The 440994-nt window shown below is 41.9% G+C and overlaps 2 protein-coding genes across 9 annotated transcripts in view; both read left to right on the top strand.

Annotated features, from left to right (window-relative positions):
* Positions 1-5622, top strand: part of LOC109867347 (DET1 homolog) — a 23013-nt gene extending 17391 nt beyond the window's left edge. For all 3 annotated transcript variants that reach the window (XM_020456466.2, XM_020456467.2, XM_031801873.1), the window contains 3 exons: positions 1697-1887; positions 2104-2295; positions 3966-5622. In XM_020456466.2, coding sequence (XP_020312055.1) covers positions 1697-1887; positions 2104-2295; positions 3966-4155 — 573 coding nt within the window. In that variant the 3' untranslated portion in view covers positions 4156-5622. The remainder of the gene's footprint in view (positions 1-1696; positions 1888-2103; positions 2296-3965) is intronic.
* A 110584-nt stretch (positions 5623-116206) lies between these two features.
* ntrk3a (neurotrophic tyrosine kinase, receptor, type 3a) lies at positions 116207-376881 on the top strand. 6 transcript variants are annotated; one of them, XM_031801794.1, is made up of 18 exons: positions 116207-116766; positions 154434-154508; positions 159041-159112; positions 220787-220855; positions 257803-257957; positions 258496-258638; positions 259043-259184; positions 262247-262546; positions 264704-264718; positions 266804-266859; positions 267939-268041; positions 329989-330177; positions 348635-348765; positions 359929-360101; positions 361542-361785; positions 366802-366807; positions 367094-367252; positions 374555-376881. In XM_031801794.1, exons 1-18 carry the CDS (start codon positions 116528-116530, stop codon positions 374738-374740), a joined length of 2457 nt encoding a protein of 818 aa, XP_031657654.1. In that variant the 5' UTR covers positions 116207-116527; the 3' UTR covers positions 374741-376881. The 6 variants fall into 6 exon arrangements, with proteins under 6 accessions (XP_031657654.1, XP_031657651.1, XP_031657653.1 ...); XM_031801791.1 differs by having other exon boundaries at positions 359896-360101; XM_031801793.1 differs by lacking the exon at positions 264704-264718 and having other exon boundaries at positions 359896-360101.
* Positions 376882-440994: the final 64113 nt, after the last annotated feature.

The raw sequence follows: 440994 nt of genomic DNA, 5'->3' as shown, positions 1-440994 counted from the left end.
GTCATTTGTTAGGATAATCCATATAAAGTATAGGTCATTTGTTAGGATAATCCATATAAAGTATAGGTCATTTGTTAGGATAATCCATATAAAGTATAGGTCATTTGTTAGGATAATCCATATAAAGTATAGGTCATTTGTTAGGATAATCCATATAAAGTATAGGTCATTTGTTAGGATAATCCATATAAAGTATAGGTCATTTGTTAGGATAATCCATATAAAGTATAGGTCATTTGTTAGGATAATCCATATAAAGTATAGGTCATTTGTAAATTAGAGGTACTGTAGTACTACGTGTGAAAGTGAAACCATTGTTGATATACTATAAAATACTGAGATAAGCCACAACTGAGCTAGCCAAATAAAAATTTGTTTACATCTCTGTTAGTAATCCGTCCACCTGACAGGTGTGGCATAACAAGAAGCTGATTAAACAGCATGATCATTACACAGGTGCACCTTGTGCTGGGACAATAAAAGGCCACTTTAAAATGTGCAGTTTTGCTCATCACCCTGACAGCTGTTGAGACTGAGGAGTATTTCTGTCTGTAATAAAGCCCTTTTGTGGGGAAAAACTCATTCTGATTGGTTGGGCCGGGCTCCCCCGTGGCTGGGCGGGGCTCCCAAGTGGGTTGGCCTATGCCCTGGGACCTTATTAATCAATATTGTGTAGAAGCTATTCTAAGACTTCACATGACTGGATAGGGTTGCAGCTGTGGTTGGCCTATTCCCACCCACAGCTGCAACCTATCCAGTCATGTGAAGTCTTAGAATAGCTTCTATACAATATTGATTAATAAGGTCCCAGGATCCAGTTGCAGAGGGAGTGGTTCAGTCCCAGAGCTTGGATGGGACTATGGTGTTGAATGCTGAGCTGTAGTCTATGAACAGCATTCTCACATAGTTATTTCCCCTCTTGTCCAGGTGGGAGAGGGGCAGTTTGAAGTGCAATTGAGATTGCATCATCTGTGGGTCTGTTGGGGCGGTATGCAAATTGAAGTGGTTCTAGGGTGTCTGGGATGATGATGTTGATGTGTGTCATGACCAGCTTTTCAAAGCAATTCATAATCACAGATGTGAGTACTACAGGGCGATGGTAATTTAGGAAGGTTACCTTGGAGTACTTGGGGAACTGGGACAATGGTGGTCAGTTTGAAACATGTTGGGATTGCAGACGGGGACAAGGAGAGATTGAAAATGTCTCTGAAGGCACTTGCCGGCTGGTCTGCGCATGCTTTGTGAACGCACCCTGGTATTCCGTCTGTGATTTTTAATCTGTTTAAGCGTTTTGCTCACATTGGCCATGGAGAGCTGGTTGACATAGTTATCCGGACAAACCTGGGCTTGCACGCAAGGCAATGTTATATTCCTCGAAGCGAGCATAAAAGGCATTTGGCTCGTTTGGGAGTTCTGCATCGCTGGGCAACTCATGGCTGGGTATCCCTTTGTAATCCTCTATCTGCAAGCCCTGCCACATACGACGAGCGTCTGAGCCGGGTTAATAGGATTCCACCTTCCTCCTATATTGTAGGTCGGGGCTCATGCTCAGTCTCTATTGCGTAGAAAACTTATTCTGATTTGAAATATTGATTCTGTCTCTGAGTGCAGCTATATTTCAAATATGATTTCTTGCTAATGTGAAAGTGCATATCCTTTTAATTCCTAACTTCATATCTGCCTGCTCTTCTCTCAGCCCTCATTCTTTGTGGTGTACAACATGGTGTCGACAGAGGTGTTGGCGGTCTTTGAGAACACTTCTGACAAACTTCTGGAGCTGTTTGAGAACTTCTGTGACCTGTTTCGGAACGCTTCGCTCCACAGCGAAGCTGTTCAGTTCCCCTGCTCAGCCTCCAGCAACAACTTTGCACGGCAGGTTCAGAGAAGGTATTGTTGGTCGGGGAGGGAGGCTTACCAGAGGGCTAACATGAAAATAACTCCATACTGTGTGGCACAATCCAAAGGCTAGTAAATTGAACCGATTTAGAGGAATTAGCATCTAAAAAGTATTCCTTCGAATTGTTCTGCTAAGTGACGATGAAATTACACCTTTTTTTGTTCCACTGACAATGTGAATTCCTACTGTTTATCCCTCCTGGTCAGGTTCAAAGACACCATAGTTAATGCAAAGTATGGCGGTCACACTGAGGCGGTGAGGAGGCTGCTGGGACAGCTGCCCATTAGTGCTCAGTCCTACAGCAGCAGCCCCTACCTGGATCTTTCCCTGTTCAGCTACGATGACAAGTGGGTATCTGTGATGGAGCGGCCCAAAACATGTGGAGACCACCCCATCCGGTAACATTGGCAAGATAATGCTGATTTCTAAAATGTGTTTGTCTGTCAAATAAACATTTGTGTGTTGTGCCCTGGTAGATATTACATTTAATCAATCAATTCTACCCTAAAACGGTCAATTAATAGAGCAGGTGTTTATTTGCTTGTGTGTGTGTGTTGAAGATATCAGTCATTCAGAGCGAGATAAGAGATTCTCTTGTATTCCACCGGAGCAGACTGGCAAAATGAGTGAATGCATAATTCCACTTTTTTGACCAGGCGTGTATTAAAGACGAGCATTCATTGTTATTATTAGCTAAACTGTGAAACGATGCCCAGACATTATAAGAGGCCGGGGACTTAATGTTTAATGGAAGTTTTATGGTAAACTCTCTTGTTATTGGAAGTATTAAATTTTTTGGGAAATGTAAACTACAATAACTCATACATTATATGACAACTTTTGGTATACCTGTGTGTTTTTTTAGATACTGCGAGATTCTGGCAATTAAACCCTTCTACTTATACAGAGTTGGATGAACTCGTGGATACCCTTTTTGTCTCTGCGTGCAGTATGAAGAAAGTTGGGTAGTTTCGCTAGCCAATGCTAACTAGCATTAGCGCAATGACTGGAAGTTTAAAGGTACACTAGCATATGCAAAAATATGAAAAATATCTACGAACTAAGATATCTTGCTTGTTACTGAAAAAAAAACGAATCTACTGTGTTGACTGCATTTTTGGGATTCTCCAATGCAAATCAAATCAAATCAAATCAAATTTATTTATATAGCCCTTCGTACATCAGCTGATATCTCAAAGTGCTGTACAGAAACCCAGCCTAAAACCCCAAACAGCAAGCAATGCAGGTGGAGAAGCACGGTGGCTAGGAAAAACTCCCTAGAAAGGCCAATACCTAGGAAGAAACCTAGAGAGGAACCAGGCTATGTGGGGTGGCCAGTCCTCTTCTGGCTGTGCCGGGTGGAGATTATAACAGAACATGGTCAAGATGTTCAATGTTCATAAATGACCAGCATGGTCGAATAATAATAAGGCAGAACAGTTGAAACTAGAGCAGCAGCACAGTCAGGTGGAAGTTGAAACTGGAGCAGCAGCATGGCCAGGTAGACTGGGGACAGCAAGGAGTCATCATGTCAGGTAGTCCTGGGGCATGGTCCTAGGGCTCAGGTCAGTTGAAACTGGAACAGCAGCATGGCCAGGTGGACTGGGGACAGCAAGGAGTCATCATGTCAGGTAGTCCTGGGGCATGGTCCTAGGGCTCAGGTCCTCCGAGAGAGAGAAAGAAAGAGAGAAGGAGAGAATTAGAGAACGCACACTTAGATTCACACAGGACACCGAATAGGACAGGAGAAGTACTCCAGATATAACAAACTGACCCCAGCCCCCCGACACATAAACTACTGCAGCATAAATACTGGAGGCTGAGACAGGAGGGGTCAGGAGACACTGTGGCCCCATCCAATGCATAATCTAGCATACCTGTAGACTTTGTCATTGCGCTAATGCTAGTTAGCATTGGCTCGCAAGACTATCTCTCACTTAATTTAGACTGCACGCAGAGACATAAAAATGGTTTCCACTATTTCATCTGACTGGGTAAGTATAGAAATCTCATTGTATCCCTTGCATTTGAAAAAGCTTAGACTGTGTTTTTCTTATTAACTCTGTAGATTTTATGCTCGGGACTCTGGATTGCTGAAGTTCAAGATCCAGGCAGGCCTGCTGGGCCGGCCCATTAACCATGCCGTCCGGCGGCTGGTGGCCTTCACATTCCACCCCTTTGAGCCGTTCGCCATCTCAGTACAGAGGACCAACGCTGAGTATGTGGTGAATTTCCATATGCGGCACGTCTGCGTATGAGAGGAAAGCAGTGGACTAGACCTGGAGAACTGTGTAGAGCAAACAGCGGCCATTCTGCCTTTTTCTCTCCCCCTAGTGTGAAGAACAAAATAAGACTGGACTGTGGGAGGATCCAGTTGAAGTTGAAATGGGGAGCTTGGGATGGGGGGGGGGGGGATTCCTTTCAAGACCAAATATGTTTTTCCATATCACCACATACCTTTGTTTTTGGTCAAATTTTATTCTTAGACGTGTATTTTTATTTTGTGTTTTATTTCAATAAGTGATTTAATCATTGATTGTGATTCTTTAAGGTTATTATGAATATTTTGCTACAGTAAAAGCTATTTTTCATAATATGCTTTGCGGAGTGGACCTAGTTATTAGCCTGATTGCCCCCTTGTAGCTCAGGGGCCTCATTCATATAACCGTTCTACACTAAATATCTGCGTGCGGCATTTCTGAAAAGGTTGCGCACGTACAAAAATATATGTATGTTTCCAGTTAGCTTTGGGACACAACATTGTGAGACACAGTCTTTATATTGGTTGTACTCCCTTAGTTGTGCATCGTTCTGGTGGGTGGTGACGGAAAATAACCCTAACACAATTTAGCTGGCTTCACCAAAACATTACGTTTCCTGTAAAGAAAACCATATGTATAGTCTCTAGAATCTCTACTTACCAGAAGTAAAGTGAAATGTGTCACTCGCTATCAAATAAACATCTGAATCCAACTTTTGTTCAAACCACACCATATTCCTGCTGTGTAAACAGTGTTAGATTTTGTGGTAGGAAGTCTCGCATGAAGGTCTAATGGCAGCCCGCTGTCTAATTTCGCAGGAATATGGTGCGGTTTGGACAAAATTTGGATCCTGATGTTAATTTGACACAATTCCCGTTAGTAAAGTTCCTGGAGCTGGGTTCTCCAACCTATTCTAACATGAGAGCTACTTAAAAAAAGGAACTTATTTTTTTTAACATGTCATGAGTTACTCTTTTTTTTTATAGCATTCAAATAAGCACATCTTCTCTTCTCCTCTCCCCTGCAACTCTTCCCAGGTCCTTAGTGTACAAGAGAAAGTAGTGCATGTTCTTTTGTCAATATACCTGGTAAAATAATGGTTAATAAACAACTCTGAGTGGGGCCCTATAAAATAATATTTTTTCCCTCAAATTCTGTTTTATATTTTCCCAAGTTGTTTTCTGAGTTTTATTTTTCCTGGTTTTAGATTGTTTTAATGTACTCTCAAAATTGCAATTGTTTATAGAGAAACAACGAAATTTGATGTTCTGAGTCAATGTCAATGATTAAATCACATCGGAAGACCATTTTTTAAGGTCTGGAAGTAATTCTACTTGAATTGTGCATCTGGCCCTTTAATTGCGCATCTAGCAAATGAGGAGTGTGCTGGTCTGGAAATGGTTCTGTACTGCTGCTGCTCATTTCATGGCAAAGTTAGCAAATAACATATACAAATGATATACATACTCGTGATATACTTCTGCCAGGTAAGCCTATTCTGCGGATAACATTTAATTTACGGTTTTGGGGAAAGTATTAATGTCAACCCACAAGACGGTTATCACATCAACTGGCTACACACAGAGTGATAGACAAACGCGCGCACCACACAGACAAGACAGGGCAATATTGCTGGAAATTAATTGGCCGATATTGTTAGGTTGAGCTTTATATGCCAATAGTCGCTAACCAGGGGTGGGATGGATAATGTTGCGTTGATTAGATAGTAGCTGGGAACTTGGGGTGTCTGATTTGTTTATGACAGTATGCAGTGGAACACTGAAAATTGCGAGTACTTTCACATGTTGTGCCAACCACCAGAACGATGGACATTTCAGGGAGTCCAACCAAGACTCCCGCTGTTGTGTCCCAAAGTTAGATTCCAGTTATAAATCAAACCCCTTCGTAAACTGCGCGCGTGAACGAGCATTACAACGGCCTATAAAACACCCACCTTTTTATAGCGACAATAACAGCATTATTTGCTGTATACTTTGGACGTATTGGAATTAGGCCAAAGTCGTTTCTAAAGGAAATAGCAATGGCTAACTTGATCGAATGTCTTTGGAGGTGATGGCAGAATATGACACTTGCAGTAGGCCTAGGCTATCTGACAGACAAAACGTTTCTGAAATACAAAAACAATTGCAAATCGCTGTGGACCTGTACATTGATCTTTTGAATTTAATAGGGCCTAATGTTGGCATGTACTTTTTCTCGAACATATATGCTGCACTGCCCGCGAATGCTGAAACATTGTCTACTTAGTGCTAGCCATACACACTTCAACGAAACATAGAAATGGTCTGTTCACCTGTTCAATTCTACTGTATGTTATAATCCACGATTCCTTTCTGATGCATAAGGCAAAATACTTGAAATTAATAGCCTATCTAATTGGCCCAATTAAAAGAGAGATACATATGGTAATTTGTTGAGGCAATGGCTACTTCGGGAAAATGCACCCATAGCCAGAAAAGGTGAGGAATTTTTTCTGCAATGGTATGGAAATAATATGTAGGCTATTATGTTTATAAATGAAATATTGCCTACTCGCGAAGTATGATATTAGAGTATTCAGACTTAAGCTAAGGAAGTAGCCTACCTACAGTCGTCTATTTCACCGTTAAACAACTGCGCTCTGCATACAGCGAAATACTACTGTGAAGTGGGTCCAATTAAACGCGAGATGGGACGAATGGTGTCCTAGATGTAGGCATATAGGCTACCTCGTGAGTATGAAACCATCACAGAAAAGGTGATGAATTTATTATGCAATGATCATGGGTTTAAATAAATTATAGCCTAGCAAATAGAGGCCTATTTCTAATTATACTGGACGAGAATATAAACGCAAAATGTCAACGATTATACTGAATTACAGTTCATAGAAGGAAATTTGTCAAATGAAATAAATTCATCAGACCCTAATATATGGATTTCACATGACTGGGCGCTGGCGCACCCACTTGGGAGCCAGGACCACCCACTGTGGAGCTAAGCCCAGCCAATCAGAATGATTTTTTCCCCACAAAAAGGCTTTATTACAGATGGAAATACTCCTCAGTTTCATCAGCTGTTGTGGTGGCTGGTCTCAGACGATACCGCAGGTGAGAAGCCAGATGCGGAAGGTCCTGGGCTGGTGTGCTTACATGCGGTCTGCGGTTGTGAGGCCGTTTGGACTACTGCCAAATTCTCTCAAATGACGTTGGCTTATGGTAGAGGAATGAACATTCAGTTCTCTGGCAACAGCTCTGGTGGACATTCTGTAGTCAGCATCCCAATTGCACGCTCCCTAAAAACTTGAGACATCTGTGGTATTGTGTTGTGTGGCAGAACTGCACATTTTAGAGTGGCCTTTTATTGTCCTCAGCACAAGGTGCACCTGTGTAACAATCATGCTGTTTAATCAGCTTCTTGATATGCCACACCGGTCAGTTGGATGGATTATCTTGGCAAAGGAGAAATGCTCACTAACGGGAATGTAAACAAATTTGTGTACAACATTTGAGAGAAATAAGCTTTTAGTTTGTATGGAAAATGTCTGGGATCTTTTATATGGCTCATGAAACGTGGGACCAACACTTTAAATGTTGCGTTTATCTTTTTGTTCAGTATATTTTAGAATGCAAAAATAAACTAACAGCAAATGATTCCATCTTGTTATTATGTCCATCATATCCCCCATTTGCACAAAATACTAGGCTACTTGTCTGGTTGCAATGCAATACTTTAACCACTAGAAACTGCGTATGCATGGTCTAAGTTTGCGGGAAGGTGATTCTCACGGCAAGTTCAGTTTTTATAAATGCCAACTTTTGCATGAAAACTGGCGCACACATGTTTTGGGGTATAATTTGTAGGTACGTACAGTTGATAAATGAGGCTCCAGGTCATGTTAAGTTAGCTTTAACCTATTTGTAATGTATTTCCCTCTTTTTGAAGTACACATTTAAGACAATGGTTGTATTCACACCACTTAGTTAGCTACTGTATGTTGCTAACCTAGTTCATATTAGAATTGAAATACCCCAAATAATGTGTCTTCTACAGGTAAAATGCCCTTTTTCTTAGAAAATACCACAGACAAAAAGTCAACATTTCTTTAAATGCTTTAATCATTTAGCAGACACTTATCCAGAGTGACTTACAATTTGTGCATTCATCTTAAGATAGCTAGGTGAGACAACCACAATATCTCAGTTATAGTAAAGGACATTTTCAGTGAAGAGGTAGGGTTTGATGTTTTCAGAAGATGCACGGACCCTGCTGTCCTAATGTCAGCGGAAGCTCATTCCAACATTGGGGTGCCAAGACAGAGTAGAGTCTTTTATTTTCATTTTTTACATTGAACCTTTATTTAACTAGGCAAGTCAGTTTAAGAACAAATTCTTATTTACAATGACGGCTTACAGCCAAGTATGAATACTTTTAAGAGGAGGGTGCTACTGTAGTGCACTCATAGCTGTAGCTGTATTTTTTATACATTTAATATGCTATTTACAGTTCAGCAGATGGTATTACCAAGAACAAATTCAATTTGTAGGTACAGTTTTTGTGCTGCTTTATCTCAGGTTGCTGTTGGCACCATTGGGAGTGTGCAACCATGCTAGTAATTTCCCCAAGGTGTATGAATTTGACCTCACATATCTTGCTCGTTAATGAAAAAAAAAAACGGGGGAAAAACATCTCTTGTGAGGTGGCTGCATTCTTGGATTCGCCATTCATGGGATTCTCTGCCTGTAGGAAATGTGGAGTGAACAGTCTCGGCTGAGCAGTGGAATAAGAGGTGTGATCTGACTGTAACTTTCTGTGGGAGTGGGAGGATGTCTGTGTACATGTACACTACATGATCAAAAGTATGTGGACAGCCCTTCAAATGAGTGGATTCGGCTATTTTAGCCACACATGTTGCTGACAAGTGTATAAAATCGAGCACACAGCCATGCAATCTTCATAGACAGACATTAGCAGTAGAAAAGCCCGTACTGAAGAGCTCAGTGACTATCAACCTGGCATCGTCATAGGATGCCACCTTTCCAACAAGTCAGTTCGTTACATTTCTGCCCTGCTGGAGAAGCTCCGGTCAACTGTATTGGAAATGTGAATTGGAAACGTCTAGGAGCAACAACAGCTCAACCGCAAAGTGGTAGGGCACACAGAACAGGACCACCGAGTGCTACTGCCAATAGTCTGTCTTTGGTTGCGACACTCACTACCGAGTTCCAAGCTGCCTCTGGAAGCAACGTCTGTCAGAACTGTTCTTCGGGAGCTTCATGAAATGGGATTCCATGGCCGAGGAGCAGCACACAAGACTAAGATCACCATGAGCAATGCAAAGTGTTGGCTGGAGTGGTGTGAAGCTCGCTGCCATTGGACTCTGGAGCAGTAGAAATGCGTTCTCTGGAGTGATGAATCACGCTTCACTCTCTAGCAGTCCGAGGGACGAATCTGGCTTTGACGGGTAAAAGGAGAATGCTACCTGCCTGAATACTAGTGCCAACTGTAAAGTTTGGTGGAGGAGGAATAATGGTCTGGGGCTGTTTTTCATGGTTCGGGCTAGGCCCACTGAAGGGAAATCTTAATGCTACAGCATACAAAGACATTCTAGACAATTTTGTATTTACAACTTTGTGGCAACAGTTTGGGGAAGGCCCTTTCCTGTTTCTGCATGACAATGCCCCCATGCACAAAGCGAGGTCTATACAGAAAGGGTTTGTCGAGGTCGTTGTAGAAGAACTTGACTGGCCTGCACAGAGCTCTGACCTCAGCGATTAGCCAGTGCTAATCGCCCAACATTAATGTCCAACCTCACTAATGCTGTTGTGGCTGAACGGAAGCAAGTCCCTGCAGCAATGTTCCAACATCTAGTGGACATTTATCCCAGAAGAGTGGAGGCTGTTATAGCAGCAAAGGGGGGACCAACTCCATATTAATGCCCATGATTTTGGAATTAGATGTTTGATGAGCAGGTGTCCACATATTTTTGGCCATGTAGTGTATCTCCTTTCTCATATAATTCCGTATAATTCCGTCATAATTCCGACAGAAAAAATGCAATCAGCTCAGTTTTTCACAACAGGGAAAAAGTGAAATTTGCAGGGCACTTGATTGAGAACATGAAATGGCAGAGATTATGTGTGATTGCATTATTCACCCATTTCCCCCTTTTTTTATGATGATTTTTTTTATCAAGCTCATCTATCACAGAAGGCTTCTTTCTACAACATAGATTTATCAGTGAAGTGAAAGAGGTGATGACATTCATGTCCACTAACATTCATCAGATGTGTTCTGTACTGTTCTCACTTAAGCACATCTCAAGGTTAAATGCCTCTGCGTTGATGGTCTATGGACTCAAATGGAAAAAATGCATATTGTGGTAACAGCCAGGCTTTATTCCAGAATATTCATTCTTCAGTAAGAAATCATTCCTGAAACATATCTTATTAACCAAATGTAAGAATACATGCATTAGTCATAAAGGTGATGCCCAGCTGGTTGCCTGTCACCCTGCTCTAAAATAATCTCGAATCAGATAGTGGGAGTAAGTCCAGGGCAGCTGCACAAATGGTCAAGCGCAGTGATATCCTGCCTGCCCCCGTCAGAGGCCCAGCTCTCTGGGGTTAACCTGTGAACAGACAGCAGGTGCTCTGGGATTAAGTGTTCACCCTGCCTCTGGTTACACAGGCTAATTGAACACATTCAAACACCCGCTGGACAGCTGGGGGAGGATTCTGCTGCTGGGATGGGTATGGGCGACAGGAGGGGGGGACGGGAGGGGGTAGTGGTGATGGTGATGAGAGGATAGGTAGGGGTTCCAGAAGCCAGTTGATTCATTTGTCATATTTCCTCATGTAGAATAATTTTAATCTCTTGTAGTCAGAGCTCATTAGGTTTCACAGTAGAGTGAAATCTAGCATTGGAGTGAGTGATGGAGCGTAAGGTAGGCTGTTTTCCCCTTCTTTGCATTGGAAGTAAACCCACCCTTACGTCTTGTTTTGTACTGGAGTTATACTGCACTCTGACTGCAATCTTTTTTCTGTAAGGGGGTGCACTTTATTTGAGATTTATTTACTCATTTGGAAGAAAGGGTGACAGCAAAATATGAGTAAGTATGAACAATGTGCAGGAGATGATCTCATTGACAAACACACTGCATTACATTCTAATGTAGGTCTTATTGGCAGAGGTTAAAGGTGTGGTCTTGTAAAAATACATGAACATTTAATATCTATAAAAATACTTGTTTTTGTTATTCATGAATGGACTCAGTCAGACACCCCATGCTTATTTACTGTATGTTTAGTCACACTGTATGATCAGGCAAGGCCTTCATGTGGAATATGTGTGTTCTGTAGCACAGCTTTGGAGCCAGCAGACGAGCTGTTGGCCTGACCTTGGTTGCTATGGCTACGAGGTGCATAGAGTTATAGCCACTGTCTGCCTGGTAACCCAGTCCCTGCTAATTGCTGTTGTCTTGGCAACGCTGTGACCAATGTAATCCTGGGAAAGGGCAACAATCATAAATGTGTCCTCGTTTTCATAGTAATCGGCTGCTTGCTTGTCATGTATCGGAGACTGGCAGGATGATGTTGCCATTCTTGCGTTTATGACTAGAGCACGAGACCATTGATTAGATCAGGGCTCTCTTCCTGGATAGCTATTATCCTGTAGGCTTTCACTCCACTAGCACAACTGATTCTAATAATTAGCTAGTTGATAAAATGAAAATGAATAGTTACAACTGGGATTAGAGTGAAAACCTATCGAAGAGTATAGCCAAAGAGGTTTTTATAACTAACCCCAGATAGATCAAAGCCTGTCGTTTCCAATGGGAGCAAATTAATCATAGTGGGCAGAAGAAGCAAGGAGGTGGGCAGAGCCAAGTACGAGCTAGTGAGATCCTATTGGTGAATTCTAGCATTTATTTGCATATTTCCGTTAGAGAACGCCTACTCTGTGAAGTGCGCGTGTGCAATAACTCAATTTGCCTTTGCACTCCTCCTAAACAACGCAATATTTTCAACCTTTGGCAAAGGGTAAAGTCTACAAAACGCAGTCCACTCTGTTTGTTACAGCTTCTAGTTTTGGAAACAGAAAACTGTATGGAGAGAAAATGTTTCTTCGATGAGAAAAATTGCGGAATGTTTGCCACAATCCATCTCGTTCCATCTTCTCCCACTGCTGGCCACTGAGCTCCGTCTAATCACCATATTTGGTTGCTTGTGGAAATGCCAACCGGATGCTTCACATTTATACATCCGCTGAAATATCTGTCTCCTTCTGTCTGTGGTATAGCTCCCCAGGAACATTGTTGGAGAGTGGATTAGATGCTCCCAGTTTACGCCCAGTGTCACAGTGGCTTCAAATAGGCTATCTGTGACTGCCACCGCCACCTGTTCAACTACTTCTAATATGAACCGGAAAGAGCCTGTTTTAGCAGGGTCATTTTCAGACTATAATGTAATTACAGTGAAAGCCTACTGCACTGATTTTCACCAGTTACCCATAACTCAGTTTTGTATTTGTATTTATTAGGGATCCCATTAGATTCTTCCTGAGGTCCAAACACATTAAGGCACTTAAATGACATATAAAACAGTATCATATAACATTATTACACCACTACGTATCTACAATTGAAAATGCATAATACCACCATACAACAATATTACAATGTACGTGTGTAGAGTGCCGTTTGCTAGCGCTTTTGTGCGTATGCGTGTGTCTGTACCTTTGTGTGTGTCTGTACCTTTGTGTGTGTATCTTCACAGTCCCCATTGTTCCATAAGGTGTATTTGTACCTGTTTAAAAAAAATCTGATTCTACTGCTTGCATCAGTTATCTGATGTGGAATAGAGTTCCATGTAGTCATGGCTCTATGTAGTGCTGTGTGCCTCCCATATCTTGTTCTGGACTTGGAGATTGTGAAGAGACCTCTGTCCTGTGGGGTATGCATGGCTGTCTGACAGCTCGGTACATTCAGTTTGTCAACAAATCTTACAAAAACATGTAGTGATGAAGTCAATCTCTCCTCCATTTTGAGCCAGGAGAGATTGACATGCATATTATTAATGTTAGCTCTCTGTGTACATTTAAGGGCCAGCCGTGCTGCCCTGTTCTGATCCAATTGTAATTTTCCCAAGTCCCTCTTTGTGGCACCTGACCACACTCCTGAACAGTAGTCAAGGTGTCACAATACTAGGGCCTGTAGGACCTGCCTTGTTGATAGTATTGTAAAGAAGGCAGAGCAGCGCTTTATTAGGGATAGACTTCTCCCCACCTTAGCTACTGTTGTATCAATATGTTTTGACCATGACAGTGTACAATCCAGGGTTACTGCAAGCAGTTTAGTTTCCTCAACTTGCTCAATTTCCACATTATTCATTACAAGATTTATTTGAGTTTAGGGTTTAGTGAATGAATTGTCCCAAATACAATGTTTTTAGTTTTTGAACTATTTAGGACTAACTTATTCCTTGCCACACATTCTGAAACTAACTGCAGCTCTTTGTTAAGTGTTGCAGTGATTTCAGTCTATGTAGTAGCTGACATGTATAGTGTTGAGTCATCCGCATACATAGACACACTGGCTTTGCTCAAAAGTTGTTAGTAAAGATTTGCAAAAGTAAGGGGCCTAAACAGGTGCCCTGGGGATTATGTTGGAGAGGCTTCCATTAAAGAACACCCTCTGTGTTCTGTTAGACAGGTATCTCTTTATCCACAGTATAGCAGGAGATGTAAAGTCATAACAGATACGTTTTTCCAACAGCAGTCTTTGATCAATAATGATCAAAGACTGAAGTCTAACAAAGTCTAACAAAACAGCCCCAACAACCTTTTTATCATCATTCAGAGATGATCTGAAAATAAAGTGACATGATATTATACTTTTCTAATCAACAACCTTTGTTCAATTATTTAATTTAGTGTTTCATTATCTTCTCAAATGTACAACCCGTTAAGAAAGTGTCTGCTACGTAAAATGGAAGGCCATTATTTCTTGGATGAATTTGAAATTATATTTTGATTGAAATGAAAGACACTAATCTGAAGTGGTGTATAACTACAGTACATGACAATCTTGTGTTTTAGTTCAGATACTGTATAAGGTGAGTTGTGAGTAGGTGATGGATGGAAAGTGTTGAGAGTGTCTGCTGCTATGTCAGGAGATTATACTTCATTACAGGTTTGGTCTGGCAAGACACAGGTGCAGATAGTGAGGCTGCATGGAGAAAGTCATTATGTACCTACATGAACTGCACCAGTGGTACAGTCAATGTGCTTGTACAGAGTGTAACACATTTGTCAACATTTTTAGTTTGCCATAACTATGCTATATAGATGGTCCCAGAGTCTTGTAAACTACAGATCATTAAGAACTATTGATTACTGGATACTAGATTATCACTAGCTAAACCTTTTTATGGCGGTGCTATGTGAATGCTTCCATACAGCCGTTACACATTAGCCAGGGTAAAGCATAGCAGGCACATTTTAAACTAACCTGTTCTTGGTGCTACTTTTTCATTTTGGATTCGGGAGAAAAGTGTATCCTATAAATGTCAGTGTACAGTTACAGGTGGTTCTCCAAAAAACAGAGAATGTTTTAGTAAGATATTAAATCCATGTTTTGCAGAGTTCCTTTGTCATTTTAGCTGCCAGACATCTTGCATTTCCCAATGTCTTTGCAGGAACTAGTCGTTTCTATGCGAAGCACCCACCGCCAGGTGTAGACGTAGATGAGAGCGCATCACACAGTGAGACCAGAACAAAGATCTACACACATGCAAGAAGCGTTTCTCACTCAATACAAAATGTGGATTTAAATATCTTTATGAAAATTCTCTGGCTTTTAGAGAACCAACTGCAACTGGACACAGACATTTATCAGATACATTTTTCTCCTGAATTGAGAATGAAGAAACTATCGCTAAGAACAGGTTAGTTGAAAACGGAACTGCTATGCTTTACACTAGCTAATGTTTAACGGCTGTATGGAAGCATTCACATAGCACCGCTGTAACAATGTCTAAGCTAGCATATCACAATCATCCCTTCCTCCTTAGGTCAATGTCATCTGTAACCACAGAAAAACACACTAACTGTTACCTGTCCTATGGCAGAATGCAGAACCTCTGATAGCCAGACAAGTATCTACTCGTGTAGACCAGTGACCAGAGAGTTAACTACCCCAATAAGCCGCTCCAGTGGGTGTGTCAGTCAGTCAGAGTAGCTGGGCCTTTCAGCCACAGGAATCGCTTCCATCTGTGAGCTCATTAGGAAGACATGCATGAGCAGTGCTATGATAATGAAGACAACCTGACCCCATGCCAGGCATGGACGAGGGACCTTACTCATGTTACATCATCCATACCAGAGGAGTGAATAGATTAGGACATGGTGGGTTGGTATGTTCTTTATAACTGTGGTTCATTCACCTGCACTGTACATGAGACCAAGCAGTACCCTGTGGGAAAATTGACCAAATGTCTTTTGAGAGCACATTTCAACTATACAACATCTACACACTCACTGGCACACTAACACATCCTCTTCATCAGGCCTCACTCTACTTTGCCTGTGAGTTTGTGGGTACATACTGTACAAAAACAAAATGCCTCAAAATATATCCATCAACAGGAGTGGTAGTTTGGAAAAAGGGTTCTTCCTCTTCAAGAATTACTCAGATGCACTTTGCTGCAAGAAGGCTTTTTTTGCGTGACCGGGAAAAATATTTTGGATGGAAAACTAAAAGCACTTTATATTGCCAGTGACAAGGAAGGTTTGTGAAGTGCATTTCCAGAACATAGTTCCTTTTTACAGGGTTTTGTTCTGGGGACTGTACAAGGAATATGTGACATAAATAGTACTCTAGTTGAACCTTTTATGTACAGAAAAAAATATTCATTGAATACTGATTGTATTGTTTCTCAGTTTAAACAAACAGACAGGTAGAGAGAAAGAGACCAGCAATGCAAAAATAAGTTGTACCACTACATTATAATGTGTTACTGTTCTTATTACAATAACACAGTAATTAGAACCTGTAGCATTACATTATAATGTGCTACTGTTCTTATTACAATAACACAGTAATTAGAACCTGTACCACTACATTATAATGTGCTACTGTTCTTATTACAATAACACAGTAATTATAACCTGTACCACTACATTATAATGTGCTACTGTTCTTATTACAATAACACAGTAATTATAACCTATAGCATTACATTATAATGTGCTACTGTTCTTATTACAATAACACAGTAATTAGAACCTGTAGCACTACATTATAATGTGCTACTGTTCTTATTACAATAACGTAGTAATTAGAACCTGTAGCATTACATTATAATGTGCTACTGTTCTTATTACAATAACACAGTAATTAGAACCTGTAGCATTACATTATAATGTGCTACTGTTCTTATTACAATAACACAGTAATTATAACCTATAGCATTACATTATAATGTGTTACTGTTCTTATTACAATAACGTAGTAATTATAACCTATAGCATTACATTATAATGTGCTACTGTTCTTATTACAATAACAAGTGTGCAATGTATCATAGTGCAAGTTGGAAAGATAATTCAATCTACTCAATACAATGTACTCACCCCCCCCCCCACAAAGCATCGATCATTCTACCTTCACACCGCTCTTGTTGCGCATTTCTTGAATACTGTGCTAACATTTAATATCAGCCAGCTTATTCGTTTTCAGAGACTGTCAAAATAGATTGAGAGTAGCAGTTCATTTGATTTGAGCACCACAGTGGGTTGATGGTTCTGACTATAAAACTAAAATACACTCTATTAAATGAGTTTTTTGGTGGAAAGACGAACAAGACTAAATATTGACAGCAAATATTTGACTTGGGTTTGCCATCCCCCGGGTTGTCATGTCTTATCAGAATTTCCAGCTGTCTGTAAATTGAGGGTGGTGGGAAACACACTCCCACAGGTCCTCAGAGACCCCCCACAGCCCCACATGGCGAAGGAGACGTAGGCCTAGAAGCCTCATTGTGTAACCAGCGGTGACTTCATTTCCGTCATAGCCACACACCTGATTTGGCCTCAGCGGGTGGTTTCTGGTGTAAGTCCGCCACAAGGCAGCAAACTCAGTAGCACGTCTGCACTATAAATATAAGAAAAAGGATTTGCATAAGCTACCTAAATGCCATCCCCTACATGGCAACAAGTCGTAACATTCACATGTAGGCAATACTCAAATTCGATGATACAGTACGTGTACTGTACTTCAGAACAGGAAAAGAGATTTACTCAACTGAAACAAATGACTTTTATTGACTAATTCAATTGTCAGTCCTGTCTGCAGATACAGTGCCTTCAGAAAGTATCCAACACCCCTTCCACATTTTTGTTGTGTTAGAAATTGGGATTAAAATGGATTTCATTTTCTTTTCAATGATCTACACAGAATACTCTGTAATGTCAAAGTGGAAGACATTTTTTTAAGATGAGGAAAAATAAAACACTAATATATACAGTATATCTTGATTAGATAAGTATTCAACCCCCTGAGTCAGTACATGTTAGAATCATCTTTGGCAGTGATTACATTTGTCAGTCTATTTGGGTAAGTCTCTAAAGAGCTTTGCACACCTGTACAATATTTGCCGATTATGTTTTTCTAAACTCTTCAAGCTCTGTCAAGATGGTTGTTGATCATTGCTAGACAGCCATTTTCAAATCTTGCCATGGATTTTCAAGATGATTTAAGTCAAAACTGTAACTATGCCTCTCAATGTTGTCTTGGTAAGCAGCTCCAGTCTACTATTTGGCCTTGAGTTTTAGGTTATCGACTTGCTGAAAGGTGAATTTGTCTCCCAGTGTCTGTCGGAAAGCCGACTGAACCAGGTTTTCTTCTAGGATGCTCTATTCTGTTTATTTCTATCCTAGTAAAACACCCTAGTCCTTGCCGATGATGAGCATACCGACAATATGATGCAGCCACCACCATGCTTGAGAGTGGTACTCAGTGATGTGTTGTTTAGGATTTGCCCCAAATATAATGCTTTGTATTGAGGACAAAAAAGTTATTTCCTTTTCCACATTTGTTGCAGTAGTACTTTAGTGCCTTGTTGCAGACAGGATGCATGTTTTGGAATACTTCCTTCTGTTCCCTCTGTCATTTAGGTTAGTATTGTGGAGTAACAACAATGTTGTTGATCCATTTTCAGTTTTCTCCTATCACAGCCATTAAACTCTGTAACTGTTTTAAAATCACCATTGTTCTCATGGTGAAATCACTGAGCGGTTTCATACCTCTCTGGCAATTGTGTTAGGAAGGATGCCTGTATCTTTGTTGTGATTGGGTGTATTGATACACCATCCAAAGCGTAATTAATAACTTCGCCATGCTCAAAGGGATATTCAATCTGCTTTTGTTTTTTAACTCTCTCCCAATAGGTGCCCTTCTTTGTGAGGTATTGGACAATCTTCCTGATTTTATGGTTGAATCTGTGCTTGAAATTCACTACTCGACTGAAGGGACCTTACAGATAATTGTATCTGTGGGGTAGAGAGATGGGGTAATCATTCAAAAATCATGTTAAACACTGTTATTGCACACAGAGTTAGTCCATGCAACTTATTAAGTGACTTGTTAGTCACATTTTTATTCCTGAATGTATTTAGGTTTGCCATAACAAAGGGGTTGAATACTCATTGACGCAAGACATTTCAGCTTTTAATTTTGTATTATTTTGTAAACATTTCAAAAAACATAATTATGGGGTATTGTGTGTAGGCCAGTGACCAGAAATCCAAATGGGATCCAATTTAAATTCAGGCTGTAACACAACAAAATGTTGAAAAATGTCAGGGGGAGTAAAAATACCTTCTGAAGGCACTGTTGGCTATAATGAACATCTTTTGTTCCAGAAAATACTGCAACAGTCTGATTTGTGATTTCTCAATAAGTGTAACATGTGACGTGTTTGTGAAATCCAAAAGAATAGATTACAGAACTAATCAATCGACATTAACTTGGTTTGAGTGATGCATATTTGAGTTACAGAGTAAAGGATAGACATAAGGATAGAGGGAAAATGGTTAGAATGAAAGACAGAGAAAATGAGAAAAGCAGCAACAACAAAAAACATACACTTGAATGCAGCCAGTGAGCCAGCGGAATAATTCAGCATCATCTGGTGAGCCATGCATCTTCTCTAATGAATGGCTGCCTCCCATATGGTGTCTTATTACCTATATAGTGCACTACTTTTGACCAGAACCCTATGGGTCAGAAGTAGTGCACTATACAGGGAATAGGTTGCCACTCCCTGGTCAAAAGTAGTGCACGAAGAAGGGAATAGGTTGCCGATGGGGATGCAGACAACGGCACCAATGGAGAGAGACAAGATCAGAGGTATTCAGTAAAGCTATTCTAACTGTGAGCATAAACATACCTAAGAGAGAGCAGCACACTGCAGAACAATCAGCACAGAGAGATTGATATTGACAGCTCTGGACGGGGGGTATCGCTTCTCTCCACAGGACGTGATCATGCCATTATGGGTGAACGGACGTGTTCCGTTGTCTGTATCAATAAGCATTTAGACCATGAGGGTGCCATGGGTATTAGCCTACCCCAAAAAACCCTGTCGACCTCTACCAGAGGTTCAGAACTAGCCGTGGTTCAACACAGATATCGAATTGTATAAAGATTGTCAGTGCTGGGATGATGTTGCCACCTTGTGGAATCCTAATGAACCACCGTTGTTAATGGAGAACGAAAGGGAATGACGATTTGCAGTAATGTGGGGGGGAAGCTTAGCATACTAAATCCAATGTTCAATATATAATTACAAACCAATAACAGCCCCTCAAGGAACCAGACACATCAAGGTCTCAGTTTTATTTTCAACACACATATCCTGGACTGGTAGCAGGTTTGTTTGTGTTTTAGCGAACACCTCTGGGTGTGTTTGTTATCATGCCAAACATGTGTCGCGGCATGGCAGCATGAAAGTGAATGACAAAGAAACACATCTGCAGCCAGACGAGAGTTCATCTAACCTAGCCTAAAGCACAACTGTTGAAGGAATTCAGTGACAGGGAATATATTGAGCATTTTCTTTATATATGTGTCATTGAGACTTAGCTCTAATTTTAGAACTGTCTGTATCAAGTTTTCGTATTTTTCTCACATAGGCTCTCACCAGGTATAATCATGAGGCAACTATTACTATCAACATAGTGTTACGATTCTATTTGTATTACAGAATCAAACCACTAGGGGCAGCCAATCATACATAAAAAGCATGCACACCACATACTTGAAGGCAGCTTCCAAACTAGCAGTATACAACCCTATATGATGACTACTGCAAGAGCAGATGTTTTATCCTTATACTAGCTCTACTCTGTAACACTGTATTTACATCACAGTAAAGTTGCTTTGTCTCTTTTTGGTGCCATAGACAGATGTTGCTAAAGATGTGCCTCATTCCCCACCCTTGCATTAGTCCTCTACCTGTTACTTCACAGGAAAGTCTCCTTCAAGAGAAATGGTTTCATTTCAATTATTTGTGCAGATTCCAGCAATCATCTGGAATCTGCCGATCAAGCCAGCAGTGAAGCAAACATAACTGTGAACATGACAGTAAAAAGGCGAGGACCAGCATGCCAGAGAGCACAGCACAGCCTAGTTGTTCACACTCCTCCTACATGATCTCTGAATAGATTTCATACAGAGGATTACCTGTGTCTATCAACTTGTCTTGAATGATTGTCATTATTAGATGACACCTTGTAATTGTTCACATAATCAAATGTTCCATCCTTCATCCTCACAGACCAGATATACTGTAGCTGCTCATGGACAGCCACCTGAAATCCTTCATGATCCTGACACAGAGACAGTAACAAACAACACGCATTAGGGCTGGGAATTACCAGGAACTTCACGATACGATATTACCATGATACTTATGTACAGTGGGGAGAAGAAGTATTTGATTCACTGCCGATTTTGCAGGTTTTCCTACTTACAAAGCATGTAGAGGTCTGTAATTTTTTATCTTTGGAGGGAGCTGAAAGTCTGTATTGCCAAGCGAAAGCCCCGAAACCTGAAGGATCTGGAGAAGGTCTGTATGGAGGAGTGGGCCAAAATCACTGCTGCAGTGTGTGCAAACCTGGTCAAGAACTACAGGAAACGTATGATCTCTGTAATTGCAAACAAAGGTTTCTGTACCAAATATTAAGTTCTGCTTTTCTGATGTATCAAATACTTACAGTATGTCATGCAATAAAATGCGAATGAATGACTTAAAAATCATACAATGTGATTTTCAGGATTTTTGTTTTAGATTCCGTCTCTCACAGTTGAAGTGTACCTATGATAAAAAAATTACAGACCTCTACATGCTTTGTAAGTAGGAGACACGGCCGATTTTGCAGGTTATCAAATACTTGTTCTCCTCACTGTATGTATTGCGATTCTCAAATTTGTATATGTATTGTAATTCGATACTGCAGTTTTATTACAATTTGATGTTCCAAACATACTGTCCACTATACTGTATGTCTGCTGAAGAGAGACGAGAGAACATGACAAAATTTGTTTTGATCAGTCATGGAAATTAAAGTGCTGAAAACATGTTGGCTCACTATTTAAAAATAAGACGGAGAAGAAGCTATAGGGTGAAAAATAACGTTTTAGCACAGGTACAGCTGACGAGCGCAAGATAACGCTACCTAGCAAATAAATACAAAAAGTCTACTTTATTTTTTATTTTTTACAAATTGATATTTGGAGTTAAAGTATAGATAAAATATTGTCCAAAATAATATAATGATATGTAACTATCGTTTTTCGCAGCCATCACTAGTAAGAATGATATGGTAAGTCTCTCATTACATTCTCCAGTAAATAATATCACACACACACACAAACACACACACAGAGAGATAGAGCGTCTTATCTACCATGGTTTCAGGGGCGGACTGGGACAAAAATGAATCCCCATCATTTCAGCCACACCAGCCTGGTAAAACAGTGACCGGTATAACATAGTGCTCCTCCTTTTTAACTAAGTATTTTAACCAGCTTATACAGCATGTAAAAACACCACTGGAGTTACAATTCACTACTATAACTGTGCCTCTGTTGCCTCCATGTTGTGCAGTCTGTCTCTGCTGTCACTCTGTCTCTCTGTCTGTCTGTCACTCCTAAGTGTTAATTACTATTACATATAGAGCCAACTGCCAACATATTAAGTACACCTGTCTCTCTGTTTTCTTCCTACCTCTACTACACTCACCTCTGATCTGTCTCTGCTAAGACTAGCGTCCTTTCCCTCAGCACTGGTACCAGAAGACCAGGGGACCACACTGCCTGTGTTTTTGTGAGAAATTAAACTGGTCACTCAAAACATTTATAAAATATTTATAAAGTATAAATAGCACTAACTTTAGATTAGGGACAGCAAAAAGACTTTACTAACAATTAGTAAATGGTTTATTAATGTGGGTGTAATGATTAATAAATGGTGAACACAGAATTTATAAATGCTTTATATATTATTTATTACGGACCCTTAAAAGAAAGAGTTACTACCCATCCTAGTTGTGAATGAATAAATACATACAGTGCCAGTCAAAATTGTGGACACATACACTAATTCAAGGTTTTTTCTTTATTTTTACTATTTACTACATTTTAGAATAATAGTGAAGACATCACAACTATGAAATAACACATGGAATCATGTAGTAACCAAAAAAGTTTTAAACAAATCAAAATATATTTTCGATTTTCGATTCTTCAAAGTAGAATGCCTTGATGACAGCTTTGCACATTCTCTCAACCAGCATTAACTGGAATGCTTTTCCAAAAGTCTTGAAGGAGTTTCTGAAAGGACCGATGCCGGAGATGAGAAGCAGATATGGGGAGTTTTTAATGCGAAACAGACAGGTAACAAGACAGGAACAGTGTCAGCACATGTTTAACAACGACAAACAAACATTAATGCAGCAGCGGGGGAACGGAGCTGGGGAACTGACAAATATACCTGACATAAACAGGTGATTGAGTCCAGGTCAGTCCAATAATCGCTGATGCGTGTGACGGGGGGGGGGGGGGGGGGGGGGGCAAGCAGGTGTGCATACTGATGGTGGCAGGAGTTCATAATGCTGGGTTGCCTGGCGCCTTTGGGTGCCGGGGGGAGCGGGAGCAGGCGTGACAGTTCCAACATATGCTGAGCACTTGTTGGTTGCTTTTCCTTCACTCTGCGGTCCAACTCATCCCAAACCATTTTAATTGGGTTGACACCGGGTGATTGTGGAGGCCAGGTCATCTGATGCAGCACTCCATCACTCTCTTTCTTGGTCAAATAGCCCTTACACAGCCTGGAGGTGTGTTGAGTCAATGTCCTGTTGAAAAACAAATGATAGTCCCACTAAGCGCAGATGGGATGGTGTATTGCAGCAGAATTATGTAGTAGCCATGCTGGTTAAGTGTGCCTTGAATTCTTAATATATCACAGACAGTGTCACCAGCATCATTCAGCATCACACCATCGCACCTTCTCCGTTCACCTACTCTGCGTCTCACAAAGACTCGGTGGTTAGAACCAAAATCTCAAATTTGGACTCATCAGACCAAAGGAAAGATTTCCACCGGTCTAATGTCCATTGCTTGTGTTTCTTGGCCCAAGCAAGTCTCTTGTTCTTATTGGTGTCCTTTAGTAGTGGTTTCTTTGCAGCAATTCAACCATGAAGGTCTGATTCACGCAGTATCCTCTGAACAGTTGATGCTGAGATGTGTCTGTTACTTGAACTCTGTGAAGCATTTATTTGGGCTGCAATTTATTCTTATTCTCTGCAGCAGAGGTAACTCTGGGTCTACCATTCCTGTGGCAGTCCTCATGAGAGCCAGTTTCATCATAGAGCTTGATGGTTTCTGCACCTGCATTTGAATAAACGTTCAAAGTTCATGTCTTAAAGTAACGATGCGTTTCTCTTTGCTTAGTGTTTTATTTTTTATTTAAACTTCATTTAACTAGGCAAGTCAGTTAAGAACAAATTCTTATTTATAATGACGGCCTCCACCGGCAAAACCCGGACGACGCTGGACCAATTGTGCGCTTCCCTATAGGACTCCCAATCACGGCCGGTTATGATATAGCCTGGATTCGAATCAGGGTGTTTGTAGTGATACCTTTAGCACTGAGATGCAGTGTCCAAGCTGTTCTTGCTATAATACCAAATACCAAATAGGTATTTTACCAAATGGGGCTATCTTCTGTATACCACCCTTACATTTTCACTACTCAACTGATTGGCTCAAACACATTAAGAATGGAAGAACTTTCACAAATGAACAGGTGACTACCTCATGAAGCTGGTTGAGAGAATGCCAAGAGTGTGCAAAGCTGTTATCAAGGCAAAGGGTCGCTACTTTGAAGAAACTAAAATATAACATTTATTTAGATTTATTTAAAACTTATTTTGGTTCCTACATGATTACATATGTTATTTCATAGTTTTGACTATTATTCTAATAGTAATAGTAAATTAAATAGTACAATTAATGATAAACCCTTGAATGAGTAAGTGTGTCCAAACCTTTGACTGATGTAAATAAGCTATTTCTGTTTAAAAAAAACATTATAAATTAGCAAACATTTCTAAAACAGTTTTGCTTCGTTTTTTAAGGGGTTTTGTGTGTCGATTGATGAGAAACAAATCTGATTTAATCATTATAAAATAAGTCTGTAACGTAACAAAATGTGGAAAAAGTCAATGGGTCTGAATACTTCATGAAAGGACTGTATGTCGGCTCAGTCGGAAAATGACCTTTACATTTTAACACGGATCTTCCGCGATACCTCGCGATTCCGATTGAATCCAGCCCAATGTTTTTCCATTGGATTTTGGTTGTGCCCTTTTACATGGTTGAAAGCCTAGTGATAACACATTGGAAATTCAACTATCTTTTGGAGTTGGCGAATATATGTTGAAGGCTAATCTCATTGATCAATGTCACAACCTAATATTACACAATTATCTATGTTTAAATGACATGGTGAGCCCAGTTCATTACTTCTCAGTTACTCCTCAGTCATCATCCTCAACATGGTGATCTTCCATTATAGAAATTTGCTTGGGTGTGGATTCAGGCCTATACATTCATATCAGTTGTGTTCCTTATTTCTATTGCGGATTGTGTTTCTTTGTAACAATGGAATGTGTACAAAACTATGAGCAAACCAGCTTTTGTATTGAATACATGGAATTGGATTGGGATACGGATGAATGAATCCTGCACACAATGTGCTTATTTTTTTGTACGTATAAAAATAGTTATTGCCCATAATCGTGAGCCGTTGGATAGTTGTGCTTCCAATTTGGATCATCATGATTTAGTTACTGCAAAAAAAGATGCATTGATCTACTGGATTTTTAGAAGACAGGCAAACGTTCTGATTGGTCTGCTTGGACGCAACTCAAGAGACAAGTATGGTTGCCTTTGCATTTTTTTCAGGTTCTTTCAATTAATTGTGAATGCATAATATAGTTTTGATGAATGTATTTATGTTTTGAAAAGGCAACTACATTTTGAGGCATCAACGAGCATTGCAGTACTACCCGAAGAAATGACCTAAAATCACCAGTGGCCAGACATTTTCATGAGGCTAATCATGCTGTGACTGATCTTAAATTCTGTGCCATTGACCGAGTTCTTTCAAGCCGCAGATTCCCAAAATACGGATGAGAGCCTTCTCCAGTGCAAAGCCCGATGGATCTTCTACTTAAAAACTCTACATCCCCAATGGCTTAATGAGGAATTGGACATTGTATAGTTCTTGTAGTGTTGTGTACACACACTAGCAGTCCCCGCCACTCTCTGAGCTTTTTAGCCTACTCGAGTATTTCATATCTATGGCTTCTGGTATTGCTATGTAGCCCAGACAGTTCTCTTCCCAATTATATGTGACATATTAATTATAAATGTTTGATAGTCATCTATATATTCCTTGTTAATATGCATTGACTCCCTATTCGCCAGTTTCTAATGAACTATCTGCGTGCACCTGGTGCGGCTGTTAAGCACAGCAGGTGTTTTAAGTACGTGTCTTCTTGATGTGTTTGTACAGCACTGATGATGAAAGCATAAGGCCCAAACGTATGCTTTGTTTCTTTTTTATTAGAACCACTTTTTGTATTATTTTGAGAATGTATTAAATTACTTATATTGTTTTTGCATATCGGCCTGTATTGAGTGCGAGTACTTTTTGAATTCTACAGATATTTTCTCTCCCATGGCCGCCTTTCTCTATTTTGCAAAAGGCCACAGAATTCTGTCTTGTGGACAATGTTCCAAAAAAAAATGCATGTACGCGACAGAGAAACTGTAAAAACATGCATTTTCTTTTTTACAATCTGGTTGTTTTACACTTGGGAGATGTGGTAATGCTGCACTGTGCCACTGGATGGCAGAAGGTAGATGCTGATCTGAAGACATTCTGTAGCTGCCCTCTGTACTTGGGAGATGTGGTAATGCTGCACTGTGCCACTGGATGGCAGAAGGTAGATGCTGATCTGAAGACATTCTGTAGCTGCCCTCTGTACTTGGGAGATGTGGTAATGCTGCACTGTGCCACTGGATGGCAGAAGGTAGATGCTGATCTGAAGACATTCTGTAGCTGCCCTCTGTACTTGACCAGAGTCTGAGAATAAGCAAGATTAAGAATGATCAAGTAAGGAACTATAGCCAAAGATTAAAATCAATTAAGTGTAACATCCCCCACTGAGAATCAATGTACAGTGCTCCATGCTGACACCATTGTCTTCAGCTAATATATTCTATGCGTTGTTTGTTTGTGTTAGGTGTACAGTATGTGTGGAACGTATTTACATTCTCACACAAACCTCTTAGATTTGATCTGGCTTGGATGAACAATTGTTCCAGGCTTTTGAGTTTGGGCTGCCACAACAACCAACCAACATACTTTTTGTTTGCTATGTACATGGTTACTATCAGCTAATAGGATAACCAGGCTAAATGTACACCCTGGAAATAGTTACACACCCTGTTACATAATTAATGGTCCACTCACTCCGCCTGCTTGCTTCTGGTGAGTTTGGGCCATGGCTGAATCCTTCTGTCTTCAAAGACAGACAGGTGAGAGAGTTTCAGGGTTTGCATGAGGAAGATCATCCTTGACTGCCTCCAACTGTTTGGGTTTTTTCAGTCTCTTGCTCCGTATGTCAATATTGAGCACCTTTTTCTATTCCTGATCCGCTTCCCTGTAGGAAGCCCTTTGTGAGCTGACAATTTCATTGCCTTTGACAGACTGTTGTTGACTGCGATTCCTGTCAGAGGTCTCGGCCCACTCTGTCTCGTTGCCACGGTTATTTTTAGCTTATTTTCTCGGTTTGGCAGTCTGCTATCTTAGTGATGGACCACACACTATCCCAGCTGCAGAGGTTAGGACGGAAGACTGCTGGGTCAGGGATGGGCCTGGAAATGAACGGATCAGCAGAACTGACTGAGTATTGTCAAGATAATTGTCTTCTCCCTCTGAGGTTCTATTAAAACAGTGACTGTCATGCTCCTCCCATGGCAAACACGGTCATTACACTGGAATAGAGGCAGATTGGCAGTTGAATTTTTGACATACACAAAAGGAGTTGATAAGATTGGATAGTATGAAAGCAATGTGGAGTATTGTGTAATAAAGTGGCGCTTATGATGCTTGTCATAGGATTATGGCACCCCAATCTGGCATCCATTGACATTAGCCATTAAACTATGTCACCACACTATAATAAGACAAGTACGCCAGCAAGATGATCTCAACTATGGTATTATCACACAATAATCCTACCACCAACATGACTTGATAATATTCATGACAGATCTGTGAAAGTAATTGCCCCATTAGCGAATCACAATCCTTGGATTTACCCTGCTTTCCCCATGTAAACTCTCTGCTTGTATAACCCCTTTCTCTATGTGAGGATGGCAGACAGGCTTTTATCAGGGAAAGTCTCTCCACTCCCCTCTTCTCTGGCTTTTAGTGTTCATCTCCCATCCATAGCAGCACAGCAGGCCCTTCCTCTGGTCCACCTGTCAGATTACTCCCCCCCCTCCTCATGGAGGAGCACCAAAATATTTGCTTTGTTAGCATCACATCCCACACAATTTGTCTCCAGAATCGTTGACCATAAACATGTGCTGCCCAAAATAGCCGCTGCACAGATTGACTGTTTTATCTCCCTCTCTAAACTGTGGTGTTATTACACGCTCCATAGCATAAGGGTTGGTAGAATCTTCCACTTTAGCGTTGCGATCTGCAATCCCATTGGATACATCTTCCTGTATAATATAAGTGTACAGATGAAGGATCTTAATTTGAAAAATGTAAAACGTGTGGTGTATTTGAGGTTTAAAAAATGCATCTGAAGTTTGTAATTTAAGACTGAATTTTCTCTTTCAAAAAAATGTATCAACCCCTACAAAAATGTACATGAATTATAATCCACATTATAATTCCCATTTCCTGTTGCCTCAAGACTATTTTCCTGCTGTAGCAAACTGGCTCAAATTAAGATCCTACATCTGTTTATCTGTCTTGTGGGTTTTCGCAGAGGGAATATAATGGTGAATGTTACAGCATTTTTTTTAGAGTACTGAACCACAGGACAACAAAAAATGTACTGTACCGAACAAACAACAAAAAATGCACTGAACCACCATTTTTTTTTTATCAGGATAACTGGGCAACAAACCAAGCCTATTTTCTTGTTTTGCTGCTACTCCCACTGTCAATGCGATACTGTTGCAGACAGTTGCAATGTGTTTGTTTGCTAGCCTGGGCCCTCCATATGATAGAGGTCCACAGTAGATGGGTAAACGGAAGATGAAATGTGTGGTTAGATTGGGTGGTGAGGGATTCCAGCCTGGAAGGAGATAGAAGCCACATGATCTGGGAGATTGTATGGGGAGTTGTAACCCACCGAAGCCGAGGGATAGTCACAGGATTGGTAGTGCTGCCTGCAATCTGGGAACAAAAGACTGATATTCAGCCACAACACCACTGTATGTTTTGAAGTAAATATCATGACTGCAATTTGTTGCAGAGTTAAGTGGACCAATACAGAGGTGACATGTTTTCTATATTTTTCCAGTAGATTGTCAGTCAAAGAATATAGCACACTGCATCCACTGTCAAGTGTTTCCTGTGATTCCCTGCTATAAAAGAACACATGGAAAATAGGAGTATGTCAGAATCAAATCAAATCTAATTGTATTTGTCACAGGTTTTGTCACCTTGCTTACTTACAAGCCAATAACCAACAATGCAGTTTTAAGAAAAATAAGTCTTAAGAAAGTATTTACTAAAATAAACTGAAGTAAAACAACAATTCTTTTTTTTTTTATAACAAATAATTAATGAGCAACAATAAAATAACAGTACCAAGGCTCTATACTGGGGGTACCGGTAAAGAGTCAATGTGCGGGGGCACAGGTTAATTGAGGTAATTGAGGTAATATGTACAGTACAAGTAGGTAGAGGTAAAATGACTGCATCGATAATAAACAGAGAGTAGCAGCAGTGTAAAAATGGGGGTGGGGGTGTCAAAGCAAACAGCCCGGAAGCCATTTGATTAGCTGTTCAGGAGTCTTATGGGTAGAAGTTGTTAAGAAGCCTTTTGGATCGAGACTTGGCGCTCTGGTACCGCTCACCATGTTGTAGCAGAGAGAACAGTCTATGACTAGGGTGGCTGGTGTCTTAGGCAATTTCTAGAGCCTTCCTCTGACACCGCCTGTTATAGAGGTCCTGGATGGCAAGAAGCTTGGCCCCAGTGATGTACTGGGCCATACACACTACTCTCTGTAGTGCCTTGCAGTTGGAGGCCGAGAAGTTTCCATACCAGGCAGTGATGCAACCAGTCAGGATGCTCTCGATGGTGCAGCTGTAGAACCTTTTGAGGATCTGAGGACCCATGACAAATATTTTTTGTCTCCTGAGGGGGAATAGACATTGTCGTGCCCTCTTCACAACTGCCTTGGTGTGCTTGGACCATGATAGTTTGTTAGTTATGTGGACACCAAGGAACTTGAAGCTCTGAAGCTGCTCCACTACAGCCCTCCTTTTCCTGTAGTTCACGGTCATCTCCTTTGTCTTGATCATGCTAAGGGAGAGGTTGTTATCCTGGCACCACACCGCCGGTCTCGGACTCCCTCCCTATAGGCTGTCTCATTGTTGTCGGTGTTCAGGCCGACCACTGTTGTGTTGTCTGCAAACTTAACAGGGAGTACAGGAGGGGGCTGAGCACGCGCCCCTGAGGGGCCCCGTGTTGAGGATTAGCGTGGCAGATGTGTTGTTACCTACACTTAACACCTGGGGGCGGCCCGTCAGGAAGTACAGGATCTTTTTGCAGAGGGAGGTGTTTAGTCCCAGGGTCCTTAGATTATTGATGAGCTTTGTGTGCACTATGGTGTTGAACGCTGAGCTGTAGTCAATGAACAGCATTCTCACATAGGTGTTCCTTTTGTCCAGGTGGGAAAGGGCAGTGCGGAGTGCAATAAAGCTTGCGTCATCTGTGGATCTGTTGGCACAGTATGGAAATTGGAGTGGGTCTAGGGTTTCTGGGCTAATGGTGTAGTTGTGAGCCATGACAGGCCTTTCAAAGCACGTAATGGCTACAGACGTGAGTGCTACGGGGAGGTAGTCATTTAGGCAGATTACCTTGGTTGTTCTTGGAAACAGGGACTATGGTGGTCTGCTTGAAGCATGTTGGTATTACAGACTTGGTCAGGGAGAGGTTGAAAATGTCAGTGAAGACACTTGCCAGTTGGTCAGCGCATGCTTGGAGTACACGTCCTGGTAATCAGTCTGGCCCTGCTGCCCTGTTTAAAGGTCTTACTCACAACGGTGATCACACAGTCGTCCGGAACAGCTCGTGCTCTTATGCATGCTTCGGTGTTGCTTGGCTCGATGCGAGCATTGAGGTAATTTAGCTTGTCTGGTAGGCTCGTGTCACAGGGCAGCTTGTGGCTTTGCTTCCCTTTGCAGTCCGTAATAGTTTTCAAGCCCTGCCACATCCGACGAGTGTCGAAGCCAGTGTGGTAGCATTCAATCTTAGTCCTGTATTGACGCTTTGCCTGTTTGATGGATCCTTATGGTTGGTGTTTAAATTAGATATCCAGTCCACTGCGTTTCCATTTTTGTTTCCATTTCTTTGAGAGGCCTCAGCGATTTTTCATATATCGGTTATGTTTGTGAGACTACATTTTTGCTATTACTGCCTGTTGAGGATCAGTGCATTAGAAATGGCATCATTTTCATATCGCCATTGTCTGACATAACTGTCCTTTGAAATGTTCCCTTTTATCATACCAGCACATAGCCAAGGGAAGTAAGGGTGTTGCAGCACCCCCTGAAAAATCTGAATTTAAAATGTATTATATTTTTGGGAGAACATTTTTTTTCTCACAAAATTAGTTCACCTGGCCTTTACTAGTATTAGTGGACCAATACTGACATCTGTTAAAACATTTTTTCAACGTTTCAGCTTAAAGGTTGTTGAATTATTTTAAGAACAGTATCTTGATGGATTCAATAGTTGGAATTCTAAGAGTTGTTGCTCTGTCCCTTTTCTCTGTGATTTTCCTTCTAGTGAAATCCAGAAAGAACAGAACCCTGTGCTCAAACATTTGGTGCAAAGTTTTGGGTGAAGACACAAAACATCCACATCAAATTAAACCATTTTCTTGATCAGATAACATGGAAAACAACCACTTCTGGTGCTGTATTAATTAATTAATTAATAATGTAAATGCACATGACTGTATTGTACATAGGCTGATCATCTAGGTTTGTATCTGATCTGTATACTTTCCATCGCCATGGAAAAAAACGATGCACAGTACATTGAGACATCAAGTGGATTGTGATGATGTTGCTCAGTTGGTAGAGCATGCCGCTTGCAATTTTCTATGTAATTTTTTATTTCACCTTTATTTAACCAGGTAGGCAAGTTGAGAAAAGTTCTCATTTACAATTGCGACCTGGCCAAGATAAAGCAAAGCAGTTCGACACATACAACATCACAGAGTTACACATTGAGAAAAACAAACATAAAGTCAATAATACAGTAGAAAAATAAGTCTATATACAATGTGAGATAAGGGAGGTAAAGGCAAAACAGGCCATGGTGGCGAAGTAAATACAATATAGGAAGTAAAACACTGGAATGGTAGATTTGCAGTGGAAGAATGTGCGAAGTAGAGATATAAATAATGGGTTGCAAAGGAGCAAAATAAATAAATAAATACAGTAGGGGAAGAGGTAGTTGTTTGGGCTAAATTATAGATGTGCTATGTACAGGTGCAGGAATCTGTGAGCTGCTCTGACAGCTGGTGCTTAAAGCTAGTGAGGGAGATAAGTGTTTCCAGTTTCAGAGATTTTTGTAGTTCATTCCAGTCGTTGGCAGCAGAGAACTGGAACTGGCGACCAAAGGAAAAATTGGTTTTGGGGGTGACCAGAGAGATATACCTGCTGGAGCGCGTGTTGCAGGTGGGTGCTGCTATGGTGACCAGCGAGCTGAGATAAGGGGGGACTTTACCTAGCAGGGTCTTGTAGATGCCCTGGAGCCTGTGGGTTTGGCGACGAGTATGAAGTCAGGGCCAGCCAACGAGAGCATACAGGTCGCAGTGGTGGGTAGTATATGGGGCTTTCCAATTTATTGAGTAGGGTATTTGAGGCTATTTTGTAAATGACATCACCGAAGTCAAGGATCGGTAGGATGGTCAGTTTTACGAGGGTATGTTTGGCAGCATGAGGGATGGATGCCTTGTTGCGAAATACGAAGGATTGGATTGGAGATGTTTGATGTGAGTCTGGAAGGAGAGTTTACAGTCTAACCAGACACCTAGGTATTTGTAGTTGTCCACATATTCTAAGTCAGAACCGTGCAGAGTAGTGATGCTGGACGGGCGGGCAGGTGCAGGCAGTGATCGGTTGAAGAGCATGCATTTAGTTTTACTTGTATTTAAGAGCAGTTGGAGGCCACTGAAGGATGGTTGAGGGTTGTTAACACAGTGTCCAAAGAAGGGCCAGAAGTATACAGAATGGTATACAGAATGGTGTCGTCTGCGTAGAGGTGGATCAGAGACTCACCAGCAGCAAGACGACATCATTGATGTATACAGAGAAGAGAGTCGGCCCAAGAATTGAACCCTGTGGCTCCCCCATAGAGACTGCCAGAGGCCCGGACAACAGGCCCTCTGATTTGACACACTGAACTCTATCAGAGAAGTAGTTGGTGAACCAGGCGAGGCAATCATTTGAGAAACGAAGGCTATCGAGTCTCCCGAAGAGGATGTGGTGATTGACAGAGTCGAATGCCTTGGCCAAGTCTTTGCCTTGATGACAGCTTTGCACACTCTTGGCATTCTTTGACTAGCTTGAGATGGAATGCTTGAAGGAGTTCCCACATTTGCTCAGCACTTGTTGGCAAATTTTCCTTCCTTCTGCGGTCCAACTCATTCCAAACCATCTCAATTGGGTTGAAGTCGGGTGATTGTGGAGGCCCGTAGCACTCAAGCTGGTTGAGAGAATGCCAAGAGTGTGCAAAGCTGTCATCAAGGCAAAGGGTGCCTATTTGAAGAATCTCAAACATACAATATACTTTGATTTGTTTAACACTTTTTTTGGTTACTTCATGATTCAATATGTGTTCTTTCATAGATTTGATGTCTTCACTATTATTTTACAATGTAGAAAATAGTAAAGAATTTATAAAAACCCTTGAATGAGTAGATGTGTCCAAACTTTTGACTGGTACCGTAGGTAATATATTTACCAGAGAGACTTTAACTGTACTTCTCTAACACTTAATTAAAATGTCCATTAAAATAATTGAAACAATGCCCATATTCCTGTTTGATTATTTCTGACACTATAACATTGGAGGGCTATGATTATATAAGAAAGTGTGATTAGAGTGCTGGCACAGTCTCTTAGGCTAATATTTCATTACAATAGCAGGAGGAGTTAAAATCTATAATTTACTTCATGTAGTTATAATTCAAGGCTGTTAAACGTATCTTTCCCTTAAGTGCCTATAAATCCTTTTAAATCGAGACTGTCCATAACCTTGTCTGGGAGATGTGGTTTTAAGCAAATGGGATTACTGTGCTAGTTTATATTTTATTTAGCTTTTTATTTTATTTTGTTGGAAATTGTAACGATATTTAAAGGTGAGGATTTTCATGGGTCAAAAATGTAGTGTTAATATAGGTCTTCTATATGTGAAAGGGGCCAATGCTGCTCTCTACTGGACACTTAGATAACAACAGTTTGTGATCCCGTAGCTACAAATGAGGACACCGGTAATATATAGTGTATATATATATATATATACACTGAGTGTGCAAAACATCAAGAACACCTTCCTAATATTGAGTTGCACCCCCCCCCCCCCCCCCCCAGTATATATATACATATTTTGGGGGGGGCTCAGTCGGGGTCTCAACTTGCTGTTGAAAGTTAGAATAGTAGAAAACACAAAGTGCCATTCCAGAAACATGGTTGCAGCAGTTTTTCTCTTATGTCACTCACTGACAGTCCCTCAACTAGCCCAACTAGCCCATGACTCTTATGTCACTCACTGACAGTCCCTCAACTAGCCCATGACTCTTATGTCACTCACTGACAGTCCCTCAACTAGCCCATGACTCTTATGTCACTCACTGACAGTCCCTCAACTAGATATTTTTAGATTGGTAAATTAGTCTAGTTAGTGTAGCCAGCTATCTAAACTTGTTGATTTCAAGGCGGAATTACCGACGGTACCACGAAGGGCACATACCCAGGGGCCCTGTCCTCTAGGGGGCACCCAGTGATTTTGTTAGTCACTCTCACTCACATATCATATTAACCTGACATAAATCGTGGCAAAATGTTTAGAATTGTAGAAAATTTGCTGTAAAACTGCCAAACAAAATTGTTCTGTAAAAGCAAACTTATTTGTTTACCTTTTGTTAATAAAATACTATTCTGCTAACAGATCCATCAGTATGTATCCATTATAGCTTTTAATCCCCGTGCTCAGTTAAAGGGATAGTTCACCCAAATTACAAAATGACACATTTTGCAACAGCAAGCAATGTGATAATGGCTGGGGTCGTTTTTGCTTGTTTTTGTTGTTCTCCAAATAGCATTTTAGAGTTTTTCAATTGTATAACCGTCCGTCCGTCCATCCTGATCTCACTGAAACCCAGACCCTAGCTACGGCTCTGATAGGTGTAGCATTTAACAAATCTAATTTCATACAAACTAACTACTAATCAACATAGCAACTAGGCCTGCTGCTACCACTCTTGTGACTGACAAGTCTACTGTCCAGCATACTGCCGTTGTCAGTATGGAGCTCAGAGCAGAATGTCCCCTGTTGTACAGCCACTGTGTTGACAGATGTCTTACTCTCTGGGTGACATATTCAATCTCTGTGGCAGAGGTGTCAGTGTGCTCTCACACAGTTTCACACTGTCTAGGACATGTCACATGAGCAGGACACAGGGGCTGGGACAGGGGAAGGGGCAGGGGCAGGGCCAGGGGGGAGGAGGGGTGGCTGGGCAAGGCCAAGGGCTCTGTGCCCCCAGGGTTTAAGATCACACTGAAGATGGAAAGAGGTTGTCTGGTGCCTGATGCCTGGGGCCAGTGGCCTGGACTTGGGCTCTCTGGTCTGGACATGGAGGTCTCTCTCTGTGGAACCATGTCAGACAGGGCACAGTCACCTCTTTGGGGATCTCTGATGGTTAGGTTGGATCTGCCTGGGAGGCATGGGTTTCACAATGTCAAGTCAGAGATGCTATTGATGTATGTATGTTTTAACAAAGGTTATTTTTAAAGTTGTATTGCATGTTGGGATTGTTCTATGGTTGGATGGCCCAGTTGGTTTCCTACAGAATTAGAAATAGTGGTAACTATTTTTAGACCGATATTGTCAGATACACAGAAGGTAACTCAAACAACCACAAGGCTTCCAGACTGCCCTACACTGTAAATCTGTTTGAGGACACAGGTCTCAACCCTCAGACCAGATGCTTCAAAACCTGCTGGAAAAATATTCAAAATAGCAATTCAACGGAGTCATCTGACTGCCTTTATCACTGTAATCCTGTACTATAAAACATCACGAATGTTGGTGGAAATCCAAAACACGCTGTCATTTACATTCCTTACATGTGCTGTTACAAGCATTTCGCTACACCCGCAATAACATCTGCTAAACACGTGTATGTGACAAATCACATTTGATTTGATGGTGTTTCCACTGCATGACCTACCATAAAAAGGTGAGGGACCTAGAGCTCTACTAAATGACATGCCTGCATTATTCACTGTTGAGACAAGGAAAATACGTTGAATATACACATTATTAGATGTTGCTCAAATTAGATGTGCTCCACTTGATGCGCTCTCTCAAATGATCCACTGAAGTGTCCCCCAGCCAATTACAATTACATGATACAAGTGTTGGAGAAAGGCCTTGGGAAAAGTAAAAGAGTGCATCAAGTGTGAATTGCAGCTCAACTTATGCTTTCTTTCTTTATTGTAAGCCTTACATGTTTTAAAGGCCCAGTGCAGTCAAAACATGTGATTTCCTCATGTTTTATATGTATTTCCATACTGAGGTTGGACTAATATTGTGAAAAGTATGATTATGCCCTTGAAAGACCACTTGAAATCTCAGCCGGTTTTGATGGGATACAGTTTTGGCCTGCCTGGTGACATCCCCGGGAGGTAAATTAGTCCATAGACCAATAAGAAAGAGAGTTCCAAACCTCTCTGCCAGTTAGTTTTCAGTTGTCCCCTCCCAACTCAGACCACTCCCAGACAGTCTGAGCAAAATTCTTGCTTGAGAAATTCCTCTTTGCTAAGAAGCTATTTTGGTTTATTTTTGACCATTTGAATTGAAAACAATCACAATGACATACTTACTTGTTACCCAGAAATGATTTGATATTGATATTTTTAAAAAAATTGGTGCGTTGGACCTTTTTAAGATGAGGATGGAGAAGCTGGTTCGATTTTGTAGGAGGAATTCAATCCACAATGGAAGCAACCTTGGCTGTAGACTGTGGAGTGCTTTATCTCCTCACCCTTTCTCTAACGGTCTCAGAGGTTCTTTACCAGATGCTTTACACTGAATGACTCATCTCCCAATTTGTTTATACAGTACCAGTCAATACTTTGGACACAGCTACTTATTCCAGGGTTTTCCTTAATTTTTTATTATTTTCTACATTGTAGAATAATAGTGAAGACGTCAAAGCTATGAGATAACACACATGGAATCATGTAGTAGCCAAAAAAAGGTTAAACAAATCAAAATATATTTTATATTTGAGATTCTTCAAAGTAGCCACCATTTGCCTTGATGACAGCTTTGCACACTCTTGGCATTCTCTCAACCAACTTCATGAGGTAGTCACCTGGAATGCATTTCAATTAGCAGGTGTACCTTGTTAAAATATGAATTTGTGGAATTTCTTTCCTTCTTAATGTGTTTGAGCCAATCAGTTGTGTTGTGACATGGTAGGGGTGGTATACAGAAGATAGCCCTATTTGGTAAAAGACCAAGTCCATCTAATGGCAAGAACAGCTCAAATAAGCAAAGAGAAACGACAGTCCATCATTACTTTAAGACATGAAGGTCAGTCAATATGGAACATTTCAAGAACTTTGAAAGGTTTTTAAGTGCAGCCGCAAAAACCATCAAGTGCTATGATGAAACTGGCTCTCACGAGGACCGCCACAGGAAAGGAAGACCCATTGTCACCTCTGCTGCAGAGGATAAGTTCATTAGAGTTACCAGCCTCAGAAATTGCAGCCCAAATAAATGCTTCAGAGTTCAAGTAACAGACACATCTCACTATCAACTGTTCAGAGGAGACTCCGTGAATCAGGCCTCCATGGTCGAATTGCTGCAAAGAAACAATACTAAAGGACCCCAATAAGAAGAAGAGACTTGCTTGGGCCAAGAAACACGAGCAATGGACATTAGACCGGTGGAAATCTTTCCTTTGGTCTGATGAGTCGAAATTTTAGATTTTTGGTTCCAACCACCAAGTCTTTGTGAGACACAGAGTAGGTGAACAGATGATCTCCGCATGACCCAACACACCTGTGTAAGGGCTATTTGACCAAGAAAGAGAGTGATGGAGTGCTGCGTCAGATGACCTGGCTTCCAAAATCACCCGACCTCAACCCAATTGAGATGGTTTGGGATGAGTTGGACCGCAAAGCAAAGGAAAAGCAGCCAACAAGTGCTCAGCAAATGTGGCAACTCCTTCAAGACTGTTGGAAAAGCATTCCAGGTGAAGCTGGTTGAGAGAATGCCAAGAATGTGCAAAGCTGTCATCAAGGCAAAGGGAGGCTACTTTGAAGAATCTAAAATGATTTGATTTGTGTTAACAGTTTTTTGGTTACTACATGATTCCATATGTGTTATATCATAGTTTTGATGTCTTCGCTATTATTCTACAATGTAGAAAATAATCAAAATTAAGAAAATCCCTTGAATGAGTAGGTGTGTCGTGTGTGTTTTGTAAGGCTCTTAAGAGTCTTCATACATCACATTGTTTTGTATGTACAGTTGATATTTTGGTTGCTTAGTGTATTTGAATTCTAAATGACTGTGTAAGACATGCAATAACTTATCTGTAGGTCTTGTTTTGAATCCAAAACATTCTGACCACGTTGGTTATTTTTTTTAGACCACTTAGTTTTTGTCTTATGTAAAGGATCCTCTGTAAGTATTTCATGTATTCTCAAGAATCTCGTTTAACAATGGCATGGTCTCTTTCTCTTTGAAACATTAAAGCTGTATCAAGGTTTATCTTATTTTCATATCAACATGGTGTCCCCTCACAAAAGGATGAGTGGATGTTAGACACTCTGTGTGGTCACATCGCCCTGTTTCGTTTAAATAAAAGCTTGGGTTAAATTAGTGTGTTGCCATAGGAATCCATATTTCCTTTGCGTTTTGATGAACCCTAATGCAACAGCCTGAAGCTCTGGAGTGCTTCCAAAGTGCAGGCGGGAAATATAATCTAGGACCAGAAGCAGCTCTCTTTTCTCCTCCACACACCACTCCATGTCTCCATTTAGTGGAAAGTAAGAAGAAATCATTTTTGCTCAACCAACATCTCTGTTATGTAAAATAGCTAGCTGCCATAACCAGCAGCATAACAATACGATACACAAAGACTGGGCCATTTCATGTAAATGTATCATTTCTCCTCCTTGATAGAGATACCATATAACTGGGGTGAGAGTTTTTTTTTGTTGACGGTTCTGTTTTGCTGAGCAGAATTATTTTCTTTTTTGAATGCCCCACCCCTACCCGCAAGTTCATAAACAGTAGGTCTCCTGACAGCTCTAGGGCCAACAGAGAGTAACGGGTAAGCGGGGGGAGACAAGGCTTGGGGCATAAGGGACAAAAACAAACATATCCGCAACCATCCCTCCCTGACACCACTGTCATGTTTTTGTTTGTCTGTCAGCATGATCAAGACGCCACAGATCTTTGTTTCTTATACCTTTGAAGAAATTACATTTCTCACTGTCATTTTCAATATTCTTGTGTATTACTGTCTCTACCAAGATGGCCGAAAGATCCCTTTAGACATGATGTTTCTTCAATGTAGGATACGGAAAACTTTTTTTATTTCGAACTTGTGATCGGGGTTTTTTCTTCGTACCTTCCCCCCAGTGTGCACACAAACAACAGTATTAAGGCCAAAGTGCTGAACAGCATATTTTCTGGTTTACAAAAAGCATGGCCCTGATTTGGCATTCACTTTCTCCATCTTTCTCTCTGGAATGTATGTAGTTGATATAGGGACATTGTTGTAGATGTTGTGAGTGAAAAGCAGCAGCAAATAGTATAATAGGATTGTGTGTGTGCAGATATTGAGTTTTTTTGTTCCGTGTTGTCCTACCTCAACAGACAACACAATTGGAAGAGATTTGAGTACACCCCTAGGTGTAGCTCAGTTAATGTTGATGGACAGCATTAATACAGGGAGCTGTGATGGCCGAACATTGCATATATAGTGATGTCAGCAGCCGGGACTGCCTAGAAGTCAGCACATTTAGCAAAATGAGGAACGTGAGGAGACTGTGTGTGTGTGTGTGTGTGTGTGTGTGTGTGTGTGTGTGTGTGTGTGTGTGTGTGTGTGTGTGTGTGTGTGTGTGTGTGTGTGTGTGTGTGTGTGTGTGTGTGTGTGTGTGTGTGTGTGTGTGTGTGTGTGTGTGCGTGTTATAAACGTGTGGACCTGGGCTATAAACGTGCCTATGTCTGCAGCCTAGTGAGATGGAAAGGGAATTACGACCACATCAAACCAGTCTATCATCATTAATATCATCATTAATAACAGGGATGTGCTGACGTAAAGAACACTTACCAAGAGGGATCTGCTTTATTAACACGTTCTTTTTCAACTTTATTTTTTTCATTTCCAATGAGGAAAAGGAGTAATGAAAGTTACAGTACAGCCATTCATCATAATATACCATATACGGTCATGTTATGTGGAGCAAAGTATAGAATCATCCTCACATCTTAATAGAGAGACCTCATACTGCTGACGGAGAGGGTGGAGCTGAAGAGAGACAGACTGTGCCCCGGGTAGGGAGGTGTGAGACGGAAAGATAAGAGACATGAAGACCTTAGATCACAGAAAGGAACCAGGAAGGATGATACAAAATCAAGTTATGATTGAGAGAAAAAAACAACCACGACAACCCTCTATCACAGACTACCTCCCTTTCAGTTATCAGTCTAACTAAAAATGTCTACAGAACTTCACTTAAAAAGATAGGTATCATGAAACAACATCAGACATGATCAGCGAAATCTCTCTCGGCTGAGGCAGTACTTACTTGACTGCTGTTATAAGGGGAATTCCCTTTCTGCCTCCTTCAGACTTTGATGGGTTATCAGACATGTCAGAGGCAGAATGCTCCTGGGGATGGTGTGTTTGTCTTTGACTCTTTGCATGAATATATAAATATTGGAGCTCCTATCACATCCATTATACTGACAAGACATTTCCCCTCCATGGAGAACAACATGAAAAGGGCCTTATGTTCCCTAGCAACACGTCAAATGGGAGGGAGGAGTATATGATTGCACATTGACTTGACTGCACATTGGAAAACCAAGGACTGAGAACGATTGCCTTGCGCTGGCAAACCTTCGATTGTCTCCCATGGTATCATTGGGTTGTCTTATTCATGGATACAGTGTAGCTAGCCACTTACAGTAAGCCAAGCAGGAGCAAAGCTGGAGCCTCAGGGCAGTCTGTATAGAGATCTGTCCAAGGACCACCTGGGGAGAAACAGAAGAGAGGGCCGGCTTAAAGCAGTGGATTTCGGCATTGGAAGTGCTCTGCTCTGCTTGGCTTACTGGCTCCCTAACTACTGCTACTAGTGTGATATGTCAAAACAACGTTATATCCCTGCCAGGATGATGGCTCAACTACCTACTTGCAGCTGCTTGATTGCAGAGGGGTTTCAGGTGAGGCCATTAGGAGCTGTCCAATGTTCTGAGCAAGTTGAGGGTGGCACTGCGGCAGTAGGGGTAGCTGTCCATGGTGCTGACGAGGTTGAGGGTGGTGCTGCAACAGTGATTTGTCAGGACTTGCTGCCCACACCGCTGAACAGGTTTAGTGTGTTTGAGCCGCACAGCCCTCGCGGACAGCAGCTGCAGAGCTGGGTAGCTATGTCACAATAAGCCACAATGAGACGATCACAGCCATGGACTCTGAATTGGGCTAGTCACAGAAAAGGTCAAAATTGTCATCAGAGTTTTAGTCATCAGAGCCTTTCAAAGGAGTGAATGGGTTCAGAGTGCCCAGTGACCCTGTGTGTCCAGAGACTGACACAGAGTCAATTACTAGAATGCACTACCTGCAGACACCCTCTCTCTCTCAGAAGTGGGTCATCGTGTGCCTGATCAAGTGCATGGTGTTATGACAGACACAGAGCTAGTGGGGGTGATAAAACATACCTTGATGGTACTTTCAACACCTGCCTCTCTCCCACTCTCACTGTCTCTCACACCTCCTCTCTCCAGCAATATCTCAAGCCAAATGCTCTACACAATCATCTCCAGCTCTCAGCTAAATGTAAACTTCTTTTTTTTTAACCTTTTGTCCATCTGTTCAGTATGGGTATAAACTAAAGGTATACATTGCTGTTAAACCAGCCTAAAGCTTACCGTATGCTTCCTAGTCTAAACAGTTTGTGAATATTCACTGAGTATACAAAACATTGTGAACACCTGCTCGTTCCATGACCAGGTGAATCCAGGTGAAAGCTATGATCCCTTATTGATGTCACTTGTTAAATCCACTTAAATCATTGTAGATGAAGGGGAGTATTTAAGCCTTGACACAGTTGAGACTGTGTATGTGTGCCATTCAAAGGGTGTATGGGCAAGGCAAAAATATTTAAGTGCCTATGAGCAGGTATGGTAGAGGTGTCAGGGGCACACGTTTGTGTCAAGAACTGCGACGCTGCTGGGTTTTTCACGCTCAATTGTTTCCCGTGTGTATCAAGAATGGTTCACCACCCAAAGGACTTCCAGCTAACTTCACACAACTGTGGGAAGCATTGGAGTCAACATGGGCCGGCATCCCTGTGGAACGCTTTCGAAACCTTGTAGAGTCCACGCCAAGACGAATTGAGGCTGTTCTGAGGGGAAAAAGGCAGTGCAACTCAATATTAGGAAGGTGTTTCCTAAAGTTTGATATAGTCAGTTTATATAAACACAGTTTGCCCTTCATGGATTTGAACAGATTTTATTTTCCACCAGAGGGAAAAGACCAATATAAATGACCTGTAGCAGAAATGGTCAGCTCAAAGCACACATTGAATAATGGGATGTGATTGTGAAAATACTATACATATAACTTCTAGAGCCTTCCCAGTGAGTGGCTTTCCTTTGTACACATTAGCTGCTTCATAAACAACCACAGTTTGTTACAGCTCTATTAGCAAGTGGCAGCAGTGTAATTGAGATGGAGTGAAAGGTCTTAGTACCGGAATGGTGAGTGGCAATGGACCTAACCGTGCTCTTTGCCTTGCTATGGGGAATCGAGAGTACATACAGTATTTCCTTCCTTTTGAGTCCCAAGGAGAAATCATAAAAGCAGTAGGTACAGTGGCTTCAGAAAGTATTCGCACCCCTTGACTTTTCCCACATTTTGTTGTGTTACAGCCTGAATTTAAAATGGATTCAATTTTGATTTGGTGTCACTGATCTATACACAATACACCATAATGTCAAAGTAGAATTTTGTATGTATGAAAAATGAAAATATGAAATGTCTTGCGTCAATAAGTATTCAACCCCTTTGTCGTGGCAAGACTAAATAAGCTCAGAATAAAATGTGCATAACAAGTCTCATAATAAGTTGCATGGACTCATTCTATGTTCAATAACAGTGTTTAACATGATTTTTGAATGATTACCCATCTCTCTACCCCACACATACAATTATCTGTAAGGTCCCTTCAATTGAGCAGTGAATTTATAGCACAGATTAAAGACCATGAACGTTTTCCAATGCTTCATAAATAAAATCACCTATTGCTCCAGTAGATGGGTAAAACAAAAAAAAAGCAGACACTGAATATCCCTTTGAGCATGGTGATATTATTTACGTTTTGGATGGTGTGTCAATACCGCACAATCACTACAAAGAAACAGGCGTCCTTTCTAACTCAGTTGCAGGAAAGAAAGGAAACTGCTCAGGGATTTCACCATGAGGCCAATGTTGATTTTAAAACAGTTAAAGAGTTTAATGGTTGTGATATGAGAACTGAGGATGGATCAACAACATTGTAGTTACTCCACAATATTAACCTAATTGACAGAGTGAAAAGAAGGAAGCCTGTACAGAAAAAGATGTATTTAAAAAACAAGGCACTAAAGTAATATTGGAAAAAAATGTAGCAAAGCAATTCACTTTTTGTCCTGAATACAAAGTGTTATGTTTGGGGCAAATCCAAAACAGCACATTACTGAGTACCACTCTCCATATTTTCAAGCATAGCAGCGGCTGTATCATGTGATGGGAATGCTTGTCATCGTTAAGGAGTTTTTCAGGATAAAAAATAAACGGAACGAAGCTAAGCACAGGAAAAATCCTGGAAGAAAAACCTGGTTCAGTCTGCTTTCCACCAGACACTGGGAGATGAATCCACCTTTCAGCAGGACAATAACCTAAAACACAAGGACAAATCTACACCTGGAGTTGGAGTACAATCTAGGCTGCTCTTAGGCTTACCCATAAAGACTCACGGCTGTAATCACCACCAAAGCTGCTCCTACAAATTATTGACTCAGGGTGTGAATACTTATATAAATGAGATATTTCTGTATTTTATTTTCAATACATTTGCTAAAATGTCTAAAAACATGTTTTTACTTTGTCATTATGGGGTATTGTGCATAGATGGGTAAGAAAAAAATCTATTTAATCCATTTTGGCGTGGCAGGGTGGCCTAGTGGTTAGAGCGTTGGACTAGTAACCGGAAGGTTGCAAGTTCAAACCCCCGAGCTGACAATGTACAAATCGTTCTGCCCCTGAACAGGCAGTTAACCCACTGTTCCAAGGCCGTCATTGAAAATAAGAATTTGTTCTTAACTGACTTGACTGGTAAAATAACATTTTGAAGTCAGGCTGTAACACAACAAAACGTGGAATAAGTCAAGGGGTATGAATTCTTTCTGAAGGCACTGTAGATATTTGCATATGATCTGATTAAATGTCTTGTTTTTCCTAATTATTTGTAGTAATGCAACTGCTTGTACAAGTGGAGGTCTTTTTCCATATATAGCTGTGGATTGCAGTTCTTACCTGGAGGCAATTGCAGAAAGCCTCTCGTTTTGAGTAATTGAATCATTAAAGCTGACATCATTAAAGCCTGCAGAGCATAAATGAGATGCAATGTATGTGCCCATGATGTCACTGAACTGGGATGGAATTAAAACGCCTTTTTTCTTTCAGGGTATGGGAGTCATGTGAGGCCTATGGGTCGTTACACTTAAAAGCAAATATAGTTTTTCTGTGCAGTGCTGACTGATGTGGTCGGAGCTTCTCCATTTCATGGCACACTGCTTCCCAGTCCTGCACCATGACAGCTCTCTCTGCATCTTCATGTTTTGTTATCAGTGCAAAGTATAAGGTAATACAGACTTTCCCTGTAAGAAACACTATTTGGGATGAAAATAATCATTACTCCTATTGGCTGTCGGTGTGAAAGATACTCCAGTCTCAAATTTACATGGCTAGATAAATACAATGTTTAACAGGAATGCCACAATCACTCATGTGGCCACTATGCAGTGGAAATGTTTTTAACTATAAATAATGTGGGTTATTCATGAAAATGTACTGCTGCAGTAAATTAACCACTTTTTTTTTTTTTTTACAAAACAGACAAAACAAAACATCTCTGAAGAGCCTTTGCCAGGTTGTCACTGTAAATAAGATTGTTTCCCAGAGGTTCCCGAAGGTTAAAAAAGAAAACATATCTTTACCTCCGTATGCACCATCAAATTCAGAATACTTATTTTTTTGAAAGGGGGGATTAACTCTTGATTTCGTGACGATGAGATCTTGCAAAAATGGACAGGGGAGTTAATTCATGTGAGAAGTGATTGGCCACCCTTGAATTCACAAAAGTTGCATTAATGAGTGCCCACTCTGCTGGAGATCAACAATCATCTATTCAAGCACCCATACATGTTTGGGGTTTTGAACAAGACCAAAAAGGAATAAACAGGCGTGTGCAATTTCGACCCACTTTTGTAGTTGAACAGCTGGAGTAGTGCGTTATCAGAGAAGGAATTGTTTGCACAGATTAAATTACCACTAAAATAAAGATTTGTTGTATACTGTATATTCTCAGCATCTATGTATCTAAAGCTAGATTGAATGTTGTTGGAGACCATTTTATACTCCCTGTGCCTTGCCCAAATAACATCATGACAAAATGGAACCCACTACAATTCCAAAACACTGCACCGGTCTAGTAGCTCAGTTACAGCACACATGGGGTAATGTTTTTGATATCCTGGACAGTCTCCTCTCATGCATTTTGAAACCAAGTATTGATTTACTAACTTCTCTCATTAGTGACATGTGGACCACAATGAGCACACAGGTTAACGGTCACAGTGGTGGTAAAGGATACCTGATACACACTGCCTTGAAATATTCATGAGGAAAGTATTATTTATGACATGAAAAGCCTGTTCAAAATGGAAGAACATCAATTGACATTGGCCTACACGCCCAGATGACCAGCCAGACATAAGTCAAACGTAATGGTGCTGTTTGGTTGTAGTTGTGCTGGTAGGACCAGCCAATCATTCCACTATCATGGGACATTATAGCCGTAGTGCCATTCACCTACATTAGGAAGAGACCTGAAGAGCACAACACATTTCTTTTTCATTTTACTAATCTTGAATTTTTTTTGGTTTTGTCCTCGTCCACAGAAACTAAACATAAAATGATTAGGAGCTTCAAATTCTCTATTTTTCTGTTTGATTGAATATCAAGCATTTCTTTAAAAAGGCAACATCTCACAGAGGCAACATGACAATACGATATATGCTGGGCATATTACTGCAGATGCCGTGGTTTCTCATTGTACCAATATGAATTGTGTGTTCTGTATCAATCACTTTAAGGACAGAGAAAATTGTGTTGGCTAATGTGAAATGCACCAAAAGGTTCGATATCTCAATATTTCAAGGTACCCCACTGTGTCACTACTTAAAGGAAGCTTGGCTCTGCACTGATCTGGAATTCTAGCCTGATTCATCCAGACATGCTGGCATCATTAGAATCCTATATCTAAAAGGAATCGGCCAAACACCTCATCAGGAAAATCTCTCCCACTACATCTCTCAGGCCTCCCTTACCCACAATGGAACACTCACACTCTCTCTGGTAAAATAGATCCTTCCCATCTGCACTGCTGTAGATCAATCGTTCTCTGATTCCCCTCACTCCGAGAGCAGACCACCCTGGCACTAACAGTACATGCTGGTCTCCTCTGCTAGGGATGAGCAGTGTCAGTGATAGGGTATACACCGCCACAAGCCTGACACAACAGCCACCAAGGTCAAAGCTAGGACATCCCCAGAGAGGTGGGCCAGATGGCCATACAATGTTGCCTTTCAATATACAACTGAGACACACAATGATTCTATTCAGTGAATTGTCATACCCTCTTGCCACTGCTTTCAATGTAAGGTAAGATTGCAGACCTCTCTTTTTTCCTAAAAATGTAAACACACAACAACAAATCGGTTGCACCAAGTCCGGAACCAACAGGACCCTGAACAGCTACCACCACCAAGCCATAAAACGGCTAAATAGTTAATCTGCGTAGCTATTGGCTAAATATTTCAGTCTCTGCATTGACCCTTTTTGCACTAACTCTTTTGACTCATCACATATGCTGCTGCTACTACTTATTATCTGTTCTGTTGCCTAGTCACTTTATACCTACCGATATGTCCGTACAGGGCCTTCAGAAAGTATTCCCACCACTTTATACCTACCGATATGTCCGTACAGGGCCTTCAGAAAGTATTCCCACCACTTTATACCTACCGATATGTCCGTACAGGGCCTTCAGAAAGTATTCACACCACTTTATACCTACCGATATGTCCGTACAGGACCTTCAGAAAGTATTCACACCACTTTATACCTACCGATATGTCCGTACAGGGCCTTCAGAAAGTATTCACACCACTTCGTACAGGGCCTTCAGAAAGTATTCCCACCACTTTATACCTACCGATATGTCCGTACAGGGCCTTCAGAAAGTATTCACACCACTTTATACCTACCGATATGTCCGTACAGGGCCTTCAGAAAGTATTCACACCACTTTATACCTACCGATATGTCCGTACAGGGCCTTCAGAAAGTATTCACACCACCTAATACCTACCGATATGTCCGTACAGGGCCTTCAGAAAGTATTCACACCACTTTATACCTACCGATATGTCCGTACAGGGCCTTCAGAAAGTATTCACACCACTTTATACCTACCGATATGTCCGTACAGGGCCTTCAGAAAGTATTCACACCACTTTATACCTACCGATATGTCCGTACAGGGCCTTCAGAAAGTATTCACACCACTTTATACCTACCGATATGTCTGTACAGGGCCTTCAGAAAGTATTCACACCACTTTACTTTTCCACATTTTGTTGTTTTACAGGCTGAATTTAAAACGGATTCATTTGAGATTGATTGTCACTGGGTTTTTTTTGTGTAACCAGCTGTCATATCTGTTTTCCTTTATGACGTCATTTGTAATCAAGTTATGATTTAAATATGTGTATGTGTAATTAGTCAGGTATTTAGTAAATAAATAATTAAACCCAATTTTGTATTGCTGATTGAACTTGTTAGCCAGGGTTCGTGCAGATAACCAAGAATTTACAACTTTCAGATGAGACTGAATTAAGATGACAATTAATATTGACTGCTATTGATGTAAAATATTACTAGGTCTTTAAGAGTTTATTCGGAAGATAACAGCTCTATAAATATTATTTTGTGGTTCCCGACTCTCTAGTTAATAACATTTACACGATTAGCTCAATCAGGTAATATTAATTACTGCAAAATGATTTTATAGAATAGCATGTCATATCACTTAATCCGGCACGACAATGGTGAAATTATTAATTACACTTTGGATGGTGTATCAATACAGTCACTACAAATACACGTTTTCACTTTGTCATTATGGGGTATTGTTTGTAGATGGGTGATTTGTATTTCCTCATTTCATCCATTTTGAACTCAGGCTTTAATACATATATCTACCTCAATTACCTCGTACATTGACCTTGTACTGGTACCCTGTGCAGATAACCAAGTTACTGTATCATTGGTCATTGTGTATTTCTTCCTCATGTTATAAATGTTCCAGTATTGTCTCTCTGCATTGTTGGGAAGGGCCTGTAAGCCAGCATTCCACTGTTAGTCTGCATCTGCTGTTTTACGTAGCATGTGACAAATACAATTTGATTTGATTTGAGGTTTAACTGTTACTTAGCGCTTCCTGCTGTAACTAACTCTACATTGTTGTTGCCTTCCATGATCTGTTAGGAAATAAAAATGAAACCAGAATTAGATGATGGCATTCATCCTAGGTAATTCATTTCAAGAGGCTCATGGCACAAACCAATTCCAAAGAAAATATGTATGTACGTAGCTATGTAATGTATTTGTCAGAGCGTGTGGCAGAATATAATCATTTCTATCACTTAGTCAGTTGCAACTTGACTGCAGCTCCTTGTCATAGCTGGTCAGAGACGTATAATTCACATAACACAATTACAACATAATACCAGCAATTACAGACACAAAAAATGTCAATCTCATTCCAAGTAAATGAAGTGCCAAAATAGAGCGGCTGAGGACAAAATTTGACACTTTTTTATTTTGTCACATTTTCCTCATTCCTTCCGTTCAGAGCAAAACAGAGAGAAGATGTGTGAGTGAGCTGAGGCCTCTGATATTGCCGCCAGACAAACCTGGTCAGGTTAATCATGGTCAGCGGATGGGGCAGATGAATCAAGCACAGAGTCAGAGACAGATGCTGGGAGCTGGGAGGAGAAAACAAATGCAGAGGAAGAGAAGAAAAAGACCCTAAACAAAGCTTTGAGGCCCGCCAACGCTGATGGACGAGAGATGAGAAAATTGCTCCAGTGAGATAAAGAGGGGTGGCAGTAGCACGACGGTGATGGTGGCAGTGTTAGCAGTGGGGTGCCGTGGGGAGGGGATCCAGGGCGGTAATTAAAGCTGTGTGCCGATAGGTGCCCTGCCAGGGCTGGGGTTAAACAGCGGCCATTATGGAGGAAGGATGAGGGCTGCAGCGGGAGGCAGCGTCTTAGCAGGGAGACTGTCTACTGCTGTGATGGATGGAGCACAGGGCATGCGTTATTAAACCCATTACAGGGACATCTCCTCACCTCTCCATATAAATCTCACCATAAATAATTGATCTTCCGCCATCTCTCTTCTCATGGTGTATGTGGAAGAGAGGAGTTTGTATATTTCTTCTGCACTTACTGTATACAGTGTGACCATATATTACTAAAGACTCACTAAACTTGATCTCCTTGAGTGTCATAGCTCAATGTATTCAGTATTTGAAGGCGTTGTTCTGCAATGACAGCCATTTCAATGTGGTTGAAAGCAAATGTATTCTAGAGCAATAGGCAATATTGCTATATTTTTGCCCCACATACCACCCCAAAACGTGATCTCTGAGTTAGTGCCTGCATTAGTCCACCTTGAGATGTTCAGAGCAGGAGGATATGACTCTAGCTACTATAATAGATTATTGTGTGGACATTGTGAGTGATTTTAAAAGATTTGGAACACCACAACAGATGTTGACCAAGCATAAATAGCAACATTTACTTGGCATTCTCCTGGGGATAGACATCACAGGGCTCACAGGACTACAGGACTACCTGACCTGCTGACTCCTGGCTGTCTCCAGTCTCCCTGGTTGTGCTGCTGCTCATATTTCAACTGTTTTGCCTGCGGCTATGGAACCCTGACATGTTCACTGAACGTGCTACCTTGTCCCGGACCTGCTGTTTTCGAAAGCCCCCCCCCTACCGCACCTGCTGTCTCGACCTCTGAATGCTCAGCTATTAAAAGCAAACTGACATTTACTCTTGAGGTGCTGACCTGTTGCACCCTGTACAATTACAGTGATTATTATTTGACCCTGCTGGTCATCTATAAACACTTGAACATCTTGAACAACGATCTGGCCTTAACGGCCATGTATTCTTATAATCTCCACCCGGCACAACCAGAAGAGGACTGGCCACCCCTCAGAGCCTGGTTCCTCTCTAGGTTTCTTCCTAAGTTCCTGCCTTTCTAGGGAGTGTTTCCTAGCCACCGTGCTTCTGCATCTGCATTACTTGCTGTTTTGGATTTTAGGCTGGGTTTCTATATAAGCACTTTGTGACATCTGCGGATGTAAAAAGGGCTTTATATATAAATTAGATTTGATCTTGAGCCTCCAGATTCTATGGTTAACTATGGTAGGCTTACTGAGCACACCATTACTTTTTGCTTCCAAAACCTTTGTAATTAACCCTAGAATCCTCGATAATTAAGCACAAAGTTAAATCATATAACATAAACATAACCTAGAGTGCATTATTCATAGGCAAACTTCAAACAGCAAGTTAATCACTTGACTCCAAGTAAAAATATGTGTCCCTAAAAGCATAAACAACAGCAGGAAAGAACAACAGGTCCCCCGTTTTACTGTGAATTTACGATTCCCTCCAACTGTAATTTAATTAAAGCCCCTGGAAGACATGACACAAGGCTTTGTTACTAGGCAACCTGTAGGGAAAAGTCCCAGTGTTATGGCGGAGGGGAGGTGTGTCCACAGTAACAGGCCAATTCTCTTCTCCAGGGGAGAGCAGATCAGCAGACTGCAGCCCAAATGACACCCTTTTCCATATATAGTGCACTACTTTTGACCAGCGGGCCCTGTAAGTAATGCACTAAATAGGGAATAAGTGCCATTAGGGACATTAGGGACCCTCCTCACAGGAAGCAGCTGGGGCACAGCTCCGTCATAGTGTTATACATAAACATCCCACTATTACACATAACAGCAGGGGGAGGATAGAGGTTTGAGGAGAAGATTTAGAGGCTGAGAGCCTCCACCCTTCACCCTGGTAGCTCTACATGGGTTTCTTCCCTAATGGCACCCTATTCTTTATATATTGCACTACTTTTGACAAAAGTAGAGCACTATGTAGGGAATAGGTTGCCATTAGGGACACACACATGGTTAACGAGGGCTCCACACAGGGAGCAGGGCCACTAATCAATCTCTGTTCCCTCCGTGACGCTCCTGCTTCCTTATCAATCTTCCTGAGAATAGGTGAATATGATTAATTGACTGTGTGAGGGTGTGCTAAAGGCAGCCAGGCCGGCCTGTTAACCTCTTGCTGGCAGGAGCTCATTATGAGACAGCCATGCTAAAGAGGAGGAGAGATAAAGGAAGAAACTCATTTGCACTTGACTTCTCACCTGCCTGTTTAAATAATTAATCAATTTAAATGACAAAAATATTCTGACTATGATATATATATATATATACATTTTTTTCAAGTACAAATAAATGAGCCTGTTTTATACATTTTTGTCCTGGGTATGAAAATTATTTTTCAAATTAAATAACAACAGAGAAACATTTATTCCATTTACTATTTATTTTCAGCTTTATTGAATGGCATTAATTGGACAAACTGTTCAAAGCTAGAATACTGCCTCACTTATCTGTTGTTGACAGTGCTCGGGATCATAATTACAGTGGGTGACTGATGTGTGCTCTTGCTGTTCATGTTGCTGCTAATGTTTCTGCTGATGTTGTTACTCATGCCGCTGTTCATGTTGCTGTTCATGTTGCTGTTCATGTTGTTGCTCATGCTTCTGCTGATGTTGTTACTCATGCTGCTGTTCATGTTGCTGCTCATGTTGCTGTTCCTATTCCTGTTCATGTTGCTGTTCATGTTGCTGCTAGTGTTGCTGTTCATGTTGCTGCTCATGTTGTTGCTCATGTTGCTGCTCATGTTGCTGTTCATGTTGCTATTCATGTTGCTGCTAATGTTGCTGCTCATTTTGCTACTCGTGTTGCTGTTCATGTTGCTGCTAATGTTGCTGATCATGTTGCTGCTCATGTTGCCATTCATGTTGCTGCTAATGTTGCTGCTCATGTTGCTGCTCATGTTGCTGCTCATGTTGCTGCTCATGTTGCCATTCATGTTGCCATTCATGTTGCTGCTCATGTTGCTGTTCATGTTGCTGCTCATGTTGCTGCTCATATTGCTGCTCATGTTGCTGCTCATGTTGCTGTTCATGTTGCTGCTCATGTTGTTGTTCATGTTGCTGCTCATGTCCATTGTGTAGCAGCCATGAACTCAATACATTGGCTAGTGCAAATCACCCTAGTGGTCCATAAGGGATCCCCTAGGTCTGCTGGGAAAGAGGGAAGGAGGGAGGGAGCTCCACAGGACAATTTATGGGCTGACAGAGGCCATTACAAACCACCCAATCCGTCCACCATAAATACCACCTAATTGTTTTTGTGGCAGGGAAATATGGACGTTTTGAAGGAACCTACACAACACAGGCACATTACCAGCCAGACAACAACAGTCTTCAGTGCATTCCGAGGCAACCTCGTAAGACTCTCCTGTGCCCCTCTGAGTCGGAAGAGGGCCATAAAACAACTACATAATGCATCGCAAAATGCTAACCTGATGAACATTTGAAACCACTATCACCCAGGAGAAGAACCTCATGGCTTTGAAATTGCTCAGGAAGTCATCATGAAAACAATAGATTGCCTCTCTAATGGGTTGATAAGGTCAAAGGTTCTGATGTTTCAGTTTTTGTGGTGAAAAGCATTAGCAGATTGATATAACTTATCTGGAAGAGGAATTAATATGACAAGATGTGTAGTAATTCCATTAAGTAAATATTTTGCTGATGGACCAGTATAAGATAACAGATTGTGTTAATGCCCTCCTGGGTTAAGTTACTCAAATTGGGTAGAAAGTCCATTACTACACCTCAACTACTTTTCTTGGTGTATCATCATCACCCAGAAATGTGGGTGCCAGACAGACTGTGTTTGTAACACAGAATTATTATCAGCAAATTAGATTTTCTAGTGTGTATTTCCCACTATGGGGCTTAAAAAAGCTAAAGGCAGTTCCTATAAGTAGTTTTGGGGGAAGCACTGAGACATTTACTCAAAGTAAATTTGACTAAATAAATCCATAACAAATAGAAAACTGCAGTGAGAGAGGAAATAAGGAGCGAAATAAGCCATACACGCAAAAAAACATATGGAAGACTGAGATTGTTTACGGACAAATTTGCTGCAGGAGACGATGCCTTTGATTTCTGCTTGAGTTGGAACTATATTATCGATTTACGGAGGCTGCTTGTTTGTGCCTTTCTGCTTGGCCCTCTGGGAGAAAGCACCGGGCAACTTTAGGGAGGGAGAGAGAGAAACGACTCAGAACCAAGACCAGGCAGGTCTGCAGGCAGCACTGACTGTGACCAGTGGGGGATCTCTCAGCACACCGCCTATATAAGAGAGCCATTGTAATGGTCCAGAACGCTAAATCAATGGACTTTACCTGGACCTGGAATCTACCCCTACCTGGACAAGGGCTGCACTGGTGGGGAGGTGTTATGTTCACAACCACCTCCTGTGCATCCCTCTATTACATTTCTCTCTCTGTCAGGTACACATTAGAGCTCCCCTGCTATTTGACCCCTTAAAGGCCCTCCAACTGCCTGTTTTACTGCACTTGACCCCTATCAGAGAAAGGCACCCTGTCGGCATGTGTGAAGGGTTATTACCTATATCCTGTGGTTGGCAACTTACCTCTGTTCTCCCTCACTTTAGCAAGGGCACTTTTACGAAGGTAAGGCTTCTGGGAGAGGTAGAGAGAGAGAGAGAGAGAGAGAGAGAGAGAGAGAGAGGTAGCGAGAGAGGGAGAAGGAGAGAGAGAGAGAGAGAGAGAGAGAGGTAGCGAGAGAGGGAGAAGTAGAGAGAGAGAGAGAGAGGGAGTGCAGTAGAGAAGGAGAGGGAGAGAGAGAGAGAGAGGTAGAGAGAGAGAGGTGGAGAGTTTAGTGATGGTAGTAGTAGTCGTAGTAATGATGATGGTAGTTGTAGTACTGCTATAAAGGAGAAGATGACCGTTATTTAGTTATAAGTTAGTTATAGTTTCATTTTCCATAATTTGATTTTATATTTATTACATTTCTACTATTGACTGTTACCATTTTATTGTCATTATTTTTGTATTTAATTTTGTATTATTATTTACTACCATTTTATATTATTATTTGCTATCATTTATCATTTTGTTACAATGTATATTGTATACATTGTTGCTTTGGCAATATTGACATTTGAGAGAGGTAGAGCAGTAGAGCAGTAGAGAGAGAGAGAGAGGGAGAGGGGGGAGAGGGGGAGAGAGAGAGAAAGAGAGAGAGCAGTAGCGAGGTAGAGAGAGAGAGAGAGAGAGAGGGGTAGAGCAGTAGAGAGAGAGAAATGAGGGTCAGAGGATACAGATGTTAGCGAGAGAGGGAGAGAGAGAGAGCAGTAGACAGTAGAGAGAGCGAGAGAGAGAGAGGTAGAGCAAGTAGAGGGGGAGAAGAGAGGGAGAGGGGGGTAGAGAGAGAGAGAGGTAGAGCAGTAGCGGGTAGAGAGAGTAGTAGAGGTAGAGAGGTAGAGAAGAGAGAGAAGGAGAGAGGGAGAGGGAGTAGAGCAGGGGGAGAGGGGGAGAGAGAGAGAGAGGAGAGAGAGATGAGGAGCAGTAGGAAGAGAAGAGAGGTAGAGAGTAGCGAGTAGCGTGGAGAGGGAGAGGAGAGAGAGAGGGAGAGAGAGAGTATACAGAGGAAGAGAGAGTAGGGAGCAGTAGAGAGGGAAGAGTAGAGTAGGTAGAGCAGTAGAGAGGTAGCGAGAGAGGGAGAGCAGTAGAGAGGGGGAGAGAGAGGGAGAGGGGGTTAGAGAGAGAGAGGGTCTAGAGCAGTAGCGAGGTAGAGAGAGGCAGTAGAGAGGTTAGAGAGGTGTAGAGAGAGAGAGAGTAAGGGGAGAGAGAAGGAGAGGGAGAGGTAGAGCAGTAGCGAGGTAGAGAGAGAGAGCGGGAGAGAGAGAGAGAGAGAGAGAAGAGAGAGTAAGAGCAGTAGCGAGGTAGAGAGAGAGAGAGAGAGAAAGAGAGAGAGAAGAGAGAGGGGAGAGAGAGAAAGAGAATAGAGAGAGAGGCAATTAGCAAATAGAGAGAGAGAGAGTGATGGAGAGGGGGAGAGGTAGAGAGAGATTAAGAGAGCAGTAGAGAGGTAGAGAGAGAGCAGTAGAGAGGTAGAGAGGTAGAGAGAGAGACCAGTAGAGAGAGATAGAGAGAGCAGTGGAGAGGGTAGAGCGGTAGAGAGAAGAGTGAGAGAGAGTAGTAGAGAGAGAGAGGTAGAGCAGTAGAGAGAGAGAGAGAGAGAGAGAGGGAGAGAGAGCAGTAGAGAGGTAGAGAGAGAGAGAGAGAGAGGAGAGAGAGAGAGAGAGAGAGAGAGAGAGAGAGAGAGAGAGAGAGAGAGAGAGAGAGAGAGAGAGAAAGCAGTAGAGAGGTAGAGAGAGAGGGAGAGGGGGAGAGAGAGAGAGAGTGAGAGAGAGCAGTAGAGAGAGAGAGCAGGAAAGGAAATTAAGGAAAGCTTTGACTATGTACAGACTCAGTGAGCATAGCCTTGCTATTGAGAAAGGCTGCCGTAGGCAGACATGGCTCTCTAGACAGGCTATGTGCTCACTGCCCACAAAAGGAGGTGGAAACTGAGCTGCACTTCCTAACCTCCTGCCCAATGTATGACCATATTAGAGAGACATATTTTCCTCAGATTACACAGATCCACAAAGAATTCGAAAACAAATCCAATTTTGATAAACTCCCATATCTACTGGGTGAAATTCCACAGTGTGCCATCACAGCAGCAAGATTTGTAACCTGTTGCCACAAGAAAAGGGCAAACACCATTGTAAATACAACCCATATTTATGCTTATTTATTTATCTTGTGTCCTTTAACCATTTGTACATTGTTAAAACACTGTATATATATAATATGACATTTGTAATGTCTTTATTGTTTTGAAACTTCTGTATGTGTAATGTTTACTTTAAATATTTATTGTTTATTTCACTTTTGTATATTATCTACCTCACTTGCTTTGGCAATGTTAACACATGTTTCCCATGCCAATAAAGCCCTTGAATTGAATTGAGAGGTAGAGCAGTAGAGAGAGAGAGAGAGAGAGAGAGAGAGAGCAGTGGAGAGGTAGAGAGGTAGAGAGGTAGAGAGAGAGAGAGAGCAGTAGCAAGGTAGAGAGAGAGAGAGAGGTAGAGCAGTAGAGAGGTAGCGAGAGGGGGAGAGAGAGAGAGAGAGAGAGAGAGCAGTAGCGAGGTAGAGAGAGAGAGAGAGAGAGAGAGGTAGAGCAGTAGAGCAGTAGAGAGGGAGAGAGGGAGAGAGGGAGAGAGAAAGAGAGAGAGAGAGCAGAAGAGAGAGAGAGAGGGGGGGGGGGAGAGAGAGAGAGAGAGAGAGAGAGAGAGAAAGAGAGAGAGAGAGAGGTAGAGAGAAAGAGAGAGAGAGAGAGGTAGAGAGAGAGGGGGGAGGGAGAGGGGGAGAGGGAGAGAGGTAGAGAGAGAGAGAGAAGTAGAGAGGTAGAGAGAGAGCAGTAGAGAGGTAGAGAGGTAGAGAGAGAGACCAGTAGAGAGAGAGGGAGAGAGAGAGAGTGAGAGAGAGAGCAGTGGAGAGGTAGAGCGGTAGAGAGAGAGAGAGAGCGAGAGAGAGCAGTAGAGAGAGAGAGGTAGAGAGGTAGAGAGAGAGCGAGAGCAGTGGAGAGGTAGAGAGGTAGAGAGGTAGAGAGAGAGAGAGAGAGAGAGAGAGAGAGAGATATGAGCCAGGCTGTGTGATCACTCATAGCTAAAGATGATGGGAGAAGGCTTTGAGAGCTATAAGGCATTAGGTCAACAGTAAAGTAAATGCTATTCCCTCCTCTGAGATGACCGAGTTGAGAGAATTTCATGTCCTTTTACTGTAGGTTCTAATCCAACTGCTGCTCACAGCACCTTTATATTAGATCCTAGTCAAGTGACTTGGAGAAGGTGAGGAGGGAGGGCGGAGTGCTATGCACGTTCAATACATAAAGAATTGTAAAGAACGCTGCATGCTGCTTGATTTCCCTTGGCCTTAGAAAAGCAGTACTAAAATTTCCAGGAATAGTGAGCCATAAAAATCCTAATTCTATGGAGAGATCATAGAGAAAAATTCGTAATGTTCTATATTCCTGGAAATGATTTGCTATAGCCTCCTAGAAGGTTATTATCAGTGAATATTTACACCGTTAAAAGACAAATATACGTATGTAATAGAACTCTCTCCCCTCAGTAAAACATGATCACATCGCCAGTCAACGATATGGCTCCACACAGCAGGAAAAGCATGGCTTCCTTTTCTTCTTCTACTTCACCAGTAGAGTAGATTGTCGATTTTATCCTACCCACGGGTCCAATCACAATGCCATTTATCGAGTGTGAATACTAACGGATCATAACAAGCTCAGTGTAAACTCCTAAATGGAAGTGCTCTGTTTAGTGACCTGAGGAGGCAGAGAGAAACTCATGATGTCCATTACAGGCCACGTTAATGGCTCTTAGCTGGAGCTATTCATTAAGTACACAGAGTGGCCCAACAATGGAGAGCAGTCCCTTCCACACCCTCTGCTCTCGTATTCCATTATTTATAACTAATGAACAAGGCTTTTACTCTGAAAGAGGAGGCCTAATAGCTGTGTTGTCTTCCTGCCTGGGGAGACTCAGTCAACCAGCAAGAAGATGTTGCCCAGAACATTCACTAAATGAATACATACTTATGATTTACGTGTTTTGGATGACTTAATCTAATGCAGCAGCTTCTCTATGTATTTAATGTAAAAATCCGTTTCCTAAATTAGCTGAAAAGACACCATTTGCCCGACAGTATATGTCCTGTATCTGTCCTTTGAACAGCAAATGAATGGAGGTTGTGTGGGAGTGGATTGGCAAGGTGTCACCTACAGCCCCCTTTGATAAGTTGCAGTGTAGCACTGCGATGGTAAGTTATTAGATGTGTAGGTGGTTCCCGTTCTTTACTTCTACTTCTCTCCTCTCAGTGTGCCTGCCTGCCGACTCCTCCTGATTTATTCTCAGTGTGAAGACTAGCTCCCTTTCACTTCCCAGCCATATTAATCACCCACGGCAACTCACACAAACACAGCCGGTCAGGTCTGCGACTTCCAGCAAGGGCACTTCAAAAGTGGCTCTCAGTTCAGTATTATAATGGCGATGGAAATCAAAACAGCATTAAATTCTGACACAAACAATGAGAAGCGTATCCTGCTAATGGAGTTTTTCACTTAGAAGTAAAGGCTTTGGTTGCTTAGTTGCTCAATTTGCCATGTATCAAGGCTCTGCCGAGGTCTCTCAGGGCATGCAGATGTGAACCTTAGGGTAATGAGGAACTTGCTGACGGATCTTATGTGAAATGGATACTTAGGTCTGTTAAAATGGGGCCCTAACGCAATGGTAAATGTAAGATCTGACAGTATCTATTTTCACAGCTGGAATTATGAGTGCCTTGTCCTGGTCCACTGGGGATTAATACTACAGTTTATTAAATAGCATAAGCTACAGTAACAAGTAATAGCAACCATAAAATGCCAGTGTTTGCTCAATTGCCTATGTTTGGAGTGTCGGCAGTCAACGTTGTTGTAATTGGCTTCAATGAGCCTAGCATACAGTACATGTCTTTACGCATCGCACTTCTCCAACCCCCCCCCCCCCCCCCCAAAACAACGAGGCTCCTGTGAATTGTAGGCCCTATTGTATGTGTGAGTAGGGCTGTGACGATCATTACGTTTAATCAGCTGGAAAATGGCATGCAAATACCTGCCTCTCTCATGATAATTGACGTAAAATAAATCAATTTCATATAGCCTACATCACAATAAATCCATGATTTATTTTAGGCTGGTCTAAAGAAACTTTATTATATGAAGAAATGACGCAGGAGCAGAAGGCAAACGTTTTACGTGCCCCCAACCGATTGTGATTTTTTTTGCTCGTTTACCTACGTTGTTTGTAACTTATTTTTTTACTATTTTTGTACATAATGTTCCCGCTACCGTCTCTTATGACCGAAAATAACTTCTAGACATCAGGACTGCGATTACTCACCACGGACTAGCAGAATCCTTTTTCTTCTTTCATGACTCCGACGAGCCCGAGGCGGAGGATATACGGCTCCCTCGGGAACAGGCCCCGACCCCAGTGATCTGCGTGAAGAGGAGGCGGAGAAAGAGAGGCCAGAAGGCGGGATGCCTTCTGTGGAGTAGGAGGCGATCGAATAAACCGCCACTCCCCTCAATTCTGCTCGCAAACATGCAATCTTTGGACAATAAAATGGACAAGTTATTGGGAAGACTAAACTACCAACGGGACATTAAAAACTGTAACATCTTATGCTTCACGGGGTTGTGGCTGAACGACGACAATATCAACATACAGCTGGCTGGTTATATGATGTACCCGGCAGGATAGAGCAGTGGCATCTGGTAAGACAAGGGGCGGCGGTCTGTGCATTTTTGTAAACAACAGCTGGTGCACAATATCTAAGGAAGTCTCGAGCCATTGCTCGCCTGAGGTAGAGTTTCTCATGATAAGCTGCAGACCCCATTACCTACCGAGAGAGTTCTCATCTATATTCTTTGTAGCTGTTGAATGTTGTTGAATAGCATTGAATGAGCTGTATTCCGCCATAAGCGAACAAGAAAACGCTCACCAAGAGGCGGCGCTCCTAGTAGCCGGGACTTTAATGCAGCGAAACTTAAATCAGTTTTATCAAATTTCTATCAACATGTTAACTGTGCAACCAGAGGGAAAAGTACTCTGGACCACCTATACTCCACACACAGAGATGCGTACAAAGCTCTCCCTCGCCCTCTATTTGGTAAATCTGACCATAATTCTATCCTCCTGATTCCTGCTTACAAGCAAAAATTAAAGCAGGAAGCACCAGTGACTAGATCATTAAAAAAAGTGGTGAGATGAAGTAGATGCTAAGCTACAGGACTGTTTTGTAGCATAGACTAGAATATGTTACAGCATTCCTCATGGCATTGAGGAGTACACCACATCTATCATTGGCTTCATCAGTAAGTGCATCGATGACGTTGTCCCCACAGTGACCGTACGTACATACCTCAACCAGCATCCATGGATTACAGGCAGTATCTGCAATGAGCTAAAGGCTAGAGCTGCCACTTTCAAGGTGCGGGACTTTAACCTGGAAGCTTATAAGAAATTCCTCTATACCCTCCCGACGAACCATCAAACAGGCAAAGCATAAATACTGGACAAAGATCGAGTCGTACTACACTGGCTCTGACGCTCGTTAGGTGTGACAGGGCCTGCAAAACATTACAGACTACACAGGAAAGCACAGCCGAGAGCTGCCCAGTGACACGAGCCTATCGGACGAGCTAAACTATTTCTATGCTCGCTTCGAGGCAAATAACACTGAAACATGCATGAGAGCACCAGCTCTACCAGAAGACTGTGTGATCACACGCTCCACAGCCGATGTGAGTAAGGTCACAGGGCCAGACAGATTACCAGGACGTGTACTGCGAGCATGTGCTGACCAACTAGCAAGTGTCTTCACTGACATTTTCAACCTCTCCCTGTCCGAGTCTGTAATACCAACGTGTTTTAAGCAGACCACCACAGTGTCTGTGCCCAAGAACACTAAGGTAATCTGCCTAAATGACTACCGACCCGTAGCGCTCACATCTGTAGCCATGAAGTGCTTTGAAAGGCTGGTCATGGTTCACATCAACACCATCATCCCAGAAACCCTAGACCCACTCCAATTTGCATACCGCCCTTACAGATCCACAGATGATGCAGTCTCTATTGCAATCCACACTGCCCTTTCCCACCTGGACAGAATGATCACCTACAGTATGTGAGAATGCTATTCATTGACACAGCTCAGTGTTCAACACCATAGTGCCCTCAAAGCTCATCAATAAGCTAAGGACCCTGGGACTAAGCACCTCACTCTGCAACAGGATTCTTGACTTCCTGACGGTGGTAAGGGTCGATAACAACACATCCGCCACGCTTATCCTCAACACTTCAACACTGGGGTCCTTCAGGGGTGCGTGCTCAGCCCCCTCCTGTACTCCCTGTTCACTCATGACGGCACGGCCAGGCACGACTCCTACACCATCATTACATTTGCAGATGACACAACAGTGTTAGGCCTGATCACCGACATCAACGAAATAACCTATAGGGAGGAGGTCAGAGACCTGGCCGTGTGGTGCCAGGATAACAACCTCTCCCTCAACGTGATCAAGACAAAGGAGATGATTGCGGACTACAGGAAAAAGAGGACAGAGCACGCCCCCATTCTCATCGACAGGTCTGCAGTGGAGCAGGTTGAGAGCTTCAAGTTCCTTGATGTCCACATCACCAACAAACTAACATGGTCCAAGCGAACCATGACAGTCATGAAGTGGGCATGACAAAACCTATTCCTCCTCTGGAGACTGAAAAGATTTGTCATGGGTCCTCAGATCCTCAAAAGGTTCTACAGCTGCACCATCAAGACCATCTGACTGGTTGCATCACTACCTGGCAACTGCTCGGCCTCCAACCACAAGGCGCTACAGAGGGTAGTGCGAAAGGCCCAGTACATCACTGGGGCCAAGCTTCGTGCCATCCAGGACCTCTATACCAGGCAGTGTCAGAGGAAGGCCCTGAAAATTGTCAAAGTCTCCATCCTCCCTGGTCATAGACTGTTCTCTCTCCTACCACACGGCAAGCGGTACCGGAGCGCCAACTCTAGGTCCAAGAGGCTTTTAAACAGCTTCTACCCCCACGCCATAAGACTCCTGAACATTTAGTCAAATGGCTACCCAGACTACTCACATTTCCCCCCCTCCACACCACTGCCACTCTCTGTTGTCATCTATGCATAGTCACTTTAATGAACTCTATCTACATGTAAATACTAACTAACCGATGCCCCCGCACATACCCTGTATATATTGTTATTGTTTTCCTGCTCCTCTGTAATTACATGCTACTTTTAACTCTTATTCTTATCTGTATTGTTTTGAAACTGTTGGTTAGGGGCTCGTAAGTAAGCATTTTACTGTACGGTCTACACCTGTTTTATTTGGCGCATGTGACAAATTAAATTTGATCTGAAATGTAGTCTATTTCAGAGGAACAGAATAGCATACTCTGCGTTGTCCTTATGTTAGGTCCTTATCTGGCTATGCCATATGGCAGTGGGCTACACTAGCTCATTAAGCAGACAAGATTTGCTTAGAGTTCCGTGGTATTACTCTATATTATTTTATAATAAGGAGAATATAATTAAACATAGCTGAATAAAATAGGAAGATTTCTGAGGAAGTGTTGAGCGATTAACAATAATAATAATAATAATTATTATTATTATTATTATTTGAAACAGGTCCTCCTATACGCTTCATTAAGAGTTAGTTATGGATCTTTTGATACGAACCTTAGTCTATATGTAGTCTATATGTTTTGATTTCTAATACGTTCTATGGCTGCATGATACGACTGGGCACAGACATTAATTCAACGTCTATTCCACATTGGTTCAATATAATTGAATTGAAATAACGTGGAAGCAACGTCGATTCAACCAGTGAGTGGGTAAAAAGTCTCATGAAAGGCTGTTTCTCGTGCAGGTCGTGCACACTTCATAAAGCTCTCATTCACAATCTGACAAGCACTTGATAACAATTTGACAAGAACTTGATCATATTCTCACCCGTCAGACTATTCTAAATGGAATGAAAACATGTCATCCGTAGCCTACACTGAATAGTGAATGGAGGTTACATGCAGTTATGTTTTCAGTATGCCAGGTAGGCTACACCAGTTGTATATCAGATTAATGTGCTTCATTTTAAGAATTGAACAATAAATATAGCTGTGATCCTCTGTTAAATAGTGGCCAGTCAAAACTCTGTTTTACACTATTTACCATTGATTTCTATTGGGCACAAAATTATCTGAAACACAACCCCAAAAAATAACAAGCTTGATATAGTCATTGTGTCCTATGAATATGGGACCAAATAATTAACTTTTTACTACTTTAATACACAGTTGAAGTCGGAAGTTTACATACACCTTAGCCAAATACATTTAAACTAAGTTTTTCACAATTCCTGACATTTAAGCCTAGTAAAGATTCCCTGTTTTAGGTCAGTTAGAATCACCACTTAATTTTAAGAACGTGAAATGTCAGAATAATAGTAGAGAGAATGATTTATTTCAGCTTTTATTTCTTTCATCACATTCCCAGTGGGTCAGAAGTTTACATACACTCAATTAGTATTTGTTAGCATTACCTTTAAATTGTTTAACTTGGGTCAAACGTTTCGGGTAGCCTTCCACAAGCTTCCCACAATAAATTGGGTGAATTTTGACCCATTCCTCCTGACAGAGCTGGTGTAACTGAGTCAGGTTTGTAGGTCTCCTTGCTCGCACATGCTTTTTCAGTTCCGCCCACAAATTTTCTATAGGCTTGAGGTCAGGGCTTTGTGATGGTCACTCCAATACCTTGACTTTGTTGTCCTTAAGCCATTTTGCCACAACTTTGGAAGTGTGCTTGGGGTCATTGTCCACATGGAAGACGCATTTGCGACCAAGCTTTAACTTCCTGACTCATGTCTTGAGATATTGCTTCAATATATCCACATAATTTTCCTCCCTCGTGATGCCATCTATTTTGTGAAGTGCACCAGTCCCTCCTGCAGCAAAGCACCCCCACAAAATGATGCTGCCACCCCTGTGCTTCACGGTTGGGATGGTGTTCTTTGGCTTGCAAGCCTCCCCAATTTTCCTCCAAACATGATGATGGCCATTATGGCCAAACAGTTCTATTAGACCAGAGGACATTTCTCCAAAAAGTACGATCTTTGTCCCCATGTTCAGTTGCAAACCATAGTCTGGCTTTTTTATGGCGGTTTTGGAGCAGTGGCTTCTTACTTGCTGAGCGGCCTTTCAGGTTAGATCGATATAGGACTCGTTTTACTGTGGATACAGATACTTTTGGGTATGTTTCCTCCAGCATCTTCACAAGGTCCTTTGCTGTTGTTCTGGGATTGATTTGCACTTTTCGCACCAAAGTACATTCATCTCTAGGAGACAGAACGCATTCCCTTCCTGAGCGGTATGATAGCTGCGTGGTCCCATGGTGTTTATACTTGCGTACTATTGTTTGTACAGATGAACGTGATACCTTCAGGCGTTTGGAAATTGCTCCCAAGGATTAACCAGACTTGTGGAGGCCTACCAATTTTTTCTGAGGTCTTGGCTGATTTCTTTTGATTTTCCTATGATGTCAAGCAAAGAGGCCCTGAATTTGAAGGTAGGCTTTGAAATGCATCCACAGGTACACCTCCAATTGACTCAAATGATGTCAATTAGCCTATCAGAAGCTTCTAAGGCCATGACATAATTTTCTGGATTTTCCCAAGCTGTTTAAATGCACAGTCAACTTAATGTATGTAAACTTCTGACCCACTGGAATTGTAATACAGTAAATTGTAAGTGAAATAATCTGTAAACAATTGTTGGAAAATGACTTGTGTCATGCACAAAGTAGATGTCCTAAACGACTTGCCAAAACTATAGTTTGTTAACATGAAATTTGTCTAGGGGTTGTAAAATGGGCTTTAATGACACCAACATAAGTGTATGTAAACTTCCGACTTCAACTGTATGTGAATTTGTCCCAATACTTTTGGTCCCTTAAAATGGGGGGACTGTGTATAAAAAGTGCTGTAGTTTCTAAACCGTTCACTCGATATGGATGATAATACCTTCAAATAAAAGCTGACATTCTGCGCTTTGTACCATTGTATCAGGTATTTTTTCAGCTGTTCTTCTTAACGGCAAGTTAAAGTTTTGGTAGGCGAAGTCTATGCCTCTTCTTCGTTGATTGGTCAATAGTACTACTCCAAGTAGGAGTGGTAACATGAAGTCTTTGTTGTCATTCATTCAACAAGAGACGACTAGTTTTTGTAACGGCTGTCGTGGGTTGAAGAAGGTGAGGGCCAAGGTGCAGCGTGGTACGTGTTCATCTTTTATTATGAATTGAACCCCGAATGGAAAAACAACAAAAGAGAATGAACGAAACCGAAACAGTTCTGTCTGGTACAGAATACAAAAACAGAAAACTACCTACAAACACAGGTGGGAACAGGCTACCTAAGTATGGTTCTCAATCAGAGACATCGATTGACAGCTGCCTCTGATTGGGAACCATACCAGGCCAAACTCATAGAAATACAACACACAGAACAAAACATAGAATGCCCACCCCAACTCACGCCCTGACCAAACCAAAATAGAGACATAAAAAAGGAACTAAGGTCAGGACGTGACAGTTTTAATGCAAATTTTTTCAAATGAGAAATGCTGCATAAAATGTCTTAGCTGTATGTAAAATTTGGTGACTAAGACCACCTCCACAAAAACTTCAAAATGAATGACAGATTACTTAATTTATCTTAGATTAATTTGGACTATTTGGAAGTGTTTCTGGCTATGTTGTTGCTATTGTGGCTCAAGTGGGACCAACACTAATTTTGTTGCTTTTTATGTCGTTTTTCAAGCAAAGGTAGTATGGGAGTATGCGAGCACAGCTGGTTCCTTCGCTGAGCCGCGTTCTGCTAGGAGCAAACCGAACCTATGTATGCGAACATTTTTAGTAGACTAGGACTAGGGTAAGGGTAGCCTATAGAGGGCTTGATATGAAGCAGAAAACAAACAATCTGTTTTATAAGACAACAACAACATTTCTAAATAGGATGGGGTCAGAAGCATGATATCATAAATCGCTTCACTCGTTCCATGGCACTGTGTGCACACGTAGGCCTAAATATCTTTATGCATAACATTCTCACGTCTATACAAAATAGTAGGCTCCGGTCAATTGTATCTTTGCCTATGTGTGAATCAGATTATAAAAAAACTTGGCTAATGTCCAGGATAAATAGGCTACTCGGCTAATGTCCAGGATAAATAGGCTACTCGGCTAATGTCCAGGATAAATAGGCTACTCGGCTCATGTCCAGGATAAATAGGCTACTCGGCTCATGTCCAGGATAAATAGGCTACTCGGCTCATGTCCAGGATAAATAGGCTACTCGGCTCATGTCCAGGATAAAAAGGCTACTCGGCTCATGTCCAGGATAAATAGGCTACTTGGCTAATGTCCAGGATAAATAGGCTACTCGGCTCATGTCCAGGATAAATAGGCTACTCGGGCTAATGTCCAGGATAAAAAGGCTACTCGGCTAATGTCCAGGATAAATAGGCTACTCGGCTCATGTCCAGGATAAATAGGCTACTCGGCTCATGTCCAGGATAAAAAGGCTACTCGGCTCATGTCCAGGATAAATAGGCTACTTGGCTAATGTCCAGGATAAATAGGCTACTCGGCTCATGTCCAGGATAAATAGGCTACTCGGGCTAATGTCCAGGATAAAAAGGCTACTCGGCTAATGTCCAGGATAAATAGGCTACTCGGCTCATGTCCAGGATAAATAGGCTACTCGGCTCATGTCCAGGATAAAAAGGCTACTCTGCTCATGTCCAGGATAAATAGGCTACTTCGACTCATGTCCCGGATAAATAGACACACCTATGCGATGCTGCTAAACCAGCCATCGATTATGGGGAAACCAATTGTTTCTAAATACGAGATTCACCAATACAAAAGGCACATCTCTCTTCCATGGGCACTGTGCATCATGGCTGGATAGTCTACACTCTCAAAATACATGCCATTATCAACTGTGTTACCATTAAGACCTGATTTTGGGAGGTCTTAAAACTGCTCATTAGCGCTGCATGATAATGTCACTTTTGCGCTTGTTTTTAAGAACACACCTCAAGTATTTAAAAAAAAAATGATAACGCTTCAAACTAACAAGCTTTTGACACTTGCACCTCCTTAGCGGCAGCCAAAAATAGAGGCGTCAGGGTTGATAGAAAAACGTACATTTAAATACATACCATGAAAATGTAACATTAAACATCACCTTACAATGAAAAATAACTTATCTCAGCAGAATTTTGATTGTTATAAAAGTTTTGGAACTCATATTTGAAACCAATTTTGACTAAATAAGGTGGTGATGTGGTTTTTGACTACATTGCCAGAAATGATTCAACAATACAGGTAGATCATTAGTCCACCTTCATGTCTGGTGGCAAAGAAAGAGTGGTAAGCTATTTTTTTTCAGTGTCAGACTCTCCAAGGTTTCACAACTTGACATGGCTGACATGGCGACCTAAGCAAGAATAATTATTCCATTTGTTCTGAGAGACCATCTCAGGACTTAATCGCAGCGCTGCCTTGGAGAAGTACAAAGCTGCGGTGTCCCATCTACAGTAGGCTCTTCAATGCCACTGTTAGCATAACACTTCCAAAAGAAGGTTCTCAGGAGACAACACTCAAAATAATTCAGCTATGTAAAAATAACCTCCAATAAAAATAACCACCCCAACCAAGTGCTAAAAGCCTAGCTGGAATTTAACCACTGCACTACAGCAATGACTAATTTCAAAAACGTTCAATTTAGACACATGATTGTAAAAGTATTTATGTATTCTTTAATAGCTTCAGAAAGTAAAATGGATAGATATGTTTTCACAGGCTATTTTGAGTTTTTATACAATTTAGTTACTCTCACAGTGTGCTGATCAGGGATGACTTAACAGGAGATAATCGTTGAAGAACAAGCTATTGTTGGTCTCCCCTCTAATTTCATCAGTCACCTCTCTCTCTCTCTCCCTCTCTGTCTCTGTCTCTGTCTCTGTCTCTGTCTCTGTCTCTGTCTCTGTCTCTGTCTCTGTCTCTGTCTCTGTCTCTGTCTCTGTCTCTGTCTCTGTCTCTGTCTCTGTCTCTGTCTCTGTCTCCCTCTCCCTTCCCCACTGTCTTAATTGACCTGTCACTCAGTCATACGTGGAAGACTCTGTGGAGCCCTGTGGAGCACCTGGTCTGGCCCAGCAGACTGAGGCCAAGTCGGGTAGAGGCACAAGGCATGCTGGCACATCTTTAACCCCGGAGTCCCACTTACTCCGGCTGGCCAGCCTCACATACACCAGGGTTCCTAGGGGCGAACTACCAGTTAATGAACTCTGGGAAGCAGCACTCTGGATCATTGGTGAACATGCCGAGTGCAGTAATTGACAGGGCTGCAATTGAAAGCAGAATGTAACAAGAGGGAAATCTGCAGTCTACAGCTCTGGTCAATATTGTTTTAGCAGGTTGGGAGGCTGGTATCAAACTGTGCAGAAGTCTGTAGCCTCACATTATGTTCTGCTGATTTCTGTTTGTTTACGTGATCTCTTTTTGCTGGTTTCCTATGGCCTGTATGGGATTTGTTGTTGGCTTTCAGTGGAAACATTAGACAGACTTGGGTGAACTGAGGTTTGACTATAAGACTATAACTTTTCTTATCCAGTTGCGGCCCACTTCTTGGAGGCAGGCCACTCGATTTCGTCTCTGCGTTATATTGGCATCGAACATGTCACCCTCCCTAGGAGAGGGGGTGACCTTGATAATGTATTGTTAAAACGAGAGGCTGCCTGGATCTTTAATTTAAAGACCCTTGCGCCCTTCGGTCTCAACGTAGACTTTGATCTGAAGCCATTCTTGTGATTATTGTGACTTTGCCATTGTAATTGTGTGTAAACTTGTATAGTCAAATTAATCTATGATCGTATGCTATCCATTTGTTTGTATGCTGTTCTTTGTATGACATTTTAATATTTGATTATTAACCAATGATATTAGGCCACTCCTGGCCATGATTACAGACACCTGTGTCTTTTGACACTATATAAACGAGTCATCCCGCAGTGTTTGTGATTATACCCTGAAGAAGACAGCTTGGCTGTCGAAACGTTGGTATTACATTTTTGCATCTGAGCTCCAAGAGTGTACGGCTTTCTTTTATTTTCAAGTTTCTACTCCGCTGGCCAGCACCTCGTCTTAAAAGGTGTGCGTTTCTTTTTCTTCTAGATTGACTATAAGAACACCAGGTTGTCTGAGGTCATAGCAACTCTGCTTTGGGGCCCACCGGGGACTTTGGACATAACATAAAAGGCTATATAACAGTAAATAGGAGACATTATGTTGCTTAAAGACCCATGCCAGCCTCCTCTTTTTCCCCCAACATTCTAAACCCCATGTGAGATGGTTTGGATGATAATTAAGATTCTGTTGTGAAACTGAAACTACATCATATTTATAAATTCGCCTTTTGGGGCCTCACTGAGGTGTCTAGGTGATGAATCTGGATCGTGTCACTTGGTGACACCTGTGTGACACCTGTGTGACGGTGTTGATGTGTGTGTGTGACAGTGTGGTGGGGGAGGTGGGAAGGATGTTGGCCAACTCAACACCCCCTGGTACCCATGGTTCCTTGTCCCGAGAGGTCTAGTTCTAGTTGGCAGTAAATACCTACAGAAGGGTGACCTCATTTGCACCTGGCTGCAGACTCGCCTTGCAAATACATTATTCTAATTGGGTCCCATGTTCCTGAGCCGAGCTTAGGCGGTGCCAGCCAGCCAGCGCCGGGGCACAATGGCCTCCTAGAAGCTGTCCCTACAGTACCAAGCTGAAGACAGACGGGAGGGCAGGCAGAATAGATTAGCGCAGGGTAAGATAGTTATTAGATCGTCTGGTGCAATAACAAGGCTCTTGTCTCTCTTCCCTGCCATTAAAGGAAGGGAGGATGTTAAGGGAAGATGAAGGAGGATGTGGTCTTTGTTGTGGGATGGGATTTCTTGATTCTGGCAGTGTCATAACACACATAATTGCTGAGTTATTTGCTTCATAGCTATTCACTGAAGATTAAAAGCGATAAAACCCTGTTAGTCAGTGAAAGGACATCTTTTTCCTTTTTGGATCCACTCTGATTTCAGACAGGAATATATAACTGAATACATTTGGTTATGGTCAAAGCCCTGATATTGAGAATGTTAACCAGATAAGAGACTGACCGACGTTAGAACAAGACTCCAGTTTATCACTGTGTTTGGGTCGCTGGAGCTCCAGACAGGTCATAAAGGTCAAAGGATTTCTGTGTTACTTTCCTAACACGTATGTTATGTGTGGAGGTGGCCTGAAGTATTTGAATTAACCTCTGCTCAACTTTTAAACTTCCTGTACGATGGCTGTTGAAGAGATAAACCAACAGTGTTCTTTTTTTCTCCGTGACTTACTGGGCTACATAAACCTAAACTTCAAAAACAAGCCAAAGGTACACTAATTGCCCTGTAACTGAGATAGAAGCTATTGACAGTATTTTCATCATATTGATCCAAATAACAGTGGGAATAGTTTAGCATATTTTATCATCAGCACCTTTGCTAACATTTATCAAGACAAAGTGTCTTCATGGACACTGAAAAAAAATGCACAGATTGGTATGGGCACAAACTGTGTGCTATTGAACAATTCTTCCTTGTGTATATTGCCATGTTGTGCATTATTATCTTGCCTGTAATAGTACATTACAGCCGACAACTTCTCAAGAGAGAAAACCAGTCGGTTTACAGTCTTTTCCAGTCCAATTGGATGATGTTATAGGCTGGAAATGAAACGTGTCCTAACTTTTTTCTCAAGACAAACCCTTTCATTAAATTACCATGAAGGAGACTTTTGTCTCAGATTTTGCTTTCATTATTTATTTTGTGACAGAGTTGTTTATTCTTTATTCACTGATGCTTGGAGACATTAGTTTAAAAACAAACATTACTAACCCATTCTCTTTTATTCTGTTTATAGTGTCTTAGTATTTTCAAATAGAATCAACGGCGATTTTAGCATGTGAATCTTGGTGGGGCAAACTCAACATTTGTTTTTTTAGATGCATGCCAGCAAAGCCACGAAACAACACAACACTAAACAATACATTAATTGCACTATAACTGTGACAAACGGTGTCCACAAACTGTTAGGGCCTACATAAATCTGTCCCAACAGCAGAGCTTTCTTTTCAGCACCATGGAGTGAATCCTTAGCCAGGTGTAGCAGTGGTATCAGCGAAGCCTTGTCTGGAAGTGAAACAGTTCATTCAGCCTCATTTACTGCCTTTTTAAATAACATAGCTGATTTGGCTGACTTGTTTGAACAAATGTGGTTTCTACTGACATTTGAGATGTACAAACTATGGCATAAGGGAATGATGAGCGGATAAGAGGCAATCCTTAATTTTGCTTAAGACATTAATGAGCGAGCTAAGACGGATGTAGTCAATAAAGCTATTTGTTCAGCACTTTTGAATTGTACAGTGACAGAATTCAGAACATGGGCTGTTCTTACTGTATTCTCCCTGTACAGCAAGTCAGAACCGTAGGATAAATACAGGGGGCATATAAGCAAACAATGAAAGCTCTTACAATATTAGATGATGATATTTCTCTAAAACAGGCTATAGGCTACATGTGTACCACCAAGTCAGAACAGTAGGCTAAGTTATGAGGGGGCAAGGGACCAAATTATTAGGTCGAGACACATGGGCTACTAACAGCTTACTACACAACATACACTCAGTATTACTTTCTCAGCTACATTATGCATACATCCCTGGCTTATTGCATAATTTATGCAGCAGCATACAATACATTTTGGGACTCACATTGTTGTGCTGTGCTCACCTGAACAGGAAGGTGGCACGGCAGTCTTTCTTGGAGGCACATTTTGTCATCAAACTTTGTCATCAGAGTCTGACATTCTCTGGATTTATGGTGCTTTCAAGACAACTGAGAACTGGGAAAAAGGTTGAATCATGACGTCAGTGATCTTCAGGTCGGAGCTCTAGAAAGAGGCCTGAGTTCTCCACTTGGAATGCCGAGTTGAATGACCGTCCAAAACATTTTTTCTCAGTCGGAGCAATTCATGATGATGTCTGCTTGTCGAGCTTGCTAGCTAAGATTTTGAAAGTCCAATCAGTCCATTCAAAGCTACGGTATATATAATGCGATTTGACGTCATTTTATTTGTGGCCAATGACCTTGAGCCTTCTTGGATGGGCACTTCTAATGTAAATCTTGAATTTTCAAGGTCTCCCTGTATATTTTTTACAGTGACACAGTGCCCCCATGAGGAACAGAGCATGAGCCAATCATGGCGCAGTTAGAGAACATTTCCAACCCTTATGCTCTGTATTTTGTCTCCTGACCCCTCCTGTCTCAGCCTCCAGTATTTATGCTGCAGTAGTTTGTGTCGGGGGGCTAGGGTCAGTTTGTTATATCTGAAGTTCTTATCCGGTCTTATCCGGTGTCCTGTGTGAATTTAAGTATGCTCTCTAATTCTCTCTTTCTCTCTTTCTTTCTCTCTCTCGGAGGACCTGAGCCCTAGGACCATGCCTCAGGATTACCTGGCATGATGAATCCTTGCTGTCCCCAGTCCACCTGGCCATGCTGCTGCTCCAGTTTCAACTGTTCTGCCTGTGATTAATATTATTTGACCATGCTGGTCATTTATGAACATTTGAACATCTTGGCCATGTTCTGTTATAATCTCCACCCAGCACAGCCAGAAGAGGACTGGCCACCCCTCATAGCCTGGTTCCTCTCTAGGTTTCTTCCTAGGTTATGGCCTTTCTAGGCAGTTTTTCCTAGCCACCGTGCTTCTACACCTGCATTGCTTGCTGTTCGGGGTTTTAGGCTGGGTTTCTGTACATCACTTTGAGATATCAGCTGATGTACGAAGGGCTATATAAATACATTTGATTTGATTTTGATTTGATATTTTCCGCTGGCTGCTCCACCACCACAGAAAGCACTGAGCTAGGCTCAAACACCTGCATTTTGGAGCTGCCTTACTCAAGACATCAAAAAAGAGACCATGTTTGTATGCAGCTTTGTTAACTCAATGATAATTGTTTTTACATTGTTTGCAAACCCAACAAGCCCTGAATGACAGGTCGCCACTGGATAGAATGATCATATTTTGGATGCTGGCCTTCTAGGCAGAATTCCTCTGTCCAGTTTCTGTGTTCTTTTGCCCATCTTAATCTTTTATTTTTATTGGCCAGTCTTGGATATGGCTTTTTCTTTGCAACTCTGTCTAGAAGACCAGCATCCCGGAGTTACCTCTTCCCTATTGACATTGAGACTGGTGTTTTGCAGGTCCTATTTAATGAAGCTGCCAGTTGAGGACTTGTGAGGCTTCTGTTTCTCAAACTAGACACTCTAATATACTTGTCCTCTTGCTCAGTTGTGCACCGGGGCCTCCCACTCCTCTTTCTATTCTGGTTAGAGATAGTTTGCGCTGTTCTGTAGAGGGAGTAGTACACAGCGTTGTACAAGATCTTCAGTTTCTTGGCAATTTCTCGCATGGAATAGCTTTAATTTCTCAGAACAAGAATAGACTGTTATTTGTTTCTGGCCATTTTGAGCCTGTAATCGAACCCTCAAATGCTGATGCCCCAGATACTCAAATAGTCTAAAGAAGTCCAGTTTTATTGCTTCTTTTATCAGAACTACAGTTTTCAGTTGTGCTAACATATTTACAAAAGGGTTTTCTAATGATCAATTAGCCATTTAAAACAATAAACTTGGATAAGCTAACACAACGTGCCATTACAGAGGAGTGATGGTTGCTGATAACGGGCCTCTGTACAGTATGTAGATATTCCATTTAGAAAATCAGCCGTTTCCAGCTACAATAGTCATATACAGCATTAACATTCTGTACACTGTATTTCTGATCAATTTGATGTTATTTTAATGGCCAAAAAAATGTGATTCTCTTTCAAAAACAAGGATATTTCTAAGTGACCCCAAACTTTTGAACGGTAGTGTATATAGGGGATAAACCACCATTTCAACACTTACTGTATTTTCTCTCAGCTGGAATGATTGTTTATTTTGCAGAAGTTGTTTTATAGCACAGGGGAGTTTTAATTGGGCAAATCAAATCAAGTCAAATCAAATCAAATCAAATGTATTTGTCACATACACATGGTTAGCAGATGTTAATGCGAGTGTAGCGAAATGCTTGTGCTTCTAGTTCCGACAATGCAGTAATAACGAACAAGTGATCTAACTAACAATTCCAAAAAAAACTACTGTCTTATACACAGTGTAAGGGGATAGAGAATATGTACATAAAGATATATGGGCATATATGGGCATTTGTGGGCATCGTACACCCCTGGGTTTTTGTCAAAACAAAGTGTCGTATATATCCTGTAGTATTGCACTGAAAAGACACCATATAAAACATTTAAAAAATGGTATCCCAGATGCCCTTTTATTGTATTTATGTAGGATAAAGGCAAGTTGTAGAAAATATGTTACCAGTCAAGGGTATTCAACACATACTGTAGCGGAGACCGTCTTTGATACTGCAGGTCTTTGTGGTTCACTTGTTATTCTATCTACCAAAAAATCTTCTTGTATCGATATTATACTCTATCAATACTGTTCACCATATTATGTTGCTGTCAAATGCAGAGGAGCTTTTAGAGCAAAGCTTGAGTCACTTCTATAAAAGTACCATGTACAGCAGGGATCATCAACTAGATTCAGCCGCGGGCCAATTTTGTTCTTGAAAGGATGTTCGGGGGGCCGGAACATAATTACTGATAATTTGTAGACTACAAATGAACTGCAAAAAGCCTGAATATATATAATGTTAGACTAAAACATAATCATTTCAAACTTTGCTTACATTTGTATACAATTACATGTGTCTATATATTATGCGTGGGAATGGTAACCTGGTAACCAATTTCTTAGATAAAAATAACTTTGAGCTGATTTCTTTGAGTTTTTACAATATTTTATGTCCAACAATGAAAATGTAAAAATAAATACAGTGTATATATATATATATATACAGTGGGGAGAACAAGTATTTGATACACTGCCGATTTTGCAGGTTTTCCTACTTACAAAGCATGTAGAGGTCTGTCATTTTCTATCATAGGTACACTTCAACTGTGAGAGACGGTGTATCAAATACTTGTTCTCCCCACTGTATATATATATATATATATATTGGGGGCCAAATATATATATATATATTGGGGGGCCAAATAAAAACCACCCACGGGCCAAATTCGGCCTGTGGGCTGTCAGTTGGGGAACCATGATGTATAGTGCCTTCAGAAAATATTCATACCCCTTCACTTATTCCACATTCTGTTGTTACAGCCTGAAGTAAAAATGGATTAAAATAAAATAAAGAATTCACCCAACTACAACCAATCCCCCATAATGACAAAGTGAAAACATGTTTTTAGATTGTTTAGCAAATATATTGACAATTAAATAAAGAAATATCTCATTTACATAATTATTCACAACGCTAAGTCAGTACTTTGTAGAAGCACCTTTGGCAGCGAATACAGCTGTGAGTCTTTTGGGTAAGTCTGTAAGAGCTTTCCACACCTGGATTGTGCAACATGTGCCCATTATTCTTTTAAAAAATCTTCAAATTCTGTCAAATTGGTTGTTGATCATTGCTAGAGAACCATTTTCAGGTCTTGCCATAGGTTTTCAAGTAGATTTATATCAAAACTTTAACTTGGCCACTCAGGAACATTCACTGTCTTCTTGGTAAGCAACTCCAGTGTAGATTTGGCCTTGTGTTTTAGGCTCATGCTGGTGAATTCATCTCCCAGTATTTGGTGGACAGCAGACTGAACCAGGTTATCCTCCAGGATTTTGCCTGTGCTTAGCTTCATTCCGTTAATGTTTTATCCTGAAAAACTACCCTTAACGATAACAAACATACCCATAACACTATGCTAGAAAATATGGAGAGTGGTACTCATTAATCTGTTGATTTGCCCTAAACATAACACTTTGTATTCAGGACAAAAAGTGAATTGCTTTGCCACATTTTTTGCAGTATTACTTTAGTGCCTTGTTGCAAACAGGATGTGTATTTTGGAATATTTTAATTCTGTACAGGCTTCCTTCTGTTCACTCTGTCAATTAGGTTAGTATTGTGGAGTAACTACAATGTTATTTATCCTTCCTCAGTTTTCTCCTATCACAGTTATTAAACTCTGTAACTGTTCTAAAGTTACCATTGGCCTCATGGTGAAATCACTGAGCTGTTTCCTTCCTCTCTGGCAACTGAGTTAAGAAGGACGCCTGTATCTTTGTAGTGACTGGGTGTATTGATACACCTTCCAAAGTGTAATTAATAACTTCAACATGCTCAAAGGGATATTCAATATCTGCTTTTTTAAATTTGACCCATCTACCAATATGTGCCCTTCTTTGTGAGGCATTGTTTTTTATTTGATTTATTTTACCTTTATTTAACCAGGCAAGTCAGTTAAGAACACATTCTTATTTTCAATGACGGCCTGGGAACAGTGGGTTAACTGCCTTGGAAAACCTCTCTGGTCTTTGTGGTTGAATCTGTGTTTGAAATTCACTTCTCGACTGAGGGACCTTACAGGTAATTGTATGTGTGGGGTAAAGAGATGAGGTAGTCATTCAAATCATGTTAAACACTATTATTGCACAGAGTGAGTCTATGCACCTTATTATGTGACTTGTTAAGCAAATCTCAACGTATTTAGTATTGTCATAACAAGACATTTCAGCCTTTCATTTTTTATTAATTTGTAAAAATGCCAAAAAAAGAATTCCGCTGCTCTGCACACAGGAGAGAGGCCACAGCCTCACAAAAACAACACCAACGTATCACAACTGCCTTCTGTAAATACTATCCAGCCTTTTCATTCTATTTCATATAGCACTTTACATGCCTCTCAGTTCAGTTATTTTCTGTTTGGTTGAAATGGTTGCTGGTCACTATGACAATTATTCTCCCTTATATTGAATTGTAAATTCATTTTGAGGCATACTTCTATTTTCAAAACATACAGACTTTTCTTAATGTTACAAAAACTAGACGAAACAGAGTTTTTAGGGGAACGCTTGTCTCTTGTAAATACATTTTCTCCTCACTCCAAAAGACTTGGTAACCAGTTTGTTTTAATGCATCTGAATCTCTTTTTTAGTACAACAGTAAGTATCTATGTCATCTCTGGGTGAAACTCAACTCTGGTGCAGATGGAGCGACAATGACGACCTGTTGTCCCCTCTCTGCTTGGAAGGAGACAGAGACCATCCCACCATGTCAATGTTATCCACAGAAAGGTAATTGTTTCCTAGCCCTCAGCCCCAGCCCCAGCCTAACTCCAGCCCATCGTTGGAGCCGACCAGGCCCACATGCAGCCCAGCCCACGACCAGCTATTACTGACCTGATCCCCTGAGGAACATGTCACTCCATTAGAGCATATGCCCAGTAACCCTTGCGGAGTCATCTTTCTCTCTACCCAATGGCCCTGGAGGCTGTCAGAGGTTTTTAAAAAGGTTCTCCTGGTTAGTTACAAAAAGCATGCTCTCCAATTAGAGAAAATAATGGAGAACATAGAATATAGAATGATCGCTACGGGTGCCCTGAAATGTATTCCTGACATTGATGAATTGGCGAAAAGGAAGGACATAACGTTATTAGTCCACTCAAAGCGTGTTTAGTGTTTAGAAAATTAAGATCTTAAGATCCTCCTGGCCGTACCCTCTTCCTCACACAACCACTCCTTCCAAAACACATACACACCACTAAGCTGTTTGTGAATTATTCATGAAATGGCCTGTTACGTTTGGTATTCCTCTCCTATCCTCACTCAGCTCTCCTGGGTTTGACGAGAGCTGAGACTGTGTAGGCTACTGTGCCGTACATACTGTAGACAGGGAGTCTCTCCACATGGCTGTATGGTTTCAGTGCCCAGCTTGGTGAGGGGGCACAGGCTTGGTGAGGGGGCACAGGCTTGTTGAGGGGGCACATGCAGACTCCAGGCTCCACAGCACTCATATATAGAGCCTGATTCACCAACTCTCTACAGCTCTTCACTCACTGACTCACCTCAGAGTTACACAACCTTTGCTGGACTCCTACAGCCTGCACACTTTAACTGTTGATTGGCTCCATCATATGCATCCGCTGAGAACACTTTCAGTCTCCTTGGACAATTTAGTCCTGCACTTAATCTGAAGATCTGCAGACATTGGACTGATTTCACTCCATTATGACATTTTTTTTCCGTTGTTCTAGAAATACAATTATGGCTGGTGTCTCATCCACTGCCAGAAACACATGATGAGCCAACACATTGTGAGCATTGATCTTCACAGTGACACACCTTCATCTCTAGGGTGTCTGGGATGTGACTATAAGACATTTTTAGGGCTTAAATCTCACCATGGATATTCATTTTTTTGAAGACTCAGACTCTTACAAGATCAGCTTATCTTTGTTGAACCTTATGTAGTCTTAAACTTAAATTCAATGTCCTAAAGTGATTTGTGTTGTTATGCTTTTCTGAATTATGTCTTTAACTCCAATTATAATTCAATTGACATGCTGTTTCAATGGTTACATTTGTATTGTTCATTTGTAACAGGAAGTGACACATTCTAACAACTTGTTTGAACTATTTTTAGCGGCTCAAATCTGCGTCATATGTGTGCTGGACTCAAACAAATTTGTTTAATTGAGTATGAGAGGAGTCACCCAAGCATCGAAGTGCTTACATCATTGAGAGGCCAGTTTGGATTTTAAGTGTTTACAGCTCACAAAGTGGACTTGTAGCATAACATTTCAGATTGTCTTGTTTTTTGGAGAACATGAAAACAGGTGGGATCCATATCAGGAAATCTCTTGCCCACTCTCAGTGAGACCCTGCAGTAAAACAGTGAGACAAAAACACCCTCCACATGGCTCACAGGCTAGTACAGCGCATCCATAGACATCCTCATGTCCTGTCAGGGAGGTAGCCCACTGTTTCTACCACTCCAGCCATCTGCTCTGCTCTCTCCATAGTTTGTGGTTTGCTTTTTTGACACACTGTTTGAATGAGACTGACAAATGTTGCTACATTTTCCTAAGCTGAGCAAATGTTCAAACTTGAAAAGTTTTGAGAAAGAGTTAAAAAAAATGATCTTTTAACAGAAACCCTCATTTATGCAGAAATATTAACTTGGAAATAGGCATCCACAATAAACATCCACAATTTACTGAAGCCGTTAGACGAGTGTGTCGTGTGTTCAGTTAGGGATTTAGAAGCTTAATCTCTTCGCTTCATGAGTAATATAACATCTTTGTATACCGTGTCATTGTACTTGTCTGTATAGTGATTTGTAAATGTGTCGGTTACATGTATACAATTCTTTGAAGTTCCTTCACTCTCAGCACAAGATTCCATACTGTTGAAAACAACACACTGTAGAATAGCAAAGTAGATAAACCGATGCGTATGAACATTAGAAGGATTTTGTGGTGCTGTTTTTCATATCCCAACACACACCTGGGGAATACTAATGTGTTTCCTTACAATATGTAGCACATAGGGATGTGTGAAAATTCACTCCTCAGCCTGAATTGTCTGCCGCCGAATAGCTAGCTTTTCCGTCAAGCAACTGGTAAGATGCTTCACGAGAGCGGTCACGTGTGTTTGCAAGGCAGAGCAAGCAAGCAGCATGACGTTGTTACACTTATTGTACCTCATCTACAATCAGACACATTTGACCGGAAAAAGAAAAACAATTACACTTTTTACCTGATTATGGTTCTATATTCTTGTGCAGATTCTAGGAAGTGAGGTGGATGGAAGGAAGAAAGAAAGAAAGAAAGAAAGAAAGAAAGGAAGGAAGGAAGGAAGGATACCTACAGGGAGACTGTGTTTTTGCGGATAATATGCTTTTTCAAACCGCTGCTCCAATGTCATCTCCAAGATGGAGCCAATTGGACCTTAGAATTGTTCAGCCCCCTTGGAGCTCATTCTACCCACGTCTCCTCTTTTCCCCGCTGAGCAGGCTGGGTTTGGAATTCCCTGTGAAACACCATAGAACCATATTAGCCGATAGCACGGCCCTGTCAGAACCTTGGTTCTAGATCACACTTCATTAACTACGGAAGTGCTACAAAATCCAATAATATTGCATCTCATGAAGTGATTTGAGATGATTGTAAAAGCAATCAGCCATGCTTGACTCTGATTGGCTTGTCTCCCAGCTGAGGATGAGGATGACACATGTTTAGTGGAGTATGGAGTCCTGGACAGTATAGAAACTGAACTATCTCTTGCTCTGATAAAGCACTGGTTGGACTGATAACATTATACTAATATCAGGGTCTTTATTACAGAAGTATGAACCTGATAATACATAAATAAATCTTACTGTTAGGACTTTTATTTTGGTGGGGAATGATTGCAGAGTGTGAAATTGGTTGGCGAACCGTTTCATATCTAGCATATGGAGATCAGATGTTTTCAACGTGTCTATGAACGTGTCTGTCTGTAAGCCGTACCAGGGATCAATTAATCAGCCTCCCATCTCCACTCCTGGCCTACCCTCTGGAAGCACATTCATTCATCAGCAGTCAGTTAATTGCTTGCTGAATTCCAATTAGAGAAACAGAGCCGAAAGTGAAAGTGACATCTAGTATTAGAGACATGACACACGGTCTCACTTACACTGGGTTTGTTCTGATGTCAGATGACGGCTAAGGCTAATTATTCTTTACACTAGACTGGCTCTGACTGCAAGTCAACACAGGTGCTGGAGCTTTCAGACTGTCTATCTAGTCTGTCTAACAGTCCTTCCAAATAATATTTGCTCATTCTCTCACCAGTTGGGAGAAGAACATACATTGACAACTATTGGAACCATTTCACATGTCCATTTATACTGAATAAAAATACAAATGCAACATGTAAAGTGTTGGTCCCATGTTCCATGAACTGAAATAAAAGATCAGAGAAATGTTCCATACTCACATAAAGCTTATTATTTCTCTCAAAATGTGTGCATAAATTTGTTTACATCCCTGTTAGTAAGTATTTGTCCTTTGCCAAGATAATCCATCCACCTGACAGGTGTGGGATATCAAGAAGCTGATTAAACAGCATGGTCATTACATAGGTGCACCTTGTGCTGGGGACAATAAAAGGCCACTCTAAAATGTGCAGTTTTGTCACACAACACAATGCCACAGATGTCTCAAGTTTTGAGGGAGGGTGCAATTTGAATGTCCACCAGAACTGTTGCCAGTGAATGAATGTTCATTTCCCCAACATAAGCCACTTCCAAAGTCGTTTTAGAGAATTCTGCAGTATGACCAACCGGCCTCACAACCGCAAACACATGTAACCACGCCAGCCCATGTCCTCCATATCTGACTTCTTCACCTGTGGGATCGTCATCAGATAACATTCATATATTAGCCATTTCTGAGACTCATTTAGATAATTAATTTGATGATACAGCAGTAGCAATACAAGGATATAACATCTATAGAAGAGACAGAAATGCTTGTGTGTTGTTGCTGTATATATTCAGAGCCATATCCCTAACATCTTATTTCAAGTGTTATTGGTTGTAGGTTCACTTGGCACTTCTAAAGCCTCTTCTTTTGGGGCGTTGCTATAGGCCACCCAGTGCTAACAGTCAGTATCTAACTAATATGTGTGAAATGCTTGATGGTGTATGCGATATACACAGAGAGGTCTACTTTCTTGGGGACCTGAATATTGACTGGTTTTCACCAAGCTGTCTGCTCAAGAGGAAGATTCTCACCTTAACCAGTGCCTGCAACCTGGTTCAGGTTATTAATCAACCTACCAGGGTGTTTACAAACACTACAGAAACAAGATCAACTGTCAATCACATTTTTACTAATACTGTACAACTTTGTTCTAAAGCTGTATCTGTTTAATGCTCTGATCGGTTTTACCTGTCCTTGTGCTTGACTACACTCCCGTCCAGGTGTCGCCCATCTTCCCCACTTATCCCCTGGGTATTTATACCTGTGTTTTCTGTCTGTCTGTGACAGTTCGTCTTGTTTGTTCAAGTCAACCAGCGTTTTGTCTCAGCTCCTGCTTTTCCCTAGTCTCTCTTTTTCTCGTCCTCCTGATTTTGCACTTGCCTGTCCTGACTCTGAGCCTGCCTGCCATCCTGTGCCTTTGCCCCTTCTCTGGATTACCGACCTCTGCCTGACCTTACCCTGGGCCTGCCTGCCGTCCTGTACCTTGACCCACTACTCTGTATTATCGACCCCTGACTGACTTGACCTGTTATTTGCCTGCCCTTGTTGTTGCAATAAACATTGTTACTTCAACACAGTCTGCACTTGAATCTTACCTGAAACCTGATCATCTGTACCCATTGGATGCAGTGATCACAATATAGTGTATATATTCAGGAAAGCCAAAGTTCCAAAACCGGGGCTTAAAATAGTGTATAAGAGATCATACAAAATATTTTGCTGTGACTCTTATGTGGATGATATTAAAAATATTTGTTGGTCTGATGTGATTAATAATGAGCATCTAGATGCTGCACTTGATGAATTTATGAAATTGCTTCTTCCAATTATTGATAAACATGCACCTGTTAATAAGAAACTGACTGCGAGAACTGTTAAGGCTCTGTGGATTGATGAGGATTTGAAAAATTGTATTCTTGAAAGAGATGGGGCAAAAGGAATGGCTAGTATGTTTTATGAAGCCAAGATCAAAGATCAATGATATAAAATGACATACCAAAATCTAACTGCCTGTAGCTCCAGACCTGAAGCAAGGATATGCCTATTCTTGATACCATTTGAAAGGAAACACGTTGAAGTTTGTGGAAATGTGAAATGAATGTAGGAGAATATAACACAATATAACACATGGTAAAAGATAATACAAAGAAAAAAATGTTTTGTTTTTGTGTATCATTATCTTTGAAATGGAAGAGAATGGCCATCATTTATTATTCCAGCCCAGGTGCAATTTGATTTTGGTCACTGGATGGCAGCAGTGAATGTGCAAAGTTTTAGACTGATCCAATTAACCATTTCATTCCTGTTCAAAATGTTGTATCAAGACTGCACAAATGTGCCTAATTGGTTTATTAATAACTTTCCAAGTTCATAACTGTGCACTCTATTCAATCAATAGCATGGTATTATTTCTCTGTAATAACAGTGCAGTTAGATTGAGAATAATTTGAGCTTTATACCAATATCAGATATGTCTATATCCTAGGAAATGTTCTTGTTGCTTACATCCTCATGCTAATCGCATTAGCCTACATTATCTCAACCGTCCCAAGGCGGACCCACCAATCCCACACATATCTCTAATGTTAAACATACGTATAAAGTATGGTGTACTGCAGGGCAGCTCTCTAGGTCCTCTACTCTTTTGACCTGCCACTGGCATTAAACAAAGCATGTGTGTCCATGTATGCTGATGATTCAACCATGTACTCATCAGCACCCACATCTAATGAAGTCACTTAAACCCTTAACAAAGAGTTGCAGTCTGTTTTGGAAAAGGTGTCCAGTAATAAACTGGTGCTGAACATCTCTTAAACTAAGAGCATTGTATTTGATACAAATCATTCCCAAGTTCTAGACCTCAGCTGAGTCTAGTAATGAATGGTGTGGCTGTTGAACAAGTTGAGGCAACAAAATTACTTGGCGTTACCTTAGATTGTAAACTGTCATGGTCAAAACATATAGATTCAACGGTTGTAAAGATGGGGAGAGGTCTGTGCGTAATAAATAGATACTCTGCTTTTTGACACCACACTCCAAAAAAGCAAGGCCAGAGAGGCTCTAGTTTAGTCTTCTTGATTATTGTCCAGTCTTGTGGTCGACTGCTGATGGGACTTTAAGCTGCAGCTGAACAGTGCATGCCAGTCTCTCTTGGTTAATAGTTGAGGAGAGACTGGCTGCATCACTTCTTATTTTTATAAGAAACAATGTGTTGAAAATCCTAAATTGTTTGCATAGTCAACTTACACATAGCTTTGACACACACACACTTACACCACCAGACATGCCACCAGGGGTCTTTTCACAGTCACCAAATCCAAAACAAATTCAAGAAAGTGTACAATATAACTGTATATAGAGCCCATATTGCATGGAATTTCCTTGCATCTCATATTGCTCAAGTGAACAGCAAACCTGGTTTCAAACAACAAAGCAACACCTCACGGCACAACGCCTCTCCCCTATTTGACCTAGATCGTTTGTGTGTATGTATTGATATGTAGGCTACTTGTGCCTTTTGTAATATTCGTTTATGTAGTTCTGTCCTTGAGCTGTTCTCTATTGATATTCTGTATTCTGTTTCATGTTTTTAACTCCAGGAAGAGTAGCTGCTGCTTTTGCAACAGCTAATGGGGATCCTAATAAAATAGCAAATACTAAAAGGCTGAGACCAGCCACCCAGACAGCTGATGAAACTGTGGGTTTGCACAACCGAAGAATTTCTGCACAAACTGTCAGAAACCATCTCAGGGAAGCTCATCTCCGTACTTGTCGTCCTTCGATCGCCACTGGCACGCTGGAGAAGTGTGTTCTTCGCAGATTAATCCCGGTTTCAACTGTACCGGTCAGATGTACCGGTCAGATGGCAGACAGCTTATATGGCGTTGTGTGGGCAAGCGGTTTGCTAATGTCAAAGTTGTGAACAGAGTGCCCCAAGGTGGCAGTGGGGTTATGGTATTGGCAGGCATATGCTAAGGACAACAAACACAAGTGCATTTTATCGATGTCAGTTTGAATGCACAGAGATACCGTGACGAGATCCTGAGGCCCATTGTTGTGCCATTCATCTGCCGCCATCACCTCATGTTTCAGCATGATAATGCACAGCCCCATGTCACAAGGTTCTGTACACAATGTCTGGAAGCTGAAAACCAGACATGTCACTCATTGGGCATGTTTGGGATGCTCTGGATTGATGTGTACTACAGCGTGTTCCAGTTCCTGCCAATATCCAGCAACTTCGCACAGCCGTTGAAGAGGAGTGGGATAACATTCCACGGGCCACAATCAACAGCCTAATCATTTCTATGCGAAGGAAATGTGTTGCGGTGCATGAGGCAAATGGTGGTCACACCAGATACTGACTGGTTTTCGGATCCACCCAGCTACTTTTTTTTAGGGCATCTGTGACAAACAGATGCATATCTGTATTCCCAGTCATGTGAAATCCATAGGTTAGGGCCTAATGAATTGTTTTCAATTGACTGATTTCCTTATATGAACTGTAACTCAGTAAAATCTTTGACATTGTTGCATGTTGTGTTTATATTTTTATTCTGTGTACTTGAGGTTTTATATCCAGTCCACGTAATGTCACCCTTTATATTTCTGACCTTAGCACTGCTCCTGCACCAGGACTGCAGTACGTGACCTTAGCACTGCTCCTGCACCAGGACTGCAGTACGTGACCTTAGCACTGCTCCTGCACCAGGACTGCAGTACGTGACCTTAGCACTGCTCCTGCACCAGGACTGCAGTACGTGACCTTAGCACTGCTCCTGCACCAGGACTGCAGTACGTGACCTTAGCACTGCTCCTGCACCAGGACTGCAGTACGTGACCTTAGCACTGCTCCTGCACCAGGACTGCAGTATGTGACCCATCAATGCAGCTCTACTTTATGCTGTGACTTGCAGATGTGCAAATGAATCCAAGTTTTCCCCTGTATTTACTGGTAGCCGGTATCATTATCGTTCGACATGTACACCCTTTATTTAACAAGATGCAATGTTTAATATATTTCTAAATTAGAACTATAAGTAGTTACTACATGCCAATTTATCCAATCAATCATAACTTCACCATGAGCTGCTCTTTATCAAGGCATGCGCACATACACCTGTATAGTATAAGATGGCTTTTGTTCAGTTTCTCCTTCTATATCCAAAGTAAAAGTAAAACATATTGGTTACAGGTGTCAAGCAGAAAATGTGTTATGGTGGAGATCTTCTGAGGCTCTGTGGTGTGAAATCAGGTCTGAGGACAGTGTTGTCAGATTGCAGCCCCCTCTTCAGTCACAGTCATGCCAACATGAATAATGTCTGTCTTCTTCATTCCATGGCAAAATCCAAGGCCAAACAGATGGAACCTGTGTTTCAAAAGCCTCCATTCACACTGCCTTGAGACAGTGACTCGGGCCTTAATAAAACTTCTCTATTTGTTCCAGGGGTAAACAACATTATTTTCCAATCATTTTGTTTCCGACATAGCCATCATTTTTTCGTTCCATTCCACTGTTCCAACCAGCAAAATCAAGTTCTGAACCAGTTTGAACCCCCCCCCCCCCCAAAAAAAAGTAACGGTTTATATCGTTAATTTCTGTTATTCTGAACATTATTTCACCAATCAGTGTGAATAGAGCAGCTTCCTATGTTGCGAGCAAGCTGTTTACATGCATTGGATATACAGGTGTAGGGTTCGGGATGCAATAACTAAAGTATAATGAACTATTATTGTACATTTTAGTCCATTCTTCTCTAGTTTAAAATCTCTCTCACTAATTTCTGAATCACTCTTGTAACATCAAGAAGGCTACTAGACTATGCTTCAGAGGCAAGGGGCAGGTAGCCTACACACACACACACACACACACACACACACACACACACACACACACACACACACACACACACACACACACACACACACACACACACACACACACACACACACACACACTGGCAAAAATGTTCAGCTACAAGGCAGACAAACGCAATAGGTTTGAGTGTGGGCTTTGCATAGCTGCTTTGTTGCGTTTTTGTGGGACTGGAAGAAATGCTTGCACCAGGCAGAGAGAATAGCCATGTGAGAAGATGAGCATTATGTGGAGAAACCTCCTGGTGGCAGTTGTTGCTATAACGGCATTATCTAAATGATGACAATGCCCATCTGAGACTTAATTATACAAGTACACAACAGAGAACACAGTTAAACTCTTGTTAATTAAAGAGGCAAAAGGACAGACATACAAGGGTGTGGGACAAAGAAACAATGACACAAGTAAGCAGATACAGAGTATCTGTTCTGTTAGAGACTGGCTAATAGGCTACATGTATGTCTCACCTTGTGATATTTGCCTTACAGTGTACATGTATTCCCCGCTCAATACAGCTACTGAGATATGTTTCAAAGATGTCTTTCCTTATCAGGTGTTGGAGTATGTTATTGGTTTCTCCTCATTGTGTTCTCTTGACCACTGGGTCTTGATACATATAATCAGGGTGTTACACGTACCTGCTACCCATCCATCTCAACCCCAAGATTAATGCGGTGTAATCATAGGCACTCAAAACCTTGTAAGAAAGGCTTTTCACCTTTTGCTATCACATTCACATGTTTTCAAGTGCATCTGTCAAGAGGGCGAGCGAAAAACTATTTGTACCCTGCCACCATTCTCGCCAGTGCTGTGAGCGGAAAGAATGCCTATAGTTGCTGCTCTCACATCCGTCTTTCTTCTATCCTAATACCATTTTTTCCCCCTTGAAGCCTATTACAAGGAGACTGTCTCCCACTCTCTGGCCTAATGAAACGCACAGAGACAGTTCTCTTGGTGCTCTCCAGAGCCCTTAACAAAAGCTCTCTTTTAAGAATAGACACTAAAAAGGCACAACTCTCAGCTCTCAAAGCCCAACTTTTGGTAATGACCCTGTCATCAGTTCTCCCTCGGCCTGCACACTGATAATTAATGCCACTCCTCTCTGTTCTGTTCTCCAGATCCCTACTACACCTCACTAAGGGACATGGAGAGCCACAGCACATATCTATCTGCTGGTAGCCACTGGTATCCCCTAATTTGCTGGTCTCTGTCTGTAACAAGTAAGAAAGAAAGAAAGGGAGAGAGAGAGAGCCAAAGAGAGAGAGACAAAGCGAGAAGATAGAGAGGGGGTGTACGAGCAGGAAGAGCAGGAGGAGGAAGAAGGTGTATAAAAATGACTAACTGCATTTAACTCAATCAAGATGCACTGAGATATAAGGATCCTGTTCTCTTTTGAGAACAGAAAACAATCTCCCGAAGGAACTTGCCTCTTTTATATATTTTTCAGGCGCTTCTATAGAGAATTAAGGTGCTGACCTTGTGTGTCTCTGTCTCTCCATAGATTGTTCAGCAGAAACACAAAGCCTCTACCTCACCTCATTGATCGTCCGACTGGGTGCTTATTTTTCCTTATACACTGTAGCTGCTTTCTCTGCAATCATACTGATGGGATGCACATGGACCAGTAGAAAGAAGATGGTAAAAAGACAGAAGCCAAAAGGAGCAATTTAAACACCCATTTTACCCCTGAACAAAAGCCATTCAACCAAACCACTGATTCCAATTAAAGGGCCATTAGAGTGAAACACAATCTGTTCCAGCTTCAATTTGTCTCTGCAGAAGTTTTTCTGTTTCTTTGTACTTTCCCATCTAAAGTGACTATGGCTTTTCTGGCCTCCCAAAAAGTAAGAGATGCCCATAACTTTTGCAGAATTAGTCAAGCAAAGTGATTTTTCACTGAACATACACTTTGATTGAGTTACATTCTGTATACTTCCAGCCCGTCCTTGGACACTGTGCTATCTAACCTCCAAACGAGCTTCAATGCCATACAACACTCCTTCCGTGGCCTCCAACTGCTCTTAAACGCTAGTAAAACCAAATGCATGCTTTTCAACCGTTCGCTGCCTGCACCCGCACGCCCGACTAGCATCACCACCCTGGATGGTTCCGACCTAGAATATGTGGACATCTATAAGTACCTAGGTGTCTGGCTAGACTGTAAACTCTCCTTCCAGACTCATATCAAACATCTCCAATCTAAAATCAAATCTAGAATCGGCTTTCTATTCCGCAACAAAGCCTCCTTCTCTCACACCGCCAAACTTACCCTAGTAAAACTGACTATCCTACCGATCCTCGACTTCGGCGATGTCATCTACAAAATAGCTTCCAATACTCTACTCAGCAAACTGGATGCAGTTTATCACAGTGCCATCCGTTTTGTTACTAAAGCACCTTATACCACCCACCACTGCGACCTGTATGCTCTAGTCGGCTGGCCCTCGCTACATATTCGTCGCCAGACCCACTGGCTCCAGGTCATCTACAAGTCCATGCTAGGTAAAGCTCCGCCTTATCTCAGTTCACTGGTCACGATGGCAACACCCACCCGTAGCATGCGCTCCAGCAGGTGTATCTCATTGATCATCCCTAAAGCCAACACCTCATTTGGCCGCCTTTTGTTCCAGTTCTCTGCTGCCTGTGACTGGAACAAATTGCAAAAATCGCTGAAGTTGGAGACTTTTATCTCCCTCACCAACTTCAAACATCTGCTATCTGAGCAGCTAACCGATCGCTGCAGCTGTACATAGTCTATCGGTAAATAGCCCACCCAATTTTACCTACCTCATCCCCATACTGTTTATATTTATTAACTTTTCTGCTCTTTTGCACACAAATATCTCTACCTGTACATGACCATCTGATAATTTATCACTCCAGTGTTAATCTGCAAAATTGTAATTATTTCCCTACTTACCTCATGCCTTTTGCACACAATGTATATAGACTCTCTTTTTTTTCTACTGTGTTATTGACTTACTCCATGTGTAACTCTGTGTTGTCTGTTCACACTGCTATGCTTTATCTTGGCCAGGTCGCAGTTGCAAATGAGAACTTGTTCTCAACTAGCCTACCTGGTTAAATAAAGGTGAAATACAATTTAAAAAAACAGGAAAACTAGTATACATCCTTTGGGATTTCATCCTAAGAGGCTGCGAGGGTTAAGCCAATAGCTCCCAACGCTGTTGAAAATGGCCTAACAAAGACTGATCGCCACTCTACCAATATAGCCAAGGGAAGCAGCCAAGAAGGCTGGTGTGGTTTTTGTGTGTTTTCAGCAAATTATCTGGAAGCAAATAATACTAGAATGCCCCCCTAGCAAACTCATTTGCGGTGTGGTAGATGCTCAGCTGATTGTGCTTTATGGACTTTCAATGTTATTTCACAGACGGCTTGAAAAGCTGTTTGTCCTTCATGTCCTTCCTACATACATGTCTTAAAGAAAGTAGAAGAATACTTAGTAGTAGAGTATGATTTTATACCCAGAACTTGATCCCTGTGTATTCTTGTATTTTAGAGAGCAGAAATAAGATAAGCACAATAAATTGTCTCAGTATTTATGTTAAAAGTGAAGTCAAAAACATGATTTACAGTGTTTTATATATATTTCCACACTATGAGGAATAATAATGAATAATACTGTGAAATTGTGAACATGTAAAAATTAAGAGCTGTTTGAAAAGACCACCTGAACAATGAGGTAAATTAGTTGATGGACCAATAAGAAAGAGAGTTCCAAACCTCTGCCAATAACAGCAAATGTTCAGTTTCCCCCTCTCCACAGACCACTCCCAGATAGTCTTAGCAAAAATTATTGCATGAGAAAAAAACATTTATGGGGGGTAGATCAGCTTTAATATTGCAGATAGATTATGGCTTCAATCAATGTAATTATCTGCATCATTTCCAATCTCCCATATATTTTGGGGTAAATACACGACTGTTAAATTTTGGGGTCACTTAGAAACGTACATTTTTTTCGTCCATTAAAAGAACATCAAATTGATCAGAAATACAGTGCAGACATTGTTAATGTTGTAAATGACTGGAAACTGTTGGATTTTTAAAATGGAATATCTACATAGGTGTACAGAGGCCCATTATCAGCAACCATCAATCATGTGTTCCAATGGCACATCGTGTTAGCTAATCCAAGTTGATCATTTTATAAGGCTAATTTATCATTATTAAACTGCTGTGTATTTAACTCAATCAAGATCCACTGAGATTTAGGGATCTGTACACAAAACAGCTGAAAACTGCATCCCTGATTAAAGAAGCAATACAACTGGCCTTCTATAGACTACTTGAGTATCTGGAGCATCAGTATTTGGGGGTTTGATTACAGGCTCAAAATGTCTAGAAACAAATAACTGCACAACTGAGCAAGAGGACAAGTACATTAGAGTGTCTAGTTTAAGAAACAGACGCCTCACAAGTCCTCAACTGGCAGCTTCATTAAATGGTAGAGTTCCTCTGTCCAGTGTCTGTGTTCTTTTGCCCATCTAAATCTTTTATTTTTATTGTCCAGTCTTGGATATGGCTTTTCTTTGCAACTCTGCCTAGAAGACCAGAATCCCGGAGTTACCTCTTCACTGTTGACATTGAGACTGGTGTTTTGTGGATACTATTTAATGAAGCTGCCAGTTGAGGACTTGTGAGGCGTCTGTTTCTCAAATTAGACACTCTAATGTACTTGTCCTCTCGCTCAGTTGTGCACCGGGGCCTAGCATTACTCTTTCTATTCTGGTTAGCGCCAGTTTGTGCTGTTCTCTGAAGGGAGTAGTACACAGTGTTGTACGAGATCTTCAATTTCTTGGCAATTTCTCGCATGGAATAGCCTTCATTTCTCAGAACAAGAATAGACTGATGTTTCAGAAGAAAGGACTTTGTTTCTGGCCATTTTGAGGCTGTAATCGAACCCACAAATGCTGATGCTCCAGATACTCAAATAGTCTTAAAGAAGGCCAGTTTTTATTGTTTCTTTAATCAGAACAACAGTTTTCAGCTGTGCTAACATAATTGCAAAAGGGTTTTCTAATGATCAATTAGCCTTTTAAAATTATAAACTTGGATAAGCTAGCACAACGTGCCATTGGAACACAGGAGTGATGGTTGCTGATAATGGGCCTCTGTACGCCTATGTAGATATTCCATTTAAAAAAATCTGCCGTTTCCAGCCACAATAGTAATTTACAACATGAACAATGCGTACACTGTATTTCTGATCAATTTGATGTTATTTTAATGGGCAAAAAAGTTATTTTCTTTCAACAACAAGGAAGTGTCTAAGTGACCCCAATCTTTTGAACAGTAGTGTATATATTTGCAAATATTTTTCCTCTTTATTATTTTCCCCTAGCCTTACCATTCCTACCCTAACTGGAGTAAATTAATGGACAATAATAGTTAGGCTTCTACTTCCAGCTTATACGTACTATATACATACTATATACATACATACAATATACATTTTACAGACACAGTGTATTTTACATTAGTCTTGTTTTTTAATCATTTGTAGTCCCACCCTCTGATCTATCTCTGGACACCATCCAATTTAGATTTTTACTTAAAATATATTTTTCAGCTGTGCTGTCAGAAACTGCCCTTTGCTAAGAAAATATTTTTGGTTCTTAATTGTTACCAGAAATTATTTGATGTTGTGATAAAAATGGCAGCATTGAACATTTAAGTGTAAAAACAGTACACCAGTGCACTTGGGGGGAAATGGTGTTGCAGAGAAACAAAAAATATGTGTGAGTAAAAAACGCAACACAGACTACAATATGTTCCAATGTTGCCATGCTGTGATCTGTTTCACCTTGTGCTTGTCTCCACCCACCTCCAGGTGTCGACCATCTTCCCCAGTATCCCCTGGGTACTTATACCTGTATTCTATGTTTGTCTGTTTCCAGTTCATCTTGTTTGACAAGTCAGTCAACCAGTGTTTTGTCTCAGCTCCTGCTTTTCCCCAATCTCTCTGTTTCTTGCCCTCCTGGTTTTTGACCATTGCCTGTCCTGACTCTGAGCCCGCCTGCCTGACCTCTCTGCCTGTCCCTGACCTTGAGTCTGCCTGCCGTCCTGTACCATTGCCCACTACTCTGGATTATCGACCCCTGCCTGCCCTTGACCTGTCGTTTGCCTGCCCCTGTTGCTGTAATTAACATTGTTACTTCAACACAATCTGAATTTGGGTCTTACCTGAAACCTGATAAATGTATTATGCCAGTTTAACGATAATTCAGAGATCTTTATGATATCAAATACTAGGCTTTATTATGCTTCCATTGTTTGAGATCTTGACATACAGTGCCTTCAGAAAGTATTCATACCCCTTAACTTATTTCACATTTTGTTGTGTTACAGCCTGAATTCAAAATGGATTCAATATATATTACATCTCTCACCCATCTACACACAACAGCCCATAACGACAAAGTGAAAACACGTTTTTAGAAATTGTAGCAAATGTATTGAAAATGAAATACTAAAATAAATAAAAAATTGGTTGTTAATCATTGCTGGACAACTGTTTTCAAGTTTTGCCGTATACTGTCAATCAGATTTAAGTCAAAACTGTAACTTGGCCACTCAGGAAGATACACTGTCTTCTTGGTAAGCAACCCCAGTGTATATTTGGCCTTGTGTTTTAGGTTATTGACCTGCTGAAAGGTGAATTAATCTCCCAGTGTCTGGTAGAAAGCAGACTGAATCTGGTTTTCTTCTAGGATTTTGCCTGTGCTTAGCTCTATTATGTTTCTTTTTTATCCTGGAAGACTCCCCAGTCCTTAACAATTACAAGCATACCCATAACATGATGCAGCCACCACTATGCTTGCAAATATGGAGAGCGGTACTCAGTAATGTGTTGTATTAGATTTTCCCCAAACATAACACTTTGTATTCAGGACAAAAAGTGAATTGCTTTGACATATTTTTTGTAGTATTACCTTAGTGCCCTGTTGCGAACAGGATGTATATTTTAGAATATGTTTTTATTCTGTACAGGCTAGTATTGTGGAGTAACTACAATGTTGTTGATCCATCCTCAGTTTTCTCCTATCACAGCCCTTAAACTCTGTAACTGTTTTAAACAGAGGAGGCTGGTGGGAGGAGCTATAGAAGGATGGGCTCATTGTAATGTCTGGAATGGAATGAATGGAACATATCAAACATCTAGAAACCACATTTGTGTCTCCATTCCATTTATTCCATTCCAGTCATTACAATGAGCCTGTCCTCCCATAGCCCCTCCTACCAGCCTCCTCTGGTTTTAAAGTCACCATTGGCCTCATGGTGAACTCCCTGAATGGTTTCCTTCCTCTCCGGCAACTGAGATAGGAAGGATGCCTGTATCTTTGTAGTGACTGGATGTGTTGATACACCATCCAAAGTGTAATTAATAACTTCACCATGCTCAAAGGGATACTCAATGTCTTTTTTAAATCTTTTTTTTTTTACCCATCTACCAATAGGTGCCCTTCTTTGCGAGGCATTGGAAAATCTAGCTGGTCTTTGTGGTTGAATCTGTGTTTGAAATTCACTTCTCAACTGAGGGACCTTACAGAGAATTGTATGTGTGGGGTACAGAGATGAGGTAGTCATTCAAAATCATTTCAAACACAGTCCATGCAACTTATTATGTGACTTGTTAAGTACATTTTCACTCCTGACCTTATTTAGCCTTGCCATGACAAAGGGGTAGAACACTTTGTTTAAGACTCAAGACATTTCAGCTTTTTCATTTTTAAATAATTTGTAAACATTTCGTATTAACTTGTAACATTTCGTATTAACTTATTATCTTGTAAACCGGTGACAAAGAATCTCAATTTAATTAATTTATATTCAGGCTGTAGTATAACAAAATGTGGAAAAAGGTCAAGTGGTGTGAATACTTTCTGAAGGCACTGTACCTTATTCATAAAGAGAGTGATGATGAGAGCATTAGGATGAGAAGGAGAGAGACAGAGAGAGGGAGGGGGGAAAGAGAGAGGATCCGCAAGAAAAAGGTCATGGATATTTTTAGCCCGTGTTAATTTGAAACACCAATAGCCATTTTTGTCTTGTTCAAAATCGACTGAATCTACTGCTTCTTAATTAAATTTAAAATGGACTCACATGATGAATTGAATCAATCCTCTCTCTTGCCTCTAATCAAGTTCTGATTAATCAATTTCTAATCAATTGTGATGGGAGAGCTGTCCTTTTGTATCATTTAGCCTGCAGTGAGGGCTCTCTGACCGGCTGGTCTGGTCCTTTTTCCTACCTGTGAAATGGAGCGAAAGAATGACAAGAGAGACAGGTCACCCAAAGTTAACCGAGGTCAGTGGAAGCAAGCCAAGCTATGGGTTTCAAGTGAGTTTCAATCACTGTCTGACTGTGTGATCTGTGCTTTACAAATGGAGGTGGATGGCCTGTAGTCTTTTGTAGAGACACACTGGGTTTCACTCTTAAAGCTTGGCCCTGCCTTGATGATTTCACAGCCTAACCATGTAGATAAAATAGCTATTGGTGTTTCAAATGAACATTGAATACTTGTAAGGTGTCAGTCTTGTGCACCTGCCATATCACTGCAAAATAAGGAACACAATAGAAATAAGCCTCCTATTTCTTTGTGTTTTTAACCGCGATAACTTTGTACATATGTAATGTTGTATCTGGCTGGATCAGTCTACTGTTTTTAATTATATCATATTTTCAATCAATCAATCAAAGTTTTTTTTTTCTTCCCCCCCGAAGATTGGGTTTAATAGCACAACTTTGGGAAAGAGTAAAACTTTGAAGTAGCGGAATTGAAACATATTTATTTATGAATTGGTAGTTTGTTATTCCTCGCTTCATTATGGACTGTAATGCATGATATGTGAATAACTCTATGGACACTTAGTGTACAAATCATTAGGAACACCTTCCTAATATTGAGTTGCACCGCCTTTTCCCGTCAGAACAGCCTCAATTCATTGGGGCATGGACTCTTCAAGGTGTCGAAAGCGTTCCACAGGAATGCTGGCCCATGTTAACTCCATTGCTTCCCACAGTTGTGTCAAGTTGGCTAGATGTAATTTGGGTGGTGGGCAATTCTTGATACACACGGGAAACTGTTGAGCATGAAAAGCCCAGCAGTATTGCCGTTCTTGACACACTCAAACAGGTGCGCCTGGCATCTACTACCATTCTCCATTCAAAGGCACTTAAAATGTGTATCTTGCCCATTCCTCTAAATGGTACACATCCACAATCCATGTCTCAATTGTCTCAAGTCTTAAAAATCCTTCTTTAATTAACCTGTCCCCTCCCCTTCATCTACACTGATTGAAGTGGATTTAACAAGTGACATTAATAAGGGATCATAGCCTTCACCTGGATTCACCTGGTCAGTCTATGTCATGGAAAGAACAGGTGTCCCTAATGTTTTGTACACTCAAAGCATAAACAACACAATGAGGTTGATAACCTGTATCCAACCTCCAAGGGCATAGAGGAGCGGCGAGGTGGACGGCATGGTGGGAAATGCTTGATGAGGGCCCCGTAATTGTCTCCTATAAAACACACACAGTGTACTGCACATCAATAGAATAGCCAAGCACCTGGCTGACTTCCACTCACTGTGGCAGGGCACTCAATAATGAGCTAACTCTCACACATCTGACCCCATGACTTATTGATGAGAGGGATCTTTTTTTGCAGGACATTTTATCTTTCCCTTGTGCCTACTTTTACTTCATTGCCCCTCTCGTCAACCAGTAAAGCACTGATAGACCATCTTCCGAAACGATCTCATTATTATAAACAAGGTTTTGACAATTGACTAAATGTGTCCCAATTTAAAATACGTTCATTCAATGGTTTAATATCTACTAAACTCCAAAATCACTGAGCATTGATGTCATGAGATTTTTTCGGTTATTTGATTTATTTATTTTATTTCGGTGTCATATACCAATTGGTGCCCAGCCCGTATGGGCTTATAAGACACAATATCAAGTATGTGTGCACAAAACACACTCTTTTTGTTTTACATTACACAAATAAAATGCATTTAACAATTAAATGCATAATTAGCACTATTATCAAAGTACAATTTTCAACTTGTCACACTACACAAACAATACACTTCTCCTTCTCCAACAGGCTTTGGATAAAAAAGAAGAAAAAAAACCCACTTCTGAAAAAGAACTCCAGCCTGTGTTCTTCGTGTAGCCAGAACCCTTCAGGGTGAGCACCAAACATTTGACCAAACAGAACATGTCTCAAGTCATCGTACAGAGGGCAATAAAACGCTAAATGGACTTCACTTTCTATTTCCCCAAGATCACACAATACAGTACAATACATCGTTTTTTGAATTCTTCCTGGTGATTAGGGGGCTTTTTTCCACTGACCTTCTCTCACTTATGGTTTTATGGTAAAAAAAAAGAAAAATGACCACAATACAGACAAATGATATTCAAAGGATACCTGATGACTCACTGATATAAATATATTTTAGAATATAGAAAGAAGATTATTTGAACACAGAGACAATATGTCTCTCAGACGCAAGGTAAATCATTGTCAGTTTTATGCGTGTCATTTCCTTCCGGAAGACGAGGTTGGGAGTGGGGTGAAGGCATCCATTCTGAACGTGTGTAGATGAGAGGACAAAAGCACGATCTTGTCATGGATACACCCTCTGTGTCTCTACCGCTGTCACGCTTCTCACCAATTCTGTCACTCTTCTGCCTCTTGTTCTTGCTCTACACCCCCCCAAGACACACACACACACACACACCTCAACATTGTGTGATGGGGAATCTGTGATGGTATTATATCTAAATGGCTTCAAAGCGTATTGACACAGAGTCTGATTGAAAATGTTCCACTGGAAGTTGGAGTGTGATGTTTTGATTTAACAAGGTAGTGTTCTGACTGATAAGAGTTTTAGTCTGGACCTGTTTTGAGTGGGTTGAGGACATCTAGCTACTGTACGTCTACATCACAGTCGGCTGGTTGCACCCTTATGGAGGAGGACGGGCTCATAGTAATGACTGGAATGGGAACAATAGAATCATATCAAACACATCAAACACATGGTTTTCAGATTCTGTATACCATTCCATTTACTCCATTCCAGACATTATTATGAACTGGTCTCCCCTCACCAGCCTCCTGTGGTCTACATGAGTGTCTGTCCACAAAACCTTTAGAACATTGGTTGATGTGGATAAGGTTTTAGGTTTTAGTAGATTCAATCGTTGATAACCAAACAGATATCTACTGTCTTATAAAACACACAAGTGAAAACATGTCAAACACGCCAGTGTTTTGTGCTAAATGTGCTTCTATTATACAGTGCTATCTATCTGCTGCAACACCCACACTGCAGCCTAGCGCTGCAGTAATCCACCGTCATGGATGTATTTTAAGGCCTGGCAGCACCACAAGAGAACATGCACAATATGGCGCCCACTTATTCATTTAATATGTTATTCAGTGATTGCAAATGAATGCCTGTGACATGCAGGCAGTTGTGCTTCCTCTCCTCTCCCATAGAGCCCCTCCAAGTAGGAGTGTTCTGTGTTGTTTTCTTATTGTGTCATCACCATGGCAGCATGAGAGTCACAGGTAAACTCCTACAGAGAATGAACGTTGGGTAAAGCAAGCCCACACTCGACAAGGGGGAAGACTTGATTCTCTCTACTATGTAGAATGTTTGGTTTTTCAGGGTTTTCAGGGTTTTCGCAGCGATGCAGTTTAGATTGATCACACGTTATTCCCGAATCTGTCTCCTCAAACAGGGAAAGGTGCATTTTGAGTCACAAATGTCTATTGATTGAAAACAAATGAGGACATTAATACACTCAAAGGGTAGTTCCATAACAGGCTTGTAGAAGGGAAGCTACAAAAGAGAGGTGCAATACTGTTGAGAGAGGTTCAGTACTCATTTGAACCGAAGCTAAACATGCCATTATATGATCTGTAATTAGGCACAAACGTTTTTTACAGTAATAGGTAGTTGCTCAATCCGTTTTGCTGTCCATTGATTGACTGTGAGGTTAGCATTGCCTGCAGGAGATGCCTGTAGGAGATGGAATGTACGCTGGAACGCCGCTGACAGTCCGCAAGGCGAGCTTCAAACACACACAAGTGTGATGTGGAGTTACTCTTGACAGGCAGAATGAGACTCCAAGCAATGAAGCAATTAAGGACAAACAGGAACAGTGAAGAAGCATGGCCATTATTTCTCCTTCAAGGAAGAGACAGGTGATTGTGCTATTGACTGGCATGCAGGTAATAGGGTCATTTTGTGACTACAGACTGAAAGAGAGACTATACAGGGCTCCAGACTAACATTTTCCCCTGGTGGTGTCACCAGCCCATTATTTGGTTGTGGTGTCTCGCAATAGAAAAAACAAGTCATCACTTATAAAGTCATTCACAGTAAGAGGAGTAATAGATGGTATTAAAAACGTCTTAATTTTTTCCTAAAATTACATACCCAAATCTAACTGCCTGTAGCTCAGGACAAGCATATTCTTGCTAAGTAAAAAAAAAGAGTAAATTATACCTTTATTTAACTAGGCAAGTCAGTTAAGATCAAATTCTTATTTACAATGACAGACTACCAGGGAACAGTGGGTTAACTGCCTTGTTCAGGGAAAGAACAATAGATTTTTACCTTGTCGGGTCAGGGATTCGATCCAGCAACCTTTCGGTGACTGACCCAACACTCTAACCACTAGGCTACATGCTACCCCATTTGAAAGGAAACACTTTGACGTTTGTGGAAATGTAAAATGAATGTAGGAGAATATAGCACATTAGATCTGGTAAAAGATAACCATCATCTTTGAAATGCAAGAGAAAGGCCATCATGTTTTATTCCAGCCAGGGTGAAATTTAGATTCTGGCCACTAGGTGGCAGCCGTGTGCGTGCAAAGTTTTAGACTGATCCAATGAACCATTGCATATCTGTTCAAAATGTTACATCAAGAATGCCCAAATGTTCCTCCTCAAACAATAGCATGGTATTCTTTCACTGTAATAGCTACTGTAAATTGGGCAGGGCAGTTAGATTAAGCTTTCTGCCCATATCAGATATGTCTATGTTCTGGGAAATGTTCTTGTTACTTACAACCTCTTGCAAATCACATTAGTCTGCATTAGCTCAACCGTCCCGCGGGGGAGGGGACACTGATCCCGTAGAGGTTAAAGAAATAAGTTGTTTCATCTAACACGACCATTCAGGAATCCATGATTCAAGATATTTTCATGTGCAACCTAATCCAGTTATTGTCATGAATTTTGGGATGACAATTTGGCTATTGTGGCTACAGTTTTAAGGCTCCAGAAATGTCCGAATTGTATTTTGTTTAATAGAGAGGAATTTTGACCCCTGAGTAAGTGGAAACTCAAAACACATTAGCTAGATGGAACCCCATGACTGGCTCATTATTCAGGTATGCTATCCATGCACAATCACACAGCCTAGCCTATGGCTATGATGCTGCCCTCAGCGTAAAACAATGATGAGGACACCCCTCATGTTTGGGTGGAACATTGCTATTATTTCTGAGCATTGAACTTATATTTATATTGTCTATGATGACACCATGCCAATGCAAGGACAATATATGGAGGTGTCATACAGACAGGGATTGCTTACTTGGGTGGGTACAGCACATTGAATCCATTTGTTTTAATATGGCAAGATAAGTTGATAGTTGTCCCCCTACTATTTTTGGTTTAATTTTGTATGAATTTTTTTGCTACTGGCAAGGAGAGATGGCCAGTCCCATATGTGCTACTCCTACACAATAGCTTTATGGCTTTTGCTTGTTTTTCTTCTTGTTGATTCCTGTCCCCCTCTATTTAGGCTCCTGAATGTATCTCCCAGGAAGGACTTGCCCTACAGGAAATTATGAATTATTATATCTGAGTATATATAGAGTACATACTTCACTTTTTGCATATACCTTCTTTTTTTTGCACATAGTATAGAGCACGTAGCCCTTTCCTGCAGTCAAATGACCTAGTGGCCTCATGGGTGGAATGCTCTTCATATTTTCATCATTTCTAAGACCAGGACGTGACAATTCCATAACTAATAAACATAGTTTTTTTTAAAGCGGCCTCTTTCTAGAGCTCCGACCTGAAGATCAGTGACGTCATGATTCAACCTTTCAACCGTTTTTTCCCGAGTTCCCAGTTGTCTTGAAAGCACCATAAATCCAGAGAATGCCCCACTTTAATGACAAAGTTTCATGACAAACTTTGCCCACAAGAAGGACCATCGCGCCACCTTCCTGTTCAAGTGAGCACAGCACAACGATGAGTCTAAAAATGTATTGTATGCTGCTGCATAAATGATGTAATATGCCAGGGAGATATGTATACTGTAGCTAAGAAAGTAATACTAAGTGTATGTTGTGTAATAAGCTGTTTAGTAGCCCATGTGCCTCAATTTGGTCCCTTTCCCCCTCATGTTCTGAATTCTGTCACTATACATTTCAAAAGTGCTGAACAAATAATTATAGTAAATTGACTACGTCCGTCTTTGCTCGCTCATGTCTTAATCAAAATTACGGATTGTCTCTTATCCGCTCATCTTTCCCTTATGCCATAGTTTGTACATCTCAATTGTCAGTAGAAACCACATTTGTTTAAGCAAGTCAGCCATATCAGCTATGTTTTTTTAAGGCAGTAAATGAGGCTGAATGAACTGTTTCGCTGCCAGACAAGTCTCCACTGATAGCCAGGTTTAGTGGTGGTAAGGAGTCACTCCATGGTGCTGAAAAGAAAGCTCTGCTGTTGGGACAGCTTTATGTAGGCCCTAACAGTTTGTGGACACCGTTTGTCACTGTTATAGTGCAATTCATGTATTATTTAATGTTGTGGCTATGCTGGCATGCATAAAAAAATAAGAGTTTGTCCCACCAAGATTTATATGCCAGAATTTCCACTGATAAGGTGTTATATTGGGATGCAAGCTCAAAATGTTATACGTTTCAACTATCTGACATGGTACAGGTCAGATAGTAAGAGGTCAGATAGTACAGGTCAGATAGTAAGCCCATAACCATGTGTGTGAGGTGTATAGTTTTGTTTCTAAGTAGATTTGTTTTAAGACTACCAAGAAAATATCACAGCTCAGGAGAAGACCCAAAAAGTTTATTACAAAAACAGGGGGCAGGCAAACGACAGGTCAAGGGCAGACAGAGGTCAGGAATCCATAGAAGAGTCCAAAAGGTATAGAACAGCAGGCAGGCTCAGGGTCAGGGCAGACATAGGTCAGTAATCCAGGGCAGTGTCACAAAGTACAGAACGGCAGGAAGACTCAGGGTCAGGGCAGAGAGAAGGGTCAAAACCGAGAAACTAGAAAACAGGGACTATTGGAAAAAACAGGAGTACAGGAAAACTGCTGGTAGGCTTGACGAGACAAGCCGAACTGACAACAGACAAACAGAGAACACAGGTATAAATACACTGGGGAGAATGGGGAAGATGGGCGACACCTGGATAGGGTGGAGACAAGCACAAAGACAGGTGAAACAGATCAGGATGTGACAGAAACACTCTGTGTGATCCTGATTTAGGGTAATTTAAAGCAATATTGTTAATAATACATGAAGATAATAGATTAGGTGCTATTGTTCCTACCGCTGTTCTATTTCTGTCTGTTTAGGCATTAGGCTTGCATATCTGTCATATCTTCATTTTGTTTTGATTTTCTTAATTTTTTCTTCATTTCCCACCCTTACTCATCAAGTCTGCGAACTTAATTGTAAAGGTCTGAATTGGTTACTCATTTGGTTTCACTTTATTATTATTATCTATATTTTGTATACCTTAAAGGCTCCCGAGTGGCACAGCCTGGTTCAATTCCAGGCTGTTTCACAACCAGATGTGATTGGGAATCCAATATGGCGGTGCACAATTGGCCCAGCTTCGTCTGGGTTAGGGGAGGGTTTGACCGGGGTAGGCCATCATTGTAAAATAAGAATTTGTTCATAACTGACTTGCCTAGTTAAATAAAAAAAATATGCTGCTTAAGAGATTCTGTACGTAAGGCTGTGTTACGGTTTTCTACCGTTGAAAGAGAGTCGGACCAAAATGCAGCGTGGTTAGTTCGATACATATTTAATGAAGAAAAAAACACGAACTATACAAAAACAATAAACGTAACATGAAAACCGAAACAGCCTAATACTGGTGCAAACAACTACACGACAGACATAAGGACAGGAACAATCACCCACGAAACACTCAAAGAATATGGCTGCCTAAATATGGTTCCCAATCAGAGACAACGAGAATCACCTGCCTCTGATTGAGAACCGCCTCAGGCAACTATAGACTTTGATAGAACACCCCACTAAGCCACAATCCCAAAACCTACGAAAAACCCCAATACACAAACACACCACAAAATAAACCCATGTCACACCCTGGCCTGACCAAATAAATAAAGAAAACACAAAATACTAAGACCAGGGCGTGACAGGCTGTCACTCACTGTTACCCAACAACCCTGTAATTATAGTGCAGGGCAGGGGGAAACAAGGAGGGGGGGGGATGGTTTATAGAGAGGGTCATCTGGGTGGGGAGGGACCAATGGGTGGGTTTCCCTGTGGGACCTGCTTTTTGATTTACGTCCATGCAAGCCGTCAATAGATGTGACAAGTTAAAAAAGCAGAGAGATTGGCAACCTCCTTCCCGTCCTCTTTCAGACACACACATACAAGCCTAGACCAAGTTGCCTGTTAGGCTGATCACATTTGTCATGAGTCACTGCATGAAATAATTGGCTGTTTTTGTCAAGGCAGTAGAAGAGGTCAATTGGGAATCAAGGAAACAAAAGTGCCTTAGTAAAAACCCTACCAAATATCAAGATTTCAATGGCAACGAGAAAACAAACTTAATGCCTCGCAGCTATACAAAGGACCTCTTTGCTTACTGTATGCCTACTGTTCCTAATGATTGTCAGCTCGTATATACAATTACCATAAGGTTCTGCATGATTACTGTGGCATTCTTTTATCATCAGTACTTCAATGGCATACGGACTATGAATAGCATGATTACTTTATATGAAATTGTACTTTGCAGAAGATGCCATCAGTTTGTGAGCTGGTGTCTAAGAAAGGATCTGCATTGAGTCTGTATTAGGGAAATTAAGAATTGTTATCTTATTGGCATAAGTTGTACAGGAAAATGGTTGGGATACTCCTTACAATCTGATATCACAATTACTCTCCTTGATGATGCCACTTTCCCATCAGTGTTTCAGGCTACTATACCTGTAAACTAGCTTCAAAGGGGGTTCTGCTTTCTTGAGCTGAATTTCGACTAATGTTACCATGAGAACAGAAAAAAAGTAATTATCTGGAGAAAATACTTGATGATTGCAGCACTCTGTCAGTCATTAGAGTCTCTAATGGCAGGGTTGTAGCAGTCAATATGGAAAAGGATTGATTGAAGAATAAGGGAGGATCTAGATATCGGAGACAGGAGACTGATATTCAGACAGGCTTCACCAATTCTGTTTTAATGGACATTTCATAAACAGCTTCAATGCAGAGGATTACTATTGTTCAGGGCACTTTAGAGGTTCATTCGCTCCATGTGGGGATGCAGGATGGGATGCATGATGGGATGCATGATTATTCTATGATCTACAGAGAATGAAACACTTCAACTGGCTTTTTTAAAATCCGTTGACTCTTGCAATTTACGTATAGGTTTGCAGGTGATTATTCCATGTGTCTTTGATTACTATTTGGTTAGTGTAACACATACAAATGGATGGTGACAGATGGTCCTGATTCCCCACATTGTCAAACAGGCCTCAGCCCTACGGGTCTGGAGTGAGAGAGAGCTCTGCATATCTCATACCATGAGCATCAACAGGGCAGGTCAGAGTCTCAGTAGAGAGGAAGCTATGTGCATGTATGTGCATCCATGTGTTAGTGTGAACATAGCATGGTGTGTGTGTGTGTGTGTGTGTGTGTGTGTGTGTGTGTGTGTGTGTGTGTGTGTGTGTGTGTGTGTGTGTGTGTGTGTGTGTGTGTGTGTGTGTGTGTGTGTGTGTGTGTGTGTGAGGCATTTGGACAATTTTCTACCCACTGGTCTTCATGATTACTGTTGCCAAGAATAAACATGGAGGTTGTATTTCACACTGATGATAAGTAGAAGTGAATGGGAAACGTGGCCTTACCAGCCAGGTTTTTCTTTCCAACTCACTGCATATTGCTGGTTTCAAAGCTCTTCTAGACCTTTACACTGCTAGGAGTTCACACAGTCAATCTAGGCTGCAGCAGTGCTAAGTGGACATGCATCATGTTTTATTATTCCTTATTATTAATGCTTATGTGGATATAATCATGTCATTATGACTAAATCTAGTATGGGAAATAATAATATGTTTCCGATTTGCCCACTATAGCAGCCAGTTCTTTGCCAATGTAAGAAAGTGTAACTATCTATTTTAGGACTCGACAAAGTAGAGAGAAAAAGTAGAGAGGGATAGCAAAGTAGAGAGGGATAGCTATTATAAACAACAAAAAATACAGTTGAATTCAAGTATTTTATGACTAGAATTACCACAATTGCCAAAGGCTATATTTCAGCATGCATCCAAATAGTCTAAGGTGTCTGTCTTAAAATGTTTTAATCAAATGCCAGATGAGTCTCAGATCAGTGCAGATGAGGGAAAGGAGACCAGGTATTCCTTAAAATGTTCTCTACCCTCTCGGTTTCAGTCTTTCAGCCAAGGTCACTATTTTGGTTACTAATTGATTCCACTTGTGTTATTTCATAGATTTGATGTCTTCGCTATTATTGGACAATGTAGAAAATAGTACAAATAAAGAAAATCCCTGGAATGAGTAGGTGTGTCCAAACCTTTGACTGGTACTGTATTTAAAAAAAACTATTTTCCATAAGAGCTTCAAAATCAAAATAATAAGAAAGAAAGAAATGTGCACCTGATGCTCACAGGAAGCAACCTGACAGGATTTCTCATTAAGGGCTCTCTGTTTGTAAGGCATGGATATAATTATGTCTCTCTCTGTAACACCAATTATTCTCTATCCCCTTCTCTATTTGGGCCCTGGAACCTCAGTTTGCACACATTATTCCACTGGGCAAAAACTGGTTGAATCAACGTTGTTTTCACGTAATTTCCAAATGCTGGCGAAGGCTGCTGCCGAAACGTGTCCGTTTGTTCTGACCTCTGCTGCTAAAAAAAATACATACATGTCACATTGATTCTAGTTGAGTTAGGCCTACATGTCACATTGATTCTAGTTGATTTAGGCCCACATGACACATTGATTCTAGTTGATTTAGGCCTACATGTCACATTGATTCTAGTTGATTTAGGCCTACATGTCACATTGATGTCTAGTTGATTTAGGCCTACATGTCACATTGATTCTAGTTGATTTAGGCCTATATGTCACATTGATTCTAGTTGATTTAGGCCAACATGTCACATTGATTCTAGTTGATTTAGGCCTACATGTCACATTGATTCTAGTGGATTTAGGCCTACATGTCACATTGATTCTAGTGGATTTAGGCCTACATGTCACATTGATTCTAGTTGATTTAGGCCTACATGTCACATTGATTCTAGTTGATTTAGGCCTACATGTCACATTGATTCTAGTTGATTTAGGCCTACATGTCACATTGATTCTAGTGGATTTTGGCCCACATGTCACATTGATTCTAGTTGATTTAGGCCTACATGTCACATTGATGTCTAGTTGATTTTGGCCCACATGTGACATTGATTCTAGTTGATTTAGGCCTACATGTCACATTGATTCTAGTTGATTTAGGCCTACATGTCACATTGATGTCTAGTTGATTTAGGCCTACATGTCACATTGATTCTAGTTGATTTAGGCCTATATGTCACATTGATTCTAGTTGATTTAGGCCAACATGTCACATTGATTCTAGTTGATTTAGGCCTACATGTCACATTGATTCTAGTGGATTTAGGCCTACATGTCACATTGATTCTAGTGGATTTAGGCCTACATGTCACATTGATTCTAGTTGATTTAGGCCTACATGTCACATTGATTCTAGTTGATTTAGGCCTACATGTCACATTGATTCTAGTTGATTTAGGCCTACATGTCACATTGATTCTAGTGGATTTTGGCCCACATGTCACATTGATTCTAGTTGATTTAGGCCTACATGTCACATTGATGTCTAGTTGATTTTGGCCCACATGTGACATTGATTCTAGTTGATTTAGGCCTACATGTCACATTGATGTCTAGTTGATTTAGGCCTACATGTCACATTGATTCTAGTTGATTTAGGCCTACATGTCACATTGATTCTAGTTTATTTAGGCCTACATGTCACATTGATTCTAGTTGATTTAGGCCTACATGTCACATTGATTCTAGTTTATTTAGGCCTACATGTCACATTGATTCTAGTTGATTTAGGCCTACATGTCACATTGATTCTAGTTGATTTAGGCCTATATGTCACATTGATTCTAGTTGATTTAGGCCAACATGTCACATTGATTCTAGTTGATTTAGGCCTACATGTCACAATGATTCTAGTGGATTTAGGCCTACATGTCACATTGATTCTAGTGGATTTAGGCCTACATGTCACATTGATTCTAGTTGATTTAGGCCTACATGTCACGCGCTCCAGCAGGTGTATCTCACTGATCATCCCTAAAGCCAACACCTCATTTGGCCGCCTTTCGTTCCAGTACTCTGCTGCCTGTGACTGGAACGAATTACAAAAATCGCTGAAGTTGGAGACTTTTATCTCCATCACCAACTTCAAACATCAGCTATCTGAGCAGCTAACCGATCGCTGCAGCTGTACATAGTCTATTGGTAAATAGCCCACCCTTTTTCACCTACCTCATCCCCATACTGTTTTTATTTATTTACTTTTCTGCTCTTTTGCACACCAATATCTCTACCTGTACATGACCATCTGATCATTCATCACTCCAGTGTTAATCTGCAAAATTGTAATTATTTGCCTACCTCCTCATGCCTTTCGCACACATTGTATATAGACTCCCCCTTTGGTTTCTACTGTGGTATTGACTTGTTAATTGTTTACTCCATGTGTAACTCTTTGTTGTCTGCTCACACTGCTATGCTTTATCTTGGCCAGGTCGCAGTTGCAAATGAGAACTTGTTCTCAACTAGCCTACCTGGTTAAATAAAGGTGAAATAAAAAAAACAAAAAAATAAAAATGATTCTAGTTGATTTAGGCCTACATGTCACATTGATTCTAGTGGATTTAGGCCTACATGTCACATTGATTCTAGTGGATTTAGGCCTACATGTCACATTGATTCTAGTTGATTTAGGCCTACATGTCACATTGATTCTAGTTGATTTAGGCCTACATGTCACATTGATTCTAGTTGATTTAGGCCTACATGTCACATTGATTCTAGTGGATTTTGGCCCACATGTCACATTGATTCTAGTTGATTTAGGCCTACATGTCACATTGATGTCTAGTTGATTTTGGCCCACATGTGACATTGATTCTAGTTGATTTAGGCCTACATGTCACATTGATGTCTAGTTGATTTAGGCCTACATGTCACATTGATTCTAGTTGATTTAGGCCTACATGTCACATTGATTCTAGTTTATTTAGGCCTACATGTCACATTGATTCTAGTTGATTTAGGCCTACATGTCACATTGATTCTAGTTTATTTAGGCCTACATGTCACATTGATTCTAGTTGATTTAGGCCTACATGTCACATTGATTCTAGTTGATTTAGGCCTATATGTCACATTGATTCTAGTTGATTTAGGCCAACATGTCACATTGATTCTAGTTGATTTAGGCCAACATGTCACATTGATTCTAGTTGATTTAGGCCTACATGTCACAATGATTCTAGTGGATTTAGGCCTACATGTCACATTGATTCTAGTGGATTTAGGCCTACATGTCACATTGATTCTAGTTGATTTAGGCCTACATGTCACGCGCTCCAGCAGGTGTATCTCACTGATCATCCCTAAAGCCAACACCTCATTTGGCCGCCTTTCGTTCCAGTACTCTGCTGCCTGTGACTGGAACGAATTACAAAAATCGCTGAAGTTGGAGACTTTTATCTCCATCACCAACTTCAAACATCAGCTATCTGAGCAGCTAACCGATCGCTGCAGCTGTACATAGTCTATTGGTAAATAGCCCACCCTTTTTCACCTACCTCATCCCCATACTGTTTTTATTTATTTACTTTTCTGCTCTTTTGCACACCAATATCTCTACCTGTACATGACCATCTGATCATTCATCACTCCAGTGTTAATCTGCAAAATTGTAATTATTTGCCTACCTCCTCATGCCTTTCGCACACATTGTATATAGACTCCCCCTTTGGTTTCTACTGTGGTATTGACTTGTTAATTGTTTACTCCATGTGTAACTCTTTGTTGTCTGCTCACACTGCTATGCTTTATCTTGGCCAGGTCGCAGTTGCAAATGAGAACTTGTTCTCAACTAGCCTACCTGGTTAAATAAAGGTGAAATAAAAAAAATAAAAAAATAAAAATGATTCTAGTTGATTTAGGCCTACATGTCACATTGATTCTAGTGGATTTAGGCCTACATGTCACATTGATTCTAGTGGATTTAGGCCTACATGTCACATTGATTCTAGTTGATTTAGGCCTACATGTCACATTGATTCTAGTTGATTTAGGCCTACATGTCACATTGATTCTAGTTGATTTAGGCCTACATGTCACATTGATTCTAGTGGATTTTGGCCCACATGTCACATTGATTCTAGTTGATTTAGGCCTACATGTCACATTGATGTCTAGTTGATTTTGGCCCACATGTGACATTGATTCTAGTTGATTTAGGCCTACATGTCACATTGATGTCTAGTTGATTTAGGCCTACATGTCACATTGATTCTAGTTGATTTAGGCCTACATGTCACATTGATTCTAGTTTATTTAGGCCTACATGTCACATTGATTCTAGTTGATTTAGGCCTACATGTCACATTGATTCTAGTTTATTTAGGCCTACATGTCACATTGATTCTAGTTGATTTAGGCCTACATGTCACATTGATTCTAGTTGATTTAGGCCTATATGTCACATTGATTCTAGTTGATTTAGGCCAACATGTCACATTGATTCTAGTTGATTTAGGCCAACATGTCACATTGATTCTAGTTGATTTAGGCCTACATGTCACAATGATTCTAGTGGATTTAGGCCTACATGTCACATTGATTCTAGTGGATTTAGGCCTACATGTCACATTGATTCTAGTTGATTTAGGCCTACATGTCACGCGCTCCAGCAGGTGTATCTCACTGATCATCCCTAAAGCCAACACCTCATTTGGCCGCCTTTCGTTCCAGTACTCTGCTGCCTGTGACTGGAACGAATTACAAAAATCGCTGAAGTTGGAGACTTTTATCTCCATCACCAACTTCAAACATCAGCTATCTGAGCAGCTAACCGATCGCTGCAGCTGTACATAGTCTATTGGTAAATAGCCCACCCTTTTTCACCTACCTCATCCCCATACTGTTTTTATTTATTTACTTTTCTGCTCTTTTGCACACCAATATCTCTACCTGTACATGACCATCTGATCATTCATCACTCCAGTGTTAATCTGCAAAATTGTAATTATTTGCCTACCTCCTCATGCCTTTCGCACACATTGTATATAGACTCCCCCTTTGGTTTCTACTGTGGTATTGACTTGTTAATTGTTTACTCCATGTGTAACTCTTTGTTGTCTGCTCACACTGCTATGCTTTATCTTGGCCAGGTCGCAGTTGCAAATGAGAACTTGTTCTCAACTAGCCTACCTGGTTAAATAAAGGTGAAATAAAAAAATTAAAAAAATTAAAATGATTCTAGTTGATTTAGGCCTACATGTCACATTGATGTCTAGTTGATTTAGGCCCGCATGTCACATTGATGTCTAGTTGATTTAGGCCCGCATGTCACATTGATGTCTAGTTGATTTAGACCTACATGCAAATACTCTGCGACACTGTGCCGCTACTGACAAATCGAAGCTCACTATAGCTTCCAGCCCCTAGTCGATTGGCTGTTGATACCTAGCAGTACCTAGCATGCTTGCTAGCACCCACACGTGGTGAGGTGGAATACAAGTGATAGTTAAGAGGGCCAGTTAGCCACATCCCCTCTAGCTTAGTAATGCTGTTGTCAATATTTTCCCTGCCTTTGAATAATTTTATAATTCGACTTATCATTCCAGTATTCATGAAAAGTGTTTCCTAGCGATATCACTTCCTTGTCCTCCAGGGGATAGCATTCACACTCATGCACCCAGGGGAGTGTGGGTAATAGTTTGGGAATGACTGGCCATTTACACTCTATAAGTTGCACTCGATCCTTCGATGTCAGCTCTTCCTATCATTGTGAAGCAGAATTCACCAAGCGTTGGATTGTTCACCCACTAATAGGGAACGTGAGCTGGGGTTAGACCGTCGTGAGACAGGTTAGTTTTACCACGCTAACCTTGCCCTCATGTGGATGCTAACAAGCTAGCAAGCACCGAGATAGTGCTACTTATCAACAGCCATTGTCAGCCAATCCAGTAGGGGTTGGAAACTATGGTAAGCTTTGATTGGTCACTCGCGTTGCGATATTGGTGGAGGATAAGAATCATGTTCAGATTTCCTCAACTTTAGTCCCGCCCTGTCCCGCCATCGCTCAATGGTCGCCCTGCCCATTCCATTTCTCTTGCTTTCTTTCCATTGAAAGATGGAATGCGATGTTTCACCGCATGATGCCTCTTCCTATTTTGCACACACAGCGAATGTATCTATTGTCGCTGCTGCTACGGTGGAGTTTACGTTGAATTAAGTTTGTCATTCTTGTAATAGTGTTTATTGTCAGATTTTCATCTCCTGTTGTAATTTTGCATGCACACGTTCGTGAGTCATTTTGTGACAACAAGTTGGGGTTTTAAGCCCTACCTGACACCACCTGTTAAAGCTATATATGAGGATTTTCCCCTAGCACAGGCTTCTTGACACAGAGGTTATTCCAATCAGTTGGTTTCAAGCCTTCGGGTTGGAAGGAGGGGAACAGACATCCTACTGGGCATGCCACGTCATTTCAGCAGGGAGAATTGAATTGTGTTTGGTTGTCAACACAACGCAAATATCAACGTTTGAAGGAGATGTTTCTTCTGCTTGGATAGTTCCATCTGTGCCACTGACTTAGTCTGGCTTTAATTCCAGTTTGTCTACAAATTAATCATTGATATGTTGGATTCACATCTCCATCTCAACCAAAAATCGAACTGAAAGAACAGGACAAAATAAAATGTCATTTTTTAAATATAAACTCAGCAAAAAAATAAATGTCCTCTCACTGTCAACTGCGTTTATTTTCAGCTAACTTAACATGTGTAAATATTTGTATGAACATAACAGGATTCAACCACTGAGATATAAACTGAACAAGGTCCACAGACATGTGACCAACAGAAATGGAATAATGTGTCCCTGAACAAAGGGGGGGTTCAAAATCAAAAGTTACAGTCAGTATCTGGTGTGGCCATCAGCTGCATTAAGTACTGCAGTGCATCTCCTCCTCATGGACTGCACCAGATTTGCCAGTTCTTGCTTTGAGATGTTACCCCACTCTTCCACCAAGGCACCTGCAAGTTCCCGGACATTACTGGGGGGAATGGCCCTAGCCCTCACCCTCTGATCCAACAGGTCCCAGACGTGCTCAATGGGATTGAGATCCGGGCTTTCACTGACCATGGCAGAACACTGACATTCCTGTCTTGCAGGAAATCACACAAAGAACAAGCAGTATGGCTGGTGGCATTGTCATGCTGGAGGGTCATGTCAGGATAAGCCTGCAGGAAGGGTACCACATGAGGGAGGAGGATGTCTTCCATGTAATGCACAGCATTGAGACTGCCTGCAATGACAACAAGCTCAGTTCGATGATGCTGACACACCGCCCCAGACCATGATGGACCCTCCACCTCCAAATTGATCCCGCTCCAGAGTACAGGCCTCGGATAAACACGAATCCAACCATCACCCCTGGTGAGACAAAACTGCGACTCGTCAGTGAAGAGAGATTTTTGCCAGTCCTGTCTGGTCCAGCGACAGGGGTTTGTGCCCATAGGCGACATTGTTGCCGGTGATGTCTGGTGAGGACCTGCCTTACAACAGGCCTACAAGCCCTCAGGCCAGCCTCTCTCAGCCTATTGCGGACAGTCTGACCACTGATGGAAGGATTGTGCATTCCTGGTGTAACTCGGGCAGTTGTTGTTGCCATCCTGTACCTGTCCCACAGGTGTGATGTGCGGATGTACCGATCATGTGCAGGTGCTGTTACACGTGGTCTGTCACTGCGAGGACGATCAGCTGTCCGTCCTGTAGCGCTGTCTTAGGCGTCCCACAGTACGGACATTGCAATTTATTGCCCTGCCCACATCTGCAGTCCTCATGCCTCCTTGCAGCATGCCCAAGGCACGTTCACGCAGATGAGCAGTGACTCTGGGCGTCTTTCTTTTGGTGTTATTCAGAGTCAGTAGAAAGGCCTCTTTAGTGTCCTAAATTTTCATAACTGTGACCTTAATTGCCTACCGTCTGTAAATTGTTAGTGTCTTAACGACCGTTCCACTGGTGCATGTTCAGTAATTGTTTATGGTTCAATGAACAAGCATGGGAAACACTGTTTAAACCCTTTACAATGAAGATCTGTGAAGTTATTTGGATTTTTACAAATTATCTTTGAAAGACAGGGTCCTGAAAAAGGGACGTTTCTTTTTTTGCTGAGTTTATATATTTAGTGATCATTTTTACCCCCTTTTTCACCCCAATTTCTTGATTACGATCTTGTCTCACCGCTGCAACTCCCAATCGAGGTTGGGAGAGGCGAAGATCAAGTTATGCGTGTTCGCCACCACCCTATGGGACTCCCGGTCAAGGCCGTTTGTGACACAGCCTGGGATTGAACCCCAGGCTATAATAGCGCCTGCGATGCAGTGCCTTAGACCGCTGTGCCACTTGGGAGACCCCAAACTGGACTTTAAATGCACATTAAATACAGTTTTATTTGATTTAGTCCTATTCTTTAACTTAGATTTTTGGTTGAGCTGGAGATCCAATATATTTATTATTAACTTGTAAATTTCATTTTCAAAAAATCTTGAAACCGTAGACATATATGGTCTATTTTTTGTGAATCTTGGGATAAATGTATAGGCCCAATGCAGCCATTCTTATCTCAATATCAAATCATTTTTGGGTAACAATTACCTTCGAGTGATTAAATTATCATTTATTTTTATTTTTAAATAGCTTCTTAGCAAAGAGCAATTTCTAGGACTGTATGTGAGTGTCTGAGTGGGAAGGGGAAAACTGAAAACTAGCGCTTATTGGCAGAGAGGTTTGGAACACTCTTTCCTATTGGTCTATTAACTAATGTACCACCTGGTGATGTCACAAGGCAGGTCAAAACTTCATCCCACCACAAAAGGCTGAAATTTCAAGCAGTCTTTTCAAATAGCTCTTACACTAAAAGGGCATTATCATAATTTTCACAATTTCACAGTATTATTCCAACCTCATAGTGTGGAAATATATATAAAACACAAGGAAATCAAGTTTGACTGCACTGGGCCTTTAAAAAATAGCCATTGATGACATTCCAAATGCTATATAAGCCTAAATAGCATCATTGATGATATATGATTGATAAAGTATGGTCACATTCCATTTGCTCTGTTAAACCTACCCTTTGGAATGAGTTTGATAGCAACAGTGAATAAGTGGAGATTTCTCAATAATCATTATCATGATAGCACATTGGTAATAGGCAGTGACAAACATCAAAGCTAAGCAGGACTGGGCTTGGAAGGCTGAAGGGATAGCTGTGGATAGATCCATTGGAAGTGCTGAATATGTTGTTTCAAACATACAAATTCAACATTTTATACAAGGTTTGTCTATGTTGAAATGTGTTACCATGGTGCCATAATCCTGTGGTTGTAATTTCCCTCTCAAAACGTTGATTACTTTTTAAAAATCCAATATAGTTGCCACGTGGTTTCCACGTCACAATACCTTGACAAATTGTGTTGAAACAAAGTTGATTTAACCAGTTTGTGCCCAGTGGGATTTGTACAGTAAATAATGTCAAGTTTAGCCTGGATTTATTTTGGTTTCAATTTAAGTGCAAAGTAACACTGGGCAAAAGTGTATTTTTTGGGAGAGGGGGTCTACCCTTTGACAAGCTTAAGTGAAATATATTCACAAAAAGATATACAAGTAGGAGCAGACCAGCACTGATCTGATCATATTTGTATATATTTTTGTGAATAATTCATTGAATTATATCTGCATTATACTGGCTGCCTTTTAAAATGTTTCTGTATTTGTTTTGTTTCCATCCTTCGTCAGGCAGTCGTCTAAAAAGGACACATGCTTGCCTGGACGAACAATGGGTCAATTCTGAACATTGAACCATAGGTCTAATGATAAAACACCATAAACGAGTAGTCTGTTGTTATTGTGTTATACACACACTCTGCAATGGCTGTTAGGATCTGAATTGAGCTGCATCCTGTGTTGCAGGTGTGTCAGTTTCCTTTCTGCCCAGTAGGTGGGACTTGATGCTTGGAGCATGGACCTTGCTCTCTCTCCCGTCACTGTTTCCAATGCGCTATCCATCTGTCTTGGAGCGGTGCTAAAACAACCTGGAACTAACAGCTAACGGCAGCCTGAATTACAGCCAGGGTAACCTATACCATGCAACCTAGAGAGGAGGACAAGCCCGGAGTAGTGATTCTTGAACCATTTCTAATTTGACGGAGTATTTTTTTAACTATTATTCGTTCTCGTCTATAAAATAGATGAACATTACCGCAATTGTGTCAATTTGACATACCTCCATACATTCACTCGCCCGCGCGCACACACCACACAATTGCAGTCAGACGGGCTCCGGTTAGGAGATTCAGAAACGCTCAAGGATATTATCCCCCAAAACTTTAAAACATGGATTTATTTTTTATTCCACCACGAATTTGCTGGTGGAGGGTATTGTTTCTTTTGAGCATCTTTCAGGACTACTTGAGCAATATGCTGGACTGCCCGCCAACCTGCAGCTGTTCTCCAACTGAGATCTATTGCAATAAGTCTGACAATGGGAAATTCTTTCCTTTGCTTGCACTGCAAGATACTGGGAACAATGGAAATAACAGCATCGAAGATCTGTTCAAGAACATCACCTCAATGTAAGTATTTCTGCCCACTGTGGGCCATTGTGCATCATATGTTGAGCCCATGTGAACCACAACTGTCCCTGTATTCTATTTGTTTTACTCTCGCCGCACCTCCTTATGTGATATAATCAAGCCTGCAAACCTGTATCTAACTGGTCAGAGATTCAGCTGAGTCTAACACATTTTGTATCTAGAAATCCCTTTCACACGACGTCGTGTGCGTCAAAGCTTGTCCTCCAGCCACAAGTAAAATGAAATATTTAAAAAATCAATGTAATTGTCCAAATAGACCTGTTGGTGCATTGGCTCTCATATACCCCAAATACCGACTATTGCTCAAGAGACCCGCGTTTGCCTCTTTTCTAACTGTTTTGCATTCATGTCAGCGACTCAAAGAATTGATAACGTTTGCAAACGTCTGAAAAGGTGGTCTGGACTTAGTGAAATGTTTAAACCAAGAGATAGAAAGAGAGAGATTTATTTCGATCTGCTCTCAATGTGTAGCCGTGTCATGTTTTATTATAAGGCTACTTGATCATAAAACAATTTAACATTTTAGTCCGCACAGTGCAATTACGCTACCTCAAAATAATCGTCGTTATATAGATTTGGTTGCCACCCTGTCAAGTTTGTGTTCTCAGCCAGGTTTGATGTTCCTATTTTTTTTTACCATGTCACTCACTCATATCAGTGGCTATTCTGATGAAGTATCCGCATATTGATAACATAAAAAGGCTATTTAAACCTGTTGGGAAAAGTAAAATGTCCTTGACAGAAGGTTTCCCCTCATTTATTTCCAATGGAAAGTATTTTTGGACTCTATAAGTAATGTGTCCGTAAAAATAGAGCACGGACACTGTTGACATCCTTCCCGTTACAAGGCTTTTGTTTTATAAATAAAATGCCATTAGTTCTGGAGAGGAACCATCTCCCCCACCGCTCGTAGCTCTTTCATCTGCATTTTAAGCCATTTAGGACTCTTACTCACAGCATGGTGAATTTGGATTTCACCCGTTTATATTCACCTCTAAATGATTCGAAAAGAAAACAGAAGAATAGTAGTTTGAGACACGAAAGAAACAATATAATCAATATCAATATATGTAGAGATTTTGGATCTGGGCCATTACATCGCAAGCTGAAGAGAATATTTTGGTTGAACAAAACCCCAATTCATTAATGATTCTTTGATGAGATTTGCCAAGGACGAGGGTGCCATGACAACCTCTTTGCTTTGCACTGAATCCACTCAATTTCCATAGCCTGAGAAGAAATGTTTTGCTAAGTGCTTAGGATGTAGACCCCATTTGTGGGTCAAACACATGCATAATTACAACGATCTAATTCTAACAATGCCGCCTGGTTATAAATCGCTAAGCACACTATACAACAAGCACACAAGCACCAGTCAGATTGTCTTGACTTTGTAGGTGTCATCATTTTAGTGTGCTTTCTTATTCCACATCCCCTACAAGGCCACTAGAGGGGCTGCTGGTTGTTATTTTACAGAGATGACAACTCTTGGGCATTCGATAGAGCGACACAATTGCAAACGTTATTTTATGTAGGCTACCAGCTCTAGCAGAATGTTGGAATTTATTATTCTCTTTTCATGGCGTGATTTCTGTTGAGCGCTGTCGTAAAGAGCCACATCTTATGGCTTCTGCTATTATGTGTGTAGGAGTCATTCAGCACCCCCTATCATTGGACAGCTCCCACACACTAACTTGGGTTGGGAGCCGAAGATGTAGGCGTGAAGAAAATCTGCACTAGTGAAATGCAGAAGTTGTTCCTGCACATACACGATAGATTGTTAACACCGATGCGATATAAGAGTAGACCTAAGGATTTCCTTGAATATACCATGAACTAATTGTAAATGTGAAAGCTATCGGCCTCAATTATAGCTACATTTGTCTCATGGCACAGATGTTCAGAGTTCAAATTTCTAAAACAATTATCAACAATTATGTCGGGAATTGTGTACCAGAATATTCACAAAGATGTCTTTGGAAGGGTGTGTGTGTTGTGATTGTCCAATGATGCAGCATACCTCAAATATAGGATTTTATTCAACTTCAATTGAATCCAAATGTAGGCTTATGTATGTAATGCTTTAAATGTCATATTGCACCAAAACATCATAGATGCCATGCTATTATGTCTTAGTTTCTGCTTCTGACAGACAGTAGGCCTAGGCTTTAATGGATTACATTGTTGGCAGTATTATTTCCTCCTGAAAATGGCAGGCTAGTATGCAGCATGAGGGATATCATCCAGGGGCATGGTAATGTCATACTCTGCTTGGAGTGCTCTGTGTGACCAATCTTTCTTCTTCGTTAGGCTTACTGGAGCATGTTTGAAAAAGCTAATCCTTATGGACATTTCTCTAAAACCAAGTGTGTTTGAAATGGATTAGGCTGGGTTGTTTCGCTGCATAGACAATGAGGAGGAAATTGTTCTCTTTGAGAGGCACATTTGTTTTAAGACTCGAGCAGCCTCACTCTTTGACCAGTCTTCAATGTTCACGTTCACAATACAACAGGTGGATTTGCATGATATAGCCATATATCCTCATGAATTGCAGTCACCCTGTTCCCTATAGAGGAGGTGCAAAGACACGCTTTTGGCCTTTTCCTGTCATAGACATACTGTTGGCATTCAATTTGTGCTGCTCTTTTAAGACAAAGTCCTTCCTATCACAGTGCTATCAGTAATTATAGGGAAAGCACATCTGCTGCCAATCCAAATGGCAACACATAGCACTTTTTGTGCAGTCTCAAAAATGTTATATTTCCTATTTCCTTTCATTACTCCTGCTCAAGGTTGTGTGTGTGCGTGTGTGTGTGATTATCTGTCAGTTTACCTCACCTCATATATTTCCTCTGTGTATACTTTGTCTATTTAGTACCCTAAGAAGAGACTATTTGTTTTCATCAAGAGTATCCATTAGGATAATGGTATTTTCTCTGTACTTAGTAAGGCCAATCTCTGTAGAAGCCAGTTTTCTGTGCATTTTTTTAAATCCTGGAATTCAGAGGCTGTGGTCAGCTTATTTTAAAAACCACTAGCCTACTCTACTGATGGCTTGAAAGATTACTTGAGCGTTATATACACTATTTGGACACCCCTTAAAATGAGTGGATTTGGCTATTTCAGACACACCCATTGCTGACAAGTGTATAACATCGAGTATACAGCCATGCAATCTCCATAGACAAACATTGGCAGTAGAATGGCCTTACTGAAGAGTTCAGTGATTTTCAACGTGGCACCAACGTGGATGCCATCTTTCCAACAAGTCAGTTCATCAAATGTCTGACCTGCTGGAGCTGCCCCAGTCAACTGTATGTGCTGTTATTGTGAAGTGGAAACTTCTAGGAGCAACAATGGCTCAGCCACGAAGTGGTAGGCCACATAAGCTCACAGAACGGAACCGCCGAGTGCTGAGCAAGTATTGCGTAAAAATCGTCTGTCCTCACTTGAAACACTCACTAGTTCCAAACTGCTTCTGGAAGCAATGAAGCTTCATGAAATGAGTTTCCATGGCCGAGCAGACGCACAGAAGCCTAAGATCACCATGTGCAATGCCAAGCGTCGGCTGGAGTGGTGTAAAGCCGCCATTGGACTCTGGAGCAGTGGAAATGTATTCTCTGGAGTGATGAACAGCGCTTCTCTATCTGGCAGTCCGGTGGATGAATCTGGCTTTGGCGGATGCCAGGAACGCGCTACCTGCCCCAATACATAATGCCAACTGTAAGGTTTGGTGGAGGGAAATCTTAACGCTACAGCATACAATGACATTCTAGACAATTCTGTGCTTCCAAATTTGTAGGAACAGTTTGGGGAAGGCCCTTTCCTGTTTTATCATGACAATGCCCGCATGCACAAAGCAAGATCCATACAGAAATGGTATGTTGAGATTGGTGTGGAAGAACTTGACTGGCCTGCACAGAGCCCTGACCTCAACTGAATCAAACAACTTTGGGAAACATTGGACTGCGTGCCTGGCCTAATCGCCCAACATCAGTGCCCAACGTCCTTTGCACAGTGGAAAGTTTTGCTTTCCTAAAGATAATAGCTCTTGTGGCTGAATGGAAGCAAGTCCCCGCAGCAATGTTCCAGCATCTAGTGGAAAAGCTTTCCAGAAGAATGGAGGCTGTTATAGAAGTAAAGGGGGGACCAACTCCATATTAATGCCCATGATTTTGGAATGAGATGTTCAATGAGCAGGTGTCTACATACTTTTGGTCCTGTAGTGTATGTTGAGCCATTTGCTATCGCTCCACGGTCTCTCAGAAAGCTTACACTTAAGAGAGTGGGAGTTAGCCTGCACATGTTCACCAAAATGTGGGGAAGCTATGAAAAGGAGGCTTCATCTGTGAGTGACCTCACTCCTCCCACACCCCCTGCTCTGCCTCAGAGGAAGATGGAGCACCTCTTTTAAACCAGAGCGAATTAACGACACAGTTGAGTACAGAGTACAGTACATGGAGTACATCTGTGTACAGACTGACAGATGGAAGGACTGTCAGAGTGTTTTCACAAATCTTTATTCAACAGAATTCAACATGATTGAGGCATACAGTATATGTGAGAAAGAGGAGGAGGGGACTGCCATTTTGGAGTGCATATTTTATGATTGCTGTTGTGGAAGTGTAATCTGTGTACGGTCCCTTTAAGGCAGAGTGTACCAGTGGACCCATGCCCGCCCCTTACCTGGTGAAAATATGGTTTATCATGCTTTGTGGTTTAGAGATGGTTCATCATCTATTGTTAATCATTTATCATAATTGATCAACTTACATGTTAAGTGACCGCCAGGTGTGTTACTTCTTCTCAAGTACAACTGTGGTCGTATCTCTGTGGACAGATCTTTAAACCAATCTGGCGTCTCTCTGCTGAGGTCCGCTTCACCAGATCTGAGAGCTGGATCTAGGAAATGAACTGTCATCAAATGGCATACAAACATCTTGAGCTTCAGCTTTGCTTTCAGATCTATAGTTACTGCTAGGCTATCTATGATCCTGAGCCGTTCTCTAAGGATTGGCCTCACAGTGATCCTAGTTGGAGCTAACTCACAGGCGGAACCTTGCCAGTCATGCAGAAACCCAACCGAGTACTCCATCAAATGTCACTTTGTCAGTTGACAAGATCAACTCAGAAATCACAGCGTACTTCAAATGTTTTGAATCTGGAGGCGTTTAGCTTTTCCATGGTATAGCAGCAGCACAAGGTGTGAATAGCATAATGTGCATTGAGGTGACAAAGCCACTTCCTGGATGATTGAGAAAGATATAGCATATGTAGTCCAATCAATTTTGATGAACATAATGCTATGATGAATGTGGCATGCTCCTAATCCTTTTGTGACATTGGGTAAACATGAAAACATCACAGTCAAGTACTACAGGTTGGTTATATACTGTAGCATTGCCTTCAGTAAATAAAATGTGATGATTTTAAGACAACTTAGTTTGTCCATTCATGTCGGGGTTGAAACAGTTGCTGTATTTGGTGTTTTCCAACTAGGATAGTGAGCGGTCAGTCCAACGACCCCACTGATGACCTTGAGGGATTGAAAAAGCTTTTTGGTCACCATTACAACTGGGATGGAAATATACCTGCATGCATGACTGACCTTTCATTATAATTCATTATGATTTCCAATAACATTAGCGTCCATTGTCCCTTTTTGAAATTGATAACAGAAAGCATACTCCCTCTTGTCTTGTTGTCCACCCCTACTGAAAAGGCATTATATATTTGACTAGGGCCATTATGCTACTGTCCCCTTCGTGGTACCACCCGTGTGTGACCCCTAATGTGCATTATGCAGAGGGCAACCCTGTTTATGAAATAGATAATGGCACAGATCAATTGCAGGGATAGTCTTATATTATAGACCCATGTACTGTATGTCTGTATGTGTTTATGTGACAACGGACACTGTCAAGGTCCAACAAATCAATTTCCCCCGGAAACAATATTTTTGTTTGTGTGATGTTTTGGGGGAAGAAATAGTTAGGGTGTACATTATTTTATATGGTATTGATCTTTGAGATCCTTTCTCCTCCAACGTGTTTCCCAGTTGGGAACATCCATTTATTTTGAAATTGTTCAGAACACGATGTTCACTGTACTAGATGGACAGGTCATGTGCAACGGTGCTTCTGTACATCATGCTTACTGAACTTTTGTAACTAGTATTCTCTCAATTCACGGAATGCATATGCACTGTATTGAGTCCCTTGGTCAATTCTTGCAACCATTCGTCTCTCAATACACGGAATGCATGCATTGAGTCCCTGTTTCATTGTTTTTACATTCCTGCCTGTTTATTAAGATGAACAATGTCAGTCTCGTTTACCTCTCTGACCTCATTGGTATGTGCATTCCCTGGTGTAGAGAACATGAGCAATGACTGGACTCTTAATTGATCTATTGCAAAGAATGAATGCACATACAGTCTGTGACATTGCATCTGATGGCTTAAACACATTGTTGTATAATATAGTGTAGAGTTTGAATCAGCAGCATCTATACTGAACAAAAATGTAAACGCAACATGCAAAAATGTCAACAATTTTACTGAGTTGCAGTTTGTAGAAGGAAATCAGTCAATTGAACTAAATTCATTAGGCCCTAATCTATGGATTTCACAAGACTGGGCAGGGGCGCATCCATAGATGGGCCTGGGAGGGCTTATGCCCACCCACTTGGGAGACTGGCCCACGCACTGTGGAGCAAGGCCCAGCCAATCAGAATGAGTTCTTCCCCACAAAAGAGCTTTATTACAGACAGAAATACTCCTCAGTTTCATCAGCTGTCTGGGTGGCTGGTATCAGACAATCCTGCAGGTAAAGAAGCTGGATGTGGAGGTCCTGGGCTGGTGTGGTTAAATGTGAGACTGGTTTAACATACTGCCAAATTCTCTAAAACGATGTTGTAGACGCCTTACGGTAGAGAAATGAACATTCAATTCTCTGGCAACAGTCCTGGTGGACAATCCTGCAGTCAGCATGCCAATTGAAAACTCTCTCAAAACTTGAGACATCTGTGACATTGTGTTGTGTGACAAAACTACACATTTTAGAGTGGCATTTTATTGTCCCCAGCACAAGGTGCACCTGTGTAATGATCATGGTGTTTAATCAGTTTCTTGATATGCCACACCTGTCAGGTAGATGGATTGTCTTGGCAAATGAGAAATGCTCACTAACAAGGATGTAAACAACATAGAGATAAATAAGCTTTTTGTGTATGGAAAATGTCTGGGATCTTTTATTTCAGCTCATGAATCATGGGACCAACACTTTGCATGTTGCGTTTATATTTTTGTTCAGTATATATAAATAGCACTAAAAGACTGTGTGTGTGTGTGTGTGTGTATGTGCCAGACAACTAACTCCCCTGCTGAGATGATGAGCAAATCACAAAATGCTCTGCCAGCCCCTTGTCTTCGACTGAGACCTTTTCTTGTATATGTTACTGGCTCCTACGTTACCAGTTCCTGTGGCTGGAGGTGTAAAGACTATGAATAAAATTATGGAGATTAAATTAACTACCTACTGTAACACTAGGGAAAATCAGTGTCATCGTGGATATTTTTGTACAAGACACTGTAGGACTTTATCTATGTATTTTTATCCTCAGAGATGGAATGTACCTTCATGTTCGTTGTTCGTTAAACTAAAGATTTACAATCTTTGGTTGGTTGGTTAAATCTGGCCTTATCCAATTCTTGTTTCACTGTAGATGAGTGGGTAACAATACTGGCACTCCTCTCTGCCATTGAGCCATCTACAAACAGTGGCTGCTCTCTGTGAGGAGCCTCAGCCTGCCTTTCAAACAATGTCTCCAGACCGCTTTGAAATATTGATCAATCCACCCTTTCTCTCTCCCTAAAACACTGTATATCTTCTGCTGTCACTCACTGATTGTTTTTACGGAGACATACACTATATATTTCCAGTATTTCATCATGTGACAGCTTTAGTAATATGTTGTTCATGTGACTTGTCTGGGGGGGGGGGGGGGGGGGACAAATTAGAAGTCTGGATGCACTTTCGTCTCTCTGGTTCCTAATAGAAAATGATTATATGGGAATCTAATGCAATAACAATGATACTGAACACTTGTGATCTAATTCTCAGAAAAAGTGTTGTGGTGATTGTTACAATGTTTCAATCATTTGTATGAATAAGGTAATTTATTTTTTCCCCGAGTTTTCAGTTCCAGTTTTAATCCCTCCCAATACCCCCCCCCCCCCCCCCCCCCGCCCTCTCCTCTCTCTCTCTCTCTCTCTCTCTCTCTCTCTCTCTCTCTCTCTCTCTCTCTCTCTCCCTCTCCTGATCTCACTGCCCCCCCTTCTCTCTCTCTCTCTCTCTCTCTCTCTCTCTCTCTCTCTCTCTCTCTCTCTCTCTCTCTCTCTCTCTCTCTCTCTCTCTCTCTCTCTCTCTCTCTCTCTCTCTCTCTCTCTCTCTCCTGATCTCACTGCCCCCCCCTTCTCTCTCCTGGTTCTTGCTTATATTTTATTCATTGCAGGGCCAATGAAGCGCCTGATAGACTGTAGAGCACAGTGGATGATCCTGAGCAGTTCATTTCTTGGTTTAGTTGGCAGCTGGCAGATTTACGGTGGCACAGCCTTCATTCTGCATGCTATCCCCAGACCTATGGTTCTAAAGATGTCTGAACACATCACTGAAATGACCTCCTCACTGACCTGTATATTTCAACACTATGCAGAGGTAGGAAAAAGGACACTTTCCAGGACACTGCAGCAGTTAGGGCAGTTCCAATGGTGTATGTTTTATGCATGTAAAAAGTATCCTTATGAAGTGACCTCCCAAACGTATTAAAGCACTTTGTGATGGAACCTTTAGAGTTTGCGAAGATCAATGGCGGCTGCTGTCTTACGGCGTCTGTTTGAACCTGAAGCAGTAAGGTGGCGGTGCCTGTGCTGTGCTGGGTGGATATCTGTGCAGACAGCCCCGGGGCTCTGTAATGCTCATTGATATGCAGCAAGAGCCAGTGGAATATCTCAGGAGGCAGGAGGCACCTGCTCAGCTCACACCTTCTACTTGTTCCTCACTTTCACTTTGTACTTCACATTCTGGGGGGGGCTTCCAAGGCTGCTGGTATAGATTGAGATATAACTGCTACTTTGGGACACACGTTAGGGCATATTACTGTAGGTTGAAGTCTAATCGAGAGTCCCTGAAATTTTATTTAAATGTTTGGGAAAGGAAATATACTTGTAGTAGTATAACAGTTTTCCCGGCGGTTTGTTAGCCATAAACAAAATGATAGGAATATGATATGATATGAATATAATAAAGGTGTTTTCCCCCACTATTGTTATAGAACATATATTTCAGTGTTTATCCCCATCCTCAGTTCTAAAGGAGGCTGCTAAGCTGTTGTTCTTGTTAATGAAAAGTTTTCTAGCTGTCAGACCGGTGTCTTGACCTCCATTTATTTTATTGAAACCATTTTGGGCTGGTGGTCAAGAGAATGGCTAAGGTCCAAGGATGAGATGTCTCATTGCCCTGCTGATATTAGGAGCACGTAAACAGCTATCTCACCATGACAGAATGAGACCAGGAAGTCATTCTGGTGAGTTAGTTTCTATTGATCCAACTCCAAAGTTCCCCTGGCCGTATTAAAACTTAACCAGTGCATTGACAAATCAGCAGGGCAGCCTACTAGATATGTGTACAGCTAGACCAGATCTGTGTACAGCTAGAACAGATCTGTGTACAGCTAGAACAGATATGTGTACAGCAAGAACAGATCTGTGTACAGCTAGAACAGATATGTGTACAGCTAGAACAGATCTGTGTACAGCTAGAACAGATAGGTGTACAGCAAGAACAGATCTGTGTACAGCAAGAACAGATCTGTGTACAGCTAGAACAGATATATGTACAGCTAGAACAGATCTGTGTACAGCAAGAACAGATCTGTGTACAGCAAGAACAGATCTGTGTACAGCTAGAACAGATATGTGTACAGCAAGAACAGATATGTGTACAGCTAGAACAGATCTGTGTACAGCTAGAACAGATATATGTACAGCTAGAACAGATCTGTGTACAGCAAGAACAGATCTGTGTACAGCAAGAACAGATCTGTGTACAGCTAGAACAGATATGTGTACAGCAAGAACAGATATGTGTACAGCTAGAACAGATATGTGTACAGCTAGAACAGATATGTGTACAGCAAGAACAGATCTGTGTACAGCTAGAACAGATCTGTGTACAGCTAGAACAGATATGTGTACAGCAAGAACAGATCTGTGTACAGCAAGAACAGATCTGTGTACAGCTAGAACAGATCTGTGTACAGCTAGAACAGATATGTGTACAGCAAGAACAGATATGTGTACAGCAAGAACAGATCTGTGTACAGCAAGAACAGATAGGTGTACAGCAAGAACAGATCTGTGTACAGCTAGAACAGATCTGTGTACAGCAAGAACAGATATGTGTACAGCAAGAACAGATCTGTGTACAGCTAGAATAGATAGGTGTACAGCTAGAACAGATCTGTGTACAGCTAGAACAGATCTGTGTACAGCTAGAACAGATATGTGTACAGCTAGAACAGATCTGTGTACAGCTAGAACAGATCTGTGTACAGCTAGAACAGATATGTGTACAGCTAGAACAGATCTGTGTACAGCTAGAACAGATCTGTGTACAGCTAGAACAGATATGTGTACAGCTAGAACAGATAGGTGTACAGCTAGAACAGATATGTGTACAGCTAGAACAGATAGGTGTACAGCTAGAACAGATATATGTACAGCTAGAACAGATATGTGTACAGCTAGAACAGATCTGTGTACAGCAAGAACAGATCTGTGTACAGCTAGAACAGATAGGTGTACAGCTAGAACAGATCTGTGTACAGCAAGAACAGATCTGTGTACAGCTAGAACAGATCTGTGTACAGCTAGAACAGATAGGTGTACAGCTAGAACAGTTATGTGTACAGCAAGAACAGATCTGTGTACAGCTAGAACAGATAGGTGTACAGCTAGAACAGATCTGTGTACAGCTAGAACAGATCTGTGTACAGCTAGAACAGATCTGTGTACAGCTAGAACAGATATGTGTACAGCTAGAACAGATAGGTGTACAGCTAGAACAGATCTGTGTACAGCTAGAACAGATCTGTGTACAGCTAGAACAGATATATGTACAGCTAGAACAGATCTGTGTACAGCTAGAACAGATCTGTGTACAGCTAGAACAGATATATGTACAGCTAGAACAGATCTGTGTCCAGCTAGAACAGATCTGTGTCCAGCTAGAACAGATAGGTGTACAGCTAGAACAGTTATGTGTACAGCAAGAACAGATCTGTGTACAGCTAGAACAGATCTGTGTACAGCAAGAACAGATATGTGTACAGCTAGAACAGATAGGTGTACAGCTAGAACAGATAGGTGTACAGCTAGAACAGATCTGTGTACAGCTAGAGCAGATATGTGTACAGCTAGAACAGATCTGTGTCCAGCTAGAACAGATATATGTACAGCTAGAACAGATAGGTGTACAGCTAGAACATATCTGTGTACAGCTAGAACAGATCTGTGTACAGCAAGAACAGATCTGTGTACAGCTAGAGCAGATCTGTGTACAGCTAGAACAGATATGTGTACAGCTAGAACAGATATGTGTACAGCTAGAACAGTTATGTGTACAGCAAGAACAGATATGTGTACAGCTAGAACAGATCTGTGTACAGCTAGAACAGTTATGTGTACAGCTAGAACAGATCTGTGTCCAGCTAGAACAGATAGGTGTACAGCTAGAACAGATCTGTGTCCAGCTGGAACAGATAGGTGTACAGCTAGAACAGATCTGTGTACAGCTAGAACAGTTATGTGTACAGCTAGAACAGATCTGTGTCCAGCTAGAACAGATAGGTGTACAGCTAGAACAGATCTGTGTCCAGCTAGAACAGATAGGTGTACAGCTAGAACAGATCTGTGTACAGCAAGAACAGATCTGTGTACAGCTAGAACAGTTATGTGTACAGCGAGAACAGATCTGTGTACAGCTAGAACAGATCTGTGTACAGCTAGAACAGTTATGTGTACAGCTAGAACAGATCTGTGTCCAGCTAGAACAGATAGGTGTACAGCTAGAACAGATCTGTGTCCAGCTAGAACAGATAGGTGTACAGCTAGAACAGATCTGTGTACAGCAAGAACAGATATGTGTACAGCTAGAACAGATATGTGTACAGCTAGAACAGACATATATGCAGCTAGAACAGATCTGTGTCCAGCTAGAACAGATCTGTGTCCAGCTAGAACAGATCTGTGTACAGCTAGAACAGACATATATGCAGCTAGAACAGATCTGTGTCCAGCTAGAACAGATCTGTGTCCAGCTAGAACAGATAGGTGTACAGCTAGAACAGATAGGTGTACAGCAAGAACAGATATATGTACAGCTAGAACAGATAGGTGTACAGCTAGAACAGATCTGTGTCCAGCTAGAACAGATCTGTGTCCAGCTAGAACAGATATATGTACAGCTAGAACAGATAGGTGTACAGCTAGAACAGATCTGTGTCCAGCTAGAACAGATAGGTGTACAGCTAGAACAGATAGGTGTACAGCTAGTACAGATCTGTGTCCAGCTAGAACAGATAGGTGTACAGCTAGAACAGTTATGTGTACAGCAAGAACAGATAGGTGTCCAGCTAGAACAGATAGGTGTACAGCTAGAACAGTTATGTGTACAGCTAGAACAGATCTGTGTCCAGCTAGAACAGATAGGTGTACAGCTAGAACAGATCTGTGTCCAGCTAGAACAGATAGGTGTACAGCTAGAACAGATCTGTGTACAGCAAGAACAGATATGTGTACAGCAAGAACAGATAGGTGTCCAGCTAGAACAGTTATGTGTACAGCAAGAACAGATCTGTGCACAGCAAGAACAGATAGGTGTACAGCTAGAACAGATCTGTGTACAGCAAGAACAGATATGTGTACAGCAAGAACAGATAGGTGTACAGCTAGAACAGATAGGTGTCCAGCTAGAACAGTTATGTGTACAGCTAGAACAGATCTGTGTACAGCTAGAACAGATAGGTGTACAGCTAGAACAGATAGGTGTCCAGCTAGAACAGATATGTGTACAGCTAGAACAGATCTGTGTACAGCTAGAACAGATCTGTGTACAGCTAGAGCAGATATGTGTACAGCAAGAACAGATAGGTGTACAGCTAGAACAGATATGTGTACAGCTAGAGCAGATCTGTGTACAGCTAGAACAGTTATGTGTACAGCTAGAACAGATCTGTGTCCAGCTAGAACAGATAGGTGTACAGCTAGAACAGATCTGTGTACAGCTAGAGCAGATATGTGTACAGCTAGAACAGATCTGTGTACAGCAAGAACAGATATGTGTACAGCTAGAACAGATATGTGTACAGCTAGAACAGATATGTGTACAGCTAGAACAGACATATATGCAGCTAGAACAGATCTGTGTCCAGCTAGAACAGATCTGTGTCCAGCTAGAACAGATCTGTGTACAGCTAGAACAGACATATATGCAGCTAGAACAGATCTGTGTCCAGCTAGAACAGATCTGTGTCCAGCTAGAACAGATAGGTGTACAGCTAGAACAGATAGGTGTACAGCAAGAACAGATATATGTACAGCTAGAACAGATCTGTGTCCAGCTAGAACAGATCTGTGTCCAGCTAGAACAGATATATGTACAGCTAGAACAGATAGGTGTACAGCTAGAACAGATCTGTGTCCAGCTAGAACAGATAGGTGTACAGCTAGAACAGATAGGTGTACAGCTAGTACAGATCTGTGTCCAGCTAGAACAGATAGGTGTACAGCTAGAACAGTTATGTGTACAGCAAGAACAGATAGGTGTCCAGCTAGAACAGATAGGTGTACAGCTAGAACAGTTATGTGTACAGCTAGAACAGATCTGTGTCCAGCTAGAACAGATAGGTGTACAGCTAGAACAGATCTGTGTCCAGCTAGAACAGATAGGTGTACAGCTAGAACAGATCTGTGTACAGCAAGAACAGATATGTGTACAGCAAGAACAGATAGGTGTCCAGCTAGAACAGTTATGTGTACAGCAAGAACAGATCTGTGCACAGCAAGAACAGATAGGTGTACAGCTAGAACAGATCTGTGTACAGCAAGAACAGATATGTGTACAGCAAGAACAGATAGGTGTACAGCTAGAACAGATAGGTGTCCAGCTAGAACAGTTATGTGTACAGCTAGAACAGATCTGTGTACAGCTAGAACAGATAGGTGTACAGCTAGAACAGATATGTGTACAGCTAGAACAGATCTGTGTACAGCTAGAACAGATCTGTGTACAGCTAGAGCAGATATGTGTACAGCAAGAACAGATAGGTGTCCAGCTAGAACAGTTATGTGTACAGCTAGAACAGATCTGTGTACAGCTAGAACAGATAGGTGTCCAGCTAGAACAGATATGTGTACAGCTAGAACAGATCTGTGTACAGCTAGAACAGATCTGTGTACAGCTAGAGCAGATATGTGTACAGCAAGAACAGATAGGTGTACAGCTAGAACAGATATGTGTACAGCTAGAGCAGATCTGTGTACAGCTAGAACAGATAGGTGTACAGCTAGAACAGATATGTGTACAGCTAGAACAGATCTGTGTACAGCTAGAACAAATCTGTGTACAGCTAGAGCAGATATGTGTACAGCTAGAACAGATCTGTGTACAGCAAGAACAGATAGGTGTACAGCTAGAACAGATAGGTGTCCAGCTAGAACAGTTATGTGTACAGCTAGAACAGATCTGTGTACAGCTAGAACAGATAGGTGTACAGCTAGAACAGATAGGTGTCCAGCTAGAACAGATATGTGTACAGCTAGAACAGATCTGTGTACAGCTAGAACAGATCTGTGTACAGCTAGAACAGATAGGTGTACAGCTAGAACAGATAGGTGTACAGCTAGAACAGATCTGTGTACAGCAAGAACAGATAGGTGTACAGCTAGAACAGATAGGTGTCCAGCTAGAACAGTTATGTGTACAGCTAGAACAGATCTGTGTACATCTAGAACAGATAGGTGTACAGCTAGAACAGATCTGTGTACAGCTAGAACAGATCTGTGTACAGCTAGAGCAGATATGTGTACAGCAAGAACAGATCTGTGTACAGCAAGAACAGATCTGTGTACAGCAAGAACAGATCTGTGTACAGCTAGAACAGATTTGTGTACAGCTAGAGCAGATCTGTGTACAGCTAGAACAGATAGGTGTACAGCTAGAACAGATATGTGTACAGCAAGAACAGATCTGTGTACAGCAAGAACAGATCTGTGTACAGCAAGAACAGATCTGTGTACAGCTAGAACAGATCTGTGTACAGCTAGAGCAGATATGTGTACAGCAAGAACAGATCTGTGTACAGCAAGAACAGCTCTGTGTACAGCTAGAACAGATCTGTGTACAGCTAGAACAGATCTGTGTACAGCAAGAACAGATCTGTGTACAGCTAGAGCAGATCTGTGTACAGCAAAAACAATCACGACAGCCTTCCTTGTTGCTTCACCTTCTATATGGTGTAAACAACCGTGCATTGGCTGGCGCTGGCGAGCAGAGCGACGCTTCTCTCTCTCAGGCGAGACTGGGGCCCGGAAAGTAAAGGCCACACAGAGGGTGTGGGTGGAGTGAGTGGAGAGTGTTCCCAGACAACGTGACATGGGTTTTAATGAGTCTGGAGAAGCTTCATGTCCTCTGCATGAATAAAGAGCTCCTTCACCAGCCCCTTCCCCGCCCCTTGACCACTCTCTCCAACCCTCTCATCTAAACAGGAAGGAGAGTGAGGCACACATCAAACAGGAATCTAGTGAATAATAGCAAACACTTCTTTACCAAGTAGGTATCTTATTTGTTCTTATTAACATAATAATTGTGGTATTTCAGTGATGAGAATACACATCTAATATACTTTGAGATATGATTCAGAGAGTTGTCCTCAGTACATCATTGGTTTATTTACTATTTACGTTTTCTCTGATTTGCTTCACTGTTTATTCCTGTCAATTAGTCTCACTGAGTATTTCCTGTTCAGTGCATTTGCTGTTGTAGTAGCAGTCTTAGACTAATGTACTGTGGTGGTTGTTCAGCTCTTTTAGGCCACTCTCCGCCTACAAAATGACCTGTCTGGTACTGTTAGCCAGGCCACAGCATTTCCTGTGTTGTTTGCTAACATCTAAATGAGAACTTGTGTTTTCGGTAACATTTTACGTGACACCCATTGACATGACACGTTATAACCATGCTATAATTAAGCAATAAGGCACGAGGGGGTGTGGTATATGGCCAATATACCACGACTAATAGCTGTTCTTACGCACAACGCATTGCGGAGTGCCTGGACACAGCCCTTATCCGTGGTATATTGTCCATATACCACAAACCCCCAAGGTACCTTATTGTTATTATAAACTGGTTACCAACGTAGTAATTAGAGCAGTAAAAATAAACGTTTTGTCATACCCGTGTTATATGGTCTTATAAACCATGGCTGTCCGCCAATCGGCATTCAGGGCTCGAACCACCCAGTTTATAATATGTCTTGTACAACGGGTGGGTCTAATCCTGAATGCTGATTGGTTAAAAGTGCATTTCAGCCGGTGTCTATTCCACAAGTTGCCACCAGCTAAATCTATGACATTAAAATGCTTATGTACTCTGACTGCGCAATCCACTGTCTAATATGCCCAGCCAGGCACTTTATAAACTTGATCTCCACTATAAAAAGCATCTATACATTATCTCACATTTCTTTTAGACATTTTTTTAACATTTCGTTTTGAACAGCGGAGATTTGTATAAACCTTGCTGTCTGTCTCTCTGACATTTGCAACATTGTTTCAATATTCAAAATCGATCTCCAGCTATCTTATAGTAATGAACGTGTAGGGGTCGGGAGTCGGGACAGACAAGCAGCGTTTCTCAGCCAGTCAAAATCGTGAATCAGCTGGCATCATTTCTATGGATATATACAAAGAAATGTCAAATTAAAAAAGGTCAAACGAAAAGAAGTGCAGTTAGTTTGCAGTCTTTAAAGCTTCAGTGTATGAAGTGATTGTATTAGCTGTGTTGTTGGCTAGTTCCTCTGAACAACAATGTCCTGACGAGAGAACACATTTTCTATAGATATCGTCTCTAGCAACCGACATGACATGGGTTTTAATGACAACAGTGTCCTGATGAGAGAGCACATTTTCTATAGATACCGTCTCTAGCAACCGACATGACATGGGTTTTAATGACAACAGTGTCCTGATGAGAGAGCACATTTTCTATAGATACCGTCTCTAGCAACCGACATGACATGGGTTTTAATGACAACAGTGTCCTGATGAGAGAGCACATTTTCTATACCAGGCGAAGTTGCACCTCATTAGCTTGTTGTTATGGATGTATCCAAATAAATGTCACTAGAAAACAGCGTAAACAAATGCAAATGCATCAACTGTTCTATTATTTTTTACATTTGACGTGACTATAAGTTAGCTGTAGTTGGCTAGCTAGCAAGCAAGGGATAAGAACATTGCCAGCCAGTATGGCAATAGAACTTTTAGAACAAATGACTGGGTCGCGTCCATAGATACCGAACAAAAAGACTTAACAACCGGGTCGCGTCTCTAGCAACCGAACTGATAGTACAAATGACCAGCCGGCCTGGGTAGCAAACCCTAGATTTTTGTCGGGACTATATCTCGTGGAAGGATGAAATAGTATGAATAAATGAATGAAACCAACGTTTTTAATGAAAATATGCCAATCATTATGTGAATATGTTAACCCGTTAACCCGTTGTATAAAAGTGATCATGTTAATATGATAATGCCTGGAGGATATATTGGCACGGTTTGCTGGTCCCAAACGAAGTCTCGGGCCTAACAACACCCGTGCCAACCATATCCTCCAAACACCCGCTTATCGGGCATTATCACTTAAATAACATCTGACATAAATAACACCCCCCATATATTTATACCTGTTGTGACATGTTTCGCATTTTTTTTAGTCGCTGGTTATGACACCTACACCTACACTAAGAAAATACACTTTATGACATTGTCAAGAAGCATTATGACCATCATATATGCCAGATAGGCCTATCACGTACATGCCCTTATATCAGTTATCAGTCAAAAAGAGGGTGTCTTGTCCTGCTCCTGAAATCTGTTCCTGCATTCTTCCCACTCATCCACAGCAGAGCATTGGGGTAGATTAATGTCTGACATCAATATGTGCGCAATTACAATGATCATTTAACATGGTCAATAAAAAATATAACATAAACATACTGTTGTCACTTAGGTTATGTTGTAATGGAATGTTTTGCCTGGTGTGGCAGGTTTTGTGGGCTTTGACACTGTTTTATAGGTGTCATAAACAGCCATAAAATAACTAAAAAACTTGTCACAAGTGTAAATATACTGTATGTGCCATGACAGTGTTATGACCATAGTATAACAGGTTATGACAAGTTAAGTAAGCCGTTATAGCACATTATGACATGGTTATGACGCTAGGTGTCAAGTAAAGTGTTACCCTGTTTTCTTTAGATTGGTCTAATTTAATGTAGCTACTTTACCTCTCTTTCAAAAGGACCTTAATGTGCTATATGTGTGACCACAGCTGGTGTCACTGTTGACAATCAGCAAGCCGTTCTCTACTTCTGTACTTCTGTTTCCCCGCTTTGAAAAGTTTATAAGGTCTTTGTGCAGTTGCTCTCCTTTGAGAGTCTGAGTTTTGCCTTTACAATATTCATAACTCTGTTGTCTGTTTGTAGAGTGGTTTACCCAAGGTATTTTTTACTTCTTCCAATTGTACTGGTATGTCAAGTCATTAAGTGATGATTTAGAATGATTTAACAGTAATTTACCTTAATTAAGGTTTTAAAATTGATATGGGTGCAGCACATCAACAATGAATATTTAGTTCAAGTTCACTCATCACAAATTCGTCGGGATATCTTGTTTTAATTCATTCGTAATTGCTTTGGAGCGCTGTACGGTTACCGTTTCCCAAATAATTACAACTGTGTCACCCAATGGGATGTTTGAGACTGGTAGGCCTAATTGGATTGCAATTTAAATGACTTTTTAAGTGTTTCAAACCTAAAAAATACAATATATTGCATTTAAGAGTAGGGATTATATTTCAGACTGTGAGTCATTATAATGCAATAACAGCCACAGCACAAGCAACATTACACTAGGTTCTCATTATTCTATATGACTGTTAATGTATGCAAATGAAAGGATTTCCTATTACGTTTTGTATAGCTTTCCTCCATTCCCTTGTAACAGGTTTCACCAAGTAGAGGCACCATCTGTAGACTAATATCTTATCAAATGTGTGATCAGTTCAAAGTGCATTAAAATCTATTTGGCTGAGCAGAGTCTGGATGTGTGACTGACCGAAAAAAGCAATACATGAGAAAATTGAGGTTATGATGTAATCCCAGTGCCCCAGACCCCTTACGGCTTCACCAAATTGCAAAAAAAAAGGCACTAATAATTTGACGTTGGCATCTGTAGTGGTGAAAGTGCCAAGTCCCTTTTGCGATATTACAACAACAAAGACGTTACTTCAAATAACGAACACTGTTCGTACAGCAGAGTATGTACTATGGTTTCTTTTACCACTACGCTGGAGCTCCTCTTCTTCGGCCGGTAGCGTTGTTTCCCCTAATGCAGATCTCAGCTTTAAAAAGCACCTGGAAAGGTGTTCATATTTGGATAAAGGGCTAATCCAGATGGTAGTATAACTTTTGTTGAAAACACTCTAGTATCAGATTATGCTGAAGTGATTTATTTTATATTTTACTGAAATGTGTGTGTGTGTCAGAGGAGGAAGGGGAGGATCATCCTAATGATTTTCATAAAACATCCTTTTAGGTAAAACAATACTAAATATAAGAACATGTCACCAAATAATTCATTAAAATACACTTATTTGCAATGAAGGGCTACAGTAGCCTCAACAGCGCCCTCTAGGGTAGCACCATGGTTGAGCCGGAGGACAGCTATTTTCTGTCCTCATCTGGGCACATTGACTTCAATACAAAACCTAGGAGGCTCATGGTTCTCACCCCCTTTCATAGACTTACTTAAGTAATTATGACACGCTAACAGCTTTCTAGCACTGCAGTACATAACATTTGTTGAGTAGTTGACTCAAAGAGAGAGAAAGATTATTTGAAAATTTTTTTAACATACTTATTTCTTCAAAGATTAAGGAGAAGCAGCAGCAGAGAGAGGGAGAGAGAGTTTTCCTTTCACGTAATTAGCTAATGCAGCTAATTTAGCAACCTGACTCAAACAGGGAGGAATGCTATTGATGTTAGTTAGCTGGCTAAGGCTATGCAACACTGCAATTCTTCAAATGAATTTCTATTTGATTTATATTGTTATTATTTTACCGGAGTCTGCCAGTGTAACTGCTAAACTGCTTGCTCTACACTGTACTGCGTGATTGTACACATGGATTGGATTGTGGGGGGTTAATAATGCGTTAGTTCTAATTTGTTGACTATACCATTAATATGGTGACAACGATGTCGGCTGTGTAGCGGTTAGAGGTTGGCAGTTGTGCACTGAAGTCCACAAGCGAAGGGAAAAGGTGAGGAGGACAGGTAGCATATGCTGTATGTGGCTGTTATGAAAATGAATTGTGTGTGCAGGTGTTCAAGGGTGTATTCATACCTCCGATTCTGTTGCAAAACATTTCTTAAACGTAAGCAAACAGAACGAAACGGGGAGGGACCTACCTATCAATGTTACATTGAGCTGGGTGAATGGAATATGAATGACCGACATCCAATATCATGTAATATAAATAAGGCCATGCTCATAAAAAAAATTATACTCCCTAATCTTAAATGGCATCGACCGTCACTGGTGTACGTGTGTGTGGTGTATGCAGGCCTGTTTGTGTTTGCATCTGTTAGTGCCTGTATACAATTTTTGTAATATTGTTTTTAGTATGATAACCATATCAAATTCTAGTATGCAGATCCGGAAACTGGTGATAAAATAGGTGACACCTACAAAGAATGTCTATTCAAACCCTGCCATGATTCTCTTTCTGCGTCTAACCCACTGAGGGTTTTGGACATTGTGTGATCAGTGTTCATTACCACGTCCCAGTGGATGCTGAATACCAGACCTAACAGTACCATCTGTCAATACATTTTGCAATGAGAAATGTGTGGGCAGCGGAAGCAGAAGCGGCAGCGGCAATCATTGCAGGGCCGTGGTACTGTAGAGATTGAATTCAAGCCAGGCTCATGGCTGCTCCTGCCTGGTGGAAAAAGCTCTTTTACACACTCCAGAGGAAGGTATACTGATAGTAGGTCTACTGAGAGATAGGATGGAGGATTCAGCACGGCTCCTGCCCTCATTCTCAGTCAGCACACAAATTCACAAAGCAACCCCCCCCTTCCCTTTCTGCAGTGCACACACTGTACCAATACCCTTAAGAGAGGTTCTCCCTGCTCAGTGCTATACTATCCCTGCAGATCTATCTAACCCTCTACCTAATTAAATTCTTCAAAGCAAAAGGATCGTCCAGCACAGTGGCATCATGCCCTACGATCTGCTGTTTCTCTGTAATACCACTAGCCACCTAGCAATTTTATGAAGCTGACTTTAGCTAGCCCAGATAGGCTCCCAACCTTATAACTAGCTACCAAGATGCCATTTTAGTCTATCAATCAAGTTAGAGTAGCTAGCTTGTCTATCTTAACTGGCATGCCTGCTGGCAAGGTTGGTAGACTTTAGAAAAAGCAAGCAATTACAAAATGTAATGAATAAGACTCACATTCCTTTAAATAACTTACCCAGATTTTAGCAGAGATGCAGACAAGCAAATTTACTGCCTTTAAAGTACCACCAGTCATGAGTATACAGACAGCTCAATTTTTTTTATATATATATTTTTACATAGAATTAAGCATAATGATTATGGCTCCAGATTGCAGGAAAAAGCTGTTCTCCAATTTACAGACAGGGGTCCTAGCCCCCCTCCAGACCACCCCCCACCCATCTTCATGTACTTTGCACCCCCAAAGATTTGTGGGCTGTCACATACATAATGTATGCAGGATTTTAATTTCACCTATATTGTCACAGCAAAATAAGCAAGAGGATTTGAATGTTTAAACCATAATGTTGCTTGAATGGTGGTTAGGCTATTAGCTGGCCTAAGTTAGGATACAAGAAAAGTCAAATACTGTCCGTGTGGGTTTTCAGTGAATGTATGTAAATCACGAAGCTCATCTTCATTTCCTGCGATGCAACAAAAGAGTGATCAAATGAAGATCTTGCAGCTGTACACACACCGACATCTTTTATGTTGAAATGGAAGATTAGTAATAAACCGGTCCTGTTTCAGGGCATCTACTTATCATTTGTTTAGTTTCTAGAAATTATATGGTGCTACCCCACACATCTAGGAAAAAGTATTGCTGCAATTGTAAATCTCTATGAGTTATGATTGTAATGTTGTGTGTGGGCTGTTGTGTGTGGGCTGTTTCCTTTTCATAGATCTTGAATAACCTGAACGTCTGAGGTTCCACTATGTTGAGAATAGGCACTGAGGAAATGGAAACATGTCTCATGTCTGCACAGAGAGAGTCTGATGAGAGGATAGTGATCCCAGATCCCAGCTCACCTCTCCCTCCCGCCCCTCGCAGCCCCTCCCAGGCGGCTGCCTATCCCCTCCTAGGGGTGCCTTTGTACAGAGAGGGCAGACCCCTTTTGAATTATTCATCTATTCATGAGGCCAGGGTTATTTCTGTCCGCTGTATTGACAGACATGCCATGCTTGTCTTATATGAGTGGAGGGGAGGTGGAGAGTAGGGTCGATGGTGTTTTGTCCTAATGTGTGTCATCCTCTATCCATGTGCTCTGAGTGAGGCGGAGGGGTCAGTGCTTCAGAACACCAAATTACTTATCCACCGCTAAATATACAGAGCTGTCGTATCTTGAGTTTTGTTTGTATGAAATGCTGCTGGTGTATGCTGGTGTGTTGAATGCACTGCATAAAAAGAACAGCGGTACTATGAAAACTGCTCAAGAGGTTTTGGGCTTTGTGAAACACTACCATATTTCCTGTTGTGTTCTGAGGGGGATTTTTCCACACAATGCCATGGGGCGATTCCATGCAAGCGGGACTGGAATTTGGGGTATCAGATTGTTCTGGCAATTAGCTTATTTTTAGACATATTATTTGTAACAATATACTCTTCAAACACATCATATTACCAGAGTGGGCTCTGGGCTCTGGTAGGCTCTGGTGGTACTTTTAATGATATGACCCATTTTATACATATACATTGATATTATAGATCATTAACCAATCACAGCCCTCCTTTAAGATTGCACATTCAGCAAATCACCAGCAGTGAGAGTTCCCTTTAAATGCATTTTCCCATTCACTGTGTTGGTGGTGCCCATAAAATGTATAATAACTTCAGAATTAGCAGAGAGCCCACTGCAAATGGTACTTGTGGAATATATTGTTCCAAACAATACGTCTTAAAATGAACAACGTCAAAAAGGGTGGTTTTGAGATATTATATTAATGTCTTTAATGTTGAATAAATTAATGTGAACATTTTGTATTTCAAAATCACACTCCATATGTTAAAAAGCCCTATAAGGAGTATGATGACAACAAGATGTTGTCTGTATCATGTACATTTCACAGATCATAGGGTCTGAATAGGTCTAAAAAGTGCATAAAATGGCCACTTTCATCATGATTTTCTCACAAATGGTTTGTGATACAAATGTAAAAAAGCATTTAAAGCATTTAAAAAGTTTCCATGTGAGATTTGCCAGGATAATCTGTGATACCAGTCTGCGATTGCCAGGATAATCTGTGATACCAGTCTGCGATTGCCAGGATAATCTGTGATACCAGTCTGCGATTGCCAGGATAATCTGTGATACCAGTCTGCGATTGCCAGGATAATCTGTGATACCAGTCTGCGATTGCCAGGATAATCTGTGATACCAGTCTGCGATTGCCAGGATAATCTGTGATACCAGTCTGCGATTGCCAGGATAATCTGTGATACCAGTCTGCGATTGCCAGGATAATCTGTGATACCAGTCTGCGATTGCCAGGATAATCTGTGATACCAGTCTGCGATTGCCAGGATAATCTGTGATACCAGTCTGCGATTGCCAGGATAATCTGTGATACCAGTCTGCGATTGCCAGGATAATCTGTGATACCAGTCTGCGATTGCCAGGATAATCTGTGATACCAGTCTGCGATTGCCAGGATAATCTGTGATACCAGTCTGCGATTGCCAGGATAATCTGTGATACCAGTCTGCGATTGCCAGGATAATCTGTGATACCAGTCTGCGATTGCCAGGATAATCTGTGATACCAGTCTGCGATTGCCAGGATAATCTGTGATACCAGTCTGCGATTGCCAGGATAATCTGCTCCCGCTGGCGTGGAATCGCCCAATGATGCTTGCCCAGGAGAGGGCGGAGAGAGTTCCCTGGTATTATCCATTACCAGTCTGTCCATTATTAGTCACATATCGGCTCTTCCTCCCCTGATCATAGTAATCCCCCCTTGTTGTTTTATCCTCCCAAAATTCTTTCATCCTAACTCAGACACATACCTCTTATTTTCCTCAGACTGCTCCCTTCCTTTCAAGCCTCAAGATAACCTTTTCAAAGTAGCTTAATCCCTTTGAGGGGGGAAATACCCCCTCCTTCAACGCGCCCCTTCAGAGGCAACAGACGACTGCGGGGCAGGGGAACAAAGACGATGCCTGCTTAAAAACACGTTAAAGAACAAAGAGCTGGAATGAAGAGTTTCTTAACAACAAAGCCCTCATAACACCACTCATAAAATATGCTGTGATATTCCAATGACTATGTCTGTGGTACTTACATTTAGATGTGAATCAAAGCACAGCCTATAGGTTCATTGAAGGCGGTTCTTGAGCATTCTACATCTCTATCATTTATATTGTATATGTTACCAACTGCAGATACCGTTCGTGTGTGTGTGTGTGTGTGTGTGTTTGTGTGTGCATGTTGATGCATTAGTACTAAAAATGAGACATCTCCTGATTCTCTTTGCCAGGGATAGAAAATACTGTCAAACACCAGGAAATCAGTTCCAATTGATTTTTATTTTGGAACTCTGTTCCCAAGTATTCCCACTCATAATAGAGTGAACCTTGGTTGTATACAAATGTAAGCAAGGCTTGAAATGATTCAGTTTTAGTCAAATATTATATCTGTTTGGGGTTTTTTGGCGGTTCATTTGCAGTCTACAAATTATTAGTAATTATGTTCTATGTTCCGGTCAACCCCAAAACATCTGCTCAAGAATAAAATCGTCCCTCGGCTGAATCTAGTTGATGATCCCTGCTCTATGCTCACCTTCACAGAGGCTGACTACAGTAACTGCACTGTCAAGTGTAAATGCTGCTGGCATATTCACAGTGTTAGCTAATGGAGTGGGGGTCACGTTGGTGTTTAGGGGGAGGGGGGGGGTCTGCAGCGACGGGAGCCGTCAATCATGCCTAAGCCTCTACAGTGCTGACTAGATCCTCTTGTTAGTCCAGAATGCAATCAATCATTTAAAAGCACCCTCACTTTGGGGCGGCACCTTCAATCACTGCAGTGACTTATGAGCCAGCCTCAGCCCAGGGTGATTATCAATCACATACTCCAGGCCAGCCAGCCAGTCAGTCACAGCCAGCCAGTCAGCCAGACATACTGTATTTCAACATGCCCTCTCCATGTGTGCAGGTGTCACATGGTGCCTCAGTGGCGGTGGGTGTGAGTTCTCCTGCCTCTCACGGATGTCAAATGTGCTTTCATGACTCATCCGCTCTCATGCTTTCCCCTCTCAAGTGGATGTGGTATTTATCGTCTGTTATGGTAGTGTATAGCCACTTTCCTGTATGTCACCCTGCTCTTTTTAAGATGTTATCGAAGGCATGGATCACTTGTTAGGGATTGGCAGTGAGGGATGAGGAGAGGGGAGGGGCAACAGCAGCAGATTGGCTGACGTGTTTGAGCTGATTGGTAAAAGGTGGACTAAAGTGGCCTCCTGTTTCCATTTTGAGTTTGGGTCACTGCCTGCCTCAGAACGTTCTGAGGGCCAACTGGCGGCTCATCATTTCCATGATTTCCGGCTCATCATTTCCCCACACACACGTTATTGGTTAGTCTACCCCAGTTCTCTGTAGAGATGCTCAGCTGAGGACGTTAGCAACACATTAATCACTGTCATTTCACTCCATTTTCTGAGGGCTTTTAGCACTGAGTGGAAGTCACTGGATGAAAATGACTGTATATAATGTGTCATAGCTCTAGCCATCCCCAAGAACCCCACTAATCTCAATTGATGATTGGGTACTCATTGCATCAGTGCAGTTTATCCCACCAGGCTCAATTTAGAGGTTGGAAAACAAAGATATTTGCATTAAGCTTCCTTCCTCTGCCAATGTTTCTTCTGTATTTGGATGATATGAAAATCAGTGGCTAGTTACCAGGGGCAGCAGTCCAGTCGGATCAGACTGTGGGAATGTGTGTGTGTGTGTGTGTGTGTGTGTGTGTGTGTGTGTGTGTGTGTGTGTGTGTGTGTGTGTGTGTGTGTGTGTGTGTGTGAGCTGCCACCTGGTATAGTGTGTTCAGATTACTGTGGGCCTGTGGATGTTTTTTTCTGCCTCATCAGTTTTGTTAAACAAAACCAATTCACAAAGATTTGTGATTTTTTAAAAATGTTTTCATTGAATAGTTTAAGTCTCTGTAGTGGCTATTTTCACATTCTTTTGCCATCTAGTCTGTGGCCTGGATGAATGTAGGAAGGCATGTAGGCAGCTCAGATTCCTTTATACAGTCATAAATCATTAGACATACTCCAATTGATGTTGTTATAAACTTATTGGAAACAAAGCGTCCATGTTTGAACACTTGTGATTCCACAATATCACATCACAGTCACATTAAGGATACAGGAGCTTAGGCTGTATGACTACACCCCTCTGTGGTGTGAGGAGAAAGCTGAATGAGTTACTTCTCTGCATATGTAGGCCTATGACATTATTAGAATGAGTTGAAATGCTTTAGGAGGCCTTGTGATCCTAATGAGAATCAAACAATCATATGCTAACGAGTGCTGCATTGACACGTGCTGTACTTTTACAGACCCAAATGACAATTGGATTTAGCATTAATATAAAATATGTTTTGCTGCAACATGGCTTTTACTGGCCAGAAGGACACCAGCTCCAGGAACCTCTCTGTATCTGCTGAGATTAAATGACTTGGGACATTGCAATGGCGCCAAAGGAGATGTCTGCCGTTTTACGATCCAGTAACGAATTGTGCTATTTTGTATGGTTTTTTTGCATTATTTGTAAGTTATTTTGTACCTAATGTTTCTGTCTTAAGACCGAAAAGAGCTTCTAGATATCAGGACAGCGATTACTCACCCCATACTGGAGGAATACTTTTTCTTCAACGAGCCGGACGGGAAGGATTTACTTCAGATGCCCAACAAGGCCCTCATCCCCATAATTTGCATGAGAAAGAGACGGAGGTATCGTCGACGAAGATCCGGGTGCCTTGTTAGGATTCGTCGCTGAGAGGGTAATCTATCTTTACCATCGGTCCTATTAGCCAACGTAAAATCAATCGATAATAAAAGAAATAACCTCTATCACGTATATCCTACCAACGGGACATTAAAAACTGTAATATCTTGTGTTTCACAGAGTCATGGTAGAACGACAACAGGAATAACATACAGCTGGCGGGATTTAAGCTTTTTTGGCAATATAGAACAGCAGCCTCCAGTAAGACAAGGGGTGGCGGGCAATGTATATTTGTAAACAACAGCTGGAACACAACATCTAAGGAAGTCTCAAGTTTTTGCTAGGCCGACGTAGAGTATCTCGTGATAAGCTGTAGACCACACTATTTACCAAGAGAGTTTTCATCTGTAATTTTTGTAGCTGTCTATATACCACCACAAACCGATGCTGGCACTAATACCGCACTCAATGAGCTGTATACGGCCATAAGTAAACAGGAAAACGTTCAGCCAGAGTCCGTGCTCCTGGTGGCCAGGGACTTTAATGCAGGAAATCTCAAATCAGTTTTACCTCATTTGTACCTCATTTCTACCATCATCTACCATCATGTTAAACTCTAGACCACCTTTACTCCACACACAGAGACGCGTATAAAGCTCTCCCTCACCCTCCATTTGGCAAATCTGACCATAATTCTATCCTCCTGATTCCTGCTTACAAAGCACCAGTGACTCGGTCAATAAGAAAGTGATCAGATGAAGCAGATGCTAAGCTACAGGACTGCTTTGCTAGCACAGACTGGAATATGTTCTGGGATTCTTCCGATGGCATTGAGGAGTACATCACATCAGTCACTGGCTTTATCAATAAGTACATCGATGACGTCATTCCCCTAGTGACATCCGCACTGAGTTAAAGGGTAGAACTGCCACTTTCAAGGAGCGGGACTCTAAACCGAAAGCTTAAAAGAAATCCCGCTACGCCGTCCAATGAACCATCAAACAGGCAAAGCGTCAGTACAGGACTAAGATTGAATCGTACTACACCGGATCCGACGCTTTACAGACTACAAAGGGAAGCACAGCCGAGAGCTGCCCAGTGACACAAGCCTACCAGATGAGCTAAATAACTTCTATGCTCGCTTCGAAGCAAGTAACACTGAAGCACGCATGACAGCATCAGCTGTTCCGGACGACTGTGATCACGCTCTCCGTAGCCGATGTGAGTAAGACCTTTAAACAGGTCAACATTCACAAGGCCGCAAGGCCAGACGGATTACCAGGACATGTACTCTGAGCATGCACTGACCAACTGGCAAGTGTCTTCACTGACATTTTCAACCTCTCCCTGTCTGAGTCTGTAATACCAACATGTTTCAAGCAGACCACCATAGTCCCTGTGCTCAAGAACACTAAGGTAACCTGCCTAATTGACTACTGACCCGTAGCACTCACGTCAGTAGCCATGAAGTGGTCATGGCTCACATCAACACCATTATCCCAGAAACCCTAGACACACTCCAATTTGCATACCGCCCCAAAAGATCCACAGATGATGCAATCTCTATTGCACTCCACACGGCCCTTTCCCACCTGGACAAAATAAACACCTATGTGAGAATTCTATTCATTGACTACATCTCAGCATTCCACACCATAGTGTCCTCAAAGCTAATCACTAAGCTAAGGACCCTGGGACTAAACACCTCCCTCTTCAACTGGATCCTGGACTTCCTGACGGGCCGCCCCCAGGTGTACACATCCGCCATGCTGATCCTCAACACAGGGACCCCTCAGGGATGTATGCTCAGTCCCCTCCTGTACTCCCTGTTCACTCATGACTGCATGGACAGGCACGACTCCAACACCATAATTTAAGTTTGTCGATGACACAATAGTGGTAGGCTTGATCACCGACAACGACGAGACAGCCTATAGGGAGGAGATCAGAGATCTGCCAGGACAGCAACCTCTCCCTCAACGTAATCAAGACAAAGGAGATGATTGTGGACTACAGGAAAAGGAGGACCAAGCACGCCCCCATTCTTATCGACAGGGCTGTAGTGGAGCAGGTTGAGAGCTTCAAGTTCCTTGGTGTCCACATAACCAACAAACCTACATGGTTCAGGCACACTAAGACAGTCGTGAAGAGGGCATGACAAAACCTATTCGCCCTCAGGAGACTGAAAAGATTTGGCATGTGTCCCATAGATCCTCAAAAGGTTCTACAGCTACACCATCGAGAGCTGGTTGCATCACTACCTGGTACGGCAACTGCTCGGCCTCCGACTGCAAGGGACTACAGAGGGTAGTGCGTACGGCCCAGTACGTCACTGGGGCCATGCTTCCTGCCATCCAGGACCTCTATACCAGACAGGTTGACAGAGACAGGCCCTAAAAACTGTCAAAGACTCCAGCCACCCTAGTCATACAGTAGACTGTTCTCTCTGCTACCGCACGGCAAGCGGTACCGGAAAACCAACTCTAGGTCCAAATTGGTATTTTTTGTTTCCTTTTAGGTCTTTTTTTTCTTAAAACTGCATTGTTGGTTAAGGGCTTGTAAGTAAGCATTTCACTGTAAGGATTACACCTGTTGTAGTTGGCGCATGTGACCAAAAAAAATGGATTTGATTTGATCCCTGCCACAGCATACAGCAGCTTATTGTTTCAGCAGTGAACTTGTAACTTACTACATACCCAAAGCATTCAAGCTAAACGATATGACAGTAAAATCCGGTTGTAAAACTGTTGATATGGTGTAAATAAAGTGTAAATAAAGCTTTGGCTGATTGAATAACAGCCCTGTCTGTGTGCTGTGGAGTCATGGAGGATTAGGGAGAGTTAGGAGCTCTTTCTATGCATGCTGAGGCAATTTCACACCTTGTAAATTTAGAGGACCAGTCTCTCTATTTTAGTACTTTTTTTAATACTAAATAAACGGGAGTAGGTTCTGAATAAAGCTGGAACTTACGATGCGTAGCACGCCCAGTTCCAGGTTAAGATAAAAATCTAGAGTACTCTTACTAATAATAATATAAATAAGAATATTTTATTTTACATGTATATCAAACAGAGATGAATTGAAAGCAACTTTATGCCTTAGAAGTAAGAAGGATAATTCAAAAAACTCCATCAATGTTTAATTTGATACCAGGAAATCTACTTGAAGTCATAAATTATGGCATTGTCAAAACCCACACTGCCACGTCCATTATTCTATATAAAGTTTATACCACGTATATATCACCCTATTAAAACCCAAAGATAAAGAGCGGTAGGGTTTGTGCTTTTCACAGGAAAATACTGTGATCCTAAAGGACCATTAGCTGCCTTGTCTGGGAGACCATAATAGTAACAATATGACAGGTTAAGAGGAGAAGTAAAACCCTTGAAATACTACATACATATTTAGCAGAGCTGCACAGTTCAGTAAGCCGAGCAAGACATTTTCTCTTACATTTCCATAAATGAATATATATATATAGTACTCTATGATGAAAATCTTTGTAAAGAGAGACAAAAAAAAAAGCTGAAATATAGTGTGCATAACTCATTGCAACTAAATCACACTGCTGTAAACGTCTAGCATATTCCGTACGTATCACAACACCAGCCATGTTGGAAAAAAGACTTGGCTTGGCTTGCATCTCTCCCACCAAACTATTTATCATGGCTTCCAGATGGGAGCCCTTAAAGCTGGGTTTCATTGCTTCCATTAAGAGGAGCGGCGGAGTAGAGTGGCAGCTCAGCCATCAGCCATCAGCATGCAGGCAGGGCAACACTTCTGGACCGGTGCCAGGAGGATACAGTATTGTGATCCTCAGTTCCTTCAGAAAACCCAGCAGCTCCATGTAGCATGCTACACCCTGATCTGATAGACGCTTTGAGAGCTGCAGTTCAAATATTTGCGGAAATGCTGACTCCAAGATGGAGAAATGGGGGGGTGGTTAAATCAGATTCTAGCAGGGTGTTATACACACCTTCATCAAGGCCAGAGCTGTCGTCCTGGCCCCCTGAGCCATGCAACTAGGTAATTACACATACGCACACACTATCACTTTACATTCTGACAGGATTATTTCAAAGAGATTAGAAAATTGAAGTGGACTAATCTGTTGTTGTTTTTGTTTTACCAAAATGGTCTGCAGTTAACCAAGTACACAGTACACCGGGTTTATTTAGCCTAAGTGTAAGATTAAAGAATTGCAAACATTCACACTTATTATGACTTTGAGTATAAAGAATAGCCCCTAAAAATAGAGCGCATATAAATGTTCCTTTCTCCTAGTTGATTTAGATGAAATGCCACTGCATAATTAGGTTTTGGAACAGAAACTATTATTTTGTATATGGAATTAAAATGCAGTTGTGAGTGGAGTCACAGAGACACACTCCTATGTTCTGTGTTTTGTAGGGTATTGTAACTTTATAATGGGAGTGTGAAGCCTTATTCCTCACTCAACCTTTTCCAAAATGCATAAACTAATCCAAATGGCTTTTTATATTCAACAGACCACTCAATGCCTATGTGTCTGGTGCATTTAAAAATATACATTAGTCTGTGTGAATAATCCAACAAAAGCTGCATTTCCATGACAACGCCCTCCACCCATTCAATATGTAGCCTAACGGTTCACACTGCACATATACGTACACATAATTAGTATTCAAACGTCAAAATCCATCTTATTCACGTATAGTAGCTAGAAACATTGGTTTTCACATGTAGCAGCTGTATGGTTCGGAAAGGTCTTTGAATAGAATCTCTTGTTTTTTCTTTTTCCCCATCCCAATAAAAAAACGGTTTAAACGATTCCATAATACACATGCAACTTGTATTTCATTGCTAAAGAGACACAAAACAACACAAGAGAGAGCTCCATTCAAAGACACGGCTGCGTGACATGAGGATGAATACATTGGATGAGTTGAGAGAAGGGAGAGCACAGCACTGGCTGCCTCCTGAGAGAGTTCTGCCACCTCCAAACAGACCACCGATCATCACCAATGACTAAGGCCTAATGGGAAAGCACACGGAGACTGATTTCTCGTTCTCAACAGCACAGAGACATCAACAAATGAATGGATCTGGACTGGGGGGAATGTTCGGTTACAGATGCTGAAATAACGGCTGCACAGCTTACGTAGACATGTGCTGCGTCTGCTAAGCCAGTGAATTGTGAAGACCGCTGTTGTATTTGATTTTGCTAGTTGTTAACACTGGAGTCTCTATGTCATGTGGTTGTCACCTGATCAGTGGTTCAAAATGCTCTCTCTCTTTCTCTCTTTCTCTCTTTCTCTCTTTCGCTCTCTGACTCTGTCTCTGTCTCTCTCTCTCTCCCACGTGCCTTCAGACTGATAGGAGGATATCATTAACAGTCACACATGGCACATGGTGGTCATGATGTGTAAATTGACATGACACGTCAAAGTTAGATCAGGATATGACTGTTTCGCTGTTTACACTAGTTAGGTAGTCTAAATGACTTGTAGAGTCAGCAGTACTAGCTCCTGTACTATATAACCACGTAGAGGAAATTGACACTGCAGTGCTGCGATAAAAGCGAGATGCAAATATCCCCTGTGTTACTTCTGTATAGATTCTATTCCATTTCAAGCGATGAGGCAGTTGTGATGTTGCCCTTCTCTCACGCGGTGGTGATGCAATGGAGTAATGAATCCGTGTCAGCTGACAGCCTCAATAAAACTGAATGGGTTTGTTCCAGTGTTCGCAGAGGTAAACTTCTGAGAAGGTAGGAAGTGATTTTGTTCATCCTTTTTTGGCTCCACTTATGTAGGTGGGTCTCATGCAGATGTGTCTTTGCTTTTGGCTCTGCAGCACAACAGTGTGAGTGGGTGAGAGTCTAACCCACTGGCAAGTTCAGAGGAGAGAATGTGCATCCAAAATGGAGCCCTCTGCCCTATTTAGTACACTACTTTTGACCAGAGCAGTATGGGTAGTGCACTATATAGGGAATATGTTGCCATTTGAACCACAGTCAGAGGGTAAAATTCCCATCCTCCTGCTGGGTCATCGCCCCAGTCACACAGAAAGCCGTAGGCTCTGTGCTTTTCCGTGCTTTAAATGAGTCTGTCACAATGGGTGGTACCATCAAACCTGCAGCTATTCAATGCTGCCTGAGTGTGTTACTGTATTCCTCACCATCAGAAGATGGGGTCACAGCTTTGGGGCAGACAGCGGCGTCTCAGCATACTGTTTTAAAGTCTGTCAGGAGAGAACGTTTTTGGTGAAATAGGCTCTCCGGTTCACCCATTTGGTTCGGATCACATCCCCCGTCGTGCCTAACTGATTGACAGTGGCATTGAGTTCTCTCCCTACAATGCAGTACCTGACAGCTTTTTCTACAAATCCTAACCCATGTAGAGATAAATGTTCCATTGTTCTATATAATTGCATTCATTACATTTGCTGTTTTGAGGTTTTAGGCTGCGTTTCTGTATAGCACTTTGTGACATGTAAAACTTTTCTGATGTAAAAAGGGCTTTATAAATACATTTGAGTGAATGATTGAACTTGTGCAAAGCATAATAAAGAAAACCCAACGAGGTGACCTAAGGAATCCAAATAATCACTATTCTATAAATACTGTATAAGGCATGAGAAAACCAGAATGTATTCAACTGAGGAATTCTCACTTTGTCATTAGCGCTTGGCTGGTCAGGTCTTAGTTCAGTGCTTCACTCCTGCTGTTGCTCTGTGGGCTCCCGGCACCAGAGGTAGGCCTACACTGCAAAAGAAAATCTGCAATATTTACATATTTATGGGGCAAAGACTGATTTTAGTCAGAATATTTTTAAAGTGAGGGACGCTTTTTTATCCAAAGTTATAAGTAGCAGTGTTCAATCTGCTCACAGGGGGTGATTTTGGTATGGAAATATGCAAAGCCCATCTTAGCTGTACAGCATGTAGCCTACATTATCCAACTGTGTCAGCCTAGTGCTCCTGGTTAACACTAGCTCCTACTCTCACCATGGTGGAGGAGAGGAGGACTGCTTTGTACTTGTCAACCCAATTATTCCCCCACTGCAACTCCTCCTGTACTGCACTGCACTGCACTGCACTGCAATGTACTGCACTGTACTACACTGCAATGTACTGCACTGTACTGTAATGTACTGCACTGTAATGTACTGCACTGCACTCTTTTGTACTGCACTGTACTGTAATGTACTGTACTGCACTGCACTGCACTGTACTGTACTGTACTGTACTGTACTGTACTGTACTATAATGTACTGCACTGTACTATAATGTACTGCACTGTAATGTACTGTAATGTACTGCACTGTAATGTACTGTACTGCACTGCACTGCACTGTACTGTACTAACACTAACAATACATTTGGTTTGACGTTTGATAAACACATCATGTTCTGTGTGAGCCACTCCACTTCACAATGATTGTCATACAGGAGGTACACTGCGCTCCACACAGATTATACTGTCTGTACAGTAGGTTTCTGTTAATGGACTTCTCTGCCTCTGCATTGAGCTGTCTGGCCACTCCCTCTCTGGAGCCCCATGCAGACTCATTACAGCCTGTTTAGACAGCCAATTGATGAATCAATCAATCAGTCAATTAGTCAATCACTCAATTAGGCCCTGGAGGACAGGCCTCATTCTGAGTCTAACATGAGCTCAGCCAATCAGCCAGCGTTCCCCCAACTTTCATTTTTTACTTATGATTTTAATCTCTGTGGGTATTGATTGGTTCTGGTCCGTGTGAGGCGATTCTTCCTTCTCCACGGTTGTCTGCCTCTCTTTCTCCTTCGTCATCTAGATATTTATTGTCCTAAAGCTTTTGGTTTTGTTTTACATGGCGAGTCCATAGTTCCTCTGTCGAGGGATTTGTTGTTCTGCATTGCCTCTCCAAACGACGACCCACTTTACTGCTCTGGAAAGCAGAGTTGCTAGGTTACATAACACTGTTTCATCAAGATGTGAGCAGGATAAGTCTTAATATTTTGTCTTTAACATGAATTGCCAGAAAAACACTCATGAATATAAGATGATAACATATTTTTCTTCAAAATTTGCGCATAGCTGTTGTACCTCACACTGTCTTAAACATTTGCATCTTAAGCAAGTGGGGATGTCAAATGGATTGCCACAGTCAATTTTCTATGTTAACTCTCAAACTACGTTTGATCTCTTTTATATTCTCCTTTAATGAGATTGTATCTGTTTTAATGTCCACCAGTTAAGATACGGCAGGGTAGCCTAGTGGTTAGAGCGTTGGACTAGTAATCGAAAGGTTGCAAGTTCGAATCCCCGAGCTGACAAGGTACAACTCTGTCGTTCTGCCCCTGAACAGGCAGTTAACCCACTGTTCCTAGGCTGTCATTGAAAATAAGAATTTGTTCTTAACTGACTTGCCTAGTAAAATAAAGGTAAAATTAAAAATACACAGTATATATGTGTTTGTATAAATGAATGTGTGACTTCATGCATTATATACTTAAAACGTCATGCTAATCACATTAGCACACGTTAGCTCAACCGTCCTGTGGGGAGGACACCGATCCCGTAGAGGATATCACAAACCCACGAGGTGCCTTATTGCTATTTTAAACTGGTTACCCACGTAATTAGAGCAGTAACAATGCATGTTTTGTCTTACCCGTGGTATACGGTCTAATATACCATGGCTGTCAGCCAATTAGCATTCAGGGCTTGAACCACCCAGTACATAATGTGGTTTACATAATACATACTGTAGCCTACATCTAGTACACATGCACAATTTCAGTGCAGATCACCCACATCAGCTTCTAGTCTCAGGTCAGCTATACTGTCCAGTATATACGGATCCAGCGTTAGCCTCATGTTGCCCCGGCTGTGCACATAACCTCCCTGCCACCTGGACAAGATTTCACATCTCACCTGACATCGGATCTCTCTCATATTCATGGGCCTGCTCATGCATGCTAACCAATCAGGATGAGTTCTAAGGCATTTCTCAGCAGCTGCCCAGGATGTCGTTCCACATGTACGCATCACATGGAAAGAGAAGCAGGGAGATTAGGATGGTCTTCCTGCTCTGAACCAATGGAACGCTGCACTGATTATAAACAGACCAGAGAGGGAGATGGGCCCAGGTAAATGTGTATGGCTGATGTAAATATTTAAAGACAATTTCAAAACCTGATGCTGATGGAGGCTGGATGTAATTTCCTGGGCTCAGAGATCAGCAATGCATGTTGTTGACCTGCTGAGTGCTGGTGGATGTGTGTGGTGTGCTTGTTGTGTGAAAATGTGTCAAATTTGTCAAAATCGATTAAAAAGAGTGTGTGTTAAAAGAAAGGATGAAAGTCAGCCCGATTGAGCAGGTAGATGAGAGCGAGGTAATGGAAGAGAGAGTGAAGTGAGAGAAGTAAGAGACAGATCGAATTTGAGACATGGCACTGTGGTGAATATTTAAAACGTGATCTCATTTGGAGTCTTACAAAGCTAAGTGCCCACAATACATAAACAATGGGGTATTGCAATTTCAACAGGCCCAATGGTAACACGCAGCTCTTGGGGATGTCTCTTACCAGAATAATGCTGAGTGTCAGTTTTAGTACAGTTCAAGAGCAGCAACAGTCAGCATGGAGCACCCAGAGTGATTTTAGTTCAGTGTTGTGGAGAGACTCCGGGAACCTCCAGCAATTCGCTTTCATTAAACGTCCCCTCATTACGCAGGATGTAATTGCATTGTAGATCATTTAAGCCAGCATAAATCATGTGAATGTGCTCGTACTTGGGGACATCCACAAAAAAAAATATTCTACCAGACAGTGTATCCCACATATCTTGACTAGACTACTATTAATGTTCAGTTTTGCCTTGTAGCGTCCTCAAATGGGACTGTCTAAAAACATGAAGTTCACAACTGAGCTGAATTGTAGACCTTCTTACTGCAAGGGAAAACCAAACTCAAATACGTAAACCAACGAAACAAAACATATTTAAAGTTGCTTTTACTGACTGTCTTCTGTTCTTTCCCTTTTATGTCTCAGACACATTGAGAACTGGACTGGCCTGCAGACCCTGAAGGATGTGGACATGGAGCTGTACACTGGACTTCAGAGACTGTGAGTGTCGACTTGGGGAGAAGCACACCTCATTAATAAACCACTGATGTGTGTTTTCTGCAGAGCCCACTGTTGCTCTAGCCATGAAAGCATACCATATAGCTGTGAGACCATGGGGCTGTGTCATCCTGACCTGAACATGCTACAGATGTAGGATCTTAAATGGATCACTCTTTTGTTGCAGAGACTTTTCCTGCACAGCAGGAAATGCAAACTTGTAGTGCATTTGATTCTTTAAAAGGATTCTAAAGATTTAAATTTTGACTTTGACATTTCTGACTTGATTTGCCCTAACAAAACATGTACACTATATATACAAAAGTATGTGGACACCCCTTCAAATTAGTTGATTTGGCTATTTCAGCCACACCCGTTGCTGACAGGTAAAGAAAATTGAGCACACAGCAATGCAATCTCCATAGACATACATTGGCAGTACAATGGCTTTACTGAAGAGCTCAGTGACTTTCAATGTGTCACTGTCATAGGATGCCACCTTTCCAACAATTCAGTTCGTCAACTTTCTCACTACCAAGTTGCATGGTGCTACCTGGTGCATCATGAAATGGGTTTCCATGGCCGAGCAGCCGCACATAAGCTTAAGATCACCATGAGTGGTGTAAAGCTTGCCGCCATTGGACTCTGAAGCATTGGAAATGCATTCTCTGGAGTGATGAATCACGTTTCACCGTCTGGCAGTCCGACGAACAAATCTGGATTTGTCGGATGCCAGGAAAACACTACCTGCCCCAATGCATAGGGCCAACTGTAAAGTTTGGTGGAGGAGTAATAAGGGTCTGGGCTGTTTTTCATGGTTTGGGCTAGGCCCCTTAGTTCCAGTGAAGGGAAATCTTAACGCTACAGCATTCAATGATATTGTAGACAATTCTGTGGAAGAACTTGACTGGCCTGCAATGAACTCTGACCTTAACCCCACCGAACACCTTTGGGATGAATTGGAAGATCACTCAACATCACTGCTCGACCTCAGTAATGCTCTTGTGGCTGAATGGAAGCAAGTTCAAAGTGGAGGCTGTTATAGCAGTGAAGGGGGGACCAACGTCATATTAATGCCCATGATTTTGGAATGAGATGTTCGACGAGCAGGTGTCCACATACTTTTGGTCATGTAGTGTATCAATCCCTATTAAAATGTCCATGAATTATAGTCTACATAAAATTTCAAATTTCCTGTTGCTGCAGAATTATGTTCCTGCTGTAGCAAACTTGCTCAAATTAAGATCCTGTCTGTATATGCAAGACATACTTAATGTTATACAATGACCCACCTAACCCAACACATAGTGACATGGCACCCGGTCTGGTGGGCACACATACTCCATCAGTACTATTGACTACTAGCGGTGGCTTATATTGCAGGCATGTTTATTTTAATGCACTGCGGCCTGCCTCAAACAACAGCACCTCCCTACGGCCCATTTTTCACTGATCAAATGACGCTGGAATAGCAGCCAGGACATTTAATTAGGTCTGTTTTCCCTTTCCTTTCCCTAAACACCCCTGGCCAAACCCTCATATACAGTAAATCGGATTCCTTCCCCCCATGTCCACTACCCACCCTCAGCCATCCTGGTCTCTCTGGACCTGTAGGCAAGACTCCCCTCTGGGATGGTGATGGTATCCTGTAGTCTCTATCCCAGTCTCTTCCAGTCTCCCAGGCTCCTCCAGTCTCACCCGTCCTCAGTCTCGCCCTGCCCCCAGGGTTCTCCAGTCTCCTCCATTCTCCCCAAGCTCCTCCAGTCTACTCCAGTCTCTTCCAGTCTCATCCGGTCCCCAGCCTCTCCAGGCCCCCATTCTCCTCCAGTTTCTCCAGTCTCCTTCAGTCTCCTCCATTCTCCCCAGTCTCCTCCCGTCTCTCCAGTCTCCTCCGTCCCAGTCTCCTCCAGTCTCCTCCAGGCTCCCCCAGTCTCCTCCAGTCTCGCCCAGTCTCCTCCAGTCTCCTCCAGTCTCCAGTTTCTCCAGTCTCCCAGTCTCCTCCAAGCCCCAATTTCCCCCAGCATCTTCAAGCATCCTCCAGCCCCCAGTCTCCTCCTGTCGTCCCAGCCTCCTAAAGTCTCCACAGTCTCCTCTAGTCTCCTCCAGTCTCCTCCAGTCTCCTCTAGTCTCCTCCAGTCGCCCCTAGTCTCCTCCAGTCTCCTCTAGTCTCCTCCAGCCTCCCCTAGTCTCCTCCAGTCTCCCCTAGTCTCCTCCAGTCTCCCCTAGTCTCCTCCATTCTCCTCTAGTATCCTCCTGTCTCCCCTAGTCTTCTCCAGTCTCCCCTAGTCTCCTCCAGTCTCCCCTAGTCTCCTCCAGTCTCCCCTAGTCTCCTCCAGTCTCCCCTAGTCTCCTCCAATGTAACCACTGGTCCTATTAGGGGAGGCCCAGAGCACTTGAACAGGGCTGATTAACAGCTCCTCTCATTAGCATCAGGCTCACCTGGAGTGGGCCCTGGCTCCTCTGTTGCCTCCCTCCCCTCCCCTACCTCCCCTCCGTCTCCTCCACAGCAGTTCAGGGCCAGGTGATTTGGATGACTCACCAGAGAGTGAGCAGCCCAGGCAGTGCCAGAGCAGGAGCTACTCTGGGCCCACATTGGGTCAGCCTCATGTGCCTTAGAGCCTCAGCCAGCCCACCTTGATGATTAATTTTAATATTTGAGTACAAGCAACAGGGGGACATGTGACACGTCTGCATTGGCTGTCTTCACTCCCAGGTCCTTATGTGTCTGACCTTGACCACATTGTATTCCCCACTGGGCTGCCCTTGTTCAAGCCAAATTCAATATTGCGGAATAGTTGTCTTAACATGTCCATTTGGCTTACCATACACCCAGTGTTACAGTTGCACATCAGTGTTAGCTACACAGTGTGACGCCATCAGGACTGTTCGGATGTAATCATTCTCTCAGATGGATTCTAATGAAAAGAGACGCGTGTTCAGAGCAAATAAACAGCTTGCAGATGCCCATGATAAAAATGGATTCAATATACACAATTGATCTTAGCTCCTTGTGAAGCTAGCTGAGGAGCGAGAGAGAAGATGCAGGCTCTTGATACTATCCTGATCGTAATGATGGCCCGTGAGGAGGGAGAGGAGCAGGGGCGACGAGCCGGAAGATAAGATTCACCGACTTTTAGAATGCCTCCCTATTTACCCCAAACGTTGCCGGTTGCGAGCCACGTTTAAAAGAAACTCCTTTACATGCTTCCAGTGAGTGCACTGCTATCACAGCCGGTTTTTAACTGCAAATGAGGAATTCGTGAGAACATATCTCCGACCAATCAGCAGACAATTGCAGTTTCTGTGACGTTTGTGCGACCTGCGTGCCTACTCCTTAGTGTGGGTAGAGCCAAAAAAAACACTGTGCAACCCTGGTTTCCATGGACACACTGTCAGGACTGTGTTGGTGGTTTTAATTATGGAATAGCATTTTATTTTCCTTTAATTTATCCGTAAACGTAGGAGGTGGTGTCTTTCAGTATCAACAATTGTAACCTATTGCCTGTGTGTACTTATTTCCATGTGAGTGTCTGACCGTAACATATACACAACCATTCAAAAGTTTGGACACACATACTCATTCAAGGGTTTCTCTTTCTTTTTTAAAACTATTTTTACCATTTTCCACATTGTAGAGTAATCAAATTGTAGACATCAAAACTATGAAATAACACATATGGAATCATGTAGTAACCAAAAGAGTTTTCAACAAATCAAAATATATGTTATGTTTTACTTTCTCCCAAGCCACCCTTTGCCTTGATGACAGCTTTGCACTCCATTGGCATTCTCTCAACCAGCTTCACCTGGAATGATTTTCCAACAATCTTGAAGGAGTTCACACATATGCTGAGCACTTGTTGGCTGCTTTTCGTTCGCTCTGCGGTCCAACTCATCCCAACCCATCTCAATTCAGTTGAGGTCGGGTGATTGTGGAGGCCAGGTCATCTGATGCAGCACTCCATCACTCTCCTGCTTGGTCAAATAGCCCTTACACAGCCTGGAGGTGTGCTGCGTCATTGTCGTGTTGAAAAACGAATGATAGTCCCACTAAGCGCAAACCAGGTGGGATGGCATATCGCTGCAGAATGCTGTGTTAGCCATGCTGGGTAAGCGTGCCTTGAATTCTAAATAAATCACAGACACTGTACCAGCAAATCACCCCCACACCATCACACCTCCTCCTCCATGCTTTACAGTGGGAACCACACATGCAGAGATCATCCATTCACCTACTCTGCGTCTCACAAAGACACAGCAGTTAGAATCAAAAATCTCACATTTGGACTCATCCAATCAAAGGACAGATTTCCACCAGTTTAATGTCCATTGCTCGGGTTTCTTGGCCCAAGCAAGTCTCTTCTTCTTATTGGTGTCCTTTAGTAATGGTTTCTTTGCAGCAATTCAACAATGAATCCCTGATTCACACAGTGAACAGTACAAATAAAGAAAAACCCTTGAATGAGTAGGTCCAAACTGTTGACTGGTAGTGTATTACATGCCTTACATTCTGTGACACTGTGTGTCTCTTCCAGAACGATCATGAACGGCAATCTGCGCGGTATCCAGGCCAGAGCCTTCTCCCAGAACCCCCACCTCCGCTACATGTGAGTGGTGTTACTGTTACCTCCGTCTCTCTCTCTCTATATATATATATTTCTCTCTCTCTCTCTTTATTCCTCTCTCCCTCCCTCCCTCTCTCTCTCTCTAGGAGTCTGTTACTGCTAAACACAGATGAGAATATACAGTACATCACATCCCCTCTTTGTGTGGATTCTCCCCCTCAATGACCTTTGACCGGCTGCTTTGTTCACAGTTCACAGCTCTCTGACTCTCCCTCTTACTGACTGATCTTCCTTTGACAGCGAGATCTTCAGATTGACTAGGCCACATATTAACCGAGGCATGTGGAGTTTAGTTCAGTTTAGCACAACCTAGAGACCATCACCACAGCCATTTCTACTGAATATGCAGGCGTCCCATTCCACATGGGGCCCACAAACCACTCTAGCGCAGTCCCTGTCCCATTCCAGGCATACAGTATCCTAACATACATAATTCACCCCTCCTCTACAGGAAGTAGTGTGTTCCCGCTGCAGTGATATCCTAGTCCCAGGATGCATTTCAAATAGCACCCTATTCCCTTTATAGTGCTCTTCTTTTGACCATGGCCCTGGTTAAAATAAGTGTACTATAAAGGGAATAGGGTGCCATTTGGGACTCAGGCCCAGTTCAGCTAAAGTACAATGCCTGGGCTGCTTCACACATGGCTGAACACAGTTCCACCATGTTATGGTTGCTGTGTCTGTTCATAATGTATATATGTGGTTTGTAAGATAGGCTGGGCCTCCAAGCAGATGCATTTATTCCATTCAATCTTTCAATATGTATACACTCCTCACTAGCAGTGTACATATTCAGAATGAACCCAATTTCAGGTTGGTGAAAAGTGCAGTGGTTTGTGTTAAGAGTGAGGGAAGGGGAGGTGGTTTGGGGACTATATGCAAGGGCTGAGTGGCACCGCTAGCGAAGTGTTGCTGATTTCCATAATAAAGGTGAGACTTCTTGAGTGTGACAGCGCTGTTATTTCCCAATTTTCCCAGAGTAAACAGTGAGGAAGAAATTGAATAGCAGTCTACTACCTGGAGTCACCAGTCTGTAATCTCAGCTGTCAATCACTTCAGTTCAGCAGTCCCATGTCTTTTGAGGTATTCATCACTGTTCTTGTGTATGTTTGTTCGTATATATGTATGTACATTTTCGTGTGAGTGGGTACACATGAAAGTTCATGTGTGTAGGGAAAAAGAGTACGAAAACTGTGTGTGTCTGTGTGTGAAAGAGAGCGTGTGCGTGCAACTCTTTATCTTATTTTACAAGATTCAGTGAAGCTGGCCTTGACTAGAATGCGTAACAGTGTCCCGTGCAGTGTAACTATGAGAGACCGAGATCTGGAGTCGACTCCATCATCTCTTCATGTGATAACGGGAAGGACAGTCATTAAAATACCCACCTTTCACTGTCCACTGTCTCAAACAGAGCAGATGGACATGCTAATGGACTCTCATTATAAAGGATGATAGGATGATGGCTGAAGAAGGCCACACATGCGCCATACTGTACACGTCTACCTCTGGAGCTGCAAGGACTCGGGTGATAGAGCTGGAGGTTCTAGAGAGTCATCTATGCACCTTAGATCTATGCACCCTGTTATAGAGAGGGAAGTGTTTTATTACAGCTCTCCTTGTGCTTAGTGGGCAATGTCTTTCACGCTGCGCTGGGTTTTATGTAGAGAAAACCCTAGATTTCCAGAGCGGTCATTCACATCACGGTCATATGGGCCAGCCCAGGAGCAGTGTGGGAGCAGGCTCCCTATGCTTTGTGTCACAAGCATGCCATCTAAATGATCCCTTAAATCAGCTCAGTGCTTGCCTGGCTACCCAGACTCCTTGCTCCATCCAAACGCCACACCACGCACACAGCCGTTAGTTTCTTCTCCGCAATGAGTCCAGATCTGAGTACCTCCCTGACCCTTCACCGAATGTGAACACATTCGGGGCTGTCTTTGATACGATCCAATCACTGATGACTTTGTTTTGTACAATGCCCCTTGTGCCCCTCCTCACAACGAACGACTTCAATGACGTCAGTCTTGGTATTAAATATGCAGCGAGCGGCAGAGCAGTGGAAGAATTTAGTGTGAGTCGTCAGGCTAGCTCAGTGCAAAAGGGCCTCAGCTCCACAGGAGCATAAATACCATAAATAGCTCACTCCTGGCAGGCTGGGAATGGTACCGATACATTCTATTGTGGGCTTGAGAAATGTACAGTAAATTATCCATCATTTCATTTGAGCTATATGTTATTTAAGTTATTGTATTGGGTTTAAATCCAATTCGATCAATTGGATTCCACCATGCAATTCTATATGATATATATTTGTATTAATATTTGTTTTCTCTTGGACCTGAATGTTCTTTGACCCACAGTGCATTGCTATAAACGGTGCTTGACTTGGGCAGGAGCTCACCGGAGCTGAGTACCGGCACCTCTTAATGTTCTACTGTTTCTGTTCCTCTTATAGAATACAAATACTGTGGAGTTCCTGCACCTAAATACAAACAGTACCGGCACCCAAAATGAGTACAGTACCAGCACCTATTTCAATCCGAGGTCAAACACTGGTTGTAAAAACATACAGAGGGTCCCACTATCAGTCGTTTATTCAAGGCCTTTATCCTGAAATGGACGGAAATGGGCTCTCAACTGTTCCAGACAAAAGACAATGGAATCAATACCAAAGCTCTCCGCGTTTGAACTTACTTTGCCCAACCTGTTTCATTTCTTGTGTCTCCTGCTATGTGTGGCAGAATGTAAGGTTGCTGTCTGGATTTCTTCAGGTCCATCTTTTTTATCCCTTGATATGAGAGGACAACCAATATGCAGTATCGTGAGGGATCATTGTCAGGGGGAAGTTGTAAAGGTTATTCCCTCCAGTAGTGGAGGAGGGAGACCAAAGAGTCACTCTCATTAAATCTTCTCAACCCTATGCCATGTGTCTTCACACTGAAATGTCACTTACACAGTGACTTCCAGGGATGAAACCCCCCCACCAGCCCACACAGGGCATTCGCTCGCTTTCTCCCTCTCGCTATCTCTCTTTCTGTCTCTCTTTATCCCTCTCGCTATCTCTCTTTCTGTCTCTATTTCTGTCTCTCTTTCTCCCTCTCGCACTCTCTCTCTATCTCTCTCCCTGATGTGACAGCCTACAGGGAGGAGGTCAGAGACTTAGCAGTGTGGTGCCAGGTCAACAACCTCTCCCTCAACATCAGTAAAACCAAGGAGCTGATCGTGGACTATAGGAGAAAAGAGGGGAGAGTACGCCCCCATCCACATCGACGGTGCTGTACTGGAGCGTGTCGAGAGTTTCCAGTTCCTTGGCATCCACATCAAGGAATTAACATGGTCCACGCACACCCGCACAGTCGTGAAGAGGACACAGTAGTGCCTAGTTTCCCCTCAGGAGGCTGAAAAGATTTGGCGTGGGCCCTCGGATCCTCAACAATTTCTACAGATGCACCATCGAGATCATCTTGACTGGCTGCATGACTGCTTGATATGGCAAATTCCTTGACCTGAAAAACGCTACAGAGGGTGGTGTGGACTGCCCACTACATCACTGGGGCTGAGCTCCTTGCCATCCAGGATCTCTATACCAGGCGGTGTCAGAGGAAGGCCTGAAAAATTGCCAAAGACTCCAGCCACCCAAGCCACTGTTCACTCCGCTAATGTCCTACAAATGGTACTAGAGAATTAGCTTTCAGACCAACATGCGCCGAGACAGCTTCTACCCCCAAGCTACTAAATAGCCATAAGACTGCTAAATAGTTCATTAATGGTCTCCCGGAATATCTGCACTTGCACTGATCCTACGCACACTCACTAGACTATATATGCACACTAAATAGTGTACACACTCACTCACACACACGACATTGACACTCCCACACAAAACCCACACACATGTAACACACACACACATACCGATACAACACAAACACACACTCACACACGTACACACATACAGTATACACACATATACAGTGCCTTCGGAAAGTATTCAGACCAATTGATTTCTTCCACTTTTTTTCAATTTTTTCTCTCTGTACTTTGCTCCATTCATCTTTGCTTCGATCCTAACTAGTCTCCCAGTCCCTGCCACTGAAAAACATCCCACAGCATCATGCCTCACTTTAGGGATGGTGCCAGGTTTCCTCCAGACGTGACGCTTGGCATTCAGGCCAAAGAGTTCAATCTTGCCTACATCAGACCAGAGTATCTTGTTTGCCATGGTCTGAGAGTCTTTAGGTGCCTTTTGGCAAACTGCAAGCGGGCTGTCATGTGCCTTTTACTAAGGAGTGGCTTCTGTCTGGCCACTCTACCATAAAGGCCTGATTGGTGGAGGGCTGCAGAGATGGTTGTCCTTCTGGAAGGTTCTCCCATTTACACAGAGGAACTCTAGAGCTCTGTTAGAGCATAGCGTTCTTGGTCACCTCCCTGACCAAGGCCCTTCTCCCCCGATTTCTCAGTTTGGCCGGGCGACCAGCTCTAGGAATAGTTTTGGTGGTTTCAAACTTCTTCCATTTAAGAATGATGGAGGCCACTGTGTTCTTGGGGACCTCTAAGGCTTCAGAATTGTTTTGGTAACCTTTCCCAGATCTGTGCTTCGACACAATCCTGTTTTGGAGCTCTATAGACAATTCCTTTGACCTCATGGCTTGGGTTTTGCTCTGACATGCACTGTCAACTGTGGGACCTTATATAGACAGGTGTGTGCCTTTCCAAATCATGTCCAATCAATTGAATTTAACACAGGTGGACTCCAATCAAGTTGTGAAACATCTCAAGGATGATCAATGGAAACAGGATGCACCTGAGCTCAATTTCGAGTCTCATAGCAAAGGGTGTGAATACTTTTGTTTTTTAGAAATGTGCAAAAAAAAAGATCTGTATTGTTTAACCCATTCTAGAATCTGTACTCACTGTATATAGCTCCACATTGATCTGGTACTCCCTGTATATAGCTCCACATTGATCTGGTACTCCCTGTATATAGCTCCACATTGATCTGCTACTGGTACTTCCTGTATATAGCTCCACATTGATCTGCTACTGGTACTCCCTGTATATAGCCCCACATTGATCTGGTACTGGTAATCCCTGTATATAGCTCCACATTGATCTGCTACTGGTACTCCCTGTATATAGCTCCACATTGATCTGGTACTCCCTGTATATAGCTCCACATTGATCTGCTACTGGTACTCCCTGTATATAGCCCCACCTTGATCTGGTACTCCCTGTATATAGATCCACATTGATCTGCTAATGGTACTCCCTGTATATAGCTCCACATTGATCTGCTACTGGTACTTCCTGTATTTTGCTCCACATTGGTCTGGTACTGGTACTCTCTGTATATAGCTCCACATTGATCTGGTACTGGTACTTCCTGTATATAGCTCCACATTGATCTGGTACTGGTACTCCCTGTATATACTGTAGCTCCACATTGATCTGGTACTGGTACTCACTGTATATAGCTCCACATTGATCTGGTACTCCCTGTATATAGCCCCACATTGATCTGGTACTGGTAATCCCTGTATATAGCCCCACATTGATCTGGTACTGGTAATCCCTGTATATAGCTCCACATTGATCTGCTACTGGTACTCCCTGTATATAGCTCCACATTGATCTGGTACTCCCTGTATATAGCTCCACATTGATCTTCTACTGGTACTTCCTGTATATAGCTCCACATTGATCTGCTACTGGTACTCCCTGTATATAGCCCCACATTGATCTGGTACTGGTAATCCCTGTATATAGCTCCACATTGATCTGCTACTGGTACTCCCTGTATATAGCTCCACATTGATCTGGTACTCCCTGTATATAGCTCCACATTGATCTGCTACTGGTACTCCCTGTATATAGCCCCACCTTGATCTGGTACTCCCTATATATAGATCCACATTGATCTGCTAATGGTACTCCCTGTATATAGCTCCACATTGATCTGCTACTGGTACTTCCTGTATTTTGCTCCACATTGGTCTGGTACTGGTACTCTCTGTATATAGCTCCACATTGATCTGGTACTGGTACTTCCTGTATATAGCTCCACATTGATCTGGTACTGGTACTCCCTGTATATACTGTAGCTCCACATTGATCTGGTACTGGTACTCACTGTATATAGCTCCACATTGATCTGGTACTCCCTGTATATAGCCCCACATTGATCTGGTACTGGTAATCCCTGTATATAGCCACACATTGATCTGGTACTGGTAATCCCTGTATATAGCTCCACATTGATCTGCTACTGGTACTCCCTGTATATAGCTCCACATTGATCTGGTACTCCCTGTATATAGCTCCACATTGATCTGCTACTGGTACTCCCTGTATATAGCCCCACCTTGATCTGGTACTCCCTGTATATAGATCCACATTGATCTAGTACTGCTGCTCCCTGTATATAACTCCACATTGATCTGGTACTGGTACTTCCTGTATATAGCTCCACATTGATCTGGTACTGGTACTTCCTGTATATAGCTCCACATTGATCTGGTACTCCCTGTATATAGCTCCACATTGATCTGGTACTGGTACTTCCTGTATATAGCCCCACATTGATCTGGTACTCCCTGTATATAGCTCCACATTGATCTAGTACTGGTACTCCCTGTATATAGCTCCACATTGATCTAGTACTGGTACATCCTGTATATAGCTCCACATTGATCTAGTACTGGTACTCCCTGTATATAGCTCCACATTGATCTGGTACTGGTACTCCCTGTATATAGCTCCACATTGATCTGCTACTGGTACTCCCTGTATATAGCTCCACATTGATCTGGTACTGGTACTCCCTGTATATAGCTCCACATTGATCTGGTACTGGTACTCCCTGTATATAGCTCCACATTGATCTAGTACTGGTACATCCTGTATATAGCTCCATTCTTGTGTATTTTATTTCATTCCTCTTACAATTTTTATTTTTACAATTATTTTTAAACTCTGCATCGTTGGGAAGGGCTCATAAGAAAGCATTTCACGGTAGTCTACACACGTTATATTCGGTGCATGTGACAATAATATATATTTTTTTTATCTCTATCTATCTATCTATCTCCTCTTCCTGCTTTTGCCATGGTCCTTGTTGCAATGGCTCAGCCTTCTTCATCTATTTTTCTACTTTGTCCCCCCCCCCATTTAAGAACCTTCCTCAGCTTCTGAAATGACATTGCTTATTATTCATGTCGGGCGTTGATATAGCCGATGCCTACAATCAGTATGCTTCTCACGGGAAAGAGAGAGGGAGAGGGCCAGAAAAAGTCCACCTCCACTGTGTGACTGTCCCACTGAATCTGTCCCTCTCTGCAGAATGAGGCATCTCTTTGACAACCTCTTGAGTCAGTTACCCAGCTTTCCTTGACCTGTCTGTCTTAGTACTGTTCCTGTACACACATATGTACACCATAGCTGTCTGTTTAGTCTTGATGTGCAGCCCTGTGACAACATGAACTGTGACTGCTAGCTGGGAATCCCATCAATCCAATCGGCTCCTACAGATTTAGAATCTAAATTTGATCACCCTGTTGCAGGAGAAAATTCCTGTATGCAGGAAATGTTCAACTTGTTGTGTATTTGAGATTTAAAATGGCTTCTGAAGTGTTTAATTTACACTGAAATTCAGATTTGATTTTCCCTATCGAAAAATATATCAACCCCTACCAAAAATGTCCATTGACTATAATCCACATAATAATTCACATTTCCTGTTGCTGCAGGATTATTTTCCTGCTGTAGAAAATAAAGATCCCATATCCACAGAAAATGGTTCATAATGTTCTACTATATAAAGGAGTGTATGTGATGCCACAGTCTTTTAACAGTTTTGAATTTATGGAGGTATTTGCACCTTAAATGATGAAGTGTGTGTGAGTGTGTCTACTGATAATACTGTGCACGTTGTGCAATCTATGCATCTGTGCTTACACAGCAAATACCATGCAAATGTTGGCAAACCACATCATATGGAATGTGTTGTGTGATATCACTGGTACTGAATACAACAGTTATTTATTAGCGTAAGAACAGATTTGAATCATTCCACATTTACACTATATAGCAGAACCATACAAAGATACAGTGGCGGTCGGTGACGTTTAAGATGAGGGCATGGCCTTATTTTTATTACAGCATATTGGATGACTGTCATTCATATTACATTCACCCAGGTCAATGTAACATTGATAGGTTAAGGCTACTACATGATACTCAAATTTTCCCTATACCCATCATGATGTTACCACAACCTGGTCTACGATTAAGTTTTTTAAACGTAGGTGCACAGGTTGAGAGAAATATTTTAGTAATCAAGGTGACAGACATTCATTACCGTCTTGCACACTCTGGTCTGCATCTAGCTGATCTAGGGTGTGTAATCATTAGGGTAACAGTTGCAAACTAAAGTTTCTGTTGGACAAATTCAGGTCTTTTCATCTCCGCTTTGTTCCTTTTGCTTCCGATTAAGAAAAGATTTTCAACAGAATCAGCGGAATGAATACACCCCTGATCACCTGCAAACCCAGTTCACTTTCATAGCAGCCAGGTACAAACAGCATCATCACTTTGATTGTTATATTATTTCTTATCGCAACTACACACTCTCCTTCTCTCACCTTTTCCCTTTACTTGTGGACTCCAGGCGAAAAAACCTTTCCAAGCCAAACCTTCATACCATAACCGCTAACCGCTACACACAGCCTACATCGTTGTCACCACATTAGCTCATTTCATAGTCAACATAGCTACTAGAACTAATGCGTTAGTAAACACTCAACAATCATGCAGTAATGTGTAAAGCAAGCAGTTTATTTCCTCCTCTGAGGAGCCTCCAGTGACACACACACAGGCACAAATACAGTAGGTGCCCTACTTCAGTCTGTAATCAACGTTTAGGGGAAATAGCTCTTGGTTGCCTCCCCTAAATTGACATTTATCACCCAGTGATTTTCTTGAAATATTGTTGCAAGGACACTTATTACTCAATAATCACCTTGCAATTCTCCAAAGATGGCTTTTTATCGTCACTGTTTAGGGCAGGGTTCCTCAACTGGTGGCCAGCGGGATGAATTTGGCCCACTGATGATTTTATTTTGCCCCAAGTTTTCTGAGCCAAAAATACATTTTTCATTATTGGACTTTAAAGACTGTAAAAACACAAGAAAATCCGCTCCAAGTGATTTTAATTTGGAAATCTGTTTCACAGTATTCCCATACTTGATAGAAAGATGTGATTATATACAAATGTAAGAAGGGTTAGAATTTTTTATGTTTTAGTCAAATATTATATGTGTTGGCTTCTTTGCAGTCAATTTGCAGTCTACAAATTATTTGTAATTATGTTCCAGCCTCCTGACCATCCACTCAAGAAAAAAATCAGCATGTGTCTGAATCTAGTTGATGATCTCTGGTCTGGGGGAAGCACATCCGAGATGGATATGCCCACTTTGAAATGCGTTGAGGCCAGAATCTAAATCATGAGATTGAGATTTCTTTCATAATTCTGCCACAGTATCTGGTGGCTGTGTTTCTAATTTGGCACCACAGGAATAATATTTTAACATGTTCCTTCATGGGTGATAAATGCATGATGTTTATGATTTGTAGGTTTTGAATATGGGCCATGGCTGTTTGATGTTTGGGGGTGGATCAGGCTGCTGTGTGTGTGTGTGTGTGTGTGTGTGTGTGTGTGTGTGTGTGTGTGTGTTCCCTTTAGAGTCACCATTGCACAAGATTAAAGAGTCATTAGGCTCCCACAGTACCCTACCGCACCACAGTAAAAGATCAGTCTCATGACCCATGGTTATATATGGCTGTGAAAGACTGGGGACCAACCACTAGGTAATTCATGCCAAGGATTGATATGGAGTAGAATGAAATGGAAACAGCATCTGTACAGTCTGTACATTTGACTTATTTGTCTCTTGAGTAACCAGATTTAGGCGCATGAACACTGGGGCGTATTTCTTTCTATCACTCTTTCTGTCTCGTTCAAATCTCCTCTCTGTTCGCTCTGTCTTACTCTCTCCCCCTCTCTTTCTCTGAACAAATCTCCTTGCATCTGCTGTCACCCATGTGCTCTTTTACCACAGGGGTGATCACAGCAGGAACCTCTCACGCGGGATGACTTGGCAGGGCACAGGAGTTGAGCTGAAAATGAATTTGACTTTATCACACTCTCCCCATTGTGCCTCATCGCCATGTATAAGTAAAACTCTATGATCTTTCTTTAAGGAGGGGTGATAGAACGTTTAAGGCTGTAATTGGCTTTTTATGTGAGGCCTGGCGTTATTGTTCAACGGTAATCAGTGTCTGTGAACTCTCTCCACGGCTCGTTCTCAGACAAGGCCACACTATTACAGAGGGAGAGTGAGCAGTGGATGGCGGGAGGGATGGAGTAGAAGAATGAAGACGGGGGTGGAGGAAGAGATGCAGCTTAACGAAAGTAGCGTCTTCTTCCATCACTAGAGTTGATTAGATCAGGTGTGTTGGTGGATGTGTGTGTTTGTACACGTGAGTGTGTGTGTGTGTGTGTGTGAGTGAGTATTGTATCTCTGGAGTGATGTGTCACTGCATTATCTTTCAGTTGGAGTGGTGGATCCTGATGCCTGTGTGGGCGGTTGCTCTAGAATGTTGGCGGTGTGCGTAGAGAAGGTTACTGAGTTCCCTTTGGCCATCTCTCACCTCACTCCCACGGCCCAAGCTGTTCTAGCCGTAGTGGTAGCTGTAGCCTGTAGTGAAGCGTGCTCTGTGCTGCTCCACAGGTGCCTGTTCTGCATGCGGGGGATGAGAGGGCCAGCCAGGGATAGCGGGATGAGTTGACAAGTCCCTTCTGACCACCCCAATAGTTTATGTTCAGATCACATCAGAGAGATCTGTACCGCAGCGAGAACAGCTTTCACTACTTAGGGCGGCCCCCTGAAGTGGCACTTATCAGCTGTATGCAAGGTCGCCTTTTTGTTGTGTTAGTAATGCTGCATCATCGCTCCAACCCACTCTTGTCTCACATCTGTGTAGCAGAGGCTCTGTTGTCTTTGCAACCTGTAGGTCTGATGTCTGATTGGAGGTTAACTTTACAGTAATACTATTGGTCAACAACTTAGATTTTTTTTATCCAAGCAACTCAGGGTGTTTTCACATTTGGTCCCTTTCAGCCAATTCTTGTGAACTCAGTGCAGTTTGTTTCATTTTTTGTGTGCAGTTTGTACACTCCAAAGGAACTCAGACCCCTCAAAAGAGCCCCCGATTCTAACCAAAACTGAGTTCGGTTCACTTGAATTCTGCGGTCTGGTTCCCTTTTTTAGGGTAATGTGAACACAAAGCTCCCCAAGTTCGCTTTTCATTATTCCCGCATCACACAGTAGACTACAGCAACACCATTTCCCCTGCCATAGCCCCTCACATTGGTGCCAGAAAAGAGAGAAAATTATGATGTCTAGGTTCGGGATTGTCAAGGATGCACAGACATTCTAAAATATTTTTGGAATTTTTAGTTTAGATTATATGTTTGCAATATGTGATCTATAGGCTAAGAGAGTTTCATAAGCTGTTTATTCTATTGTGGGGTTTGAATAGTGTGAGAAGATAACAACATATGTGACACGCTCTATCATAATCAGTCAGAAGTTGCTATGACTAATTTACATATAAATGGTGTTTTTTTAACAAAATAATGACTTTGTTTTCATAATCTGTATGTATTATCACCAAAATATAGTGTTTAATCTTATTTGGGATGAAACATAGCAACGGAGCACTTTCACATCGGTTTGGTGGATGCTAGCTTGTGACACATCAAGCTTTCGCAGCACTATTTTGTCAGCACAATCAAAACCCTCCCCTATTCTTAAATCATGAATGAATTACAAACCAGCTAGCTAGCTAGCTATTTTTAATCAAGCTACATTATCCTATTCAATCGGATGATTTTCCTGTTTCCCCAATCAAAAAGCTAAACCCATCATACATAGTCCCACTGTCACTACTGCCTACACCTTAGCTAGCTAGCTTAGCTTTCTAATGTATCAGTGGATTCCCAGGAGAGAGAACTCGCTAGATTTTTAAATAGTAATGTCGTGCTGTGAGCTGGTTCAGACGATCAGTGGAGTCAACTTATTGGCAACTCATTTTTTACCCTGAGTCGGAGAGTGTCTCCTTCAACGACTCCGCAGACGAAGTCGAGTCCCTTGAGGAGGCAACTGAGGAAGACCACCCATTAACGGTGGATCCATCAATTACTGTGCTTTAGTCGGTCCAGGGGGGACAGTGATGCTGGGGAAGAAATTGAAAAGACTTGCGAGATCAGTTGCACTTGCAAGTCCAATGAATGGAAGCTCTGCTATTTGATTTTTACCCCCAAGGAGATGGTCAAGAGACGTGACTAGATGAATTAACTCACCAATGGTAAGTGCTTGCCATTCAACTACTGGTCAAGTTTAGTTGGCTGTCAGTCAGTAATGTGTAATGTGTTTGTCCCTCTGTCCGAGTCTTTGTATGTGATAAGGCACAAGTAGACCGACTAGTTAGATAGCTAGTGTATTAAAGACAAGTGTGTGTGTGTGTGTGTGAGTGGGTGAATGTGTGGCATGAGAGAGAGAATTGGGGGATTTGTAGCCTATGCAACCTAGCTAGCTATGTAGCTAATAACTTATGTGACTTGTGTGTCTGTGTGTGTGCGTCGGCAATGTGTAGCCCATAAAACATGTGTAGTAACTTTTGGGACCTGTGTGTGTGTGTGTGTGTGTTTATATTTGTCCTATTTGTCCTAAAGGCAGGTTACATACGTGCATGAAACTACCATCTATAAAATAATCACATATCTTTATATCAAACATGACCCATTGACAATAATAGTACAAGTGTTAAAGAATTACACGTTGCTGTTTGTCTTATTTTTCAGATAAAAAACAAACAGAAAGGACACATCAGAGGACATAATTTGTTCCTTTATAGGCAGGAAATCTGCAGAGAGACGTTCAAGTTTTCGTCAGAGTAGTACAACTAGATTGTTTCTGTTGTTTTTGGGGCTGCAACAGTATAAAAAAAAGTTGGTAAGGTATTTCATAAAAATGATCCGTAGGCTGTATAATGAATAGAAGTAAAAGAGCTGAGAATACACTGTGCCTTTCAGCACATATTAAAGGCATGTTTTAAATCATTTATTTCCTGGTTTCAGAATATCTACAAAAAGCTGACTACAGTGATAAAGTTTTATAAGGAACATGGTGAGGTTCAAAGGAAGATGAGGTGTGGTGGTCGTCTTGCCAGCAAACTGTTGCTGTCCTACATAGAAATTAAGCGAATCGTCCAGTATGTCAACAACTTTGCCGATGTCCACGAGATGCCACTCCTAGGATGGATCCCTGGATTTAAGAAGGAAGACATACAGTCGCTACCGACATTTGAAACCAAGTCCTTTATGTGACACAAGTACAAAACTATGATGTGTGATCATGGTGGGTGTTTTCCTAAATCTTGATACTTATATTTGTATCAAACATTCGTCAGTTTAGGCAAAAGCCGACCTGAAACGGATCCAAAGAGATTGTCAGTCCTTATTCTCTGGTGACGTGTGTGTGTCTGGTCAGATTTTCTTTCACGTTTCTCATTCTGCTTAGAGACCAGAGCATATTCTCACCCTTTTATCTTTCACCCCCTCCATCCCTTCCCTGTTTTATATCTCACCCCCTCCTTTCCCTTCCCTGTTTTATCTCTCACCCCCTCAATCCCCTTCCCTGTTCCCTGTTTTATCTCTCACCCCTCCTTTCCCTTCCCTGTTTTATCTCTCACCACCTCCTTTCCCTTCCCTGTTTTATCTCTCACCCCCTCCTTTCCCTTCCCTGTTTTATCTCTCACCTCCTCCTTTCCCTTCCCTGTTTTATCTCTCACCCCCTCCTTTCCCTTCCCTGTTTTATCTCTCACCCCCTCCTTTCCCTTCCCTGTTTTATCTCTCACCCCCTTTCCCTTCCCTGTTTTATCTCTCACCCCCCCCCTTTCCCTTCCCTGTTTTATCTCTCACCCACTCCTTCCCCTTCCCTGTTTTATCTCTCCTCCCCCTTCCCTGTTTTATCTCTCACCCCCGCCTTTCCCTTCCCTGTTTTATCTCTCACCCCCTCCTTTCCCTTCCCTGTTTTATATCTCACCCCCTCCTTTCCCTTCCCTGTTTTCTCTCACCACCTCCTTTCCCTTCCTGTTTTATCTCTCACCCCCTCCATCCCATTCCCTGTTTTATCTCTCACCACCTCCTTTCCCTTCCCTGTTTTATCTCTCACCCCCTCCTTTCCCTTCCCTGTTTTATCTCTCACCTCCTCCTTTCCCTTCCCTGTTTTATCTCTCACCCCCTCCTTTCCCTTCCCTGTTTTATCTCTCACCCCCTCCTTCCCCTTCCCTGTTTTATCTCTCACCCCCTCCTTCCCCTTCCCTGTTTTATCTCACCCCCTCCTTTCCCTTCCCTGTTTTATCTCTCACCTCCTCCTTTCCCTTCCCTGTTTTATCTCTCACCTCCTCCTTTCCCTTCCCTGTTTTATCTCTCACCCACTCCTTCCCCTTCCCTGTTTTATCTCTCCCCCCTCCTCCCCCTTCCCTGTTTTATCTCTCACCCCCGCCTTTCCCTTCCCTGTTTTATCTCTCACCCCCTCCTTTCCCTTCCCTGTTTTATATCTCACCCCCTCCTTTCCCTTCCCTGTTTTCTCTCACCACCTCCTTTCCCTTCCCTGTTTTATCTCTCACCCCCTCCATCCCATTCCCTGTTTTATCTCTCACCACCTCCTTTCCCTTCCCTGTTTTATTCTCTCACCCCTCCTTTCCCTTCCCTGTTTTATCTCTCACCTCCTCCTTTCCCTTCCCTGTTTTATCTCTCACCCCCTCCTTTCCCTTCCCTGTTTATCTCTCACCCCCTCCTTCCCCTTCCCTGTTTTATCTCTCACCCCCTCCTTCCCCTTCCCTGTTTTATCTCACCCCCTCCTTTCCCTTCCCTGTTTTATCTCTCACCTCCTCCTTTCCCTTCCCTGTTTTATCTCTCACCTCCTCCTTTCCCTTCCCTGTTTTATCTCTCACCCCCTCCTTCCCCTTCCCTGTTTTATCTCTCACCCCCTCCTTTCCCTTCCCTGTTTTATCTCTCACCCCCTCCTTCCCCTTCCCTGTTTTATCTCTCACCCCCTCCTTTCCCTTCCCTGTTTATCTCTCACCTCCTCCTTTCCCTTCCCTGTTTTATCTCTCACCTCCTCCTTTCCCTTCCCTGTTTTATCTCTCACCCCCTCCTTCCCCTTCCCTGTTTTATCTCTCACCCCCTCCTTCCCCTTCCCTGTTTTATCTCACCCCCTCCTTTCCCTTCCCTGTTTTATCTCTCACCACCTCCTTTCCCTTCCCTGTTTTATCTCTCACCTCCTCCTTTCCCTTCCCTGTTTTATCTCTCACCTCCTCCTTTCCCTTCCCTGTTTTATCTCTCACCCCCCCCTTCCCCTTCCCTGTTTTATCTCTCACCCCCTCCTTCCCCTTCCCTGTTTTATCTCACCCCCTCCTTTCCCTTCCCTGTTTTATCTCTCACCACCTCCTTTCCCTTCCCTGTTTTATCTCTCACCCCCTCCTTTCCCTTCCCTGTTTTATCTCTCACCTCCTCCTTTCCCTTCCCTGTTTTATCTCTCACCCCCTCCTTTCCCTTCCCTGTTTTATCTCTCACCCCCTCCTTTCCCTTCCCTGTTTTATCTCTCACCCCCCTTTCCCTTCCCTGTTTTATCTCTCACCCCCCCCCTTTCCCTTCCCTGTTTTATCTCTCACCCCCCCCCTTTTCCCTTCCCTGTTTTATCTCTCACCCCCTCCTTCCCCTTCCCTGTTTTATCTCTCACCCCCTCCATCCCATTCCCTGTTTTATCTCTCACCACCTCCTTTCCCTTCCCTGTTTTATCTCTCACCTCCTCCTTTCCCTTCCCTGTTTTATCTCTCACCCCCTCCTTCCCCTTCCCTGTTTTATCTCTCACCCCCTCCTTTCCCTTCCCTGTTTTATCTCTCACCACCTCCTTTCCCTTCCCTGTTTTATCTCTCACCCCCTCCTTTCCCTTCCCTGTTTTATCTCTCACCTCCTCCTTTCCCTTCCCTGTTTTATCTCTCACCCCCTCCTTTCCCTTCCCTGTTTTATCTCTCACCCCCTCCTTTCCATTCCCTGTTTATCTCTCACCCCCCTTTCCCTTCCCTGTTTTCTCTCACCCCCCCCTTTCCCTTCCCTGTTTTATCTCTCACCCCCCCCCCCTTTTCCCTTCCCTGTTTTATCTCTCACCCCCTCCTTCCCCTTCCCTGTTTATCTCTCCCCCCTCCTCCCCCTTCCCTGTTTTATCTCTCACCCCCTCCTTTCCCTTCCCTGTTTTATCTCTCACCTCCTCCTTTCCCTTCCCTGTTTTATCTCTCACCCCCTCCTTTCCCTTCCCTGTTTTATCTCTCACCCCCTCCTTTCCCTTCCCTGTTTTATCTCTCACCCCCGCCTTTCCCTTCCCTGTTTTATCTCTCACCCCCCTGTTTTATATCTCACCCCCTCCTTTCCCTTCCCTGTTTTCTCTCACCACCTCCTTTCCCTTCCCTGTTTTATCTCTCACCCCTCCATCCCATTCCCTGTTTTATCTCTCACCACCTCCTTTCCCTTCCCTGTTTTATCTCTCACCCCCTCCTTTCCCTTCCCTGTTTTATCTCTCACCTCCTCCTCCCCCTTCCCTGTTTTATCTCTCACCCCCTCCCTCCCCTTCCCTGTTTTATCTCTCACCCCCTCCTTCCCCTTCCCTGTTTTATCTCACCCCCTCCTTTCCCTTCCCTGTTTTATCTCTCACCTCCTCCTTTCCCTTCCCTGTTTTATCTCTCACCTCCTCCTTTCCCTTCCCTGTTTTATCTCTCACCCACTCCTTCCCCTTCCCTGTTTTATCTCTCCCCCCTCCTCCCCCTTCCCTGTTTTATCTCTCACCCCCGCCTTTCCCTTCCCTGTTTTATCTCTCACCCCCTCCTTTCCCTTCCCTGTTTTATATCTCACCCCCTCCTTTCCCTTCCCTGTTTTCTCTCACCACCTCCTTTCCCTTCCCTGTTTTATCTCTCACCCCCTCCATCCCATTCCCTGTTTTATCTCTCACCACCTCCTTTCCCTTCCCTGTTTTATCTCTCACCCCCTCCTTTCCCTTCCCTGTTTTATCTCTCACCTCCTCCTTCCCTTCCCTGTTTTATCTCTCACCCCCCTCCTTTCCCTTCCCTGTTTTATCTCTCACCCCCTCCTTTCCTTTCCTGTTTTATCTCTCACCCCCTCCTTCCCCTTCCCTGTTTTATCTCACCCCCTCCTTTCCCTTCCCTGTTTTATCTCTCACCTCCTCCTTTCCCTTCCCTGTTTTATCTCTCACCTCCTCCTTTCCCTTCCCTGTTTTATCTCTCACCCCCTCCTTCCCCTTCCCTGTTTTATCTCTCACCCCCTCCTTTCCCTTCCCTGTTTTATCTCTCACCCCCTCCTTCCCCTTCCCTGTTTTATCTCTCACCCCCTCCTTTCCCTTCCCTGTTTTAGCTCTCACCTCCTCCTTTCCCTTCCCTGTTTTATCTCTCACCTCCTCCTTTCCCTTCCCTGTTTTATCTCTCACCCCCTCCTTCCCCTTCCCTGTTTTATCTCTCACCCCCTCCTTCCCCTTCCCTGTTTTATCTCTCACCCCCTCCTTCCCCTTCCCTGTTTTATCTCACCCCCTCCTTTCCCTTCCCTGTTTATCTCTCACCTCCTCCTTTCCCTTCCCTGTTTTATCTCTCACCTCCTCCTTTCCCTTCCCTGTTTTATCTCTCACCCACTCCTTCCCCTTCCCTGTTTTATCTCTCCCCCCTCCTCCCCCTTCCCTGTTTTACCTCTCACCCCCGCCTTTCCCTTCCCTGTTTTATCTCTCACCCCCTCCTTTCCCTTCCCTGTTTTATATCTCACCCCCTCCTTTCCCTTCCCTGTTTTCTCTCACCACCTCCTTTCCCTTCCCTGTTTATCTCTCACCCCCTCCATCCCATTCCCTGTTTTATCTCTCACCACCTCCTTTCCCTTCCCTGTTTTATCTCTCACCCCCTCCTTCCCCTTCCCTGTTTTATCTCTCACCCCCCTCCTTCTCCTTCCCTGTTTTATCTCTCACCCCCTCCTTCCCCTTCCCTGTTTTATCTCACCCCCTCCTTTCCCTTCCCTGTTTTATCTCTCACCTCCTCCTTTCCCTTCCCTGTTTTATCTCTCACCTCCTCCTTTCCCTTCCCTGTTTTATCTCTCACCCCCTCCTTCCCCTTCCCTGTTTTATCTCTCCCCCTCCTCCCCCTTCCCTGTTTTATCTCTCACCCCCGCCTTTCCCTTCCCTGTTTTATCTCTCACCCCCTCCTTTCCCTTCCCTGTTTTATATCTCACCCCCTCCTTTCCCTTCCCTGTTTTCTCTCACCACCTCCTTTCCCTTCCCTGTTTTATCTCTCACCCCCTCCATCCCATTCCCTGTTTTATCTCTCACCACCTCCTTTCCCTTCCCTGTTTTATCTCTCACCCCCTCCTTTCCCTTCCCTGTTTTATCTCTCACCCCCTCCTTCCCCTTCCCTGTTTTATCTCTCACCCCCTCCTTTCCCTTCCCTGTTTTAGCTCTCACCTCCTCCTTTCCCTTCCCTGTTTTATCTCTCACCTCCTCCTTTCCCTTCCCTGTTTTATCTCTCACCCCCTCCTTCCCCTTCCCTGTTTTATCTCTCACCCCCTCCTTCCCCTTCCCTGTTTTATCTCACCCCCTCCTTTCCCTTCCCTGTTTTATCTCTCACCACCTCCTTTCCCTTCCCTGTTTTATCTCTCACCTCCTCCTTTCCCTTCCCTGTTTTATCTCTCACCTCCTCCTTTCCCTTCCCTGTTTTATCTCTCACCTCCTCCTTTCCCTTCCCTGTTTTATCTCTCACCCCCTCCTTCCCCTTCCCTGTTTTATCTCTCACCCCCCCCCCCTTTCCCTTCCCTGTTTTATCTCTCACCCCCCCCCTTTTCCCTTCCCTGTTTTATCTCTCACCCCCTCCTTCCCCTTCCCTGTTTTATCTCTCCCCCCTCCTCCCCCTTCCCTGTTTTATCTCTCACCCCCCGCCTTTCCCTTCCCTGTTTTATCTCTCACCCCCTCCTTTCCCTTCCCTGTTTTATATCTCACACCCTCCTTTCCCTTCCCTGTTTTCTCTCACCACCTCCTTTCCCTTCCCTGTTTTATCTCTCACCCCCTCCATCCCATTCCCTGTTTATCTCTCACCACCTCCTTTCCCTTCCCTGTTTTATCTCTCACCCCCTCCTTTCCCTTCCCTGTTTTATCTCTCACCTCCTCCTTTCCCTTCCCTGTTTTATCTCTCACCCCCTCCTTTCCCTTCCCTGTTTTATCTCTCACCCCCTCCTCCCCCTTCCCTGTTTTATCTCACCCCCTCCTTTCCCTTCCCTGTTTTATCTCTCACCTCCTCCTTTCCCTTCCCTGTTTTATCTCTCACCTCCTCCTTTCCCTTCCCTGTTTTATCTCTCACCTCCTCCTTTCCCTTCCCTGTTTTATCTCTCACCCCCTCCATCCCATTCCCTGTTTTATCTCTCACCACCTCCTTTCCCTTCCCTGTTTTATCTCTCACCCCCTCCTTTCCCTTCCCTGTTTTATCTCTCACCTCCTCCTTTCCCTTCCCTGTTTTATCTCTCACCCCCTCCTTTCCCTTCCCTGTTTTATCTCTCACCCCCTCCTCCCCCTTCCCTGTTTTATCTCACCCCCTCCTTTCCCTTCCCTGTTTTATCTCTCACCTCCTCCTTTCCCTTCCCTGTTTTATCTCTCACCTCCTCCTTTCCCTTCCCTGTTTTATCTCTCACCTCCTCCTTTCCCTTCCCTGTTTTATCTCTCACCCCCTCCTTCCCCTTCCCTGTTTTATCTCTCACCCCCTCCTTTCCCTTCCCTGTTTTATCTCTCACCTCCTCCTTTCCCTTCCCTGTTTTATCTCTCACCTCCTCCTTTCCCTTCCCTGTTTTATCTCTCACCTCCTCCTTTCCCTTCCCTGTTTTATCTCTCACCTCCTCCTTCCTCTTCCCTGTTTTAGCTCTTTTCAGATGTCGTTTACTCTGTGTGACTGTCATAAAAATGCAGGAGCTGGGATTGTGAGAGGGTTGGTTGGGCACATCTGCATGTGCTGTGTGCTGTGCCCAGGGATGTATCAGAAAGAAAACATTTGTTTGAGTATAGCCTATACACATTCTCTGTAACATGCATTTATAACAGATGTTATTTAACATAGTAATTTATTCATTATTTATCCTCCCAAGCCTTATCTCCGAATGTAATCTGACATGGAAAAACTATGGACTACAACCATGATATGTTTGAGGACTACATGGGCTGTGCACGTGTTTGTGCGCACGTATGTATGTGGAAGTCCAAGTACACATGCGCACAAACACGTGCACACCACATGTAGTCCTTGAACATATCATGGTGTGAACATGTGCAGTGTGAGAGTGTTTCTCTGTTATAATGTATATGTACATGTAGCCTGTGACAATATGTCAATGTAGCCTATACATCCGGTTGCTTGTAAGTGTACAAACGTGTGTGTGTGTGTGTGTGTGTGTGTGTGTGTGTGTGTGTGTGTGTGTGTGTGTGTGTGTGTGTGTGTGTGTGTGTGTGTGTGTGAGCGAGAAGAACACAGGCACTCATGTCAATGGATTGTGTTTTGTATTAAGTAAGTGGTTGTTATTCATTATTTGAATAAATGTTAGTTAAAAAGTAACTGTTAACTTTGACTGCATTTTTCTCAAAAACATGGTTTGATGACACACAGCATGTAATTCCATGTAACTTGCTTGATATTTGGAGTACAGTAGATTGTGTTGCTCATTAGAAAGCTAACATTCTCCTCTTCCTAGCACTGAAAAACACTCCAAATGTGTTTTTGTCAGTAGCCTACATTGGGTGTACGATTTACGATTTCAATTACAGCATTATTTAACCTGCAGTTATTCTTCTGCTATTTATTATGTTATCAATAATATTTACATGTTAATAGTATCTTCTGATCACAATTATTATGTCTCATCTTTTAACTAAATGCATTCTAAGTAGGTACAGTGCCTTCAGAAAGTATTCATACCCCTTGACTTATTCCACATTTTGTTGTGTTACAGCCTGAATTCAAAATTGATTAAATATATGTTTTTTCTCTCCCATCTACACACAATAACCCATAATGACAAGGTCAAAACATGTTTTTAGAAAAGTTTGCACATTTATTGAAATACAGAAATATCTAATTTATTCACTAACTAACTTAATACATGTCAGAATCACCTTTGGCAGTGATTACAGCTGTGAGTCTTTCTGGGTAAGTTTCTAAGAGCTTTGCACACCTGGATTGTACAATATTTGTCCATTATTGTTTTCAGAATTCTTCAAGCTCTGTCAAATTGGTTGTTGAGCACAACCCTTTTCAAGTCTCGCCATGTAGATTTAAATCAAAATTGTAACTCCGCCATCTACATATACAACATATACAATCACATACTGTTTTCATTAAAAAAAGTAAAGGTACAATATCACATTTACGTAAAATGAAATATACACATAGGTATAAGCCATAGTCTTGTTTTAACATCAAGGAAAAAATGGTCACTGTCTTCTTGGTAAGCAACTCCAGTGTAGATCTGTGTTTTAGGTTATTGTCCTGCTGAAAGGTGAATTAACCTCCCCGTGTCTGATGGAAAGCAGACTGAACCAGGTTCTCCTCTAGGATTCTGCCTGTGCTTGGCTCCATTCAATTTATTTTGTATCGTGAAAAACTCCCCTTAATGATTACAAGCATACCCATAACATGATGCAGCCATGTGCAATATTACTTGAGAGCCTTGCTGCAAACAGGATGCATTTAAAAAAATATTTTTATTCTGTACGTACAAGCTTCCTTTTCACTCAGTAATTTAGGTTAGTATTGTGGAGTAATTACAGTACAATGTTGTTGATCCATCCTCAGTTTTCTCCTATCACAGCCATTAAACTCTGTAATTGTTTTAAAGTCACCATTGGCCTCCTGGTGAAATCACTTTCATTCCTCTTCGACAACTGAGTTAGGAATGACACCTGTATCTTTGTAGTGACTGGGTGTATTGATACACCATCCAAAGTGTAAATAATAACTTCAACATGCTCAAAGGGATATTCAATGTCTGCATTTTTTTTTTTTTTACCCATCTACCAATAGGTGCCCTTCTTTGTGAGGCATCAGCAGGTCTTTGTGGTAGAATCTGTGTTTGAAATTCACTTCTCGACTGAGGGACCTTACAGAGAATTGTATGTGTGGGGTACAGAGATGAGGTAGTAATTAAAACATCATGTTAAACTTTTATTTCACACAGAGTCTATGCAACATAGTATGTGACTTGTTAAGCACATTTTTACTCATGAACTTATTTAGGCTTGCCATAACAAAGGCGTTGAAAACTTAATGACTCAAGACATTTTCAGCTTGACATTTTTTCTTAATTTGTACACATTTCTAAAAACATAATTCTACTTTGATATTATGGAGTATTGTGTGTAGGCCAGTGACACAGAATCTCAATTAAATCCAATTTAAATTTAGGCTGTAGCACAAAATGTGGAAAGATTCAACGGTTGTGAATACTTTCTTAAGGCACTGTATACAGCAAATGTATTACAAAGAAAACACAGAAATACCTTATTTACATAAGTATTCAGACCCTTTGCTATGACACTCGAAATTCAGCTCAGGTGCATCCTGTTTCCATCCACTACAGCTTGATTGGAGTCCACCTGTGGTAAATTCAAATGATTGGACAGGATTTGGAAAGGCACACACCTGTCTATATAAGGTCCCACAGTCGACAGTGAATGTGAGAGTAAAAACCAAGCCATGAGGTCGAAGGAATTCTCCTTAGTGCTCCGAGACAGGATTGTGTAGGGGCACAGATCTGGGGAAAGGTACCAAAAAGGTCCCCAAGGACACAGTGGCCTCCATCATTCTTAAATGGAAGAAGTTTGGACCCACCAAGACTCTTCCTAGAGCTGGCAGGATGGAAGCCACACCTCAGTAAAAGGAACATGACAGTCTGCTTGGAGTTTGCCAAAAAGGCCTTTATTAAAGGACTCTCAGACCATGAGAAACAAGATTCCCTGGACTGATGAAACCAAGATTGAAATCTTTGGCCTGAATACCAAGCGTCATGTCTGGAGAAAGCCTGCCACCGTCTATACGGTAAACCATGGTGGTTGCAACAATATGCTGTGGGGATGTTTTTCAATGGCAGGGACTGGGAGACTACTCAGGATCGAGGGAAAGATGAACGGCGCAAAGCACAGAGAGATTCTTGATGAAAACCTGCTCTAGAGCGCTCAGGACCTCAGACTGAGGGATGAAGGTACACCTTCCAACAGGACAACGACCCTAAGCACCCAGCCAAGATAACAAAGGAGTGGCTTCAGGACAAGTCTCTGAATGCCCTTGAGTGGCCCAGCCAGAGCCTGGACTTAAACCTGATCGAACATCTCTGGAGAGACCTGACAATAGCTGTGCAGCAACGCTCCCCATCCAACCTGACAGAAAGGTGCTGAAGATAAGAATGGGAGAATCTCCCCAAATAAAGGTGTGCCAAGCTTGTAGCGTCATACCCAAGAAAACTCAAGACTGTAATTGCTGCCAAAGGTGCTTCAACAAAGTGCTGAGTATAGGGGGTGTATACTTATGTAAATGTGATATTTCATTTTTTTAAATGTATTTTTTGCACTTTGTTGTATCTAGCTGTCCGATAACACATGCTGATGGAATGGCTTGTCCTGCACTTTGTAAAAACCCACAGTGGATTGAGTGAGTGTTGGAAAATTATCTTGGTTCCTTTCTAAACATAGCAATGAGGACTCACCCCACAAAATAGGTGAAGTGAACTGGTAAAATAGGTGAGTTCACATTCAAAGGCAAGGGCAGTGTGAATAAAAAGAGATCTGAGTTCTTTGGCTTTTTTTTTACCCCAGAGTTCACTTTAAAGAGGACTGAGATCGGACTATATGCGAAAACACCCTCAGATGCTTTTAAAAGAGTCTTAGCTTCATTGTTTCTTCCTCATTCTTTCATTCCCCCCCCCCCCCCCCCCAGGGTCTCTTGGGGCATGGCCTTTCAGGCTAAGACTTTGTAACTTAAGCTTTGTGCCTTGTATGTTAATCTGTTCATTTTACCATGTTAATGAAATACACTTGCATTTAGAATTTCCTTCTCAGACCAATTCTTGGTTGTCATCGTCAACTCATTGCATAATACTTGATTTCACATTATTTTACTTTAATGTTAATTGGAGTTTGATAAACATTTTAATTGGCTATGTGCATAGTCTTATTATGGGTCGCATGTGAGGTTAAATAATATGCTTAGAAAATATTACCCCAATACAACTATCCAACATCTCATTCAATTGTACAGTGTAATTCTGGTACTGTGTCATTAAATGTTAAATAATATTGACATAATTTCCCCAATTGAGTATTGTATGTACTGTAGTTGTGTGCAAATGGATCACACACCTGTGTAGTTCTGATGCAACTGCTAGTGTCGTAAAGCGTCCAGGTGGAACGATCGCGTTCAAAGGTTTCAGGCATTGTTTTCTCATGTCTGAATTCTCATCTTGTTAGTCTGTGATCGGCTGGACAGGTCTGCAGTGAGCAGCTGTGCTGCAGTGCAGAAACACACATGTGGGTTCTTCTCATGTGAATAAAAAAAAAGAATGTTCCTGTCATTTGAGTAGTGCTTTAAAGTGAACAGAAAAGCTCCCCCGGTTCCATAGACACCTCTCAGCGACATCCCTCTGTGAAAAGATGTCACTGTAGAAAAGATAAAAGCACTCACAGGCACCCTAAAAATAGCCTTGGGAATGGGGCCTAATTGGTGTATTTGTCAGATGCACGTCAGATGAGGCAGTGTTCCTCAGTGTTCCTCTGACAGCCAAGGCCACTGACAGGGTCCCACTAACACTGGGGGTGGAAAGCGCTGTGGCCACTGACACAGGGAGGGAGATAGGAGAGGGGGAGAGAGTGAAGTCTGGGGTGCAGGGAGGGGATCCTATGGGACAGGCTGGAGACTGCTGCTCCTTTAGGTTATATTCTTGAACTGGTCAGTAAAGATATAAAAGAGTTGAAGTGACGAAAAGCTACTACAATGGAGAAAGAAACAAACAAGCTAAAAAGGTACAGTCTATACTATGGAAACAGACGTTAAAGAACTTAAAAAGGAGAACATGTTTCTGAGAGAAGCCTTACTTGAAATACAGACATCTATGCCAGAAAATCTGGTACTTACCGGTATTAACTTCTCGCGTCGAGCAATCCCGGATCCGGGATCGTGAATACAGCCTCAAGCTCATTACCATAACGAGATGCATTGCTTTAGATTGCTGCGCCACTCGGGAGCCCCAAAATAAAAGATCCCAGGTGTTATTGTAGACAAAATCAAACTTGAATGTGGGCACCGTTTCGGACAGAGGACAGCGATACGAGTGCACAATTGTTGAAAAATTTGCATTCTTTAAAGATAAAATAATGGTTAAAAGTCTGGGCAAAAGACTCACTGGCATGGAAATAGGCATAGATGATCAGTTCCTGAAGTAAATTGCAAAACGTCACAAAGTTCTGTTCCCAATCGTCAAGGTGAATAGACTAAAAGGGAATCATTTAGCTCTCGTAGTCGATAAAATTTACATTGATAACCAACTGTTCCGAGTCACCAAGACTACTCCATGGCTATTCTAAATAATGCAAAGTTCCCATAGAGGAGTTGAATATTGGAACACCCAATACTATCCATGGTAGGGATTGTAACAACAACAACAAAAACAGGACAACATTAAAATACAAGAATTGACAAAGAAATAATCTACAAATACAGTATACCAATCAAGATAGGGAAAGTTGTAATAAATAATTACTATTAGACTTTCTATTTGTAGTATTTATAAATAGATAAATTACAGCATTAGAAGAAAGGATAATTATTGAAATAATACATCTTCAAAATTAGGTACTGGAACACAGAAGTACTCAGAAGCCTGAAATGAGGTAGGAATCAACATGGTAGAGATAAAAACACAGCAAACAGAGGACAACGAAGGCCCAGTATGTGGGTATGTGCAGGTTTATTGGGATGGAAGGTGGGGTTTGTGTTTGGAAAAGTGAGGGGTTTAATGAGTGAAAAATGAAAATGGTTGCAAATGCCAGAGCCCATGTGTGTCTGCGAGCATGTCACGCCCTGGCCATAGAGAGGCTTTAATTCTCTATTTGGGTTAGGCCAGGGTGTGACTAGGGTGGGCATTCTAGTTTCTTTATTTCTATGTTTTCTGTTTCTATGTTTTGGCCGGGTATAGTTCTCAATCAGGGACAGCTGTCTATCGTTGTCTCTGATTGGGAATCATACTTAGGCAGCCTGTTTTTCCACCTTAGTTGTGGGTAGTTGTCTGTGTTAGTGGCCTCACGGTTGTTTCTGTTTGCGACATTTATGCCATTAAAAGAAAATGTACGCTCACCACGCTGCACCTTGGTCCGGTCGTTTCCCTGACGATGTTCGTGACAGAGCAGGAGTTGTGACAGAGAGAGCTTTCAATGTACAGATATGGGATGTACATAATAAAAACAAATATATATATATATATATAGTTTATTTATTTATTGTCCTATTTATTTATGTTTTTATTTTAACTTTATTTAAGTTAAGTTAAGAAAAATCATGATGGAACGTTCCCCAACCCTATACCCTAGACACCTACCTGAGCAACCCACACACTAAGGAGAAGTCCTTATCTGTTTTATAGGCCTACTGCAAGCCTATACATAGCCAAGACAGAAAGATAAACACAGGTCAGAGACCCACTAATGCAGCACTACACCCTCAAGAGTCTGAGCCTGCCTGGCAGGGCTGGTCCAATAAATCTAAAGATCCCGGATGTGTGAGCATAATATACAAGGAGTTTCTCAAAGCTGCTAATGTGAACTTTGATGACCTTGTACCTAGCTGCAGTAACCCATGGGGAGGAGGAAACACTCGGACAATCAAAGAGGGGGGTAAATTATTGCGGCCCTGGTGGCACAAAATAATCAAAAGGTCTGACTGCACAGAGATGCTTGACAAAATGGTCACAACTGGAGACCAGCGTGTTTGTTTGAGCGGAAAGGGGTGAATCTGAGCGCCATCAGCTAGGACTAATAATAATTGCTTGCCAAAAATGAAATGTTTTCAATGCCTATCCTGGTTATAGGTAACAATCCTTCATATTAACTGCCTACATTATTAGGCATATTATTTGTTAATTGTGGAAATAAATTAAGATATGCAAGATTTTTTTAACATACAGTGCCTTGCGAAAGTATTCGGCCCCCTTGAACTTTGCGACCTTTTGCCACATCAGGCTTCAAACATAAAGATATAAAACTGTATTTTTTTGTGAAGAATCAACAACAAGTGGGACACAATCATGAAGTGGAACGACATTTATTGGATATTTCAAACTTTTTTAACAAATCAAAAACTGAAAAATTGGGCGTGCAAAATTATTCAGCCCCCTTAAGTTAATACTTTGAAGCGCCACCTTTTGCTGCGATTACAGCTGTAAGTCGCTTGGGGTATGTGCACATCGAGAGACTGACATTTTTCCCATTCCTCCTTGCAAAACAGCTCGAGCTCAGTGAGGTTGGATGGAGAGCATTTGTGAACAGCAGTTTTCAGTTCTTTCCACAGATTCTCGATTGGATTCAGGTCTGGACTTTGACTTGGCCATTCTAACACCTGGATATGTTTATTTTTGAACCATTCCATTGTAGATTTTGCTTTATGTTTTGGATCATTGTCTTGTTGGAAGACAAACCTCCGTCCCAGTCTCAGGTCTTTTGCAGACTCCATCAGGTTTTCTTCCAGAATGGTCCTGTATTTGGCTCCATCCATCTTCCCATCAATTTTAACCATCTTCCCTGTCCCTGCTGAAGAAAAGCAGGCCCAAACCATGATGCTGCCACCACCATGTTTGACAGTGGGGATGGTGTGTTCAGGGTGATGAGCTGTGTTGCTTTTACGCCAAACATAACGTTTTGCATTGTTGCCAAAAAGTTCAATTTTGGTTTCATCTGACCAGAGCACCTTCTTCCACATGTTTGGTGTGTCTCCCAGGTGGCTTGTGGCAAACTTTAAACGACACTTTTTATGGATATCTTTAAGAAATGGCTTTCTTCTTGCCACTCTTCCATAAAGGCCAGATTTGTGCAATATATGACTGATTGTTGTCCTATGGACAGAGTCTCCCACCTCAGCTGTAGATCTCTGCAGTTCATCCAGAGTGATCATGGGCCTCTTGGCTGCATCTCTGATCAGTCTTCTCCTTGTATGAGCTGAAAGTTTAGAGGGACGGCCAGGTCTTGGTAGATTTGCAGTGGTCTGATACTCCTTCCATTTCAATATTATCGCTTGCACAGTGCTCCTTGGGATGTTTAAAGCTTGGGAAATCTTTTTGTATCCAAATCCGGCTTTAAACTTCTTCACAACAGTATCTCGGACCTGCCTGGTGTGTTCCTTGTTCTTCATGATGCTCTCTGCGCTTTTAACGGACCTCTGAGACTATTACAGTGCAGGTGCATTTATACGGAGACTTGATTACACACAGGTGGATTGTATTTGTCATCATTAGTCATTTAGATCAACATTGGATCATTCAGAGATCCTCACTGAACTTCTGGAGAGAGTTTGCTGCACTGAAAGTAAAGGGGCTGAATAATTTTGCACACCCAATTTTTCAGTTTTTGATTTGTTAAAAAAGTTTGAAATATCCAATAAATGTCGTTCCACTTCATGATTGTGTCCCACTTGTTGTTGATTCTTCACACAAAAAATACAGTTTTATATCTTTATGTTTGAAGCCTGAAATGTGGCAAAAGGTCGCAAAGTTCAAGAGGACCGAATACTTTCGCAATGCACTGTATGCAGTGCATTCGGAAAGTATTCAGACCCCTTGACTATTTTCACATTTTTGTTACGTTACAGCCTATTCTGAACTGGATTAAATGTAATGTTTTCCTCATCAATCTACACACAATACCCCATAATGACAAAGCAAAAACAGGTTTTTAGAATACCTTATTTACATAAGTTTTCAGACCCTTTGATATGAGACTCGAAATTGAGCTCAGGTGCATCCCACCACAAGTGGACTCCAATCAAGTTGTAGAAACATATCCAAGTTGTAGAAACATATCCAGGATGATCAATGGAAACAGGATGCACCTGAGCTCAATTTCGAGTTGGAATACTTATGTAAATAAGGCATTTCTGTTTTTTTTTTTTTTTTTTATTTTTTAAACATTTCTAAAGACCTGTTTTAGCTTTGTCATTATGGGGTATTGTGTGTAGATTGCTGTGGAAAACGTTGCATTGAATACATTTTGAGAATAAGGCTGCAACGTATGTGGAAAAAGTCAAGGGGTCTGAATACTTTTCGAAAGGCACTGTACATATACTGTATTTACAAAAAATATATACTTTTGAAGTCAGAGGTTTACATGCACCTTAGACAAATATATTTAAACTCAGTTTTTCACAATTCCTTACATTTTATCCGAGTGAAAATTCCCTGTTTTAGGTCAGTTATGATCACCACTTTATGTGAAATATCAGAATAATAGTAGGGAGAATGATTTAAGTTTTTATTTCTTTCATCACATTCCCAGTGGGTCAGAAGTTTACATACACTCAATTAGTATTTGGTAGCATTGCCTTTAAATTGTTTTTAAATCTTCTTAGGGATAGCCCCCTTTTTTCCAATTTTCGCCTAAAATGACATAGCCAAATCTAACTGCCTGTAGCTCAGGCCCCGAAGCAAGGATATGCATATTCTTTGTACCTTTTGAAAGGAAACACTTTGATGTTTGGAAATGTGAATTGAATGTAGGAGAATATAACATAATAGATATGGTAGAAGAAAATACAAAGAAAAAAACTACAGTTTTTTCTACCACAATCTTTGAAATTCAACAGATAGGTCCCAGTTCTAGCCATCACTCGGGTTGTAATTGTGTCCACAAGATGTCAGTAGTGTATGTGCAAAGTTTTTCTGCAAGAAATCGCCAAATGTTTATACTTGGACTTTGATTGAGCTTTTCCAGTATTAGTAGCCATATTATAAGTTCAACATTTGCAAAACAACCAGTTTTCATTAACTTCCTAACTCTGAATATTCTTATAATTTTTGTTCAAAAGAAAAAGGCATGCTGTCACAGAAGGTTAGCACCTACATTTTGCGACAGACACAGGGTTCCCAGAGACTCCCGTAAATCCCAGCTCATTGGCTATCTAGATAGCTTTGTGTGACCCCGATTGGTGCTTATTTGACAAAGTTAGAGTTGTTCAAGTGAAGACCGCCCGCGTCATCGGCGTTCCATGAAGGCGTCGCTCTCTCACCAAATTTGTTGTCCTATAGGACATACTACACCCCTAATGATATAGCGAAGTCTGGTTACGTTCTAGGATCTCTGAGGAATACATACGGATGTGATTTGACTAGTTCAAACCATGTTTAGGGTTAGATTTTCATAGATTCCTTTCTTTGCAAATTGAACGAGTGGAAATACAAAATCGATCGTGCATGCTATATGGACCCTTTTAGGATATGAAAAAGGATTTTATCTAACAAAATGACACTTCATGTTATCTCTGGGACCGTTTGGATGATAAATCAGAGCAAAATTTCAGAATGTAAGTACACATTTCACCTTCAGCTGTGAATATCAAACCTGTCGCAGTGAAAAAACTGTTTTGATATTAGGAGCTCTCCTCAAACAATAGCATGCCATTTTTTTAGCATGGTGTGAATTGGACAGTGCAGTTATATTAACAAGAATTTAAGCTTTCAGCCGATATAAGACACTTATATGTACCAACATTTGTTGTTTCTCTAAAATATGCGATCGTGACACAAGGCGCTGCATGACTTACAACTGTCCCATTGATGGGATGCCTATCCCCTTGGGTCAAACATTTCGGGTAGCCTTCCACAAGCTTCCCACAATAAGTTGGGTGAATGTTGGCCCATTCCTCCTGAGCTGGTGTAACTGAGTCAGGTTTGTAGGCCTCCTTGCACGCACACGCTTTTTCAGTTCTGCCCACAAATTTTATATAGGGTTGAGGTCAGGGCATTGTGAAGGCCACTCCAATACCTTGACTTTGTTGTCCTTAAACCATTTTGCCACAAGTATGCTTATTGTATGCTTGGGGGGGTCGTTGTCCATTTGGAAGACCCATTTGCGACCAAGCTTTAACTTCCTGACTGATGTCTTGAGATGTTGCTTCAATATATCCACATAATTGTCCTACCTCATGATGGCATCTATTTTGTGAAATACACCAGTCCCTCCTGCAGCAAAGCATCCCTACAACATGATGCTGCCACCCCCGTGCTTCATGGTTGGGATAGTGTTCTGTTCGGCATGCAAGCCTTCCCCCTTTTCCTCCAAACATAACAAACATTTGTTACATCAGACCAGAGGACATTTCTCCAAAAAGTATGATCTTTGTCCCCATGTGCAGTTGCAAACCGTAGTCTGGCTTTTTTTATGGCGGTTTTGGAGCAGTGGCTTCTCCCTTGCTGAGCGGCCTTTCAGGTTATGTTGATATAGGACTCATTTTACTGTGGATACAGATACTTGTGTACCTGTTTCCTCCAGCATCTTCACAAGATCCTTTGCTGTTGTTCTGGGATTGATTTGCCCTTTAACGCACCAAAGTACATTAATCTCTAGGAGACAGAATGCGTCTCCTTCCTGAGCAGTATGACGACTGCATGGTCCCATGGTGTTTATACTTGCGTACTATTGTTTGTACAGATGAACGTTGTACCTTCAGGCATTTGGAAATTGCTCCCAAGGATGAACCAGACTTGTGGAGGTCTAAAACAATTAATATCTGAGGTATTGGCTGATTTCTTTTGATTTTCCCATGATGTCAAGCATAGAGGCACTGAGTTTGAAGGTAGGCCTTGAAATATATCTACAGGTACACCTTCAATTGACTCACATGATGTCAATTAGCTTATCAGAAGCTTCTAAAGCCATGACATCATTTTCTGGAATTTTCCAAACTATTTAAAGGCACAGTCAACTTAGTGTCTGTAAACTTCTGACCCACTGGAATTGTGATACAGTGAATTATAAGTGAAATAATCTGTCTGTAAGCAATTGTTGGAAAAATGACGTGTGTCATGCACAAAGTACATGTCCTAACCGACTTCTCAACACTATAGTTTGTTAACAAGAAGTTTGTGGAGTGGTTGAAAAACGATGTTTAATGACGCCAACCTAAGTGTGTGTAATCTTCTGACTTCAACTTTGTATGGGGGATTGGAAATTATGCAGACACTGATGGACCCCACAATCTATCTGCGGTATAGAAGCTGATCAATCCCCTAAACAAAATAAAAAAGGTAAAGTCCATTAACACTGCCCTTCTGTCAAATATCCCAATCCAAGTCCTGTGCATGGATGACAATTCATTCACCATATTTTCAAATTTTATTTTAGCTCATTGACTTGCCATTAATATTTCAGGCTGTCCATTCATTTTTCATTATACCTTTTGACCAACCATCGGCAATAATGCACTGCTGATCATTAAGGCCAAATCATGCAGTTGTCTGATTGAATCTGCCCTGGGCATTGTCACCTTCACCCCCATCCCCTACCAATCATTGTCTTAAATCTATTTGTTCAATTCTATATAATTTACAGCATTGTTTATGCAGAGGTTTTTCTTATTCACAGTGGGTTATTTTGGGAGACAGATTGGATATAAATGATAGGCATTGTGATGGTGAATATAGCTGTCACTCAAACCATTGGAGCTCCGCTTCTGAGACCCTGAGCATCCATGAAGTCTGGACTTCAGTGGCTCGCCTGTCAATCATCTCACTGCTGGTTCAAACGTGCATTTATAACAATATACAATCACTCTTATAGATCACTCTTATTGAACCATACAGGTGTAGGATCTTATTTTGATCAGTCTTTTGTTGCTGAGAATTTTCCTGCACCACAAGAAATGCAGATGAGCTTCATGATTTACATACATGTACTGAAAACACTCAATAACACATGGTTATATTAACACTACTGCACTTTTCATGTAGCCTAATTTTAACCGCCAATCAAGCAACATTATGGACTAAACGTTCCAATCCTGTTGCTGCAGGATTATTTTGCTGCAACAATACTGGTCAAATAAAGATCCTACATCTGTATTTCAATTGCAGCATACTAGTTAAGTTATCATAGATAGTTGGTTTGGGTATAATACTGTACATGGACTGATGTGAACCTAACTGCATTCATCAAAGTTTATAAGTATGTGTCTGTGTGCCTGCATGCATGCATGTCGATCAAGAACGTACCTATCCGTATACTACACTGAATATCCAGTTGGATTGTGCCACGAATAGAGTGCCTTTTTGTGTCTCTTCAATATTTCAAGTAGTAATTGCACCAATATTGAATTTTAAAAGCCTGTTTCGTTCAATTAAGTGCCTTTTAATAAATACCACATGGAGATTTGAATAAATATTTTATTTTTTATATGAATAAAGAGACTTCCTAAAGTGCAAAAATCCCGCATTTTGACATGTCTCTCTGTGACTTTTAGGAAGATTTTGATCCACTTAACCCAAGCTTTTTCGAAGTTTTCACGATCATTGTAAAGCCCTAGTTGTTTCGCTGGTTTGACAAAGTCATTTCTGAAGATGGTTATTTATTTAATGTGATTAATGAATTGTTTGCGTCTGTTCCTCATTTTAAGGTCATCCCTTTTACATGAACTGAACTCTCTTTTTAATATGGTGAAACTATTCCTTTTTTCTATCAAAAGAAATATTGATTATCTAATAGTCAAATCATAGTGTAAAAGCAAGTGAGCTGGTTCTACTCTTTTTGGCCATTTTCTGGTGTTTTGTGGTGGAAAACTGATCGGGTTGAGGATAACGTGTCAACCTTGTTTGAACAATTATGACCGACCGTCTCTATTTAGTCTTATTTAGCAAAACATTTTATACATGTTTTCTTTATTTTACTAGGCAAGTCAGTTAAGAACAAATTCTTATTTACAATGACGGCCTAGGAACAGTGGGTTAACTGCCTTGTTCAGGGGCAGAACGACAGATTCTTACCTTGTCAGCTCGGGGATTTGATCTAGCAACCTTTCGGTTACAGGCTACATGCCGCCCCATACACCACAAATGTTTTTTTTTATACATTGGATAAAAGTACAGACTCAGAGCTAGAAAATAGTATATCATACATTACAGTTGAGGAACAATAGGTAAGTAATTCTGCTAAGAAAGTAAATAAACACTTTTGAGAAAATTGCCGTTGAATATTTTGGTACGCCTACTGGAAAGCTCTTCTTTGTCAACATCCTTCACACCCATCTCTTTAACGATTCACATTTGAAGCCGTGCTAAACAGAGTGAGTACGGTAAATATTTACATTTTAGTCGTTCTTATCCAGAGCGCATACATTTTTCCCCCCATACTGGTCCCTTGTGGGAATCAAACTCACAACCCTGGTGTTACAAGCACCATGCTCTACCACCTGAGCCACACAGGACCTGTAGTTTAGTGTACTGTAGAGTAACAACCAAAGAATGTAAGACTAAAGGCTGGTTTATAGTACAGTCGCAATGACATCATGAACGTTCTATTGTTGTCCGACATCAAATTTGTTGTTGTCATTATAAGGAAGTATGAACACAAAAAAAGACAGGCTGCATGACATCAACATCCTGGTGGTCAAAAATATCATAACTGGTGTATTTTAGCACCAATAAACCTATGTGTTTAAAAATGTATTGAGTGCCCTCCCAAGTGGTGCAGCGGTCTAAAGCATTACTACAGACCTGGGTTCATTCCTGGGCTGTGCCACAACTGGCTGTGAGCCCCCTAGGACAGCACACAATTGGCCCAGTGTTGTTAGGGGAGAGTTTGCCTGAAGGGTGCTTTACTTGGCTCATTGTGCTCTAGTGACTCCTTGTGGTGGGCTGGGTGCCTGCAGGCTGACCCAAGTTGACAGTTGAATGGTGTTTTCTCTGACACATTGGTTAATCTGGTGGGTGTTCGTTTCTAGCTTGTTAGTCTGCTAGCTGAACTTTAAGTTAGCTGGCTAGCCAGTCCAAATAATGACCATCTCATAGCTGACAAAATCTTAAAATCAGCCATTTTTTTCATTAATACAGGAAAATAAACTCACAACAAGATCATTATTTAAAAGTTCATGGCGAGCTAATTACAGAAAAATCGATTACGGTTGTGAGTGTGATATAATAAAATCAGGGCATTGTACCGGATCATTTTTTTACTTGTCTCATTGGCCTAACATTACTGTATATCTTAATTAGACTTTGGTGCAGGTCATGTTGTTCGTCACATTACCATCTCTGGTAAACATATACTATATCAAATCTAAGTTTATTTGTCACATGCACAGGATACAGAAGGTGTAAACAGTACATTGAAATGGTTAATTCCATAGTGGAGGCTTTTGTTTAGACTTGTAGTTAGCTAGCTAAACAATGATCCATAATCCCAACTCGTTAACGTTACTACCATGAATGAATCTGCAGGTAGCTAAAGCTGCGATAGAAAGGATTATCTACACATACTGAGCAGCTCATGTTATAGACAGAAGCATGCTACATTGCAGACCAATCCGAACCCATCTCTCCGCATGTCCAGCCCATCTAATCATGGATAGCGGGAAGGTTCCTGCCTTTTTCTGTGGCTAAACCAATTTGACTCGTAAATATAACAATTTTATTCATATTTACAGATGGTATATAAGTTTGTTATTAAGGCACATGAAAGTTGTGTTCCAGTATTGATCCAAATTATTTTTGATAAAAAATAAATGTTTAAGTTCAAATGCCTTTCCTGTGAATTAGTGATGTGCGACATACACCTAGTTTCCTGAAACGAGTCACAATTGATATTTTTGGGTGAAGCTTGCATTCAATTGCCACTCCCTGTTGCACACAGAAAGCTTCCATTCCATATGTCACAAAGGGATTTATGGCTGTTTTAAGATGAAATCGTCAACACTATTATGGTCAACCCTGTTACTTTATTTGGCACTTAATAGGTACTTACTACAGTCTTATTTTATTTAACCTCTTGAGAATTTTTTTTATATTTTTTTACCATGTTACAATTCTTAAAAGGTATCGAATTGGTGGAACGACTCAGTCACCTACCTATTAGATTCTACTGATTCTATCTGTTGAGGGATAAACCTCAATGAAGATGCCACACGGGGGTTCTTTCTGGATTTGCTTTGTATCCCACATAGAGGTTCTTCCGTACTGTATGTCAGCCAGTCAGTGTGTGGGATTAGTGGTGCCTGGACTAATGGTTTGAGCTGTTCTGCTGAGCGGGATACAGCGTCTGTCCTCTCTGGGGAGGCCATGCCAGGCAATGTGACACTGTGTATGGATCAATACCCTCAGTTGAGCTGCTCTACCCTCAAAGTGAACCCTGTGGGAACTCAGACGATTGCCTTTTCTCCAGTTGTCGCCAGCTCTGCTCTGCTCTGTCATACGTGGGTTAGAGATCTCATATCTGAATCAGACTCAACCCCAGCGCAGAAGTTGATGGGTCAGTGAAGGCAGCACCCCCACTCTCCCTCTGTAGCTACACCTTGACGGTAAGACACCACTGGTGATCAGATGTGCATCACAACAATCTGTCAGCAGCCTCCCTCTCACACTTCATCAGGGCAAGACAGAATGACTGTCTGACTGACTGACTGACAGCCTAGTCAATGTACACAAGCGATGGTGTGTGACACAGGAGGTTGGTGTTACCTTCATTGGGGAGGACGGGCTCGTGGTAATGGCTGGAGCGGAATGGGTGGAATGGTATCAAATACATCAAACACGTGTTTGATGCCATTCCATTTGCTCCGTTCCAGCCATTATTATGACCCTTCCTCCCCTCAGCAGCCTCCACTGGTGGGTGTGATTGCAAAATAATGCAATTGTGTGTACACTCTAGCCTTTGTGCGAGCTGATTTTCAGAATGTCCACACCTAATATCAGAGCCTGAGAAGGAATCCCCAAAAACATTTGCTCATTTATGAATTTGTGACCAAAGAGGCCTAAAATGTTGATGGTGACGAAATGGGATTTTACAGTAACAAAGATAATGGGCCACTGGGGGTTCCATTGGCTAATGTTGCTGACGGTTGACTGTAATGTTTTCAACATCTCATTAAAGTTCCCATGGTGACAGGTTCCCTGGAAGCTCAGTCCTCGGATAACTAATGCCTCGCTGTCTGTATTCTGATGATCTATCCGGTTTGTCAGGTGCAAATTTAATTGGAATCGCTTGGTATACATCTGTTTAGCTACACTCTTGGAAAAAAAGGTGCTATCTAGAACCTAAAAGGGTTTTTCAGCTGTCCCCATAGGATAACCGTTTGAAAAACAGTTTTTGGTTCCAAGTATTACCCTGTCGGTTCCAGGTAGAACCCTTTCCACAGAGGATTCTCCATGGAACCAAAAAAGGTTCTACCTGGAACCAAGAAGGGTACTCCTATGGGGACAGCCAAATAACCATTTTGGAACAGTTTTTTCTAAGAATGTAATGATCTAGTTAAAACCCTTTGGAAGTTGAAGTCCACGTTTATTAGGAGGCAGAGAGTGAGAGTAAGAGAGCTCTGGTGTATTGTGACTGAGGCCTCTTGCCTTTTGGAGTAGTTTAACTCCAGAGTCTCCAGCTCCATCAGGGCCTTGGCTGGCTTGCTATGGGATGAGACTATTGAAAGAGATAGTCATTAAACTGCAGCTTAGATCCTTAAAGTAGTACCTTTAAGAATGTAATATTGAAAAGCCTTCTCCCCGCTCTACTCATATCTGTGGTCTCTTCCAGCTACCTCAATCCTTGTTCTCTCTCTAATCCTTTTTTACACAGACAGAAACCATGTGGAATCCTCTGCGGATGAGGAGACTTAGAACACATGGATAATGTGCTTCATATGACTATCCTCAGGAAACCATCGCTACGTGGAATACCTGAGCGTCCTTTCATGGTTAATACTAGGAAATTACTAATTGTTTTTATTTATTTGAGGAAACAGCTTCTCAGACCTTTTTTTCTGCTGGTTGTGGCTTCTTTTGAATCAGAGTTATTTGAAATGCTTCAGTAATGTTATGTTGTAGAATAGATGTTGTCCTTCAGACCCGTTCCATATCTGTTAGAGGCAGATTGATGCTGCAGAGGTCTGACTCCCAACAGTTTCAATTTCAAGAATCCATTTTGCGTTGTCTCTCTTCATAACTCAGACAGTTCCTTCCTTTGTGTTTCCATTTGGGGGTGGTAGCATTGGGACTCGTTGGCACCATCCTGTCATAGGGTTAGAGGTGGGTGCATGATGATGATGGAGTTTCCCAGGGTCGTCTTGCCCTGCCCTGCCCATCCCAGCGCCAGCCCCCTGTCACACATGCCATGTTCACTGTACCATCTGTCCCTATCCTGCTTCTCAGGAAATCTCAGCTCAAAAACAACTCAAGATGGCCACCCCCGGGTGGGTGGCGACGCAATGATGGCTCCACACATTCTTCCTGGGATCCTGTTTCCACGACAGCCAGCAGTTCTGATGCAGCCAATGGAGTGCGATGGTATTCTTTACACAATACTGTCTTTCTCACCGTGATCCATCACAATCATTGAGAAGGAACGGGTAAATATAATACTTTTAGGAGAAAGCATTGTTGTTCAGTGTAGAACACAGTAATGCCTTCTTCTCACATTGAGTAGTCTCAATCCCCACAATGCATGTATTTTTGTGTAAATGGCTTGTAGGTCATTATCTCAATACGGCCCATTGATGTTGGTCTAAACATCTGCTAATACATTTTATTTTATGGGGCAATAAATCCAAACAATAATACGTGATGCAAATGGCTGTGTGTGATAAGTGGAATGGTGAGGAAGAAAGAAGGGATGAGAGTGGAGGATGTAGTCCCACCCCCTAGCCTGTGGCATATGAGCACATGGTACAGTCCAATCAGAATAAAGCCACGTGGTTGAGAGGCCAGGCTAGTAGCCTCTCAAACTGACCTTACATCTCTACCTCCTACCTGATGCAACTTAATATGAATCTCTTTATGAGTATTCACTGAAAATAATTCTGATTAATCAGAGTATTATAATAAAAACCTAGAAAATAAGTAATGACTTGGTGTAGAGGTCCAAGGTTTCTGATCATTATTGAGTCAGTTCTCAGAACTGGAAACGATTAATCAAAGCCATGTATGAATGGCATTGAGTTGCCTACCTCTACGAATTCTGACTGCACTACATTCAAGTATATTGCACCTCGCACACACATGAGAGGGTAGTCATGATTCTGTCTGGATCAGCGCTAAACGGGTTCCTTGGGACGTTCCTACCCTAAACCCTTACCTTAACCATTACCCTAAGCATAACCCTTACCTAACCCTAACCCTTACCCTAACTATTTTACATTTCAACTTCAATGGGGTACGTACGTCTCAAGGATCCCGGATAGCACGGTCTGTGGGGTTTACCCCCACTTGGGTTGCCTCCTGAATCCACACTGTATGATGAGATCTCCTCCACTGTCATGTTCACATGGAGCTTTGACCTAGTGACCTCTATGACGTAGTGCTGTGTGAATTCTGCTACAGTATATCTAATGAGGAGGAGCCACAGTGGGCCTGTTGTCTCTTACAGCTCCATGGGAGCCCACCCTAAAATAAATAGCATATATAATGCACATGCTTATAATCTCAGCACCATTCAAAATATATTTTTTACTGAATTATGCGAGCGCTTATTCACGGTGCGGGGGGTTAGCGATGCTCATCCCTCACGTTGGGCTGAGATCCCGTAACTGGATCGATATGACAACAGCCAGTGAAAGTGCGGGGCGCCAAATTCAAACAACAGAAATCTCATAATTATTTTATTTAATCTCATAATTATTCCTCAAACATACAAGTATTTTACACCATTTTAAAGATACACTTCTTGTTAATCCCTCCGCAGTGTTCGATTTCAAATAGGCTGTACGGCGAAAGCAAAACAAATCATTGTGTTAGGTCAGAGCCAAGTCACAGAAAAACACAGCCATTTTTCCAGCCAAAGAGAGGAGTCACAAAAAGCAGAAATAGAGATAAATTAATCACTAACCTTTGATGATCTTCATCAGATGACACTCATAGGACTTCATGTTACACAATACATGTATGTTTTGTTCGATAAAGTTAATATTTACATCCAACAATCTCAGTTTACATTGGCTCGTTACGTTCAGTAGTTCCAAAACATCTGGTATTTTGCAGAGAGCCACATTAATTTACAGAAATAAACATAATAATCATTGATAAAAGATACAACTATTATGCACAGAATTATAGATATACTTCTCATTAACTTCTTCGATATATGGGGCGCTCTTTTAATTTTTGGATAAAAAAACGTTCCTGTTTTAAACAAGATATTTTGTCACGGAAAGATGCTCGACTATGCATATAATTGACAGCTTTGGAAAGAAAACACTCTGACGTTTCCAAAACTGCAAAGATATTATCTGTGAGTGCCACAGAACTGTTGCTACAGGCGAAACCAAGATGAAATTTCAAACAGGAAATGCCCCAGATTTTGAAGGCGCTGTGTTCCAATGTCTCCTTATATGGCTGTGAATGCGCCAGGGAATGAGCTTACACTTTCTGTCATTTCCCCAAGGTGTCTGCAGCATTGTGACGTATTTGTAGGCATATCATTGGAAGATTGACCATTTTACACTACATCTACCAGGTGCTCGCTTGGTGTCCTCCGTCGCAATTATTGCGTAATCTCCAGCTACGTGTATTTTGCCATTTGCTTCTGAGGAGAAACCCAACTGCCACGAATGATTTATCATCGAATAGATATGTGAAAAACACCTTGAGGATTGATTCTAAACAATGTTTGCCATGTTTCTGTCGATATTATTAGGCGTTGTAATGACTGAATTTTCGGGGGGTTTTCTTGGCCAAACGTGATGAACAAAACGGAGCGATTTCTCCTACACAAATAATCATTTTGGAAAAACTGAACATTTGCTATCTAGCTGAGAGTCTCCTCATTGAAAGCATCCGAAGTTCTTCAAAGGTAAATTATTTTATTTGAATGATTTTCTTGTTTTTGTGAAAATGTTGCCTGCTGAATGCTAGGCTTAATGCTATGCTAGCTATCAATACTCTTACACAAATGCTTGTGTAGCTATGGTTGAAAAGCATATTTAGAAAATCTGAGATGACAGTGTTGTTAACAAAAGGCTAAGCTTGTGAGTGAATATATTTCTTTAATTTCATTTGCGATTTTCATGAATAGTTAACGTTGCGTTATGGTAATGAGCTTGAGGCTATGATTACGCTCCCGGATACGGGATTGCTCGACGCAAGAAGTTAATGGAACCGCTGTGTCAGATTTCAAAAGAACTTTACGGAAAAAGCACACCATGCTATAATCTGAGTACGGTGCTCAGAGACCAAAACAACCTAAACAGATACCCGCCATGTTGTGTAGTCAACAAAAGTCAGAAATAGCATTATAAATATTAACTTACCTTTGATGATCTTCATCAGAATGCACTCCCAGGAATCCCAGTTCCACAATAAATGTTTTTTTTTCTTCGATAATGTCCATAATTTATGTCCAAATACCTCCTTTTTGTTCGCTCGTTCAGTACACAATCCAAACTCACGACGCGCGGGCAAGTCCATGCGAAAGTTCAGACGAAAAGTCATATTACAGTTCGTAGAAACATGTCAAATGAAGTATAGAATCAATCTTTAGGATGTTTTAACATACATCTTCAATAATGTTTCAACCGGAGAATTATTTTGTCTTCAGAAATGCAATGGAACAGAGCTAACTCTCACATAAGCGTGTGAGACTGAGCTGACTCATTCCCCTCTCTTTCGCCCCCACCTCACAGTAGAAGCATCAAACCAGGTTCTAGAGACTTTTGACATCTAGTGGAAACCTTAGGATGTGCAATATGACCAATATCCCACTATATCTTCGATAGGCAATGAGTTGAAAACCTACAAACCTCAGATTTCCCACTTCCTGGTTGGATTTTTTCTCTGGTTTTTGCCTGCCATATGAGTTCTGTTATACTCACAGACATCATTCAAACAGTTTTAGAAGCATCAAAGTGTTTTCTATCCAAATCTACTAATCATATGCATATATTAGCAACTGGGCATGAGTAGCAGGCAGTTTACTCTGGGCACCTTATTCATCCAAGCTACTCAATACTGCCCCCAGCCATAAGAAGTTATTAATAATTACCATCATTTACCTAATGGTTGTGAAATATATTTGTTTCTATGGGTTGAATATCATCAAGTCCGGCGTCGTCTGGTACCATCCTCATTGGAAAGGGACTAATAACCGCCCAGTCAAACTTTAGGATCAACTTCACACATGGCAGAGGAAAATTGTACTCATATAAGAACAAGTTCTGAGAGTTTTCTATTAATGTTTGCTTGTAAAGCTTTTAAGGCTTTCAAGATAGCAGGTGGTGAATGTGGAGTGCCCTTTTGGTGGTGGATTGGAACAGGAGCAGGAGCACCCAGGGTTCTGAGCTCACGGTATTGTGCATTAGAGAGCACTCTATAGGCTATTCTTGTACTCCTGCTCAGAGTAACATGGTAATTACTGGCGATTGTGGCAGGCACTAGACTTGCACAAAGTCACTAAGGGGGGCACCCTGTTGTGTGTTTTAGAGATTTGCCTTTTCGATCAAGATTATACCTCTTGCACAAACTATGATACCTACAATGTGCATGGCCAGGCATAAGCGTTTAAGTATTTTAGTCCGTTTGCGTTTATGGGATGAAGAAAATGATTAGATTAGGAAATAGATGTGATGTCGGGAACGATTACGCCAATAAGCGCTCTGACTTGATCAATCATTCTACGCGATATTATATACTAATTTACAATTTTGTGTGAGGGGTTCTATTGGTATGCTCCTCTGCATTATCTATGAAAGCTGTGGGAAAATCACCCTTCTTTGTCTTTCTCCCTGGCCATATAGTTCCAGTATAAATGACCAGTGTAGCCCATATAGTTCCAGTCTAAATGACCAGTGTAGACCACATATTTTCAGTGTAAATTACCAGTGTAGGACATGTAGTTCCAGTCTAAATGACAAGTGTAGGTGATATATTTTCAGTGTAAATTACCAGTGTAGGCCATATAGTTCCAGTCTCAATGACCAGTGTAGGGCATATAGCTCCTGTGTAAATGACCAGTGTGGGCCATATAGTTCCATTGTAAATGACCAGTTTAGGCCACATAGTTCCAGTCTAAATGACCAGTGAAGGCCATATAGTTCCAGTCTAAATGACCAGTGAAGGCCATACAGTTACAGTCTAAATGACCAGTGGAGGCCATATAGTTCCAGTCTAAATGACCAGTGAAGGCCATATAGTTCCAGTCTAAATGACCATTGAAGGCCATATAGTTACAGTCTAAATGACCAGTGAAGGCCATATAGTTCCAGACTAAATGACCAGTGAAGGCCATATAGTTCCAGTCTAAATGACCAGTGGAGGTCATATAGTTCCAGTCTAAATGACCAGTGAAGGCCATATAGTTCCAGTCTAAATGACCAGTGAAGGCCATATAGTTCCAGTCTAAATGACCAGTAATGGCAATATAGTTCCAGTGTAAATGACCAGTGTAGGCCATAAGGTTCCAGTGTAAATGACCAGTGGAGACCATATACTTCCAGTCAAAATGTCCAGTGTAGGCTATATATTTCCAGTGTAAATGACCAGTGTAGAACATATACTTCCAGTCTAAATGACCAGTGTAGGCCATATTCTTCCAGTCCAAAATACCAGTGTAAACCATATACTTCCAGTCTAAATGACCAGTGTAGGCCATATTCTTCCAGTCCAAAATACCAGTGTAAACCATATAGTTCCATCGTAAATGACTAGTGTAGGCCTTATAGTTTCAGTGTAAATGACCACTGTAGAACATACAGTTCCAGTGTAAATGACCAGCGTAGGACTTATAGTTTCAGTGTAAATGACCACTGTAGAACATACAGTTCCAGTGTAAATGACCAGCGTAGGACTTATAGTTTCAGTGTTAATGACCACTGTAGTCCTTATAGTTTCAGTTTAAATGACCACTGTAGAACATACAGTTCCAGTGTAAATGACCAGTGTAGGCCATATAGTTCCAGTCTAAATGACCAGTGTAGGCTATATAGTTCCATTGTAAATTACCAGTCTGTAGGCCTTATAGTTTCAGTGTTAATGACCACTGTAGTCCTTATAGTTTCAGTCTAAATGACCAGTGTATGCCATATAGCTCCAGTGTAAATGACCAGTGTAGCCCTTACAGTCTCAGTGTAAATTACCAGTGTAGGCCATATAGTTCCAGTGTAAATGACAAGTCTTAGCCATAAAGTTCCAGTGTAAATAACCAGTGAAGGCCTTATAGTTCCAGTCTAAAATACCAGTCTGTTTCGCCATATTGTTCAAGTCTAAATTACCATTGTAGGCATTATAGTTTCAGTTTAAACGATCAGTGTAGGCCGTATAGTTTCGGTGTAAATGACCAGTGTTAGCCATAAAGTTCCAATGTAAATGACAAGTGTAGGCCATATAGTTCCAGTGTAAATGACCAGTGTAGGCCATATAGTTCCAGTGTAAATTACACGTTTTGTCCTTATATTTCCAGTGTATGTGACAAGTTTAGGCCTTATAGTTTCAATGTAAATTACCAGTGTAGGCCTTATGGTTCCGGTGTAAATGACCCAGTGTAAATGACCAGCTTAGGCCTTATAGTTCCAGTCTAAATGACCAGTGTAGGCAATATAGCTCCAGTGTAAATGACCAGTGTATGCCATAAAGTCCCAGTGTAAATAAACAGTGTATGCCATATAGTTCCAGTGTAAATTACCAGTGTAGGCCATATATTTCCAGTATAAATTACCAGTGTAGGCCATATAGTTCCAGTCTAAATGACCATTGTAGCCAATATAGTTCCAGTTTAAATGACCAGTGTAGGCCTTATTGTTCCAGTCTAAATGACCAGTCTGTGTGGCCATATAGTTCCAGTGTAAATTACCAGTTTAGCCAATATAGTTCCAGTTTAAATGACCAGTGTAGCCAATATAGTTCCAGTTTAAATGACAAGTGTGGGTCATATCGTTCCAGTCTAAATGACCAGTGTAGGCCATATAGTTCCAGTGTAAATTACTAGTGTAGGCCATATAGTTCCAGTGTAAATGACCAGTGTAGGCCATATAGTTCCATTGTAAATTACCAGTGTTAACCATATTTTCCAGTGTAAATGGCCAGTGTAGCCAATATAGTTCCAGTGTACATGACAAGTGTGGGTCATATCGTTCCAGTCTAAATGACCAGTGTAGGCCATATAGTTCCAGTGTAAAAGACCAGTGTAGGCCATAAGGTTCCAGTGTAGATGACCAGTGTAGGCCATATAGTTCCAGTGTAGATGACCAATGTATGCCATATAGCTTCAGTGTAAATGACCAGTATAAGCCATAATGTTCCAGTGTAAATAACCAGTGTAGGCCTTAATTCCATTGTCCATTTCCAGTGTTGGCCATATAGTTCCAGTTTAATTGATCAGTGTAGCCATAGTTCCATTGTAAATGACCAGTATAAGCCATCTACAGTATATCAGGGTGTTCAGTGTTCAGAGCATTGGGCCAGTAATCAAAAGGTTGCTGGATTGAATCTTTCGTTCTATTCCTGAAAAGGTAGTTAACCCACTGTTCCCTGGTAGGCCGTCATTGTAAATAATAATTTGTTCTTTAACTGACTTGCCTAGTTAAATAAAGGTTAAATAAATACATTAATATATATATATAATTATAGTTCCAGTGTAGACCATATATGACCAGTGTAGGCCAGGGTTCCATTGTAAATGACCAAGCCTAGGTGTAACATCAGATAGGTATTTAAGATAGAGGACAGATGGTGCCACTCACAGAGGCAGACAGGTGGCAGAGTTCAGACAGGGTTGTTCACCTCAACACATTTAGGAATCGCCTCTCTTCACCCCCCCCCCCCCCCCCCCCCCGTCTTGTTCCCTTCCTTCCTCCTCTCCTGACTGTCACGGGCGATGTGGAGCGGGATCGATTGGCTTCACGTAGCCACAGCTGTCACTGCCGACCTTTGTCACGGGGACAACAGCTCAGGACATTTATTGGACTGCTAGAAAGGAAAGGTGAATGGAACAAAATGGAAGATAGTGAGCACAAAAATACATGCTTGGATATATGAAATACATCATCTCAATTCTCACAATCCGGTAACAATAACATGACACTATCTCCAACAATATCTTGTCAGTGTTGCCCTCGGACATCAAGCACAGATTACCCACTCCTGTCATGGAAAGGAAACTTCTTTGAAGATTTAGGAGGAACTATAAAAAGGCAGAGGGCAGAGATATGTCCTTCCATGGGGCTCAACCAGAAGTCATAATCATTGGTTCAGTCCCTCCTGCCCCTCCCTTTCCCCCTCCTCCCATTGTCTAATGTCAAACTGGCATAGCAACTTAATAAGGCTGGCAGGGTTCTGGCTAATGGGCTATGTCTTACTGATAGCACTCTCTCCCCCTCACTCATTTTCTCTGTCTTTATTCTCTCACTTTGCCTCTCTCCCTCCCCTCCCCTCTCCCACACCCTCCCCCTCTCCCTCTCTCTGTCCCCTCTCCCTATTTCTTCCTCCATTTCCTTGCTTATTCTTTATAAATCTGTCAAGCAAACCCGCCTCACAACTCTCCAGTGTAAGAGATGGCCTGTGTCTTTGTCTCCTCGTTAGTTTGTGTTGTAGAGATGCCAGCCTGAGCCCAGCCTGTCCTTGAGTCACTATGATTCTGATTCTGCAGTACTGCTGTCTCTGACATTGGGTGTCTGACAGTTGCATTAAGCAGGGTCGTTTATTTTGGTACAGTGCAGATCTAGACTAAACTGCAGGGCTGCTCTCTCTGTTACATGAGCCTTGTGTTGAAGTACAGACAGAACATAAAATCCCTGTCTCTCCCCCTTTATGATTGTGTCTTGATGCCTAGTAAAGGTCAACTGCCCCTTAGAACCAACTTCTCTGGTTTTAATTGGCCTATATGGCATCGATATGAGTCCGAAACATTAATTCTACTATCAACATTGACTACAAAGTGTTAATAGGATCATTTTGGTCATAAAGTCAGTCTGGTCTAAAACTGAATTCTGTAAGTGAGTTTGTCACTTACAGGGTATGGATTACGATCATGCCCACTTGCGCAGCGCCCACTAATACGAGAGAAGCAGCTGTGCTGATTGTGCTCTATCAGATGTGCGTGCTCTATCCAATCATAGTGGCCAGAATCTCCAGACTGTGAGGTAGACCTGCCCATTATGCAGATCCTGTTTTCAATAGACACGTCCCCAATGTTAAGTTGAAATAACCCTTGGCCCTAAGCCCTTTATGGAGTGTCCACTTGTTGATGTGTTTGATAATGTCAAATCACTTGAGTCTGCCACTTTTTGGGATGAAAATAGAATTGAGACAATCAGAGAGCACTTGTATCCCAACAGCAACTTGTCAATATTTCAAAACTCATTCCCGAGCATTTTGTGTCCCCCTGAAACCTGCTCGTGAACATGATTCCCTATGAAACCTGTTTGTGAACATGATTCCCTACAAAACCTGTTTTTGAACATGATTCCCTATGAAACCTGTTTGTGAACATGATTCCCTATGAAACTTGTTTGTGAACATGATTCCCTATGAAACACTGCCAGACATATACACACTCTGGTAATAGATAGTGAGAATGTTGTGAAGGAAATAACTTGCACGTCACTACTCAGCTGTGAATTGATTAGTGGATTGTGGCCTGGCTGCTCAATGTGCCTGCTAGCTACTACTTGCTAGTTTAATTGACAGACAACTTAGCTAGCTAGCAAGTGATTTTGGGCACTGGTAAACAGTGTGTAGTTTGTGCTTTATTTACAATAGTTTGAAATCTTGCAGAAGTTGTAGACATGTTATTGTTCTCAGAAATCAGCCCTGAGCACACAGCCAGACTTTCCCGACTCGATACACTGTATGCAGTGCACTGACTAGTGTTTCATACAAATATTTTAATACCTTAGCTAGATGTTAAATTTTGCGACTAAGACCTCCTTGGAAAAAATGTCTAAATTAATTGCAGATTTCTTGATTTATCATTAGATTAATTCTGACTATTTTAGAGAAGTGACTATTTTGAGGAAATTGCTTTGTTGTTGCTACGGTGACTCAGGGGGACAAACAACAGTATCTGCCAGGGTATGATATTCAAACGCAACGCACCCACATCAAACCACACCACCATGACAACTCTCGTTTGGATTCAGTCATGGCCAGTAACATTTCTTCACTCTTTACGGCTGAGATCCCGTTAACGGGATCGATATGACAACAGCCAGTGAAAGTGCAGGGCGCCAATTTCAAACAACAGAAATCTCATAATTAAAATTCCTCAAACAAGTACTTTACACCATTTTAAAGATAAACTTGTTGTTAATCCCACCACAGTGTCCGATTTCAAAAAGGCTTTACAACGAAAGCACACCATCTGATTATGGTAGGTCAGTACCTAGTCACAGAAAAACACAGCCATTTTTCCAGCCAAAGAGAGGAGTCACAAAAAGCAGAAATAGAGATCAAATCAAATCAAATTTATTTATATAGCCCTTCGTACATCAGCTGATATCTCAAAGTGCTGTACAGAAACCCAGCCTAAAACCCCAAACAGCAAGCAATGCAGGTGTAGAAGCACCTAGAGATAAAATTAATCACTAACCTTTGATGATCTTCATCAAATGACACTCATAGGACTTCATGTTACACAATGCATGTATGTTTTGTTCGATAAAGTTCATATTTATATCCAAAAATGTCAGTTTACATTGGCTCGTTACGTTCAGTGATGTTTTGCTTCCAAAAGTCAGAAATAGCATTATAAATATTCACTTACCTATGATGATCTTCATCAGAATGCACTCCCAGGAATCCCAGTTCCACAATAAATGTTTGTTTTGTTTGATAATGTCCATCATTTATGTCCAAATAACTCCTTTTTGATCGCGCATTTAGTTCACAAATCCAAATTCACGACGCGCAGGCCAGACGAAAATTTCATTACAGTCCGTACAAACATGTCAAACGATGTATAGAATCCATCTTTAGGATGTTTTTAACATACATCTTCAATAATGTTTCAACCGGAGAATTCCTTTGTCTTTAGAAATGCAATAGAACGCAGCTACCTCTCACGGGAGCGCGCGTGACCAGCTCATGGCCACCTGGCAGACCTTTTACTCAATCAGCTCTTATTCTCTCCTCCTTCACAGTAGAAGCCTGAAACAAGGTTCTCAATACTGTTGACATCTAGTGGAAGCCTTAGGAAGTGCAATTGGACCAAATGTACACTGTATCTTGGATAGGCAAAGAGTTGAAAAACTACAAACCTCAGATTTCCCACTTCCTGGTTAGATTTTTTTCTCAGGTTTTTGCCTGCCATATGAGTTCTGTTATACTCACAGACATCATTCAAACAGTTTTAGAAACTTCAGAGTGTTTTCTATCCAAATCCAAAGCTTCTGGGCCTGAGTAGCAGGCAGTTTACTCTGGGCACCTTATTCATCCAAGCTACTCAATACTGCCCCCAAGCCATAAGAAGTTAATGAGCAATCTTCAAAAAGAGGCCAAATCAGGAAGTGCCCTTTAAAAATAACCTTCAGATTATGGATTCTACTTACATCAAACCACTGTCATTTTACAAATACCAGCTCTAATTATTTACCTACACAGTGTCCTAAACCAGCATATTGTTGTTGGGTAACAGAGTGAGGAGTAGATACAGATAACTGCCAAAATAATTTTAAAATACTTGTGTAAATGAGGAATAAAAAGTATATTAAAAGTAGATGCTTCTACACAGATGATTCCACACAGGTGTGGTTCCTGAGTTAATTAAGCAATTAACATCCCATCGTGATTAGGGGCATGTTTAAAAACGCTGGGTAGGCCATTATTTTGGCTACCATGGCTTTGCTCCCATAGGATGACAATGCCCTAATCCACAGGGCACGAGTGGTCGCTGAATGGTTTGATGATCATGAAAATTATGAAAACCATATGCCATGGACAACTCAGTCACCAGATCTAAACCTAATTGAACACTTATGGGAGAATCTTGAGCAGTGCCTGAGATAGCGTTTTCTAGCGCCATCAACAGTGATGGAATTTCTCGTGGAAACTAGTAGAATCTATTTAAAGGTTCATTGAAGCTGCTCTGGTTCATGGTGGCCCAACATCCTATTAAGACACTTTATCTTGGTGTTTTCTTTATTACATGTAGATGGTTAATACTGGACTGCTGTTTTCAGCATCATATTATTAGTATTTTTTAAAGAAATTGTCATTTAGCAGACACTATTATCCAGTGTGACTTTCAAGGGCACATCGACAGATTCTTTCCCTCCTAGTCAGCTCTGGGATTCAAACCAGCAACCTTTCGGTTTCTGGCTCAACACACATAACCGCTAGGCTACGTGTGACAGACAGGCATGTAGCAGTTCTGACGAATCCTGCTTTTGTTGTTCTCCTGCAGCATGGTGATGCCTCTGCTGTCAGCCAACTGATGAGTGTGAAGTGTGTGTGTGTGAGTGTGTATGCGTGTGCCTGCGTGTGTGTGCATGTGTTTGTAAGAGAGTGTGTGCGCAAGTGTGTAGTCTGTGTGTGTGTGTTTTGTTCTGCATGCATGGCGCTGACTCATCGCCCTCCTCAGTCATTTCATTATGGCCTAATTAAACGCGTCTCATTACCCAGCGCAATAATTGCTGACGCCTATGCCATGGAAACAAGGAGACATGCGAAAAAAAAGGAAGACAACTGAGGCCACATTAAACAGCAGTACTCAAGGGGCGCGTGTACGCAGGACTCTTGAACCTCTTCCTGTGCAACTCTGTATGTGTTTTCGACTGTGTCAGGGAAAAGGTCACCATTGTAGTATGTCCATGACTCCAGAATCAGATAGTTGGTCTTCATAGAGGACGTTTGTTGTTCATGGCTGCAACCATGCACTATATTTTTGCTGAAGCTCTTATGTAGTGGCATTCAAGTCTTGGTTGCGTAGGTAGCTGAGCTCTGACGAAGAAATTATAGAGAAATGATGGAATTCTTCCATTTGTTTCTCAGGGCTGTGACAGCTGAGCTGAGGTGCCACAGTTTCTCTTGGAGGCGGAAGCAGCGAAAGACAATCTTCCTGCAGTCAAATTGTCATTGTCTCCTCAGTTGGCAGAGCAGGAAATTCATTGTTTGGAGAAATATTAGACAATTGCACCCAAGCTGTGAATGTGCTTTAATTAAACAAGGAGCTCAGACATCTCAGAGAGCCTGTAATACAGCAGCATGACAAGGAAAGGGGAAGACTTTCTCAACCGGTGTGTTCATATTGCAAACATGAACAGTAACACGCCATTCAGCATGGATAGTAGCCTAGTGTGGAGTTGGCTGGGCATGGGGGAGTGGGTTTTACCGTGGGTTTCTTGTTATCAGAAGCAGTTACTGGCTGGCTGGCTTTTCCAGGGTGGATAGATGTGGGGTGCAGAGAGGGTGTGGAGTGACACTGAGGTGGCGGTGGTGGCGGGATGCCAAGTGCTTATTGTCAATTTCATCTGCTCTTTCCAATTCTGGTAATGCCTAGCTTTCTCACACAAACCCTGTGGATGACCTACTTACCTATTCATTCTCACTCTGTGTTTTTCAATTCGGTTCAGAACAGTGTGTGTTGGTGACTGACTGAAAATCTTTCCCACTCTGCAATGAATGGATCTTGCCAGGTCATTTCTCTCTTTGACTTGCCTGTCTCCCTGTTTTGAAACACAATAGCACTACCAGGCACGCTCATTTCCGAGTTCAAAGCAACAAAAAAGCAACATGAAAGAATCTTAACTTAACTTAACCCACCTATTAATTGAGTCACCATCTACACGGCCTCTTTATTTATGTGTCACGAGACACCGGGGATAACATTACAGCCCACTAACATTCACATGACCATAGTGATGCGAAAGCTGCAATGGCTTTTCTGTGTCCCCTTTCCTGGTAAAGGAGAATAATAAATGTGAGGCAAAAGCAGCTTCGTGATCATTAATGAGACAATTAGTGTGCAGACCAGGGGCGCTCTCTCAGCCCGGCGCTGGACAAACAGCTCCATTGTTGTGCCTCCCAGCCACGTCACAATGACTAATCAAAAGAGAGCGCAGGGGAAGCTAATACATATTTGGTCTGATTAATACTTCCCCACTAAGCAAAGGCAAGGCAGCTTTTCTCTTTTCCCACGTCTTGGGGTCCGCTGGTTCACGGTCTTTCAAGAAGACAGGAAGAGCACCGGCGATGGGTGACAGCCACCTTCACAGGATCACACTGCATGCTGGGAAACATGGGGGAGGTACGGGGGTAGACAGGGAGGGAGGGAGGGGGGTGGCAAAGGATACATTGTTTTCTTTTTTGGTGGTCCTTCTTCAAAGACACTGGGTTATTCATCTGTGTGAGGCCCGGAGTGTCTTGAGATCACAGCGCTGTGTGTCTCTCTGGGGAGGGTTGGAACAGCACAGGGCTGCCCCATATAATAGCACAGCATTGGCCCTCTGGGAACTCCACTATCAGGACACTGGCCAGTAAATAATGAAACAGTCAGGATGATGGACACCGCCTGACGTTGTCTCTTTGGCTCCGAGACTCTAGTAAAGGATGTTGACAACTTCTCTTCAGGCAGCCCTGACTGCCTTACACATTTAAACTAGACCCAATGCTACATAGATTATGCCCTTTACAAAGGATGTTTATGGGACAGCCAGTCAATAAGGGGAACACACGTGTGTTTTTATCACCATGGTGTGTAGGAGGAGTGTTGAAGATCATTATCTCTGAGACAAAAACAGCTACATGTATACACCTCCTAGTCTTAGGGCCTAAATGCTTGTATGTGTTTCAATAGTGATTCCTTTATTACTGCTCCATCATCAAAACAGCCTTCATACCTTATTCTATCCAATCTGGATAGAGTAGCTATGATCAATCGGGGAGAGTGGGGTAAGTTGAGCCACAGAGTAAATTGAGCCACCTTTGTTTCTAGGAAACCATACACAACATGAATCATGTGATCATATATTTAGGAATAGGTCTTCATTTCATGGAGTCTGTGAAGGAATAAACCATATGGAAATAGTGGTAAGCAAGTTAGATCCCCCAAAAATGGATTTTCACCAAGTCAAATTAATTTATTTTGTTCAAGGTTTGTATCTAAACCAAAGCTTGTATCTAAACCAAAGTAGATCATTTTAAGATTGTTCTATACATCAGTTGGGGTCTCTATAAGCTTCAATATGAGGTCCTAAACCTAGCATGAAAGTGTATCATTGTAGCTGTGTGGGTTAATATAGTGAAAATGTTTGCCTTGAGGTAAGTTGAGCCTATGGTTGAGCCAATGGAAAGTTAAGCAAATGGATGTGATTTCTTCCCAGGCGTAATGCAAGGCATTATCACTTGGATATGAGGTAACAACAGGGCCTGGCCTGTGTTAAAGTGTTTAAAAAAGTACAACGTGTTTATAAGGTGTTAAGCTGTGTTAAAAGTATAATAAAAAAAGTACAATGTTTTTGTTAGGTATGAAGCCTGTGTTAAAAGATGCTTAAAATGATTCAAAGACAAAACAGTTATTGTGATTGTGTTGAATTGTGTTTGGGAAATAAATATAGACATGGTTTTAAAAGGTTAGTGGTAATATTTCATTCAGTACAGACATTTTAAGGCGGCTTCACTTACCCTGTCCCGTGCCTCAACTTACCCCCATACACTTTTTGAAATTTGATTATTTCCAGGGATACACAACGTCCTGAAATATATCTAGATATCTTTGTTAGAAAGAATACTAATATTTCTCTTGATGGAGTGATGCTGGGAAAAAAGAAGCTAAATTCTCCCCTACACAATTGTGTGTCTCAATCTAATACTTTGTCATAAGTCACAGAAAGGATTCAGAAAACCCAGAACTATTAGAATTTAAGGGAAAGGAACAAAAAACATTCCATTAAGAGCTAAAGTGGTCATTAAAGAGTGAAGAAACAAGAACTGCAGTGTAGAAAGCACCTAATGCATTAATGATACCTCAGGAAAAATCACTATCTTGTTATCTCTGATCTTAGCACATTTGGATGGTTCAGTTGTAGCTGTGATAATGGGAAATGATCTTTTGCCTTGATAAGATAAACGCAACAAAAACATCATCTTTGAAAACAACAACACAAATAAATGTAGATACTGAGACGCAGTATCTTTCAAAATCGGGTCTTAGTTCCCCGAAACCATCCCCAATGTTACACTTTCTCAGTTTAGTTGTATATTTTCTGGGGTGAGCAGGGCAGCAGTTGGAGAGGCAATAGCTGAATTGACATTTAAAGCATAACCTCGGTATCTAGGACAGTTGAGAATCCAAGAGTTACTGATAGATGTTTGAGGCAGACAGGCATATCCATACGCATAAAGCAATAGCAACAAAGTCAATGGAGCGACACATTGCAGAGATCAGGCATTTGAATAGCTCACCTGAGTGACTGGGTTGAAATACGCCCTGAGAAATGTGACCTTGTGTTACGGCTTCCAAATAAACATTGGCATCTCGCCTTATATGGCTATATGTATGCTTTCACCCCCCATTCTACTTGAGTTGGAATGATATACCCAGGCTTGTATATCGTGTGTATGTGTTTGATGAAAACAATATTTCTTTGAGACATAAAGACCGTATTTAATTGAAGCTTTTGTGTAGATGCGTGTCATACATGGGGACTTTTCGGAAGCTTTTGAAGCAAACCGACATTAATTTGAAAGAGATTTCTTTCAGTCACATTAATTTTGTCTTTCAATGGTATGGGTGGCAGAGAGGAATTGATATCTGGGTGCAGGAAACAGTAATAGGCAACCCCCTGTGGTTATCCTGATTATGCGGGTGAGATATTATAAATGGGTGTGTACAGGGATTCAAGAGATTGGTGTTCTTGTTATAAAAAAACATAGCTATTCTGTCGGGGCAGCTTTGAATTGAGTGAGAGTGTCTTGTGTGTAAAACCAATCTCCTTTTCACTTCTGTCAGATACATTCCCTTCTGTCATTTCAATAAATATTGAGCAACTTTTTCAGTTGATTTTGCAGGAGTTTCTGGCACCTGGCAATATTGTTAAAAGATAAACCCATCATAACACGAGGCTCAGGGGTGTTATCTTCCATCTGTGAGGTGTTTTCACAGGTAGACCTAATCTGGTCTCCTATACCAGGGTTTCCCCAACTCGGGTTTCCCAAACTCGCCCTAGCAACACAGCTGACTCAAATAACACATTGGGGAGGCAGGACCGAGTTTGGGACACCCTGTCTTACTTCAATTACACTTTATATCCCTCCAAATATGTTAGAATGCTAAATTATTTATGACCATTTCATTTGAGTAATGTGGTTGTTTTCGGTAGTATCTACGCATTTTAAAGCTGCCTTATCATGTTCTGTGTAAATTGTTTCATTGCTTCCACTATAACACATAGGCCTAGCTGTTTGTCATCCAAAGGTGCTGTAATACTGATAAGACGCATCTCCTTAAAGGTGTCATCCGGCCCGGGTCAGTTCATGTCAGTTATGGCCACATTGCCCCATGCTAACCTGCTACGGTCTGACAAACAGTAATATATGCCATCTTCTGAGATGGTCGATGCGTTGGTGTCATTCTAACTGCACCCAGTCCCATCTGCAGATCTAAAGGACTGCCTTTGGCTTGAGACTACTGGGAGATAAAACATGGAAAAATCAGTCCTACTGTATGCAGTATTTAACTGCAGGCTATGTATAATTGCCATGCTATTAACAATGGGCCCTAGTTCTCCCGTTGACTTCTTCACCTGCATTATAGATGAGGGGCTGTAGCCCCAGAGTCCCCTAACCCCCTGCTGGAACCAATCAGGAGGACCCACTCATCAACATTTTGTGGTGTCCCATGACACACATATGCAAATGTCTGTGAATATCATGAATAGCATACCTTATTAAATGCAGCTGCGCTGTTGTGATATACTGTACATGATATACATGTAGGAAACGGATCAGAAGAATAACCTTTTAACCTTTTCCACCCTCACTCAATGTAAATTTACCCGCCTTAAGATATGCATAGTATACAGCAGCTCTGCAGGGGAAATTATAATCAGCTCTGAACTGTGTTAATTGACAAGCAAATTTATACCTCTGCTATAAATAACCCTGCTGATGTCTATGAGGCGTGTGAAGAGCATTATCAAATGTCAGAAGGATCGTATTGACTCTGAAGAGGAAGGCTCTGTCTGCTTAGCCTGTGACCTTCTTCCATGATTCATTTCCACCTGTTAGTCTTTCTAACTTTTAATAACAACATGTCTACTCCTGTGTGTTTGGGGCAAGGCGTCACATTTGATGTCTGATTTGATTTATATATTTATTTGTTATTGCCTTCTCTTCCCAAATCCAATTTTAGCTGACATTTCTCATGACTGTAACGAAGAATGACCTTTGAAAAGGACACTTCCGTTCTTGCATGCAGACGGGTGGTGGTCTAGTGGTGTAGGGAGGCAGGCCTAGTGATGGGGAGGCAGGTCTTAACAATGGGAGAGGTGTTGTTGCCTTCATCCATCTCCCCTACCCCTCTCACCCACCGAGGGAAAGCCCACTCCCAGGCCTGCAAGTCACCTTGGGAAGGTGTTACAGCGGAAGCATCTGCCCCCGACCTCTTAATGTTGTTCAGAGTGATAATTGCATTGGGGCTTTGACTGCTCTCTCCTTGATCTCTCTCTCATGATCAATTCTCTGATTCAATGAGCCTAACACAATACACTGGCTGAGGAACAGAGGAAAAGCGTGAAGAAAAAAAGTTCCCATGTGCTTTGGGTGCAATGCCTGGTTATGAGGTAATGAAGCCTTCATAAGGACTTAATAATTCTTCCCTCTTTATGTTAATAGGGTTCGTAATCCACATCGACAGGCTCCTTCACCCTTCCAACCCTCCAACACCACTCACACAGCACTCTCCGTCTAACACAGAGCACATTCAGGCTCATGGCTACATCATAATTGTACAGATACGCTACAGATACGACCGTTTACCCACAAGGACACACGTAGAGTGACAGTCTGAATGCCTTGCACAGAATATACACACATGCTCATATGGTCATTGCACGCATCTATGCATGATTACACACCCATGCATATTCATGCCAACATATAGTGCACCGATGCATTCAGGGTTGGCTCTAGCCTTTTGGGGGCCCTAAGCGAGGTTTGTTTGGGGGCCCCCCCACCTTTTAGTGTCTCACCTCTTAATGGTGGAGAGAACTTTTAAAAAAGTAAATTTCCTTCATTTCTACACATTTTGCCATAGGGCGTATAGGAAATGTTGCAGTTTCAAGGAATGTCTTTGCAATTCTACACATTTTGCCATGGGGAGGAGAGAACATTTAGCAATTTTACAACACATTTCATACAATTCTATTAATTTTGCCATTGAACAGAAAGAACAAATGTGCAGTTTAACAGATCATTTCCAGCAATTCTACACATTTTGCCATGACTTATGCCATGTTAATATGATATCTGAGTGAGAGTGACTAACAAAACCAATGGGGGCCCCCTGGAAGTCAGGGCCCCTGGGCATCTGCCTTGCATGCTCAGTGGGTATTCGGCCATGATTACTACAAGTTTTGATAGCTGGTTAGACTAACTTACCAATAATACAATTGTTAGCTGATACAGCTTATTGAGTGAATGACAAGAAAAGAAAAACTGTGCTGATGCACAACCAGATGTCAGAAGCAGAACTTGTGTTTTCTACTATACCTGACTGAGTTCCTAAAAAAAAGTGCATACGGCCTCCCGAGTGGCGCAGCAGTCTAAGGCACTGCATCTCAGTGCAAGAGGCGTCACTACAGTCCCTGGTTTGAACCCAGGCTGTATCACATCCGGCCGTGATTGGGAGTCCCATAGGGCGGCGCACAATTGGCCCAGCGTTGTCCTGGTTTGGCCGGGGTAGGCCGTCATTGTAAATAGGAATTTGTTCTTAACTGACTTGCCTAGTTAAATAAAGGTTAAATACAAAATAAATAATAATAATACATTTTTTAAAATTGTATTTCGCTTATGCCTGGGGCCGCCCCTGTATGCAGAAGATACTTCCAGAGGCCTCCTGCTCTTCCCCTCCTCCAGTACGAAGCTCTCCCTAAACCATTCCAGTAATTGATTCTGTCTGTGTGACAATCTGAAAGGGATTATTTGTGAGCCAAGAGAGGTTTCCTACAAAATTCCGTTATTGTGTTCCATTTTTAGACTAATGGTGTGAATTTATTTGTTTTTTTTTCCTCTGAAAAGCTGCAGCTCACATCCTAGTTCCATTCCCATGTGATGCCATTATCTCTTTATCACTGTTACACAGATGGAAGGTGACTGTTAGACTGGGGAGCATCATCTTTTGATGCTGCAAAGGGCAGGTCAACAACTGCAGAAACCATTACTAATCACTACTAATACTCTGTTGTCTAGCAGCCAGAAAAAAATCCTTTGTCAACAGGCCATCTTCATGGGCATACTTTCTTAGAAACACTAGCTTTTTCCTCCTACAGTACACTTGTATCTAATTCCAGTGTCTATATTTGTCCTTCTGAGGGCAGTCTTTGTGTAGAGTTCCCATTTCTCATTAGCGTGTCCCCATCCTCAGGGGGACAGGCTTGATAGACAGATGGACAGACAGACAGTCTTTTTGCCGGCTCAGTTAGCTCTGGCTCTGGCGACATGTTATTTTCCTAGGACTGGGCTCCTAATACACAGTGTCCAGATGAACTCCTTTGTGTGCCAAGAATAATAACATGTAGAATTAAACCATACAGCCCCTGCTAGTCCCAATGGATGCAGCTTTAATAATCTCATTATCAATTTAATGAGGTGATTAGAATGCCAGGGGCCAGGGGTGCACATAGAGTGTTATGGAAGATGCTAGTAGCATCCTGAGTCCTCCTGGCATCTTGGTGGTGCAGTCCTCCTGGCTCCTAATCCTTCAGCTAGCTAGGGGATTCGTTACCATTGTCTCTGGAGACCTGGCTCACACGCTCTGTCTCTGTTATGGTGGTCGCAGGTCCTCTAAAAAAGACGTACAGCTCTGTGTGGGGTTCTGTTCCCTCTGTGTAGGGTTCTGTTCCCTCTGTGTGGGGTTCTGTTCCCTCTGTGTGGGGTCTGTTCCCTCTGTGTGGGGTTCTGTTCCCTCTGTGTGGGGTTCTGTTCCCTCTGTGTGGGGTTCTGTTCCCTTTGTGTAGGGTTCTGTTCCCTCTGTGTAGGGTTCTGTTCTCTCTGTGTCACAGAAAATGCAATGTAAAATCATGAGCGGTGGCAAGCGCCTCTTTGGCTTTTTCGTTGCCACCCAAACAGGCATGTGCAGCTGCGCATCAGTGTTTAGTAGGGTTAGTCTAGGGCAGTAGTTCCCAACCAGGGGTACTAGGACCCCTGGGGGTACTTGGGAAAGGGGGATACCTAGTCAGAGAAGACATATTAGACCACAGGCCTGCTGGTAAAATGCACATGAGGGGGTACTTCAGGGGGACTCCGGGCAGAGCAAAATTCAGTTGGTGGTACAGTACCCGAAAAAAGGTTGGGAACCACTGGCCTATGGGTTCCCAATGCACCCAACCACCAAATGAAGTACTTGCCGAGGAAGCACATTAAGCATCGCGGTAATGTTTCCTGAAATGAAAGGAACAATTTTGTTGTTTCATTTGATGCAATCAACCTGGACAGACCTTTTCATTTGAACCTTAAACATGTAAACAACATAGACTACCCATGATTCAACTACGCCATAACATGTATAGTAATGATAAAGAATGGTATGAACGGTAAGATTTCCCCCCCTTTCCCTCTCAATGATTGAGGTAAAAAAAAAACTATGACAGACTTCGTCTACCCCGACCCAACGATTTGAAATCCTTGAATGGGAGTGAATGAGTGCACACTGCAGTGAGAAGAGGATGTGTGATAGGAATTGGACTGTAATGTGGGGGACAGGCAACCAGCCCTCAGCTGGGCAATTTGACTCTCCAAAATCCTCAAGCTGAATTAGTCACAGTGGCTGCTGAAGAGCCTCCTGTGCCTGACCAACTGAGGCCGGCTTCTTACCCGTAATGTGGGATACTGAGCCTATGCTACCTACCGCCAGGTCTGAGATGGGGAAGGATTTACTGTACAGTAGAGTGATTTCATCTTTATATTTGAGAAAATAGCCTGAACTGCCCATCCTACTGTATGTCTCTATCCATGGTGCTGAAGTAAGAACAGGCAAAGGGCTGTGTTTGAATACTGGCACTGTCCATGGTACTGTACTAGAGAGGAGCAGGTAACGAGTATGCATTGAATATTGTACAGCAATGTGGACTATTGACAGCACAAAGAGATATGTGTAATTATGCTGCCCATAGATGCTGCCCATTGATCTGGTCTTGTGCTGTCTGTGGTTCTGTATAGAGAGGCTACTGAGACGTGTGTGTAGTGTACTCTTTCCCTGTCCGTGGTGCTGCAGAGCAAGGCAGCAGAGGGAACAGGTCAGGGACAGGCAGCCAGAGAATCAGCCGTCCCCAGCTCCCCAGGGCCAGATGAGTGGTAAGACTGCAGTGGAATGCATTGATTATCTGTCAAGCAGGCCTGCTAGGATCTAACCAGGGCAGTGTTAGGGTATTAAGTGATCTGAAGTATTCAATGAATATTGATAATGAGTGGCTGTTCGCCTGGCTCTACTATTAGTGATTCAACCCCCCTGGTGCTCACCGTCTCTTCACAGAGATGGGTCTGGGTTTGAGAGGGCTTGGGTAGCTGGTCCCTAGTGAGCATTTCACTGTGTTAGTTTGATGGTGCAATATTTTCACATCATTGCGTTGATCTTGAGCACAACCTCGTACTTCATACTGTAGCCTACCATTTTTCACTCCTGGAAGCGCATGCCTTTTCGTATTGGAAGTCGCTCTGGATAAGAGTGTCTGTTAAATGACAAAAATGTAAATATAAATATGTTATCAGCTCTCCAGAATACATACAGATCCTTTGGTGGACCACTCACTCTCGCTCTACAAGAATGCCTCCATTTCAGGGTTGAACACCTTAGAGAGGTGCTCTGGTGGTTACATGCCTTATCTCACCTCCTTTGTATTGGATTTGAAGGCCTCAGGCCCTCGCTGTCTCTATTTAATTTGTTGTCTTGAAAATGACCAAGTCTGTCTTTATTGGATTGTCAAGGCTGCTCCGTTCCCTCCAGCACCACTTATTCTCTCAGGATTTTTCGTGTTTCTTTTGGTTTGTGCTTTGTGTTTTCTCTGCTGCTGTTTTCTTCAACCGCCTCGGCCACATAGTCCAGCACTAATACATTTATCCCTCTCTCTGTGTTTTCTCCATCTCCCTCTCTTCTACAGAAACTTATCGAAGAATCCTCTGACCACATTATCATGGCAACTCTTCCAGAATCTTCAACTCTTCGAGCTGTAAGTTTTTGTAAATTTTTTATCAAATCAAAATCAAAATCAAATCAAATTTATTTATATAGCCCTTCTTACATCAGCTGATATATCAAAGTGCTGTACAGAAACCCAGCCTAAAACCCCAAACAGCAAGCAATGCAGGTGTAGAAGCACGGTGGCTAGGAAAAACTCCCTAGAAAGGCCAAAACCTAGGAAGAAACCTAGAGAGGATCCAGGCTACGAGGGGTGGCCAGTCCTCTTCTGGCTGTGCCGGGTGGAGATTATAACAGAACATGGACAAAATGTTCAAATGTTCATAAATAACCAATATGGTCAAATAATAATAATCACAGTAGTTGTCGAGGGTGCAACAAGTCAGCACCTCAGGAGTAAATGTCAGTTGGCTTTTCATAGCCAATCATTGAGAGTATCTCTACCGCTCCTGCTGTCTCTAGAGAGTTGAAAACAGCAGGTCTGGGACAGGTAGCACGTTCAGTGAACAGGTCAGGGTTCCATAGCCGCAGGCAGAACAGTTGAAACTGGAGCAGCAGCACGGCCAGGTGGACTGGGGACAGCAAGGAGTCATCATGCCAGGTAGTCCTGAGGCATGGTCCTACCTCCGAGAGAGAAAAATAAAAAAATAAAGAGAGAAACAGAGAATTAGAGAGAGCACACTTAAATTCACACAGGACACCGGATAAGACAGGAGAAATACTCCAGATATAACAGACTGACCCTAGCCCCCCGACACATAAATTACTGCAGCATAAATACTGGAGGCTGAGACAGGAGGGGTCAGGAGACACTGTGGCCCCATCCGATGATACCCCCGGACAGGGCCAAACAAGAAGGATATAACCCCACCCACTTTGCCATACTATATAACCCCACCCACTTCGCACACCACTAGAGGGATATCTTCAACCACCAACTTACCATCCTGAGACAAGGCCGAGTACAGCCCACAAAGATCTCCGCCACGGCACAACCCAAGGGGGGTGGGAACCCAGACAGGAAGCCAGTGACTCAGCCCCTGACTAAGCCAGTGACTCAGCCCCTGTAATAGGGTTAGAGGCAGAGAATCCCAGTGGAGAGAGGGAAACCGGCTAGGCAGAGACAGCAAGGGCGGTTCGTTGCTCCATAGCCTTTCCGTCTTTTCTATCCCTGGCAAAGAGAATCAGGAGATGTCTCATTTTTAGTACTAATGCATCAACATGCACACACACACACACACACACACACACACACACACACACACACACACACACACACACACACACACACACACGGTATCTGCAGTTGGAAACATATTCAATATAACTGATAGAGATGTAGAATGCTCAAGAACTTCCTTCACACTCCTGGGCTATACTACAATCTTATGACCTACCGAAGAGATGAGTCTTCAGTAAAGACTTAAAGGTGGAGACCGAGTCTCTGCCTCTCTCACATGGGTAGGCAGACCATTCCATAAAAATGGAGCTCTATAGGAGAAAGCCCTGCCTCCAGCTGTTTGCTTAGAAATTCGAGGGACAATTAGGAGGCCTGCATCTTGTGACCTTAGCGTACGTGTAGGTATGTACGGCAGGACCAAATGGTAAAGATAGGTAGGAACATGCTTTGTAGGTTAGCAGTAAAACCTGGAAATCAGCCCTTGCCTTAACAGGAAGCCAGTATAGGGAGGCTAGTACTGGAGTAATATGATCAAATTTTTGGTTCCAGTCAGGATTCTAGCAGCCAAATTTAGCACTACCTGAAGTTTATTTAGTGCTTTATCCGGGTAGCCGGAAAGTAGATTGTAGTCGTCTAACCTAGAAGTAACAAAAGCATGGATTCATTTTCTGCATCATTTTTGGACAGAAAGTTTCTGATTTTAGTAGATGGAAAAAAGCTGTCCTTGAAACAGTCTTGATATGTTCGTCAAAAGAGAGATCAGGGTCCAGAGTAACGCCGAGGTCCTTCACAGTTTTATTTAAGATGACTGTACAACCATCAAGATTAATTGTGAGATTCAACAGAAGATCTCTTTGTTTCTTGGGACCTAGAACAAGCATCTCTGTTTTTTCTGAGTTTAAAAGTAGAAAGTTTGCAGCCATCCACTTCCTTATGTCTGAAACACAGGCTTCTAGCGAGGGAAATTTTGGGGCATCACCATGTTTAATTGAAATGTATAGCTGTGTGTCATACGCATAGCAGTGAAAGTTAACATTGTGTTTTAGAATGACATCCCCAAGAGGTCAAATATATAGTGAAAACAATAGTGGTCGTAAGACAGAACCTTGAGGAACACCGAAATTTACAGTTGATTTGTCAGAGGACAAACCATTTACAGAGACAAATTGATATCTTTGTCTGTGTAGACCAATTTGGGTTTGTTTGCCTTCAGCTCTTTCTAAAATTTTAGAGAGGAATAGAAGATTATATATAGGCCGATAGTTTTTTATATTTTCTGGGTCAAGGTTTGGTTTCTTCAAGAGAGGCTTTTTTACTGCCACTTTTAGTGAGTTTGGTACACATCCTGTGGATAGAGAGCCATTTATTATGTTCAACATAGGAGGGCCAAGCACAGGAAGCAGCTCTTTCAGTAGTTTTAGTTGAAATAGGGTCCAGTATGCAGCTTGAAGGTTTGGAGGCCATGAATATTTTCATCATTGTGTCAAGAGATATAGTAATAAAACACTTGAGTGTCTCCCTTGATCCTAGGTCCTGGCAGAGTTGTGCAGACTCAGGACAACTGAGCTTTGGAGGAATACGCAGATTTAAAGAGGAGTCCGTATTTTCTATGTGAATATTAAAGTCACCAAAAATGTGAATATTATCTGCTATGACTACAAGTTCCGATAGGAATTCAGGGAACTCAGTGAGGAACACTGTATATGGCCCAGGAGGCCTATAAACAGTAGCTATAAAAAGTGATTGGGTAGGCTGCATAGATTTCATGACTAGAAGTTCAAAAGACGAAAACGTATTTTTTTGTTTTTGTAAATTGAAATTCACTATCGTAAATGTTAGCAACACCTCCGCCTTTGCGGGATGCACGGGTGATATGGTCACTAGTGTAACCAGGAGGTGAGGCCTCATTTAACACAGTAAATTCATCAGGCTTAAGCCATGTTTCAGTCAGGCCAATCACATCAAGATTATGATCAGTGATTAGTTCATTGACTGTTATTGAAGTTCAATTCATTTGAATTAAGGGATCTATTTTGAGATGTGAGGTATCACAATCTCTTTCAATAACGGCAGGAATTGAGGAGGTCTTTATTCTAGTAAGATTGCTAAGGCAAACACCGCCATGTTTAGTTTTGCCCAACATAGGTCGAGGCACAGACACGGTCTCAATGGGGATAGCTGAGCTGACTACACTGACTGTGCTAGTGGCAGAATCCACTAAGCTGGCAGGCTGGCTAACAGCCTGCTGCCTGGCCTGCACCCTATTTCATTGTGGAGCTAGAGGAGTTAGAGCCCTGTCTTTGTTCGTAGATAAGATGAGAGCACCCCTCCAGCTAGGATGGAGTCCGTCACTCCTCAACAGGCCAGGCTTGGTCCTGTTTGTGTGTGAGTCCCAGAAAGAGGGCCAATTATTTACAAATTCTATCTTTTGGGAGGGGCAGAAAACAGTTTCAACCCGCGATTAAATTGTGAGACTCTGCTATAGAGCTCATCACTCCCCCTAACTGGGAGGGGGCCAGAGACAATTACTCGATGCCGACACATCTTTCTAGCTGATTTACACGCTGAAGCTTTTGCACTTGGTGACCTCTGACTGTTTCATCCTAACATCGTTGGTGCCGACGTGGATAACAATATCTCTATACTCTCTACACTCGCCAGTTTTAGCTTTAGCCAGCATCATCTTCAGATTAGCCTTAACGTCGGTAGCCCTGCCCCCTGGTAAACAGTGTATGATAGCTGGATGATTCGTTTTAAGTCTAATACTGCAGGTAATGGAGTCGCCAATGACAAGGGTTTTCAATTTGTCAGAGCTAATGGTGGGAGCCTTCGGCGTCTCAGAACCCGTAACGGGAGGAATTGAGACCAGAGAAGGCTCGGCCTCAGACTCCGACTCGCTGCTTAATGGGGAGAACCGGTTGAAAGTTTCTGTCGCCTGAATGAGCAACACCGGTTGAGCATTCCTACAGCATTTCCCTCCAGAAGCCATGAGAAAGTTGTTTGGCTGCGGGGACCGTGCGAGGGGATTTATACTACTATCTGTACTTACTGGTGGCACAGACAGTGTTTCATCCTTTCCTACACTGAAATTACCCAGAAATCACCAGAAATGCAGATGAGCTTTGTGATTTACATTAATTCACTGAAAACCCACACTACCACACGGCTACATTAACAGCATTGCACTTTATATGTAGCCTACTTTTGGCCAGCTAATAGCCTAACCACCAATTAAGCAACATCATAGACTAAACTTTCAAATCCTGCTGCTGCAGCTGCAGGATTATTTTGCTGTGACAATATAGGTCACATTAAAATCCTACACCTGTATGAGCAATCAGTGTTTATGGCCTGAATCTGCTACTTGTTTGGACCTGTTAGGTCCTCCCTTTCGGTAGAATACACAAATTGAAGCCTTGCGTTGATATATGGCCATCGTAGAGTTATTACACTTGCATCCCCTCCATCCTCTCCAGTCCAGGAATCAGAGTGAGTGCTTTCCCTAAATAGCAGAGAGCCTCAGCCAGGGCCTGACGCAGAGCAAAGAGCAGGGAGCAGGCTAGGCTTTATCATCGCTCAGCTCAGCCCAGGGAGGGGGAACAAATGAAGAGCAGCTGTAAGGTTGTGATATAAATGTGGTATTTTAAGCTATGGAAACAGGGCAGCTCCTCTGAGGAGGCCTATCTTATTTTCATGGTTGCCTGTCCTTTAGAGGCAGAAGGAGGAGGAGGATGGTGTACATGGAGCACTACTAAAAGCTACCAAATACATAGAATACTTGAATAATGCCAGAGTAAGAATATCATGGGCAGCAGAGTAGCTGATGATAGGAGTTAGAATGTACAGCTGATTTTAAATGGAATATCTACATAGTCATACAGAAGCCCATTATCAGCAACCATCTCTCCTGTGTTCCAATGGCACGTTGTGTTAGCTAATCCAAGTTCATCATTTTAAAAGGCTAATTATAAATTTGAAAACCCTTTTGCAATTATGTTAGCACAGCTGAAAACTGTTGTCCTGCTTAAAGAAGCAATAAAACTGTCCTTCTTTAGACTAGTTGAGTATCTGGAGCATCAGCATTTGTTGGTTCGATTACAGGCTCAAAATTGCCAGAAACAAAGAACTTTCATCTGAAACTGAAACTCTAGTTTGAGAAACGGACGCCGCACAAGTCCTCAACTGGCAGCTTCATTAAATAGTACCCGTAAAACAACGTCAACAGTGAAGTGGCAAGGGATTTTAACAAGGCTAATCTGAAAACAAGAAATTGTATCAGCATATCGATTGCGCAACCAGGGCTCGCAAAACCTTGGATCACTGCTATTCTAACTTCCGCGACGCATATAAGGCCCTGCCCCGCACTCCTTTCGGAAAAGCTGACCACGACTCCATTTTGTTGATCCCTGCCTACAGACAGAAACTAAAACAAGAAACTCCCACGCTGAGGTCTGTTCAACGCTGGTCCGACCAATCTGATTCCACATTCCAAGACTGCTTCCATCACGTGGACTGGGATATGTTTCGTATTGCGTCAGACAACAACATTGACGAATACGCTGATTCGGTGTGCGAGTTCATTAGAACGTGCGTTGAAGATGTCGTTCCCATAGCAACGATTAAAACATTCCCAAACCAGAAACCGTGGATTGATGGCAGCATTCGCGTGAAACTGAAAGCGCGAACCACTGCTTTTAATCAGGGCAAGGTGACCAGAAATATGACCGAATACAAACAGTGTAGCTATTCCCTCCGCAAGGCAATCAAACAAGCTAAGCGTCAGTATAGAGACAAAGTAGAATCTCAATTCAACGGCTCAGACACAAGAGGTATGTGGCAGGGTCTACAGTCAATCACGGATTACAAAAAGAAAACCAGCCCCGTCACGGACCCGGATGTCTTGCTCCCAGGCAGACTAAATAACTTTTTTGCCCGCTTTGAGGACAATACAGTGCCACTGACACGGCCTGCAACCAAAACATGCGGCCTCTCCTTCACTGCAGCCGAGGTGAGTAAAACATTTAAACGTGTTAACCCTCGCAAGGCTGCAGGCCCAGACGGCATCCCCAGCCGCGCCCTCAGAGCATGCGCAGACCAGCTGGCTGGTGTGGTTACGGACATATTCAATCAATCCCTATCCCAGTCTGCTGTTCCCACATGCTTCAAGAGGGCCACCATTGTTCCTGTTCCCAACAGGAACAATGTTTCCCAAGAAAGCTAAGGTAACTGAGCTAAACGCACTTCCATCATCATGAAGTGCTTTGAGAGACTAGTCAAGGACCATATCACCTCCACCCTACCTGACACCCTAGACCCACTCCAATTTGCTTACCGCCCAAATAGGTCCACAGACGATGCAATCTCAACCACACTGCACACTGCCCTAACCCACCTGGACAAGAGGAATACCTATGTGAGAATGCTGTTCATCGACTATAGCTCGGCATTTAACACCATAGTACCCTGCAAGCTCGTCATCAAGCTCGAGACCCTGGGTCTCGACCCCGCCCTGTGCAACTGGGTACTGGACTTCCTGACGGGCCGCCCCCAGGTAGTGAGGGTAGGCAACAACATCTCCACCCCGCTGATCCTCAACACTGGGGCCCCACAAGGGTGCGTTCTGAGCCCTGTCCTGTACTCCCTGTTCACCCACGACTGCGTGGCCACGCACGCCTCCAACTCAATCATCAAGTTTGTGGACGACACAACAGTGGTAGGCTTGATTACCAACAACAACGAGACGGCCTACAGGGAGGAGGTGAGGGCCCTCGGAGTGTGGTGTCAGGAAAATAACCTCACACTCAACGTCAACAAAACTAAGGAGATGATTGTGGACTTCAGGAAACAGCAGAGGGAACACCCCCCTATCCACATTGATGGAACAGTAGTGGAGAGGGTAGCAAGTTTTAAGTTCCTCGGCATACACATCACAGACAAACTGAATTGGTCCACCCACACGGACAGCATCGTGAAGAAGGCGCAGCAGCGCCTCTTCAACCTCAGGGGGCTGAAGAAATATGGCTTGTCACCAAAAGCACTCACAAACTTCTACAGATGCACAATCGAGAGCATCCTGGCAGGCTGTATCACCGCCTGGTACGGCAACTGCTCCACCCACAACCGTAAGGCTCTCCAGAGGGTAGTGAGGTCTGCACAACGCATCACCGGGGGCAAACTACCTGCCCTCCAGGACACCTACACCACCCGATGTTACAGGAAGGCCATAAAGATCATCAAGGACAACAACCACCCGAGCCACTGCCTGTTCACCCCGCTATCATCCAGAAGGCGAGGTCATTACAGGTGCATCAAAGCTGGGACCGAGAGACTGAAAAACAGCTTCTATCTCAAGGCCATCAGACTGTTAAACAGCCACCACTAACATTGAGTGGCTGCTGCCAACACACTGACTCAACTCCAGCCACTTTAATAATGGGAATAGATGGGAAATGATGTAAAATATATCACTAGCCACTTTAAACAATGCTACCTAATATAATGTTTACATACCCTACATTTTTCTTCTCAAATGTATACGTATATACTGTACTCTATATCATCTACTGCATCTTTATGTAATACATGTATCACTAGCCACTTTAACTATGCCACTTTGTTTACATACTCATCTCATATGTATATACTGTACTCGATACCATCTACTGTATCTTGCCTGTGCCGCTCTGTACCATCACTCATTCGTATATCTTTATGTACATATTCTTTATCCCCTCACACTTGTGTGTATAAGATAGTAGTTTTGGAATTGTTAGTTAGATTACTTTGGTTGGTTATTACTGCATTGTCGGAACTAGAAGCACAAGCATTTCGCTACACTCGCATTAACATCTGCTAACCATGTGTATGTGACAAATAAAATTTGATTTGATTTGATTTGATTTGTTCTAGGATACTGGCCTTCTAGGAAGAGTTGCAAACAAAAAGCCATATCTCAGACTGGCCAATAAAAATAACATTTTAAGATGGGCAAAATAACACACACACTGGACAGAGGAACTCTGCCTAGAAGGCCAGCATCCTGGAGTCGGCACTTCACTGTTGACGTTAAGACTGGAGTTTTGCTGGTACTATTTAATGAAGATGCCAGTTGAGGACTTGTGAGGCGTTTCTCAAACTAGACACCCTAATGTACTTGTCCTCTTGCTTAGTTGTGCACCGGGGCCTCCCACTCCCTTTTCTATTCTGGTTAGAGACAGTTTGCGCTGTTCTGTGAAGGGAGTAGTACACAGCGTTGTACGATATCTTCAGTTTCTTGGCAATTTCTGGCATGGAATAACCTTCATTACTCAGAACAACAATAGACTGATGAGTTTCAGGCCATTTTGAGCCTGTAATCGAACCCACAAATGCTTATTCTCCAGATTCTCAACTAGTCTAAAGAAGGCCAGTTTTATTGTTTCTTTAAACATAATTGCAATGATCAATTAGCCTTTTAAAATTATAAACTTGGATTAGCTAACACAACGTGCCATTGGAACACAGGAGTGATGGTTGCTGATAATGGGCCTTTGTACATCTATGAAGATATTCCATAAAATACAATAGTCATTTACAACATTAACAATGTCTACACTGTATTTCTGATCAATTTGATGTTATTGGACAAAAATGTGCTTTTCTTTCAAAAACAAGGACATTTCTAAGTGACCCCAGACTTTAGTGTAGCTGTATGATGAGAGGGTATACTGACAACATGGAAAAGGTTGAGTGAAGTAGAGACAAATAAGTGTTGTTTTGAAGACACAGATAGAGTATAGACTCTACAGATGGTAATTTTGTTGTGTGAACTTAAATGACCATTCCTTTTGATACCATTGTTATTTCTAGCCATATGTGGACTGTTTGTGTCTTCTGAAGAGTACAGCCTGTTAGAAGAATAAAAAACCTTTCATTCTGCTTATACACTCTTACAAAAAAACTTTATATCTAGAATCTAAAAGGGGACAGCCGAAGAACCATTTTCAAACCCTTATTTTTCCAAGAGTGTAGTATTTAATCTCTAATTACTAAAACTGTTCAACAAAGGCTCAGTGATAAGCGCCCGACATCACAGCTTGAGCAAAGAGAAGAATCTGACAGAAAGAAGATGAAACTGGTTAGAAATTAGTGCCATTTCCTTCTGACCAATTGGGAACAAAGACATTGATTAATTTCTTATTTTCTGTGGTGTAGAGCCTAACAAACGACTAATAAAATTTAATTCAATGGTTATCAATTTTTTTCTTAAATGATTTACTCTCCAGTCCTCTGTGGAATGTCGGCACAATGACAAACATAGCAAACACAGCAGAGCTGAGGCATGTGGATAGGCTTCTCGGACTGCGTCCTAAATGGGACCCTATTCCCTCATAGTTCAATACTTTTGACCAGAACCCAGTGGGTCCTGGTCAAAAGTAGTGCACAATATAGGGTATAGGGTGCAATTTCAGATGCACCCTGCATCTGACTTTAAAGCTGAGATCCACATTAAGGGAAAGAAGGTTGAGTCTGTCTTTAAAGCTGAGATACTTTTTACATTCAGCATCACTCCGTCAAGGGAAATATAGTATTATTTCTAACAAAGACATGACATATATTTCAGGATGTTCTGTATCCCTGGAAATAATCAGAATTCATGTGAACATTATAGTTGTGAAAACCCAGTTTGTCCAAAAAGAAGTGGTCTCTTAGCACAGCTTCTCCTGGGTATGGGGTAAATTGAGCCGTGGGACAGGGTAAGTTAAGCGGCCAACAAATGTCTGTACTGAATTAAATAGTACTACTACTTTTTTAAAACCATGTCTTTATTTCCCCAAAACAATTAAACACATTCAGAGTCCCTTTTTTTGTCTTTTAATATTTGAAGCATCTTTTAACACAGGCTTAACACCTAACAAACGCGTTGTACTTTTCAAAACACTTTTAACATAGGCCAGGCCCTGTTGTTACCTCATATCCCAGCGATAAGGCCTTGCTTAACTTGCCATTGGCTCAAACTTACCCCAAGCCAAACATTTTCACTATTAGCCCACACAGCTACAAGAATGCACTTTCTGCAATGATGTGCAATGATGTCAGATGGAGAAAAAAAAATGTGTTTGTTTTTTAAAGTAATGTCTGTTGTTTTAATATGGCAAACGGACATGGCATTTTCACTGCTATAGATTCCAACTTTAATGGCATGTGCTAGCACGCCGGTCATCATGGTCCCATGCACTCTCTAGGGACCACATCTGTTGATTAAAACTAGACAGGCAGAGGGATGGCTTTTCTTTCCAGATCAGAGTGCATCAGAGTTATGCCCGTCAGTCTGAAATGGCTGCTGTTGTGGAGGTGTTTCAACTGAAGCACAAAGGCACTGCACAATCAGACCCCTATTTCTCACTGGATATAAGGACAAGTGCTTTTTTAACATTTCTTAGACGTCAGTAAGGGGCCTCAGGATAGGGCATGAGTTGCAGGATACATCAAATCAACTTTTATTTGTACATTGTACATTTTAAATTTGGCACATACATGTTCTGGGAGATATTCAAATTCATGTAAGATGCAGTAATGTGTAGTAATCATGACGCAGAAGGCATACAATTGCTTAATAATTTCAAAGGCAAAAATGACCTGAATTGTTTTGCCATTTTAAATGAGTTGTTGTAGCGGGCCTCAGACACATTGTGTTACATGCATGAAGCCTCGGGGCTAGCGCTGCTGAACCTTGTCGTTTCACTGACTATTTCTGTATGCATGGTTTCCTCTCTAACTGCTTGGAATAAACAAAGCAACAGTAAACAGAGTGATACTGAACGCACAAAGCAATAAAGTGTGAGACAACAGCAACAGCAACAGCAACAGCAACAGCAGCTCCGTGTGAGAGTCTTAACCACCAGCAGCCATGCCACTCTGTGCTACTGCTTGTGTTCTGTGGTAATTGCTGTCAGCTTGTTTTGGTGCTTGACAGGAAAAAAACAACACAGGGTTACTAGGGTGAAAAGGGAATGTGTGTGTGTGTGTGTGTCTCCCTGTTCCCCAGTCCTGCAAGTGTAATCACAGAATGGTAAATGAGCTGTGTGAATGAGGTAGCCTCATCACGAGTCTTGGTGCTGGCTGGATGCATACCTGCCAATCTCACTGCTCCCTCCCCTCACCAAGCCCAACCTAGCAAATGAGCTGCTTTACTGAGCTGAGACACACACACACACAAGCGTGCACACATGTAGACACACACACATGCAAACACGAGTACTCATGATAGATAGAGAGAGAGAGCAGGTAATAAGGAGTAGCACTGGCAAGGGAGACGGCGCTAAAGGATGACGGTGATAAAGGATGACGGTGCAAAGGATGATGGTGCTAAAGGATGATGGTGCTAAAGGATGACGTGCTAAAGGATGGCGGTGCTAAAGGATGACGGTGCTAAAGGATGACGGTGCTAAAGGATGACGGTGCTAAAGGATGACGGTGCTAAAAGATGACGCTGCTAAAGGATGACGGTGCTAAAGGATGACGGTGCTAAAGGATGACGGTGCTAAAGGATGACGGTGCTAAAGGATGACGCTGCTAAAGGATGACGCTGCTAAAGGATGACGGTGCTAAAGGATGACGCTGCTAAAGGATGACGCTGCTAAAGGATGACGGTGCTAAAGGATGATGGTGCTAAAGGATGACGCTGCTAAAGGATGACGCTGCTAAAGGATGACGGTGCTAAAGGATGACGCTGCTAAAGGATGACGGTGCTAAAGGATGACGGTGCTAAAGGATGACGCTGCTAAAGGATGACGCTGCTAAAGGATGACGGTGCTAAAGGATGACGCTGCTAAAGGATGACAGTGCTAAAGGATGACGCTGCTTAAGGATGACGCTGCTAAAGGATGACGCTGCTAAAGGATGACGCTGCTAAAGGATGACGCTGCTAAAGGATGACGCTGCTAAAGGATGATGATCCTAAAGGATGACGCTGCTAAAGGATGACGCTGCTAAAGGATGACGCTGCTAAAGGATGATGATCCTAAAGGATGACGGTGCTAAAGGATGACGGTGCTAAAGGATGACGGTGCTAAAGGATGACGGTGCTAAAGGATGATGGTGCTAAACGTTTTGGGATGACTATCTTTATCGTATGAATAAAAAACAGTAGAACAGTAGTATAGAAACAGTAGAACAGTAGTATAAAAACAGAACAGAAGTATAAAAACAGTAGAACAGTAGTATAGAAACAGTAGAACAGTAGTATAAAAACAGAACAGAAGTATAAAAACAGTAGAACAGTAGTATAGAAACAGTAGAACAGTAGTATAAAAACAGAACAGAAGTATAAAAACAGTAGAACAGTAGTATAGAAACAGTAGAACAGTAGTATAAAACAGAACAGAAGTATAAAAACAGTAGAACAGTAGTATAGAAACAGTAGAACAGTAGTATAAAAACAGAACAGAAGTATAAAAACAGTAGAACAGTAGTATAGAAACAGTAGAACAGTAGTATAAAAACAGAACAGAAGTATAAAAACAGTAGAACAGTAGTATAGAAACAGTAGAACAGTAGTATAAAAACAGAACAGAAGTATAAAAACAGTAGAACAGTAGTATAGAAACAGTAGAACAGTAGTATAAAAACAGAACAGAAGTATAAAAACAGTAGAACAGTAGTATAGAAACAGTAGAACAGTAGTATAAAAACAGAACAGAAGTATAAAAACAGTAGAACAGTAGTATAGAAACAGTAGAACAGTAGTATAAAAACAGAACAGAAGTATAAAAACAGTAGAACAGTAGTATAGAAACAGTAGAACAGTAGTATAAAAACAGAACAGAAGTATAAAAACAGTAGAACAGTAGTATAGAAACAGTAGAACAGTAGTATAGAAACAGTAGAACAGTAGTATAAAACAGTAGAACAGTAGTATAAAAACAGTAGAACAGTAGTATAAAAACAGTAGAACAGTAGTATAAAAACAGTAGAACAGTAGTATAAAAACAGTAGAACAGTAGTATAAAAACAGTAGAACAGTAGTATAAAAACAGTAGAACATTAGTATAAAAACAGTAGAACAGTAGTACTAGAACAGTAGAACAGTAGTATAAAACAGTAGAACAGTAGTATAAAAACAGTAGAACAGTAGTACTAGAACAGTAGAACAGCACTATAAACACATTAGAACAGTAGTATAAAAACAGTAGAACAGTAGTATTTTATTTTTTTATTTTTTTATTTCACCTTTATTTAACCAGGTAGGCTAGTTGAGAACAAGTTCTCATTTGCAACTGCGACCTGGCCAAGATAAAGCATAGCAGTGTGAGCAGACAACACAGAGTTACACATGGAGTAAACAATTAACAAGTCAATAACACAGTAGAAAACAAAGGGGGAGTCTATACAATGTCTGCAAAAGGCATGAGGAGGTAGGCAAATAATTAAAATTTTGCAGATTAACACTGGAGTGATAAATGATCAGATGGTCATGTACAGGTAGAGATATTGGTGTGCAAAAGAGCAGAAAAGTAAATAAATAAAAACAGTATGGGGATGAGGTAGGTGAAAATGGGTGGGCTATTTACCAATAGACTATGTACAGCTGCAGCGATCGGTTAGCTGCTCAGATAGCTGATGTTTGAAGTTGGTGAGGGAGATAAAAGTCTCCAACTTCAGCGATTTTTGCAATTCGCTCCAGTCACAGGCAGCAGAGTACTGGAACGAAAGGCGGCCAAATGAGGTGTTGGCTTTAGGGATGATCAGTGAGATATTAGTAAACAAAGTAGAACAGTAGAACAAAAACAGTAGAACAGTAGTATAAACAAAGTAGAACAGTAGAACAAAAACAGTAGAACAGTAGTACAAAAACAGTATTATAGATCAGGAGTGTCAAACATATGGCTCGGATCCAGCCCGCGAGGGGGGACATTCCAGCCTTTGGGTGGTTAGAGTTTTTTTTTTAACTAAAATGATAATGGACCAACATTTATACAGTTGACTGTGTATAGCTCACTAATAAACACTGAACTGAAAGCTAGACAGTCAGAAAACATAGAAAATTCTAAAATAGGATGCATAGAGGACTATTTTTAGCTATTTTTGACAGTGAGGAAACAGCCAAGTTTCAGTGCAGCACTCCGGATCCGTTGAAGACCAAATGCGGCCGCAGGGATCAAAATGAGTTTGACACCCCTGCTATTCATGATGTTGTATATGATGTTATACAGTATTTATGTTACCACTATGGTACCATTGGGGCTTGGTGACACTCAACGGACATTGAACATCAAGCCCACAGGACAAGTGTTTTTTTCTCTCCATTGCTTGCCTTGTGACAGATAGGGAAAACACGTTGTTGTATACTCCTTTTATCATGGATCCTTGTGCATTGGATGAAAGCCTAATTAGCGAACATTGACTCCTGGATCAATGTTAAAAAATAAAAGTAGAACTCCAAAGTCCAAAATGTTATTCCCTGCTAGCTTTGCTCATTTCCGTAAATGTCAGGTTTGTAGAGGGTACACACATTTTTGGAGTGCAGACAGATTTCACTTGGACCTTATTGGCAATCAAAACCTTCCCCAGTTGGTATCACTTCATTAAGGCAAAGAGCCATCCAAAGGCAAGCCAAAAACACTTCTTGCTAGATTGAGGGAATCATATTTTTCTAGCCTTCATCAGAATTTGACCATAAATTAACCCTCGGATACACTACTTTAACACTGTATGTTGTATCCCATATTGTGGAAGTAGTGTTTTATTTAAAGTATTTCTGGATAACTTATTATTTATATGCTTTCTCATAACCTCTATGACCTGCACCAACAAATATTTTACCCATTAATATTATACTCATGTCTCATTTAATGCCTATTTGCTAGATTCTTACATGAGAAAATGTATATTTGAATCATACATGGGTTAGTTATGTGGATAGGGTTCTACCTGAAACCAAAAATAGTTATATCTGGAACTAAAACAGGTTATCCTATGGGGACAGCCGAAGAACCCTTTTAGGTTCTAGATAGCACCTTTTTTTATACGAGTAAGGGCTTATTTCTCTGCTTCTGATGGTTTCTCATTGAGTGCCTATCTGTTCTGCTGCTGGGGGTCGAATACAGACCTGATGAGATAGATGGCTCACAATGGACTGGCACTCTTTTCTGGGGCTTTATAGCACGTCAAGAAAAGATAATCTGACCTTATTTTAGTCTGTGTCCTTTAGCCAAGGGAGCCGGGGGTAAAGACGCTGCTTTGACGGCACAGCCACTCACAATGCCTGTAAATGGTATCAGGGTAGGGGGTTTGCTAAATGGCAAATCTGCAGTAGCTGCATCAAAGATGATACGATACAAGATTATTTGCAGCAGAAGCACAAAGGCACATTCAGCAGCTTCAACAAACATTTTCTCTGTGGCCACAAAGCCGCTGTGCCAGGGGCCAGGAGCATCATCAATCCTCTTTCTACTGGTGACCTTTCTTTAATCCTGCATGGCCTCTATAGAAAGGCCTTTATGAACAGCTAGGATGTGTCTGCGTCAGTCAGTGTGAAGAGATGATCTATTTTTGAACGAGCTGGGACACATACAGTACATGAGTGATATGATTAAGAACACATCAGATCAGGCATGTCACAAAACAACAGAATCATGTCAGTTTTCCAGCCTTCATGCCTTATCATCCCATGACAGAACAACATTTTCTCACCAAACTAAGGGAAAGTAATCTTGGAACATGATGATGGCATAATTTGCCTACATTCCAGCTTGCCTTTAGTCTCCAACGGACAACCACCAGGATCAGGCTTAGCTGTACTTTTGTTAATTCTGAAATAATGACAGTGCAGGTGGTGTCCATTAGCCAAATGGAACTCTGCCCAGACATCCAAATGACGGCGCAGCCAATTAGAGAGCAGGTGAGTGGGAGCTCTGCTCTGCCGGGACTTCATCCTAGCCAGAACTGGGTACAACACAAGGTTAAAAAAAAGTAAACCGTATTAGGAATGGAAAGGGCAGCAGCACCCCCCATTTCTTTTTTTTTATGTCCATTTTAATATGCCACTGCTACCTGGATGCCTGGATGGGGATTACAGCCAAAATGTCCACTGTGATTAATCATACTGTAGGAGTGGAATCTCTAATGATCGGCCTCTTAATTAAAATCCTAAAATAATTAGATGTGCATCGGTCCGTGTCTGAATTGCCATGTATTCAGCACTGGAGTCAATGGTGGCTTTGGAATGTGGTGTTACTTTAAAACATCCTAAACTGTGATAGCTAAGTCCTGTAATCCCTTTCATAGACCCTTTCTGATTAGTTTGATCAGTCATGGAAATGGTGGCACGTAGGCTAATCATCCTTCATCTATAAAGTGCATACAATTCACAGACTAAATAGACGTTGAATATCATAGTATTACAAAATACTCTGTCAATGAACGTATCTATCGCAATAATGTGAAGTTGTGCATTTCTGAATGAAAAAAAAAACGTCTTTTTTTTCTTGATGAAAACACATTTATGAGTCTCTGGCTCTACCATCATGAAAGGAACACATTTTCAGCTGAGAGGGAATAAGAAGAACAGGGTATTTGTTTGGTGCCAGTCATTCACCCTGTGCATGCCCCAAAGCTCAGAGCTGGCATGTCCATCTGCTGGCGTGATTACACATGACCCCTGCTTTCAGTATGGGTTTGCAACAATTAACCCCGACACACCCTCAAGACTAAACTCCAAGCCAGAACTAAAATGTAACTAACAAACCTCTAAAGCCTACACTGTAGCTTCGACAGAAGAAAAGTTTGAAGAAATAACAGTGTATTGTTTGAACACAACTGTGATATGAGGCTGTTATTATTCATTCCACCAAGATCAAAGCGAACGCAGAGCCAAACATGCTGTTCAATACGTAGCTGGAGCTGTCGGCCTGCATTCACTGAATAATGCCAGTGTTGCTTTATTATTGATTGTTAGCCTGAGGAGATCGCTCAGAAGATATAGATAATAAGCTGCTTAGCAAAGAGGACTGCTGCAAAACTGGAGGGAATTAAGTTGATCTATGTAGAAATGTTCAAGCACTCACAACGATGTCACTCATATTGATTAGTGCTCCCTGCCATCCCTTCTGATTCCTTGTTAATTTGTTATATACTCAACAAAAATATAAACACAACATGTAAAGTGTTGGTCCCATGTTTCATGAGCTGAAATAAAAGATCCCAGAAATGTTCCATAAGCAAAAGAAAGCATATTTCTCTCAAATGTGGTGGACACATTTGTTTACATCCATGTTAGTGAGCATTTCTACTCCATCCACCTGACAGGTGTGGCATATCAAGAAGCTGATTAAACAGCATGATCATTACACAGGTGGACCTTGTGCTGGGGACAATAAAAGGCCTCTCTAAAATGTGCAGTTGTGTCACACAACACAATCCAACAGATACCACAAGTTCTGAGGGAGTGTGGAATTGGCATTTTGACTGCTGGAACATCCACCAGAGATGACGCCAGCTAATTTAATGTTAATTTATTTTGCATACGCCACCTCCAACGTTGTTTTAGAGAATTTGGCAGTAAGTCCAACTGGCCTCAGAACCACAGACCACATGTAACCACGCCAGCCCAAAACCTCCACATCCCTCTTCTTCACCTCCGGGATCGTCTGAGACCAGCCACCTGGACAGCTGATGAAACTGTGGGTTTGCTCAACCAAGGAATATCCGCCCAAACTGTCAGAAACCGTCTCAGGGAAGCTCATCTGCGTGCTCGTCGTCCTCACCAGGGTCTTGACCTGACTGCAGTTCTGCTTCATAATCAACTTCAGGTGGCAAATGCTCACTTTCGATGGCCACTGGCACGCTGGAGGAGTGTGCTCTTCACGGATTAATCCCGGTTTCAACTGTGTATGGCGTCGTGTGGGCGAGCCGTTTGCTGATGTCAACATTGTGAACAGTGTACCATGGTGACGGTGGGGTTATGGTATGGGCAGGCATAAGCTACGGACAACAAACACAAATGGCAATTTGAATGCACAGTGATACTGTGACGAGATCCTGTGGCTCGTTGTCATGCCATTCATCCACCAACATCACCTCATGTTTCAGCATGATAATGCACGGCCCCATGTCACAAGGATCTGTACACAATGAAAATGTGCCTGTTCTTACATGGCCTGCATACTCACCAGACATGTCACCCATTGAGCATGTTTGGGATGCTCTTGATCGGCGTGTATGACAGCGTGTTCCCGCCAATAGTCTGGACAGTTTTATCGCAATCTCTTCATTCCAAGACGTAATCATGGACTTACTGACAGTTGTAGCTGCTTTGTATGATGTATTGTTGTCTCTACCTTCTTGATCTTTGTGCTGGTGACTTTGCCCAATAACGTTTGTACCATGTTTTTGTGCTACCATGTTGTTGTCATATTGTGTTGCTACCATGCTGTGTTGTCATGTGTTGCTGCCTTGTTATGTTGTTGTCTTAGGTCTCTCTTTATGCAGTGTTGTGTCTCTCTTGTTGTGATTTGTGTGTTTTGTCCTATATTTATATTGTATTTATTGAAAAAATATATTAAAAAATCCCAGGACCCTGTCCCCACAGGAGACCTTTTGCCTTGACTTATATGAAATCTTTCAAATTGTTGCATGTTGCCTTTATTTTTGTGTTCAGTGTAATTCTGTCATCATTCAGTAACAGGATTGTTAGGGATGAATACATCTGTCGCTACGCTCAAATGATAACAACCTTGGTCATTGAAGATGCTACTCATGGACTTTCTATGAAGATGTTAGCCATGGACTGACAGCAGGCAATATCTATCACTATGAAATATGGATTTTAGATGGAAAAATGAGTTTGCGGTAATCTTGGGAGTAACCGCAGTCAGAGTGTGGACCGACCACACAGAGTGGGCTGGCTTTGTTGTGTCAGGTATTCAAAGCAGCAGTAAACTACCCTTACAGCTCTTTGTCACAGTGGAAACATCAACGCCGAAGCTCGGACAGGGAGCTCAATAGCATCAGTGCTGCCTACCAGTGTCTGTCTGCCTGGCCATCTGATACGAACACCAGGGCATCAGGAAACATCCGCCAAGGCCACAACACTGTCTCACTTACCCACACAATGAGACGTCAATCTCACCTCGTCTCTCACACTTCCACCTCCCTACCTTCCTTCCTTCCTTCCTGTTTCCTTCTGCCACTTCTGTGACTGGTTATGGTTGCTCAAGCATTCCTCATGCCTGAAGTGAGACCCTGGCAGATATGCAGACTAGCATCCACGCGTGTCATTCAGAATGAGGGTCAATGACAACTATTTCCACCCCCTTGCTGCTTTCAGAGCCAGTGACAGTTTAGCAGCACGTTGTCACTGTATCAGGATCAACAAAACCGTTTCCAAACCCATATAAGGAAGTAGAACCAGAGCACAGCGTGTTTCAGACATATTGTTCTTTGTATCCTAGCTGCTATTTGACTTATTGCCACATCGTCCATATGGATTCAAATAGATATGCTTTTACCATGCTTTGGAGTTGGCAATTCCGTCCACATTTGAAAATAATGATGTGCAATTTTAGCTTGATGCTCAGGGATATGTCAGAGCTGTTTTCTTGTTGTTTTGCCTTTGTTCATTGTCGTAGATAGTTACATTTTAGTACAACATACATAGAGTATTTTCTGAAGAAGTCTTGATTCTGGGCTTTATTGTGAGTTGAATTGAATAACTTCTCAGTTGTTTAACTGATAGGCTGTGCCTGAATTGTGTGACACCCAGTTTGATTGATAATTAGATTGTGGCGACAGGAGGACTTAAATCTGTAATTACAGTATGATTAAACAATGGCCTCTCATATGGGGTTCAGACTAACGATGCAGGAAAGCCAATTTAATCCCTGGCTCCAATAATCATTTGAGACGTCACCAGAAAGGTAATAAGACCACGCAGAGAGAAGCCTGGTGTCATCCTAATGCTTCTGTAATCTTTGAGGAGGAAGGTAGGGTGTAACATCCCTAGCCCCTGTTCTATTCATATTCACTGCCTTGAATTAGCCTCTGCTCTTAATTTGGGCTTAATCCCCCCCCCCCCTCTTTCTCCTTGGGCACTGCCAGATCATTTATGTATTCACCGCACATTATTACCATGTGGGGAGAGAACCTAAATTCAATTTAGTTTTATGCATGTGGATAGAGTAATCTCAGCCTTCCCAATTATTACCCTCCCTGCTCAAACATTATTGGATATGTTATGGATATGTTAGAGAAATATTATTGGATCTCTCCAATATGGTCCACATCTATAAAATGAGATTACATACTGTAGATTAGGTTAGGCGATCGCAGGTCAGTAAATTCCTTGGCAGCAGCTAATGGGGATCCTTAATAAATACAAATACAAATTTGATTTTGCCATATTCCTTTGCTGCAGTGTTCAGCTCCTCTCTGGTCTCTATCAGTTTGTGTTTAATGCAAATCCAACCAGGGAGACTGCATCAATCCTGTACACATTAAAATAATCTTGGTTCCTCAATAATGTTTTGGGGGGGGGGGGTTCTACAGTATGTGGAACCATACTGACCCATATAATAAACACAATAATAAAACCTATGGAATTTTACAAATATAATATGGCAATTAAATCAGAATAGAAATCCCTGTATGGTTCTACAAAGAACCTTTGAGACTTAGAAACGTTCTTTCTTAAAACCTTTCTCCATAAAATTTCTATAACGAACCATGAAAACATTTCTTTATAAAACCTTAGGAAAGGGTTCCTTTTGGCACCATACAGGTTCCATTTAGAACCTTATGAGCATGGGTCTTTATAGAACCTTTAAAAAAAAGTTCCATATAGCACCAAATCAGGGTTCCGCTATGGTTACAAGCCAAGTAACCCTTATCTGGCACTATATGTATATATAAAAATTGTGTGTGTAACTGGGATTTCACTAAGTATGGCGACACTAACTCGTTATCAAATGTGTACAGCTAACATTTACATCAGCCAGTTTGCCTAGAGAATACAGTAGAGTAGTTAATAGGGGATCCTTTAGGTGTATTGGCATAGCTATTGCCACTAAGTGAGCACTGACGTACTGTAAGGATCTTGTTAAATTGCTCATCACCAACTTTACCTTTAACTGATGAAAAACTGTTGTGTCTAATTTATCATGGTAAGTGTATGTGGCAGGCAGTTCAATTCCCAGTCCAGCTAGAAAATGGGAGCTATTTTGATTCAGGCCACACCTCTCTACGCATGATTTCATGTACAATACTGTACTGCATAATATAGTACTGAATGGATGAGTAATAGGACCTGTTTTCTTTACTATTTATAGAATAATATTGGTCCATCTGTTTTAACTTGTAAAATTCATCTGTACGCAGACAACACTGTTGTGTATGCCATTGCCCCAAATGTTAACCAGGCTATGTCAGAGCAGCAATCTGATCTTGATACCTTACAGAAACTTTGGTTCGTTTAAAACTTGTACTTGATGCGGGCAAGACTAAACACATGTTGTTCTCTAGTTCTCGCAAGAATGTTTCAGATGGACTACATATGTATTCATTGGATGGCTCTTCCATTGATCGGATTCCCGTCTACAAATATCTGGCCATTTGGATTTACAAAGACGTCCTGTTTAAAAAACACACAGTTTAAAAGCAAAGATTCAAAGTGGGCTTCTTTTTTAGAAATAGATCTAGGCTCTCCCTAAATAGCAGGAAGCAGATTGTACAGTCAACTTTCCTGCCAGTTCTTGACTATGGTGATTCCATTTACCAGATTGCAGCAGCCACCACCTTAGGATGCTGTCTAACATCGGGGCATTAATTTCATCACTGGTGACAGGTTTAATACTCACCACTGCATCCTGTATCAAAAATTTGGCTTGTCCTCATTGAAGTCCCTTAGATCAATTCATTACTCCCTTTTTGTTTACAAGGCTGTACTAAACAAGCTTCCAACTTACCTAACTTTGTTGCTAACATATAAAATAATCAGCTACCAAACCTTCTCGAAGGATTGTTAACTCTTGAGGTCCCTCTGGTCTTGACCAATTTAGGTAAATCATTTGAGTGCCCCCCATTGTTGGAATAACCTACAAAATTCCTTGCATCTTGATTCTCTGGTGCTGCTAGAGCAGTTTACGACTCTGGTGTTGAATTCATTCATTGAGGATTGCAGTTGTTTCGATTGATTCTAGTGGTTTATTTGTTGAAATTGTGGTGTTGAGGTTGTGCCTTGTGGTTATTTTTATTATCCTTGTTTTAATTGGAATGTAAATGGTTGTGACAAAATGGTTGTACCATTGGGAATGAGACCCTGGTCTCAATTGGGCTACCCTGAATAAAAACAAGTGAATACAAATTTAAATTAAATGTATTTCTCTGTTGTCACATTCTATACAATGTCTCTCGCCACCTATCACTTACTAAGTTAGCCATTTAAAAGCAGATACCAATGTATAATACATAACAGGAAATAACAGTGGTTAAGTTATATGTTATTAGCAATTTCCAGCTCTTCGTATAGGCTACGGGACTCCCATGTGTTTTTCTAGCTGCACGACACCTTGACCTTTCCAAAGGTTAATTTGATGTTTTAATCAGGTCAGTGGAAGACATGCAAATGATTTAAGTCTCACAGGCCATAATCAGTAAATCAGTGCTATGGCCAAACTCCCCATTGGCTATCTTTACGTTGTCATGGTACTGAGTAAGAAAAGAGACCATCTGCCTACGTACGTACGCACGCACGCACGCACGCACGCACGCACGCACGCACGCACACACACACACACACACACATACACACACACACACACATTTCATGAAGTTTTTGTTGTTGTTATGTCTTAAGTGGGAAACCTCATCAGAGCTGCATCATGGACAGTGAACCCAGGTTACTCTGACCTTGGACAGAACAGAATGCGGCACCAAACCAAATTAGTCCGTTCATTGTAACCAAATACATCTTCATTTGAAGAGATTAACTCTGTGAGTGTGACTCTTCCCGCCTGCGTGTTACCTAGTGTATAACGATGGCTGTGATTGCCATTTGGTATGCACTCCCTGTCTATAGCCATGTTGTTTTCTCCTCCCTGTCTATAGCCATGTTGTTTTCTACTCCCTGTCTATAGCCATGTTGTTTTCTCCTCCCTGTCTATAGCCATGTTGTTTTCTACTCCCTGTATATAGCCATGTTGTTTTCCCCTCCCTGTCTATAGCCATATTGTTTTCTCCTCCCTGTATATAGCCATGTTGTTTTCTACTCCCTGTCTATAGCCATGTTGTTTTCTCCTCCCTGTCTATAGCCATGTTGTTTTTTCCTCCCTGTATATAGCCATGTTGTTTTCTACTCCCTGTATATAGCCATGTTGTTTTCTCCTCCCTGTCTATAGCCATGTTGTTTTCTCCTCCCTGTCTATAGCCATGTTGTTTAGTCCTCCCTGTATGTTGTTTTCTCCTCCCTGTATATAGACATGTTGTTTTCTACTCCCTGTATATAGCCATGTTGTTTTCTCCTCCCTGTATATAGCCATGTTGTTTTCTACTCCCTGTATATAGCCATGTTGTTTCTACTCCCTGTATGTTGTTTTCTACTCCCTGTATATAGCCATGTTGTTTTCTACTCCCTGTATGTTGTTTTCTCCTCCCTGTATATAGCCATGTTGTTTTCTACTCCCTGTATGTTGTTTCTCCTCCCTGTATATAGCCATGTTGTTTTCTACTCCCTGTCTATAGCCATGTTGTTTTCTACTCCCTGTCTATAGCCATGTTGTTTTCTAATCCCTGTATATAGCCATGTTGTTTTCTACTCCCTGTATATAGCCATGTTGTTTTCTACTCCCTGTATATAGCCATGTTGTTTTCTCCTCCCTGTCTATAGCCATGTTGCTTTCTCCTCCCTGTATACAGCCATATTGTTTTCTACTCCCTGTCTATAGCCATGTTGTTTTCTACTCCCTGTATGTTGTTTTCTACTCCCTGTATATAGCCATGTTGTTTCTACTCCCTGTATGTTGTTTTCTACTCCCTGTATATAGCCATGTTGTTTTCTACTCCCTGTATGTTGTTTTCTCCTCCCTGTATATAGCCATGTTGTTTTCTACTCCCTGTCTATAGCCATGTTGTTTTCTACTCCCTGTATATAGCCATGTTGTTTTCTACTCCCTGTCTATAGCCATGTTGTTTTCTCCTCCCTGTCTATAGCCATGTTGTTTTCTACTCCCTGTCTATAGCCATGTTGTTTTCTACTCCCTGTATATAGCCATGTTGTTTTCTACTCCCTGTCTATAGCCATGTTGTTTTCTACTCCCTGTCTATAGCCATGTTGTTTTCTACTCCCTGTATATAGCCATGTTGTTTTCTACTCCCTGTCTATAGCCATGTTGTTTTCTACTCCCTGTATGTTGTTTTCTCCTCCCTGTATATAGACATGTTGTTTTCTACTCCCTGTATATAGACATGTTGTTTTCTCCTCCCTGTATATAGCCATGTTGTTTTCTACTCCCTGTATATAGCCATGTTGTTTCTACTCCCTGTATGTTGTTTTCTACTCCCTGTATATAGCCATGTTGTTTTCTACTCCCTGTATGTTGTTTTCTCCTCCCTGTATATAGCCATGTTGTTTTCTACTCCCTGTATGTTGTTTTCTCCTCCCTGTATATAGCCATGTTGTTTTCTACTCCCTGTCTATAGCCATGTTGTTTTCTACTCCCTGTATATAGCCATGTTGTTTTCTCCTCCCTGTATATAGCCATATTGTTTTCTCCTCCCTGTATATAGCCATGTTGTTTTCTACTCCCTGTCTATAGCCATGTTGTTTTCTCCTCCCTGTCTATAGCCATGTTGTTTTTTCCTCCCTGTATATAGCCATGTTGTTTTCTACTCCCTGTATATAGCCATGTTGTTTTCTCCTCCCTGTCTATAGCCATGTTGTTTTCTCCTCCCTGTCTATAGCCATGTTGTTTAGTCCTCCCTGTATGTTGTTTTCTCCTCCCTGTATATAGACATGTTGTTTTCTACTCCCTGTATATAGCCATGTTGTTTTCTCCTCCCTGTATATAGCCATGTTGTTTTCTACTCCCTGTATATAGCCATGTTGTTTCTACTCCCTGTATGTTGTTTTCTACTCCCTGTATATAGCCATGTTGTTTTCTACTCCCTGTATGTTGTTTTCTCCTCCCTGTATATAGCCATGTTGTTTTCTACTCCCTGTATGTTGTTTCTCCTCCCTGTATATAGCCATGTTGTTTTCTACTCCCTGTCTATAGCCATGTTGTTTTCTACTCCCTGTCTATAGCCATGTTGTTTTCTAATCCCTGTATATAGCCATGTTGTTTTCTACTCCCTGTATATAGCCATGTTGTTTTCTACTCCCTGTATATAGCCATGTTGTTTTCTCCTCCCTGTCTATAGCCATGTTGCTTTCTCCTCCCTGTATACAGCCATATTGTTTTCTACTCCCTGTCTATAGCCATGTTGTTTTCTACTCCCTGTATGTTGTTTTCTACTCCCTGTATATAGCCATGTTGTTTCTACTCCCTGTATGTTGTTTTCTACTCCCTGTATATAGCCATGTTGTTTTCTACTCCCTGTATGTTGTTTTCTCCTCCCTGTATATAGCCATGTTGTTTTCTACTCCCTGTCTATAGCCATGTTGTTTTCTACTCCCTGTATATAGCCATGTTGTTTTCTACTCCCTGTCTATAGCCATGTTGTTTTCTCCTCCCTGTCTATAGCCATGTTGTTTTCTACTCCCTGTCTATAGCCATGTTGTTTTCTACTCCCTGTATATAGCCATGTTGTTTTCTACTCCCTGTCTATAGCCATGTTGTTTTCTACTCCCTGTCTATAGCCATGTTGTTTTCTACTCCCTGTATATAGCCATGTTGTTTTCTACTCCCTGTCTATAGCCATGTTGTTTTCTACTCCCTGTATGTTGTTTTCTCCTCCCTGTATATAGACATGTTGTTTTCTACTCCCTGTATATAGACATGTTGTTTTCTCCTCCCTGTATATAGCCATGTTGTTTTCTACTCCCTGTATATAGCCATGTTGTTTCTACTCCCTGTATGTTGTTTTCTACTCCCTGTATATAGCCATGTTGTTTTCTACTCCCTGTATGTTGTTTTCTCCTCCCTGTATATAGCCATGTTGTTTTCTACTCCCTGTATGTTGTTTTCTCCTCCCTGTATATAGCCATGTTGTTTTCTACTCCCTGTCTATAGCCATGTTGTTTTCTACTCCCTGTCTATAGCCATGTTGTTTTCTAATCCCTGTATATAGCCATGTTGTTTTCTACTCCCTGTATATAGCCATGTTGTTTTCTACTCCCTGTCTATAGCCATGTTGTTTTCTACTCCCTGTATGTTGTTTTCTCCTCCCTGTATATAGACATGTTGTTTTCTACTCCCTGTATATAGCCATGTTGTTTTCTCATCCCTGTCTATAGCCATGTTGGTTTCTCCTCCCTGTATATAGCCATGTTGTTTTCTACTCCCTGTATATAGCCATGTTGTTTTCTAATCCCTGTATGTTGTTTTCTACTCCCTGTATATAGCCATGTTGTTTTCTACTCCCCGTATGTTGTTTTCTCCTCCCTGTATATAGCCATGTTGTTTTCTACTCCCTGTATGTTGTTTTCTCCTCCCTGTATATAGCCATGTTGTTTTCTACTCCCTGTATGTTGTTTTCTACTCCCTGTCTATAGCCATGTTGTTTGCTACTCCCTGTATATAGCCATGTTGTTTTCTCCTCCCTGTATGTTGTTTTTTCCTCCCTGTATATAGCCATGTTGTTTTCTACTCCTTGTATGTTGTTTTCTACTCCTTGTATGTTGTTTTCTCCTCCCTGTATATAGCCATGTTGTTTTCTCCTCCCTGTATATAGCCATGTTGTTTTCTACTCCCTGTATGTTGTTTTCTCCTCCCTGTATATAGCCATGTTGTTTTCTCCTCCCTGTATGTTGTTTTCTCCTCCCTGTATATAGCCATGTTGTTTTCTACTCCTTGTATGTTGTTTTCTACTCCTTGTATGTTGTTTTCTCCTCCCTGTATATAGCCATGTTGTTTTCTCCTCCCTGTATATAGCCATGTTGTTTTCTACTCCTTGTATGTTGTTTTCTACTCCCTGTATGTTGTTTTCTCCTCCCTGTATATAGCCATGTTGTTTTCTACTCCCTGTATGTTGTTTTCTACTCCCTGTCTATAGCCATGTTGTTTTCTACTCCCTGTATATAGCCATGTTGTTTTCTCCTCCCTGTATGTTGTTTTCTCCTCCCTGTATATAGCCATGTTGTTTTCTACTCCTTGTATGTTGTTTTCTACTCCCTGTCTATAGCCATGTTGTTTTCTACTCCTTGTATGTTGTTTTCTACTCCCTGTCTATAGCCATGTTGTTTTCTACTCCCTGTATATACCCATGTTGTTTTCTCCTCCCTGTATGTTGTTTTCTCCTCCCTGTATATAGCCATGTTGTTTTCTACTCCTTGTATGTTGTTTTCTACTCCCTGTATATAGCCATGTTGTTTTCTCCTCCCTGTATGTTGTTTTCTCCTCCCTGTCTATAGCCATGTTGTTTTCTACTCCTTGTATGTTGTTTTCTACTCCCTGTCTACAGCCATGTTGTTTTCTACTCCCTGTATATAGCCATGTTGTTTTCTACTCCCTGTATATAGCCATGTTGTTTTCTACTCCCTGTCTATAGACATGTTGTTTTCTACTCCCTGTATGTTGTTTCCTCCTCCCTGTATATAGACATGTTGTTTTCTACTCCCTGTATATAGCCATGTTGTTTTCTCCTCCCTGTATATAGCCATGTTGTTTTCTCCTCCCTGTCTATAGCCATGTTGTTTTCTCCTCCCTGTATATAGCCATGATGTTTTCTACTCCCTGTATATAGCCATGTTGTTTTCTACTCCCTGTATGTTGTTTTCTCCTCCCTGTATATAGCCATGTTGTTTTCTACTCCCTGTATGTTGTTTTCTACTCCCTGTCTATAGCCATGTTGTTTTCTACTCCCTGTATATAGCCATGTTGTTTTCTCCTCCCTGTATGTTGTTTTCTCCTCCCTGTCTATAGCCATGTTGTTTTCTCCTCCCCGTATATAGCCATGTTGTTTTCTACACCCTGTATGTTGTTTTCTACTCCCTGTCTATAGCCATGTTGTTTTCTACTCCCTGTATATAGCCATGTTGTTTTCTCCTCCCTGTATGTTGTTTTCTCCTCCCTGTATATAGCCATGTTGTTTTCTCCTCCCTGTATATAGCCATGTTGTTTTCTACTCCCTGTATGTTGTTTTCTACTCCCTGTCTATAGCCATGTTGTTTTCTCCTCCCTGTATATAGCCATGTTGTTTTCTACTCCCTGTCTATAGCCATGTTGTTTTCTCCTCCCTGTATATAGCCATGTTGTTTTCTACTCCCTGTATATAGCCATGTTGTTTTCTACTCCCTGTCTATAGCCATGTTGTTTTCTACTCCCTGTCTATAGCCATGTTGTTTTCTCCTCCCTGTATATAGCCATGTTGTTTTCTACTCCCTGTCTATAGCCATGTTGTTTTCTACTCCCTGTCTATAGCCATGTTGTTTTCTCCTCCCTGTCTATAGCCATGTTGTTTTCTCCTCCCTGTATATAGCCATGTTGTTTTCTCCTCCCTGTATGTTGTTTTCTCCTCCCTGTATGTTGTTTTCTCCTCCCTGTATATAGCCATGTTATTTTCTCCTCCCTGTATGTTGTTTTCTCCTCCCTGTATATAGCCATGTTATTTTCTCCTCCCTGTATGTTGTTTTCTCCTCCCTGTATGTTGTCATGTTATTTTCTACTCCCTGTATGTTGTCATGTTATTTTCTACTCCCTGTATGTTGTCATGTTATTTTCTACTCCCTGTATGTTGTCATGTTATTTTTACTCGTTATTTTTATTCGTTATTTACTGTGTATTTATGCATTCTGTCACTAATTCTCTTTTTTATTAAATGTTTTACATTATCTTTAACTCTGCATGGTTGGAAAAGGACCCAGAAGTAAGCATTTCACTGTTAGTCTATGAAGCATGTATCAAATCAAATGAGATTTTATTTGACTTGACACTCTCTGACCCCATCTTGTAAATGAGAGAGGTTATCTCTATTTTGCAAATATGGTTCATCAATAAGCCTGCATGAACACAGCTAGCTGAGATGATGCGGTGTGAATGAAATGTCGTCCAGGTCTAGGTGTTTTTTCTCTCTTTCCATATGTTGGACCCAGTGTGCTGTGCTGTACCACCCATGGAGATCAGATAGAAGCTCCTCTCCCCAGCCCTATAGAGGGACAAGCTAGGCCCTTAGAGAGCCATGCAGCAGGCAGCCAGGGCCCTTTAAGCGAGTGGTGCACATCATGTGGAACTAAAGGGATTAGACAACCTAACTGCCACTTCATAGTCTTTTCTGGTCCATAGACAAATGTGACAAATGTGATGATAATTGCAAAGTCAGGAAAGATGTCAAAAGTGGAAAGTAGTTTTCCCATGAGGATGAAAGAAAGAAAAGGAATAGTGTTGTAATTGCTGTGAGAACAATGCGCGTTGAATATTTGATTATTGCACAAGAATTGTGAGGACTGTTCATTTGACCCATTCTGCTAATCTTAATGAATACGAAATGTCTGGATAAATGTGTCTTAAAGACATCTTCCGGGAACTATGGCGACTACTAATATTTTTTAAACCTCCTGCTTTAGGCTGGTGTAGTTCATGAACAGAATTACTGTTTTATATAAATTAGCCAAGAAATCGCCATTTTTGGTGAGGGCTATACTTTCAGAACTACTGGCTAAAAAGTATATTAGAGTACCGGAGAATCCATCTAAGGGTTAAAATTGAGGAAATGACGTGATGCCATATAAAGGTTTGTTTGAAGCAGCAGAGGGGGAGTGAACAGTGATATTTACCCAGTCTGTCTCATCAGAGCCCCACACTCTTCACCGGAGCTGCCTGGGTGTGAGGATCTGGAGGGCTGGGGTGTGAGGGGGGTCGTGGGTACTGCATGTGTGGAACATCACAGGGTATTGACATCACACCCCTCCCTCCCTTCTGTTCTCCAACCATCATTGATCCTTTTTCAGAATAATATGAGCCTTACTGTACAGTACATCCTCATGCACTGTGATATTCTATTTTCAATATTGAAATTTACGGACACCCACCAAAGCATATTGGATTTCAAAGTGTATTTGCTCTGGGTGGTTCTACAAAGAAAACGTTTAGTTTGTATGAAAACGATGTCAGCTTTACCCTGCTATCATTTTAAAATGTGTCATCCAAATCTTTCATATTAATGTGACATTAATGATTTAGCCAGGGCTGGTGTAGGGCCGGTGTTTGTTGAGGGGAAGTCCAAATCAGGTCCATCTGCTCCCAGCCCTTGGAGGGGGGCGTTGGGTGGGGGGGGGGGGTTCTACTAAGTTAACATATGGAGAGTGTTGGGGAAGCTACTCTGAAAATATACCAAGCTACCAATGGGAGAAGTTAAGATACTTTAAATCTACCCTCAAGAAAAATACAGTTTATTTAACTAAAGTTACTTTGAAAAAGTAGTTCACTACAAACTACTTTGTGAAAAATTCTTAAATCTGAAATGCCTTAGACTCTAAATTGCAAGAACAGTTCACTTTGGAGTCATAGGTTAACAGAATGTCTTTAAAAAAACACACAAAAAAAATCTAGTTGTTTCAACTAATTATTATTAAGTAACTGGTTCCACAGCCTTCTTGTTACCTGAATTTAGCTCCAATAGAAAAAGATGGGCAAAAATTCAGTCAACTTAAAATTATGTGTTTGCTCAATTTGTCCCATACGTTCTTTCAACAAGAAATTATCATTTTGGCATCTTACCTAATAAAGGATGTGGAACTAGTTACACACAAATACAGTGCTTTTAACATACACATTTTTCAAAAGACATATTTGACACACGTTGTCCATGTTAATTTATACAGCAATTATGATGTCCTCACCTGGGATTTGAACTCACAATCTCTTGGTGGCAATTTTAATCTTCCTGCTACGCCACCATGTCTGTGTCAATTATAAATTAATCTGACTAATTTCCCCATCATTGATTTGATTTACTTGTTTTTTTTCTCTACAGTTGTCTAATGTTGGTGGGGCAAATTCCCCTGTTTTAATCTTAATCACTATGATAAATAAAATAGTTTTTATTGATTGTACTTTTACCAGAGCCAAGCTTTATTTTGAAGTGCAAAGTGTAGCAATACAGGTGATATCCGTTATATACACAGACATGGTGACATAGCAGGAAGATTGGAATGCTGTGAACCAAGAGATTCTGAGTTCAAATACCAGGTGAGGACATAATGAATACTAAAGTGTAATAATACACTGTATTTCAGTGTGTGTCAAATATGTAAGTAAACATTGTACGTTAAAAGCACTGTGTGTGTAGTTAGTTCGACAGCCTTTTTTTGGTAAGATGCCAAAAACAATAATATCTAGTTGAAGGAACATATTAGACAAATTGAGCAAACACATCATTTTAAGTTGACAGACTTTTTGCCTACTCTACGTTTTCTCATATTGTAGCAAAGTTTGGACAACTAAAAATGTTAACTTCAGCTAGTACAAAAAAAGGTTGTGAAACCAGTTACTTAATAATATATAGTTGAAACAACTAAATATTTTTTTTACAGTACATGTTACTAAATCAGAAGTTATTGTGCTGAGTGAACTAATTGGGAAATTCAAGCATCAAAACATCTAAAAGACGTGTAATGATCTAAACCTAATCCAGCTGGTGACTAAGCCTACACAGCCAACCCTAAAGATCCTTTAAAGTCAAGTCCGATTGATCTTATTTTAACGAATACACCAGAGAGAGAGATATTTCTACTGGTGTCTTCGCCCAAGACATTAGTGAGCATTACCCAGTTGTTTGTGTTAGAGATGTGAGAATACAAAAATCTAAGTCTTATGTCATCACAAAGAGGAACTTTTAAAAACTTGAGTGAACAGTTGTTGTTTTTTACATTATTTTTAATTTAGTGACATTTATTGTATTTCAGCTATCCCTGAACCTGATTTATCTAGCATTTTTGCAGATGTCTTCAATACTATTGTGAATAATCATGCTCCCTTCAAAAAAGTAAGGGTTAAAGGTAGATTGAATGCCTGGTACACTCTGGAATTATCAGAAGTCATTCATAAAAGAGATGACGCTTGGGTCAAGGCCAGGAACACAGGCTTACTCCCGGACTGGCAAGTGTTTAAGCAACTGAGGAATCATTGTGTAAGACAAATCAGAAAGGCAAAATCTGATCATTATGTAACCGCTCTTCCGGATTGTAATGGGAACCCGGCAAAATTCTGGAAAACTGTCAAATTCCTGAAGGGTTCTACTTCCTCCTCTCTGCCACAACAAATTCATTCAGACACTGGCCTCATTGATGCATTTAATCACCATTTTATTTCAGCAAGTAATCTCTTTGAAAGAACTTTTAAGCCTATTCACAGTGATATTGGGCTGGATGCTGATAGGGGAAACTTGCTTTTCTATTAGGCTATTTACAGAAAAAGAAGTCCTAGATGCTTTTCTAGCATTGACAACCTTGTCAATAACCCACATTGTTTTCAGGGCCTCCCGGGTGGTGCAGTGGTTACGGGCGCTGTACTGCAGCACCAGCTGTGCCACCAGAGACCCTGGGTTTGCGCCCAGGCTCTGTCGTAACCGGCTGTGACCGGGAGGTCCGTGGGGCGACGCACAATTGGCCTAGCATCGTCCAGGTTTGTCCGGTAGGGATATCCTTGTCTCATCGTGCACCAGCGACTCCTGTGGCAGGCCGGGCGCAGTGCACGCCAACCAAGGTTGCCAGGTGCACGGGGTTTCCTCTGACACATTGGTGCGGCTGGCTTCCGGGTTGGATGCGCGCTGTGTTAAGAAGCAGTGCGGCTTGGTTGGGTTGTGTATCGGAGGACGAAGTAGCGATGAGTTGTAGCGATGAGACAAGATAGTAGCTACTAAAACAATTGGATACCATGAAATTGAGGAGAAAAAGGGGTACATTTAAATCAAATAAAAAACATTGTTTTCGGGAAATATTCCAAAATTATGGAAATCCGCTTTTGTGCTGCCATTCCATAAGGGCATTGATGTTTGTATTTTATTGAATAAGTTGTTCTCGATAGGCATGAGCTCTGACACCTGTTCATGGTTTCGTGATTGTCTTAGTGACAGAACACAGCCCATTGTAATTGATGGGGTTAAGTCAGAATTTCTTGAAGTACATAAAGGTACCACAGGGGTCAATTTTTGGACCAGCTCTCTTCACCGTTTATATAAATCCCATTGGTCAATCTGTTAAAAATGGTGAACTTCATCTATATGCTGATGATACTATTATGTATGCTATTGCCCTGACTGTTGATCTGGCTGTGTCAAAACTACAGTCAGATATTATAGCTATGCAGGAATCACTTGCTGATTGAAAACGTGTGCTTAATACAGGCAAAACAAAATACATGTTGTTTTTAAACTCTTGTGAGAATGTTTCAGATTAACTAAATGTTCAGTCATTAGATGGTTCTCCAATCAAACGTGTTCCAGTATATAAATACTTAAGCATTTGGATTAATATGGATTTGACATTTTAAAAACATATAGATCAGCTGGTTAAGAAGCTAAGATTTAAAGTTGGCTTTTTCTACTTAAACAGATTGTGCCCTTCTCTAAGCAGTAGGACACAGATTATTCAGTCAACCTTTTTGATCTGTTCTTGATTATGTTGATATTTCTTTGTTTGTTACAAGTGACAGTTTTGATACTCATCGCTGCATCTTGTATTAAAAGATTGGCTGGACTTCGCTAAATACCCGTATATCTCCACGTTACTCCCTTTTTGTTTATAAGGTCCTACTTCATAAACGTCCGTCTTATCTAACTACACTGTTGAAGTATAGACAGCTATGTTGCTTAACCATTCACAGGATTGGGTAGCTCTTGATGTTCCTTTTAATACACTGAATTTCTGTATTTCTAAATACATTTTATCTTGATGTTCTGGTGCTGTTCGGGCAATTTTAATGATTGAAATGGGGAGTTTTATGATTTGTGAAGGAATGTAACTGTTTTTCTGGGTGATTTGTGATGTTATATTTGTACTTCCCATGACTGTGTTTTTGTATTTTAATGTGTGTATACGCAGTACCAGTCAAAAGTTTGGACACACTTACTCATTCCAGGCTTCGCACACTCTTGGAATTCTCTCAACCTGCTTCATGAGGTAGTCACCTGGAAAGCATTTCAATTAACAGGTTTGCCTTGTTAAAAGTTCAGTTGTGGAATTTCTTTCCTCCTTATCGCGTTTGAGCCAATCAGTTGTGTTGTGACAAGGTAGGGGTGGTATACAGAAGATATCCCTATTTGGTAAAAGACCATGGCACGAATAGCTCAAATAAGCAAAGAGAAACGACAGTCCATCAATCTGAAAAATGTCAAGAACTTTGAAAGTTTCTTCAAGTGCAGTTGCAAAAACCATCAAGTGCTATGATGAAACTGGCTCTCATGGGGACCTTCACAGGAAAGGAAGACCCATTGTTAACTCTGCTGCAGAGGATACGTTCATTAGAGTTTACTGCACCTCAGATTGAAGCCCAAATAAATGCTTCACAGAGTTCAAGTAACAGACACATCCCAACATCAACTGCTCAGAGGAGTCTGCATGAATCAGGTCTTGGTCAAATCATGGTCAAATTGCTTCAAAGAAACAACTACTAAAGGACACCAATAATAAGAAGAGACTTGCTTGGGCCAAGAAACAAGAGCAATGGACATTAGACCGGTGGAAATCTGTCCTTTGTTCTGATGAGTCCAAATGTGAGATTTTTGATTCTAACCGCTGTCTTTGTGAGATGCAGAGTAGGTGAACGGATGATCTCTGCATGTGTGGTTCCCACCGTGAAGCATGGAGGAGAAGGTGTGATGGTGTGGGGGTGATTTGCTGGCATTGTCAGTGATATATTTAGAATTCAAGGCACACTTAACCAGCATGGCTACCACAGCATTCTGCAGCGATACGCCATCCCTTCTGGTTTGCTCTTAGTGGTACTACCATTTGTTTTTCAGCAGGACAATGACCCAAAACACACCTCCCAGCTGTGTAAGGGCTATTTTACCAAGATGGAGAGTGATGGAGTCCTGCATCGGATGACCTGGCCTCTACAATCACCTGACCTCAACCCAATTGAGATGGTTTGGGATGAGTTGGGCCGCAGAGTGAAGGAAAAGCAGCCAACAAGTACTCAGCATATGTGATACCTCCTTCAAGACTGTTGGAAAAGCATTCCTTATGAAGCTGGTTGAGAGAATTCCAAGAGTGTGCAAAGCTGTCATCAAGGAAAAGGGAGGCTACTTTGAAGGAATATCTCTTTTTTTTTACCCTTCTTGGTTACTATATGATTCCATATGTGTTATTTCATAGTTTTGATGTCTTCACTATTATTTTACAATGTACAAAATAGTACAAAATTAAAATTAAATAAAAAATTAAATGAGTAGGTGTGTCCAAACTACTGTATATATGATTTTTGGTGCAGTTCCAGTAGTTAGATACACCGCTACATGGCAAAAAAAAGAGTAATTAACTCCTGAAAACACTACCTAGATTTTAATTGAGTTCAACTACCACCAAGCTACTGCAAAATGTATTTTAATTAGTAGTTGATCTAAATGTAGTTCACTATTCCCCAACACTGCAAATGGAATTGTTTTAAGATGGTCAACAACAACAAAATAATACAATAAAAAAGATAGTCATACCATGGATCATAAAGATAATTGGTTTTGAATTTTAGGACCTCTATAGCTATAATTTTTGAAATATAATTTTTGGGGGATGACACATTGAATTTGGCCTTACTGCTATTAACACATTGAATGCATTGAATAACATAGTCATACATGACAAAATATATAGTAAAAACAAATCATTTGATTTGTCTATCCTATATCTATGAGATAAAAAAAAAGACCCATATACCTTTGACGTGGAAATGCCCAATTCACTTCCATAAATGTTTTCCTCCTGATACCGGTTACCTTCAGATGTGTCTCGTGATGCTTGTAGAGCAAAACGTAGAGCAAAACAGCCTAGATGCTTGTGCTTTTGAGAGTCTCAGCTTTCGATAGTGGGGTAGACTAAATAGTTTCTAGTTCAAACCATTTGGACTTGACAGACGTTTTCGTGAAAGTAACTTTTTGACATCCTATCATTTCCAACAACACTGACTTGGGAAGTGCCTGTCTACCGCATAGGCAAATGGCCGACATCGGCGGATTCAGTGGATCGCGACGCAGCCCATGCAAAAAGGAAGTCTATAGCGTGAACACACAGGGTTTTGTTTGCACCGATTTTCACGCAGGTACGGGCATTTACCTCTGAGGTTTTTTTATATGAATGATTTAGCCAGGGCTCATGCAGGGCCCATGTTTGTTGAGGGAAAAGCAAGTCCAAATCATGTCCACCCTCTACCAGCCCCAGTCACACGGTACAGTTAGCCCAACCTGGCCTGGAGATGAGATGGAATGTCTCCAGTTCCTCCCCAGGCATGTCGTGATGAATGTTTGGGGCTGGACTGAATGATAACAATGTCCTTCACCCACATCTGACTGCACATTAAATGACCACAGTTGCATTGTGTTGTTTCTCAACATATATTTTCTCATTCTCTCCTTTATTCTCTTGCGCTCTCTCTCTCTCTCTCTCTCTCTCTCTCTCTCTCTCTCTCTCTCTCTCTCTCTCTCTCTCTCTCGCTCTCTCTCTCGCTCTGTAACAGGAGGCTGGAAGAAGTGGTGTTTGAGTGTGGCTGTGATATCCGCTGGATTCAGCTGTGGCAGCAGCGAGGGGAGGCTGGCCTGAACACCCAGCTGTTATTCTGCAACAACGGAGCCTCCAAGATCCCTCTCCAAGCTATGAATATCTCCCTCTGTGGTACGAGCCACCGCCGCCATGATCCCCCCTCCACACTCTTTAATCATCCCATGGTTGAAGAAACTGGTTGAATCAACATTGTTTCCACATCATTTCAACCCCCAAAATTATGTCTGATGACGTTGAATCAATGTGGAAAACTGATTGGATTTCTTTTCACTCAACATTTAACCTACATCCATTGCCATGGATTGTCAACTAGCGTTGAATTCACATTAGTTGACAACTCAACCAAATGTAAATCAAAAGTAGAGGTTTAAATTTGTCTGTGCCCAGTGGGTAGGCCATATATATCACTTTCACAAGAATTACATAAATGCCTGACGTAACTTATCTCATGAGAGTCGAGCAAAAAGAGTGATGACAACTCACCTTTCTGAAACTCTGCTTGTTCCTTCCTGTCCCGCTCACAAATAGAATTCACAACTTAAAGTATCTCAGTCAGAATTTCAAGTGTGCTGTGTCTGGCTGCTATTGTATTCTCTCTCTCTTTCTCTCTCTGCCCCCCCCCCTCTCTCTCTCTCCCTCACCCCACCAGACTTGCCGGACATTAGTGTGACCCACTATAATCTCACAGTGATTGAGGGGGACAGAGTCACCGTCACCTGTAATGGATCTGGATCCCCCCTCCCTGAGGTGGACTGGACCGTCAATGACCTCCACTCCATCAACACTCACCAGGTGGGTTAGCCAGGACACACACAAAGGGACCCATAATGCACTGTGCTATTCTTCATTGTAATGGTCGAACCATTGTGCTTTGTCTCTAGGTAGCTGCAGGAAACAACTTGGCGTGTGACCTTGGAGTTAGTTTTAGCTACAGTGCAACTTTAGGGTGCATTCTATTTAGATTCCAGGCAATTCTGGAATTCTGTTGTTGTGCTATGAAGATAAATTCTATGTCCAATTGAGGAAATTAAATGGAACTGACACCAACTGTGTTTGTGTGCTTGTGATTTCATAGCTTTCTGAAAATGCAGTTAACCTGCTTTATGCAGAGAATTGTAGCTGAATAAAATAAATTGTCTGCCCCAATCTTTATCCTACAGTATCACTCACTTGTCTTTCTCTCCTGCTCTGTCCAGTCCAACGTGTACTGGCCCAATGTCCACTCCATCAACCTAACCCTGGTCAACGTGAGCCGTGATGACAACTTCTATATGCTGACCTGTATAGCAGAGAACAAAGTGGGGATGGCCAACGCCTCCATCCAGCTCACGGTCCATTGTACGTAGCTACCAATGACCAGTTCAAGTTCAACGTTTTATTTATCAAATTGCAGACCACAAACACTCTCAATTGTTTGCTGTTTGATGATGGTATTCAGCTCAATATTCATCTCAGAGGCCAATGTACCAACAGATAACACCAATATTCAGCTCACAGTCAGACCATGAATAATGTAGAGGTGTCAAGCACCTTGTTACAACACTATTTAGATGTTAAATGCAGTTAAAGCAGCAATCTGCAGCTGAAGCAATAACAAAATGTTCTCCCCACCCCTGTTTCAGTAAAAAGCCGAGGCATAGGTATATATGATTCATTTACAGGTAAAAAAAAAAAAATGGATGTAACAACTGCAGATTTCCCTTTTAATGAGATGTTTCATTGTCCTATTTTATGTAAATGCTGCCATGCATATGTACATTCTTCTATAAAGTAGACTAGTGGAATTATATGTGTAAAATGCCTCATTAAGGAACCTCCCTTTTATGATGACTATTGAACTTAGGCTACAATCTATAAGAGGGAGTTTATGTTGGAAAACTACTCTTATCCATTCTGTAAGTTTTTTTATTTTACTAGGCAAGTCAGTTAAGAACAAATTCTTATTTACAATGACGGCCTAGGAACAGCGGGTTAGCAGCCTTGTTCAGGGGCAGGACGACAGATTTTTACCTTGTCAGCTCGGGGATTCAATCTAGCAACCTTTCGATTACTGGCCCAATGCTCTAACCACTAGGCTACCCAGTAACTACTCTTATCCATTCTATAAGTACTCCTATCCATTCTATAAGTACTCCTATCCATTCTATAAGTACTCCTATCCATTCTATAAGTACTCCTATCCATTCTATAAGTACTCTTATCCATTCTATAAGTACTCCTATCCATTCTATAAGTACTCCTATCCATTCTATAAGTACTCATATCCATTCTATAAGTACTCCTATCCATTCTATAAGTACTCCTATCCATTCTATAAGTACTCCTATCCATTCTATAAGTACTCCTATCCATTCTATAAGTACTCCTATCCATTCTATAAGTACTCCTATCCATTCTATAAGTACTCCTATCCATGCAATTCTATCCATTCGATCATTGCTCCTTTCTATCGTATTCTTACCATTCCAATACTATCCCATCCATTATATAACTAAGCCTACTCTTATCCATTCTATCAGTACTCTTATGCGTTCTATCCTCTACATTCTGTAAGTGCCGAGAGGTCATTGTGTTGAGTATTGATCCGTGCGAGCTGGCGGGTGGTTCCCTTGGATGTGGATACTTCATTGATGAGAAGGCAGTGGTCCTTTCCCGTGAAAGATGACAGCGATTTATAGAATGTTCATCACATAATGTGCGCGATTGCTTTCCAGCAGAGCGAGGAGAGGGGAGCTCTGACCCTGTTCGTTGGGAAACATCTGGAAGGTCCTGCTAGTTATTCAGTGGCGGTGCACTGGTGCTGCACTGCAAAGCCATTTGTTTTTGTTTGTGATGTTCTTTATGAAACCACATGCTCTTTTGGTTTTCTTGGTAATTGCCAATCATCCCAACAGCCGCTTGGCGTGTCTGTTGGAAACGCCTTAAAACAGAGAGTCAACAGCTGTGGTGATTAGTTAGACTAACTGACAGTCAAGCCAGGAAATAATTGCTGTCAGTTTGATATTCGCGTCACTAAGGTTCCACACTTTATGTTGGCACGATGTTCCTATGATCATCACAAAACACTGTTTTCAAGGATCGATGGCATAAGGGAATCATTGTAGGGTCTCTGAAGAACCATAAATGGGATGGTTCTTTGAAGAACCGTACAAAATCCCAAACAAGGAATGTTTCGGCCTTCCAGGATTGGAATTGAATAGCCCTGCTGTAGGAGTTTAAGCTGCATTTGCATATTTTACATGGTTCCTTTAGAGTGAATTTTAGAGTTACCAGTACCACCCATGACTGGGTTTGCTAGAGACACAGACATGGTTGTTGCATTCATTCATTTTCAGTCCTGTGGCCTTCAACAAGTGAGATCCTAAGTGAATATATTGTCAATAAAATTAAATGATTGGATTAGTTTAGAAAAATGTATGTTATTTATATTTCAGTAGCATAGGATTAATGAATCAATCAATGTACATATATTGAAACAATATTGAGAACTTTTCTTTTCAGTTAAACTCCCCCAACGTGGCTTTTATTTATTCTTATTGTTTAAATTAAGCATTTGATTGTTACTATGGTGGACATTTCTCTGGCCCAGACTTACGTCCTTTATTAGACCACACTGTTTCCATTAGCTGGATACCATTACAGGGTAATATGATAATTGTTTGTTGCTCCTGCATTTACATTCATACTGACGGGCGATGGCAACAGGGGTGTAACACTATTCTCTCAGTTCCCAATACATACAGTATTGATTGCCAGAGATAATGATGAGATCCGCAAACTCAAGTCTCTCTCTCTCTCCTACGCTCTCTTAACCTCTCTCACACTCTCTCGCTCTCTCTTTCTCCCTGCTCTCTCTGAAGCACTTAGTTTTCACAGAGACCCCCTGCGTTTTACCTTGCATTAACTAACAATGAAGAAATTGGCATGCTCTCTTAATGTGTATATTAACAGTGAATCGAAGTATGATTGATGCTTTATGTGAGCTCAGTATGGCACATTTACAGCCCTGTAATTGCAGATGGTTAGCTAGCTTTCAACATACCGACCATGGCTGTGGAGTTACAGTATATGGTGGACGCTTTTATGAGGTGTGATATTATTACTGCCTCTGGCTGCCATCCTTCAGAGTGGGTGATGTGTCCACTCAGCCAAAAGCCTGGAGACAACACAATGTTCCTGTGGTCAGCAGCCACATCCTAGCAGCAGCTTCAGAGATCAACAAAACACCATTTATACTGCTGGCCTTCAAACCACTCACAAGCAAGAAATAACAAGTCACACCCCCTGAACATTGGTACATAGTGTAACTAGAAGATTGTGTGTGTCACATGTCATGATGCCAACACATTGAAAACACATCTCTGACATACCTTGTTTATGTCTGTCCTCCCTCCCAACAGTCCCCCCCACCATCCTGAAGCTAGACGAGCCCGAGCGTCGCCATGAAACCTGCATAGAGTTCACAGTGCGTGGTAACCCCCAGCCTACCCTGCGCTGGTTCCACCGGGACAAGGAGATCCCCCCCAGTGACTACATCCGCACTGAGATGGATACCTACCAGGACTACCTAGAGGGATGCCTCAACTTCAAGGACCCCACGCACCACAACAACGGCAACTACACTCTGGAAGCTAGCAACTTCCTAGGAGTCACCACCAAGACAGTGTATGGACACTTCCTCAACGCCCCGTTTTCAGACGGTAGGTAGATTTGACTTGCTATAGTAGCTATGTAGAGCAGTGCAGGTATGAAGTAGCTTTATACCTGTAACCTTTCGTGAGTCCAACAGGATATTGCATGGATCAGAGCAGCAGAGCTTAAACTGTTAAGTGCTACTGTCTTATTAACGGGTTCACTGGTGAATGTAGAAACAGTCTCTCTCGCTGTCACGCCTCTATTACTAAAGGGGATATATTTAGAGGTGAAGATAAGATCTCATTGGGAATGTTGCTTTATTCTTTAGAGAGAAATCCTTTACTTGTAGATTGTCATTTGATAACAGTACAAGCTCCCCGGTCCTTCATTCCCCTCCCTCCCATCCCACCCATCATACCAAGACAGCACAACAAACGTTTGAAATATATATTTTTTAATAGCAATAAATAGTAATACAATGGTAATTACAACAGCACTGCTCACAAGAATGTCAGATGAAATGTTTTGTTAGCAGCTCCAGCAACATTTGGCCTATAACAGTTCCCCTCAACCCTGGTCCAGGCCCAAAGGGCCCACTAATCTGTAAAAGGTTGAAAATGCTTTGGTGTTTCGCATCCTGTTTAGTGCAGAACTAGATCCTTCCACATGTATAGATGGTGTAACTAAACTCGTCATTGGTCATTCCAGAAGGTCAAAGGGCCAGTGTTTTGCTCAAACAAAGAACTCGAGAAAATATAGTTGTGAATTATTTAGTACTTTTTCCAAGACCTGATTGAAGCTTCAAATGCAAATGATCAAATGATCAAATGACAAAACATTTAACAGGTCTTTCACAATTTTATGTTGATAAAGTAAGACAGTTGAATCTGTAAGGTATTTATCATATTCTTCAAAATAAAAAATGTGACATTATATTTCACTTTCATGGAAGAAAAAAATAACTCACTCTTGTACAAATCTTAAGCCCAGGGCTCAATGTGATCCACCAGTCATCCATTATGCTACTGTCCTGACCTGAGTCTTTATATTTAGATGGTACACGGCATGGATGGTTGTTCAGATGAATTAAAGCACAGTACAGTTGAGTTAGATGATATGATTGACAGTTGTAGTAAGGAGACATGTAGTAGGGAGAAGGCTGTTTTACTTGGACTGTTAGCATTAGCGGCTGAAATGCTACGCAAAACAAAAGTTCATATTGAGTGAATTCCGTTTTCCTACAATGTAATAACATTTTGTACTCTCATTTTTATTGACACATACTTTCTTGGATTGTTTTGGAGCGTTTCATCTGAGTATTTGGTGTGCTCTCAGCTGTCTGAGTTTATGAAGGACCCGAAGACAGGGGAAGCACACACAAACTTGCCTGTTTTTATATTTGACCATAGAGTTTGCTAGAGGGAATGTACATAGCCCATTTGGAATGTAACATTATTTTTAATCTCACAAAGTTGCCTGGCAACTGTGGCCTATAATTAGTGCCAAACTCTACCCTAGGAAAAGTATTACGTTAGCAGTGTCTTCCTTAAAATGTTAATCGAAATATTAACTGAAATTAAATAAATATTTATAATCAATCAATATTCATGCTATTAACCATGTTTTAAAACATTTGATTATACTGTCTGAGAGACAGTGTCTGCCAAAACATTATTTGTGTGTTTTGGTGCGGCCTTTTACATATACTGAAACACCAGAGTCTTTTCACATCACTCTCTTAAAAACACAATGATCCAGGTTGAAGAAACACTTTGCTTGTTTCAGACTACTTCCAATCTGTTTTGAAATCCGTTCAGTAACGCTTTCATCGTGTTTACATTGAAACACCTGCACTATTTGTCATGATTTTACTACGCAATGATGGTGTTTTGAGTCTTTCTACTTTAACAGTGGAGAGTGAAAGTGGCGTTCTTCTTTGAACATGCCCTGTGCATATACACATTGGTTGAACATGCCCTGTGCATATACACATTGGTTGAACATGCCCTGTGCATATACACATTGGTTGAACATGCCCTGTGCATATACACATTGGTTGAACATGCCCTGTGCATATACACATTGGTTGAACATGCCCTGTGCATATACACATTGGTTGAACATGCCCTGTGCATATACACATTGGTTGAACATGCCCTGTGCATATACACATTGGTTGAACACGCCACTGATGATGACTCTTCTGTCTTCTTTTCCCACAGATTATGGTGATTATGGTAAGTGATCTTTTCAGACAGTAGTACCATGACACGAATAGTACCATGACATGAATAGTACCATGACACGAATAGTACCATGACATAAATAGTACCATGACACGAATAGTACCATGACACGAATAGTACCATGACACGAATAGTACCATGACACAAATAGTACCATGACACAAATAGTACCATGACATAAATAGTACCATGACACGAATAGTACCATGACATGAATAGTAGCTGACATGAATAGTACCATGACACGAATAGTACCATGACACGAAAAGTACCATGACACGAATAGTAGCTGACATGAATAGTACCATGACACGAATAGTACCATGACATAAATAGTACCATGACATGAATAGTAGCATGACATGAATAGTAGCATGACATGAATAGTACCATGACATGAATAGTACCATGACAAGAATAGTACCATGACACAAATAGTACCATGGCATAAATAGTACCATGACATAAATAGTACCATGACACAAATAGTACCATGACATGACTTGTATCATGACATAAATAGTACCATGACATGAATAGTACCATGACATGAATAGTACCATGACAAGAATAGTACCATGACACAAATAGTACCATGGCATAAATAGTACCATGACATAAATAGTACCATGACACGAATAGTACCATGACATGACTTGTATCATGACATAAATAGTACCATGACATGAATAGTACCATGACATGAATAGTACCATGACACGAATAGTACCATGACACGAATAGTACCATGACATGAATAGTACCATGACATGAATAGTACCATGACAAATAGTACCATGACATGAATTGTACCATGACATGACTTGTACCATGACATAAATAGTACCATGACATGAATAGTACCATGACATAAATAGTACCATGACACAAATAGTACCATGACATAAATAGTACCATGACACGAATAGTACCATGACATGACTTGTATCATGACACGAATAGTACCATGACACAAATAGTACCATGACATGCAAGAACCTGGAAGTCTCTAGCTCAAACACACAGATTAAACTGAAACTAAAGGTGATTAAAACAACTCTAGGGGGGTTATGGTAAGTGATTTTTCTTTTCAGACAGTAAACAAGAAATAGTAGCAGGAAATATGTAAATAGCACAGTGACGTAAATAGTACCATGGCATCTATTTAATAAGCAGAGCAACAAAAAGGTCATGGGAGCTTACATTTGATGTCATTTTAATCTTCTGATATTCACTACCCTAATTCCAAAATGTTGTTGCCACCATATACTGCCTACATTAGCTGGGTAAGACTCAAGGTTACAGCTAGACACCTCTATCATTGGAGGACCAACAGGCTCATTTAGTCTTTAATCTGTTCTAATTTAGGAGGTAAATGTAGAGGCAAGCACAGCCACTGACCTTCATCCCCAGGCTCTCAAATTGACATCACGCCAGAGCTTCATTGGGATTTTCCACGCATAATAAATCCTGAACGCGAAAGGGAAAGAGTGACAGATTGTTACTGTCAGGGCTCAAAATGATGTTGGATGAGTCCACTTGGTGGTAGGAAGGCAGGAAGAGGCCGGGCAGGACAGACGGGCTCATCAGAAACACCCGGCGCTGTTCTGTTCTTTTCTGTTCCGTTCTGCTACACCACATTGCTTCGCACCGCGGCCTGTTAGCAGAGAGCATGATGGGAGGGCAACCCAGGGGCATTAGTGTCTCCATAGACGTGGATACAAATGAGAGACTTGAAAAGGTCTCATTGTATCAGAAATGGAAGCAGATCTGTGAAGGGCAACAACCCAACGGACTCTACACAGTTTACAAAGCATTAAGCATAACATCAGTTAGCTGCAAGAAATGTGGGTGTGTGCTATAATTCTTTGATCTGGTACACACTGTAGGTCATACCCACCCTTCTCCCCTCCCATCATGGATTCCTACTCTGTATGTGCATCTCTATGCCTATGGCTAGTTGTTCAGAATGATTGTGTAGACTGCATGTTAGGTATTCAGGATATACTGCACAATGTAACTGTCAGTTGCCTGTCAGTACTTTCATCAATGGTGTTTATTTTGTCTTCATCACAGGGACTCCAACACCGACCATCACAGTAACACACAGGCCTGAGGAGGACACATTCGGGGTGAGTTTGAGAACACTGTGGTGCTCAACTAAGTGGCTTTTCTAATCTAGTGGAGATACAGCCTGTATACACAACATCAACTTCTTCTTTTTCCTGGGAACAACAACTAAGAAGAGGCTTTAGTTTGAGCTATTTTAATCTGTTTCTTTTTCACTCCCTCGCCTTGTAGCTCGCTCCTATCTGCCTTTTCCTTTTTGGCTTCTGTGTTTAACAACTTCTTAAAAAATGTAATTTCGCTCATCTTTGTGCTGTAATTGACGAGATGGAGATTATTTCCTCATTTGAAGGATTGAATGGGGAAGAGAGCAGTGACATGGGAGGGGAGACGACTTCCAATTGTTTGGAGGTCCTAATTATACCGTATGACGGTTTTTCTCTCTCATTTTGGGCTTCTCCTTTTTGATTCCTCTTTGTTTTCTTATTGCCAGCGGAGAATTTATAACGGCAGTTTTCAGTAAAACATTGCACTACTAATCCAGTTTTCAGTAAAACATTGCACTACTAATCCAGTTTTCAGTAAAACATTGCACTACTAATCCAGTTTTCAGTAAAACATTGCACTACTAATCCAGTTTTCAGTAACACATTGCACTACTAATCCAGTTTTCAGTAAAACATTGCACTACTAATCCAGTTTTCAGTAAAACATTGCACTACTAATCCAGTTTTCAGTAAAACATTGCACTACTAATCCAGTTTTCAGTAAAACATTGCACTACTAATCCAGTTTTCAGTAAAACATTGCACTACTAATCCAGTTTTCAGTAAAACATTGCACTACTAATCCAGTTTTCAGTAAAACATTGCACTACTAATCCAGTTTTCAGTAAAACATTACACTACTAATCCAGTTTTCAGTAAAACATTGCACTACTAATCCAGTTTTCAGTAAAACATTGCACTACTAATCCAGTTTTCAGTAAAACATTGCACTACTAATCCAGTTTTCACAAGCCCTGCATTTACTGTAGGCTTCATGACTGTTGGCTATTCAGTTTTTTGGAGGTAGATATCTTAATGTCTACACTGTATGCCTTGTGAGACTTACTCTCACTAAGCCCTGTCTTGTCGTCTTCCAGGTGTCTATTGCTGTGGGCCTTGCTGGATTTGCCTGTGTCCTTCTCGTTGTCCTGTTTGTTCTCATCAACAAATATGGCCGACGTTCAAAGTTTGGAATGAAAGGTAAGAAACACCCAGTGTTCTTCTGAAAGGAAGTTATCATTTAGACATTGTTTTCTTAGGTAGTGCCTCAGCTTTCAAAATGAGACATTACACAGACTTTGTGCTTGTTTATCCCTTTCAGGCCTAGTACATTGTTGTGTTGTCTTTCTATGGAATCCACCTGTGGTATTTCAATTCTTTCAGAATTTCTGAGGACCCTATTTTTTCTCCAAATCATTCCTCTCAACCACACCCTACCCCAAATCTATTGACACACCCTTAAAACCCCACCGCCCACTAGATTTAGATATTTACATCAACAATAATAACCTTCAATTTATTTATCCGACGAAAATAAACCAATAAATACATTTACTCAATAAAATTGTGTTTTTCAAATGAACTCTCAAAGATGTTAATATATTGGCTCATGATTATTACATTTTTCAGGGAGAGACTGCATTGCATTTCCCCTGGCGACCCCACTTGGGGTCATAACCCCGACCCCAATTGGGGTTGCGACCCTGACTTTGAATACCACTGCCATAAACTGTATACACGGTCTACTTTCTCATCTGTATACAGCACACAACAGTATCGCTACTTACACTTTATTTGATCTAGTGCTTGTCTTGGTATGTGGGCCGGCAGGCGGAGGTGGGGGTAATGCTTGCCATATTGCAGATTTGATCCCTGTGAAGAATGAGTTTGCAGTAGTGTCAGTAATGCCAACCAATTCCAAATATGGCTCAGTGCAGCCTAAGCTTATATTTTTTGAATCACGTCCAAGCACTACTTATCAATGTCTTCTGGTGGCTGATGCAGCTGGTTCCGCTGTGTACCGTGTTGGGCTTGGTGCTTTCTCTGACTGCAGCAGGAGGGGGTGACGGTGATGCAGTAGTAGTAACCACCATGTCCCTTCCCCTGGAACAGCCCTGTCTCAGGTATTGGCTCTGCTGCTGTTATAAACTGTATGACAGTGTTTACAGTGTTTCAGGTAACACCTGCCGGCTTTGGCTGATGGTTGTGCATTGCCTGGTGCCATTTTGTGTAGACATAGCTTAGGGGGATTTAGACAACCTCTTTCACTCTCTCTTTTTTTCTTTCCCCAGTCTCTCTTTCTCTAGTCTCTCTCTCTCTCTTCAGTCTCTCTCTCTCTCTCTCTCTCTTCAGTCTCTCTCTCTCTCTCTCTTCAGTCTCTCTCTCTCTCTCTCTCTCTTCAGTCTCTCTCTCTTCAGTCTCTCTCTCTTCAGTCTCTCTCTCTTAAGTCTCTCTCTCTCTCTTCAGTCTCTCTCTCTCTTCAGTCTCTCTCTCTCTTCAGTCTCTCTCTCTCTTCAGTTTCTCTCTCTCTCTTCAGTCTCTCTCTTACTCTCTCTCTTCAGTCTCTCTCTCTCTCTCTTTCTCTAGTCTCTTACTCTCTCTCTTCAGTCTCTCTCTCTATCTCTTTCTCTAGTCTCTTACTCTCTCTCTTCAGTCTCTCTCTCTATCTCTTTCTCTAGTCTCTCTCTCTCTTTCTCTAGTCTCTTACTCTCTCTCTTCAGTCTCTCTCTCTATCTCTTTCTCTAGTCTCTCTCTCTCTTTCTCTAGTCTCTCTCTCTCTCTCTTCAGTCTCTCTCTCTCTCTCTTCAGTCTCTCTCTCTCTCTCTCTCTCTCTCTCTCTCTTCAGTCTCTCTCTCTTTTCAGTCTCTCTCTCTAGTCTCTCTCTCTTTCTCTAGTCTCTCTCTCTCTTTCTCTAGTCTCTCTCTCTCTCTCTCTTTCTCTAGTCTCTCTCTCTTTCTCTAGTCTCTCTCTCTCTATCTCTCTCTCTTTCTCTAGTCTCTCTCTCTCTCTCTCTTCAGTCTCTCTCTCTCTTCAGTCTCTCTCTCTCTCTCTCTCTCTCTCTCTCTTTTCAGTCTCTCTCTCTCTCTCATTTTCCCCCCAGTCTCTCTCTCTCTCTCTCTCTTCAGTCTCTCTCTCTCTTCAGTCTCTCTCTCTCTCGTTTTTTTTCTTTCCCCAGTCTCTCTCTCTCTTCAGTCTCTCTCTCTCTCTCTCTCTCTCTCTCTCTCTCTCTCTCTCTCTCTCTCTTCAGTCTCTCTCTCTCTCTAGTCACTCACTCACTCACTCACTCTCCTCAGACTCTCTCTCGTCAGTCAGTCAGTCAGTCAATCTCTCTCCTCAGTCTCTCTCTCGCTCTCCTCAGTCAGTCACTCTCCTCAGTCAGTCACTCTCCTCGGACTCTCTCTCTCTCTCTCTCTCTCTCTCTCTCTCTCTCTCTCTCTCTCTCTCTCTCTCTCTCTCTTCAGTCAGTCAGTCACTCTCTCTCCTCAGTCGCTCTCTCTCTCGCTCTCCTCAGTCAGTCAGACTCTCCTCAGTCAGTCAGACTCTCCTAAGTCAGTCAGACTCTCCTCAGTCAGTCAGACTCTCCTCAGTCAGTCAGACTCTCCTCAGTCAGTCAGACTCTGCTCAGTCAGTCACTCTCCTCAGTCAGTCACTCTCCTCAGTCAGTCAGACTCTCCTCAGTCAGTCAGACTCTCCTCAGTCAGTCAGACTCTCCTCAGTCAGTCACTCTCCTCAGTCAGTCAGACTCTCTTCAGTCAGTCGGACTCTCCTCAGTCAGTCGGACTCTCCTCAGTTGGACTCTCTCTCTCTCTCCTACAGATAATGACATCACAGCTCACATTAGAATATTCCATGCATTGGACATTTGTGTGTAAGCATGTACCAATTATGGAATTGCTGCCACAATCACACACACATCAAAGGGATGTTTAATGCATTGCTTTTCTCCCTTACGTCCGTCTGGAGGCCTGTGGCATTGTATTTGTCTTTCATCATCAAGTGGAAAGTAATCAGTCCCTGTATCTGATGTTAACAACATTAGAGTACCCCCAGGCCTCCCAATGAAGCCTGTAGTTCTCTAATGAATGCATATACCGCTAGCTGACTGCTTGCCTTGGCACTTTGCCGTCTCCATTGACTTTCTCTTTTTCACTCCTGTTCCCACGGGGGACATTTTTTTCTCCTCCTCTAGGCCCCCCCCCTCCCCCCCATCTCTTCTCTTCCTCTTCCCCTTCCTCTGTGTTTCCTCTCCCTCTGTTTGACAACAACAGAAAGCTCTATCAATCCTTTTTAACCAAGGTAATTCAGAGCAGATTAAGCTGATAACATCATCGGATGTGAGATTTAAAAAAGTTAATGGAAGGAAGAGAGATTGAGATAGTTGCAGGCGTTGGAAGGCATAGTGCTGTCGGTAAAGGTACTGCGGGAGTGAGGGAGCAGCCGGTTAAACCCGTTCCGGCTGCTTTACTCTCCAGCTGTTTACATGCAGACACACAATGTCTCCTAGTTCCGCTGCTCTGCATGCATCCCCAGGCCTCGTTCTCTCTCGCACAGACACATCCTGGCTGCATACAGTCCATTTGGCAACCGTGAGCAAAGGGGAGTCTTGAGGGTTTGCTTGGGTGTCATTTGCCTTTAAATGGTTTGTCTGATTAGGAGTCCTCATATGTCCCCGGTTAGCTGGGTCGTCTGATTGGGAGTCCTCATATGTCGCCGGTTAGCTGGGTCGTCTGATTGGGAGTCCTCATATGTCCCCGGTTAGCCGTGAGACGTGACTGCCAACAGCCCAGCACCATGCCACCTCCCCCTGTGTGAATACAGGGTTTTAGAGAAAGGAAGGCAGGAACAGAATCCGCCATTCTCCCTGAGTCTCTGAGCATGTCTGCCATGTTGTTGTTACTATGGTGATTCTGGCTGATTGGCATGTGGTATTAGGACCTAGAAGGAGAGCAAGGAAGCTCACAAATGTGCTTTGGCGTGTTTTTTATGTCCTGGAATTAAGAAAGAGCCTTTGGAATGCCGACTGACTTCGAGAGGAGAATAGTCTGGCCATGAAAAGCATTCATTGTGTCACCCTTGAGAAGTTTTTCTTCTTCACCCTCCCCCCTCACAAACAGTGGTCCTTTCTGTTCCAGAGTCCTGCTAGAGTGTTGAGGAAACCTGTTTGTAGACAAAGTATTGAGACTTCATTTCCTTCTTTTGGTGGTGGTCCAGTGGAATGAATGAATGAGAGTTGTTCATATGAAGTGAAGCGTTAATGACAGTAATCTACTCATGTGGTGACTGAAAGGCCATCCCAGAGAAGCAACTGAAAGCTTGGCAAATACAACATCTTAACAACATTTACAACCCAACACTGTTTTGCAAAGGAGTCCTTTTTTTTGCAGGTGTGTTTCTATGCCCACAGTTTATATGGCGGTAAAGCAGCAATCTCTATTTGGTCTCGTGTGCTCTGTGTCTAGTTGTGTGGCTGGTCTTAGCTGAAAGGCCTGTTTGGTGTGAGCTGCTTGTCCATCCCATCTCAGTCTTATCAAGACTCCCCCTGCATGGCAATGTAAGACCAGACCACAGGGCATATTTAAAAAGACCCCGTACTTTTAAGTTGATTCTCATTCCACCGTGGTCCCCTCTCTCTCTAGTGTTAAACTTTCTCTGAGGGCTCACTGTGAGATCACATTATTACTGTCTTAAATCTGACAGCAGGACCTTCACACTGATAGGAGAGGACTTCTTACTTTGACTTTTTACTTCAGAGAAGAAAGATGTGTGTGTGTGTGTGTGTGTGTGTGTGTGTGTGTGTGTGTGTGTGTGTGTGTGTGTGTGTGTGTGTGTGTGTGTGTGTGTGTGTGTGTGTGTGTGTGTGTGTGTGTGTGTGTGTGTGCGTTTTGGTTTCTCGCACGAATGTACTGGTGAACTTGACAGCACACACAGCTGAGTCATCTGTCCCACACCCTTTATGTCCTGGGATAAATCTGACAAGGCCTTTTCCTCTGGACGTTTGTTTTACTGCCCCACTTTCATGGCTTTGACCAAGAGCATCATTCATCAATCAGACAGCCGTCCTGTAACTGACATTACTACATAAACTCACAGCACTGCTATGTGGACTGCACCGCTCCTGAACTGTACAGTGGATCTTTCTACACACAGACATCAGAGTGAGTATCTGATCTTCACAACACCTCTCAGGAGGAGGAATGACATTTAACATCAATGAAAAGATTTCACATTGTGTTACAATTCCACCACTTTAGAGAGCGTGGGTTTAATCCGGATTTTTTTTTTTAAGCATGCAGAATTGATGCTCTGAAATACTGCTATTAGTTTCTCAGTCTTTGTCCTTTTTGAACGCTTAGGTAAAATGTACTGTAGATTGTTTTGTTTGGTAACAATGGCTATTCACTGAAGTTCTTACCTTCATTACTGCCACATTAACGGCAACGTGTCGCATCAATAACATGCGAAAGCCTGTAATTCTTCAACAATGGAAATGTTGCTTTGCCCAATATATGCCAGCCAGAAAATGTTCAATATGCTAATGAGACTGTTGACCTCATTAGAAATATTAAAACACGCTTGCTTGATTATCCCTCTCCAGTTAAATATGTTATTTATTTAGTCAATACTTGTGTTGTGGTTAAAAGGAAATCATCTCGCAATGCACATTTCCAAAGACCTTTTTTTTCTTCACTGTGTCTTTACATCGCTCTACTCCACCTGGGCAAGAGCATCAAAACAACGCCGCTATTAAAGTCTACAATTGTTGCTGCAAATTGATAGGGACTGATTTCAAACAACTAGTGCCACCCCTGCATAAAGTATACTGAGGGTAGATACGTGGCACAATCAACTACACCAACCATGAAATGACAGTCATTTAATACTCCATACAATCTATTTGAGTTGTATTCACTGTTGGTTTGGAGTATTCCCACAGACTCCCCCACCTCTCTGAATTGCTTCTCGTCCATATTTATTTTGCCCGGGGGTTGAACCTGCAGAAGGGCTTCAGCTCTGGAGAGTGGTGCTGTAATACCCAGATTAAACTCCGGGCTGGCGCCGTGACATGTTGTACTCCGTCGGATTGATTTACTCACATCTCAGGCCTGAACGCTAGGCTACAGTACACTGCAGCACACCTTCTGGGTGATGTTTAGGTTTTTCCTTCCTCCCCAGAGTGCTTGATTGATTTCTAAGCGCAGTTATCTGGTTATAATTACAGGTTTTGTGAGAGGCACAATGAACAAGAGATGGGGAGAGGGATGCCTTGAGTGGCCTCATTTGTTTCCATTGACAGAGTGGTAACCGGTGATCGATTGTAGATGCCAGGGCTGTAGCAACCACCTCCAACCTCTCTCTCCCTCTGTCTGTATGTCTGTCTGAACAGCCTGGAGAGTCAATGTGTTGTGCTGTAATGATTCACACTTTAGTGGCTGCTGGCTTCGCTATAACCTATTGGATTTTCATTTACAACTAGATAGTTGTGCGTAGCTGTGCTTTTTCTGTACAGAGTGTGATAGAAAAGCCTGTTAATTATTGTGGATGTGGAATCACAATTCATGAGCTAGGTATTATGGTATGATTAATATATGCATGGACCACGTGAACATGCTTTTCCTGAGCAGTCCATGTTATAGCACCATAGACCAAACGGATGCAACTATTCAGAGATCTTTATAACCTGTAATTTGCTCTAAAAGGCAACTAACTAAATGGATGAGAATGTTTTATTACTGACAGGATGCACCAGGCCAGTTCGTGTTGTTACTGTAAATTTCCTTTGTGCCACTCAAGCCATCCCAGAACCACCCACCCCTGTGCCAATGTAATGTTTCTAGGAGCTGGTGCTGTTGCTGTTAAGGAGTCAGACCTTCTGCCTGTAGGGCATGCACAGATTCATCTGGTGATACGTAGTTTGAAAAGCTCCGAAAATGAGGCTTTTAAAGAAAACGGGCTCGGACAGTGGTCAAATGATTTCATTAGGCATCTGTGAGTCCACTCCTTCCCACAACAAATTCCCTGCGAAAAGGGGAAATTGAATTTTCGTTCTGAAGCAATGGTCCTTTATCTATATTCGATCTTATTTGATGTCCAGACAGCTTTAAGTGATGTCTGACTTTAAAACCACAAGATGTAATGTAATTTACCTTATGGGATTATTCATGAAATATGTTCAATTTGTTTAGAATAATGGAGATTATTAGAGGTCCAGCTTGCTCTTCTATAGTGGATCTGTTCTCAACAGATGGGGTCTTAGCAACACAAACAGGGGTCTCCCCTAGCTGCACACTCTGAAATCCATGAATCCCAAAACCCACTGTATCCTATGACTAGTGGCCTGTGTGGGCCTGTCACTGAGTGCCACAGTGGTTCGAGGCTGGTTGTAGTCACGATGGCTTTAACAGCGTTGTCTTTTGCCCGTGTCTATTTTGAGAGCACCCCCGAGCCCTCTTCACTGGACCCACTGCTGGAACAGAAGAGCACCTGTCTGCAGAGCGAGCTGCTGTGCGTGTCGGTGTACAGAAACAGACAGGACTGCTGGAGAGGGGAAGCGACTGGCGAAGGGAGCGAGACAGCGGATTAAGTCCTGACACTCATACTAGTGCTGTGTCTTGTCCATCGGTGACTAACTGAGCTTTTTCAGGCCTGAGTGCCCTGCAGCAACCCTGCCTCCGTCCCTCCACCATGCAGCTCAGCTCTTTGCTCCTGTCTGCTGTCGTTGTCCTCACTCTCTGGCCTCCCCCTTGACATCCCCCGTCCCATGTCTGTCACAAGGGTTTCCCTTTCTCTTTGCAACACTACCTGTGTACCGCCGAAGGGCGATTAGCACACACCAGTGAAGCAAAGTACATCATTCATGACTGGCTGGGTTTTGGCCACGCCACTGCAGAGTGAGGGGAACTGCTTAGAATTAAAACAGCTCTGTGTAAGGCATACCAATGATCCACTGGCTTGTGAAATACAACTACAAATACAACTAGAATCTTTTTTTGTTACAAGTGTCCCACGTACATACCTACATGCTGTTTCAAATGGCTATCATTGGTTTCATGCGGAGATAAAATGATAGAAGGTATTTGTATATTGTGCCTTTTTGCTTTATTCTCATGCTCATTGCTTAGTTAATTAGAATAAAGTTAACCCAGTACTCAAGCTAGTCACTAAGTCAAGTGATTTATTATATCCTTTTTTAAGTCTGGCTTTGCCAACCTTCTCAGACTGTAGGAAGGAGGGTTTGTGGCAGGTATTTCCTTTGGAATACCTGTTTATACACCTGGCTTAAGGCAGCTTATCAGAGTTAAAGGTGGCATCCCCATCATCTCAACAACATGCCCTGGCAGTTTAAGCTTCCTTGAAATGGTTTAGAGGGGATTGAACAGTGCCGCCCTCTCTCTCCACCATTGCCCCAGATCGTTCCCTCCCATCTGCCATCACTTTTCTGTGCCACGGATAAAAACAAAACAGGAGTCCTCAACACCCTCGTTACTTATTTATCCCAGTTAAAGATGCATGAGAGACGCCCTGGAGACGCTGGCCCTCCTCCACTGTCCCTGTCCTAGAAATAGCCGAGAGTAAAGTCAACTAGCTGAGGCACAGACCAACCAGGGCATTGCTCCATAATCACTAGAGCAGCAGACACAGGGCCATATGAAAAGAGGCCAACGTTGAAGCTTTAGGGTCCTGCTCTGTTTGCTGGGTGGGAAGCCACTGCCAGCCCACATGCCAGCCCCCAGCAGACTGGCTGGGAATGTGTTGGCAGTGGTACCTCTGAAGCCTACCTGCCTACTCCATCCAAAACATACACTACCGCGCTACATCTCACTCAATCCATACAGCTTAATATAGCCCTGCCCGGATGCACATTCTGGAAATAGGAACTTAGCAAGAAAGAAAACCAGTATGTGGACTGCAGCGGAGGATGGCTCATGATAATGGCTGGAACAGAGTGAATGGAATGGCATCAAATGCATGGAAACCATGTGTTTGGTGTATTTGATACTGTTCCACTCATTCCGCTCCAGTAATTCCCACGAGCTTGTCCTCCCCAATTAAGGTGCCACCAACCTCCTGTGGTGGACTGGAGAATGTGTGTTATTTTTTTACACACGCACACAACTCCATACTGAGAACTCCGTACCACGGGAATAATATGTAATAATATGCAGCAATACATGTTCATATGACATGATGGCTGGGCTCTCCAGTCACTTAAAAGTCTTTACACTCGGAAGAAGTGACAATGTAATGGCCATAGAAGAGGATTTAGCATTAATTCTCCGCCTGCTTATTAGTGGTGTATTAGTCCATTTAACTCTCTAATGCTCCACACTGCATCCAATTCCAAATGAATTTAGTTCCCATCAAAGAAAGAGAATGATGTGCTTCACATACAGCAGACAAGGACCATGGGCCACAGGAGGTTGGTTTGCTGTGCACAAAGTCCTGGCCGGGTTTTCAACGACCTTATCCTAGAGAAATATATAGAATATACAGTAGTACAGTACAAAGCATAACATGGAAAACAGCCATGCCATTTCCCTGTAGGGAAACCAGCCTGGCTGGGTGTTCATTACCATTTAATTGCTCATTTAAAGATATACATAATTATGGATCTCCTTAAATGTATGTTTAAACATTTTCTTTCTGCAAAACAGCCATATAGTGCAGTAGACCCAGTGCTCTAAAGACTGTTTCCCTCTGGTCTGTTCTGAAAGGCAGCAGGATCTGGAGAGAGAACCTATGGGACAGAACATCAGTTCTGGAAATTCAAAGCTTTTTGTTGTTGTTGAATTTTTAACATCCAATATCTGGTTATGGTAAAATGTTTAATTTATTTAGCTGACTACATATGAAGAAAGCATGTCTTTCACGCTAGGCATGAAGAAAGCACATAGTGAAGTCTATGAATTAAATATGGGTAACAGTCCGACCTCATTTGATTCTGTTGTTTTTGTCAGTTTAAGAGAGAAAGCGTTTTGCGCGAGGTGAAAGTTGCCAAGCGCATTTTCAATGGCATGCTAAAACCGAAACCCAGTCACTTTGAAACTGAAAATGGAACAAAACTATGGAAAATCAATTATAGAGTGATTCCCCTTGTTCTCAGCACCAAAGTAACAAAGTAAAAAGCTTTCTCTCTATTGGAAACATGTCCAGACGGAGTGAGAAGCTGAGAGCTTTAGATGCTCTTCAAACAGAGAAGGGAATAGACAGATGAAGGCCCTTGTCCCACACCACTCAGGCCCTCTCATCTAGCGAGATCTGAAGGACTCACTGTGGACATCTCCAAGTCAGACATGGGACCCTCACATGGACTGGTCTTCATCACTGAGTGTTTGTCCGAAGACAACTTTGAACTGCTAATGGCGAAAGAGAAAAGTTGTGTTACATTTTCTTATTCATACTGGATCAGAGGTTTTTCAGAGTTTCTTGTGTTTGCTTTAAAATGGTCCCTTGGCTTTTCCCAGTCTTGCATTTCTGCAGCCACTTGCAACCAGTAGGGGATTAGAGACAAATCCGAGTATTTTAAACAAATCATCAAATGATATATATATAAATAAATAATGGGATGTATAGACATTATGGACAGTATATGGATAGAATATGTAATATATCTGAAGTAGGATAGAATAGCGTAGAGCAATAGTTAAATAGGATAGGCCTTGACTAGAATACAGTATATACTGTACATACTGTATGAAGTGGGTAAATCATTATCAAAGCGACCAGTGTTCCCATTATTAAAGTGACCAGTGTTCCATGTTCCATGGCAGCAGCCTCTAAGGTGCATGGTTGAGTAACTGCGTGGTAGTCGGCTAGTAACAGTGACTAAAGTTTATTGCAGGGTACTGGGCGGAGACCGGCTAGTGGTGACTATTTTACAGTCTGATTGTCTGGAGATACAGTAGAAGCTTTTTTTCAGTCTCTCGGTCCCACCTGTACTGACCTCACCTTGTGGATGATAGCGGGGTGAACAGGCTGTGTCTCAGGTTGCTGAGGTCCTTGATTATCTTTTTGACCTTCCTGTAACACCAGGTGCTGTAGATGTCCTAGAGGGTAGGTAGTGTGCCCCCGGTGATGCGTCGGGAAGAACGCATCACCCTCTGGAGAGCCCTGCGGTTGTGGACGGTGCAGTTGCCACACCAGGCGGTGATACAGCCCGACAGGATGCTCTCAATGCTGCATCTGTAGAGGTTTGTGAGGGTTTTAGGTGACAAGCCACATTTCTTCAGCCTCCTAAGGTTGAAGAGGCGCTATTGTGCCTTCTTCACCACACTGTCTATGAGGTTAGACCATTTCAGATTGTCAGTGATGTGTACGCCAAGGAACTTGAAGCTTTTCACCTTCTCCACTGCAGCCCTATTGATGTGGATGGGGGCATGCTCTCTCTGTTGTCTCCTGAAGTCCACGACCAGCTCCTTCATTTTGTTGATGTTGAGGTTATTTTCCTGGCAACACTCCACCAGGGCCCTCACCTCCGCTCTGTAGTCTCATCATTTTTGGTTACCAGGCCTACCACTGTTGTGTCATTTGCAAACTTGATGATTGAGTTGGAGACATACATGGCCACACAGTCATGGGTGAACTGGCAGTAGACAGGAGGGGGTTGAGCAAGCACTCTTGTGGGGCCCCTGTGTTGAGGATCAGAGTAGTGGAGGTGTTGTTTCCTACCTTTCCTACCACTTGGGGGCGGCCCGTCAGGAAGTCCAGGACCCAGTTGCACAGGGCGGGGTTCAGACCCAGGGCCCCAAGCTTAATGATGAGCTTGGAGGGTACTATGGTGTTGAATGCTGAGCTGTAGTCAATGAACAGCATTCTTACATAGGTATTCCTCTTATCCAGATGCGGTTGTGCAGTGTGATGGCGATTGAGTCATCCGTGTATCTGTTGGGGCAGTATGGAAATTGCAGTGGTCTAGGGTGTCGAGTAAGGTGATATAATTCTTAACTAACTCTCAAAGCACTTCATGATGACAGAAGTGAGTGCTACAGGGTGATAGTAATTTACATTAGTGCTGTTACCTTCAATCTCTTGGGTACAGGAACAATGGTGGACATCTTAAAGCAAGTGGGGACAGCAGACTGAGATAGAGAAATATTGAATATGTCCGTAAACACTCCAGCCAGCTGGTCTGCACATGCTCTGAGGACGTGGCTAGGGATGCCGTCTTGGCCAGCAGCCTTGTGAGGGTTAACACGCTTAAATGTCTTATTCAAGTCGGCCACGGAGAACGAGAGCTCACAGTCATTGGAAGCAGCGGTGGCTCTCGTCAGCGTTTAGCTTGTCCGGTAGCAAGACGTTGGTGTCCGCAACATGGCTGGTTTTCCCTTTAAATTCCCTGATTTTCTGGGGTCCCTGCCACATATGTCTTGTGTTGGAGACGTTGAATTGCGACTCCACTTCGTCTCTGTACTGACGTTTTGTCTGTTTGATTGCCTTACGGAGGGCATAAATGGACTGTTTGTACTTGACCATATTCCTTGTCAAGTGGTGTATGCTTTCAGTTTTGCTCGAATGGTGCCATCTATCCACGGTTTGTAGTTTGGATAGGTTTTAAGCCCGAAGAACAACCAAATGACTGTAATTCATGCAGATATGATCCAAACACTGGATACTAAAGAAAAGAGAGACTGAGAGAGCTCAATTCTGAAACCAGATGGTTGTTATGTCTAACTGGATGACTTCCAATTCACTGTTAAAATGATACAGCCAAAAAAACAAATGTTCTGCGATACCTCCTATGAAGTAATGTAGCTTGACGGTTTATTTCGGTTGACCTAAACAGGTGAGTGAGTATGTACACAGGATTTGTATGGGACACAAGTTTAAAACGTAACAGAAGTTCATCAAGCATTCCCCTTTGATATAAAACATTGTTTTGCAGTTCTGATGAATAAATCTCAGCTCTTCATAAAAATGTCAAAATCTTAATGTAAATGTATATTTTCTTCAGTTTATCATACCACAGTCATCAACAATTCTGGAATTTTAACCACTTTTTAAAATGGCCATACTTCTATAATTTCAAAGATCATTGGATTACACATCATTTAAAAACACAATTCATAGAGAATGTAACAAACTGGACTGTACGTAGTAACTTACTTTGAAGAGATGGTGATTGGGTCTAAATAGGTGTTTGGTCGTCTGAATTCAGTGTTCTTCAACTGCCATTTCCCGAAATTCAGACTCTTCCCACAAACCAACTCATTTTCCTCAACTCCAGAAGCATCTACATTTACCAAATGTTGTATGGTTATCCTTAGATATATTCTCAAGACTTGACCAGAGTGACCGGGTCAATCAATTACTAATAGTATAAAAGTATTGTTCTTCAACTCGCAATCTATGGATTCTATTCGATAGAATCAAATCGCATGTTAAACATCACAGCATAATTGAAAGATATACGAATGTGTAGAAATCCAAAGAGGGAGGCCAGCAGAGATAGGTGGGATGGGCTGAGGTTGGGATGTGGAATTGGAGACAAATGGGAGTGGAATGATTTAATTTTTCGTGGGGGGAGCAGCAGCTCTCGGGGAACTGTGTGTGTAATGGGTCTGGATTGATGTCTATTGACCAATCAAATCCTTAATACAATGTAAAAAAGTAATATGTTTGTATCTACACTGAACAAAAATAAACGCAACATGTAAAGTGTTGGTCCCATGTTTCATGAGCTGAAATAAAAGATCCCAGAAATGTTCTATGCGCACAAAAAAGCTTTCTCTCAAATGATGTGCACAAATATGTATGCATCCCTGTTAGTGAACATTTCTCTTTTCTCAAGATAATCCATCCACCTGACAGGTGTGGCATATCAAGAAGCTAATTAAACAGCATGATCATTACACAGGTGCACCTGCTGGGGACAATAAAGGGCCACTCTAAAATGTGCAGTTTTGTCACACAACACAATGACACAGATGTCTCAAGTTTTGAGGTAGAGTGCAATTGGCATACTGACTGCAGGAATGTCCACCAGAGCCTTTGCCAGGAAATGTAATGTTAATTTCTCTACCAAAAGCCGCCGTCAATGTTGTTTAAGAGAATTTGGCAGTATGTCCAACCTGTCTCACAACCATAGACCACGTGTATGGCATCGTGTGGGCAAGCGGTTTACTGATGTCAACATTGTGAATAGAGTGCCCCGTGGTGGTGGTGGGGTTATGGTATGGGCAGGCATAAGCTACAGACAATGAACACAACTGCATTTTATCTATGGAAATTTGAATGCACAAAGATACTGTGATGAGATTATGAGGCCCATTGTCATGCTATTCATCCGCTGCCATCACCTCATGTTTCAGCATGATAATGCAGCCCCCACATGTCACAAGGATCTGTACATAATTCCTGGAAGCTGAAAATGTCCCAGTTCTTCCATGGCCTGCATACTCACCAGACATGTCACCAATTGAGCATGTCTGAGATTTACCAATGTGCTATCGTGCAACTGATTGTTGAGAGAGCTCCACTTTAAAACAAATAGATTTACTGTTGCTATCACAGTCATAGCTATTTTATACAGATTCCACTTCACAAATCACAATATGTTGCCAAATTACGTCGATTCAACAAGTTTGTGCCCATTGGGTTGGCACTCTGACTGGTTAGCTGTGGCTATGTTCTCTGGGCAAATCCACTGGAGAGCCAGAAGAGCTAGCTCCCTGCCTCCCTGGGGCTAAGCATTAATGAGAGGGAAAGCCTCTCAATGTTTCATGAGGGGCCTTTTCATTTTTAAGGAGTCGAGAGTAATTGTTGTGTAATCACAACGCGCTTGTCTCAATTATTTATCCGGATGGTGTTTGAGGATGGAGGCAGTGCAGACAGAGCAGGATGGAGAGAAGAGGTATGGATGGACCACAGTGGATGTCACAGTAATGGTGGTGATGGACACAACCTGGATCTAAATAGCCACTTCCTCACGACCATAGTTAACATTGAGGGTCCATCCTTATCACTGAATACTGGTAGGCACTGCTAGGCATTGAGAAATGAGACTCATTTTGTTCCAACCTAACAGTTATTTGACTGGGCTTTCAATGGTTTTCCTATTAACGCTGAACGGATGGTCTGTGTACGGTCTGTTATCTGACATTACGGGACAACCATTGGAGATGTTCTGTCTCTACCCACCACGCCTCCCATTGGTATATAAATAAGGCCTTTTTCTGTGAGTCTGTGGAATCGTGACACTTGTAGATAAAGTTTGTGTAACTTTCAAGAACTTATCTCGAGTCATTCCAAAGCACCATTTTCATAGATGGAACACAGTGGTAATGACAAATCTAGTGGAAGCTGTTTGTTCCACATGTCCTGCATTCTGCCAATGACAGCTTGCATAAGTGATGTGTTGGAACACTGCTTTAGTCTATTCTTCATCATGTTCTTCACATAAAGAAGATCGCGAGACAAACGCTAAATTGCTAAACATAATTTTCCCAAGAAAGTTCTAAATAAATATATTGTGTGTGTGTGTGTGAGTGTGTGTGTGTGTGTACACAGTGATTTGGAGTGACATAACAGACAGAGACAGCATCACTCTCATCCTCCTCTCTCTCTCCACGCAGTAAGTCTCCTGTCAATAACGTGGGGGCTCGTGTTCTGCTGTCAGTAGCGGCGCTCCACAACGGCACCACTTTAGTTGTTTGTTTGTATTTGTTCCTATTAAGTCGCCGGGGAAGTAAAGCTCTCCTCTCGGCTTCCACCTCGCCCAGGGGAGCAGCTAGTGCGGAGGAGAGCAAAACAAACAAGCCAGCCTTCTGTCAGCCACCTTACGCAGGCAGCCAGACTGCAGACCCCCCCCCCCCCCTTTTTTTTGGCTGGTGGGATCCACTCCCCAACTCCCAATCAGACCCAGACAGGAAGGCCCAGAGTACACAGAGAGGAAGGCCGGAGGTGCTGCTGATCTAAACTGGAGCATGGATGGAGGATGAAGGTAGAACATACTCTCTAAAGGGCTTGCTGGCATCTACAAAAAAGGCGCATGAGCATCTTGTCAGCATTTAGACGACTGCACAGTCAGACATAACCACACAGAACATACATCAATCTACACACAACACCCCATAATGACAAAGCGAAAACAGGTTTTTAGAAATTGTTGCAAATTTATAAAGAATAAAAAACTGATACCTTATTGACATAGGTATTCATACCCTTTGCTATGAGACTAGAAATTGAGCTCAGGTGCATCCTATTTCCATTGATCACCCTTGAGATGTTTCTACAACTTGATTGGACATGATTTGGATAGGCAAATATAAGGTTCAGAGCAAAAACCAAGCCATGGGGAAAGGAATTGTCCAAAGAGCTCCGAGACAGGATTGTGTCAAGGCACAGATCTAGGGAAGGGTACCAAACAAGTTTTGCAGCATTGCATTTCCCCAAGAACACATTGGCCTCCATCATTCTTGAAGAAGTTTGGAACCACCAAGAGCTGGCCACCCGGCATTCGGGGGTGAACCCGATGGTCACTGACAGAGCTCCAGAGTTCCAGAGTCCCTATGTGGAGATGGGAGAATCTTCCAGAAGGACAACCATCTATGCAGCACTCACGAAATCAGGCCTTTATGGTAGAGGGGCCAGACAAAAGCCACTCCTCAATAAAAGGCACATGACAGCATGCTTGGAGTTTGCCAAAAGGCACCTAAAGGACTTTCAGACCATCAAAACAAGATTCTCTGGGCTGATGAAACCAAGATTGAACTCTTTAGCCTGAATGTCAAGTGTCACGGCTGGAGGTAAAAAGGCACCATCCCTACGGTGAAGTATGGTGGAGGCAGCATCATGCTGTGTGGATGTTTTTCAGCGGCAGGTACTGAGAGAATAGTCAGAGTCGAGGGAAAGATGAACTGAGCAAAGTACAGAGAGATCCTCGATGAAAACTTGGTCCAGAGCCCTCAGCACCACGACCGGGGCAAAGGTTCACCTTCCAACAGGACAACGACCCTAAGCACACAGCCAAGACAATGCAAGAGTGGCTTCGGGACAAGTCTCTGAATGTCCTTGAGTGGCCCAGCCAGAGCCCAGACTTGAACATCTCTGGAGAGACCTGAAAATTGCTGTTCAGTGGCGCTCCCCATTCAACCTGACAGAGCTTGAAAGGATCTGCAGGGAAGAATGGGAGAAACTCCCCAAATATAACTGTGCCTAGCTTGTAGCATCATACCCATGAAGACTCGAGGCTATAATCGCTGCCAAAGGTGCTTCAAAAAAGTACAGAGTAAAGAGTCTGAATACTTATGTAAATGTGTATTTCAGTATTTATATTTGTAATACATTTCTAAAAACCTGTTTTTGTTTTGTCATTATGTGGTATTGTGTGTAGATTGAGGGATCCATTTTAGAATAAGGTTCTAACGTAATAAAATGTGAGAACAATCACGGGGTGTGAATAATTTCCGAATACACCGTACAAACATGCACATTCACTCACATATGCAGACACAGACGCAAACAAAATTATAAACAGCATCCAATTAAGAAGGAATGTGTTACTACAGCGTAGGAAGAGTCATGAAAATAAACATTTCATAGTCTGGCAGTCACCTGTGAAGTGCAGCTTGTTTGCCTATAACAACCCTGATGTGGTCACCCATATTAAAGATACACAGTATTATAAACTGGGTGATTCAAGCCCTGAATGATGATTGGCTGACAGCCATGGTTTATCAGACCGTATACCACAGGTATGACAAAGCATTTATTTTACTGCTGTAATTATGTTGGTAACCAGTTTATAATAGCAATAAACCACAGGGGTTTATGGTCTATGGCCAATATACCACGGCTAAGAGCTGTATCCAGGCACTCCGTGTTGCGTTTTGCTCATAAACAGCCCTATTGGCCATATACCACACCCCCTCGTGCCTTATGCATAAGTTTTAAAAAAATCTTTATTTAACTAGGCAAGTCAGTTAAGAAAGAAAATCTTATTTTCAATAATGGCCTAGGAACAGTGGGTTAACTGCTTTGTTCAGGGGCAGAACAACAGATTTTTACCAAGTCAGCTCAGGGATTCCATCTAGCAACTTTTCAGTTACTAGTCCAATGCTCTAACCACTCCGCTACTGCAGGCTGTATCTCATCCATCAGATGATTTTCTATAGGATCTAATTATTCAGATGACCCCTTCTATAGGGAAGCTGTAGGTCTATAGACCCGAGCCCTTTTCTCTCTTGAATGGCAATGTCAGAGCCCCGTGGATATGTGTAGATCCCACTGGCTGTTTTACCTCACTCACATCAAATTATCATCAATTCCCCCCCCCCTTTGTTTTTGGATGAGTCACAGCACATATTCCTGTGTGACACATATTGAGCCCCTCTTCTATGAAGTCAAAACATGACATTTGTCATTCTCAGTAGTGACAGGTACAATTGTAACTGAAGAAGATAAATAGGTTGGTTTGTAAGAGGTTTGAGCTGAAGGTCAGTTGTCATCTGGAGCGGTGAGGCATGTCTGTTTCACACATACCCTTTTATCAGTCACACACACACACACACACACACACACACACACACACACACACACACACACACACACACACACACACACACACACACACACACACACACACACACACACACACACACCTTTCAAACAGAGCATTGCAGAAACAAAAACAGACAGACAAACTGACAGAAATCTCTGAAAATCAAACATTTCATGGCCTGGATGACAGTAGTTAACCATCAAAGGTATGCCTACCTCCCACTGTCACCCAACATTTGTAGGGGGAAATTATTCCCCTCTTCAACTCCGACTTGTTTACCTATTTACAGAGGAAATCTTGTCTAATACCTGTCTTAACTCTCTCATGCACCAGACGAGCAGACAGACAAAACAATCACATCATTCAGGCAATCACATTCTCTCTCCAAAAACAAATGTACAGCCATTAGCGTGAGTTATGCTTGACACTGAGAGAAGCATTCTTCAGGCGCCTGAGAAACAGCAGAGAACTGGGCCTAGTTTCTACCAACATGGACCATGAATAAGTTACATACAGTTCATAACAGTAGCGGCTCACTCGGGCTCATGTAGGGTCTAGATTTAACTGAAAAGGTTTGTGGCGTTTGGGCTCTTAGGATGGATTCTCACTGGCTTTCTGACAGTCTGATTGTCTGCATTATGGTTGAGGCAAAGGGAGCCTAGTGCTGAGGAGGGAGATTGGAGTGGTGTACTGTATCAGTGATGTACTGTATGGCAGGGTTCCCCAATGGTTATTTTTTTCTATTTTTTATTGTTGGAGATTTCAAAAAAAATCTAGACACCAGCAAATCAGCTCCAAGTGATTTTAATTTTGGACATCTGTTCCAAAGTATTCCCATGTATAATAGAGATGTATCTTATGTACGCAACAGTGCCTCTTCCACCTCAGGAGGCTGAAAAAATGTGTCTTGGCCCCCTCGAGAAATGGTCTGTTCAGTCCGCTACCATCTAGAAGGAGGAGACAGTACAGGTGCATCAAAGCTGGGACAGAGAGTGAAAAACAGTTTCTATCTCCAGGCCATCAGATAATCAAATAATCACCACTTGCCAGCCTCCTCCCAGTACCCTGCCCTGAACATTAGTCACTGTTACTAGCCGGCTACCACCCGTACTCAACCCTGCACCTTATAGACTGCTGCCCTATGTACATAGTCATTGAACACTGGTCACTTTTTAATAATGGAACACAGGTCACTTTAATCATGTTTAAATACGGTTTTGAACACTTCATATGTATATACTGTAGTCTAGTCAAGGCTCATCCTATATAACTACTGCTGTACACACCTTTTCTCTTCATATACTGTCCATGTCTATACACACCATCATATACATATGCAGTTGAAGTCAGAAGTTTACATACACTTTGGTTGGAGTCATTAAAACTCATTTTCAACCACTCCACAAATGTCTTTTTAACAAACTATAGTTTTGGCAAGTCGGTTAGGACATCTACTTTGTGCATGACGCAAGTCATTTTTCCAACAGTTGTTAACAGACAGATTATTTCACTTCTAATTCACTGTATCACAATTCCAATGGGTCAGAAGTTTACATACACGAAGTTGACTGTGCCTTTAATTGGAAAATTATCAGAAAATTATGTCATGGCTTTCAAATCTTCTGATAATTGACATAATTTGAGTCAATTGGAGGTGTAGCTGTGGATGTATTTCAAGGACTACCTTCAAACTCAGTGTCTCTTTGCTGAACATCTGGGGAAAATCAAAAGAAATCAATAAAGACCTCAGAAAATAATTGTGGTCCTCCACAAGTCTGGTTCATTCTTGGGAGAAATTTCCAAATGCCTGAAGGTACCACGTTCATCTGTACAGACAATAGTACACAAGTATTAACACTATGGGACCACGCAGCAGTCATCCCGCTCAGGAAGGAAACGCGTTCTGTCTTCTAGTGATGAACGTACTTTGGTGCGAAAATATCTAAGAACAACAGCAAAGGACCTTGTGAAGATGCTGGAGGAAACAGGTACAAAAGTATCTATATCCACAGTAAAATTAGTCCTATATTGACATAACCTGAAAGGCCACTCAGCGAGAAAGAAGCCACTGCTCCAAACCCGCCATAAAAAAAGCCAGACTACGGTTTGCAACTGCACATGGGGACAAAGATGGTACTTTTTGTCCTCTGGTCTGATGAAACAAATAAAGAACTGTTTAGCCATAATGACCATGGTTCTGTTTGGATGAAAAAGGGGGAGGCTTGCAAGCCGAAGAATCACCATCCCATCCGTCAAGCAGGGGTGGCAGCATCATGTTGTGGGGATGCTTTGCTGCAGGAGGGACTGATGCACTTCACAAATTAGATGCCATCATGAGGTAGGAAAATATTTTGTGGATATATTGAAGCAAAATCTCAAGACATCAGTCAGGAAGTGAAAGCTTGGTCGCAAATAGGTCTTCCAAATGGACAATGACCCCTAGCATACTTCCAAAGTTGTGGCAAAATGACTTAAGGACAACAAAGTCAAGGTATCCGAGTGGCCATCACAAAGCCCCGACCTCAATCCCATAGAAAATCTGTGGGCAAAACTGAAAAAAGTGTGTGCGAGCAAGGAGGCCTACAAACCTGACTCAGTTACACCAGCTCTGTCAGTAGGAATGGACCAAATTAACCCAACTTATTGTGGGAAGCTTGTGGAAGGCTACCCAAAACATTTGACCCAAGTTAAACAATTTAAAGGCAATGCTACCAAATACTAATTGAGTGTAAGTAAACTTCTGACCCACTGGGAATGTGATGAAAGAAATAAAAGCTGAAATAAATAATTCTCTCCACTATTATTCTGTATATTTATATTTCTAATTTCCTTTATTTTGATTTAGAAAGTTAGTTAGAATCATAAGCATTTTGTCACACCTGAGACAATATCTGCTAAATATGTGTACGTGACCATTAACATTTGATTTCATTTTTGATCGTATACAAATGTAAGCAAGGTTTGAAATTATTATTACTGTATGTCTTAGTCAAATAGGATATCTGTTTGGGCTTCTTGCAGTCAATTTGGAGTCTACAAATTATTTGTAATTATGTTCCGGCCCCCTGACCATCCACTCAAGAAAATAATCTGCCGCGGCTGGATCTAGTTGTTGATCTCTGGTTTAGGGGAAGCACATCCAAGATGGATATGCCCACTTTGAAATGAATTGAGGCCGGAATCTAAATCATAAGATGGAGATAGTAAATTGCTCTCATCATTTGTAGGTTTTGAATATAGGGCCACGGCTGTTTGCTGTTGGGGGTGGATCAGGCTGGTGGGGCACCCTATATGGTTTACTGTGTCCTTCCTATAAAAAAAGGCGTAGGGCACTACTTCTCTCTTCTCACAAAGACATCATTTCCTTTATCCCTCCTGTCATGTCTTGCTGGTGTACTGTATGGTGTATAAGATGTGTGAGTGGTGTCGGTGGTGTGATTTGGTGTGCAGTGGTCACTGTTACTATTGCCCTTGCATCAGAGGGGAAATGTCCATTCCCATCATCCTCTTCATACATGCATTTCTCTGGATCATCTTGGCACAAGAACTAAAGAATTAAACAATACGGCCTGGGGGGGTGTGGTATATGGCCAATATACCATGGCTATGGGCTGTTCTTAGGAACGGCCCTTAGCTGTGGTATATTGGCCATATACCACAACCCCCCGAGTTGCCCTGTTGCTATTATAAACTGTATACCAACGTAATTAGAGCAGTAAAAATAAATGTTTTGTCATACCTGTGGTATATGGTCTGATATACCACGACTGTCAGTCAATCAGTATTCAGGGCTCAAACCACCCAGTTTATAATAAGATATAAACCTCAATCAGTCATACAGATGTGCATATCAATCAGATTATCATACAATCAGACTACCAATTACAAACAATCTGATTATAGGAAATATTCTGTAATTAGATTAATCAAGACAGTTTTAGGAAAATGTGAAACACCGTTCAAAATGTCAGGGAATTGTCTTCTTGTCTAATTTTCTAATCCTTCTCTCAATTTCATCCTTACTTTCCTGCTCCACTGAGGACAGACTGACAATTTCATATCATTGAGCTTGACAATTGCTTCCAATTGTGCCTGCAATTTACAAACTCAAGGAACCTTGATGAACGAATAGTGGCAATTAGTCTGAGATGCAAACAAGCTGCTGGGGCAAGAAGAGGAGTTATATCTGGTCCCCAATGATGAGGAAGGAAAGATAAGGACATGTCCTCTCCTTTCTCCTGCTCTTTTCTCACAAGAGGATCCTTTCCATTCTCCCTCCTGTCATGAGCCTGTTGGTGAGTGGTACCAGGCCAAAGGGGCATTCATGGGCAAAATAACACTTCATTGTCCTTTCCTGGGAAAACAGTGTGTCATATTCACACGCCGGTAGGAAAGTGTGTCTCACCTTGACACCGTCTGTAACACCCCTGTCCCATTGGTAGTGAAACGTGGGTACAGCCAGGGTGGTTTTGTGAGCGGAACGCATTATTGGTCCGTCTCTGTAACATCAGAGTATATATTATGGTGCCTTCCCTTATGTTGTTCACACGGCTAGGAAGATGATTTACTGCATCACCATTAGTTGTTTGGCTATGTGCCTGGAATTGGCTTCTCTCTGATCAGTGTTGCTTTGAGCAGGGGAGAGCTGAGTAAAGCAGAGAAGCAGATATCAAATGGTGGCTCATTGAAATGAACCTCACAGCCACAGAAATAGGGAGGAGACAGACACAGCCCAGCGTAGCTCGTTTTCGGGAAGGAAAGGGCCCTGTGGTGACACCGACACGTGTTGTTGCAGCGCAGCGGTGCTCATCTGGATAAACAACGAGGATACAGTGGCAGACCGACAGGCGGAGAGGGAGAGCCGGGAGAGAGCAGGAGCATGGGGAGGAGTGTTGGGTTGTAATTAGCGCTGAGGCTGGGGCCTTTGGGAGCAGTGAGGGGGCCTGTGCCTCTCGTTCCCTCCCCCTCCCCCTCTGCTCACCAGGCAGTGACAGGTGGAAGTAGCAGCAGGTGAGGTTCTGTCTGAGTAACGAAGCACAGACAGGCCTCAGCAGCTACACGCTACTACACAGACTTTCATTAGAGCTCTGCAAAAGCCATAGTAGCAGAGCTGTAGAAAATAACAGGCAAGCAAACATTGTCTCACTCCAGCCTTACCTCATGTTGCTACATTTGATCAGGGCTCTCCAACCCTGTTAATGGAGAGCTACCATCCTGTAGGTTTTCACTCTAACCCTGTTCCTGGAGAGCTACCATCCTGTAGGTTTTCACTCTAACCCTGTTCTTGGAGAGCTACCACCCTGTAGGTTTTCACTCTAACCCTGTTCTTGGAGAGCTACCATCCTGTAAGTTTTCACTCTAACCCTGTTCCTGGAGAGCTACCATCCTGTAGGTTTTCACTCCAACCCTGTTCCTGGAGAGCTACCATCCTGTAGGTTTTCACTCCAACCCTGTTCCTGGAGAGCTACCATCCTGTTGGTTCTCTCCAACCCTGTTCCTGGAGAGCTATCATCCTGTTGGTTCTCTCCAACCCTGTTCCTGGAGAGCTACCGTCCTGTAGGTTTTCACTCCAACCCTGTTCCTGGAGAGCTACCATCCTGTTGGTTCTCTCCAACCCTGTTCCTGGAGAGCTACCATCCTGTTGGTTCTCTCCAACCCTGTTCCTGGAGAGCTACCATCCTGTAAGTTTTCACTCTAACCCTGTTCCTGGAGAGCTACCATCCTGTAGGTTTTCACTCCAACCCTGTTCCTGGAGAGCTACCATCCTGTTGGATTTCTCTCCAACCCTGTTCCTGGAGAGCTACCATCCTGTTGGTTCTCTCCAACCCTGTTCCTGGAGAGCTACCATCCTGTTGGTTCTCTCCAACCCTGTTCCTGGAGAGCTACCATCCTGTTGGTTCTCTCCAACCCTGTTCTTGGAGAGCTACCATCCTGTTGGTTCTCTCCAACCCTGTTCCTGGAGAGCTACCGTCCTGTAGGTTTTCACTCTAACCCTGTTCCTGGAGAGCTACCATCCTGTTGGTTCTCTCCAACCCTGTTCCTGGAGAGCTACCATCCTGTTGGTTCTCTCCAACCCTGTTCCTGGAGAGCTACCATCCTGTTGGTTCTCTCCAACCCTGTTCCTGGAGAGCTACCATCCTGTTGGTTCTCTCCAACCCTGTTCCTGGAGAGCTACCGTCCTGTAGGTTTTCACTCTAACCCTGTTCCTGGAGAGCTACCATCCTGTTGGTTCTCTCCAACCCTGTTCCTGGAGAGCTACCGTCCTGTAGATTTTCGCTGTTACCGTAGTTGTAACTAACCAGATTCAGCTTATCAACCAGCTAATTATTAGAATCAGGGGCACTTGATTAGGGTTGGAGTGAAACCCTACAGGACTGTTGGAGCCCTGCTCCAGCTGTTTTTGCTTTCTGTTTCACTAAGGTCTGCTGTTATAGTATACATTTTAGCAGACAAGGAAGTCTCTATCGATTATGGATGCCATGTCCTACTATTTCCCAAGTTTACCCTTTGTATTCTGGGCATGAGGGTTATTTTATGTTATTCTATTGAACAAACAACCAGACAAAGAAATACTGTACGTTAGAAGTTACACAAGAGTAATGGCAGTTTTGGCTATTCCTTTTATGGTAGTGAGCGTAGTACTTACATACAATGCCTGTTTGCCCTAATACAGAATGTTTGCGCTTTGAAATTCTGAATCAACTGAATTGTTTCACTGCCTCATGGGATCAAACTAAGTGCATGTGCAGCCCCTGTCAGTCTTAAAGTCAGGCTGTGTGCCCCCCCCCCCCCCCCCCAGAACAGATAGAAGAGAATACAGTACACTGTATCTGCATCAAACACTCGTTTGGAGAGAAAACGTTTCCATTTCACTCTGCTTTGATCTCGGGTATTGTAAAATAACAGTTAGTAGTTATTCAACACGACAACAGACAGCAACACCAGCAGCTGTTGATTAGACTCAACTCAGAGGAGACTTATGCTTATGGTTCGAAACTGTGCTGATGGTTCGAAAATGAGCTTCCAATATCAAGCAATACATTCAAGGTTTCAAATGTTGCACGCTGATTTCAATATTACGACGCGGTTATTGAAGATGAAGGTGTGTTACCTTGAGCCGTGTCTCCTAGCAGTGGTGAAAACATCTTTCTGTACGATCGCTACTCGCCGTCTTCCCGAAAGGTTTCATATTTCAATCATTGACGCAAATGTCATGAACTGAAGGTAAGATGCGGAGATAATGCGCTGGAACATCTAAATTCTTGTTAACAACGTTGACAGAATGTGTCTCTCAAATCACTGTGCGAATATATATATCATCCACCCGCCTCTTGAAAGCTCTTTGTTTCTGAAGCCCTGAGTACATTGTCTTGTCCAACCCCTATGACGCATCGGCGTACCCAAAAGAAACACATGACAGAAGTGGCCCAGAATGGAGAGACTAAGTGAGATGTCACCTCCCTCACTTGCCTTCCTCTCTTTGTCTGATCTTGTTCAAGTATACTCTTCCACCAACCTCCCCACGCTGTGCCCATGTGAAATTGTATGTTTGTATTATGGATTTATTTGGGATATATTTGATTAGAAAGCCATTTTACGCTGGCCCTGTGTGTTATTATCATCATAATAAGCACATGTTTTTACCATCACACCATACTGTGTGGTAAGAGACAGTAACATGTCTGTCGTCAGTTCCAGTGTGGGCTCAGTAGTGGTTACAGTGTCGATGGCCTGAACTTCTCTAAGAGGAACATAGCACGTTTTGCTGAGTGTGAAACGGCCCTGTGTTTAATCACTGGAATTGGCACCGTTAACATGTAGAAATCAATTACTCCCTTTACCCTGAGCCTGATACTCCCTTCACAGCCTCCTCTCTCCTTTCTCTGCCCCTCCTCTCACCTCTCACCTCTTTTCTCACCCCCCCCCCCTTACAGATGAGCAAATAGTTCCTGCTAGCCACCTTTACACCTCCCATCCGCTGAACTCAGAGACCTCAGCCGAGATAAAGTCCTTGTGATGAGCTATTGATCCTGCTGTTTTTATAATTCATCCAGCAGATTTTTCTTTGTGTGGTAGTTCTGTTCCTATCTCCATTTGGGGGGAAAACATTGTAGATGAAAATCGGGAAGATAAGGCTGAAGAAAAGGGCACCTCCTCTTACCCAGGTGCCCTAGTGTTTTGTGCAAAGAATTTAGATGATACTATGAGACGTGTAGACAGTGTGGGTAAATGTTTTACTTTTGCACTCAAATTGTTGTGGAATGTATCTTAGAAGCACACGAGGACCAAGCCAGGGGACTTGTGGCAGTGTACTGTAGATGCCCCCCATGACAAACTCTCAGTTTTTTATGTGGGGGAAGGTCAGTGTTAGGACATAGACAAACACACAACCATGATACACTTCCACACTCCATCCCCAGGTGGCAGCACGTACCGGGTCCACCTGTATTCTGCCAGGAAGCCTTGATAATTCCTCAGGTGAAAGCAATCAAAATGATTGTCAGTCCATGTGACTGACAATTCTGTTAGTTAACCTCTTTAGTTGGGCATCCCTTTTTGTTACCATGAACAAATGGACTGGCCGACCAAGAGGTCAAGACGGAGCAGCTGGCCCTGAACTCAGAAAGTTTGCTGTGTCCTGGGCACATGTACATACCACATAGTCCCGATATGCTGATTTCTCACATTTATGCACACATAAAATCAGGTTCTAGACCATGTAGCTTGGCCTATGTCCCCTAGACATGGCAAGTACAGCAAAATCAGCTTTCGTACCATTTGGCTTTTCAGCTTGGTTATGTCATGGTTATGTTTCCAGCTGAGTGACAAAGTGTGATGTTGAAATTCATCTGGGAAAGAAGGTGTTGATTGAAAAGGCCAGAAAAGGGAGACAGTTGCTCACTTCTCCTGACTTGTGTAATTTCTTATTACACAATAACTGTAGCTTTTTATTAGATCTGTCCCTCAGTCTCATTCATTGATTTCTATGACATGTATTCAATTTAGAGTGTATGAACATCTGTATGACTCCATAGGGATACACACAGCAAATTCCTAAACATTTCTTCGAGAATCGCTAATGTTCTTGTAGCATCCTATTTAAACACTGTGATTGACATTTTTGAGAACACAAATGTTTTATTTGTGACAAACATTTGTGCTTTGTGAGAGGAAAACGCCACAAACGGTGGGCAAAATCCCCATGAGGAACGTATTTGAAAAAAGCATTTGAATACAATCCTTTTCCTCAGTTGAAAATGTCCTCAATCTTCGTCACAGCTTTCTAAACAAGACTGGCAGCAGATGGCCCGTACGTACCAAGAATGAGCACTATAAGCCTGTCTAAATGCAGTGTGCTGGCCCAACAAGCTCTAGTTCAACAGCAGATGGCAGTTAGATCCAGGACATAGCTGCTAGTGGTATTTATTAAATGTTATTAAAACATTATGCGCCCTAAGACTTAGGTCATGTCTTGAATATACTGTAGATACGCCCATCTGTCTGGACCTGATTTTTATTTTGGGATGAGCTGTGTGAGAATTTGATCCACTGCTTCCCAAAGTGTAGTTCTATCGTCATAAATGAAGTCATTTCAGAGAGTCTAACGGTCTGATCGTCTTTGTTCTGAAGTGAGTCCCCCTAGTTATACCATACAGATAGACGTCTGTAATGCAGAGAGTGGTGGTAATTTAAAGCTATTGCTACTGCATGGCGAGGCTAGTCTCTTGAAAACCACATGAAACATGATGTGAAAGGGTTAACTAGGTTGTATCGTGTTCTGGCATGAAACAGGTGACATACTGCAAGAGAAAGGTGAGAGATGCTGTTTCTCTGTAGGTGTGATTGTGTTCAGCCTTCACACAGAGGCCCTATGCGAAATGCTCTGTGCACCATCGTTGAAGCAGTCCTCTCTGCTGTTGGGGCTCTGGTTGCTAGCAAGGTGGTCTTTTTTTGGAACATTGTGCCGGCCATATTTGGGAACATTAGAAAAGGTTTCTGTATAAGCATCAGCCAATTGAATGACTGGTCAAATTGCACTCTGTGTAGAGTGCCTAGCTCCATGTAATTGTTGTAGATTGTGGCAATGGTTTGAATCTCACATTCGTCCCCCCCCCCATTTAAAATGTAGAATGACATTTATTGTGTTAAAGGTGCTACGGCTGCATTGGCTTTGCAGCATTTACGGTGATATGGGCTCTGCAGAAGTCAGGGCATTCATACTGATTGCTCTTTGCGGAGCAGCGCAGAGCTGTTGAGCAGAGCTGTTGCGAAGAAAGTTGTCAAGGAAGTGAGTTTGTTTATACAGGACCTCCCGCCCCCAACTACCGTCAACCAATCATGTCAATGCAGAGCTATACGGAGCCCTCCACATTGTTACAACATTTGGGAGGGACACAGCGAAGCTGTACGGAACTTAATTCGGCCTCTGCGTGCCTCAGGAGGCTCCACAATTGCATCACACCCTCCATATGGAGCCTCCGACCACATTTTCACATCTTTTAGTGTATTGAGAAGGGACTAGCCTACATCCAACAGCTTGAAATTGAAGATCAAGAATGAATTTAAAAAGGAGGTACCTCTCTTTAGCCTTGCAGACAAACACACTGCTATGGTCTAATAATCATATTGCATAGGCTATAGCTTTCCAGAACTTGCTAAATGCTTTTTATACTGTTCAACATATGTTGTGTCAATTGAAGCTTATCCTCAATACTGACAAAACTAAACTAATGGTGTTTTCTAAAGCGAGAAATAGACCTCTGAACTTTTCACCTATTATTACCTGTCAGGGCATTGAGATTGAGACTGTAACCTCATATAAATATCTTGGAATTTGAATTGATGACGGCCTCTCTTTTAAATTGCATATTCAACAACCAGCTGAAATTGGGATTTTGTTTTAGGAATAAGGCCTGTTTTTCTTTTGAAGCCAGGAGGCTACCCATTTATGCCTTTACTAGACTATGGGGATATTTTATATACTATATGAATGCTTCCGCTCAGTGTTTGAGATCAATTGACACCCTTTACCATGGCACTTTGAGATTTATTTTAAACTGCAAAACCCTTACGCACCACTGCACAACCAGGGTTGGCTGGCCTTCTCTAGTCACTCGTAGGCTCAGTCACTGGTATACTTTTATTTACATAGCCATTTTGGCTTTACCTTTTCATTTGTGCATTTTTATTGTGCTGGGTACTCTCTTCATTCGCTGGACTTTATCCTGCTAACTGTTCCAAATGTCCGAACTGAATTTGGTAAAAGGGCTTTTATGTACTCTACACCATCGTCTTGGAACGCCTTACAAAATACTTTTAAACTGGAAGAACTTATCCCAATCGTTATTTTTAAATCACTGATTAAGTATTTTGAGACTGATTCCCTAACCTGTCAATGTTTTTAATTGGCTGTTTTTGATTTAGTTATACTCTTGTGTATTCTATGGTTTTTACTAGATTACTTGTAGTTTTTCATGTTGTTTGTCTGTCATTTTTGTAATGACTTGATGCTGCCTATCTTGACCAGGACGCTCTGGAAAAATATATTTTAAATCTCAATGAGCCTTTCCTGGTTAAATAAAGGTTTATTCATAATAATAATAATACACTGATGTGTACACCTGAATGTAGGCCTACAACTTTATATATGCATTTTCATAATAGTATGCTTTAGCAGGCTTGGAATTTCAGGGCAGGGCCATTTAGCCTTCAGGAGGGTCCCGATCTGCTAGGGCACCAAGGCCATCTACCAGGGCACCGTTGGCCATTAACCAAAATAGCCAACTAAATCGATTTGAAAACTAAAAAACACTAGATATTCTGATAAGAAAAACACAAGTGTATCTAAATGTATATAAATAATTAGCCTACATGGTTACAGCCATGTTTGTCCAGCAAGCTTTCTCTGCCCTTAACCTTGTTCTGTACACCTCCGAAACAAAGGCCATGTGGTTCAGTAAGAAGAATGCCCCTCTCCCCACTGGTGTGATTACTACCTCTGAGGGTTTAGAGCTTGAGGTAGTCACCTCATACAATTGCTTGGGAGTTTGGCTAGACGGTGCACTTTCCTTCTCTCAGCACATATCAAAGCTGCAGGCTAAAGTTAAATCTAGATTTGGATACGTTTATCGTAATCGCTCCTCTTTCACCCCAGCTGCCAAACTAACCCTGATTCAGATGACCATCCTACCCATGCTAAATTACGAAGACGTAATTTATAGATCGGCAGGTAAGGGTGCTCTAGTGCGGCTAAATGTTCTTTACCATTCGGCAATCAGATTTACCACCAATGCTCCTTATAGGACCTCCATCACTGCACTCTATACTCTGTAAACTGGTCATCTCTGTATATCTGTCGCAAGACCCACTGGTTGATGCATATTTATAAAACCCTCTTAGGCCTCACTCCCCCCTATCTGAGATACCTACGGCAGCCCTCATCCTTAACAACACCCATTCTGCCAGTCACATTCTGTTTAAAGGTCCCCAAAACACACACATCCCTGGGTCGCTCCTCTTTTCAGTTTGCTGCAGCTAGCGACTGGAACGAACTGCACAAAACACTCAAACTGGACAGTTTTATCTCCATCTCTTCATTCAAAGACTCAATCATGGACACTCTTACTGCCTGGTTTGGCTGCTTCGTGTGATGTATTGTTGTCCCTAGCTTCTTGCCCTTTGTGCTGTTGTCTGTGCCCAATAATGTTTGTACCATGTTTTATGCTGCTACCATGTTATGCTGCTGCCATGTTGTGTTGCTACCATTTTGTTGTCATGTTGTGTTCCTACCATGCTGTGTTGTCATGTGTAGCTGCCATGCTATGTTGTTGGCTTAGGTCTCTCTTTATGTAGTGTTGTGGTGCCTCTCTTGTTGTGATGTGTGTTTTGTCCTATATTTTTTTTTAATTGTAATTATTTTTTTCCAGCCCGCGTTTTCCTTTTGGTAGGCCGTCATTGTAAATAACAGTTTGTTCTTAACTGACTTGCCTAGTTAAATAAAGGTTCAATAAAAAGAAAGAAATAAAAAATGTCCACACCAATGCTGAGGAAGGCGCCAGAAGATTTAGCCCAACTTGAATGAGACTTTTAATTACATATATATGCTAAACGCCAGTCATGTTTGACAAATATAATGTTGGATTATTTATAGCCTAAAGGCTTGATTCTGTTGATATACTCGAGGCACTGTTCGTTCCGATAGGAGAGAAAGGCCAGTGGCTGTTGTGCACTGCAACATCACCCACCTTGCCATCTGAGCGGAGGCAGTCAGCATTTTGAAACTATTTAACCATAAACTTAATGGTTTAAAACCCGGATGTTATTTTTGTCATTTTATGAGGAATGTCTTACTTGTTTCGAAGTAGCCTAGACAAATCCCGAGCATAGGAATGCTGAGGGAATTATTTTATAAACACTTCCTCATTGTCATTGAAAACCAGCTACGTCGCGGACACCGACGCCTTGCTTCCAGACAAGCTAAACACCTTCTTTGCCCGCTTTGATAATAACACAGTGCCAAAGACTCAGCCAGCTATCAAAGAATGTGGGCTCTCCTTCTCCGTGGCCGACGTAAGTGAGACATTTAAATGTGTTAACCCTCGCAAGGCTGCCAGCCCAGACGGCATCCCTAGCCGTGTCCTTAGAGCATGCGCAGACCAGCTGGCTGTTGTGTTTACGGACATTCAATCTCTCCCTATCCCGCCTTCTGTCCCCACATACTTCAAGGTGGCCACCATTGTTCCTGTTCCCAAGAATACAATGGTAACTGAAATAAATGAATATCGCCCCATAGCACTCACTTCTGTCATCATGTAGTAAAGGATCATATCACCTCCACCTTACCTGACACCCTAGACCCACTTAAATTTTCTTACCGCCCCAATAGGTCCACAGACGATGCAAATAGCCATGTGTGCATTGCTGCGCTTATAATGTGAATAAATAATGGTTTATCAACATTTTAAGCTAAACGTTCTGATCTGTTGCATCAGCCTCATTGCTTTTAAAAGTTATTTTGATTTACAGTGGTATTAATTTGGGATCTGTCGTCCCACAACTGTCCCAGAGTCTGTTTGGAATATTTATTTCTCACACAGAACAACAAGCTGACCAATAGAATAGGCAAACGTTTGAACTACGGGGGATAGTAGATTGATATAGGCTAATGGTTTTGCTGTTCGTTACTCATCTTGTTGGCTGACGAAATGTAAATGTGGACAGTTCTTCTAACGTCTTCAATGTGCACCTCGAGTATTCGATAAGAAGGACGCGCCGATATGTCTGTCTTCACTTGTACTGCGATGCACGCCGATTGGCAGCTGGTAGAAGGGAATTATAACGGTTATATTCAGCCCAAGGCCACTTTGGCCGCAAGGCATGGCTTTTTTTACGTGGTATTACGACCACACAAGGGGTGGCCATGCCGCAGAGAGTTTTAAGAATTACAACACGTAAAAGAGTAGGATTATAGGTTGCACACTCGTTACTATCCTACAGGTGGCAGTATTGCAGTTATTTTAAATACATTTATCTTGGACTCGAACCCCCGCTAAGACTACAATATATAAAATATTCCAAATGGACAGTCTTAATGGAAGAAGACACTTGGCTGTATCAGTGTCGGCGGATGGTGAATTACTTCTATTTAACTCTCTGATTAGCCTTTTCTGTAGGCTACTATAGGAACAAAAATAGCTATAGAATACATGAATTCACATTAGATAGTGTCCTCTTCAGGCTATGAGAAGCTTCTTGTTGAAGTCGCTCTTGCAGACCGAAATATAGGCTACTGGCACTGCTACAAACATCATTTTTGCTACTAGGCTATATTACATAGATGTGTAGGCTTACACTTTTACATGTACAGAACGTTTTATATGTATTATTTTTAATCATCCACTTCATCACTTATACATGGATCAGCAGTGAACAGTGTTTTCCCTAACAAAAAGGCTTGATGCGAGTAGGCTCAAACCCATGGTTAATGAGCACTGTCATTTTGAAGGCAACCGCTTTACCTGTGTTTGCTACCAGGAAAGCAATGATGGTTGTAGTAAATATATATATATAAATATATTTTTAAAATCACCTTTATTTAAAACTTCTTTGGCGCAAGCGTGCTGCTAGCGACCCACCTCGACAACATCCGGTGAAATTGCAGAGAGCCAAATTTAAAATACAGAAATAGTCATAATAAACATTCATAAAAATACAAGTGTTTTACATCGGTTTACAGATTAACTTCTTGTTAATCCAGCCACTTTGTCAGATTTCAAAAAGGCTTTACGGCGAAAGCGTATCATGCGATTATCTGAGGACAGCGCCCCACTTACAAAAGCATACAAACATTTTCCAACCAAGTAAAGGAGTCACGAAAGTCAGAAATAGAGATAAATTTATCACTTACCTTTGAAGATCTTCATCTGGTTGCAGTCACAAGAGTCCCAGCTACACAATAAATGTTTGTTTTGTTCGATAAAGTCCCTCTTTGTATCCCAAAAACTCAGTTTTGTTGGCACTTTTTGTTCAGTAATCCACTGGCTCAAATACATTGTAATAGTACTGGTAAAGTTCGTCGAAACATGTCAAACGATGTTATTATTAATCCTCAAGTTGTCAATTGTCTAAATAATCAATAATATTTCAACCGGACAATAGCGTATTCAATAGAAAGGAAAAACAACGAAGGGCGCGCACACGGGTGCGCACACGGTCATGCGCACAAACCAGCACTGCATGCTTCCTCAGTCCCCTGTCAGAAAGGTCTCCTTCTTCTTAATTTTTCAAAAAACAAGCCTGAAACCATTTCTAAAGACTGTTGACATCTAGTGGAAGCCATAGGAACTGCAATCTGGGTCCTAACCCATTAGATACTCAATAGGCATTCAATTGAAAACTACCCACATGAAAAATATCCCACTTCCTGGATGGGTTTTCCTCAGGTTTTCGCCTGCCATATCAGTTCTGTTATACTCACAGGCACTATTTGAACAGTTCTGGAAACTTTAGAGTGTTTTCTATCCAAATCTACCAATATATGCATATCCTAGCTTCTGGGCCTGAGTAACAGGCAGTTTACTTTGGGCACGCTTGTCATCCAGACGTCAAAATACTGCCTCCAAGCTCATTTACAACTGCGACCTAGCCTAGATAAAACAAAGCAGTCCGACACAAACAACAATACAGAGTTACACATGGAATAAACAAGCGTACAGTCAATAACACAATCGAAAATAAAGTCTATATACAGTGTGTGCAAATGGCGTGAGGAGGTAAGGCAATAAATAGGCCATAGTAGCGAAGTAATTACAATTTAGCAAATTCAACACTGGAGTGATAGATGAGCAGATGGTGATGTGCAAGTAGAAATACTGTTGTGCAAAAGAGAAGAAAAGTAAATAAAAACAATATGGGGATGAGGTAGGTAGATTGGGTGGGCTATTTACAGATGGGCTATGTACAGCTGCAGCGATCGGTTAGCTGCTCAGCTGATGTTTAAAGTTAGTGAGGGAAATATAAGTCTCCAGCTTCAGTGATTGGAAGAACTGGAAGGAAAGGCAGCCAAAGGAAGTGTTGGCTTTGGGGATGACCAGTGAGATATACCTGCTGGAGAGCGTGCTACAGGTAGGTGTTTTTATCGTGACCAGTGAGCTGAGATAAGGCGGGGCTTTACCTAGCATAGACTTATATATGACCTGGAGTGGGTCTGGCGACGAATATGTAGCAAGGGCTGGCCGACTGGAGCATACAGGTCACAGTGGTGGGTGGTATAAGGGGCTTTGGTGACTAAACGGATGGCACTGTGATAGACTGCATCCAGCTTGCTGAGTAGAGTATTGGAAGCTATTTTGTAAATGACATCACCGAAGTCGAGGATCGGTAGGATAGTCAGTTTTACGAGGGTATGTTTGGCAGCGTGAGTGAAGGATGCTTTGTTGCGAAATAGGAAGCCGATTCTAGATTTAATTTTGGATTGGAGATGTTTAATATGAGTCTGGAAGGAGAGTTTACAGTCTAGCCAGACACCTAGTTATTTATAGTTGTCCACATATTCTATGTCAGAACAGTAGTGATGCTAGTCGGGCGGACGGGTGCGGGCAGTGAACGGTTGAAAAGCATGCGTTTGGTTTTACTAGCATTTAAGAGCAGTTGAAGGCAACGGAAGGAGTGTTATATGGCATTGAAGCTCGTTTGGAGGTTAGTTATTAACACAGTGTCCAAAGAAGGGTCAGATGTATATGACAGCTATGTGAGAAGTCCATGAGGCTCTCCATGAGGCTCCATGAGGCCCTTCAACTTAAAAAAAAAGTTTTTTAAAAGTTGCATAGGCCTCCTTTATATTTTCTCCATAAAAGCACGTGGATGTACAGGCAACTGCCAAAATTAAGGAAACACAAAACATAAACTGTCTTAATAGGGTGTTATGTCACCACAAGCCAGACCAGCTTCAATGCACCTTGATATACTGTAGATACTACAAGTGTCTGGAACTCTATTGGAGGGATGCGACACCATTCTTCCACTAGAAATTCCATTCGCTCCAGAATTGACCGTAAGTGTTAAATTGGTTGAGATATGGTGACTGAGACAGCCATGGCATGTGGTTTACATATTTTTCATGCTCATCATACCATTCGGTGACCACTCGGAGCCCTGTGGATGGGGGGCATTGTCATCCTATGGGGGCATAGCCATGGTAGCCAAAATAAAAAATGTATATGATGTGATGTTAATTGCTTAATGCACCTTAAAGTTGGTTGCCAACTGCCATATAAAGTCCACACAAGAAGAAGAAGCCTGAAGGAGGAGAGATTACTAGTAACATTCAGTTTACCCTTTTATCTGTGGATTAATTGTCGGAGTAGAGGACCTTGTGCAGTTCAGGTAAAATAACAACTCAACGTTTATATCCCAGGACAAAAATTGCCATAAATGTTTAATGCTTTACGACCTGTCCCCAAATTATTATAGTTGGTTCAGCGTTCGTTTTGAAATTTCAACATGTGTGTCCTGATCGCGTCTGGTGTGGGTGGACAATATCATCATGCACGCGGACGCATGTGTGCACCCGGTGTAGTCAGCATGTAATCCTTACCATTTTATATTTCAATTTCAATGGAGCAGGGACGTCCCAAGGATTCTGGATAGCACATACCTTAATTAACTCAGGAAGCACACCTGTGTAAAAGCACCTGCTTTCAATATACTTTGTATCCCTCATTTACTCAGGTGTTTCCATTATTTTGTCAGTTACATGTATGTGAAACGAATTAGCAAAAACGTGGGATTTTGTCATATGTCAAAATATAACATTAAGTATCCTGGTCAAGGATGTGAGAATCATGCAATATTGGCACTCTACCCTTGAGACAGACCAAATGACGGGGAACAAAATAAACCTTGAATTTAAATGTATCCCTCTGGTGGCCAAATTAACCTATTTTAACAAATGCCATCGGTTTGTGGGAAAAAAAGTTACAAATCTGTTATAGGCTGCTGCAGAATTTGTTACAGGAAATAATCCCGGCCACCTGGTGAGGTCAGCATTGTTTATGTAATGGGAACAGCTAACATGTAGCCTTTGATAACTTGCAACTACGTCAACAATGTTATTTGGCTAATGCTTAAATTTAACCTTGAACTTAAACTTTTTCTAATGTTTGTAAGTATGGCCTCGGTGTGTTCCCCTGTCTCACACTAGCCATATATCTGTTTCTGACTGTTTGGAGACATGATGTACCAGGGCGTATTGCATGGGCCCAGTGTGAGAGACAGAGAACACCACATACAGTGACTGATTTACAGATCAAAGGACCACTGGTGGATGACCACTCTGAATGTGCACGTTCTCCATTCCCAGGCCTGGTCCCATGTTATGGTGACAAATCAATAAATTGTAAATGGAAAACCACAACAGTCATCATGCCCTCACTCGGCAACACCACGTCGACAGACAGAGGGAGAGAGAAAGACAGAGACCCTCCTTGGGGAGGGAGAGGAGTTGTTTGTTGTCCAATGTCTTCCTGCATGCCTCTCCTGTCACTGCACTGATATCACTTTCCCTGCTTTCACCAGTAAACCAATTACAGGGCGGAGTCAGGGGATGGTGGGGGAAAGCAAAGGGCACGTCAGTCCTAATACGCTGATGGCTTTGAAATGAAAAACCTTGACCTGTCTCAACAGTTTAGTGTCTGCTTTGATTGCTCTGTCTGGCCATTACTGTTTCTGATACATTTCACAACACTGGAGCTGTCAGAGCTCCGAGAGGACACTCACAACACTATCACACACACATGTACGCATGCACACACGCACACAAACAGCCCTAATATGATATTTTGCTCATTGAAAGCAAATTAGGCCATGTTATGTGTTGTTCATAGATTGTCTCCATAATCTAACCTCACATAATGAATAACCTTTATCACTTCATGACATTTTAATTGACATCCAAACTCACCAAAGGGAGGAACTGCAGAACAAAGGAGGAAAGTATTACAGTACATCTACCAGGCTTTATCAATAACCCAGGATGTGTTGCTCATTGTAGACAAGCCTTAACCGTCGCAGGCAGACCGTGTAGGTCATACTAATAGCCACACGTGACTGTGTGGTGTGTAAAATGACACTACACCTGTTATCACAGAGTCTCTTTCTTCCTTGTGTAGCGGATCATTGGTGTGACAAAGCGCTCTGACAGGCGTGCTTCCCCCTGTTTTGATGTGTTCTGCTGTCTGCCTTCCACACAGGCTTGAGATGGGGCTGCGCAGTGGAACACATGCAGTACAGGGAGAGACATGAGGAGGAGCTGTGTGCTGAGGCAGGGTGCATGCATGTTTGTTACCCCAGTCAGTGAGCTGTCCGATCAGCCACTCCCACTGCCCACGGCACAGGACTGCTGAGGCCGACCACAGAATCTGTATTCATTTGGCCCTGCACCTGCCACAAGAATGTGGACATGTGGAATGAAAAGGGCGAGCGGGGGAGGGAGAATGGGAAAAGAGTGAGACAGGGAAAGTGCAAAGAGAGACAGTCAGATAAGGAGAGAGAGATAGAACATATGATAAAATCGATTGGGGGGATTTTAAGAGGGAGAGTGCACCCTGTGGACACCTGATTGAATGCTGGCCTTCCTTTAGGTATTGGAATCCCCCCTACCCCATCCTCCACCCCATGGCCTCTCGTCCCCATGCCAGTAATAAAGGTAAATGAATAATGGCCAACATTCAATAAGTACATGGATAGCCGCATGGGACAATGAAACATTATCAATTTCCACACCCTCCACCGCTCTCTCTGGCTCTTAATAACGGATAGGTCCCTGGGTCCTGTGCCCCCTCCTGGTCCTGCCTCTGTCTGTGCTCTATACTGTAGCCTGGGGGAGTCTGTTCATTAGCATGCAGGAGGTATCAAACACATGCTACCGGCAACAGCCATCGCCGCCTCGCCTCAACACACAATCAGGGAAGTGTTTTCCTTGTGCGATGGATGCGTGTGGCCGTCACTCCTCTTTTTGATTTACAGCCCTCTCCTCCACCTGGGAAAGCGTTGCGTGTGGTGCAGGCAGAGGGAGGGATGTGTTCTGTTGGACCGGGTGCGGTGCTGTGACATGAAGTATGGCAAACGTGAGTCGCTACTCCACAGAGACACTTGCCTCTTACAGCGATGTGATTTACAGACACGGCCTGTCTGTCTGGCGGAGGAGAAGAAAAGACAGAAAAAATGAAGGGTGTCGGGATTCAACATGATGATCACTGGTAGAGGTCATTAGAATATTGGCAGATATACAATTTATACTTCCTTATCATTTTAACAGCTTAGTCTGGCTAAACATGTTGAATACAAATCAGACCGCCGTGTGTGTTTCAAGGGCACCCAGGGTCACTCTCTTAAGGGGTGTAAAAACCTGGCCAGCCCCACTGGTGAGGGCCATACCGGCAGGGCTGCTGGGCTGAGGTCAGAGAGCGTACTGAGCAGAGTGGAATGGATGAATCCCCCTGAGTAGAACGCAATGAAATGCGCTGCCGGCTCCATTCTCATGTGATTATACGTTTACGACTCAGCCTGGTCACATGCACACTGATGCCTGGTGTGTAAAACTCATATAACCCAGGCATCATTAGACACCAGGGCCAATACCGTATCGGTTATATTCCCCCTCACAATTGGGAATGATTTTGTCGACCTGATTGTGTTATTGATGTACTGTTGTGGTCCTTTGTGAGCGCATGCTGTGGGATGAATAGAAGGATAGGGATGAGAATTAGGAAATTATACGTTGTCTACCCTGACATTGGTTCAATGTAGTCTTCCCCATGGCCACAGGAAGATGTTTTGAGTTGGGGCAAAAACAAATCCCCTTTATAATAAAGCATTTCATGCATCTATAATTGCATTTGCGCGTTTTTCCGATTTCCAACACATAGGATTTTTTTGGAACAGGGTCTGGATTTTTTCTGTTGCCTTTTTATAAATACATGTCATGCAATTCTACATCCTTTACATGATAGAAGACTTAACAGAGCAGTTCTTTGTACCACACAAATGACTGAAATTAGTGGCTACTCTGACAATGACAAACAGCATAAAAATGACCATTCAACATCAGAAAAATAGGCACTTGATAGTGTTAACAGGTGCTCGACCAATCGGCGAAAGCCAACATCACCCACGACAGAGAACGGTTGATTGTCAAGGGCAATGAATTCCTTTATCTTGAATTGAATGGATTTCGCCTTTGAGTTGTCTCGCTGAAATGTTGTTACTCTTTCAAATGACTACTCGACTTGTTGACTGCTCGATCCACACAGCAGACATTGTTGGCTAGGTTAGGAATGCTGTGTTGCACGTATAGCGGAAACATTTTGCGTGGCGTCATTATGTCATGTACCTATGTTATATAGATATTTTTTATTCATTTTTATTTTATTTCACCTTTATTTAACCAGTTAGGCCAGTTGAGAGCAAGTTCTCATTTACAACTGCGACCTGGCCAAGATAAAGCAACGCAGTGCGACAAAAACAATGGCACATGGGATGAAGTTACACATGGGATAAACAAATGTACAGTCAATAACCCAATAGAAAAATATGTATACAGTGTGTGCAAATTAAGGAAGGGGGTAAGGCAATAAATAGGTCAATAGTGGCGAAGTAATTACAATTTAGCAATTTATGCTGGAGTGATGTATGTGCAAGTAGAAATACTGGTGTGCAAAAGAGTAGAAAAACAAAAACAAATATGGGGATGAGGTAGATAGTTGGTTGGATGGGATATTTACAGATGGGCTGTGTACAGCTGCAGCGATCGGTAAGCTGCTTTGACAGCTGACGGTGTCATCCCAAACCATCTCAATTTGTTTAACGTCTGGTGATTGTGGAGGCCATGTCATCTGATGCAGCACTCCATCACTCTCCTTATTGGTCAAATAGCCCTTACACAGCCAGGAGGCACGTTTGGTCATTGTCCTGTTAAAAAACTAATGATAGTCCCACTGAGCGCAACCAGATGGGATGTTATATCGCTGCAGAATGGTAGCCATGCTGGTTAAGTGTGCCTTGAATATGAAATAAACCACAGACAGTGTCACCAGCAAAGCACCCCCACACCATCACATCACCACCTCCATGTTTCACGGTGGGAACCACACAAAGACAAGGTGGTTGGAACCAAAAATTGCTCGTGTTTCTTGGCCCAAGCAAGTCTCTTCTTATTATTGCTGTCCTTTAATGGTGGTTTCTTTGCAGCAAATCAACCATGAAGGCCTGATTCATGCAGTCTCCTCTGAAAGGTTGATATTGAGATGTGTCTGTTACTTTAACTCTGAAGCATTTATTTGGGTTGCAATTTCTGAGGCTGGTAACTCTAATAAACGTATCCTGTGGCAGTCCTCGTGAGAGCCAGTTTGATCATAGCGCTTGATGGTTTTTGCGACTGCACATGAAGAAACTTTCAAAGTTGTTGACATTTTCTGTATTGACTGACCTTCATGTTTTAAAGTAATGATGGACTGTCATTTCTATTTGCTTATTTGAGCTGTTCTTGCCATAATATGTACTTGGTCTTTTACCAAATAGGGCTCTCTTCTCTATACCACCCCTGCCTTGTCACAACACAACTGATTGTCTAAAACACATTAAGAAGGAAAGAAATTGCACAAAGTAACTTTTAACAAGGCACACCTGTTAATTGAAAGGCATTCCAGGTGACTACCTCATGAAGCTGGTTGAGAGATTGCCAAGAGTGTGCAAAGCTGTCATCAAGGCAAAGGTTGGATACTTTGAAGAATCTCAAATATAAAATATATTTCGTTTTGTGTTAAACCTTTTCAGTTACTACTATTTCATAGCTTTGATGTCTTCACTATTATTCTACAATGTAGAAAATAGTAAAAATAAATAATAATTGTGTCAACCTTTGACTGGTGCTATATACACTACTGTTCAAAAGTTTGAGGTCACTTTGAAAAAATTTGCACATTATAATAATATCAAATTTATCAGAAATACAGTGTAGACATTGTTAATGTTGTAAATGACTATTGTAGCTGGAAACGGCAGATTTGTAATGGAATATCTACATAGGCATATACAGAGGCCCATTATCAGCAACCATCACTCTTGTGTTCCAATGGCACGTTGTGTTAGCTAATCCAAGTTTATCATTTTAAAAGGCTAATTGATCATTAGAAAACCCTTTTGCAATTATGTTAGCACACCTGTAAACTGTTGTTCTGATTAAAGAAGCAATACAACTGACCTTCTTTAGACTAGTTGAGTATCTGGAGCATCAGCATTTGTGGGTTCGAGTACAGGCGCAAAATGGCCAGAATCAAAGACCTTTCTTCTGAAACTCGTCAGTCTATTCTTGTACTGAGAAATGAAGGCTATTCCATGTGAGAAATTGCCAAGAATCTGAAGATCTTGTACAACGCTGTGTACTAGTTCTCAACTGGCAGCTTCGTTAAATAGTACTCGCAAAACACCAGTCTCAACGTCAACAGTGAAGAGGGGACTCTGGGATGCTGGCCTTCTAGGCAGAGTTCCTCTGTCCAGTGTCAGTGCTCTTTTGCCCATCTTAATATTTTCTTTTTATCGGCCAGTCTGAGATATGGCTTTTCCTTTGCAACTCTGCCTAGAAGGCCAGCATCCTGGAGTCGCCTCTTCACTGTTGACGTTGAGATAGTACAGTTGAAGTCGGAAGTTTACATACACTTATGTTGGAGTCATTAAACTCGTTTTTCAACCACTCCACAAACTATAGTTTTGGCAAGTCGGTTAGGACATCTACTTTGTGCGTGACACAAGTAATTTTTCCAAATATTGTTTACAGACAGATTATTCCACTTAAAATTACTTATTTTCCACCATCATTTGCAAATAAATTCATTAAAGATCCTACAATGTGATTTTCTGGATTTTTTTTCTCATTTTGTCTGTCATAGTTGAAGTGTACCTATGATGAAAATTACAGGCCTCGCTTATCTTTTTAAGTGGGAGAACTTGCACAATTGGTGGCTGACTAAATACTTTTTTGCCCCACTGTATATCCACAGTTAAATGAGTCCTAAAAAAGCCAGACTACGGTTTGCAACTGCACATGGGGACAAAGATCATACTTTTTGGAGAAATGCCCTCTGGTCTGATGAAACATAAATAGATCTGTTTGGCCATAATGTCCATTGTTATGTTTGGAGGAAAAAGGGGAGGCTTGCAAGCCGAAGAACACCATCCCAACCATGAAGCACGGGGTGTGGCAGCATCATGTTGTGGGGATGCTTTGCTGCAGGAGGGACTGGTGCACTTCACAAAATAGATGCCATCATGAGGTAGGAAAATGATGTGGATATATTGACGCAACATCTCAAGACATCAGTCAGGAAGTTAAAGCTTGGTCGCAAATGGGTCTTCCAAATGGACAATGACCCCAAGCATACTTTCAAAGTTGTTGCAAAATGGCTTAAGGACAACGAAGTCAAGGTATTGGAGTGGCCATCACAAAGCCCTGACCTAAATCCTATAGAAAATTGTAAAATTCTGGCCCACTGGGAGTGTGATGAAAGAAATAAAGGTGGAAATAATTCATTCTGTGTCAGGAATTGTGAAATAAAGTTGAAGTCGAAAGTTTACATACACCTTAGCTTTACATACACCTTAGCCGTATACATTTAAACTTCAGTTTTTCACAATTCCTGACATTTAATCCTAGTAAATATTATCGTTTTAGGTCAGTGACCATTTCTCTTTTGCCAAGATAATCGATCCACCTGACAGGTGTGGCATATCAAGAAGCTGATTAATCTAGTGGTTTACCGATATCAACGTTTTTAAAGAGTGCCCCATTGTGGCAGTGGGGTTATGGTATAGGCATGAATAAGCTACAGACAATGAACACAATTGCATTTTATCGATTGCAATTTGAATGCACAGATACCTTGGCGAGATCCTGAGGCCCATTGTCATGTCATTCACCCGCTGCCATCACCTCATGTTTCAGCATGATAATACGTGGCCCCATGTCGCGAGGATCTGTACACAATTCATGGAAGCTGAAAATGGCCCAGTTCTTCCATTGCCTACATACTCACCAGACATGTCACCCATTAGACATGTTTGGGATGCTCTAGATTGACGTGTATGACAGCATGTTTCAGTTCCCAACCATATCCGGCAACTTCGCTACTATTGTTGAGGAGTGGGACAGCATTCCACAGTCCACAATCAACAGCTTGATCAACTGTATTATGCAAAGGATATGTGTTGCACTGCATGAGGCAAATGGTGGTTTTCTGATCAAAGCCCCTAACCTTTTTTTGAAGGGATACAGCCTTCGGAAAGTATTCAGACCCCCTTGACTTTTTCCACATTTTGTTACATTACAGCCTTTTTCTAAAAATGATTTTCAATGTTTTTTTCCTCATCAATCTACAAACAAAACTCCATAGTGACAAAGCAAAAACAGGTTTAGAAAGTTTTGCTAAAATTCTGAAATATCATATTTACATAAGTGTTCAATCCCTTTCCTCAGTCCTTTGTTGAAGCACCTTTGCAAGCGATTACAGCCTTGAGTCTTCTTGGGTATGACGTTACAAGCTTGGCACACCTGTATTTGGGGAGTTTCTCGCATTCTTCTGTGCAGATACTCTCAAGCTCTTTTAGGTTGGATGGGGAGCGTTGCTGCACAGCTATTGTCAGGTCTCTCCAGAGATGTTCATTCGGATTCAGTTCCGAGCTCTGGCTGGGACAATTACTTAAAAATCATACAATGGGATTTTCTGGATTTTTGTTTTAGATTCCGTCTCTCACAGTTGAAGTGTACCTATGATACAAATTACAGACCTCTACAAGCTTTGTAAGTAGTAGAACCTGCAAAATCGGCAGTGTATCAAATACTTGTTCTCCCCACTGTATATGCCCGTTCTTTGTCATAATTGGTAGAGCTGTCTTTGAGGTAACGTGTTACTTAGCTCTTTAATGAATTTTCAGCTGGATGAGTATTCTGTAGTTTGGTATAGGCATCTTTGCCTTTTGTAGCCATTTGGTTGCTACTTATTGCTGCTGTTTATTGTTTTGACGTTTGTCATTTTTGTCCATTTGTCTCGACTACCTACCTGAATATTATTTTTTTGGATCCATTCCTGGCCATTTTTGTAAATATTCACCTGCACTATTTTCATGGAGTGCACGTGTAAATAAAACCTTAATTTTGCCACAAATATTTTATCTCTGGTTGCTCTCTTGTGTTCGAACCTTCCTAAATTAGACTGGTGGATTCCGTTATGTCTTAACAACTTAACTTACTTTTGAAGATTTAGTGCTGTGGTTATTAACCTATTATACTGCAGACCTATAATATGAAGCCAGCACGCATTGGCGCTCCAACTGACTCCGACAGTTGAACTTGAGGTGAGGAAGAATGTTTCAAGCCTACCAGAGTTACTCCTATGATCTAACAATATAATAGTTATCGTTATTTAAAAAATACTCTGATCAAAGTGATTGAATTAGCCTCCACCTAAAGACGCAGTTGCCTGACAAGGAGAAATACTGTAAGTGTTGGGTTGTAGCATGCTGGCGGCATCTTTCTCTCTCGCTCTCTCGCTAGGCCTAAGCTTGTCTTCATTTTATATTTATTCTGAAAATATTTATATCATGCGGTGGACACCTAAGCCTATATGAATACAATGCGTTTAGTGCTCAAATCTCCGACAGCTGAACCATGAGGTAAACAATTATTGATTTAAGAAAGAAAAAGGTGGCGAAGGGGGTAGAACGTCCTCTCATAGGATGCGACAGAGATCGGAAGACGGAGGCACAGGTTGATTAGGGTCTCTACTTCTCCGAGGAGACCTCTCGTTTGTGGGTAAAGTGGTCCCAGATTTGATGCAACCTCTGGGACAGTGCTGCATGGTGTATTTTTGGTGATTCCTTTTAAATTGCGTGGGGAGGTGAAGGGAGTCAAGGACTGTGCATCCATAGCCTACCTTATTTGCAACAGTGGAGATAAATATTTCCTCCTTCAGGACGTCGTATTGTAGAATTTGTGTCTCCCCTCATTCATAGGCCTAGATTAGATGGTTGTAGACAAGGTCGTTTTTATTGATCTGTTTGTCAGTCAGCAGTAGCTATGGGCCTACGGTATACTACCCTGTCGTTTTTATTGATCTGTTTGTCAGTCAGCAGTAGCTATGGGCCTACGGTATACTACCCTGTCATTTTAATTGATCTGTTTGTCAGAGTCAGCAGTAGCTATGGGCCTACGGTATACTTCCCTGTCGTTTTTATTGATCTGTTTGTCAGTCAGCAGTAGCTATGGGCCTACGGTATACTACCCTGTCGTTTTTTTATTGGTATCACTTGTTAAATCCACTTCAATCAGTGTAGATGAAGGGGAGGAGACAGATTAAAAAATGATTAAGTCTTGAGACAATTGAGACATGGACAAGTGCCTTTGAACGGTTATGGTAGTAGGGGCCAGTTTTCCGTGTGTATCAAGAATGGTCCACCACCCAAAGGACATCCAGTCAACTTGACACAACTGTGCAAGGTGTTCTTAAGGTTTTGTACACTCAGTGTATATAATATCTGTTGGGTCTTATAACTTGAGATATGGGCTCGTAACTTGAGCTTTGACATTAATTATGCATTATTGTAAATGGGAAAATATACACCAAAAAAATCTAGTTTTTCCTAAGTTTATACTTCATTGCTAGACTTTCTTGTGAGTACAATGCTGTGTGTGACTCCAGTTGACCCGGCCCAGCTCCAACTCCCCCTCCTCTAAGTCATACTTCTTGGTCTCAGCTCACTGTCTCCATTGCCACTGGTCCACACAACACCTCCACTTTCAATGCATAGACTTAGATCAACAAATGTTCTCCCATTAAAAAAGCTGTCCGAACGCATCCCAGTCTTCTTGGCTGATATGCACCTCATGGCACCATGTTTTCCATGGAGCATAGCGCCGTAGACTTGATGGCATGTTAACCTTGGTTTGTGATACAGTGCATTTTTCACGAGTAGGATCCCTTTGCTACAATGCTGTGAGGTCCATCAGAAAGGCTCTTGCACAACACAAGCCAGAGCCTTTCTGCTGTGAGGTCACAGTGCAGGAATATGACTGTGTGAGAACTACAAATACACTCCATCAAGCCATTCTTCTCCAACTACAGACAATACCATCTCCTTCAAATCATGTTGTCGGCCTTGAAATGTGACCGTACGAAAGGTTTCTTTCTTTCCTAGTGACATGCAATTATTAGCATGTGTGCATTTCAATGAACTGCAGCATGCAGGCACACCCACGTACTCTCACACGCACAGACAAACACCGACCCAAACAAACAGTGACCAGACAAAGGCGATTAGGGAGAGGGGAGCGGTAGCTACGTAGGCAGTGGAGTGGGCACTCGGCCACATCAAAAACAATTATTGCACTTGTGCAGAAATATCTGTATTTTTAGCCTGGGCAAATTGAGATACAGAAACTCCATATCCAGAGCCACTCTGAACAATAATTAACCTTGTGCGTGGGGGTACTGGATGTGTTGGACAATAGGAGGTGATTGATTGATTTTTCTGGATAGTGGTCCTCTCTGTTGCCTTTGGCCCTTCATCTGTCCCCTCAGGCTGCTGCTGCACTGTCCTTCTATTCCCCTCGCCTCCCTCCAAGAGCTTTTATGCAGCTATAAACAAAATACACTTCGCCTCTTGTAGCTGAGCCATAAATATCCCACAGCCTACTTTGCTTAGGGCTGTAAAAATGACTACCTTTATGCCTGGGGCACTTTGTCACAGTTAGTCACAACTTGGGGGTCGGGGACAATAGAGAGAGGACGTCAGTGTCCTACAGTTATTGCAACATAAGTAGCAGAGGACAGATCATTGATGGCTTCCGCTATAATCATAATTTACTGTAATATCCCCCTTGCTCTTTTGTTGCAAAGCTGTTGCTGAAAACGAATCGTTATTATCCCAATGTCTCCCAATGAGTCTGTATACGTGGTTCATGGCCAAGTTTTCAAAGAGAGAAGACGTGTTAGTGCAGTTTAGCAGGCTATTTTGGAAGTTCATGTGGAGTGTTTACTGTAAGTTGTCCTCTCCTGCCACTATGCTTCGTCTCCTTTTTTTGTGTCACATGTACGCTGTGACGAACAGCGTGGCTCCATGGCAACGAGTGCCAAATCACTGCTGTTAATGGGTCCACGAGGAGGCAGAGAGACTCAGTGGAGAGCTCAGGTCCAATATCAAACCTCCCAGTCAGTCATCACTTAGCAGAGTCAAAAGCATAAAAGAATGTATTCTGCTACCGTATGTTCTTTATGCACGTGTTAACGACATGTCTTTTATTTCTTCTTTTTTCGTATGTGCTCAAGTTTATTTTAGGTTTCTATAATTAACTGGGGTGACAGAGAGAAACTGTCTGGGAGGAAAGGACTTCTACATGCTCATTATCATGGATTGAATATGCAGTCAACACCAGCTCTGTTTGACAGTTGCTGTCGGGAAAAACCAGACACGGCCGTGTGAATCACATTATACTATATACAAATCTGCTTTCAGGAGTCAAAGTAAAAATGTCTAGAAGCCAAGGGTGTTCCTTTAATGGAGAAAATAGAAACAGATTTAAAGTTGCGGTTCGTTGGTGTGTTTTGTTGTGTGGATGCGATGTGGTTGCAGGGTGTTTGCTGTGACTGTCTCTCTGCTCTCTGGGGACGTATGTGTTCTGGGGAAAGGTCCCCGAGTTGACAGTCCGAGCTGTCCATCGTTTAGCTGCCACTTCCTGACCCCGGCCCCGCGGCCCTCCTTCCCTCTCCTCCTCCAGTCCATCTCTTGCCAGGAAACACTTGGCTCTTTGCCGGCAATCTGAGCATCTTATTAAATTGCCTTTGTTCTTCAGTTGAACAAGAAGAGAATTTAAAAATGATGTTTCCTTTTTGGCAAGGAATAGGATTGGCCTTGAAGCTATGAATGTTAGAAGAAATGATTCATCTTTGAAATGTGTTTAAGTGCTTTATGTAAAGCTCGGGCCTGGTGAAGGACTGAAAGTACATTGTGGACAGGTGAAAAAGTTCCCTTTCAATTGAAAAGGCATAATATTGTGTTATTTAGATCATCCAGAAGATGCTATTCACAGTGACGTATTAGCAAATGGATTGTAGTTGATGCAACCATTTCTATAAAATAATCTGCACTGACCATATCATTGCCCTTTTATTTTCACTTACAGTATGTCATATCCTACCACCATTAGGCATTCAGTAACATCCAATCATATACAACATTGCAGGCATTAGTGCACACAGATTTGCACCGAATCCTGTTCAGTCTTGTTATAGGCCTACAGGAAAGAAATAGTGCCTCCTATTCTGTACAATCTACATCCACAGCATCTGAGGAGACAGGAGAGTGGGGTGACAGAGTGAAAGAGAGGTGGGGGAATGTAATTGCCTTAGTATGAATTCATCATGATGAGTCACAATGCATTCCCCGTTCAACCACTTAGAGAAATTGATTCAAGCACTTTTATTGATGTGGGCCTCTAACAGAGAGCAAAATAAAGGGACTGACTAATGTATGTTCTTCTTTTATTTTTGTTTATTTAACTCGGCAAGTCAGAACAAATTCTTATTTACAATGACGGCCTACCCTGGCTAAACCCTAACCCGGACAAAGCTGGGGTCAATTGTGCGCCACCCTATGGGACTCCCAATCAATACAGCCTGGAATTGAACCAGGGTCTGTAGTGACACCTCTAGCACTGAAATGCAGTGCCTTAGACCACTGCACCACTCTGGAGCCCATCACACTTTCAATTCTCCATATACATTAACCCTCATTCTACTAACATATTTTACATGCATGGATTACCAACTGGGATAATTTTGACCCCAAAAACTATTGGAAAAAGCAACTTAATTATTATCAAAACATTATTAGATATTCAAATGATGTTATCTGAAATGAAATATAACCAAAACAGACTGTTATTTTAGCAAAATTACACTAATTTGCATATTATATAAAATGAAAATATATATATTTTTCAAAGTGCAATCCACATTAGTACTAAAACGTAATAATCCATGCCTTTTGGGAATGTTATGAAGCCCAAAAGTTATGTGCGGAGTTTGCTGTCAGAAGTATTACATATATTTACATATATTTACATTTAATCTGTCTGTCTGCGTATTTCAAGACATGGCATATGAGGGTACAGTGAGATACACAATGTGTTGGATGATACTTATCTAGTCAATCATCTTAAAAAATGTATATACAGTACTTCAACTGGAAATCAACTAATTCTCTGTGGTTAACACAATTGAAAATGTCAAATGCTTAATTATCTAAATGTTGAAAGTGTGTGGGCGACAGAGAGAAACAAAATGGTGCAGATTGAGGCCATGTGGCGGAGTGTGATACGGCACTAGAGATGGGGAATGAGCAGGTGGTTCTGGGCAGGGTGATGTTGTGCATGTTTGTGTGCGTGTTTGTTCTCATTTGTATGTGGATGTTCTGTATTGTAAAAAAAATAAAAATCTTAAAAAATGTGAAAAATATTGGAGTATATTATAGGAATTCTGGTATTTATATAACACGTCCCGTAGAATACAGACCAATACAGCAGTACATTAAGAGGGTAGTTGATTTCTGTATTACAGTTCTACCAAGTATTCATACCACTGACAGACTTTTAGAAGCTGTTTGGACTGCAACTCAGCATATATGTAAGGTAATTCTGGTTTTGCACATGATCATACAGTACCTTTAGAAAGTACTCATACCCCTTGATTTATTCCACATTTTGTTGTGCTACAGCCGGAATTAAAAATGGATTAGAGATTTTTTCTTCTTCTCAACCATCACTGAATATCCCATAATGACAAAGTGAAAACAGGTTTTTATACATTTTTGCAAATGTATTTCAAATGAAATACAGAAATATCTAATTTACTTACACTATCGTTCAAAAGTTTGGGGTCACTTAACATGGGGTCCAATAAAATAACATCCAATCAATGAGAAATACAGTGTAGACATTGTTATTAATGTTGTAAATGACAAATGTAGCTGGAAATGGCTGTTTTTTTTATGGAATATCTACATAGACTTACAGAGGCCCATTTATAAGCAACAACCATCACTCCTGTGTTCCAATGGCACATTGTGTTAGTTAATCCAAGTTATCATTTTAAAAGGTTAATTGATCATTAGACAACCCTTTTGCATTTATGTTAGCACAGCTGAAAACTGTAGTTCTGATTAAAGAAACAATAAAACTGGCCTTCTTTAGACTAGTTGAGTATCTGGAGCATCAGTATTTGTGGGTTCAATTACAGGCTCAAAATGGCCAGAAACAAATACCTTTCTTCTGAAACTCATCGGTCTATTCTTGTTCTGAGAAATGAAGGCTATTCCATGTGAGAAATTGCTAAGAAACTGAAGATCTCGTACAACACTGTGTACTACTCCCTTCACAGAACAGCACAAACTGTCTCTAACCAGAATAATTGAAAGAGGAGTGGGAGGCCCCGGTGCACAACTGAGCAAGAGGACAAGTACATTAGAGTGTCTAGTTTGAGAAACAGATGCCTCACAACTACTCAACTGGCAGCTTCATTAAATAGTACCCACAAAAACTTGTCTCAACGTCAACAGTGAAGAGGCGACTCCGGGATGCTGGCTTTCTAGGCAGAGTTGTAAAGAAAAAGCCATATCTCAGACTGGCCAATAAAAAGAGAAGATTAAGATGGGAAAAATAACACAGACACTGGACAGAGGAAGATTTGAAGAAAGTGTTATGGACAGACAAATCTAAGTGTGAGGTGTTCGGATCACAAAAAAGAACATTCGTGAGACACAGAAAAAATGAAAAGATGCTGGAGGACGCCATCTGTCAAGCATGTTGGAGGCAATGTGATGGTCTGGGGTGCTTTGGTGGTGGTAAAGTGGGAGATTTGTACAGGGTAAAAAGGGATCTCGAAGAAAGAAGGCTATCACTCCATTTTTCATAATGCCATACCCTGCAGGCAGCACTTAATTGGAGCCAATTTCCTCCTACAACAGGACAATGACCCAAAGCACAGCTCCAAACTATGCAAGAACTATTTAGGGAAGAAGCAGTCAGCTGGTATTCTGTCTATAATGGAGTGGCCAGCACAGTCACCGGATCTCAACCCTATTGAGCTGTTGTGGGAGCAGCTTGACCGTAAGAAGTGCCCATCAAGCCAATCCAACTTGTGGGAGGTGTTTCAGGAAGCATGGGGTGAAATCTCTTCAGATTACCTCAACAAACTGACAACTAGAATTCCAAAGGTCTGCAAGGCTGTAATTGCTGCAAATGGAGGATTCTTTGACAAAAGCAAAGTTTGAAGGACACCATTATTATTTCAATTTAAAAAATCATTATTTGTAACCTTGTCAATGTCTTGACTATATTTCCGATTCATTTTGCAACTATGTTTTCATTGCAAACAAGGAAAGTTGTAGGTGACCACAAACTTTTGAATGGTAGTGTAAGTATTCACACCCCTGAGTCAACACATGTGAATACATTGACAGTGTGAATACTTACACTACCATTCAAAAGTTTGGGGTCACCTAGAACTTTCCTTGTGAATGAACTTTGGCAGCGATTACAGCTGTGAGTCTTCAGTGTAAGTATGCTAGACAGTCATTTTCAAGTCTTGCCATATATTTTCAAGCCAATTTAAGTCAAAACTGTAACTAGGCCACTCAGGAACATTCAATGTTGTCTTGGTAAGCAACTTCAGTGTTTATTTGACCCTGTGTTTTAGGCTATTGAACTGCTGAGTTTGTCTCCCAGTGTCTGTTGGAAAGCAGACTGAACCAGGTTTCGCCTGTGCTTATTATTAGCCTGTGCTTATTCTGTTTATTTTTTTACTCCATAGTCCTTGCCAAGTATACCCAAAACATGGAGCCACCACCATGCTTGAAAATATGAAGAATGGTACTCAGTGATGTGTTGTTGGATTTGCCCCAAATACAACACTCTGTATTCAGGACATGAAATGCATTTCTTTGCCACATAATTTTTAGCAGTTTTACTTCAGTGACTTGTTGCAAACATGATTTATGTTTTGAAATATTAGTTTTCTGTACAAGCTTCCTTCACTCTGTCATTTAGGTTAGTATTGTGGAGTAACTATAATGTTGTTGATCAAGCTTCCTTCACTCTGTCATTTAGGTTAGTATTGTGGAGTAACTTTAATGTTGTTGATCAAGCTTCCTTCACTCTGTCATTTAGGTTAGTATTGTGGAGTAACTTTAATGTTGTTGATCAAGCTTCCTTCACTCTGTCATTTAGGTTAGTATTGTGGAGTAACTTTAATGTTGTTGATCAAGCTTCCTTCACTCTGTCATTTAGGTTAGTATTGTGGAGTAACTTTAATGTTGTTGATCAAGCTTCCTTCACTCTGTCATTTAGGTTAGTATTGTGGAGTAACTTTAATGTTGTTGATCAAGCTTCCTTCACTCTGTCATTTAGGTTAGTATTGTGGAGTAACTATAATGTTGTTCATCAAGCTTCCTTCACTCTGTCATTTAGGTTAGTATTGTGGAGTAACTTTAATGTTGTTGATCACGCTTCCTTCACTCTGTCATTTAGGTTAGTATTGTGGAGTAACTATAATGTTGTTGATCAAGCTTCCTTCACTCTGTCATTTAGGTTAGTATTGTGGAGTAACTATAATGTTGTTGATCAAGCTTCCGTTTTCTCCTCTCAAAGCCTTTAAACTCTGTAACTGTTTTAAAGTCTCCATTGGCCTCATGGTGAAATCCCTGAGCGGTTTCCTTCCTCTCCGGCAACTGAGTTAGGAAGGACACCTGTAACTTTGTAGCGACCGGGTGTATTGATACACCATCCAAAGTGCCATGCTCAAAGGGATATTCAATGTCTGTTTTTTTTAACCCATCTACCAGTCATTGGAAAACCTCCCTGGTCTTTGTGGTTGAATCAGTGTTTGAGATTCCCTGCTCGATGGAGGGACCTTAGAGATCATTTTATGTGTGGGACACAGAGATGAGGTAGTCTTCAAAAATCATGTTAAACACTTATTGCACACAGAGTCTATGCAACTTACTGTGTTTTGTAAAGCACATTTTTACTCCTGAACTTATTTAGACTTGTCATAACAAAAGGGTTGAATAGTTATTGACTTGAATACTAAAGATTTTTCAGCTTTTTAATTTTTTAAAATTATTTTGTAAAAATGTCTAAAAACATAATTCCACTTTGACAGTATGAGGTATTGTGTGTCGGGCCAGTGACATAAAATCTCAATTTAACACATTTGAAATTCAGGCTGTAACACAACAAAATGTGGAAAAAGTCAAGGGGTCTGAATACTTTCTGAAGATACTGTACCTAATTATAATCAGTCATAACAATAGGTGAATACATAAGGTACTCCAACTCTCCAGGTGATTGGTCTATCTGGTAAGAAATCACTGGGACAGGTTCCCCTCCACCCTCTGAGCCTGAGGATATGTATAACGTAACATGACGTCTTCAGAGAAATCCTTAAATCAAATAGACTTTTTAGATTTGCCCTAGAATAACTACTTTTCAAAGAATTCACACCAATACAGCTCTCTGTGAAGATTCAGAGTGTATCTGAGTTCTGTATTGCAGTTCTATCAAGTATGCATACCATTGGCAAACTTTGCATACCATTGGCCAATTTTTATATGCACAAAAATAAGTTAATTTTGGTATTGTACATAGAAAAGTGCATTCTTAGGCAAGTACATGGGTAGCTATATCTCTGCAGATTATCTGAATATGTGGTCAAAATCCCTGATACATGTCCCCCTCCACCCTCTGGTAATATGGATAACTTATGTCTCCAGAGAAGCTTAGATTCAAATAAAGTTCCTTCCTATTTATCAAATTACTACAGGCGGAATGAAGTATTTTTGAGTGCTGTCAAAATGACCGCAAATGTCTATATTGATATAGCAACACTAAACATGACTAATAGTATGAGGGTTAATTAGGTTTTCAGAATTGACAAAAATGATAAAACATGCCACCATGTTATGGGGTAATGAATAACTACTTTGAAGTTATAATCTGGAAAAGGACCTGATGTTTGCAGAGGAAGGTGTCATCGCTGCATTTTACTACACCTAGCTATCTGCGGTTTTGGCCATATCAAAAAAAGATTTGAGAGATTTGATCCATACCAGATGTTGAGAATCAATGCCATACAACATTCAATATAGCCCTTGGAGATGAAAGGAAATGAATATAGAATTAAAGTCTTGACCTTGGTAAGACTCCTTAGCATTGCACATTGACTCTTTTGGTACTTCTCGCTGGAGTTATGGTATGACCTAGGAAAGGGAAAAGCATATTAAATTACATAATTAGCAGAAGTGGCCTTTCTGGCAGCCAGCAAAACATTAATTATATAGTGTCTGGTCCTAAAGGCAAAATGTGTGTGTGTGTATATACAGCACCAGTCAAAAGTTTGGCCACACCTACTCATTCAAGGGTTTTATTTTTTACTATTTTCTACATTTTAGAATAATAGTGAAGACATCAAAACTATGAAATAACCAACCAATTTGTTTAACAAATCAAAATATCATTTAGATTTTAGAATCTTCAAAGTATCTACCCTTTGCCTTGATGACATCAACTGCCAGGTCACAGTTGTACATGAGCACTTGTTCTCAACTGGCCTACCTGGTTAAATAAAGGTGAAAAAAAAGACAGCTCTACACACTCTTGGCATTCTTTCAACCAGCTTCACCTGCAATGCTTTACCAACAGTCTTGAAGGAGTTCCCATATATGCTGAGCACTTGTTGGCTGCTTTCCTTGATTATGCGCTCCAAACTCATCCCAAACCATCTCAATTGGGTTGAGGGTGGGTGATTGTGGAGGCCAGGTCATCTGATGCATCACTCCATCACTCTCCTTCTTGGTCAAATAGCCCTTACACAGCCTGGAGATGTGTTGGGTCATTGTCCAGTTGAAAAACAAATCATAGTCCCACTAAGAGCAAACCAGATGGGATGGTGTATTGCAGCAGAATGCTGTGGTAGCCATGCTGGTTAAATGTGCCTTGAATTCTAAATAAATTACAGAAAGTGTCACCAGCAAAGCACCCCCACACCATCACACCACCTCCTCCATGCTTTACGGTGGGAACCACACATGTGGAGATCATCCGTTCACCTACTCTGCGTCTCACAAAGACACGGCGGAAGGAAAATCAATCTCTAATTTGGACTCTTCAGACCAAAGGACAGATTTCCACTGGTCTAATGTCCATTGCTTATGTTCCTTGGCCCAAGCAAGTCTCTTCTTCTTATTGGTGTCCTTTTAGAGGATTTTCTTTGCAGCAATTTGATAATGAAGGCCTGATTCACACGGTCTCCTCTGAACAGTTGATGTTGAGATGTCTGTTACTTGAACTCTGAAGTATTTATTTGGGCTTTAATCTGAGGTGCAGAACTCTAATGAACTTATCCTCTAGAGCAGAGGTAACTCTGGGTCTTCCTTTACTGTGGCGGTCCTCATGAGAGCCAGTTTCATCAAAGCACTTGATGGTTTTTGCAACTGCACTTGAAGAAGCGTTCAAAGTTCTTGAAATGTTCCAGATTGAATGACCTTCATGTCTTGAAGTAATGATAGACAGTCATTTCTCTTTGCTTATTGAGCTGTTCTTGCCATAATTTGGACTTGGTATTTTATCAAATAGGGCTATCTTCTGTATACCACCCATACCTTGTCACAACACAACTGATTGGCTCAAACGCATTAACAAGGAAAGAAATTCCACAAATGAACTTTTAACAAGGCTGTTAATTGAAATGCATTCCAGGTGACAACCTCATGAAGCTGGTTGAGAGAATGCCAAGTGTGTGCAAAGCTGTCATCAAGGCAAAGGATGGCTACCTTGAGAATCTCAAATATACACTTTGTTTTGGTTAATACATGATTCAATATGTGTTATTTCATAGTTTTGATTTCTTCATTATTATTCTACAATGTAGAAAATAGTTTAAAAAATGAAAAACCTGGAATGAGTAGGTGTCCAAACATTTGACTGGTACTGTATGTTTATGTGTGTATATATACAGTTGAAGTAGGAAGTTGACATACACCTTAGCCAAATACATTTAAACTCAGTTTATCACAATTCTTGTAATTTAATCATAGTAAAAATTCTTAGGTCAGGTAGGATCACCACTTTATTTTAAGAATGTGTAATGTCAGAACAATAGTGGACAAATGTACATACACTCAATTTGTATTTGGTAGCATTGCCTTTAAATTATTTGACTTGGGTCAAACGTTTCGTGTAGCCTTCCACAAGCTTCCCACAATAAGTTGGGTTAATTTTGGCCCATTCCTCCTGACAGAGCTGGTGTAACGGAGTCAGGTTTGTAGGCCTCCTTGCTCACACACGCCTTTTCAGTTCTGCCCACACATTTTCTATAGGATTGAGGTCAGGGCTTTGTGATGGCCACTCCAATACCTTGACTTTGTTGTTCTTAAGCCATTTTGCAACAACTTTGGAAGTATGCTAGGGTCATTGTCCATTTGGAAGACCCATTTGCGACCAAGCTTTAACTTCCTGACTGATCTTCCTAACTGTCTTGAGATGTTGCTTCAATATATCTACAGAAGTGCCTTACCTTATGATGCCATCTATTTTGTGAAGGGCACCAGTCCTTGCAGCAAAGCACCCCCACAACATGATGCTACCACCCCGTGCTTCACGGTTGGGATGGTGTTCTTCGGCTTGCAAGCCTCCCCTTTCAGCTGTCCGTCCTGTCTATCTGTAGCGCTGTCTTAGTAGAGACATAGCAATTTATTGACCTGGCCACATCTGCAGTCCTCATGCCTCCTTGCAGCATGCCTAAGGCACGTTCAGGCAGATGAGCAGGGACACTGGGCATATTTATTTAGGTGATGAGAAAGGGCTCTTTAGTTTCCTAAGTTTTCCCTAAGTTGTAATAACTGTGACCTTAATTGTCTACCGTCGTTAAGCTGTTAGTGTCTTAACGACCGTTCCACAGGTGCATGTTCATTAATTGTTTAAGGTTCATTGAACAAGCATGGGAAACAGTGTTTAAACCCTTTACAATGAAGATCTGTGAAGTCATTTGGATTTTTACTATTTATCTTTGAAAAACAGGGTCCTGCAAAAAGGGACGTTTCTTGTTTTGCTGAGTTTATATATATAATATATATTTTTAAATACTTTACTGAAGATCATTTGGTATGAATTCTCCATTACAGATCTTGAAAATGAATCATGTTTTGATAATGTATTGAAATGTGCATATATATTTATAGATATTTATATTTCATCACAGCTTACCACTGTCCAGAAGTGATGTGCCACCGTACGCTATAAGAATATGTTCATAATCCTAATGATTATCTGGTAATTTCAGGAATTTACATGTTCTAAAAGGTTTTTGAGTGGTGACATTTTACCTGAGTGTTGGTGCAACAGAATGTTGCCCATTAATCATTAAAGTGCTTTAGATGCCAATAATGGTCTGATGGAAACCACACATCAGCCTTCTGATTACTGTGATTATGCTTCCTACCGTCCTGAACCCTTCTTCATGTGTTGGCCCCTGATTGGCCCAGCATACTGTCTGTCACACAGCATCTTAGACAGTATTATGTTCCTGTTTCACAGAGACTCACTAAAGGCCCACCACATTGATAGCCCAGCATTGATTTCTGCTCCACTGTTGGTTCACCCTGATTGACAGAGCCTTTTGTTAGGCAGAGTTATGTGGGCTTGTTATCCTGTCAGTACCCTGCTGGTCTTAGTTAGTCATGTGGATAATTATAAAGACATCAAAACCGACAGCATACAACCAACAGGCCTTGGAAGGTAAGCAAGAGACATGAGCAAAGGCACTCAAGAGCAAGCAACCTTGCATACCGTACTGTAGGTACATCACTGCAGTGCCACCAGTGTCATGTCTGTGACATTGTTGTGTTAGTGAAGAGTGCTGTATGGTAGGTGTATGAATATCACATTCCACGCTTCCTTGCTTCAATTTATAATGAATCATTATCTCTATAGAAATAGTGCATATAAGTTAGGGTGTTTACACTAGAAACATGTTTATATATTTATTAATCTAACAATTCTTTTTTTGATTGTGTGACGGTTTAATGAGTCGAAAAGCAAATAAGAGGGTTCAACTTGGGCATCCAATAGATGGTCTTTTTGTTGCGCTGTTTCCTTCCTTCCTTTTCCTGGGTGACTATTTGAACACAAGAAATAAGGAGCCAATCCGGTGGCAGTTCAGCTGAGTTGCCTCTGTCTTACCACAGACTTGGCATCGCAGACGCCATGGGAGGCTCCCACAGTAATCACATTTGTTTGAGCTGCACAGAGGGGCTTTGCTTTAGTTGTCAACTCAGAGAGAGAAAGATACACCCCACTCCACAGGCCACCACTGAGCTGATTTACACTGTTACAGCATAACATTCTTCTCTCAACGTCATAAACCCTGAGCATTGTTTGATTAATGCACTATGCAGGTTCATCTATTAATGCCGCTGATTCTAAATGGGGATCCTCTCGGGGTGTTGTCAAGAAGGGCCTGTTGTGGAAGACTTTCAGTTATCTGAGATAGATGGTACCCCGTCTGTCGATTGTGTGTTGCTGATTAGATCAGTTGCAAGTTATGTTGGAAGTTACTGTGAAAATTGACTTCATCAAATTGTCCCAATGTTCTTGTCTTGAATTTAAGCAAACAGTGATGGATATTGCATTGTGAAGGGAGATGGAAAACACTTGCAGTGCATGTTGATAACCAAAATTGTTACTGACATTATTATCATTTTCCTGCAGAACTTTGCATATGCTGCGTAATAGAGTTTGTTCTTTTCACTCTCTACTCAGACGTTTATGACTGTCTGAGAGATGAGCAAAATGGTGATCTTTCAATCATATTCCTACTCATTTCGGTGTATTTCTATTGTATTTCTGGAGAGGAGATGTAGACTTCCTGTATCATATTGCATTTCTAGAGAGGAGATGTATACTTCCTGTATCATATTCTATTTCTGGAGAGCAGATGTATACTTCCTGTATCATATTGTATTTCTGGAGAGGAGATGTATACTTCCTGTATCGTATTGTATTTCTGGAGAGGAGATGCATACTTCCTGTATCATATTGGATTTCTGGAGAGGAGATGTTTACTTGCTCTATCGTATTGGATTTCTGGAGAGATGTATACTTCCTGTATCATATTGTATTTCTGGAGAGTAGATGTATACTTCCTGTATGTTATTGGATTTCTGGAGAGATGTATACTTCCTGTATCGTATTGGATTTCTGGAGAGGAGATGTTTACTTGCTCTATCGTATTGGATTTCTGGAGAGATGTATACTTCCTGTATCATATTGTATTTCTGGAGAGGAGATGTATACTTCCTGTATTGTATTGGATTTCTGGAGAGGAGATGTTTACTTCCTGTATCGTATTGGATTTCTGGAGAGGAGATGTATACTTCCTGTATCGTATTGGATTTCTGGAGAGGAGATGTATACTTCCTGTATCGTATTGGATTTCTGGAGAGGAGATGTTTACTTCCTGTATCGTATTGGATTTCTGGAGAGGAGATGTTTACTTCCTGTATCGTATTGGATTTCTGGAGAGATGTATACTTCCTGTATCGTATTGGATTTCTGGAGAGATGTATACTTCCTGTATCGTATTGGATTTCTGGAGAGATGTATACTTCTTGCACCATATTGGATTATATCCCTGACGCACAAAGACATTAACACGTCATAAAGTAAATCCATTTTTTTTTTACCTTTTGAGGAGCTGAGAATTTTCTTATTTCTCTCATCCCCTTGACCCACAACACTAACCATTTGTAGATTGCATGTGGGGAGATTGGCTCTTGTCTAGTAGGTGTGGTGGAATCACATGATTTCTCTCTGCTGTTGATGCTGTGTCAATTGCATTGTCCTTGTGCCATAATGCTACACTGTCCCCATTGGAGAAACTTTTTTGGTTCCACATAGAACCCTTTTGGGTTTCATGTAGAACCCTCTGTGGAAAAGGGCCTACATGGAACCGAAAATGGTTCTGCAAAGGGTTCCGCTAAGGGGACAGACGAATAACACTTTTTGCTTCTATATTACACCTTTTATTCTAAGAGTGTATGCTTGTTGGAGCCTATGTGTCCACATGGATTTGACCTTAGTGTGAAAGGGGGTTTAAACAAGCAGTGTGTGTCTATGATATGTCAGTCTATTGCCTGTTGACCCTACCTCCTATGTCTGAACGCTTGACCTTTCATATGGAGGGGTCCATGAATCCTATCTGTCTTCCCTGATCGCTTGTCAAGCCAGGATGTTGTGCATGTCAGCTTGCAGTGACTGTACACTGAACTGCTAATGAATTGGATCCATTTAGTAGAGCTTGTTTTGTGCCTCAATCTAACACTATGTACAGTACACACTGTCAAATATCTGCCGTTCATCAAACAATGACTTGGAATGTACACTACTATTTATTGCCTGTTCCTGTTTTCTCACGGCTCTGTCAGAGGAGGAGCACAGAGCAGTTAGAGTGAGTATGAGGTGAATGGGACATTGAGAAATGTGAGGGCTGGGTGAGGATTAGAATTTTATGGATAATAGTGGCCCAGGGCCATTGTATCAAAGACTGTTTGGTTCATACTTAGTCTAAGCCAGTTAATACTTGTTTAGATTCCTTAAAGTATTCCGAGGGCAACTGAGCTGAGGCGTACAGAGATAATTCTTATACTGACAAATGAGTCTGCCTGCTTATTGCTTTCAGACATATTAATACATTATGAATGGCCCAACTCATTTATTTATCCTCCAGCATTCTATTTTGATTAAACTGCAGCCATGATGTTTGGGTAATGGCATTTCTTTGTATGACGTCTGTCTGTCTGACAGAGTCCCTCTCCTCTCTGCTTCCTATTCTCTCCCTCTGCTCTCTCTCGCTCTCTTTCACGCTCTCTCGCTTTCTCTCGCTCTCCCCTTTCAATTAAGTAAAAATTCAAATAGGCTTTAGGATGATCAAATGTTTTAGGACATCTAATTTGCTTTAGGACATGTCACTATTCTCTATTCTCTATTCTCCCCTCAGGACCAGTAGCAGTGATCAGTGGTGAGGAGGACTCGGCCAGCCCCCTGCACCATGTCAACCATGGCATCATCACCCCCTGTACCCTTGACGCTGGACCAGACGCTGTGGTCATCGGGATGACCCGTATCCCTGTCATTGAGAACCCACAGTACTTCAGACACGGACACAACTGTAACAAGCCTGCTACCTGTGAGTATACACCAGCTCTGTTGACTTTCAGGTTTTTAATCATCCCTATGTCTGTCCCTACCAACATGGGCTAGGTGTAGCCCAAGGTCCAAAACGGGAACTGTATCCATTCACACAGAATAATTCATTTAGGCCTACCTTGAAAGACTTAAAGTGTTTTTCTATATTAGAGGGAAGCAGCACCATATGTCTCATTGTAGGTGTGACCATTTTTTATTCAATAATTTATTCATAGGATATACAGTGAGCATACCAAACATTAGGAACACCTTCCTAATATAGAGTTGCACTGCACCTTTGCCCTCAGAACAGCCTCAATTCATCAGGGCATGGACTCTTCGAAAGCATTCCACAGGGATGCTGCCCATGTTGACTCCAATTGGCTGGATGTCGTTTGAGTAGTGGGCACTTTTTGATACACACGGGAAACTGTTGAGCGTGAAAAACCCAGCAGCGTTGCAGTTCTTGACACACTTGAACCAGTGTGCCTGGCACCTACAACCATACTCCATTCAAAGGCACTTCAATATTTTGTCTTTCCCATTCACCCTCTGAATGGCACATCAACACAATCTATGTCTCAATTGTCTCAAGGCTTAAAAACACTTCTTTAACCTTTCATCTACTCTGATCGAAGTGGATTTAACAAGTGACATCAATAAGGGATCATAGTTTTCACCTGGATTCACCTGGTCAGTTTGTCATGGAAAGAGCAGGTGTTCTTAATGTTTTGAACACTCAGTGTAAGATAAAATCATACGTAAATTATACATGTCTGTAGGTCAGGGCTTGACTAGGAGGTGTTCTAGGAGGTGCATTTCTATGTTGGTGCTCTTGGTATGGTTCCCAATTAGAGGCAGCTGATATTCGTTGTCTCTAATTGGCGCTCATACTTAAGGTGTCCCTGTTCCCACCTGCATTTGTGGGATATTGTTTTGTTGAGTGATGATGTGCGTGCTGGTTGGTCACTGTCGTTCGTTGATTGTTTTGTTGAGAAGGTTCAGTTAATAAAAGGATGTGGAACTCAAATCACACTGCCCCTTGGTGTTTCCATTATCACGACCGTGACGATGTCAGACGGCCTTATGCATGACGTCCTGTGAAAGTTTCTTCATTTTCCATCTGGTCTTGATCCTTCCTCATCTGGGAATGTTTCAGTCTTTGGGATTTCAAGGTATTGCCCAGTTCGCAGTCTTAACTCTGCAGGTAGCGCTATGCTGCGCTTCATATGAGCCACATCATAATCATGATTCAAAATTGGATTTACTGCTTTTCCGCAGATGTGTTTGTCCTTTATTTCCTACCTCTGCATTGGCAGTGTACCCATTTCCAGCTGCTCTCCTTTGTAGGAACCCTTCCTGAAGTGAGTTAGATTTGTCAAATCAGCTTAATGTATCTGACTTTAAAGATGGCGTCTGATGAATCATCCTCTCGAGGGTTCCAGAAACCTGTGTCTGAACGCAGACTATAGCGGCTGCCATATCCGCTCATTGTTCTCCATGTCGTGTGTATCCAAGCAGCTCTTCTCTCCATTTAACTCTAAATAATGTATTTGTTTGCTCTCAAATGTTGCCGCTATTGGATTCGTTTGAAGTTGAACCCCCAGTAACGTCGTCCCCATTTTGATATCCCTTGAAGAAGAATTAAGAGCTGATTACATTAACTAATGCTGTGCAGTATTGATTACTGCTTTGATCTCTGCCCCAGCTTTTTAAACGTAATTTATTGAGTGTATCCCCATAAAGACTGATTGGAATTACTGTATGTCTCCGTCTGAAAAAATACAAACTGTGCTTTTCACTGTTTTGAAATATCTTGGGTTTTGAAGGGAATTTGTAACTGAGGGCTTCGTTTGTCTGCAGGTGCTTTCAGTGCTATGTTATGCACGAGTCATTTAGCAGGTCTCATTAGCCATGTAATAGTACAGCATTTTATATATCGCACTATTACCACCTCTGCCTTTGACGTTAGGCTCCAGAATGTAACATTACTCTGTAGCAGCAGGCTACGTTTATATCTGACCTGGCATGATCACACTTGTAATTGGGTCAATACTAAATGTGGCTAAGGTCCGGATCTCCTTGAGACACTAATTGTTCACATTTCCGTGAAACCTTGCTAGAAAAAAGAGAAACCGGTGAAAAATGATGGGAGGCACACAGAGGCAAACCAAGCCAATATCCGCTGTTCCATCTGATACCAATTCAAGTAGTGCCTTGTGGCTGTGGAGAGAGAAGCACATCATGAATGGCGTGTAAAGCAGCAGGATTTGTCATGTTATACAGGGGACATGCTACAGGACGTGATGTGAATTCATAAGCTCTGGGTAAAGATGAGTAACTGGCACTCTCCCGCAGTCACGGTTCTCATCAGAGACAGCGGAGCTATGTTGAACTAAATTAGTGGTTTACAACTCACACACCTGCCCCTGCAGGCACACGCATGCACGCACACACACGCATGCACGCACACACACGCATGCACGCACACACTTGGAAAATAACACTGGTTTTCAGATACCAGTGACTTTCTCCATTTCCAGCTCCACCTGGTCTTCCATCCAGGCACAGACCAGGACTGACCCTGCTTAGCTTCAGAGGCAAATCAGCAGTGGGTGCTATGTTGCTGGAATCACTGTGCCCAAACTTGCAATTGGGGGAAAAAAAGGCAGCGAAAGTAAAGGTCAGGGTGACTGAAAAAGATAGGGAAAATTGCAGGAAAGAGGGAGGCGTTTTATTGAATCTACATGTGAAGTTTTCTTACATGTGAACCTGAAAATTCACGAGAGGTGAAAACAACATGTTATTCTCCTCACGTGAAAAGGTGGTGTTAACGTGTGAACTCTAAATGTAATATGGTTTCACGTGAAATTTAAGCTGAAAAGCAAACAAATTGGAGTAAGGGCACACACACACACACACACCTCCAATTCTATTTCTGACTTGGGAGACTGACAGGGTTCAGAAGGGAGACACAATGAGAGGAAGGAAATCACATTTAGTACTGAAAAAGAAATGACAGGAGTTATACATTATACATTGCATGAATCTTTTAAGCCAACGTGTCTGAGTTATAATCCATCAGGGTCTGTCTGTCTCTGCGCGTGCATGTGTGTGCGCGTGCATGTGTGTGCGCGTGCATGCGTGTCTGTGTGACTGTTCATCTCTATGTATGCGTGTGTGTCTCTGCATGTGATGGCTTGCATACTGTATTTTTTGTACAACAAAACAAATCATTAAGATTTAGTATATTGAACTTTGAACATGCATTATATAGTACACCAGGATCCAAATCAGATGGGGATGACAAATGAAGTAAAAATGCCATATGTACTGCATGTAATATCTAATGTAAATGGTATTTTACAGTGTAATATGAGAGACCTAAAACCCTAGACAAACACTCAGAGAAACACTGCTTGGATAAAGGATATTTATTCAACCAATCAATCGATAGAGGAAAATCGAGATCTACATTTTCGTCTATGACTATCCTTCAAAAGGCACTGAACAATGGGGGTTTCTTTCCTCGGAGATCAGCGGAGTAGAACGCAATAAGCATATACACACTGTTGACTACCGTCGTCCACAGCGCAGTGAAATTCACTGTGAAATTACTTTTTGAGCTTAAAAGCTTGATATCTTAATGAGCTCTATTCCTTGGTATTTTTAGAAAAGCAATCGTCACATATCATCCTCTTTAGTGCAAATGGGTATAATGTTCTTCAAACATTTATAGAGCCATCATATCTTCTAAATATACAATGCTTCCGGAAAGTATTCAGTCCCCTTGACTTTTTCCACATTTTGTTACGTTACATCCTTATTCTAAAAATGATTACAAATATATTTTTCCTCAGCAATCTACACACAATACCCCAAACCCTTTTTGGTGATTTTTGGGGGGGCCTTAGTTGGGGATGTGACCAAGAACTCGATGGTCACTCTGACAGATTTGTTCGATATAGAAAGATAACAGACTTACTTTAGCTCGATGTAGATAAAAAAAAATGTAACCATAAAGATCCTAACTTTCTCTCAGCAGAGACAACAGCAAACCTTGCCCAGCTCACTCCAGGGCTTTTTAAACTTAATTACAGCAAGACTTGAGTTCTAGTAGAAATCCATGTCCCCGAAAGCGTTGTCGTTATTTTCTTTGCCTGCCTGGAGCTCAGAGAGCATGGAGAACACAGATAGCACTCAGTCATTTCACAGGGGTGGTTTTCCACATGTCTTTATAGAAACATAAATCATAGCATGCCCCTCAGCCAGTCTAATGCCGCAGCAGATGAAGAATCAGATCCATCATGGAAGTCACCTCGTGTGGTTATCACCGCTAATATTTTTTTTATTTACTCCGACTGCAACAGTAAATCCAGTGGCTACATCCAGTGTTGTACACGCACGTGGCTTTCATTGATCATTTATACGTCGGCCTTGGATCTTATTTAATACAAGATGCTCAATACTGTATGTTTCAATGGAAATGTACATGTACCTACATACTCCCTCTGTTAGAATAGCGAATTACTATGATTCGTGATAATTCATATTTGTTCACAGCACCATCAAGCTCAGAATGTGCAGTTAGATTGACATTGCCTTAATTAATCAAGGAAATGGTTTGATTAAATGTCTTTTCATCATCAGTTTCGTTGTGGTCAGAGCCTGTGCCCAGTCAGAAGGAGCACACCTTGTGGTCAGCTGGGTTTTTCTTCCCATCACCTGCAGGTGAAAAGTCTTTGGGAAATGAATCCTTATTAGTGACATAAAGGCAGGAGACAGAGGACAGGTCTGGCTATGACTTCTACCTCTTCAGACAACCTGGTGTTTTAATGAAACTGGTTCTATGCCAGATTAAGTTAAAGAATGGTTTTATTTTTCTAGCTTTTCGTAATGAGCTCCTTTAAAATATTCATGATGAAATGCAGATAAGGCTAGTGAAGAGGTGTTGTCTAAATTGATTTATTTGAGAAGTAATCACTTGAAGAGCTTCAGGCCAGAAGCATTTCAAATCACCTCAAAGAATTTTCTGTCTGTAGGGCATGGTAGCAATGACAAAGGTTATCAAGAAGTAAAAGACAATATGGTTACGAGAGGACTCACTCACTCACAACATTTTCTCATCTCCTTTTCTTTAGGCAGGTCATTTTATGTTGCAAGGTGATAACAGTATTCACAACCTGATACCATGTGTTAGTGCCTGTTTGCCCCGTGCTTCACTCTCTTCCCTTCTCTATACCCCCAGCACCAGTTCACTAATGGCTGTCCCCTACAGAGAGATCATGAGCAAGAGATTCATTTTGTCTAGATGCAATCAATATCAGAGATTGGCTGTAACCCTGCTCCATCACCCATAGCCAGATGTCGTGGCCTCTTCCCTCATCCATCTCTGTCTTCATCTGTTGGATTTAGGCCCAAAACAACACCCAAGGAGCCCCGTCGTCCGGAAAACAACACAGCAATGTGTATGCTCAATTTAAGGATGAATGTGGGAGTTCGGGGTTATCTTGAAGTAAACAACTAGCCTCTTGAGAAAATAAACATATTTTGTAGGACATTTGTTAGGATAAAAGGAGAGTAATCAGCTGTAGTATCCTTCATGGTTGAAGCCCTTTTCTCATACATTACTGAACATACAGTATTGTGATCAACAGGTCAAGCATCTCATCACTTGCTGGTTATGTGTTACTTAATCCATTGCTTAATTCTTTCTGCCTCTAATTTCTTCCTTGAAGTGAATTAGTTAATGTAGCTCTATGTATGCCAACGTGAGTCTCTCAACTCCTTAAAAGCATTCTAATTGCAACCCAGTGGCATAACGGCCACCACACCGCAGACTGTAACCTTGCTCTGCGCTCCACCTCCTGCTGGGCTACTGTATCCCATCCATGGATGCAACGTCTGCTACAGTGCACAAGTCAGAAAGTCAATATGACCTTGATAGTGTCTCAATAACAGTTTGATAACATGCTAGACTCGCGGGAGAGTTTCAACTTTTAATTTGTCAAACTCCAAATGAAATACTGAAGCTTCACATATCGAGCGTACAGGCTCTACTTTGATGAATCAAACGAACAGCAGGAGAATGTTTTGTACTTAAAAATGACTTCAGGATATTTCATATTGTATTTCACATAGCACAGCTTCTGTTCAGGAAATCTGTGCTTGCCATTCTCCAGTCACTTGTTAAAGTGGTTCTGATAAGTGATAGGTAGAGTTGGACATTCTATGTTTCAGTCAAATTATAGCCCTTGTATCAGCAGATGATGTGTGTGATTTGTACACTCATGGTGATGACACACGGTATAAAGTTTATGCGACACAGACTGTGTGCAGAGTCTCTATAGCATGCAACAGCATGCTGTTTCAGCCCCAAAAACATTTAGACTTGCACAATTTGACTCAAATTGATCTCCCCAACATCTGTACTTGAGGCCATTCAATTTCACCAAGCTGAGGTGGGTGTTGAGTGTTACCCTGCTGGTTCACTCCAAAGTAAATTCAAGTCTGTTTGTGTACATGACCTGTATTAGCCACCCCTGCTACTATTCAGATATATACAAATATACATTTGAATGCATTGGAGCTTTTAAGGAGCTTTTCCATCAGCTCTGTTCTGACATAATTATGAGACACACTTTAAAGAACAACAAGGTCATAAAAACACCGACAGGTGTTGGAAGGCGAGGGTCAGTGGGTCGAGGGTCAGTGGGTCGAGGGTCAGTGTCTCGTTAACCGTCAGGTTAATATTCTAAAATTTTTCTTCAATATTGAATAACTATTCGTAAGAAGACTATAACCACATGATGATGATTTTCCAGTCTGGACTTGGCTTCATCATTGCCTGTTTTGTTATGTGAAGAGCCTTGCTGAGGGGGTTGGCACTGACTCCAGATGCTCCGTATGTTCGGCCCTCTTCATACATACATTACAATCTTCCAACCAACCTTGGATGGTTGTAATGCCCTGAAGTGAGGCCTGCTGTTTCCTTCCTCACAAGCCTCTCCAGACACAATGAGACGTGTTTTTCACACACCACTGCTCACGCTTTAAAGCTCATTCTTTATTCATGTGATTGTCGTGTTTGCTTACAGTGCTGTTCAGCATCCAGGTTTCAACGGCAGGCGTGAATTGCCCTGCCTTTTGTTTCCCCTCAAGACTTTCTGAATACACACTTTCCCAGCATCACCCAACTATGATATCCTCTCTGTGTGTCTGTCTCTCCTTGATCTCTCCTTCTGTCAACACCACCATCCCATACCACATAATATATGTGGTATCGTGAGTAATATATGTTTTCGTGAGTAAGCTAGGTAATACAGTATGGCGGCGTTCACTGTGATATTGTGTGTACGAGCAATGGAAAATCCAACTAATTGACCTTTGACTGGATCAGCAAGTTTGAAGGTATTGTACCACATGTACAGTGGGGCAAAAAAGTATTTAGTCAGCCACCAATTGTGCAAGTTCTCCCACTCAAAAAGATGAGAGAGGCCTGTAATTTTCATCATAGGTACACTTCAACTATGACAGACAAAATGAGAAAAAAATTCCAGAAAATCACATTGTAGGATTTTTTATGAATTTATTTGCAAATGATGGTGGAAAATAAGTATTTGGTCACCTACAAACAAGCAAGATTTCTGGCTCTCACAGACCTGTAACTTCTTCTTTAAGAGGCTCCTCTGTCCTCCACTCGTTACCTGTATTTATGTTACCTGTTTGAACTTGTTATCAGTATAAAAGACACCTGTCCACAACCTCAAACAATCACACTCCAAACTCTACTATGGCCAAGACCAAAGAGCTGTCAAAGGACACCAGAAACAAAATTGTAGACCTGCACCAGGCTGGGAAGACTGAATCTGCAATAGGTAAGCAGCTTAGTTTGAAGAAATCAACTGTGGGAGCAATTATTAGGAAATGGAAGACATACAAGACCACTGATAATCTCCCTCGATCTGGGGCTCCACGATAAATCTCACCCCATGGGGTCAAAATGATCACAAGAACGGTGAGCAAAAATCCCAGAACCACACGGGGGGACCTAGTGAATGACCTGCAGAGAGCTGGGACCAAAGTAACAAAGCCTACCATCAGTAACACGCTATGCCGCCAGGGACTCAAATCCTGCAGTGCCAGACGTGTCCAGGCCCGTCTGAAGTTTGCTAGAGAGCATTTGGATGATCCAGAAGAAGATTGGGAGAATGTCATATGGTCAGATGAAACCAAAATATAACTTTTTGGTAAAAACTCAACTCGTTGTGTTTGGAGGACAAAGAATGCTGAGTTGCATCCAAAGAACACCATACCTACTGTGAAGCATGGGGGTGGAAACATCATGCTTTGGGGCTGTTTTTCTGCAAAGGGACCAGGACGACTGATCTGTGTAAAGGAAAGAATGAATGGGGCCATGTATCATGAGATTTTGAGTGAAAATCTCCTTCCATCAGGAAGGGCATTGAAGATGAAACGTGGCTGGGTCTTTCAGCATGACAAGATCCCAAACACACCGCCCTGGCAACGAAGGAGTGGCTTCGTAAGAAGCATGTCAAGGTCCTGGAGTGGCCTAGCCAGTCTCCAGATCTCAACCCCATAGAAAATCTTTGGAGGGAGTTGAAAGTTCGTGTTGCCCAGCAACAGCCCCAAAACATCACTGCTCTAGAGGATATCTGCATAGAGGAATGGTCCAAAATACCAGCAACAGTGTGTGAAAATCTTGTGAAGACTTACAGAAAACGTTTGACCTCTGTCATTGCCAACAAAGGGTATATAACAAAGTATTGAGATAAACTTTTGTTATTGACCAAATACTTATTTTCCACCATTATTTTTTTTCTCATTTTGTCTGTCATAGTTGAATTGTACCTATGATGAAAATTGCAGGCCTCTCTCGTATTTTTAAGTGAAGGAACTGGCACATTTGGTGGTTGACTAAATACTTTTTTGCCCCACTGTATGCATCGGCCTATCGAGTGTTCAACAAAGCAACAGGAACATCTCCTAGTGTAGGATACTGTAGGTTTGTAATACATAGATGCACCTCAACATGCATTTTTCTCTCTAGTGTTTTTGCTTGTTTTCCTATTTCATGCTCTGCATCCCTCTGTTTGCTATAGTGGTCTTCAACATCCCCTCAGCCAAAGCTCCTGGACAACAGTGCAGCTCTGAAAGAGAGATTGCTCTACATTGTCTGCCAGAGCCTGGGAAGGAAATGTGCTGATAGAGATTCATTCTGCTCCTCTGCATTAGAGAAATAGAATCTAATAAAATACGTTGACACGGATTCAGGTGAGAGGGCTCTGGTTGAATCTCATGGAGGAGAAGAGCGAGTCCAGAGGAGAAGGTGCTCTGCTCTGTGTGTAGACCAGTGGATTCTAACATTTTTTGGGGGGGCACCATCTGCCCTCAACGTTGAATAATAAAATGACAAATATAATATGAACTGTATGAAAATCAAATCAAAATGTATTTGCCACGTGCACCGAATACAACAGGTGTAGACCTTACAGTGAAATACTTACTTACAGGTTCTAACCAATGGTGCGGAAAAAAAGAAGGTGTGTGTGTGTGTGTGTGTGTAAGTAAAGAAATAAAACAACAGTCAAAAGACATTTGAAAAAAGAGTAGCAAGGCTATATACAGACAACTGTTAGTCAGGCTTATTCAGGTAGTGTGTACATGTAGGTATCGTTAAAGTGACTATGCATATATGATGAACAGAGAGTAGCAGAAGCATTAAAGTGGGGTTGGCGGGTGGCGGGACACAATGCAGATAGCCCGGTTAGCCAATGTGCGGGAGCACCTGTTGTTCGGGCCAATTTAGGTAGTATGTACATGAATGTATAGAGTAAGTGACTATGCATATAAGATAAACAGAGAGTAGCAGCAGCGTAAAAGAGGGGTTGGGGGGGGAACACAATGCAAATAGTCCGGGTAACCATTTGGTTACCTGTTCAGTAGTCTTATGGCTTGGGGGTAAAAACTGTTGAGAAGCCTTTTTGTCCTAGACTTGGCACTCCGGTACCGCTTGCCACGTGGTAGTAGAGAGACCAGTCTATGACTGGGGTGGCTGGGGTCTTTGACAATTTTTAGGGCCTTCCTCTGACACCGCCTGGTGTAGAGGTCCTGGATGGCAGGCAGCTTTGCCCCAGTCATGTACTGGGCCGTACGCACTACCCTCTGAAGTGCCTTGCGGTCGGAGGCAGAGCAATTGCCGTACCAGGCAGTGATGCAACAGGTCAGGATGCTCTCGATGTTGCAGCTGTAGAACCTTTTGAGGATCTCAGGACCCATGCCAAATCTTTTTAGTTTTCTGAGGGGGAATAGGCTTTGTCGCGCCCTCTTCACGACTGTCTTGGTGTGTTTGGACCAATCTAGTTTGTTGCTGATGTGGACACCAAGGAATTTGAAGCTCTCAACCTGCTCCACTACAGATGAGAATGGGGACGTGCTCGGTGCTCCTTTTACTGTAGTCCACAATCATCTCCTTAGTCTTGGTTACGTTGAGGGATAGGTTGTTATTCTGGCACCACCCGGCCAGGACCTCCTCCCTATAGGCTGTCTCGTCGATGTTGGTGATCAGGCCTACCACTGTTGTGTCGTCAGCAAACTTAATGATGGTGTTGGAGTTGTGCCTGACCATGCAGTCGTGGGTGAACAGGGAGTACAGGAGGGGACTGAGCACGCACCCCTGGGGAGCTCCAGTGTTGAGGATCAGCGTGGCAGATGTGTTGCTACCTACCCTCACCACCTGGGGGCGGCCTGTCAAGAAGTCCAGGATCCAGTTGCAGAGGGAGGTGTTAGGATCCTTAGCTTGGTGATGCGCTTTGAGGGTACTATGGTGTTGAACGCTGAGCTGTAGTCAATGAACAGCATTCTCACATAGGTGTTCCTTTTGTCCAGGTGAGAAAGGGCAGTGTGGAGTGCAATAGGTATGCAAATTGGAGTGGGTCTAGGGTTTCTGGGATAATGGTGTTGATATGAGCCATTACCAGCCTTTCAAAGCACTTCATGGCTACGGACGTGAGTGCTACGGGTCTGTAGTCATTTAGGCAGGTTGCCTTTGTGTTCTTGGGCACAGGGACTATGGTGGTCTGCTTGAAGCATGTTGGTATTACAGACTCAATCAGGGACATGTTGAAAATGTCAGTGAAGACACCTGCCAGTTGGTCAGCACATGCCCGGAGCACACGTCCTGGTAATCCGTCTGGCCCCGCAGCCTTGTGTATGTTGACCTGTTTAAAGGTCTTGCTCACGTCGGCTACGGAGTGTGTGATCACACAGTCATCCAGAACAGCTGATGCTCTCATGCATGCCTCAGTGTTGCTTGCCTCGAAGTGAGCATAGAAGTGATTTAGCTCATCTGGTAGGCTCGTGTCACTGGGCAGCTCACGGCTGTGCTTCCCTTTTGTAGTCTGAAATAGTTTGCAAGCCCTGCCACATCCGAAGAGCGTCGGAGCCGGTGTAGTATGATTCAATCTTAGCCCTGTATTAACGCTTTGCCTGTTTGATGGTTTGTCGCAGGGCATAGCGGGATTTCTTGTAAGCTTCCGTGTTAGAGTCCCATACCTTGAAAGCGGCAGCTCTACCCTTTAGCTCAGTGCGAATGTTGCCTGTAATCCATGGCTTCTGGTTGGGGTATGTATGTACAGTCACTGTGGGGACGACGTCCTCAATGCACTTATTGATAAAGCCAGTGACTGATGTGGTGTATTCCTCAATGTCATTGGAAGAATCCCGGGAATATGTTCCAGTCTGTGATAGCAAAGCAGTCCTGTAGTTTAGCATCTGCTTCATCTGACCATTTTTTTTATAGACCGAGTCACTGGTGCTTCCTGCTTTCATATTTGCTTGTAATCAGGAATCAGGAGGATAGAGTTGTGGTCGGATTTACCAAATGGAGGGCGAGGGAGAGCTTTGTACGCGTATCTGTGTGTGGAGTACAGGTGATCTAGATTTTTTTCCCTCTGGTTGCACATTTACCATGTTGATAGAGATTTGGTAGAACTGATTTAAGTTTCCCTGCATTAAAGTCTCCGGCCACTGGGAGCGCCGCCTCTGGGTGAGTGGTTTCCTGTTTTCTTATTTCCTTATACAGCTGACTGAGTGCGGTCTTAGTGCCAGCATCTGTCTGTGGTGGTAAATAAACTCCCACGAAAAGTATAGCTGAGAACTCTCTAGGCAAGTAGTGTGGCCTGCAGTCTATCACAGTATACTCTACTTCAGGCGAGCACAATCTAGAGACTTCCTTAGATTTCATGCACCAGCTGTTGTTTACAAATATGCACAAATACCCCCCCCCCCCCCTTGTCTTACCGGAGTGTGCTGTTCTATCCTGCCGGTGCAGCGTGTATCCTGTTAGCTGAATATCCATGTCGTCATTCAGCCACAATTCCGTGAAGCATAGGATATTACGGTTTTTGATGTCCCTTTGATAGGATATTCGTGATCTTACCTCGTCTAGTTTATTGTCCAATGATTGCACGTTGGCGAGTAATATTGACCGTAACGGCAGCTTTCCTAGTTGTCTTCTGTGGATCCGGACGAGGCATCCGGCTCTTCTTCCTCTGCGTTGCTTCCTTTTGTGAATAATTGGGATGTCTTTCCTGAGCTGTGTTTGGAGAATATCATGTGAGTCCTGCTTGCTGCTGTTGTTGTTGTTGAAGAAATCTTCGTCTAATCCGAGGTGAGTGATCACTGTCCTGATATCCAGAAGCTCTTTTCTTCCGTAAGATACGGTTGCAGAAAGCATTGGGAACATTTGGAGAGCGAGGGGTAATGGTGTTGCTAGGAGTAGAACATGGAGGTGGGTTGAGAGGGCATTATGGAAGCTTTTGGAAAAAAGTCAATCTGCTCTACTCTACTAATTTAAACACTGAATAATACAGGAAGGAAGTGGACTATACAGTGCCTTCAGAAAGTATTCAGATCCCTTGACTTTTTACAATCTTTTTTTACGTTAAAGCCTCATTCTAAAATGGATTAATACAAAAACAACTCAGTAATCTACACACAATAACTCATAATGACAACATTTTAGCAAATGTATTAAAAATAATAAACAGAAATACATTATTTACATAGGTATTCAGACCATTTTCTATGAGACTCAAAATTGAGCTCAGGTGAATCCTGTTTCCATTGATCATCCTTGAGATGTTTCTACAACTTCATTGGAGTCCACCTGTGGTAAATTCAATTAATTGGGCCTGATTTGGAAAGGCACACACCTGTCAGAGCAAAAACGAAGCCATGAGGTCGAAGGAATTGTACGTAGAGCTCCAAGACAGGATTTTGTAGAGGCACAGATCTGGGGAAGGGTACCAAAACATTTCTGCAGCATTGAATGTCACCAATAACACAGTGGCATCCATCATTCTTAAATGGAACAAGTTTGGAACCACCAAGGACCTTCCTAGAGCTGTTCGCTCGGCCAAACTGAGCAATTGGGGGAGAAGGGCCTTGGTTGGGGAGGTGACCAAGAACTCGATGGTCACTCTGACAGAGCTCTAGAGTTCCTCTGTAGAGATGGAAGAAAATTACCGAAGGACAACAATCTCTGCAGCACTCCACCAATCAGGCCTCTATGGTAAAGTGGCCAGACGGAAGCCACTCTTCAGTAAAAGGCACATGACAGCCCGCTTGGAGTTAGCCAAAAGGCATCTAAAGACTCTCAGACAATGAGAAACAAGATTCTCTGGTCTGATGAAACCAAGATTGAACTCTTTGGCCTGAATGCCAAGCGTCATGTCTGTAGGAAACTTGGCACCATCCCTACGGTGAAGCATGTTGGTGGCAGCATCATGCTGTGTGGATGTTTTTCAGCGGCAGAGACTGAGAGAATTGTCAGGATTGAGGTAAAGATGAACGGAGCAAAGTACAGAGAGATGCTTGATGAAAACCTGATCCAGAGTGCTCAGGACCTCAGACTGCGGTGAAGGTTCACCTTCCAACAGGACAACAACCCTAAGCACACAACCAACAAAACGCAGTAGTGGCTTCAGGGAACAAGTCTCTGAATGTCCTTGAGTGGCCCTGCCAGAGCCTGGACTTGAACCCGATCTAACATCTTTGGAGAGACCTGAAAATAGCTGTGCAGCAACGCTCCCCATCCAACCTGACAGAGCTTGAGAGGATCTGCAGAGAAGAATGGGAGAAACTCTCCAAAAACAGGTGTGCCAAGCTTGTAGCGTCATACCCAAGAAGACTCGATGTTGTAATCGCTGCCAAAGGTGCTTCAACAAAGTGGTAAGTAAAGGGTCTGAATACTTATGTAAATGTAATATTTCAGTTTTTTATTTGTAATAAATTTGCAGAAATGTCTTTATAACCTCTTACTGCTTTGTCATTATGGGGTATTGTGTGTAGATTTGATGAGAAAAAAATGTAATCCATTTTAGAATAAGACTGTGATGTAACAAAAAATTGAAAAAGTCAATGGGTCTGAATACTTTCCGAAGGCACTGTACATCTGACCGGCATAGCGAGCATGCAGAGATTGCTTCATTTTTTTTGTTGCCTTTCCTACTTTTTTCCCCTACTTTTTCTCAAGCCAAATGGTAGCAAAATGAACTGTTTACTCCAGTGAAGATTTTGATCTTATAGCAGACGCTATTAAAAAGTGTTCAAATGGGAAAAAAATGTTATGAAAAAATAAGTGCTCAAACGTGGCCTTTTACTGATAGATTGAAGATTTGGCAAATGTTTGGCACATCTGTTTACTCTTCTGTACAATGGTGTTTGAGCTCTAATATGTTAAACAGAGATAATATAATGAGAAGTCACTTTTGATGAAAAGTCACTCTCGAAAACAGCAGCATTTGCATAAAGTCATCATTCAGAAGTCAAGTGCTAGTGATGTTGTGATTGGACTGAATGAAATGCTGCACTATTGTTTGTCATTTTTATGGTCAACAGTAGACAGTGCAAGAGAGTGGGAGGATAAATTGCTACGGTTACTACATTCCCAATCAAATAGCAACAATTTGCCAGCATTTCTATCCAAATCAGCCCTAGTTTGGTCTTCTGTCATTTTCACTGCAGTGGAGTCAACATCTGTGCTGCCAAAGCAAAGCGGCCTAATTAGGATGAAGACTGTGTCCTGCTCTGTCCCAGCTGTGTGCTCTGTGCTTCTGGTCCACACTGAGACAGATGAGGCCCAGTGAGGGTAACCTCCCTGAATGGGTGCCCTCGCCCATATAAACAGGGAGGTGAACGCACTACAACCGCTGTGGTAATGAGACAATTAACCCAAGCTATTTGTAACTTCCTTAATTGCTTTGTGTGGATGGATGGCACACCTTCCAGCATACCCACAGCCACCTGCTTATTGTAAACCTATCACTGTCTTTCTGGGAAATTGAGAAGGGAGAGGATAAAAGAAGCAATTGCAGAGGGACAAAAACAATTATTTATTTCTGCATCCTGATATGGGGTGGGTTTGCTGTTTTTTAAAAATGTTTTCTTTAAAAAAAATCTCAGTCCAGTGCAATCCATTATAAAACATGTTTTTAAGATGTTTTGAACCTTGTGGTTCAAGCAGAAATATTTGCAGTGCTATCATGGTGTTGATAATTTCTTATTGCCTTGATGGTGCTAATTACATTATAGCTACAATTTCTCTGGTGCTTCATGAGCGTAATGACTAGTTTGTGCCAACCAATAGTAATGAGAGCTTTGTCCAATCCATCCCTCAGTATTTACCTATTCCTCTGCTCTGCCCTAGCCCTCCAGGGGTATCTGTGGTACTGGGCATGGCTGGACCTTGGACAGTAGTGGCTATTGGTGTTGGACAACAGCTCATCCAGAACTCCTGTATTGAGTAAATACCAGCTGCTGCTGTGACTTGCCATATGGAAGCCACTCTCTCCCAGCAACAGCTCTCAGCCACGCAGAACACGTGGAAAGCACTGAGTTTAAGGACTAATACTGTCTGTACACTGTGATTTCACCACCATTTTTCCACTGCACAGGTTGCAGACAGGTTCCTGACATTTTCCAGGTTTGATTGGATTGTTCGGATCATTTTATTTTTTAAATTTGGAAGGGAAAGGGATCATTTAGACTTTTCAGCATTGTTTTCCTGTTGGTTGGGAACTGAATGAACATTTCCTCACTCCAGTTGCTAAGGTGCGCAGGTTATAAGATGCTAGATTATTACAGGGCAATGGACATTTTATAACTGTTTATTTATGTATGCCCTAAGTATGTAACAACATAATGTGTTTTACCCTCACATCTCTTCTAACACTCTATAGCTCCACAGCAGGTCTTATATGGCTCTATGCCTCAAATTAGATCCACTGAGGCATCATATACTCTCAGAAAAAAGTACAGAATTCTACTTAATGGGGTACAAACGCCTGTCACTGGTAGTCGTCCATTTGACCATTAGTTATACACATAGTTGTACCCTTGTAGTTTGTACCTTAAAAGAGTGTGCTAGTTTAGCCAGCTAGTCTGGTACACTGCAGGTGGGAGGCGGGGGTGACACCAAAGAATGTTATAATTAAACCAAGAAAGACCACAACCTGTCATTTTAAATGGGAAACAAATGAGCCATAGTGGGCAGAATAAGCAATGAGGTAGGCAGAGCCAAGCAGGAGCTAGCAAGATCCTATTGGCGCGTTCTATCATTCATTTGCATATTCCAATTGGGGAACGCCTACTCTGAAGTGCGCGTGTGCAGTAACTCAATTCGCCTTTGCACACCTTTTAAACAATGCAACGTTTTGAAACTTTGGCAAAGGGTAAAGTTTACAAAACGTAGTCCACTCTGTTCATAACAGATTGTATATTTGGGAACAGAATACTGTATTGAGATCAAATGTTTAGTCAAGGAGTAAATTATCAGAATGTTTGCCAAAATCCATCTCGTTCCATCTTCTCCCACTGCCAGCCACTGGGCTTACTCTCACTACCGTATTTGGTAGTGAGTGGAAACGCCAACTGGATGCTTCACATTTATACATCCGGTGAATTATCTATCTGTGGCGACACCGTGTGCTAGTTAGCATGCTAGCTAGCACCCAGAAAGGGTCCCTAACTAGCAAGCTAGCTAGTTAGCTAACACACAGTGTTGCCCCAGCCTCCTGCCCGCTGTGCTAGCGGAAGGCGGGGGGTGACCGGTAGACAGTGTCCTTCGCCCCCGCCTGTCGGGCACTGTTTCCCCGCAGTTCTGTTAACAACGGCGAAGGCAGGTGTTCGGGCAGGCGGGAGTGAATGACACTGTCTACCGGTGGCTAGCGAGGAGGACTCCGGGAGGCAGAGGCAAAAAAACTCAAATAATACTTTTATTTCCGTTTTGACGCACATTGAAGTGTCACACGGCGTTCATACAGGAACCAATGGGATGCCCAAGGGGTGGTGTTCATGAAGGAACCAATGGGATGCTCGAGGAGGGTGTTCCTGCAGATGCTGGAATGCCCACATGCAGGAGCACCCACGAATTGCGAGCTACTACTATTGACTTTTAACACCAATGGCTTAAATTTGGGAGTACCTCTTGACAAGGTCGCTCAGTGTTGGGGTAAGGTCACTGTAATATTAATTACAGCTTTTTATTGTCCCATGCTCTTACATTATGTAAACCTTTATAAAGACTTCAGAACTGGCAGCGGACATGCTCAAACTTGAATTAGCATAACCATAGACCACTTAAACTGGCACGACTCTTCCACTCGCCAGCCACTAATCCATGCCTCCGGCCTAGAAAACAGAAATGAACCTTCATGCCCCTTTTTTTGAGTGTGTGATGATTGAACCTTTCTATTCAAAATATTGGGAACAAAAATGTACCATTATACTCGATTATCCACACATGTACCCTAAAAGGTATCAACCATGTGAGATTATATGTGTACCTCTGAAGGTACATTACGTGTATTTGGATATTTTTGTACCCCAGGAAACTGTAACCTTTTTTTCTGAGAGTGTAGCAGGATTTAAGACTTACCAGTCCCATCAGTGAACCATCACTTAATTTTGATTCTGTCAAACACTGATGGTTTGTTGATATTGGATCTGCTACTTAAACTCTCTCCCTCTCTCTCTCCCTCTCTCTCTCCCTCTTTCTCCCTCTCTCTCTCCCTCTTTCTCCCTCTCTCTCTCTCTCTCTCTCTCCCTCTTTCTCCCTCTCTTTCTCCCTCTCTCTCTCTCTCTCTCTCTCTCTCTCTCTCTCTCTCTCTCTCTCTCTCTCTCTCTCTCTCTCTCTCTCTCTCTCTCTCTCTCTCTCTCTCTCTCTCTCTCTCTCTCTCTCTCTCTCTCTCTCTCTCTCTCTCTCTCTCTCCGTCTCTCTCTCTCCCTCCCCCCTCCCCCACTGTCTCTCTCTCTCTCTCTCTCTCTCTCTCTCTCTCTCTCTCTCTCTCTCTCTCTCTCTCTCTCTCTCTCTCTCTCTCTCTCTCTCTCTCTGTTTCTCCCTCTTTCTCCCTCTCTCTCCCTCTCTCTATCTACAGACGTACAGCACATAAAGCGTCGGGACATCATTCTGAAGCGGGAGCTGGGAGAGGGGGCCTTTGGGAAGGTGTTTCTGGCAGAGTGCTATAACCTCAGCCCTACCAAGGACAAGATGCTGGTGGCTGTCAAGGTAAGAGATGATCTCTCAGTTACACAGGGCCACCTCCCTCTCCTGTTACAGCAGACCCCTCACAGAGGTCAGGGCCTCTCAGCACTCAGCGTCTGACTTGTATTATCTTGATCCTTGAACGGCTCTCGGGGCCAGCCCCCCCGCCATGGCCAGCTACCTCCACAAGAAGGATTTGGAGACGTGGATCTATAAAAATAGGATTTTTTTGGCAACAATGCAAAACGTTATGTTTGGCGTAAAAGCAACACAGCTCAGTACCCTGACCACACCATCCCCACTGTCAAACATGGTGGTGGCAGCATCATGGTTTGGGCCTGATTTTCTTCAGCAGGGACAGGGAAGATGGTTAAAATTGATGGGAAGATGGATGGAGCCAAATACAGGACCATTCTGGAAGAAAACCTGATGGAGTCTGCAAAAGACCTGAGACTGGGACGGAGATTTGTCTTCCAACAAGACAATGATCCAAAACATAAAGCAAAATCTACAATGGAATGGTTCAAAAATAAACATATCCAGGTGTTAGAATGGCCAAGTCAAAGTCCAGACCTGAATCCAATCGAGAATCTGTGGAAAGAACTGAAAACTGCTGTTCACAAATGCTCTCCATCCAACCTCACTGAGCTCGAGCTGTTTTGCAAGGAGGAATGGGAAAAAAATTCGGTCTCTCGATGTGCAAAACTGATAGAGACATACCCCAAGCGACTTACAGCTGTAATCGCAGCAAAAGGTGACGCTACAAAGTATTAACTTAAGGGGGCTGAATAATTTTGCACGCCCAATTTTTCAGTTTTTGATTTGTTAAAAAGTTTGAAATATCCAATAAATGTCGTTCCACTTCATGATTGTGTCCCACTTGTTGTTGATTCTTCACAAAAAAATACAGTTTTATATCTTTATGTTTGAAGCCTGAAATGTGGCAAAAGGTCGCAAAGTTCAAGGGGGCCGAATACTTTCGCAAGGCACTGTAACTGCTATAGCCTACCGCCATTGTGTATTCACTCATCTTTCAAATCAAGTCAAATTTGTGCCGAGTACAACAGGTGTAGAACTTACTGTGAAATCCTTACTTACAAGCCCTTAACCAACAATGCTTTAAGAAGTTTTAAGAAAAATAAATGTTAAGTAAAAATTAGATGCTTAAAAAATTGAAAATAAAATGACCAAATAATTCAACAGCAGCAGTAAATTAACAATAGCGATGATATATATATAGGGAGTACCGGTACAGAGTCAATGTGCGGGGTCACCGGTTAGTTGAGGTAATTGAGGTAGTATGTACATGTGGGTAGAATTATTAAAGTGATTATGCATAGATAATAAACAGAGAGTAGCAGCGTAAAAGAGGGGTCTAGGTAGCCCCTGTTCAGAGGGAGGTGTTTGGTCCCAGGGTCCTTAGCTTAGTGATGAGCTTCGAGGGCACTATGGTGTTGAACGCTGAGCTGTAGTCAATGAATAGTATTCTCACATAGGTGTTACTTTCGTCCAGGTGGGAAAGGGCAGTGTAGAGTGTAATAGAGATTGCGTCATCTGTGGACCTGTTGGGGCGGTATGAAAATTGGAGTGGATTTAGGGTTTCTGTAATATTTTTTTTTTATGTGAGCCATGACCAGCCTTTCAAATCCTTTTTAAACTACCCGTGAGTTATATTGGCTGCTGTATTTAACGTTCAGCAACCAAGAGCTTGCAACCCTCTTCGAATAGTCTATTAGTATAAGAAATGCTAAAAAGATCATGTCCAGCAAGCTATTCTAGTCTAGCTTTTCCTACATGTGACTCCAAGAGCTAAGGAGCGTTTTTTTTAAGGAGAGAGGCTAGCAGAGCACAGGTGACTATGTATTGCGCTAGACCCCGATATTTTTCCTCATCAATCTACACACAATACCCCATAATGACAAAGTGAAAACATGTTTATAGAAATGTATACAAATCTATAAAAAAAAACAGAAATACCTTATTTACATAAATATTCAGACCCTTTGCTATGAGCCTCAAAATGGAGCTCAGGTGCATCCTGTTTCCATTGATCATGCTTGAGATGTTTCTGCAACTTGATTGGAGTCCACCTGTGGTAAATTCAATTGACTGGACATGACACCATCTGTGGAGATGGGAGAACCTTCCAAAAGGACAACCATCTCTGCAGCACTCCACCAATCAGGCCTTTATGGTAGGTGGGCCAGACGAAGCCACTCCTCAGTAAAAGGCACATGACAGCCCGGTTGGAGTTTGCCAAAAGGCACCTAAAGGACTCTCAGACCATGAGCAACCAGATTCTTTGGTCTGATGAAACCAAGACTGAACTCTGAATGCCAAGCATCACGTCTGGAGGAATCCTGGGCTCATCGCTACGGTGAAGCATGGTAGTGGCAGCATCATGTTGTGGGAATGTTTTTCAGTGGCATTGACTGGGATTCTAGTCAGAATCGAGGGAAAGATGAACGGAGCAAAGTACACAGAGATCCTTGATTAAAACCTGCTCCAGAGAGCTCAGGACCTCAGACTGGGGCAAAGGTTCACCCTAAGCACACAGCCAAGACAACACAGTAGTGGGTTCGGGAAAAGTCTCTGAATGTTGCTCAGGACCTCAGACTGGGGTGAAGGTTCACCTTCCAACAGGACAACGACCCTAAGCACAAAGCCAAGACAATGCAGGAGTGGCTTCAAGACAAGCCTCTGAATGTCCTTGAGTGGCCCAGCCAGAGCCCGGACTTGAACCCGATCGAACATCTCTGGAGAGACCAGAAAATAGCTGTGCAGCAACGCTCTTCATCCAACCGGACAGAGCTTGAGATGATTTGCAGAGAAGAATGGGAGAAACTCCTCAAATGCAGGTGTGCCAAGCTTGTAGCGTCATACCCTATAAGACTTGAGGCTGTATTCGCTGCCAAAGGTGCTTCAACAAAGTACTGAGTAAATGGTCTGAATACTCACGTAAATGTCATATTTCAGTTTTTGTAAAAATTACAAAACAGATGTTTTTGTTTGTCATTATGGAGTATTGTGTGTAGATTGTTGAGGGGGGGGGGGGGGGGGGTTTATCCGTTTTAGATAAAGCTGTAACGTAACAAAATGTGGAAAAGTCAAGGGGCTTCAATACTTTCTGAATGCACTGTATATACATCTAGAATGGGGTTATCTATTTTGGATGTCTTTTGAATGGAATTAATGAGGAGAGAGAGAGACTGAGAGAGAGTGCTCGCGCATGCACTGATTTAAAGCAACAATATTCGAGTGAAAAGCTGTTTATAAAACTCTGGAGCTGCAAAAAATATATAAAAAAATCTTTACAATAAAACAATAAGGTGACCCCGTAAAGCCAGATGGAGATGGGTGAATTAGACACACATTCAGTCTTTACATTACTGTAGCATAGGCTATGCTGCAGCAAATGTAGGCCGTCCTGTCGCAAGAAAAAAAGTTACCATGATGCGATGATAGGTCTACATTCATTGTGAACTGCACTTCATACTGACATGGGCTGTCTGTCCCCACCCTGAGCGTTGATGATTCATCATGCATAGGCCGTAGAGAAGACAGATTTAAGCATCGCATGTCATTTAAGTTCCATTTCACGCAATGCTGTTCACATAAATATTATATTATAATATACTGGTTTCTCTCAGTTATTTATTCCGGGAAAAGGGAGTGGTTTTGGACGGTAAATCTCAGTAACCGGGTTTACGCGATTCAACTCTAGTGACAACAGCTGACTAATGGGTGAGAAAGTTTTCTCTGGAAATCACATTCAGGGCTAAATATCTCACTAGCAGGTTAACTTGGCATCATTTGAAGCATGTATTATATGCTGTACAGGTCATTATGGTTGACTTGAATATCACAACTTTTGGGTCAAGATGTATTGAGTCACTTTCTGTGTTAGGGCTGGGTGGTATCCAGATTTTCATATCGTCAGACCATTTCTGTATCATACTGGGTTTATGGTATTACCGGAAGTGCACACAAGTGGCGCTATAAAAAACTAAAATAATAATACTTTTGTTGGCAACCGGGATCTCCATCCAGGAGGGGATTGAATGTCTCTGCTGTAACCAAGAAACTTGCTCATGATATTTAGCCACTTAGCAAGTTAGCAAACCAAATGCATAGCTAGTGCCCTGAGCTGGGTATTAATTATGTATTATATTTAAGCAGTAAGGCCTGAGGGGGGGTATATGGCTAAAATTCCATGGCTAAGGGCTGTTCTGACGCACGATGCAACACGGAGTGCCTGGATACAGTTTATAGGCCATATACCACAAACCACCGAGGTGCCTTATTGTTATTATAAATTGGTTACCAACGTAATTAGAGCAGTAACGATACATGTTTTGTCATATGGTATATGGTGTGATATACCACGGCTGTCAGCCAATCAGCATTCAGGGCTCGAACCTACCAGTTTATAATTATACTTGACTTAAGTACCCAACCACCATTTTTTTTACTGTATTGAAAATCATATAATGCCCAAGCCTAAGAAGTGTTTTTTATCTTCACTGTTGCGATTCTTGATCTCAATGGTGCTGGTCATGATATAAAAGGCTAAATAGCATTAACTGGATAACAAACTGTCAGTTGGAACAAACAATTATGAGCAATATTTACAGTTGGTGGGCATTAACCACCTGTGTTTGCCTCCTCTCTCTCTCTCTCTCTCTCTCTCACACACACACACACACACACACACACACACACACACACACAGCCTCAGTGTGTTAAGGCCTGCAGTTATCTAAACAATAAGCAGCCCTAAATTGGTTTTTAGATGGGGAAGCTGACTGGATGCCTGGTGCATGCAGTTTGAGCACAGCAGCTCACTCCTGAGAAGTTTTCATTTTCTCTGAAACCCCCCAGTAATTTTGTCCTTCCCCTGAAATGTAACCAGCCGATGGAAGTAGATTTGGCTTTGACCATGCTGTCTACTGCATTAGCCATGCATTTCTAGCAACAACAAGAAAAGACCTTGTGAACAGACTCCAGTTTTGTTGCTGACAGACATTTATATCTAATTCCACATCATGATTATGCAATAAGGATTGTCCAATCCATCCTTGAGGATATTGATTCAATTCATAAATACCATATCAGTCTTTTATAAGTATTGCCCATGACTTATTCAGTGATCCCTTGTCTTTAAAAAAACAACATACAGTGGGGCAAAAAAGCATTTAGTCGGCCACCAATTGTGCAAGTTCTCCCACTTAAAAAGATGAGGCCTGTCATTTTCATCATAGGTACACTTCAACTATGACATACAAAATGAGAAAAAAAATCCAGAAAATCACATTGTAGGATTTTTAATGAATTTATTTGCAAGTGATGGTGGAAAATAAGTATTTGGTCACCTACAAACAAGCAAGATTTCTGGCTCTCAAAGACCTGTAACTTCTTCTTTAAGAGGCTCCTCTGTCCTCCACTCGTTACCTGTATTAATGACACCTGTTTGAACGTGTGATCAGTATGAAAGACACCTGTCCACAACCTCAAACAGTCACACTCCAAACTCCACTATGGCCAAGACCAAAGAGCTGTCAAAGGACACCAGAAACAAAATTGTAGACCTGCACCAGGTTGGGAAGACTGAATCTGCAATAGGTAAGCAGCTTGGTTTGAAGAAATCAACTGTGGGAGCAATTATTAGGAAATGGAAGACATACAAGACAACTGATAATCTCCCTCGATCTGGGGCTCCACGCAAGATTTCACCCTGTGGGGTCAAAATGATCACAAGAACGGTGAGCAAAAATCCCAGAACCATACGGGGGGACCTAGTGAATGACCTGCAGAGAGCTGGGACCAAAGTAACAAAGCCTACCATCAGTAACACACTACGCCGCCAGGGACTCAAATCCTGCAGTGCCAGACGTGTCCCCCTGCTTAAGCCAGTACATGTCCAGGCCCGTCTGAAGTTTGCTAGAGAGCATTTGGATGATCCAGAAGAAGATTGGGAGAATGTCATATGGTCAGATGAAACCAAAATATAACTTTTTGATAAAAACTCAACTTGTCGTGTTTGGAGGACAAAGAATGCTGAGTTGCATCCAAAGAACACCATACCTACTGTGAAGCATGGGGGTGGAAACATCATGCTTTGGGGCTGTTTTTCTGCAAAGGGACCAGGACGACTGATCCGTGTAAAGGAAAGAATGGATGGGGCCATGTATCGTGAGATTGTGAGTGAAAACCTCCATCAGCAAGGGCTTTGAAGATGAAACGTGGCTGGGTCTTTCAGCATGACAATGATCCCAAACACACCGCCCGGGCAACGAAGGAGTGGCTTCGTAAGAAGCATTTCAAGGTCCTGGAGTGGCCTAGCCAGTCTCCAGATCTCAACCCCATAGAAAATCTTTGGAGGGAGTTGAAAGTCCGTGTTGCCCAGCAACAGCCCCAAAACATCACTGCTCTAGAGGAGATCTGCATGGAGGAATGGGCCGAAATACCAGCAACAGTGTGTGAAAACCTTGGGAAAACGTTTGACCTCTGTTCCTGCCAACAAAGGGTATATAACAAAGTATTGAGATAAACTTTTGTTATTGACCAAATACTTATTTTCCACCATTTGCAAATTAATTCATAAAAAATCCTACAATGTGATTTTCTGGATTTTCTTTTTCATTTTGTCTGTCATAGTTGAAGTGTACCTATGATGAAAATTACAGGCCTCTCTCATCTTTTTAAGTGGGAGAACTTGCACAATTGGTGGCTGACTAAATACTTTTTTGCCCCACTGTATGTCTGGCTGTCTTAGGAGGCATGTTATAATATAGCTGATTGTTAGTGATACTTAAGGGTGTTCATAGACTTCCTGATCCTAAATGGGTCTCAGTGGGATTGGTTGCAGCACTAAGACCAAAACCCTACATCTGTCATTCAATCAGGGCCATAATATGTGTACCTTGTAACACACTGCTAATGCTAGATAAAGCGATCAATATCTATGCAACTTTAGAGGAGTACTTCTGGATTTCTGTTGGGGCTTGATTAAGGTGGTAGCCACTGGTGGAAAAAGTACCCAAATGTCATACTTGAGTAAAAGTAATGATACCTTATTAGAAAATTACTCAAGTGAAAGTCACCCAGTAAAATCATATTTGAGTAAAATGTCTAAAAATATTTGGTTTTAAATATTCATAAGTATCAAAAGTAAATGTAATTGCAAAAATATATGTAAGTATTAAAAGTTCAAGTATAAATCATTTCAAATTCCTTATTAAGAAAATAGATGGTGTCATTTTATTTTTTATTTTTTCTTATGAATAGCCGGGGGCACGCTCCAACACTCAGACATAATTTCCAAATGAAGCATGTGTTTAGTGAGTCCGCTGCATCAGAGGCAGTAGGGATGACCAGGGATGTTCTCTTGATACGTGTGTGAATTATACAATTTTCCTGTCCTGCTAAGCATTCAAAATGTAACGAGTACTTTTGGGTGTCAGGGAAAATGTATGGAGTAAAAAGTACATCATTTTCTGTAGGAATGTAAAAGTAAAAGTAGTCAAAAATATTTAAAAAAATATAGAACATTTTACTTAGGTAATTTTAGAACACTAGTGGTAGCCACCAAACAGCCTGTGTACCTATTATGATTGTTCATGAATTTACAACCCATTATTACGAAGGTATAGATGTTCACAGCTTCGAGGTTAATCAGGTCTATTGGGATTGTGTTATATCAGCTCTAGTTGATGCTGAGACACCTAACACAGGACCAGTTTACAGCGGCATCCATTTTGACTTAGTGCACAATGAAATTGAGTCATACATTATTCTCCTCCCCCCCCCCAAAAAAAATCCTCTTTAAATTATCACATGATATTGGTAGCTGGTCATGTGACATTTCTCAAATCCATTCTTAAATGCATTGGGTTGTACTGTCACAATCTTGAATGAGAAGTGACTGTCAGTAATTCTTGTGCTTGATTTATTCAATTTCACGTAAAGATTTTGACTGTAACCTCTGTGTTAAAATGCGAATTTCAACTGACAGGGGTTGAGGATAGTAAAGTTCAAAGGTCATAAAAGGTACCTAGATGCTGAAGGAGGGGGTTACAGTATCATGGTGATCCCGTTTGGTGACAAGGGGCACATTTCTCACTGTTCCTCTCTTGTCACCATCACTCTTCATCAAGGCGCTCATCCATGGAATGATGTTAGCCATGATAGTGTGGAGCAGGAGGGAGGGAACCGCAGTGCACAGGCAGGAGAAAGAGGCCGACCTTACAGAGGCGCCAAGGCTGCAGCTGAAGCAATAAGGCTGTCTGTGAGGGATGTTAAATCATCTCCCAAAATGTTCTACTCTTCAGATGCTTTGATCAAGAGTAATGGTGGCAACACTGAGCTGGCTTTTTCTTCCTTTTTTCCTCCTTCCTTCCTTTCTTCACATCCCCAGTCACCAGAGTGGATCCTATTGAAATAGATGACAGACAAATATACAGGAGTATATACCTTTTCCACATTTTGTGACATTAAAGCCTTATTCTAAAATGGTTGAAATCTATATTTTTTTCTCATCTACACACAATACCCCATAATGACAAATAAAAGACAGAAATACCTTATTTACATAATTATTCAGACCCTTTGCTATGAGACTCGAAATTGAGCTCAGGTGCATCCTGCTTCCATTGATCATCCTTGAGATGTTTCTACAACTTAATTTGAGTCCACCTGTGGTAAAGTCCACCTGTGGTAAATTCAATTGATTGGACATGATTTGGAAAAGGCACACACCTGTCTATATAAGGTCCCACAGTTGACAGTGCATGTCAGAGCAAAAACCAAGCCGTGAGGTCGAAGGAATTGTCCATAGAGCGACGAGACAAGATTGTATCGAGGCACAGATCTGGGGAAGGGTACCAAAACATTTATGCAGCTTTGAATGTCCACAAGAACACAGTGGCCTCCATCATTCTTAAAATGGAATCACCAAGACTCTTCCTAGAGCTGGCCGCCCATCCAAACTGAACAATCAGGGTAGAAGGGCCTTGGTCAGGGAGGTGACCAAGAACCCGATGGTCACTCTGACAGAGCTCTGGAGTTTCTATGTGGAGAGGGGAGAACCTTCCAGAAGGACAACCATTTCTGCAGCACTCCACCAATCAGGCCTTTATGGTAGTGGCTAGATGGAATCCACACCTCAGTAAAAGGCACATGACAACCCGCTTGGAGTTTGCCAAAAGGCACCTAAAAAGACTCTCAGACCATGAGAAACAAGATTCTCTCGTCTGATGAAACCAAGATTGAACTCTTTGGCCTGAATGCAAAGCCTGAAACCTGGCACCATCCCTAATGGGAAGCACGGTGGTGGCCGCATCATGCTGTGGGGAGACAGGGACTGGGAGACTAGTCAGGATCAAGGCAAAGATGAATGGAGCAAAGTGCAGAGAGATCCTTGATGAAAACCTGATCCAGAGCGCTCAGGACCTCAGACTGGGGTGAAGGTTCACCTTCCAACAGGACAACGACCCTAAGCACAAAGCCAAGACAACGTAGGAGTGGCTTCAGGACAAGCCTCTGAATGTCCTTGAATGGCCCAGCCAGAGCCCAGACTTGAACCCGATCAAACATCTCTGGAGAGACCTGAAAATAACTGTGCAGCAAAGCACCCCATCCAACCTGACAGAGCTTGAGAGGATCTGCAGAGAAGAATTGGAAAAATACAAATACAGGTGTGCCAAGCTTGTAGTGTCATACCCATGAAAACTCAAGGCTGTAATCACTGCCAAAGGTGCTTCAACAAAGTACTGAGTAAAGGGTCTGAATACTTAGCTAAATGTGATATTTCAGTTTGACATTTTTATACATTTGCAAAAATGTAGAAAAAACTGTTTTTGCTTTGTCATTATGGAGTATTGTGTGTAGATTGAGGGGGGAAAAACTATTTAATCAATTTTAGAATAAGGATGTAATGTAACAAAATGTGGACAAAGTCAAGGGGTCTGAATACTTTCCGAATGCACTGTATATTTGATATAGGTTATAATGGAATGTCAGGATATATTTGTAATATGTGTAGGTCAACAAGTCTGGGAGCCTCCTTGTAAAAACGGTTTACTCGGTGTGTCTGTGCTAGCTAGCTGGCTGTCTCTCTAGTCTGTCCTGTACATCCGGGTGGACTAGGAACACACCACTCCTCTAGCAGCATAGGGTAACAAAGCATCCGGGATAATAGGGCACGGGCCATGGGCACTGCCACACATTCAAATTCCCCTTTGCATCGTCATATAAAGTCATCCAAGAGAATTAAAATGAATACAGCATTAGAAAAACCTTGTGATTATCATGGTTGAATATCAAATATCTGTTAGATAGTGTTATGAATTCTATAAATGATCATTTTGGTTTACAAAAGTAGAGGATTGTATCATGACCTTTTCCTGGGAAACATGCATTTTGTTTCCAAACTTTAGTTTACAGTACAGCTGCAAAATGTTTCATTTTTTAATGGAGAAGCAACCAGCAATGACGGCTTGGCAGTCGTCCCAGACTCAGTAAGGAGTAAATCCTACCTTTTACATTTGGAGGATCAGAGAGAGACAAGAGATTGAGCGTAAAGGCCAAGCTATTTCATAGGTGGGAATTTAGGGAGGTTTATTTCCAGCCGATAAGCTCGTCAATAATGATACCATAACTCTTAGCCAATACTGTAGACAACAACAGCGTCTACATCTGGTGAGGCACGGAGCCTCTTATCACGGCTATATAATGAAATGTCAGATTGTGTATGGGACGCCTAATGAAGTCAATTACAAAATGATCTGCTTCTGTAAAGCTGTACAGTTTGCTGGGTCATTGTGACAACATGTCAAGAAATGTTTTGTTCATGTTCTGCTCCTCAAATGGAAAGATTAAAGTGCTTTACCGCTCCCTGCTCCATTTATTTCCCTGTCTCTGTTGTGTTTGCACCAGCCAGAGGTTATTTTGTGTGTGGGTGTCAGTGTTTATCCAGGGTTCATTGTAAGGAAGCCCAAAAAACTTTAATGCTCTGTTTCTTTGAGAAAAACCTATGTCCAACAGTATCATACTTTGCTAAGCAGTTATACACACCCTTGTATTCCTAAGACCCTGAAGGACCCTACCCTTGTATTTTCTCAGACCCTGAAGGACCCCACCCTTGTATTTTCTCAGACGCTGAAGGACCCCACCCTTGTATTTTCTCAGACGCTGAAGGACCCCACCCTTGCAGCGAGAAAAGATTTCCAGAGGGAAGCGGAACTATTGACCAACCTGCAGCACGAGCACATTGTCAAGTTCTACGGCGTGTGTGTTGATGGAGACCCCCTCATCATGGTCTTTGAGTACATGAAGCACGGGGACCTCAACAAGTTTCTCAGGTAAACTGTGTCAACTGAATGCACAAGACGTGCTCAGCTCTCAACTAAGTTCTGTAAATGAGTCTTTGGGTGATGTAGCCCATGAGTATTACAAGCTGAGAACTGAGGAATACTTTTCTAATGTGTGTTGGGGGAATTTGGAAAGTTTACTCAGCTGAATACAGTAGAGATGTGTGGGATAAGCAAGATGTGCTCAACTCTTACTAAATTCTGTCTTTGGGTGCTGTAGCCAAGGATTACAAGCTGTCAATGGAGAAACATCATTTTTTATCATGTGTGTAGTTGGATTTGCTAAGTTTACTCAGCTGAATAAAGCAGAGAAATGTGTGAGATAAGCAAGACGTGCTAAACTCTTACTAACTTCAAAACATTTGTCTTTGGTGTAGCCCATGAGTAACACAAGCTGAGAAACAGACTTCATATATATGTTTTGGGGATTGTGGAAGTTTACTCAGCTTAATAGAGGTGTGTGTGTGTGGGGGGGGGGGGGGGGTCTATAGACTAAACAATGAATGGCAGGTTGACTGCACCCCAGTAGTGATGTACTGATCCACTGTACACATAATGATCAGCAGTATTAGAGGTGGTCATACAATAAACTCTTTGGCCAGAAATGTAATAGATGTGATCATTTCCAGAGATAAAATAAGTTATTGTCCATTTCCTAATTTCTACATTCAAGTAAACATCCCTGAGGTCTTACCGCAAGCATCAGGCTGTAATTCATAGATTGCTTCCCCTCAGAGAATTGTTGTGGCGTACAAGAAACAGGAGGGAAAATACAATGTTTATGTTTTCCACTAGACCTGTCACCCAGTGCCAGCAGCAGCGACTTCCTATTCGCCACACTGTACATTAAGTAGCGATGACCTGTTAAGTGTAAAACCACAAAACACTGTGTAACGGCAGACTGCTGACTGAGCCTCCACAGACTGGGGAAACTGTGACTCAGATTGCAAATGAGATGGCTGATCTCCCTTTATGGTTGGATATTGTTAAACCTCTGGATCCTCTGCAGTGGCAGGGAACATTGGTGCTCAATAGCAGAGACAGATCAGGCAGACGTCGGCTTGCTGGTGGCTTTACACATGCAAATGTCATGACTAATAGCATTTCCGTTAATGTTTCTCTGAATTAATTCATACGGAGAAGCTCCTGTTGGTTTTGCACCCAGTGGCCCTGTACATTAATGACATTGTCAATGTTCCTGTCTCAATTAAAGGTTGACTGTAAAATGCATCTAATGTCCAATCCATTACAACTGAATAACATACTACTGTCGCATACTATTCACAGCTATAATAATAATCCATTTCAAAATGCAATATGAAGTTAGTTATGGTGATTCTGTCTTGAGACAAGTTCACTAAGTCTGAGCTCAAGTCCTTTTTGGTTTGATGACTTCCTGCCTGCCTGCCTCCATCCCGTTCCAATCCACAGAGCCCATGGGCCCGACGCTATGATCCTGGTTGACGGACAGCCGCTGCAGACCAATGGGGAGCTGGGCCTGTCTCAGATGCTGCACATTGCCACTCAGATCGCCGCGGGGATGATGTACCTGGCCTCCCAGCACTTTGTGCACCGTGATTTAGCCACTCGGAACTGCCTGGTGGGCAACGGCCTACTGGTGAAGATTGGTGACTTCGGAATGTCCAGGGACATCTACAGCACAGACTACTACAGGGTAAGCACCTTCTTATGTTTTATAGATAACAAATGATTCCATGTAGTAAATGTATTTGCACTGAACTCTTTACCTTTACTAATGCACAAATGTACAAGGAGAAGTGATGCATGCTCAATATGTCCATTTGTGAAGATGTGCCACGTCTAGGGCAGAGCCACTCTTGCTCTATTTTGTTTGTAGCAAAATAGTATTTCTTTGACTTCTTCCCGGTGACCAGAATATAGAGCTCTTAGCCGAGATGAGAATGGAGTTGCTGAAGCTGTCCTGGCATTACAAAGGGATTATTACTGTGGCACAGGGGATTTTCACTAGATACAGACTGTAATTGCCATTGTGAAAAAGAAGTCACATTTGCAGTAAATGTCAAATAGTCCATTGAGTCTCATCCTACTTAATGTGTTCTGCAGGCTACTGTTCCTTAATGGTACCTTCGCAATAAGCAGCTCAGTAAAATGGGTGGCAGGTAGCCTACTGGTTAGAGCGTTGGGCCAGTAACTGAAATGTCGCTAGTTGGAATCCCCGAGCCGACAGGGTGAAAAATCTGTGGATGTGCCCTTGAGCAAGGCACTTAACTCGAATTGCTGGCCGTGACCCCACTCTCAGAGGGTGTATCAGGGGAAGTTGGGACATGCAAAAAAAAACATTTATATTTCACACAGAAATTCTGTTTTTTGCACATCCCACCTCCCCCTGAGACACCCTCAGAGAGTGGGGTCATGTGGCTTTTCTCCTTTTAGATACTAAGGTAAGATATAGAAAGAAAAGCCAGTGAGAGACGGAATCACCACCAGACTACTACCAGGACTGCTGGACTGCCCCCTGTTGGTCTGGCAGCGTCTTTGGGACTTTGCCATTTTGGACCTGGGCATCTCTGCCAGACCAGGCCTGCTGTATGGTCCACTGACAGAGCAGAGAGATTAGGAGGTCGTAACTGCATTGGACACATTCCCTGTTGTTGAGTGATTATAAATTGGGGCGGCTGCCAAGAACATATCTCCCTGACACTGCTGACATATTGACGTCCGCTCCTCTCCTTCAGGAAAACCAAGAAAACTGCCCTCAAGGGATATGACACAGTAAGCAAGAGCACAGTCTGAGCTGGGTTTTTCACAGGCAGCATATCTGACAGCCCCATCTGTATAATGAAAATGATGCCCGGGCTCCCCCAAACCAAATTAGCTGTTGGTTCTCAGTCTGCAGGCAGGCACACAGATCTGACATGGCACTGTGTTTGTGAGCTGAGAAGTATGACATGGCATCATAGACCCTGTTGGAAACGATACAACAAATAGCAAGGCTATGTGAATCTGAAAGGCAACGCGAATGCAGGCAACCTTGACATGCACATGAATGTGCATTGAGCATGTGTCATGCAGCAGTTTGAGAGGCAGCGGACAATGTTAGCATGACATCACGTCATAGAGAAATGCATTTTCATTCAGATCACTGTTTAACTAACTATGCTGGGTGTATAATTCCTTTACACTTCCTCAACAGCCACTGTTGGTAAACTGCAATGTTAATCCAACAGTCCAATTGCCATTGTCCCAAATGAGGAAAGCTTCATTATTATGATTCATCTGCTCTTTAGAACGTAATGACATACAGTCAGGTCCATAATTATTCACCCTTGATAAAGATGAGCAAAAAATAACGTACAAAATAGCATTAAAGATTGACCACCATATTTGACTGTAGGTTTGAGGTACTTTTCTGCATACGCTTCTGTTTTTCGACGCCAAACCCACCACTGGTGTGTCTGGCCAAAGAGCTCTATTTTCATTTCATCCCCTATAACGCCGCCTGGAATTTGATAAACGGTTTTGGCACATGGATTGGGTCGGGCGACATGAAAATAGAGCTCTTTGGCCACACACACCAGTGGTGGGTTTGGCGTCGAAAAACAGAAGCGTATGCAGAAAAGTACCTCAAACTTACAGTAAAATATGGTGGTGGATCATTGATGTTATGGGACTATTTTGCTTCCACTGGCTCTGTGGTCCTAGTTAAAGGTCAACGCTATCATGAACTTCACCAAGTTCCAGGACGTTTTAGCCAAAACCTGGTTGCCTATACCGGGAGGATGACACTTGGCGGCAAGTGGATATTCCAGCAAGACCCCAAACACACATCAAAATCCACAAAGAAATGCTTAATTGACCACAAAATAAACATTTTGCAATGGCTATCTCAGTCTCCGAACTATAAGCGTAGACGAAGGATATCAAGGATCTGGAAAGATTCTGTATGGATGAATGGTCTAAGATCCCTCCCAACGTGTTCTCCAACTCATAAAACATTTTAGATATAGGCTCAGTGTCATTATCCTCGCACGGGTAGGGTGTTGGAGTTCTGAAAACAGGGGTGCCAATACATTTCTTTTGATAATCTGATAATCTGATAAATCTGATAATTGTATTATTAGCTGTTAAACAACATCTCATTCTCTGAGCAATTGTATTAGTATATAATAATACAATTGTCTTTTTGTTTTGCATGCAATATGTGTATAATTAGAGTATTTTTTTGCTCATCGTTATCAGTGGTGCCAATAATTATGGACCAGACTGTACATGGAGGGACCGTATTGAAAATGTGTATGACGGTTGCTTCAATCAATGTATATGTTATCGTCAGTCTGAGTACACAAATTACCTATACTTTAATTTCTCTCTATATGCTAATTGTGCTATGCTTTTAAATTGTGTTGGTGTTTTTGTCATCACCCTGACAGTTTTAATTCCGCTACAAGGGAAGGCCACACTCTGATTGATATGCTTCCACGGTCCGCCGTTCAACCCCAGACTGAATTCAGGGTGGTGCTTGCCAGGGAGAAGCCATTAAGATTGATTGAAATTCAATCAATTAATGTAATCTCCCAACACACAGACACACAAACACATAAACAAGTTAACAAATACATGACTCCGAAAACCAGATCTAGTCTTCCAAGACAGACAGAGCTACCATAACAAACACAAATCTGTCTTGCAGATACAGGTAACTGCCAAAATAAAGGAAACACCAACATAAAGTGTCTTAATAGGGTGTTAGGCCCCCACAGGTCAGAACAGATTCAATGCACCTTGCCATAGAACCTACAAGTGTCTGGAACTCTATTGGAGGGATGCAACACCATTCTTCTACGAGAAATTCCATAATTTGGTGGGTTTGTTAATGGTGGTGGAAAACGCTGTCTCCCATAAGTGTTCAATTTAGTTGAGATCTGGTGACTGAGATGATCATGGCATATGGTTTACATTGTTTTCCTTTTCATGCTCATCAAACCATTCAGTGACCACTCGTGCCCTGTGGACGGGGGCGTTGGCATCCTATGAGGGCATAGCCACTGTAGCCAAAATAATGGCCTGCCCAGCATTTTTATACCTGACCCTAACAATGACGGGATGTTAATTGCCTAATTAACTCAGGACCCACACCTGTGTAGAAGCACCTGCTTTCAATATACTTTGTATCCCTCATTTACTCAAGTGTTTCCATTGTTTTGGCAGTCCCCTGTACAACCTATGAATCTTGCAAATATCATAGAACTGTGGTAAGTCTTCAAAACGGTATGTGAATTTGTATCATCCTCCTGTTCTACTGTTTTGGACACCAGCCTGCATTCTAGGGTGTGGTGTACCATGTAGTGCCAACAACATTGGTCTGGTGAAGAACAATCTGTCCACATGAAGTCAATAGTCAGGGGTTCAGCAGAATGGAAAGAGTGTCAGGTCATTGCAGCAGGGATACCAATTCACTTCTGAGTCCCTTGCAAATGTACTGTACTAGGAGAAGTCATAGGGACTTCCCATGACATTCTGCCCTGTTCCCTGTCAAGTATTGATAATGAGGTAGGGCTGGGATTGAATCAGGAGATGGTATAGTAGGGTAGAGCTGTGACAAAGGTGAGGATTCGAGGTAAGAACATTTAAGTTGATTTTACAGTGGATATTAGGGTTGTAGTGTGGATTCCATGATAGACAAATAGCCCTTTCCCTAATGTGTCAAAAATGCATTAAAACTGTTATACCCTTCTCTGCACAGTACACACACATTTGAAATCTGCATCTGCCTTATTTACAATAAGCTATATGGGTTATTTATATGATTGAACACATGAAAACATTTTATTTTTGAAACATCCTGCCCTTTTTTTCTCTTTTCAGCTTTGGAAGAAGATCACTAGAGTGTGGTAGTCGTTAGGGTTACATATTCACACAGGCTTTATGGGACCTGGTCCGGCAGACATTTTACCATGATCTCATTAATAAACCGTCATAAATCTTTAAAAAGGAGAGCAGGCGGACGAGGAGGAGGAGGAGGAGGAGGAGAAGGAGGAGGGGGAGAAGGAACGGGTGAGTATGTTGAAGATGTTGTAAAACGGAACAACTTATTATAATGTTCAGCGGGCCAAATTGAACAAAGAAAACCAACAATACATAATCACCAGAACAGGAACGGATGCTATAATACACTGTTATTATAGATGGAGAACATGGTAGACCGATCCTTTGTAGCTACAGTATAATTAATGTGGGAATGTAATGTAATGTTAACTTCTTTTGTATTCACATGCTCCGTCAATACCTTGACCCAAAGTGAGCTAAGTGCTAATGAGCTCTGTAATTAATATGCAGCTACCACTTAAGAGTTGAAAGTAACAATAATCAGACATCCACCATTGAAACGTCACTCTTGTTCAACTCTTCCACAGATATGATTAACACAGTGCAATTTACATGAATAGGAAACCGATTTTGAAACGATCCTGTTGAGTTAAAGAGGAGGGCGCAGTTGATTAGTACCTCATTGTTTTACTCTTATAATATCTGGCAGTCAGACAGACAGTGGGAAGGGAATGCTGAGGGGAAGACTTCATTTATGTTGCTGCATGGCTTGAAGCTGTCAAACTTCTTTAATGGATCCTTTTTCCTTCCCTCTCTTGGCTCCATCTTCTCTTCCTCCTCCCAGCTGAGCCTCATTGACTCTTCTTCATCTTCTGTGTTACAGGGCTGTGTAGGTTTCCCTTCTTCTCAAATATTTTATAAGAAAAATATTAAAAAAACTAGAAAAGACCATCTAGAAGTATTTGAAGTGTGTCTGCTGCATGCCTTTCGGTGAATATGTCATTAAAAAAAGTATTCTTTACAGTTTCTTTCACATGTACAGTAGTTTTCTTTTTTTTCTTTTTCAGTTGTGATTTAACCTTCAAATCCCTTTGAGCCGTTAGTCCAGGTCTATAACGCTGTGTGCTGACATCTGTTGTTCTCTTTCTCTCTCTCGCTCTCTCTCTCGCTTCCAGGTGGGGGGCCACACCATGCTGCCCATCCGTTGGATGCCCCCTGAGAGCATCATGTACAGGAAGTTCACTACAGAGAGCGACGTGTGGAGCTTTGGTGTGATCCTCTGGGAGATCTTCACCTACGGGAAGCAGCCATGGTTTCAACTGGCCAACAATGAGGTACTGTAGCTTACTTTCAAGCTCTTAACCAACAGTGCAGTTCAAGAAAGAGTTAAGAAAATATTTACCAATTAAACTTAAGTAAAAAATAATGAAAAGTAACACAATCAAATAACAATAACGAGGCTATATACAGGGGGTACCGGTATGCAGTATGCCTGTATTTTGGGTTTAGGAATGTAATCCAAAATGAAGGCTGTTGACAGACCTCATGGGCCAAATGTAGAGATATTTCCTGTTCCGTTGGCCAAGCACACCCATCTTCGTATACTGCCATTTTTTCTGCAATACAGTGATGATAATAAGCAACATAACCACACAATGCAGTAACCTGCATTCAACAGTTGTTGCCTTGGCCAAGACCACCATCCACTACAGTCTCTTACTAATCCCTAGAATGGTGCAGTGTGAGATAGGTTAATTGGCCTATTCTTAGAGTGGCCTTTGGGCTCAATATTGGACCAGAAGAGCAATCGATTAAGACGTAAATCAGGGATGGGCAACTGGCATCCCACAGCTTCCATTTTGAAGGCCCTCGGATCAATCCTCCCCTCAACTTACTGTTGCGAGTTAGAATAGTAGAATACACATGGTGCAATTTTGAAATTTGGTTGTGCATCAGCAGTTTTTCTCTTGTTATGCCAGTCACTAGGCAGGATTCCATTGACCCAAGTTTATTCGACAAAAGCAATGTGATAAAAAATAAATGTGTGAAATGTGAGTGTTTTTCAAATAAATGCTGATTGCCGAATACTTTTGAAGATAAGAACACGTGATGTTATCATATCATATAAGATCTACTCCACATTTCATTCTAAATGCCTACTGCTTGCAAAATATATTTTTTCAACATTTTTTAATAACGTTTCTTTGCAGGACAACGATTGTGCTGACTTTCAAGAATGCCTGAATTGCGTCACTTTTTTTTTCTGGTTGGCTGACAAGATTCGCCCTTCCAATTATTTCAGATCTACAGGAGTGTAAATTTCACCATGGCGACCGTAGACCGTGGCGATACGTTGATCGGCACATGAGAATTATGAGAATACAGAAAATATTAGTCAATTATTGCATTTTATTCACGCTGGCTTTCGTGGGGCATCTGAAACATAAAATAGATAGGTGGGAGGGATACAGGCTGTCAACAATTTATTCATATGCGCATTTTGCCTAAATGGTTCATGGAAACACTTCAACCAAGATTTTTTTTATTTGACACTAGGTGTTTACAAAACATTTTTATTTTTAGATGTGATGTCATTATATCCAGCAGGTTTTCATCGACACAAGCTGGTTAAATGGAAACACCCTTGCAGGCAATTGACACATCTATTTTCTATGCAAACTTTCTACATGTCGACAAAAAAACACTGGACAAGTTAATGGAACCATAATTACTGATAGTCACTCCATTAGCCCATGTCAGCAAAACATTTTTAGATTAGTAAATTAGCCTAGTAAATTAGTCTAGTGGCCAGCTATCTGAATTTAGTAATCGTGGTCGCCATTGATTTTGTTAGTCAGTCTCACTCAGATATCATATTAAAAACTGCAGACATTTTTTTCCACTCCATGGCAAAATGAGTAGAATTGCATGAAATGAGTTACAAAATTGCAAAATCTTCTATCTGCCCCAATGGCAACATATGTAGTATTGCTGCAAACTTGCTTTAAAACGGCAACGTTTTCTCTACGCCCCATGGCGAAATTAACTGGATGTCTGTCTACTGTCAAGAGTGAGGCCTTTAAAATGTGTTTATGGATGTGGGTGGGTACGCAGACCCGCAAGCAACTGCGGCCCCTCGTGATGAGTTCAGATTAAAGTTGCCTATCCCTGACTTAAGCAAAGATGACAAGAGAGCAGCACCTACATTATACTAGTGTGAGCTGAGCGTGTTGAAATCAAATCATTCCCAGTCTCAACTCCCACTTACACACAAACACACACATGCCTTTCAGACACCATAAATCACACTAAAAAAATAAAGGGTAATAAGAGGTGAGCAGCCATTTTGTTGCAGGTCCTCTATATACAGTACATGACAGTAATGATAATGTGCAGTCATGTGCCACTGATCTTCCTCTCGAGCAGAAAGACATCACACTGTTGACATTGACAGAAGCACTATACTAATTTACTGTTCTGCAGCGACTTTGGTGAAATAGTGGGTTGCAATAATACACAGTGCAGACCACCAAACCTAAAAATGCATGATAATTAAAATGTCAGAACAACACTGCTTGGGGTTCTAGCCAAACATCAGCATGTACAGTTTGACAGGGACATTGTTTATCAAATTAATATATTTACGGCAGCTTTCAGCTTTTCTAACTTGTCTTATTACGTTGAGAGCTGAAAAGCAGCATTATAAATCAATGCTGAGGCCAGCCATAGGTAGAGAAACAACAAGGTCTCCCACGCCAGAAGTCTTTTATAAATATGAATTATGTGGAGGTGCTGTGAATGTAAATGTAACAAGGCTGGGATGCAGTCTGGGGGGCTGAGGTGACTCACTGACTGAACGCCTGTGGAAAGAGCTCTTCGCCTTCGGACTACAGTTGTGCAGACAGCATATCACGCTGATGACAACACAGCCTCTCACTGTTCCTAAAATAGACACCGACTGCACAACAAAGCTATCCAACTCAATTGTAATGGTTTAACCCTAGATTTAAGTAGTCTTATTTTTTGCTAAACAGGTTTCTGTATAATATGTAGCAATAAACACACCTGCTATCTAATCACAATGAGCAGCAGAGCAAAATAACATGACAGCATAAACAACATAGCATAAAACTCAAGTGTGCCTAACTAGCATTGCAATCCCGTTATCATCCCTGACCTGTTTGACACAGCACAGAGTGGATTCATTGGTAATTATTGCTCATGACAGGTTATTTTGTCTTTGACTGTGGATGTGAACCTGAAGCTATTCTCATACCCATTCAACAGAAAACACCAGATCAATAGGTTATCAATAATGTCAGGTTTTTGTTTCATTTTGAACATTCCATTCTCAGCTGGGGGGCAGGAGCAGCCCACTTCAGTGCATTAGTGCGCAAAAACTATGCCTCTCTCTCAATATTGACCACCATTAATTGGATATTTCATTGATGTAAAATAAAATTGTACTATACCTGACAAGTACGGTATGTGTGGTTTAGGTAATTTTCCATCCATTTTGATTGTGCCCACCCTCGACTACCCCATTGGTTCCCTGCATGTGGGCACAGCTGCAGGAACGACACCCCCCCCCCCCCTCGAGCATGCCATCTTCATGCTTGTGCAACACTTTTGATATTCTGGATTTCCCCTGATTGTCTATTGTCTATGCGATTAAAATGTGGGTCAAAAGGGGAATAAAAGTATTGTCAGAGTTTTTTGTTTAGGCTATGACATTGTAGTATAATTAATATGCAATGTTTTAGCTTAAACATGATGGGTAATCTGTTGTGTTGGATAGCAGATGTAACAGATATACCAGCCACCCCACCGCTCTCTTTATTAAAGCTGTGATAAAGCTGGCGTGCACACCATACACCGCTTCCGAGTATATTCTTCGCTAATGTTCAGTGTCTGGATAATAAAGTAGATGAGCTCAGGGCGAGGATCTCCTTCTAGAGAGACATCAGGGATTGTAACATACTCTGTTTCATGGAAATATGCCTCTCTTGGGATATACTGTCCCCGTCCATATAGCCAGCTGGGTTCTCAGTACATCGTGCAGACAGGAATAAAGAACTCTCCGGGAAGAAGAAAGGCTGGGGTGTATGTTTCATGACTAAATACTCATGGTGTGATTAACTCAAGTCCTTTTGTTCACCCGACTTAGAACACCTCACAATCTTATTCTGACTGTATTACATAATAAGAGAATGCTCTGCGGTTATAGTCACAGCTGTGTATATTCCTCTTCAAGCCGATACCACGATGGCCCTTTATGCAAACTGGAAACCACAAATCTTGAGGCTGTATTTATTGTAGCCGGGGATTTTAACAAAGCAAATTTGAGGAAAACGCTACCGAAGTTCTACCAACACATTGACTGCAGTACTCGCTCTAGAAAAACATTGGACCACTGCTACTCAACTTTTCTAAATGCCTACAAGGCGCTCCACCGCCCTCCCTTCGACATATCTGATAACGACTCCATTTTGCTCCTCCTTTCCTAGAGGCAGAAACTCAAACAGGAAGTACCCGTGCTAAGGTCTATTCAACACTGGTATGACAAATAGGAATCCATGCTACGAGATTGTTATGATCACGGGGACTGGGATATGTTCCGGGAAGCCTCTTAGAATAACATTGACGAATACACGGATATGTTGACTGAGTTCATCAGGAAGTGTATAGGAGATGTTGTACCCACTGTGACCTACCCAAATCAGAAAACGTGGATAGATGGCAGCATTTGTGCAACACTGAAAGTGAGAACCACCGCATTTAACTATGGCAAGGTGACTGGGAATATGGCCGAATACAAACAGTGTAGTTATTCCCTCCGTAAGGCAATCAAACAGGCAAAAACTCAGTACAGAGACAGTGGAGTCGCAATTCAATGGCTCAGACACGAGACGTATGTGGCAGGGTCTACAGACAATCATGGACTACAAAGGGAAAATCAGCCATGTTGTGGACACCAACGGCTTGCTTCCGGACAAGCTAAACACCTTCACCCGCTTTGAGGATAACACAGTGCCACCGATGCAGCCCGTTACCAAGGACTATGGGCTCTCCTTCTCCGTGGCTGACGTGAGTAACACATTTAAGCGTGTTAACCCTCGCAAGGCTGCCCGCCCAGACGGCATCCCTAACCGCGTCCTCAGAGCATGCACAGACCAGCTGGCTGGAGTATTACGGACATGTTCAATCTCTCCCTAACCCAGTCTGCTGTCCCCACATGCTTCATGGTGTCCACCATTGTTCCTGTGCCCAAGAAAGCAAAGGTAACTGAACTAAATGACTATCCCTGTAGCAATCAATTCTGTAATCATGAAGTGCTTTGAGATGCTAGTTAAGGATCATATCCCCTCTACCTTACCTGACACCCTAGACCCACTTCAAATTGCTTACCGCCCCAATAGATCCACAGACGATGCAATCGCCATTGCATTGCACACTGCCCTATCCCATCTGGACAAGAGGAATACCTGTGTAAGAATGCTCTTTATTGACTATAGCTCAGCCTTCAACACCATAGTGCCCTCCAAGCTCATCATTAAGCTCGGGACCGACGGGCCGCCCCCAAGTGGTGAAGGTAGGAAACAATAACTCCACTTCGCTGATCCTCAACACAGGGGCCCCAGAGGATACTGCTGCCAACCATTCCACCAGCGGTGTACAGAGGTGGGAGGAGGAGAGGAGCACAAAGAGACATCAAAAACAGCTCAGGAGACATACAACCATGCCTGCCCCTGCCAACACAGACTGCATATCTGCCAACACAGACTGCATATCTGCCAACACTGCCCCACATCCAATAAAGTTTGTGGATCTCGGATTGGACAGTCACCAAAGAATTCACCGTTAACTCAGTGGAAGTCATCATCGAATACGATGGACAACCATAAGAACTAAGTAAGTAAAAGTAGGCCTGATTACCAACAATGACAAGACAGCCTATAGGGAGGAGGTGAGGGCCCTGCGAGAGTGGTGGCAGGAAAATAACCTCTCATTCATCTTCAACAAAAACAAAAGAGCTGATCGTAGACTTCAGAAAAATACATTTGGCTTGGCCCCTAAAACCCTCACAAACTTTTACAGATGCACATTTAAGATTTTCCTGTTGGGCTGTGTCACCGCCTGGTACGGCAACTGCACCGCCCGCAACTGCTCTCCATATGGTGGTGCTGTCTGCCAAACGCAAACTACCTCCCCTCCAGGACACCTACAGCACCCGATTTGTGAAGTCGATGATCCCGCCCCGTTTCACTCCTTTCACCTTGGTTAGAGGTCCTCTTTATTAAGCCGTACGTCATCTTCATGCAATTTCGTTCCGCTACTGAACGAAGAGCATAGGGTTTCACCACAATACAATACAAGACAAGATGAAGGAGCGACTAGTCTCATCAGAGGTCATATTAAAAATAAAAGTGATCTTTTCATTCAAGACAGGAGAAACATTTTGTTTCAAGTGATAATAAAACATCACTTATAGGAATAGGTAATTGTTTACAAATTGCTAGCAATCCCATAAAACCATCGCAGAAAACCACATTTTCATCTTGTTCTGTGGTTTGGTAACTTTTCACAACAGAGCCTTCAACCGTGGACGTTCCCCATTGAAATGAATGACAGCCGATGCAACGGACTCCTCAGACGTAATGAATGGTGCATTAGTGGTCCTCGTCTGTCTTTCAGTCCATATTCAACTGATGGTCTTCTAATCTCCTAATGTGTAGCGTACTTACTAGCAAGCTAGTTAAATCCATCCACAAAGAACTTGATATAATCACTTATTCGACAGTGCACTCTGAAGAGGAAACAATGATACGATGTAGCCTAACAACATCACACGGAAACAGCACAGATGTGCTATAGAAACACTGGTCCTCTTATATTTTTATTCCAGCTTGCAAAAAATATAAAAAAATATTAGGAGGAAAATGGTTGTCTGTTCCGCCATTGTTCTCCTTCACACAAGGGCTCTCGCTAATAGCAACTCTAGAAGGTTTGACTACACAGTACATTCTTGTGCTAGGCTGCTATACGATGGAAATTGGAAAATAATGGACCCACGATGTGGTATATATACTTAATATATACTTAATATATACTTAATATATACTTAATATATACTTAATGCATTGCTTGAATCCTGTAAATACATTTCAATTGTGTTTCCAGCCTGCTCCATTGTAATTCTATTTCAAATTCGGCTAACAGTGCAGCTTTAGGCTTCACCTGCCCCCCAGGTGCCCAATCGAATGTCCTGCAACCTTATTGTGACATGTATAGATAACAACCTATACAGCTCATACACTCCTAATTCCCACAATACCCCAGAGGGATCACATGTAAAATGATACATGTCCCCATTTACATCAACAGGCAAGTCTGACAACACTGCATCTGTGTGTTTGTTTATGCGCACTGCATAACCTTTCACTTCTAAATATTCCTTATGACCTGGACATTGTGTCCATGTAACAGTACACACATTGTGGTGCTATAGCCGGTGGGATGGTAGTAAAGGTGATTAACCAAAACATCATTCTGCCTGTAAATGTCTCGTGGTGCTCTTGGTAAACAGTATAACACTCTAAATTGGGTTGTGACCTCATTCGCTCTCTCGCCCCCAGGTCATCGAGTGTATTACGCAAGGACGGGTTTTGGAGAGGCCACGAGTTTGTCCCAAGGAAGTGTATGACATCATGTTGGGTTGCTGGCAGAGGGAGCCCCAGCAGAGGCTGAACATCAAGGATATCCAGAAAATCCTCTATGCCTTGGGCAAAGCCACGCCTGTCTACCTGGACATCCTGGGCTAGTGTACGTTGGGGTTTGTCTATCTGTCTGTTTTTCTGTCTGTCTCTACCCAACAGATGAACAAAACCCCAGGAATAACCCAAACAACGAGCACCTTATTGCTCCACTGTCAAACACCTACAAAATGGGGATGGACTTAAGTGCCTGCTACTCCTTTCGATACACTGGATAACAGTATTTAAAAAAGCACTTTTACATTTTGTTTACCTGCATTTAAAATTGTACAGTTACTGAATACTGTATGAAGAGGACATTATTTCTTTTTTTGGTAAAAACAGCCTACTTAAAGTATCACAAAAAAAACAACAAAAAAATGCTAGAAAATGACTCAATTACAAAAACTACACAGAAAAAAAAAAGCTGAAAACCCTGGAAAAATGGTTTGCTTTTGGTATCCTGACAGCTTGACAGAAGATCAAACTCCCAGGTGATTTTCTTTTTCATTTTATAAATATATATTATATATATTTTTTATTTATTTTTATTTTCAAAGTGTGGATATCTGCCATGTTTCTTGCTAAGGGTACTGTATGTCACCTGTTGGAGATGACCTCTTGTTATTGGCAAGTCAGACAATTGGCAGGGACTTTTTGAAGAAAGCCTTACTGCACTCCGATTGGCTGGATCTATTCTCTGACTCTGGATCCGACAAGGCGATTGGCTACTGAGAGGAAACAGCTTTTCATTGAGATGTGGAACTCATAGGGAAGACAGAGCCAACAATCAACACAGTCATCTTAATTTAAAATTGAATGTATATACTGTAAATTTCTATGTCACAAAAATATGTTAACTTATTTCATTTCCTATTTAGATAATTTTAGTTTCTTGGTGTGTTGTAATGGTGAGTGAATCCTATAGATATTTTGATAATCTTTCATTTGTGTCACTATTTTCTTCACCTGGTCAGTGTGTTGTTTCTGTTGCTTTTAATGAATTTAATTGTCTTATCATTTGATTTGGATATTTGATTACAATGTGACCTTACGAGTCAGGATGTTAGGTTGAGACATGAACAGGAAGTAGACTGTCAGTAGCGTAATCATGATGTGAGCTTAGACAGACTGAGCAGGATGCATACAGTTACATTATGAATTTATGATGATCTTACATAGCGCCCCCACTTCCCCTCATTCCAGCTCACTGTTGTTCTTTCAGTGTAATCTAGTCTTAGATTTGCTCTCAGCCCCACATTCTGTATCACCATGTATCTCATGTACATCTAGCCAGAGCAAAGAGCTATAGCTATGATATAGCATTATAAGCTGTCACTGGCTGTGTTCGGAAAGTGACATTTATATGGCATTGTATTATACTTCATCTTGTTTTCCAGGTTGTGGATAATGTTATTCTACTGCCTTCAGATAGTCATGACTCTGATGTTTCAATTTCTGCAGTTTATACAGGAAATGTGCTACTAGACACTATACATTCATATAATAGTAGTAACTGCCTCTCATTTTCCATTCTCTGTACACATACATTCAAGTTAAAGCATTATCGTAATGCAGGCTTGAGAATGTTTTCTTCTCTCAATGTGCGCAAGATTTCTGCAAACGATCCTTTATCTTTCTCAGCTCTCCCAATGTTAAACAATAGCAAACATGGCAGACCACAGTGACGTGAATTATTCATTACGTATTAGTGATGGAGCACTCTGTAGCTATGGGGGCTGTTTGGAACATTACGCTGTTGATGACAAACACTGGGGCTTTGGGAGAAAGTGCTCCTCTCTCACGCTCACGCTCACTCTCTCTACCTCCCTCTCTATCGCTCTCTCTCTCGCTCTCCTTCGCTCTCTCCTTCTCTCGCTCTCCTTCGCTCTCTCTCCTCTTGCTTACGCTGAGTAATGTAATCATTCAAGGTTGTGTTTAGTCTCAATAACACCCCAATGATAAATCCATAATTATTCAATGCTGAGCCAAACTGGCACCATGTTTTGCCTATCTGCATTTTTTTTAACAAGGTGATATATTATTATGTGATCAATTTCATATTAACGTTTATGTACAGAATCATTTGCCTACTTCAACAAAAATGTATTTTAAAAGCTTCAATATGAATTATCTGGTCAAACTTACAAATACTGTACTTTTCTTTCAAATTAAAAGTTCCTTCACGTTAGAATGGCGAGATACTCAAAGTTTTCTCATCTTTTTTAGCAAGAAGTTGAAAAGTAGTTTTCCCATCTTCTACCTAATCACAACATAAAAAAATACTCTTCACCTTAATCTCTGAAATCACATCTACAAAGTTTCCTAGGTGCATCTGGCTTGGAAGGGAAAGTGACAGGAACATTTGTTGATCTGGTTTTCTATTTTATTCCTTGAGAGATCCAGTCATTCTCTCTGTATGAACGAGCAGGGATGGGGAGGATTGCAGAAGCTTTCAAAGACCGGTGTGTGACTCTGACATACTGTAGTTATGTATGATAAGATGCCTCTTCCTTTAATATTCCTGTCGTGTTTGAGGCCTGCTGCTTCCTGCTGTCTGCATTCAATGACTTTACAATTCACCCGGCTGTATGAGTCCTGAGCTCCCACACAAAGTCATGGAGATTTCCCCTGGTAGAGCACCACAGTACACTCCTCTCCTCCAGCCTGTGATTGTGGCTCCACTGGTAAACAATTCTGCCCTCTTCCTCTCCTAACACCTCCTCCATGGATGAGTGCACAAATTACAGACTGGTTATAATTGAAGAGAAAAAAAAGCCATTAGGGCGACTTAGGAGATTTTACACATCATATGCAGTGCACAGAGACTATTAGTGCCAGATTAGGTCCTAATTGGAAGGAAACAGACATGTCACTTCTGAGGTTGTTTCCCAAGCTAAGCTCCTATAGGAAACAACAGACTCAGAGCCTCATTTATTAACAATTTCCACACTGGATTGAGAATGTAGCTCAGTTGTTGAGCATGGCTCTTGCAATGCTAGGGTTGTGGGTTTGACTCCTACAGGGGACCAGTATGAAAATGTATGCAGTGGTTCTGGATAAGCGTGTCTGCTAATGACTAAAATGTAAATGTTCCAAGGTAACCTTGAGGGAAGGAACGTATAGGCAACCACAATGTAAAGAACAGTGCACATTGATAGTCTATACTATCATATTCAAATCAGATATACCATAGTTTGATAACAGTTACCGAAATAAAATATGTTCACATTACCCTCCCTTATAGCCCCCTTGGAATGTGCTGTATAAATCCCAGTGTAGGGGACGTTGTGTTTTCAGAAGGTGTCAAGACATCACGGCTCTTGTCACTGTATCCTCAGGATGATTCTCATCATTAGGTGTGTGACTTGACTGAAAGGCCAGAGCCAAGCATTTTACACTCCATTTACCTTGAAGCTGATCAATGCTCAATGACCCATGGACAGAGTACGCTTTAGTGCTGATGGTAGCAGCGGGAGGGGGATAGACTGTGGACGGGGCGGGGCGGGAGACTTTGGGTGGACGATTGAGGGGAGAGAGAAGTGGAGAGCGACACGTCTTTATGTGAAGTCTGTGTCTTATTTATCCATCAGAGAGAAAAGAGATGAATTAGTTGTTTCTAAGAATACCGGAGATGGTCTCCACTTACCGGAGATGGCCTCCACTTACCGGAGAATGCCTCCACTTACCGGAGATGGCCTCCACTTACCGGAGATGTCCTCCACTTACCGGAGATGTCCTCCACTTACCAGAGATGGCCTCCACTTACCGGAGAATGCCTCACTTACCGGAGATGGCCTCCACTTACCGGAGAATGCCTCCACTTACCGGAGATGGCCTCCACTTACCAGAGATGGCCTCCACTTACCGGAGATGGCCTCCACTTACCGGAGAATGCCTCCACTTACCGGAGATGGCCTCCACTTACCGGAGATGGTCTCCACTTACCGGAGATGGCCTCCACTTACCGGAGATGGCCTCCACTTACCGGAGAATGCCTCCACTTACCGGAGATGGCCTCCACTTACCAGAGAATGCCTCCACTTACCAGAGAATGTCTCCACTTACCGGAGATGGCCTCCACTTACCGGAGAATGCCTCCACTTACCAGAGAATGTCTCCACTTACCGGAGATGGCCTCCACTTACCGGAGATGGCCTCCACTTACCGGAGAATGCCTCCACTTACCGGAGATGGCCTCCACTTACCGGAGATGGCCTCCACTTACCGGAGATGGCCTCCACTTACCGGAGATGGCTTCCACTTACCGGAGATGGCCTTAATAACCGTAAGTAAAGTAACTGTGACCGGTAGGAGGTGATAGTGGACAGGCGCCTAAGGTTGCAACTCTAATGAGTTGACCTTGCAGAAATGGGGGAAAATGACCAATGAAATTAGGTTTTGGCTCCAGCTTTTAGATATCCTTTAAATATGATGGCCTGGCTGGGGGTAATCGCTTGAGGTCAGGTGAGGAGGCAGAGCAGAGCTGGGATAATGCAGTGAAGGTCGTATGCTTAGCATGTTTCAGCCCAGTAATATAGCGCTGTCTATTGGCCAGAGAGGAGAACAGAGCTGGCTGCCGGTGTCGTGTTATGGCTGCTGCAGTGAAGAGGCCGACGATTGATGAGGGGTTTAAGACCTTAATCATGATGGGGAGGAGTGAGGAGGGAGGCAGGAAAGCGGAACATTGCAGTTGAAATGAGCTCTCTTTGAGCACTTCATAACCCAGAGGCCTGCGGAGCTAGCTTGCTACAGCAGCACTCCTCTGCTATCTCCGCCTGTCCCCATACACACAGCAGGACCTGCAAGTTTACACCAAAAACATGGTCTAAGATCCTTTTTTGTTTCCAGCTTACCAAGTTTTTCCTGCTACTTTCGTCATGTTTTGGGAGGGTAATGTTACTGAATTATGGACAGGATGAATATCAATTGTACTTGATGGAGTCCATTTGCATCAGCTGCTGGCGTTGCAGAACAGCCGTCCTAGCAACAACAGGTCGTTATCCCCTCTCTCCTTCCCTGCATGATAAATCATTTTTGACCTACCTTCAAAGCATTTAATTAAAATGTCCTTATCTGATTTGAGAAACACTCCTTTAGTTATGAGACTATAAACTGGCAGTTATCCCTCTTATCTTGGAGACGAGTACAACCCTACAGGTTCAGGAGAGGGGTTTTGAAGAACCGTCAAAAGTCGATTTTGTGATGCCATCTTCTGCCAGATGTTATTCCTATGACAGATAACTATGACAGATAACTATGGCAGTTGTTTCAAAAGCAGTTTCACACATTTCTGTCTTGACTTAGTGTCGCATGGTTTTGTTGGCCTAGACTGATTGAAAGAATGAGCCACAGTCGATCAGACTGTTGTCCCAGATGCATGCAGACACAGCACTAATACCCCATGCATTATATCATGACAAAACATGAGAAAACAGAATATATCCTCTCAGAAACATAAAAGAGGAGTGTAAAATGAAGAGAAAATGGGAAAATCCTGCCATGTACAGTCATGCATACTCCCACAAAAACGGCAAACCTGACTCCATTTCCTGGAGGGAGGGATGAAATTGACTGCAGCGTTAAGACTTCAGATGGGATGTCACCCAGGAGCAATCTCCTGCGCTGTCAGCAGACTTTGACATCTAGATTAACCTTGGTGCTGAGTTTTCAGTCTCATTGGAATGCAAAAAGCATCTCCAGCCCTCCAATCCAGGGCTTTGACTGCACTGCCCACCCTCCCACCCACCTCCTCGCCTCACATCCCCCGTGTTCTGTGTGTGTGTGTGTGCGCCTCTCTTTAGGAGATCTGAGGGGTTGTTTGTGCTCACTGAGTGGGAGGGGATGTGGGAATGCTGGAACGGATGTGATGAACAAACACCTACCTCCTCTGCCCCTGCCCCTGGCTTTGCCTGGCTGGCTGCTACAGTGGGAAGGACTAGGCCAGAGGGCCAGTGCCGATAGTTGTGTTTAGGGATCTGCCTATTTGGGGATTTATCTCTCACCGTTGATTACAAGACCAGTAGTTTAGAGAGAGGATGTACACCACAGAGAGAGGATGTACATCACAGAGAGAGGATGTACACCACAGAGAGAGGATGTACATCACAGAGAGAGGATGTACACCACAGAGAGAGGATGTACACCACAGAGAGAGGATGTACACCACAGAAAGAGGATGTACATCACAGAAAGAGGATGTACATCACAGAACAATGAGCAAAGAGAGAAGCAGAGAAAGATCTTAAAACCTGTTTTACTGTGTCACCAATCTATTATTCAGTCCTCTTTCTCTGTTTAGTCAGCTTGCAGAGGACCTTTAAGTTTTCACCGTGATTACAACCCGGAGCATTTCTATTTAAATGGTCTTCACCTTTAATTGGTTTGCTTAACAGTTGGCATGGCGCTGAGCGCTGCCCTGAAGTTTACTTCTAAATGCAATACCTACTGCGAGAGACACGTCTGGCTGTTTCAAGAATAGAACAATCTCTGATTATTGTGTCAATTCATGGTCTGTAACAACAGGATCAAAGACTAAACTAACCTCCGCCTCACCCTGAGTGTTGCTATCGCTAAATATTCTAGTTTGTTTTGATAACTAAGTTACTGTTTCTCTCATTACCTCAGGTCATGGTGCCTGTACCCACTTGACACAGACATCAATTCAACGCCTATTCCACGTTGGTTCAACATGGAAACATGCTAATTTAACCAGTGTTAACACTGTCCTGTCCACCTGCCCAGTGAGTAGCCTCTTGCTGTTGTAGACTAGACTTGCTATTGTAGACTGTATTGGGAAAGAATATGGCTGGGGGTTCTGAGCAGCACTGAGATTCTTCCTGCTTTGAGCTCGTAGCACTGGGAGTTTCATTAAACTTCCTCAGATGTAAACATGTAGATGTAAACAAACCGAACGCAAGATAGATATGGTTTCTCTCTACCCGTCCGTAAAACCCTCCACCTGGTTGTTGTCATTTAGCAGGCACTCTTAACCAGAGTGACTTACAGTAGTGAGTGCATATATTTTCGTACTGCTGAAAAATACCACAATTAAGCCAAAGGCATATAAAAAATAAGTTCATATTTCATAACCACACTCACTGTCTGTCGATGATTAGAACCTGATGAAATTGAGAGCATTTTGTTCAAGTGTTGAGGATTGAGGGAGTGGAAGACAGCTGTAATGTTCCAGAATTCTTTAGCATAAGGAAGAAGTAAAATAGCGGTGAATAACCTGCTACTTCCTGAGTTTCCGTTAGCAGCTGTGCTGAGGAGATAGAGGGTGGTCCTCCTCAGAGGCAGGCACCTGCACTGACACCAGGCAGACAGGCCTGATTAGAAGAAGAGCTGCCAGGAACAGAAGGACGAGAGAGAGAGAGCGAGAGAGAGAGAGAGAGAGAGAGAGACTTTGACTTTGACTCAGATCAGACGTCATTAGCTGCTCTAACTTTACTTCCTTCTCATACACGTCCATGCATTTTCTTCACTATAGTATTCCAGTTAGTTCTGTGGAGAAATAATGTGGGCAAAGGCTGATATACAGTTTAAGGCTACATAGTTTTTTAAAGTTCAGGGTATATAGTGTGAGTCAATTCATATTCCCTGGGATATGGTACTCCTCTGGAATCTAGATCACTGTGTGTGTGTGTGTGTTTTATTAGTACGTACATGGTCTTCTGACCAGAAACAGTCTCATCCACACTGTCCTTTCTAGTCCTACCCTTTGTACTGATCAGACACGCGCTGACGAGCGCTTGATCGATTTCTATAGGCAGAGAGAACTTAGCGAAGCTTCACATTTCACTCAACGTTCACGCGGTCCAGTCACAGAACAAACAAAACAGCCCCCCCCAGCAGCAAGCAGGGCTTTCATCCACAGAGGAGCCTATCAAGAAGACCCTACAAAGCCTTCAGCACGCACGGCACAGCGCTCGCTGCTTTGAAGCCCGACTAAACATGTCAGAGAGGTTGTGAGCATCAGGACATGTCCAGACACAGACAGCATCTCGTCTCATTCAAACACCATCGCACAGCCTCACTGATTCCAGCATTGTTTTATTCTCCAAAAAAGCAGAGTAGCAGACCCAGTCAGTCTGTCCAGCCACTCCTGGTGTACATCTGCTGGGGGACCTGCTCTGCCAGTCTAGGTGCCACCCCATCAGGGATGGGCCAACCTCTAGAGGGGAGGCAGTAGCTGGAGGGCAGAGGAGGACAGTACAGTCCGACTAAGAGAGATGTGACAGGACTCACAATTTCCCATGAACAATATGACAAATCACACTTCAGATAAATGTTGGTGGGAGATAAATGTATTACAGTGTTGTGTTTTTCATTTACACAATGCATTGTATTTCGGGTTGTAGAAATACATCATAGAGGAAGTATAACGTTTTCATAGTTCTGGCAGTGCATCACTGAGGTAACCCAACCATTGGGAGACAATTATTGGTATTGATCAAAGTTGGATCTCCACCTGATGAAACAAACGATATCAGATACATTGTGCAAAGGAGGGAAAAAAACTATACATATTATGCTACCCATGCAGCAGGGTTTCTACACTACTATACACACCAACACTTTTCAATAGCTTCTGGATCTTAACAGTATTCTTCTCTTCCAGTAAATATTTCCTGCGAAATGCAATATTTTAATGTCTGAAGCAGATGTCCGTTGCCATAACTACTGTATAAGAGTATTGTTCCCTGTACATCTATTTCTCCACCTGGGATTAACTGAAGAGCTGTGACTGGAGGAATTGAGTCAAGCATTTATGGAAATGTCTCTCTGTCTCTGTGTGACGAGTACTTAGTGTTTTCATTTTCATCAAGCTATGTACGGTTGAAGTAATAACTTTGTGACGCCCTCTGACATCATCAGTAATGTATTTTTCACCTGGGGGAAAAAAAGTGCTGATACGAGTATTTCTCTTGAGTGTTTCTCTCTCTGTCGCTCAGTGTGTCCAGCCCTTGTTAGAGTGACGCAGGAACAAGGTGTGATGTTCACTCATGGTCCCTCTGATTGTAAAACATCTTTTCTCCATAGTGTTCTCTTTACCTATCCATCTATACACTAAAAACAGCTGTAATTAAGTAGCTATGTATCCAACAATGATTTATGTAGAACTATTCTATAAATAAATTGAAAACCACAACTTCTATCATGTTTTTTTTGTTCTGTATGTGATAAATGTGCTCTGAAAGCAGCAGACATGATGTTATTACACAAAAAAATATACTATTCAAAATGTTGATGATGGTACATTTATGCTGTATAGCTTTATTGAAGTGTACAAATGCATAAACCCTCATCACCATCCTCATCATCTGTTGATTACCCATGTGTAGTGTAGTCCAGATTTCAATCGACTCCTCACCACCCCACTGACCACCATTAGTCTGACCTTGAGGGGAATAATTCAGTCGTATTCAGCCCAGCAGGCTGGAGAATGATATAGCCTCATCTGTCATCACACTCATATATTCCCAGACAAGGAAATCACTTTGCAGCCACTGCTGGTTCTGACGGTGTCAGGGGTAGACTTCCCATTAGGCAGAAGAGGCAATTGCCTCAGGCCTCACATCATCAAGTGGCCTCATGAGCTGGGCATAATTTTTTAAAAGAATACTAGTAATGTTTTTTTATATATATATAGAATACTCTGCTTGAGCCCAACCCCCCCCCCCCCCCCCCTATGCTCCACTCTATTCCACCCTGACAAAGTTCCCGTGCAAGTATTCACGCAATACGTGCCTTTCATTTCAATTTAGCTGTAGCAATGAAGCGCATTTAAATTGTGGCAGAGAAAAGAAAAAGTAAGAAAGAATATTTAATTTGAACAGATGGCCACAAGTTAACGCATACCTTTAGTAAACAAGACAGGTGCTGTTGATAACACTACCATCGCCTGACGTACGTTGGACGTGGCAGGGCTTGAAAAATATTACGGACTACAAAGGGAAACCCAGCCGCGAGCTCAATCGCACTCCACACTGCCCTTTCCCACCTGGCAAAAGGAACACCTATGTGGGGATTGCTGTTCATTGACGACGGCTCAGCGTTCAACACCATAGTACCCACAACGCTCATCATTAAGCTAAGGACCCTGGGACTAAACACCTCCCTCTGCAACTGGATCCTGGACTTCCTGACGTGCAGCCCCCAGGTGGTAAGGGTAGTCAACAACACATCTGCCACGCTGATCCTCAACACTGTGGCCCCTAAGGGGTGCATGCTTAGTCCTCTCCTGTACTCCCTGTTCACCCACGACTGCGTGGCCAAGCAAGACTCCAACACCATAATTTAAGGTTGCTGATGACACAACAGTGGTAGGCCTGGTCACGACAACGATGAGACAGCCTATAGGGAGGAGGTCAGAGACCTGGCAGTGTGGTGCCAGGATAACAACCTCTCCCTCAATGTGAGCGAGACAAAGGAGCTGATTGTGGACTATAGGTAAAGGAGGGGCTGAAGTGGAGTGGGTCGAGAGTTTCAGTTTCCTTGGTGTTCACATCCCCAATTAACTATCATGGTCCAAACACACCAAGACAGTTGTGAAGAGGACACGACAACACCTTTTACCCCACAGGAGACAAAAAATATTTGGCATGTGTCCCCAGATCCTCAAAAGGTTCTACAGCTGCACCATCGAGAGTATCCTGACCGGTTGCATCACCGCCTTGTATAGCAACTGCTCGGGATCTGACTGTAAGGCACTACAGAGAGTAGTGTGTACAGCCCAATACATCACTGGGCCCAGGCTTCCTGACAACCAAGTCCTACACAAGGCGGTGTCAGAGGAAGGCCCAGAAAATAATCTCCAGTCACCCATTGTTCTCTCTGCTACGTCACGACAAGCAGTACCGGAGTGCCAAGTCTAGGACCAAGAGGCTCCTTAACAGCTTCTACCCCGAATCTATAAGACTGCTGAAGAATTAATTAACTATTTACATTAACCCCCCCCCCCCCCCCCCCGCTGTTTATTACCTACTAATTACCTCGACTAACCTGTACCCCCGCACATTGATTCGGTTCCCGGTACCCCCTTGCACATAGCCTGGTTATTGTTATCTAATTTTCTTGTGTTTTTTTTTCTTAACTCTATTTCTTTAACTGCATTGTTGGTTACGGACTTGTAAGTAAACATTTCACAGTAAGGTTCGGCGCATGTGACAAATAAAATGTATTTGATTTTGATTTGTATGCGTAGCCCATATATCTGATGTTACCTGGCCAAAAAGTGTATGGCATGTCATAATATCTTTGACCAGACAGCTTCAGATACATAGGATACATACAGTAAGACAGAGGGGTGCTGTTTCGTTCGCACTAAGATAGTTTCAGCCACTGTGGCAGTTGCACAGTGCACTGTTCGGATGATGGAATTATTTTGGATGAACATGCGAAGGTAACATACAATTTGAAGTGATTTGTTTGACAGTCAGATGAAAACATCATGACTGGTTGTGTTCATAGCACATTAAAAGGTCATACATTTTTACAGTTTAATAACGTCTTTAATATAAAACCCATTTTTTAAATGTGTGCTTGCGCAAGCCTAAGGCTTTCAGATCACTAAGTCCGCCCCTGGGCTGTGTGCCTCTGGGGCTGGCTCTGTCTATTCTCCCCTCTCTTCCACCTGCAGTGCAGTGATAACCTCCTCGCTCAAAACCCCAGCAGAGAGGGCAAGTGTATCCTGTCTACCACCCTACCAGTCAGCCTGCCAGTATCAGCCTGCCAGTATCAGCCCGCCAGTATCAGCCTGCCAGTATGAGCCCCTCCACACAGTCTGCAGTATCACAACTCTTCTGCACTGTTCTTCCTATGTCTCTATGGGAGGTCTGTACACTGCTCTGTATACAGTGCATTTAGGGCACTGGATTTTCCAAACCTCATTTAACTCTATGGGCTGCAATTTGGATGCTTGACAACAATCCATTTCATTCAGGCAGCAATTTCATTACTCACTTCTCTGGCAGAGTCTCTGCGTAGACCTAAGTAGTCCGTTGCTTTTATCCCTATTCAATGACAATCAGCAAACGGTCTCCAGGACTACAGCACTATTGTCGTGATCACAACAAGATCCCTATTTTTCCATCTCTTTCCCTCTCTGTCTGTACTAGTCTTCGTTTCTCTCCCGCTCTCCTTTATGACGGTGTGATTGATAGCTGTAAATCTATTTCTGAAGAGGTCCCTCCACGGCCAGTGTGTGTCACTGACCCAGGGATACTGTAGAAGACAGGGCTTTAATGGAGATTTAATTTGCATGCATATAGTTGTAGCCGTGTCTGTAATTTAAGACAGTGTGAGATGGTCTTAAGGGAAGAGCTTGACGTGACTCTCATGCTCCCTGCCAGCAGATTCCAAATGAGATAATGTCAACCTGTCAGTCCTGCCTGATGACCTAGCCTTTTCAACTCCTCTCCTCTATTAAATACGTTCTCATTTTCATACAGAGCTGCCAGGGCATACGGCTTATGCACAATGCACAGATTCACACTGAGTGTAAAGTTTCATGACATAGACTGACCAGGTGAAGGCTATGATCCCTTATTGATGTCACCTGTTAAATACACTTCAATCGGTGTAGATGAAGGGGAGGAGACAGGTTAAAGAAGGATTTCAAAGCCTTGAGACAATTGAGACATGGATTGTGTATGTGTGTCATTCAGAGGGTGAATGGGCAAGGCAAAATATTTGTGACAAGAACTGCAACTGCTGGGTTTTTCACGCTCAACAGTTTCCCGTGGGTATCAAGAATGGTCCACCACCCAAACGGTATCCAGCCAACTTGACACAACTGTGGGAAGCATTGGAGTCAACATGGACCAGCATCCCGGTGGAACGCTTTCGACAAAAAAAAAATCAATATTTGGAAGGTGTTGCTAATGTTTGTACGCTCAGTGTATAATAGCAAGGTTTTACACGGTGTACTGATTGAAGTGTTGGTGTTTGTCATATCTAATACTCATATACATCTGTTTAAAACTAATGCAACTCTGAGGTCACTGTGGCTCAGTATATGTGAGCAGAATGCTCCTCTTTTGACAGATTTTTGCTTTGCCTGCAAAGACGTCAGGCACCACTTGAGGCACCACATATTTGTTTTATTTTTACTTTTACATATGAGGACAGAATTTGTCCCTGAGATTCAGACTGAATTCATCCTACCCACCTCTGTTATTGTACCTTCTCACCAGGCCATCCAAATAGCTCTCCACTCTCAAATGTCTCTTATGGCACTAAATGGTGTGTATTTTCCATTAAGTCTATATTTTATGGGGAGACATGTTGCATGCCCTTGACTAAGAAATGCATGGGTTGAACTGAATGACTGATTAATCATGCAGTTGAATGAAATGGCAGGTCTTTGAGAATGTTCACAACGGTAAGTGCCTGTGAACTCCCTATACACACAGTACAGCATGATAACTGTCAGATAATTTAGAAGGGTGTAGGGAAGGTTATTAGTGATGATAGATTCATTCAACAGAACATATTCTTATACCAAGCTAAACATGAAGACGCTCAAAGTACATCACCAATTAAGTGTATGAATTATGGTTTTCCAATTTAAGATGACTTGAAGACAACTACAGTATATAAGTGAACCTTTCCACATCTTTTGACAGCCATAATAATTTGTGTTGAATTACCTTAACACATTGCTTTGATGCTTGTTCTGGTTAAATGCTTTGACTAGAGTTAAGAGAGTTCTGAAATATCTGAGAATACAGAATAAGCTTCTGTGTGTGTATAGTCCATGTTCCACTCGATTTGATGTGTGGAATTAGCCTACAACTCTGTCACAACATTTGAATACAATGTTGTTAAGGGTCATTTCAGTGTAGCTACACTATGAGTGCTGTGTAATGTGCAGTGCTAGCATCATTTTCAATGGCACAGCTCAGAATGTGATAAATGTTTTGTTTCTCTCCACTGTGTCGAGAGGTATAAGGAACCTAGCATCTTTTTCTTCCAGCAACCCTCAAGTTGCAGGCGGCCCAGCCGACATCAAAGCGTCTAATTAACAGAACAGTGACAGCTGTTTCAGAGGTAAAGAGGCTATTTTTCTGGGATTAAATTATATATTGAGGTTGGCTGGGATGTTCCTAGCACTCTGTGGCTCCGACGACTCTGTATCATTTATTAAAGATGCATAACCTGAGGTCCCATTAACATTTCAGAAAGTGAGCTATTTTCACCTCGCTTTAATGTTCCTTTTAATGCTGAACATTCATGGCGCCGCCGCGGAGCAGGTGCTGCCAGACAGTCCCAGGGCTCAAACATCTGCCACCTTAGAGTGGCCAGCCCACAGCGCATGCATGTGTCACTCTCCAATTCCTCCCTTATTCCTAATCACAGAAAAGCATGCAGTGCCTGTTAATTATTTATCTGAAAGTACTAGTCTTGTTGTTGTGGTTTGATAAATTGACCTAATTTTCTAAATGAACAGTTGCGTAATGTCTCTGACCAGAATAGTGTCTATGGTTTCAATATATTTCTCACCACAGGGGTAAATCAATGCATGTTTTATTCAAGAGATCAGTATATTATAATCTGTGAAAGAAAATCACTGTGTATCTCGTTAGGCCTCATAGCCTCTGCAGTAATTCTTGCATGAATATCCACTTTCCATAGGGAGACGTAGGGTGCGTTTGTAAATTCACTCTGGAGTGCCAGAGTGCGCTCTGGGCGTTCGTAAATTCAGAGAGTTGTCAGATTGTCCATTCATAAATTCAGAGTGTTTTGCTCTTGGAGCATTCAGAGGGCACACTGGACACCGAGGAATAGGGTTGATCTGAGCATTCTGACCTCCCAGTGGCAGTCAAGCACCCAAGCTAACTGGCTAAAGTTAGCTAGCTTACTAGCTACTTCCAGACATAAATGAGAGAACACCTCACTCTGACCATTTTTCTTGCCCTAGCAGACCTGGTTAAGCTGCTTTCATGTTATCCAGAGCGTTGGTGACTGTAACTGCTGCTGGCAACAATTTATTACGCTTTTTTGCTGAGGTTTACTGACACAGGCCATGTTCAACAGGTGTTGAGCGTTCGTAAATTCATTAGTTATTCTGCGCTCTGGCACACAGACGAGAGTGCTCTGAAATCAGAGTAGATAGCCAGAGCAAATTTACAAAAGCACCTGTATATAACATGTTCCCATTAAATGGACCCTTTGTTCTTAATCATTTGCAATTATTGCCTCCTAATGTGTCACAATGTCTGAAGTCAACATTGTATGAAAACAAGAAGGGTTATGGGATACCAGCAGCTTTTGTTAGCACCTCCAGACAGTCATCCGATTCTCTGTCTGTCATTGTTTTCTTCTTTTGCCCGACATCCAATATTCTTCTCTAAGTGTGTTAGTGCAGCCACCTACACAACCCTCGCCTCTTGTTTTTCCTGGGTTCCTTATGTTACATGGGTCAGGGCTTCTTCCCAGGGAGAGAGAGAGAGAGAGAGGGGGGGGGGGGTTTCTGGGTACTCAGTGAGGAGTCTGAGGTGTCTGGGCTTGTCTGATCGATACTGGCTGAATCTTCTTTTATATCAGGAAGACTATCCAGTAAAACCATCATGCATTTGTTCTGGGTCCTGGGCATCTCCAAGGAGGTTAGCTGACATCCTTCTTCAATATTAAAAACAAAGTTAAGAGGTTACTACTATATCATTTATAGAATTAAAGAACATAAAGTTATCCAGAGTACACTCGTTGTCAGTAAAATTACAGTTACAATATACACACACAGAACACGCAATGTTTTTGTCAGGCACCACTTACAAAAATTACAATATATCACTACAATGCACATATCCTCTAAACCCAAGCATCATATTTATATTAAACCAAAACCCCATGGAGTAAGCGGCCTTGAAAGCCTTGGAGGAATAAAGGTCATTATAAGTGTGTTATCTTATAGAAACACAATGACGGGCTCTACTACAACAGACTTTTCCCTTCCTCCAAAGGTCATGGGCAATGTCCAAAGTCCTTAATCGCCTCCATCATTCCCTATGACAATTGATCGGAAGGTAGGGATAAGTTGCACAGTATATGAACATTACAGTGGGGCCGTTTTGTTACTGATTTCCACTACAGTTAGGTAGGCATCAAGGTTCAGTGTCTTCCCAAATGATGCTTATGTAACTGCAAAGTGAAAGGTTAATAATATGGTAAACCAAATTGCATCAAATATGTTGTACTGCACAAAATAATTCCCCGTATGCCTTTTTTCTGTCTATATGTGAATACTGTGATTATTCATTTATGTGACAAATGAATGAGCTGAAACACAACATCCAGTGTGGAAATGTTCAAGTTGGTTCAGTCGTACAGAATATCATCTGACTTTTGGGACTTTGATTATGATGTATCTTGAAGTGTCCCAAGAGCATCCATTTGTAGTTGCTGTCCAACCCTCCATCTCAACTCCTCAGAAGTCCTCCCATCTCCCCAGTAGAGACCTCTTTCTGGTTCTGGTACTGCAGCTTTTCCCTGATGTCTTCTTTATAGCAGATCTAGAGACAACTCCCCTCTCTGGATGTTGTTTGGGTGGCACGGTGGATGATGAACACTGGCAAGGCCCTCTGGTCATGGAGATAGAGAGGGGAGCCAGTGGAAAAGCTGCAGACGGGAGGGGGGGGGGGGTGATGGAAGTGCAGGAGAGCCCTTCCATTCATATCGACATCTCAATGAAAGGATAGCTCGTGCTTGTTAAGAGCCATGTCTCATGTCACAGGGAGTCCACTCCTGTTTTATTCTCCAGGGGGAGATCTGTTGCTTCACCCACTGCTCTGTTAGCATATCTCCATCGATCGCAGTGTGGGACATCAGAGAAAGGAGCACTACGATCTCATACTGGTCCACAGCTTGATCCTACCATCTGAAATCTGCAGCACTAAAAGTGGACACAGTTTTTTCTTTTCATGCAGTGCTAGGCACAGCAGCCTGGAAGGATCAAGAATGGATCTCCTGCATGATGATTCATACACTGTATATAATTGACTAACTAGAAGCGGCAGGACCGAACCCCGCTGCCATTTTTGCTTGTGTTATGGGGGTTCTTACAGAGTTAAGAAAATGAAACAAACTAAACTTGTATAGAGTCACGAAGGTTGAAAATGCATTGTTTTGATATGCTAGAATGGCAATGTTGAGGCTGTGTGAGATTTAAATATGTTAGAATGATGTTGCAGATGTGGTTCACTAATTGGACACCAGTAGCAGTACATGGGTAAACTCACTGGGGAAGCCAGAAAGAAATGCCATATTACAACCTACAGTACCAGTCAATAGTTTGGACACACCTACTCACTCAATGGTTTTTCTTTATTTTTTACTATTTTCAACATTACAGAATAATCGTGAACACATAAAAACTATGAAATAACACATATGGAATCATGTAGTAACCAAAAAAGTATCAAAATATATTTGAGATTTGAGATTCTTCAAAGTAGCCACCCTTTGCCTTGATGACAGCTTTGCGCACTCTTGGCATTCTTTCAACCTGCTTCACCTGGAATGTTTTTCAAACACTCTTGAATGAGTTCCCACATATGCTGAGCACTTGTTGGCTGCTTTTCCTTCACTTTGTGGTCCAACTCATCCCAAACCACCTGAGGTCAGGTGGTTGTGGAGGCCAGGTCATCTGATGCAGCACTCCATCACTCAAATTAACTTTTAACAAGCACACCTGTTTATTGAAATGCATTCCAGGTGATTACCTCATGAAGCTGGTGGAGAGAATGCCAGGAGTGTGCAAAGCTGTCATCAAGGCAAAGGGTGGCTACTTTGAAGAATCTCAAATATATTTCAATTTGTTAAACACTTTTTGAATTACTACATGAGTCCATATGTGTGATTTCATAGTTTTGATGTCTTCACTATTATTCTACAATGTAGAACATTTTAAGGATAAATAAAAACCCTGGAATGAGTAGATGTTTCCAAGCTTTTGACTAGTACTGTAAGTATGTGTTGGCTCTATAACCTGTTAGTTTATATGCCTTGCGACCGTGATACTGTGTATACAATGGCAAGACAGGTATGTGAACCCTTTGGAATTACCTGAATTTCTGCATAAATTGGTCATACAATTTGATCTGATCTTCATCTAAGTCACAACAATAGACAAACACAGTCTGTAATCTAATAACACAAACAATTATAAGTTTTCATGTCTGTATTGAACACACTATGTAAACATTCACAGTGCAGGGTGGGGAAAGTATGTGAATCCTTGGTTTTAATAACTAGTCGACCCTCCTTTGGCAGCAATAACCTCAACCAAATGTTTTCTGTAGTTGCGGATCAGAACTGCACAACTATCAGGAGGAATTTTGTCCCATTCCTCTTTACAAAACTGTTTCAGTTCAGCAATATTCTTGGCATGTCTGGTAGGAACCGCCACAGCATTTCAATCAGGTTGAGGTCAGGACTTTGACTGGGCCACTCCAGAAGGTGTATTTTCTTCTGTTGAAGCCATTCTGTTGTTGATTTACTACTGTGTTTTGGGTCATTGTCCTGTTGCATCACCCAACTTCTGTTGAGCTTCAATTGGCAGACAGATAGCCTTACATTCTCCTGCAAAATGTCTTGATGATCTTGGGAATTCGTTTTTCAATCGATGATAGCAAGCTGTCCAGGCCCTGAGGCAGCAAAGCAGCCCCAAACCATGATGCTTCCTCCACCATATTTTACAACTGGGATAAGTTTTTGATGTTGGTGTGCTGTGCCTTTTTTTCTCTACCCATAGTGTGTGTTCCTTGCAAACAACTCAACTGTAGTTTCATATGTGTAGAATATTTTGCCAGTTTGCCAGACGTGCAGCAATATTTATTTTGAACAGCAGTGGCTTATTATGTGGTGTCCTCCCATGAACATCATTCTTGTTTAGTGTTTTACATATCATAGACTCGTCAACAGAGATGTTACCTTGTTCCAGAGATTTCTGTATATCTTTAGTAGGATTATTCTTAACCTCATTATGCATTCTGTGCTGTGCTCTTGCAGTCATCTTTGCAGGATGGCCACTCCTAGGGAGAGTAGCAACAGTGCTGAACTTTCTCCATTTATAGACAATTTGTGTTACTGTGGACTGATGGACATCAAGGCTTTTAGAGATACTTTTGTAACCCTTTCCAGCTTTATGCAAGTAAATTATTCTTAATCTTAGGTCTTCTGAGATCTCTTTTGTTCGAGGCATGGTTCACATCAAGGCAATGATTCTTGTGAATAGCAAACTCACATTTTGTGAGTGTTTTTATAGGGCCAGGCAGCTCTAACCAACATCTCCAATCTCGTCTCATTGATTGGACTCCAGGTTAGCTGACTCCTGACTCCAATTAGCTTTTGGAGAAGACATTAGCCTAGGGTTCACATACTTTTCCAACCTACACTGTGAATGTTTAAATAATCTATTCAATCTAGACAAGAAAAATACAATAATGTGTCTGTTATTAGTTTAAGCACACTGTTTGTCTATTGTTGTGACTTATGAAGATCAGATCAGATCAAATTGTATGACCAATTTAATTCCAAACGGTTCACATACCTTTTCTTACCACTGTAGGCCTGAGGCCAAGACAATAAGAAGATACAGTAGCAATACACCTTTGTTTCATCACAAAACCGGAGAACAACCTCTGTCTGGTGAAGTCCACAAAGTGTTTTGCATTTAACAAACAGTTACATGACCTACAGCATGGGCAAGCAAGTTAATGTTTCTGACATTTTCAGACAACTAAACAACTATTGATTTAGAACCAACAGATGCTGCCTCCAGTATTCCAGCAACATTTCAACTTCAACATTTCAACATCATCAAATCACCTATGCTTAGTCTAATACAGTGACAACTAAAAGTTACCAAAAACAACCTCCATTTTTGCCTAAAATGACATACCCAAATCTAACTGCCTGTATGCATATCCTTGATACCATTTGAAAGGAAACACATTGACGTTTGTGGAAATGTGAAATTAATGCAGGAGAATATAACACATTAGATCTGATAAAAAAACATCATCTTTGAAATGCAAGAGAAAGGCCATACTTTCAGATAGGAGTCTAGGTGTACTTGAGTGTTTGTCCAGCAGATGGCAGCAGTGTGTGTGCAAAGTTTCAGACTGATCCAGTGAAGAATTACATTACTGCACAATGTTTTGTATCAAGTCTGCCAGTAGTTTGTCCAAATGTGCCGAATTGGTCACTTGATACATTTTCAAATACATAACTATTGAGAACATATAAAAATGCTATGGTCATAAAACATGTAAGTTTACACACTCCCTGGAATGTCATACATGATGGATCATTAGCTTCTACGCTAACTTTCACACATCTAGATGGCCGGGTGGGGTGGGGGTGTGGAGCCAGAGACAGCAGTGGAGTCAAACTGTAGACCCCCAGTTCTTACATTTGAACATGACAATTGATTTTATCAAACAAACTATGCTACATTTTATCTCTGGGAATGTAACAAACCAGTTGCCGTGAATGTAACAAACCAGTTACCGTGAATGTAACAAACCAGTTGCCGTTATAAACGTGTTTTGTTGTTGTGAACCCTCCTCAAACAATAGCATGGTATTTTTTCACTGTAATAGCTACCGTTAATTGGACACTACAGTTAGATTAACAATGCTTTAAGCTTTCTTTCTATATAAGACATGTCTATGTACCGGAAAGTTGGCTGTTGTTTACATCATCCTTCTAGTCACATTAGCGCATGTTAGCAACAACCATCCCGGTTTAGGGACACCCATCCCGTAGAGGTTAATCCACTCAACATAAGCACATTTTTATGTGGCTTTCCATGGTTCTGATTTGTGTGTGTGTGCCTGCGTTCATGCAAGTAGAAAAAACATGTTGACCTACCCTAGTTGTAGAGAAATGCCAATGCCATCCTCTCTTTCTTGTTGATTAAAAGGTATATGACTCTGTCATACAGTACACACTTTTATTTTCTGTTGTCCTAGGTACCTGGCTAAAATCCTTGCTCGCTAACTTCCATTAATTTGCAATGATGAGCCAGCTAGTTAAAATTTGCCTTCTACATCTAACTACATATTGAGCTTCCATCCTCTCAGGCCAGGGGCACAATGTATGCATTTTGTGTTGGATCCGAATTGCCGTTATAATTAAGTAAAACCACAACTTCAAATCCCTATCTCCATCCACAGCTAATTTAGGAAAATGCAAATTTTAGCTAGCTAGGTAGGCACCGGAGGACAACAACACAACGAGATGCAACAATTCAAGTAATTTCTGTCAATGACATATTGCTCTCGATGTGATGTGATTGGAATGAAACCAAATCCAAACTGGCTTCCCTTGACACTTTTTTTGTGTATACCAGGACAGTTGAGCTCACTCAGTTTACCTCAAAGCTGATTGGCTATTATTTTACTTTAAAAAATGATCAAGGGAGGCCAAATGCTTGCTGGCTTCCCTTATACTCAATGCTATGGGTGGCAACAATGTAATACTTTGACCAGACAGCATCAGATAGATGGCCTACACATACAGAGGGGCGCTGTTTCGCTCGCTCGGATGCTTTCTAATGGTGAGATACATTCAGCCTCTTGCGAATTGAAGGAAGATGATGAAACACAAAGAGACGAAAGATACATTATTTTATATGTTTTAGGTATTACATTTTTTGGGGGAAGCCTGGCTTCCCTTGGAATCCATTAATAAACGGCACTGCTGGACACAAGGTGCAAAAACAGGTTCTGCTTTGACTGTCTGTCTGTGAATTGATCGTCTCAATCCTGTCTTTCTTCATTCCTTTTTTTCACTGTTTGAGGAGAACGCACTCAGCAAGCCTCCACACAGCTGTCGATACTACCCAGTCAGCCCAGTCAGAAACACACAGACTCTCTCACTGCGGTGTTCGGCAAGATTTATCCATTGCTCTCTGCTCATGATGTTGTCTGGCGTTTCATAAAAGCTGATGTCAGCTCAAGCAATATTTATCAGTTAAATAAAAAATAAAAACATGACCAGTAGTGTAAGGCTGCATGCCATCTTCTAGAGCAGGGTTACCAAACTCAGTCCACAGGATCCTAAGGGGTGCATGTTTTGGTTTTTGCCCTAGCACTACATAGCTGATTCAAATTATCAAAGCTTGATGATTAGGTGATTATTTGAATCAGCTGTGTAGTGCTAGGGCAACAAACAAAAAAACGTGCACCCAGGGTGGGTCCCAGGACAGAGGTTGAGAAACCCTGTTACAGAGTATAACTAGAAACAAAAAATAGCACTTTGGTGAAGAAGAAGATTACGCTAAAAGCTTCATCTCCTCATCAAACCACTAAATAAGTGGCTCCATCCAGGTTTGGCCTGAGGTTTTAGAAGGAAGTGGTGTTTAGCCAGACTTTTCACTGGTCAGCCAGATCAAAGGAACAGCCAGACTTCATGGAATAACTTTGCAGCTTAGCTGAAATCTAGAAATGTATTAAAACATCTCTCATACCATGTCTCAGCCTGAACCTTCTGGCTTAATGAGCTAAAAATGAATTAACAAAAAAGTCAAACCTTACCCCCAGCCAGAGTGTCCGGTGATGATGACATTATTACAGCTTTTTGAGCAGGTCATTGATATGGTTTTATACCCTGCAAGCTCAGGATTCAAAACGAATGATTCCAAAGTGTTCTGATTGTAATTCACATTGTGTATGCTTTTTTAAAGATAAGTATAGTACGTACTGCACTGTCAGTTCATATGTTGATAAAGTATACTGTGTTGAAGGAGGCATGCCTGTCAGATTTGATCAAATGTAGGACATTTCTCACCTGAACAAATCCGTCTGTATACAGGGATGACAAAATCATTTCTTATTGGGACAGCCTTTCAATAGGACGATCTATCTGTTATCGATATCCTATTTCTATTGAAGTAAATCGATTTCTGAGGGAGATGTTTTTATTTCCTGACAGCTAAGAATGTACAGTAAAGCCGCTTTCCATCATGTAAAATACTTTATTCTCATTGCAGCCAATACCTTTCATTGCGGCTCCTGTCTAACGCCTCTCTGCGGTGACTTATTGCCTTGTGATGCATCATTGAAGGGACTGGCACTTTCATGTACACCATCAGCATCCACGCTTCAGTGGGGGGGGGGGGGGGGGGAGCAGGCAGATGTGTGTTTTTGGCAGCCGTAATATTTATATTGGTAGGGGCCCTGGGCTTAACTTTTGCAATAAGGTAATTCAAACATATGTGAGAGTGATTATTCCATTAACTTAATCACGCCTGTAATGGACAACCTGGAGCCTCTGTTGGAGGTTTACTGGGGGCCACTGGCACAGGACTGCAGTTCTTATTTACACATTAATACAGGGATTTTAGCAGGATTTCATATCCGAGACCAGAAAAGAATGAGGAACAATGATTCAGTGATTCATACTTCATCATTGTAACAATACATTACATTACTGCATAAGATTGGAAATGATAGTGATGTATAATCATGTGGTATCATACATTATATCAGGCATAATGGTATCATACATGATCATGTAAATGCATTATCACTATCATACATGTTGTCTCCAGATAAATTTCATGAAGAAACGCAACAGGGTGACATGACAAAAGGAAATCTCAACTAATAGAGAGCTCATTCAAACACATCATGAATGTTATACTCTGTTGCTTCTAGATTTGAAAAGTGTACATTTATTCGGAGGCAAGGGGCGTTTTTAAAATGCATTTCACGTCAGGCGATGAAGAGACTGATCTCCTTCTCAATCAGGAGCTATTAACAGATCTCTCCTACTGCATTGCTCCCTGAAACACCATTGAAATCTGTCAGTTTTCTCTGATGTTGTATCAGTGATCAGCCTCTGAGACTGAATAAGGCCACAGCTATTTATCCTGGCTGGTTCAAAGAGGGATGAAGGTAGCTAACAACTCCCAAAGACTCTTTAAATAAACTAGCCAAAACACATTTGGATCATCTGGATCATATTCCAGGCCATGCAGTGACTTGAAGTCTAAGAAGGTGATGCTCAGGCAATTAAGGTAGAGGCAATAACAAATGGTACATTGATACTTTATATGGACTTGTCATCTACAGACTGATAGACTTTTAGCAGCGTTTCCTCAATACATATTAATGTTTTTTTATCAGTTACTGTATTTATCACATTGAGGGTGACAGTCTAGGTTGGGTGACAACACAGCACTCAAGCACTGGTTAACCTGACACACCCATTCTGTGCTCATCATTACATTGCAGATCAGGTCCATGTAAATAAGATGTCGGATAGGTCTTGACAACATCATCATATTTTAACTGAGTCCAAGGAGGTGCAAGTACTTGTAGTGTAGTGAAACATACCATTCATTAATCAGGTATACTGTAAAAGGTATATGAATCATTGGGAGATACATTTACTGTATGTAATGACTAGATATAATGACAACACGTTATATTACATGATGCAGTCCGTAAGTCGACTGAACACCTTGCTCTTCATTTTTAATTACATAAAGTTAGCCTTAGGTGGTTGGATAAGTGCACAGGTAACTGGGTAAGTTGGTCAAGTAATCATGTAAAAGTCAGGGTTTGCCTGCGGCACACAGGTCATGTACACATCACTCATCCTAATGAGCCTTGTATAATTAGCAGAGTCTGTAATTGTTAACTGGCTAGAGTACAGAGAAGAAGATCACAGACGTTGCTCAATTACCATAGACGCTGCAGCGTGCATTTATTTCAGCACCAAGCAACTGTGTACTTTCAGGAAGTATTAAGAGCATGGCTCTCTAATCTCCATACTGTCCTAACCAATTAGATTTTGAAGACCAAATTTTTTTTTCAAGTATACTTCCATCTATGTCTATTTTTTAAATCTTCACATTCAATGATGGTAGCCGGCATTGTTGAGGAGGCAGGGTGTCACAGTTGTCCCCCATGTCCCAATGCGGTAATCAGAGTATAATGTCATCCATTTTGAGAGCTGTGCAGCTGTCGGGTGGTTGCTGCTGGGCAAATCAGAGCTGTCAGTCTTATCAGTTAGAGCGGCTCATTGGGGAACGGGACACAGATAAAGCATCAATTATACATGAAAATAGGTACTCCACATCCCTCTCATGTTCTTTTCTACCATTTCAATCTAAGAGCACTCCTCAGCCAACTGCTGCTGCATGTGTAGCCAGCTCATCACTGCCCCCCCCCCACCCCCCACCCCCATGCCTCCTCTGAAGTCTCTTTTCAGAAAATGGACTCAATTTTCCTCACGATCTCCACCATCATGTTCATAATTCTTCAAGGAGTCACAGATAAGGCTTTGAAAGTTTGATGAGGACAAAACAGATTTCTATCCAGTCTAAGAGCTCCTGTCATGACGTCATTGGATGGCTGCATGCATGATTCACTGCTCTCAGATGAATACCTGATACCTCTCAATTGAAACGTTGTATGCATCCCAAATGGTAGCATATTCTCTACATAGTGCACTACTTTTGACCAGACCCTGTTCAAAAGTAATGCACTATACAGGGAATAGGCTGCCATTGAGGACATTCCCATTGTGTGTTATGGGAGCTGGGGATCTGGGAGGGATGGGGAGGCTCATCACTAGATATTAGGTGCATACTGCTTCTTTTTACACTGAATATCCTTCCCTGATATCACAAAATCATATAATCCTATATGTGTAGTAAAGAGGGATGGGGAGGAGAGGAGGCATTCTCATGCTGCAAGATGATCCCTATTTAGTCACATTAACTGGAACACAAGATCATCTCTTCCACTATTGCACTCCTCTGAGATTAGCCCAACATTAGGCTCATACATCGGTAGCAGTTCCCCCTCGTAAAGATTTGAAAAAAAAGTATCTCAAGATTTGATACCTCATCCTTCCACCGCCACGCCTGGCCTCTCCACTTCTCCTCCATTTCCCAGCATGGCCTCCTGTGGGGACTGGAAAGTGGAGCAGAAAATGGATAAAAATACTAGACATGGTGACACAGAGCACAATACTTAAACCTGCGTCCCGAAGGTATCCAGGCACATGATTAGAAATCCATAGGCAGCATTTCAATTTGCCCGCAAAGCATTGCACAGCACACCGGGACGTCTGCCATCATGCTGTGTGGGGACTGAGTTCTGCTCTTCTGTACAGATAACTGACTCATGGAGAGACAATGTGGAATTGTTTGTCAACTGTTTTGGGAGTAGGAAAGTGTTTGTTTTGTGTCCTAAACACCTTCTCTAAACTGAAAATGGAAATTAACTTATACAGCACTGTCTGCTGAGTCACTGTGGGGTGCTGACTACTAACTGCAGCAATCTGTTCTAGATGGTACTACAATCAAGACCAACTATGTCAATGCCACTGTACTGTACTGATTTAGCGGAGTGAAATACACTCGTCTTGCCAATGTGATAAAACACCTGTGTGGTTGTTTTCGCTTCAACTGCTACCTCTGAACGATGAGGGTCCATACTTGCGAATATTACAAAAATGTTTTAGTTTAAACTTTTTCTCTGTCTCAAAAGGCTCATCGGCCAATTAAAATCGTTGACGTAGTTGCACATGTTTAAACGTTATATGTTAGCTGTTCTCATTAGATAACCTGGCACATTTAGCACAATGCTAACCTGCACAGCTGGCCGTGATTACAGTATATCCAGTAACAAATTCCGTATCAGCCAATTATATTTGTCGAGGTAGTTGGACGTGATCCAACACTTGTTCATGAAAGCGTCCAACGGCACGTTCTGATAATCCTAGCAACTAGATCACGTGTGCTTAACTGATTGTTCAGAGAGCTCACAGTGTAGTGTCTAGCTCCTAATTATTGTGCCTTTTGAATTTTGTCTATCGTTAGTAGCTAGTAGCCTAGTCAAGGATGCATCATGCAATATTGGCACTCTACACTTGAGACAGGCTCAATGGAAGAAAAAAAGTTCACCTTGAAATTGGAGGTTTAAAATATCCCTCTGGTGGCCAAGTTGACCTATTTTAAAGGGGCAGTGCAGTCAAAAAAACTAGATTTTCCTGTTTTTGTATTATATTTGCATACCTTGTGGTTGAAATAACACTGGAGTTGTAAAAATTGTGATAATGCCCTTTTAGTTTAAGAGCATGACATAACAATCTGTTCTGATTATTCTGACCAATGACTAGTCATCTTTCATTTGTATATGTATCTTCCTACTTGAAGAAGTAGGCTCTAGAATCTGGGTAGGCTCTAGAATCTAGACAATCCTATCCACCAATCGGCTGTGTATTGTGAAGAAAATGTTATATTTGTGTTTTTCTAATAACCAATTCGAATGGGTTCATGCAAGTGACTGATTGATCGTACCTGGGAGGAATCCTCACTATTAATATAAGCAATTTGGCATTGTGCCCAGAACATTGTTATGAGAATCAAAAGGGGCGTCTCAGTTTCAAGGTCTCAGCTTGGAGAGAAGCCTTGTGAGGTATTGGTCGGTGACATGCATGAACCAAAAGTTAATGAATAATTATTTATGAATAATCAATCATGTAAAACCAGGTATATAGTTTATTTGTTATAATTAATTGTTATTAGATTTAACTTATTTGGGACTGGGGAGCAGTATTGAGTAGCTTGGATGCCCAGAGTAAACTGCCTGCTACTCAGGCCTAAAATTAGTAGATTTGGATAGAAAACACTCGGAAGTTTCTAAAACTGTTTGAATGATGTCTGTGAGTATAACAGAACTCATATGGCAGGCAGAAATCTGAGAAAAAGATCCAAACAGGAAGTAGGAAATCTGAGGTTTGTAGGTTTTCAAGTCATTGCCTATCGAGTTTACAGTGTCTATGGGGTCATATTGCACTTCTTAAGGCTTCTACTAGATGTCAACAGTCTTTAGAACCTTGTTTCAGGCTTCTACTGTGAAGGGGGAGCGAATGAGAGCTGTTTCAATCAGGTGTCTGGCAGAATGTCATGAGCTCAGTTTCACGTGCGCCCGTGAGAGTTAGCTGCATTCCTTTTCCTTTCTAAAGACAAAGAAATTGTCCGGTTGAAACATGATTGAAGATTTATGATAAAAACATCCTAAAGATTGATTCTAAACATCGTTTGACATGTTTCTACGAACTGTAATATAACTTTTTGGACTTTTCGTCTGAACTTTCGCCTGGAATTGCCCGCGCCTCGTGAGTTTGGATTTGGACATTTATTGAACAAAACAAACATTTATTGTGGAACTGGGATTCCTGAGTGCATTCTGATGAAGATCATCAAATGTAAGTGAATATTTATAATGCTATTTCTGACTTTTGTGACACCGCTCCTTCTTTGGAAAATGGCTGTATGTTTTTCTGTGGCTAGGTGCTGACCTAACATAATCGCAAGGTGTGCTTTCGTGGTAAAGTTTTTTTGAAATCTGACACAGCGGTTGCATTAAGGATAGGTTTATCTATAATTCCATGCATAACACTTGTACCTTTTATCAATGTTTATTATAAGTATTTCTGTCATTTGATGTGGCTCTCTGCACTTTCACCGGATGTTTGTTTGAGACAATGCATTTCTGAACATAACACACCAGAGGTTTTTGGATATAAAGATTTACTTTATCGAACAAAACACACATTTATTGTGTAACATTAAATCCTGTGAGTGCCATCTGATAAAGATCATCAAAGGTTAGTGATTAATTTAATCGCTATTTCTGACTTTTGTGAGGGCTGTCCTTGGCTGGAAAATGGCTTTATGGTTTTCTGTGACTAGGTGCTGACCTAACATAATCATAACCTTTTTCCGTAAAGCCTACACTGTAAAGCCTACACTGTGGCTGGATTTACAAGAAGTTTAACTTTAAATGGTGTAAAATACTTGTATGTTTGAGGAATTTTAATTATGGGATTTCTATTGTTTTGAATTTGGCGCCCTGCAATTTCACTGGCTGGCGAGGTGGGACGCTAGCGTTAAAAGGTGATCGAATTGCTCCTGAATTGTTATGTCGTTAATGCATTTCTTTCGAATAAATATTTATTTAATGTACAAGTGAATAGATTGGTTTGCTTTTAACTTTAAGTTTTGACTGATAAGGTAGCTTGTTAAGCTCTGGCCAATGGTAGAGTTGATCTGGTTTTAACAGAAGGCCTGGGAAAGAGACGTTGAAAAGAGAGAGAGAAATGTTGAAAGAGGAAGAGACGTTGAAAGAGAGATGGAGAGACATTATCAGTGTGAAAGAAGACAATAAAAATAGAACAAAACCCATATTTCCCGAGTTTGAAGGGAAATGCTGATTTGATTTTATAAGAGTTATTATTATTTTGTTAAGAAAGACGTAGTAGAGACTGAAGCTACTGTCTCATCATGGAGGTATTTGACAGCTTGAGGTTAGCCTAGCATTGTGCGAGACCTGGAGAGAATTGGTTGTGGAAGATTAACAAGTTGATGTTTCCATGGTATATCTGTTGCTGCTAAGGAGTACTGTCTGCATTGATAGCTGTGCTTGCTGTGGATCTTGTGAGGACACCTGCACGGAACTGCTATACTTCCCTGAAGAAATATCTATGAGTAGTGAGTAGCAACAACAGTGAGGTTCTTCAGGACTTTATGTGTGTTGGCATATTTGTTTCTCCAACGCCAGCCAATTTGGTGCATGGGTTTGGACATGGGTTGTGCACAACTCATTTGGGTTTATTATTTTTATTTCTTTTGATTTGGTACATTGAAAATGTGATAATATACAGTTGAAGTCAGAAGTTTACATACACCTTAGCCAAAAACATATAAACTACATTTTTCACAATTCCTGACATTTAATCCAAGTAACAATTCCCTGTTTTAGGTAAAGTAGGATCTCCAATTCTTTTTAAGAATGTGAAATTTCAGAATTATAGTAGAGAAAAGGATTTATTTCATATTTGATTTCTTTCATCACATTCCCAGTGGGTCAGAAGTTTACATACAGTCAATTAGTATTTGGTAGCATTGCCTTTACATTGTTTAACTTGGGTCAAACATTTTGGGTAGCGTTCCACAAGCTTCCCACAATAAGTTGGGTGAATTTTGGCCCATTCCTTCTGATAGAGCTGGTATAACTGAGTCAGGTTTGTAGGCCTCCTTGCTCGCACACGCTTTTTCAGTTCTGCCCACAAAATTTCTATAGGATTGAGTTCAGGGCTTTGTGATGGCCACTCCAATACCTTGACTTTGTTGTCCTTAAGCCATTTTGCCACAGATTTGGAAGTATGCTTGGGGTCATTGTCCATTTGGAAAACCCATTTGCGACCAAGCTTTAACTTCCTGACTGATGTCTTGAGATGTTGCTTCAATATATCCCCATAATTTTCCTACCTCATGATGCCATCTATTTTGTGAAGTACACCAGTCCCTCCTGCAGCAAAGCACCCCCAAAACATGATGCTGCCACCCCCGTGCTTCACGGTTGGGGTGGTGTTCTTCGGCTTGCAAGCCTCCCCCTTTTTCCTCCAAACATAACGATGGTCATTATTGCCAAGCAGTTCTATTTTTGTTTCATCAGACCAGAGGACATTTCTCCAAAAAGTACGATCTTTGTCCCCATGTGCAGTTGCAAACCGTAGTCTGGCTTTTTTATGGCAGTTTTGGAGCAGAGGCTTCTTCCTGCTCCAAAAAAGCCAGAAAATCACTTCATTGGTCAATTACACACAAGGTCCAACCGACATTTGGACCTGAAGACATCCATAAGCCACCCGTATCACCTTCCAAAGTGTTGTTTGTGACCAATAAGTAGCCCATGATGATAACTAACCCCAGAACTTCCCCTATCCTAGCCATGGTGGCCTCGCCCTGGCCCTGAGATATGATTTGTAATTTGGGGTGGGGACAGGTACTCACCCAGTGAAAATTTGATTGATAAAATTATGCCTGGGCAGGCGAGGCATGCTACCGTGGGGATGTGGGAGTCTGCCTGACTCTCTGCCTGACTCCACACAGAAGTCACCCCTGGGAAATGAACCTCCATCTAGGCTGTTTGCTCACAGCCTCAGGAAGAAATGGAATAGAACGAGCCAAAACAAACAGTCATATGCTCTTTAGTCATCTGAAGGTAAAAATTGTTAATAAGCATTACACGATTACCAGAATCACACTGACTTTTGATTTTATCATGGATAGCTATCCTTATCAGACAGTCTACTGCTGGCCCTGATGATTTGAACATACAAAATTACCCAACTAGTATTCCAAAATGATCAATTAGAATATCTGCTGTAGTCCCATTTACAGTGTAGGGTTTATTTTGACCACCTGCTGTCAAGCTGTTTCATTTTCTTAAGATGGGACCATTGTGTATGGCATTCCATTATTGGCAATGAATTATGTTCCTATGATTCTGGGAATTTAATATCATATCTCACTCAGTGGGGGTGTAACCAAATTGGTGGTTTTAATGAATGAACATGTTTGTTGGCACGGATCGAAGTCATTGTGCATAAGGAAATCTGAAACCATGATTAAAGGAAGATGTGAAAAAAGGTTCATCCGTGAAGACACATTTTCAACCTGGTGTTGAGCTACTGCCGTCACACAAGGTAACCGTCTGCTCATTTCAGAATCCTGAGAGAACATCTTGTGTTTTCCAGTTAACCTGTGGTAGAACATTTGATTAGGCTATATCACGAGGCAGCATTTAACAAAATATAAATATTTTTTATGTTTAAATTGGACATTGGCGAAGCTCATTGGATTTTCACCTCTAATTACAATAAAGAGCGAAACCAATACAACTCTATAGATGTATCCAAAGGCAAGGTAAGTGAGGACAAAGGTCAAATTAAGTGTTATTATGGACACAGCCTAGTGCAGAACCCCTGATTGGTCACATGCTCAGACGAAGGTGTGTGTACTCTATAACTCCACTCTGTGCAGAGAGCCTATTATCATTCTGAGAGCTGCTGCTGCCTGACTGCTGCCTTCCTCCCAACTTTAATCATTTTAATGGACAATTCCAGGATTGCAGGGAAACTGGCACCTTTTAAAGAGCTGGGGTTCTTATGTCTTATACCTGTAATGGTGTTTTCCAGTTCCAGTATTAGCCCCCTCTTTATGGTCCTCCGTGTTTATATTTTCTGCTTCCTCATTATTGTTCTTGCAGCTGCATAACGATATCTTTTAAAGCACTGGTATAATTTCGTGCTGTAGAGAAAATATGTTCAGTATAAAAAACTAACCATAGTTGTTGGCATGGTGCATCAGGGGTATAGGATACAAAGACACGATGGAGTGTAGTTAACCTTTCACCCCTCCTGTTCAAGGCCCTGGAATTGTGTTCATAGATTTACACACAAATGATGTAGTTGTCAGACATTATGTAAAGATTTAGGGATCTATTGAATCCGTATCGCGGAAGTCCAGCGATACGGCGTGATTGAAATGTAAAGGCAATGAGACTGCATTCACTGTAAACGCTGCACGTGTCGGCTCAATCGGAAATGACCTTCACTTTTCTAGCTCACAATCTGTAATGCTTCAGCGATGCAGATTGAATAGAGCCCTTAGTTGTGATAATCCTTGTTGTTTCAATGGCCCTACTTTCAGGCTCTCACAGAGTGATAAGGCTATGTCTCCTAGGATACCCATCTGGGCACTAGACAGAGTCTGAGTATCATGCAGCAACACACACTCCTGCCTTGGGCTGCATCTCAGTGTTTGTTTTAATTATATGATTGGTGGTACAACCTGTAGGCCTTGGGCAGTGCCATACTGTACTTTAATTATATGATTGGTGGTACAACCTGTAGGCCTTGGGCAGTGCCATACTGTACTTTAATTATATGATTGGTGGTACAACCTGTAGGCCTTGGGCAGTGCCATACTGTACTTTAATTATATGATTGGTGGTACAACCTGTAGGCCTTGGGCAGTGCCATACTGTACTTTAATTATATGATTGGTGGTACAACCTGTAGGCCTTGGGCAGTGCCATACTGTACTTTAATTATATGATTGGTGGTACAACCTGTAGGCCTTGGGCAGTGCCATACTGTACTTTAATTATATGATTGGTGGTACAACCTGTAGGCCTTGGGCAGTGCCATACTGTACTTTAATTATATGATTGGTGGTACAACCTGTAGGCCTTGGGCAGTGCCATACTGTACTTTAATTATATGATTGGTGGTACAACCTGTAGGCCTTGGGCAGTGCCATACTGTACTTTAATTATATGATTGGTGGTACAACCTGTAGGCCTTGGGCAGTGCCATACTGTACTTTAATTATATGATTGGTGGTACAACCTGTAGGCCTTGGGCAGTGCCATACTGTACTTTAATTATATGATTGGTGGTACAACCTGTAGGCCTTGGGCAGTGCCATACTGTACTTTAATTATATGATTGGTGGTACAACCTGTAGGCCTTGGGCAGTGCCATACTGTACTTTAATTATATGATTGGTGGTACAACCTGTAGGCCTTGGGCAGTGCCATACTGTACTTTAATTATATGATTGGTGGTACAACCTGTAGGCCTTGGGCAGTGCCATACTGTACTTTAATTATATGATGTCCAATATTGTATTGTTGTATTTGCTATAGGGTTCAACATTTTTCGATAGGAAACATGTTAAACGGTATGAAAAATGATACACATTAAGAGATGACTTTGAATGGATTAAACCTTAAATGGGGAATGATGAGCTTGGTCCCTGGTAAGTGCCTTCACGGTTCCTCTTTTTAAATAACTATTTCCTTAACAACTTTAGGTCCCAAAACTCCTACAGTCCACACAGAGATAGAATTCTCACTTTCGAACTTCTCAAATAAATTATTTTATTTCATGGCTGAACACAAAGTAATTATTGCTGTGACTCATTTTGGTAATGGCAAACAATCAGCCACCCAGGGGACCGGCACTTTGCAATTGTGTGAAACTCGAGGTTGAAGAACATTAGAAAATGCGAATTACAACAGAATAAGAATGTGCCAAAAATATGGCATTGAAATACATTCTTTGACCCTTACAATGAATCTTCCTGTATAGATACTTCCCCATAGATATAGTAACTGTATCCATAGAGTCAACTGCTGATTTGACTGATTGGCTTTTCTCCTTAACCAGCAGTTGACTCATGTCTCATTATCAGCACAACAAAGCTGTTAAATAGTAAAGTAGTATCTAATGGGTCTAAACATATTACAAATGACATTACTAACATTATTGACCAATGACCTTAAACAAGTGTGGACGCAACGGAGTATGAGCTGTTGGAACGTTTGCAAAGAAAGGTAAACAGCTAAATGTACATTTTGGATTGGAACCAAATAAATGTCCTAAATACGGCATACTCCTCCACTTCTTATTTTCCTTTCTTCAATATGAGATCATGAAAAACAAATTTGGCATTGTTAAAGCACATATCAAGCCTAGCTTCATTTTAACTGAAGATTACAGTAGCCTGCTACGGTAGCCTATTACCCAGGGAATCATAAGATGCCCGAAGGGAAGGGAGGAGAGGCTTTTAGATGGTGTGTCATTTGGGGGAGCTCCCGTGAGTGTGTCTGACAAACAGAGAGAGACGAAGATGGTTAATGTCTGGGAGGAGGAGAGGAGTGACAGAGATATGCCCCATCAGCCAGGGGAGATGAGATGATAAGGTGGTAAGTGCCTTTAAACATTACTAAATGGAGAGTGGTGGGGGATATGGTCCATTTCAAAATCTTTTTTTGTATAGCACTGGTAAAATGAACAGTCGAGAAATGCATTGTGCTGCAATAAGAGAGTAACAATTCTGTTTCTGCCAATAAAATGATTGATGAGACAATGTCAAAACCATAAACCATTATTTTTTAACCATTAACAACTTAAGCATTCTATTTAACCATTTAACAACTTAACTATTCTATTTAACCATTGATTAACCAAACTCAAATCTAAACTGTACACTTACAGTATCCAATACCATGTGAAAGTGTGTTCCAATCTTGCAGTACAATCCATGTTACTTTGTGGACATTACAGTACTAGTTGGTGTAAATGTCAACATGTACTGTAGCCATCTCCTGCTACAGTATATATTTTCATCTGCAGTGATGATTTTAACCTTAGAATATAAAGTTGTTCCTTCAGTCCAACCATGCCATTTATGTCCCAGCCTCAGTATATCCTGACATGGTGTTTATCAAAGTAATTATATACACTGCAAGCCAACAAAAAGCCATCTGCCTCTGAAAAGATAGCTGAATCACAATATAAGTGAAATACCAAGGAAACAACATGAGAAAAGGCAGATACAGACCCTGTGATATAGATTCATTATAGATGGGGATATGATTATTGTAGCCTGTCGCCTTAGGTGGGTGAAAAGGCCAACACCAAGTAGTAAACTGAAAATGTTGCTACAGTAGATGGCATCAGGAGCAATGTATTTATCAACCCATTGGTTGCCCTTCTCTGTATAGTGCCATTTAAATCTCTGGCAAGGTATGTTTATATTCAAAATGCTATAGTATGTGCGTGGCCATGGGGTGGAAAAAAGGGTGGTACAGTTACATTTGCCCTGGACATTTTGTGTAATTGTAATGGGTGCGTGTTGGTGGCAGGGAAGTCAGGCGTAGGAGAATGAACTTGGTAAAAACGGAGTTGTTTAATAAATACTGATAAAACTCCAAAAACCAAAATGTACAAAATAACAAGAAGAACCCGTCACACACCAACATAATACATGACCATCACATACAATCAAACAATCTCCGACAAGGACATGAGGGGAAACAGACGGTTAAATACACAACATGTAATTGATGGGATTGGAACCAGGTGTGAAGGAAGACAAGACAAAACCAATGGAAAATGAAAAATGGATCAGTGATGGCTAGAAGGCTGGTGATGTCGACCGCCGAACACCGCCCGAACAAGGAGAGGGACCGACTTCTGCGGAAATCGTGACAGTAATACTATATTATTCTCAGAAAAACATACACGTTGATAGGCAATGCATTGATTTGTAAATAATGACAAGAATGTGTTTCTTTCTGAAAATTGCTGGTGTCATTGGATTCATGGTCACACTTTACAGTAAAGTGTTGTTATTACTGTATAATTATTTGTGTAGGTACATTGTAAAAAGTGTTGTACTGTAGGTGGTTTTTCTATAGGTTAAAGTTAAGTTTAGGGTTAGGGTTAGGGTTATACAGTGAGACAAATCAATGTGAATGCAGCAATACACTATTGTATGACATTACCTTTAGTAAGAGGATAGAATAATTCAATAATCATAATGATATGCATGTATAGATCTCATCCAGACCGGTCAAATTTCTGTTGTTTTTCAAACTTGATATGGGAACTTTAAAGGACCACTGCAGGACTTTCCCTGTGGACCTTAGTGAAACACAACACTTGAAGCTGATATAATATCTACTCCTGTTTTTGTCTGGGCCTCCAAAAATCCATGACACATATAATAGAATCTGATTCATTGATTATGTCTGCATAGAAATATGATGTTGCCTTAACGTACCTAATACTACTGTGTCCCAGCTGGTGTGTTTCACAGTAGCACAGTAATGAAGCCAGTGTTTTTTATGATCTACAGTGATATCTTTCAACACTCTCTGATAAAATAATGTTTCAATAAAAATAAATGAAATCAACATATATGCCATTGCTTAGCAACTGAAGAAATATACTGTACCACGTAACTGAAGTAATATATCACCTAACTGAAGTAATATATCACCTAACTGAAGTAATATATCACCTAACTGAAGTAATATATCAAGCTCAGACATCACCAAGACAACGATTGTGTGGCTGAAATTAAACAGCATGGAATCTTTCGTCTTGTAGTCTAGCTTTGAGAGAAAGCACATTATGTAAACACTGAGGTTTCAGCTGAACGTGTTTCAGTACCGAATACGGTCTGTGGTTAACATGTTACCAAAGCCGTGTGCTGAAAAGACCTTTGGGATTGGACACTTAAATGAGCAATTAACTGAGTAAATCAATACAATTCCCTTTTGTCCAAACAAATTACCACCAACATGGAAGGGAATGGTCAGCTATTTAGCTGGAGGCAGGTATGACAGTTTAATAATGTTACTATGTGAGTTATTAACTCAACCCGCTGAGTTATTTACTGACGATAACAGACAGAGTAGTAGGAGAAAAGTGACTCACAGCTATTTGATCATGTTGATTATGAAACACCATTCTGAAGCCACTAATCTAAAAATTGTTTGCAATTACATGTTGATTATGAGTTATGAGTTATGCAAAGATAAATGTTGGTAGAAAAAAGGTACATGTTTACTTAGCAACCTTTCAGCCAGTAACCGAAAGGTTGCTAGATCGAATCCCCGAACTGACAAGGTAAAAATCTGTCATTCTGCCCCTGAACAAGGCAGTTAACCCTCTGTTCCTAGGCCGCCATTTTAAATAAAAATGTGTTCTTAACTTGCCTAGTTAAAAAAAGGATAAATAAAAAATTAAAGTGTCTTACGCATTACAACCCCCACGGGGAGAATCATCTAGCTTTTTTTCAATATTATCTCAATTTGTCAAGTCTGTGGGAGACTGTAGCTGCCGTCTCAATACACAATCGTCTCTCTTGCTCTCATGCTGAAGATTAACATAAAGCCTTCAGCGCCACTAGTGGCCAGTTGGGAGGCGCCAGACAACGTATCTCCCCTTGTCTCTCAGTTGTTTCATAGAGCACTGTAAGCTCCTTATCTAGGTGGGGAATGGACTATAAAAAGAAAGACAAAAGAACAAAAAATGCTGCAATAGGATGGTATGAATACATCATCTTTACGTCCTCATTACATCTTCATTACATCATCTGTAGGTATCATTACATCATCTGTGGGTATCATTACATCATCTGTGGGTATCATTACATCATCTGTAGGTATCATTACATCATCTGTGGGTATCATTACATCATCTGTGGGTATCATTGCATCATCTGTAGGTATCATTACATCATCTGTAGGTATCATTACATCATATGTAGGTATCATTGCATCATCTGTAGGTATCATTACATCATCTGTAGGTATCATTACATCATCTGTAGGTATCATTGCATCATCTGTAGGTATCATTACATCATCTGTAGGTATCATTACATCATCTGTAGGTATCATTACATCATCTGTAGGTATCATTACATCATCTGTAGGTATCATTACATCATCTGTAGGTATCATTGCATCATCTGTAGGTATCATTACATCATCTGTAGGTATCATTACATCATCTGTAGGTATCATTACATCATCTGTAGGTATCATTACATCATCTGTAGGTATCATTACATCATCTGTAGGATTCATTGACACTGGGAGATGTTTTGAGTTGGAGGAGCTGAAAAGGCCCTTGAGAAATGTGTTTGTCCTCTGTGTATCAGTTTTGGGTCTGGTGCACAATATAATGGGATATTATAAACCATGTGTAAATGTAACTTGATGATCACTACCTGTGTTCTGTGCTTTTGATAATATCACAGTAGAGGCAGCCTAGTTTTTGCCCCACCGGTGCATAACCTACTGTATTCTCCACATACATTACAAGCAAATGACATGTCAGAGAGAGAGAGATTAATAGCCCAGCGAAACGCTACTCATCTACCCACATCCTGGTAAGTCATGCTCTGTGTTTCAACTATACAGTCCTCCTTTTCTCTCCAGTCCCGTTTTCCCTCCCTAGCTCGCTATCCTTCTGTCTTTTACCGTAGAATAGTTTGTATTGAGTTCAAAGCTGAGCTGATTGGTTCAATCTCTTCCTAAAAAGAAAAATCTAAACAGTGATTGAGCACTTCAAAGGTCACAGGTGATATCTAATGGTGATGATCTGGCCTCACTGCAGCAGCAGGCTCTGCTTTGTGGTGTCATCATGAGATAAAGGGAACAGAGATGTGCTACCGGATCCACTTAATATTGGTCCAGGATTAAAGTTCAGGTCCCAGAGCTGAATAAGAAAGACAAGGAGAGGATGGCTCCATAGTGGAGGAGATCTGGAGTTTCTCTCTTCCAGTGTCCATGATGGATACACACACACACACACACACACACTCCTGGTGCCACAGGGCGTGAAGAGGTTATGTAAAGAAATGTGCAGAAGAAGATCAGGGATCAAGGTTAGGTGTTGTGACTAATGGTTTTCCATGTCATTAGGCTTGCAGTACACCCAGGCAACTGATGACACGGATGGAGTGGCAAACCCCATCTGAATATCTACGACAGTCATTAATACCATGCTAATTCATTGGGAGATACTGAACCAACTATTACCATTCTTCATAACATTTATTGGTATGATTGAGTGTTTTCCATTCATTACATGGAACAACTACTATTCCGTGTCATTCAAATATTTAATACTCGCCATGTCACGGTCGTCCTCCTCTTCATCTGAAGAGGAGAGGCGAGAAGGATCGGAGGACCAAAATGCGGCGTGATATGTGTTCATGTTGAATGTTTAATTAAAGAAAGAACTGAACACTGAAACAAAAACAGTAAACAAAATAACAACCGTGAAGCTAATGCGAGCTGCGCTGAAACAAGCCATCAACATAGACAATCACCCACCAACAAACAGTGCAACTCAGGCTACCTAAGTATGATTCTCAATCAGAGACAACTAATGACACCTGCCTCTGATTGAGAACCATACTAGGCCGAAACATAGAAATACCCAAATCATAGAAAAACAAACAGACTGCCCACCCCAACTCACGCCCTGACCATACTAAATAATGACAAAACAAAGGAAATAAAGGTTAGAACGTGACACGCCAGTCATTGACTAACCGACAACAAAATATTTAGTTTTTTGTCTTTCAGACAAATTCTAAATGTATCAATACCCAACTCTGGAGTACAGCTCAGCACTTGAACATTGTTCTCTGTCTTCGTAATCATATTTTCTATAATTTCGGTTTGATGATTAATCATGTTACGTTAATACGAACTATGCACCACCACAACCACATCCACATCCGATGTATTTGCACAAAAGAACACAAAGTTATTTTACCTTTAATGAACTAGACAAGTCGGTTAAGAACAAATTCTTATTATCAATGATGGCCTAGGAACAGTGGGTTAACTGCCTTGTTCAGGAGCAGAATGACAGATTTTTACCTTGTCAGCGCAGGGATTTGATCTTGCAACCTTACTAGTCCAACGCTCTAACCACTAGGCTACCCTGCCGAATGCACCGCCAGTTTTGGTATTTTGCTCTTTTTCGGATTTGCTTGATGATATTGTTGGATTCAGAGCTGACCGATCATCAGGTGAACAGTGTTTCCTCCGACACATTGGTATAAGGGCACAAGACGAGACCCAAATGCAGACACAGGAGGCAGATGGTAGAGCTCCGATATTTATTATAACAAAGGGAGTAGGCAAAGGCAAAAGGCGAGAGTTCATAAACCAGGTCAGAGTCCAAACAGTACCAGACGATAGGCAGTCTCGAGGTCAGGCCAGGTAGGGGTCAGAAACCAGATACGAGTCCAAAACAGTACAATGGGATAGGCAGGCTGGTAGTCAGAACAGGCAGAGTGGTCAGGCAGGCGGGTTCGGAGTCAGGACAGGCAAGGATAGAAACCAGGAGGACTAGAAACAAACAGAAACTGGACACAGGAAAAACAGGGATATATTCACTGGGGATAATAAGTGACACCTGGGGGGGGTGGAGACAATCACAAGGACAGGTGAACCAGATCAGGGTGTGACAATTGGTGCGGCTGGATTCCGGGTTAAGCGGGCATGTATCAAGAAGCTTGGTTTGGCGGGTCATGTTTCGGAGGACACGTGACTCGACCATCGCCTCCCGAGCCTGTTGGGGAGTTGTAGCGATGAGATAAGATCGAAATTGGGGAGAAAAGGGTGGTAAAAAAAACAAAAAAACATTCATTAGAATTCACCAGGGCTGTTAAATGTTTAATAGAGCCCTTCCTTCCTACAGTAAGTGATTAATGGTGGAATTGATTACCCTAAGGCATTAATCTGTCTCAAGATAGGTAGGTATTAGATATCCACATTATGACTTGTTCATAACGTATTGTTTTAGTATCGCAGATAAAATATTGATATCGCAATCTGCACTACACAATGCTCATTACATTTGAATTCAGGTATTGTATTAATGTGCAGTATCTGCATGGTCAAAGTACATGGTTTGACTTCTAATTTGAAAAATAAGAGAAAATTATGTCACTATTATTTCACATTAAAAACACATGATATCTCCTGACTGGATGTGTTTGCCCACCACTTACTGTACCCCAAGTTACTGTACTGTACTGTTGGTCAAATGAAATGCTCTGTTCTGCCTTTCAGAGAAAGCAATTAATGTACAGTAATCAAGTGTGAAAAGTGTCATCCAGCAAATAGGAATTTCATTGCAGTTTGAGGGCTTTCTGCTACCCTGAGGGTATTTACTCACTCAGTCATACAAATCCTTTTGTATGTGTCTTTCAATTTACAGGTACTACTAATCGGAATGTATCTCGTACATTGCACGTTTTTTCCCTTCAGAAGTAAACAAGAAGGGGAAGAGATCTGTATTGTTCAAATCATAAGGGAAATAATAAGTCAAAGTTGAAATTAAACCATCCTGGATTGTATAGTTCTTTGAACATGTGTGATACCACCTGTGAGATAAAGGGGGAAGAGAGGGAGCAGGCATGACAAAACCATTAGCTCCAGTAACTGGAATCAATTCTAGCCAACCAGAATAAGATCAAATCTGGTTTCTGATCCTTGTGATACACTACATGAACAAAAGTATATCGACACCTGCTCGTCTAACACATCATTCGTGACATTAATATGAAGTTGGTCCGCTCTTTGCTCCTATAAATCTTCTTAGGGATAGGTGTCCAGCAAGTGGAACAACTTCCAGTGAAACTGGAGGGTGTTGAATTCAAATAAATAATCATAAATATCATGGATTTTAAACATTTAGGTATGTATAAGTGTCTAATATTGGCTGAAAGCTTAAATTCTTGTTAATCTAACTGCACTGTCTGAATTACAGTAGCTATTACAGCAATAACATGCCATGGAATTGTTTGAGGACAGCGCCCCACATTAAAATATTTTTCCACCAGCACAGGTTTCATACATTCACATATAACGATTAAATATTCACTTACTTTTTGAAAATCTTCCACTGATTTGTCATCGAAAGGATCCTAGCTATAACATGTAGTGTCGTTTGGTTAGATAAAATCCTTCTTTATATCCCAAAAAGTCAGTTTAGTTGGTGCCATTGATTTGAGTAATCCACTTGTTCAACTTGCAGAGAAAGGAATCCGGAAATGTACCCCTAAACTTTGTGTCAACAACTCAAAATAAGTTTATATTTATTCCTCAGATACCCTAAAATGTCATCAAACTATAATATTTATTTCGGAAAGAAGTATGTTCAATAGGAAACCCATTTTTGCAGCTCCAAAATTTCATCATGGCGTGCGCAAATGTGAATTTCCAAGACTGTCCTTCTACTAAAACTGTTTGTTTGTTTTTTAAGTTACAAGCCTGAAACGTTGAACATAGACTACTGACACCCTGTGGAAGCCATAGATAAAGTGTGTGTGTGTGTGTGTGTGTGTGTGTGTGTGTGTGTGTGTGTGTGTGTGTGTGTGTGTGTGTGTGTGTGTGTGTGTGTGTGTGTGTGTGTGTGTGTGTGTGTGTGTGTGTGTGTAATTTACAATATGACCTTTCTCTTGCATTTCTAAGAGGATGGTCTCTCAAAAAAAAGAATTCCAGTTGGTTTTTCTTTGGATTTTCTCCTACCATATGTATTGTGTTATATTCTCCTACATTATTTTAACATTTCTACAAACTTCAAAGTGTTTTTTTTCCAATGGTACCAATTACATGCATATCCTGGCTTCAGGGCCTGAGCTACAGGCAGGTTACTTTGGGCACGTCATTCAGGCAGGAAATGGAGGAAAACAGCATCCACTCTTCTGGGAAGGCTTCCCAAAAGATGTTGGAACATTGCTGTGGGGACTTGCTTCCATTCAGCCACAATAGCATTGGTGAGTCGAGCACTGATGTTGGGTGATTAGGCCTGGTTCCCAGTCAGTCTTCCAATTCCTCCCAAAGGTGTTCGATGGGCTTGAGGTCACGGCTCTGTGCTGGCCAGTCAAGTTCTTCTACACCGATCTCAACAAACCATTTCTGTATGGACCTCGTTTTGTGCACAGAGGTATTGTCATGCTGATATAGGAAAGGGCCTTTCCCAAACTGTTGCCACAACGTTGGAAGCACAGAATCAAATGTCATTGTATGCTGTAAGCGTTAAGATTTCGCTCCACTGGAACTAAGGGGCCTAGCCCGTAACATGAAAAACAGCCCCAGACCATTACTCTTCCTCCAGCAAACTTTACAGTTGGCACTATGCATTGGTATCAGCCAAACCCATATTCGTCCACCAGACTACAAGATGGTGAAGCGTGATTTATCACTCCAGAGGACGCATTTCTACTGCTCCAGAGTCCAAAGGCGGCGAGCTTTGCCCCATACCAGCTGACGCTTGGTATTGCTCAGGCTTGTGTGTGGCTGCTCGGCTATTGAAACCCAATTTTTGTGCAGACGCTGCTCCAGAAGTAGAAGGAACTACAACCCGAGGAAGCACGCTTCAGCACTCAGCAGTCTGTGAGCTTGTGTGGCCTACCACTTTGCGGCTGAGTCGCTGAGCCGTTGTTGCTCCTAGACGTTTCCACTTCCAGTTGCCATGGGCAGCTCTAGCAGGGCAGAAATTTGATGAAATTACTTGTTGGAAAGGTGACATCCTATGACAGTGCCACATTGAAAGTCACTGAGCTCTTCAGTAAGTCCATTCTACTGCCAATGTTTGTCTATGGGGATTGTATGGCTGTGTGCTCGATTTTATACATCTGTCAGCAACGGGTGTGGCTGAAATATCTGAATCCACTCATTTGAAGGTGTGTCCACATACCTTTGTATATATAGTGTATGTTAAGTAGATACGGTAGTAATAATGTGCTGTTATTGCCATGACAATAATAACATACGTACTCCAGATGTGTTGTTGGCCCTATTTTCATATTACACATCTTGAATCCATGCTTGAAGAGCTTTCTATTCCCTATCTTAGATCATAACAACAATCTGTTTATCTTTCATCAATCAGACACTCTTTTTATTTAGAGACTTTAAAAAAAAAATGTAACCTTTATTTAACTATGCAAGTCAGTTTAAGAACAAATTCTTATTTACAATGACAGCCTACCCAAGCCAAATCCAGACAACGCTGGGCCAATTGTGTCCCGCCCGATTGGACTCCCAGTCACAGCCAGATGGGATACAGCCTGGATTCGAACCAGGGACTGTAAGGAGACATCTTGCATCGTAATGCAGTGCCTTAGACAGCTGCCCCACTCAGGAGGCCATGTATTGTCATTATTATTATTATATTTTTTTAAACCTCACATGTAAACAACTCAAGTGCCTGGTGTTATGCAGCAGCTCAAATAAATACAAATATATTTAATCCTAAACAATTGCATCCAAAAGCCCAATGAGTGGGCAGCACTTATTGTATGTATTTATTTATATATGCCTATTCCCAGTGCATAATTCTCAGTCTTTATGGAAATGAAGTGTGGATTTAAAGATCACACTCCTTTTTGATGCCATCCTCTTGTTGCTTGTTTCAAAGAGAGTCAAGGTTTAGCTTGGCGTTTTATCATTTCATTGGGGAAAGTCTCAGTCAATAATACTAAATCTAAAGTCCTCTAAAGGTTGTCTCTACAGCAGCTTAAAGCCATTCTTAGACAGGATAGGACATAGCCGCAGGAAGATGTTTGGGGGGTGGGGGTGTCCATTGAGGTATGAGCAACTGTTGAAGTCACACAGAATATCATTTTCTAATCTTTTTATTATAGATATGAATAAAAGAGGTGATGTAACAGCAAGAACTGGGACAGTTCCCAACCCCTACTAATGTGCTGTCTTACCGATATGAAATCACAATGAAAGTGAATGTCATGTTGACATAATTCCAATACTAGAGATTTTTGATACTTCAGATGCCAATTGGAAAGATACATTTTGCTTGTCTCAATTCAGTCCATCCTATGTGCAATACTAAATCAAACTGCTTTGAACATAATTCAATCTCCTATAAGCTCAAGATAAAATAGATCCTCCTCCACATCCCTCCAGATAACATAACTTTAATTACTTTCGCTGTGTATCTCTGTGTATCTGTCCTCTCTGTGTTATTCAGGGATTTAGTATGAGAGCATACACACCTAGCCCAGAGTCATTAACCAGTGGCCAGTAAGCCTGCCTGCCTGCCTGCCTGCCACTGATGGGGACAGGCAGTCATGTGGGCACTTCCACCATTTGTCACCTGGCCCCAATCGTCTCAGGGACTTAGGCTCTGCCAGGAAGTCAGACAGTGTTGTAGGGTGAGTCATTGTGCTGAAACAGAGGTAACAGTCATTTATATTTATTTTCACACTATCCTTCAAATAAGCACACAGAGATATTCTAGGGCAATATGCATGCACACCCTGGGCCTTCCCGGCAGGTGAACTTAGAGTAGGTTGTCTATGATGAGACGTGTGTGGGAGGTAGAGCCATGGGGGATGAGTGAATATAAAAGAACAATTGATTTGTGGGCCTTGGGCTGGATAATGAATTGACGTGCTGTCGTGACAGCCATGCCACCCATCACTTCTCTTCTCTGCTTGGGAGAGGCGGGTCTGTTGTCTTCCTTCCAACATCTCTGATCCAGATATTAGACTTAGTATTTCCCCTTTATTATTGCTGTGTCAAACCACAAACGGGAGACCGGAAGCTCAACTTGGAAGAAATTCTTTAAGTGTGTTGAATTTTCAATCAAAGGTTTTCTTTAGGGGTGAAAAGCTCATTGAAATGGATAACATATTTATCAAGAGAGAACTAAAACTTCAGGAGTTGGATAAGGATTTGCTGTAATCAATTTCAAGATTCCAGTCATCCAGAAGAGAGTTCAGTGAAGGAGGAGTGGGAGAGACAGGTTCCAGGACATCATCACACTGTAAATGAATCACTTTCAATGCCTTTTACCATTTCATAGAACCTATGTGTGTGTGAGCCAACGCCTAGCGTGAGCTACTGCTTTTAAAATGTGCTGTACCCGCCGTGTAGCATGAGGTGCCGAGGGAGGTTAACGGCTGTTTGGAGCTCAGGGATTTAGAGTTTCATTTTCTTCCTCTATATTTCAACAAGGGACTTTTTGTTGTTGTCAGATGAACACCTTCTTCCTTGCACGTTTTCAAGCTTTTTACAGCACATGAATACTTAAAACGTTTTAGATCTTTATCATTCAAAACTCAAGGCTGAGATTTCATTTGCACACAAGACATTCCTTGAATGAATAATAGGAAAAAGTTAAATTGCTAAGGGTCAGTATCAGTCTTTACTGGAGGTCTTATTGTGTCGCTGAATGTCGTCCTGCATTTTGTCCTGATTTTCGTCATGAACGGCGTCGCAATGTTATCGATTTATGTTGTGTTGAAAACAGTTTCCCATCCACTGACTGCTGTGCACTTAAATGCAGCTCTTCAAGCACAGCCGGTCTATCTGTCTGTTTGTTTCCCCCGGGCAGGAGCAGATGGGCCAACAGCAGCCTGCAGCTGGATAGGTTGGCTTGGCATGCTTGTGTTCCCTCAGTGATGGCTCTGGGCTAGCCCAGGGTAACACTGAAGGCAAACGATTATGTTCCAGTCACTAAAAGGACTGGACTGTGACTGTATCGTAGAGTTGTCTAGGCAGTTGTCCACTGAATCCACAAGGTCCTGCATTAAAAATGCTCTCAAATTTACATATGAACAGAACGTCCTGCTATTTTTTTTATACAATTACACAATTTGAATGGATTGAATGTTGAATGTAGTGATAATGAATAGAGCTTGTCAGTAAGTGTCTATTATTTACACAACGAGGCTGAAGCCATCAAAATAGAATGGTTCCGTGCTGAGTCAGACAGAGAGGAAGGAGGTTGTCACGACTAAAGTACACCCACTAAAAAAATCAGGATACTTCTAAAACTGTTGGCTGACCCTATCAATATTTCCCCAGCAGCCTGGCACTGCAGCCTCTGGTCTGCCTCTGATAGGAGGGAGGGAGTATGTCAAGCGTGTTTTGATAGATAATCCAAACTGACATCTTTGTCTCTCCCACCTGCTCCACACCACTGTGAATAGTATTCACCTTATCTCTTCAAAGCTGTTTTCAACCAGCAATAATAACAGGCACAGAAGCCGCAGAGTTACTGTATGCTATTAACTCAACACGGCTACAGTAGGGGATAAAGGTTTCATTCATATGTGCTCTTTTGGATTTCCGAAGATGTTCTGTTGTTCTGTTTGATCTGTCAGAACCCACAGTGGGACAGGGCTTTATGATTTCATAACCCTGGTTTGACAAACACTGTATTCCCCTTAGGGTTTATACCAGACCTTAGCACTAAACTAGCTACACCTCTCCAGAACCACTGGAAACACACATTACATTACCCACTGGGCACAAACTGCTTGAACCCCCCCAAAAATTTAACGGCATTTGTCAACGTATTGTGACGTGGAATCTACGTGGAAAATACATTCGATTTGAAAAAAGTCACAACGTCAACTGTTTTTTTGGGGGGGGAGGGTGAAATTTCCAACCACAGGATTGTCATCATTGTAACCAATTTTCAACATAGACAAAACTTGTATAAAATATCCTGAATTTGTACCTTTGAAACAACGACAGATATTCAATGCTATATATCCACAATATTTAAAAAACCTACAGGCTGAGCAGCACCTACTAATGTAGAATTAATTTGGTCTCCCATCCAGGGTTTTAATCAAGCCCTGCTTAGCCTAGCCCTGACTGCTACCAATATGAGAATGAATATTGAGAGACCTCTTTGTGACTAAATATATTCACTGTTGCTATCAAAGTCATTTCAAGGGGTAGGTTTAACAGAGCAAATTAAATGTGAAAAATACTTTATGAATCATATATCATCAATGGTGCTATTTTATATGGCATTTGCCATTTGCCAACAGCTATTGTTTCAATTCAACACAACTAAAAATAGACAAGACATAGACTTTCAAGCTTTGGTTGAATGTAATCTTCAAGTTAATCATTAACAAGTTGGAAGTTAAAAGAATAGGACTATGCACTTCAAGTAAAGTTTGATTTGATTCAGTCCTATTCATTAACTTTGATTCTTGGTTGAGATGGATCCAAGATGTAAATGATATACAGTATTCATTTGTAGACAAACTAGAGTTTGTTGACAACCAAACACAATTCAATATAACTTGTGCAATACAGTAAATTGCCTATATAACTTGTTAACAAATGAAATGTTGGATTTACGTCTCCAACCAAACCAAAAATAAAAGTTAAAGGGTTGTCGGTGTGGGTAATTGCTCATAAATATTCATTTTGGCAGTGGATGAATGTAGCTGTGCATGCTCCCAACGCTAAATCATACTTACCAAAGTCCACTGGCTTGCTCTGGTAATAAAATGATGTGCATTGTGAGCTAATACAGCGCTGGACAGTCCGCTCACAGTGGTAAGGGGCGCAGTTCCTGACATCGATTGCCACTTGCGGTGAAAGTTAGAATCCCCCACAGGGCGCAAAAAAAATATTTGAAATGTGGACTTTATTGAGGTATTGTGTTGGGAAATAAATGCCATCATCACCTTGAAAATGAAGACTAGGGACTCAATTCAATCCAACCTGCATTGCAGTATTTAAACAGTAGCACTTTTTTGTAATGGTCAAATAAACCCACAGATTGGTTTTGGGTACTGTATAAAAGAAACTACAACTAGTACCAGGGTGACCCCTCTCACAGGTGCAGTATGCTTTCACTTCTCACTGTAAGGAGCGTGTGGGATGAATATTGTGCGTCACCAATCAGTCATCGCGATGATGGATGTAGCTATGAACATAAACATATAATCCTCTTTATTTTTTCTTTGTAAAAGCACATACTGTAGATGTGTATGAAATGGTATGCCAAAACATTGAATTTGGTCATATGCGAAAATGTGCCTTTTGTAAATGCAAGATAGAAGAGAGCCTGTCATTTATTTGTCAAAGTATGCAGTGTTCGTCTTGCAACGGAGTCTTGAACTGCAAGGGGGCATTGCATTTTCACTCCATTATGGACGTCTCCATTGAAATGCATGACATCCGGCGCAATGTAACGGAGTGCTTATGGGTAATGTGAACAAGGCTTCAATCAGACTGAAAGCATCACAGCATCAACGCTTCTTAATAAATTCTGCAGACTACCCTCTGTAGTGCCTTGCGGTTGGAGGCCGAACAGTTGCCATCCCAGGCAGTGATGCAACCATGCTCTCGATAGTGCAGCTGTAGACACTTTTGAGGATCTGAGGACCCATGCCAAATCTTTTCAGTCTCCTGAGGGGGAATAGGTTTTCTCGTGCCCGCTTCACGACTGTCGTGGTATGCTTGGACCACGTTAGTTTGTTGGTGATGTGGAAACGTTGAGGGAGAGGTTTTTGTCCTGGCACCATACGGCCAGATCTCTGACCTTCTCCCTGTAGGCTGTCTCGTTGTTGTTGGTGATCAGGCATCCCACTGTTGTGTCATCGTCAAATTTAATGATGGTGTTGGAGTCGTGCCTGACTGTGCAGTCATGAGTGAACAGGGAGTTCCCGGAGGGGGCTGAGCACGCACCGCTGAGGTGCCCCTGTTTTGAGGATCAGCGTGGCAGATGTGTTGTTGCCTACCCTTACCTCCTGGGGGTGGCCCATCAGGAAGTGCAGGATCCAGTTGAGGAGGGAGGTGTTTAGTCCCAGGGTCCTTAGCTTATTGATGAGCTTTGAGAGTACAATGGTGTTGAACGCTGAGCTGTAGTTAATGAATGGCATTCTCACATAGGTGTTCCACTATGGCGGTCTACATGTTGGTATTACAGACTCGGACAGGGAGAGGTTGAAAATGTCAGTGAAGACACTTGCTACTTGGTCAGCCCATGCTTTCAGTATACGTCCTGGTAATCCGTCTGGCCCTGCTGCCTTGTGAATGTTGACCCGTCTAAAGGTCTTACTCACGTCGGCAACGGAGAGCGTGATCACACAGTCTTCCGGTACAGCTGGTGCTCTCATGCATGTTACAGTGTTATTTGCCTCGATGTGAGCATAGAAGTAGTTTAGCTCGTCTGGTAGGTTCGTTTCACTGGGCAGGTTTCGACTGTGCTTCCCTTTGTAGTCTGTAATGGTTTGCAGGCCCTGCCACATCCGTCGAGCGTCAGAGCCGGTGTAGTAAGACTCGATCTTAGTCCTGTATTGAGGCTTTGCCTGTTTGACGGTTCGTCGGAGGGCATAGTGTGATTTCTTATAAGCGTCCAGGTTAGAGTCCCACTCCTTGAAAGCGGCAGTTCTAGCCTTTAGCTCAATCCATGGCTTCTGGTTGGGGTATGTATGTACGGTCACTGTGGGGACGACGTCATTGATGCACTTATTGATGAAGTCAATGACAGATGTGGTGTACTCCTCAATGGCATTGGAAGAATCCCAGAACATATTCCAGTCTGTGCTACAAAACAGTCCTGTAGCTTAGCATCTGCTTCATCTGACCACTTTTTAATTGATCTGGTCACTGGTGCTGCCTGCTTTAAATTTTGCTTGTAAGCAGGAATCAGGAGTGGAATTATGGTCAGATTTGCCAAATGGAGGGCGAGGGAGAGCTTTGTATGCGTCTCTGTGTGTGGAGTATAGATGGTCCAGAGTACTTTCCCCCTCTGGTTGCACATTTAACAAGCTGATAGAAATTTAGTAAAACTGATTAATGCAGGGAAACTTCAAGTCCCCGGCTACTAGGAGCGCCGCCTCAGGGTGAGCATTTTCTTGTTTTCTTATGGCGGAATATAGCTCATTCAATGCTATCTTAGTGCCAGCCTCTGACTGTGGTGGTATGTAAACAGCTACAAACAATACAGATGAAAACTCTCTCGGTAGGTAGTGTGGTCTACAGCTTATCATGAGAAACTCTACCTCAGGCAAGCAATAGCTCGAGACTTCCTTAGATATCGTGCACCAGCTGTTGTTTACAAAAATACATAGACTGCCGCCCCTTCTATCCTGCCGGTCCATCGCATAACCAGCCAGCTGTATGTTGATGCTGTCGTCGTTCAGCCACGACTCCTTGAAGCATAAAATGTACAGTTTCAAATGTCCCGTGGGTAGTTTAATCATAAGTGTAATCGTCGATTTTATTGTCCAAAGATTACACATTTGCTAGCAGAATTGAGGGAAGTGGGGGTTTATTAGATCGCCTTCGACTTCTCAACAGGCAGGTAGCTCTCCGGCCTCTCTTTCTCCACCTCCTCTTCATGCAGATTACGGGGCTCGAGGCCTGTTCCCGAGGGAGCCGTATATCCTCCGTCTCGGGCTCGTCAGATTAAGCCAGTGGCTCTGATTAATCTATCCTGCATTGTCAACCAAACACAATTCAATAATATTTTTTAGAATACAGTAATAGCCTAAAGTTAAGGATACTTTACAAACCAATGTATCAGTATTTATTCAACCTTCAAATGAATAATACATCCATGATCACATTGTGAGGTTAGCCTACTGTAAGTATAAATGTCTTCTTACCTAATCATAGAAAGCACACATGTTCAAGATAGCATGCAAAGGTCGCAGGACTGTGGAGCTCTTAACAATTGCTTTAATTGTTAATTAATCTGCGCAGAATCTTGAACAGGGAGTTTTAGGGAGTTTTTCTCTCTAGGGAGTTTTTCCTAGACACCGTGCTTCTACACCTGCATTGCTTGCTGTTTGGAGTTTTAGACTGTTTTTTTTGTACAGCACTTTGATATATCAGCTGATGTAAGAAGGGCTATATAAATACATTTGATTTGATTTTGATTTGACAGCATTGATCAGTTACACTATGTACTTTTAGTGTAATCTCAACTGCCATCCAGGTCATTCAATTGTGCTGTTAAATGCAGCACAGTGATAATACATTAAGTTGTTGTAGCCCTATATATGCAAAATATTGGACATTGTATTCCCATTTGAACTTTGTTTTGCTTTTAAATTGTTGAACGCGCAGATAACATTTAGATGACAACTTAACCAGACATCAGACATTGATTTTCCATTGGAAATGGGTTGTACTTTTAGATGGTTGAAAGCATAGTGATAACACATTGGTAATTCAACATACTTCTCTCTGTCTTTTTGAGTGGCTGAATAAAGGTTGAAATCTCATTGAGCAACTTCTCAACCAAATATTACCCAAATGTCCATGTTGAAATGATGTGGTGTACCCAGTGGGTACATGCTTGTATATGGAACAAGGTGACCAGGGAAACCTTTCTTTTGCGTAGTCATTGTATGAAATATTTAGCTCCCCTCTCACCTCCGCAGGACAGTGATGTATTACACTGAGTTTATTACAAAAATACACCTTTTCAATTGAGTGCATCAAATTCCCAACATAGCAGGCCTTATTTGGGGTGCATACTAGCCACAGACATCAATAACCCTGGATGTCTATGCATTATTAATGTGGTGAATTAAATACCAGAGTGAGAGAACAGGCAGGCGTGATGGTCAGGCAAGGCAATACCTACTAGTCCACCAATAAAGACTTTTTCCCTTATTGCATATAACGTTGGAACTGCCATAGTGATATACTAGCTACCTGTCTTCCCATGACTAAGAATCCGAGGGTAACTCTTTCCATGAGAGCTGTAGTGATACCTGTTGTATACAGTAGTTGATGTGAGGGATTGATGCTGCCCTGAGTTAAAACATTGAGATGAGCCATGCTCAAAAGTTGTACAGCATAGGCTACAATGTCTTTTGCCTGTTGGGACAAAGGAAGTGACATCTCCAATCAAGAGTTGTGTTCCATGACCATGGAATGAGTCACAAAGGAGTCCCATAATTGCCCCCTGACTTCAAAGGAGAGGAAGCAGCACTCAACCTATGGCCATTTCTGAATAACCAGACTTGCGTTCTAAATAGTAGGCATTTTGGGTATGCACCCCAGCCTCTGAGTACTACGGATTAAACCTGGCGAGTCAAAAGCCATGGCTAATAGAATACAAAATACTCTACATGTGATTCGCACCTTTAGAGCTCTAAAACAAGGTAGCCAGGTTAGTTCCCAGGGAGTAAACATAATAACATGCCACAGCAATTTCAGGCCTCACGGGGATAGATTTATTTAGCTACATATGTGTTGAATCCATGAAGAATAATTACTTGAGACATGCAATCATTTATGTTCTTTCAGTCCCAAGAGACCCAGTCAAAATGAACTGATTTTGAGTAGAAAGTGCATACGCCTCTGCATAGACAACCATGTCTTCATAATGATCCTAGCATTTCACGGTGTTTAAAGGAGTTTACCTAAAATAAAACATTTCCCAAGTGATTCCATACATTGAAACTAGTTAGGTGGAGTTTGCCCTCTCCCCCTCTCTCATAAATGGGTCACGTGACTCATGAGGTGTCTTTGTGCACTGCTCTAGCTCTGCGCTGCTGTCAGTCTAACCATGTTTGAGAAATCTGGAAATTGTGGCTTTAATTGAATGCGTACGGCCGAAAGAGGTATTTTATCAAATGTACTATCAGTTTTGAGTTGGAGGGGGTTCCTGTGCTGGTGCAGAAGTTGGAAGACTTATCACAGGCTAGTTCTGAAAAGTGGAAATCCGAAGAGATGGCAGCAAGTGCAAGCTGGTGTTCTGTCCCTGGCTTTGTGTCTTCTATGAAAGAAGGCACAAAATGTCACTGTTTACCGTTGTAAGATACAGAGATGCAAAAGATGTCTAGTAGCAATAAAAAAACAAACAGGAAATACGATGTAAACACTCCTACAGACAATCTTTCAAATCTACAGCACTTCATCAACGATGACCACGAAATAGAAATACAATCTGAAATTATGGGAACAAAACACATAAGAAAACTCAGACACAGCTGTACCTATTGTATGCCCATGGATTGAATATGGTGCTGTGCCAATGTACAGGGGCACTTTTGAGAACAAAGTGAGAGTGCAAAGGTATGTGGTCTAATAATTGCAGTTCGAGTTGATCTTATTGTATTGTAGCCTAGGTGCCGTTTAGCGTATGTTGAGTAGCTGGACAGTAATTGTGTCACCTTACATTGTAATACACAGTAATTGTGTCATCTTATATTGCAGAATTGACAGAATAAAAATGAAAAGTGTTGTTGCATTTGAATGATTTAGGATTAGGTCAACTCGCTTTTTTTCATAATCAAAATCTCCAATGTATGTTGTGTTGGCTAGCAATGGTTCATTTGCATGACTTTATTTCATGCTTTTGACAACTTATAGCCTTGCGTGAAATACATGACCCCAGAAACCTGGTCACAGATAACTAAAAAGGTAGGGGCGTGGATCAGAAAATGTTTGCCTCATGTGGCGCGACACATGTCTTTCTCATAGAATTGGTAAGGCTGTTGTTGATTGTGGCCTGTGGAATGTTGTCCCACTCCTCTTCAATGGCTGTGGAAAGTTGCTGGATACTGGCGGGAACTGGAACACGCTGTTGTACTCTTTGATCCAGAGCACCGCAAACGTGCTCAATGGGGGACATGTCTGGTAAATATGCCAGCCATGGAAAAACTGGGACATTTTCAGCTTCCAGGAATTGTGTACAAATCCTTGCAACATGAGGCTGTGCATTATCATGCTGAAACATGAGGTGATGGTGACGGATGAATTGCACGAAAATGGGCCTCAGGATCTCATCACAGTCTCTGTGCATTCAAATTGCCATTGATAAAATGCAATTGTGTTCATTGTCCGTAGCTTATGCCTGCCCATACCATAACCCCACTGCCACCATGGGGCACTCTGTTCACAACGTTGACATCAGCAAGCCACTCGCCAACACAACGCGATACACGTGGTTGTGAGCCCAGTTGGATGTACTGCCAAATTCTAAAATTATATTCGAGGCAGCTTATGGTAGAGAAATGGACATTCAATTCTCTGGCAAAGCTATGGTGGACATTCCTGCAGTCAGCATGCCAATTGCATGCTCCCTCAAAACTTGAGACATCTGTGGCTTTGTGTGACAAAACTGCACATTTTAAAGTGGCCTTATATTGTCCCCAGCACAAGGTGCGTAATGTGTAATGATCATGCTGTTTAATCAGCTTCTTGATATCCACACCTATCAGGTGGATGAATGATCTCAGCAAAGGAGAAATGCTCACTAATAGGGATGGAAACAAATTTGTTCACAAAATTTGAGAGAAATGCATGTGGAAAATGTCAGGGATTTTTTTTTTATCAGCTCATGAAATATGGGACCAACACTTTACATGTTGCGTTTATATTTTTCTTCAGTGTACATTTAAAAATAATAGACTGGAATTCACCCTAAAAAACACACTTTCCATCATACATTCAAGACAATTTGGGCGGATTGTGATTTTCGTTTGTTCTTACTGTGAAAATATCTGACATAATGAGAGGAAAAAAACAACTTAACTCTCTAAAGCATGTAAATCATTTCTACAAATCAAGACCGTACGCCCCTAAACATCCTCACTCAAATCCTATTCTTCCCTCCCACTCACCATCATCCACTCCCCCATTCTCTTCAAAGACTACATTCCCAGGTGGACATTACTTGTTAAAAAAATTTACAATTCTACCGCTTCTTTTCAGCATGCTGTTGTTATTTATTTATATCTGCTATTGTAGAGCCCTCTTCTGACAGTCTTCATGGAATACAAATTAAATGGCTCTTTTGTGCCTGTTAACCTTTTAGTGTGCCACATGTCACATTACTAGGAATGCCAGAATTTAACCAGTGGCAACATTTAAAAGCAGTGGGCTTAATCAACTGAATCGTAACTCAGATTTGCATGCTCATTATCATCTTAACTCCCCAAAATATTGCACTTCAACATCATAAAGCTTTAACACAGATTATTAATTTAATTTTGTGCCCCCCCTCCACCCCCACCCTTGAGACTGTAACATCAGAGCTAGACTCAACAGGATTTAGGGTGGTCAGGTGACCAATGTAATTACATCTAATTCAGTAGAGATCCAGGTAACAGGACTTGGACAGCTTTTTTGCTTTAGACATATCCAGGTCTTGGAGACAAAACATTGCTGGAGTCAGAATCCACACTTCGGACCCATTTCACAGAGAATATTCAGTATCTAAATCCCCATTTATACCATGAAGAAGAAGCATCATGTTACAGGAATTATGTTGGCATACTGTAGCCTCTAGTGTATCTAATGTCTGGATCTTCTTGCCAAATATTTGCATGGCAATAAAATAGTGATTTTATGGTCTGCTTGTAAAGAGCAGCAGTCTCTCTCCATGACATATTAAATGGACAAAGAATACAAAAATGAGTAGAGGACACATATATTCCATTTGCTGGGGAGGCCAAGGAGAGACCTAAGCAAGAAAAAGTATATCATTCTTGTGAGGCTCTCTTGCCTCTATAACTTATAGAGATTCTAATTCAATTTCATGTTTCATTGGCTCTTTGAGCTTCCGACCGAAAAACGTACAGTGGAATTCAACTTTCGGGCTCGGGAATGTGCATCTCTCCCTCTCCCTCTCCTTCTCTCTTTTAATATTTGTATTATTTTGTATCGTTGGGAAGGGCTGATAAGCAAGTATTTCACGGTAAAGTCTACACCAGTTGTATTCGGCGCATGTGACAAATACAATTTTATTTGATCTGTCCCCTCCCTCTTACTCTCTCCCCTCTTCTCTCTTTCATGAATTCTAGTGAGTTCTGTGTAAAGGAAAAGGAGACAGAAATGTCATCACTAGAATTACTACCCATATAGTAATTTAGTAACTGGAAACTGACAAAGAGAATATAGAAAATGCATATTAAAATAAGAATGGTAGACCAGTAGATCCCATGGCAAGACCAAAATACCGAAATACAATTGGACAGACCTTGTCTTGGTTTACAAAGCATCCAATTGATGGAGTAAATGAACAGTTCAGAAGAGTTTAAAACTAAACAGATGTATTTAAAATATAACACTGGTTACTTGTATTTAGAATAGGAATCAGGGGCTGAAAGAATCACACTCCAAGGTTAAATGAAAAGGAGAACAAATATGAAAGAAAACAGGTAGTGTTGAAGAATTGCTTATTGCTACCGTTGATAATGTTAGTCTTATTAGAAGCATAGAAATGTCATTGTTCCTACTATTCCTCGTGGTTTCTGGAAGTAGAGTGATTGCTGTAATCTTGTACTTCTTTCACATAGGATTCTACAGAATTTCTGAAGGGACACAGAATTTTTTAAATTTATTATTTTGCGTTCCCTCGCAAAACTTTTGAGATCCTTAGCAAAAGGTTTTGGGTTCACTCGCAAAATGTTAGCTAGCTATATTAGGACAGTGTGAGGTACAACAGCTATGCGCAAATTTAGAAGAAAAATATGTTATCTTCATATATTCATGGGTATTTTTCTGCCAATTCATCTTAACCTCATCCCCTGCCTATGGAAGTCTTTAGGAACTAGCTAATCTAGAACTACCATCATAACCATGAGGACCTAGACGAACAGCCTTAGGTAAATATCATTTTTGTCTTGTAATTTCACATTAGGAAGGTGCGTTGAAATAATTAGGTAGCATGATTACATCATTTCTAGCACAGCCAACTAGTTAGCTATTTGAATGATGCACTGAAATAGGCTACTCTTGCGGGTATCACTGTGGTAGCTAGCAACGCCGCCAAAGGGCTCCTGTCAGAGCGACTCTGATTCAGGACTTCTTTGCTCGGTTTTATTCAAGCAGGTCAATCATCAGAGGACTTTGAAGTTATAGCATGTAGTATGGTTCTAGTAACAAAGAAAACAAGTTGCAGTTATCAAATCAACAGTTCCACATTGACAGAAGCAGGCTTCAATTACCCTAGCTTATACAGTTCAACAATACACATTTACCATATAATGCTACCCCAAAGTGCTAAGACCACCAATACTGAAATGGCATAAACTGGGCCAATATGCTAAATGCTACAACAATATAGCACATTACATGACTCTACATCAAAGGGTAAGACTGGGGTGGGCATTCGATGTTCATTTTCTATGTTTTGGATTTCTTTGTTGTTTGGCCAGGTGTGGTTCTCAATCAGAGGCAGCTGTCTATTGTTGTCTCTGATTGAGAACCATACTTAGGTAGCGTTTTCCCACTGGGTTGTTGTGGGTAGTTGCTTTCTGTTTTTGTGTCTGCACCAGATAGAACTGTTTCGGTGGTCTCTTTGCTGTTTTGGTTATTCAGTGTTCAGTTAAATAAACAAGATGAACACTTACCACGCTGCACCTTGGTCCTCACCGTCTTCCACCAACAGTCGTTACAGACGCAGTACTTGAAGGGCAGTAAGAACTCAAATGGGCAATATGCTAAGGCTAAGTAGCAATATGCAAACAATAGGGCAGGAAAGCATCAAAAGTAAGGTTCAATCATCTAAGAAACTATTGCACAAATCAAAGTGGACACAGTAACACATTGCAACAGATAGAGAACTCATTCAATCTATGATGCCCACTGGAGTGTCCTGAGAGGATGGATGCCAGACCATGAATTGTTTGTTGTGGTGAGTGTTTGTCGGCTACCTTAATATGGTCAGCTGTGACCACCTGACCCATCAGGTGACATGGGGACCATCTTGGCTAGGTCGATTTGCCACTTTAACAGTGTACTTGGTAATAAAAGTGGGATGATCCGAAACAGCTGCCCCCACACTAGTGCAGCTAATGTGTGCCCTAACCGCTCTTCAGGCATCGCTCTTTGCGATGTCTGGCAAAGGCATGAGGCTGGCTACAGGCATTGTGTAAACTGTTCCCTACACAGATCTCTGTAGCTCTTGGTTACCGAGCCCGCGGTAGGATTATTTCCACTTTTGTCGGGATTGCAGTGTGGGTTGGTACTGATGGATGAATACGTCCAAAATCACCATCTCCTCCGCCCCATGGAGCCAGGGGCATAGGAAACTTCATTAAGAGCATGTTAAGGGTCACAGGGTCAGGGTTAGCAATGTAAGAGGTTGTGTGGTTCAGCTCAGGAGCAAAGCTACTCTGAGGAACAGTTTTTTTTGTGCCTTGAGAGCAACAATCTCTTCTGAGAAGCTAATAACCTGGCAGTGTCTTTAGAGTCCATCCTAGTCTTCTATGGACTGCTGCTGATCCTTCTCTGGTGCCTAGGCTTTGTGGGTGTGATGAGGTGGATATTATCTGACCCGATCAACAGGACAAGGTGTACCTTGCTGAAGGACTGCGGAGAGAGGACTTTACTGGATAGGTATGTTCAGTGAGATCTAAACCTGTGGCAATGAAAGCACCATAGATCACATACTTTGCCTTAGGTTTGGAGAGAGGGGTTCTCAAAGCTGACTGTTGCGCCCTTGAGAAGTTGAGGGAGGATGAGGGTTTCCTGCTCTCCTGACAGTTGCAGTTTCAGGCAGTAACATTTTTCTCTCTGCTCCGTTGTCCAGAATGGCATAACTCTTGAGTGACTTGGATCCATTTCTCAAGAGCACATTCAGGAGAACCCAACCAACTTGCTTGGCATGAGCGGGGCACACTCTTCTGTTAGAGACTTGAATTGGGGAAGCTGATGGTTCTTGCTGGGACACCTGATGAAGCACATGTAGATGTATCCCACCCCAATCATAACACAACTTATTCAGGATACACTCTCCAGGCAGGTGGGCACAGTCACACCGCAAGCAACATTTGCCATCTTTAATCCATTCCCCTCTTGTTTTGGATTCTCCCTAGATCTTCGGGTACCTAGTGATGTAGTGTTCACTGGTGTTACAGTAAATACAGTGGATAGTGAACTTCATACGGGTTTACAGTAGCAGGAGGTACCACTGATTGAGTGTTCTCTGCACTCATGGATTCAGGGTGGTCCGCACCTTGATAAATGTTGGTGGTCTGGTGGTCGGACGTGGACTTCTGGCTATCTCTACTGTTGCTCTACACCTGTTCTTGATGGTAGTGCTGGACTGCTTGAGAGTCTGCTAGAGGTTCCCTGCTGCTGGGCCTTGTCTTGAAGCTCCCTTGATATATACCTCATTAGCTTGCTGAGATGTCTGACAACATGAGAACTGCAGTTCAACTCAAAGCCAGAATGAACTTCCAAGGATAGCAGCATGCTCATCAGTAGATGGACTCATAAAGTGAAGCTCTGGAACCCCTAAGAGTCACCAACTTTCACATCTTGGTGAGCTGATGAGTTTGGGCATATTGGTGCTGGAGTCCCTGATTGCCAGCTGTATAGGGTGATGGGTGATGACTGGCCAATCATCTGTGTCTCAGGGACCTTGAGGTGTTCCGGTAGGGCATGATACTTGTATTTCTCAGTCTGCTGTGGATGAGCGTCGAGGAGGTTGTCCAGTGCCAGTTTTAGATTTACAAAGTCATTTTCACTGTCAGTGGTGAAATCTGGTAAGGTGGGTTTGGGAGCATCATACAGTGGCTGAGGGGGACTTGCATTGGCTGATCTTGAGCAGGGGCTGGTTGAAAGCACGCTGGCTGACCTTGAGCAGGTGCTGATTAGCCTTTAGACCAGTTAGCCTTTAGCTTGGACTCTCTCTAGCAGCAGAAGTAGGGCTTGAGGGAGAGTAACTGGTAGGTAAACTGTCTATTAGGTTGGGCTGTTAAGTCCACTGTACCACTGTGGGCCTGCATGGTGGGTCAGATGTCCATCTTGCTTGAGTTGGAGAGATTTGAGATCTGCTGTAGTTGCAGTGTTCTGCTCTGCTGAACTGCTGCCTGTTGGACCCCCTTTTCTGATGTCCATGGGATGCAGCCTGGATAGGTTGAAAGGATCTGTCACTGCTCCTCTGTGGTCTCCACAGGGCAGGTTGCTGATCTGAAACAACTTGTATGTGGTGAAGGGGCCCTATACTAAGGATAACATGTTAGGACTGCTAGAACCTTGTGGTTGGGGTTTACCCAGGTGTAGGACTTTAGGGTCCAAGTGGGAAGTCCCTAGCATTGGGCAGAACACTCTCTGAAGGGGATTGTCTTTGTGACATAGAGTACAGGTACCTACTAGGTGAGGAAGAGGATTAGGAAGAGGATTGTCTCTTGGAGTTTGGGGCCCATCTTGAGGCCCAGCCTCTAGAAAAACTTGAAATGAGACATAGGACTTTGCTGTGTGCTTTGAAAGGGGTACCTGGCATACACCCGGGAGGCAGTTCCTTTTCACCTGATGCAAACTTCTCCTACTGGGGTAACCCAGGCCAGATAATCGAATCCCCTCATTTTCTGCCCTCATTTTAAGACCCGCCCACCCAAACTTGTGATTTGTTTGAATAGTTGTCTGTCTGAAGAGGACCCTTTCCCTTTTTGAAGTTACCAATAGTCTGTCATTGTGTCACGTTTCTTCAAAATTGAACCCAGAAGCAGACCAGGACAAGGAGAGTAGGAAGAAGGTGAGTATTTATTTACAAGTGAATGTGAATGGGTAGATATATCCAGGTGGCGTAGCGGGCAGCGGTGGTGAGTTGATGGGAGTAAATAGGTGGATCCAATGGGGAAGCGGAATCCTCCTCCGACCAGGCGGGAATGGGGTAAATGATCCGGGTGAGTAACTGAAGACAGAACAAACGGAGGTAAGTTTAAGGCAAGCAAGACGTACAAAACAACAAAACAAATTCTATCCAACTTGAGGCTGATACTATGGCACAACATACTGTTCATGGCTAACGATCCGGCAGGGAATGGTTGTCAGGTCCGGGCTTATGAAGAGGAGAGATGATGATCAGGACCAGGTGTGCAGATAGCTGATGGGATACAGGTGTGGGTAATCAGAACTCCCAACTGGCTACATTGCCCGGCAACCAGACAGGGTGCGTTCCAGGACGCCGGAAAAAACACTCCAGGACAGAACACTGGCAAATATCAGACTCAGGAAACGGGATTCGTGACACATTGATACCAGACTTAGTCAGTGCTGTTGCCTAGGTCTGGGTTTCTGGGACTAGCCGGATGGTGGCTTGCGCTCTACTCAATGAATACTTTAAATAGCTTGAACTATAAAGCAATACATTACTTTACATTTCATAATCATAACTAATATCTTTGTCACGCCACCATCACACCAAGCATGGGAAAGCATGTGGAGTGGCAAGAACTACAAAAACAACAACTGCCCACAACCCTGAATGCAAGGAAAATGGATGGCCCTCCGTTCAGCAAAATATATTTTACCTAAACCTTTTACCTGAACAAGTGTCCCTCCCCTTTAGCCAAAATGATAATAAAAAATGAAGTGGATAGCAGAGAACATTCCTACAATTTACACTCACTTCTTGGACAGAGCAGGGCCTTAGCTATGCCGGTTTATAAACTTTTGATAGCACACACGGCTGTGGGCCAGAAGGTTATAGTAAAAGCATTGCATTAATCTATCATCGTATTTGCAGGTCCGGGAAAAACAGCCTTTAATAAACATTTCATACAATTCTACGTGATTCTACATATTAGCAGAATAATTTTTAATTCCACACAAATTACCAAAATTACAGGCTAAGAATGGACAGAGAGATAGGCCTATGTGTACATCTTATCACATTTCTCCAATGCCAAATCAGTGTGTTTTGTCCCTGTTTACAAATAATTCAATCTGTGACGTCATTAGGAATCTGAGCATGATACTTTAAAAAGTTAGGCCTACCTTTCCACCCCAGACAGAGTAGGCCTACCAACACAGGAAAGCTGGCTACTCTTCTTCTGTGGCTTAACCCAATGAGAGAAGGTCACAAGTGTTCCCGTTAAAGCTGTCTGTGTTTAAACATTTTCTATTAAACAGGAGGTGAATAGTTTAATCAATTGATCGTGACAGGATTAGATTACTTCCCAAGCAAAGTACATTTTTTTGTCTCCTCAGCTAAAGGAAGTAAACAATAATGCAAATAATTTGGTGAAAACATTTACGTGCTTTGCAAGAAGAGAAATTTCCCTAATAATCCTGTTAAAATGGACACATCTGAAATCAGGCTATTTGATGGCACTTTGAAGAATGCAGAAAATCGACAATCACAATAAATGTTCTACCACAGCGACCATGATATTTTTGGGAAGCATATTTGATTCTGAGTTTGGATGTGAAAACTACTTCTAACATGCTGACCACACCGCTCCTGTTGCAAAAATAAATGTACACACACTGCTCGAGACGGGTCACTGAGCGTCTGCACAGCAAGGCGCAAAAAATAACTTGGTTCTATTTGTGACGCTTGAGGCGCTGCAAGTCCTGCCTCTCCCATCTCCTCATTGGTTTTTAGGAGCATATACCCACGTGGGTGATTGAAAGAGGTCCAAACTATCCAGTTGGTGGTGGTAATGCACCTTAAAGTTGGTTGCCAACCGCCATATAAAGTCCAAAGAAGAAGAAGAAGCCTGAAAGAGGAGAGATTACTAGAAATTAACTCGGTTTACCCTTTTGTCGGAGTAGAGGACCTTGTGCATTGTAGTAATGACAACTCAATGTTTATATCGCAGGACAAATTAGCTAGCAACGGTAAGCTATCTAGCTAAATTACCTTAAATGTTTAATGATTTTCGACCTGTCCCCAAACTCATATAGTTGGTTCAGAGTTCGGTTTGATATTTCAACCTGCGTGTCCTGATGGCATCTGGTGTGGGTGGACAAAATCAACATGCGCACCCGCATGTAAGACGCAATCATTCAGTTGTTCCAATCTCGCTTCAGTCGTGCTAAAGAGGGAGGCTCGCTCAGCTAGTGCTGGCACCTGTGCAGATTAAAAACACCACTGGAACGTCGATTAAGGTGTTACCATGTCCCAATCATTTGAAAGATTGCTCAGAAAACCAGGTGTTTTAATCGGCATATTCTTACATCATAAGATAAGCAGAGTAAGGTGTTTACATGACAATTGAATCATCTGCCTACTGCAATAATCAGTTTAATATCAAATTATTACTGTGCGTGTAACGGTCTGAGTGTAGTGGGTGAGGAGTCAGGCGCAGGAAGCAGAGAGTTCAGGGGAGTGCTACTTTAATGCACTGAGAAAAAACGCTGAACAGAAGCCAACCCTCACAAACACACAGGGCGTACTGAACAAACAAATGCCCCAAACAGGGGGACTTAAACTGTCCAGGGAAAAACCACAAAATGGGAAAACACAAAACCCATCGACGTGCACAATAGTACACCAAACAGACGATCACAATAATTAATCTCGCACAAGGAACCCTGCGGGCCGGCTGACTAATAAAGCCTACTACCTAACACAAAACAGGTGCACACAATCAACACATAAGGAGGGGGAGGAAATAATCAGTAGCAGCTAGTAGGCCGGCGACGACGACCGCTGAGCGCCACCCGAACGGGAAGGGGAGTGTCCTTCGGTCGGAGTCGTGACAGTGCGTGTATAACATAATCAATGTCAAAGAAACTAAACAATGATATCCCCATATGCATCGGTGACATGTCTTTCCCGGGTATTTTACAGGTTGTTTCTTGCATAAAACATTGGGGACCAAAGCGCTGTTATAGATCACGCTATATAATCAGATCTGTTTCATTTCCTTCAAAAACAATGGGTAGGCCTGTGCTTTTTGTAATTTATTTTATAAAAGGTAGGCCTATGGCATACCCTCTCGTACCCCCTCAATTATAGTCTTGGCTTTCCCTTAACAGCCCTTCAGTGAAGGGCTGTTAAGGTGGGCTGAGGTGGGCTATTTAAAGAGTGCATGGTGGGTGGAGGAATTGGTCAACAAAACTATGGATACAGCAGGCCATAGCCAGATTCCGTCTGTCAAACAGGTTGACCTGTAGTAAGAAATAGGCTCCAGCCCCAAGCCCTCTTGTTATTAGTAAAGTCTAATTAAAATGAAGACGATTGAAAGTAATTCAGCCAACTTGAATATGCCTACTTTCAGAACAATTAATTGTCCATTTCCGATTTTCAAGTTTCAGCACCACAATGTAAGTTACTCGAATTTGGCTTATTGTGAGGTCAATAATTAATTCAGGTGTAAATATGTGCTTAATAAGTCACATAATAAGTTGCATGGACTCACTTTGAAAATATCTTATGTTCAGAACCTTTAATTATGCATTCACTGGGGTTTCACACATCTTTCACCCTTGAGTCAGTCATGCAAAATCAAAGATTTCTGTGAAATAACATGAGAACATTTTGTTTAGTCACCAATACATCAGATAGGATCACTTTTTTTACCCCTTTTATGTGCTATCCAATTGGTAGTTACAATCTTGTCCCATCGCTGCAACTCCCGTACGGACTCGGGAGAGGCTAATGTCGAGAGTCATGCGTCCTCCAGAACATGACCCTGCCAAGCCGCAACAATGTGTTGGAGGAAACATCGTACTGGTGACTGAAGTCAGCGTGCATGCAGCTGGCCCGCCACAAGGAGTCACTAGAGCACAAGGACATCCCGGCCGGCCAAACCCTCCCCTAACCCGGACGACACTGGGCCAATTGTGCGCCACCTTAAAGGTCTTTCCGGTAGCGGAATAGAACCCTGGTCTGTAGTGACGGCTCTAGACCGCTACGCCACGCAGGGAGGCCTATAGGGGTCACTATTTATTCATTTGAACTACCATTTAATCCAATAGGAAAAAATACAAGATACAAATATCAAGACGGTTATTTTTGAAGTCTCGTTAGAAAGAATAGTAGATAGTAAATATAATTTTCCATAAAATATTTGACAAAAACTTGACATTTATCATTTGAATTCAATGGCAGGTTGTGTACATGTTGAGAAATATGTCAGTCTTAAAGTTTCATCATCCTTACATACAGTGGGGCAAAAATGTATTTGGTCAGCCACCAATTGTGCAAGTTCTCCCACTTAAAAAGATGAGAGATGCCTGTAATTTTCATCATAGATACACTTCAACTATGACAGACAAAATGAGGAAAAAATACCAGAAAATCACATTGTAGGATCTTTTATGAATTTATTTGCAAATTATGGTGAAAATAAGTATTTGGTCAATAACAAAAGTTTATCTCAATACTTTGTTATATACCCTTTGTTGGCAATGACAGAGGTCAAACGTTTTCTGTGAGTCTTCACAAGGTTTTCACACACTGTTGCTGGTATTTTGGCCCATTCCTCCATGCAGATCTCCTCTAGAGCAGTGATGTTTTGGGGCTGTTTGCTGGGCAACACGGACTTTCAACTCCCTCCAAAGATTTTCTATGGGGTTGAGATCTGGAGACTGGCTAGGCCACTCCAGGACCTTGAAATGCTTCTTATGAAGCCACTCCTTCGTTGCCCGGGCGGTGTGTTTGGGATCATTGTCATGCTGAAAGAC

This window comes from Oncorhynchus kisutch, linkage group LG22 (genome assembly GCF_002021735.2).
Source record: "Oncorhynchus kisutch isolate 150728-3 linkage group LG22, Okis_V2, whole genome shotgun sequence".
Taxonomy (NCBI): Eukaryota; Metazoa; Chordata; class Actinopteri; order Salmoniformes; family Salmonidae; genus Oncorhynchus; species Oncorhynchus kisutch.
The sequence above is the reverse complement of the archived record's forward strand: the minus strand, read 5'-3'. Positions and strand labels throughout refer to the sequence as shown.

Bases quoted from the DNA above. Each gene is read 5' to 3' on its own strand.
- ntrk3a (XM_031801791.1), top strand. From the start codon at position 116,528: ATGGATTTATTTTTTATTCCACCACGAATTTGCTGGTGGAGGGTATTG. The intron at 266,860-267,938 runs GTGAGTTTGAGA...GTCGTCTTCCAG, and splicing joins CTGAGGAGGACACATTCGGG to GTGTCTATTGCTGTGGGCCT. The intron at 348,766-359,895 runs GTAAGAGATGAT...GTATTTTCTCAG, and splicing joins AGATGCTGGTGGCTGTCAAG to ACGCTGAAGGACCCCACCCT.